This window comes from Bubalus bubalis, chromosome 3, assembly GCF_019923935.1.
Source record: "Bubalus bubalis isolate 160015118507 breed Murrah chromosome 3, NDDB_SH_1, whole genome shotgun sequence".
Classification (NCBI taxonomy): Eukaryota; Metazoa; Chordata; class Mammalia; order Artiodactyla; family Bovidae; genus Bubalus; species Bubalus bubalis.
In genome coordinates, this window is record NC_059159.1 from 41,573,642 (window position 1) to 41,984,965 (window position 411,324).

Here is a 411,324-nt window from a genome sequence, read left to right on the forward strand (position 1 = left end):
CAGACACGACTGAAGCGACTTAGCACAGCACAAGCCGTGCTATATACAACTTATGGAACCACATAATGGAAGTTTTTATTTTTAGTATTCATGTCTAGGGATTTCTTCTAAATTAAAAAGGCCACCTGTAAACCCATCTTTTGTTCATATATGTGATTAAAATAACTTTCTTTCAAAGTGATCAGAAAACAGCAAAGGATACTGGTTACCAAGGTCATTCAATTTCTGAGTCACATACAATGTTGGGCCCTTTGCTAATATCATTTTGCTTCATTCCCACTATAGTTCTATTGGGTATTATTCCTTAACCAGTAGAGAAACTGAGAGAATGTTAAGCTTGTGCAAAACAAAGTCACAGAGGAAGCAAGTGGCAGACCCAAGAGTCAATGGGAGACTGATTCAGCTCTGAAGTCCATGCTCAACTCTGTGTTGTACTGCTTCCATAGCAGACTTTTTTTTTAGAGGAACCAGTCACAACAGAAGTACAGCTTATTTCCATTTCTATTCTCTGGCCTGGAGTATGAATTCCTGCAGAGCTCTTTTTTTTTTTTTAATATAACTTTGTTTTCTCAATTCCTGTTAGAGCAACAGTATCAACAAATCATTGCTAAGTGAAAAGGGGCTTTTAAGTTCATTACACTGTGTCTAAAAGTGCCAGAACATATTACTCTAACTCTGCTTATCTATGAAAAGAACCAAATTTAGAACAAGCAAGCTTGAGATGGATACATAAACCTTTCCATGGCCAGTTTTATTATGTTCCTTGTGGAATGACTAGACTCACACATCAATCTAGCTGACCTGTGGCTATTATGTAATTATTCCAGAAACATAGTTTTATGTTAAGCCAATTCGTGAAGACAGAAACACTCTGCAGCTAACAACCTGTATTCTTTGGTACTATTTTTCCCCTGGAATAGGTAGAAACACTAAATCCATAACTTTTGAATTGAGACAATAACCTTTTCTGGTCTACTGCTTTTGAAAAAAGATTATGAGACAAAACACAAAGAAAGACAGACATCATAAAATAACCTTTATACAGGATTAGTAGATCTGTTTACATATAAAAAACAGGAAGGACCTCATTACAGTTAGATTTCACATAAATTACACAGATTGACTTTTTTTTAACTACTATTCAGCTTCAAAGTCCCTTTTAAAAATTTCGTTTTGAAGGCACAGTGCATGATAATAAACCAAAGACTGAAGCACTTGAGATGAAGGAGTCCTGGGCACCTCATGTATATAGCTATAGATTGTTCTGGAGCTGGGGAATGTCACTCTGAAAAAGTGGAGATGTGAAAAGTTGATTTTTAATCTGAGAGTAGAAAAATACCACTATGTCATACCTCCAGAAAATCTGCAGCATGGCCAGCACAGAATGTAGCTTGTACACTCGTGGTATGCCATTCATAAAAGCCAGAGTAATACACATTTATAGAATTTATATCCAACTGCCTCAAAATGGTAGCCTGTTTTCAAATTTCACAATAGATTCTGCCAAATCAAAATCAACTAGGATAATATCCTGAAAGTCAAGTGAAATATTCATGAATTATTGCTAAAAACAGGATTATTGGGTATTGGGAAATATTTCTTACTGAACTGGAAATCCAAGTTTAGCTGACATTTATCAAGGGCTCTAATCACACCCCCCAAAATCTGCTTTAATTACAGCAAATCAGAAATCCAAATACTTATCAAAAATTTGCTAGCTAGAAAATCACTGAACGTTGACCGTAGTGGAATTTTGGTAGTAACATTAAAGTTGCTACTGTTAAAAATGATTCTGCTGGAGAACCATAACTTAGGGCACTATGATGGCATTTGCAGCCAAAAACTTTTAATACAGCAAGGACAAAACCTGGCACAAGTGCATTTCTGGCCACAGGAAAATAAAATGATTTACTGTTGAGAATAAATGGAAATAGAAGAACAGGTCATGGTTATACTGAGTAACCTGGTGTTAACTCAGAAACACAATAAGCTCAGTCATCAGCACTACCTTTTATTTATTTGCCAACTCATAGTTAGTTTTACGTTCAATACTCATTAATTCAGCAAATCTCATTCAGGTGAAAGTTACCAAAGGTTAACCAGTCAATCACACTGGGCCAAATATACATTCTGTTTCCTTTCTGGAGGATGACAAAGTCCCAAAGCACATTCCCTCAAAGAGAACTGTAAGCATTCCTCAACTGGATGGGGTCCCAACCACTACTCAAATGTTCAGCAAAATACATCAAAACCAAAGGGCCTTTCCTTCTGAAATCAACTTGAGTTCTTCTTATTGAACTGTATAATCAGTACAAGTGCATTTACACAGGCAGACACTTTGAACATGACCTACTCAATCACTTTGCTTTTATTAAGGAGTTTCGAGGGAAGAAGGCTTACACACTGATCACCAGGACAAAAAATAAAAAACCGCCTTGTGAGTAAAAAAAGGCACAACTCAGGTTTTGGGCAAATTTCTTAATACTGTGATACTTACTTGCCTCCATGACTCCAGGGAAATGGAAAGTCTCTAGGAGAAATACTGAAGAAATGCATTCCCCATGCCGTATGGCTTCAATGCCTTAAGCAGTTAATGTGGTCTAATATTAATTACATTAGATCCACAAATAAAAGACCAAGCAGGGCAGAGAACACAGTCTTAGTAGTCATGATCCTGTACATTCATGTTAACAGGTAACACAGGCTGAGACGGCCTTGTTTTCCAGAGCAATGCATCATTTAGAAATTCATTAGAAGTTCAAGATTAATAGCAGAATTTGGCTTTCCTTTCAGGAAACATTATTAAAAGAACTATTTGTATGTTCATCTCTAAAAATATTTCACACATGCTGAAAAGGCATGGACTCCAGTCACTGTGGTGTACAGTGAAAGATCTGTTTCATTCAAGAGAGAAATGAATTTAAAAGGCATCCTCTAGTGAAGACCAATGTTAATAAAGTTGAAGGTTGTCTCGTCAACTTTGTTTCCCTTCTACCTGCAGTTGTCCCAAGTGGAGCCAGCCACTCGCAGGCCCTTTGTGGGTTTTCTGACTTTGCACTCTTAAAAATAAAGCTGAAAAGAGCAATGCCACCACATCATCCCCTTAAGGAAAATGTAAAGTATTATCAGAAGAAACTAAATCATGTATATTTCATTAAGTTCCAGAACCTCGTGACCTCTGTTCTGTGCATGTGGTGAATGAACTGAGAGTAGGGTGGCAAGGGCTCAAAACTGAGAGTTGTGTTGATAACAGAGTTAATACTGGAAGGGCTTAACCCTGACCCACCCAAATTAGACTACAGATACTCAGCAATAAATGTCATGACCATTATTCCTGCTAAACCAGATCTCTTTGCGTAAAGCTATACTTTAGGTACATTTCTCAGGAAACTGGGTTGAATGACCTAGGTGGGTGGTCAACCACTCCATATGAAAGATTTGGGATGACTGATACATGAATGATATAGAATTCAACTTGAAAAGATGAGAGCAAGTTTTTTGATCCCCTGATTTAGTACAAGTTCAGCAGCAACTTGGCCGTTAAAACATTCCAACATATTAAACTGTTAGATCATTGGTAAGACTCATACTCACAAAAAAGCATCATTTCCATTGAATAGCATAATATCACAGACACAGTAAAATGCAAATCTTTTAGGCGTTTGCAATAACTTCAGTGGCACTGAAGATGATACTTTCTCACTATGGTGTTAATGTTTGTTTGTTTTTTAATAGAGGGAGCCATATTTAAGTGCTTTCAACTGAACTTTCAACAAAATTGGTTGATCAGGAAGAGACTGCCAAATGAAACATTAGGACAAAGAACCCAATCACTTGCAGAGGCCTTTATGAATAAGGCTGGCCAAGCTATTTCAGTAACAGGATGCTATGAGAGGGTGCCGGCCTGGGCTGCACATGAAGTGTAGATATTTTGTGTTCAAATGTAGGTTAAGAATGTGCAAGGAGGTTTCTTCCATACTTCCGGGTATTTTCAGTAGAAGTCAGATCTTGTCGATTGCCAGGTCATCTGAAAACCCTAAGTGTACAACATAGAAAAAAGGTTCGAATTTAGGAAGTATTAGAGAATTAGGCATTCCTAGAATAAACTAGTGCTTCACAGATAAAAGCAACAGCACCTGTGGGTTTTTACCGCGTTAAAAGATAGGCAACATGAGTTTTAGCTTTTGCTAGATCTCCTTCTTGGCTCTACTCAAGTGGACACTGAGATCTTTTTACAACAGAGTCAATGAGTTATCCCTTAAAATGGGGATGTTTAGAACTTTGCTAAACCTTAAAGAGAGGTAGAGAAATCCTCTGTGCTTAGAGCACAGCCCACCAGTTCTGATCTAGCCTTGGAACAGGTAGAAAGCCCAATACAGAAGCCCATTTATTCATTTCCTAATGCTCTATATAAGTTTCAAAATCAATTCAGCCTCCATTAAACCTGAATAATAAGAGAAACTCCAGCTATTCAATAACTAGAGAGAAGTACTTCTCAATAGGTTAAAAAAAAAAAAAAAGTGAGTTTTTAAAGCTTTATGTCAGATTCTGACTGCTGTCCCTGCCTTAATGTTTCTGGATTCTTTTGGCCATTTAAAATAAAGAGAAAAAGCTAAAGCCACTAGTAAACCACCTGATGTGCAAAAGACAACATCCACTAGTTGGCTTTGTGCAGTTGCAACATAAGCTCCAAACAGCTCATCTTAAATTATAAAAGAAAAACCAAGTGGCTGTCCCATCTCTGCTGCATAAATAGAAAGCAGGTTTTTTTTTTTAAAGGTAAGAGTACTTTAAGGAGGGGAAGTTCAAAACCGCAGCCAAATTCACAGAAAATACAAATTTAGCAAGTTAACTTCCCCAAGCTCTTTGAAGAAACAAGACAGTCTCTCTCCTTGATGCAGTGTCTCCCAAAAAGAACTGTAACTTTGCTTGGTACTTATGCTGGGAGAGATGCAAGGCGTGTGTTTCAATGTTTGCTGGAATATAATGTTTCCTCCTCAGTGTCTGTTTCGTCCTGGAACTCATGGCTTAAGAGAGACTTCTTGGAGCCAGTTGACATCATGCGAATTTCATCTTCATACTCATCGTGATGCTGCCTGAGCCGATGAAAGCCATCCTTGTGTCTGTTAGACTTGATTGAGCAGATGCACCAGATAATGCAAGCTGTGAGGATCAATGCTGACATGGTGGCACCTGTCAAACAGAACCATCACGTGACTGGAGCGACAGCTGAAGGATGCAAATAAGCAGCTGCTTACAATGGCACTGTTTAGCATATTCCCTTCATTTATTTATTTCATGCACTTAAAAACAACCTTTTATTATTATAGAAGTAGTAACATGTATTATGCACAAAATTAGAAAACTATAGATAAGCCAAATACTAAAAACCCAAACCCCAAACTCTACTTCCTCACATTTCCATTATCCTGATAACAATCCTAGTGCATATTTTTTCTGGATTTTCCTTCATGCATGTGTATATGTATACAAATATATTTTTTTCTTTTACCACAATGCAGAACTATGGCTAATGCTGTGCAACCTGCTTTTTTAAATCAATCAATGACTTCTACTTTTCCTTTCCGGTAAATTTTCATCTCATTCCAAATCCCTCATTTATGTAAAATATTTTTACATAAGACTCTGATGCTGGGAGGGATTGGGGGCAGGAGGAGAAGGGGACGACAGAGAATGAGATGGCTGGATGGCATCGCTGACTCGATGGACGTGAGTCTCAGTGAACTCCGGGAGTTGGTGATGGACAGGGAGGCCTGGCGTGCTGCGATTCATGGGGTCGCAAAGAGTTGGACACGACTGAGCGACTGATCTGATCTGATCTGATCAGAATAAGAGTCTAAGGACCATAAAATACAACTAATAAAATCATAATAAAAATTAAGGGCACAATAGCAAATAGGTGGCAGAGTCAGATTTAAACTGGATCCCAGCTTCTGTCTTTCTAAGCACTTTGTGATTCATGCTTTATCTGGTTCATGTTTCCAAAATATCACTCTCTCTCAACCAAGGATCTCTCCCCAACACACCCTGTAATAAAACTTGGTCATTTTCTAACAGGTTCAAGCTCTCCTTAGAAATAAACCAAGGTTCTTTGTGCCCAAAGATACAATACAGCAGAGTATTTGTTTTACCACATTTTTTCCTTCTTAAACTTTCAGTAATTCAAGCAATGGCACATTAATCCTGGAGGAAACAAATATTCCCTCCTTCCAGGATCATGGAAAAACAGAACTAATATAAGTCAAAGTCCAAAGGACTTCTTTGCAAGTCATTCATTCAACCAACAGTGAAGTGGCTCTTCCTTAAGACCCACTACATGCCACCCATGGTTCTAGGCACTGGGGAGGCAGAGAAAAGCCCTTTCCTGTCAAAGCTCATGTTTTAGTGGGGGAGATCAAATACAGACAAATAAATGACTAAACATATAATGTAATGGCAGCTAGTGAGAAGTATTTTAACCCAAACATGTGAGGCAGAGACAGGGCATTATTTTAGCTAGGGTAATCAGGGAGGAAGACCTCTCTGTGGAGATGACATTTGAATATAGACCAGAAAATGGGGAAGGGGCAAGCTGTGAGAACATATGGGAAAATATTCCAGGAAAGTATTCTAGGAAAATCATGTTTAAGTAGGAGACAGTAGAGAAGGTTCAAATGATTATGGAGTTGATCCACTCTCAACCTGAAATGTCAGGATGAGTTTTTAAGTTCAACTACCGAAAATTTACCTGATACAGTTACCACAAGCTCCCTTGGCAAACCAAAGATCCGGTTATCTGTGTCAAAGACTATTACCACAGAACTTGCAGCATCATGACGCACAAAGACCTAGGAAGATAAAGTGCAAGAATGAGGAAAAAGTTTACTTAAGGTATATTATATCCACTCTATGTTCCTAGGGCCTTTACAGCAAACCAAGGAGATGGTTGGTTGTCATCTAAAGAATACAAAATGCTACAAAAATTTCCTTTTGTTGCTAAAGGATAGAAAGATAACTATCATAATCAGGAGATGGTCCACAAGCTTCCTAACAAGAGTTTAATGTTAAACAGAAGTTTAATCCCTGGTAGCTAGCTGGTAAAGAATCTGCCTGCAATGCAGAAGACCCCGGTTCAACTTCTGGGTCAGAATGATCCCCTGGAGAAGGGATAGGCTTCCCATTCCAGTATTCTTAGGCTTCCCTGGTGGCTCAGCTAGTAAACAATCTTCCTGCAATGTGGGAGACCTGGGTTTGATCCCTGGGTTGGGAGGATCCCCTGGAGAAGGAAATGGCAACTCACTTCAGTATTTTTGCCTGGAGAATTCCATGGACAGAGGAGCATGGTGGGCTATAGTCCACAGGGTTGCAAAGAGTTGGACACGACTAGGCAACTAACATATGTATCTAACATATATATATTCCTGTTTCTAGAAGTATTATGAATAACAAGAATTTACGTTATACCACTCAAGTTGAGTTTCTTACCTGTGAATGTTGTTGCTGATACCCGTCAGCGATGGCGTTGATGTTATGGACACCTGGGGCTAACAGTACATGGAAATAACCTCCGTCTTTTGTGTGTACCTTTATTCCTTCATTGAGCACAATGACTGCTTTAGAGATTGGTTTTCCAGTCTTATCTTTAACAAATCCATGAACTCCCTTATGAACCTGAAAAAAAATGTTTAAAATATAAATTTGTGTTTTTGATAAATGGAAATATTGCCTGCATATCAGCAAACAAAGAATGTCACAGTCAGCAGCGATTGTAGCCACAGCAGATGGGGAGCTCGTAAGCCCTGAGGGAACTTAGGAAGCAGAAGACTACTTGCCTTCTAGCAGCCAACAGACTGCAGCCCCTCCCCATGGTGAGCCCTGAGAAAACTCAGAATGTGAAAACTCAGTATACTGGCCCCAGACAGCTGAGGTGCATATCAAAGGAATGATCTCAAGGGGGCTCACACTCTTGCATCTTCCCATGTATAGAAAATGGCTAACTTCCTTAACTTGAGATATCTGGTTTTCTTTAATTAACAACAATCTTTTGATGTTAAGACTACCTGCCCTTTGTTGCAAAACTCCTATATATCCTGGCTGCTCCCCAACTTCCTTGGAGCAGTTCTTTCAGGGTTACTGGAGATGCTGCCTCCTGGGCTTTAAGTCCTAAAAGCTCTCACCAAATAAAACATAACTTGCAACGTTTAGGCTGTGAATAATTTTTTAGTCAACATTTTCATGATGCCAGATATCCGAGGGGCAATAGCTTGAGACATGACATAAACCCAAAAAAAAAAACCCCTCCAGAAGGCTGGCTTATTCCTCCCTCCCCACCAACTCTGACCTTGTTTGCTACTCTTTCACTGCTGCAGAGGCACAGCGATGGAAATAAGTGAAAAGAGGACTCTGATATAGTCAAGCCTAAAATGTTAGAACCCAAATCTCCTATGCCTTGAATGCTTTACTTCCCACCTCAGGAGTAACACTGTGTGATATTCCAATGGAAGAACCTGCGACATCTCACAGGGTTAAATTACCTCATCATACAGCAGATATGTGAACTCATGGCACCTATTTAGACAATAGAAAAGGAATAAAACTCTCCTTTCTACATCATTTAAAATAAATAATATTGAGGCTTCCCTGGTGGCTCAGTGGTAAAGAATCCACCTGTCAATGTCAGAGACATGGGTTTGATCCCTGCTCTGGGAAGATCCCACATGCTGCAGAGCAACTATGCCCCCATGCCACAACTACTGAGAGCCTGTGCTCTAGAGCCTGGGAGCTGCAACCACTGAGCCCACATGCCCTAGAGCCCTGCTCCGCAACAAGAGAAGCCCCCGCAGAGAGAAGCCCGAACACTGCAATGAAAACGAGCCTCTGTTTGCCCCAACTAGAGAAAAGCCTGCACATCAATGAAGACTCAGCACAGCCAGAAATAGATAAATAAAAATAAATAAAATTATTAAAAAATAAAATCAATAACACAAAAATTTTGGTAAGAGATGAAGAAAATGTTTTGATAAAAGTTTCCATTGAACATACTCCTGGCAGTTTGCTTCTAAAAGAGGATTACTCACCTCCACCAACATGCTGAGAAGAGATTTCTTATTTTCTGCCCACAACGAAGGGAGTTGTGCTGCACTAGGAAAGTAGCAGCAACTTGTATACACTGTGATCTCCGGACAGTGGCCATAGGTGACACTATAATCCTGGAATATAAAATTCACAAACAAATGTAGGAAGATGAGTAAGCACAAGTAAGAATGGGGCTTTGTAATGCTCAAATGCAATGAAAGGAATAAAAAGACAACTTGGCTGATGTAAACAAAGAATTTGTAAAGCATTTCACAGCAAATATAAATAAACCCCTTGGTATTATAATCAGTCACAAACACGTCTACTCCTAAGAGAATTCTTAAGACCAGGGGTTATGTCTAATTCATTTTTACATCTCCAGTGCTTCCTACAGTGCCTGGTTGGTAGAGGGGTTGTTGTTATGGTTTGTTGAATAAATGAAAAGTACATGCAGAGTGTCAGCTTCCCTTTAAATCCTAGAACTTCATTGCTGTTACTGCTGTTTTCAAAGTTCTTAGAGGCAGAATCACAAGTACTTGCTCTCTGATACCCGCAAACTGGAGGCTCAAGCCTACCATACAGCAATATAGCAAATATTTAGGTAGGAACTACTTGTGTGGACAAGTTCCAAAACCTAACTTTCCACCTTCACCCAACTACCAAAATTCTTCTTCCTAATTCAATTCAGTTAATGACAATAACTCATTTTATCACACGGATATGAAATCTTTTGTCTTTCATTTCTTGCTATCACCTAGAATTTGCCAACTCTGGTGAATTCCACCTCTACAGTATCTCTGAAACTTCATCCCTTGATTCCACTCCCATTGCCACTTTTCTAATCTCAGCCTTCAGTTGTTCTTGTCTAGGCTATTCTAAACCAGTCTCCCTGCACCACAGTCTCTCTTTACTCCAAACCATCTTAACCCACTGTTAAGAGATTGATTTTTCCATAGCACAGCTCAGATCATGTCACCATATCCCTGTTTAAAAGCTCAATGGCTTCCCATTGCTTACTAAAACAAAGTATTCAAAGCCTCAAACTCTGTTTCCATTCTTATCCTCTGTTGCTCTCCATTACACCTCATATTCTAACTAACTTAGGCTGCTTCTCTTTTAAAAAAATCTTTATTTTATATTGGAGTAGAGCTGATTAACAATGCTGTGTTAGTTCATGTATACAGCAGAGTGGTTCAGTTCTACATATACATGTATCTTTTCTTTGACAAATTCTTTTCCCATTTAGGTTATTAGACAGTACTGAGCAGAGTTCATTCACTTCACTGTATCAGAAAAGCCACCTATTCTTTCACTCCATGTCCAGTACATATTTACAATCCCATTCTCACTGTATTCTATAAAACATACCTTCATGCTGCCCAGGTGACTGTGCCATTCTGCTCCACGCATTACTCCTCCTGGAATATTCTCATCTATAAAAGCATTGAGAATTGTAGGGTCAATAAGATCATATAAGGCAAGTCCTCCTCCTCTCTCCAAACAGCAACAACAGTAACAAAGCGTAGGGAAAGTACCTACCTGATTTATTGGGACAACTGGGCTGACCCATATGCATCGATGGATGGTTATTTGCATAAAGAGATGCCAGATGCTTTAGAGTCTCTTTGTTTTCCACTACAAAAAGAAAAATTCAGAAGTTAGCAGAGAAATCGAAAGAATTTTTCTCCAAGTTCAACTTCATGGACACAGAAATCACATTCCTTTCCTTCGAGTAAATCTTGTGCCTCGAGGAAGTTGATTAAGGAGTTATTATAATTAAGTACATGGTTCTGTTCACCCCAAATAGGGAAAGGAGTACATCAAGTCTATATATTGTCTTATTTAACTTATATGCAGAGTACATCATGAGACATGCTGGGCTGGATGAAGCACAAGCTGGAATCAAGATTGCCGGGAGAAATATCAATAACCTCAGATACGCAAATGACACCACCCTTATGGCAGAAAGTGAAGAGGAACTGAAGAGCCTCTTGATGAAAGTAAAAGAGGAGAGTGAAAAAGCTGGCCTAAAACTCAACATTCAAAAAACTAAGATCATGTCATCTGGTCCCATCAGTTCTTGGCAAATAGGTAGGGAAACAATGGAAACAGTGACAGACTTTATTTTCTTGGGCTCCAAAATCACTGCAGATGGTTACTGCAGCCATGAAATTAAAAGGTGCTTGCTCCTTGGAAGAAAAGTTACGGACAATCTAGATAGCATATGAAAAAGCAGAGATATTACTTTGCCAACAAAGGTACATCTAGTTAAAGATATGATTTTTCCAGTAGTCATGTACAGATGTGAGAGTTGGACTATAAAGAAAACTAAGTGCTGAAGAATTGATGCTTTTGAACTGTGGTGTTGAAGAAGACTCTTGGGAGTCCCTTGGACTGCAAGGAGATCAAACCAGTCAATCCTAAAGGAAATCAGTCCTGAATATTCATTGGAAGGACTGATGTTGAAGATGAAACTCCAATTCTTTGGCCACATGATGTGAAGAACTGACTCATTGGAAAAGACCCTGATGCTGGGAAAGACTGAAGGTGGGAGGAGAAGGGGATGACAGAGGATGAGATGGTTGGATGGCATCACCGACTCAATGGTCATGAGTTTGAGCAAAATCTGGGAGTTGGTGACAGACAGGGAAGCCTGGTGTGCTGCAGTCCATGGGGTTGCAAAAAGTTGGACACAACTGAGCGACTGAACTACTCTAGTCTGTTCACCCCAGAATAATCTGACCAAGGAGAGAAGCAACTTTCTTATATTAAAAGGCACTGTGAATTTAACAAGTCACTGCATAAAAACACAAACCTATTTTGGTATGTTTTACTACATTTGGAGGCAACTGTGGCCTAATTACAACATTCCTTGTAAGCCTGAAAATGTATTGAAAACGACACAAATTATCTCTACATACAATGGCCTCAGGCAGATTCAACAGGCAACTGTTTAACTCCCCACAAGGTGCAATCAGTCAGGCACAGTTTAAAGCAGGAGAGGGGAATTCAGTACCATTGCTTCCCTGGTAGCTCAGTTAGTAAAGAATCCGCTTGCAATGCAGGAGGACCCTGGTTCGATTACTGGGTCAGGAAGATCCACTGGATAAGGGAAAGACTACCCACTCCAGTATTCATGTGGTGGGAATACTTATATTAAATAAGTATTTAATACTTATTTTAAAGTATTAACACTTATATTAAATAAGTATTTAAATACTTTCCTAGTGCAGCACAACTCCCTTGTGGCTCTGCTGGTAAAGAATCTGTCTGTGTTGCGGGACAACCGCTCCAGTATTCTTGCCTGGAGAATTCCATGGACTATATATAGTCCATGGGGTTGCAAAGAGTTGGACACAACTGAGCAACTTTCACTTTCACTTTCAATGTTTGGTTCAGTTCAGTTCAGTTCAGTCACTCAGTCGTGTCCAACTCTTTGCAACCCAATGAGTTGCAGCACCAACTCCCGGAGTTCACCCAAACTCATGTCCATCGAGTCGGTGATGGCATCCAACCATCTCATCCTCTGTCGTCCCCTTCTCCTCCTGCCCCCAATCCCTCCCAGCATCAGAGTCTTTTCCAATGAGTCAACTCTTCGCATGATGTGGCCAAAGTACTGGAGTTTCAGCTTTAGCATCAGTCCTTCCAAAAAACACCCAGGACTGATCTCCCTTAGAATAGACTGGTTGGCTCTCCTTGCAGTCCAAGGGACTCTCAAGAGTCTTCTCCAACACCACAGTTCAAAAGCATCAATTCTTCAGTGCTCAGCTTTCTTCACAGTCCAACTCTCACATCCATACATGACCACTAGAAAAACCATAGCCTTGACTAGATGGACCTTTGTTAACAAAGTAATGTCTCTGCTTTTGAATATGCTATCTAGGTTGGTCATAACTTTCCTTCCAAGGAGTAAGCATCTTTTAATTTTATGGCTGCAATCACCATCTTCAGTGATTTTGGAGCCCCCAAAAATAAAGTCTGACACTGTTTCCACTGTCTCCCCATCTATTTCCCATGAAGTGATGGGACCAGATGCCATGATCTTCGTTTTCTGAATGTTGAGCTTTAAGCCAACTTTTTCACTCTCCACTTTGACTTTCATCAAGAGGCTTTTGAGTTCCTCTTCACTTTCTGCCATAAGGGTGGTGTCATCTGCATATCTGAGGTTATTGATATTTCTCCCGGCAATCTTGATTCCAGCTTGTGCTTCTTCCAACTCAGCGTTTCTCATGATGTACTCTGCATATAAGTTAAATAAGCAGGGTGACAATATACAGCCTTGACGTACTCCTTTTCCTATTTGGAACCAGTCAGATGATATGAATTTCTTGGGGCGAGCACTGTGTCTTATTCACTTTTGTATTTCCAGTATCTACAGATATAATAACTGTTCCATAAATGCTTATGGAGTGAACTGAACAGGTGTGACAAGATGGCTACACTAACTGAAGCTAGGCTCCCTCCCACAAGGAACTGTTTGAACTGTTGACAGGTGTACAGTCTTCTTAGGCTGGTTATTCATGCAGTGTGCTCAAAGGCTCACCATTTTAAAAAGTTTCAGAAGGGACATTACCTAATTGAAATTTGAAATTTCCTATCTAAGCTTAAATGCTATATATGTAAAGTAAAATTCTACATACCTGTTTGCACTGGCTTGTCATACGGGTATGTGACCAGCACCGAACCACCATCTAGAGCAACAGAAAGACTGAAGTCCTGTTTCTGAATCAGGTTTTCAATGATGGCTTTAGTCTCAGGTTGGGAGGCATTACCTAAAAAATAGAAAAGTCAAACATAAAATACGGAGTTTTAAAACTTTTAGTATGAGCAGCTAAGAAAATATTCCCTACTTGAACATAGTCAAAAGGTTAACTTACAAAATCTGTAAATACTTTATTACACCATAAGCCACTATCTCAAGAAAGAAAGATATATCTTAGGAGGCAGGTTATTTTGAGTTTTACATATTTTAGATAATGTTGAAAGGTCAATGACTCTTAGCAAGTTTAAGAAAATTCTTACTGGAAACAAAAAGAGATAGATATATCCTCTCTTAGAAAATGATAAACTGTTTTTGAAAGAAAATAAGATTTTTCAGAAATTTTCTGCAGTATTGTTTGCAAGAACAAAAAATTGGAACAAAATTAAATGTCCATCAGCAGGGAAACTGTTGAATAAATTAGAGTACTACCATACATTAATAGCATACTAAAATGCCATTAATAAGAATGTTAGAGATTTGTAAGTATTAAAATAGACAGATATCAGTGATGTATCCAGTAGAAAAAGTTGCAGAATATCTATAGCTGATGATCCTTATATTTAAGTAAATAAGAAACAGGCCCCTTCAAATCAACATACACATACATCGTGTGTGTGTGTGTGTGTGTGTGTGTGTGTGTACACACATATATAAGAGAATAGAGAGAGAGACTATCCATCTCTGTATGACTAGTGATGGAAACTTCTCCCCAATATTGCATTTCGAAGAAAAAACTTGAATTACCTTTGCAAATGAAAAACAAGGAAAACCTGCAAAGTTTTCAAGATGTCTCTATTCATTTATACTGTACATCCTAGACAAGAAAGCACCCCTTACTCATTTAAATAACAGGATCAACCAATCTCCTAGCAAAGAGAAATAAAATTATCTGCAAAGTACTTTAATGGCATAAAAATAAGTCTTACTTGTGAAGTCTGTATCCAGGTCTTTGCCACGAGCATTTGTCTGTCCTGTCTTGGAAGTGCAGTCTTTCTCTTGTGCTTTCTCTCGCCCATCTGGATTTAGAGAAGGGACAATCACAATTCTAGTCCTGTCAACCAACTAAAACAGAAACAGAAATAAATGGGTTTATTAGCTCCACGTGAAATCAAAAGATAACCTTGCCATGCCTCAAACAGAAAGTCTTCATTATTTGTTTTAAACACAGATTTAAAAGGCAGAATTGAAAAATAAATAAAATTCTTTCTTGCTCCAAGTAAATTTTAAAAATAATAAAAAACTATATAACTAATGTTCCTAGAGACCTCCCAATAACTTACATCAAGGTTTAAAAACCACTGCCTATAGACTAAAATCCCCTGGAGGAGGAAACGGCAACCCACTCCAGTATTCTTGCCTGGAAAATCCCATGGATAGAGAGGCCTGGCAGTCTACAGTCCATAAGGCTGCAAAAGAGTCAGACATGACTGCACCCACACACATAGGCTAAACCCAGCCTGATGCTTGTTATTGTAAATAAAGTTTTACTGGCACACAGTCTTGCCCATTCATGTGACTGTTTTTGTTCTGCAATGGCAGAGTTGAGTAGCTGAAACACAGAACATCTGACCCACAGAGCCCCAAATGTATATTATATGACCCTTTATAGAAAAGGTTTGCTGACCACTTGCTGGCTTAGGTCAATAATAATGGTAATATGGTATTTCCAGATTAAAAACTAGAACATATAATTTTCTAGTTGACAAATATCAATGTATATCTGGAAACAATGAGACAGAAGAGTTGAAATCAGCATATCAAAAAATATGGGGTAGGATATTTGTCTAATCCAAATAATTTCTCCTTCAGATGATCCATATCCATAGGTGTTAATACCTATATTTATGGCATGAACTTCTCATTTAATTTATCCTAAATATTTCTAATAGTGAATCAGAATAAGTGATCCCTGGTTTATTTGTACTGGTAAAACAGTCAATAGCTTGAAATATATTTGCAATCCTTTAATTAATTTATTCTAGAATCTTTCCCCTGAGAGAGATTTTCTTCCTAAAGTATATATGTTTGGGGTTAACCACAGGTCTCTGGTTACATATTTGTTTCTTTGAAGTCTCCAGACAATTCTGACACTTAGCTCAAAACAAATGGCAATCTAAAGCGTTGTTGTTGTTTAGTTGCTTAGTTGTGTCCGACTCTTTCGCGACCCCATGGACTGTAGCCCATGAGTCTCCTGTCTGTGGGATTCTCCAGGCAACCCACTGGAGTGGGTTGCCATTTCCTTCTCCAGGGGATCTCCCCACCCAGAGATCAAACCTGTTTCTTGCACTGCAGGTGGATTATTTACCAGTTAGCTACCTGGGAAACGCAATCTAAAGCCTAATTAGACCAGTGAGGCAAAATCTTATAAACTAGGAGTTTTGAAATTCATGGTAGATGTTGTACCTTTCATAACCATAAGATCAGTAGGTAGCAATTGTGGCCAAATAATAGAATAATCTGAGGAGCTTTTAAAGGAATATTGATGCTTCTGGGAATGGAGCCCAGCCACTGAGATTTTTAGAAACTTCCCAGATTTTTCAATGTGTAGCCAGGGTTGAGAACCACTCTCCTAGGTAATCTCCTATTTTGAAACAACAACATCAACAAAATCTCTGAAAACAGGAAGAAGTCAATGGGATCTCTTTTTTTGAAAGTTTTTTGATCAAGTCTGATTTACGTTCACTTCACCTAATCCCACATCATGGGATCCTAATCATGACATCAATTCTTTCCAAATTTCTCTCAGTGGAGACAGTAGAGTAAAACAGAATAGCATAGGCTTTCCAGTGACACACACCTGGGCTTAAATCCCAGTTTTACCACTTAGCAGCTGTGTGACCTCCTATAAGTTATCTAATATCTCTGCCTCGGTTTTCACGTCTATTAAATGGAGGTAATATAATTGCAGGGTTGAGGATTAAATTATGATATATGTAAAGTACCTACAACATAGTAGGTATCAAACAAATACTACTTGCTTTTCCCTTTCCTAAGTTCTATATAGACAGTGCCAATTAGTGAGTGTTCTAAACAGAGGCGCACTCTTTCCTTCCTTTCTCTAACACAACATAGAAACTAGGCTGTTTAATCACATATAAGCAGCTTCTGGACCAGCAGTATAGTCTCTAGTCATGGATGGCTGAAGTTGGCACTGCTGTATCACTTCTTCTAAAATCCCTGAGCATCCAATACTTTCATCTTTATTACATGAAAAGAAAAACGATTTCTCTTCCACCTCATTTTTCAATATAGTACCCTAACTGTAAATAACTGGCAATGGAAGTCCCTCCAATTAGAGTGTATATCACTGTGAGTAAAGAATGGAAGGGTAACACAAAGGAATAGAGGACTGAATGCAAATCTTTATTCTTTCTTTTCCTCTATGGCTCTTAATATATACAAAGAAATATAATAGACACAATTAACAACTATATACCAAGGTCAATTTTTAAAGAGTAAAGTTTATAATGATATTAAAAGTACCACTGTATAAAAATCTAACAGGAAATTAAAATTTTTAAAAAATGATGCCTTGATATCAGTATACAATCAGTAAGTCACTGAGCTTTATCCTTTTAAAGCATGTCAAAACAGGTTATTCTCTTACTTGTGTAACAGCTGGGTTCTTTTTGTAGTTCAGACAGAGAAATTCTGCCAGAGCCAAAAGAAGTTCAGTTCCAACTGGAGCATTGCCATGGATACCAGCAACAAAACGAATCTTTGGTTCTTCAGGCTCAGATACATTGGGCTTATTGGAGATTTCAAGGGACCAAATGTGACGATATTCAGCACTCTGTCCCAAACTGTCGAAAACCAGAATCAAAAAGTCAGTAAGTAATCAAGTTACTTACTTGATTGCTACCTTACTTGATTACTGTTAATGCTGCCTTACAGATTTTAAAAACAGAAAAGAGAACAAAATTCGAAAAGTCTTAAAAAATCTTTAAAGAATAAATCTCTGTGTCAGAATACTTTAAGAAAATTAGGTTCCCTTGATCAAAGACAAACAGATGTGAGATACTATCAGATTTAGGAATGACTATGATTGAGAACTGCATTCCTTCAAGTCCAGTCATTCCTCGATCATCTTCGTGATGTTTACCCAATCTTCTATAATCTATATTATTTCTTTAGTTAGCATATGTCTCTTAAGTTAACTCACTTAAATATTTATTACTGAAATCTCTAAATATACACAAATGCATAAAATCTTACGTTTAAGATCTAAATGAATTTATGTGAATAAGACATTTTATATTTTAAATGCAGTACCAGAATCACAGCAAAACTAATTTTAAAGGCCTGCTTTCTCTAATATAAAGAAAGACTTATTAAGAGTTAGATAGAAAAAAAAATTGGCACTAAACTGAGGATTAATAGAATAGACAAAGCACTGCTTTTGCACGAAGGTATTTAATGATACTTAGTAACCGTTGGAGGGCCACCTAAAACTGTCTTGCATCCCACCATGGGCAGATGTTGTACATTAGGGGGGGGACTATTTAACAAAAAATGCATGCTCAATTGCATTTAAAGGTTAAAAAACTTCACTAAGTAAACGGAAAGCAAAACAATGTCCAATTTTATTTTAAAATAAGAAAGTTTTTAACCTCTATATGGCACTAAGATGGACCATATTAAAACATGACCTGGGCAGAAAAGTTCAACATCAGTTGTGGGAGAGAGGTAATTGGTATGTTCCAATGGAAGAGAGGTAATTTCAGTTCAGTTCAGTTCAGTCGCTCAGTCGTGTCCGACTCTTTGTGACCCCATGAACTGCAGCATGCCAGGCCTCCCTGTCCATCACCAACTATGGGAATCCACCCAAACCCATGTCCATTGTGTCGGTGATGCCATCCAACCATCTCATCCTCCGTGGTCCCCTTCTCCTCCTGCCCTCAATCTTTGCCAGCATCAGGGTCTTTTCACATGAGTCAGCTCTTTGCATCAGGTGGCCAAAGTATTGGAGTTTCAGCTTCAACATCAGTCCTTCCAATGAACACCCAGGACTGATCTCCTTTAGGATGGACCGGTTGGATCTCCTTGCAGTCCAAGGGGCTCTCAAGAGTCTTCTCCAACACCACAGGTAATTGGTAATTGCCAAAGTAAATATGTGCAATTTATGTGCAAAAGTAAAATCCTTTGTAATCACAAACATTATAAACCAGAATTTGAGAAACTAAATTTACTGGTAAAATTAAAAGAAACAGTGAAGGAAAAAAAGTGAAAAGTAAAAGGCTAGATAATGTTCATTTGGTTTGGAGTAGAGACTTGTTAAGCTCAGGGCAAAATGGAAAGACCCTACAATAGGCAAATAGGAATCAACAGGTCAAGAAAATAATTGTGAAACAGTGAAAGTGAAGCAGAGAAGCACAGTGAAATGAAGGTAAAAGTTATCTTAGTCATCAGTTTCACATAAGCCAGTACTGCATGTTTTCTCAAAACCCGTAATCACATGAGCCCCTAAGGCTTCAGGGAACAGTAATTGTGAGTAGAGACTAAAGTACAGAAAATGACAGCCAACCAAACTTCATTTTCTAATTTGAAGAAAAGGTTAAACATTATTCCTGACAAGTGAGCTCATAGTTCTAAACCTATCCCTTGCCCCTAGCAAAATAAAACTAAATAATATTTACTCAGAACATAAAATCTGCAGCTGAGAAGTGGAAAGCGTTTTGAAATCAAAGTAATTACTAGAAAGAGTGGCTTTACGTTTTCTGGAGGTACAGGCCACACATTACTGAACTAACAAGTGGCTCTGTTCCAGTGTTTCTTGTAAAAGTTTTCAAGATTCATTGCTAGAAAGATCTCCAAGCAAATATCTCTTTCAAAATAAGTTAACGCCAACTCTATACATTCAACCCAAATATTTCTAAATGAATTACAAGAACCATTTAATGTGGTTTATGCTGAATGTAACCTCTGTAAAAAGAATAAAGGAAGGAGAAAGAAAGGGAAAAAAAAGGTCAGTAACACTTACTTGGTAAGATTTGTGATAAGTGGATAGTTCATCACAAGCCCTCTCAGAAACTCTGACAAGTCCTTGTATGAATGGTAACGATAAAGAGCCAGATTTGAGGAGGAGCGTAACATGAGGCGTTCCAAACCATTCTCAGCTGAGAGGTCTTTAATTAAAGCTTCAAACTCTTTAGTGGTCGGATCGCTGACATCATCAGTATTGGTACTGTCCCCCTTGCCCTTCTTTGATTCATTGTTTGAATCTGTTGAAGATCGGACAAGTGTGAAGTTGACCTGAACAGCACCTTCACTCTTTACGGTCACATTCTTGGTGACCGGGTTATACCTGCAATAAAGTAGACAGATCAGGGTCACACATTTGCAGCTGGAGTACCCAAGCCCTGGCAAGACAGGGCAACTCAAGGTTGCTTAGCCTCTCTAGGGCTTTCTGGCGATAATCTTCCAGAATAGAGCTGTTTCTTTCATCCTCAAGCACTCAATTTCAGAGCATTCAGTAACTCACCCTCGAGCAGATGCGGTGATTTTATAAGTTCCTGGAACCAAGAGACGCCAGTAATCTCCATTTTTGTAAGTAGTTACTGGGTGATTAATTTCAGCAACACTAATGGTGGCATTTAGTATACCTCTGCCATCTGTGGCGTCCAGGACGAATCCTTTGACACCCTGATGGACCTGGACAAAGCACAAGGATATCCAGATTTTACTGATAAAGATTATCATCTAGATATTTTAATATACCTCTGCCATCTGTGGCGTCCAGGACGAATCCTTTGACACCCTGATGGACCTGGACAAAGCACAAGGATATCCAGATTTTACTGATAAAGATTATCATCTAGATATTTTGGGAGTTCACATCCAATATAACAGATTCTTAAATAATGTAAATGTGTGGAACAAACAGAAACTCAGGACTTCAGAGTAAAGCTAAATGTAACCATCCATTAAATAAAACATTTTATTTTCTGAAAGGCTAATTTTTCAGAAGTTATATTTGTCTTTACCATGAGGACTATAAACAACTGTTTAAACTTCAGCACCAATTTCAGAATATAGGACATTCAACAAGAAAACTGACCTGACTGCTTTAAAAAGGAAACGTCATTTAAAAAAATAGAGGATTACTCTAGATCAAAGAGAGTAAAGAGATGTAATAATCAAACCAAATACAATGCATGAATCTTGACAAGATTGTGGTTCTAAAATACAGCTATAGAAAGACATTTTGAGGACAATAAGGAGGAAATTTGAATGCGGACTAAGTATCAGGCAGTGTAGGGAGCAAGTGTTAATTTCCTCAGGTGCTCTCTCTCTGCTCTGCTCAGTCATTTCAGTCGTGTCTGACTCTCTGAGACCCTATGGAGTGTAACTCACCAGGCTCCTCTGTTCATGGGATTTTCCTGGCAAGAATACTAGAGTGGGTAGCCATGCTCTCTCCTCCAGGGGATCTTCCCAAACCCAGGGATCGAACCTGTATCTCTTGGATCTCCTGCACTGGAGGTGGATTCTTTACCATTAGTGCCACCTGGGAAGCCCTTTTCTTAGGTGAGATAATAGCAATTGGAGATGTCAGGTAGGAGAATTAACTCTATTTTTAGACTACTTTTAAATATTCTGAAATACTTAGGGATAAATATCATAACACCTGCAATTTATACTGAAATAGTTCAGCAAAAATATGTGTATATACATGTGTGTGTGTTTATGTGTATGTATATAAAAAATACAAATGCAGCAAATGTAGAAACTGTTAAACCTAGGTAAAAGAAGAGTAGTATTTATTGTGTTAGTCTTACAATTTTTCCTAATGTTTAAAAAATTTCAGAATAAAGTGTTCTAAGATATTAGTATGTAAAGTGAAAGTCACTCAGTCGTGTCCAACTCTTTGGGATCCTCCAGGCCAGAATACTGGAGTGGGTAGACTTTCCCTTCTCCAGGGACTCTTCCACACCCAGGGATTGAACCCAGGTCTCCCACATTGCAAGCAGATTCTTTACCAGCTGAGCCACAGGGAAGCCCAAGAATACTGGCATGGAAGCCTATCCTTTCTCCAGTGGATCTTCCTGACCCAGGAATCAAAGCAGGGTCTCCTGCATTGCAGGCAGATTCCTTACCAACTGAGCTATCAGAGAAGCCCATTAGTATATAAACCCACACCCTTTATGCCACTTTACTCAGAAAAGTACTGGCACAAAGGAGTACTCAGATTATCCTAATAATTTTCATCATTATTAGCATATTTTTACAGTCTTTACCTATTGGCTACCATGCACAACCATCCAAACAAAAAGAAAACTAATCATTTCACAGTAAATCTATGGCAAAAGGAAAAAAAACCACATTTACCCCATAGCCCATCTTTTGCTTCCTTAGTCACTCAGTTGAAACTGGCCCTTTGTGACCCCATGGACTGTAGCCCACCAGGATCCTCTGTTCACAGGATTTTCCAGGCAAAAATACTGGAGTGGGTTTCCATTTCCTTCTCCAGGGGATCTTCCCCACCCAGGGATCGAACCTGGGTCTCCTGCATTGCAGGCAATGATTGTTTACCAACTAAGCCACCAGGGGAGCCTAAAATGCTGAGCTTGCTTATCACTTGACACATTTTTAGGTGTGTATCCAATTTATATTAGCCTTTTATAAAGACAAGGGTAAAAAGTGACACTATTCATTAAGTGTAAAACATCATCACTACATCATTTAATCTTTTCAAACTTTTCTCCACACATAAAAATAAACTTATTTACATCCATAAATCTTCTAAATAAATTTACTAAAACATGAATAGGTCAAGCTGGAATTCCAATGAGGTGTATTCCAAAATCAATGCATGAAAACCACATGTACACACAAAAATCTTGCTCTTGGGAGAAATTTCCGATGTCACTCCTGAATAGTCACCTGTTTCATAAACTGGATAAGGGATCTTCGATTCTGTGCCCAAAATTTTGGCAGGTCTTTCTCAAATGGGTATTTCACACAACCTAGTTCAATAGTCACTTCAAAGCAATTTGTTTGCAAATAGTTCCAGTCCTGCATGCCACCTGAAGGATAAAAACTTTAAATTAGTTACTCTGAAGAAGTTCTAACTAGCTCAGATCCCAAATGGTAAGCAACATTCCTAGTAAAAAGTCAAATTTGTTCTTTTATCAGCATAGTTGAACACCAATAATGTGTTCATGTAAGAGCGCGTCTATGCTTGTGGTACAGGTAAAAAACATCTGTACTTTCATGTTCAGAAAGAATTCAAGTGTAGCTTACACTCTTCTAATTATTAGCACATCTAATGTTCTTTATAATAGCCAGAGGGAAAATATAACATTTTAATCAAGTACGATAATTTTACTCAAAATTCAAAGTGCACCAAATATAAAAAATTGTTGAAAAAGTAATTTGAATGTTTTAAACTAATTATAAAATATTTTTAAAAGAATGATTATTTCTCAAAACTAAAAACTCAGTAACAAGCAGTACCATTGGGAGGACAGAAAATCCATCAAGTCGCATGGCCTTGATATAAAAGAATTTTACCTGGGACATTGTACCAACTGGCTCCATTTGTTATTCCATGAGGAAAATACTCATTAGGGTACATATTCTTACAAGGTCTACCTTGAAACATCTGCGAATTTTCCTTAAAAAAAAAAAAAAGAATCTTTATTTGTATTTGTTTGTATCTGCATCAAAAAAACATGAGGAGGATAAGGAAAGATAATAAGAGTGGTTACCAATAAGGTATATGTTGGGGTGGATGGAGTCATGGAAGCAGAGACTTTTCAATGCATAGCTTTCTGTGCCACTTTGATTTTTTACTATATGGACTTACTACCTACTTTTTAAAACCAAAATTAAACAGTTTATGCTCTGTTAAAAAAAAAAAACTGAAGGCTTCATTTATTACTTGTATTTACAAGTAATATAAAAATCCAACCCAATCCCTCTCAAAAGCAAAACCAAACTGTTCATATTCATACTTTGATTTCATGATCTCAAGAGGCTTAAAGTCCCTAAAAGGTAGTTCACAAACAAGGACAGGTAAGCATCTTTCTCTGACTTGTTAGGGACCGAGGCAGCCCTTCTGTTCTTTGTAGTTATTTTATTCTGCTACAACTGGTTCACCTTTTTCTTCCCTAAAGACAATACCCTGCTCCTTGAAACAGTTCGTGTCTTTGTGTCCTCAGTCTCCAGCAGTGTCTAGCACAGCATGTGTGCAATTGTTTGCTCAATACGGAGTAAAAAAAAAAAAAAAATTCTATAGAGGCACAAATAAACACTATTGAAAGCTAGAGGAGAGAAAGATTATTTCTGACTAGAGTGACAGGGGAATTTTCCTGAAGAAATTTAGCTCTGGAAGATGGTCAAAACTTCACCTCTCTCTTTTGTAAATAGAAAATAAAAAGTACAGAAAAGTATAAAGAGAGAAATAATTTCTTACTTTCCCCCCACTGAGAATTAACCATTTAACTTTAAAATATACAAAACAATCCCCTTTCATACACTTAACATACCATTTACAGGCTTACCATTTATACCACTCTACTATCAAATGAAAGTTATTACTTTAGATTACTGGAATATTTATGTACATGTTGTATATGTGTACAAAGGGAGAAGACAAGAGTGTTAAAGTTTAAAATAGGCTTCTGGGGACCTTTGAGGTGGCACTTCCAGGTGAAACAGTGTAGGTGGAAGATTGATGACAAGAAACTGAGGCATGAGAGAACAACAAGGAAGTAGAGACAAGTGGAAACTATTCAGGTTTCTTATTCTTCTTTTGAACTAATTTTAGACTTGTAGAAATGTTGCAAAAATAGTACTGAGTTTTATACATCGTTGATCCACTATTTCCTATGTTAGCATTTTATATAATCATAGCACATTGATCAAAACAAAAAAACTAATTCAGTTGTGTCCAACTCTTTGCAACCCCATGGACTGTAGCCCATCAGGCTCCTCTGTCCTTGGGGATTCTCTAGGCAAGAATACTGGAGTGAGTTGCCATGCCCTCCTCCAGGGAATCTTCCCAACCCATGGATTGAACCTAGGTCTCCCACATTACATGCAGATTCTTTACTGTCTGAGCCACCAGGGAAGCCCTAATATCGGTATGATACTATTAACTAAAGTAACCTACATTTTATTCAAATACCACTAGTGTTCCACAAATGCCTGCTTGAAATTTTCTCTTCCCTTGAGATCTGTCACATTCTATAGCTGTTTTTTCACTTTCACTTAATTGAATTAAAATTAAATTTTATTATACTTAAAATATAATAAAAGTTATTGTAGAAAATTAGAAAATTGAGGCAAGCAAAAAGAAGAAAAATATAAAGCCAGAAATCACCAATCATTTCCTATTTTGACATATAACATTTGACCATTTTTTGACCCTTTTCTCTTTTCTCTTCACTAATTGTCAAAGGGCAGGCACTTCTTCATTTCTTTTTGCTTTTCTTCTCTTCCAGAAGCTATGTGTTTGGAAGATTTTCCTTTAAATCTACCATCTGCCCTTTTAAATTGTGCTTATCCCTTTAAATACACCAGATCCTTTAATTTGTATGTACTTTGAAACCTCCTCCATGTATTCCACTGCCTTCACCTGCCCAGTTATTATGTTAGTATTTTCAGATTTAGGTTTCAGATTAAGGGCACATTCACTGCTTGGTGGTCATTCTGAATCATCTTAACACCTGCCTTTCCTTAAACTTCCCTCTTTTGTCTTCATTGATTTTGGGAAGGTTTTATGCTAATTTGAAATAAATCATACAAAGAAAGACAAATACTGTATGATATCACTTATATGTAGAATTTAAAAAATACAACAAATTAGTGAACATAACAAAACAGACTCAGAGACACAGAGAACAAACCAGTGATTATCAGTGGGGAGAGGAAAAGGGAGGGGCAAAACAGGAGTAGGGGATTAAGAGGTACAAATTACCATGTATAAAGTAAGCTACAAGGATATACTGAATAACACAGGGAAATAGCTGATATTTTATAATGACTATAAATGGAGTACAATCCTTAAATATTGTGAATCACTATATTATACACCTGTAACATATAATATTACACATCATATGTACTTCAATTTTTTAAAAATTAGGAGAAAAAAATGAAGAATATGAGTAAAAAGAACAATAATTGAGAAGACAGAATCGAAATGAATGCATGTCAGATTATTCACAGCTCTGCTTTAGTTCAAGGCAAAGTGATCCACAGAGAGAAAGACAAACAAAGCTGGGATTAGAAGGCTCAAATAGAGGATAAAGGCTCAGAATCACCATAGCGGGAAATGAGCCAGGGAGTCAAGTTGCTTGCTGGGGAGAATGGAGGGCTAGGCTGAAGTTAAAGTGCACTATATATACATATTGTAGTCAACTGCCATAACTGTGTGACTTTTCTGGGATGTATCAGAGAGGTGACTATAATTAATAAGGGTTGGCCATTGGCAAGGCAGATATGTCAAAAGGGCATAAAAGATCCTAAGACCCCTCACTGAAAGGTATGTCCATGGGTCTAGGCTGGGTAGAAAAGAAACCAAATCAAAAGGTCTAAAGGTCAAAGAAAATAAAAAGAGGCTAAGGAATGCAAAGTTACAAAGAGGGTGAAAAGTGGAACGATAATAATGGGCAGAATGTGATGGGGACACGTATAAAATTTTATCTCTTAGTTTCTACTTGGATGATTTGGAAGTTTTCTCATTTTAAAAAAAATTATTTCAGGTATATCCCTCTAAAATGGCATGTCCAAACCGAAGACAACTATACTTTAAAGTGAAATAAGACACATACTCCCTGTTAGAAACTCTGAACAATCTCACAAGCTCACCTTGTATAGAAGGAGGGAGTGGGAAAAGCAAAATGACAGAAGGGTCTGACTGGAGAGTGCAGACTGCAGTAAGAAGCTTCACTTATCAATGACCAATAACATCACAGACTGAGCCAGTAGTGAGACCAAAACCAGAAACTAACAAGCCTAGTTCCCAAGCCTCAACTTTTAACATGCTTTCCGATAACAATTTTTAAAATAAAATTTCATACAACATTTCTGATTATGAAAGTAACGTATATTCATTATAGGAAGTTGACAAAATACAGAAATTTCTACCTGCTCCCTGTAGTATGTTACTATTGGGTGCTTAAATACCTTAGACTATAGGTTGGCAATTTTTTTCCTGTAAAGAGCCAGATAGCAAAAATTTTAGGCTTTACAGACTCAGAAGGTTCTGCTGCAATGACTTGATTCTGCCCTCTGCATCTATTGAGATGACTGTAGTGTTTGTCTTCTTTAGTCTGTGAATGTGGTAAATTACACTGACTTGTGTTCGAATGTTGACTGAGAAAGCCGCAACAGACAATATTTTAAAGAATGGATGTGGCTGTGTGTCAATAAAACTTTATTTGCAAGAACAGGTGGTAGGTTGGATTTTGTCCTAGAGCTGTAACTTGTCAATCCCACCACAGACTACTTTATGAGATTTATAGTTAAGTATTTGTCAAATGAAATAAACTAGCAGTTTATTAGTTTATTACGTTCCAGGTACTGTGCTAAAAGCTATAGATGAAAAGACATTACGTGAGCTTAAAGGCTAATGGGGGAACACGCTAAGTACATTTAGACGAGACTGGGAGCATTCAGGATGGTATGGCTGTAGACCACATGCAGCACATTTAAAAGTGAGGTGGGAAACAAAGAAGAAAAAGAAGTAAAGTGGTCTGCAAGGAAAAAAGGAAGGCTTAACAGAGAAGAAAGCACTTGACCTGAGACTTGTAGGGCTTTGTCTTAAAGCATCTTTTAATGAAAAATTAATTTTTATAACATTATATGTTTGAGCACAAGCCTACCTTGGAGTAAGAAAGTGCTATTTGTTGAAACACAGCATCATCTGGTGATTTACTATATGTGGCAATGCCTTGTTCATCATCATCAAAAGGGTAGTTAACCACCAAAGTACCTATAAGGGAAATGAGGAAAATGTATTGTGTTATTTCTTGCAAGATGGAGCATTAACAGAAAGTAAGCTTTTCACAATCCTGCCAGGGACAGGACACCAATGCAATTTTCCAAGACTAATTTCCTCAAGAGAAATGAAAAAGTTGTTAACTTCCTTGGGAGAAAATCAAAGTAGATAAATAAAATATTAATATTAAACAGCTGTGCATGACACTTAAAGGCTGCATTAACTGGAAAAATCTTGGGAGTTTACCTGAACTTACAGGCATAATTCACACATTAGAACTGAAATCAGAAGTATACAGGCTTAATTAAACAATTTCACTTTTGTAATACTAAGGATCAGAAAATGTGAGCCAAACTTGATTTTTTTTTTTTTTGGTAAATTCAGACATTTATAAGCTCAAATTTTAAAATAAGAAAGAACTCTTGAAGTCCAATTAACCCACCCTCTTCATTTTGTAGATGTGGAGTCTAAAATGGAGATGCTAAACAACTTATGTTATGGATAGGTGAACTAGTCCCGACATTCACTCTGAAACAAATGCTAAAAATTTCTTTTATGTTCATGTTATAAATTTGTCAACTGGAGTTATATCATATGGTTTTTTCATGACCTAAAGTACAGACAGTGCGTTTTAAAACATACAGAAACGATGTCAACTTCCTTCATGGTACGCATAGGAAATGAAGCAATTAGGATGCTTCTCTGGCAGGAGCCCTGAGCCTACTCCCCCACCATAGAATCAAATCCCTTATCTTCCTATTATTCACATCAGTTTCATTTGTCCATGTGTCCATTTATTCTGCCTTCATTAGGCCATTCATTTTGCCTTTTTGTCATGCGACTTCCTGCATGCGGAAGTGAAGGAACATACTCAACTTGAATCCAGATGAAGTAATCCTGTGGTAACAAACACCAGCAAACATCTGGTGTTTAAAACATCTGTTTTAAAAAATTTTCTTTAAGAAACAAGTATGAACACTCATTTTATTTCTCAAAACAGTTCTAATAAGGTAAGTGTACTTCAACACCTGTTTTTAGACAAATTACTCCAAAAATTCTTTAAATTTCACCCTGAATTGATGACTTGGGTTTAAAAATGACAACTGAAAAAAGTCAACTTCTACTTAATATTGCCTTTCAAATGGTTAATTTTCTAAGGCCAAAAAAAAATTTCATAAAAGACTTAAGATATTCCTATAAAAGTTTATTTTTAAAAAATTAGTATCAACACAAAAAGCATGAGCTTTTTACAAAATTTACAAAAAGATAAATTTGACTTCATCGATATTAAAAAAAGTGTGCATCAGAGGTCATTAAGAAAGTTAAAATATAGCCTATAGAATGGGAGAAAACATGTGCAAATAAGCAATTTGATAAGGGTCTAGAGCCCAGACTACGTCAAGAAATCCTGCAACTCAACAAAAAGATGAAAAACCCAATTAAAAATGGGTGAAAGACTTGAATTGGAATTTCTCCAAATAAGATATACAAATGACCAAGAAGCACACAAGAACATGCTCAGTATCATTAGTCATCAGGGAAACACAAATCTAAATTTCAGTAAGATATCACCTTTCAGCCACTAAAATGGCTGCAATCAAAAAACCACAAATTAACAAGGTAAGTAAGGATGTGGAAAAACCAGAACCCTCATATATTGCTGATGGGAACATAAAATGGTTCTGCTACTGTGGAGTAGTTTGGCAGTTCATCAATAAGCTAAACATGTTGGCATTTCCATCAAAAAGCCAAACATAGGGTAACCTCAAAGAATTGAAAACAGAGACTCAGATATTGTATGCCAATGTACACAGTAGTATTATTTGTAACAGTGAGAAATAAAAACAACCCAAATATCCATCCACAGATACACAGATAAACCAATTATGGTATATACCTACAATGGAATATTATTCAGTCATAAAAAGAAATAAAGTACAAATACATGCTACAACGGGAATGATCTTTGAAAACATTATGCCAGGTGGAAGGAGACAGACACAGAGGGTCATATATTGTATGATTTCATTCCTATGAAATATCCAAAACAGGCAAGTCCCTAGAGACAGAATGTGGATTGGTGGTTACCAAGGGCTTGCGGGGCATGGGGATAGGAACAACTGCTTCACGGGTAAGGGGTTTCCTTTTGGGGAGATGAAAATGTTTTCTAACAAAATAGAGATGGTTATGGCACAACATTGTGAATGCACTAAATGTCACTGAATTATTTACTTTAATATGGCTTATGTGATATGAATTTCACCTAAATAAAAATTAACATAAAATTTACAAAAGGAAATCTTACTTTTCTCTAAATTCTTTCAAAATCCTTGTAAATTAAGTTGGCAGCAAAGAATTCCTCTGTTAAATTTCTTTGCCAAGATTTCAAAACTCATTTAAAGATTTTAAAGATGAGAAAATGAAATATGTCATGGAAAGAAACATATCTACATGATTAAAGCTGTATCCCCACCATGCCAAGGTCTTGATACCACATGTGTACATATGTAAATTATTCTCACTGGAATGTAACTAGAATTATGTTTTCAGATTTAGTCAACATGACATTTGATGTATTCTGAGAATATTTTTAAAAGCTCAAAACAAAAAATATTTTCTGTCACACATGGTATGCAATCAATAAAGTAAGAAAAAAAGCAAACAAACAAAAAAAAATTGCTAACCAGGCTGTAACTTCATAATTCCTATTTGGGTCTTTGAGAATTGTCCATGATTACCAGTTATAAAAGACTTTTATCCTACTGTTGGCAAACTTTCAAAGCCATTTTGGGGGAATCTTGATTTACTTCTTAAATACAAATATCCTTAAACATATACTGTCATTTCTAAAAGGGCAGGTTAATCTATACGCCATCAAATCTCAACTGATACTTTCTTGTATGGTCTAACAAATATTGACAGTAAATTTCTTATGCATTGCCCCTGGTGTTAATACTTTCATTCTTTTTTTTTTAATTTACTGAGATATAATTCACATATTGTACAATCCATCCATTTAAAGTATAAAATTCAATGTTGTTCCATATATTCACAGGGTTGTACAACCATCCTTACTATCTAGTTATAGACCATTTCATTACTTAACAAAAACAAAAACAAAATCCATACCCATTAACAGTGACCCCTTCTCTCCCACCTCGAATCTATTTTCTGTCTCTATGGGTTTGCCTATTTCTGAGTATTTCATTAAAATGTAATCATATAATATATGGTTTCTTATGATTGAATTCTATCACTTAGAATGTTTTCAAGGCTCATTTATGTTGTAGCATGCATCAGTACTTTTTTCCTTTTCATTGCCAAATAACATTCAATTGTATAGCATATTTCATTTAATCATCAGTAAGTCAACATTTGGGTTATTTATATTTTGGTGATTATGAGTGCTGCTATTATGAACATCCACATATAAGTTTACATGTAGACATAAGTTTTCGGGTCTCTTGAGTTTTGACACTTCTTTACACAACCATAGTTGGACATTGTAATGATTTTTAATCTTGACCTCTCATCCTATTCAACTGATAAATTCCGGCTGAATTATATGGAAGTGTATAAACTCAGGTATTACATAAGAATGAGGTCCCTGTGTTGCAGTTAAATACACAGCAGATGAAAGACAAGAGAATGTCAAAATCTAAACCTACATAAAAGGGCATATTAAACTTTAGGGAGAAGTAGAACTAAACATTTGGATCTGTTAGTGTTTAATTTTTATGAATGACAAAGAACATGTTACCAAATTCCCAGGAAAAGGGATAAATATAAAACATGTGTGAGGGATAAATATAAAACAGTTGTGAGGGATAAACATAAACCACATGAAGAACTAGGTGAGAGAAATGGAGGGAGAAGGAGGAAAAGGGAAGCAGGGAGAGAGTGAGAGACCGAAAGAGGAAAGGGGGGGTGATGGAAAGAGGGAGTACAGAGGAATATGGGGACAGGGCAGGGGGCGGGAGGGGAAAACAGCCAGGAAACTGGCTTAAAAAGTAATGAGAAAAGACCTTTGTTGTTGTCTGCCATAAAAGCAATAACAGGATACCTACTTTAATAGAGCCTAAGACAATAAACACATAAAATTCCACCAGGATTTTCAAATGCTCTCAACAAGAATTAATTAGTGGAATATCAAACTGCTGTTACCTCCATGCAGGTTTGCTGATAGCACAAATGGATAGGTCTTCATCCAGCTCATTACAGCAATAGTTTCTGGTTGGGTGGGCTCTGTGATCTGAACGAACTGGTCCGGGAAATTCCGGTTCAGGTCAAAGTTGTTGCTGTTGTTTCTGCCGATTACACTTACTAGATCTCCTGCATGATAAAAGATTCAAATGTACGCTATATTTCACTTACATTTTAATCCAGCACAAATGACTTCAGCTATCTTAACTCAAAGCTAAGTGTGAACACATCAGGCTTCACTATGATCTATCACAGTACAACTGAAACTGAGCAGGACCCTGTGAGGCCTTCCCAGGTACAAAAGCTCCTCTGCATGCCCTGATTCTTGTTTGCAGAAAAAAGACTTTCATTTCTGAGGTCTTCTCTGAGATCCACAAGCAATGACTAATTAGGGAAGTGAGGAAATTCAGAAACAAAGGAAAAGAAGTTAAGCCAAAAAAGTAATGACAACAGTTCAGGATAAAACTGTCCTAGTTCCTCCTCCAGAATACATATAATCTGACACATCTCCTTGAGTTGTTCAGCAGGAACTAAGGCCCCTACTTAGTAGGGGAAGACGACTCTGCTGAGCACAAGCATGTAGACCCCAGACTGGTTGAAACCAACTGCTCAACCTTCAACTGAGACAGCTGATAATTAAGATTCCTGAAACATCATCCTGTTACATCACCACCAACCTGAAGAAAGTCATGCACCGTGCACCATCACCCCAAATGTTGCCTTTAAAAACCCTTCCCTGAAAGCCATAGAGGAGTTTGGGTCTGTTGAGCATAAGCTACCCATAATCCTTGTTTGATGTCTGCAAATAAAATAAGTCCTGTACTTTACTTCACAGCAACCTGGTGTTAGTAAACTGGCTTTGCTGTGCGGCAGGTGAGTGGACCCAAGTTCAGTTAGGTAACATGATTAAAACACACTGTTTTTATGTTTTAAAAAAAATGTATCTCTTCCAGATCTTTTGAATAGGAAGGTAAAACCATTATCCTTTCATTTCTGCCTTTCATCATACTTTGAGGGGGGAAAAAGCCCAATCATACAAATTATATGAAAATATTGCTCAATTGTCAATAATCCACATACAACAATGTGATCACAGTATTAAGTGGGCAGGACTGATATGAGGGGGATTTTATTGTACTGATATATAGGTCACTGCTGCTGCTAAGTCGCTTCAGTCATGTCCGACTCTGTGCGACCCCATAGACGGCAGCCCACCAGGCTCCCCCATCCCTGGGATTCTCCAGGCAAGAACACTGGAGTGGCTTGCCATTTCCTTCTCCAATGCATGAAAGTGAAAAGTGAAAGTGAAGTCGCTCAGGTTGTCTACTTGAAAGTTATACAGTCGTGTCCGACTCCTAGCGACCCCAAGGACTGCAGTCTACCAGGCTCCTCTGTCCATGGGATTTTCCAGGCAAGAGTACTGGAGTGGGGTGCCATTGCCTTCTCCGTTATAGGTCACTAAACAAAGTTAAAAAAAAAAAAAAAAAAAACAGACCAAATGAAAAGAAAAAAGTTGCCGTACGCTTACATTAAAGGGATCACTATTAAAAGGTAAAGTTAGTCAGGAACATGGTTGGAAGTTTCACCTGATGGAAGAGAAAGAGTTCAACTTGTGCTTACTCCATTTTACTAAGGGATAAGAAAATGAATGCGAGTGAGTGAAGAAAGCCTACTAGAGGGATCACTAGTAGTAAGTATGAGTTCCATCTTTCAGAAAGATCTCAAGGGAGGAATGTGGAAGGGATTTGGGAGGCTGACAAAGAATGAGGTCCTAAAGAAAAGAATCTAAATAATATACATATATAAGGATTAACCTGCTGCTGCTGCTGCTAAGTCGCTTCAGTCATGTCTGACTCTGTGCAACCCCATAGACGGCAGCCCACGAGGCTCCCCCGTCCCTGGGATTCTCCAGGCAAGAACACTGGAGTGGTTTGCCATTTCCTTCTCCAATGCATGAAAGTGAAAAGTGAAAGTGAAGTCGCTCAGTCGTGTCTGACTCCTAGCGACCCCATGGACTGCAGCCCACCGGACCCAGTCATTCACTAATCCAGTCTCTCAGTGTTCAATCAGTGATAGTAACAAACCATGTGGCTGCATATTCATATTGTGGGATCTATTCTATTCACCGGTATCACTGTCTGGAAGGAACCACAGATTAGGAAAAGACGGATTCTCACTCTGCAGTGTTCTGCATAAGGTGGCCCGTGTAATAAAATTGCTCTCCTTGCCCTTACTGTGATGCCCCAGCAGAGACGGGCTAGCCCAGGGAAGGTAGAGGAATGGGAAATCAGTAACTCAGCAGGTTTAGACTACATATACATGCAGAGTAGAACTGGGAGTCAAAAAGTTTGCTTTGAGTTTTCACTTATTAGATAAGGTTCCCAACAAAATAATTTAACAAAAATTAATGTCAAAATGAAGCAATTTATTAAAATCTTACATTATTTTAGTAAACAAGAACCATTACCAAAGTGGAGACTTCATTAAATATAAACTTGATGGCATAATTGGTGAATAAACTAGCCTATCTTAAAAGAATACAAAAGCTAAAACCAATGATTAAATTATAAGACTAAAACAGGAAGAAATTTTAGGGAAACAACTAGTTCAAATTATTTTCTATGCTCAAATAATTATGCCATATGATAAACAATGGACATGAGTGAGCAAACTCTAGGAGATGGTGAAGGACAGGAAAGCCTGGCATGTTTCAGTCCACAGGGTCGCAGAGTCAGGCATGACTTAGCAACTGAACTGAATGATAATCAAAATGATTAAGCGTTAATAGACAACTATTCTTTACCTTCCTGGGCCTTTTCATACCCATCAGGATTCATGGATGGCATAAGGTGAATTCTAGTGTTAAGAACCAAATCTGTTACTTCAGGATCTGTACCAAAGTTCTTACAAAGGTATTCGATGAGGTTCAGTAGCAGTTCTCTTCCAACCACTTCATTTCCATGCATATTTCCAATGTACTTAAATTCTGGTTCACCTGAAAACAGAATTACATGGAAGACCTTTTTTCCTCTTCATTCATCCTAGACTTGCTCACTTTTCACCCAATACACAAAGACCTTGAACCAAAAATGTAAGCTATATTTTGACAAAAGAAACAGGAAAAAGCATCTTATAAAGCAGCTTTGTTACTACTACATGTCAGGTAGCAAGCTCAAAGTAAACATATATTATATATATATATGAATATGTATATATACATAGAAGGGCTTCTCTGGTGGCTCAGTGATAAGGAATCTGCCTGCCAATGCAGGAGACACAGGTTTGATTCCTGGGTCAGGAAGATCTCCTGGAGAAGGAAATGGCAACCCACTCTAGTATTCTTGTTTGGGAAATCCCATGGACAGAGGAGCCTGGTAGGTTGCAGTCCATGGGGTCGCAAGAGTCAGACACAACTTAGCGACTAAACAGCATATATATATATATATATATATATATACACACACACACACACACACATACATATATCATATGCAACAAAAATAAAAATACTTCTAGCAGGAATAATCTAATCTGTGTGTGTAGTATGCTAAATATGCTGCATAATACATAAGTCGCTCAGTTGTGTCCAACTCTCTGTGACCCCATGGACTATAGCCTGCCAGGCTCCTCTGTCCATGGAATTCTCCAAGCAAGAATACTGGACTGGGTAGCCATTCCCTTCTCTAAGTGATCTTCCCAATCTAGGGATCGAACCCAGGTCTCGGTTTCCCACATTGCAGGCAGATTCTTTACCATCTGAGCCACCAGGGAAGCCCATGGTGCATAATATGGATTATCAAATGCTTTTTTTTTTCCTAGCAGAAGATTGGTTCCATTTTCTTGAATCCAGTTATAAATACTACAGGTGACCTTTCTAGATGAAGCAAAGAAATATAGCCCACAGCTCTGAGAAGCAGTACTGAAATTATGTGCGACACTACACCAATTACCTGGTTCATGGACACCTGGGTTATCAGAGATCTCCATTACATAAAGTTCTCTTGACTCTACCGATTTTCCCAGTGAATAAAGTCGGGTGATGTTAGGATATTCATTGGCAAACCTTCTCAAGAAGATTTCCATGTCAGGGAAGTGGTGGTGGTGAAAGTCCTGTGGCTGAACTGGCTGGTGGGTAGACTGTGTTGCAGGAGGACTATTAAGAGTAGCGGCTGTGCTAGCTGTTGCTCCAGCCTCAGTTGTGTCAGGGGTGACTGAAGCCACAGTCGGTCGTAGGCGAAAATTCACCTTTGTGGCTGGTCCTTCTTCCACTATGATATTATTAACAGTCAGTGGCATATATCTGAAAAGGAAAATTCGAAAAAGTAGATGGGCTTGGAGTTAAACAGAAACAGACAATGCTTTAACATTAAAAAAGCACAACGGCCTTTTCATACTCTTGCACTGTCTCTCAAAAATCAAATCAAATAAAGAGAAATGTGCAAATTCAAGACTTTTAGGATATTATTTCACAAAGCAACTCAGATTAAGTCTTTAAAGAACTATTTCTCTTACCATCCTTTCAGGTTCTACACATTAGAATGCTTATAAAAAATTATATTCAAAGAAGAGAATACAATGAAAAATGGAGGTTGTTGATCCGTTTGTAACCATTCCTACAATACTCAAAGTAGGGATAAATGATCCAATTCTTCATAGCACCTTATCAAACTGACATTCCAACTACTTTACCAAATAGGAAAGTTCAAAATTGAAGGTAATTTATTTGCTACAGGTAAATCCTTAGCAAAATGAGCTTACAGAAAGGCTTCCAGAGGGCGTGGGTAACCACTCATTTTGTGTATTAGAAACCTGATGGTAAGACAGCTCTTCAAAGTGTCTTTTGTCGAGTCCTGAGTTTTTTCTACCCTGGTTTTCAATTAGCCTTGAGCTTTTAAAACTCCTTCCTCCCAATTTTACAACTATGCTTCATATCCAGTTGTATAGTTAATGTGACAAAAGACTCTATTGTAGTATTTTCTTATTACAAAAGGGGGAAAAAAAATCAGAAAACAAGGAAAAACAAAAGCCAGATATAGTAAGATCTCCCCAAACGTATTTCTGTCTAGATAGAAACAGAAGCTTGACATTTTAAGAGTCTAGTTTAAATTCTTATCTAGTTATGTTTAGAGAAGAGCTAACATCCATCCTGCTCAAACTCTTCCAAAAAATTGCACAGGGAGAACCACTCCCACACTCATCTTACAACCATCACCCTGATACCAAAAGCAGAAAAAGATATCACACGAAAAAGAAAATTATAGGCCAATAGCACTGATGAACATCGATGCAAAAATCTTCAACAAAATTGTAGCAAAGAGAATCCACCAACACATTAAAACGATCATACACCATGATCAAGTGGGGTTTATCCCAGGGATGCAAGGATTCTTCAATATACACAAACCAATCAATGTGATACACCATATTAACAAATTGAAAGATAAAATTTGTACCCAGTTAAAACTGCTGTAATGTTATAAGTTCCAGGAACAAGTAATCTGTGGAAATCACCAAATCTTCCTGTTGTGATATTATGATTAATACCAGCCACTGAGATAGTTGCATTCTCTAAGCCAGCTCCTGTTACTGAATCTGTAACAAATCCTTTAACACCAATGTGGACCTAGAAAACAAGAATCAACATACACTGCTCAGAGAGAGTCAATTTGGAAGGCAAGAGAGAATAGCCTCTCTGCATTGATGCTAGAATTTCTCAAAAATAAAGTTATTCCTCTAGCCCTCTGAAACATTTTTCAATCCCTCCAAGTTAAAATAAAATACAGACCAAAAAGATTAAATCCTGAAACCTAGGCTGGTAAAGTACTTTTGAAATTCCCTCTTCTCAAAGCTAGACTTCTGCTTTTCTCAACGAGATACAATTGATAATATCTGGGATGCGTGCATGTGTGCTAAGTCGCTTAAGTCGTGTCTGACTCTTTGAAAACCTATGGACTGTAACACCTCAGGCTCCTCTGTCCATGGGATTCTCCAGGCAAGATTACTAGAGCGGGTTTCCATGCTTTCCTCCAGGATCTTCCCAACCCAGGGATGGAACCCGTGTCTCTTAGGTCTCCTGCATTGGCAGGCGGGTTCTTTAGCACCACCTGGGAGGCCTCAATTTCTGATATATGCAATAGTATATTAGCCTGCCTGATACGTAAGTTAAACTTATGCTGTGGTTCACATGGTGGTAAAGGTTCTCTAGCAAATATGATCACATGGCATTGTAAGAATCTGGTGATACAACTTTTGCTAGTTATTTATTTATTTGCTAATTATTTCAAGTTGTAGAGGTGTTGTAAGATAGACAAAGGAAGCTCTCCAGAGGAAAAGAGCTCAGGGGAAGGGTAATGGAGGCTTAGAGTATGTTCTGATAGATTCTAATACTTTCTAAAGATTATCATCTTAAATAATAAAAAAAGACAAAGGGTATCTAGCATAGACTTATTCATATACACAAATTTCCCCCCTATTTAATCAATTATTTCCATAGTCACCCTTCCATATGGCTGCTTTTACCTTTTCAATCAATGTGATCAAAGACTCACGATTGTTCTCCCATTCTTGTCGAAGCTGTGAAGCAGGTGGGTACTTGCAACAGGATAGTTCTAATGTGATCTCAAAACAATTGGCCCATACATAATTATAATCTTGCATACCACCTGAAACATGGAAGAAAAAGTAAGTTTATTCTCAGGATTCTACTCTCAAAAAGACCAAAGCCATCTCTGCTTATATAAACTCTCTTTCATTAAGTAGTTTGAAATCAGAGAAGGCTCTTGAATTACAGAGGAGACTAACAAGGAAGGAAAAAGGAATACACACTGGAAAGGAATATATATAAAGGAAATGTGTCTGACTGACAGGTAAACAGTTATAAAGAGCATGAATATAACAGTTAATAATTACAGTAATAATGATAACAGCTCTGTATTTGAATGTTTACTATATGCCAGTGTTACTGAGTCCAAGCTCCCTCTGCTCCCTCTGCCACATGACAGGCCAAAGTTGAGGCAAGGAAGACAACTTTATTTGAAAAGCTGGCAGACCGAGAAGATGGCAGACTGTCTCAAAATAACCATCTTGCTGGGGTCTGGATTCCAGGTTCTCTTACAGAACCAGAGAAGCGGTGAGGAACTAAAGTCAAAAGGCACAATAAAGAGGGACAGGCAGTGAGGAAGTAAAGTTTTTAAAAAGGGCCATCAGTCTTGCAAAGTATCTCTAGGAATGGGCCAGCCAGTGAAAGGGATATGTTAATTTCTGTGGACAGGGTCAGATTATCTGACAGGATCAGAGCGGAACAAAGGCACTTTAGGTTTTTTGTGTTTTTTTTAAGTTTGAGATTTTATTCATGTATTTATTTTTATTTTTTGGCTGTGCTGCGCATGTGCCTTTGCTAGTTGCAGTGGGCAGGGCTACTCTGTTGCAGTGCCCAGGCTTTTCATTGCAGTGGCTTCTCTTGTTGTGGAGCACGGGCTATATGCACTTGGACTTCAGTAGTTATGGAATGTGGGCTCAGTAGTTGTGGTTCATGGGCTCTAGAGTGAGTGCTGGCTCAGTAGTGGTGCACAGGCTTAGTTGCTCCAGGGCATGTGGGATCTTCCTGGATCAGGGATCAAACCAGTGTCCTTTGCTTTGGGATTCTTAACCACTGGGAAGCCTGGCACTTTAGTTTAACAGTCAGAAAGAGGGACAGGGTCCTTTGAGGCAGGTCAGTATGTATGATTATAATAACAAAAGCAACAAAAAGCAAGTCAAAGAAACAGTTTCAACAAGGAGTCAGAATTGGTTCTTCCCTGCAACCCAGCTCTGTTCTATGACCTTTACGCATATTAACGTTTAGTCTTTACAACAACTTTATGGTGCAGGTATTGCTATTTCACCCATTTTACAGATGTGACAAGTAAGGAGAGGTGAAGATTTCTGACAGAATGAATATGAAAGATACTCAAGTGATCTTCAAGTTATGAAGGTCATTCATGTCAAAACATTATTCAGTTCAGTTCAGTCAGTCAGTCGTGTCTGACTCTTTGTGACCCCATGAATTGCAGCACGCCAGGCCTCCCTGTCTATCACCATCTCCTGGAGTTCACTCAAACTCACATCCATCAAGTCGGTGATTACATCCAGCCATCTCATCCTCTGTCGTCCCCTTCTCCTCCTGCCCCCTACCCCTCCCAGCATCAGAGTCTTTTCCAATGAGTCAACTCTTCACATGAGGTGGCCAAAGTACTAGAGTTTCAGCTTTAGCATCATTCCTTCCAAAGAAATCCCAGGGCTAATCTCTTTCAGAATGGACTGGTTGGATCTCCTTGCAGTCCAAGGGACTCTCAAGAGTCTTCTCCAACACCACAGTTCAAAAGCATCAACTCTTTGGCGCTCAGCTTTCTTCACAATCCAACTCTCACATCCATACATGACCACTGGAAAAACCATAGCCTTGACTAGATGGATTGTTGGCAAAGTAATGTCTCTGCTTTTCAATATGCTATCTAGGTTGGTCATAACTTCTCTTCCAAGGAGTAAGTGTCTTTTAATTTCATGGCTGCAGTCACCATCTGCAGTGATTTTGGAGCCCCAAAAAATAAAGTCTGACATTGTTTCCACTGTTTCCCCATCTATTTCCCATGAAGTAATGGGACCAGATGCCATGATCTTAGTTTTCTGAATGTTGAGCTTTAAGCCAACTTTTTCACTCTCTACTTTGACTTTCATCAAGAGGCTTTTGAGTTCCTCTTCACTTTCTGCCATAAGGGTGGTGTCATCTGCATATCTGAGGTTATTGATGTTCAGATCAGATCAGATCAGTCGCTCAGTTGTGTCCGACTCTTTGCGACCCCATGAATCGCAGCACGCCAGGCCTCCCTGTCCAACACCAACTCCCGGATGTTAAGGGCCTACTATTCTAACTGTACTCTTCTGTAGCATGAAGGTGACAATTAAGAGTCTGAATCAAAATGGTAGAGTAGAAGGACTTCCCTGGTGATCCAGTGGTTAAGAATTCACCTTGCAATGCAGGGGACAAGAGTTCAATCCCTGGTTGGGGAACTAAGATCCCACAGGCCGCAGAGCAATTAAACCTGAGTGCCATAACTACTGAAGCCCACACATCGTAACTAGAGACTGTGCACAATGAAATATCTCACATGACATAACAAAGATCCCGCCAACTAAGACCTGATGCAGTCAAATAAATTAAAAAAAAATTTTTTTTTAAGGTAGAGTAGAAAGATCCTGAGCTCTCAACCTCACACAGACAAAACAACTTACAGAATAACTATCTTGGAAAACAACCTGAATAAGAGCAGAAAAGATTTTCCACAACTAAAGATATAAAGAAGGAACCACAATTAAATGGGTAGGGAAGAGGCAGAGATGCTCTAGTGAGGACCTACACCCCTAGAGTAATGACTCACTAACAGGAAGACTATCAGCATTGTGGCAGTCATCCCTGGGGAGCAAGGAGTCCAAGACCAACACCAGGATCCCCAGCCCAGGGTCCCGCATTAGGAAGACAAACCTCCAAAAAGTGTGGCTTGAAAACCAGTGGGGCTTATGTACAGGAGCATCAGAGTTGTAGGAAGTCAAGACTCTGCTCCTAAGGGTGCATGCAAAAATACACTCGCTTCAAGTCCCAGCACAGAGGCAACAGTTTGAAAGGCATCTGAATCAGACACACCTGCTGATCTTAGCCTCCTGGAGAGGCAGGAGGCAGCAGGGACTCCTCTGGGGGACTGAGATGCTAGCAGTAGCTATTTTTGTGATTTCACTTTATCATGCTGAGATGGGCTCCATTTTGGAATCTTCCCTTGAGTCTGTTAGAGCTGGAGGCCTGCCTCACCCACCAGTGGTCAAACGATGCTGAGCATCAGCACCAGTGTGCCCAAGCAGTTGGCCCTGCCACAGCTGAAAGGAACAAGCAGCCCACATAGGGAACACCCATCAAGTGTCTGGTTTAGGTAGCCAGAGGGGAGCATGCTGCTGAGCCCGTAGGACTTCTCCAAGATTGGGAGACATACAGACTTACTTTATACAAAGAAATCAACACAGAAAATCAGGCAAAACGAGGAGACAGAGGAATGTGCTCCACACGAAAGACTAAGACAAAATCTCAGAAAAAGACCTAAATGAAATGGAGATAAGTAATCTACCTGATAAAGAGTTAAAGGTAAGGATCATAAAGATGTTCACTGAAGAATGGATGAACACGGTGAAAACTTCAACAAAGAGTTAGAAAATATAAAAAAGGACCAATTAGGGCTGAAGAACACAATAAATAAAATGAAAAATACACTAGAGGGAATCAACAGTATTATACACAATGGAATATTATTTTTAAACTTTTAAAATTGTATATATACAATGGAATATTACTCAGCCATAAAAAAGGAACACATTTGAGTCAGTTCTAATGATGTAGATGAATCTAGAGCCTATTATACAGAGTGAAGAAAGTTATAAAGAGAAAAATAAATATCATAAACTAATACATATATATGGAGTCCAGAAAAATGGTGCTAATGAACCTATTGACAGGGCAGCAATGGAGATGCAGACGTAGAGAACAGACAGGTAGACATGGTGGGGGGCGAGGAAGAAGAGGGTGGAAAATGGGCAGAGCAGCATGGAAACACATATACTACCATATGTAAAATAGAAAGGCGGTGGGAATTTGCTATATGACCCAGGCAGTTCAATTGGAGCTCTGTGACAACCTAGAGGGGTGGGATCGGGTGGGAAGTGGAGAGAGGTTCAAGGGGGAGGCGACATGTGTATACCTATGGCTGATTCATACCGATGCATGGCAGAAACCAACACAATATTGTAAAGCAATTATCCTTCCATTAAAAATAAATAAAATGTTTTTTTAAAAAAGATGATGGCAAAAAAAAAAAAATACACTAGAGGGAATCAACAGTAGATTAGATGATACAGAATACTAGATCAGTAATCTGGAAGACAGAGTAGAGAAAATCACCCAAGCTGAACAGGAAAAAGACAAGTGAGGACAGTTTAAATGACCTCTGGGACAACATCAAGCATACTAACATTTACAGTATGGTGTCCCAGAAGGAGAAGAAAGATAAAAAAGAGAACTGATTTGAAGAAATAGTAACTGAGAACTTCCCTAACCAGTGGAAAGAAATAGATATCCAGTCCAGGAAGCACAGACAGTCTCAAACAAGGTGAACTCAAAGAGGTGCACACCGAAAAACATTATATTTAAAATGCCAAAAATTAAATATAAAGAGATTCATAAAAGCATCAAGAGGAGAACCAACTAATTATATACAAGGAAACTCCCATAAGACTATCAGCTGACTTTGCAGCAGAAACTTTGCAGGCCAGTAGGGAATGACATGATATATTCAAAGTGCTGAAAAAAATACAACCAAGAATACCCAGCAAGATTATCATCTGAAGGAGTGATAAAGACTTTGACAGACAAACAAAAGCTAAAGGAGTTTATCACCAATAAACCAGCCCTTCAAGAAAACGTTAAAGGGATTTCTCCAAGCAGAAAAGGTCACAACTAGAAATAAGAAAATGATAAAAGAAACTAATCTCAATGGCAGAGACAAACATATAGAAAAGATAGTGGATCAACCACTTACAACATTAGTAGAGTGGCAAAAGTAAAGAAAGCAGAAGACAAAGTAGTAAAATCTATTACTATCTTCCAAAATAGTTGTACCATTTTGCACTCCCATCAATAATGAACGAGAGTTCCTGTTGCTCCACCTCTTCACAAGCATTTGCTGTTGTCAGTGCTCTGGACTATGTATGGCCTTTCTGATAAGTGTGTAGCAGTAACTTGTTTTAATTTACATTTCCCTGTTGACATATGATGTGGAATCTTTTCATGTTTATTTGCCATCTGTATATCTGTTAGTGAGATGTCTGGAGGTTTCTGGCCCATTTTTAAATGAGGTTGTTGTTTTATTAGTGGTAAGTCTTAAGTGAAAGTGAAAGTCGCTCAATCCTGTCCGACTCTTTATGACTCCATGGACTATACAGTCTGTGGAATTCTCCAGGCCAGAAAACTGGAGCGGGTAGCCTTTCCCTTCACCAGGGGATCTTTCCAACCCAGGGATCAAACCGAGGTCTCCCGCATTGCAGGAGGATTCTTTACGAGCTGAGCCACACGGGAAGCCCAAGAATACTGGAGTGGGTAGCCTATCCCTTCTCCAGCAGAACCGGGGTTTCCTGCAATGCAGGCGGGTTCTTTACCAACTGAGCTATCAGGGTTTTTAAATATATTTTAAATAATAGTCCTTTATCAGATATAATTGCCTTCCTTTTTTAGGCTGAATAACATTTCACTGGATGTAAATACCACATTTTCTTCATTCATCTGTCAATAAACATTTAGGTAACCTCTTGGCAACTGTGAATAACACTGCAGTGAACATGGGTGTACAAATTTTCAAGGTCCTTTTTCCAGTTCTTTTGTATTTATACCCTTAAGTGAGATTGTTGAGTCATACGGTAATTCTATTTTTAACTTTTTGAGGAAGCCCCATACTGTTTTCCATAGCAACTGCACTATTTTATATTCCTACCAACTGTGCAAAGGAATTGAAATTCTCCACAACTCCATCAAACTTGCTATTTTAATTCGGCTTTTTTTTTTTTTTTTCTTAATAGTGATCATCCTGAGAGGTAGAAGGTGTTACCTCTTTGTGGTTTTGATTTGTTTTTCCCTGATAATGATATTAAGCATCTTTTCATATGTGTGCTGGTCATTGATGTTTTTTAAAAAAAATGTATATTCAAGTTCTTTGTCCATTTACTAATCAGATTACTTATTTTCTGTTGAGTTGTAGTCTGAATATTAACCCCTTATTTGATAAACAGTTTGCAAATATTTTTCAGTAGGCTGCCTTTTCACTATTGATTGTTTCCCTTGCTGTACAGAACATCGCAGGATTTTGAGCAGAGGTGTGATATAATCTGAACTGCCTTTTTAAAAGATCATTCTGACTCCTGGGTGGAAAATGGTGGTAGAGAAACAAAATGAAAAGCAGGGAGATGAATTAGAAGAGAATGATGGCTTCAACTAGGTTGCTGGTAAAGGAGATGAAGCAGAGAGATCTGGGTGTGAGAAAAGATTTGTTTAAAAGGAATCAAGGATGACTTCTTGATTTGCGGCTTGAGAAGCTAGGGAGACGGTGTCATTAGTGTCATTAACGGAGAGGATGAAGGAGAACAAAGGAAACAGATATGGCAAGCCTAAGGTTTTGTCTTTGGTCCTCTTCTCCTACTTCACTTATTCCCTTGGTGTCTCATGCAGCCCCACGGGGCTTAATATTATCTACAGGCTGACAATTCTCAAATTTCTATGTCCAACCTACACCTCTTTCCAGAATCCAGACTTGTCCATCCAATGGCCTATTCAATATCTCTACTTGGGTATCACAAACCTAACAACAGACTCATCTGCCCTAAGCCTGCTCCACCTGCAGTCTCTCCCACGATGGTCAACGGCACTGGAAGAATCTAGTCACTCAGGGTCAAAAGGCTTGGAGTCACATCTCACATCTAAAGCATCTGGAAACCATGCTAGTTGTAACTTGAAGATACATCCAGAATCCAAAGATTTCTCAACTCTACTGCTGCCGCCCTGATATAAGCCACGATCCTTTCTCCACCAGGACTTCTGCAATCACTCTTAAAAGGTCTCCCTGTTCCTGCCCTAGCATTTCTGTGTTCTTCTCTCCAGAGATGCCAGAGTAATTCTGCTAAAATGTAAGCCAGAGGCTATTCCCCTATATAATGACTTTCTGTTGCGTTCAGACTAAAAGCCCAAAGCCTAAGGCGCTGCATCATTTGTCCACTACCAGTCCCCTCCCCTCTCTAACTTACACTCTCCCCATCATCATCTTGCTGCACCAGCCACACTGGCCACCCCGCTGTTCACCAGATACACTAGGTACCCCCTGACTTTGGGTCTTTGCTCTAGCTATTCCCTTTGTCTGGAGTGCTCTTCCCCCAGATATCCCTACTTGACTCATTCCCTCACCTTCAGCTCTTTGCTCCAATTTCAACTTAACAATGAGGTTCACCCTGATCTCCCCACTTAGTTTCTAGTCACTTCTCCCCATCACTGTCCCCAGGCCCATCTCACAAGCACTCACAATTCCTCTCACCCTTTTTTTTTCTATAGGACTTTAAATTTTACCTATTATGTTTATTATTTATTGTCTGTTTCTCTTTGCTAGATTATAAGCAACACAAGGGCAGAGATATTTGTTATACTCATTGACAGATAGTCCAAGCCCTAGAACAGTATCAGGCACATGGTATTCCTTCAATAAATATTTGTTGAAGTAATGAAAGTAAGTAGGCTAGGACAGTGAGAAATTAAGATTTCTAGTTTGTATGCATTAAATTTGAGATTCTCATTGACCATCCATGTGGATATGTCAAATAGACTGTCTTCCTAAAAGACATGAGCAGATTTACCATCATTACAAGCCTGGTAACTTTGTCTTAACCTTTTTTACTTAGAAGGCAAGCTATCTATATCTGGTTTTCTCTTATCTCCCAGCATCTTGGCACTTACTTTGGGTCTGGCAGAAAAGGTGAAAGGATGATTTTTCATCTCCCTACCAGTCATATTTTAGGGCTTCCCTGGTGGTTCAGACAGTAAAGAATCTGCCTGCAATGCACGAGACCTGGGTTTGATCCCTGGGTCAGGAAGATCCCCTGGAGAAGGGAATGGCTACCCACTCCAGTGTTCTTGCCTGGAGAATCTCATGCACAGAGGAGCCTGGTGGGCAACAGTCCATGGGGTCGTAAAGAGTCGGACTCGAATGAGCAACTAACACTTTCACTCACCAGTCACATCTAGTCATTTAGTGACATTAGTCACTTAGGTCAACTCTGACGTGCATGTACATATGTGGACATATGTATGCTATTCATCATAAATCGTATTTATTAATCTCCAATATTTACTACTATATTGGTCACAGTACAATGGTCACTGTGTGTAAGTCATCAAACTAAGATTATAGGGATTTATAAATAGAAGACATATTTCCATTCCAGAGATTAGAGTCTTGAGGAAAACAAACACAGAACACTAAAAATAATTTCAGAGCAATACAAGTGTGAACTAATCTGTTTTTCTGTATATGTAAAACTTAATAGGGAAAAATTATTCTCATCTAAGGAAAAAAGAACTTAATAGCTGTATTAAATTGCAAGCACAGTCAACTCACACTTTAATTATGCCAGAAGGCAGTGAAGGAGACTCGTATAACACTATCATCACCAGGCTTCATCCTGGCATTCTTTTGTTAACCCCTTAACTGTCTTTCTTCAGCAGCAATTTAAGAAATACTAGCTAAAAGCAGTTTTTCACTTTCATGCATTGGAGAAGGAAATGGCAAACCACTCCAGTGTTCTTGCCTGGAGAATCCCAGGGACGGGGGAGCCTGGTGGGCTGCCGTCTATGGGGTCGCACAGAGTCGGACACGACTGAAGCGACTTAGCAGCAGCAGCAGCTAAGAGCAACAAGAAGACAAAGTTACATGAATTTCTGTGTTAAGGTCATGCCTATTTTAAAGATTTTATACACATATGCTAAATTGTTACCCAGATACATTCTCTATGCCTTTATTTTTATCCTTTTTTTAATCTTTTTTTTTTTTTTACTTTTTTTAAGGCAGTTTTTTAATCAAGAGATATTTTACAATTTTTAGGTAGCTAAATTCATCATTCTTTTCCTTTTATGGCTTCATAATACTTTGCTGTCTAGAAAGGCTTTTCTCATTCTGAGTATAAAAATACTTCTTGGCTTCTGGTTTTGTTTATGGCTACATTTTTACATCATGTTCTATATGGACTTAAGACTTTATTTGGTATGATCTGAGGTAAATGTCACCTATATTTTTGTCTCAAAGTTAACCAGTTATCCCTATAATTCTTTCCCCATTGTTTTAAATGTCATTAATTATATCCCAAATGCTTTTGTTTCTGTTACTATGCTTTCTATTTTGTTCTGCTGGTCAATTTATTTTGATATCTTAATTACACCGATTTAGTAAGCACGGTTTTATAACACATTGTTCAGTTCAGTCGCTCAGTCATGTCCGACTCCTTGTGATCCCATGGACTGCAGCATGCCAGGCCTCCCTGTCCATGACCAATTCCTGGAGTTTGCTCAAACTCACGTCCATTGAGTTGGTGATGCCATCCAACCATCTCATCCTCTGTCATCCCTTTCTCCTCTCACCTTCAATCTTTCCCAGCATCAGGGTCTTTTCCAGTGAGTTAGTTTTTTGCATCAAGTGGGCAAAGTATTGGAGTTTCAGCTTCAGCATTACTCCTTCCAATGAATATTCAGGACTGATTTCCTTTAGGATGGACTGGTTGGATCTCCTTGCTATCCAAGGGACTCTCAAGAGTCTTCTCTAACACCTAAGTTCAAAAACATCAATTCTTCAGCACTCAGCTTTCTTTATAGTTCAACTCTCACATCCATACATGACCACAGGAAAAACCATAGCTCTGACTACATGGACCTTTGTTGGCAAAGTAATGTCTCTGCTTTTTAATAAGCTGTCTAGGTTGGTCATAACTTTTCTTCCAAGGAGCAAGCATCTTTTAATTTAATGGCTGCAGTCACCATCTGCAGTGATTTTGGAGCCCCCCAAAATAAATTCTGTCACTGTTTCCACTGTTTCCCCATCTATTTCCCATGAAGTGATGGGGCTGGATGCCATGATCTTACTTTTCTGAATGTTGAGTTTTAAGCCAACTTTTTCACTCTCCTCTTTCACTTTCATCAAGAGGCTCTTTAGTTCTTCTTCACTTTCTGCCATAAGGGTGGTGTCATCTGCATATCTGAGGTTATTGATATTTCTCCCGGCAATCTTGATTCCAGCTTGTGCTTCTTCCAGCCCAGCGTTTCTCATGATGTACTCTGCATATAAGTTAAATAAGCAGGGTGACAATATACAGCCTTGACGTACTCCTTTCCCAATTTGGAACCAGTCTGTTGTTCCATGTCCAGTTCTAACTGTTGCTTCTTGACCTGCATACAGATTTCTCAGGAGGCAGGTCACATGGTCTCATATTCCCATCTCTTTCAGAATTTTCCAGTTTGTTGCAATCCACACAGTCAAAGGCTTTGGCATAGTCAATAAAAGCAGAAATAGATGTTTTTCTGGAACTCTCTTGATTTTTCAATGATCCAATGGGTGTTGGCAATTTGATCTCTGGTTCCTCTGCCTTTTCTAAAACCAGCTTGAACATCTGGAAGTTCACGGTTCACGTACTGTTGAAGCCTGGCTTAGAGAATTTTGAGCATTACTTTGCTAGTGTGTGAGATGAGTGCAATTGTGCGGTGGTTTGAGCTTTCTTTGGCATTGCCTTTCTTTGGGATTGGAATGAAAACTGACCTTTTCCAGTCCTGTGGCCACTGCTGAGTTTTCCAAATTTGCTGGCATACTGAGTACAGCACTTTCATAGCATCGTCTTTTAGGATTTGAAATAGCTCAACTGGAATTCCATCACCTCCACTAGCTTTGTTCAAAGTGATGCTTCCTAAGGCCCACCTGACTTTGCATTCCAGGATGTCTGGCTCTAGGTGAGTGATCACACCATCATGATTATCTGGGTTGTGAAAATCTTTTTTGTATAGTTCTGTGTATTCTTGCCACCTCTTCTTAATATCTTCGGCTTCTGTTAGGTCCATACCATTTCTGTCCTTTATTGCGCCCATCTTTGCATGAAAAATTCCCTTGGTATCTCTAATTTTCTTGACGAGATCTCTAGTCTTTCCCATTCAATTATTTTCCTCTATTTATTTGCATTGATCACTGAGGAAGGCTTTCTTATCTCTCCTTGCTATTCTTTGGAACTCTGCATTCAAATGGGTATATCTTTCCTTTTCTCCTTTTCTCCAGACTATACAGTGGAAGTGACAAATAGTTTCAAGGGGTTAGATCTGATAGACAGAGTGCCTGAAGAACTATGAACAGAGGTTTGTGACACTGTGTATAGGAGGCAGTGATCAAGACCATCCCCAGAAATGCAAAAAGACAAAACGGTTATCTGAGGAGCCCTTACAAATGGCTATGAAAAGAAGAGAAGCAAAAGGCAAAGGAGAAAAGGAAAGATATACCCATTTGAATGCAGAGTTACAAAATAATACATTGTAATATTTGGCAATTAAAGTCTCTATTATCATTATCATAGAAATTCTCCTTTTCATTACTGAAGACCCCATTGTATGGATGTAGTTATCATTTAGTGGCTAAGCCGTGTCCTCTCTTTTGTGACCCCATGGATTGTAGCCCCACCAGGTTCCTCTGTTCATAGACTTTCTCAGGCAAGAGTACTGGAGTGGGCTCCCATTTCCTTCTCCAGGGTATCTCCTGGACCCAGGGATCAAACCTGCATCTCCTGCATTGCAGGCGGATTTTTTATGGCTGAGCAATCCGGGAAGCCCTCTATTTGTTTATTCAATCACTATGTGGTGGGTATTTGACTTGGTTTCAGCTTTAGGTGATTATGAATAAAACTGTGCCTAAGTCTTAACATGGACAAATTATTTCATGTCTTTAGGGTAAATACCTAGGAGAGGTGTGGCTGGATCATGTGGTAAGTGAAAATTTAACTTCACAAGAAGCTGTTTTCCAAAGTGGCTGTACTGTACCACATTCCCACATCAAGATATGAATGTTCCAGTTGCTCTCCACCCTTAGCTAACAAGTTGCTCAAGCAACTGGTCAGCCTTTTGTAGTTTTAAGCATCCTGGCAGGTGGATAGTGCTATTTCATGGTGGTTCCAACCTGCATTTCCCTGACAACTAATGACAGTTAACACCCTAAGGTATCTTTATTCGTGATCTATTTTGGGAGACCTTAGAAGTGACTGTAGACAGGACAGAGATCAAAAAAGCGATCCTATAAAGTTTTCTATGAACTCCTGAGCTCAACTCTGAATTGCACATGTGAGGGTCTGACCCTGAACAGCAGACTAAAGTTACTGAGAACTGATCTACACAGCAGACCACTGCTCCCTGGGTGGTACTCGCACAGGACAGGTCTGAACAGGCAGGACAAAGGTGTTGAAAACTGAATTGACATTGGAATCACAGCCTACTGAAGGCAAGTAAAAACTTGCAACTGAACCTAAGTGGGTCATTCACTACCAGAATGAATAAACAAAAAGTTACCATTTTTATAGGGTTTAAACAAGGCTCCAATCTTATAATATATGATTCAAAATGTCCAGAATATAATCTAAATTATTTGACATTTAAAGAACTAGTCAAATATCAACAGCTTGCAAGGAAAAAATAATGCACACCAACTCCAAGATGAACCAGGTATGGGAATTATCAGACTAACCTTAAAGTAATTATTATAGCCAGGTAAATATTAAAGAGGTAAGATTAAACAGTCTTGAAATGAAATAAAAGAAACAAACAGAAGAGGCTAAAAAAATAGATTTCAGAAGTAAAAAATATAACCAAATTTTAAAATTTACTGGATGAGTTCAACCAAAGAATAGAAATGACAAAGGGGAGTCAATTTGAAGACAAATAAACAGAAATTACCTAATCTGAACAACAGAAAAAAAATAAAGTAAAAGAACAGAGTTTTAGGAACAGTATCAAAATGTCTAATATTCTTCTTACTAGAGTCTCAAAAGGGGAGGAAAAAAGAGTGCCATGCTGAAAAAAAAAAAAAGTAGGAGAAACAATGGCTGAAAACTTCCCAAATCTGGCAAAAGACAAAAACTTATACTTCAAGAAGCTTGCAGCGTCACTTCAGTCGTGTCCGACTCTGTGCGACCCCATAGACGGCAGCCCACGAGGCTCCCCCATCCCTGGGATTCTCCAGGCAAGAACACTGGAGTGGGTTGCCATTTCCTTCTCCAATGCATGAAACTGAAAAGTCAAAGTGAAGTCGCTCAGTCGTGTCCAACTCCTAGCGACCCCATGGACTGCAGCCTGCCAGGCTCCTCCATTCATGGGATTCTCCAGGCAAGAATATCAAGAAGTTATCAAGAGTTTCAAGAAGCTTAGAAAATCTCAAACAGGAGAAATTCACATCTAGATATGTCACAAAGTACTGAAATCCAAAGACAATGGGAACAATCTTGAAAGTTGTCAGTGAAAAATGATATATTTATATAGGAAGACAATTTAAATGACTGTGAATTTCTCATCAGAAGCCATGAAGGCAAGAAGGCAATGACATACACACACACAAAATTTTTTTAAAGAATAGTGAATCCAGAACCCAGAGTTTTATATCCAAGGAAAATATCCTTTAGGAATGAAGGCGGAAATAGATATTGTCTGTAATGGAAAGCTAAAAGAATCCCCCACAGCCAGATCTGTTTTAAAAGAAATGCTCAAGAAGGTTTTCTGGGTAGAAGAGAAATGATAGCAGAGAAAACCTTGGAACTTCAGGAATGAAAGAAGAGAAATGGCAAATATTTGGATAAATATAATAAACTATTTTTTCCTCTTAAGTTTTCAAAACTATGTATATCAGTTGAAAGTAAAATGTATAACACTGTCTGGTGGGAGTTTATAGATATAATACATAAACCACAACTGCATCATAAAGTGGGGGAAGATAAAGGGCATGATGGCAAGATTTGTATGTTCTTCTTGAGGCGGTAAAATACTACTTCTAGGTAGAACTGTGAAAAATTACATAAACTGTAATTCCCAGAGCAACCACCAAAACAAACTTTACAAAGAAATACAGTAAAAAATACTATAGTTAAAATTATATAATAAACATCCATACAATACAATGGAAGGCAGGAAAGAGGAAACAAGGGAATAAGAAACAGATGAACAAAAAGAAAAATAATTAAAAAGCAGAGCTTAATCCAAACATATCAACAATTACATTCAATGTAAATGATGCAAATACACCAACTAAAAAGAACTGTCAAACTGAATAAAAAAACAAGTCCCAACTATGTGCTCACTTTAAATAGAATGGTATGGGTACGTTAAAACAATGGAAAAAATATACAATGCAAACATAAATCAAAAGAAAGATGGAATGGCTATATTAAGATTAAAGTAGACTTCTGAGCAAGGAAAAGTACCAGGTAGAAGGAAGGATAGTTACTGTTCAGTCACTAAGTCATGTCTGACTCTTTGTGACCCCACGGACTATAGCACGCCAGGCTCCTCTATGCATAGGGATTTCTAGGCAAGAAGACCAGAATGGGTTGCCATTTCCTTCTCCAAGGGATCTTCCCAAATCAGGGATTGAACCCGTATCTCCTGCACTGGCAGGAGGATTCCTTACCATTGAGCCACCAGGGAAACCCAAGGAGGGATAGCACATAATGTTAAAAGAGTCAAGTCACCAAGACAATATAACAATCCTAAATGTGACATCTAACAGAACTTCAAAACACATGAAACAAAAACTGATAGTACTGAAAGAAGAGACGAGTCAATCTACAGTTATAGTTGCAGACTTCAATATTCCTCTCTCAGTAGTCAACAGAACAAGTAGATAGAAAATCAGCAACGGATACATAAGAACCAGATCTAAATGACATTTACAGTAGATCCTACCCAACCACAGCAGAAAACATTCAAGTACACGTGGAACATTTAAACAGACCATATCCTGAGTCATAAAACAAACTTAATAAATTTAAAAGAACTGAAATTATACAAAATACGTTCTTTGACATGATGGAATTCCATAGAAATGAATAACAGAAAGCTATCTACAAAATACCCTTCTCTCAATGAAACCTCATAAAAATTAAGCACATTTCCTCTGAGTCTATAATAATGAGCCATCCCCAGGAGGCAATTTGTGAGCCGTGATATATCTCTTTAGAATAATCTATCTCTTTAGAACTCCATAGGAGTCAATGTCAGAAAAGAAGCAAACTTTTAGTTTGCAAAACAAAAATGACAAAGCTCTCCTACCTTTAGAACGTCAAAAAGTCTTTATTCATCAACTTCAAGCTTTAGTTTAAAAAAAAAAACTCATCTAAAAAGCTGGAAACAAGTGGAGATATTAACTGAGTAATGAATAATTTAAGATTTTTTGCGAGATGCCACAAATAGGTATTATTTGCCATCTGTGTTAAACTTCACATAATTTTTCCAATACTAAATATCAAAAACTGCATAGTAAGAAATCTTAGCTAAGTAGCTGGTTCAGATTCATTGTCTTTTTTTTTTCCTTAACCGAAAACCTACATATACAAAATTCACTGTCACGGAGAACATTGATCTGCAGATATGCCTGACATTACTGACTGCTGCAGCTACTGTCAGATTCAGTTAATACATTTGTTTATTTTTTAAGCTGATATGTTGTATGACTCAACACAGACTAAAGGACAAAATGTCTGATATCAGAACATTATCTTTATCCAGTCAAAGAAAAATGTTATTTTGGGAATGAAACATACACCACAGGCATACCTCGAAGCAATAAAGGACTTTACTAATAGTAAAGGATCTGTTATTTATCCTACTTATTAACAATCATAAATAAGCAAGTCTCTAACACCCACTAGTCTTTTAAGGGGCTAGCTAAACTAATGACCTTCAAACTTTTTATTCATAGGAAAATAACTGAGAAATCATTCAACACCACATATTTTAAAGTTGGTATCTAAAAGATTTGATTTTAAATTTAAATAGTTTCTAACAATGTGATTTCTTGCATAAGGTCAATTTTAATTTATTTATTTATTTTTTTTTATCTTTTGGCTGTGCTGCACAGCATATGAGATCTTAGTTCCCTGACCAAGGATGGAACCTGTGCCCCCTGAATTGGCAGTTCGGTGTTTTAACCATTAGATCATCAGGGAAGTCCCAATTTTTATTTTTTAAATAAAATTTTTACACTATTTTTTTTAGGTGGAGCCAAATAGAATACTATAGAGATTTGATTTCCAGAATCAACTTTTAAAACTTGTATGAACACTCTTCTTCAACAGAAGGAATTTTACAGCTTCCCTTTTTCTTCTTGAACTTTTATTCCATTTCATTTGTTCTACAGATTGCTACTCAAATGGGATATACTTTTATGCTTGAAAGTCCTTCATTGATCACCCTATAATACTTCAATCTATAATAATACATATGTATGCATGTTTAAATTTCTATTAATTTCCTTTACTTAATTTTCATTACCTTAATGCCCTATTACATTTTTGAATTCTAGATTGAATTAGCACAATAACTACTGGTATACAATTTACCAATAAAGGCACAGTTTTATTACAGATTTTGATACATAAACCTAAGTAATAATTACTGAAAATATATCTTTTAATGAGATGTTTGAGTGATGCTTTTATGATACCATTAATCACCGAATAGTCCCTTCTGTTTTTGGTGCACTGGAAGTTTGTAAAACTTCAATCTATAGTGTGATTCAGATGGACAGAAAAGTATGCCTTTCTTCAGTCAAGTGGGAGAAGTCAAGTGAGACTGAATCTCCACTGCCAGCATCTTTCTCAGGCAGACCAGTATAAAGAATAGGTATGGAAGACCTGGATATTTATTTCCTTAAAGTTATCCAAACTAACTGTTCTCTTTCTTCTCCCCAAATATACCCAGTTTGAAAACCACTGATTTAGACTATTTCCTCTACTCCCAAGGGGAAATGGCAAAGAAAGACAAAAAGTTACGTTTTGCTTTTAAGCCTACCTACAACCCAGTTTTCTATGCTTAGAAAAAATTGAATGCAATGTATGGTTACCCTATGTTTTCATTCCTTTACCAATACTAAAGAATAAAAGTGTAACCATTAGGAGTCTGTCCAGCACTACAACAAATTGTGATCAATACTAACTGTATGGGTGGCTAAATCAAAGGATCTCTTCATACTCATTTAATTCCTTCAATCCATTTGTCTCACACTAATATTCATATGCTTTAAAATGCTCAGTTCATCATTATCATATCATGGAACCAATCCCTATTACTGTTTTCACTAGAGAAGTCTAGCTTTAAAGAGATGGAGGGTATTAACAGCATTCTTCACAGAGCTAGAACAAATAATTTCACAATTTGTATGGAAATACAAAAAACCTCGAATAGCCGAAGCGATCTTGAGAAAGAAGAATGGAACTGGAGGAATCAACCTACCTGACTTCAGGCTCTACTACAAAGCCACAGTTATCAAGACAGTATGGTACTGGCACAAAGACAGAAATATAGATCAATGGAACAAAATAGAAAGCCCAGAGATAAATCCACGCACATATGGACACCTTATCTTTGACAAAGGAGGCAAGAATATACAATGGATTAAAGACAATCTCTTTAACAAGTGGTGCTGGGAACTCTGGTCAACCACTTGTAAAAGAATGAAACTAGAACACTTTCTAACACCATACACAAAAATAAACTCAAAATGGATTAAAGATCTAAACGTAAGACCAGAAACTATAAAACTCCTAGAGGAGAACATAGGCAAAACACTCTCTGGCATACATCACAGCAGGATCCTCTATGACCCACCTCCCAGAATATTGGAAATAAAAGCAAAAATAAACAAATGGGACCTAATTAACCTTAAAAGCTTCTGCACATCAAAGGAAACTATTAGCAAGGTGAAAAGACAGCCTTCAGAATTGGAGAAAATAATAGCAAATGAAGCAACTGACAAACAACTAATCTCGAGAATATACAAGCAACTCCTACAGCTCAACTCCAGAAAAATAAATGACCCAATCAAAAAATGGGCCAAAGAACTAAATAGACATTTCTCCAAAGAAGACATACAGATGGCTAACAAACACATGAAAAGATGCTCAACATCACTCATTATCAGAGAAATGCAAATCAAAACCACTATGAGGTACCATTTCACACCAGTCAGAATGGCTGCGATCCAAAAGTCTACAAGTAATAAATGCTGGAGAGGGTGTGGAGAAAAGGGAACCCTCTTCCACTGTTGGTGGGAATGCAAACTAGTACAGCCACTATGGAGAACAGTGTGGAGATTCCTTAAAAAACTGGAAATAGACCTGCCTTATGATCCAGCAATCCCACTGCTGGGCATACACACTGAGGAAACCAGAAGGGAAAGAGACACGAGTACCCCAATGTTCATCGCAGCACTGTTTATAATAGCCAGGACATGGAAGCAACCTAGATGTCCATCAGCAGATGAATGGATAAGAAAGCTGTGGTACATATACACAATGGAGTATTATTCAGCCATTAAAAAGAATACATTTGAATCAGTTCTAATGAGGTGGATGAAACTGGAGCCTATTATACAGAGTGAAGTAAGCCAGAAAGAAAAACACCTATACTGTATACTAACGCATATATATGGAATTTAGAAAGATGGTAACAATAACCCTGTGTATGAGACAGCAAAAGAGACACTGATGTATAGAACAGTCTTATGGAATCTGTGGGAGAGGGAGAGGGTGGGAAGATTTGGGAGAATGGCATTGAAACATGTAAAATATCATGTATGAAATGAGTTGCCAGTCCAGGTTCGGTGCACGATGCTGGATGCTTGGGGCTGGTGCACTGGGACGACCCAGGGGGATGGAATGGGGAGGGAGGAGGGAGGAGGGTTCAGGATGGGGAACACATGTATACCTGTGGCAGATTCATTTTGATATTTGGCAAAACTAATACAGTTATGTAAAGTTTAAAAATAAAATAAAATTAAAAAAAAAAAAAAAAAAGAGATGGAGGGTATTTAAATAAATTCAATCATTCATCTAAATGACTCCCTCTAACCCCTCATTAAGAAAGTCAGTGTAAAAAAATACAACCAATGCTACAATGTTGAAACTTAAACAGAGCAAGTTGTTTTTTTTAAACTTGCCTTTAGTAGGCCAGCTATAAAGTATCAAACTGTATGATACAAAAACCCCATAAATTTTTTACAGAAAAAAAATGCAATGTATTCTTTTTTCATTAGGAAAAGTATTTTAGAGTGTGTAAATATAAGCAATTTCTGTTCTATATTTAAATTTGGAGCTTACTGTTATTTCTTTAATAAAACTACTTCACAGGATCATGAGCAGTTCTCATAATTTTTACTTTTGTTAACAACTTATTTACAGATAATGAGTTATTAAATGATAATTTTGCACTCCTTGAGATATTTTTAAAAGCTAATGAGCATGATGGTCATACAAAATTTTAAGTGAAAGATCTAGGTCAAATGAATGGAAAAAAACAGAGAGCCCTTGAAAAAATTTTCCCATATTCCTGGTCTTAAAATTCAAGTTTGCTTTGACCAAATCGTACCTGAACTTGGTCTTTGTATTCTGAACAACTTATCTTATGAAAATCTATTTCCTTCACCACTCCCATTGAATATATATTTGCTAATGATATGATTCTACAAAGTTAAAGTACACAGTCCTGAATCTGTTTTCAGTTTTGTCTAACTTGGCCAACACTTTCTCTCACATCATTCTTTGAATGCATTTTCCTTTTTTAAGATTTTTTTAATATAAATTTATTTATTTTAATTGGAGGCTAATTACTTTACAACATTGTAGTGGTTTTGCCATACATTGACATGAATCTGCCACGGGTGTACATGTGTCCCCCATCCTGAACCCCCCTCCCACCTCCCTTCCCATACCATACCTCTGGGTCATCCCAGTGCACCAGCCCTGAGCATCCTGTATCATGCATCGAACCTGGACTGGTGATTTGTCTCACATATGATAATATACATGTTTCAATGCCATTCTCCCAAGTCATCCCACCCTCGCCCTCTCCCACAGAGTCCAAAAGACTGTTCTATACATCTGTGTCTCTTTTGCTGTCTCGCATACAGGGTTATCGTTACCATCTTTCTAAATTCCATATATATGCGTTAGTATACAGTATTGGTGCTTTTCTTTCTGGCTTACTTCACTTTGTATAATAGACTCCAGTTTCATCCACCTCATTAGAACTGATTCAAATGTATTCTTTTTAATGGCTGAGTAAGATTTTTTTAAATTTTAAAAACATTTTATTGGCCAATGGTACTTATTTTTAGTTACAGAATTTACTAAGTAAAGTGAGGGCAGGAACAAATTGTTGTGTTCCTATGTCATTCTGAAAGTAATTCATTTTCTGATCTTTTAATCCACTTCTTCCTGTTTGGTCTTGTCTGTTTCTGGCCAAGCTTCCAGAGGCAGGCCAGGAAACATGGAGGACAGAGGCTGCATGGGAACACTGGGGCAAGGTGGCTCTGGCAGCAAGGGCTGGGTGGGGTAGCTGGGGTGGCAGGGGGCTAGTGAGCCTGTGGCTGGATGGACTGGGGCCAGAAGGGCTGCTGCATGAGCTCTGGAAAGTTTGGCTGGTGCTGTTGGGTTGGATTCATGGAGTGTTGGCCAGGGACTGGCACCATTGGTTGCTGGGGGACCATGGGCTGCTGAGTTGACACCATGGTGATGTGATGAGGCTGCAGGGTGAGATTCTGGGGAGTCTTCTGGGACATCACAGGAATGATTTGGTGGTGCAGCCAACCACCAAAGGAAGGGTATGGGTGTCTTATCACGTTCTGGTACCACTTCAGAGGGGTAAGCACTTCAGAGCTGAAGTTAATACAACCAGGGTGCCCAGGATGAGGTGGTAGCTTTTATAGGGAGAGGGAAAGGAAAAGAAAAAGAATGAGGGAGGGGAAGGCAAGAGGGATAGGAAGAAGGGAGAGCAAAAAGGGGAGAGAAAGAGAGAGAGAATGTTTGTTTTTTAAGTACTTTCTCATTTTCCACCATCTGTGTTTTAAAAAAATTAAAACACTTCTAAGTTTTAGACACTGTATCTGAAGATTTAGGGGCCACATCCTAAAGTGGTATTTAGCATTTGGTTCTCAACATTCATGAAAGTCTATTACTACATTATAAAATATACAAGCACGCTGTTCCTAAAGGTGAGATTTTTTTCACATGAGGCTATACTTCAGTTTGCTAAAGCAAACTGGTGACTCAAACAGAAGCAAATATCCTGTTTGAGTATCATTTTACAACTTTGCTTTCCTTTTAAACGAGGTGCCATTCAGGTTAAAAGAGAGAGAAAAAAGGAAGAGGTCCAATGTACAAAAGCTCCTTAATGTACAAAATCAGATAAGACCAAAAGTCCTTTATGCACATTTGATTATCGATAGTATTCTTAACATATGAACAGGGTGAGAATATCTAAACTGTTGGCATTCCTTAAAGAAAACATCCCAGTACAAAATGCCAGAAGTATATTCACTTTGGAGATGAAAAAGCATCCATCTGTTCATATATATATATATATTTTTTTTTCCCCCCCAGTTGAATTTCTGGCTCCAAGCAATTAAATGATGCTAGGAAACAATATCAATTCAATTTTCAAAATCAAGTTCACTGACATATGCTTTCCACATGTCTCATAACTCCTAAATGTCTTTATCATCTTGACCTCTTTCCTAAGCCCCAGAGCCTATCTTCCAACTGTACATTAGGTACTTATAACTGGTACATCCAGTACCACCTCCAATTTCACTCCTCTTCCATCTAAAGAGAAAACACACACACACACACTTCTTCCAAGTAGTTTTTTTTCCCATTTCCATGATCATTCTTACTAATCCAGGCTCAAGGTCTCAAAATTACGCCTTGCTCTGCCTAGATACTCTGTCCTACTGTCTCACTGTTAATTCTGCAACTCTTCTCACACAATTTCTCATATATCTCATCCTCCCTTTTCATTCCCATGGCATCCCTCTAGATAAAGCGTTTATCTCCAAAAAAAAAAAAAAAATCTTATTCCAAATAACTGTAAAAACCTCCCCAGTCTCACTTCCTGTAGGACTCTTTCCCTGGTGATACATTTTGTATGAACAGCACCACACTGTCCTTATCAAGGGCTTCCCGGGTAATTCAGGTGGTAAAGAATCTGCCTGCAATGCAGGAGACCCCAGTTTGATTCCTGGGTCGGGAAGTTCCCCTGGAGAAGGGATAGGCTACCTAGTCCAGTATTCCTGGGCTTCCCTGGTGGCTCAGACAGTAAAGAATCCACCTGCAATGTGGAAGACCTGGGTTTGATCCCTGGGTTGGGAAGATTCCCTGGAGGGCATGGCAACTAACTCCAGTATTCTTGCCCAGAGAATCTCCATGGACAGAGGAGCCTGGCAGACTGTATACAGTCCATGGAGTTGCAAAGAGTTGGATGCGACTGAGTGACTAAGCACAGCAAGTCCTTATCAAAGAATTCACACTCTAGCAGAAGATACAAAAAACTAACAACAGAAGTAGATAAACATTTTACTGATGTTAAACAAAAAGCTCTAGGAAGGCAACAGAGTGACAGTTACTATAGCAAAGGTTTCAGAGGAGGTTACAGCTGAACTGGAGAAATGCATACCAGACAGACAGCAGCCCAGTACCGGAAGCTTCACATTTTTGGAGAAAGACAAATAGCTCAGGGCTTCCCAGGTGGCTCAGTAGTAAAAAATCCACCTATCAATGCAGGAGATGCAAGAGAGGGAGGTTCGATCCCTAGGTTGGAAAGCTCTCCTGGTGTAGGAAATGGCAACCTGCTCCAGTATTCTTGCCTGGGAAAATCCATGGACAGAGGAACCTGGTGGGCTACCAGTCCATGGGGCTGCAAAGAGCCAGACATGACTGAGCACAGCACAGCACAAGTCATTCAGTGGTGGGTGAGAGGTAGGAGAGAAGGCTAGAAACGTGTACAAGGCTAGAAGGCTAAGTGTCAGACTTGATCCTATTAAAATGTGAAATAAGCAAAGACATAAGAATGCTTTAAGTTTAGTATGTTTTAGTATGCTTGTTTTTAATATATATACTTTAGAACAAAGTAACACAAAGTACAAACAGAACTAGACACACCTACCTTAAGTGGGACCAGTGATAAACTCCTTATCATGTATTCTTTGGATTATAAAAAGACTGCAGGAAAATTAAATATGAGGACAGTATTTTGTACATGTTCATTAGATCAGATTGGTTTATGTTATTTAAATCGTCTGTATCCTTACTGATATTTTAGTCTTCATGATTTAAAAATTACTAAGAAAGGCATGTTTAAAATCTCCTACTGTAATTATGGATTTGTCTATTTCTTAAGATCAGATATTATATTTCTAGACTGTCCATTTGATTCTTTTTTATTTTATATAGATTCCAATTTTCTGATGATAGAAGAATTATAACATAATGCCCTGCTTAATGACACAGAAAATGTTACTCAAGAATAAGCTTTTCAAAAAAAAAGAATAAGCTTTTCAGTCCATTTTTGGACCAAATCTAACCTTGTATGCTGTTCAAAACAGCTTGGTTTTATTTCCCCCATGCTCCTTCCTTTGTCAGCAATCTACTTCAAGCCAAACATACCTCAATATTTAGAGCACATTAGTGCTGCTCAGTCAGACCTCCACTTTATGCAGAGAATGGTTGCCCACATGATCAAAGGAGTTTAAATTCACACACACATACACACACAAAAAAAACCTGAATTAGTTACAGACACATTATCTGGTCACATTTCATACCTCTCTTCTTTTTATAGGTGGTTACTTGCCCTTTTAAAAATTCCTGTCAGTTGATAGAGGGCAATTCTTAAAGTTGACTGAAACTATAATTCAGTTTCATTAAGTTTCGTTTAGAATAAACACACTAAACCATCAGAGGATTTTTTTTTTATAATGTCTTCAAAACCATGAAGAAAGAAAATAATAAAGAATGGTAAACAAAAGGCATACAAATCAGCACATTGTGGTTTAAAAAAAAGAAATAGAAAGAGGACTGCTGCATGAATAGGTTGAGCTTAGGCTGTCACAATAACAGGCTTTAGCAGAAGACAACGACTATTCACAGGCCTTATTAGGATAGTCATTCCCTGGATGGAGCCTGAGGTTTGAGAGACGTGGAGAGAAGCAAGGCCACCCACGTAGGTAGCTAGATATACTGAAGCAATCCTGGCAAGGAAGGTGAAGGTTCTGAGGGCCAAACTGCCTCACACCCCCACTACTAACGTACTTCCTCACCCCCAGGAGAAGGAACTGTTTGTTTTGTTCACACCGTGTCTTTAATACAGTATATAGGATGTGGCAAAGGCTCAGTAAATATCTGCTCGGTAAATAAATGATGCCCATAAGTTATTTCACCACTAAAGCCTTGATTTCCTGTAAAGCAATAGAGTTGGACTAGATCAATACATTCATTTTCAGCTCTAAAAGTCTCTACTACTTTGAGCTAGAATTTCTCAATACATCACATAAAGTGTCAGTAAAGTTACTCCAGGACATCTGGGTTTGAATATATGCTTAGTCACAAGGTTTCACAACACCTTACTCACTACAGTCCAGTGTAAGATAAACAACGAATTTGCCCTGTTGAAACTACTGAAACAATATGTATGTTTCATGGGTACACATATATGTTGAAACTCACCAAACTATACACTTTAAATTTGTCCAATTTATTGTATGTCCATTACACCTTGATAAAGCTGTTAAAACACACACACTCACACTCTCAAGAAACTACTGAAACTGCTCAATATTGCTAAGGCAGTAAGAGATACAAGCTAGTTATTGTAGAAATAACATAAAATATGTCTGACCACCCAGCTAAAACAGGAGAGTAGTAGATGCTCACAAAAACAAGAATAGGGACTTCCCTGGTGGTCCAGTGGCTAAGACCCCAAGTTCCCAATACAAGGGGCTGGAGTTCCATTCCTGGCCAGGAAACTAGATCCCATGTGCTGCAATTAAGACTCAGTGCAGCCAAATAAATTAATGTAAAAAAATAATGGCAGCAGCAAAACCGAGCTCCTTTAGATTCTTGAAGACTCAGAAAAACCTGTTGCCTGGCTTAACCAAATAATTTTACTTACTGTGAAGGAAACACACTTACTTTTTAAATAGTATCACATGTATTTATCTTCCTTAGTCAACTGTCAATTAGAAATTATTTTCTAACCTTTAACAACATTCCCCAAAAAGGAAAAATTAGTTTTAGTCCATTATTTTAGATAGGATCTCAAATAATGAAGTAACTTGACAACATCACAAAACCACTAGTTCAAGAAATCTGGTTTTATTAAATATATTTGCTAAAGGGAATTCCCTAGCAGTTCAGTGGCTAAGACTCCAAGTTTTCACTGTGGAGGGTGTAGGTTCAATCCCTGGTCAAAGAACTAAGACTCCGCAAGCCCTGCTTCATTAAAAATGAATATATTAATATTTGCTAAAGACTGAAATGAAATTAAACATTAAAATATATTCCTTATCTTTAAAATTTATTAATGGTTTTCAAACCACCTCTAACTGCTACAGGCAGAAAGTCTGGCTTGTATATATTTCATACCCCTTTTAAATAGTTCGACTCGCTAGTTATATATAAGAAACATGGGTAGAAACTGTAGGAGAATCAGAAAAGTATAGAAAGTATCAAGTCCTGAAACTTAGTACCCAATTTGGGTATTCTTGGCTTGACATAAAAATTCACAGAGTTATTCAAATATTTTAAAGAAGGCACATTAAGAGAAATGTCATAAGATACTTTATAATGTGACTGACTGCCAATAAAAATAATAGGGTAAGCGAAAACCCAAGGCAGCAGTCCCCAACCTTTTTGACACCAGGTACCACTCTTGTAGAAGACAATTTTTCCATGGAGGGTAGGGGGGATGGTTGTGGGATGATTCAAGCACATTATGCTTACTGTACACTTAATTTCTATTATTATTATTATTATTATATCAACTCCATTTCAAATCATCAGGCATTAGATTCTGGAGGTTGAGGACTCTTGACCTAAGGCATTCACCATGGGTAGATTCTAAGAAGAGAAAAAAGTTTTACACTGATAACATTTTCATGGATTGACTGTTTCTTCTGATTACTCTTAATTAAATTGTCTAAGCCTGTGCATAAAAACAAAAAGTTGTTATTCAAAGGATACCAAAGTTTAAAAAGAACAATAGCTGTTTTCATAAAACTTAAGAGAAACGGTAAACAAGTCAAGCTGACTGATTTTATGTGCCTCTTCATGTGATCAGTGTAATGGTCTTGCTGGAAATTTGGACCTGATAATCTTATCATGAAGAAGTAGACAAATCTAGAATATGGGCTGTTCTGTGGGACAACTGGACTGGACACTTCAAAAGATTCACCATCATTAAGAAAAGAGACTGTTAACATGACTGTTTTAGATGGGGGAAACTAAAAAACACAAGAGGCAGCACATGCAAAATGCTGGAGCCTTGACTGCATCGGATCAGGAAGAAAAGGAGCTGTATGGGATATGTGGGGGGGTAATACAGGAAATTTGAGTTACATGCAAACAGCATGTGGGATGACAGCACTGAGTTACTGTTGATTTCTCAACTACAGTAATGGTACAAGGGTTATATAAGAGAATGTCCCTGTATTTAGGAAATACATATTTGAGAGGTATTTACAGGTGAAGTGTCATGAAATCTGCAACCTACTTTTGGATCATCTGACAAAAGAGAGAGAGAGAAAGAAAGAGAGCGTGTGTGTGTGTGTAGGAGAGAGGAGCAATATTTGTGGTAAGATAACTGTTGGTGAATTTAAATAAAGGATATACAGGTGTTCGGGCTTTCCTGGTGGCTCAGTGGTAAAGAATCTTCCTGCCAATGTAAGAGATGTGGGTTCGATCCCTAGTCCAGGAAGAGCCCCTGGAGAAGGAAATGGTAACCCACTCCAGTATTCTTGCCTGGGAAATCCCATGGACAGAGGAGCCTGGTGGGCTACAGTCCACGGGGTCACAAAGAGTCTGACATGACTTAGCGACTAAACAAAACATACAAGTGTGTTCATGGAGTTTTCTTTCAATTTAACTGTGGGTTTGAAATTTTCAAGATTTAAAAACATCATAATTCCTTGAAGTTTATTTGCTCTTTTCCACCCAGAGTATGCTCAGAAAAGTTAAATAAACAAGGAGGAAAATATAGCAAATCCAGGGCTTTACATACCTTCCACATCATACCAGTGCGCACCATTCGTGATCCCATCTTTAAAAGTCTCATCTTCATCTCCAGGACAATGAGGGGCACCAGTTTTCATTATGGGATGGTGTGATGCATAGGCTTTTGCCAGATATCTAAATACTTCATCATCTGAAGTTTTGCTATAGACTCCAGTGGCCTTATGTTCTGGAGAATCATCAAAGGGATAGCTTGCTACCACCGAGCCACCGTGCAGGTTTCCGGAAAGCACGAACCTTGGAAAATCAAAATCACACATCACTTTTTAAAAGGCACAGAAAACATATATTCTAAAATTCTACATCTTTTATCAATGAACTTAGATATTCCTCTTGAGACCTAGAAAATTATACCAATGGTTATAATTTGACCAAACACAGAAGGAAAATGGAAAGAAAGCATTATCCATTCAACAAATTTCAAGCAGTTTTTACAATTCCTTAACTTCAAATAACTTTAAAGAATTTTCCAATCATTGAAAAAAAAATAGCTTAATAACACAGTAGAAATTAATGTTTTAGGAGATGTCTTATTCAGGGACCTCTATTAGGTCGAACAATATGAACTTGCCAATATTCAACCATGTTTTGACCTACAAAAATGACAATTTCATAGAGTTCAATCTAATTCTTATACTTCAAAATGTATCAATCTCATAGAAAGTGTGGCTTACAGAAATAAATATTTGTTGAATACACGAGGTGGGTTAATAAGTTTCATGCTTTTTATATTACTGTCCAGAGAGAATTTTTGAGATTTGGAGACAAATAAATTAAAACAGGATGTGTTTTGCCTCATTCCAGTTTCACAATACACTAAACTCACACTTTTGAGAGAGACGCCATAGTTGGGAAGCTTGGTGGTGGGGTTGGGGGAGAGACCCGGCATAGTGAGTTGCTTCCAGAGAAACACAGTACAGAACATTGTATCCCTGCAAAAGCAGCTCTCTTTAGGACCAAGGTTCCTGGTTGGGCCATTAAAAAATAAACTGACATGAAGATAAGGCTGATTCTATAAAAAGAAACATTTTAATTTTTGTTATGTTTTTACTTTTAAGTGAACTCACTTATAATCCAGTCACATTTATAGATACAGAAATACCGAAGAACTCCTTTTATGGTAAAAGCTAAAGGCAAAAACATGCTGCAGCCCTATTTATACATTTTCCACTCATGTAACAGCTCAACCTATTTCTATGGCTGGAGATTAAACACTTTTTGCAGTTGAAATTGGATTTTTTGCTTCTGCCTTTTTGTGACTGAAAGAAACTGACCTACAGAAATTCTAAAGGGGGTTGATCTATAACATTTTATATGCTTGAAAAAGAATTACGTCTATGATGTGTTTAATTTGAAAAGTTAAATATGATTAGTACCTCCCAGAGGACGTCAAACAATAAAAATTACTTATAACACAGAATCTGTCCTCAGAAGACAGAAATGAGCTGATAAAGACAGTGAATAAATATCAGAATAGACTATGAAAAAAGTTGAGTTTAATAACTAATATAATTACAGTTAGCACAATTCCAGCCACCAGAGGAGAAGACCGTTTGGTGTCGTGGCAATAGCACAGGCTCTGAAACCAGGCCAATATGGGTAAGAACATTTGGTTTCCCAGACAGGTCACTCACTACTAACATGATCACGTAGAGTTGCTGCCTCTAAATCCATTGAACCCTAGTTTTTCTCTCACCTGTAAAATGGGGATTGATGCTACCTGCTTCCCAGGGTGGTTACGAGAATTAAATAAGGTAATACATGTACAATGTCTTCCAGCACAATGACTGCTTTCAAGCATCTGCTCAACAAATGTTCCTTTCTTTGGAGATATTTGCATCCTGCTCAGGGAATCACTGTCTTACAGACTATCAATCCACCCTCAACTTCCAATGCCGGAAAGAATGATACAGAAGCAAAATCTAAGTGTATATTCTAACACTCTAACTCCACGTTACCCAACCCTCCTCCATAGCAAGGTATTAACTATTTACTTTTTGGCTTCTATGCTTTAAATAATTGAAGTACTTTTCCCCCCAGCAATGACTTGGGGAAGTTATAAGAAGGCCAGCCCAGTTCAGGCAATCCATTCAGCAACAAATTTTCTTGAGTGTCAACTGTAAGCCAAATGTTCTAGACACTAAGGAATACATCAGAGAAGAAACAAATACAAAGATGCCCTCATGGCATTCGTATTCTAGTGGATAACTGAATATTCTAAGTAAGTGAAGCATGCTATTTTAACTATATATTTTCAATTAAGACTTTAAATTCCAAGATTCTCTGCTAAAAGCTGTTTCTCACTTTGTCATTTCGTCTAACACTTCTCAGAAATACTATTAAAGTAGCCTAACCGAATACCTTTAGAACAATGAAATATTTGCAGTCTACTCCAGTGATAAATTATTAGATTTTCCTTACTCTACTTACATAGTTTTAGAAGTACCAGTGCCACTCTAGTAAGGACAATTTCAAGAGAAAGTGATATCTATTATAGTGGCTATAAGATTATTGCTTTTAGTCTTTGTCAAACCAACTTTGATATCAATCCAATTTTATCTGAAGGGTATTTTAGTTTCCATTCAAATCAGTTCTCTTAAGTGTTTCTCACACTTGACTTCAATATCATATATCATTTCTCGCATAAGATTTAAAGTAGCTGCTTAATATATCATAAAAATTATAAACAAGTCTATAGATATTAAAAAATCCATCTCTAAGCTAATTCTGTTATGGTCCCCAGATAAATCTGTAAATAACTGTAAAAAATTAAGAAAACGATGTCTGATAAACTAAATTCTAAAGGTTTCAGGGAAGTGTACTCACCCCAATAATACAATGCTTTTCACAAACATACCCAAAAAAATCACTTTTGCATAATCTACTAAAGTCTAAGAGGCTATATTTAAGTAAAGAAGTGTGCCAAAAATATGAAGGTCAAGTAAACTATAAAACATTTTAATGATGGAGTTAAAATCTTATATATTTTCCTAAGCATATGAGTCAACTGTCAACAGTACAAAATCACTGAATGGGTGAAGTATAAAGTGAAACAAAGAAAATAAACTTTACTTTCCTAAGCAGGAGAAAATGAGTTTTAAAATCTTACATATCCAAAGCAACAATGACAAAAAAATCTATTTCTAATACAGCTGGGTGACTAGGATATCGAGAAATTATGCAAATAGTTTACTTCACAGAATACACTGAAAAGGGTACTTTCCCTATACTGTCTGTGGTTTTAGAATTTCCTCTCCATAAAGCTGACTCTATATTTAGGAATCAATCTCAGATCATGCATGTGCTTATTTTTTACTTTATTCACATATCCCTTGTTACTGAATAATCATTAAATAATATGCATTTTGAGTTATTTATGACTGAGGATGGATGGGTATACTTTTACCCTAAATACTCACCTACTTTTCCTTCTGATTTAGAGTTACATTTGAAAAGAGGGAGGATATGACTAGGGTAGTCCATAGCCACAAAAGAGAGCAACTTTCTGTGTAACACCAACCAACACAGATGAGCTTTTCAAATCTTCACAAGCTCCTACCATTGAACTACCCAGCCTGGACCATACCTTGTAATCATTAAATACTGGTGATGTGAAAGGGTTGTCCAGAGAGCACATTTTTGCTTCTAAATTTAAAGTTTAAAGCCTTCAGTATAGTCTCAAGGTGACTTGCACCAATACAGAGTTTATTTTTATTTTTGGTCACAGTAGAACTAATACTGAACAGAAATATCTACTCACAGAATTTACATCCTTGTAAAGGTCATGATGGAGCATTTTAGACTGTTTGCATTGCTTGAAGTCACACTTCTTATGCAACTGTTCAGAGAGCCTGACATCATTATCTTTAAAAGAAAAATCTTCCCAGAAAGTGTATGTGAAGTTAATGCCTCCCAGGGATTAATGCCTACTCCTCTCAGAAGGAGTAAAGTGAAAGGGGTGGGGAGAGAAAACGAATCTAGAATTGTTATAAAGTTCATGAATTTTTCAAGGTCTGCTACATACATACTGAATCTTGTAGAAGAGATACTTCTAAGTCCTACAGGAAAACACCTGAGTTCATTATTGCTTTTATTTTATCTGTCACTTAGAAATCTTCAGATCAGGATAGAAAGCTTAATTGCTTCACAAGCCTATGTCATTGTTGTTTGGTCACTAAATTGTGTCCCACTCTTCTGTGACCCCATGGGCTGTAGCCCACCAGGCTCCTGTTCATGGGATTTCCCAGGCAGGAATACTGGAATGGGTAGCTATTCCCTTCTCCGGGGGTCATCCCCACCCAGGGATCGAACCCATGTCTCCTGCATTGGCAGGCAGATTTTTAGCGCTGAGCCACCAAGGAAATCCTCTACAAGTCTTAGGAAGAAACAAAAAAGAGGATATGTTGGCAAGGCCAATAGCTGAGAAAGCGAAGAGGTGCCTGGTCACTTTGGACATGATTCCATAAGTTCCCTTTCTCTATTCCTCTCTTCCTTTTTGCCGAAAATCCTACCCATCTCTCAAGACTCAAGTTCTCCCTCTTTCACAGAGATGACCCCTATTATAGCAGCCCACACATGTTTTGTCAGTAGGAGCAATTCCTGTAAAGCTTAACTGGGTACATAAACACACCTCCTCTATATTTAGCATAGTCTCATGTCATACACCTTTTTCTTGAGGTCCTCATGCTTCTTTTAATATTTTAAATCCCACGTGGCACTTACTAACACCTAAGGTGTGTGTGTGTGTTGTGTATAAGTGTGACAATTAGCCATTCGACTCTGGTCCACTAATAAATAATGTGCATAAATGGAATCAGAAACCTTCAGAGTCTAAAATGAGGCTGCTCCCAGGTGAAGGTTCCAGATCCAGAGGAGTTCTCTGGCCAGCCATATCTATAGGCTCCATAGCTGAGTAAGAGGCAAAGACTGGAAGAGAATCAGTTTTTATCAAATAACCAAGAGAAAGACCCCACGGGTGTCATCTGTGGGCTACACGCTGCCTTCAGGGCTCAGAACACTGACTAAATGCCTGAGTCCAGTTCCAGCTACTTCTGTAATATATAAATGATTTTCATACTATGTAAATTATTTACAATCTGACTCTTGATCTCCCCCACATGCAAAACAAGGATGAGAATGCTGCCTGTCTCATCAGGTTGTGTCCAACATAAACTGAGATCATGCAGTCCACGGGGTTTAGCACAGTGCCTGTAGTCATGACATAACCGCAATTTTGTCAGTTTATCTATAAAATAAGCGAGCTGACCGAGGTCATCCTGAAGGTCTCTTCCATCGCTTATTCTACTGTCCTGCGAGAACAGGGACCCGAGAGCTAGAAAGGAGTCTCCCCTCCAGCCAAACGGCGGCTTTCTGCATTCTTTAAATAAATGACATCCTCCAGGCAGCGCTTCTCCGACAATTATCATGAGGACAGAGGCTAAGCGGCCTGGGCCCTAGTTCCCCTTATGGGGTGTCGCCCTCCGCCCTCACTACCCCAGTCCCTTAGGCCTGCGAGCACTGTTTGAGCGCCTGCGGAGTGAGGGACCCAGCCTGTGTCCCGGAGGGATGCGTGGATGGGGAGGTGAGTGGAAGGCGGGCGGTACTCACTTGTTCCTGCGGATCCACTCGATCAGGGCGCGCACCTCGGGCACGTCGTCCAGGGACGGGGGCTCGCCGGTGCTGAACTGGTCGGGGAAGCTGCGGTTGAGGTCGCGGCCGCGGCTGTTGTCGCGGCCGCTGGACCCGGGAGGGTCGCTGTCGCCGAGGCCGCAGTCACCCTCGCGGGCGCGCTCAAAGCCGTCGGGGTTGAGGCTGGGCAGCACGTACACGTCAGTGGTGTTGAGCAGGCGGACCAGACGCGGGTCCCCGCGGCGGTAGCCGGCCGCCAGCTCGCGGGCCAGGTAGACGAGCACCTGGCGCGACACGGTCTCGTCCCCGTGCATGTTGCCCACCAGCTTCACCTGCGGCCGGCCAGGCAGGAGCGGCCCCGCCGCGTCGGGCCCCGGGTCGCCGTCAGGAGGCGGTGGCCCCAGGCCGGCCGTGAGGCGCAGCACCCACAGCGGCCGGCCCTCCACCGAGCTGCCGATGCTGAAGAGGCGGGCCAGCCCCGGGGGCCCCGCGGCCGCCGCCTCCCTCAGCGCCGAGCCCAGCTCCTCTTCGTGGTAGTAGCGGTCAAACTGGCCCTCGTCCTCCTCGGCGCCCGCGCTCGTCGTCGTCGTCGTGGTCGCCTCCGCCTTCTTGATGTGCGCGGCCCTGGCCGGGCTCCGCAGCAGCTGCAGCAGCAGCAGTAGACACAGCAGCAGCGGGAGGCGCCCGGGCCGCCAGGGCGGCCGCGCGTCCCAGCCACTCGCCATCTTCCAGCAGCTCCGCTAACCCCGGCTCCGTTCCCCCGGCTCCGCGCTCCGGGAGGCCGGGGCCCGCCGGATCCCCTCCGCTCCTAGCAACCCCATCCCGCCCTCCGGCCGCAGCCAATGGTGGGCGGGCCTGCCGTCGCGTCACTCCGTGGGCGGGGCCGTCCTTAAAGCAGCAGATCACCCTCTGGGCGTGCCTTCCTCCTGTCTGGGTGGAGTTTGGTCACTCTCCTCTTCGGTCAGGGTTCCTGTCTCTCTCTCTCTCTCCCTCCTCCCCGTTTCCTTTTCTGCGTTTGCTCCGCTTCTCCTCAACTCGCTCATTCTCTTCTTTATGTGTTATCCCTTCATTCTCACCCCTTTTCCTCAGTACTGTCACCGGCTTGGTTCCGATCTTTGTTGCAGCTTTCCCCAGCTGCACTTTTACGCTTAGAACCGAGAATAGAAAGAATCAGAAGGTTCGAAAAGAATCAAAGGACTTGAAAAAAAACTTCAAAGGTTCGAAAGAATCTACCTTAGAAGAGACAGAAGACGTCGCAGCCCTTCCAACCGTGCACCCTTTCCATCGGAGTGGGTTTGCCTTAACTTGAGCCCAGCGCCCCGCCAGCCATAGGTTGAAGGGACTGTGTCACTTGGAGTGGCAGAGGGTTCACTACCTCTTTTCCAGTTTTTAGTCATTATGTTGAAAGAAGATGTCTCCTTTATGTCTAGTGAAAATCTATGTAGTAGGCTCTCTTTGTGTTGATGGATTTATTTCCTTGGTGTTACCCCAGTTTATTTCACTGCCACAGGTTCCAGTGTGGGCTGGTCTCAGCCCTGTAGGCGGAATTCATTTCATGGTTCACTTGCCCACCTTTCACACTTCTCCTGAGCGAGTTACTTGTTTAACTGTGGCCTTCGAGTGACATTTCAAAAGCAGCAGGTATGACATTTCTGGAAACGCTTGGTGAGTATAATTCCAAAATGGCTTAAAGCTGGCAAATATAATGTTATCATCTAGAGAAGAGGCCTTTAAACTGGTCTTTAAAGTAGGCTTAAATCACTTTAGCTTGAAGAAGCACAAAACCTCCTAATTCTTTTATCAAGTGTGAAATTTTACCCATCAAAGAACATAATTGCAATAACTATTGTAGTTCCTTCTTTCAAAGCCAGGCGTTTCCAGGCTCCTTCCTTGAACTATGATTGAACCCTAATGTGAATGAAAAGTGAAAGGGAAGTCGCTCATTGCTGAAGCCTGGCTTGGAGAATTTTGATCATTACTTTACTAGCATGTGAGATGAGTGCAATTGTGTGGTAGTTTGAGCATTCTTTGGCATTGCCTTTCTTTGGGATTGGAATGAAAACTGACCTTTTCCAGTCCTGTGGCCACTGCTGAGTTTTCCAAATTTGCTGGCATATTGAATGCAGCACTTTCACAGCATCATCTTTCAGGATTTGAAATAGCTCAACTGGAATTCCATCACCTCCACTAGCTTTGTTCGTAGTGATGCTTTCTAAGGCTTGTAGGAAACTTCATTCAACCCAAGGAGGGAGGAGCACAGGAGGAGAGAAATTAGGAGAGGAAGTGGGTAGGTATTCTGGGCAGAAGAAGGAGCAAACACTGAAAGCTTAAGAGCAAATACTGCACATCCTAGGAACTGCATACAGGTCAGGATTGTGAAGGAGCTCACAGGTATGGAGGACACAAACCAGAAAAGCAGAATCAACTCAAAGAGCTTCACAAGCTGGGCTCTGGGGAGCACTTGATCCATAAGACCATGTAGAGCCACTGACAGACATTAAGCTAGTTTAGAAAAATCCCAGGACTTCCCTGGCAATCCAGTGGTTAAGAATCCGCCTTCCAACACAAAGGACGCAAGCATGATCCCTGATCAGGGAACTAAGATCCCGCACCCTACAGGGTAGCTAAGCCCATGTGCCAGGACAAGGACCCAGCGCAGCCAAAAATAAATTAATAAAAAATAAAGTGAAGATGTTAGTTGCTCAGTCATGTCCGACTCTTTGCGACCCCGTGGACTGTAGCCCACCAGGATCCTCTGTCCATGGAATTCTCCAGGCAAGAATAAAGAGCCCCTTAAAAAAAAAAAAAAGTAACAGTAACAGTAGAGAATGAAGTGGAAGAAGGCCTAAGACTTGAGGCCGAGAAACCTGTAAAGAAGATATAATCCAAAAAGACACAATGAGGCTCTGAACCCTTGACAGTGCCAGTGGAGATGGAAAGGAGGAAATGGATTTGAAAGACCTTTAGGAGAGAACGTAGACAGGAAAGAGAAGGTGACAGAGAGAAAGAGAAGCTGTAGGATGACTTCAAGTTACGGCCAAAGCAACTTGCGAGCTTTCACTGAAGAAGAGGACAGGAGAAGGCCCGGGCTTAGGTGAGGGTGATGAATTTAGCACAGTCACTGTGGTCCTGTGAGCATCTCCTCTCGTCCATTTGGTTTCATGTGCCTCTTACACACCAGCTGCAACTCATCAGAAGCAAAGCCCCAACTCTGTACAGAGACCACCTACCCCCCCCTACCCCAGGGAGTACTTAATCATTACTCTGTGCACTTTTACAATAATCCAAATCAAAGCGGCCCCAGGGGGCATGTTAACCTCTAATCAAATATTTCCTTTTCTACCATTTTCACTCTCCTTGGAAGCCTCTTCCTGCCAACTCACTCCTGCAGCCTCACCTAGGGAGGCAGTAAATAAACGTGTGAGGCCTGTGAAATAACGTGATGTAACTTGAGCCAGCGCCCTCCCGAGAATCCCCGGGCCTCCCGCCTTGCAATTGCAACCTCTTTCTGGTCTGGAGCCTCCATCCTTAGCAGGTATTCTGTGCTGGTGGTTCGAAGTGAAACCCAAAGCTCCTGACCCGGTCACTGCTCACTGGAGGGGAAGCCTTCAACTAAATAACTCCAGCTGCCCCTGACAGGTGTCCCTTTTCTCCTTCCCACAAGGAAAGTCCTGGCTTCACAAGTGAAGGAACTTGGGAAAAAATTTCCAGCTCACAGAAGCTGAGTGGTAACGACCTGGCTTTTGAAAAACAAAGCAGAGCTTTTTAGATGGCCTGATGGTCTTCAGTAGCGACTTTTTCTTAAAGACTCATAGGTAATCGAAACACAGCATAGATTATGAACTTGTAAATGTCACATGGTCTGGCAGAAACACCCACAAACTGACAAGTTCAATTTGACAAATGATTATGGAGCATCCATCTAGCTAAAGGTCTGCTCTATGGGTGACAGAGGATTGGGGGATAAATAAAGGATTGTCCTCTGCTAGAAGGCCAGAGTCTAGTGAGAGAGACAGAACATAGGCAGACCTGATGCATCCATGGGGCCAGCGCTATGTAACAGCCACTGCACTAAACCTTTTCATCAGTTGATGCATTTAATCCTCACAACAATCCAGAGGTAGGTACTATTAACTCTCCTGTTTCAAAGATAGATACACTGAGGCACAAGATCTCACAGCTAGCAAACCACAGATCCAGGACTCAAACGCAGGGAGTCTGGCTCTGGAGTCTGTGTGTTTACTCAATAATAAGACTGCTTCTGTGGAGTGAACTAAAACAAAACAAAATAAAACAAAAATGAAAACCCCCCACTATTGGAACCCAGAGGAGAAAGCAACTAATTGTGATGAGGCATCAGAGAAAACTTCATCAATACTGAGTTCATGAACTGAGTTCAAATTCTAGATCAACCATTTTCTAGCTGTTTTAACTTGGGGAAGTTATTTCATTTTTCTGAGAACTAAGTGAGGTAATACAGGTATAATATTTAATGTAATTCTTGGTACTTGGCATATAACAAGCTTTCAGAAATCATCATTTTGTATGTGTGTGTGTTTAATAAGAATTCTCAAACAGGAAAGAAAATGGAGAATAGAGCAGTCAAGGCAGAGGGACCAGTGAGAACAGAGGGTAACAGTGACCGGAATATAAGGTGTGTTGGGAGGAGCAGCAGGAGCCATAGCTATGAAAAAGGAATGGTGCCAGATGATGAAAGGCTTCAAATATGCTAAAGGAGTTTTGCTTTATTCCACAGTAAGTGAAAAACTTACAGAATTGTTTATGAAGAGGGTGGTATGGATCATATCCATGTTTCAGCAAGAGAATTCCAGGGGCTGTGTGGGGCAGACTTAAAAGCAGTTGCCCTCTAGAGAAGAGCTGATTCTGGCAATATTAGAGAGGATAGAAAGGAGAAGATATGTTAGAATGATGTTTGGGTTATTGGATTGACAAGATTTAGCAACTACTTGGCTAAAAGGGAAGAAGTAAAAGACAACTTCACAGGCTAGTGAAGGTGACCAGGTAAATGGCCTTGTCAGTATCCAAGACAGGGAAGGGCATAGGATCAAATACACCAGCAGAGGCTTGGTCTTAGGTAAGAACACAGACACTTCCCTGGTGGCTTAATGGTAAACAATCTGCCCTCCAATGCAGGAGATTTGGGTTCAACCCCTGGTCCAGAAAGATCCCCTGGAGAAGAAAAAGGCAACCCACTCCAGTATTCTTGCCTGGGAAATCCCATGAATAGAGGAGCCTGGCAGGCTACATTCCATGGGGTTGCAAAAGAGCTGGACATGACTTAGTGACTAAACAACAACAGACACTTCACCTGTATTCACAAATGGAAAGGCAGAATGTGTGAGTGTAAGTACAATTAAGGGAGTAGATGACATGTTGGGAGCTGGTAGATATTCTCTGCTGATTGCCTTTATTTTCTAAATGAAATGGGATGTTGCAGCCATCAGTTGAGGGTAAGGATGTTGTAATAGCTGTTGGAGGTTTGAGGAAAGAGAGAAAGATGTGAAATACTCATCACAAGGGGTGGGAGAGAGAAATGGAGAGTAATAGTTTTCAGCCATTGACCATGGGGACCAGCAGTGTTTTAACATGTCATCAAGACCTGCTAATGGGATATGGGACAGAGGGGTTTGTTGGCTTGTTTTGTTGGTTTGTTTTCATTTCTATAACATTTGCTCTTACTTCCTCAGAGTCCTTATCTTTCCAGGCCAAAGAGAAATGAAAGATGTTTATTTGAATCACTTTCAAAAATTGCCCTTGGTTAGGTCAGCCCCTTGGAGAAGGCAATGGTACCCCACTCCAGTACTCTTGCCTGGAAAATCCCATGGACGGAGGAGCCTGGTAGGCTGCAGTCCATGGGGTCGCTAAGAGTTGGGCACGACTGAGTAACTTCACTTTCACTCTTCACTTTCATGCATTGGAGAAGGAAATGGCAACCCACTCCAGTGTTCTTGCCTGGAGAATCCCAGGGACGGGGGAGCCTGGTGGGCTGCCTTCTATGGGGTCGCACAGAGTCGGACACGACTGAAGCGACTTAGCAGCAGCAGCAGCAGCAGGTCAGCCCCTTCTATCTTAGTCAGGCCTGATTCTAGGGCATAGATAGGCTGCTGCCCAAACATGAGGCCATAATAATGATTTTCATCTGTATTTCAAAAAAAACCCCTATTTGCCAGCACCAAATGGACAGCAGTTCTATTCTCATGAGGTAGAGAGGGAGGGAAGCAGGTATCAGTTACTTTCGGTTGTACATATCAGAAAACCTGACTCATTCTAGTTTGAATAATAAATGGAATGTATTGGCTCATGTAACTGAGAAGTCCAAAGGAGAAGTCTGGATTCAGGCATAGCTTTATCCTGTGGCTAAATGGTCACCAACCACCTGCTTTCTTTTTGTCCTTGACCCTTGCATTCTATAATACAATGTTCACTTTATTCTGATTCTCTTTGTGGTCCCAAGAGGGCTGCCAGAAGCTCCGAAAGCCACATGCTTTCTTATTCACGTGCTGTGCTTAGTCACTTCAGTCGTGTCCGACTCTTCGAGTCCATGAACCTCAGCTCACCAGGCTCCTCTGGGTGGAAGTCCATGGGACTCCAGTCTCCTGGAGTCCATGGGATTCTCCAGATGAGAATATTGGAGTGGGTTGCATTTCCTTTTCCAGGGGATCTTCCCAACCCAAGGACTGAACCCACGCCTCCTGCATTACAGGTGGATTCTTTATTGCTGAGCCACCCAGGAAGCCCCTTCTTATTCATACTCAGCAACAGAGGATGCCCTTGTGCAATCAGTTTTGCTGATCACTTGAGGTCACATGTCTAGGTCTGAACCAATACTATGGCCAGTCAATACCTGTTTCACCAACCAAACCTAAGCAGCAGCAGGTTTTATTTATTCAACATTATGAAGTACGTCTGCAGGCACTGTCCTGGGATGGGGGTGGAGGCATGTGAAGGAAGAAAAAAGGGATAAGGAAGAGGAAGTGCTGTAAAACAGCGAAATAAGTAACTGTGTACAAAGTGCTGGTAACTAATCCCTGTACAGGGCTTTAGTGTTTACAACAGGCAGTTTGTCTCACTAATCCTCTCAATTTAGAAAAGGAATATCTGTCCTTATTTTTGACTGTCCAGCATCTGAAACCCTTCCCCCTCATTTGGAGAACCCTCCACCTTTGGGGTCTCGGTGGAAGGCAGGGTCTGAAAAATGCCTTCTGGAACATGGGCCTCAGTTTGGCCAAGCAGATGAACCTGTGACAGGCTTTGAATTGGGAGCCAGGCTTCCCTGGCAGTTTAGTCGTAAAGAATCCACCTGCACTGCAGGAGATGTGGGTTTGATCCTTGGGTCAGGAAGATCCCCTGGAGAAGAAAATGGCAATTTCCCACTCCAATATTCTTGCCTGGGAAATCCCATAAACAGAGGAGCCTGGCAGGCTACAGTCCACAAGGTTGCAAAAGAGTCAGACAGGACTTAGCCACTAAACAACAACAACGATGCAAAGAAGCAGAGACTGTGGATGATTCTTTTTAGCTGTGATGGGTAAGGGTGGCGGCAACATTCAATCTCTGGGGTGACACAGGAAACAGAGCGTCCATCCAGCTCTCAGCACCAGTGGTGGGCGCGGGCAGTGGGGGAGACAAGCTGCAATGGTTGGTATTGGTGAAGTGGCAGCACTTTCCCAAGTTCTGCCACTCACTTTGGGGCATTGTCCCCGGGCTTCCCTGGCGGCTCAGATGGTAAAGAATCTGCCTGCAATGCAGGAGACCTGGGTTCAATCCTGGGTCGAGAAGATCCCCTGGAGAAGGGAATGGCAACCCACTCCAGTATTCTTGCCTGGAGAATTCCATGGGCAGAAGAGTCTGGTGGGCTATACAGTCCAAGGGGTTGCAAAGAATCAGACATGATTGAGCAACTAACACTTTCACTTTCTGATTTTCAAACTCTTCTAGCAATTCTGTGAGTCAGCCAATATCTTTCCAATAAACCAGTTTTCAATCAGAATCAGTTTCTGAGGCTGCAATTTATTGAAATATTAGTACAATCCTTTGAGGTCAGTATCATTATCCTCATTTTTCAGATAAGAATAGAGGCTCTGAGAGATTAAGTATCTTGTACCTAGCAGTCCATGGGGTTGCAGAGTTGGACGCGACTGAGTGAGCGCACACACACACGCACCTAGGATCATTTGTTTGGTCTGTAAGTCGTGTCTGATTCTTTGCGACCCCATGGACTGTAGCCTACCAGGCTCCTCTGTCTATGGGATTTCCCAGGCAAGAGTACTGGAGTGGGTTGCCATTTCCTTCTTCAGGGGATCTTCTCGACCCAGGGCTTGAACCCGCAGTTCCTGCATTGGCAGGCGGATCTTTTATCACCGTGCCACTTAAGAAGCCCTTAACAAATGTTTAAGCATTTATAAAATGAGCCAGCAGGGAAGACCAACCGCACTATCTTCCAATTTTAAACCCCATAGTTGTTTTAGTAGCTGCCTCTTTTATAGGTAACAGAGAAACTGAGAAAGACTCATTCATTCCTGAAACAGTCCTTTTCTCTCCCATCAGTATAGTACCTAAAGGGTACCTCTAGACAGAGGTTCCTCTGTGTCTAAAAGGCTAAATCCTCAATTTAAAGGCAAACACGCCAGGGATCTTCAGAGTTTTGTCAGCTGACACCAGGATGGATTTTGTGTAATAGCTGCTTGAGGGTATGGACCCATGAGAATGGCATACAGGTGGAAGGGACAGGAGAGAGAGAGAAAAATGCTGAAAGGGGAGGAATAGGGTTGCCATGGGACTGGGGCTAAAAACAGAACTTGCCTCCACATTTCTTTGGCTTGACTGCTTAGCCTACAGGGTAGAGTGGGGATGTCAGTAGGGGAAGTTCCCGGAGAGACTAGATTGTATCAAACTGATGAATCTCAACACCACTTACCCTTTAAAATCACCTAGGGAGGCTGTGTGTGTGTTTGTGTGTGTGTTGCCATACATATAGTTGCTGTACAATGTTGTGTTGGTTTCTGCTGTACAAGGAAGTGAATCAGCTGTATGTATAGATCTATCCCCTCCCACCCCCACATCCCACCCCCTAGATCATCACAGAGCGCCGAGCTGAGCTCCCTGTGCTCTACAGCAGTTTCCCATTAACTATCTATTTTGCACGTGGCAGTGGATATGTGTCAACCCCAATTTTGAAAATACAAGTGCAAGGGGGAATGGGAAGTACTTGATGGGCACAGGGATTCCTTTTGGGCAGTGAAAATATTGTGAAACTAGATAAAGCTGATGGTTGCACAATATTATGAATGTACTAAATGCCACTGAACTGTACACTTTAAAATAGTTAATTTTATCTTATGTGAGTTTTATCTCAATTAAAAAAAAACAACTAGCACTTTGCCTTCCATAAGAGTGAGGAGAGTAATAAGGAGCATGCATGAGGAAGGAGGAATTTCATAAAGATAAGAAGTTGGAGGAAGGTCTTGAGAAATGTGAGACTTTAATAGAGACACACCTTAAAGATAACTTCTGTAAAGACTTACCATGCTTTACTTCTCAGGTGTTTTACGGGAGTTCCACTTGAATTTCTTTGGATGTGACAGTGCTGAGATAGGGCTGAGTATAGCTTAGTTTTGTTTGGGTTACACCTTATTTTCTCTTTTTTAAAAAAATCATTTGTTTACTGGCTGCACTGGATCTTCATTGCTGAGCATGAGGTTTCTCTAGTTGCAGTGAGCAGGGGCTATTCTCTAGCTGAAGTGCGTCGGCTTCTCATTGGCGTCTCTGGTTTAAGAGCATAGTCTCTAGAGTACAGGGGGTTTCAGTATTTGCAGCGCACAGGCTTAGCTGTGGACCAGGGATCCAGCCCATGTTCCCTGCATTGGTTGGCAGATTCTTCACCACTGGATCACCAGGGAAATCCTTATACTTGTTTTCTAGTTCTGCCCAAAGCTAGTCCTAGAGTCTAAAAACAAATTCAAATGGGACTAAGCACTCTCTTGCCCAGATGTAGTCAGGTCTGCCCAGATCCAAAGACATCCTCCAATATAAACAGCAATAAACTGAGACTGTGAGCTCTTGCATAAAGGCCCCAGAGCACAACTCACACCTCCCAGCCAGAAAAATATTCAGTTACCAGGGATGCTCTGGCAGTCAGCAATTTTGATGAAAATACTTGCCGAGACTGAATTGGCACAAACAAAGCACATTCACACCCAGCCAGCTGGACTGTATCTCAAAAGTATAAGACGAAGCTCCAGAAGGTGAAGAGACTGATACTATTTATGGGGAAAATTTGCAGTCCTCTCTCTGTTATAGGTCTGCGTGGAAACGGGGCAAGAGAAGGATATCAGTGACAAGGAGAAGGCCGCTGCTGAAATGCTGCAAGCCCACACAAAAGCCAAGGCTCCCCAGGAGACCCCGAGTGCCAGGGACACAGGATAAAGCAGTGGGTTTGCAAAATGATCCTCATAAGAAGCAATCACTAGCTCATTTGCTCAATAGAGAAGGGAAACACTTTACACAGAAAGGAAAGAACAATGAAGTCAGATAAAAACAAGTTGAAATGGGGACTACGCTGGCGGTCCAGTGGTTAACACTGCATGCTTCCAATCCCTGGTTGGGGAACTAAAGTCCTGCATGTTGCACAGCAGGACCAAAACAAACAAACACACAAAATAATTCAAAAACCGGTCGAACCAATGCAACCAAAGACAAGACAGAACAGATGGAAATTATAGCAAATCTCTGGGGGCACCAGAGCAGATGTTCCAGCAGGTTCTCTAATGCTGCTTCCCAATGCAGCTGTACACCCACTCCCAAAACTTTTATAGCATTTCATTCTACTCTGTGGGTCTTCCATCCATTTATTAATCCATCCAATAGAACTTGACTAAGCACTGTCTCTATGCCAGATCCAAATCCAAGCTCCAGACACAGAAGTAAGGAAAACACAATTCAGGCCAGATTAAGAAGAGCCTCAAGAACTAAAGAAATTATGGTTTCCCATTCCCAAAATAAAATTCAAATTCAAATTTTATTTTTCAAAATGATACAAACCTTGCATATGTTCTAGAATCAAAATAGCTTCCTTCTGGATTTAAGGATTACAAAATTCAGATGACAGGAAAGATGAATGTTTCATTCTGATGTTCCTGCTTTGCTGGTGCCTTAAGGGGTGCCCTAGCTGTGGGCACCTTCCCAACCCTTAAAAAGCTCTTTAGAGGAAGGATGATATTTGCCTTTCTCACTCCCATGGCAGCTTTTCTCTCTCCCAATTTCTGGTAACTTCAATGGTTGTTAATGAGTAGAAGGAGGATAATTTGGCAACAGGGAAAGGAATTTTTTTTTAATGTTTATTTATTTATTTGGCTGTGCCAGGTCTTACTTGCAGAATGCAGGATCTTCAATCTTCATTGCAGCATGCAAATTCTTAGTTGAGGCCTGTGGGATCTAGTTCCCTGACCAGGGACTGAACCCGGGCCCCCTCCAGTGGGAACGTGGAGTTCTAGCCATTGGACCACCTGGGAAATTCCCCAGATGGGATTTTGGCTACCGAGCACAACAGAATGTTGCTTAAGTAGCACTTCTCTCCCAGTTCCTAAGTTTGCCTAAAGGGACATATAAGCCATGAAATTAAAAGATGCTTGCTCCTTGGAAGAAAAGTTATGACCAACCTAGACAGCATATTAAAAAGCAGATGACCTTTGCCAACAAAGGTCCATCTAGTCAAAGCTATGGTTTTTCCAGTAGTCATGTATGGATGTGAGAGTTGGACTATAAGGAAAGCTGAGCACCGAAGAACTGATGCTTTTGAACTGTGGTATTAGAGAAGACTTTTAAGAGTCCCTTGGACAGCAAGGAGATCCAACCAGTCCATCCTAAAGGAAATCAGTCCTGAATATTCATTGGAAGGACTGATGCTGAAAGTAAAACTCCGCTACTTTGTCCACCTGATGTGAAGAACTAACTCATTGGAAAAGACCCTGATGCTGGGAAAGATTGAAGGTAGGAGGAGAAGGGACGACAGAGGATGAGATGGTTTGATGGCATCACCAACTCAATGGACATGAGTTTGAGTAAACTCCAGGAGTTGGTGTTGGACAGGGAAGCCTGACATGCTGCAGTCCACGGGGTCACAAAGAGTCAGACACGACTGAGTGACTGAACTGAACTGTACTGAAGCCAAAACCTAAATAGAATTGGTTCATGGATGGTTAGATATGCCCATGGCTGAGAGGTACAATAAATTGAGTGAGATTAGATGTGCCTGGGCTCCAGTCCTGAGCATATATCCAGAGAAAAGTCTAATTCAAAAAAATACATGCACTCCAATGTTCATAGCAGCATTACTTAGTAATGTTACTAATTACATAGTAGCCAAGACATGGAAGCAACATAAATGTCCATCAACAGACAAGTGGATAAAGAAAATGTGGGGTGTGTGTGTGTGTGTGTGTGTGTGTATACACTGTACTACTACTCAGCCATAAAAAAGAATGAAATAATGCATTTGCAGCAACATAGGTGGACCTAGAGATTATACTAAGAGACATAAGTCAGAAAGAGGAACAACAAATACCATATGATATCACTTGTATCTGGAATCTAAAATATGATACAAATGAACTTATTTACAAAACAAACAGATTCACAGACATAGAAAACAAAGTAATGGTTACCATAGTGGAAAAGGTGTGGGGTGGGATAAACCAGGAATTTGGAATTACCAGATACAAACTACTACGCATAAAATACACAAACAGCAAGGTCCTGCTGTATAGCACAGGAAACTAGATTCAATATCCTGTAATAAGCCATCATGGAAAAGAATATGAAAAAGAATATACCTATGTATGTGTATATACCTGAACCACTAGCTATACCTCTGAAACTAATACAACATTGTAAATCAACTATGCTGCTGCTGCTGCTGCTAAGTCGCTTCAGTTGTGTTGGACTCTGTGCAATCTGGTAGACGGCAGCCCACCAGGCTCCCCCGTCCCTGGGATTCTCCAGGCAAGAACACTGGAGTGGGTTGCCATTTCCTTCTCCAATGCATGAAAGTGAAAAGTCAAAGTGAAGTCACTCAGTCATGTCTGACTCTTAGCGACCCCACGGACTGCAGCCGACCAGGCTCCTCCATCCATTGGATTTTCCAGGCAGGAGTACTGGAGTGGGGTGCCATTGCCTTCTCCAACTATACTTCAATTTAAAAAAAATTTTTAAGTGTCTGGGCTATATCACTGATTTGTAGTTTCAGTGAATTGAAGAATGAGTGTTCCAAGACATTTGTATTTCATGGAAATATAGATTTTCCTTAAAAGTCAGGCTTCTATATATAGCCATTTATTGTTTTATCTGTCTCAAAAGGTACTCTGCTCCTCTGAAAACTGTCCTTCTGCATTCCAAACATACCTATGGCAGGGTTGCCCAATCACAGTTTCTCCAATCTCCAGCCCTAGAGCAGGCACACAGCCCAGATAGATCTCCACCATAAATATGGTGATCGGTTCAGGGATGGCATGAATCCCAAACCAGGATCATCGGAGTTCTCTAACTGCAACTAAGGGGAAAGTCCTTTCTTCTCTGCTCAGTTGGAAGGCTATGTGGATGGAAGCCTAGACTTGCTTGAAGACAAAGTTCTGATTTCACAGGGACAATGGAATTTCAAAAATGAAGCCAACACGCAAAGAGAGGCAGAGAGGAGAAGATGTGCCAGAGAGTGATCTGAAGAGAACCAGTCACTCCTGAGGGCAGCTCCACCTCTCCATCCATCGTTTGCTTGCAGGAGGCAATACTTTCTGCTACCCACTTACACTGGTTTAAGTTGTGTTTCTTTAACTTTTATCTAAAGAATCCTGTCCTAGTAAAGCCATCTGGTAGAATATTCCTGAAGAAAGTTAGGTTGCACAGGTACTACTGAAACGGATTGGTGTCATTTCAGGGGGGCTTTGAAGAGCTCTGGTCTGTTCCATTCAGTCACTCAGTCATGTCCGGCTCTTTGCAACCCCATGGACTGCAGCACACCAGGCCTCCCTGTCCATCACCAACTCCCACAGCTTGCTCAAACTCATGTCCATCAAGTCAGTGATGCCATCCAGCCATCTTGTCCTCTGTTGTCCGCTTCTCCTCCTGCCTTCAATCTTTCCCAGAATCAGGGTCCTTTCCAATGAGTCAATTCTTCACATCAGATGGTCGAAGTGTTGGAGCTTCAGCATCAGTCCTTCCAATGAATATTCAGGACTGATTTCCCTTAGGATTAACTGGTTTGATCTTCTTGTCTTAAGGGACTCTCAAGAGTCTTCAATACCACAGTTCAAAAGCATCAATTCTTCAGTGCTCAGCTTTCTTTATGGTCCAACTCTCACATCTATACATGACTACTGGAAAAACCATAGCTTTGACTAGATGGATCTTCTTAGCCAAGTAATGTCTCTGCTTTTTAATATGCTGTCTAGGTTGGTCATAGCTTTTTTTCCAAGGAGCAAGCATCTTTTAATTTCATGGCTGCAGTCACCATCTAGAGATTTTGGAGCCCAAGAAAATAAAGAGCTCTGGTATCATAGTCCTTTATGTTTCAGTGCAGAGAATTCACCGAGGACAAAGTGGTAGGTAAGAAGTAAATGCTTTATTAGAATAGAATGCTTGTGAGGCTTACAAGAAGGTGAGTGAGAAAAGCTGCGCACTGAGAACCTCATGGGCTACAGTTTTATAATCAAAGGAAAAATGGGGAGGGGGAGAAGAACTTTGTCTTTCTTGAGTAGACATCACGCTTCCATCATCAGCTCCTCCCCCAGGTAGGGCAGGGAACTTTACTTGTCCCTCCCCATATGGTCTGGCCAGGACTGTCGTAACACTTTGGAAAAATATTTTTAGGTCTCAGTAAAATGAGGGTCTTTGATTTTGAAAAGTCACCTTCCCATAAATGATTGATTTTTTGTGGGCACAGAGCCCACAAAATGGGGGTCATTAACTTGATAACACCATTGGGCAGGTTGTAGGCCTTATTTTCTACTATTGTTTTATTGTTCACGGGGTATTGTGCAAAGAACATGTCTTAGGGGCCAAAGAACATGTTTTGGGGGTACTAACTCCCAGGGCTCACTGGGCAGGATGTAAGTCTTATGTAAGCATCATTTTATTATTTGGGGGCATGTCTCACGCTTCCGTTGCATGGTTTTGTTGCTAAGCAAGCCTGCTTGGTTTTGTGGTTAAGCAAACCTGCTTTCTTGAGTAATCATTAACTTTCAGGGTCTCTCCATATGTTTTTACTTACAATCCCCTAGTGGGATTAACTATTTAATCACCTATTTTGTCCCTTCATTCTGCCCCTATCACTACCATACATCAATTAGAATGGTTAAAAAAAATTTTTTTTTAATTTTCTCTTTTTTGCATCAGTTTTATTGTGTGACGGAGGAAAAGCTGGTATAACTGCCAAGTCAGGGTAGGTTTTTTAAAAATTTATTTTAAATTGGAGGATAATTGCTTTTCAGTGTTGCATTGGTTTCTGGTATACAACAATGTGAATCAGTTATAAATATACATATATCCCTTCCCTCATGAGCCTCCCTCCCACTCCCCACCCCCATCCCACCCAGCTCTGGTCTGGGCTCCCTGTGTTACATAGCAGCTTCCCACTAGCTGTCTATTTAACATATGGTAGTGTAATACGTCAGTGCTACTCTTTCAACTTATCCCACCCTCTCCTTCCCCTGCAGAATCCCAGGGACGGGGGAGCCTGGTGGGCTGCCACCTCTGGGGTTGCACAGAGTCGGACACAACTAAAGTGATTCAGCAGCAGCAGCAGCTCCTTCCCTTGCAGGTGTCCTTAAGTCTGTTCTCTGTTAAAATAATTTCATTTCGCAATACTAAATGGTGAAAATGTGGAAAAACTGGGACTCTCAGACATTGCTGAGGGCCAAGGGGTAAAATGGTAAACTTAAAACAAAATAAAACACTTAGGAAAACTTTGGCATTTTCTAACAGTTACACATACAGCTCTCCTATGAGAGAGATTCCATTTCTAGGCCTTTACCTAAGAGAAATGAAAATATATGTCCACAAAAAGATATACAAGAATGTTCTTAGCAGTTTTATTCATGATAGCTCCCAACTGGAAGCAACCCAAATGAGAATGGATAAACAAATTGTATATATTTATACAATGGCGTAACACTTAGCAATGAAAGGTAATGAGTTATGATAATGTGGCTCAATCTCAAAAAACTTTCTATTGAGCGAAAGATGTCACACAAAACAATACATACTGTATGATTCCATTTTTATTAAGTTCTGGAACAGGCAAAACTAATTGATTATGGTGATAAAAATCAGGAGAGTGGGAGGAGTTTGTTTGGGAGGAGACACTGGTGAACTTTCTGAGGTCATAGACATGTTCTATATGGTGGCAGCTATATTGATCAATCGGAGAAGGCAATGGCACCCCACTCCAGTACTCTTGCCTGGAAACTCCCATGGACGGAGGAGCCTGGTGGGCTGCAGTCCATGGGGTTGCTTAAGAGTCAGGCACGACTGAGCGACTTCACTTTCACTTTTCACTTTCATGCATTGGAGAAGGAAATGGCAACCCACTCCAGTGTTCTTGCCTGGAGAATCCCAGGGACACAGGAACCTAGTGGGCTGCTGTCTATGGGATTGCACAGAGTCGGACACGACTGAAGTGACTTAGCAGCAGCAGCAGCAGCATATTGATCAATATGTTTGTCAAAGCTCATCAAACATCATTAAAGTCTGTACATTTTATGTAAATCATACATCTATTTAAAAAAGAATATTGTACACCCGTATTTATAGCATTATTTACAATAGCCAAAAGGTGGAAATAATACAAATATCCACTAACAGAAGAACAGATAAACAAAAGTGATGTTTACAGACAATGGAACATTATTCAGCTCTCAAAAGTAAGGAAAGTCTGACACTCGCTACACCATGGATGAACTTTGAGGACATTATGCTAAGTGAAAGAAGCCAGTCACAAAAAGACAGATACTGTATGATTTCACCCACATGAGGTACCTAGAGTAGTCAAATTCATAGCTGCTAAGTTGCTTCAGTCATGTCTGACTCTGTGCGACCCCATAGATGGCAGCCCACCAGGCTCCCCCGTCCCTGGGATTCTCCAGGCAAGAATACTGGAGTGGGTTGCCATTTCCTTCTCCAATGCATGAAAGTGAAAAGTGAAAGTGAAGTCGCTCAGTCGTGTCCGACTCTTAGCGACCCCATGGACTGCAGCCCACCAGGCCCTCCGTCCATGGGATTTTCCAGGCAAGGGTACTGGAGTGGGGTGCTGTTGCCTTCTCCGCAAATTCATAGAGGCAGAAGTAAATGACAGCAGCCAGGGGCTGGGAAGGGGAGGAGAGAATGGGAGTTGGAGTTTAATGGGTAAAGCAAGACAAAGAGTTCTGGAGATGGATGTTGGTAACAGTCATACAACATTGTGAATGTACTTGATACCACTGCACTGTATACTTAAAAATTATTCAGGTGGTAAATTTCAAGTTATGTGTATCTCAGTACAATTTTTTTAAAAAGAGAGTATTGAAAAAAGTTGCACAGAGACTATGATTGTCTCCTTTTTATTTTTCCAAACAAGACACACACAAAAAACAACAAACCCACCATTTACTATCACCTGATTTCACAAAAGGAGGGATATTTCTGAAACTATAAAGAAAAATGTAAGGGGGCTCAGCTGGGGGTCCAGTGGTTGAGAATCCATCTTCCAATGCAAGGGGACACAGGTTGAATCCACGGTCAGGGAACTAAGACCCCACATGCCTCAGGGCAACTAGAGAAAGCCCTTGTGCCTCAGCTAAGATCCAGTGCAACCAAAAACACATGAAAACAAACCCCAAAACTTAAGGACATGGTCTCAGGATAAACAGTTCTTTCCCCCAAAACATCTGGACATGTTCTCCCACATTTTTCTTGTTTTATTTCATTACAGATTAATTTTTTAAAATCTTCTCATATCAGCACCAGTTTAGAGGCCAGAGATTGGAACTGCTGCTGATGGAGCTTGATAGCACTGAAAGCCATAATAAAAACCCCGAGCCCACTGAACCATTATTCTGATCCTGAATGGCACTTCTGGTGTCCTGAACACAAGTTTTCATTCACGTGAAGACACTATCACCCCCAAAATATCTCCAAGACAGTTTGTGAATGATGGGAGATCAGAGAGACCTCAACGGAGGCTGACAGTGAGAGCTGGGGGTGCAAGATTCTTCACATCCCAACATCATCAGAAAGTGCCCTTGCGGCTTTTCTGCATCCCCGCTCTAATGTGTGTGCCTTATATAGGTCACCCGCTTAGCCTGCGAAAGCTCTTACAGCTGTAGCTTCCCCGAAGCCAGGAAGTGAAGCAACCCAAAGTTGATACAGCCAAGAAGGCTGAGTCTGCGTGGGTAGTGGCAAGGTGAGAAGAAAATGCAGTAAGTGTGAAACCACAAGGAAATTCAAAACTGGTTCCAAAGCTCAAACTTTGCAGTGGGTGGTGTCCCAGAAAACCCTGAATGCTGACTGAGCTTCATGGGGCTATTTAGGAAAGAGGTGAACAGAGCATTGCAAAGTGAGGTGGAATTTTCAGGGTCTATATGCAGCCTACTCGGAGAAGGCAATGACACCCCACTCCAGTACTCTTGCCTGGAAAATCCCATGGACGGAGGAGCCTGGTAGGCTGCAGTCCATGAGGTCGCTAAGAGTCAGACATGACTAAGCGACTTCACTTTGACTTTTCACTTTCATGCATTGGAGGAGGAAATGGCAACCCACTCCAGTATTCTTGCCTGGAGAATCCCAGGGACGGGGGAGCCTGGTGGGCTGCCGTCTATGTGGTCACACAGAGTCGGACATGTCTATGGGGTCCCACAGAGTCAGACACGACTGAAGCGACTTAGCAGCAGCAGCATGCAGCCTACTAAGTTTACAGTCTTTAAGTAGCATTAAAATATTTTATTATCAAATTAGCACAACAAATTCCTTATTGATACACCAAGAATTATTTATGTATTGCTAAGGCAAGAAAACATAGTGAAGAGGAGCTAAAAAGCCTCTTGATGAAAGTGAAAGAGGAGAGTGAAAAAGTTGGCTTAAAGCTCAACATTCAGAAAACTAAGATCGTGGCATCTGGTCCCATCATTTCATGGGAAATAGATGGGGAAACAGTGGAAACAGTGGCAGACTTTATTTTGGGGGGCTCCAAAATCACTGCAGATGGTGACTGTAGCCATGAAATTAAAAGACGCTTACTCCTTGGAAGGAAAGTTATGACCAACCTAGATAGCATATTAAAAAGCAGAGAGATTACTTTGCCAACAAAGATTCGTCTAGTCAAGGCTATGGTTTTTCCTGTGGTCATGTATGGATGTGAGAGTTGGACTGTGAAGAAGGCTGAGTGCCGAAGAATTGATGCTTTTGAACTGTGGTGTTGGAGAAAACTCTTGCAAGTCCCTTGGACTGCAAAGAGATCCAACCAGTCCATTCTAAAGGAGACCAGTCCTGGGTGTTCATTGGAAGGACTGATGCTGAGGCTGAAATTCCAATACTTTGGCCACCTCATGTGAAGAGTTAACTTATTGGAAAAGACTCTGATGCTGGGAAGGATTGGGGGCAGGAGGAGAAGGGGACAACAGAGGATGAGATGGCTGGATGGCATCACCGACTCGATGGACGTGAGTCTGAGTGAACTCCGGGAGTTGGTGATGGACAGGGAGGCCTGGCATGCTGCGATTCATGGGGTCACAAAGAGTCGGACACGACTGAGTGACTGAACTGAATTGAACTGAAGTCAAGAAAGGAATCAGTGTCATGTGATCTAATATGTTAATCCCACCATTTGTAGACATTCAGTAATAAGACTTTAAATCTATTTTCTCTGTTGTTTGCTCCCAGGTAAGTAGCTGCAATATCAGGGGGGAAAAATCTGATGTGTTAAAGCACATTTAAAAAACGAAGAACCTACTTTCAGAAAAGTCATAATAAAAATTTTATGTCCCTCCACTGGGGATTCCTCTTCACCCTGCTCTCACAGGATGCCAGTCTCACAACCTATGCCAGTCTGTGCACCCCTAGGGAGGCCCTCCTCCACCCTATTTGGGCTCTGATACCCTCACTAGGTCACCCCATGCATGGACATTTTCTGCATCTGGCTCAGAGTCTAAACCCTGCACTGAGCCTTCACCACCACCACCATCACCACTCCATGTGGACACCCTTCGTCCCTCGCTCAGGCTCCAACTCCTTGCACTCCAACACAGGCACCCTGCTTAGATTCGGATGGACACTCACCCCTGTGCTGAGTTGTTCCCCTGAGGGAACGCTCTCCTTGCTCCACCCGGCTCTGACACTCCATACTGAGCCACCCCACTGCGTGGATGTCCTTCTCCCTTTGCCGGCCAGCTTTTCTTCCTTGTTCAAGCACGTAGGTTGTATTTTGCGATGCCTGCAGTTCTTTTGCCTTATTTTTAAATGTACATAAATCTGACTTCATGACTAGTCTTGTTATAGCCTATTTTCCCTGTTCCCTGGTTTTTCATTGTGAAATGTCTTAATTGGCTGGATTTCTTCATTAGGTAGCTTTTCTGGAAAGTAATGAATGGGAGTTCCCTGGTGGTCCAGTGGTTAAGAACCTGCCTGCCAGTGCAGGGTACATGGGTTCACTCCCTGGTCTGGGAACTATAAGATCCCACAGGCCATGGGGCAACTAAGCCTGTGCACCATGACAACTGAGTCCACACTCTAGAGCCCATGTGCCACAACCAGAGAGTGGCCCTCGCTTGCCACAACTCAGTGTAGGCAAAAATGAATAAAGAACAACCAAGAAAAAAATTGTTTTTAAGTATTTGCGTGTGCCTTACCTGAGCCAGGCCTTTGCGTATTTGAAACTGTTTGTTGGCTGCCTTCATACATGGAATTTTGATCAGGTATAAAATTCTTGGATCACCCTCATTTTTCCTTAGAACTTTATAAATATTGCTCTAACATCTTCTAACATGGGTCATTGCTGTGAATAAGTCTGAACCCAGATTTACCTCTTCCTGTTACAAGTGACTCCTGTTTTTTGCCTAGATATATGAAGGATTATTCACTTCATTCACGAATTTAGTCATTGTATGTGGCCATTCAGACTTAAATTGAAGAAAGTAGGGAAAACCACTAGACCATTCAGGTATGACCTAAATCAAATCCCTTATGATTATACAGTGGAAGTGAGAAATAGATTTAAGGGCCTAGATCTGATAGATAGAGTGCCTGATGAACTATGGAATGAGGTTCGTGACATTGTACAGGACACAGGGATCAAGACCATCCCCATGGAAAAGAAATGCAAAAAAGCAAAATGGCCATCTGGGGAGGCCTTACAAATAGCTGTGAAAAGAAGAGAAGCGAAAAGCAAAGGAGAAAAGGAAAGATATAAGCATCTGAATGCAGAGTGCCAAAGAATAGCAAGAAGAGATAAGAAAGCCTTCTTCAGGGATCAATGCAAAGAAATAGAGGAAAACAACAGAATGGGAAAGACTAGAGATCTCTTCAAGAAAATCAGAGATACCAAAGGAACATTTCATGCAAAGATGGGCTCGATAAAGGACAGAAATGGTATGGACCTAACAGAAGCAGAAGATGTTAAGAAGAGGTGGCAAGAATACACAGAAGAACTGTACAAAAAAGAGCTTCACGACCCAGATAATCACGATGGTGTGATCACTGACCTAGAGCCAGACATCCTGGAATGTGAAGTCAAGTGGGCCTTAGAAAGCATCACTATGAACAAAGCTAGTGGAGGTGATGGAATTCCAGTTGAGCTATTCCAAATCCTGAAAGATGATGCTGTGAAAGTGCTGCACTCAATATGCCAGCAAATTTGGAAAACTCAGCAGTGGCCACAGGACTGGAAAAGGTCAGTTTTCATTCCAATCCCAAAGAACAGCAATGCCAAAGGATGATCAAACTACCACACAATTGCACTCATCTCACACATTAGTAAAGTAATGCTCAAAATTCTCCAAGCCAGGCTTCAGCAATATGTGAACCGTGAACTTCCTGATATTCAAGCTGGTTTTAGAAAAGGCAGAGGAACCAGAGATCAAATTGTCAACATCCGCTGGGTCATGGAAAAAGCAAGAGAGTTCCAGAAAAACATCTATTTCTGCTTTATTGACTATGCCAAAGCCTTTGACTGTGTGGATCACAATAAACTGTGGAAAATTCTGAAAGAGATGGAAATACCAGACCACCTGATCTGCCTCTTGAGAAATTTGTATGCTGATCAGAAAGCAACAGTTAGAACTGGACATGGAACAACAGACTGGTTCCAAATAGGAAAAGGAGTTCGTCAAGGCTATATATTGTCACCCTGTCTATTGAACTTCTATGCAGAGTACATCATGAGAAACGCTGGACTGGAAGAAACACAAGCTGGAATCAAGATTGCCAGGAGAAATATCAATAACCTCAGATATGCAGATGACACCATCCTTATGGCAGAAAGTGAAGAGGAACTCAAAAGCCTCTTGATGAAAGTGAAAGTGGAGAGTGAAAAGGTTGGCTTAAAACTCAACATTCAGAAAACGAAGATCACGGCATGCAGTCCCATCACTTCATGGGAAATAGATGGGGAAACACTGTCAGACTTTATTTTTCTGGGCTCCAAAATCACTGCAGATGGTGACTGCAGCCATGAAATTAAAAGACGCTTACTCCTTGGAAGAAAAGTTATCACCAACCTAGATAGAATATTCAAAAGCAGAGACATTACTTTACCAACAAAGGTTCATCTAGTCAAGGCTATGGTTTTTTCTGTGGCCATGTATGGATGTGAGAGTTGGACTGTGAAGAAGGCTGAGCGCCGAAGAATTGATGCTTTTGAACGGTGGTGTTGGAGAAGACTCTTGAGAGCCCCTTGGACTGCAAGGAGATCCAACCAGTCCATTCTGAAGGAGATCAGCCCTGGGATTTCTTTGGAAGGAATGATGCTAAAGCTGAAACTCCAGTACTTGGGCCACCTCATGCGAAGAGTTGACTCATTGGAAAAGACTCTGATGCTGGGAGGGATTGGGGGCAAGAGGAGAAGGGGACAACAGAGGATGAGATGGCTGGATGGCATCACTGACTCGATGGACGTGAGTCTCAGTGAACTCTGGGAGTTGGTGATGGACAGGGAGGTCTGGCGTGCTGCGATTCATGGGGTCGCAAAGAGTCGGACACGACTGAGTGACTGATCTGATCTGATCTGATCTGATGTCATGTTTCTGTGCATCTGTGCTAATTTTTCCTACAACAGAGTGTATCCTTTAAATTTGTAGATTCTGCTCTTCATTTCAGCAAAGTATACTTTTTTTTTCCTTTGAACACTTTATTCTCCACTTTCTGGGCTCTCTACTTCAGGGACTTATGGGCTTCCCGGGTGGCTCAGTGGTCAAGAACACGCCAGCCAATGCAGGAGACTTGGGTTCATTCCCCGGGTCAGGAAGAACCCCTGGAGAATAAAATGGCAACCCACTCCAGTATTCTTGCCTGGAAATCCCACCAACAAAGAAGCCTGTCGGGGTCCAGTCCATGGGGTCACAAAGAATTGTACATGACTGAGTGACTGAGCATGCATGTACTACGTCAGGGACACTAAATGTATTTATATAGTAGATTTCTCTTGTCTCTTATTAATGTATACAATTTCTATAACTGCAAAACTCTATGTAGATGTAAGATGTCTTAGTTCAGGCTTCCACAACAAATTGTCATAGACTGGGTAGCTCATAAACATCAGAAATTTGTTTCTCATAGTTCTGGAGGCTAGGAAGTCCAAGGTCAAGGCACCAGCAGATTTAATGTTTGATGAGATCTCACGTTCTGGTTCATAGATGGTCATCTCTCTGTGTCCTCACATGGCCAAAGGGGCAAGAGAATTCTCTGAAATCTCTTTTATTTTTATTTTTAAAATGTATTTGGTTATGCTGGGTCTTAGTTGGGCTTCCCAGGTGGAGCTAGTGGTAAAGAACCTGTCTGTCAATGCAGGAGACTTAAGAGTTGTGGGTTCGATACCTGGGTCAGGAAGATCCCCTAGAGAAGGAAATGGCAACATACTCCAGTATTCTTGCTTGGAGAATCCCATGGACAGGGGAGCCTTGCAGGCTAGTTCATAGGGTCGCAAAGAGTGGAGCACTACTGAAGCTACTTAGCACTCAGGGGTCTTAGTTTCGTCATGCAGGACCTTGTTCTCCGACTAGGAATCTAACCCAAGACCCCTGCATTGGGAGCAGAGTCCTAGCCAATGAACCACCAGTCCCCTGGAGGCTCTTTTTTTTTTTCCTGGAGTCTCTTTTATATGAGCATTAATTCCATTCATGAGGGCTCCACTCTCCTGACCTAATCACCTCCCAAAGGCCCCACCTTCTAATATCATCATATGGGGTTTTAAAATGACAACATATGAATTTTGGGGAGGACACAAATATTGAGTTCAGAACATAAGCATACTAATTATTGTTATAAGTATAATCCAAATATGGGAATTGTAATGTTCTTTTTCAGTTCAAGTCTCAAATACCAAAACCTTTGTGAGTGACCTTTAGGTGTGTGTCTTCGAGTATGTGTACACACTTAAGCATATTAGTATATACATTTCTTATGAAACAGTAAAAAATATCCAACATATGCTACATGGGTGCCACTGTTTACAGCAAAGTTGAAGGGGAGAAAATAATATTTATTTAGGAACAGACATACCACAAGGTCCAGGTTTTACAAGCATGTGAATGTGTAGATAATGATATAGTAGACTGAGATAAAAGATATCACAGTAGTCCGTTTGTTTTCCAAGAACTTCAGGGACCAAGCAATATTTAGAACTAGTTTTTATTTAACCTTAATGCTTCAGAACTGTACAAAGCAATGACATAAGAACTTTATTACACATTAGCTCATTCAGTGCTCACAATAACTATGCTGCTGCTGCTGTTGCTAAGTCGCTTCAGTCATGTCCGACTCTGTGCAACCCCATAGACGGCAGCCCACCAGGCTCCCCTGTCCCTGGGATTCTCCAGGCAAGAACACTGGAGTGGGTTGCCATTTCCTCCTCCAATGCATGAAAGTGAAAAGTGAAAGTGAAGTCGCTCGGTCGTGTCCAACTCTTCGAGACCCCATGGACTGCAGCCTACCAGGCTCCTCCATCCATGGGATTTTCCAGGCAAGAGTACTGGAGTGGGGTGCCATTGCCTTCTCCCACAATAACTCTACAGACAAATATGATTTGACCATCACTCAATAAAGATGAGACCAAGCCTCAGAAGAGTTAAATGAATCCCCAGAGTTGCCTCACTGCTATATGGTAGAGTGGGTTTGGAACCAAAGTTTCCCAAAGCAGTGTTTCCACATTAATCCTCTCTCTCACCCATCTTTTGCTATAGTGGGAAGTTCTGAAGGAAAAAAAGAGCTGTGTGTGTCTTAAAGGGTATTCATATTTTAAGAAGTCAAATCTGTTGGTTCCCATGAATGCATATTATCTTTACAGCAATATATGTCAGAATTGTAAAACATATGGACTGTAAAACTTCTCTAAAAAGTCATTTTTAGTCACTGTCACTTGTCTTTTCTCAACTGCTCCTTAGATCCTTTAGTTCATGTTCCAAAAGGCACTCAAGCTCAATGTATTTAAAGTGAAACCCATTGTTTCACCCCCAAGAACTTTTTCTTCCTCCAAGTTTAGTCACTGACATCTCAGAGCTTCCTTTCTTTCTACTTTCTATTACTCATCAAAATTATTGCTTCTGTCTTTTCATTCCCTCATTTTCCTGGATCTGTTCCTCTTCATTCAAAATGTCACGTCTGGGGACTTCCCTGATGGTCCAGTGGCTAAGACTCCACACTCGCAATGCAGGGGCCCCAGGTTCAATCCCTGATCAGGGAACTAGAGCCCATCTACCTCAACTAAGAATTTGCATGCCACAACTAAGACTTGGTGCAGTCAAATAAAGTATTTTTTTTTTAAAGGGCAAGGTATTGTAAGTTTATGTCTGGATACTAATAGGTTAGAAGATTCTGTTTCCAATTTTTTAAGCATATGAATTAAATTTTTCATAGGCAATGATACAGTTGTATTAATTTCAGAAATAAAATAAAATTTTATTTTATTTTAAAATAAATAAACATTTATTTTAAATGCCTGAAACATTTCCAGGCATTTTAAATAAAATGCTCTCTCAATAAAAACTGTGTCTTTGAAAAAGCAGTAACATTCATTGTTAACACCATCTTATCTTTAAGTTCAGTTCAGTTCAGTTCAATCGCTCAGTTGTGTCCGACTCTTTGCAACCCCATGAATCGCAGCACGCCAGGCCTCCCTGTCCATCACCAACTCCCGGAGTTCACTCAGACTCACGTCCATCGAGTCAGTGATGCCATCCAGCCATCTCATCCTCTGTTGTCCCCTTCTCCTCCTGCCCCCAGTCCCTCCCAGCATCAGAGTCTTTTCCAATGAGTCAACTCTTCGCATGAGGTGGCCAAAGTACTGGAGTTTCAGCTTTAGGATCATTCCTTTCAAAGAAATCCCAGGGCTGATCTCCTTCAGAATGGACTGGTTGGATCTCCTTGCAGTCCAAGGGACTCTCAAGAGTCTTCTCCAACACCACAGTTCAAAAGCATCAATTCTTCGGCGCTCAGCCTTCTTCACAGTGCAACTCTCACAACTCTTATCTTTAAAGGTACTGGTTAAATAAATGTATTTATTATTTTAATAGCTGCTAGGTAGCACAGTCTTTTGTGGCTCAGACAATAAAGAATCTGCCCACAGTGCAGGAGACCCGAGTTTGATCCCTGAGCTGGGAAGATTCCCCTGGAGAAGGGAATGGCTACCCACTCCAGTATCCTTGCCTGGAGAATTTCATGGACAGAGGGGCCTCGAGGGCTACAGTCCGCAGGATAGCAGAGGGTCAGTCACGACTGAATAACTAACACTTTCACTTTCACCCTCAAATGACTGGTGAATCTATTTTTTGTTTGTCTTTGTTTGTTTTTTTGTTTCTTTTATTTGGCAGTGTCAGGTCTTAGCATGGGCTCAGTAGACCCATGGCATGTGGGATCTCATTGCCTGGATCAGGGATCAAGCCCATGTCCCCTGTATTGGAAGGCAGATTCCCAGCCACTGGACCACGAGTGAAGTCCCAAACCTATTTGATACAGTTGATTTTTACTGTTGCTCCCCATCTCTTTACACAATATTATAAGGACTCTATCACTTAAAAATTGGGGGGTTTGGGGTTTTTTAAAACATTTTTTAAATGTTCATTTATTTGGCTGAGTCAGGTCTTAGTTGTATTTCGAAGCATGTGGGATCTTAGTTCCCAAACCAAGGACCAAACCCACATCCCCTGCATTGAAAGCAGATTCTTAAGTACTGGACCACCGAGGAAGTCCCTGTTTCTGGTTTTATGAAAATGGTGTTAACAGTGATAAACTAGAGTACACATATTCCTCTCAGATTTCTCTTATCATTAAGATACAACTCGTGTACAGAGAAGTTAGCTAACAGCATCTGGCTACCAGCATTAGTCCATATGTTAGATATCAGTAAAGTTTAGTTAAAAAAAAATTGTAGTATTTTTTCCTGTACCCCAGGGCAGCATCTATTGCACCCCCAGGACAGAGCACACGTGCCCTTTTGAAGATCACTGTAGTAAAGCATTGCTCTGATCCTGATCCTCTCCTGCCAGGAGGCCGATGGCAGTAACTTAGTGTTTGGCCTGGGCCATTCTTTCTACAGGACATGGCCTGACCTTAGCAAGTAAGTTGCCAGTTATGGCTTTCCTACCTTATATTCTCATTCATCAATGCTTGGGTTTGAGTCTCAGATTTAAAATAAATGGATAAATAAAATAATAATAACAACAATAAAAGCAAATACTACAGAACTTACTTCTTCCTAGTATTGTTCTGAGTTTTTACATATATTAATTTAATCTTCATTGCTTTCTGAAATAATATTATTATCCCCTTTTCTTTACAGAAGATAAAACTGAGACATAGAGATTATATAACTCCTCCAAAGTCACTATGTAGTAAATGGTGGTAGTGGGTGGATTGGAGTCTGGGTGGTTTAACTCCAGAGCTTGTTCTTAGAGCACTTGATTATTCTGCCCTGTTTCATATAACACATCATGGATTATTATAACAGGGCTGGAGAAGCAGTGCTAAGCTAGACGGCTTTCAGCCAATCCCAAGTTCAAAATGAGGCAGTGCTGCTTCTGACTGCTTCTGCTTCCGACAGAAACACTGGCACTACTTGGGGGCTGAAATAGGAAAGAAGACTGGGAACCAGAAACGGCTTAAAAGCTGCAGCAAAAAACAGAGATTTTAGACTGATTCCAAGGAAAAGGAAATGAAAATAAGGAAACAGTTTCCATTTCCATGGCATCAAAAAGTTAAAACAATTAGTAACTGATTTAACAAAAGAAGTGCAAGAATTGTACACCAAAACTACAAAATATTGAAAGAAATTAAAGATGATCTAAATGATTGGCAAGACATCATACTCACGAATCAAAACGTTTAATATTGTCAAGATGGCATTACTCTGAATTGCCTTACGGATCCAATGAAATTCCTATCAAAATATCAGCATCCATTTTTGCAGAAACTGGTGAGACGATCTTAACATTCATATGGAAATACAAGGGACTTAGAATAGCCAAAACAATCTTGAAAAAGAAGAACAAAGCTGGAGGAATCATGCTTCCTCATTTCAAAACCTAGTCAAAAACTATAGTAATGAAAATAGTGTGGTAATGGCATACAGATAGACACAGCTCAATGGACTAGAATTGAGTGTCCAGAAATAAACCTTCTCATTTTTGGCTAACTGATTTTCAGCAAGGGTGCCAAGACTGTTTGATGGGGAAAAAATAGTCTTTTCAACAAATGGTGCTCAGACAACTGGATATCCATATATAAATGAATGAATTTGGACTCTGATCTCACACCCTAGTATGCAAAAAATTAACTCACAATGGATAACAGGCCTAAATATAAGACCTAAAACAGTGAGACTCTTAGAGGAAAGCATAGGAGTAATCTTTCTGTCTTAGATATGACACCAGAAGCACAAATGACACAAGAAAAAAATAAGTAAATCAGACTTCAGCAAAATTTTTAAATTTTGTGCTTTAAAGAACACTACCAAGAAAGTGAAAAGGCACCCTCCATGTATGTCTTGGCAGAGATGGCGCTTGCAGTCCTTGTTCCCGTAGTGTTTGGAGTAGAAGGAAAGGGGTAAGACTCTGGTCCCCTCAGCATCACATCTTTGGTACTGGTGGCTTCTGGTCTACTGGTTCTGTTCTCAGGTATCAGAAAAGAAGCAGAAAAAAGAAAAAAAAGTAAATAAATATAAGTGAAAAGACAACCCACAAAAGATTTGCAAATCATTTATCTGATAAGGGATTTGTGTTTAGGATATATAATCTAACAACTCAACAATGAAGAGAAAAATAACTCACTGAAAAATTGGCAACAGACTTGAATAGCTATTTTTCCAAAGAAGATGTACGAATGGCCAATAAGATGAAAAGATGTTCCACATTATTACTCATTAGGAAAATGCAAATGAAAACCACAGTGAAATTGCTAAAAGGTACAGAGTTTCTTTGAAGGATGACAAAAATGTTCCAAAGCTGATTGTGGTGATGGTTACGCAACTGTGAATGTACTAAAACCCACTGAATTGTGCACTTTAAATGGGTGAATTCTAGGCAGGTGAATTATAAGCCAATAAAGCTGTTACCAAACACCCACAATGAGGCGCCACTTTCTACCTACCAGGATGGCTAAAAGAGAAAAAATAGACAGTAATAAATGATGACTAACAAGTAGAAAAATGGCAAGCCTCATACTGGCTGGTGAGATTGTGAAATGATGCATCACTTTGAAAGTTCCTCAAAATGTTAAACAATGTTAAACATGACCAGCAATTCCCCTCTTCGGTATATGCTCAAGAGAAATGAAAACATACTTCCACACAAAAACTTGTACATCAATATTCACAGAAGCTCTAATCACAATAGCTAAAAAGTGGAAACAACCTAATTGTGCATGAACCGATGAATGAATAAACAATATGTGGTATATCCACACAGAGGAATAATATTTAACCATGAAAAGAAAGGAAGTAATGATACATGCTGCAACATGGATGAATCTTGAAACCATCATACAAAGTAAAAGAGGTCAGATGTAAAAGACCACGTACTGAGTGATTACATTTATAGGAAATGTCCTGAATAAGCAAATCCAAAGAGACAGAAAGTAGATGAGTGGTTTTCAGGGGCTGGAGGAAGGGGGAAATAGTGAGTGAGTGCTGAGGCACACAGGGTTTCTTTTGGAGTGACAAAAATACCCTAAAATTAGATAGTGATGGTTGTACAACTCTGTGAATATTCTGAAAACCACTGAATTGCACACTGTTTTAAAATATGTATTTATTTGGCTATGCCGAGTCTTAGTTGCAGCATGCAAACTCTTAGTGGCGGCATGTGGGATCTAGTTCCCTGACCAGGGATTGAACCTGAGCCCCCAGCACTGGGAGCGTGGAGTCTTAGCCACTGGACCACCAGGGAAGTCCCTGAATTGCATTCTTTAAAAGGGCAAATTTTATGTGAATTATATATCAATAAACCTATTATTGAAGGTTTTTTTTTAATCATTAATATAGTAATGTGATACCATGAATCAGAATAGAATTTAAAAGTCAAATAGTGAACAGGACTCTCATGAAAATATAGGCTATGACTCTGTGTATTATAGAATAAGCATCTGAAAATACGGTTAATTTGCACAAGTAAGCCAAAGATAACAGCGCATATAGTAGAAAAGGATGATGAGTGTATGAAATTGGTTATTTCTGGGCTAGCAAGTTACTTATCTCTATTCTCAGTGTATTGTTTATGAACTTGTTCATACCTGAGCATAAAGCCACCCTTTATTTTTTTATTGTCATTTTCAAACAAATGTGACCTCTCTAGTAAAGAAATAATACTTCTTTTCCAGAAGAACTTTTCAAATTGAAGAATTTTGCTTCTAAAGGCAGACAGAAAATATCAGAACTATGGCAACATCGTTTCTATAGCAATGAAATCTACCTTTCTTCAGCCAAACAAGGCTATAAATCATTCTATTGCCAACTAGATGCGAATCCAAACCTGAAGCTAATGACACATTTCATGCTTGAAGAGAAAGTAAACAAAAGTCCTTTATTGTGTCTTTGTTGTGTTCAACTGCTAAGTTGTGTCTGACTTTTTTCAGCCCCACAGACTGTAGCACGCCAGGCTGCTCTGTCCTTCATCATCTCCTGGAGTTTGCTTAAACTCATGTCCACTGAGTCTATGATGCCATTAATACCCAACCATCTCATCCTCTGCCTCCCCCTTCTCCTTTGCCTTCAATTTTCCCCAGCATCAGAGTCTTTTCCGATGAGTCAGCTCTTTGCATCAGGCGGCCAAAGAATTGGAGCTACAGCTTCAGCAACAGTGCTTCCAATGAATATTCAGGGTTGATTTCCTTCAGGATGGACTGGTTTGATCTCCTTGCTGTCCAAGGGATTCTCAAGAGTCTTCTCCAGCACAGTAGTTCAAAAGTATCAATTCTTTGGTGCTCAGCCTTCTTTATGGTCCAACTCTCACATCCTTACATGACTACTGGAAAGACCACAGCCTTGACTATACAGATCTTTGTTGGCAAAGTGATGTCTCTGCTTTTTTAATACTCTGTCTAGGTTTGTCATAGCTTTTCTTCCAAGGAGCAAGTGTCTTTTAATTTCATGGCTGCAGTCATTACCTGCAGTGGTTTGGGAGCCCAAGAAAATACAGTCTGCTGCTGCTGCTGCTGCTGCTGCTGCTAAGTCACTTCAGTCGTGTCCGACTCTGTGCGACCCCATAGACGGCAGCCCGCCAGGCTCCCCCATCCTTGGGATTCTCCAGGCAAGAACGCTGGAGTGGGTTGCCATTTCCTTCTCCAATGCATGAAACTGAAAAGTCAAAGTGAAGTCATTCAGTCGTGTCCGACTCTTAGCGACCTCATGGACTGCAGCCTACCAGGCTCCTCCGTTCATGGGATTTTCCAGGCAAGAGTACTGGAGTAGGGTGCCATTGCCTTCTCCAAAATACAGTCTAGGCTGTTGCAAAAACTCAACAGCATATGATGTGAAAGAACAATTACTGTCATCTGTGCATCCTGGAAGCTATTTCCCATCACAAAGGAAGGAAACGGCTGGTGTGCTATGTACAAATCAGCCTTAGACATGTATTTGCTACATACATGAGGGGAAAATGCTCCATGACATTTAATTCTATTTATCACTCCAGATGCATGCTATGGGAAAAGAAACTTTTCATCTATAATACTTATCTTGTGAGAAAATACACAGTGGAGTCGGTACTGATGGAAACCTGGCCGTATGTTTAGCAAAGAAAGATGTGACGGTAGGAACAAACGGTTGCACTTGAATGCCAATCTTCTGCTTCATTCCCAGAGAACAATTAGCAGACAACATGCACCCTGACCCTGAATCAGGGATAAAGGGAAGAGTGAAGATTGCAAATATGATCAGGTCACACCACAGAGTGAATGTCTTCTTAGTGAGGAGGAACAAGATTCTGCTTTTCTAAATGGAGGCATGTTGTCTGTTGAAGGAAGGCACTCCCACACATTTTTTTAAATAAAGGAAGGGATTTATAGTATTTCTTCCCGACAACGCTCATAATGCCTGCAGAGATATTTCTCTGTTTTCAAGTGGATTATCTCAGCTCTGTGTTCACATTCTTGCAAGGCCTGAACCTGCCACTTCAAGATGCATATAGCAACAAGTTTTAAAATTTAAGAATAAACCAGCAGAATTTCTTAAGAAGATCCAAACAAGCTGTATGAATTATTTATTGTCACATAACAAGTCACCCCAAAGCTTAGCAGTTTAAAACAATAAGCATTTATGATCTCATAGTTGCTGTGGGGCAAGAACTTGGGAGCAGGTTAGCTGGGCAACTCTGACTCAGGATTGCTCATGAGGTAGTGGTCAAGTTTTTCACTGGAGTAATAGTCTCAAGGCTTGACTGGGGAAGTATCCATTTCTAAGCTCACTTGGGTGGCTGTTGGCAGGACTCAGTCATCCCTGGCTGTGGAGTGGAGATGGCAGTTCATTCACTGCCACATGTTCCCTGCCACAATCTGCCCCCTCCCCTCCACAGGGCATCTCACAACAAGGTGGCTGGCTTCCCTCAGAGCAAGTAAGAGACTGAGAGAAGGCCAGCAAGACAGAAGCCAGAGTGTTTTTGTAACCTAATCTCAGAAGTGACGTCCATCCCTTCTGCCCTAATCGCTTTGTAAGAAATGTGTCAGGGGACTTCCCTGGTAGTCTGGTGGTCCATGGGACTTTGAGCTTCCACTTCTGGGGGGCACAGGTTCAGTCCCTGGTCGGGGAACTAAAGATCCCACGTGTCATGTGTGCATACGTGAGTGCTAAGTGGCTTCATTCAGGTCCAATTCTTTGTGACCTCATGGACTGTAGCCCATCAGGCTCCTCTGTCCATAGGATTCTTCAGGCAAGAATACTGGAGAATCCCATGGACAGAGGAGCCTGGTGGGCTACAGTCCATGGGGTCACAAAAGAGTTGGATGCTGAGGGATTAACACTTCACTTCATGGAGACCAAAAGAGGTTTGAATTAGGGCAGTGAGTCTTTTATTGATCTGCTCTACCAGGTATGAGAGACTGTTGTTTGCCCTCCAATATCTATTTCCCTCTTTGTCCTTAGTAACAAAATTCCTATTTATTAATTGGGCACATGGCTACCTGGAGTAAGGACAACAGTGATCTGTTTTCCTGCAGTTAGATGTGGTCATGTGACTGTTCTGGTCAATGAAGAATAAGCAGTAGTTTGTACAAGCAAAGTAAGGAGTCGGTGTGAGCAATTTTGAGGAAGCAGCCCTATGGGAAAGCAGTGCACCCTTCTATAGGCTTTTGTGTTGGCTAGAACATGCATGTAATGACTGAAACTCCAGCAGCCAAACTGAACCATGAGGTCACCTTGAGAGTAGAATTCATGAACCATGAAACATGAAAGAAGGACACTCTGAGAGTCCACACCAATCCTGGGCTGACTATCTTTGGATTTTGTATGTATGGAAGAGAAATAAATTTGCCTTTTTGTTGGAGTCATGCCTACTTTTTCCTGTTACTCCTAACTGATGATGTGACTTGTATGTTCATGTCCAGATCCTAAACATGTACAATTCACATTTAGTCCTGCTATGACCGGAGCTGCAGTTCAGGTCATAGCACTGAATTGCACAACGTCTCTTAAGTACAGGGCAAAAAGCTTTAGCAAACGTTGCCAGGTTCCCGGCGGTAACGGGTGGGGACCTAGAATGGCTGTGTCTTGACTGGCTGTGTCTAGATTATGGGGGTAATTTATAGCGAGCTGGATGCACCTGTTGAACTGCAGAAGCAGAGCCAAGTTAGGATAGGAACTAGACTTTTTTTTTCGAACTGTGTCTTCTCATTCATTTCTTTTCCTTTTGACATGTACACACTGCTTTATTTATTTTTGGCTGTGCTGAGTCTTCCTTGCTGCCCACAAGCTTTCTCAGGTTGTGGAGAGTGGGGACTACTCTTCAGCTGCAGAGCACCGGCTCCTCATTGCTGTGGTTCTCTTGCTGCGGAGCACAGGCTCTCGGCACACGGGCTTCAGTAGTTGTGGCACACAGGCTCAGTTGCTCTGTGTGGCATGTGGGATCTTTCCGGGCCAGGAATCAAACTCATGTCCTTTGCTTTGGCAGGCTGATTCTTATCCACTGGACCACCAGGGAAGCCCAGGGCAAGGACTCCTGTTTGGGGTTCTCTTCAGGTCACTGAACGAGTGGGAGACTGTTGGACCCTGAGCACTCCTGCCGTCTGCCATGGGTGCTGCCTGAGTCCAAAGGCCTGACAGGTTTACGATCTCTAGGTCAAGTGTCGGTCTGACTCAGATATGCAGAGCCAGCAAAGACCTTTAAGAACAGGGAGTGGGAGCTGCCGGGGACAAGGAAGTACAGATAAAAGCAAATTTGTCTTCTGAAAATAGGCAGGGAAAAGAAACAAACAAAAAACCCGTATCAAGCACCAACGTGGACAGTGTTTGTGTTGTGTGGGTCAATGCCAAACAGAGGCCCCTGGGAAACAAAGGCCATGTCTGTTTTCCTTTCACGGCCTCTGCTCCATGGTATCAATGACCTTCTCTAGTGAAACCCACACCCAGGCTTATGCCAGGGCTATGCTTAGCTCCCACTCTCCTTTTCATGGCATACCAAGAAATAACTTGCCTCAGGGCATGTGTATAGGGTGTTTCTGGGGCATTTTGTGCCAAGGAGAGCAGTGGAGAATCCAAGATGCCCACCAGTTTCTTAGGCTCAAAGTATCCCTATTGTAAAAATGCAAGTCCTGCCTTGTGGGAGAAGCAGGAATTCAACTTAAGGAACAGGAAAGTTTCAGCCGTTTTATAACCTGCCATCAAAATTCTGGATTGTGCACATTTTTTGGAATGCTTCTGAACTAAGCAACTTTACTTTGATAAACTTACTCCACTATCTTCAGACTGTTCTATCCGGGTATACACTGGTTCAAGAATGCCTGTAGATAAAAATACATTCCCAGTGCCAATTATTTTAAAATATATTCCCCCAAACAGGCAGAGACACTTTCACTGGTCCAGAAGGAGTCAGTGTGGGAGGCTTAGTGTGGATTGCAAAGTGTTTGGGTCTTCAAGTCAGGCAGATCTTCTTTGAGATCAAGACTCTCGTGATGGAGTCCAAAGATATGATCCATAGTTATGGAACAAGAAATGAAGAAGGAGTACACACATTACTTAATTACAAAGATGATCAGCTGAGGAGTTATAAATATTGATAAAACCTTAAAAAAAAAAAAACCCTTAGCAAGTTGCTGTATAACACAGGGAACTCTGCCTGGTGCTCTGTGATGACCTAGAGGAGTGAGATGAGGGGTGAGGGAGGGCCAAGAGGGAAGCGATATACATGTACTTAGGGGTTGATACATGTTGCTATATGGCAGAAACCAGCACAACATTGTAAAGCAATTATCCTCCAGTTAAAAATAAATTTAAAAATAAACGAATAAAAACTTGCACTCCTAAAAAGAAACTTTAGCAGGAAGCAACTGGGGAGATGAAAAGGAAATGTTAGTGCGCTAAATCCTTCTCTCTCACAACAGGAGGTCAATTAATAAATCAAGAAATGATGGTATACATGCATTGTTGGTGGGAATGTAAATTGGTGCAGCTGCGATGGAAAGCAGTATGAAGGTTCCTTAAAAAACTGAAAATTGAGGGACTTCCTTGGTGGTCCAGTGGTTAAGAGCCTATGTTTCCAATGCAGGGGGTGCCTGTTAGATCCCTGGTCAGGGCTAAGATCCCACATGCCTAGTGGCCAAAAAACCAAAACATAAAACAGAAACAATATTGTGACAAATTCACGAAAGACCTTAAAAATGGTCCACATTAAAACAAAAATCTTTAAAAAACTAAAAATTGAGTTACATGAAAGTGAAAGTGAAGTCGCTCAGTTGTGTCCAACTCTTTGCGACCCCATGGACTGTAGCCCACCAGGCTCCTCCATCCATGGGATTCTCCAGGCAAGTACACTGGAGTGGGTTGCCATTTCCTTCTCCAGGGTATCTTCCCGACCCAGGGATCGAACCCAGGCCTCCTGCATTGCAGGCAGACGCTTTAACCTCTGAGCCACCAGGGAAGTCCAAAACTAAAAATTAAAAATTGAGTTACATACGATCCTACAATTTCACTCCTGGACATATATCCAGAGAAAACTCGAATTCAAAGAGTTGCATGCACTTTTTGCAACAGCATTTTTTTATAGCAGCACTATTTACAACAGCCAAGACATGGAAGTAACCTAAACATCCATTAACATGAATGGATGGATAAAGAAGATGTGGTATATATATGGTTGGGTGGAATATTACTCAGCCATAAAAAAGAATGAAATCATGTCATTTGCAACAATGTGGATGGATCTAGAGATGATCATACTAAATGAAGTAAGTCAGAGAAAGACAAATATATGACATCACTTATATGTGAAATCTAACATATGATACAAATGAACTTATTTACAAATCAGAAACAGACTCATGGCATAGAAAACAAATTTATGGTTACCAAAGGGAAAGTGGAGAGATAAATCAGGAGTCTGGGATTGGCAGATGCAAGCTACTGTGTATAAAATAAACAATAAGATCCTACTGTTTTAGCACATGAAACTATATTCAGTGTCTTGTAATAAACTATAATAGAAAATAATTTTTTAAAAAGAAATGGTGGTATTTTTTGACAAAAATGTAAGATATGCTATGATGCACTGTTCTAGGTATTTTTATATTCAAATAATATAAAAAATATTTTATACAAATATAAAATACTAAATAAAAAAATCACTGTCTTCATTATTCTATACTAATAAGTCTATTGGTTAAAGACAGCAACACTACCAGAAGAGACAGCAAAAATCTGATAGCGATCACTACCAGAAGAAACTGCAAAAGTCTGAAAGAGTTGCTTTGAGGAGTGGATTTAGGATATGCATGTACACACACATTCTTAGATATAAAATTTTTTAAATTAGCAACAAAATATTCTACTACCTAATAGCTATGTATCCTTGAATAGATTAAACCCCCCAGGTCTCTGTTCTTTTTGTCCAGAAATTGGGAATAATGATGATTTAATTACAAGAATACCTAATATAAAGCAGCCAGGAAAATGTTAGTCCCCTTCCCTCTGTCTCCCATGTAATATTTTGTAGCTCAAGGTCTTCAGGCTGAGAAGTGACATCCATCCTTGGGTCTGGCTGGCCTGAGAAAGCCACGTGACTTTTCTCTGCCTGTGTCTGTCCATCTGACACAAAGCTTCTCATCTTCAGTTCCTCCAAGCACTACAAGAGCAGGCTGTCCGTTGGTGAAAACTGAGCATCTCAAAAGAACACTGGCCACATATTAACATGCTTTTCGCTTGAATGATGCTGCGCAGTCATTGGTGTCAGGTTTACCGCTCGCTTAGGGACTGCTTGGGAAAATCTGTTGTCCTGACTGTGTTATTGCCTCAGAACTTTCACAGTTGGGCCTCATGATGTAAGGGAGAGAATAATCGTGAATTCAGGAGAGGGAGAGAGAGAGATCACTGTCTGGGATCAGGAAGTAATTAGTAGAAAAGTGCTAAAGACGTCAGCATGACAGAGCAAGGGGGATCGCTGACGTCTAACCGGCCTGAAAAGGGGAAGGTGTACACATGTGATCCTCTGTGTGTCTACACATGTACACAGACGGATGTGCCTGCACGTAGCTTCTGTGATGTGTGAATGGGTGGGGCAGGGCGGGGGAGGGGGAGAGGAGATTAAGGGTAGGGTGCATGCTCAGTCACTCAGCTGTGTCCAACTGTTTGCAACCCCTAGACTCTAGCCTGACAGGCTCCTCTGGCCATGGAATTTTCCAGGCAAGAATACTGGAGTAGGTTGCCATTTCCTACTCGACGGGATCTTCCTAATTCAGGGATCAAACCCATGTCTCTTGCATCTTTGGCATTGGCAGGCAGATTCTTTACCACTGTGCCACCTAGGAAGCCCTCAGGGATAGGGTACAGGTAGTGATGTTCTGGTAAAGAACACCAGTCCTGGAGAGAAGAGCCCTGATCTGTAATGGTTGTTAATTTCACTGGTGTAACTGCTCCCAGTGGGGCCAGTTTCAGGCTACCAAGTTGAAGTCACTGAATGCAGAGTTGAGAAGACAAGTGCAGTGTCAGCTCTGCTAGTCGGTACTAGCAGTTCCAGCACATTGCTGGCTGCAGGTTTCCAGAACAATCTCTTTCAGAAACAAAAAAAGCTCCTTACACTCATCTGCTTCTAAAGTTGTGGATATTGCTTTGCCTTTTATTACCAAATCCAATCCGTACATCCCAAACAGAATTGTTCATTCAACCCTCGTTGATTATTTAATCCTTTGTAAAGTTCATGGCTCATCACAACTCACAGAAATTCTGGAACCGGAGTTTTGCTTGGTTGGGTTTTTTTCTCCAAAATCTAACACAATGGTTGGCAAGAGCATTTGTTTATTCAGAAATCAGCCAACAGGATGCTACAGGTCTGTGAGTTCACCTAAAGATTTGGCGAACTTCCACAGGTCAAGGAAAGCTCTGAGCAGGCAAGAGGGGGCTCCCTGACTTCAGGTGCTCCCACAGTTACAATTCTTTGGAAATTAGGAGGCTATCTGGTTTTTGGCACGTGTATGAACCTCTTCCTCATCCCACAGGAAACGCTCTCTCATTAGTCTCTAGGGAAAAATCCCTTTGAAACTCTGCCCCACCTCCTTCCTCCCTGAAATCTGTATCCGGGAGCTAGACAGCACTAGATCCAAGTCCTATGGAGCCTAAATGTTTATATACTTGGGGCCCTTCTTTAAGGAAAAGAATACAAAATTACAACTATAAAGCTACTGAGGTCAAGACCTTTATAGAATGAGCCCATACAAATGAGGGTCTCTTGCAGAAGCATCCCTAACTTCCAGTAAATATGTCCCTGGAGCCAGACTACACTCAGAAGGAAATTGGATGTTTGCCTGGTGTGGGTGAGGGGTGGAATGCCCTGCATTTTTCCCTTTTGGTTGAAGAGGAAGCTCCAGGCCCCTGTTTCTGCTTAAAACTCTGCCTTCGAGCCTGACACTGGAAGACACTATCCAGCTTCTTAGGAAACCATTTTATTCTGCATCACTCTTGCTGGATCGCATGGCTTCTTCCCACTGCTTCGTACAGAATACCCCGATAATGCTTGTAACTGGCAGAGATCGGCCGCACTAGTCCAAGGAAATTTTTTCTCTCCCTGGTGGCTCAGTAGTCTGCCTGAAATGCAGGAGACCCAAGTTCAATCCCTGGGTCGGGAAGATCCCCTGGAGAAGAAAATGGCAACCCACTCCAGTATTCTTGCCTGGAAAATCCCACGGAGGGAGGAGCCTGGTGGGCTCCAGTCCATAGGGTCGCAAAGAGTCAGACACAACTGAGCGACTTCACTTCCACTTTTCTTTCTGTCAACCTCTGGCAAAGTCTAACTTCAGGATCACTGTGGATGAGAAGGGACCTCTAGTGGTCAGTCTCAAAGGTCACATCCCTGCTCCCTTCTACCTGTTCTCTGAAAGGTGTTCTGACCTGTCAGCTCTGGGTTGCCAGTCTAAGAAGTAGAGGGAGGAAAATACAAGATACAGTTCAGTTTAGTTCAGTTGCTCAGTCATGTCTGACTCTTTGTGACCCCATGAACCGCAGCACGCCAGGCCTCCCTGTCCATCGCCAATTCATGGAGTTTACCCAAACCCATGTCCATTGAGTAGGTGATGCCATCCAACCATCTCATTCTCTGTCGTCCCCTTCTCCTGCCCTCAATCTTTCCCAGCATCAGGGTCTTTTCTAATGAGTCAGTTTTTCGCATCAAGGTGGCCAAAGTATTGGAGTTTCAGCTTCAGCATCAGTCCTTCCAATGAATATTCAGGACTGATTTTCTTTAGGATGGACTGGTTTGACCTCCTTGCTGTCCAAGGGACTCTCAAGAGTCTTTTCCAACACCACAGTTCAAAAGCATCAATTCTTCGGCACTCAGCTTTCTTTAGGGATACATGATAGACAAGAGGAATTGGGCTCCCTTGGTAGCTCAGAAGTAAAGAATCTGCCTGCCAATGCAGGAGACGTGAGTTTGATCCCTGGGTGGGGAAGATCCCCTGGAGGAAGGAAATGGCAACCCACTTCCAGTATTCTTGCCTGGGAAATCCCATGGACAGAGGAGCTACAGTCTAAGGGGTCTCAAAGAGCCGGACACAACTTAGCGACTAAATAACAACAAGAGGAATTTGGGGTTTTGATACAGGTAGGTTGAGGAGGGTGGGATGGCTGTGCCACTGCATGGCACATAGAAGATGTAGTGAAAGGACTTCCCTGGCAGTCCAGTGGTTAAGACTCTGCTTCCACTGCAGAGGGTGTGGGTTTGATCTCTGGTTGAGAAACTAAGATCTTGCATGCTGCATGGTACAGCCAAAAAAAGAAGATGTAGTGGATATTTTTTCTGTATACTTGTACACAAAATCTACCCATCTCCTAGAATGTTTGGACCCAGTGCTGTGCCAGGGAATGAAGGGAGGGCAGGGGATGAAGGGACGTAGGGCAAGCAGAAATGCAATTTCAACCCAAAGTCATAGATGTTCTGCATTTTGAAAGCAGGAAGTCCTGTGAAAGAGCACAGTTTAATATTTTATTAAAATCATGACTCTTGAGAAGCTAATTGAAAGAGCAGTGACTGCTTGTCTGCAGAGATCATGCACTCTTAACTGCTCTTAGTCTCTAAATAGGCATAACAGGAGAAGCCCTGCCAGTGTTGGCAGGAGGTATCTGGTGAAGTACCATCTTTAGAGGCGCCGCAGTACCTCTCATGAGATGGAGATCTCTTCTGACTCTGAGGTTCCTTACTGGAAACCCATTTGCCTATAAATACAAGCCACATTTCCCAATACATTGTTTTTCAGTAATAAAGTTGATATTTTGGTAAATAAATAAATAAAAGCAGAGACTATCTCCCCAGAAAAATACCCACATGCACTTGCGCACGTGCACACACACACACACACACACACATGTTTTTGCCTAAAATTCAGGCAAATTTTAGGGTTTGAGTCTGGGGTTCCATCCCTGGTCAGGAAATTAAGATCTCACAAGCCACGCAACATAGCCAAAAAACACCCCAGACAAAACAAAAAAGCAAAGAAGCAGTGTAAAGAAACTCTGAAGCAAGACACTGGGAAAAGGAACCTTGTGGCAGCGAGGAATCCCGAGTGGATTCTAACCCTGTGTCACTTTGGACAAGTCGCTTTATGTCTCTGAACTTCACTTCCTCACCTATTAAAAAACAGGAGGATTAGCCAGAAATCGAGTTGCCCAATTAAAGACAGAATACCTAATTAAATCTGAATTTCAGATACACATGATTTTTTTTTAGTGTAAGCATATTCCAAACATTGGCTTTGTCATAAATTAACAGATGGCAGTTGCACAGGACATACTTATACTAAAAAATTATTTGTTACTTACCTGAAATTCAAATGCAGTAGCTGTCTTGGATCTTTATTTGCTAAATGTGGCAACCCTAGACAGGCAGCCTTTCAGGTCTTAATTTAAGGTCTAAGATTCTCGGTGGTGAAGGAATGTAATAGAGGATGAGAAGTTAGAGGATCACTAATCGCTGTTTAGAAGCTGGAAATTCTGAAGTTCCATGACCCGTTTTAAGCAGTTTGGTAAATACTGTGTCGAATTCTGGATGAAAAAGCACCACGCTGGGTCCCTGAGTGGCTCAAAGAACCACTTTATCATTGCAAGGCTGTGACGACTAGATTTCTTGTTTTTCTGTTACATTAAAGCCCTCAGTGGTATCCCAGTGACCTGGCCTGACCCTGCTGACCTGTGACCCTCCTGCCATTTGCTGAGTTGCTGCCTCTGTTGCATCAAGCTTGGTGACAGCAGATGCGGATGCAGCTCGAAGGCCTTTGGGGATGGGATGGTCAGCACCCAGCTGCGCTGCACCTTGTCTTCCCTCCTGGTTGTTTTCCTCCCTGTTCTCCATCCCCACATGGCAGGAAGTACTGTGAGGTCTGTGCCCCGGCACAGACTCTGTGGGTCAATTTCCCCCAGGGCAACCCTGTGTACACATTCTCTTCCAGGCCAGAGCACTCAATTCATCTCCAAGTGAGCACCCTGCCCGTTTTCCCCCTTCTCCTCCCCTCCTTCCTTGCTCCTTCCTCCCATCTTTTCTTCCTTCCCTCTTTCCTTCTTTAACTACTGTTTCTTTTTTTCCTTTAAAAAAATTTTTTTTAAATTTTTAATTGGAGGATAATGACTTACAATATTGCGATAGTTTCTGCCATGCATCAACACGAATTAGCCATAGGTACGCATATGTCCCTCCCACTACTTTTTTTTTTTTTCACTTTTTGGCCACGCTGTATGGCATGTAGAATCTTAGTTCCCCAACCAGGGATTGAACCCACATCCCTTGCACTGGGAGCATGGAGTCTTAGCCACAGGACCACCAGGGAATTCGCACTACTGTTTCTTGAGTACCCACCAAGCACTAAGCACTGTTGCTGCTGCTGCTGCTGCTAAGTCGCTTCAGTCGTGTCCGACTCTGTGCGACCCCACAGACGGCAGCCCACCAGGCTCCCCCGTCCCTGGGATTCTCCAGGCAAGAACACTGGAGTGGGTTGCAATTTCTTTCTCCAATGCATGAAAGTGAAAAGTGAAAGTGAAGTCGCTCTGTCGTGCCTGACTCTTATCAACCCCATGGACTGCAGCCTTTCAGGCTCCTCTGTCCATGGGATTTTCCAGGCAAAAGTACTGGAATGGGGTGCCATTGCCTTCTCCACTAAGCACTGTACTAGGCACTTATCCTGAGCTAAGGCGCTCCCACCTTCATCACCCTCATCGAAGCTTAGTCTCAAAGGCCATGGTTCTCAAAATGAGACCCCCGAACCGCGGTGTCAGTCACCCTGGAGCTTGTTAAAGATGAGATTCCTGACGAAGGAAAGGTGGCCGGAGATTCCCCAGGTGCTTTTCAGCGCTCACTTAGCTTAGACCCCCATGGCTGCCCGATCTTGGACACCCTCCTCTGCCCAGAGTACGGAAGTCTGATGTGGAGTGAATTGTTTCTACTCCTGGAAATTTCCACATTCGAGGTTGCCTGTCTTTTCTCCCTCTGGGCCTGAGCTACTTGCAGAGGACATGGAATATTGGACTCTGTTAATAGTCCAACCAGCTGAACTGCTTAGGCTTAATGGTTAACTATTAAGCTTAACTTCTAAGGGCTGAATGATTTCTTCTTGCTTGTCAGTCCTAGAAACGAAAGAGGAATGTTCCAGGGACAATGTACATGGTCCTAGGCAAATTATATCACTTCTTTGACTCTCCAGAAGGGGCGCCATGATACCATTTTTTAATCTGAAAAAGCACCCTAACTGGTTCCTGACCATAGTTACCTTTCCCCTCTAGAATGGAAGAGCCTAGAAGATCAGGAGCTTCTTTGTATCATCCAGGGTACCCATCTAATGCTGTGCAGTTAAGGGGGTACCATTCATTTTATAGACATCATTGATTTGTAGTTATTAAAACAGTTCTCCACAGTGGCAGTTGAGTGACTTGAAAAGCCAAGTCTTACTACATCATAACAAAGAAACCCATCTTGGTTTGGATGGGACAGGCATCCCCAAGGCTTAGAGTACTCAGCATATAGTGGGCACTCAGTAAAGTCTGCAAAATACTTTCCCTCAACATTTCAGTTATGAAACTGTGAGGGACTTCCCGGGTGGTCCAGTGGTTAAGAATCTGCCTTCCACTGCAGGGGATGTGGGTTCAATCCCTGGTTGGGGAACTAAGATCCCACATGCCACAGGGCAACTAAGCCCACGAGCCACAACTAAGACCTGACACACACACAAATAAATATTGAGAAAAAATAAAATGTTAAACATACAGAAGAGTTGAAAGAAAGAATAGTACAATGAAGATCTATATACCCCAACCTGGACTCTAGATTCAATAAATGTTAATATTTTGCTGTATTTGTTGTGTGTGTGTGTCTTTATTTATTTTTGCTGAATCATTTGAAAATTAGCTGCAATCATCATGACACTTGACTCATAAATATTTCAGCAGACATCTCTTAAGAATGAGGACAGTCTCCTATATAACCACCATAGCATTATCACATCCAAGAGTAAATTAACCATTATTTCCCAACGTCATCTAATACCCAGTTCTAGAAGTTAATGTTATTACTTTTCTCACATCCCTTTGGCCTGCCTAGAGGTCACCTGCAAACAGTTCCCATATGGCCAGTGACTTTCTGTCTGCCTGGACATTCACAACCAGGCCAGGAGAGTGCACTGTACCTTTACAGAGTGGGTTGGAAGTGCTGGAGAGCCAACACCAAGAATGCCCCTTAACCAATGATGGAGTGAAGTTGGTGGATAAATACTCAAGCTTCCTCTCCTTCAGTTCAGCTCAGTTCAGTCACTCAGTCGTGTCTGACTCTTTGCAACCCATGAATTGCAGCACGCCAGGTCTCCCTGTCCATCACCAACTCCCAGAGTTCACCAAAACTCACGTCCATCGAGTCAGTGATGCCATCCAGCCATCTCATCCTCTGTCGTCCCCTTCTCCTCCTGCCCCCAATCCCTCCCAGCATCAGGGTCTTTTCCAATGACTCAACTCTTCGCATGAGGTGGCCAAGGTATTGGAGTTTCAGCTTCAACGTCAGTCCTTCCAATGAACACCCAGGACTGATCTCCTTTAAGATGGACTGGTTGGATCTCCTTGCAGTCCAAGGGACTCACATGAGTCTTCTCCAGCACCACAGTTCAAAAGCATCAATTCTTCGGTGCTCAGCTTTCTTCATAGTCCAACTCTTACATCCATACATGACCACTGGAAAAACCGTAGCCTTGACTAGACAGACCTTTGTTGGCAAAGTAATGTCTCTACTTTTTAATATGCTATCTAGGTTGGTCATAACTTTCCTTCCAGGGAGTAAGCGTCTTTAATTTCATGGCTGCAATCACCATCTGCAGTGATTTTGGAGTCCTAAAAAACAAAGTCTGACACTGTTTGTACTGTTTCCCCATCTATTTCCCATGAAGTGATGGGACTGGATGCCATGATCTTAGTTTTCTGAATGTTGAGCTTTAAGCCAACTTTTTCACTCTCCTCTTTCACTTTCATCAAGAGGCTTTCTAGTTCCTCTTCACTTTCTGCCATAAAGGTGGTGTCATCTGCATATCTGAGGTTATTGATATTTCTCCCGGCAGTCTTGATTCCAGCTTGTGCTTCTTCCAGCCCAGCGTTCCTCATGATGTACTCTGAGAGGATTCTGAGGTGTGTTCCCTAGAGCTTGTCATAGAGTCCATAGCAACAGTTGACCACAGTTACCTGTTCATTAACACATCCTTTATTTGTTTTCTTTCCTTTCTCATCTCACTTCCATTCTGTGCTTCCTAAGATCACCGTTAAGCAAACTAATTGCATACAAAGTTTTATCTTCAGGTCTGCTTTGGAGGGACCCAGAACCAAGACATCAATTCTCTGTTAAGTTCTAAATGATAATAGTAAAACCCAGTGCCCTTAGATCCGTACAGAAACAAACTTAACACCTGCTTCAAGACTTCTCTGGTGGTCCAGTGACTAAAGACTCAACGCTCCCAATGCAGGAGGCCCAGGTTCTCTCCCTGGTCAGGGAACTAGATCCAACACGCCACAACTAAAGATCTCGCATGCTGCAGCTAAGACCTGGCACGGCCAAATAAATAAATATATAAAACCTGCTTAGACAGTGCTTGCAACCCAGCCAACAGGAAATGCTCTTAGTTGTGATTCTTACTGAAACAATGCTACAGTGTGGCTGTGTTTACTACACCTTGCCCAGACTATGTTAATAATAATAGTAGCTACTGCTTAATAAGAGCTTATTGTGGAGCTGCTTCGAATGCTTTGTCTCATGTAATCCTCAAATGACCCTGTAGGGAGGACACTATTATTAATCACATCATATTGACAAAGAACCTAAGGCCTATAGAAGTAAAATAACTTTATAAAGTCACACAGCTAGCAAGCAGCAGTTCTCGGATGTTCTTAGCCAATGTTTTAAAAATGTACAGGTAACCATAAATAGTTTTTTATTCTATTCTTGCATGAATGGGAACAATAGTACTTGCCAGATAAAATTCATGTTGGAACAACACCATAAACGAGTTTTGTTTTTTGTTTTTTTTTTAATTTTTTGGCCATGCTGGGTCTTCATTGCTGCACTGGATTTTCTCTAGTTGTGGCAAGTGGAGGCTACTCTTTAGTTGCAGTGTTCAGGCTTCTCTTTGCAGTGGCTTCTTTTGTTGCGGAGCAAAGGTTCTAGGGCATGGGGCTTCAGTAGTTGTGGCGAATGGGCTTAGCTGCTCTGGAGCATGTGGGATCCTCCCAGAGCAGGGATTGAACCCATGCCTCCTGCATTGGCAGGTGGATTCTTTACCATTGAGCCATCAAGGAAGCCCCCTAAATATGTGTATTTTTTAAAACTTTGTTTTATCGAAGTGTAGTTGATTTACAATGTTGTATTAATTTCTGCTATACAGAAAAGTGATTCAGTTACAGATTAAAAAGTACATTCTTTTTCATACTCTTTTCCATTATGGTTTATCACAGGATTTTGAATATAGCTCCCTGTACTATACAGTGGGACCTTGTTCCTTATACATAATAGTTTGCATCTGCTAATCCCAAACCCCCAATCCAGCCTCCCCCCCACCCTTGGCAACCACAAGCTTGTTCTCTGTGAGTTTCTTTCTGTTTTGTAGATAAGTTCATCTGCATCATATTTTAGATTCTGCATTTAAGTGAGATCAGAAACATACATATTTTTTTCATAAATATGTGAATTTTATTATAAACACATAAACATGAATTTCATTAATTATATAATAAATTATAAAAATGCATAATTGCTTGCAATTTTATATGCAAATTTTATATGCAAATTTATATGCAAATTTTATAATACATGACAATAAAATTAGATGTTTAATTTTAATTATGATTTATGTAGGTCCTAACAGAAGAAAAAGTACAACTATATTAAATTTTAAAATCATTTTTGTTTTAAACTTTCTGAAATGAATTCTTGACTTTATTATCACCCTGATTAGTTTCCATATGTGAATCAAACAGAAATGAAATGAGAAAGCCTTAAGGTTGCTAGATAACTTACAGAAAGTGTTATTTAAGTGTCACAGTGCAATGTAGCTATTTAGTTTTCTAAATTCAGATACTATTACACAATATATTTGGGCCAAATAACTGAAACCATTCCTTTGTATTCTTTTAGTTCGGATTTCTTAATCTCAGAGATTGTTATAAATCAGAGATAACATGTTTAGAATAAAATATTGGTTAATATGAAAAAGGAAAGCAATTATATAATGTGTGATAGTTAATAAAGATAAAAACTATTTGCAGATTCTAAAAGCAGTATTTGGTGCTGATTACCTCTTTGTTAGAGGTAAATCTGAAGTTTGGGGGGTTAGGTCTGACATAAAGGGGAATTAACGAAAATGACCAAAAAAAAAACCAATCTATATATTTCCCATTTTATTCTTCTGTCCTTTACGAGCTTTCCCTCACACATATTTTATTAAATATACAAAGTGCCTCTCTTTTTTTTAACTTTCTCAGTTGAACATCATACCTTATCTAACACAACATTTTTAAATTACAGTTTTATAATTTTTAACATACTAAATACCATACACTGATTTTCTCCTTTATGATATCTGTGGGTTTTATTGTTTCAATGGACCAGGCATGAGTGAATTCCATCTACATTTTTTACTGGGGTAAAATACCAATGTAATTTATTTTAATCAATGTAGCCCTCAGCCATTTCAGGTTCTTAAGGGAAGGGAATGGAAATCTCTAGAGAAGAAGAAAACTGAAAAGTGTGAATCACCTGCATTTCTCATTTACCCATGCTAATTAAGACCAAGCATTTGAAAGTTACCATCTGAAGGAAAATTAAGCCAATAAACCACTGATGAAGATAATAGTCAATATTCTAACAGGAGGCAAAAGTCTTCACCAGCCCTTCTTATTCCTACTGTGGAGGCAATTTCCATACTCTCTCTGAGCACTAAGAACTCAAAGGAGTGTCATGCCAGTTCTGGTGGTTCTAACTGTAACTTATTTAAATCCTGATTTGCTGCCCCACAGCTTGATTTCTGATTGGCTGGACCTGATGGCTTTCAGACCTGATCAGATTTTATCTTTTAGCCCTTGGAAACTTGCATGGATGAACATTCTCTGAGTTTAGAGGGAAATCCTCCTAAGATCTAGCTTTCCATGCCAACTGGAACATAAGAACCACTAGAGGTTCTTTAGGAAACGGATTAATTTGGGAGTATTAATTACCAAATAATTATAGCCTATGTATAAGTTAGTCATGAAGATGTATTTCTAGATTTAAAGCTGTTTCTCAGATGAATACATTTCTTTTTAATTTTAGCATATGCAGCATTTCGTCTTTTATTGTTTTTCTCTATGCCTGCAGCCAGCTAGTATGACTAGCATAAAAGATATATTACATAAAAATGCCTTTGCTAATCGAAATTGAGCAAGCTGCTTTACCTGTTTCTCTGCAAAATCTTTCCTTGTTTTGGGGAGGGGAGATTTCAATAGTTAAATGAGATAAACAGATTATCTCATAAAAAACCTGGAGTCTTTTAGACATAAATGTTGTAATTACTATTTATCTAAATACTTAAACACCTTTTGTCTTCCAGTCAACAATGAACTAGCTTGCACAGAATAAAATTAAATTTAAATTGTTATTTTATGTGTGGCCCTGTTCATGCTTTTAAATGACCTGCAGACTGAGTTCGTGATCCTTGCTCTGGGTTCTCCATCACCAGCATATATGTCCATTCAGCCTTGCTGGTTTCCAGCTCAAACGCTTTTGGAAAAATATTATTAACTCTACTCAATAAGGACAATAAAGCAACAATATCTAAGATTCCACTAAAACTAAACCATCTTAAACTGCCCTCAATGTAAGCAAAAAGAGATAATACTGCTATGAGTCTCTCCAGAGACAGAGGTGGATATTTTAGGATGATTTTTTTTATACAGCAAAAATTTGATTTTTATTCACTTAATATTTTTATACTAGGCTTCCCTGGTAGCTCAGATGGTAAAGTGTCTGCCTGCAATGCGGGAGACCCGGGTTCAATCCCTGGGTCGGGAAGATCCCCTGGAGAAGGAAAAGGCAACCCACTCCAGTACTCTTGCCTGGAAAATTCCATGGACAGAGGAGCCTTGTAAGCTACAGTCCATGGGGTCGCAAAGAGTCAGACACAACTGAACGACTTCACTTCACTTCATTTAATATTTTTATAATAAACTTTTAAAAATAAAACTTCAAGAAATTTGACTATAATACTACCACATCAGAGATGTTCAAATAGCCTTCAGGAAAGCTGTTTTTCCTAATCAATCATTATGATCATCTGTCAATGGAAATAACTGAATATTTATCCAGTTATTATAGAAACATACATATTCTTAACCAATTAAGAAATGTTATCTTCAAACAGCTAATTCTTGAAAGTGCAAAGCAAGGATTCCCAGTCAGTTTAGAGCCTCAGAGGGATAAGAAAGTCTTTCCTGGCCATAGCTGCCTCAGTATGGCTTGTAATTGCGTTGCCAATGGTAAGTAATGTTTTTCCAGCATTATTTAAGTTGTGTGGAATCTTCAAATGTTTTAGCTACCATGAAAATGAAACCTCCCTTTGGACTTGCTCCATTACAATTCTGAAGTTGTCGATTATCAAGTGCAGCCACCTAACTCTGAGCATGACAGCATCAATGAGATGTGCTACACATTTTTGCACAAGGTCAGGCTTTCTTGGAACAATTACATCCCTGTTAGTAATATCTGGCCCCACCCAGTAATGTAAGTACACAGAAGAACTTAGATCTCAAAAAGATGCCTTTCCCAATTACTGTCTTCTCTGAGAACCCACAAAGAGAAACAGACTTTGAACCCAATGTATCTGACTTACTGGACCCTACTGTCATAAAGTGTTCGAATTCAAGTATTATAAACATGGCAACAGGAAAAGAGGTCAGGGTTCCCAGATGGAGGAACGACTGGCCACGGAAGTCAGTTTTTCAGAGCTCAGCAGGTAAGTGGTAAGACTTTGCCTTGTATAGAAAGTAGAGTGTCATGAAAATTAAAATTAAAAACAAGTCAAGTGGGGGAAATTCATTTTGAAAAGTTGCTGTCTTAATGGGGCAGGAGGGAGAGGGAGACAGCCGTCTTCTTCCTTAAAAGGGTAGGGTGAGGTCTTCCCAGAAGCCCACACTCTCAGTTTTTATTAAGTACCTATAGTGGGTAGTGCTTGAGAAAACTCTATTAATTACCAGATTCTGAGATCATCACTGTTAAGAGTGCCGTGATAGAAATCTTACTGGAAAATTTTTTAAATGACAAAAGAATCAATATTCGTTCCAATATCATCTTACTGAAAGATTGATGCAAGCTTGCCAGCTTGAACCTGGCAGGAATGAAACTTGCTCCTGTCAGGACAGGCCTGGGATGGGGAGGAGCAGACCCAGTCCCCAAGTGTCATAGGTGCGTTCCAGCTCTTGAAGGTTAATATTTGTGTAAGGAGAACAAAACTCCAAGCTGCTAAGGCCCATGGAGGGGCTAGGGACCAGAAAGGATTAACAGTGGCCTCTTTCTATTTTTGTTTTTTGGCCACACAGCATGTGGGATCATAGGTCCCCAACCAGGAATTTAACCTGTAGGGCCCCCCCCGACCCCCACCACATTGGAAGCACAGGGTCTTAACCACTGGACAGCCAGGGAAGACCCAACAGCAATTCCTTTGATTAAAAAAAAAATTTTTTTTTTAATTTGAGGCTAATTGCTTTAAAATGTTGTGTTGGTTTCTGCCATACAACAACATGAATCAGCCATCAGTATACACATGTCCCCTCACCTTTGAACCTCCCTCCCACTCCTCATCCATCCCACCCCTGTGGCTTGTCACAGAGCATTGGGTTGAGCTCCCTGTGTTATACAACAACTTCCCACGAGCTATCTATTTTACATATGGCGATGTGTATGTTTCAGTGCTACTCTCTCAATTTGTCCCACCCTCTCCTCTGCCTTAAAGGAAGAAAATATTCACATTGGCAGCAGATTGGTTAAGAACATTGCCTTAGGAGTCCTGGGTTAGAATCCTGACCCTAATATTTACAGACGATATAATTTTACCAAATGTCAAGTTATATGATCTCTCCAGACCTTTAGAAATGACCTCAAAAAGGTTGTCAGGGGCTTAACTGAGATTGAAATACTGAAATAAATGTATGTAAAGTGTTTAGTACAATGTCTGTTGCTTAGAAAACATTCCATGTGTGTTGCTACTGTATTTTTAGTGGTCCTCTTGAAAGGAAGTGATAAATACGTGTTTCTCCCAGATGGAAGCAGGGAGTATCTTTAGGCGAGGGATGACAGCAGCAAAAACACAGAAGGGAGAAAAGAGAACTTCGTTACTTATTATTTTTAGCTTATATTGGGTCAAGAGGGAGGGGTGGGAAGATGGAGTGGAAGGAAGCAGGAAAACCGATGAATGTGGTTTAAGACTAGAAGCTGTGTCAGAATTTAGTCTTTCCTAAGGCACAAACCGTTTGAATCTACGGGATCTGAAAAGTCTCAAAAGCCCTCTATTAGCACAGAGCAACTTTACCAAGAACAAGTCAAGAAAGCCTTTCAAGATCAGAATGACTTTGTGCAGTAGGGCCTATCTGAGAAGAAAGTAAATTTCATTTCTCTTTGTGTTAAAATGACATTCTAACAGGAGAGGGTGAGATGTACGGAAAGAGTAACATGGAAACTTACGTTACCATATGTAAAATAGATAGTCAATGGGAATTTGCTGTATGGCTCAGGAAACTCAAACAGGGCTCTGTATCAATCTAAAGGGGTGGGGTGAGGAGGCAGATGGGAGGGGAACTCAAAAGGGAGGGGATATATGTATACCTATGGCTGATTCATGTTGAGGTTTGACAGAAACCAACAAAATTCTGTAAAGCAATTATCCTTCAATAAAAAATAAATAATTTTTTTTTTAAAAAGACAGTCTATCTAGGGAAGACTAGTTTTTCCTTCCCCAGGGCTTGCTCTGTAGCTGCCCTCTATCCCATAGCCTATTTCCTTGTGGTTTCCTTTTTTTGCTGTCTTAAAAAAAAAAAAAAAAACCCTGAATACTAGAAGTACTTTGAACTTAGTAGTCAGAACAGGATTGTTTAATTAAAAACTAGAAATAGTACCGTTATAACTGGAATGACTCATCTGGGACTTTTTATTTTAAATATATAATAGACAAGAGGAAGGTTCATAAGCTCAGTGTAGACCAAAGTGCAGAACCAACTGCTCCCTTTTTCCCCTGGCAGATCAGACGAAAATTCATTAAAGATGGCACAGACCAGCGGCCTAATACAAAGAAGCAGATTTCTTCTCTTAATGATTCTATTTCTGCCACATGTGATGACAAGTAAGTTAATATTCTTTGGGGCCTCTACTTAAATAAAGAAAATTTCAGATTATAAAATGATCAAGGGAATTGGGAAAAGAGAAAATCCAAATTGGAAGGATTACACAGATGGTATGGTTCAGAGTAGAGAAGTCAGATAAAATAGTGAAAAATTAAATGGAAAACTGTTTTCATGGTTCTAACAGTAGAAGACTGGGTGAAATATTTTCTTCTCTTCAGAGCCACAAGCCAGAATTTTCCCACATTTTAGTGTATTTCATTACTAATTATATTTGGGCTTCCCGGGTGGCTCAGCTGGTAAGAATCCGCCTGCAAGGCGGGAGACCTGGATTCGATCCCTGGGTTGGGAAGATCCCCTGGAGAAGGGAACAGCTACCCACTCCAGCATTCTGGTCTGGAGAAACCCATGGACTGTATACTCCATGGGGTCGCAAAGAGTAGGACACGATTGAGTGACTTTCACCTTCTTTCACTAATCTTATTTAAAATAAATCTCTGCTGTTTATTTGAGCATACCACTTACATGAAAATCTTTTCTGCATTTGTTCCCCACCCCATCCTGAAAGAAATCTTTTCCTTCCTGATTTAAAAAGTAATAAGCAGTTATTGTAACATAAGTTAGGAAATATAGAAAAGAATAAAGAAAAATAAAATCCCATCATTAAGAGATAACTACTCAATGTTTTGATGTGTATTCTTCCAGGTTTTATATATATGAAAGAAAGAGAGAGAGAGTGTGTGTGTATGTATAAATGGGACAATTCCATACATATTGTTTTCTAACCCAGTGGTTCTCAAACTACACTGCATATTAGAATCACCTGGAGACTTTTTAAACCGCCCCCCTCCCAATGCCCAGGTTACACTAATATTAATTAATCAGAATGTCTAGGGCTGGGAGCTAGGTAGATGATTCCCATGTGCAGCAACATTTGGTAACCATCATTTCAACCTTTTATTTTTTTAAATTATAGTTCATTATCAATTTTTTTCCTTGTAAAATCACATAGATCAATATGGCTGTTTTTAATTGTTGCAGAGCATTTCATTGTACCGATGTAACAGAATTTATTTAGCCAGTTCTCTAATGATAGCCATTTAGATTGTTCACTCTATCTTAATAGTCTCTTCCTGCACTCCCAGGTTCTGTTTTAAGTGTGAATGGTAAAACTGAAAACTATATTCTGGACACTGAGCCTGGCCTCCAAGAATCTCTGAAATGTGCTGTTCAAAACCACATCCGAGATGAAGAACTTCTCTGGTACCGTGAAGATGGGAGAGTGGATTTGAAGTCTGGAAACAAAATCAACTCCAGCTCTGTGTGTGTCTCGGGCATCAGTGAAGATGACCACGGCATCACCTTTACCTGCAAGCTGCAGAGGAATCAGTCGGTGTCCATCTCAGTGGTGCTGAACGTCACTTGTGAGTGAGGGGAAAGAGACGGCTAATCAGTCTGTGTGGTCTGTACTACGCTAAGTAGTAGATGAAACTTCTGCCTAAAGAGGATGTGTGTGTGTATAAATATATTGGCTGCACTGGGTCTTCGTTGCAGTGCATGGGCTCTCTCTAGCTGCAGTGCATGCATTTTAGAGTTTGGGCTCAGTAGCTGCAGGCGCATGCGCTTAGTTTCCCCATGGCATGTGAGATCTTAGTTCCCTAATCAGGAATCAAACCCGAGTCCCCTACATCGGGAGGTGGATTCTCAACTGCTCGACCACCAGGGAAGACTCTAAGAGCATGCGTATTTTAACATTTGCTTGATATTGCCGAACTGCCCTATGTATGACCCCAAAACAACGCGGAAGAATACCTATTCCCCATACTGTCACGAGCCTGAGCATCCTCAAAATCTAAGAATCTGCAGCCTGATTTGAAATTTTACTTTCATATTCTAAATTAAAAATGAGGGTGTTCACCTTTTCACGAAAGCATTAGCTTTTCATGTCTCTTTCCTATGAAATGCCTGTTAATGTACTCTACCCATGTTTCTATTTGGTTATTTGCCTTTTTCTTATTGATTTGTTTAGGGCTTTGTACCGGATTGGCCAAAAGTATCGTTTGGATTTTTTGGTAAGATGTTGGCAAAACATTTTGGCCAATCCAATACATTAAGGAAATGAGCCATTTTTGTTTTGAATTACAAGTATTTCTTCTGTTTATTTTGGGCATTTTAAAATACTTTTTTTGCTATATTGAAATTTTAAATGTTTACATATTTAAAATTACCAATCTTTTCCTTTGTGGTTTCTAGTGTTTGTGTTCTACTTAGAAAAATACCCGTTGGGGATCTTTTAGCATCACTTTAAACTCTCAAAGGTGAAACTCGCTGATGGTTGGGTTACAGGTATTGGTAACCCATTGGTGGAACTATCTAAGGTTGGGTCCTTTGAATACGTTCATGGAGATGAGCATTTAGGTGGTTTGGGTGGAAAACTGGATCTATGTGAGGCAGGCATGGCTGGTGTGGTGAGGGGTGATGTGAGTAAGGGTAATAATATGGCATGGTCTGGTAGGAAAAGCTCTGGACTTGGAACCTGGTAATAAAAAGTCAAAGCTACTTGATCCCATGAGCTCAGCAAACTTTTCTGTGAAAAATTGATGCCATTGCTCCTGAGGTAAAAGGGTGGAGAAAATGACAAGGAATTCAGGTCTGGAATCGGCTGGTATCCTGAAACTTTCAGAATGAATCACTTACATGTTCCTGGGCAAAGGAGCTTTTATTTTCTATGAATATAGGAAATAAACTCTGATTTTTTTTTCACCATGTAGGATCTTAGTTTCCTGGCCAGGGATCAAACCTGTTCCCCCTGTATTGGGAGCGCAGTCTTAACAATCGGACTACCAGGGAAGTCCCAATAAAACGTGATTTTTAATAAGCTATCCCTTGGCAACTTTGTTAGAATCCAAGACTATCAGGGTTACCTTGGAGGTTTTGAAATCCTTATAAAATGACAGATGAGGAAACTGAGGCCTAGAATGAGAGTCCTAATGATCACGTCTGGGGCTGAGAACAGAACACAAAACCCCCAGTCTCCTAATCCAGTGCTCTTCCCATTGTACCTTCTTAATAGAGACACAGTAGAAATGCTGATAATATGATCCAGTGGCTTAAAGAAATGATTTTCAGTTTTCCAACCTGATTCTGTATTTAATATTATCTTTATAATAACCTCTTAAATATCATTGTTGCACATATATAAAAAAATTGGTCAGTGATTCATAGTGACAATAGCTGACATAAATTCATCAATCAATAAATCAAAATGAGGTCATAAAGTGGCAAGAATATCATGTACAATCTTGAGGAAGTATTATGGATTATTGTTCTAAACGGCAGCTGAGAACTAAATGGAAGCTTCATAATACACTATTTGGTGGAGGATGTTCAGAAGCTTCTTTTATATGTTATTGCTGAAAGTATAAATTGAAACCACCTCTTTTGCAATATCCATCAAAATTTAAAGTGCACCTGCCCTAACACCCAGCAGATCTGCTTTGAGATGTTAGTTAACCCTGGAGAAATACATGCACATATGCACAAAAAGACATAGACAAGGATGATTACTGAGGCATTGTTTAGCATTTTAAAAATGAGAATAACCTGATGCCCATCAAAATAAAAAGAGTACAGAGTCAGATATTATACTATAACACTCTAAAAGCAATGGGCTAGAACTCTGTGGTTCAACATGAATATCTCTCAATGTATGCAAGTTATTGAGAGAATGAAGTTTTTTGTGTAAATCCCTCTCACCCTTCTAAACCAATACATTTCCTATGGGTATATCATATGTATTTTTAAAACAATATTTTTTTAAAAAAGATCTGCAAGCATTTACATTGAAACTCAGCACTGGGTATCTCTGGGGAGTCAGGAAGTGACCAGGATGGAGTCAAGGAGGACCTTAACTTTATCTGAAATGTACTAATAATTTTAAAAGGGAACATGATGTAGCGCTGATGTGCTTTAAAATTCATTTAAAATAGTTAAATAAAAAGGAACAACTAATAGGACCTGTCCATAAGTGGAACTGGTATAGCTGGCCATCATGTTCTCTATTCACAGCTTCCTACATATCTGAATACCATATAACATCCTTGTTGGACATGGATACAGAATTCAAGCACATTCCAAAGAGCAACAAAATGTCATTCTTCTGAGAGAGTTATTAATAACACAGCCTACTTAGGGTCTAATTATTCAGCGTGCAGATTATACAAGCTCCTTTTTCCCCACATTCTCTGCCTCTCTCTCTTTCCTACTGCCCACTTTTCGTGCATTTTTTATTGGAGTATAATTGCTTTACAGTGTTATGTTAGTTTCTGCTGTACAGTGAAGTGAATTCTCTATATGTATACTTATATCCCCTCCCTCTTGGGTCTCCCTCCCACCCCATTCTCTATCCCACCCCCCAGGTCATCACAGACCACAGAGTTGAGCTCCCAGTGCTACACGGCAGGTTCCCACTAGTTACCTATTTTACACATGGTAGTGTATATACGTCAATCCTAATCTCCCAGCTCATCCCACCCTCCTCCTCCCATCCTTTGTCCACATACCCCTTCTCCACATCTTCGTCTCTATTCCTGCCCTGAAAAGCTTTTGAACAGCAAAGGAACCCAGAAATGAGAAAAAAAAGATAACACTCAGAATGGGAGTAAATAGTTACAAATGAAGCAACTGACAAAGGATTAGTCTCCAAAATATACAAACAGCTCATGGAGCTCAATATCAACAAAACAAACAAACCAATCAAAAAACAGGGGAAAGACCTAAATAGACATCTCTCTGAAGAAGATATACAAGTGGCCAAGAGGCACATGAAAAAAAAGATGCCCAACATCACTGATTATTAGAGAAAAGCAAGTCAAAACTACAATGGGGTACCACCTTACATAGGTCAGAACGGCCATCATCAAAATATCTTCAATGAACGCTAGAGAGGATGTGGAGAAAAGGGAACCCTCTTGCACAGTTGATGGGAATGTAAATTGATACAGTCACTGTGGAGAACATATGGAGTTTCCTTAAAAAACTGAAAATAGAGCTACCATATGACCCAGCAATCCAACTACTTTTTATGCATTTTATTACTCTTCTGTACCTTGGCCAAAAAATTGCAAGGGGCATGCAAGAGGGGAGGCTCAGCTTGGCCATTTCTCCCTCTAGATGTTGAAAAACACTGGTGGGAGTAAGGGTTGGAATTATTTGGTGAATAAAAATGTGTTTGACATATGGGTCTACAGATGTCCTTATCATGAAGGGAATAAGACGTTGCTTACAGGGAACTCCCTGGTTGGGGAGCTAAGATCCTACATGCCTTGTGGCCAAAAAACCAAAGCATAAAACAGAAGCAATATTGTAACTGATTCAATAAAGACTTACAAAAAAAAAGAAGTCGTTCACACAGAGGGATGAGAGGGGCTCAAGGTCACGCTCACCTTTCATGGATGCCAGAGTTGCCACAACTGGAGTGCCTTCTGAGAGAAGAACATTATTTCTGGAAGATCATCGTGGAAATGCAAATATGCATTGGTAAATCTGTGGTTAGGGCAAGTGTGATCACATACAAGGAAAAAATAGAGGGTGTGAGGAGCCCTCAAACCGCCCCACCTCTTCCAGCACCAGAATAATAATAGTAACTAGCATTGCGGTAAGTTCTTCACAGGCTTCTGTCCTTTCATCTTCACAGCATCTAGTAAGGTGTTATCCCACTTTTTAGATGAGAAAACTAAGCAGTTACTTTACAGTTAAGTAGCTTTCCCTAGGTCACAGTAAGTAATGCAGGTAGAATTGGGGCTCACTGCAGCACCTGCTTTCTTAATATTACACTATTTTATCCCCAAATAGCACAGATTGGTTTTTAATATTAGTTCTCAGCAAAGTCTCAAGGCTTATATGCTTCCATGTGTTACAGATCATCTCCTTGACAGAGATTCATGTTTATATGCATTTGTTTCATTGTTTATCTTCCCCACCACATTAAAAGCTCTTTTAAATTTGAAAATGGATGTATGCAACTTCCCTGGCTGTCCAGTAGTAAAGACTCCATGCTACCAATACAGCAGATGCAGGTTTGATCCCTGGTCAGGGAACTAAGATCCCACATCCTATGTGGTACGGCCAAAACAGAAAAAGAGGATGGATGTATGTTATTTACCATTGTATTCCTGGTTCCTAGCCCAGTGCTTGGCATACGGTAGGTGCTCAATAAATGTTTGTAAAATGAATGAGATAGACAGAAGGAAGATCTTGACTGCTGACAATAATGCTTATCTGCTAATTAAACCTAACTGTTTCAATCTTGCAGTTCCTCCTCTCCTAAGTGGAAATGACTTCCAAACAGCTGAGGAAGGCAGTGATGTGAAGTTGGTTTGCAATGTTAAATCCAACCCCCAGCCTCAAATGATGTGGTATAAAAACAATGGCATCTTGAACTTAGAGAACCATCACCGAATCCAACAGACAAGCGAGTATTTTCAATTGTCGATCACCAAAGTCAAGAAATCCGACAATGGGACTTACAGCTGTATTGCCAATTCATTGATAGAAACAAAGACCAAGGACTTTCACCTTATTGTCAAAGGTAACTCTCTTGTTTATTTCTTTACTGAAATATAGTTGATTTACAATACTATGTTAGTTTCAGGTGTAATGCATGGTGATTTAGTATTTTTATAAATGATACTCCCTTTCACATTATTACACAGAATATTATTATTCTTTATTTATTATATATTCTTTATATATGATATTATACATATAATTAAATATATATTATTTCACGAATATTGCCACAGAACAATGGCTATATTTTCCTGTGTTGTACAATATGTGTGTGTGTGCTTAGTCCTGTTTGACTCTTACGCGACCCCATGGACTGTGGTACACCAGGCTCCTCTGTCCACAGGATTTCCCTGGCAAGAATACTGAAGTGGGTTGCCATTTCCTCCTGCAGGGGATCTTCCCCACCCAGGGAGTCTCTGGCATCTCCTGCACTGGCAGGAGGATTCTTTACCACTGTGCCACCTGGGGAGCCCCTGTTGAACAATATACCTTCCTGTTTACACAGAGTTTGTATCTCACAATCCTCTACCTCTATCCTGCTTCTCCATTCTTCCCTCTCCTCACTGGTATCCACTAGTCTGTTTTCTCTATCTGTGAGTCTGTTTCTGTTTTGTTTTATACATTCATTTATTTTTATTCCACATATAAGAGGTAGCATACAGTATTTATCTGTCAAATGGACAGAGAGCATAATACTCTCTAGGTCCATCCACAAAGGTAACACTCTTTTAAGTAATATCTATCAGAGTACAAAGGGCTTCCCTCGTGGCTCGGATAGTAAAGAACCTGCCTGCAGTGCAGGAGATCCAGGTTCAATCCCTGGGCCGGAAAGATCCCCTGGAGAAGGGAATGGCTACCCACTCCAGTATTCTTGCCTGGAGAACTCCATGGACAGAGGAGCCTGGTACAGTCCATGAGGTCGCAGAGAGTTGGACACAACTGAGAGACTAACACTTTCACAGCACAGTACAAAACTCAGATACTCGGTAAATATTTTTTTGTGTGACAACAAATAATGATGGCCATTATGATTAGTAGCTAGAATTTTCTTTGGAGAATGATCTCCACCCCAGGAATTCTCGTCCTTTCTTTTAGCGGAATTATTCCCATTCCAGATAGAATACTGCTTTTTGAGCAAAGGCTCTTTTCTAGAATCAAGTAGTAGAAGATAGATCTGCTTGGCTTTCTGGAGGAGTATTTCCGTGAATTTTCCTGGGCAACAAGCTTTGTAGGAATTGAATTTTTGAGTTAACAACTTAATGAAAAACAGGAGAGAAGTCATAAACACATAGAGAAAAAAAGATACTAACTAGGTAAGAAAATGGATCTGTAAAATCACTCCTAACTCTGAAATGTTCCCTATAGACCAATCAGAAGAGGGAGAGGGGAAGAATGGTGGGAAACAGGTTCTTTCTCTTGGCTTCATGCTTTCTCTACCCAGGTTTATGACCTCTGCGATAACAAGGAACAAATAAAGTGCCAAGTGTCTTGCAGTCCTCATAGTTCTCCTTCATACAGAAGGAGAAAGGCAAGACACCTGGTGGGGCAGGTGGATAAAATGCTCATGCACACATTTCCTGGTTTGGGGCCAGGATGCTAGAAGCAGTCAAACAAGCTGAGGCTCCTGTATCTTGATAGAACGTGATTCTCTTTGTCACCTGCCTCCCTGTGCCCCCTCACTGTCTTTCTTGCCAGGCCTCAGGAAGTCAAATGAACCCCTGTTGGTCATGTAACCATAGGGATTCTTACTGGGTTACCAATAGAATGGATGGTGAGGAGGAAGGGCTGCCAATTGAATGCCCATCACTGTGATTACTGGTACATTCAGTAATTTGTTCTGTGGAACAGTGACAGTATTCCCAGGGGCTATTTCCTTTAAAAACCAAACCCACAAACTCTTGATTAAAAAGGAATCATAATTGTTCCATGTCACATTAAAAAGGCAGCTTGTGCAGCAAGCAGGAGGCCAGCTTGGCAAATTAGCTTTCAGGTGGGCAGTATCCTGTTTTGGGTGGAGCACTTCCAAACCAACTGGCTTTTCTGATTTCTTGCTGCTTTATGACTTCCCCGGCTGTCGGGTGCCCAAGGAGCAGAAGCGCTCTGCTGATGGTGCCCAGGCAAAACGCCAGGTTTGCCATGAGCTCTTCTAGCTTCATGGCTCAGTGGGGGTAGTTTCTAAATGAGGCCGTGCAAAGTGGGAAATGACATCACGGATCTTTTCTTGAGCACAGGACTTTAGCCACATGTTGAGATTATTTTACCATAATGAATATGCGCGGGGTCGGGGAGGGGGAGAATACCAGATCTGGTTATAAATAAGAGAGTGAAGGGAAGAGATGCAGTTACATTTGCCAGACTCACTTTCAACAGAAACTTGGAATCCAGAGTGAGCCAGTGGGTCAGGCAGTTTGTTTCAGGTTTGCGTATGGAGTAAAAGCTGTTATGTGTGGCTTCATGTTATTCAGCTTGGTAAAAACATTCCGATCAGTGGCTGATTTCTGAGTTTTTTCCCCAATTGTCCCGCTTTGCCTCCCCTTCATTTTGACATCTTTCATTGGCACTCACTACAAGTACAAGGTATCCCCCATAAGAGGTCTTTTGGTGTATCCCAGGGATGGCTGTTACAGAGTCAGGGCTTTCAAGGAGTCCAGCTGAACAGAGCTTCTCCAGAGGGTTAATGCTACCCATACCTTCATAAGGATAATTATTAGCAACAACCAAAAGGGAGCAAGGGTAAAAGATGCTTAATCTACTCTCTAAAATTATCCGGAACCAGAACTAGACACATAATAGAGAAGAAAACGATTAAAAGGTAAATAGTAGGACTTCCCTGGTTGTCCAATGGTTAAGACTCCATGCTTCCTCTGAAGGGGGCATGGGTTGGATACCTGGTTGGGGAATTGCGATCCCATGGCCATGTGGATCCATGTGGCCAAAAAATAAAATTAAATCAATCAGTAAATAAACTGGGCAAAGACATTTTAAAAATACTATTAAAAAATTAATAGTGTGTCATACAATTATGAAGGGATAAACCCCATTTCATAACCTTGAGGCATATAGGGCTTGGACTTTGAAATGAATCTAAAATCTCTTCTTCCCCTTGTCTCTTTCTTTTATCCCTCATGTATTGTACTATCTCTTGACTCTTTGTCCTTTACAAATACTATCTCAATCTGTAGTTTTTGTTTCTTTAATGTCTGTCTCTCCTACTAGAATATGAGATCCTCAGAGACCAGATCCTTCCATGCTTGTTCTATTTTTTGCAGGGCTAAGAACAGCACCTCACACACAGTCGTCATTTACCAAAAATCTGTTGATGGCACCCACTGCACAAACTCAATTATACAGTAGATAGCACACTCTTTATTTCCTATAAATTCCAAAAATTTTATCATAGCCATGATTGGAGCCCTTCTCCCTCCTACAGTGGGCATCAGAATCCAGGAGCTTAGACAGAGTCATTTAAATAGCTTTGCTGACTTGAAGCATTCTTGTGTTTGTAAGTTTCATCTCATGTCATACCAACTACATTAAAATGAAGTAATACCTATACTTTTTTGCTCTAAAAATTTGAAAGGGCATTTGAAACTTACATACATTTTGAATTTTATTATAAATAAGTTATTAATTTGGCTCTTGTGGTTTAAACATTATTATTATTTAACAGTTGGGTTATAGTTGAAGCAAAGTTACATTTTATAAGTGCTTAAACATTTATTAAAGGCTTCCCAGGTGGTGCAGTGGTAAAGAATCGACCTGCTAGTGCAGGAGGTGCAAGAGATGTGGGTTCAATCCCTGGATGTATTCTTGCCTGGAAAATCCCATGGACAGAGGAGACTGGTGGGTTAGAGTCCGTGGAATCACAAAGAGTAGAACATGACTGAGCGACTGAGCAACTGAGCACATACACCACACACATAGCACACAAATGTTTATTAGTTCTGATTAATTTTGCCACTTTATTTTCATACTTAGGAGCCAATACTTTTCTTTTTCAGGTCTCAAATATTTCATCAGCTCTTGGAAAGTGTACAAGCACAGGCACTGTACTATAATACAGAAGAGCTCTGAGTTTACCAGATGTTCAGAAAACAAAATAGGGAGTGGGCTTTCACTTGTAGGCAGCTGGTGCCCTAGTTCTAGTTAAAAGTAGACTCTCTGTTCTTCCATATCATGTAATGTGTGTGAGTGCATGCCTACTCAGTCGTGTCTGACTCTTTGCGACCCCATGGACTGTTAGCCCGTCAGGCTCCTCTGTCCATGGGATTCTCCAGGCAAAAATACTGGAGTGAGTGGCCATTTCCTACTCCAGGGGACCTTCCTGACCCAGGGATTGAACCTACATCTCTTGCATCTCCTGCATTGGCAGATGGATTCTTTACTACTGCGCCACCCAGGAAGCCCTAGAGAGAGAGATGAAATTCTTTGCCAAGGTTGGGAAGGCTGATGCTCAAGAGTTCTTCTTCCCTAGGGGCACCGTGCAGCTACCCTGTACATCTTGTGTCCTGCTTGGGGCACCATCACAGCACAGCTACCAGGGTCTTGCTGCTCCAGGAACCCACAGACTTCTCTCTCCATAGTCCAACAGTTTCCTTAGCTTTCCTCTTCTTGCTCTTAAAACCTCCTCTCTCTCTTTCTCCCTTAAAGAATCCTCACAATATCATTCGGGTTTTGCAAAAGACAGGAAAAAGGGTTGATTTCAGCCTACTTCTGCTTTCTGCATGGCTAAAGTTATGGATCATGCACAAAAAGATCTGACTTTGGGGGAGGTACTCATATTAATAATATGAATAATATAGATAATAAATTATATCCTTCCAAAAAGAAATGGATTCAAAACCTGTCTCTGCTGGTTACTAATTCTGTGACCTTGGACAAGCGTTCTAACCTCTCAAAGCCCCTGGTTCCTCACCTGTAAAAAAAAGATGATAATACATTTGGGAATTGTTTGGAAATTTAATTAAGAAGATGCAAAATGTTAAGTGCAAAGCACCATGGCTGGGACATACTTGGAGTACATAAATTAGAAGCATATAAATGTTACTTTCTTATTTCCTGTCTTTGCATTTCCAACAGATAAAGGCTCAACTGTACCAATAGAACCCATTATTGCTGCATGTGTTGTGGTCTTTCTGACCTTGGTCTTTGGAGTGATTGCCAGAAGAAAAAGAATAATGAAGGTATCTGACTATTTAAGCTACGTGCATGCGTGCTAAGTTGCTTCACTCATGTCCAGCTCTTTGCAACCCCATGAACTGTAGCCCATCAGGCTCTTATGTCTATGGGATTCTCCAGGCAAGAATATTGGAGTGGGTTGCCATGCTCTTCTCCAGGGTAATCTTCCCATAAAGTCATCTAAATAAAGGCAGAGAACTGGTGATATAAATGACTACAGAGTCAGGAACCATACTGGAACAATCTGGTCTCTCCTCCATGAGATCTCAATTGGAAGTGGCTCAAGGGAATAAAAGCTGTACCTATATTATGAGTACAACTTTACAAAGGATAGAAGTGCATGTGGACCAGACCTGAATGAAAATAGTTGCAATGTTAGAAGTAGGGACTTATTTTTCGCCATTTTAAATTTCTCTTGATTGTTGTTATGGTGCCTTTGGTACAAGAAATAGATATAGAGGCATATCAGCTCTGGATTCAGAGATCTGTGTGAAAAAGATGGCACTTGCTGCTCACCTCTTGGGCACAGCCCAGGCCCTGGCTGCAGTGCACTGGAGTTTGAATTGCTGAATGGTTAACCTTGTTGGTTAGAGTGATGCAGAGTACGTGATGCAGAGTGCGTAGGTTAAAGCTATGCCTTTGACTCTACCAGTCAATCCAGTCCCAAAGGAAGGCAAAGGTGGCAGAAGTCTCTAAAAGGCCAGTGTGGGATTACATTTTCTTAGGTTAAATAAAAATCATAAATGTGGCCAAAGAAATAAGACCTAGACCTGTGCAGAGGTGGCTGGGAAAACAGCCACCTCTGCATTGGTGTGTATTTTTCTAGATAGAAGATTAACAGACATTTGGGTTTCCTGTCCCTTGAGCCACCTCGAGGCATTCAAAATGTTTATCCATCAGCCTTAGCACAGCAGCAAATTCATTGTCCCTCATTGTGTTTGCTTTCAGCTCTGCAGAAAGGATCAAGGCCCTCAGTGCAGAACAGCTCTGTAAGTACTCCGGGCGGGGGTCAATGATTTTCCATAAGCAGATGGATAGCAGTCAGTAATGTGCACCATAAAACCCATCGCGGGCAAACTCCTCCAGAGACAGGAGGTGCTAGAAGGTGAAGCGGTCCGGGGGAGAATGGAGGGTGGAGGAGAATCTGCCTTCACTCGAGAGGAAGACGGGTGAGGCGAGGTTGGAAGGTTGCTTAGAATGGAGAACACCTTTGATCTTTCTGTTTGTTTGTTTTTCGTTTTGCTTTTTTAATTTTATTATTGGACTATAATTGCTTTACAATGTTGTATTAGTTTCTGCTGTACAATAAAGTGAATCAGCTATCTGTATACGTATATCCCCTTCCTCCTGAGCCTCCCCACTTTTGGTCTCAAGCCTACTCTCTCTTTAAGCAGTTTCAGGCTATGCATGTCCAACTGCCTTTTATTGCCATGCAGTGTAAGCGTCCTAGAGAGTTTAGCCTGGGGGAAGCCACTTCTGCCTTCTCCTTCACAAGCAGGTCAGAAGCCACATTCCTCATCCAAAATACTGCCTTCTTTTTGGAGCTTCCTTTAGTCTGTTAGCTCCAGCATACCTGAGTTAAGCGGTGGGTAGAAAGAATGGAGGCATTCTTTCCAAGAGTATGAATTTTCAAATTTTTAAAAAATCACTAAGATAATAAAGTTTCTAGAATTTTAGCAGTAATACTAGATGCCAAAATACAAGGAACTATATCAAAGTTTTGAGCAAATATAAATTAGAAATCTAGCATTCTATTCATCAGAAGTATGATTTTGTTTTTATTTTTTTTCTTTAATGCTATGATCATCCTTATGATTAATTTCTTGATTCATTTCAGATGAGGAAACTGAGATGCCATCTATTACAGCAAGAGTTTTGCATCAGGACCTCCTTGATTTATGCAGTCCCATCTGTATTTATTGATATTATTAAATTCACTCCTGTCTAATTGTCAGAGGTTTTGAAGAAGTGTTTCAGTAATCACTTAGCAGTAGTTGTTATGACTAATTTGATATACGTGCGGAACACTTTCAGGAAGAAAGCTGTTAAGATTGAAAAGTAAGATTTTTTTAAAGTCTTCTCTTTGAAGGATATGTTAATTAATTGAAATTTGTCCTGAAAAGGTTGGCAGCCATTTACATTTATTGTGTATTTTTCTAGGTAGGAAATTAATAGACATTTGGGTTTCATGAATCAGTACGCTACCAAAAAAATACAGGAGTTGGACACAACATAGAGGGATCAATTTCTAAAGTTGCCAAGGAAACACATAAGTGATATTAATTATATCTACCTTCACTGTCATTTCAAAAGAGAAAGGTTCTAGGACTAAAAAAGGAATGATATAATCTCAGAATATAAGATATTCCTTTAAACGAAAGAATTCAGTATTATAAAAAACTCAACATATGTCCTTATTTTTCTCATCTTATCGTGGTTGACAGTCACAAACTTTGTGAGATTTATGTAGTGATGAAGATGAAAACAGCAAGGGACAGGGGCTGGCCAGAATGTTTGCTTCCCTAGTATCCTTTGCCCCTTTTGCATAGATCCAGCAGTATTTTGAATCAGCCTGTACTCTTCTCATATGCCGTTGTTGTTTAGTTGCCAAGTTATGTCTGACTCTTGCAACCCCATAGACTGTAGCCCACCAGGCTCTTCTGTCCATAGGATTTCCCAGGCAAAAATACTGGAATGGGTTGCCGTTTCCTTCTCCAGGGGATCTTCCCACCCAAGGATCAAACCTGCATCTCCTGCTTGGCAGGAGGATTCTTTACCACTGAGCCACCTGAAAAGCCCCACTCTTCTCATATACTTCAATTTAATTTATTTTTAAATTTTTGGCTGCATAGCACATGGGATCTTACCACAGATTGAACCCACATCCCCTGCACTGCAAGTGCAGAGTCTTTACCACTGACCACCAGGGAAGTCCCTATCTCTGTCTAAAATTTCAGCTATCATCCTTTATCGCTGACTCTTCCCACTTCCATTCTCTCTTCATTTTTTCCCCTCTAAGCATCTCTGCTTCACTTTCCCACACAACTGGGGTGGGTCATGGGGAGAGGTAGGGCTTCCCAGGTAGTGCTGGTGGTAAAGATCCTGCCAGGCAATGCAGGAGACATTAGTGACATTCAGTGTCTCAGTGCAGGAGACATTCAATCCCTGAGTCTGGAAGATCCCCTGGAGAGGGATTGGCTACCCACTCCAGTATTCTGGCCTGGGAGAATCCCATGGACAAAGCAGCCTGGTGGGCTATAGTCCATAGGGTTGCAAAGAGTCAGACACGACCGAAGTGACGTAGTGCACACGCACACATGGGGAAAGCCAGCCCTTACCAGAAGCACCTTTGAGGTCTCTGCTGTGTTCTCACTCTAACTTAGAAAAAACTATTTTGTCTAAAGTTGCAGTAGCTAAATGTGTCACAGTGAAAAAGAGAGAGCTTCTGTCAGATGGTGATTAAAAGCCCCTTTATTGATGTAGAAGTAAAGAGAAGAAATGAGCAGAATGTATGAAATCTTCACAGTCTTGTTTCTAAGAAAAATAGACACATCCTCCTGTTAGGCTCCTCTTAGCTTCCTTGGAAATGTCAGCATGAGATGGGGACAGAGACAGACACTGCTAAAGACCGTGGTGCACAGATTTCTCTGTCTTCTTGGAGGCCCCAATAGGTTTTGTGGAGAAGCCTTCATTCAGGATTTCTGAAACTAGAATTTGGAAGCCCTGTGAAAATGCTGTAAGGATAAGGTAGGAACATTGTGAAAAGTTGCAAGATTAGAGACTGGGCCTTTGGAAAATGAGGAAGTTGGATTAAGAGGAGAATTGAAATTAATTTTCATTTGAGCTTGAAAATCCTACGATCCTCAAAAGATGCATAGTTTAGTTAAATGTTTAAGGGAGTTAGCAAGTAAGACTGAGAAAGTAATAGCTTTGCCCCGCCTAGTAGATTTATGAATCAGCTTTGTACTAGGACATATAACAATCCTTGAGAATTACAGGTCATCAAGAAAGAGTTTCTTCACCCTTATTAAATACAGTGACCTTGTACATTAGCACAGACAGGGAACCTTAACTAGTTTTAACAGAGCACAGCAATATTACAAATGGCCATTGCTTCTCATTTTGCCTTACAGTTTGGAGAAACACAGAGGCTGTATTAAAACTATGTGTATTATTTACAATTAAAATTTAGCCTAGAGCCTGTCTTAGAAAGACATGAATTTCTAGGACTCAGCAGAAACCCCATATGTAAATAAACTATACTTCAATTTAAAAAAATAATAAAAAAAATTAAAAGAAGGAAAGAAGTCCCATAAGCTTTCCCCAATGTTTTCTCTACCTACTATGAGATTCCTGAAATTCCAATTCTTCATCTGACTTTAATCCTTTGGACTGCAAACACCAGTGGAAACGTGACAGAAAAATCCAGTTGTTCTCTTCTTAACTTTTTTATTAATAAGGACATCTTTCATAACTATTTGGCCCCATATTTTGAAAGAATTGGCCTATCAAACAAATTTTATTTATTAAATAATAGTCATCTGTTTTCCCAATCTAAAAACCATTTATCAATGATATCTTCCTGTCAGTCCGAGCTTCTTTTACAGCAACACAATTACCCAGTTGATGTAATTCCATTTAAAAGAAAATAAATCACATACTATCATTAACCTGTGCAGCCTTTTAGAGGTTAGCAATATGATCATTGCAATTAGGCTTTCTGAATCATTGAAAATAGCTTACAACTATTACCAAATAGCAAGCCAACCTTACCCTTGTCATCACCATGTTTGTGACTACTTTACTGAACCTTTAAGCCAGGGGTCATAAACTCAAATTCTTACAGGGGTCAAGCTGATTAATGGGTGAAGCAGGCTAGATGTAAAACAATAGGGAGTGGTAGAGACTGTGGCAAATAGCACGTCTATGTGTAAAAGAAGGCTAATCGTCACCACTGGGGACAGATCTTGTTCTTTAAGAGAAGTCAGAAATCTGGATTTTTATGTGTAATTCTCCTAATTTAAAAAGCTTTTAAAAATCATGCATGTCAAGGAGTAGAAGAATCCTCTCACCCCAATGTATGTCCCTCTCTTCTAGGGAAGCTATTACAACCTGGTATTGATTGGTTTTTCGTTGTCTCACGGAGAGTCTTGTGAAACATCTCTCATAAATTTGACTCATAGCCTGCTAGCCCCCAAAGCTCAAGCATGATCCCAAAGAACCAAGTCAGAGGATGGTTAGTTATTTGTGGAGTAAATTAGCCAAGATGGTGGGTTCAGTCTCTCAACCCACCTTTTATAAATAATGACTGTGTAACAGTTGAGCTCATTTGTAGCACTGTGCATGGGCCTCATGAAGTACTCACTTGGCTGTGGGCTACTTTTGTTCTGTAAACATATATAAGCACCATGTGAGAAGGCTTTGAGGCATTGAGGTTATGCTGTGTTATGGTTGTGTCATGGCCATGTTATGCAGTGTTATTACTCCTGCATCAGGGCTGTGTCCATTGGGTCAGCCACGAGAGGAGAGAGGTTGTGGTATGGCTGCTGTGCCAGCCAGGAGAGAATAAACATGTCTGCAGTTCCTACAGACTTCCCTGATAGTTTAGCTGGTAAAGAATCCACCTGCAATGCAGCAGAGCCCAGTTTGATTCCTGGATGGGGAAGATCTGCTGGAGAAGGGATAAGCTACCCACTCCAGGATTCTTAGGCTTCCTTTGTGGCTCAGCTGGTAAAGAATCTGCCTGCAATGCAAGAGACCTGGGTTTGATCCCTGGGTTGGGAAGATACCCTGGAGAAGGGAATGGCAAGCGACTTCAATATTTTTGCCTGGAGAATCCCTTGGACAGAGGAGCCTGATGGGCTACAGTCCATAGGGTCACCAAGAGTTGGACAAGACTGAAGTGACTTAGCACACTTTAGCATGCAGTTCCTACGGCCCTTCGTGTCTTCCTCCAGCCTCTAAGCTCGTGCTTTGCCTACCCTGGGTTCAATGAACAATGTGCAGGGTGTGAATAGCAAGACAATTGATGACATGAACAAGATCAGCAATATAGTTAGTAGCACAGGAATACCTCATCAGAGATGTTGTGGATACATTGCAACAAAGCAAATATTGCAATCAAGTGAGTCACAGTTTTTTTGGCTTCTTGGTGCATATACAAGTTATGTTTACACTTTACTGTGTAGTCTATTGAGTACACATTATGTCTAAAAACAACGTGCATTCCTTAGTTTTAAAATACTTTATTGCTAAATAATGTTAACTGTCATCTGAGCTTTTGGTGAGTTATATTCCTTTGGCTAGTGAAAGGTCTTGCCTAGATGTTAATGGTTGCTGATGAGGGTGCTGGTTACCGAAAAGTTGGGGTGGCTGTTAGCCATCTCTCAAAATAAGGCAGTAACGAACAATGAAGTTTGCCACATCAATTTATACTTCCTTTCACAAATGACTTCTCTATAGCATACAATACTGTTCGATAACATTTTACCTACAGTAGAACTTCTTTCAAAATTGGAGTCAATATTCTCAAATTCTGCCACTGCTTTATCAACTAAGTTTACATAAAGTTCTAAACCCTTTCTTGTCATTACAACAATCTTCAGAGCATCTTCACCAGGAGTAATTTTCATCCCAAGAAATCACTTTCTTTGCTCATCCTTAAGAAGCAACTCCTCACCTATGAAAGTTTTATCATGAGATTGCAGCAATTCATCACATCTTCAGGCTCTACTTCTAATTCTAGTTCTCTTGCTGTTTCCACCATATTTGCAGTTTCTTCATCCACTGAAGTCTTGACCCCACCAAAGTCATTCATAAGGGTTGGAATCAACTTCTTCCAAATTCCATTTATGTTGATGTTTTGACCTCTTCCCATGAATCATGAATGTTCTTATTGGTATCTGGAATGGTGAATCCTTTCCAGAAGGTTCTCAATTGACTTTGCTCAGATCCACCATAGGAAAAATTATCATTGGCAGCTACAGCCTTATTAAATGTATTTCTTAAATAATAAGATTTGAAAGTTGAAATGACTCCTTGATCCATGGGCTGCAAAACTGATGTTGTTTTAGCAGTCTTGAAAACGACATTAATCTCATTGTATATCTCTATTAGAGCTCTTGGTGACCAGGTGCATTGACAATGAGCAATTGTATTTTGAAAAGAATCTTTTTTTCTGAGCAGTAGGTATCAATTGTTGCTGTTCAGTTGCTAAGTCATGTCCGACTCTCTGCGACCCCATGGACTGCAGCACACCAGGCTTCCCTGTCCTTCACCTTCTCCCGGAGTTTGCCCAGACTCATGTCCATTGTGTCGGTGATGCCATCCAACCATCTCATCCTCTACCGCCCCCTTCTCCTTCTGTCGTCAATCTTTCCCAGCATCAGGGTCTTTTCCAATGAGTCGTCTCTTTGCATCAGGTGGCCAAAATGTTGGAGCTTCAGCTTTAGCAGTCTTTCCAAAGAATATTCAGTGTTGATTTCCTTTAGGATTGACTGGTTTTGATCTTCCTTCTGTCCAATGGACTTACCTAGTGGCTCAGACGGTAAAGCGTTTGTCTACAATGTGGGAGATCTGGGTTCGATCCCTGGGTTGGGAAGTTTCCTGAAGAAGGAAATGGCAACCCACTCCAGTACTCTTGCCTAGAAAATCCTATGGACGGAGGAGCCTGGTGTCCATGGGGTTGCAAAGAGTCGGACACTACTGAGCGACTTCACTTTCACTTTCTGTCCAATGGACTCTCAAGGGTCTTCTCCAGCACCTCAAGAGTCTTCTCAGGATGCAGGTAAGGTGGCCTGGTATTCCCATCTCTTCAAGAATTTCCAGTTTGTTGTGGTAGGTATTGATGATGGGCTTCAATTATTCAGTAAATTGTGTTGTAAACAGATGTGTTATCATCCAGGCTTTCTTGTTCCATTTATAGGGCACAGGCTTTCAATCAATACCAAATAACTGGAAAAGACTTCAGATAAGATATTAATGGCGCAAAGACAGACACGTGCCTTAGTGAGACAGACTTTTATACTAACGAAACAGAGAGAGCGATGCTCTGTAGGCCTGTGCTTTTCTGAAGTAAAGATTATCTGTTTCTTAGTGCTTATTCATCTACTACTTTCCTGGATTTGATAGGTGAACTTTGAAATGTTGGCCCCAATAATGATTGTGCTAGTTCATAATCTTTATTAGATTGACAGTATAATCCCCCAAAGTGTTAGAAATATTTCCAAGCAGTTTCTGATCTTTATTCTTTATTTCTGGGCATGTAATGTGGTATTCTACATGATGTATTCTACATGTAAATATGATTTACATGTTTTTGATTAAAGTTTATGTTTAGATCATGATTTAGCATAATTCTTAAGGGCCCTAGGATTTGGAGAATGGTAGGTGAGCATATGGCTTCAACTGAAAGTCCTCAGCTGCATTAGCCCCTAACAAAGAGACTCAGCCTGTCCTTCGAAGCCAGGCGTTGACTTTGATTCTCTGGCTGTGGCATCTCCTTTCAATGGAAGGCCGTTCTGTCTACACTGAAAATCTGTTGTTTAGTGTCTCCACCTTCATTCATTGCCTTAGCTGGATCGCCTGGATATCTTGCTGCAGCTTCTATGTCAGCACTTGCTGCTTCACCTTGCACTGTGATGTTATGGAGAGAGCTTCTTTCCTTAAACCTCATGAACCAACCTTAACTTGCTTTGAACTTTTCTTCTGCAGCTTCCTCACCTCTCTCAGCCTTCACCGAATTGAATAGGGCCTTGCTTTGGATCAGGCTTTGGCTTAATTTTGTCTGAGATTTTCTGCTCATCTGATTTTTTATCCAGACCTCTCAAACTTCCCCCACTTCATTGATGAGTCTGTTTGGTTTTCTTATCATTCATGTGGTCACTGGAATAGCACTTTTAATTTCCTTCAGGAACTTTTCCTTTGCATTCACAACTTGGCTGTTTGGCACAAGAGAGCTAGCTTCAGCCTATCTTGGTTTTGATATGCCTTCCTCAGTAAGCTTAAAGTGAGAGACATGCAGCTCTTCCTTTCCCCTGAACACTCGAGGCCCTAGTAGGGTTAATAATTGGCCTCATTTCAACAATGTTTTGTCATAGGGAATAGGGAAGGCTGAGGAGAGGGAGAAGAGCTGGTCAGTGGGGCAGTGAGAACATACACAATGCTTGTCAACTGTTTCTCATCTCACATGGGCACAGTTTGTGGCACCCCAAAACAATTACAAGAGTAATATCAAAGATCACTGATTGCAGGGAAGGGTCTATTTGCTAAGATGCTCTGCTCCCAATGCAAGGGGTCAGAGTTCAATCCCTGGTCGGGGAACTAGATCCTGCATGCAGCACCTGAGACCTGTTACAACCAAATAAATAAATGTTTTTTTTTAATCATAGATCACCATAACAAATATAGTAATAATGAAAAAGTTTGAAATATTGCGAGAATTACCAAAATGTGACACAGAAACCTAAGTGAGTGAATGCTTTTGGAAAAATGGCCCCATGGACTTGCTTGATGCAGGGTGTCCACAAATCTTCAATTTGTAGGAGACACGATACCAGTGACAAGCAATGAGGCAAAGCACAATGAAATGAAGTATGCCTGAGCTGTGCTGAGGACTTCACCTGCATCATTTGATCCTATAAACAGCTCTACAAAGTAGTCATGATTGTCCCAACTTTGATGATGAGGACACTTGGGCTCAGATGGCTTAACTAACTTATAGAGAGTGACTAAGTTGGAATTCATACCAAGCTGATCCAAGCTTGGGGACTGGAGTAAAAGAGAAGCTATCGTTGAAGGGACAAAGGTTGGAATAATAAAGACAAATCACCTCTCATAATTTGCCAAGAGTTATGTCAGCATCAATCCAACTTCTAATGATTTTGTTGAGTAAAGGGAATTTAAAACAATCTTAGTTGCAGAGCCTTTTGAAATGTTACAACAATCCTTGAGATAATTTGAGATATCCTGTAGTGTTGCAGAACTGGAGCTAAGAATTGCTGTCCTAAATATTTGCTCATCTTTTTGATGATGATAATAATCACCAAGTATTACTTTTTGCCAAAATGTTGTATAGATAATTTCCTATTGTAGCAACAACCCTAACAGGTAGGTGTTGGAATTCCCATTTTACAGATGAGGAAACTGAGGATTGGAGAAATAAAATAATACGTTCAAACTCACACAATTAGCATGGATTATAGTTGGGATTCAAACCCAAGGCAGTCTGACCCCACAGTTCATGCTATTTCCTCTGCAACATACTATCCTGGAGCCAAAGGATGAGGATAAATGTATGAGAATGTGATTGAGAATATCTTACTGCTTTAGGAGTTTGGGGGTTGTGGCAGAGACATTCAAAATTCACTGAATATCCTTGTGCTTCTCACATTTCCCTACTTCCTTTCCAATAACTAGCCCACGTGACTAGTTCTAGTCAAGGGGCGATAGAATTAATGGTGTCACTTTTGGACCAAGCAAAGCAGAATGAATGCATATTCTGGCATTTTTTCTTCCTCTGACATGGCAACTGTGGGGAACACCTGTCAGTCTGGGATGCTGAATAATGACATGGAACAGAGTTACCTGCTCAGATGTAAGTGAGAAATAGACTCTTGTGTTAAACCACTAGTCTTTGGGGTTAATTTGTTACTGCTTCATAATTTAGCCTATTCTGACTAAAGCAGGTATTTTCATTGGCATAATTCAAATATAAAACTTTCATTATATTAATAATTTAGGGAAAGTTTAATCTAGTTTAGTGAAAAAATGCTAATTTTACGGGCAAGTTCATAATAATCCCATTCCTCCTACCAGGGACCCTGAGTCACATAAAATGCTGAATAACCTGCAATAAAATCATTATTTTCCCTTTGAATATACTTACATCTATTGAAAATGCATCTTTAAGGAAATAGGGCAGCAATAGTGCAAGTCAGAAAAAAATAATTCATTTTATTTAAAAAAACAAATTATACTTAATCTCATGCCAGTGACTACAGAAAAAAAAAAATCTGTAAATTAATGACAAATTCCTTAACCCAGATAATCTTTTATCAAGAGCTTATTTCTGCAACATCAAAGTTGTTGGATAGCAAACATCATGGGTAGTTTTCCATATGTAATACTGGAAAATATGAAGGCCACTACTGTGAATTCCCAAAAACCTGAGTTCTCAGAGAACTGTGTACATCTTAAGAAGAAATCAGAGATCTGGTGTTCCTGCCAACACATTCCTAGAGTATTACTGTGGCAATGTATGAATTATTTGCCTTTATCTCTTCAGTCAATCTTGGTAGTTTTATGGAATTTACTCGGCGTTTAAATGTTCTTTTGATGAATTTGTGGGGGAGAAAGTGTTCTCCCCGTCCTATTCCTCTGCCATCTTAGCTCCTCCTCAATCTTGGTAGTTTTAAGAGTATCAGCCTATGTTTAAATTAAAGGTGTTAACAGCAATCTCATTTTCATGTTACCTTATAGTTTATAAAACAATTTCTGTGTATCTTGTTAGATCCTCACAACTGCTCTGTGAAACAGGCAGTGATGTCATTGTTTATGATGTGCAGCTGGAGATACTAAGGTTCAGAAAGGTTAAATGATCTGTCCAAGGTCACAGAGCTCGAACAAAGAGTCACTCCTCTCATCACCCTGACTTTTGGCTCTAGGTGAGTTCTACAATGAGCTTCCCTGGTGGCTCAGTGGCAAAGAATTTGCTGGCCAATGCAGGAGAAGCAGGTTTGATCCCCAGGTCAGGAAGATCCCCGGAAGAAGGAAATGGCAACCCCCTCCAGTATTCTTGCCTGTAGAATTCCATCGACAGAGGAGGCTGGCGGGCTACAGTCCACAGGGTCACAATAGAGTCAGACACAACTTAGCGACTAAACCACCACAATAAAGTACTACAATTGCTCTCAGTTTTGTACAGGACAATCGTTCAGCCCTTTTGTCTTGTGGGTAATCACGATAAGCCATTTTCTTTTCCAGGGTCCTTCCCGACCCAGGGACCAAACTCAGGTCTCCTGCATTGCAGGCAGATTCTTTACCAACTGAGCTACCAGGGAAGTACCCATTACTGTGTGCCAGTGATTAGCATACCCACTCTAGGATTCTTGCCCGGAGAATTCCACAGACAGAGGAGCCTGGTGGGCTACAGTCCACGGGGTTTCAAAGAGTCAGACATGACTGAGTGACTAACGCGCACACTGTATGTCAGTAAGAATTGAGATAGGGGATGAGAAATGAAACTCACACACACAATTTTTAGAATTTCTCAAAATTGAGTTCTCTGAATTACCTGAAGTACAGTGACATCACATAACAATAGTTACACTTCCTGTGAACACTAATGTTATACTATCCTAAGCACTTTACATATAACTCAATCTTTATAACAATCACATAACAAGGGTCTGATTTTTACTGCACCCATTTTACAGGGGATGAAAATTGAGGCACAGAGAATTTAAGTCACATGTCCTGGGTCACACAGCTTGTTAGTGGCTGAACAAGAAGTTAGACCAAGGTTGTATGGCTCCTGGGTCTTTAACCATTAGACAAAATTGCTTCTTATGTTAAGAACTAACTTATAGGGACTTCCCTGGTAGTCCACTGGCTAAGACTTTGAGCTCCCAGTAAAGGAGGCGTGGGTTTGATCCCTGGTCAGGGAACTAAATCTTGCATGCTGCAACTAAGACTTGATGCAGCCAAATATGTATTTTAAAAAAATCAAAACTAACCTATCCAACCAGTCCATCCTAAAGGAAATCAGTCCTGGGTGTTCATTGGAAGGACTGATGTTGAAGCTGAAACTCCAATATTTTGGCCACCTGATACGAAGAGCTGCCTCATTTGAAAAGACCCTGATGTTGGGAAAGATTGAAGGCAGGAGGAGAAGGGGACAACAGAGGATGAGATGGTTGGATGGCATCACAGACTCAATGGACATGAGTTTGGATAAACTCCGGGAGTTGGTGATGGACAGGGAGGCCTGGCGTGCTGCAGTTCATGTGGTTGCAAAGAGTTGGACACGACTGAGCGACTGAACTGTACTTCCTATATGGCAGGAACAAACATATAGACACCCATCTAATCCTTATTAGTGACACATTTAACATTTGAATCCAAACTGAAATTAGAGAGAGAGAAACAGACAAATAGGAAGAACAACTAAAAGTGCCTGCCGTGAGAGCTCCCGTTGAACTCAAAGAACATGTGTCCTGAAGCGAGCAGAAGACGGAGAGGAGAATCAGCTCCCCTGGCCAGTCCCAGTTCCCACCTGCGGAGAATCAATCTAATGTTCAGGGATTTGCCAATTACTTCATTTGGTTCTCAACCAAATAAACAGCAAGCTCTTCCCATACTGGAATAAAAACCTGCTCTGTTGTGCTTAATTTTTTTTTTTTTTTTTAGGTTTTTTGTTTGTTTGTTTCTCTTTATTTTTATTTTTTACTTTACAATATTTTGATTGTTTCTACCATACATCAACATGAATCAGCCACAAGCATACCCATGTCCCCTCCCTCTTAAACCTCCCTCCCCATCCCACCCCTCTAGGTTGTCACAGAGCACCAGTTTTGGGTTCCCTGCATCATACAGCAAATTTTCATAGGCTAACTAGTTTACATATGGTAATATATATGTTTCAATACTACTCTCTCAAGTCATCCCACGCTCTCCCTCCCCCCATGTTTCTAGGGTTTTTAAAAAATATATATATATTTATTTTAACTTGTTTATTTGACTGCCTCAGGTCTTAGTTGCAGCATGTGGGATCTAGTTCCCCAACCAGGGATTGAACCAAGGCCCCCTGCATTGGGAGTGTGGAGTCTTAGCCACTAGACCACCAGAGAAGTCCCTCTGCTATGTTTATTAAGAGGAGGTGTTTGAGTCTCTGAAGTGACACTTTCCCAAGGAATTTCCAAGGACAGTGTTGACTAGCATCTATTTTTGCCTGCCTTTGGAACTTAATCCTTGAGTAAGCCACAAGCCACTTGTATCACTGAACACGACCGGGGCTAAAAGGAGTAGCTGGATTCCGGGAGTTTGTAACACAACTCTGCTGTGTGTATTCAACATTGCTCATGAAAAAGTTTCAACTACCAGATAAACATGAAACTACGGCTTTTATGAACAACTGCTTTGAAAAACAGGCCTCTCCTCCCGGCTCTGCCACTAATGAGCTCTTCAGCTCAAGGATGTTACACAATCTTTCAGAGACTCCAAACTAAGGAACTAGACCAAAGGACAATCTCTAAGATCCTGTGAGCCCTCATTTATTGAGATTTTGAAAAAATTTAATGGTAACAAAACTTAGGAAGACTTACTACCTCCTTGCATGTAATTCTGCATACTCTGTGTTCCTTTTGCAACAGATTCTCATCCCCAGACAGGTCATTTTTCACTCCAGCTGTCATTGGTAGGTTTTATAGGCAGCTAAAGGGCATAATTTAAAACATTGTACTAAAGAGGATATAAACTTTGCTGTCACAAAAGAATCATAGCCTTGAATTCCTGAATTTTATAGTTATGGTACTCATAAAAGTGTTTAATAACAAACTTGGCTTACTTGGAACTTACCAGTCTAAAGGACTTTGCCCCATCTGGACATGTGGATTGTATTTGTTTTTTTAAGAAAATATTTAATCATCTATTGACAATTTCATATTGATACTAATGATTCCTACACAATCCCTTTCAACCACTCTAAATGTAGAAATAATGTTTCATGATTCCACAGTGCTATTAAGCATCTAATGAAGGCTTCTATCACTGATCTTTGTCACGATGTGTGGTCATCAAGATTTTCTACCTATATCAGACAAATTAAAATGGGCCAGGACCTCCCTGGTGGTCCAGTGGTTAAGAATCCACCTGCCAATGCAGGGAACACTGGTTTGATCCCCAGTCCAGGAAGATTCCATGTGTCGAGGAGCAATTAAACACGTGTGCCACAGCTACAGAAGCCTGTGCACCCCAGAGCCTGGGCTCATCAATAAGAGAAAGCCCTCGCCCAGCAACAAAGACCCAGATAGTAAAAAATAAAAAAATATACAGTGTTTTCAAAAAATTAAAATGGGCCAATGTGAAAACTTAACAGTTGCATATGTATGCACCCAGGCTTCCCAGGTGGTCCTGGTGGTAAAGAACCTGCCTGCCAACGCAGGAGACACAAGAGACGTGGGTTCGATCCTGGGGTGGGGGAGATCCCCTGGAGGAAGGCATGGCAACCCACTCCAGTATTTTTGCCTAGAGAATTCCATGGACAGAGGAGCCTGATGGGCTACAGTCCATGGGGTTGCAAAGATTCAGACTCAACTGAAGCACCTTAGCACAGCACAGCACGTGTATGCACCCAAGAAAAACTTCCTGATCATGTTCCATTTGTCCAAACCTAGAGTAAAAGCACCCATAAAACTAAATCATCCACAAATAGAATATCTACAATGGTTGCTTTCCTGCGAATTGAGAAATGACACACAACACTCAACCATTAGTAAATCTGCAAGTTTATTATTCAAACTGACATGTCTTAAGTATTCGTTTCAAAATGCTTTCACTTATATTCTCTTTTGATCCTTAGGCATGGAGAGCCTACATTCTTAGTCTCTGGAATCAGATTACCTGGGTATATATCCTATCTCTACCACTTTACTAGCTGTGTGATGACAGGGAATTTACCTAATCTCTCTGCTCCTGCATTTCCTCTTCTGTAAAATGGGGATAGTAATAGAATCTGTCTCCTGATTTATGGTTACTATGAGGATTAAGAAGCTGAGACATGTACACTGTGAGACACCACCAAGCACTCACTAAATTTTAGCTATTACAGAAAATTTTATTCATGGACCAGGGAAAGTAAATATACTGCTTGGGAGCAATAAATAAATAAACTTTAGCTATTATAGCTACTACCTCACTTTTCCGAAGAAGAAAAGTTCTTCATTATCTTTTTTTAGTTTTTTATTTGCCCTGTGAATGTGTTCAGTTTTACTTCTATCTGATAAAGTATTCTTCTTGGAACAAGGAAGAAAGAAAACAAACAAAAGAAAAATAAGATGCACAAATGGAAATCTGATGAGAAAGTATTATAAAGGATGTGTATTAGAAAAGGTGGATTTGAGTCATCAGCTCCTGCATGTTAACTTTATTTCTGAGATTTATATGCTTTGTCTCAAGAAACACCTCGGAAAAGAGTCCAAGAATGCCATGATTATTACATTTAAATATTTGCTTAAGATAGTAAAGCATGTAGTTCAAGAACAAAAGAAGAGTTAAAGCTCTGGATTTTGTCAATTGCAGCATTAAGGAAAGCCAGTCTAACAGCGTTCCTAAAGGGAAACCGGGATCTATGGCCTCCAGTGATGTTTAATTATTATTTTCTTTCAGGTCTGACTTCTCCTTTTTCATCTCTATCATTTTCTCTTCTGTGTGCCTTTCTTTTCCTTTCACACTCATTTCAGTCTTTCTGTATTTCTACAATTTAGGTTTTGGTGCGGATGATGATTTATAAAAATGTTTAGTACAAACAGAGGCATTTTCGGGACTTCCCTGGCCGTCCACTGGTGAGGACTCCATGCTTTCAGTGCGGGGGGCAGGGGTAGGATTTGATCCATGGCTGGGGAACTAAGATCCTCCATGCTTCACAGTGCAGGGGGAAAAAAAAACAGAGAGAGAAGAATTTTCAGAGTAGCCCAGCTTGGTTTTCCTTGTGGCTAGAACTTCGCAGCCTTATATCAATGGCTTATTTTGTTGTTCCCAAGGATCTGACAAAAGGAAAGGAAAATGGGGGGCAGTTTCCTTGCATCTTCCAGAATAAAGTCTTAACCCCCAATGGGTACAATTGGCCCTTCATGGTTGGCCCCTGCCTTCTTGTTCTTTAACTCCATCTATGCTCAGAGTCTCCAGTTCCCAAACAGAGGCTTGCTACCTTCAATTTTTACTATAAGACATCACCTCCAAGTAGAATGACCTTCCTCAGCTATTATCATTTAACAAACCCTTAATTGTTCCAAACACAAACCATCTGTCTCTCTTCTAAGAAATTCTCCCTAAAGCTCCCAGTCTGACTTACATATTCCTCTTCCATGCTTCACATTACACCATAAGAGCCTCTGCCAGATAATAATGGTTAGGGTTAGGGTTAGGGTGATTCACCTCCAAAATATAGCCCATATTCATCCACTTCCTTTCATCTCCACTGCTGCCTCTTGATCCAGGTCACCAGTCACCTTTCTCCTAGACAAATCATAGTTTCCTGACAGGTCTCTGTGGGCCTCCCTGGTGGCTCAGTTGTAAAGAATCCGGCTGCAATGCAGGAGACGTGGGTTCGATCCCTGAATTAGGAAGATTCCTTGGAGAAGGAAATGGCAACCCCACTCCAGTACTCTTGCCTGGGAAATCCCATGGACAGGGAAGCCCAGCGGGCTACAATCCATGGAGTCACAAACAGTCAGACACAACATAGTGACTTAGGACACAGCAGGGCTGTGGCTTACATTCCCATCTGCAGCTAGAAAGATCTTTTTAAGAAGAAATAGTTCATATAAACAAAAATACAGAGAATGAACAAAATCAGTTATAACTAATGGGATGAAAACCAAGGTACCCACCACCAATTTAATTAAACACAAGCTGCTGCTGCTGCTGCTGCTAAGTCACTTCAGTCATGTCCGACTCTGTGCAACCCCAGAGATGGCAGCCCACTAGGCTCCCCCGTCCCTGGGATTCTCCAGGCAAGAACACTGGAGTGGGTTGCCATTTCCTTCTCCAATGCGTGAAAGTGAAAAGTGAAAGTGAAGTCGCTCAGTCGTGTCCGACTCTTAGTGACCCCATGGACTGCAGCCCACCAGGCTCCTCCATCCATGGGATTTTCCAGGCAACATTACTGGAGTGAGGTGCCATTGCCTTCCCCGAAACACAAGCTGGCTGTGTTTAATTTGAAGCTGGCTGTGTCTCTTTCCCAAAAGGCAAACACAACCTTGAATTTGGAGTTTAATATTACCTTGTTTTAAAAACTAATTCTTTTACCATATATGTCTATATGTCTAAAAAATTATTTAATTTTGTTTGTTGTTGAGCTTTTAAAAAGTAGTCTATGCCATCTGCCTTGCAGTTTGCTCTCTGTACTCAACAGTGACATTTTTGAAACTCATCTATGTTGATTTTCATCTTCTCTGTAGTATTTCACTGTATGAATATGTCATAATGCAGGCATACTCCTGTAGATGAACTATTGAGTTTTTCCCACGTTCTGTGCAATCACCAGCAATGCTCACATAAACAGTCAAGACTGTGATGCCTAGTGCATGTATCTGAGAATTTCTCTAGGGCAAGGCTGTGCAATGGAACTTACTATGGTAATGGAAGAGTTCTATATCTACATTCTCCAATATGGCAGCCACATGTCATTACTAAGCACTTGGAATATGACTACTACTGAGAAAGTAAATTTATACTTCAACTTTAATAAACAAATTTAAATAGTCACAAGTGGCTAGTGGCTACCATATTGGATGATATGGTTTTCGAATACACAACCAGAAATAAAGTGTCTGGGCTATAAGAGTACATGCATCTTCAACTTTACAAATATTGACAAGTGTTTCCCAACTTGTGTGTAATATAATTATCTCCACAAGCAGTATGTAATAATTGCCAATAGTACCTTTTTACTGCCTGCCTTTAAATTTTTTACCTGTCAAGAAATAACATGGCATCTTATTAGAGTTTTATTTCACATTTAACAGGCATTTGTGTGAAATGCCTGTTTAGATCTTTTTTCCTTTTTCATTGGGTTGTCTTTTTTTCCTATTGATGTTCGGGAGTTCTCTACATATTTTCAGTATTATTCTTTAATTTGTCTTGACACTGGATCTGTTTAACTACGGAAGCCCCATGGAAGCAATTTTCTTTCTAAAATTGTGGATTTCATATTTTCTAAAACTGTAGAGTTCTGCTGCCAGTAGCTTTGCTCCATGAGGTGTCACAGGGCTCAACAATATCTCTTCCGGATGGAGATGGAGGGGGAGGTCTGATGAATCCTATTCTTAGGGAAATGTTTGCCTGGCTAGGTCATCTGGAGCAGACCCAGCGGAAAACCAGTTTCCCTCTGCTCTTCTCCGTGTCTACCCGGGGGCTGAGTGTATGGGTGTGACTTGCTGGGTGGAAAGCTGGTACTGAGGGTGACACCCTGGCAACGAGGGCAGAGCAGGAGATCTGGCAAAGTGATGATGATAGTAATTTGGGGGCATGGGATGGGGAGATGCAGTCATTGGCATGGAAAGTGTGGCAGGAGCTTGTAAAACTGGCCCCTCCACCTTCCCCAGTGATTCCATCTCTTCTTTTCCAGAGGCTTCTATTTTAGCAATTGAACGAACCTTCCCTGCCACGTATTTAATCTCTCATCTGCACTGGTTCCTGCCTTTCATCCTCCAGGTAGACATTACTTTAGTTTTCCTTTTCTCCCCAAAGACCTTCCTTCCCACTCAGCTTACTGCAATGTGGTGGCGTCTGCCCATCCCAGCATTCACTGAAGCTGTTTTATGGTCACTGTTCTGAGACTTAGACTTTCCAATGATCTATTGTACCTATTTTATCAACTGTAGGTCCCATCCAATATCTCACAAAGGGTTAAAATTTCGGAACACAGAAAACGTTAGTAGAAAAGGTCCTCCATGTTTGGACCCTGTTGTCTCTGGGCTTCTCTGGTGGTCCAGCTGGTAAAGAATCCACCTGCAATGCGGGAGACCTGCATTCGATCCCTGGGTTGGGAAGATCCCCTGGTGAAGGGAATGGCTACCCACTCCAGTATTCTGGCCTGGAAAATTCATGGACTGTATAGTCCATGGGGTGGCAAAGAGTCAGACTCGACTGAGCGACTTACATCTCACTTCACACTTCACTTCTTCAGTTCCTCCTGCTGCTGCTGCGTCACTTTAGTCGTGTCCGACTCTTTGCCACTCCATGGACTGTAGCCCACCAGGTTCCTCTGTCCATGGGATTCTCCAGGCAAGAATACTGGAGTGGGTTGCCATTTCTTTCTCCAGAGGATCTTCCCAACCCAGGGATTGAACCTGTGTCTCTTACATCTTCTGCACTGGCAGGCGAGTTCTTTACCACTGGTGCCACCTGGGAAGCCCTAACAAACCCTTAACTGTCCCAATTCAGATGCTGTGTCCTCTCTTCCAAGGAGCTCTCCCCAACACTCCCAGTCTGACTTACCTATTCCTCTTCCATGCTCCATGTTATGCTATGCAAACCTCTACCAGATCATAATGGTCAGGGTTAGGGTGATTCACCTGGACAACATATCCCCTAATTCATCCACTTCCTTTCATCTCCATTCTTGCCCTCTTGAGCCAGGTCAGCATTCACCTTTTGTCTGGACAAATTACAGTCTTCTAACCGGTCTCTGACTTACTTACATTCCCATCTCCTTCAGTCTATCATTTACACAGCAGGTAGAGTGCTCTTCTTAAGAGGAAATATTTCATACGGACAAAAAAGAAAATGTATGAAATCAGATATAACAAATAAGATGAAAACCCATGTACCCACCACCAGTTTAATAAACTTGATATTGCCAACACCTTTGAAGCTGTCTGTGTCTCTTCCCCAAAGGCAAACACAATCTTGAATTTGGTGTTTAATATTCCCTTGTTTTAAAAGACAATTCTTTTACCATGTTTATTCGTATGTCTAAAAAATACATTATTTAATTTTGTTCATTGTTGAACTTTTAAAATGTGGTTGTGTTCCATTTGCTTCCCAATTTGCTTTTTGCCTTCAATGTAACATTTCTGAAACTCACCCATGTTGATCTTCATCTTCTCTGTAGTATTCCATTGTATGAATATGTCATAATGCATGCATACTCCTGTTGATGAACTTTTGAGTTTTTTCCAGGTTCTGCGCAATCACCAGCAATGCTCACATAAACAGTCATGACTCTGATGCCTAGTGCACATATGTGAGAATTTCTCTAGGGCAGGGCTGTCCAATGGAATCACTGTGATGATGAAAGAGTTCTATATCTACACTCACCAATTTGGCAGCCACTTGTCATTACTAAGCACTTGGAATGTGACTACTACTCTTGAGAAAGTAAAATTTTAACTTTAATCTTAATAAACAAATTTAAATAACCACAAGTGACTAGTGGCTACCACTTTGGATGGTGTAGTTTTCAAATACACAACCAGGAATAAAGTTTCTGAGCTATAGAGTACATGCATCTTCAGCTTTACAAATGTTGACAAATGTTCTCCAACTGGGTATATTATTTATATCTCCATAAACAGTATGTAAGAATTGCCGATCGTCCTTTTTGATAACTGCCTTTAAAAGTTTTGCCTATCAAGAGATAATGTGGGGCTTCCTTGGCTCAGTGACTAAGAATCCACCTGCCAATGTAGGGGACATGGGTTTGATCCTTGGTGCAGGAAGATTCCACGTGCCTCAGAGCAACTAAGCCCGTGCACCACAACTACTGAGCACATGCTCTCGAACCCACGAGCCATAACTACTGAGCCCACATGCTGCAAACACTGCAGCCCAGGTGCCTAAACTCTGTGCTCTGCAACAAGAGAAGCCACCACAATGAGAAGCCTGTTCACCACTAGGAAGAGTGGCCCCACTCACAACTGGAGAAAGCCCTTATGCAGCAACAAAAACCCAGCACAGCCAAAAGTAAATTAAAAAAAAAAAGAGAGAGAGAGAGATACTTGAAGTAGGAACTAGCAACCCACTCCAGTATTCTTGCCAGGAAAATCCCCTGGACAGAGGAGCCTGGCGAGCTCCTACAGGGCTACAGTCCATGGGGTCACAAAGAATTGGGACACGACTTAGTGACTAGACAACAACAAATGTAAAACTCAACCCACCCACCTCCCCCAGCATCCTAGTTTCCTCTCCCCACCCCTTCTTTTCTTTAGTTAATGTCCCCAGGGTTCAGTCTGGCTAGAGCTGGAGGCCAGAGTAACTTTGGGAAGCAGGGTGGTCTCTGGAGCCTCTGCAGAGAAAGGCTGGAGGTGGCTGTGTGCGCCACCCAGACCCTGCCCCTTCCCCCAGTTAGAAAGTAAGTCCCTGGTGTCTACTGGGAGAGCAGCGCCGTGCTTTGGACTAGCGCAAGCTGGGGCCTGCCTGGACTGGCCATTCCAGCGACCTAGCCCCTGCATCGCCCGGGGCAGGGAGGTCCCAGGAGTGCTGCCTCCCGCCCCCACTCCTATATCCAGAGGCAGCGGTTTACATAGTTTCTGAGAGCCTCCCTTCCCCTGCGGGAGTGCGTGGGCTGCAGTACACTCCATGCCAGTCCCTCAAAATAGGTTGGGAGAAGGGGTAGCTGGCTGGACCAGACTAGTTTCCCAGATGACTGGGAGGTAGTGCCACAAAAAAAAAAAGAGAGAGAGAGAGAGATACTGTGGGATCTTACTACAATTTTATTATGCATTTCCAACATTACTGTTTATTTGCCATTCATTCTTCCTTCTGTTTGAAATGCCTGTTTAGGTCTTTTTTCCATTTTTTTTATTGGGTTATTTGTCTTTTTCCTATTGATGCTTTGGAATTCTCTACATATTTTTAGTATTCTTTTTTAACTTGCCTTGACACTAGATCTGTTTGTTTAACTAGGGAAGCCCCATGGAAGCAACAGGCAAAAGGCATAGCTGAAATGGCAGGTGATGTCACTCACTGAATTCACATGGATTCTCCTTTCAAAAATTGTGAATTTCATGCTAGAGTTCTGCTGCCAGTAGCTTTGTTCCATGAGGTGTCACGGGGCTCAATAATATGTCTTCCGGATGGAGATGGAGGGGGAGGTCTGAAGAATCCTATTCTTAGGGAAATGTCTGCCTGGCTAGGTCATCTGGAGCAGACCCAGCGGAAAACCAGTTTCCCTCTGCTCTTCTCCGTGTCTACCCGGGGGCTGAGTGTATGGGTGTGACTTGCTGGGTGGAAAGCTGGTACTGAGGGTGACACCCTGGCAACGAGGGCAGAGCAGGAGATCTGGCAAAGTGATGATGATAGTAATTTGGGGGCATGGGATGGGGAGATGCAGTCATTGGCATGGAAAGGGTGGCAGGAGCTTGTAAAACTGGCCCCTCCACCTTCCCCAGTGATTCCATCTCTTTTCTTTTCCAGGGCTTCTATCCTATCAATCAAACCTTCTCTGCCATGTATTTAACCTCTCTTCTGTACTGGTTCCTGCCTTTCATCCTCCACAGTGGACTTAAGTTTTCCTTTTCTCCCCAAAGACCTTCCCTGCTACTTCCTTCCCTCTCAACTTACTGCAATGTGGTGGCTTCTGCCCACCCCACCATTCACTGAAGCTGTTCTCTCCTAGGTCACCTGTGATTCAGTTGCCAACCTTTTCTGAAGCTTTCAGTCCTGTTCACCTTCTTCTCCTTGTCTTCCTGGGATTCCAGGGAGAACTCTATGGGTCGTCTCCTCCTTCTCTCACTGCTCTTTCTGTGTTTTAGTGCTGGCTTCTCTGTCTTTACCCACTCTTTAAAGCCACTATTTACAGAGTTAATGGCACCCCCTTATGGCATCCTTGTAACAAATACTAAAAGGTGCACCATAATCTGGCTGGGCACAGCCTTGGGCCAGGATGCATGGTTTCAAGCCTTATTTGTCCCACTCAACCTGGCATTCTTGTGCCATTAACACCCTATACAACTGCATGCAGCTGCACAGGGTACAATTCTTGGTGCTCATCTTGTTTTTTGCTTTATTCTCTTTCTCTTTACAATCTTGTTGACTTTCATTGGATAGAAGACGTATGTAGTTCCAGACATCTTTTCATCTGTCTGCTGAACTTCTCTTCCTGGGTATCCTGTGGGTACTTCAAATTTGCCAAGGCCAAAACTAAATTCATTATCTGCTCACTCACATTTTCCCACATACCGATTTTCTGAATTCTTCTCTAAGTTCATGATGAGTGATGTGATGTACTCAGTCATGTCCAAGTCTTTGTGGCCCCATGGACTGTAGCCCATCAGGCTCTTCTGTCCATGGATTTTTCCAGGCAAGAATACTGGAATGGGTTGCCATTTCCTCCTCCAAGGGATCTTCCCAACCCAGGGATCAATGCAGGGACTTCTCCTATGTCTCCTGCACTGGCAGGCAGATTCTTTACCACTAGTGTGACCTGGGATGCCCAAGTTAATGATATCACCATCCATCCACTCATTCAAGTGAAAACTTCCAGATTATCTGTGCCTTTTCCTTTTCCACAGTTTCAAGCTTCTGTCACTCCCTCAAGTGCACTGCTGGATTAGCTGTCTAAATAGTTTCCCTATGTTTAGAAGCTCTCCCTCCAAATCAGTCTCCCCACTACTCTTGTTGTTAAGAATCCAACATTTTTACTTAATGTTTATTTACTTGGCTGCACCAGGTCTCAGTTGTAGCATGTGGGATCTTCCATCATCGTTGCATCATTTTTTATCTTCATTGCAGCATGAAGGATCTTTTAGTCACAGCCTGCGGGCTCTAGTTCCCTGACCAGGGATCAAACCCAGGCCCCCTGCATTGGGAATGGGGAGTCTTAGCCATTGGATCACCAGGAAATCCCTGTGTTTCCTTCTTTACATAGAAATGAGCATGCATGCTCAGATGCTTCAGCTGTGAGTGACACTGTGGCCCTGGGGACTGTATGTAGCCTGACAGGCTCCTTTGTCCATGGGATTCTCCAGGCAAGAATTCTGGAGTGGGTTGGTGTGGCCTTCTCCAGAGGATCTTCCTGACCCAGGGATTGAACCTACATCTCTTACATCTCCTGCACTGCAAGCAGATTCTTTCACTGCTGAGCCACCTGGGAAGCCCAGAAATGAGCATATTGCTCCCTTATTAAAAAACCGATGTTGGCTTCTAGTTCACCATAAGACAAAGTCTAGATATGCGGAATGGCAAATAAAATCTTTCATATTCTGGCCCAAACCAACTTTTCCAGTGCTACACTTTGTCTCTGATCCTAACACCTTCCCTGATCTTAACCACAACAGACTATGAAATCAGTTTCTTGAATGTGATTTTCCCACATGCTTTAGTGCCCCAGTGCATTTGGTGGTGTCTTGCATGCCCTTCCTCTGTGTTTTCCCCTATGAGATTCCATCATCCACTCTTTAAGACTATGCTCACAAGTGACCCTTTTTTCAGGCACCTCTGGTTCTAATAAACAGCCCCTTTCTCACAGCTTCTAGCATTATTGGTGTATTAGTATGAACTGTCTAGAAGTTATTTTGCATCTTTTTTTTTTTTTTTTAACTATATTTTGTGTTTCTGAAGGGCAAGTTCAAGCTTGTTCATCTCCATATCATCAGCAGCTTGCCTAGTACCTGTACATGGTAGATACTGAATAAAATTTCATGAGTTGAATTGGGCAGGATGCTTGAACATCACTTTGTGAAAGGACCAATGACTGCTCTCAGTATAATTTTCAACCTGTTCCTTTTCTTCAGACATCAGAAGAATCTCAGAATGAGATAATCCATGGGCCCTATTGGAGACAGTTGCTATGTCATATTCCCAAACTTTAGCCAGGTCTCTCCAGGGATATAGAGGCTGTGATTTCTCAAATGACTGATTGGTGTCCGAGTATGGCTTTCCCCAGATATTAGAGTTCCTTGGAATCAGAGATTTTCAATCTAGGACCTAGATTCTAGGTTCCACTAAAGACTCTCACCATTCTAAGAAGCTAAGCAGTTTCTTCAGTGGTAGAAAGATCAATATATATTGTTGTATCACCTGGGGGTCCCATCTCAACATCTCACTAAGGTTTGAGATTTTAGAGCATGAAAAACAAAAAGAATGACTTCACTATCTCAAAATCTTGTTAAACCTCTCAGTTATCCTGCAAGCTTGGGGATGAAAACCCGCTCATTTGCAGGTTTTGTAGAGAGCCGAGCAAAACAGTATAGGTGAATAAGACTGACTTCTGTCATTCAGATCAGATCAGATCAGATCAGTCGCTCAGTCGTGTCCGACTCGTTGCGACCCCATGAATCGCAGCACGCCAGGCCTCCCTGTCCATCACCAACTCCCGGAGTTCACTCAGACTCACGTCCATCGAGTCAGTGATGCCATCCAGCCATCTCATCCTCTGTCGTCCCCTTCTCCTCTTGCCCCCAATCCCTCCCAGCATCAGAGTCTTTTCCAATGAGTCAACTCTTCGCATGACGTGGCCAAAGTACTGGAGTTTCAGCTTTAGCGTCATTCCTTCCAAAGAAATCCCAGGTCTGATCTCCTTCAGAATGGACTGGTTGGATCTCCTTGCAGTCCAAGGGACTCTCAACTTCTGTCATTATCCTTAGTTAAATCCCACAGTACTTTCTGATCTAGGTAGGACACCCTCACCGACTCTATGAAGCCTAGAATGAGTATTTCCTCGAAATGAGCAATTGGATGCTTGTAGAACCAACCGTGGTAGCTACTGAGGGTAGGAACGAGCTTGATTCCAATTTCCCCTCAAACATAAAAACGTGGTTCTACTAGAATCAAAGCAACAAGTTGCCACTGAAATTGCAGTGACCGGTCAGCAAAGGAGACCTATTGAAAGCGCCTTTGGGTTCATTTTTGTAACGAGTCAACTCAACCTAAGCCCAGTGTTTGATTATGCGACCCCTCAGCCCGCTCCACAGCCTGGAGCCCTCTTTTGGCCTCTGAAAAGGTTTAATGGGGGATCAATCCACAATGCTAGTGTATTCGGCCTCCGAGGCCCAGCATGGAATCTCTAAGTTTTCGCCTCGGGGCTGGCCGGATCCTAGGAGGGCGCCCCGGGGGTTGGGAAGCGTAATCACAGCGGCCCACGTGGGCCGGAACCGCCGGGGGCCCGCGGGTGGTTGGGGCAGCTCGGAGCGCGTCAGCAGCCCGCCCCCTCGGCCCTCCCCTGGGCGGGGCCAGCCCCGACGGCGCTGACTCAGCAACGCGTGGGGGGAGTTTTGTCCCTCCACGGACCCCGTTTCTCTCGCCCTCCGCCGCCACCAAGCCGGTTTCCTCTTTCCGGCGCTCCGGGTGCGAGAAGCTGGTCGGACCGCCCAGCCTGCGAAGCGCTGTGCCGTCCCGGCGCCGGCCTGAGGACCCCGAAACTACCGTTCCCTCGCCGGGCAGCTTGGGCGCCATGAACGGAGCGGGTGAGGTGCCCCTCTTCCCTGCCGAGGCTCTGGCGGGGGGCCTCTAGGGGCTCCGCTGCGTCCCGGAGGCCCGGTGGCGGGGAAGGGCCGGGGCTGGGACCCCGGGGGATGGCGGGGATGGAGCTTTCTTGGTGGGTTGGAGAGGCCCGGAGGGAGGCAGCTTCGTGGGCGAGGAAGCCGGTGAAGGGCTTCTCCGCTGCTCTATGGTCACCGCGGGATGCTCTTACCAACTTAGAGTCCAAGTGTAGGAGATGAGCTCTCTTCAGCCTCTTTTTGATGTTACAATCCCATCAGGTATTCCAGCAGGACTGAATTCGGAGAAGGTAGCGGCTCTGCTTCAGAAACTGAATTCCGACCCTCAATTCGTACTGGCCCAGAATGTCGGCACCACTCACGACCTGCTGGACATCTGTCTGAAGAGGGCCACGGTCCAGGGTACTCAGCATGTGTTCCAGCACGCCGTGCATCAGGAAGGCAAGCCCGTCACCAACCAGAAGAGTTCAGGTGAGGTCTTCAAACTTCTTGCACGTCCTTGGACTTTCTTGAGAGCATACCATTGTGGCGTCTTACCTAAAAACGGTCTTAAAGGGAGCAGAGGTTTGGATGGAGAGAACTTGGGATAAATTCTTAAGAGAATAGACGCAGATACAGGCAGGTCCAAGGAAGCTACATTGTGACTTGTTTTGCTGCTTGGTGTATTTGATTTGAGCACTCAAGTGACTGACTAGTCCAAGGTCATCTGTTTGAATGTATTTCACGGATACTCTGTCCTGAAGTTATGTGATTGCAGCCCAATGTCTTGGAGATACTCTTTCTTGGTACGAAACATGCAAAAATGGGACTTCCCTGGTGGAGCAGTGGATAAGAATCTGTCTCTCAATGCAGGGCTCGCGGGTTCCATCCCTGGTCTGGGAAGATCCCACATGCCTTGGAGCAGCTAAGCCTTTGTGCCACAACTGCTGAACCATGCTCCTCAACTAAGACCCAGTGTAGCCAAAAATTAAAAAAAGAAACATGTAAAAATATTCACACCCTAGAGAACTCCTCCATGTTGCCCTGAAGGCCATGTGTGGGATGGAAAAGACACAATGTAATTGCGCCAGAACATCATCAAATGTTTTTAAGCATGCCTTTTAGTTGCAACTTGAACAAATGAAAACTGACCTTTTCCAGTCCTGTGGCCACTGCTGAGTTTTCCAAATTTGCTGGCATATTGAGTGCAGCCCTTTCACAGCATCATCTAGAGTTGGACTGTGAAGACAGCTGAGTGCCGAAAAATTGATGCTTTTGAACTGTGGTATTGGAGAAGACTCTTTCGAGTCCCTTGGACTGCAAGGAGATCCAACCAGTCCATCCTAAAGGAGATCAGTCCTGGGTGTTCATTGGAAGGACTGATGCTGAAACTGAAACTCCGATACTTTGGCCACTTCATGCGAAGAGTTGACTCATTGGAAAAGACTCTGATGCTGGGAGGGATTGGGGGCAGGAGAAGAAGGGGACGACAGAGGATGAGATGGCTGGATGACATCACCGACTCAATGCACATGAATTTGGGTGAACTCTGGGAGTTGGTGATGGACAGGGAGGCCTGGTGTGCTGCGATTCATGGGGTCGCAAAGAGTCGGACACAAGTGAGCGACTGAACTGAACTGAACAAATGTGCTAAAGGCTCAGTTCCCACTCAGAGACCAGTTTGTATGCCTTGCTGGTCAAGAGCTCTTTTTCTACAGTCTGGGACCACAGGAAGGACAGCTACAGTGAAAGATGGGTTATCTAGGAACCTAAATAAGGAGGACATTCTCACAGCAGAATTAATACTAAAATAACTTTTTTAAAGCCTGTGTATGTTAGTTGCTCAGTTGTGTCTGACTCTTTGCAACCCCAGGGACTGTAGCCTGCCTATCCATTTAAAAACTTCTCCCAGTCTATTTATTTTGGCAGAAAGCAGATCAGTGCTTGTTTGAAGCCAGCCAAAACTCAAAAGTATACATTTATGACACAGATGTATTTTACTGTATGTAAATTATACCTCAGTAAAGTTGATTTTTAAATTTAAGGAAAAAATTATGATCTTGCAATAATTAATGTTTTGTCATCATAGAAAATGCTTGGGGTGGTGTGGCCTGTCAGGCCACAAATTATTCAGTTAGTAATGTCACAGTGGTCTTACATGGTGTTGAATTGCAGTGACCTCTTAGGGAAGAGCCTGGAAAAGTGCTGCTGCTGCTGCTGCTAAGTCGCTTCAGTTGTGTCCGACTCTGTGCGACCCCATAGACAGCAGCCCACTAGACTCCTCTGTCCCTGGGATTCTCCAGACAAGAATATTGGAGTGGGTTGCCATTTCCTTCTCCAATGCATGAAAGTGAAAAGTAAGGGAAGTCGCCCAGTCGTGCCCGACTCTTAGCAACCCCATGGACTGCAGCCCACCAGGCTCCTCCATCCATGGGATTTTCCAGGCAAGAGTACTGGAGTGGGGTACCGTTGCCTTCTCCATGGAAAAGTGCATCTGCAACAAATCAGGTCTTATATATTCTGTAGTGTCACTTTTACTTAGAAAAGATACAGATGGCACATGAGCCAGGTAGTTTATTTTCATGCAGTTTTCACATTAACAGTTCACCTAGATTTCCTCACTAGGAAAAATACTGTATGTGGGAGAGAGGTAACTGAGTCATTAGTAATTTAGGTATGCTAAGTCGTTAGTGATTTTGAAAAACACGGTATGTGTGCTAGTGGTAAAGAACCTGCTTGCTAATGCAGGAGACATAAGAGACATGGGTTCGATCCCTGGGTAGGGAAGATCCTCTGGAGGAGTCCAATATTCTTGCCTGGAGAATCCCATAGACATAGGAGCCTGGCAGGCTACAGTCCATGGAGTCACAGAGTCGGACATGACTGAAGCACAAAGATCACGTAAGTCGTTACAGAAGATGGTGACATTGTGGAGTTTGTGGTTATCCACTTATAGGACAAATGAAGAATATGATTATATGCTTGAGGGGTAGCATAACATTTTTAGAGCCAGCTGTATGCATGGATTCAAAACATTGCTATCACAAAAATAGTAGATGGAAGGAAGATAATGTGTTCTGATTAAAAGAAAAAGCTATGACAAACCCAGACAGTGTATTAAACAGCAGAGACATTACTTGGCTGACAAAGGTCCATATAGTCAAAGCTATGGTTTTTCCAGCAGTCATGTATGGATATGAAAGTTAGACCATAAAGAAGGCTGAGCACCAAAGAATTGATGCTTTTGAACTGTGGTGTTGGAGAAGACTCTTGAGAGTCTCTTGGACTGCAAGGGAGATCAAACCAGTCAATCCTAAAGGAAATCAACCCTAAATATTCATTGGAAGGACTGATGCTAAAGCTGAAGCTCCAATACTCTAGCCACCTAATACGAAGAGCTGACTTATTGAAAGAGACCATGATGCTGGGGAAGATTGAAGGTAGGAGGAGAGTAGGTGACAGAGGATGAGATGGTGGATGGCATCACTGACTCAATGGACATGAGTTTGAGCAAGCTTCGGGAGATGGTGAAGGACAGGGAAGCCTGGCGTGCTGCAGTCCATGGGGTCACAAAGAGTTGGACACAACTGAGCAACTGAACAGCAACAACATGATGGCAAAGGCATTGATGCCAAGATGCATGTGAAGAGTGTGGAGTAGTGTGACAGTGACCTGTGAACGTGGAAAACGCAGTGCTTCTATGTCGATTTATTGTAGTGACAGGATTTTAAACATGTATTTAAGCTACTAAGTTAAATATTATTGGGCTTCCCTGGTGGCTCAGTCATCTATATTTTTAAGCGTTCATATAATCCAGTTAACTAACTTAAAAACAATTTCTCCTTGGAGGCATGGGGATTGACTTAAGTTAGGGTCACCTTATATTGAGGCGTATACTATGTATTCCAGAGTAAAGGGTAGGGACTTTTTGAAACTTTTGCCATATACTGCCAAATTGCCTTCAGATATTTTTTACCTGTTTAGATTCCTATCCAAGGTGTGTAAGAATGGTGTGTCCCTGGGTCCTTGCCAATACTGGGCATTATTAATTATAAAATAATGCTTCCCCACTTAACAAGTATCTTATGATGAACTTTAAAAAAATGTTTCATGGCTATTTGTGTCTTTTTTGACTATTAAATTAGTTATTCATGATCTCTACTCATATTTCTCTATCAATATTTCTTTTTCTAATTTTCTTAGGCAATTTGTAATTGATTCTTTATGTGATATGTAAAGAGATTTTTTTCTAATATATTAAGGATATAAAACTTTGTGTATATATTGCAAATAGTCAAAAAGAAACTACCTTTCTTGTTTTTATATCTTTCTGCTTTTTGATTGGTCTTAAATTGTCCAAGATGTTATCATATATTCAGTGTTGGGAAATACAATTAGAACAGTGTGATCTATGTGAACACTCACCCTAATTTCTTGATTTGCTTTCTCCTTTTAGGGCGATGCTGGATCTTTTCTTGTCTGAATGTTATGAGACTTCCATTCATGAGAAGATTCAATATTGAAGAATTTGAATTTAGTCAGTCTTACCTCTTTTTCTGGGACAAGGTATGGAACTGATGTCTTTTTGTTTCAGCGTCAGCTTTGGTAGGGACTGTTTCTTCATTTCTTGCTTTCCAGTTGTCCTCTGCCTTCCATTATAGATGGCAACACCATTTGTTCTGATTTCCAAAGTATCAAAAATTGATTCTTTTCAAAGGCAGAACCACTGGGTTGGTAGGTGGCTTTTTGGCAATGAAATAATAAGTCTGATGACTCACCTTACTACTTCCTTGTGTCTTTCTTATTTAAAACTTTTTGTTTTCAATAATTTCTCCTTTTGGCATCTTTATGTAGGTCATTTGTCTTTCTAGGACCTAATTCCCTTTCTCTGGGTAGTACTTGTCTGAAAAACAGTAAATAATTTTATTCCTTTTTTAAAAAAAAATCTTTAAAGTGTATATTGTATTTGTCTGTTAGATATTTATTGATTGAAGGCTGTAAGTATCAGATTTTTGTTTCAGAATAAAGCACTGCCTTGTTCAGGATAAACTATTACAATGTGCACACACATTAAAAGAAAATCCTTCACATATTCTTATGAAGCCAGATCTTCCTCTTTTTTGTTGTTGTTTTTTGGCCACACTGTGCAGCATGTTGGATCTTAGCTACTTGCAGCTCCTGGGTCTCCTTCATTCCAAGCAGATTCTTCACCACTGAGCCATCAGGGAAGCCCTTAGCTCCCCAACCATGGATCAGACCCATGCCTCCAGTAGTGAAAGCATAGAGTCTTAACCACTGAACCACCAGGGAAGTCCCAGAGATACTGCCATTTAGATATCAACTTTAGTTTAAAAATACCTACTCTCTTGGGTCTGTAGTAGTTCCAGGACTCCTGTTCTGTCGCTAATGCCATTAAAGATATTAGCTCTTTTCTCCTTTAATTTTATTTAACTTCTCTTACTTTAGGTTGAACGCTGTTATTTCTTCTTAAATGCTTTTGTGGACACAGCTCAGAAAAAGGAGCCTGAGGATGGTAGGCTGGTGCAGTATTTGCTTATGAATCCTGCCAATGATGGAGGACAATGGGATATGCTTGTCAATATTGTTGGTAAGAGCCTTTCTGTAAGAGAACTGAAACCCAGCTTCATGAAACAAGGCTCTGTAGTTCAGCATAGGCCATTTCTTTGGTGTTTAAGTATAGGGTAGAACTGGTCCCCAGAATGGTATACAGTTAGCTCTAAGAACCTTTATCTCACATTCTTACCTAGTAAGTACCTTTCTTAAATTGGAAGTAAAGAGATAGGTACTTTAAAGTTTAGATTAGAGAAGAAAATGTATTAAGTATAACTAACTTTCTATGAAAAAGTTTCTCTCTTATCTATTGATGTAATTAAGAAACACATTGAAAACCACAACTGTTTGAAAATAACCTCTTTCAAAAAATTGTCTTTGAGGGAAATTCCCTCATATTGAGTACTTTGCAAAGTGTGTTAGACTAAAAACAGAATTAATTCCAAGATGGATGGATAAATATGCAGATTAAATGACCTGTTTAATAATATCGTGAGATTGTTCAGTTTTCTGGGTTTCGTTTTTGTTGTCATGTCTGACTCTTTGTTACCCTATGGACTGCAGCACACTAGGCTCCCATCTTCTTTACTATCTCCTGGAGTTTGCTCACATTCATGTCCACTGAGTTGGTGATGCCATCCAACCATCTCGTCCTCTGTCACCCCTTTCTCTTGCCCTCAATCTTTCCCAGCATCAGAGTCTTTTCCAGTGAGTTGGCTCTTCTCATAAGGTATTAGTATTAATACTCATAAAGTATTAGAGCATCAGCATCAGTCCTTCCAATTAATATTTAGGATTGATTTTCTGGTTTGATCTCCTTGCTATCCAAGGGACTCTCAAGACTCTTCTCCAGCACCACAATTTGAAAGCATCAATTCTTTGGCACTCAGCCCCTTTTATGATTCAACTCTCGCATCCATAGATGACTACTCAAAAAATTTTAGCTTTGACGATACAGACCTTTGTTGGTGAAGTGATGTCTCTGCTTTTTAATAACTGTCTAGGTTTATCATAGCTGTCCTTCAAAGGAGCAAGTGTCTTTTAACTTCATGGCTGCAGTCACCGTTAGACTAGCAAAATATGGCCTATTTTTAAAAGCAATAGCTGTTTTTGTCCGAATTTCTGACACTTGGAATTTACATTTACTTTATGGAACATTAAAATTTGTTTTCTTTTAGAAAAATATGGTGTTATCCCTAAGAAGTGCTTCCCTGAAACTTACACAACAGAGGCAACCAGAAGGATGAATGATATTCTGAATCACAAGGTACAACATACGGAGCAGGACAAGATTGCATGTAATGTGCTTACCTTAGAACTCCTAACTGACTTTCCAGGGGCATTCCTGGGCATTGCAGTGTACACAGGCTATATATAAGATAGCAGTGTCCATCCAAGGCAGAGTAGCTGCATATTAACTTTAAAAATAACTGATGGGACTTCCCTGGTGGTCCAGTGGTTAAAAATCCACCTTCCAATGCAGGGGACAAGGGTTTGATCCCTGGTCATAGAACTGAGGTCCCACATGCTGTGGGGCAACTAAGCCCACCCACTGCATCAAAAGACCTAGTACAGCCAAAATAAAAAAAATAATTATTAAAAAATAATGGCGATTAGTAGGGTGGTTTTTTTCTTCTTTTTAAAAATATCCCACTTTTATTTCTTTTGATTTTAATTCTTTCTTATGAGTACTGAGGAATGAAAGCCCCATTCTCAGTGTGGGACAAGCACACGGGGTGCTGTGCCTCTCACTTGGTTCTAGTGGAGGCAGACTGGGACAGCTTTATGGTCTAGTAAAACCAAACACAACTATTCGGGAGACCTCCTAAAAGACAAGGCAGAGTTCTTAGGCTTCCCCAAACTGCCTCAAGTGTAGTTTATCCACTCGCTAAAACATTTGATGTAGTCCCTGAACTGCTTTTTATTGCCTCAGTTATCTTAATGAATCATTCTGTCTTCTTTACGTAACCCATTTTCCCAGGGAGGACTGTGAATCCTACAGGGATGCTGCTCTGCCTGCCAGATTTCTTTTTTAGGAACTGGGAGTTGCCAAAATCTGCTGTCTTGATCTATGAGGCTAAAAATTGGATTTGTCATCCCTGGAAGAAAGACTACATTTTAAAATAAACTGTAAAGTGTGTTTCCCCAATATGAGAAGTAGGTTATTTTCCACTCAGGAAACTCTGGGGAGTATTAATCCACAGGCTAAAAGATCGTTATTAGTAAGGCTTTGGATTCCATTTCAGGTGGGAACAAGATGCTCTTTAGCCCTGTGGCTAGGTTTATGAGTCACCTTTATCTTAGGCATCTCCCAAAATTGAAAACAACAAAAATGAAAAGTATATTGGGGTTTGGCATAGCCATGATCATAACAATTTTACAGAGAAGAAATAGACAACCAGGAAGATTCTAAATTAAAACCTATTAGAATGAATTAGTGGCATAATCAGCTTGTCTCCCATTTTTTTGTGATAGGCATTTTGAAATCACATGTTTTCCCCATTCCCAGACATATCATAAAGGGTACCTTCAGTTGCAGAGCAGAAGCAGTTCCATCTAGTATTTTAGGGAAATCATCCATGTCTTTTCCTTTATGGAGAAGGTTTTTCTGTCCATGTTTAAGTGGAGTTATTGGGGAAAACATTTGCTTTTATGAACTTTGCCCTGGGTCTTGACTGAGTTATACTTCAAAACGGAGCTAGCATTGGTCTGTTAGTCTCCTTTACAGTTGAATTTGGGTAACTGTTGGAATGCTAAATAAATTTCTGTCATAGATGAGAGAATTCTGCATACGACTGCGGAACCTGGTACACAGTGGTGCAACCAAAGAAGAAATCTCAGCCACACAAGACTCCATGATGGAGGAGGTAATAACAATTACTGGATTTTTTGTAACCCTTTTAAAGAACTCTGAGAAAGTTCCTATCTGTTAAATTGATTAGGAAGCATGGTCACTGTCATTAGCATTGAATTGAAAATTACTTTATTTTACAGCTAAAAAGGCTGAGGTATAAACTTTGCAGTTTAGTATGGGACTTGTGGGATTCCCAGGTGGCTCGCAGTAAGGAATCAACATGCTGACGCAGGAGACACTGTTTTGATCTTTGGGTCAGAAAATCACTGAGAGAAGGAAAGGGCAAGCCACTCCATTATTCTTGTCAGGAAACTCCCCTGGACAGAGGAGCCTGGCGGTCTACAGTCTGTGGGGTCACAAAGTGTTGGACACAACTGAACAACTGAGTATACATACACACGGGACTTGTACTTGCATCTTCTGTTTCCCAGTGTAGGATTCTGTATAATTTCATTCTTTATTCATTTCATAAATATTGAATATCTGCTAGGAGTTTGGCACTGGGAGACAGAGATGAGAAAGACAGTCTCTACTCTCAAGGAGCTCAATCCCTTGGTAAAAAAAGCACGTGAATAATTATAATAAATCCTTTGCTGGAGATGTATAAAAAAGGACTTGGTGGTCATAGAGGTGGTCATAGAGGAGGGAGTGAATAAGTCAGTGAACTGAAGGCTTCATGGGACAGATACTTGAACCAGTTCTTGAAAGAGCAGTAGAGATTTACCAGGTGGAAAACTGGGAAAACCATTCCAGACACAGGACTTGCATGTACAGTGGCATGAACAAAGGTGAAATCTTCAGACAACAGAGTACCTGAAACACAACATTTTGTGAGTGTGTTTGGTAGCAAATTAAGCTAGAAAGGCAGAGCTGTGAGGGGTCTTACGTAGATGCCAGATCTTTTGGCTTTATTCTGTAGCAATACAAATGGGAAGCTATTGGTGGTTATAGGTTAAAACAATGTATATGAAGACATTTTGGAAAACTTAAAGAGCATTAAACAAATACCAGGCTGCAATATTTACTATCAAGGCAGATAAGAATCTTTATTACATAATTACATCAATGATTACATTTAATACTATCCATAATCCAAATGAATATGTATAAAACTGTGAAATTGCTTTAAGAAAAGTACAAATATTTATGTTTTTCATCTAGTGGACCCATTACTCGAAATCACTCAACTAACAGTTCTTTCAGGACTATTTTTGCGGAGTAGGGCTAAATGGGCTAAATTTTTTTTTTCTTTACTATAGTGGACAACGTTAATGCGTCACTCGTGTTTTCCTTTAAATTTTAGAGAGGCTGCATAGTGTAGTCCCGAGCATGGTCTCTGAGGTCAGACCGTCTTGCCTTCTCTTTATTTAACAGCCATGTGACCTGGGATAGGTTCCTCAAACTCTCAAGTCTCAATTTGTTCATGTGGACTGCCTCTACCCTCTGCCTTGGTACAATCTAGTTTCTTAAATACTGTTCAGTGGCTGAATACAGAGGTGTCATTTTGCCTGATACATTGAAATTGTCTCATATTTACTTCTCTCTCTACTCCTTAAGTGTTCTTTGTTAAGAAAGGTATCTGTAGTAAAAGAAATAGGCTTTGGAGTAGGACATGGGTCTCACCTCTATCACTTAACAGCTCTGTGATCTTGGATAAAATTACTTAACCTCTCTCAGATTCAGTTTGAGTTTAAAATGCATTCCTCATTGGATTTTTGTGGGGATCACATAAATAATTAACTATCTGAGTGTAAGCCCTAGTGCCTGGTGTATGTCAGTTGTCCAGTAAATGGTAGTTTTCTTGTTTCTTCCTTAGAATGATCTCTCTTCTTGAGGCCATGTCTCTTGCATAATTTGCCTTTATAATTATACTAAGATGGTGGGGTGTAGGGGGTAGGGAGGAAGGGTCTGTAAAGAGTTACGGAAATAGGCTCAGTTGGTACTTAAGTAGATCACAAGCATCCTGTTGACTTAAGATATTTGCTTTAATGATCTTTTAAATGCTGTATCTAAAGTCCATGATCTGACCCTGCGATTAGCTGCTAAGAGAGCAGATATATTCTACATATCTTTTCTCTCCTTTCCTAACCTTGGAAAAAGTAAAACACCACCTTGCCAAGTCCTGAGTATAAATGTTTTTTTATAGGATTATTTACTTAATGATTCTCTGTAAACTGTTGACTACAGAATTCTGTGTGGTAGGTCTTTAGATTTTTACAATTCCCTAGGTAACTTCTCATTAGTGAACCTGACTCTTTGGTAATGAAGAGTCTAGTTGTGGTTTTAAAGCCACAAATTAGTACCTGTGATTTGCGTAGCCTTGTAGGCACATCAAAATGATGACTTGAATCAACAGCCATGAAGCTCACATAGCTTTGAATGAGGTGTGCTTATGCTAAAGGCATTCTTTCTAAGGAGGCTTCCCTGGTGGCTCAGTGGGTAAAAAATCTGCCTCTGTGATACAGGTGACTCAGGTTTGATCCTTGGGTTGGCAAGGTCCCCTGGAAATGGGAATGGCTACCCACTCCAGTATTCTTGCCTGGAGAATCCCATGGACAAAGGAGCCTGGTGGGCCACAGTCCGTGGGGTCAGAAAGAGTCAGACATGAGTGAATTGACTCAGCACAGCACAGCACACACCTAGGTATCTCTTTCTTTTTATCTTTCTTCCTTTCTTCTGGAGGGATACCTGTTTCTTTTATTTTTTCAACTTAAAAACTTCTTAGTTTGAAGCATATATTTGAATTACATTTGCTAATCATTCTACCTTGTTGCACATTAGAGGCTTTTGAGTTATACCAGAAGCATGAATAAGGCTTGTACTTTTAAATTTTTATAAATATAAGAAATTACGTACTAACTAATCCAGGGCAGGATGACATAGAAAGTCCTTGTGATCCGGAGGTTATCACTGCTAACTCTGATTTTTTTCCTTATGTACTTTTTTTCATTTAAGATCATAAAAAATTTAGCTTAAAGAAGGGATCCTATGCACTGTTAGTAAGTTCCTTTTTTCATTTTCTTTGTGTTTCTCTAGTGCCTATAAATTTTTTTATATGCAAGCTTTTTTTAAAATTATTTTTTAATTGAAGGATAACTACTTTACAGAATTTTGTTGTTTTCTGTCAAACCTCAACATGAATCAGCCATAGGTATACATATATCCCCCTCCCTCCCATCTCCCTCCCCATCCCATCCCTCTAGGTTGATACAGAGCCCTGTTTGAGTTTCCTGAGCCATACAGCAAATTCCCGTTGGCTGTCTATTTTACATATGGTAATATAAGTTTCCATGTTACTCTTTCCATACATCTCACCCTCTCCTCCCCTCTCCCCATGTCCATAAGTCTATTCTCTATGTCTGTTTCTCCATTGCTCCCCTGTAAATAAATTCTTCAGTACCATTTTTCTAGATTCCATATATATGCATTAGAATACAATATTTATATTTCTCTCTCTGACTTACTTCACTCTGTATAATAGGTTCTAGGTTCATCCATCTCATTAGAATTGACTCACATGCATTCCTTTTTATGGCTGAGTAATATTCCGTTGTGTATATGTGCCACAACTTCTTTATCCCTTCATCTGTCGATGGACATCTAGGTTACTTTCATGTTCTAGCTACTGTAAATAGTACTGCATTGAACAATGGGATACATGTGTCTTCTTCAGTTTTGGTTTCCTCAGGGTGTATGCCTAGGATTGGGATTGCTGGGTCATGAAAGAAAGTGAAAGTGAAGTCGATTAGTTGTGTCTGGCTCTTCGCGACCCCATGGACTGCAGCCTACCAGGCTCCTCCATCCATGGGATTTTCCAGGCAAGAGTACTGGAGTGGGCTGCCATTTCCTTCTCCAAAGGATCTTCCCAACCCAGGGATCAAACCCAGGTCTCCCACATTATAGGCAGACGCTTTACTGTCTGAGCCACCAGGGAAGCCACCAGGGAAGCTGGGTCATATGGTGGTTTTATTCCTAGTTTTTTAAGGAATCTACATACTGTCTTCCATAGTGGCTGTATCAATTTACGTTCCCACCAACAGTGCATATCTTCTTCAGCGTTTATTGTTTGTAGACTTTTTGATGATGGCCATTCTGACTGGTGTGAGGTTATATCTCATTGTAGTTTTGATTTGCATTTCTCTAATAGTGAGCGATATTGAGCATCTTTTCACATGTTTGTTAGCCATCTGTATGTCTGCTTTGGAGAAATGTCTGTTTAGGTCTTTTTCCCACTTTTTGATTGGGTTGTTTTTCTGGTATTGAATTGTATGAGCTGCTTGTATATTTTGGAAATTAATCATTTGCTATTATTTTCTCCCATTATGAGGGTTGTCTTTTCACCTTGTTTATAGTTTCCTTTGCTGTGCAAAAGCTTTTAAGTTTAATCAGGTCCCACTTGTTTACTTTTGTGTTTATTTCCATTACTCTAGGAGGTGGGTCATAGAGGATCTTGCTTTATGTCATCGAGTATACACAAGCTTTAAAGGCTACTTTTCATTTACAGTTACTATAAGATACTGGCTATAACCGCCTTTTGTACAGTACATCCTTGAGCTTGTCTTAACAACCATTATTAGTTTGTAGCCCCCACTCTCCGATCCTTACATTACCCCTCCCCCCACACATAGTTAACCACTAGTTTTTCTCTGTATCTGTGAGCCTGCTGCTTTTTTGTTCTATTCATTCGTTTGCTGTGTTTTTTAGATTTCACATGTAAGTGCTGTCATTCAGTATTTCTCTGTCTGACTTATTTCACTTAGCATAAACATCAAAAATAGAAGAAGATCTACAGTGAGCTAGCCACTGGGGGATTTAAGCTGAGGAGTGATGTGGCTTAATTTTTGTTTTAAAAAAGATGTCACCCTGGCTGTTTTGAGAATGCATGGTAAAACAGCGGGAGAGGAAGAAGGGAGACCAGTGTGGAGGCTATTGTTGTGTAGATGAGATATGGTAGTGGTTCCCACCAGATGGATGAAAATAAGGATGAAGAGAAGTGGATATATTTGAGGGTGGTGTATCTTCAAAGTGAAGATAACAGGACTTGCCAATGTGGAGGACAAGGAAGAGGGAAGATTTGGGGTGATATAAATGGAAGGTTTCCAGGTAGGGGAGAGAAGGCTTTTGAGTGATTATAAGGGAACCTGTATGTGGTCAGGGATAGCAGTGTGAATGAGATAAGTAATAACTGAAGAAGCAGAATTTGGGAGGAGGGAAAGAGAAAATGTGCTTAACGTAGTGCTTTCAAACTTTAAGTCAAATCCCTTGGGGATCTTGTTAAAGTGCAGATTGACTGAGTAGATCTGGGTAGAGCTGGAGAGTCTGAATTTCTCACTATTTCTTTGATCTAAACAGACTCTAAAAGTAATCTGAAGGTAATCATTTGACTCTTAGTTAGCATCTTTGTGAGCTCATTTCCTTTAACATCACAAAAGGGCACACACCTTTTAGGTGTAGGTTTTTATGTCTTTCCCTGCCCTAAAATATATCTACTGCCTCCAGGAAGTTTCTCCTCCTCTACCTGCTTTTGCTGGCACAAGTAGCAGTTGTGTTTTTAAAGTAGATCCCTGCCTTTCTTTCATTCCCCACCAGAAAGCAGCAGAGAGCTGTCTCCTCTCTCCTTCTCTGCATTGTCAGCAGTCACCAAGGTCTCCACTCTTCTCATGTGACTGGTTCATTTACCCTCGGCACCGAACCTTCTCCAAAGTTCAGCTATTTTCTGTGACCATTTCTGTGTCCTGGCAGTCATCTCCTCCGTGATCAATAGGTCACTTTACCTTTGAACCTAATTTCTCCATCAGTGAAACGAAAAGGTCAGAGTGGATGATTTCTTAATGGCCCTGTAGCTTTGTGTCTTTACAATAGAAGGAAATCATATTTCTACAGTGCTTTAGACTTTACTGGACAATCCAGTATTGTAAATACAAATGAAGATTCCAGGAATCTGTCACTTCTGCAGTGGTTCCAGGCACTGAACTCTTAGCATTACCAGTTTTGCTCCATTACAAGTAGCTTGGTTGTTAACCATTGCACTACCTTCCCATTCTTTTGGGTTGAACAGAAAGTTCATTCAGGTTTTTCATAACATCCTATGGAAGAACCCAAACGAACTTTTTGGCCATGCCAGTAACATTTCTGATTACTGTGGTTTCCTCCATTCTGTGTCTGCCTATAGCTGGCTTTAGACTCTCACCCTTCTAAGCATTCATGACTGACTCTCAACTATCGCATCCTGCCTTCCTCCTCTCACTTGGTGTCTGTCTTCCAGTTTAGCCACGAGGATAGGAATTGACTCTATCCAATATCATTTGTCTTAAATTGGGGTCCATATAGTCTTTCCCTGTGTCCTGTATTTCATGCTTTCTGTGTCTTTTGTCTTTTTCCCATTGCCTTTCGGGTTCTATTATTCACTAGTATTCAGTTCTGTATAATGACTTGTGTTCAATGTCCAGTATCTTTTATTGTCCTGAATGTCAACTTCATCTTGTGAGAAACAGGTAACAACTCCCGAGTTGTCCACCAGAGAGCAGACTCAGATACCCAAAGCTCGCTGCCAGCTTTGTATTTTGGGAACAGGGAATAGTTTTTCAGAACGTCAGAGTCTCTTATCAAGAATTGAAGTATCATGGGCCCTGGAGATTATAATTCAGAGAATTTTTTAAAATTAGAGCTTGTTTCACTATTGTTAGTTGACTTGGAGCCAAACATTCCTTCCAAAGTGTTTTAAACTGACTTGAATGTGAATGGCTTTGGATAATTTATTGTCATGGTAAACAAATAATATAAAACAAAGCAACATTGTCTCAGATTACAGTTTTACTACAAGAGAAAGAGATATCACCCTTATCCTCATTCATCCCTTGTATATATCTTTGATAAAAGTTCAGCTTTATAAAACATGCAGTAGGGCATAAATATTTGTATTCCAAAAAAAGATGAATTATAGAATTCATTTAGATAGCTAAAATGCAGATTTCCTTTAGTGCATTTTTGATGAGAAGGAAGGAATGATTTCACACTTTTTACTATAGAGAGGGAGTCAGATGCTCAATAAGGTATATGTAAATCATAGTGTAAAACACTCATATTTATATTTAGAATGTGTTTAAAAGTAATCAGAGGTTCACTTACTTGTCTTAATCTTCATTAGGCCTAGCCCTAGTCTCCCCCATTTTTTCACCAGGGCCTAACTAAACTGGGTAAACCAAGTAGATGACTGAGAACTAATTAAAATGACCCCATATAAAATGTTCATGCACATGTGACAATGATTATTAGTTGAAAATACACATCATTTAAGTCTATAAAACCTTCCTTATTTAAACATATTCTTATTATACACTTTAATTGTCTTGACCATAGTTAACCACTGGCAGGGTCCTCATAATGAAAATTACCATTGTGGCCTTGGTGCTGAGGAAATACAAAATGACTGGTCCTTATGAATCTCGAAAAGAGATCATTAATCCATGGCTAGATTAGCTTAATTACAATTGCTCATGTGATGCCTGCTGCTGCTTTTCTGTATTAGAAACTAGCCTGAGAATGGTACGTTAAAAGAGAGGCAGTTGGGCCTCCCTGGTGGCTCTGTGGTGAAGATTCTGCCTGCCAGTGCAGGAGACATGGGTTTGATCCCTGGTCCAGGAAGATCCCACATGCCACAAAGCAGCTAAGCCTGTATGCCACCATTTCTGAGTTGCTCTAGAGCCTGGAGGCTGCAACTGCTGAAGCCCATGTGCCCATGCTGCACAACAGGAGAATCCACTGCAGTGAGAAGCCCAAACGCCACAGCTGGACAGTAGCCCCTGCTTTCCACAGCTGGAGAAAAGCCCACAGAGCAACGAAGACCCAGCGTGGCCAAAAATAAATAACTTTAAAAAGAGAGGGTGGTGGTTTAAGGACCAGCTATTCAGGCTCATAAAACATAAAGTAAATCCTAGTAAAGGAAGACTCTGTCTTGGAAAACAAACATAAAATGAAAGGCACACATAACTTCGTCTGTAGGTTAATGTGTTTCTGTTAAGGTGGTAGAATCAGGCTCTGTCTTCCATATGACATAAGAGTCTTTTTATCCTTAATTATAGGCCTGAAGTCATAGGCAGGCCTATTTCTAATTTTCTAGCTTTGGTTCAAAGAAGAAGTTTGAACCTTGCTTATCAGGGTATCTGTCCCAAGGCTTTTTTGAGGCCTGATTTTGCGATTTACTGGCTATAGGACATCAGTCAAGCTATTTATTTTCCTGAACCTTGGTTTCTTTATCTGTCAAATCTGAATCAGATCAGATCAGTCGCTCAGTCGTGTCCGACTCTTTGCGACCCCATGAATCGCAGCACGCCAGGCCTCCTTATTTGTCACCAACTCCCAGAGTTCACTCAGACTCACGTCCATCGAGTCAGTGATGCCATCCAGCCATCTCATCCTCTGTCGTCCCCTTCTCCTCTTGCCCCCAATCCCTCCCAGCATCAGAGTCTTTTCCAATGAGTCAACTCTTCGCATGAGGTGGCCAAAGTACTGGAGTTTCAGCTTTAGCATCATTCCTTCCAAAGAAATCCCAGGTCTGATCTCCTTCAGAATGGACTGGTTGGATCTCCTTGCAGACCAAGGGACTCTCAAGAGTCTTCTCCAACACCACAGTTCAAAAGCATCAATTCTTCGGCACTCAGCCTTCTTCACAATCCAACTCTCACATCCATACATGACCACAGGAAAAACCATAGCCTTGACTAGACGAACCTTTGTTGGCAAAGTAATGTCTCTGCTTTTGAATGTGCTGTCTAGGTTAGTCATAACTTTCCTTCCAAGGAGTAAGCATCTTTTAATTTCATGGCTACAGTCACCATCTGCAGTGATTTTGGAGCCCAGAAAAATAAAGTCTGACACTGTTTCCACTGTTTCCCCATCTATTTCCCATGAAGTGATGGGACCGGATGCCATGATCTTCGTTTTCTGAATGTTGAGCTTTAAGCCAACTTTTTCACTCTCCGCTTTCACTTTCATCAAGAGGCTTTTGAGTTCCTCTTCACTTTCTGCCATAAGGGTGGTGTCATCTGCATATCTGAGGTTATTGATATTTCTCCCGGCAATCTTGATTCCAGCTTGTGTTTCTTCCAGTCCAGCGTTACTCATGATGTACTCTGCATATAAGTTAAATAAGCAGGGTGACAATATACAGCCTTGACATACTCCTTTTCCTATTTGGAACCAGTCTGTTGTTCCATGTCCAGTTCTAACTGTTGCTTCCTGACCTGCATACAGGTTTCTCAAGAGGCAGGTCAGGTGGTCTGGTATTCCCATCTCTTTCAGAATTTTCCACAGTCAAATCTGAATAGTGTCTACCATTTTTGTTGAGAAGACTGAGAGACATGGTATTCCCAGGTTGTGGTATAGCACAGGAGACAGTATTTCCTTTTTTGTTTTAAACCCTGTACCGGTAGAGCAATACTTTTGTTTTTTTTGGACAGTGTGTGACTTCAGATCATGATTCTGCCAGTTACTAGCTATGTGATCTTAAGTAGATTGCTTAATTTCTTTGAGTCTTTTGGAGGAGGGAGGAAGAGGGGAAATTACACCTTGAGAGAGTTCTATGAGAATTAAGTTAACCTAGCAGATGTATAATGGCTAGCACAAAACAGTCACACTCAGGATCCATTTCTGTTAACTGTAATGGAGTATACAAATGTAAGGAGCAAGTAATGCAGGTAGTAAGTGATGAGACTGGATCAGGGTGGTGACTGGGTGGAGAAAGAAGAGGCAGATCATCGTGTATATTTTTTCAAAGGTAAAGGAAATTTGATACAGAAGAGAAAGGACTTTCTGTGGGCTGACCTTATACAGGGTATGTCTCTCTACTTCTATTTCTGTCGTTCTGTAAGATAAAAATAATATAAAATGTATCCTTGGATTGTAATGATGCTAACTTGAAGGTTTTGTGACATCATTAGAGAGTTTGTTACAGTCTCAACCCCAGAAATGGTACCTTTCTACTCAGTGTATTCTCGTTCTAATATTACTTTTGATAGACATTGTCATCTAAACTCCACCAAAAAGTTAGTGACTTTTCTGGGAGTAGAGACCCCCGTCACAATCAAATAAAACCTGGAAGCATAAAGGGAAGGAAATCTATTTATAAAATGTATGTAATTATTTGTCACTTGATATACAATCAGCGGAGCAGCAACCCAGATCTTGTTGTGGATCAGTGGTGAGTGATTTCTTGGCTAAGGAAGTTTGACTTGCAGGGCAAATACAAAGCACTAAATATTAACATTTCAGAGTTGTATTGTTCTGAGTGTTTATTTAAGAACTCAGAAGTTTGCTGATTCCAAATCCTGGATATCAACCTTCCAATTTTTGGAGCAATATTAAGTTTCCGGTGAAGTCTCTGACTTCAATATAGCCTCTGATTTCTTGTGTTCCCCAAGCTTGAAACTTGAAGAAAAGAGGTAAAAATACTGCTTCCCTCTAGCCATTGCTCATCTGTCCTCCTTTTTTCCAGATATTCAGAGTGGTGTGCATCTGTTTGGGTAATCCACCAGAGACATTCACCTGGGAATATCGAGACAAAGATAAAAACTATCAAAAGATTGGCCCTGTAACACCCTTGAAGTTTTACAGGCAACATGTCAAGCCACTCTTCAATATGGAAGATAAGGTTAGAGACTGGCAATGGCAGCCACTGGCTTTTTATTTTCAAATGCCTGTTGACTACAAGAAAGAGTATCCAGTTCCGGGGTTAATATGCATGGTCATCCAACAAGACACTAAACCAAATTTTTCCTCTTCTGAAGTATTTTATATACCAGTTCAGTTGGCTACTCAGGATTCCCAACACTCCTCCTCAAAGACTTTTCTAACTGTGGGTCCACAGTCAGTTTAATTCCCATCAGCTCCCCTTATCTGGGCCCTGAGTCATTCTCCAGTGCTAAGACAGTAAAAGTCTATTGGGCATTTCTTACCATGGGTTCAGAGCATCACTGTGCTGTGGGCCCTCTGGGGACTCTTTCGTGGAAGGGAGCAGTATCTCAGCCCAGTTTTTCGCACTAACTTTAGGACTTCTCCACCTGCCTAGCAGGTGCCAGTCTTCCCTTCCTTATTGGCATCTTGACTCTCTTAAAGGGCTTTCCTGGTGGCTCAGATGGTAAAGAATCTGCCTGTAATGCAGGGTTTGATCCATGGGTCCTGGGAAATCCCTGGGAAGATCCCTTGGAGAAGGAAATAGCTACCCACTCCAGTATTCTTAGCCTGGAGAATTCCATGGATAGAGGAGTTTGGTGAGCTATATACAGTTCCTGGGGTTGCAAAGAGTTGGACACAACTGAGTGACTAACACCTTCACTTTTCACTTCACCCTCTTAAAAGCAAATGGCTTTGTTTTATCACTGGAGTCCCAATTCAACTGTACTACCAGGCCTTGAGCCTGTCTTGTGACTTGAGAGCAGGGGTCTTGTAATGATGGGCTCCTGAGTCGTCATCTTGCCTTACTTGGTGCACATAATTCTTCAGGATTAGTTTTGGGGTGACTTTTGCCAATAGGAAAAATGGTGATACAGCTCCCAAATGTCTCCCTTCAACTAAATAGAATATACAGGGACCTCTCAAAAGGACCCTGCCACCTTTTGTTTCTTGGTTATTTAACAGTGTGTTCGTAATGCTTATTCTTGTAGGCAGAGGTGATGAGCTTGATACAAATATATGAACTTGGAGGGGAGGTCTGTGTCTCGATATTCCTGGTGTTATGTTCTGATCAACATATTCTTGATCTCCTAGATTTGTTTAGTGAATGACCCTCGGCCTCAGCACAAGTACAACAAACTTTACACAGTGGACTATTTAAGCAATATGGTCGGAGGGAGAAAAACTCTGTATAACAACCAGCCCGTTGACTTCTTGAAAAAGATGGTTGCTGCCTCCATCAAAGATGGAGAGGTTGGTATTGTTTCTGTGTCTTCTACATACAGAGTTAAAACCTCTTCTTCCAAATCTTTGGTGTAATAGGAAGATAGGACATATGTTGACATACTGTCTTCCTCCTTCCTCTGTTTCTAGGCTGTATGGTTTGGCTGTGATGTTGGGAAACACTTCAATGGCAAACTGGGCCTCAGTGACATGAATGTGTGAGTACAAGAAATTTAAAATAGAAAATCATTTGTGGGTTGTGGCTGTTGGCATGCACTGTTTGTATGAAGTGACTCATACCTGAGGTTTATGAGATTTAGCCACTCTCAGGCTTAATCTCTGAATGAACCTCAAAGCCTGAGAGTGGGCCTGTTTCTTTCCATTTTGTAGAGTTTGAGGATTCATAGCTGAAACGTTGGAACACCACATGTTCTGAGCTGGGAAGTCAAGATTGTATCTGAGTTGAAATTGTTGGGTGCTCCTAAAAAGTCATACTACATGAGGAAGAAACTTTTTTAAAACTTTTATTTTGTATTGGGGTATAGCTGATGAACAATGTTGTGGTAGTTTCAGGTGGACAGTGAAGGGACTCAACCATACATATGCATGTATCGTTCTCTCCCAAACTCCCCTCCCATCCAGGCTGCCACATAACATTGGGCAGAGTTCCTTGTGCTGTACAGTAGGTCCTTGTTGGTTATTCATTTTAAATGCAGCAGTATATTCAAGTCCATCCCAAACTCCCTAACTAGTCCTTCTCCCCTGGTTAACCACAAGTTCTTCCTCTGAGTCTGTGAGTCTCTTTCAGTTTTGTAAGTAAGTTAATTTGTATCATTTCTTTTTAGATTCCACATATAAGGGATATAATAACAATATTTCTCCTTGAGGAAGACAGTTTTTAAAAAATTGATTAATGTGTAACTCTGTTAAGTGTATTTGGGATGTAACAAAAGGTTTTCTAGGTCTCTTGTTTGATGTTTGATTCTTCTTACTACTTCCGTTATTTTGATACCTTATGTATTTTGTCTTTATGACAACTAGGACTAATTTGCATACACACTTTAAAGCATTCCTTCTGGTTGTTGATGACAACGAAGGTTCGTTGTAAACCAAATCATAATAAATCCTTGACTGTTAAAATTTATCACATTAGTGTTATTTTTAAGTAATTATTACTTGTAGGAAATTGAATAAATATCTTGACAGTTAACAGTAGGAGAAAGGAAATCTGCTAAAAGATTTCATGAGGTTTTCTAAACTTTGAAAATATTCTCTAATATTTTGACATTTATTTAAATTTCACAGTTAGCCATGGTCTACGTGAATTCGGAAACTGAATTCTACCAGCTCAAAGTGAAAGTCACTCAGTCGTGTCCAACTCTTTGCGACCCCATGCACTATACAGTCCATGGAATTCTCCAGGCCAGGATATTGGAGTGGGTAGCCATTCCCCTCTACAGGGAATCTTCCCAACCCATGAATCAAATCCAGGTCTCCCACAATGCAGGAGGATTCTTTACCAGCTGAGCCACCAGGGAAGCCCAACCAGCTCAAGAGAGACCATTTTTGAAAGAAATACTTCAAAAACTTTTTTTTGCTGCTGTTTTCTTTCCAAATTGACAGTGCAGCCTTTCGTCAGTTTTTTGATTAGGGGAGTTTATGTTAATAACTTCTTATTTTTCTGAGAGCTCTTGTGACACAGAGAGAATGAAATCCCATTGAGAGACTAGATTCTGCATGCACCACGTTCTCAGAAGAGCTGCAGCCCAGATTTGTCTGGAGCTGCTGAGCCCCCCTCAGTTTCTTCTGTGATCTTCTTATAGCCAGAAGCCAATTATCCCCCGTGATTGTACTTTCTGTATTCTGTGCTATTCTTGTTTTAACAGCTATGACCATGAGTTGGTGTTCGGTGTCTCCATGAAGAACATGAATAAAGCTGAGAGGCTGACTTTTGGCGAGTCACTTATGACCCACGCCATGACCTTCACTGCTGTCTCAGAAAAGGTATGACCCCCAGCATGCAGACACCAGTATCTGCACAGGGGGACCTCCATTCCCCTGCGGGCCATTTAATCCAGCAGAGCTTCTTCACAGCGTATGTGCTTCCTGTTAGAAGTTAGCTTCCAAGCAAGACATTGTACCCACCTCTCTGGGGGGTTGGCTGCATGCTTTTAGAAGTCATAAAAATAGGAACTTTCCATAAGGAACAAAATTTGGGTCAGCAGGGAGTAAGGAAGTAACTGCTTCTCTGTAACTTTGGAAATTCTCTGTGTGAAAAGAGGTCAGCAAGGAAACTTGGAAGACGACCACTTCAGTTTAATAAGGAATTAAAGCGTGCCCTGAAAGTGTTCATATCTTGATGATTTATGTTCAGTCTCACCTTTGTCGTTCAGATTCTTCTGCAGTAAAATGTCAGTAATAGTAATTGGTGGACTCCATGCCCAGTACTGAGTTTATTCAGAGTTTCAGGAAATTGGAGGTAGAGTATTTTGGATTTCCCTATGGAATATTCTGACTAGTAATACCACTGTTTCTAGGATACAGTGTTGGAAACAACAACTGCAGTATTATCTTTCACAAATAAGCCTCCTCATTCCCAGTCTGTAGAAGAGTTTTACTCCTGTGCTCAGGGATCATAAAGAAGAGAAGACATCAAACTATACTTTAATTCTTTACCACTGCAAGCAAAAATGTTCTTTCCAAGCCTAATTATTGGAAAGAGTGTCACAGAATAACTATCTTGACATGAGAAGCAAAATATTAGAAGGAGCTTTTCATAAAATACTATAAATGTTGAGATAAAATGCTATTTAAATAAACTAGAATAAAGTACTATTAATCTACTTAAATATGAACAACTTGGTATTTTATTCTATGTTTAGAACTGCTATATTATAAAATTCAGTGGATTTACAACCAAGCTCCTTAAAGTTAAACTTTTAAACTATTTAGAGAATTATTAAAAAGGAAAACAAAAACTTTATAATTTCTAAGAGAGTTTGGCTTTTTATCATTTTCCATCTCTGTTATAGAGTATTACTACTTTTCAGAAATAAAAATCATACATACTCCATGTCTTTTTCTCTGAAAGCTCCATTCTTTAATAGGCATGGTTTAGTAATATGCTGTTTTTCCTTCTGGGAAATGGAGCTACATTACATGTTAATATTATAAAGCAGAATTAATGTTATCATAACTGGAATTTTATATTGAGATTTTTCTCTTCTCTCCACTTTTGACTGCTATAAAACTAGTTTGCATTGCCTTTGAATGATAAAGCGGAGATAAATGCTTGTAAGTATTCTGGGATATCCTTTCTTGTTGCTGATTTCTTGGAATCTCTGAGAGGGAGTTCCAGATACTCTTCTATATTTGTAGATGACATGGCTTGATCTAGGTCATGTAGGAATTCATTGGCAAAGGCAAGAAGAGGAAGCACTTTCAAACTTACTGTAATAAATGACCTTAGGTAATGTAGATTCTAACACCGATATTTTAAAAGGAAAGTAAAGATGGGCTACAATGCAGGGAGTAGAAAACCAAAACAGTCAGTAAGCTTGACCCAGAATGTATAGTTTATTGATGTGGTTTTGAAAATCTCTGGGGCTAAGATTAAGGGGTAGTCCAGATAAGGGTATTTGAAACTTTTGGGTTTGTTGGCTATTTCTGAGATGGAAAATTCCTGAGATTCAAGAAAACTGTCAGGAGTAAAATTGAATCCTGTTTAGATGTGATTTTTGCAGTTTTATGCAAGTGGGAGTTGACAGATGAAATCATTAGGAGATAATTCAGGAGCCAGTTCTCTTCTCAGGCTACAAAGATTTAAGTTGTTTTGACATCAGCTAATGCTCTGGGTAAACATGAAAGAGAACAGTCTTTTCCCAAATGGAACCTTCTTATCCCTCTCTGTGTCACTGTGATAAAGACTGTAAATGAAAATTATCGTGATGAGTATCATTTTATTGATGAAGATAGATGAACAGAACTGCCCAGGTTTTGTTTTATGGAAATAGCGTTTTGCTTTGCCATTCCATCTCTACTGTATTAAATTCAATATTTGTGTAACCAAATCAGTAAAAAAGCACATTTGGGAGAGTAATTTCTTGGTTCCCCTAAGTAAGAAAAGTAGGCTATATGATGGGACTGTGTTTGTTTTCTTTTTTAAACTCTTGACTAGGTCTGAGATTCATTGCTAAAATAAATACGGTTAGATGCCTCTGCAAAGAATGGTAATCGGAAGCAAGAATCCCTGGCTTCACACGGCGTTTACTGCTTTTTGTAATTTTAACATTTTGTTTTTCTTAGCCAAGAGGCATTTTAATGTGCTTATTTTCTGTATACCATAAAATGTAAAGGAGAAAATAGTAGTATTTATTGCTTGCCTGGGTTTATTGTATTTTCACCTGAAGGGATTCAAAATCCACCTCTAACAGGACATTCTCTTAGTTATAGTAGAAGATATACAGCCCTGGTCATGTATAGCGTTGCTTTATAGAGAAGGCTGTTTCTTCTGAGTGGCTGAATAAGAGCTAAAATTACATGACACCTCATTTCAGATCTCATTTCAGACTCTCTGCTGTCATCCACTCTTTTGCAGGATGATCAGGAGGGTGGTTTCATAAAATGGAGAGTGGAAAATTCTTGGGGTGAAGACCATGGCCACAAAGGTAAGCTTACGCTGGTAATACTGCCAGACTCAAAGTGACTGGGTTCTGTGCTACTCTTCTGCCTCCTAAGAGATATGGGAAGAAAGAGCTGCCCTGGTGTGGCTCATTTTTATTTTTCAGTAATTGGTCCAGTTAGCTAACTTATTAGCTGGACTATTCTAGAGAAAAATCCGAGGATCTCGTTTGCCCCCAGCATTCCTGCCAGCGGTATGGGAGGCCTGAACGCCATGGTTGGCTCTGAGACCAGTATGTGCTGGCATCTGTTCCGGACCACAGTGACCCTCCTACACCTCTCTGTCCCAGAATCCCTTGGCCAGTAAGAAGCTTGAGTGCCCTTTGCCAGGACTGTTGGCTGTACAGCATTTGGTGCCTTTTTGTTAGCTGCAGTAACTCTAGAAGATCAGAAGCCTTCCAAGGAGGAGAATGGGCCTGGCAAGAAACTTGAGGCATTTATTGGAGACTCATTAGAAGTTGTGAGGTCTAAAGAGGAAGAGAATGCTGTGGTTACCATTTAGAACTGTTTTATTCTGACAATCAAAAGCCAGGCAGAAGTCTTAAATAAATTCTAGTAATTGGGCTTTAAGAAACAAACACACACAGATAATATGTGAGTTGTAGCAAAATAAAAACTACAGATAAGCCCAAAGTCCGGAGGTAAAAAAAACCTCTAATAATCCTGCCACCCAGAAATCACCTTTTTTTTTTTTTTTTTTTTTTTTAATTTTATTTTATTTTTAAACTTTACATAATTGTGTTAGTTTTGCCAAATAAGAGATCACCATTGATTAACTGTTTAGGGTGTATTCTTGCAAATCTTTGAGACCATATTTTTTAAGTTTTTCATGGTAGATAATAGTAGATTATTATCTACTTTTAGGGTAGATAATAAGGTGGTGTTGTGCTTTAATTTTTAGGGTTTCAAACCAAAAAGTGGCAACTGCCCTAGAACATGACGCATGTCAGCATGTTTGCCTGGGTGCTGTGTGCATCTTATAGCACCTTCTTCCCAGAGTCCACATTCCTTTCCTTAGCCAGTGGATTCTGGCTAGGAAGGACATGTTAACCCCAGCTTACTTATGAGACTAGCTAGAAAGCTGGGAGGAAGTAGATAGGGAATCTAGTGAGATAACCCAGACACTTGGAATCAAACTTTAGCCATCTCACCCAAGCAGGAATCAGCTAGAAATTAAATAAATAAATAAATAAATAAAGGGAAAGAAAAGAAAAAGAAATTAGAGATCTCAGCAACTCTCTGTTACTTCCCTCTCTGTTTAAATGATTTTCCAGCTAAGTCCTTTAGAGCTCTAGGATTTCCAGGGGTAAAAAGGTGGAAGAAGGAGGGATGTAGAGGCTTGGAATTGAGCACATGGAGCTGCAGTCATTTGTATTTGAAAACTGCTGTCTTAGAAGAGCCTTGACAAGGCTTGTGTATGCCCCGACTGAGCAGCACAGGCAGTGTGATGGCCAACACTGAGAGGCCATTTCATTGGTCATTCCAAGTCTTTTCATCTCCCTGTGAAATGATCATGGGTGTGGATTTTGGCTTAACTGTCCCTGGGGTCTGCTGTGGAACTCTGCAGCTCAGTGTTTATATGTAAACAAATATCAGCACTGTTACTCTGTTCATCATCATGTAGTTGCACGTCCCCCTTCAGTGATTTCTGTCATTGTTCTGTGATTATGGGACACTTGCTAAACCATTATGAATTAAAGTGCATTTTGTGCATGTATTTTAATTGGTGATTTCTTATAAGATGAGCTCATTTTAGGACACACAAACATTGGAATTGGGTAGAGATGGGTTATGAACTTTAGGAAAACTAGCAGAAAGATTTAAAATAAGCAATCAGAATTCAGTTATATATGTAAATTGATGATAGTTAAGAAATGAATGCAGAGGAACAGCCTGAATCGAGATTTTGGTGAACCCTGTATGGAATAACGGATTGGTTCAAGACTGAGAAAGGAGTACGACAGGGCTGTCCGCTGTCACCTTACTTGTTTTATATGTATGCTGGACACATGAGAAATGCCGGGCTGGATGAGTTACAGGCTGGAATCGAGTAGGTGGGAGAAATACCAACAGCCTCAGAGATACAGATGATACCACTCTAATGGCAGAAAGTGGAAAGGAACTAAAGAGCCTCTTGATGAGTGTGAAGGAGGAGAGTGAAAGAGTAGGCTTAAAACTAAATATTAAAAAGACTAAGATCATGGCATCCGGCCTCATTACTTCCTAGCAAATAGAAGGGGAAAAGGTGGACGTAGTGACAGATTTCCTCTTTTGGGGCTCTAAAATCACTGTAGATTGTGACTGCAGCCATGAAATCAGAAGATGATTCCTTCTTGGCAGGAAAGCTGTGACAAACCTAGACAGTGTGTTGAAAAGCAGAGGCATTCCTCTGCTGACAAAGGTCCAAACAGAGACGGCTGTGGTCTTCCCAGTGGTCACATACAGTTACGAGAGCTGGCCTGTAAAGAAGGCAGAATGCCAAATAATTGATGCCTTTGAACTGTAGTAAAAGAGAAAACTCCTGAAAGTCCCTTGGACAACAAGGAGATCAGACCAGTCAATCTTAAGGGAAATCAACCATGAATACTTATTGGAAGGACTGATGATGAAGCTGAAGCTCCAATATTTTGGTCATCTGATAACATCTGACTCATTGGAAAAGTCCCTGATGCTGGGAAGGATTGAGGGCAGAAGGAGAAGAGAGGGTCGGAGGATGCGATTGATGGATGGCATCACTCTCGCAAGGGACATGAACTTGGGCAAATTTCAGGAGGTGGTGAGTTACCGGGAGGCCTGGCGTGCTGCCGTCCGTGGGGTCACAAAGAGTTGGAAATGACTGGGCGACTGAACGACGTTTTAAAACATAAGATTGTTTCAGATGAAACTGTGTAGCTTCTGTTTCATTTTTGGTCTTATTTGGTCCCTGTAAATGGTTTGTTATCATAAAGATTAGAGTCTAGGAAAAGGACTAAAATTATGGTTTATTTAGACCAGCCTGGACCATTGGCTTGTTTCTGATATATTTTTCTATCTATTAAAAGTCACTGAGTTTGTAGATAGTAGTGATATCCATTTAAGAGAGGACAGACGCTTGTAAAGTCAGGCAAATATTCTGTTTTGTGTAGGGCGAGTTACTGTCTTTATTACTTTGAACCTAAATACCTACTCTTAAAGGGGATTCTAGGTTACTTTGCTAATTTTTTTTTCCCATTCAACTGTACCTCTATGCTCCACTCAATAGAAGTTTTGCTTCTGTTCACTTACTCATTCCGTTATTATGTTGAGAGACCTGGGGTCTTTATCCCCCTGCTGCCTGTAATGCTTCCTAGTGAAACCTGCAGCTGTCGAGTTAGGACTAAACTAACTTTTTTTGTTGTTCTTGAAAAAGTGAAATGCCTGAGATTGTACAGACTAAAGCATTTCAGTAGAGAGCCAAAGGATAAGAAATTGAACTGAGTGAGTGTAGCGTATAGTTCGTTCAAAGCCAAAAATAAATTATTCTCCTGTGTTTCTTGGTAATGTTCTTTTTGACTTAACAGGAAGGAAGGAAAGAAAACATGATCTAATTTAATTGGCACACTTGGCCTGACCTTAGGGAGAGTACGTAGTCTGTTATTATGCTTGCTATGTGTGTTTGCCTCGGTGGGGCCCTCCCATCCGTCACCCTGGTGGGCACTGGCCGCCGTGTCCGATACAGAACCCCTTTGTGCTCTTTTAGGAGATGTGACAACCTTAAACACCATTGCTAGGATTTTGTTTCTGTAGATAGCATTGTTAGCAGTTTGTTACTGTGCTCTAGGGGATTTCTGCTTGTTAAAATTGATTGTTTCTCAAAAAACAGTGTTGGTAATACTACAAGCTGGCGGTAAACAGAGCAGAGATACTTGGGCAGGCTGCCTTTTTCCTCCACCCAGCTCTATCTTTGGGCTTCCCTGTTAGCTCAGCTGATAAAGAATCTGCCTGCAATGGAGGAGACCCCACTTCGATTCCTGGTTGGGAAGTTCCCCTTGGAGAGGAATAGGCTACCCACTTCAGCATCCTTGGGTTTCCCTGGTGGCTCAGACGTTAAAGAATTAGCCCGCAGTGCAGGAGACCTGGGGTTCGATCTCTGGGTTGGGGAGATCCCCTGGAGGAGGGCATGGCAACCCACTCTAGTGTTCTTGGCCTAGAGAATCCCCATGGACAGAGGAGCCCGGCAGGCTACAGTCCATGGGATCGCAAGGAGTCGGACACGACTGAGTGACTGAGCACCGCACACCTCTGGCTTTGGTCTTCCCCATTGGTCGTGTTCATGTCCCTTCCTGCCCAGAGTCTAGTATCAGTGATGAAATCCAGTAAACTATTTCCCAAAGAGGATAAATATTACCTCTGCCCACAAGAGACATAAAGGGAGAAATCAATTCTTATCTTACTGAATCCATTGAGTTACTTCATATTGGTGAACACTAGTATTCTTAGTCAGCTGGACTGAAAACTGGGTACATATCTGAGATGGCATACAGCCTACCTGACTTTTCTCCCCTCCTTCTTGAAATACTTGACTATGCATTTTGTACCTTCTTTATGGATCGTATTAGAAATGGATTCCATAGCTGAATGAGGGAACAGACCTTGGGACCTGTTACATCGTCTTTCATTTTGAAAAGCTGACGGGCTTGTTAGAGTTAAGTAGTTTGTAAAATGTTTAAGAATTCAAAATAGGGGAAATAACCTTTGGTGCTTTTTGCTCTTAGTCAGAAATTCATCCGAGAAGAGCATAATCTTTATGCCAGAGTGACCTACAGGTCATCTCACTAATGGTAGATCCAGAATTATAATTTGGACAGTCTGACATTAGAACCTACTCTTTATCACTAAACTGTGTTTCCTCTTAGCTTCTCTGTTCCAGTAGTATCTGGTCTGCTCATAGAAATAACATGGTTATAGCATGTTTCTTTGATTTTTTTCGTTAACTTTTTTTATAACTTAGTTCTTTGATTTTTTTCCCTTAACTTTTTATCATGGGCAATTTCAAGCCTATACAAGCAGAGTAGTATTCAGAAATTCCCCACATTTTCATCACCCAGCTTCAGTAGTTATAAACATTCTGCTGTGCATGTAACAAAGTATTGATAGTCAATAAATTGAATTCTTGGATGGTCGCCCTAATGAACCAGTCTTGTTATGAACTTCTTTTTATGATTGGTTCACTTAGTCATGAGATGGTATTCCAGTTCTAAAGTCTGATACTTCAGAGCCCTGAAGGTACAATTGTCATAACATACTTCTTATGTTTGTTTAGTCTAGTTTCTTAATATGCTAAATAGCACAGTGAGGTTAGGGGGAATATAGTTTTCTGACTCTTCAGTTGTCACTGAAGGAAAATCTTTATCTTTTAAAAATTTTGTTTCTCTAAGTTTTCATTTTGAACCAAGATTAGTTTTTCATTTTTCAAATTGCTTTTTTGCCTTTCAGCTTCAACTTCGAAGTTGTTTTTAACTTACATTCTTCATTTTTTCTTACATGTAAGCCTGTTCTTGATTTCATTTTAGTAAAATTTCCAGACTTCTTCATGAGGCTTTGGCATGTTAGAGATTAATCTGGAAAGAAACTTAACGAGACTGATTCAGATTACATCTGGACTTCTGCTGCTTCTTAAAAACCAAAAGCATGGCCTTTAATTGCCTCACCATATGATTTTGGGAACAGAATGTTCAAAGCTAGGCACAAATTTCATCGTATCCTTCACATAATGTTACATGGTAGAACCAAGAGAGACAGTTACTACTTTCTTGATTATAGATCCTGGACAGCAATTTGTCTCCTTGTGGTTTCACATTTCTCTATCGATAACAAACATGGATAACAGCCGTTTTCCTTACGATGTCCTATAGTTTATATATAGCCATCTAACTGTACACCGTTACATGACTCTAAAGAGTTCGATGAATGGTCTATGTTTCTATCAGAGCTACTCAGGACATATAGTTCATAGCATCTTGCTTGCTTCATAAGAATTCAGCATTTGCTAATGCATTTGTCCTGACCCCCCCACCCCCACCCTGCTGCTCATGGCATCAGTTAGAGTAACTCAGGGTATGAACATGGATAATTGCACCCATGTTTTATGGGAATAAGTGAAAACATGCTGAGAGGTTGTGACTTACCCAGTGTTGGAGATAGAATTGGGACTGAGATTTCTTAATTTGACACAGGCAGCTTCCCTAAGAATGTATATTACCTACGAAAGATAACCAGTCATTTGCAGGTCAGTTTGAGATTTGGTTTGGAATTCTAGCACAAATGTAAATTGTAGACATTATTGAACTGAACTTGCCAAAATAAGAAAATTATATGAACCAAAAGCAGAGGCTTCTGATTTCCTGTAAAAGAGCAACGTACAAATTTGTTCTGTCACCTCGGGGTTTTCATGTCTCTCCAGGCTTTCCTGTCTTTCTCCGACACCATCAGATTCGGGTATCTGAGTTCTCTCAGAGGGACTCCTCATCATCCATCTTCATTAACCACTGAGCCTGGTTGACACAAGCTAAAAAAGCAGTGACTGTGAGTGGAAGCTCGTGCTCTCCGGTGGACAGTTGCTTCCTTATCCCAGCATGTGACTAGGGCAGGGCTGTGCCTGCGTGCTAAGCTGCTTTAGTCATCTCTGACTCTTTGCGACGCTATGGACCGTACGCCTGGCAGGCTCCTCTGTCATGGGATTCTCCAGGCAAGAATACTGGAGTAGATTGCCATGCCCTCCTCCAGGGCATCTTCCCAGCCCAGGGATCAAACCCACACCCCTTATGTCTCCTGCATTGGCAGGCAGGGTCTTTACCACTAGCACCACCTGCCTACCATTTGTGAGAGAAGGCTCTTCCTAGCCTACAGGCTGAAATCGATTTCAGGGAGAAATCCTTTCACGTTTAATGTAGATTGATGTGTATTTCCTTTGTCCTGAAGAGAGGATTTGTCGTTTTCCCAGGTGGTCTCCAAGGTATGCTTGGATTGCTTTGAGAAGGATAGAGGTCAGACACAGCACCCAGCCCCAGATACCTGGGACACATCCTGGCTGTCCCACCTATTGGCTGTGTAGCCTTGGTCATGGTGTTTAACCTTTATAAGCCTTAGTCTTCTGATCTGTAAAATGGGGATAGTAATTGTACCTACCTCATAGGGTGTTTGTGGGAACTATGCCAGGCATATAAGAAATGCCTGGAAACATTAGCCATCGTTGGTGCCATTGTTAATGTTCTCTGTAGACAAGAGAACAGCAGAGCAGGGATGTAAGCTCTCCTCCCTCTGGGAGAGGGCTGTCTCACTGGCCCACCGTTCTAACGTCGGGTCTCTTAAGAATTCAGGACCCTTGGTGACCGTTGGACTGCATCTCCAGTTTACTGGGTGGATGACTCGTCATGTGGGCTTAGTCTTTCACGAGAGAAGCGGCGGAGGTGAAGACACCTCGTGCCAAGGAAACCCATTAGTAGCAACAGTGTCAGCTCACATTTATCGACGGGATGCAGGGAGCTGTGCGCAGAGCGCAGTGTGAACATCTCTGACCCTCAGAGGAATTCATGCTTCTCCACCTGGGACCTGGAAGGGGATTTGAAGAGGGCTGTGATGTGACAGATCTGGCAGTCGTGGTGTGCTCCTCAGACTGTAAGATACGGGATAAGTAGAAAAGTAGAAAAAGATAAGCCAGAGAAGGGGTGATTTCTCCCAGAAGGCAGATGACAGCAGAAGAAGAGGAGCTGGGGAGAGCCCCCTCAGTGGGGAGACAATAGAAAGACATTGAAGCTGAGGTTACTGAAGTCACAGGACTAGGTGAGAAGTCACGGGACTAGGTGACGTCAGGGAAAACTTGGTGGGAAATAGCGCTGCAGTGGGGCAGCCAGAAAGAAGTCAAGCGGGGAGGCTTTGGGATTGGGCTTTAGAGCAGGTTTGGGACCCTTTAGGAGGAGGGAGGGTAGACGCCACTGTGCTGTTAGTGCCCGGCCAGGAACACAGTGTACTTGCTTCCTCCACATGCTGGGTATGGGGAGTGGGCAGGCTGCGTATTGAGCTGGGACCATTAGGCTGTAAATCTTGCTCCGTATGTTGTTTGTAAGAACAAATATGTAAAACACAAATGTGAGAATGAATGCACAATAACACAGGGGATAAAGTACAAGAGAGACAATGAGTGATTGGAACTGGGGAGGCTCCTTACCGATCCTTCAGAGGTGAGCAGAGTTTTAGGAAAGATGCTTGGGTTGTGGGTGTTTTGGGAAAGGACATGGGAGGCCAGCCAAGGAGAAGGGGGCTGAGAAGCATCGCTCTTGACCTGTAGAGTGTGCTTCAGGCAGGTCCGAGGCGTGGGGCCAAGAAATAATGTGGCCTGTCATCCATGGAGCTTTTGAGGAAAGAGCAAAAAGCTGGCTTTGCCTGAAACAAATAGGAGTAGTACTGTTTGGGGTCAGAGAGAAGTCATTAAGTTTTGGCAAGAAAACAGACCCTTGGATGACACCTGAATTTGTGTTTTCTCCTCCTGTCCAACATCGGAGATGCTGGCAGGATTTTGTGTGGATCTCAGACTAGCCTGGATAGTGCTCACAGTCCAGGGAAACAAAACAGTCAGACTGGCTGGTGCATTGCCCTCTCTCCTCAGCCAGAGGTGGACAGGCTTCTTCTGGGGGCACTTCCTCAGGAAGTGTGCACTTCTGCAGACTGAACTTTGTTGTGGTTTGATGGTTTTTAAAAAAATGCAACCCACAAACCAAAACAACTCTCTTTGCCAACCACATTTTCCACTCTGCCTTCTTACCAGGGAGATGGAATCTTCTGTAGCCTTTGTTTCTGAACAAGGCCACAGGTAATACCCAGCTGTAAGAGTAGCCCTTCCCTTCTCAGCAAAAGGTTCAGGATCCTGAATGTATGTGCACCACAGAGCCCGACTTTGGTGTTTGGCCTGGAGGAAAAAGAGGCCTCTCCTCAGATCCCTGTCCAGGTATCTGTCTCAAGCGGTAGGTTTGTTTTCTTTCCAAAACGTCCAGCCCATCCTGTTATCTAGCCTTCTAAGCAAATGCACTTAAAGCACATGACATCTCTTTGATTTAAAGAGACATGATACCTCATAAACAAACCCTGCAAAACCTGGGCGCCTGACCATCAGTGTGGGGTGTGTGGGCAGATGGAATTGGTTCCAGACAGTGCCTGGATTAGAAACTAGATTATGTGGTATCTGTTGGCCAGAGGATACCTACCTGCCACTCTCTCTGCCACTGAATACTCTTTTGGAGGAAGCTGAGCCCCATGGAAAAGACTGAATTTGAAGTTAAGACCTGGATTTAAGTATGGGCTTTACTTACTGGCTGTGACTTTAAACAACTCATACCAACCCCGCCTACCTCATAGTGTCGCTGTGAGGATTAAAATTGAAATAAGAGTAGATAGTGGATATAAGATTGCACTTTGAAGTGTAAGTTCCCTACAGAGCTACATGTGTGTTTTTGTTTTATTTTGCTTACTAAGGTATAATTCTTTTACTAAATAATAAAATTATACTGTTCCAAAATCAAAATACAAAGATATACATAAAGAGGAATTTTGTTTACATCTCTGTCCCTCTGTATGCCTTTCACCTCCTGCGTTTTTCAGGTTCTCATTCTCTTCATTTCTGATGGGACTTTGCAGTGTGTTTTAGTGCACCGAAGGTAGCATATCTTACCTCCCCGCTCTGCTTCTCCCTCTCACTTCACTTAGTGTGTCTCGGAGGCCTGTCAGTACGTTTCCACATCAGTACAGCCTTATTATCTTGCATTGTCTGGATGTACCGTAGTTCACTTAACCCGCTCCCTTACTGATGGAGCTTGGCGTGCTGCCAGGCTCTTGCTAATCCAAACAGTATTGCACTGGGTTTATTGTACGGTGCTTAGAACAGTGCCTGACAACAGAAAGCGCTGAATGTTGTTGGTATTTAGTTGCTGTCATATCAGACTTTTGGACCCCATGGACTGTAGCTCACCAGGCTTCTCTATCCATGAGATTTCCCAGGCAAGAACACTGGAGTGGGTTGCCATTTTCTTCTCCAAGGGATCTCCCTGACGCAGGGATTGAACGTGCGACTCCTGCGTTGGCAGAGACGTTCTGCACCACTGAGCCACCAGGGAAGCCCAAGTTGAATAAATGTGAGCTGTTGTTGTATGTAATTACATGCCTGCATGTGTGCATGCAGGTGCTGTGTGTCTGCAGGATGAAATTCCAGAAATGGCATTGCTTAGTGAAGAGGGCAGAGGCACTCGAATTTTTCCCATTCCAGAGGAGTTGTGTCATTTTGTATATTCATAGCGTACTCCGTACAAATGTAAGGCATGCTTTACACAGTGGGTGACTAACAGAAGTGGTTGACAGATTGTTACTACTTAATTACCTGTGAAATTGTGTGTGTTCATAGCTGTGTCAAGGCCTTAATGAGTGGTTTTCATTGAGATTGTGTTTCTTATGTTTTCTTACCACTTACCCTACTTTGCTTTCAATTTTTTTTTAATATAATTGCAGGGAAACGTTTATCAGTTCAGTCCAGTTTCTCAGTTGTGTCCGACTGTGACCTCAAAGACTGCAGCATGCCAGGCTTCTCTATCACCAACTCCCGGAGATTGCTCAAACTCATGTCCATCGAGTCAGTGATGCCATCCAACCGTCTCATCCTCTGTTGTCCCCTTCTCCTCCTGCCTTCAATCTTTCCCAGCCTTGGGGTCTTTTCTAAGGAGTCAGTTCTTCGCATTAGGTGGCCAAAGTATTGGTGACCAAACTGGTTAAACTATGGTACATCCAGACGATGCCAGATAATGAAACTACTGATGTGGAAACATCAAACAAAAATGTTTATAAACATAACAGAAAAACCTTAGAAGCCATAAAGGAAAAGATTGATAAACTTGACTTCATAAAACACAAAAAAAATTTAGGACACTAGAAAACATCATCAACTAAATTAGAAGGCAAATTACATAATAGGAAAAATGTTTGCAATCATTATATTAATATATAGAACCCTATTACTGATCACTGTGAAAATGGCAAACATACCAGTTAAAATTCAGCAGAGGTCCCAAACAGACTCTTTACAAAAGAAAACTGAATAGCAAGCACCCACAGACAAAAGTTCAGATTGGACCCAAAAAGAAAGTTGAAATTACATATTCCCACTATTGATAAGGACATAAAGAAATTAAGTAGATGATTAAGGATGTACACAGAGGTTTAATTACAAAATTGTTTATAGCAGTGTTGTTTCTAAGCATGAAAAAATAATTCAGATTCCAACAGTAGGGAATTAAACACATTTTGGTTTTACTCATAAATTCAGCACTTAAAATTATAGTGTAGATAGTTTTTTATTAATATGAAAAGAGCAATATTGGAAAACAGAATATGTGATACTCTGTGGTATAATAACATTATGCTATCTCATTTTTATTAAACATATAGCGTCTACATATATAAATTTTTATCAGAGGATATACATGGGATTTTCCAGGCAAGAGTACTGAAGTGGATTGCCATTTCCTTCTCCAGGACATAAAAATCTAACTAGGGCCTAACCTGAGTTTCCCAGGTGGCGCTAGTGGTAAAGAACCTGCCTGCCAATGCAGGAGATATAAGAGACGGAGGTTCGATCCCTGGGTTGGGAAGATCCCCTGGACAAGGGCATGGCAACCCACTCCAGTATTCTTGCCTGGAGAATCCCATGGATAGAGGAGCCTGGTGGGCGAGCTATAGTCCGTGGGGTCACACAGAGTTGGACACAACTGAAGCAACTTAGCACGCACGCACAGGGTCTAACCCAGGATGGTGGGATCGTAGGCAGTTTTAAAATGTATATTTGTCATCTTTTCATCCACCTCTTCCTTCATTTTATCATCTTCCTCCCTCTGTCCTTAAAAGATTTTTTATAAGCAGCATTAATTATTTGGATAATCTTTAAGGAGTGAAAAAGCAATATGATATTTCAGAATTTTGAAGGGAAAATCGCCTACCCCATGATATAAAATTATCATTGTTTTTCATGTTTTCTCCCCCTGTGTATTTGGAATTTTAACATAGTTATAAAGGATACACTATTTTTATATACTTTTATCCCTTAAACATTTTTCCATGTTACTGCATAGTCTTTGCAACTTCATTTTAAATGACTGATATTTTGTGGAGTGATTTCTCACTATTTATTAGGAAGTTTGAAATATGAGACAAGTGTCAGTGAGGCTTGCCTTCCCTTTCTGGGAGCCTTTCTTCAGCCTTGAGTTATCAGCATCAAGTGAAAGATTGGCAGTGACTTAATGAGGCCTCAGTCGTCTGGCTTCCTTGGGTTCAGGCTGCCAGACAGATTCATCACAGCAGAACAGTAACTTGATTTTGTCATACCTTTTTTAAAAATAGCAACAACAACAAAAATTGAACCACAAGTAGTTTTGTTAGTGAGGTGAAATATTTCATAGAACAAAGCAAAACATTTCTCATTTATAAATAATAATATATTTATCACCTTAATTTATGTCTGAAAGGTTTAAAACTTAGATCTTTGGTAGGATTTCAGAAAACTGATTTTTTAGGGTAAAGTTTTTCTTTCCCTTAAATGAATCCATTGGAATCCCTTCTGTTTCTGAGTGTGTTAGGCCTAACCTGTCTAGAGCTGTATCTACAGATGCTGTTTCTCCCTTTACAGACCCATACTGCTGTTTCTCTTAATAGATATAGAAACGTTGCCAGTGTCTTTGAGGGACTGTTCACTTATTTTATTTATTCCTCTTCCTTTCTTTATTTCTTGCGTGTAAGCAAGACATTTAATGTTTAAACAAAATTTAATTTCACCTTAGTCCCTAAAGCTGACTTTCTTTATCTATTTATCCATTTGTTTCCCTGAATGCAACATCAGGGAAACATCTTGGGGCAGATTTTTGTTTTCCTTTTTTGTTTGTTTCTTTGGTCTTCGGGGAACGCTGGTTTCTAATGGCCAAGGTACATAAGGGCTAGCAGCTGCAACTTTCCTCAGATCAAGATGGCCGCTCTAACCCTGCCCGAGTGGGCACCTTGCTGCCCCTCTCCACAGCACTCACTCGCATTTCAGACACACTGATCCTAATCTTCTCAGTCAAACTCCAGGACACGCAGTATCAACAGTTACAGCAGCCACAAGGTCATTATCTACCCAGGGTGCAATTACTCGGCAGCCACCTAGACTGTGAGGTTTTGTGGGCCCCCAGAGAACTCATATCCTGAAGAGAGAGACTAATCAAGGCAGGTCCTCTTGGCGGGGACCCTGAAAGGGTGGATTACAATCGATAGGAGTTTTAATTTGTGAGGACTTAATCTTATCTCCTGCTTTTGGAACAAGATAGCATAGATGTACTTATTGTCCATTTTCTCCGGGCATTTTTTGAAGACTCATTTGATTGTGTGATGATAGTATTGTTGAAAGGACACAGAACTTTATTACATGAATCTGCCTCTATCCTTCACCTGCCTCTCTGCCTGCCCCAAGCCCCTCTCAGGATTTATTCAGCAAGCATTAGGGTGAGGGGAAGGATGCCTAATGTCTCAGATGGTGTGGCAGTTAGTAGCTTGGTCTCCTGCCCACTGAAAACTCCTCATGGGCAAGGCAGATGCTGAAACTTTTTCTCAGAAAGCATTTACTTAGGCTGCAGCAAGAAATGGTACCAGCTGGCCCTTCAACTGACCAAGCTTTGGCTGTTGGAACTCAGTGGCAGTGACGTGGGTGATGTGAGAGGCCAGGGACTTGGGAATGTGTGTGTGTGTTCTTCCCGGTGTCTCCTGTTGAGAATGGCGCCCTGGATCGTGAGGGGATCGTCGTGATCTGACTTGGCATGAGTGCTTGAGCACTTTTCCTGGCATTTTTTGGAGAGGGCAAACACGCGGTGCCAGGTCAGGATGAGCTGCCTTGACTCCTGTCAGGGAGGGGCAGAGTGCAGCAGAGACGAGCTCCCCGAAGCAGTCCTGTTTTCAAGTTAAGTGATGTCCTCTGTCGTACCATTTAGTTTATAAAAGTAGACTTACCATCACGTTGCCTTTTAATTATTTAAATCAGCCTTGCTTTTAGGGCAGCAGTTCTCAGAGTGGGCCCTGAGGACCCCTGCCAGGTCCCTGGGACCCTTCTAGGACATCTACAAGGTCTTCCTTCCTCTGACAGCATATCTGCATGAGGCCAGATTTGCTGCTTCTGCTTCATCCAAAAGAACAGTTGCAGCAGACTGCACACAGAAGCAGATATGAGAATTCAGCTGTCTTCTGCATCACAGAGTAATGCCACTTTCCTTACTAAAATTTATTTTGTATTAGAGGATATAATTATTTTTTCCTAAGTGAATCAATATTTTTAGCTTTCTATTTTAATTTTTAATGTGGTTAACATCATTAAGTATAACCCATATCAACAACTTTTTAGAGTCCTCAATCATTTTAAGTGCACAGTCGTGAGCCTGGGGCCAAGAAGTTTGAGAACCAATATACTAGAGGATCACCTTAGGAATACCTACCTCTTCTCCCTCTCTCTCGGTCCTCTGTAGTGGAAAGCGATACAGCACAGACCTAGATTTGCATACTTGCAGAGAAAAAATGGCTCAAGTGTCTAGTATACAGCAGGTGTCAGCTATGGAAGATGATGATGAAGATCGCTAGTTACTGTGAGTGCTCGGCGTGTAGGTAGTAACCTGTGTAGGTACACACTTTTGTCCTCTGCTTTCTCCATGGCCCATCCTTACTGTAAGTACACACGCTTTCATCTCTTGCCTTAATTTCAGTCTTTGTATTAGCAATGCCTCAGGTGAAATGTTTCCCCATTTCAGTTTGGTAGTGGTATGATCCTGAAGAGGAATTTATGTTGTCCTCGTGGAGCCTGCAATGGAGAAGGCAATGGCACCCCACTCCAGTACTCTTGCCTGGAAAATCCCATGGATGGAGGAGCCTGGTAGGCTCCAGTCCATGGGGTCGCTAAGAGTCGGACACGACTAAGCGACTTCACTTTCACTTCTCACTTTCATGCATTGGAGGAGGAAATGGCAACCCACTCCAGTATTTTTGCCCAGAGAATCCCATGAATAGAGAAGCCTGGTGGGCTATAGTCCACAGGGTCACAAAGAATCAGACATGATTAAAGCAACTGAGCCTACCACTAGTGGAGCCTGGGATAGTCTCCCTGATGGGAAAAGGCAGGTGTCTGTCACCAGATACCTGATGACACCACACTTTTTCTCAGATAAGCCTCAGTCTGGGGTGTTAGTACTGCTGTGCCCCTGTTCATTCCTACCACTGGAGAGATCCATAAATCCCAGGGCCTCAGCAAGGAATATAGGTCAAGCGATTGTCTCTTCTTCACCACAGATTTCCTCCTAAGAAAGCACAGACTTACACAGTATCATCTGCAAATAAGTAACTCCCTGGGAATGAAGACCAGACCCCGTCAGGATTCCCCTGATGGCTTAGCTGATTGTTGGGTAGAAATTTATGGTAGAGAGGAATGAGAGAAAACAGCCAGTGATGCTGAGAAGGTGGGATGGGTATGCTTGCTGTTCTGATCCTAGAGATTAACTCCTGACATATGGCTGTGTGAACAAGAAACATTTCCACCTACCTTGAGGGTCATTGACTCACCCTCAGTGAGGCAGCCTGAGAAGTGGAATAGCACAGGATCTTCGGTCCAAGGCCCAGCTCTGAACTTCACCCATGTAACCTGGGCTCATCACTTAGTTACTTTGAGCCCGTTTTTCTAACTGGTAAAAACATTACCCTGCTGTCCTGTCTGCTTTGTAGATTGCTAATAAGACTTCATCGGGGGCTTCCCTGGTGGTCCGTTGGTTAGGAATCTGCCTGCCAGTGCAGGAGACAGGAGATCCCACATGCTACAGAGCAGCTGGGCCTGTGAGCCACAACTACTGAGCCTGAGCTCTAGAGCCCAAGGACCACAATTGCTGAAGTCCACGCACCTAAAGCCCATGCTCCAGAACAAGAGAGGCCATCTCAACAAGAAGCCTGCACACCACAACAAACAGTAGCCGTGCTCGCCACAACTAGGAAAGACTGCGTGCAACAGCAAAGACCCAGTGCAGCCAAAAATAGATAAATAAAAGTTTTAAAAATAATCAGCTTAAATGAAATTACAGATGGGAAAGCTGAAAAACATGCACAAATGCTAGCTTTGTGAGAGATTTTCTCACAGTGCCAGTGAGGTTTTTGCTCTTTGCCCCTTGCCCTCTGGATTCATGAGGCTCCTGTTCTCTTCTCCAGGTTACCTGTGCATGACGGATGAGTGGTTCTCTGAGTACGTCTACGAAGTGGTGGTGGACAAGAAGCATGTCCCTGAAGAGGTGCTAGCTGTACTAGAGCAGGAACCCACTGTCCTGCCAGCCTGGGACCCCATGGGTGCTTTGGCCAAGTGATGTTGCCTCCAGCTTTTCCTCTTCCCATGGGACCTGAAGTAGCTGCAAAGGACAGATCCAGGGACTGAAGCCAAAGTGACATAGGTGACTGTGTGTTCCCACGGGACACAGTCAGACTCTTGGATTTCTACTCCAGGAACCTCTTTGGGAAAGTGTGCTTTATGCTGAAACAAAATATTCTTAAAGAAAAAAAGGGAAAGATCAGGTCACACTATCTACTCTCCTCATCTCCAACAGCTCAGGATCTCTTAGCATTTTAATCAGATGTAATTGTTTGTCTTAACTCTGTCACACCGGTTTCGTTCTGTGTCTGTGTTAATAAGGCAGGAGAGGATGAGCAATTGAGGTGTGTGGAGAGAAAGCGGACCTAGTGCTCCTTGTTCCTAGAGTAGAGTGGGGGGAGGGTGCCCTAACATTTGAGCTCTCAAAACTGCATGCTGCCTGACAGTATCACTGTTCCTCCGAGGTGGCAGTCACTGAATTCAGTTTTTGTCAAGGTAATTCTATGTGCCCCGAACAGCCCAGGAATGGGAGGTTGATCAAAACTGACATGATTCCTTCCAGTTGTTCTGAACTGTGGAGAACACGGCTCTACTTGAGTCGTGGTTAAGTAGAGGGTCAGGGAAAGTGGGTGAGAGAACAACCAAAACCTTATCATGATCTGAATTATAATCATTAGAGGGAGCTCTTGCCAAATGGTTCAACTTCTGCCTCTGGAATTGGGAGTTGGGTGGGCACAAAAAGGGGATATCATCCATTCTTTCTGACAACTAGATGGTGCTGAGAAGCTTTTAAATAAAACACTTTGCTAAATGAGAGTATGTTGGCTTATTTGACCTAAGAAGTGTGTGTTTATTTGGCTATAAAGGAAAGTAGCCAGGTGGCTCGTGTTCTTGAAAGTAAAGAAACAGCAAGATAGTTTAGAGCGTCTCCACCTTGGCTTCTCTCTGGGATGTATGATTCTTCCCAGCCTGTGCAGACCCTCGCTGGCTTCTGCAGAGGGCCTCTAGGCACCATGTTTAGGAGAGCTGGTGCCTCTGCTGCTTAACCGTCATTTCTCCAAGCAACAGGGTCACTGCAAGAGTGGGAAGTAAGGCCCAGCTGGGTCCAGCCTTAGAGTGGGCTGAAGAGTATGTATTTTACTAAGACTGGCCTCTCTTTCACTGAAAGCAAAGAAATACAGTATCCTAATCAACATTTCTGTCGGTGCCTGAGTCCCCTACCTTTCAGGCTTTGAAAGAATCTTCTCAGTTCTAGCATGGAATATTGTTTGTCATAACATTAGTTATGATAACATTAGTTACGGATTCAAGTGTTAATCAGTGTTTACAATATTCTAGTAATCCTGTTCCAAGCAGGGTAAATCCATTTCCAGACACATCATGGTGAAACCTCAGAACAAATCTTAAAGGTATCCAGGAAGAAACGACACAGATTGCCTCCTAAGAAAAGACAATGAGATTAACTGCTGACTTCTCATCAGCAACTATGTATGTCAAAAGACGGTGAAAAGTGCCTTCAAAGGACAGTTAGAAATTAACCATGAACCTAGAATTCTATACTGAGCAAAACTGTCTTTGAAGAACAGAGGTGAAATAAAAGACTATTTCAGTTAAAAATTGTTGCCCAAGCAGAACAACAATGATCTCTTAATGTAGAAGTTCTGAAATTCAACAAAGGAATGTAGAATTGAAGAAAGTGATAAACATGTGCACCATCTAAACAGGAAGTGACTATGGGTAGTCTTATAAGTTCCAAAACAGATAAAACCAAAATACATAAAAATAGGTAATGCAAGAGATGATTAGAATAAGCATACATACTCTTAAGTCCTTAATGTCATTCAGGAAGAAGATAAGTACATTGATTAACTTTAGGCTTTGCTGTGTTTATTGTATGTGCTAGAAGTTTCCAGATTAACTACTAAAGTAAAACAGGATGTACTTCCCCATCAAGAATATTATATATATATTACATATATATTATAAATATATAAAATATATAAGATTTTATTAAAATATATAAATTTTATAAAAATATATAAAATATTATATATATATATATATATAAAAACAAAATAGTGGAGAGAAAGAAAACACAGGGCAAGTACTGCGTCCAAAATATAAACTTAAACGTGTCAATAATTTCAACATCCATAAAAGGCTTAAATGTTTCATAAAAAAGCAAATTGTCAAATGGAATTTTTTTTTTTAACTGATGGATTTTATATTTTCCTTTGTTGTTGTTGTTTATCCATTCTAAACGTAATAGTTTGCATCAGCTAACCAAAAACTCTCAGGCCGTCCCTTTCCTTTCTCCTCTTCCCCTTGGCAACCCGAGTCTTATGTGTGTGAGCCTGTTTCTGTTTTGTACGTGGGTTCATTTGTGCTGTATTCCACATATAAATGAGACCATGCGGTATTTTTCTCTGACTTCGTATGATGATCTCTCGTGGCATCCATGTTGCTGCAAATGGCACTGTTTCATTTTTATGGCTGAGTAGTATTTTACTGTTGAATTCTATTGGAGTTGGCTATGGACAGGGAAGCCTGGCGTGCTGCAGTCCATGGGGTTGCAGAAAGTCGGACACGACTAAACAACTGAACTGAGTATTGTATATATGTACCACATCTTTATCCATTCATCTGTCAGTGGACACTTAGGTTGTATCCATGTCTTGGCTAGTATGAATAGCTGTGAACATAGGGACATGTGTATCTTTTTGAATTATTGTTTTGTCTGGTTATGTGCCCAGGAGTGGGATTGCTGGATCATCTGGCAACTCTTTTTAGTGTTTTTGAGGAACCTCCATACTGTGTTCCCACCAACAGTGTGAGAGGGAGGGCTTTCCTTTTCTCCACACCCTCTGCAGCATTTGTTACTTGTAGACTTGAGTGATGGCCGTTTTGACTGGTGTGAAGATGGCTTATTGTAGTTTTAATTTGCGTTTCTCTAATAATTAGTGATGTTGAGAATCTTTTCATGTGCTTATCGACTATCTTTATATCTTCTTTGGAGAAATGTCTATATAGGTCATCTGCCATTTTTCCGTTGGGTTGATTGTTTCTTGTTGTTGAGTTGTATGAGCTGTTTGTATATTTTGGAGATTAAGTTCTTGCCACTTGCATCATTTTGCAAATATTTTCTCCCATTCTTCAGGTTGTCTTTTTGTTTTGTTTTTTTTTTTCATTTACGGTTTCCTTTGCTATGCAAAAGCTTGTAAGTTTGATTAGGTTCCATTTGCTTATTTTTGGTTTTATTGCTATTGCCTTGGGAGACTGACTTAAAACATTGATATGCTTTATGTCAGAGAATGTGCTGCTTACGCTGCCTTCTAGTTTTATGGTGTCGTGTCTTATGTTTAAGTCTTTAAGCCATTTTGAGTTTATTTTTGTGCATGGTGTGAGGGAATTCATTGATTTACATGCACTGTCCAACTTTCCCAGCACCATTCGCTAAACAGACTCTTTCGCATTTATAGTACAAGTGGTTCTTTAAAAAAAAGAAAAGCAAATTAACATATTGGGTAAGACTGATCCCCCCCAAAAGTACAGACACACACAAAAGAAGTTGAGAGGAGGCTACCATTATACTGCAGATAGAAAAATATAAGATACCCTTAATGTTATCAGAAGTGACAGTGCAGGGACCTGTTTGGAAGACATATATCCCCAAACCCCGGGAAGAGGGGAGAGAAGAAACAAACTGAAAAGCAGAGTGAGACATTGAAAGATTTAGCAGAACTGAAAAAGCTGAATCCTGATTCAGCAGTGGAGACACAGCTAGTGACAAGCAAACCAGTTTACACTGTGTAACCCTCTCCCCCCACCCCCACCCCCAAAGCTCAGACATGCTAGCATCAGAGGGTTACTCTGGGTTACTGAAAGCTAGATTCCCTCGCTACCTTGGATAGCTATGTGCTTGCCCCTCCCCCTCTCAGCAGGCACCAATTCAAGATTTATTCTCCATAGAGAAAACTAGTTTATGGCCTGGAGGTTAGAAACTTAGTTGAAGATGAAAGTACCCTATGTGGGCATTTGCATTTTGAATATCCTCGGTCATACTGGGCTCCTAGAACCCTAGTGTGCAGAGATTGCAAGTGTTCTCTGGGGAATTTCGATTAGGTTAAGAAGAAAGACATAAAGAGCTATTCTGTGGCATAAAGGATTATTTTATGAGGCTGCCATAACCCTAACAAAAAAAAGAAAAAAGTACATGCAAATCTCCTCCATAAAGAGATGCAAAATTCCTAACCAAATATTACTAACTGAATCCAAATATATAAAAGATAATCTCCATAAACAAATACTGAATAGAAGCTATTATCCAAATAAAATTAGGATTCTGTGGAGAGAAACAAAGGATGGCGGGTATGTCTTCTCTACCGAAGATGAAATGGGCCAGAGTTTTAGCCAGATATCTGAACTGGAAGAACCTGCTAACATTTGGGTGACTGGTGAACTGGGAATTGAGAAGGTGTGAACTGTCTTCATGTCGCTCTTTCAATGATACTCTCACCTCTGGAAGGTCCTTGCCAGCTCCAGGAACCCTCTTGAGACACGCTCACCCTACACATCCAAGAAGCCAGGACCTGATAATGAGACGTCATTCCTCCAGGATGTGGTTGTGGATCCATCAGCGTGCTCCGGCTTGTTGTCAAAGAGCCACTGAATTCTCATTTGCTGTTGGCAGCGCCAGAGCACTTGAACTTTCATTCCCACTTCTCTGATCGTGTGGCCTGGGTGAAACTTGTTGCTGATTGGCCAAGGTTATTGATTAGGCTAGATTTTTTTTTTCCTTGTAAGTAATATCAGATGGGCATCCCCGTAGTTGAGACCGCTTCTTCGGAACCATTGCTGCTTTTCATGAAGATGACCCTACTTCCTTGGGGTCTGTAACACAATTTGATTGAAAACTAGGAATCAATTGGCCAGAGTTGTTCTTGTTTCCTTTTCAAAATTCAAACCCTTTACACATGACCACAAAGAGAAAGGGAGAGGGACGGGAAGGGGGAGTGTCCTATTCATAGCAGCCACAGGCATTTGCAAACAGGACTGTATGAAGATAGAAGCCCTTCTGCCCTTTTGTCTTCCTTGGTACCGTTTGGATACCACCTGCTTTCTCTCTCTCTCTCGCTCACTTAGTCCTTGAGAAAAACTATCTAGTATCTCCTCTTAAAGTGGATGGAGTGGGCTCTGGAACCATCTCAGCCTATCCTAAGTCAATGTTTTGTTTTATTTTTTAAAATTACCTGCTTTGCAGAAGAATGGAGTGGCTGAGACAGGGCGGGTACACGGTGGAAAGTATCAGAGTGTGCTTGACTTAAACTGCAGCCCACTTGCCTCTCACCTGAGAGGGCCCTTAGAGGTCATCTTGTCTAGACTTCTCAAAGATGGATAAGGAATCCTTGAAGTTCTACATGGACACATTCAGTGACAGGAGCACACAGCCTCCTCCCTTGAGGCCCCTGCCCACCTCTCCAGACCCAACTTCCTCCCTTCCCTTCTTGTTCACCCTGCATCAGACAGTCACACCCCACTCCCACTTTGTCCTTCAAATGCACCAAGTGCATTCCCGCCTCCTAAATGTTCTCTCAGCCTAAAGGCTGGCTTCTTATGATTCAGGTCATGGCTCAGACATCAAGGCCGTCACCTCACCTGAGTAGCCAGCTGCCCCCTCCTCACCACCTCCACCACCTCTACCCTTGCCTCTATACGATAACTGGGGTCGATTTCCTTCACTTCTATCACTTTCTGAAATTCTTGTTTGTTTCTATGTTTATGTGTCGATTCTTCCTGTCAGTTCCCCAAGGGCAGCGGCTTTGTATTACTCGCCTCTGTATTCGCAAGCCTGGCTCATGGTAAATATGGTTGACTGACTGATGGGAAATGCCGTATATTCTGACAGCTGTATTCAATTAAAAGTTTATGTATACATCTGAAGTGGGCTTCGCACTCACTTGCTCAGGAGGGACGAGTAGAATGAGAACAAAGCCCCTGTGGATCTTCGTACATCAGTGCTTAACAGGAAGGTCTAGATTTCAGGGTGACTGGCCTTAGGGGAGTAGAAGAGGGAGGTAGAAACCCTCAAAGGTTTTCTTCACTTTTCTCACTGCCTGCACCTTTCTGGCTTCAAATCAACCCAGCAGAGATTCCCAGTGGCTCAATGATTAAGAATCCACCTGCCATTGCAAGAGACACGGGTTCAATCCCTGGTCGAGGAAGATCCCACGTGCCTCGAAACAACTAAGCCCATGCGCCACACCTACTGAGCCTGTGCTCTAGAGCCAGGGAGCCTCGACTGCTGAAGCCCATGCACCCTAGAGCCTGTGCTCTGCAAGAAAAGAAGCCATTGAAATGAGAAGCCTGTGCATCTCAACTAGAGAGTTACCCCTACTCGCCACAACTCGAGAAAAGCCTGCGCACAGCAGCCAAGACCCCACACAACAAAAATAAATAAAAATATTTTTAAAATAAAAAGTCAACCCAGGAGAGGGAGAATCCCAGCACCTTTGGACTCAGGCAGGAGGGTTGGCTAAGCCACTTGGAGCCATGTAAGGCAGGGACCAGTCACCGACCCTCTCTGAGTCTCAGTCTCCATACCATCTTTAGTGAAAAGCTTTTTGAAATGTATTAATAGGAAAGGTCACAGCTCAAAAAGGAGAAAAACTAAAATCTATTTTTAATAACACAAAATACAGCCAAAGGGTTGAAAAATGCATATTACCCTTGTGGTAGGAAAAGAACAAAAAAGGAGGCAGATAATGTACGTGGGAGACAGATGCTCAATAGATGGGAGTTATTGGTAATAACCAGTTCTCACAGAGCTTCTCCATTGTGTCCGTCATCAAGCAAGGCCCTCTGGGGGTTAAAGTAATTCCCTGCCCTTCAGAAGTGTATCGTGTAGTTCGCAAAATAAGATGTATATACATGAGCCCATGGCAAAAGCAGATGACTTGCTATGAGTGAAGTTTTCCAGTAAATATCATCATAGTTAGGAAAGGGCTCGAAGTTGGAGAAGGAAAAGAAAAACTGACCCATTTTAATCTAACTTCTAACCACAGTGACCACAGACATCAAGAATGAGGGTGATCAGTTTTCCAAGAAGAGACTGAGGGGGGAAACCTCCCTCTATGCAGAGGCCCCAGTTATCTTGAAGTTCCTGGAGGGGAAGAAGAGCTAAAGACAGGGTGAGTATTCTGTCGTCTTGAGCAGACCAAGAAAGCTGGGAGTGGGAGGGAGGAGAGAGGCATGACTTCAGGGGCTAGAAGCAGAGAACCTGGGTTCTAAAAATAATTCTGTCCCTCTTGCTCAGACCCTGAGCAAAGCCCTGGATGTCACCTCCTGGCTCACAGCACCCTTATTAGTAAGTTAGAGAGAAAATATTTGCTTCCTTCTTAAGGGAATAAAAAAACCCTACAGTGGTACTGAGTAATTCATCCCCATTTGGTAAGGAAACAGTTTGTACTGCAAGAGATGGAGCTGCCCTGAAAATCCTCCAGGCTTCTCCCCTGCTTTGCCATAGCTTGGGGCCCCTTTCTGTATTCTTTCTTTCTCCTCTCTTTTTCTTTCTTTTTAAAAATTATTTTATTGTTCTTATTGTTATTTTGTTCATTTTTATTTTTTGGCATTGCGGTGCGGCATGTGGGATCTTAGTTCCCCAACCAGGAATTGAATCTGTGCCCCTTGCATTGGAAGCGCAGTCTTAACCTCTGGACCACCAGGAAAGTCCTTTTCTCTCTCTCTTTTTTTTTAACTTTTACAAATTTTTTAAAATGAAGCTTTTCTGGAAAAGTTGTAGAAAAGTATTACCAACATGACAAATATTTAAGTAGTATGAAAGGTAATACCGTGAAAAAGCAGGGTTCCCTCCTACCCTTAATATCCTTTCCCTCCAAAGCACTTAGGATTCCCAGTTTCTTCCACATGCTTACAGCGATTGCAATACACAGAGAAAACCGCCTCACTCCTTTCACTGCTGGGCACTTCTCCAGTGTCAGATATTCCATGATTTACTCACCAGTCCCAAAAGTGCTGCTTCTTACACACTTTAAGTCGGCTAAGAGTAGAAGGCATCTCCCTAGCCGTCCATTGCCAACACTTGTGTGTGGGGCGTGCTGTGTGCTGACGCAGGGATGGGTGTTAAGATCTGGAGAGAGGCAGAGCCCCTTCCCTTGGGAACTCAGAGCCCAGTGGAGGAGGTGGGCATTTAGGAAAGGTCTGAGGGCTCTCACGGGTCTGTGCGGCTGGGGTGGGGGTGGGGTGGCCTGGTACTTGCTCTTCTGGCTTCAACTTCTCTGCCAAGATGGAAGGTAAACACAGCTGCCTTCCAGACCGTGGCACCGGCGAAAGTGTTTATAGTCAGGGGAGGGGATCCCGCAGGAAGGAAGTAAAACCAGAAACCTCGACCCAAAGATATCATAGAGCATATGGTCGTCATGACACCTGTCAAATCTGGGGAAACAGGGTCTTGTCCAGCAGAGGTAGTAGGCTCATAAGGAATGGGAGACCTGGGGCCAGGAAAAAGTGACCAAGGACACACATCACCTACTTGCAAACGTTGTCTGCCTTCCTCGGGGCATTCCTCTCCCACACCGCCTGCACATCCCACCCCTGGCATTCCTGAAGGGCTTTCCCTCCCCTCCCCTTGGCCTTGCTTCACCTGATCAGAGACAGCCTCCCCCGGGGGGCTTCTAGGTAGAACCCTATGGGGACGAGCCCAGGGCTCACAGTGACAGCAAATCCTGCTCTGGAGGTGCTGTCCCTGTGCATGGTTGACCATTGACCCTGTCACCTAAATTACGCCATGTCCCAGGAAAAATAAGCGGGGGTGCTGGGAGGGAGTCCGGACACTGGAGAGAGCCAGGGCAGGTGTGGCACGAGCATGGGGAGCAAGACAGGGAAGGCTGTGCATTAGGAAAGCGCGAGTCTGGATTTGTTGAGGCGAAAGTGGGGCAGCGGAGGCCACCTGGTCTCTGTGGGACGACACCCACGGGGAGGAGAAGAGAAAGCACCTGTGTAGAGAGTAGATGGCCCGTCTGCAACAACTTTTCATGGACTCTTCCAGGGAGGCCGTGAGGAACAAGGGAGAGGTCGCGTCTGTGTAATCCCAGCGGCTCCTTGGCCAGAGACTACAAGGGGAGAAGACTGGCCCAGGCGGTCCAGCAGAGGAGAGAGGGTGGGTGGGCAGTGCCCCTCAGGCGGAGAGGGCACTGGTGTTACTGCACACGTTAGCCCCTTCCCGCCCAGCACGCAGGGGTACCCACCACCCTCGTGATCCCTATTTTACACACGAGGGAGCCAAAGGCCATACAGCCCAGAAGAAGGAACTTCCCCGTATGGGAATAAACCCGTGCAGACAGTACAGGGTCAGAGCTGGGGTTTCACCCAGGTCCCGTGGTCTAGGTCAGCACCACACCCAAGAAAACAGTTCTGAGAGGGGCTGGGAGGGAGGGAGACTGGGCAAGAATGGGTATTAGGGTCTCGGAAGAAGGTCATGAGTGGTCAACAGGCTCGGGAGACTCTGGCATGGTGTTGAAAGGCCACACTAAGCCAACGTGGAGGACAGACTGGGTGGAGACGAGAGTCTTAGCCAAGGGCTGGGGTCCCAGTCCCCTCCCAGGCCCTCCTCAGAACCACACCTTACACTTGTTACACTCGTTCACACAGTGGTCACACAGTGTCCATCTGAAGGGAGGGGCTGCCTGACGTGGGCCTCTCATCCCAGGATATGACCCAGGGATGAACTGCCCAAAATTTCCCGGGAGTCGCCAGCCCCGCTCTGCTTGCAATCCCCACCCTGACGTCTAGGTGGCGCCAGAATCTCACAGTGATTCCTCCCAGGTTGGGGCGCCGCCCACGCCCAGTGAAGGTTGTTTCAACTCGGTCCCTGCAGACTCCAGGTCCACTCAGCCGGATTCTCCCTCAGTTTTCTGGGTTCTGTTCAGTCCAAGCAGCGGGTGGGGGGAGCGGGGAGGAAGGGGTTGCACACTTGTAACTGCTGTTTCTTTTCTTCCTTCTACTTGGCTGGGACCTTGGCCTCTAGGAAGAAGTAGGCGCGTCAGCCCTTGCCCTCCCATCTCAGCCTCAGGGACATCCAGAGCAAGCACTGCATCTGTTCTTTTCAAATGTAAAAAATAATTTTACTGAAAAGATAATTTAACATTACGTTTATTTTTAAACTTAAAGTTTTTAAAGTTATTAAAGTAATATATTGACATGATTCAACACAATAGGCTCCTGTTGGTTTTCTTCAGATAATTAAAATATTGTTACCAATTCACCGCCTCGCCCACCACCACAGGCACACACGTTTACCAGATCGCCACCCACACCCTCTGTTCTCATACTGCTTTCCACTGTAGCTGGTTAACAAGGTGGGAAAGTGCTTCATTCATTCATTCATTTCTTCTGCTAGTATTTACCTTGAGCCAGTAGGCTGGGCTGTATTGGAGGAACCGGGATAGCGAGAAATTAATTCCTTCTGGTCCTTCTGGACCAGAGTTCAGCTGAGCTCTTCCTTGGCTGGGTTCACGTCCCAGCGGTGAAGCCGGACGGAGAGCCAGGGGCTAAGTCCCGGGAAGAAAAATAGGGCCGGGTTCGGGATGAGGATGAGGGGAGGTGTCCGTGGTCCAGAGAGATGGTTCTGAGTAAGTGATATCAAGCTGAAACCTACACATAAAATTTCAGGAGCTATTGGCTGGGGGAGGAACTACACCTGTGGGTTGTGGAGCAGCTCCTTCCCCGCGAGCTTAAAGAGCACGAGGGGTTAGGACTTCTGGCTCCGCTCAGCCTGCTGCTCGCCCCTCCCCGCCCCACGCTCCCTCTCTACTCAGAGCGCTGGTCCTCTAGGGGGGCGAGCGTGTGAATGTGTGTGTGTGTGTGCGCGTGTGTAGTGGGAGTGGGGGGTCCTTCACTTTCCCCCTCTCCGGTTCCCCGTCCACGCCTCCCCGCTCCCCGCCCGCCACTCTCTGGAGCGCCCGCCCACCCAGCCCCCCAGCCCTCCCCATCCCCAGGAGGAAGGCAGAGCGGCGGCAGCGGGGAAACGTAAAGTTTCTGCTGCTCAAAGTGACGCAAAAATTCTTAAAGAGCTCTTTGGCGGCGGATATCTAGAGATCAGACCATGTGAGGGGCCGAGAGTACAAATAACGGCCGCGCCAGCGCCGGAACAGGCAGCGGCGCCCGGGTGCCTCGACGGCGCGAGGGTCGCCTGCTCCGAAGCCCCGGACCAGCCTCCGCGGACTCCCGGCAGGTGGGTCCGCTTTCCTCCCGGCTTTTCAAGCCCACTTCTCTCCAGAACTTCATCCCGCGAGGCCCCCCCACTCCCGGGGGCGGGCGCGGGGGGTTTGGGCAGGGCGGGTGCACACGGAGTCGGACCAGGGGACTCGGGCGTTCGATAAGCTCGGAGAGCTCCTTTCTCCCCGGAGGCCTGGGGGACGGCCCCAGTTGCCGAGGAAGGTCCTGAGCTTGGAGGCAAAAGTTGCTTTACTTTCACCCAGGGCTTCTGTTTGCTCTTCGCTGACCGCCATCGCGTGCAGGGGTGTGTGTGTGCAGGCATCTCCGCGGGTAGAGCCCTGCTGGACACAATGCCCAAATATCTAGAGAAATCTCCGAATGACACTTAAGTGGGAAGAGTCTCCATACGCTTGGGTGGTTTTCACTCGCAGAGCCGATGCACGCTCAGTCATTCAGAATTCATGTGAAACCCACAACTCCAGAGAGCTGTTCTACATGGTTGAAGTGTGTGCCCATCAGTTGCTTGAAAAATGTGTACGTTCAAATTTGTTTTCTCAAAGGCTCTCTGGAGCTGAAGAACACTAAGAAGCACATTTCGAAGCACATTTCTTTTTGCCCTGGGTCTTCTGGGTAATGATTTTTTTTTCAGTTGGGGTTCTAAAAATTTCAGAGGGATGGGATTTCTAAAAGTCAGACCTTAAAAAGGCTTCTGTGTTAGTATTTTTATGATCAATTTTGTTCAGAAAAATGAACCAGGTTAATGGATTATTTATGAGCCTGCTAGCTCTCATCATAGTAAGAGGAGATCAAATATTTAATGTGTGTTGCCTTAACACACATTAGACATGGGGAAAATGTCTAATAAAGCAACATTGGTATTTGTTGCTTATTGAAGTGGAGGGGGCACGGTGGGCACGTGGATGTTTGGGTTTGGGGACTGGAGAGAAACACACAGCCTTTACTCTGTTACTCGCTTTCCTGTGAAGCCACCGGTACTCAAAGGTTGAAGTTTTCCTGCCTGCTGACTGAGGTGGGGGTGGCTGCTTCTAGCATGGATGAGAAGGCAGGTTCTTAAGAGGTTTGTGCAAGCTGTTTGGGGGCCCAGGTTTTCATTTTTTTCCCCTGAACCTGAATAAGAGCAGGTTGAAACTGCTTCACAATTAATCAAAAATCCCCTCAAGTGATCCATCTAGGACATTTCGGATGTGACCCCAGCACAGATATTCAAACCCATTGCTTTCAGTCTCCTTGATTAAAAATATTTATACTAGGGGTGAGTGGCGGGGTTGGGGTTTTAAGTTTCAAACTTAAAACATTGAAGTTTTAATGCAATCAACAAAACTTCAGAACACTTCTCTGCTTTAAGCAAACTTGAATTTTTCAAATTTTCTGAGCATTTTGATGATACTCGGAGAGGCATGTCAAAGGGTCACAAATGGTTGGGGTGACCGTGGAAGGAGGTGCTGGGCTGTGAGCGTTGTCTCTCACAGCGGGCTTGCAGAAACATTCTAGATATCCCCCTCCAAAGAGAATCGCAAGTGATGCCGGACATTCAGCCGGCATCAGTGAGTGACCATTCTCCTTCATACACTGCAAATGCTATCATTTGGGAGAACAAAGGCAAGGCTGCCTGAAGAAGTTTAATTTGGCCTAATGAATCAACAGGATATGATCGTGAGTTGACTTTTTAAGTAAAGATGACTGGGCGGCCAAAGGCAAACTATACAGTCCTGTTTTGTCCGTTTAAGAAGGTACCTCAGACCTTAATTATTCCCTGTCACAGATCAACTCCTCTGGGTCTCGAGGTTTTAGCTCTAAGCGAGGGGTGGGGGGCCCTGCATAACCGATGTCCGTGTCTCCTCCAGTCCCCTCCGCTCACTCTGTGACTGTGACCCTCGCTTCTCTGCTTTAAGCAAACTTGAGTTTAAATGATGGTGCAAAATGCCTGAGGGCCGGGACAGTCTGCCCGGATGTTTCCGTCAGATTAGGGTCCTCTGGGGACCCACGGCTTTCACTCTAAGGCCAAGGCTTTGCACACAGACATGCACAAGTCCTGCAGTTGAGCCTTGTCCAGCCAACAAGGGCCTGAGTTCCCTGACTCCTCGAATCCCCTTTGCAACTCCTCCACCTAGTGTGTGGGGCGGGAGAAACAACACGCACCCACCTCCCCCCACACAAACTCCGGAGCTTGGTGGTGTAACACAGGACAGGCTTGGGAGCCGGATCCAAGGTCTCATAAAGCGCCCTGTTCCTCTTTTCTTGGGTAAGTGATGCGGGGTCCTCTGTTGCTGTGGGGAATCCCACTTCTGGGCTTAAGCAGGCAAAGTAGAACCCTAAAGAAAGAAAACTGCCATCTTTCTAGGAAGGAAAGGTGGAAAATAGATGAAACTAGCATTTTAAAGAACTCTGGTATAAATGACTTCCCCCAGTCAGAGGGTGACCTGCTTTTCTGGGGTGGGCACAAGACCCACGGTCGGCCAGCACAGGTCCCCACCTCCCCACTCCACCATTTCCGGGCAGAGCTCATCAAACTGACCTGGGCCCACATGCAGAAATAATCCGAGTCAAGTCTCAGTGGAGGAGGCGTTCCCTCATGCCTGCTCTTTGTCAGCTGCCAGCGCCTGGGAAGATGAAGGCTTATTTACGGAACACCAGCAGCATCTCTGTAAGCCAGGTGCTTCCTACCCTGTGTCTAATGGGGTAACAAACCCAGTGGAGATAAGACCTGTGTGAAGTGGTCTGGCTGCCTTATTTTCTTCTCTGGCTCTGCTGGAACATGGTAGCATCTCCCTCGCTGCCATGCAACCCTGGACCAGGGGCACTCAGCGGTGGGTATTTAAGCCATTGTGCTCAGTTGTGTGCGACTCTCTGCCACCCCACACACTGTAGCCCATCAGGCTCCTCTGTCCATGGGGTTTCCCGAGAAAGAATACTAGAGTGGGTTGCCATTTCCTACGGCAGGGGATCTTCCCGACTCGGAGGTCAAACCCAGGTCTCCTGCATTGCAGGCAGATTCTTTACCGATGGAGCCACCTGGGAAGCTTATCTTTCTCTTGAAAGTGAAAGTGTTACTTGCCAGTTGTGCCACACTCTTTGCTACCCTGTGGACTGTAGCCCGCCAGGCTTCTCTGTTCATGGAATACCTCCAGGCAAGTATACTAGAGTGGGTAACCATTCCCTTCTCCAGGGGAGCTTCCCAACTCAGGGACCGAACCCACATTGTAGATATCCCACATTGTAGGTGGATTTTTTTTTTTTTTTAACCATCTGAGCCACCAGGGAAGCCCCAGCGGTGCCTGGGATAGCTGACTGTAATATTTAAGCCATAGAATTTTCTAAAAGCCAGGACAGGATAGCTCTCCATTAATCCCCCAAACAGAGTGAGAGAGAAACCCCAGAGACATGGAGACAGGAAGGCGGTGTCCCAGGGCCAGCTTGATGGCCAGGGTCCCCAGGCACTGACATGTGGCAAGTGGCATGGGGAAGGTCTCCAGGGATCCTGAGGTCCAGGTCTTTGTGTCATTATTTGAGGTCGGAAGGGAAGAGGTGGTGGGTGTGACAAGGCCAGTGGCAGATCTGGGAGAGCTGCTTGTGTGCTTTGGGCGAACCCTGAGCTGGAGGCTGGTAGATGGGCTCGGGGAGAGAGAGCCAGTCACTGGGCCTTGCCTCCTTGTGTTGTGTGGTCTTTCTGGGCATATTCAAGGAAAAAGAAAATTGTACTTTTCTAGGGAAGGAGAAGGCAATGGCAACCCACTCCAGTACTCTTGCCTGGAAAATCCCATGGACAGAGGAGCCTGGTAGGCTGCAGTCCATGGGGTCGCTAAGAGTCGGACACAACTGAGCGACTTCACTTTCACTTTTCACTTTCATGCATTGGAGAAGGAAATGACAACCCACTCCAGTGTTCTTGCCTGGAGAATCCCAGGGACGGGGGAGCCTGGTGGGCTGCCATCTATGGGGTTGCACAGAGTCGGACACGACTGAAGCGACTTAGCAGCAGAGAAGCTGCTGCAAGAAAATAAACATTCCTCCCCCCACCCCCGCCCCCAAGGGCAGAGTTGGAAGGGGACTTGTTGACAATCTGCTCCAAGTCCTCCATGGCTTGTTCAAATTCGCCACAGCCCTGAGGACCTGGCCAGGCCTTAAACTTGAGTCTCCTGAACTTTTCCCTCCACTGGGTGTGTTGTGTTAAGGGCTAATTGAGTTAGCTGGCTCTTTTCCTTGTTTCAGAGGAGAGGAGCTGGGTCAGGAAGGAAAGAGAGAGGCGGGAGAGAGGAGATTCGCTAATCCAGGCTGTGGCGAACTTTGACTGACTGGAGGTTTCTCAGCCCGTCCCAGGGGCAGAATTCTTTTTCTCCCCTCAGTGTTTTATACTGAAAATTTTCAACTGAAAAGTTGGAGAAATGGTCCTCTGAAGCTTCACCCAGATTCACCACATTTTGCCACTTTTGTGCCTGTACTTTCTTTCTAATTAGACACATGTCCAATTTTTACATATTTAACACATAATTTGATACTTTCTATGTAAAATATAATTAATGAAATTATATTACATATATAATTTTGTTGTTGAACCTGTGAAAATTTGCAGACATCCAAATACTTCACCCCGAATGCCTTTTTTAAAAGATATTCAGCACTTTATTATAAAATAAGCCTTGTGTAAGATCATTTTGCCCAACTGTAGACTAAGTATTCTGAGTGCATTTTAGGTTGGCTAGGCTAAGCTGTAATGGTTGGTCGCTTAGGTGTATTAAATGCATTTTTTTCCACCCCTGAATTCTTCAGCTTGTGTTTCCTAAGCACAAGGACATTCTTCTACATAACCAGAGCCCCGTTGTTATCACATCTAAAAAAGTTAACATTGATAAAATATTCTTATAGAATGTACACTCCATATTCGAATTTCCTCCACCATCTCGGTGATGTCTGTTTTAGCTCAAAGCATTACTTTTTGAGACCATCAAGTCCTAGGGATGAGGAACAACCTCTTGCCCTGATTTCACTGCATCTGAGAATCAGATCAATTCTGCGTCACCATGAACTGATTCTTCGTGAGTGTCCCCGAACCATGTGTGTGACACGTTGTAAAACACATTTCAGAACTTGTAGGAGCACAGGCACCTTCAAGCAACATTACCCAAATCACAGACAACTTGTGGCTCTAGGGCACCCCCGTGCCCCCCTCCACTCTGCTGCCAGACCCCATCTGTCCCTTCACTCAGCTCCCCACCGCCCCCACCCAGAGAAATGGCCCCAGTTCCCCCTTCCCGTCATCATCACTCACATTGTATTTAATTCCACTTCCAATCCCTTTCTCCTCCCCTCCTCTCTTCCACCAGCTGCCACAGGTAAATCCGCCCTTGTTTCATAACACCCTGTCCTGGGGCTGGTTTTCTTTCTCTCTCCCCCTTGACTTCCTTTGTGGGTCTAATCCTGTCTGTCTCACACAAAAATAGTTTAGTAATACACCTGTCTTAAGGAAAAGGAAACTCCTGTGTTTGGAAATGCTCCCAGGTGTTTTTGAAAGCTTGATTTCTACTTATGGCATAAATCGCCTTGTAACAATAAAAGAGGATTTAGAAGGTGTAAGCGATACTCCTCATTCTGCCTAATCGAACACATCACCTGTTCGAGTTTCCCAAGTCTCTTTCCTGGCCTTGTCCACACCAACACAGATGGCAGCCCCGGAATGAAAGCTTTCTGCAAAAAGTTGCAAGTTGTGTAGTTAAATGTAATAAAGGATCTGTGACCTCAACCTGTAAAGGCACTTCCACAGATTCTATAGACGAGTCTCTCTACCTCCTTATTCTCCTCTCCTTAAATTTAGTTTTCCTCAGGAACCAGAAGGAATGGTAAACAACTTCTAATGAGTTTGTCACCTCCCATCTCCTTTTGTAGTACTGAACAATGCTGTATTTTATAGCTTGCATTTTAGATGTTTTAGTATCTTTTGGTTAAACAAGGGTTTTGTAAACTAGCTTAGGAGGTTAACCACCATTTGCAACATTTCTTTCTGTGGGTTGAAAATACACTGCAAGTTCCAAACCAGCAACTCACAAAGGAGTGTTTGGAACACAAACCTTTGATGGGCATGCCTGCTGGTACTTGTTCAAGGTCTAACAGCACAACCTGGGCTCCTCTTTAATCCCGGACAGGCCAGTCTTTTCCATTCCAGAGTTGATTACCGTCGTTGTTGTGATGGTCCTTTCTCCACCCTGGAGATGCTCAGCAGATCTTCCTGGGGAGTGAGGAGGGAGGAGGGGCAGACCCCCTGAGGATAGGACCCGGGAAGAAAGAGTAGAGGCTCAGCTGAGCCTCACATCTGCCAGCATGGCCCGAGCCCAAGAAACCCAAAATCAACCCAGAGACCCTCTGGGCTGGGAGCATGCACACACCTGGTCAGCAGGAATTTGAGGCCAAAATGTGTAAGTCATGGCCCGGAGATGCAAAGAAACTGGACACAAAAGGATAATAAATGATGCTTGATAATCAGTGAGGAATGACAGATGAGATCATCTTGGGCTGGGGTGATGAGAGGAGGCGGATAGGAACTTAAGCCAGGCCTGGAGAACGTAGGATGATTAGAGGCAGCGAAGGGGTGGGGTTAGGGATGCACTGGGCATGCTCAGTGGCCCACCTGCCCCTAATAACCTGGGTACTTGCTAACAATGCAGCACCCACATGGATCTCTTTATTAGAATCTCTGAGCAAGTAGCCCAGGAATCTCCCGTTTACAAGTTTCCTAGTGATTCCAAGCCACCGATTGAGAAGAACAAGCAAGAACAGGTGAGGGCCCATGGAAGGGGATGGAGTCCATAGCTTCTGGCTCAGAGGGCCCACCTGTGCTACGGGCAATGAATCACTAAACCTTGTGGGCTCCAGCTTCCTTCCCTGGGGTGAGAAGTAGAACAGCAGAATGGGTTGTGTATGCGTGATGGCAGAGTGGTCATCAACTCGCTGTCATGCATTTCTGCTTTCCATGCGCTAGACACTGAGCTAAGCATTTGTCATACTTTTATTGAAGTCCCACAATAGCCTTCAGGGAGCAGGAACTTTAATGGTCTGTTTTCACACATGAGCAAATGGAAGGTCAGAGAGGTTAAGTAACCTGCCCAATGTCACACAGCCGGTCAGTGATAGGTCTGGGATTCCGCTGCAGATCTATGCGACAGGAGAGCCCTGGGTTGTGGACACACAGACTGTTAAATGACGCCCCAGGAAAGTGGTTCGTCTAGCTTTCCTGTTCATGTTTACTACAGGAAGGCTATTTCTCCCTGTCCATGCCAGATCCATTTCTTTTTTATTAAACAATTAATTATACTTTTGCCCAGCCTCTGGAGTGATCTTAACCCCAGCACAAATGGCTAATCCTCTCAGTTTTATCCTCTGTGTGGAGAGAAGCTTGAAGCTATCCTTCCCCAAGGAAAGTTCTGGATGGAGACCCTTTTTCCTTTCTCATGGTATCTGGCTGAGATGGCCCTGAGGATTGTAGCCTGTTTATTTAGTTCCTCTCCAAAAAATTAAACTGTCTCTTACAAGGCAGTCTTTGGGTAAGGAGATGACTGTGATAGTCGTTTCTATCCGTAACATCCAAAAAACAAGAAGATTTTCTCCACTCGGTCCGTTCAGATCATGAAGTCTTTCTACGTTGTTTCGAAAGGCGAGCAGGAGTCCCGGTGGCTTATGACCTACAACACCACACCCCTCAGAGAACTCAGCAGTCTCTTCAACAGATACAACAACAAACCTTCATTTTGCACTGTGGAGACATGAACTGGAAGCAGCAAAAATCCAGGATCCTGTGACAGAAGCAGTGTGTGCAATAGCAACAAAAGGAGGACCATTAAAACCCAAGGACAATTCGAAGCTAAAGACGCAGGGTATCTGAACACGCTGTATCCAGTCAGCAGAAACCTCGGTTTACAGCAGGTCGGCGGCAGCACTTGTGAGCAGCAGCGGCCTCTCCCTCCATCCACATGCTGATCAGATTCTGGCCTGCTACCATGGACTCCTTGAAGGCAGGACCAGGCCTGCCTTGTCTGCAAGAGCCTTAGGTATAGTAGGCGGGCAGTATGTGTCTACTGAATTAGGCCCAATCCGTGGCAGCGGGCCAGGCTCAGTGTTGACTGAACATATACAGGCATATATGTTTGCTGTGTTTAGTAAACATATATGTTTAGTGTTTGTTATAGGCACAGTATAACCCTATACCGTGTTACAGGGCTCTGCAACTTTTATCATCCTTGGTGTTGTGGGAACTTTATTTTTTTATTTTTTTGGGGGGGAACTTTAGACTCCCTCTGAATAGAGTACAAATTGCCACTTGGCTCTATAACCTATAATTAATCTTATCTCAGTGGTAAATCCATAATTAATGTTGGTTTTGGTGGGGGGTAGGGAGGTGTTTTCATGTATTTGTTTTTTTTTGGAAAATGAAAGAGAGTGTCCCAAGAGATGAACTCACTTTGATCTGGACACGTGACGTCAAAGTACAGAATTTCTGTAGTGTTTCTGCTTAGAATGCACAGAGGGGGTTCAAATAGACAAGTAGAGTCATGGGCATCTCCAGAGGGCTGGGTGGTTTCATGACTCATCCATAATTATCTGCTTGTTCAGTTACTGGTTCCCCTGGCTACAGAGACTGAGCTTGTGGAAAAAGGAATGGAGATGTGATCGGGAGAAGTTGAAACAGTTCTTTTTACTAAGGGCGGGGAGGTGGGGTGATTAAGCCCACCCCCTGGGCTGGGAGGAAGCAGGGCTGTAAACAGAAAGTCTTGGCATCCTGTCACCTGCACCCCTGTGTGGCCCCTCGTGTGCAGAGTCGCGGGGTGGCGGGGGTAGGTCCTGGGCGTCAGGCCGTGGTCCCACCGTGGAGCTGGGTGACCCACCCACAGCCCATCACCTGCTCAGCCTGGGAAAACGGCACGTATCCCAGATGCACACGCAGGCTTCTGGGGCTGTTTCTGGCCACAGGGAATCTCATGTCTCCAGGAGGAGGTCACGGCTGTAAAGTGACCTCCTTCGCAGTCTCTCTACCCAGCAGGATAAAAATACCTTTAAAAAAAAAAAAAGCTTTCAAGAGAGCGTTCTTAGAAACCAACCTTCTTAACATCTCTTCCTTCTATATTCCTGGGCTGGCTCACTCTCAACTACTGCTATCTGCTGGTCTCAGGGGGAAAAGCTGGTCAGTGCTCTGCAGAACCAGGGAAGTGGGAAAGGAGTCTGGTTCCACAGGCAGCATCCTGTATGTAGAAAGGGGCCCGGGTCCCACCATCTATCTGCTCCTGGCTGACAGATTAGTCCCTGGGAGGGGGTTCCTTCTGAAAGGTAGAGGAGTGAGTTGAAGAAAAGGAGACGAGCGTCTCCTTCCTTTTTGGTGGCTTCGTGTGGCTGAGCTTATCTTCTGGCACCTCAGGGTCTTTGATTGGGGTGGGAGAACCCCGGAAAGCAGAGCTGGATAGAGAGACACCACCCTCAGGGGAGAGGCAACCTCAAGTCACGACTGGGCTAAAGGACCCTCTGAATAGGTTTTCTTATGTGGGCCATTTCAGCTGTTGATAAAACTTTTTTTTTTTTTTAATGCTGAGGGATATTTCAGGAAAATAAGACATTGTAATGCACAGCAACAATAGTCTGGTGTATTTCTCTTTTAGGAGTTGCTCATAACAGTTGCCAAGAAATCGGGATCCTTGGGGGCTGAACCCTAGAGGACCCTGAAGAACATACATTGCCACCCTCTCTCCCCAGAGTTCACCAGCCCACGCACATTCTCCAGCTTCTGGCAGAGTGCCCCAACGGAGGAAGCAAATAAAGTCTAGAACAACACAGGACTCCTGCAGCAGGGGGGTGACAGAACCACTGGCTGGCTAAACGGTTATTCCCCCGCTAACGTGTCCTTCCCAGACGGGTGGTTTTCCTCCTAAGGAGCATGGTAGACGTGCTGCAGGAAGGTTGGGTGATGATCTTTGAGCTTCAATTTTAAATGAGAGGAAAGTTGCAGCATTAAAGGTTGGGAAGACATCCCTACATAAAATTTGGGGCAAAATTTTGAAGATGGAGAAAGGAAGACCTGGGTCACTGGCAAGATCTGTCAGCTGGCTGCCATCTGACCATCCGCACCTGGTAAAGCTCTCTATCTCTGCCATCTGGTCTGTAGGTTCTTCAGTTTAATGTAGAAAACATGTCATTTAGAGGCCAGAGGCCAGTACAAAGGCCTTCTCCAAACAACAGAACCAGAGACTGCCAAGTTCAGGTTTAACTGTGTATTTAAATATATTGATATCTCATCATCTCTCTCCAAAAAAAAAAAAAAAAATTTAAAAATCCCTTAGCCTGGTGAATGCTTCCTCATGGTGGATGAGAGGATGTGTTCTTATTTTAGAAGTCCATCAAGTCTAGTTGAGGTCCTGGGGAAGGTGGGGTGGGTGGGGTGATGGGAAAGGCTGGACAGAGGCATCAAGGTAAGCAGAATGGATTTTTATCTAGATCACTCTTTGTCAGAAATTCATCACCTTCTATAGGTCACGTTTGCCTCCTTGAGCTGAGGATAGAGTTGGGGGTGGGAGCCAGTTAGATCGAGTAGAGCCCAGGTCACCTACCCCACACTTCCTATACACACACACCCTCGCTATATAGAGCTGGTTTCTCTCTTGTTGCGCTAATGTTTTTTGCATCAATCAATCAATGCCTTTAAATTTTTTGTTTTCTACTTTACAGAAAGAAACTACACAGTCAGCAAGGAACTCTAATTACTTGCACCCCTGTTTTCGTTTCTAATCCCTGCCAATATTTATGTGCACAGTCATCGGTGTGAAGCAACTACTCTGTGTTCTAATTTTTCACTTACTACGTGTTTGTCTCTACATGTCCACATGTAGGTAGTTATAGTCAGTGAAAGCCCCACCAAGGTAAGAGACATTCACTGCCATTTTCACAAAGTCCCAGTTCCTAGTCAACCTCTGACTGTTGAATTTAGAAGACCTTTGCAGTTACAAACAGCAGTAGCAGTCATCCCTAGACACCTTTTCCTAGAAAGGTATAATGTGATTTGAATTAAGCCGAAACGTGTGTCAACTGCAAACTGTTTCAGAGTTTGAGAAGTTCAAGTCCAGAAGGTCAAAGTTAGCTGGAAGGTCCTGGCTCCTTACTACTTTATAACTGGCATAGGTTTGAAGTCCAAAAGGGCTCGGATTTCTACCCCATGTAGAAATCTCAGGGAGCTGAGCTGACTTCCCTGCACCCTGGCCCACGGCAGTGACATAAAGGCATGGCAGCCCCGAGGCACGTAGGGACGGACTCCAGCCACTTTGGCATCCGTAACCTTCGCGCTCCTCTCTCTGGCTCTTCTGGCGTGAATGAGAGGTGACCCTGCCTGCCCACTGTCACAAAATAACAAGTGGATTAGCCCCAAGAGTTGCTGGGCGTGGCAAGAAGAATAAATGGTGAGCATCAGTGCCATTTAAGGCTCAGTCAGACTTGCAGAGGCATGATGGGAATGCAGAAAGGTGAGGTACAGGTGGACTGGACACAGCTAGAGGCAGCTAAGACCTGCCCAGAGGTGTCCGAGAGCTGGGCTCCTGGAAGAGTGAAAAAGTCTGCACTGAAGGAGCTAGGGGTGCCTAACAAAAGGTGGCCTTTTCACCTCTCTCCTACGCTCCAAATCACACCTGTAGTTGGTATGAAATATACTTTCGAGTGTTCAATTTAAATGATGGAGAGGACTCTCCTATTTGCTGCCAGAAACTGCTTCTTTGTTACTTTTTTCCCAGCATAGCATCCAAGACAAAGTAAGTGTTCTGTGAAGCTTTGTGGGACCTTTGTTCTTCTGAGTCCCTGGTAAACTCCAGGGTGGGGTTCCAGTCCCTCAGCTGAAGTCAATACTTTGTTCTTAATGGAGCCTATGAAAAACCTGGGTTATTTGCTATCTATTTTCGACTGCCTTTTTTTTTTTTTCCTTTTAAAATTACTCGGTTGTGATTTGACACCTAGCGTGGGTTGAAAAATGTTGTTGATTTTATTGACTTATGTAGCAAATAAGATATCTCTCATTTAACAGATGGCTTTGTGATCCCATTACCTGATGTAGTTCAAGATGTATGATGAGTTACCAAAGACAAGTAAAACACCCAATTCTGTTCTTTTGCCTTTCCAACAGCACTCTCAGTCCCACTGATACAAAGTTCTGAGGAGATCCTCAGATCTGAGCACCAAGAATTCAGGTCGGTCCTTGGCCCATGGGTGTCAGCATCACCTCCTAGCCAGCAGGATGGAGACCACCCCCTTAAATTCCCAGAAGGAGCTATCAGCGTATAAGGATGGAGAAGATTGTCAGGAAAATGGGGTTCTACAGAAGGGTGTCCCCGCCCCTGGGGATAAGACAGAGTCCGGCCAGATCTCCAACGGGTACTCAGCGGTTCCGAACCCTGGCGCAGGAGACGACACTCAGCACTCCATCCCAGCTGCCACCACTGCCCTAGTGGCTGAGGTTCATCCAGCAGAGCGGGAGACCTGGGGCAAGAAGGTGGATTTCCTCCTCTCTGTCATCGGCTATGCTGTGGACCTGGGCAACGTCTGGCGCTTTCCCTACATTTGTTACCAGAATGGAGGGGGTCAGTATCGTGGGCTGTGGGCAGAGGCTCTGACCCAGGGGTGGTCTGTAGGTCCTCTTGGGAGGCCAGAAGATAGATCACGTCTTTCCTATCTTGTTTAACTGATATGAGTCTGGGAACGTGGTTGCTTACACTTTCAAGCTAGTCTGTGTGGGCCTGTGTGTGTGCTAAGTTGCTTCAGTTGTGTCCACCTCTTTGCGACCCCATGGACTGGAGCCAACCAGGCTCCTCTGTGTGTGGGATTCTCCAGGCAAGAATGCTGGAGTGGGTTGCCATGCCCTCCTCCAGGGAATCTTCCCAACTCAGGGATCGAACCCACAGCTCTTGGTGTCTCCTGCATTGGTATTGGTGGATTCTTTATAACTAGTGCCACCTGGGAAGCCCCCACGCTAGTCTAAGAGAAAACAAATCTCCACTAAAACAAAACTGTAAATTTAGGCATGTCTGTGGTCCCTGGGTCATGAAGTTGAATGAAAGCTCCCCTGAAGCTGACCTCACCAGACTTTCAGCGTCGTTAGCGCTCCATCTGTGGAGGAGCTCCTCCTCTCGTCCCTGCCTTACATAAGCCCTGCTCTCCACCAAGGAGACGCGAGGGAAAGAGCACCAGTACTGTGCTGAGTTCTTTCGTTCCTGCTGACTGGTTTTGCTCACAAGAGTCAAGAGCTGTTGGATCTGTGAAAGAAGTTGGGAAGTGGCTCCGGGGTCCCAGACTCTCCTGGACCTTTGGACCTGTGTGAGCTCAGGGCAACAGCTCAGGTCCAGAGTCTAAAGTCACAGTCTGGGTGAGATCTGTAGCTGAACCCAGCCACGTTAATGCCAACCCCAACCCATATATGGACATGCCTTATATCTCCTACAAGAGTGTTAGATTTTTCAGGAAAGATGACTTCTTGTTCCTCCTTCTATCCCTAATGCCTCCAGAGCAGTTTATTTATAGATTATCAAAACTAGTAGCTGACTGTAGGCATGGACATGGGAGCCCCAGAGCAGAGCAGGGTAGAGGAATGAGTAGGGGTGGGGCCTCTGTTTTGACAGTGGGCTTGCTGTAGGAACAGGAAAAGGACCAGAAATGGGAATCAGATCAGTCAGTATTTGGGCTGCTAACAGATTTAGGCTAACTAACAGAAGTAGTGGGCTCTGCTAACAGATTTAGGAGGGCAGTTAAAATGAGGTTTGAGGGGTAGTTCTTTTGGGTCCCCTCATTTCCTCCATGACCAGACAGAGTTGCCTGGATTTGCTGCATCTTTTAAGGACCTGGGTCCATTACCTGCAATGGCCATTCCAGCGAGAGGGCCAGGGGGTGCTTTGGGAAGCCCAGTCCTCCCAGCCTGGGAAGAGTGGAAGTTGGAATCATCTTATCTCCAGCTTGGGAGGACTCACCTTTAGCCTGAGGATTATATAAGGGGCTGGGTCACCTTTGATGTTTCCCCTACACTCATTCCCTATGTGAAACCAGTCAAGCAAACCCTTTAGACAGATGCCACCATGAGAACACAACACAGTTCTTGTTCTCAGGCCAGGTTTACCCAGCGTGACTGTAAGTTAGGTGAGACCTTTCTGAGTTGCACAGATTTCAGGTTTCTAGGTTCAGAGTACTTCATGGGAGGGAAAGTTCTCAGGGAAAATCACAGGCAGCCCACCCTTTGGGCTGAAACTCAGGCTGCAGGTGAGCAGTGTGGTGTTTCCAGGTCTTGTGTCAGCCATGAGCACCGCAGACACCAGCATCTCCAGTGAGGCGCAGTTCTGCTCCTTTCCATTCTGTCGTGAACTACCTGCCTGTTCCAGCCACACCCACAAATCTGGCTCAGGAGGGAGCATTCTGGCTCCATGGAATGATGGAAATATAACCAAATATTAATAATCAAGTGTCTGGAGCCAGGATACAGATGAACAAAGAGAGTAATTCAGTGACCGTAGACTAGGACAGCTATTGTAGTTTGTCACAGGAAATCTGTTCCAGGGTCCCAAGCACTGGTCCATGTACTGGCTGCATCAGAATCACTTGGGGAGCTTAAAGATCTGTTACACCCATATCTGAAGCTTTTGCTGCAGGAAGTCAGGGTGGGTGTGTGCTTTTAAGCTTACCTGTGAGTCTGATGTGTGGGCTGGGGTTGGGAACCTCAGTTCTCAACCCTCCTCTTCTAGTAGAGGAAACAGGGGCCCAGAGAAGGGTCCTTCCGACAGTTAGCCGTGGAGCTGGTCCCAGTGCCTGTTCTGTTGACTCCTAGACCCAGCTTCCTTCCCACGTACTCTCTGCCGCCACCCAAACATCACTTCTCTGTGGAGCTCTGTCCATGACTTCCGGCAATGCCCTGAGACAGGGGAGCAGTGTGTGGGCCTCTCAGGACAGGGTGGCTTCACGGCTCTGGAGCATCAGATGTCTCTGTATATCCAGGTCATCTGGGCTGTCCTGGACAACTGTGGGCAGGGAGTGAAACTGTCTTTCCTCTGCCTCAGGGGCGTTCCTCCTTCCCTACACTATCATGGCCATTTTTGGGGGGATCCCGCTCTTCTACATGGAGCTTGCACTGGGGCAGTACCATCGAAATGGATGCATTTCGATATGGACGAAAATCTGCCCAATTTTCAAAGGTAAGAGAAAGGCTTGGGTGGTTGGGTGGGTGAGTGGGTCCATCAAGGAAGTGACAATTTCCATCACTGGGTGGGAGCTGGGGACCTCCTGGAATCAGTTAGACCTCAGGTATCCCTAGGAGATAACCTGAGTAAGGTTTTGACTGCTTAATTTGTATGAGACTGCTAAAGCAAAATAGAATAATTGGCAATTAAAAGTAAACTAAATAGGGCAGCCTGGATGGTTAGGTGAGTTTGGGGGAGAAGGGACGCATGTGTATGTGTGGTTAAGTCCCTTTGCTCGCTAAGTCCCTTTGCTGTCCACCTTAAGCTGTCACATTGTTTATTGGCTGTATTATAAAAAGTTTAAAAAATAATTTCAATTTAAAAAGTAAATAGAAAAAGAAACATTAATAGCACACATACACATTTTCTATAACGTGTGATCTTGTAAATACAAGTTAGGAATTTACCACAAGGCCACTTTGCCACCGTGTCCCAGTGTTTGGGGCACGAAATGAACGGCAGCGCTGCGTTTGCCGCGCCCAGGCTGCTGTCCCTTGCTCCAGCTGCCCTTGAACCTGGTCCCCCTCGCCCTCTCCCGCAGGGATAGGTTGCGCCATCTGCCTCATCGCCTTCTACATCGCCTCCTACTACAACACCATCATGGCCTGGGCCCTCTACTACCTCATCTCCTCCTTCACGGAGCAACTGCCCTGGACCAGCTGTGAGAACTCCTGGAACACTGGTAACTGCACCAACTACTTCTCCGAGGATAACATCACCTGGATGCTCCACTCAACGTCCCCTGCAGAAGAATTTTACACGTAAGTGCATGTAAGTGAGGGGGTGGCCTGTTAGGAGCAGGCCACACCCCTGGGCCTTGGCTTCTTGGGAGGCCAGTTGGGGGCCAGGGGCCCTTCACCTCTTGGCTGATGGTTTTTTAATTGGCGGAAAACTGCTCCGCAGTTTGTCGGTTTCTGCTGTACAAGAACGCAAACCAGCCATAATTATACATACACCACCTCCCTCTTGAACCTCCCTCCCCTCCCCACTGATGGATTTCGGAGAGAAGCTGGCAGGGAAGGGGAGTAAATGTGGCTGAGGGGGTTGGGAGAGACTACCTTGAGTATTCCACAGTCTCGGCCTCTGTGCTGTACCCCACTTTTCTGTTGTGCCCAGGCTGGTCCCTACCTTCACCTTCCAAAATTATTCCCCTGCATCAAAACTGCCCTTCCTTGGCCTTCTTCTCAGCCAGCTGTCATGGAAGCAAAACCTCCCATGACCTCAGTAGTTTGAAGCTACTCAAGAGTTTCTGGTTTCATATGTTCACATGGATCTACCCTTCGGAAGAAGATGCCTGGAGTAGGGAGTTTGCTTTAGTGCTGGAATTTCAGGCAACGGCAGCCCAAAGGGTGGGGGAGGGACCCCCTGCCACACGTACAAATCCTCATGCACTGAAAAGCCAGCCGTGTTAGTCACTGGCTGGGTCCCTGCCCAGGAGGGAGAGACCTGACGTCTGCCTTTGGACCGAGTGCTCTTCCCAGGGTCGGTTGGCTTGAGTGCCCTGTTCGCTTCTTCAGGATGGCCAGAGCCCCTCCCAGCTCTCCCCAAAGCTCGGTGGCCACTTGGTCCTTGCAATGCGGTTTCCGTCTTTTCTCTCGGCCGCCACCTAGAGGTGTCACACACAGTGTGTGTACTCAGGTCACGGCTCAGACCCCATCACAGGCCCTCCTTTCTCTCATTCAGGCGGCAGGTCCTGCAGATCCACCGGTCGAAGGGGCTCCAGGACCTGGGGGGCCTCAGTTGGCAGCTTGTCCTGTGCATCATGTTCATCTTCACTGTTATCTACTTTAGCATCTGGAAAGGCGTCAAAACATCTGGCAAGGTGAGGAGGACTCTGGCTGCAGATTCAGAGTCTGCCCAGGGCCCTGGAGGATCTCAAACTCAGAACTCAGTAGCCTGGACAGCCACAGACAGGGGGATGTGGTTCCCTTTATACCGAACCCATTCGGTGATTCTCAATTTCTCTTCAAATCTTTTAGAAACTTCTAGAAATGGGTCAATCCTAAGAACTATTATATGATTTTTTTTATTCCTTTACTCCACTGGTAGTGTCATGACTCATCACTGGTCGCATTACTGTCTCCTGCTGGGTGTTGTCCCCGCTTTACAGATGGGAAATGGGTTTAGAGGTGGTACCCGCAAACGGGATCAGATCCCTGTCTGAGTCTAAAGGCCGCACCACCCTGCCTTCTACAATTACAGAAGAAACAAGGTAGATCTCCTTTCTTGGAGGTTTTTAAGAATAAGACACCAGCATTCATGTGGTGATAACCTGTGTTTTCTTCCTTACAGGTGGTTTGGGTGACAGCCACCTTCCCTTACATCATTCTTTTGATCCTGCTGGTGAGGGGGGCCACCCTCCCTGGAGCCTGGAGGGGAGTTCTCTTCTATTTGAAACCCAACTGGCAGAAACTCCTAGAGACGGGGGTAAGATAATGAGGAAAGCAGTGTGCATTTGTCTGTCTATACTAACTGAAGCTAGTCCTAGGACTATAGGAACAACTAAAATTTGGGTTCAGTGGTTAAGTCTGCAGGGATGCTTTAAACTGGAAAAAAGCATGAAAAGTACACTTGAGGCCACTGCATTGGTTTATGCCTCAATGATAGGCAATCATATTTGTCTGCACTTGGTATGTGGCCATCCTTACAGGGAACTCTGAGAGTCTGTTTTCTGCCTCAGCACATAGCCACGTCGAGGCACAAGGGCGCTGGCCCAGCGACGGCCTGGGTCTCGGCCCCGACCTTCGCCTCTGCTCTATTACAGGTGTGGGTGGATGCGGCCGCCCAGATCTTCTTCTCTCTCGGCCCTGGCTTTGGGGTCCTACTGGCTTTTGCGAGCTACAACAAATTCCACAACAACTGTTACCAGTGAGTATCTGGGGCTGCCCCAAGCAAAGCGTGGAAGCAGAATGAACATAAGTAGCCTGGAGGAAGGCGATCAAATTGATGGCCTCACACCTGGCCAGGCTCAGGCCATGTTGATACTCTGACCCTCAGGAGTAGCACAGGTGCTTGACCAACTCACTTATGGCCAGAACACCTACCAGAACACAACCTCACCCAGGCCACTCAGGAGATGAGACAGGCCCCAGACTTTTGTTTTGTGAGATTCTCTCTTTTTCAAGAAAATTAAATTCTGAAGCAGGTTTACAAAAATTGCAACATACATTAAATGTTTAGGTTTGACCTGTTAATATTTAGCAACAAAAATTGTGATGTGATATGTTATACACACACACACAAAGAGTAACAATTGTGCTGTTTTGACCAACACAGAATGCTATGATTTATATGAAAATCTCATTTCAGAAATTTAACAAAACAGGTAATATTGTTCCAATTATGATTTAAATATCACTCATCATCTTTAGAGTTAATTTTGTCTTAACAGTCTGTCACAGATGATGTTCAGTAATCTGACTGTGCTATTCATAGGAAAATTACAGAATTTTTTTTAAAGGAGTTTACATGCATCCTAAGCAATGTGCCTTTGCATTGGAACATCAGCCTAAAGTTGTATTATGATAAGGTCCTCTCTTAAAAGTGTCAGGATGTCTTTGTGGCACTCTTACAATCTCATTTACAAATAATGTCAAAAGTCGAAATCTGAGATCTTCTCAAGCACGAGGCCAAGGCCCCCACTCTGGCTCAGGCCCTGCTTCAGAACAAGGCTTGTTTGAAACCCAGCAGTCGGTGCTCTGCTGCTTCATAGGATCTCTCTTGAAGCCACTCCTGACCTGCTGCTCTCCCCATGCCGTGCATGGGGAGAACAGCAGCTTGTGCTTCGAGGCGATGCAACCTGTCTAAGAGGCTGCACCCTGGGAGGAGACAGGCTTGAAGTCCCTGTGAGCTCAACCCGTTCATCCTTGTCAGTCTGGAGACATTCTCCTCAGACTCTTGACTTAGAAATGTCTCAGTCCCTTGGGTTTTCTGCTCCAGAGACGCCCTGGTGACCAGTGCGGTGAATTGCATGACGAGCTTCGTTTCAGGATTTGTCATCTTCACGGTGCTGGGGTATATGGCTGAGATGAGGAAAGAAGATGTGTCTGAGGTGGCCAGAGATGCAGGTAGGGACCTTGGGTTCTCTTTGGGTTACTTGCTCCCACTGAACTGCTTTGCTGCTCTTTGGATCTTTACAAATACCTTAACTTTTGCATTATTTCTAATAGTTCCTCTTAAATTTTTCAAAGGTTTTAGAGATCTAAACCCTTTCCATGTGTTCAGGCCATAGTGGGGGGTGGGAGAGCTCCCTTGGGGCCCAGCACTAAGGCCTTGATACACTGTGGGCTTGAGAATATGACTTGGATGATGGCTCTTAAAACTAGTGGGTCTGGGTCCTGTGATGGGTCCAAGTCTAGTAAGCAAATGATTACCAGTCCTTAGAATTTCCTTTTGCAGAAAAAGAAATGTAGATGATGCAGTCTCTGTACTCTACTGTGAGTTATCATGGAAAAATACTGACAGACGCTGAGAGAGGTGATGGAATCTTGGGATGGAGTCCCAGGGCTTCTTGCCAACGTACGTCTGTCTTTGGCCTGATGTGGTGCTCTGATTCTGTCAGCCTCATGCCCCAAACTAATGTGCCTGATTCGGACCATGGGAGGTTGAGGACATGTTCCTCATACCATCAAGAAAGTCAAAATAGTTGGAAGGCTTTGTTCTAAGACCTCTTTTATTCTAAAATCAATTTAACATTTTCTACTGTTCTGGAGCTAAAGAGAGAGCCTAGTGCTGTGAAAATTTTGGAGATCTTGGTGGGGGGGCGTGGGGAAAGCACAGATTTATTATATAGTAGAAACTCTTCTTCATGTACACAGATTTGCTAGTCTTGGGGTTTCAGGTTTGTTTCCTTTCTCCACATTGGTTGAGGACACACACTCTCCAAGGCGGATGCTATTCCCTTCTTGCATCCCAGGATGTCAGGATAGCCAGGTAGGGTGGTGTGGGGTGCGAGGAGGCATTTGGTACATGTCCAAGCCTGCTTCACATGTAAGGTCTTATGACAGGCGGCGTAATTGTTGGTGTGGTCATTTCCCCCGAGACATGCCTGTAGGGCAGGTCTTGGTGACCACCTGCTCCTCTCTCCTCTGAGGCCCCAGCATCTCTGTAGGGCAGGTCTTGGTGACCACCTCCTCCTCTCTCCCCGTCTCAGGCCCCAGCCTCCTGTTCATCACATACGCAGAAGCCATAGCCAACATGCCAGCATCCACATTCTTTGCCATCGTCTTCTTCCTGATGTTAATCACCCTGGGCTTGGACAGCACGGCAAGTGAATGGGGAGGGAAATCCAGCCCTGGGGAGGCGGGAGGAGGAAAAGAAGAAGGGGGAGGAAGAGGAAGAGGCAGCTGTACCCACTCCCTCCCATCCTGGCCACCCCAGGCCATGTTGTCTGCTGCCCTCTGGTGCTTCGCCAGCCCCTGTTCACTTGGGCGCTTACTACCCTGTAGTACATTTGTCATTAATGGCAGCAGACCCCAACCTTTTTGGCACTAAGGGACCAGTTTAATGGAAGACAATGACTCACCTCCTGCTGTGGGGCCCAGGCTACATGCTGGTACCAGTGCATGGCCTGGGGTTGGGGACCCCTGATTCATGGAATAATGAGGGTAAAGTGCCAGGCAAGGTCAAGAGCTCAGCACATGTGAACTGCTGTGATTGTGCTCTGTCCCTTGACCAGACTGGCAGCACGTCAAGGCCAGGGCAAGGTCCCTCTTACGTCTCAGTGCTCCGTGGCCCAGCACTCATATCATTAATGTGGGATGAGTCTCAGCTTGGAGTTGGTGTTTCTGGAAAAACCAGAGTCTCCCCGAGAGACCTCATGGGAAGAAGTCCTGTCCGTGTGCTATACTTTCTTTCCTTGGTGTCCTTAGGGATCTAAATGATGGGGTAATATGGAGATAGGGCCAGCGAGGAGGGGAACTGGTCACGATCAGCTTGACAGGCCACGTGGCAATCTTAACCCCGCCCTCTTTTCACTGTCCTGGAAGTAGATTTGTCCCCAAGTGTCCACAATGACTGTTTGCATGCCCCACTCAGTTTGCAGGCTTGGAGGGGGTGATCACAGCTGTGCTGGATGAGTTTCCACATGTCTGGGCCAAGCGCCGGGAGTGGTTTGTGCTTGGAGTGGTCATTACCTGCTTCTTTGGATCCCTGGTCACCTTGACTTTCGTGAGTACAACCCCCAACTGAGAGTCAGCTTTTCATTGGGCATTGGGACACTGCACGAAGCTCTTTCTTTCCAGCCCACAGGGAGCCCTGGCTTTAGGACCAAAGAGGGAGAGGCTGTTACAGCTGTTAAGAAGTTAGTCATCACGGAGAAGGAGAAAAGTTGTTTTTGGCGGTATCTGTCTCTAGAATTTGGGCATGGAGCTGGAGGTTCAGCATTTTACAGCAAGTCCAACTAGATTTCTATCTGGAGAAAGTACTAAGACTTGCCTTTTCAGTCTATTTCCAGTCCTTACGGCTGCTTTCTTGGGAATACTGCCCAAAATATCTGGAGGCTGGCACCTTGGGTTTGTCACGTTGTCTCCTCCAGAGAAGTTGCAATGGTGATGAAGTCAGACCTTCTCCAGTGATTTCTTTTTGAGGGGGAGGGGAGCTGAGGTAAACACTATAAAACTGTACATCAGACAGTACCCACAGGCATGGCAGGCTTGTATCCTCCTGACTCAAGGCGGATTTTGTAAATCAACTTACCTTTAGGCCATGACCCAAATGGCTCTGGAGCTTCAGCAGGGCTTTGGGGACCTGTGTAGGATCCATGGGGTTTGTGATTCAGGACAGAGGCAAAACCATGACCACTGGGCCCAGTGTCCGGTGTTGTAAGTTTCCCAGATTCAGTCTTTAGGGACCAGGATTCTCCAGGGTAGAGTACACAGTAGGTGTTTGGTAAACTGAAGAAAGTAGATCAAGAGGCGTTTTTCAGTTTGTCTTTAAAGCTTTGGGCGGGGGGGGGGGAGGGGTGCGGACAAGAGAGTGACCGGTAGGGCTGGAAGAGGAGTCTGATAGGATGAGATCTTGCCTACCCTGCCAAAGCCAGTCTAAGAGGCAGGCTCTGGGGTATTTGTATTCGATCCAAGGTGAGAACTTTGCAGGGTTATCCTAAGAAGTTCTTTTTGTCTCTGTTGAAAAGAGGAGGCAGTGCCTCAGCGGGCCTTGAACCAAGTTGGTGGTCTCGTTTCCAGGGTGGGGCCTACGTGGTGAAGCTGTTGGAGGAGTTCGCCACGGGACCTGCAGTGCTCACTGTGGCCCTGATTGAAGCTGTTGCTGTGTTTTGGTTCTACGGTAAGATGCTTCCTTCCACCATATCCTTCCTACACCAGCCTGTGTAGGCACCAGAATACACAAGGGCTGGATTTGTCAGAGAAAGGCAGGCCAGTGTACAAGACGTCACCTCCTGCATGCCTTCTTCAGAAACAGGTCATCATTTCCTCCAGACTGTACAACAGATTGCCTAAGCTCCTGGGAAGACTTTTCCGAGTAAATGTTTACTCAGTGGACAGGCTGAAGTGGTTCCCTATAGCTTATCCATAGTGGTTGCTTAAGATCTGACAGACACAGTTTAGGAGCTTATCTTCCAGGCAAGAGGCCAGAATGTTTCTGTTTGGATTATCTGTCTTGGTAAAACCTCCAGTTTATTCCCCTTGCCCCAGCTGTGGGATGGAATCTGATAAGGGTGAAACCCCCAGGAGTGCAGAGTAAGCTGACATGGGTCCCTGGGCAGGGATCCCAAGAGCCCATGGGCAAGGATCAGGAGGGCACAGAAGTGGAAATGAAGAAAACCAAGTTCAGAGATCTTTAAAATCAGAAAGTGATTATTTCATTCTGAATATATTTATTTTCCCAGTTTCTATGATAGCACAACAGCTTTAGCATGTACATCATTACACGTAACATGAAGAAGGCGGGGTCCCATGTTTTGAGTTATACGTGGGCCTGGTTTGGGGACTTTTTTGTGTGTTTGAAAGAAGTTCCCCCCACCCCCTCAGCACTTCAGAGAACCAAGTTCAAAGTCTGTGATGCTACAGACCTGTGGGCACTTTCAGGGAAGCACCCACAGAGCGCTCTTCCTTCCCCTTCTCCATCTCTCCCCAGTCAGAGTTCCCACTTCTCACTTTCCTGCCGGTTATTTTGTAAAGAAGAACCTTGATCTTGATCTGACAATATGAATGAGCAATAGTGTGGTTAGAATTTTCTCTTGAAAGTTTCTAGCATATGGTCAGAGTCAGTCTCTATCAAGTGGGTTCAACATTTTTAGACAAAGTTCAACTTCCTTTTCTACAGTAAGGATAAAATCAGATATATGGTGAAATCCTAGAAGGGTGGTGTGGGCACCAAGACGAGGCTTTAGGTCCCTCCCCAAATGTCCACCAGTCCTCTCACTCTCTGTAGAAAGAGCTTTGCTTGCTATAACAAGCATTTTTGTGACATGTTCGCCATCCTACCTTCAGGCCAGACTGGTGTCCCTGAACCCTTCCTATGGAGAAATTCCAGAGTTGCTGCTCTCTCTGAGTTAGGGGCTAGGAGGACAGTCTGTTTCCTCTCTTAGTCAATCGCCTCCTCTTTTGGATGACTGTAGGCATCAATCAGTTCTGCAGTGATGTGAAGGAAATGCTTGGTTTCAGCCCTGGATGGTTCTGGAAGATCTGCTGGGTAGCCATCAGTCCTCTGTTTCTCCTGGTGAGTTGTCATCTCCCTTCTCCTCTGGCCCTAGAGAAAAGATTCACCCTCAAACACTCACCACCACCCCTAGAAAGTTAACTACTCTTCTGGCTTCTGTCACATTATTTCATCACTTCCCTGCTGCATGATAATAACACATAACATTCATTGAGCAAGAATTGCCAGGCCAGACTTTATGCTAAACTTATATCCACTGCTGTTTTTTTTAATGAAAAAGGGTGAATTTATTATGAATATGAAATCATTATAAATTATACACACAAAACAGCAGAGTCCCCAAGATATATGAAGCAAACACAGAGCTGAAGGGAGAAACAGACATTTCTATGATTATACTTGAAAGCTTCAATCCCTGGTTTTCAATATTGGATCAAACGTCTACACAGGCAGTCAATGAGGAAATGGAAGATAAACTCAGGTCTCAGTTCAGTTTTTGGTCTAAAGTTTTACACCCAGGGTGAGGGTCTTGTTTGCCTTTCCTGAGTCTCAGCCCCGAGCACCATTCCTTCCCTGCGTGGAGAATATGAAAGTAATTGACAGACAGACATGGCTTCTTTCCTCAGGGAACTAATCCAGTGTCTCTCCTTCCTTTGAAAAACAAATGAAAGGATTTAAGTAGATTATCTAGAAGCACTGGTAATAATATAAATTAATAACCCATTTATGTCAAGACTTCTGCTTCTAGTAATGGCAGACTAGTGATCCAGACCAACCCTCTCACTGAAAACAGCTAAAATCTCTGGATTTAAAAATACATTGTGTTTTAAGTTTACCAAAAAGCAACAGCAAGATGACAGGGTAATAAGGAACTACGAGGCCAAAACCTAGAGGAACACTGGAGCCCACAGCATATACCAGAGCCCTTGGTCCTGAGAGTATCTGCTGCTCGGGGCAAAGTTGGCTTTAGTTTTGGAAATCTCCAGTGTCCAGGGAATGGAAGTCAAGGAGGGCTTCTGTGGTAGAGAGAGAGACGAAGCAGAACAGAAGCAAGAATGAGCACGCTGGCCATCTTACAGATGAATATCGAGACATGCAGGTACACAAAGCACAAAAAATAAAGGGCTGCCCTGGGAAAGTCAAAAAGAATGCAAAAGAGTTGTTTTGAAAGAAGGCACAGCTGTATCCATGTCCTCTGAGGAAATGGATGGCCCAGATATCCTAATAAGCTGGACTGAAGGAACAGTCTCTCGCTCTAGAAGATCAAAAAGCTCCTTCCACCCTAAATTGAGTTACAGATAAATGAAAGAAGTGAGAGTAATCCCTGCTGATGTGCACGGAGTCACTTTACCCCAGGCTACCTCAGAGCACACTTGGATGTTAGCAGGGCGCTTATCCATCTTTGGGCAAACAGGCAACCCTTGGAGCTGAGCACTCTCATTTGACAATAAATGAATTCTACGTCGGACTCAAGATCTATGCCTAAAGAACTTTGGCGGGGGTCATCTTTAAGAAAATGAATACAGAATTACTAGGACACCTGTCAGGTCCTTCATGAGCAGCACAGTAAGTCCTAGTAGTCACGATAAATATTATCATTATCATTTTTTTGACCACACCAAGCAGCATGTGGGATTGTAGTTCCCTGAAAAGAAAAAGATTGAACCCAGGTGCCCTGCAGTGGAAGCACAGTCTTAACCACTGGACAGCTAGGGAAGTCCCAATAAATACTGTTTTTATGCAATATTTAAAAAAAATTAAAACTAATGCAAAAAAAATTACTGATGAACAAATTCCAGCATTTTAAATAAACACAAGATCTGACCATATACTTGGCATGTCTCACCTCACTCTAATCTGGTCCTATCAAGAGTTTGTTTCTTTAAAGTATTGCACTAAAATATTATTTCTTGATTACTGAATTTTGGCACCCCCTTAAATGCTGTATCCAAGGTGAATACCTCATATGCCTTACTCTAGTCCTGGCCCCATGCTTTTGGTATTTTCATTTCTGTGGTGGTCTGGCAAACTGGGTGAACACTTGGGCTACAATCAGTGAGTTTCTGTGCCAGTAAAATCCAGGTACAGATCTGGGTTCAGGCACGTGACATAATTTCTGTGACGTTCACTATACTCACTTCTTCTAAAGGTGCTTCAGGGCACAATTAAGAGGAGGCAAATCTGTCCTCCACTTCTGGGTTTACTTAACAGATCCCTTGCTCTGGGCTTTTTAAGGCTGCTTTAGGTAAACAATGAGTAGCTTACTTAAAATATTCTTTTTCATTGAAGCCAAGTTATGAAAAAGAAAATACTGTAAATGAGCAAGAGGAGGTGGGGTGTCTGGAGCAATACTTGGTGGCCACAGTGAGAGCTTGCAGCCTCCCTGGACCGCGTGAGGTTCCACACACCTGACACCAAGATGAGACGTGTTACAGCTCCTGACCAGACACTACGTTTCCCTGTTCCAAAATCACCTTTCTTAGTAGCCGGGGCTGGGGCTGAGGAGAGTCTGTCTGGAGAAAGGTTCGCGAATGGCCAGGCTCGTTTTGAAAGCTTCTTCCTGGACTTAGGAATAGTACTGTGCTGAAGATGGATGTGTGTTTAACAGTTTCCCATTTTTATTACCTGAGGACAAAGAAAAAAAAGATAAAAATAGACATTTAACCACACAAATAATTTACATTACTGTCTTTTTTATGACTATGAAATAATAAGATAAAATTAAATCAAGAGCAATAACGATTTCGGCACAGTGGTTACTAGGCAAAAACTGGCATTTACGCTCTCTCTGGAAAACAAACTGAAATAAGAAGACTCATAAACTGAGTGTTGGGAGCACAGTGTGAAATTTTTCTTGGTTGAAATCTTCACTGAATTTTCAAGTAAAAAGTGTATTAAGCTGCTGTTTCCTTCCATTATTCCTTTCATTACACAGGCCGGTGGCAGGCAGGCATTTGTTGTCAAGATGCCTCGTGGCAGAGCCAGCCTTGTTGAAACCCTAGTCCTTAGCTTGGGGTTAATATAAAGAGAGGGGAGAGAAGAAACAGGTGCTCAGGAGTCTGCATCCGCTCCAGGTCTTGAGAACCTTATTGTGTCTCCTGGACGTAGGTGCCTTCCATCTCACCAAAAACGATCAGCAGAGAAATGCAGGGGGAAATAAATAAAAACAAAGCAGAGAGAGAGATGAAGCCCTAGGACTGGCAGGAGCCGTGGAGAGGTTGCCCAGTTTATTCCTCCACCATCTGAAAAACTGGGGCCTGAACTATGCCTGATGGGTGCCAGTCTCTTCTCCTTTGTATTTCCCCTCAATAACTCCCTGAGGCCTTGGCATCCCTACTGTAGGGGTTGAGGTGGGGGTTGGGGAGGAAAAATCAAGATAAGCCCTTCCTTGTTTGCAGTTGAGGCACAGAAATTAGTGACTTCTTTGTGTCAAGAGATCAATCTAGCATATCTCACCCTTAGGCAATTTCCTGAAATTTTCTTCCCTTTAGCATTGGTGGCTTCTCCAGTGGCTCAGCAGGTCAAGAATCCGCCTGCAATGCGGGAGACCTGGGTTCAATCCCTGGGTTGGGAAGATCCCTTGGATAAGGGAAAGACTACCCACTCCAGTATCCTGGCCTGGAGAATTCCATGGACTGTATAGTCAGTCCATGGGGTTGCAGAGTCGGACACAACTGAGCCACTTTCACTTCACTTCACTTTCTGTGGTATCAGGACTGTCTCTGTGCGGGTGTTGTGAAAATTTTTTAATGTTTCTTGAACTTTCTGTTTTAGTTCATCATCTGCAGTTTTTTGATGAGCCCACCACAGCTACGACTTTTCCAGTATGATTATCCTCGGTGGAGCATCATCCTGGGTTACTGCATAGGAACCTCATCTTTCATCTGCATCCCCACATATATAACCTATCGGCTGATTGTCACTCCAGGGACACTTAAGGAGGTATGTGCTAGTCAGTGTGTGTGTAGACTGGTAGTTGTTTGGGAAGAAAAGGGTTCTTATGCTCTACTCAAAGGAGAGAAGTCCACCGCAAGGATTCACCAAGAGGCTCTCAGCCTTATATAATCATATACCTACATCATTATGTAGCCTCTGATAGCTGCCACTGTCATCTCAGGGCATTTCCCATAAGCCTCAAGTATGAAGGTGAATGACTGAGCTGTTGTCTGGATGCACCACAGTGCACAGCCTGGTATATAGCATTCTAAACATATTAGGAAACTGCTTTGCCTCCTGCATTCCATTGAGCACAGACATCAGATCAGTGGTGTCTGGAGCAATAACACAAATTTGATTTAAGTGGATTTACTTTAAATCCACTTAAGTAGAGATTACGGTGGAAAATGTCTGTGGTCACTTTTCTAACAGCAATGTGATAAGGGCTATTTCAAAAATCATCACTAAATAAGGATGTGACAACAATATTATGTGCGTGTGTGTTAGTCACTCAGTCGTGTCCGGCTTTTTGAGACCCCGTGGACTGTAGCCCACCAGGCTCCTCTGTCCATGGGATTCTCTAGGCAAGAGTACTGGAGTGGATTGCCATTCCCTTCTCCAGGGGATCTTCCTGACGCAGGGATCAAACCCAGGTCTCCTGCATTGCAAGTGGATGCTTTACCATCTGAGCTACTAGGGAAGCCCAATAATATCATAGTTTTAGCTTAAAAAAAAAAAAGCTGCCACTATAATAGCAGGATTTGTGTCAGTAAATGAATAGTGTGCTGTAAAAATTTCAATAACAGAACCTTACAATTTGTATAAGATTGTGTATATTTTACAGTATCTTCATGTAGATTATCTTACTTTGTTATCAAAATACTTCGTGAGGCAGATGGGCAGGTATCCTTAGCAAAGATACTGAATCTGGGAATAATGCTGCTCACGGTTTCCCTATTTCAGTGACTTGCATAGGGACGCACAGTACAGCGAGGCTCAGAATCCAGGGCTTCTGGGTTTTGGTCCAATGCCCTTTCATTTTTAGGTGCAGCTTCTCTTTTGTGTCCTCAGGGTACTAATGGTTTGCGGATGTAGACATTGGCTCTAGAGGTTAGGGAGACGAGTTGTCACTTTTCATCCTGTGCTGTCAGAGTTAGTAGTTCGGGCCACCAGGATTCCCAGCAATGTTAGCAAAATTGAAAATGCTGGGTCGTTACTTGCTTGGTTGTGTTTCATGCCACAGCGAGGGTACTGTGGCAGGAGGGCCTGAAGAAGAGGCTGCTTACAGAAGTCCGTGGGTGGGTGCTTTTGTCAGAGGTGAGCTCAAAGGTGAAAAGTGGTATTTGGGGGAAAGCTAGAGGGATGTGCTCTCTAACAACCTGAGATCAGAGCTGGGCTAGTCTGTGGGTTCTTAGAGGCAAAACTCAAATATGAGTTTATCACACTCATCTTCCCAAAACATTTCATAAGAAACATGAAGTGAGAGCCTGAGGCAATTACATAGCACCTCTTTTCTGAGAACTGAGATTGCTTCTTTTTGCAAATAGAAAAACTGAATTCTAGGTGAATAGAACTCTGCAAGGAGTTACTAATTTCCTACTCCCATAACAGCCCTATTACAACCTCATTTCTCCCAGAGGGCCGTGGATTCTGGTGTTGTCTGAAATATATGCTCAGGCCATAGCCACTGTGTCTGCTCCTTCAGGCTGTTCTTTATGGCAGTCATGACAGCCCACTGACCCCGCTGACCAAACCCAGAGGCCAAGGTCAGGGTTGAGCATTCAGGTCAATACATTTCAGTATTCTTTGGTCACAGACTGTACCTCAAGTCTTGGTCATCTTTCTTGCAAATTCCCGTTGGCCACAAGGAAATGCTACCCAAAGGTGTACAATTAGAGAGCTCAATTAGTAGTAGAGGAGAAGGCTGAATGCAGGGCCACCAGATGGGAAACAGTGGGTTAGGAAGCATCACGATACAGCCAGTCAAGGGGGCCTGGGAGGGAAAAGACTATGGCAAGTCACTTACCTTCTCTGGGTCTTAGTTTCTTCATCTTTAACATGTGCTCACTGAACTGGATTAACATTTCCAAAGTGTGTTATAAGGAGCTGTAGTTCCATGGGATATCAATTAAGTGTTACTGCTGGGGAAATGTTACATGGTCAAATAATTCTGCAGAATGCTGGATTAAGGCAAAGTTAAATAGGTCTCTTTACAACAGGACTTCTGAAAAGCCTTAACATGCCTATATGCATGCTTAGTTTCTGAGAGGAATAAAGCATGTTTTTGCCAAGCACCCCAAGGGACTATTAATTTTTTTGTGAATACCAGACTTTATGGTCTGTAACATTCTATGTATGAGGGAGGGAGAACTCATATGACATTTTGGTTTTTTTTTTTTTTAAAAAAAGACTAAGAGTAAAGTAAATTTCGTAACTCTTCTGGGCCCTAGCCACATACAAGGCTGGAGTTTGTGGAGTAAGTCACCACCTGCTCACCTGTAATTTAGAGCCTGTCACAGGCATCTGCAACCTGGAGGTCTCAAGGTTGGAGTCATCGCCTGGATTAGGTGACTGTCAGAGAAGCCCTTAGTGACCTGCAGAAAGACACTGGGAATATGGTCGCTAATAAAATCATGAAGATGGTAACAGTGATCCAGTGCTTGCATGATCACCTTGCAGAAGGCCAGGGACTGGCAAATTTTGAGAGCAGTAGTAGTCTGGCAACTGGACTGCTGCCCAAATATGGGAAATAAGTGGACCTGGCCTTTTGGGAAATGAGCAGTCAGAAGGGCAGCAGAATGGGCAAGTAGAGGTTAGAGCACAAAACCTTTTGTGTTTTTCACTGTGGGTCTTGCCTCTGCCATACGCCTGACTGCTCTTCTTTCTCTGCACAGTATAGCTTCACTGAAGACTAGAGTGATGTGTCCAGTTCTCAAAAGGCCTAATTCTCCTTTATCAGTTATGGGTTACAGATTCATCTTTGGGAAAGAATGGTTTGTGAAAATTTGCTTTCTATGACTAGACATGTCCAGGTAACTGATGAACACTGTAGTACCTCCTTTTTAAATGGATTCCCAGGGTGAGGTTTCATTATGGTCATCAGGAACACAACATGTACAATTTTGTGAATTTCATTACCTATGAGAATGGGAACTTTTAAAATTCCATAGGCCCTGCTCCTTAAAGAAGGATAACTCCCAGAACCAAGAAATAAAAAAGATTAAGGGGACCACATACTTTTCAATCCAAAATAAAAGGACAGGTAGCAGAGCTTCACCTAAAATCAATAAATCAAAATATACTTTCAGATCCAATTTTGCTTTGCTAACCATAGGTTCAGACTTTTGGCCATCAATTTTACTGAGCACCTGAGTATTTTCTTTCCTAAACCTCTGCAGTGCTCCCCACATCTCTGAGCTGCTTCACATCACCCTGATGCTAAGTTTTACAAGGCAGGCTGTATATTTGATACCCAAACCCAAGCATATTTCAGATCTGTCTCAAAGCTTCTGTGCACCCCAGCTGTTTCTATGGTAAAAATTCTCAGTCTTTTCCCTGTAATGAGTACTATGTCAAAATGAGATTGCTTTAGGAATGATGATTTGAATGGGCACATCTTTTAAAATTATGTAATAATTTGCACCCTTGTATGAACTAACTACAGGTGAATTCATTAAGGCAGTTACATCTTGGCTGTTCCAGTGACTGATAGCACTATCCACTGTGCCTGTAATGTGTATGCAGGGCACAAGGAGCCTGGCTGAGGTGGGGGGAACCAGAATCCAGTGCTCACTCTGCTCCCCAAGCCCTGTGGGCCACATGAAGCCTCCTCTGCCCAGAGAAAAGGATGTCCTTTCCCAGACCATCAAAGGCATGTTATGGGCCAGCATTGGTTCTATTCAAGGGTCATCATTTTCTCCTATTAGTGTTAAAGTGACTTTTTAGTTTACAGATGCTTTTATATAGTTCCTTTATATGGCATTTCTACCCATATTTGAGAACAAACAAATTAGGGATTCCTTTCGTTTTTAAATTTCTTTCTTTGGCTGTACCTCATGGCATGTAGAACTTCCCCGACCAGGGATCAAACCTGCACCCCCTGCAGTGAAAGCGTAGTCTTCACCACTGGACTGCCAGGGAAGCCCCGGGATTCCTTTCTTAACAAAAGTCAATAAAACTATTCCAATTTACTATTAACCACCATTTAAATGCTATTTAACCTTTAATATTAATGTTGAAAAAAACTTTAAGCTTTAAATTACAAGAATATTTATAACATCATATCTTCTTCCTAACAGCGTATTATTAAAGGTATCACCCCAGAAACACCGACAGAAATTCCCTGTGGGGACATCCGCCTGAATGCTGTGTAAAACATCAACAAAAGGAAGATGGCTTCCCAATAACCTCTTCCTCCAGTCCTGACAAATCACACATCGCCTTCTCCCTCTAAGTCAATGAGTTTCCGGCTAAGCCTATCAATGGAAGGGCCTTCTTCATAGAGACACAGTCCCAAAAGACTACGGTGCCCAGATTCTTTCGGCCTCCAGTCACTTCGTGTGACATCTCCGGGACATGTTACCACGTTAGGCTCTGTGATGCAGCTAAAGTGAACTGCTTTGAATGTGTGAAGCTGTGTATGAAAACCACCATGTTGTCATTAGGACTAGTTTAGGATCAAGTCTGTTAAAGTCTCCTGTGTCATTCCTTCTTATGATCATCAGTATCTAATATCGTTTGCTTCCAAAGATTTCAACTGCTCATGACTGCATAAACCATGTAGGAAAAAACAGGGATACTGTCTTGCTAGCCATGTTTTCTGAGTAGCAGAGAATCCTATAGCTGGAGTCTATTAGAACCCCATAACCTGTGTGCTGCTGTGGAATCAGGAGAGGAAGATTTAAGAAGCTAAATTGAAAAAATAATGTGTATGTGTGAGCATGTGTGTCTGTGTGTACAACTGTTCCAGTGTATCCTTACCCATTACAAACTATATGAATTCCCTCTAGTTTTTTTTTACATTAACAAATTCCACCTACTGAAATTTGTATGTATGTTATTATTTGAAGGGTATAATGACTATGACAGGCTCTGCCACCTATTCCAAGGACACTGCTTTAGCCCATATGCTTTCCTCTATGGGCTGGCCTTTAGTATTTGCTGCACTTTACTGCCATCTTCCTGTCTCTCTCTACTAAACATACAGGGTAACAAGTCCACAGGCTAATCTGGCCTATTTCATTAGTCACTGTGGCTTGGCTGTGAACTACTCTGAAGATGAATATTGATAAATGCATCTTCAGTGTTCAGTTGGCTATCTGGTTTAAGCTCTGTCTACTTCAAATGCCTGAGTTTGACCACTAAGGTTATTTTGCTTTGTGAAGAGTAGATAAATCTAATTCTCACAGGGTGTAGAGGTCTGACACCCTGACCTAAACCAAGGTCATCCTCAATCCAAAAGTAATTTAGAGAGTCTGGTAAGTAAACCTTCTCCCAACTCCTTGACTTTTCCTGGGTGGCCATCAGGATAGTGGGCCCTCCAGATAATTTTCAAGATTGTGTCTAAATAAGGCTGATTGGAAAAGGGACACTTAAGTTAATAAAACCACATAAAACCCTTAATACAGATCTAGTAAATGTGAATTCAGTGGCTTGGGACACTCAGATGCATAGGTAGAGAAGCAAATTTTACCTTGTAGTGACAATTCCTTAACCAAAACCTTAAAGGCAGTAAAGCCTAGTCAATGATAAAAGGACTCAATCTTCTGGCCCCGTTTCACATCAGTCCTCTACATGAATCTAATTCAATCCTAACAACCGTACAGAAAGAAGATCCCTATAGTAGAGGCCTAATTTCATCCAATTATAGATCTTTCTCCCTTGACTTCCTTTCCCCAACAATAATCCCCAGCCACCTTCCTGTATTCCACTACATCCTTCTATTTCTGATTCCCTGCTTTCCCCAGTGGGGTATTTTCCCCATAGATGTCAGCTGCTGAGAAATTTCCCAAATTATCAGAGGAAAAGAGGAGGGGGATTTAAAATGACTCTTGGTGACCTGCCTTATCTTTGCCTTTTCATTCCTTCTTGCTACCTTATGTCCATTCTCTTTGCTTTCTAGGGTGCTGAAAGGAGAGAGGTGATACAAGTGGCAGTGTATTTGGTGGTAAATAGCTTTGCAAATTTTAAGAACTTGCTTTATATGGATTCTCCCCCTCTCACACACACTTATACATTTTCCAAAGACACCATTTTTTAAACAGCACTTTTTCAAACAAAGAGTTTTGTCAAGCCAGGTGTTATACAGGTGTTTTGAAAATTTTCAAATGTCACTAGACTTTAAAAAAATCCAAGATCTCTCTTCAGTATAGTCTGCATTTACTTGATTCCTATTAATCAATACTACTCTGAATATTTTTTAAGGAAAACTTAGTTGGTAGACCAACTTTAAAATAATCTTTTAAAGACCTTTTACATCTAATGTAGCATTTACATAAAAGGAAAAAATAAAAATGGAATGAACTGTAAAGTGCTGAAGTTAATTTCTTTTCTGTAATTTACTAGTAAGAAATAGGGAACAGACAAGACACAACAAAATAATGGAGGCCAATTCAGTTGATTGAGATTGTTCCTACATGTTGATATGTAATGGAGTCCAAACAATTTATCTCCATTCCAAAAAACTTGAGACCCATTTAAAACTTATTCCATTTGTTGTGTGGAATGCATGACTTGTAACCTAAATTCACTGCCCTGGCTGCCCCATCCGGAGATGGAAGCAAAGACCCCTACAAATCCACCCAATCAATGTATTAGCTCCAAAATCATATAATGACAAATCAAATAATGAATCTCAAAGTAAGGCAAAGTGATTCTGTGAGATTAGTCACTCTCTCACCATCCTTTTTATGCAGCTTGTTAATTTGGTGCCACCAATACCAAACTTTGAAGTACAAATTTCCACTTAACTTCTCCACCCCAAATCTCCTTAAAAAGGGAGATTATTCCCCTAGAATTAGAACTATGTTCTCTCTGAAAAGTAGGAAAGACTGACCTGGTATGTTCTATCTGTTGTACAGTTGATTTGGAGGTGACCATCAAAGCAAAGCTTAAAACCACGGAATGCAGCGGCTTAACTGTGCTGTTCTTATGCATCTTAAGACAATCATTAGCTATCCAATGGTACAATCCATGCCTGGTTCCTTTCATAGCATGTCTTTCGGCTCATAAATCAACACCTGGTGCTTAAGATATCATTAAAATAAGGCAGTATTCAGAAGGCATTTTCTCCATTTTTTTGGTCAGAGACAGTTGGGAAGAGCAGTAGATCCCTCAAAGAGACTATTACAACCTGTCATCACCATAAACCAATGAAAACAAAACAGTTCTACGCCAAGTAGGAAGTTGTATACTTCAGTCATCATGGAGCTCACCTGGTACTTACAAGGAGAGTTACACAGAAGGCTCTAAATTAGGAAGGTAAATTTAGAAAGTGCTTGCAAAGCATGCTGGAGACTGAAATTTATAAATCCAAATATTAAAAAAAACAAAACAAAACATTAAGACAAGGTATATCCCTATACTGTAGAAAGCTTTCCTGGTGAAACATTCTAAATTTTTTTCTCCAATATCACAGATAAGTCAGTGATCTATATTAAAATGTGTCTTGTTTAGTTCCATGGAAGAACTATTTCAAAAGCTCTAAATCTTTTTTTTGTTACTTTTATAGTATCATCTTTCCCCCTCATTCGTTAACTGTCTCTAAATTTCAATGATGGAACAATGTTTTAAAGTTCAGATAACTACATTAGAGGGCAGAAACAAACCTACTTACTTTCTCTACTCTTCCTGGGATCTAGAAATTTCTGAAGAAATATTTCCTTTCCTAGAATGACATAATACTCCTCTCAATTTTTTAACAGGCATTTACTACAATGGAAAAGATGGAATCTTAAGTATGCCTTTGCTTGTGTAACATATAGTTGGAATCCATTCAGTACTGTTTCTACATTAGGTGTATCAAAACAAATTTTGTAATGATTCACAATATATTTCAATTGAAATTTAAGCTTGTATTTCTCTTAACACCACCTCATAATATCCATACCAAACTGTTCTACCACCAATCAAGTTTTTACTTCCTTATCAAAGAGATTATCTTCCCTGGCCAAATCTACTTTGGAACCAGTGTGCACTGGTGGAGCACGTCATCAGAAAAGTTTTATGTCTGCTAAACTAAGAACCTTATCATTTAGGAGAGAGAACAGGTGATTTCAGTCCTTCAGTTCTACAACTGAAGACTATAATTATAGTAGATAATCTAACAAATTGTAAACACTGACAGTTCAAACAAATATTTAGGAAAGAGGAGCTAGCCCATCTCTAGGCTTAAAATGCCTGAAGTGAAAGTGACATATATCAAACAAACCTCTCAGAGAAATGTTGACAATAAAGGAATGAATGAAAGGGAAAGTGTTAGTACGTCAGTTGTGTCCAACTCTTTGCATTCCCATGGACTGAAGCCTGCCAGGCTCCTCTGCCCATGAGATTCTCCAGGCCAGAATACTGGAGTGGGTAGATGTTCCCCTCTCCCACTGATCCCACATCTCCAGGGGATCTTCCCAACCCAGGGATTGAACCCAGGTTTCCTGCACAGCAGGTGGATTCTTTACCATCTGAGCCACCAGGGAAGCCCCAAATACCTAAATTTCCATAAACAAGAATATTTGCTAATTTTTAAAAAAAGCTACTTGATTCTTACTCGAATTCTAATATTAGAAGTATACCTTATCTTAAAACTTGATACATGAAAAATGCAAAGTTTAAAGGATAAAATTAGGGACTTATGTAAAATAAGAATTTGCAGTTATTTCTCCAGTAGCATTTAAATATCATCTGATTTACAAAAAGAAAAAAAACATTTTCAGGATACTTTGTGTTGAACATATCAATGGTAGTGATTTAATCGCTAAGTTGTGTCCGACTCTTGCAACACCATGGACTGTAGCCTGCCGGGCTCCTCTGTCCTTGGGAATTCTCCAGGAAAGAATACTGGGAGTGGGTTGCCATGTCTTCCTCCAGGGGATCTTCCCAAGGCAGGGATCAAACCGTGGTCTCCTGCATTGCAGGCAGATTCTTTACCAACTGAGCTACGAGGGAAGCCCCGAAAGTATCAATGGGGTGCTTCAAATTCTGGACTATATACAGTTAACTGAATTATATAAATGGTACTTCATTTTCCTCATCTTTAGTTTCTTCTTCCACATTATTTATAGCTAAGAATAAATAAATATTTTCTACTATTCACCTCTGTCAACTGTGGTTATATGAAATTGTCCAATGTTATTTTTTTCATGAAACATTGAAACTTCAGTGACAGAATTAAACCTGATTTATACAAAATAAAGAGTCCCTTCTTTAAGATGCATAAAATGCCCATGTACTCATTTATACAATTTAGTCACAGATGTTCCAAGTTATATTTTAAGACATCAGTAAATGCCTTTTGTTGTTAACTGCTACTGTAGTAACTCTTAACATCATGATGAATAGACTGTCTCATTAAAAAGAAGAAAAAAACAGAATGAAACAAAAATCCCTTCCAAACTCTTAAGGTTAAAAGAAAAATCTTAACTGTGTATTGTCAAAACATCCCCCAAAATATCACTGCATGTGATCTGCAAATACTTAGCATCAAAAGTACCTAGAATTAGAAATATTAAATTTCAGTAAAGCAAAATGAATTATTATAATCTGTGTAGAGCTTCAGTTTATAATGTACTTTCACAGATACCAGGTTTCCCTGGTGGCTCAGATGGTAAAGAATCTACCCACAATGCAGGAGACCCGGGTTCAATCCCTGGGTTGGGAAGATTCCCTGGAAAAGGAAATGGCAACCCACTACAGTATTTTTGCCTGGAGAATTCTGTGGACAGAGGAATCTGGTGTGCTAAAGTCATGGAGTCGCAAAGAATCGGACACGACTGAGGCAACTAGTACTTTCACAAGTATCATGTCACTTGATCATCAGATCTATGTGATAGATGACATTTCCCCAGTTTTGTAGATAGGGAGTGTGAGATGCAGAGTGATTAAGTGATTTGCCCAGGTTCACACAGCTGGAAAGTTCCAGAACAGGCCTTATACCTAGGTTTTCTGATTGCAGGCCAAAGATTATTTGCATGAAAGTGAAAGTCACTCAGTCGTATCTGACTCTCAGACCCCATGGACTATACAGTCCATGGAATTCTCCAGGCCAGAATACTGGAGTGGGTAGCCATTCTGTTCTCCAGGGAATCTCTCCAACCCAGGGATCGAATCCAGGTCTTCCACATTGCAGATGGATTCTTTACCAGCTGAACCACAAGGGAAGCCCATTATTTGCATGTCTATCTTTAAAAACATCATCCATATAAAACTCCTAGAAGAGAGCATAGGCTAAACGTTCTCTGACATAAATCATACCAAGGTTTTCTTAGGTCAGTCTCCCAAGGCAATAGAAAGAAAAACAAATGGGAATTAATCAGACTTAGAAACTTTTGCATAGCAAAGAAAACCATAAAGTGAAAAGACAACCTATGGAATGGGAGAAAATATTTGAAAACAATGCAACTGACAAGGGCTTAATGTCTAAAATACATAAACATAAACAGCTCATACAACCCAATCGAAAAATGGGCAGAAAACCTAAAGAGTTTTCCAAACAAAACATACAGATGGTCACAGGCACAAGAAAAGGTTCTCAACATCACTAATTATGAGAGAAATGCAAATCAAAGCTACAATGAGGTATCATTTTGTACCAATCAGAATGGTGACCATTAAAAAGTCTACAAATAACAAATGCTGGAGTGTGTGTGGAAAAAATGGAATCCTCCTACAATGCTGGTGGGAATGCAAGTAGCTGCAGCCACTATGAAAAACAGCATAGAGGTTCCTCAGAAAACTAAAAACAGAATTACCATATGGTCCAGCAATCTCACTCCTGAGCATATATCTGGACAAAACTACAACCCAAAAAGATACATGCACTCCTATGTTCATAGCAACACTATTCACAATAGCCAAAGACAGAGACAATATCCAAGACATGGATACAACCTAAATATCCATCGACAGATGAATGGATAAAGAAGATGTGGTACGTATACACACTGGAATACTACTCAGCCATGAAAAAGAACAATGCCATTTGCGACAACATGGGAAAGACAAATACCATATGATACACCTACATGTGGAATCTAAAATACGGCACAAATGAACATATCTACAAAACAGAAACAGGCTCACAGACATAGAGAACAGATTCTGGTTTCCAAGGGGTTGGGGGAAGGGAAAGGAATAGACTGAGAGTTTGGGATAGTAGATGCAAATTTTTACATTTAGAACGGATAAACAGCAAGGTCCTATTGTACAGCACAGGGAACTACAACCAATCTTCTGGGATAAATCATAATGGAAAAGAATACAAAAAAGAATGTATATACAACTGAGTCACTTTGCTGTATAGCAAAAATTAACACCTTAAAAATCAATTAAAGAAATATTAAAAAAAATCATCATCCACAGAAGGCAAAATAAATAGTACTGGAACAAGAGTAAACAAGTGGAGGGAGAAGGAAAATTAAGATAGTGAATCACAGAACAGTTGTTTACCAACTCATACAATTTAAGTCCATTATTTTAGACCTCAACTATTTAAAAGAACACGTATCTAGCCACACATATAATGAATCCCTTATTTATACTGATCCAAATAACTCATTATCATTATTTAACCAAGAACTGCTACCCTGTGCTCTAGTATGACAACTCTAACAAAGGAATTCAATTCTTCACCAAAGCTGAAGACTTTTAGCCTGTCATTCATGGGCTTCCATGATCTCACCTGAAATTTTCCATTTACACTGTACTACACCCCTCTGTGTACACTCAGTCTATGCTTTTGCAGTATTTGTCACTGTCACTGATAAGACTTAGTACAGAACCTCTATATATGGAACTGTAATAAACGGTACTGTATTTTTAAGAGTATATTAAACAAGACATGTTCATAAATAGGCTACCCAGTTCTTTAGCTAATTTTTTTTATTTAGGGTATCTCCATCTTTTCACCCTGAGCTAAAACTCATTTATACACATAACTAATTTAATATCTTGCTAAGGTTTCACAAAAGAGGAATGACGGCATGACACGAGTGACATTTTAAATGTGACACTTTTAAATAAGCATCAATTAAATGGTACAAATGTATCACAATTTTTATAAAAGAGAGGTATGTTGTGAGCTAAAAAGCTCAGACAAGATCTATGATCTATATTTTATACTTTAATACAAATTTTAGGACATAAAATGATATTCTCCATTCAAATCCACATTATTATCTGAAACACAATATTTATAAAATAAACAGCTCCTGCAACAAAATCAACAATAGAAGAGTTGTCTAAATTATTTTTTAATGGTCATAGTTGAGCCAATTTTCCTCATATTACCTATGAGGATTTAGCAGTCTCTTTAGGTTACTTGAATATAACCAAGAATGTCATACTGATAAGTAAATATTACAAATTAACTTAGTTAAACATTCAAGATAAAAGGACTGACTTCTGACTTAACCTAAACTCAAAATGAATTTTGAAAATATATTTTAAAATACCCTCCCAACCACTCTTAACACACTCCTTTATGTGTTCACACAGCATGTTTCAGGAGCTGTAATTTTCTGTGCTTCCATAGGTCTTTCTAGTGGGGCAGTCATCAATCATCTTCTTTCTCAATATATGTCTTTGCATTAATCCTTGCCATTTGCCGGGCCAAGTATCTGTCTCTTGCTGACGTTACAGTTTCTTCATTGCTCCGCTTTGCAAACTTGTTCACTGTCTCGTGCGGCCTCTCCTGCTCTTTGCCTGTCTCTTGGCATTCCTCTGTGAGTCTGTGTTTTGCTCCCAATGATGCTTCAGAACTAGAGGGTTTCTCTGGGTTTCTTTCTTTGTCCTTTTCCATGTCTCTCATTTTACTGGCTCTTTCCTGGTTAACATACCTATCCTTTGCCCTAGAATTTGGGCTGCTTTCCTTTCTGTCTCGATTTCTTTCTGAAGATTCAACACTGACTTCTCGTTTTTCTCTATCTCTGTATTTATCACTGTTTTCATACCTTTCTTTTCTTGCTTTCACATGCTCTTCCTTTTCTTTGCTTTTCTCTTCCTTCTCGCATCCTTTCTCATTGTGTCGGTCATAATTATTTCGTTGTCTGTGTCTTTCCTGTTCTCTGGAGGGATATTTCTCCCTGTCTTTCTCCCTTTTCCATTCTCTGTCATTTCTTTCTCTCTCGTCTCTTCCCCTCAGTCTCTCTTCTTCATGCCTCTTGCAGTGGGAATCTCTGTGACTGGACTCTCTGTGCCTATGGGAATCCCTTTTTTCTTTTCGAGAATCACGGTTAGTGTGGTAGCTGTCCTGCTCCCTGGCTGGTCTCTCTTGGTGTTCATCTTCCCTTTTCTCATGGCCTCTTGACCTGGAACTTTTTGTGTGGCACTGGGTGCCATGTTCTCTTTCCTCACTAGATGACGGTGAGCGGGCAGGATTCCTGTGACGCTTGGAGTCATTGCTTAGGGTCTCCGTGCCCTTTTCCCTTCTGCAGTTCCCTTTATCTTCCTCCATTTCATCATTCTCACTGCTCTTAGCATCAAAGTCACTGTCTGCATCTGGGTTTTCCTCTACTTTCACACCAGTTTGGCGAATGCAGTTCTCAGGAGGTATTCTGCTCTCTGAATTTACTTCATCAGAATATCCTTTTGATTTCTCTTCTTTTATCCCAGACCTTAAGAAAAATAATGTAACACAAAATGCCACATTATTAATAATAGTAAATAAGTTCTATAAATAAATTCATAGAATTTTTATCAGTACTTAAGTCAATACACTTAAAACTGTATATACTTTCTGATTATCCCAAATTAAAAAAGGTGCTGATGTCTATTTACCTGGTAAACATCTATCATTAGTATATTCTAATCATTCAGATTATTTTCAATACTGGTAGAAATGAAAAAGTAAAAATCAGCCCTTCTGTATAGACCACTAGAACCTTCAGGTAGGGGTCTGTGGAAGGTCTTCCTTTTTGCCAAACATAGACAACAAATAATTAGGAAAAGGCATATTCTGGAATAAGTACTAGTTTTCAACAAGAAGTTCAAGTTTGGCTCTTTGATGGATTTTTATTTTTCTTTCTTTCTAAAAAATACTTAAAATAGTCCTGGAAAAAGATGAAGATAAATTTTTTTCACCACAAAATGGTGACAAAATCTAATTCTAAATATCACTAAATAATCCTTCTCACCATTGAAAAGGCATCAGCCTCCTGCTATACCCCTCAGCATCTATTATAACAAAATGGAAACATGTGAATCCATCCAGCTATTATGATCAGTTACATTAACACTGTTTACAACACCTACATTTTCCCAGCTGATCAGCATGGTTAATTTATTTATATTACTCACACATTCATTCTCAGTTATCACTTATTCATCACACAAACAAAGCAACAACTATGGTTCTCAAGGAACTGCTTTCCTTAGATACAAATTTAGAACAAATTTTACCTTCAAATATATTTATGTATATATATATTTATAGCATGATAATTTCACTATTCCTATATCTTATGGGCTTCCCAGGTGGCATTAGTGGTAAACAACCCACCTGCCAATGCAGGAGATATAAGAATGCAGGTTCAATCCCTGGGTCAGGAAGATCCCCTGGAGAAGGGAATGGCAACCCATTCCAGTATTCTTGCCTGCAGAATCCCACTGCCAGGCTCCCAGGACAGAGGAGCCTAATGGGCTACAGTCCAAGGGGTCGCAAAGAGTCAGACTTGACTGAAGCAACTTAGTATGCCTAATATCTTATAATTTTATTCAAAATTCCTCCAATCCTTACTTTCTAGACCAGTACTAATAGAAATGCCAACAGAAATGAGGAATTCCCTGGTAGTCCAGTGGTTATGACTCAGTGCTTTCATTGCTGAGATCCAGGTTCCAACCCTGGTGGGAATTAAGATTCCACCAGCTGCACAGCATAGCCAGAAAAAAAAAAGTCTATAGAAATGGTAATGTCCATATCTGTGCTGTCTAATATTGTAGCCAGTAGCCAAATGTGAGAATGGAGTACTTGAAATGTGACTGATGTGACCAAAATTTTAGATTTAATTTAAAGAGCCACATGAAACTAGTGGCTACATATTGGATAATGCATTTCTAAGCCCCTGATTATGTGAATCTTTATGTTTTACAGAGGCTAGGTCCTACTTATGAAAAGATACGTTTTTCTTTTTATATACTATCTGAACATGCATGCAGAATTACTAAAATAAAAATATCTTGAACTAAAGGTTTTTTAATTAAAAAGCTGTAAATCTCTAGTTATTCATTCAATTAGGTCAGGTTTGGCTGACAACAAAATATGCAATACTACAGTCCTCTACTTCCAGGGAGTTTAAATGATCATAGGATCACATCAGAACTCAAAGGCAGTATCTTTCTTCTAAATATTCCATATGCCACATCTCACCTGGCTTCACGAAAGCTGCATGTAGGTACTTCCTCTTCACCAACTGCTTGATTTAATAGGTGCCTATAAAATCCACTGAGATCTCTCTGCTTGGTTACATCCAAACGTGCTAAGAGAATGAAAGCAAAAGTGAGAATAATATATTCAACAAGGCAAAACGTAGTTCAGTTTTACAGGCACAGAGTATATAACATAGTGTATAAACTGGTTTCTAGATCTATATAGTCTAAGGCCAAATTTGGCCTGCTGCCTTTTTTATCAATAGATTTTTACTGGAATGTAGCCCTGTTTATTTACTATCTCATCCTGAGTGGTGCTCTAAATGAACACATAGTACATGCTGAGATCAAGTCTTACACATGTGGTTTTCATCCATTTAAAGTTGGTAAGCACTTGACAAATAAGCTGTTTATAATTACTTATTTTACTTTGATCATGAGAAATGACCATGAGTAGAAAGTACTGCAGTAAAGCATTAAGATATTTTTTGGCCTCTGCACATCTTTGTTCTTTCTTGAATTAATGTTATTCTTTTTGTAAATGCCTAGTTAATGCTCCTTGGGTGATGTTAGTTTTCTCATCTCAGGAAAATATGATGACTAGGATTTAAATCTCAGTTTATATTCCCTTTGACAAATGCTGTGCTGTTACACCTTGTAATCGATGTTTTTACATTTGAAATCATTTTCTAAGGCAATGACTTGTGGTGATTATAGTTTTAAGCAACAAAATAAGATATAATTAGAAAGTTGAATAGATATAACAGTTACTAAGAGTGCAACTGTGTTTTTACCTAAAATCTTCTATTTTATACTATATAACATCATATACTTTGTACCCTGTATTCACATACATAAATTATGACAACATTATAATCTAAAAGTTCAGTGACCAAGCAAATGGCTACCACAGGGCAGGATTCTCCTATTTCTATTTCCTTCTACCCTTCTCCCTCTTTCATTTCACCTTCAAGTGCAGCAGCTCTTCTTTCCCTTTCTTCCTCTTCAGCTCTCTCTTGCAGTTTTTTCTTATAAGCAGATGTTACGAATGCCTCTTTATCATCAAATTCTCCCTTTTCCATTTCTCGTTCTCTCTGTATTTTCTTTTCCATTCTTTTTTCTTGTTCCTTTTTTCTAATTTCAACTGCTTTCAGTAAGTTGTGAATGTACTTGGGCTAGGGGATAAAATAAGATTATTTAGGAGACAGTCAAAGACAATGAATTGTTAATATTGTTATCACGAATTCATTAATATAGAAAGTCAAACAAATAGGATCAACTTCTCAAAATTTAATATAAATTTACTAGCAAGATTGAAAATAAAATTCGTTTCAACAGAAATTTAAGTATAGACAGAATTATTGAAAACACCATTTTCTTTTTAAATCTCAAACTAAATAGGTAATTTTCCCACTGTTTTTCTCACCCTTTTTATAAAATGGTATTTTTTTATTTCTTCAGACATGTGAACAGGAAAGCTTTCCAACTAGTTTTTTCACATTAGTTGAAATACAATTATTTAAAATAGTAGCTTTAATATAATTTTACACCACTACTTTATTTTAGATACTGTAAGATGTAAAGATCCTTAAAAACAAGTCTATGCTTTGTGAAAGAGTGATAGAAAATTTGAAATTATCTCATTCAATCTCCACACCTTTACATTTTCGTCAAACTAAAAATTTGATTGTGATACACGTGGATGATTCAGTTAACAGCTAGGAAGCAATAAAAAATTATAAAACACAAATAAACATAAACAGGAGGAGAAGTACAAAGACTTGTCTAAGAAAAACTTTCAAAAAATAATTTGAAAAATTTTTAAAGCAAAAAACAAAATTTATAAAATTGTTAGATAATTCTCTTGCTCCTGGTTGCTGCTGCTGCTGCTAAGTCACTTCAGTTGTGTCCGACTCTGTGCGACCCCATAGACGGCAGCCCACCAGGCTCCCCCGTCCCTGGTTAGGATACTTTATATATAGCTTCCTAGATTCTAACAAATCCATGCTATCTGGAACGAGGGGCTCTTTACATTTTATATACCTAAAATTTTTTGTCAGATCATTCTCGTGGTGAAATAAGAGTAAGATACAAAATGCAGGTCAAAGTCAAAGAAAGTTTGTATTTTCAGCTACAAACCTTTCGGTCTTTTCCCAAAAGCAATTTGGGGTTGCTTTCTTCCTTCTTTTTCTGCATTTCATCATAAATACTGTCATATTCATATACAGTAGAATCTTCTGCGAGAGCCTTCTGAATTTCAAGTTTGGTCTTTAAAAAAAAAAAATTGAACATATTTCAAAATTTGAACATATTTCAAAAATATGAGCCAACTAATAGATACCAAAAAAAGTCTTAAGTAGTTTTTTGGGGATAGGATCATAAATAAGAAATATATCATAAAAATTGTTATCAACCACATTTTAAACTTAAAACACTTAGAACAGAGCCTTATATAGAGTAAGTATTAATTAAACATTGTGCTGTGCTTAGTTGCTCAGTCGTATCTGACTCTCTGCAACCCCGTGGACTACAGACCCCCAGGCTCCTCTGTCCATGGGATTCTCCAGGCAAGAATACCAGAGTGGGTTGCCATGCCCTCCTCCAGGATATTAAACATTATTTATTATTATCTATTCACTTAAAGATAAATAGTAGTGTGTTTAGTCCCTCAGTTGTGTCCGACTCTTTGCGAGCCCATGGACTGTAGCCAGGCTCCTCTGTCCATGAGGTTTTCCAAGCAAGAATACTGGAGTGGATTGCCATTTCCTCCTCTAAGGGATCTTCCTGACCCAGGGACTGAACCCGAGTCTCCTGTGTCTCCTGCATTGCAGACGGATTCTTTACCCAATGAGCCATCAGGGAAGCCCCAAAATAGTTATCCACATCGAAAAGTCAAACGGACTAGGGTATAACTTAGGAACATCAAACCTTAATTTTGAGATGCCTATATTACATATTAAACTTTCAATATCATTTTTAGTTGTGTTACCAAATAAAATGTTCAGGTTTCAAATGGTAGGAAATACTTTTCTTTTGTAATTGAAAAATGCTTTATTTTTAGAGATGTCACCTCTAGAATTTAAGCAATATATTCACTAAAGAAATGACTTTGCAATACAAGTAGTTTAAAGAATTTTTTGTCTGATATAGTTTTCATTAAAAATATTTTAATAATTATAAGGAACTTTTTATTTATTTTCACTGAAGTGTAACTGACATAAACTATGATTTGACATTTGTGAAATGATCAGTAAGTCTAGTTACCATCCGTCACCATACAAAGCTCCAGAAAAAAAAAAACAACTTCCTCAAGTGACAAAAACTTTTAAGATTTACTTTCTTAACAATTTCCAAATTTGCATACAATGTCTATAGTCACTACAGACTATATTCACTATGCTGTATATTACATCACCATGATTTTTTAAAAAAATAACTTGAATTTTGTACCTCTTGATGCCCTTCATCCATTTCACCAAGCTCCCCAATACACTTCCCCTCTGGCAACTATCAATCTCTTCTCTATGAGTTTTGTTTTGTTCAAATGTTTTGTTTTTTAAATTCCATGTATAAGTGAAATCATGAGATATTTGTCTTTCTCAGATTTATTTCATTTAGCATGACAGTCCATCCATGTTATTGCAAACGGCAATATTTCATTTTTTATGGCTGAGTAGTATTCGTGCGTGTGTGTGTAAACACTCCACATCTTCATTATCCGTTCACCCATCAGTGGACATTTAGGTAATTTCCGTATTCTGGCCATTACAAATAATACTGTAATGAACACAGGGGTGCATGTATCTTTTCAAATTAGTATTTTCACTTTCTTTGGATACATACACAGAAGTGGAATTGCTGCATCCTGGCAGCTCACACTAGCAGGAATTATTAAACCATGCAACCCACTGTCAGAATGTCAACTGAAAGCAGAAATGGGTTTAATCTAGAATACAGCAATAAGGAACTAATTCTTCAGTGTGTTTTTATTCCTTAAAATTTACACAAGAAACCTGAAATCTATGCATATCAAGAAACATCTTACACATTTTCAAAAAAACAAGTGTCAAGATAAAATTATTTAATACACACCTACTGTGTAGTCTCAGTTGCACAGATCCCAAAACTGATACTTTAAATGTGAGCTGAAATAATTACTTCACCAAAAACATTTAATTCACCCTTTCCACCTTACCTGTTTCATTGCTTGCTTCTTGGCAGCTTCCCTCTGAAGGCTTTCACTCACAGAGGTCTATAAAACAGGAAAATGATGTCACTGTTGAAACCAATATAAAAGTTCTTTTCCAGTATCCTGGCAACTAGTTCCTTACTTATGGTTAAAAATACAGTATTATGAATTAACATTTTCAAGGTCATTTCCCTTAGGAGATGAATTTTTAATTTAAGTCATCAGGATATAAGAGAAAATAAATTGGTATGGGACAAGATGAGGTAACATGGATTTTCAGTCCCAGCTTCAACACTGTAATTCAACTTCTATGGATTTCAATTTGCTTTGTGTGCATATATTAATGTGTATGTGCTGAGTTGGGGAGGATTGGTGCCTTCCAATACTAAAATGGTATAATTCCCCAAAACAAAATGCACATTATTTTAATATTCAACACTGAATATAGTATATCACACTCCTAGTACACGCTGACAGATTAGGGACTGCCAAAACTACTTGCTGTTATAATCATTCAATAAATATGTACCAAAAAGCCTACCATGACACTGTTCGAATTTCTGAAGATAGCAGAAAAACAAGTCTCTATGCTTGAGAGATAAATGGTCTGAAAGGAAAAAAACTAAAGAGCTAATTATAAATATGATAAGCAATATAATAAAGGGATTAAAAAAGGGGGCTGTGAGACTAAATGTCTGAGGAATCAAGACTTCCCAAGAGAGATATGATATTAGACCTCAATCAAAAGGAATTTCAGAGAAGGCAAGCAGAGTACAGAGAGCAGTAACCACAGGGCAAAAGTAAAGACTTGCAGCTAAGAAAAAGAAACAGAATACTTGGGAAAAACTGTTTGCCTTAAAGTTTAAGGCTTTGTAAATATCCTAACCAACATGGAAATATAACACAGTAAAGGGGTGCATTTTATGTTGTGCAAATTATATCTTGAAAAAACACTACTCATGAATTTATTTTTAACTGAAAACATAATTCTTAGCTCTAGAACTACAGTTCTCCAGCCTATTGACATTTGCTGTTTTCAGCTGTAGAGTATCAATTGGTGCATGCGTGTTTTCCATGGCAACAAACAAACAAAATAAATGAACTTATTTCTAGTTTCTATGACCATGCAGATGAGGAAAACTAATACACAAAAGCCAGACAGTAATAACAGAACACTAAATATGTGTATAGGCAGAGACCAAGTTTATTTTAGGTGACAGTAAACTGACTCCAACTAGAGGAAAAGATATTGTTAACAAAAATATTAATAGTAACTAAAATCTATAGTGAAAGTGAAAGCCACTCTTTGTAAGCCCATAGACTGCAGCCCACCAGGCTCCTCTGTCCATGGAATTCTCCAGGCAAGAATACCAGAGTGGACTGTCATTCCCTTCTGCTGGGGATCTTCCCGACCCAGGGGCTGAACCTGGGTCTCCTGCACTGCAGGCAGATTCTTCACCATCTGAGCCACCAGGGAAGCCCTAACATCTATAGAGTCAAGTGCTAGTATGCTAAGTATATTACTTGTGTATGACAAGTATTACTCATTTAAATCAAATGTCCCTGTTTTGTGATATGACACATTTTTCACTCATTAGAATTATAAACATGAAAATATTCAATATTCTAGTAAGCATATCTCATGAAATTCTTTCCAATGCATTTTGTTTGTTGTTTTTCACAGCTTGCAGGACCTTCATTCCCAAACCAGGGACGGAGCCTAGGCCTGGCTGTGAAAGTGCCAAGTCTTAACCATTGGACCAATGTCTCAGTCTGATTAGTGTATACTAAATTTATTTTTCTTAATCATAGAGTCAAGTTTCCTCAGGATTGACTAGAAGAGTAAATCCCCAGATGCTGGACTTTGCAATTATTTTTATTATGTTTTCCTCTCTCTCTTCCAGTCACCGTTCACCTGCTATTACTTTCAAACTGGTTGCTTCAACCTGAACTACTAAACTTGAAAAAAAAAAAAACACAAGGCTATTACTTTTTAGATGTTTATATAATGTAGAATAAGCAGAAGGGAAAGGCCTCTCCAATCTAAAAAGGTACATACATTTTGAGACATCTCAAGAGACTTTGTTTCCATGTTTATAGCTGTTTGGAATGATGAAATCTGACCTTTAAAAAAATCAGTTGTTATTACTTACAGGAGTGATAACATATGGAGAGAGTGATTTTACATATCCTATCCATCACCTTGTACCCCAGATTCCAAGAGCATCAGTGGATAAAGAAGTAACTGAAACTAAGCTGAAAAACTCAGGGAAGACTATCTTCTTTGGAAGTTCATCTGTTTTCTAGCTAAAAGAACTTAAAATGATTATTAATGGTGATGGCCAAAATGCCAACAACTTGTTTAAACACAGATAACTTAAAAAACTGAAAATAGCAGCAATAAAACTTTTGTGTCAGTAATAGTGATTCTATATAAAAATCAGTGCATGTATTAAATAACATTTTAAAATCTTCTACATAACAAACATAAGAGACTCTGGTTCAGATTCATGTTAGAGATGGTAAAATTAAATGCAGGATCAATAAGACTTTATATTTTAAAGGTCAAGTCTTTCTAGGTTTTAAGAGATATTCTTAAATTACAATACTAATACAAATGTTAAGACAAATTTAGTCTGGTTTCCATGAAAAAGAAGGATATGCAAGAGAAGATAAAAACGAAAAAGGTTCTCTTGCGTAAGTCAGGGAAGGTTTCATCTTACTGAATTCAGCAAAAAAATATGCCCTATGAATAAAATAAAACTAAGATATATAATAACTGCCAACATGTCAGTCTCTAAATTTAAGAGTTCCTAAAGGAAGAGGGCAGAATAATGGTCAGAAGTGTAAGCTCAGGAATCTGACTTTCAAACTGTTCTCTCTTACTAGCTGTGTTATTTCAGGTATGTTACTCATCTATACAATGGTATCCACCTCACAAGGTGATTTTGAGGATTAAATGAGATAATATGTAAAAACTACTTTGCAAGTATCTGGCTTAAAGAAGAGCTCAATAAACATTAGCTATCATTACTACCATTATTATTATTAATACTACGCTAATATTTAAGAATAGTGGGCAAAAGAAATGCTTATATTGAAACAAATGAAAATTAAGTTATGTGAAAATAGTAGCTACAGGTTTTTTTCCCTTGGAGTATTACAATTAAACCAAAGTGTTAACCAAAAAAGCATGCACACTATGTTCCACTTTATCAGTGTGCTTAATAAATATGAAATTGGAATTTACATGAAGTCGTAGTATAGCATGATTCAATTTGCAATAACTGAAATAGAAAAATATAGTCTGTTGAATATTTAAAAGGCGTACCTATTTTCTCTTGTGTGTTAAGATTCCTTAAGGTTTCATATTCAGGACACCAAAACACAGGAAAATGGAGGATGTGTACATGTGAATCCTTCACAAGCCATGGCAGCTGTGGCATAGCTAGAAATGGGCATTCTAGAACTGACAGTGATTTTACTAGCAACTATAAATGAAAATACTGCCCCAAGACATGAGATTAGAAAGAACTCTTCTCTTTTTGAGGGAGTCCTCTGCTGTGATGCTATAGTCAAACTGGATGATGGAAGATGACAGCAAGGAACGACTGAATGAATGGACTTCTTTGCACCTTCAACAAAAGAAGATTGGTTAAGTAACTGTATACTCAACAGAAAGTTCTCTAGCCCATTAAAAATCTGCTTTCAACAATATTTAATGGTATGGGGAAACTTTAAGGCTACACCCATGTTAGTCTTTGTTCACTACTCAAGAAGCCACCCAATAACCACCTCCTCTCATTCAATGGCCACACTGCTTCTTGTGTATTTTACCTTGACTCAAACCTTCCCACTGAGTCCTTTAGAAACCCCACATCCTCATCCTCTATGATGAATTTTTCTTTTACTTCATTGACTAAAAACTGGCTTTTTTCTAAAGACATCTTTCTTTTGAAGCTGCTCATGGCTCACACACCCTGTATTTCACAACACACCCTGTATTTCAGATTAGGAAGCTGTGTGTCCTCCTGATTCTAGTTTCATATACTGTAGGTAAAAAATCCCTGTTCCTATGAAGCTCATACTATACAACTGTGCTACACTTATTCCCCTCTTTTCTCAGTTTATGAACCCTTTATTACTTGAGCTCAGTCTTCCTCTCTACTGAGGAACATTATGCCATCTCTCTGGCATGCCCTCATCATCCCAGATAACCCATGCCACAAATACTGATATTGTTTTCCTCATCTCCAGTTATGTTTTAAAAGGTTTTTAAGTTTCCCTTTTAGTTGTATTATATCTGAGTGCAATTTATTGATGGTTTCCTCTCTACTTCAGCCATCCTCTCTCATGGTCCCTCTTGTCATTATCTTCAACTGACTCAGCTCTGAAACTATAAACTTGGGCAACCCACCTGATAACCACCACTACCCTTCTACCAAATTTCACTGAACATAAGATGTGCGTTACTTCACGTTTTAACACTGCTGACATTGGATACAGCTTATGATCAGTGGCGTCATCTAATTACTGTTGAACCAGAGGTATTCTTAATACCTTAGTTGATAATACTGCCTGCATGTGTAAATATTAAAAGTACCAGCGTCAAAACTTGTAGAATGTGCATCACTGAGCGTTCATGCTGTGATTCTTAAAATTATGTAATTTTGTAGAGATAATTTACTTTTGATTGCCACTTGGGGTTATTAATTCACCACCTCCAAATACCCCCCTTAAAACTATTGGGTTTGATGCCAGAGAATGATATAGTGTGGAAATACATAATCTGAGTGAAAAAGTGAGTCCAAGAAACTCTAGATTTGAAAAAGCTTTAGAAATTCCTTAACCAACTAACTTCACTTATATTTTGCTTTTTATGTATGTTTAAGAATAACCTAAATTTAAAAATTTGTATGTAATTAAGGCTGAAAGAACTCTTCAATACTGTATCATGTACTAAATACACAATTAGAATTCTAAGTGACAAGAAAGACTCATATTTGATACTGTTCTTTTAGTGGTACCTGGTGGCTCAGAAGGTAAACAATCTGTCTGCAATGCAGGAGGCTTGGGTTTGATTCCTGGGTCAAGAAGATCCCCTGGAGAAGGTAATGGCTGCCCACTCCAGTATTCTTGCCTGGGAAATCCCAGGACAGAGGAGTCTCTCTGGCTACAGTCCATGGAGTCGCAAAGAGTTGGGCACGACTGAGAGACTAACACTTTCACATAAAATAACAGTGCAACCTACAATGTTTTAGATTTGAAGAAATACAGTAGTTCTCTTGATCACTTATTTCCACTGTATCTTTTCTTTGATTTTATGGATAAAATAATTTCATTTTCTATTAGAATCTTTATAGTAAATTGTCAACTATTCTTGCCAATAATCTTAACTCCTTTGCTATACTGCCTATCTTCTGCACTCATCTGACAAACCCAGTCCTGAATCAATCCAACCATGTATTGTCTATATTAGGCCTGCTGAGCACGTCTGGAAAATATAATTTCTTATTTTCTAATTGTTTGGGCCCTAATGCTACCTACCAATTCTTCTTTTTCACTAGTCAAGTCTATCTTCTTTCTCTACCAACTATATCCAGGCTCATCTCTTTTTAAACCTCTTAGTCTTTTGTCAAGGCCCTGTACACACATTATATATTACTGCCACCTTTCAAAACTACTATTAAAAATTGTTATGCACAAAAAATAACATCTGTGAATTCATTATCCAGCCTAAGCAATCCCTATACATCCTTTCCTAATCTCATCTCCTACTCTTTCTACTCTGAATTTTGTTTATAGTCTCCTTACTTTAGTTTTGCTATATACTGAAGGTGCTCAGACATGCTACCTGAAAATATGCTGCTTTGACATTGTGATATTCTGAGTTAAAGACACTTGAGAAACAGCAGCTACAAGGACACTCTGATTTTCCTTTTTTTCCCTAAAGCACGAAATAAAATTCACATGGGAAAGGTGCCTTCCCTGTACTAGGAGTTAGAAACATTCTTATCACCAGAGATGGGGGAGTCAAGGCCAGGAGAAAGCTATACAACAGATTTGTTTGCGTAACTCTTTCTTTAGTCTGCTCCAAATTTTACTTCTCCACAATTGCTCCCTTTGTTAACCTACTATATAAGCACTTAGTCTGTTCACTTCTTTGGGTTTTGTTTTTTCTTGTGAAGGCTCCCATATACATGTAAAAGAATTTCCTATTCTTTCCTCCTGCTAATCTATCTTATGTCAGTCCCAGCTGGAGTCTCTAGTAGGGTAGAGGATTAGTTTACCGTCTCCACAGTTTACATCTCTAAATAATGTTGCTTTATTTTACAGAATATGAACTAGCCTCCACTCCTCTGCTGATGAACATCTGGGTTTCCCCTTTCTGCAAACAAAAAAGCCATGAACCTCATTGTGTGTGTGTTCTGATATACATGTGCAACCATTTAGGAGCAAAACTGCTACACTGTAGGATTATCTTCAATTTCAATAAATATTGATAAATTATTCTCTCAAGTAGTCTAAAAAATTCACACGCCCATTTACAGTATATAAATTCCTACTACTCTATCCTTGGGAACATTTTATATTATGGAACACCTTTAGGCAATTTTATGGACATAAAATGATTTTATTTTGCATTTACCTTATCACTAACAAGGCTGAACATCTTTCATGTATTTATTAGTCAGCTAAAGTTTTCTTTGCTGTGAAAAACCTATTTATGTATTTTGTACATTTTTCTATTTGGGTTCTTTTGTTTTTCCTTAATGATTTGCTGGAGTTCTCGCTATAGTCTGGACAACAATCTTTTGTTTATATGGTTGCAAACATCTTTCCTCTATGGCTTTATCTTTTCCCTTTTTGAGTGATATCTATGATGTTGGCATCTTCAAAGAGAAACATCAAAAAAAGAACTCCTACAACTCTCTCACAAAACCTAAAAACCTTAAGTGGGCCAGAACCTAGGCTCAAATCTCTCCTGTAAGAAAACAAAGATCCCTCCCGCTCTGACCCAAACAGCCACCTTAAGAATCCTGGCATCCCTTTAGAGCCGAAGTGGAATACTGTTGTTGTCTCTATCCACATTCATTCCTCAACCCCAGCATAACCTGGCCTCTATCCCTACCACTTCAGTGAAATTGTTCTCTATAAAACCTTTGCTGTTAAGCCTAAACAATACTTCGGGCATTTATTTTATCTGACCTCTCAGAAATATCTGACATAGTTGATCCTGGCCTTGCTTTAAACTCTGTCCAGGGAGTTCCCTGGTGGCCTGGTGGTTAGGATGCTGGGCTTTCATTGCCATGATCACTTCAACCCTTGGTCAGGGAGAACTGAGATTCTACAAGCCACGGAGCATGGCCAACAACAGCAATGACCAGCCCCCCGCCCCCACCCAAGAATACAAAAGGTACATACATATTCAAGCATATATATCAAATATCAGAGTATATTTAAAAGGAAATGGGAGAGGGAATGAAGAAGAAAACTGATAAAGTAAAAGAGTCTTTGCAGGCTGATAATGTGAATGTGCCTTGAAATGAGAAGTATGGCTAACAATTCTGTTTCAAAAATGAATCTTACTACATGCATAATAGTTCTTTCCTTGTCAGAGATGTCACAGTTCCCAAAAGACAAACACACATGTGCACAAGCATAGAGAGATAGAGAAGAAAATGTCATAAAGTATGCTGTTCTGAAGTAAAAATATTATTTCATATGACATTTCTCTGTGATGAAAAGCAAAAAGTAGGAGAAGCATAAAAGGAATGTAAATAAAAGCATAATTTTGGACTCCTCATAAGGAAAAGAATGGTTCTTTAATATTCATATATAAAGTAGCAAGGATTAAAGGGAAAAAACAAACTCAAACATGATTCTCAATATCCTATGCTGCATCAGTCAAAAAGAGTGATAGAAAAACATTTTGTAAGATTTAGTACTAATAAAAACATTATAACATCTCTTCCAGTTATTGTTTAATTTACCAATAAAAGGAAAACTACAATTTATTCCACTTATTTCCCAAAGGAACATCATTAACCCTGTTGGTAATAACCAGCCCATTTATAATCAACAGTTGAAGGTCTTGTAATCCTCCTCCCCACACAGGCCAAATTTTAATGAAATACACTTGGTAATGTATTTTTTTCAAAAGACAAGCAACAGTTTGGCACCTAATATATAATCATAATGACCGAGTCAGGTGTGCAGTATCCCCAATACAGACTTTATTAGAGTTCAGTTATACATACACAATCTCTTGACATTGAAGATGTAGTTCTTACAGATAAAACCCAAAGGCAGGAAATGAATCTCCTCCCAAATGCTGCTTCTTATCTTTAAAGTAGCCTCAAATTATTACTAAACTAATAAAGTAATTTTGTTTCAGAAAGTGATCTGATCTATTTTATTTTCAGTTTTTGATAAATCCAAGAATGAGATGGGGGATTATTGCTTTCTGTCTGACTACACACACTGAAACACAACAGGAAAATAAAGAAAAAACTTTTTTTTTTAATGGTTTTTATGGTGAAGTTAGAATAAGCAATATCAAAGTCTGTTGGTGAATGAGAAAGATGCATATGGTTTTAGAAAAACAGAAAGCTAATTCTGTTATTTAATAGCAAATGTAGAAGTAAAGCTTTTACCATTTTCAAATCAGAAACTGTCAGTTAAAAATGATGACTAAAAAGGGTGCAATGAGATTGTATAGAAATAAAACAATGCAAAAATATAATTATGGTTATTACTGCCTTTTTTATAAAAAATTTTTCTAATATAATGATTCTGAGTTAAAGGCCACAACCCAAAATGAAGATCAAGATTCCATTAAAAAGTCTCAAAAAAGTCAAGCTACCAAAGTCAACAGTCTACCACAAAGTGGGATGGAGACAGCACAGGAAACTTTCAGATGACTAGTGAGTAATGATGACAGCTATTGCACACAAAGAAGGTATGATTTTTATTGTAGCAACACAGCTACCATTTGGGCTTCCCAGGTGGTGCTAATGGAAAAGAACCCACCTGCCAACACAAGAGGCTCAAAAGACATAGGTTCAATCCCAGAATGTCGGGAAGATCCCCTGGAGCAGGGCATGGCAATCCACTCCAGTATTTTTGCCTGGAGAATTCCATGGACAGAGAAGCCTAGAGGGCTACAGTTGAGTGTCGCAGAGTCAGTTAACAACAGGGGACTTAGCACACACTCACAGCTACTGTTTATGATACTTCTATTCTATGCATGCAATGTACTAGGCACTTAAGGTACTCTTGGTCCTTAAAATAAATATTTAGATATTATAGAGATTTTTTCTTTTTTAATGTGGAACTAAAACTAAGAGATTAAACAATTTGCTCAAGATCTGAGAGCTAGGAAAGCAACGCAAAGTTTCTGGTTTAAAGTGGCAGATTAATACATGCTGCAGCCTCCTCCTCCTCCAAACCCATAGAATGACAGTAAAGAAATCCATAATCATGCTAGAAAATAAGAAAGGATACTGTCAACGGACTGGAAACTTGAGGAAGACAGAAGACTAGAAACCAAAACTCTCCAGAGGGTGAACGCCAGAAAAGATGGGTATGGTTCCCAGTGTACTACATGCTCTGATGTAAAGGATACAAAGAGCACATGACAAAGACGAATTAATTGGCGTTTCTGAATTAGAAGCAGCAATCCAGGTGACCCATGTTACATCCTACCTTTTCTGGAAAAGGCATATTAAAAGATTTCATTTCTGCCTTTAAGAAAAGTGAACACGCGACTGCTCAAAGTTAACACCACCAAAGATAAAGAGAAAAATCCTAACAACACCTGGGAAAGAAGCTGAGCATGATAATTACTTACAAAGAATTAGACCAATACCAGGGCCCTCCACTTGGAAATAATGGAGATAAAAGGAAAACAAAGTATTATTTTAAAGTTTGGAAGGAAAATAATTTTGAACTTGAAATTCTGTATGTAGCCAAAACTATCTTTCAAGAGTAAAGGTAAAATAAAGACATCTGTAGATCTGCAAGGATTTAAAGATTATCACCCACAGATACTCTCTAAAAGAATTACTCGAGAAAATACCACTGGAAGTACAAAGAAGTAGGATGCAGAAATCAATGCATGAATGGTTAAAAAAAACCCTAATAAAATCTGAGATGCAATCAACCTAGCAGAAAAAGAGAAAATAGGAGGGAAAAACTTGCTAAGGTTTTTGATTCAGAGAGAATGTGAATATTCTAATCACCATTAGAGTAATATAAGTTTATTATTGTGCTGAAATTTTAAGGGTAAACATTACAATAACAGAATGTGAAACTCTTGGAGGTATAATGCAACAGCCACCATCGCCATAGCAACAAAACCTTAATTCAACAACCAGAAGAAAAAATAAGAAATAAGTAAGACTAATAAGAAAGCATGGTAAACAAGAAATACAAAATGACAAGAATAAGTCCAAACATCACAATCACCTATTTAAAAGACAAGGACAAAACACTGCTATATCCAAGAGATACAAAAAAAAGTAACAAGTAAATGAATGGATGAATTCAGAAAAGCTGAAAATAAAGACATGATGAGAGACACAGCACAAATAGGCTAAAAAAAGGAAGAACAGAGCAATATTAATTTAAACAAATCTTAAGGCAAAAATGGAACAACCCAAGAAGATACTAATGAATCTTCACAAAATTAACATAGTTTCAAATGTATAAGATTTATTTAAAAAGAGAAACCAGCAAACTGTAACCATTGTGGTAAACTACCATACCATCCTCAGAAAAATATTGAATAGATAACAAGTGAGAAAGGGTACAGACTTGAACAATACAGTTAAGTTTGGATAGGGAATGGAAACTCATTCTGGAGCCTGAGAGACGCAGCCTACAGTAATCAGTAGGGACTGGCAGAAACTATAGCTAACCCAAGAGTAGAAGCCCCACCTAAAGGTAGTCACACTTCAAAAAAATTTAAAAGGATTGTCATGACAGATGTGTCTTGCTTGTGTCTTGCTTGTGTCTATTAAATAACTGAATGTATGACTATACACATGAACATGAATATATATTCATATATATGTTTATAAGTGTTTATTACAGTACAAGTGTGTCCAGTACTTTAAAGAAAACAAAAATATTTTCATTTGAAATATACCTGGATCAGTCACAAAACCTGTATTAAGCCATGAAGGAAATGTCAAGACATTACAAAAAGCAGTAAGTCTCACATGGACCGTGTTCACAGGCAAAATGCATTAGCATAAAAAACAGCAAACAAAAAGGAAAAAACCAGATACCTGGAAATTACAATTCTAAATGATTCTTGCGTTAAAAAAAAAGAGAGAGAATCAAAATAAAAATTATAAGCTCCTTGTTAAAAAATATACAACGAGGGTCAGCAAATAACAAAACCTATGGCAAGCAAAGCTGCTGCTGCTGCTGCTAAGTCGCTTCAGTCGTGTCCGACTTTGTGCGACCCCACATATGGCAGCCCACTAGGCTCCTCCGTCCCTGGGATTCTCCAGGCAAGAGTACTGGAGTGGGGTGCCACTGCCTTCTCCGGCAAGCAAAGCAGGACTATGGAAAAGTTTATAGCCATTAATAAATGTTTTAGGAAACAAAAAAGATGTTCAACTGAAGAGTGTAAGAAAGAACAGACAAGAACAAAGGCTGTATGGAAATAACAGAGAACAAAATAAACAAAACAGAAAACTAAAAGATAATTGAATGACCAATAATCAGAAAGTTAATTTTTGTAAAAGGTAATATAATAGCCAAACTTTTGCCAGGTCTGATCAAGGAAAAAGAGAGAAAAATAGCAAACAACATGGGGGGAGGGAGACACAATTACAAGTTCAGAAGAGATTTTTAGTAAGTATTTTATTATTAAAATCTTCTACAAATATAATCTGAATTCCTAGAAAAATGAATGATTTAGGAAAACACAAATAACCAAAATTGGCTGAAAATGTAGAAACTGAAATAGATCAAAAAAGGAAGAAACTGAAATAAATAGTTAAGAACCAAATGCAAAATATTATTGTGTATTTTAAAATATTTTAAAGGAACATAAGTTCTAAAGCAGAGGCTATCAGATGTTTTGGTCTCAGGACAATTTTACACTCAAAATTATTAAGGACCCAAAGAACTTCTGTTTATGTGTGTTATACCTATTAATATTTACCATATTAGAAAGTAAAACAGAGAATTGTAAATATTTATTAATTCATTGAAAAATAACAATAAACCCATTTCATACTCAAAACAGTCTTATGAAAAATAACTACAAAAAAATTTAGTAAGAAGAGTGGCAGTGCTTTATTATCTTTGCAAGTCTATTTAACTGAAGACTGTTGGGTTTTCTCATACTGCTCTATCTTCAATTTGTTGCAATCCACATATACTGCAATATCTGGGAAACTCCACTGTACATTAAGAAGAAAATGAGAGTAAAAAAAGGCAAATTAATGTTTTAGTATTGCTATGAAAATAGTTCTGACTTTGCAGACCTCATGAAAGGATCCTGAGAACACCCAGGGGTCTCCATATTACAACTGGAGAGCACTGTTACAGAAAAGAAAAAAAAAAAAAAGATGGAGAGCTACACCAATATCAGATAAGAACAGAATAAGAAAACTACAAGCCAGTGTGACTTAACAGCAAATACTTACATCATACACAAAAATTAGCTCCAAACTGATCAAAGACCTAAACCTAAGAGTTAAGACTCTTAGGGAAAAAACAGCGGAAAAGCTTCATACATTGGATTTGGCAATGATTTACTGGATGTGACACCAAAAGCACAGACAATGAAAGAAAATGTGATAAACTGGGCTTCATCAAACTTCAAAATTCTGTGCATCAGACAAAAATCAACGGAGTGAGAAGGTAACCCAATGAACAGAAGAAAATATTCACAAGTCATATATCTAATAACCAGAATACATTCCTACAACTTAACAACTTAATAATGGGCAGAAGGACCTCAACAGAGACTTCTCCAAAACAGATCTACACATGAGCAATAAGCACATGAAAGATGCTCCACAACATCAATTATTAGGGAAATGCAAATCAAAAGCACAATTAGATATTACCTCACTACCATGAGAATGTAATGAAGTGTTGGTCACTCAGTCTGACTCTTTCCAACCCCATGGAATGTAGCCCAGTAGGCTCCTCTGTCCATGGATTCTCCAGGCAAGAATACTGGAATGGGTTGCCATTCCCTTCTTCAGGGGACCTTCCTGACCCAGGGATCACACCTGGGTCTCCTGCACTGCAAGTAGATTCTTTACCATCTGAGCCACCAGGGAAGCCCAATCCATGGGAATAGCTATTATCAAAAAAAAAAAAAAGTCAATAATAACTATTGAAAGTTTTGGAAAGGATGTGGAGAAACTGGAACCACTGTTCATTGCTGGCAGAAATGTAAAATGGTGCAGCCACTGTGGAAAACAATGTAGTGGTTCCTCAAAAATAGAATTACCATATGATCCAACAATTCCACTTGGGTATATACACAAAAGAACCGAAAGCAGGGACTCAAAAGACACTTGTACACAAATGTCATAAAGGCCTTACTCACAACACTCAAAAGCTGGAAAAAAACCCCAGTGTCCACGACAGATGAATGGATAAACAAAATGTGTTACATACACAAAATGGAATGTTATGCAGCCTTAAAAAGAAAGGAAATTCTGACACGTGCTACAACATGGATGAAACTTGAGGACATTATGCTAAGTGAAAAGTGAAGTGAAAGTTGCTCAGTCATGTCCAACTCTTTGCAATCCCATGGGTCATACAGTCCATGGAATTCTCCAGGCCAGAATACTGGAGTGGGTAGCCATTCCCTTCTCCAGGGGATCTTCCTAACTTAGGGAACGGACCCAGGTCTCTCACATTGCAAGCAGATTCTTTACCAGTTCAGCTACAAAGGAAGCCCAAGAATACTGGAGTGGGTACCCTATCCCTTCTCCAGGGGATCTTCCTGACCCAGGAATCAAACTGGGGTCTCCTGCATTGCAGGCAGATTCTTTTACCAACTGAGCTATCAGGGAAGCCCATGCTAAGTGAAGTCGGTCACAAAAAGACAAATACTGTATGATTCCACTTAGATAAGAATAGTAGTAAAGTTCATAAATGGTGGAATGGTGGTTCCCAGGAGCTAGGGAGAGGAGGAAAAGGGGAGTTACTACTTAATGGGTACAGAGTTTCAGTTTGGAAAGATGAAAAAGTTCTGAAGATGAAGAGTGGTGATAGTTGCACAGGAATGTGAATGCATTTAACCCCACTTAAAAAATAGCTAAAGGGTAAATTTTGTGTTATGTATACTTGGCGGCATGCTCAGTCATGTCTGACTCTTTGTGACCTCAAGGACTATAGCCCTTTCAGGCTCCTCTGTTCATGGGATCGTCCTGGCAAGAATACTGGAGTGGGTTGCTATTTTTCCTCCACGCATCTTCCCAATTTAGGGATCAAACCCACGTCTTCTGTGGCTCCTTTATTGCAGGCAGATTCTTTACCACTGAGCCACCAGGGAAGCCCTATGTATCAGTTCAGTTCAGTCACTCCATCGTGTCTCACTCTTTGTGACCCCATGAACTGCAGCACGCCAGGCCTCCCTGTCCATCACCAACTCCCGAAGTTCACTCAAACTCACGTCCATTGAGTCGGTGATGCCATCCAGCCATCTCATCCTCTGTCGTCCCCTTTTCCTCCTGCCCCCAATCCCTCCCAGCATCAGAGTCTTTTCCAATGAGTCAACTCTTCGCATGAGGTGGCCAAAGTACTGGAGTTTCAGCTTTAGCATCATTCCTTCCAAGGAACACCCAGGGCTGATCTCCTTCAGAATGGACTGTTTGGGTCTCCTTGCAGTCCAAGGGACTCTCAAGAGTCTTCTCCAACACCACAGTTCAAAAGCATCAATTCTTCGGTGCTCAGCCTTCTTCACAGTCCAACTCTCACATCCATACATGACCACTGGAAAAACCATAGCCTTGACTAGACGAACCTTTGTTGGCAAAGTAATGTCTCTGCTTTTGAATATGCTATCTATGCTGGTCATAACTTTTCTTCCAAGGAATAAGCGTCTTTTAATTTCATGGCTGCAGTCACCATCTGCAGTGATTTTGGAGCCCAAAAAAATAAAGTCTGCCACTGTTTCCCCTATGTATGCTGCTGCTAAGTTGCTTCAGTCGTGTCTGACTCTGTGCGACCCCATGGGCTGCAGCCTACCAGGCTTCTCTGTCCATGGGACTCTCCAGGCAAGAACACTGGAGTGGGTTGCCACTTCCTTCTCCATCCCTATGTATACTTTACCACAATTTTAAAAAAAGGGGGAGGGGATGAAGTCCAGCTGCACATATAAAGTAATAGCCCCAAAAAAATAAAGTCTGATACTATTTCCATATCTATTTCCCATGAAGTAATGGGACCAGATGCCATGATCGTTTTCTGAATGTTGAGCTTTAAGCCAACTTTTTCACTCTCCTCTTTCACTTTCATCAAGAGGCTTTTCAGTTCCTCTTCAGAGACTTTCTGCCATAAGGGTGGTGTCATCTGCATATCTGAGGTTATTGATATTTCTCCCAGCAATCTTGATTCCAGCTTGTGCTTCTTCCAGCCCAGTGTTTCTCATGATGTACTCTGCATATAAGTTAAATAAGCAGGGTGACAATATACAGCCTTGACGTACTCCTTTTCCTATTTGGAACCTGTCTGTTGTTCCATGTCCAGTTCTAACTGTTGCTTCCTGACCTGCATATAGGTTTCTCAAGAAGTAGGTCAGATGGTCTGGTATTTCCATCTCTTTCAGAATTTTCCACAGTTCATTGTGATCCACACAGTCAAAGGCTTTGGCATAGTCAATAAAGCAGAAATAGATGTTTTTCTGGAACTCTCTCCCTTTTTCAATGATCCAGCAGATGTTGGCAATGTGATCTCTGGTTCCTCTGCCTTTTCTAAAACCAGCTTGAAGATCTGGACATTCACGGTTCACAGAGTTACTGACCAACTTTCACTAATTTATTCTGCATCCATCAACAAACAACATGAAGATCTCATGGCTTCCAACACAAAGATTTATTTCTTGCTCATACTACATTGTCCACTATGAATGGCTATAGGTCCATACTGTCTTCATTCCAGGACTGAGACTGAAAGTGCAGTCCCTATATGCAACATGCTGTTCATATGGCAGACAGGAAAAAAAGCAATGACTGAATCAGATGACTCTCAAAAAAGCTTCTGCTCAGATATAGCTTTTCACTTCCATTCACATTCCACACTAGTCAAAACAAGTCTCATGAATAAGCCAAGGGTCAGGAAGGATACTCTCCTGCAGGGAGGGTCATCTGGATGGGAGGGCTCTATAGAGATGGACCCAGTTAGAGAGGGCTACCCAATAATTGTAAACATAACTTGGGGATGACCAATCTACAGCAAAGGGCAACTCCCTGAAAAAAAGGTATTTACCATGAACCTAGAGCAAAAATAACTACTGCTATATATCAACAATAAGTGCTTAGAAAATTAATAAATGTAACATAAATTTAAAAGATCTCAATCAAACATATGAGCTGTGAAGCCAATTAACTATGTTATCTTCTATCTTAGACAAACTGCTTGTTTCTTCCACTGTGAAGATAATGAAAACCTATTTCACTGATTTTAGAATCAAATTTTTTCACACTTTAACCTCTCAGAAATTGATGACTTCTTGAAAGAACAGCTGTTTCCCAGGAAGCAATAATGTAGTATATGAAAATTTTTCATTGACACTTTCTGATAACATCAAGAAAGCATCAAAGTATCTTACACTTGATAAAATATGGTAATATTTAGTGTTACTGTGATGATCACATGAGCTAATTCATATAAAAGAGCACTACTTAATATACAGCAAGCTCTCAATAAATATTAATTTTCTTATTCTTTGTTCTACTGTATTTAATCAAATATATATATATCAACCCACTCCAGTATATGTTTTGATTATAATATAATCAAAACAGATTATAATGCTAGAGTAACTGAAATAAAAAGGCAATGAACCAGGATTAGAGAAAGAAATAAAATGGAAAAGAACAAACAGGGATACAGACCCACAGATGTATAGGAATTTAATACATAATAAACAAATCATTATGTATTAGAGAGGATAGCACATAATGGTAGTTCTCATCGTATCATACTTAATACCTTCCTTTTATAGGAAGTATTTGTAAATGTCCCTTGTGTGTTTTAGTGGCTCAGTCCTGTCCAACTCTTTGCAACCCCATGGACTGTAGTCTGCCAGGCTCCTCTGTCCATGGAATTCTCCAGGCAAGAATACTGGAGTGGGTAGCCATGCCCTTCTCCAGGGGAGCTTCCTGACCCAGGGATTGAACCCACGTCTCCTGAATTGCAGGTAGATTCTTTACAGTCTGAGCTGTCAGGGAAGCAAATGCCCTTAACCATACTGAAAATGGATAATCTAATCTGTACACACAATTTTTAAAAGCTACACACACACACACTTCTTTCTGACTCAGTTTTGGATACACACACATGTACATCCTTACAGAACTATAAAGAATAAAGAGAAATTAATTTATAAAATAATAATATGTAAATATGTAACATTAGAAAATAGTAATTTGTCAAATGCTTCTACCAGGTGGAATCAGTGTAATCACCATTAATGCTATGGATAGAAATGCTAACTTGAATTGGTGACTCAAACACCACAAGTGACACTGCGGACGGGGACATGAGTTTCTTACATGGTAGACTCTCGGTGAAGTTCTAAACAGACAAGGGTACAATCTTCACTCTACAAGACAGTTAAAAGCAAAGGAAGGACTTCCCTGGTGGCGCAGCAGATGGGAATCCATGTGCCAATACAGACGACATGGGATCGATCCCTGGTCCAGGAAGACCTCACATGCTGTGGCAAACTAAGCCCGTGTGCCACGACTACTGAGCCCACACCCTAGAGAGCCTGTGTGCTGCAACTAATGAAGGCCATGTGCCTAGACTCTGTGCTATGCAACAAGAGAAGCAAGTCAGTGCAAAGAGAAGCCCTTGCACAGCAACACACAATAGACCCTACTCCCAGAGTAGACCCTGCTTCCCTGCAACTAGAAGAAATCCCACACAAAGCAAAGAAGACCCAACACAGCCAAAAATAAATAAATAAAACTACAAAAAAAAGAGTAGGAGAATTTTAGCCTACATTTTGCCACATATAAATAATACTTTTTAAAAACTATTGAAATTTTCATTCTATTAAAAACTTTTATTAATAAAAACAAAATGCACAAAACACATTTTGTGTTTATGTGTAAAAAGAACAAGTCCAAGGCTAACAAAATTATAGTTTTTCATCTGTATACATCTTCAGAGGGATTTCATCTATATGGATGGGACAACAAAATACAGAATATTTACAGTCCCTGGGCCACATCAAAACCTGGTATCAATAATACACTCAGTAACTGTGATGTTATAAAAGTCACTTTATAAGTTTTTTAATGCCCCTCTTGAAGTGTTGAAAACCCTTGGAATAAGACTGTTGAAAAAAATTGGACAAATGGACATCCATTTCACTGAAAATTAATAGAAAACCCTTGGAATAAGACTTGAAAAAAATTGGACAAATGGACATTTATCTCGTTGAAAATTAATAGACTCATCTCCCCAAAATATTCCTAATCCACATGAAAGCAAAGCTGTATAATTTCACATGATAAGAACTGCAATTCAACTGTAAACTACTTGTGTTCCTGTTCCAACCAGCAAACAAATCAACTCTTGAAGTCCCTGAGCTCTGCCAATTTTCCAACTAACCCCTTTTCCATTGCTTCTCTCAAACTTTTAAAATTCCATTACAAACAAACTGCCTCTCAGAAGGAGCAATTATTATGTTTAAAAGCACAGACTTTGGATAAGGCAGATCACTTCAATTCAGTTACTCAGTTGTGTCTGACTCTTTGTAACCCCACAGACTGCAGCATGCCATGCTTCCCTGTCCATTACCAACTCCCGGAGTTTGCTCAAACTCATGTCCATCAAGTCAGTGATGCCATCCAACCATCTTATCCTCTGTTGTCTCCTTCTCCTCCTGCCTTCAATCTTTCCCAGCATCAGGGTCTTTTCCAATGAGTCAGTTCTTCCCATCAGGTGGCCAAAGTATTAGAGATTCAGCATCAGCCCTTCCAACTAGTATTCAGGACTGATTTCCTTTAGGATTGATTGGCTTGATCTCCTTGCTGTCCAAAGGACTCTCAAGAGTCTTCTCCAATACCACAGTTCAAAAGCATTGATTCTTTGGTGCTCAGCTTTATAGTTCCAACTCTCACATCCACACATGACTACTAGAAAAACCATAGCTTTGACTAGACAGACCTTTGTCAGCCAAGTAACGTCTCTGCTTTTTAATATGCTGTCTAGGTTGGTCATAGCTTTTCTTCCAAGAAGCAAGTGTCTTTTAATTTCATGGCTGCACTAACCATCTGCAGTGATTCTGAAACCCCAAAAAACAAAGTCTCTCACTGTTTCCCCATCTATTTGCCATGAAGTGTTGGAACTGGATGCCATGATCTTAGTTTTGTGAATGTTGAGTTTTAAGCCAACTTTTTCACTTTCCTCTTTCACTTCCATCAGTTATTCTTTGTTTTCTGCCATAAGGGTAATGTCATCTGCATATCTGAGGTTACTGATGTTTCTCCTGGCAATTTTGATTCCAGTTTCTGCTTCATCCAGCCCAGCATTTCACATAAGGCAGATCTTCTGGGGTCAAAATCTAGCTCTATTACCTAACTACTCTGTGTGACACAGGTCAATTTACTTAAGTACTTGACACCTTAGATTCTTTAGCATAAAAGCTCCGTTTTCCTTTAGCTTCTTTCCTTTTAAACATGCACAAATCATCTCCATCTAAGGTAACAACAAAAAGGAAATTTCCACCAACTCTACCATTATTCCTTCTATCATCTCCATTTCCTTCTTGCTTTTCCCTATCAAACTCTTTCAAAATAAGATCACTAATTCAAGAAGTTAATGATCACATAACAGGGAAAAAAGGATGGAAACGGAGACTGAAGAACTAAGAAAAAATATGAAAACTAAAACACACCATTCAGTTCAGTTGCTCCGTCGTGTCCGACACTTTGCAACCCCATGAATCGCAGCACGCCAGGCCTCTCTGTCCATCACCAACTCCCGGAGTTCACTCAAACTCACGTCCATCGAGTCGGTGATGTCATCCAGCCATCTCATCCCCTGTCGTCCCCTTTTCCTCCTGCCCCCAATCCCTCCCAGCATCAGAATCTTTTCCAACGAGTCAACTCTTCACATGAGGTAGCCAAAGTACTGGAGTTTCAGCTTTAGCATCATTCCTTCCAAGGAACACCCAGGGCTGATCTCCTTCAGAATGGACTGTTTGGGTCTCCTTGCAGTCCAAGGGACTCTCAAGAGTCTTCTCCAACACCACAGTTCAAAAGCATCAATTCTTCAGTGCTCAGCTTTCTTCACAGTCCAACTCTCACATCCATACATGACTACTGGAAAAACCATAGCCTTGACTAGATGGACCTTTGTTGGCAAAGTAATGTCTCTGCTTTTGAATACGCCATCTAGGTTGGTCATAACTTTTCTTCCAAGGAGTAAGCATCTTTTAATTTCATGACTGACCATCTGCAGTGATTTTGGAGCCCCCAAAAATTAAGTCTGACACTGTTTGCACTGTTTCCCCATCTACTTCCCATGAAGTGATGGGACCAGATGCCATGATCTTAGTGTTCTGAATGTTGAGCTTTAAGCCAACTTTTTCACTCTCCTCTTTCACTTTCATCAAGAGGCTTTTTAGTTCTTCTTCACTTTCTGCCATAAGGGTGGTGTCGTCTGCATATCTGAGGTTATTGATATTTCTCCCAGATATCTTGATTCCAGCCTGTGCTTCTTCCAGCCCAGTGTTTCTCATGATGTACTCTGCATATAAGTTAAATAAGCAGGGTGACAATATATAGCCTTGACATACTCCTTTTCCTATTTGGAACCAGTCTGTTGTTCCATGTCGTTCTAACTGTTGCTTCCTGACCTGCATATAGGTTTCTCAAGAGGCAGGTCAGGTGGTCTGGTATTCCCATCTCCTTTAGAATTTTCCACGGTTTATTGTGATCCACACAGTCAAAGGCTTTGGCATAGTCAATAAAACAGAAATAGATGTTTTTCTGGAACTCTCTCGCCTTTTTGATGATCCAGCAGATGTTGGCAATTTGATCTCTGGTTCCTCTGCCTTTTCTAAAACCAGCTTGAACATCTGGAAGTTCACGGTACACATACTGCTAAAGCCTGGCTTGGAGAATTTTGAGCATTACTTTACTAGAGTGAGATGAGTGCAATTGTGCAGTAGTTTGAGCATTCTTTGGCATTGCCTTTCTTTGGGACTGGAATGAAAACTGATCTTTTCCAGTCTTGTGGCCACTGCTGAGTTTTCCAAATTTGCTGGCATACTGAATGCAGCACTTTCACAGCATCATCTTTCAGGATTTGAAATAGCTCAAATGGAATTCCATCCCCTCCACTAGCTTTGTTCATAGTGATGCTTTCTAAGGCCCACTTGACTTCACATTCCAGGATGTCTGGCTCTAGGTCAGTGATCACACCATCGTGATTATCTTGGTCATGAAGATCTTTTTTGTGCAGTTCTTCTGTGTATTCTTGCCACCTCTTCTTAATATCTTCTGCTTCTAACGGAAGCAGTTAGAAACAGAAGATACTGTCCATACCATTTCTGTCCTTTATCGAGCACATCTTTGCATGAAATGTTCCCTTGGTATCTCTAATTTTCTTGAAGAGATCTCTAGTCTTCCCCAATCTGTTGTTTTCCTCTATTTCTTTGCACTGATCGCTGAGGAAGGCTTTCTTATCTCTTCTTACTATTCTTTGGAACTCTGCATTCAGATGGGTATATCTTTCCTTTTCTCCTTTGCTTTTCGCTTCTCTTCTTTTCACAGCTATTTGTAAGGCCTCCCCAGACAGCCATTTTGCTTTTTTGCATTTCTTTTCCATGGGGATGGTCTTGATCCCTATCTCCTGTACAATGTCATGAACCTCAGTCCATAGTTCATCAGGCACTCTAGCAGATCTAGTCCCTTGAATCTATTTCTCACTTCCACTGTATAATCATAAGGGATTTGATTTAGGTCATACCTGAATGGTCTAGTGGTTTTCCCTACTTTCCTCAATTTCAGTCTGAATTTGGCAATAAGGAGCTCATGATCTGAGCCTCTGTCAGCTCCCGGTCTTGTTTTTGCTGACTGTATAGAGCTTCTCCATCTTTGGCTGCAAAGAATATAATCAATCTGATTTCAGTGTTGACCATTTAGTGATGTCCATGTGTAGAGTCTTCTCTTGTGTTGTTGGAAGAGGGTATTTGCTATGGCCAGTGCGTTCTCTTGGCAAAACTCTGTTAGTCTTTGCCCTGCTTCATTCCGTATTCCAAGGCCAAATTTGCCTGTTACTCCAGGTGTTTCTTGACTTCCTACTTTTGCATTCCAGTCCCCTATAATGAAAAGGACATCTTTTTTGGGTGTTAGTTCTAAAAGGTCTTGTAGGTCTTCATAGAACCGTTCAACTTCAGCTTCTTCAGCGTTACTGGTTGGGGCATAGACTTGGATTACTGTGATACTGAATGGTTTGCCTTGGAAACGAACAGAGACCATTCTGTGGTTTTTGAGATTGCATCCAAGTACTGCATTTCGGACTCACAAGTGCGGGCGGCTGCGACGGGGCACAAGCCTGGCCGAGAGGAGCTACCCCATGTCCGAGGTCAGGGGCAGAAGCCGGGAGGACCCCATGCCCGAGGGGCGGTGGTCAAGAGGAGCTACCCCATGTCCAAGGTCAGAGGCAGCAGCCCAGAGTGCCAGGCTGCGACGGCGCAGGAATGGCTGAGAGGAGCTACCCCACGTCCGAGGTCAGGGGCGGCGGCCGGGAGGAGCTACCCCACATCCAAGGTCAGGGGCGGCATCCGAGAGGAGCAACCCCACCTCCAAGGAGCGGTGGCCGCGAGGGCACAGGAGGGTCTAGAGGAGCTACTCCATGTTCAAGGTCAGGAGGGGCAGCGGTGAGGAGATACCCCTCGTCCAAAGTAAGGAGCAGTGGCTGCGCTTTGCTGCAGCAGCCATGAAGAGATACCCCACGTCCAAAGTAAGAGAAACCCAAGTAAGATGGTAGGTGTTGCAAAATGGCATCAGAGGGCAGACACACTGAAACCATACTCACAGAAAACTAGTCAATCTAATCACACTAGGACCACAGCCTGTCTAACTCTATGGAACTAAGCTATGCCCTGTGGGCCCACCCAAGATGGGCGGGTCATGGTGGAGAGATCTGACAGAATATGGTCCACTGGAGAAGGGAATGGCAAACCACTTCAGGATTCTTGCCTTGAGAACCCCATGAACAGTATGAAAAGGCAAAATGATAGGATACTGAAAGAGGAACTCCCCAGGTCAGTAGATGCCCAATATGCTACTGGAGATCAGTGGAGAAATAACTCCAGAAAGAATGAAGGGATGGAGCCAAAGCAAAAACAATACCCAGTTGTGGATGTGACTGGTGATAGAAGCAAGGTCCGATGCTGTAAAGAGCAATATTGCATAGGAACCTGGAATGTCAGGTCCATGAATCAAGGCAAATTGGAAGTGGTCAAACAGGAGATGGCAAGAGTGAACATAGACATTCTAGGAATCAGCGAACTAAAATGGACTGGAATGGGTGAATTTAACTCAGATGACCATTATATCTACTACTGCGGGCAGGAATCCCTCAGAAGAAATGGAGTAGCCATCATGGTCAACAGAAGAGTCCGAAAAACACACCATTAACAACCAGTAAAACTATCAATTAAATTAGAAACAAGACAGAAAAGAGGTAACTAAAATACTTGATGCAAGGAAAAAAAAAAGACAAAGACTGATATTTGTTTAACTCTCTTTAATATCTGTTTAGCTCTCTCATCTTACCCAACTCCACTTTCTCTTGGTCCTCATTATCTTCTAAAACTAACACATAATTTACTAATCTGTTAACCATTTATCACCTCTTCTCTTCCCAGAAGAATGTAAACTCCAAAAGGGCAGTGGCTTTGCTGCGTTTCACTGGGACAGAGCAGGAATCACTAAATATTTGAATGAACTAATGAATGCATGATGATATGGAAAACAGAGATGATCCTTCAAAGAGATAAAAAGCAAATGGATCAGAAAAAGTATTGACGTGATGAAAATAAAATTCTGTGAAAAGAAATAGTTAAATATTTCAGGTAAAAAGTAACAATGTATTCCAGGGAAAGTAATTCAAAGTTATTTGTACCAAAACACACAGAACTTAAAGGATATAAAGAAAATAGTCACCAGCTGTCCAAGCCAGTAAGAAAGTAATTCATCGGAAGTGAGACAAAATAACTACAGTACTGTACTTTCTAATAAAAACATTCAAGTTTTGAAATAAATTGTTATTTGAGAGACAGTACACCATTCAGATTATTTAGGTGATAAAAACAACAATCAATCATTCCTTAACAATTAAGAATTTAGGAAATAATGCCCCATGAGAACATATTGAAAAACTACTCCATAAGGAAATTAAGCAAAAGATCTCAGAAATGGAAATCACTGGTAAAAGAACTACTAGAGTGCACTGAATCAAATTAAATTAAAAAACCAAGGAATTTCAAAATATAGGAATATAAGAAATGATTTAACTTTAAAACATTAATATAAATTCATATTGATGCTAAAAAACTAAAGTTTAATACTCTTAGGATAAGAGGGCAAAAAAAAAAAGAAAAAAAAAACAAAAAACAAACAAACAAACAAAAAAAACAAAAAAAGAGGGCAAAAAAAAAAAGAAAAAAAACAAAAAAAGAGGGCAAAAAAAAAAAAAAACAAAAACAAACAAACAAAAAAATACTCTTAGGATAAAAATTATTAGTAAACTAAAAATAGTATCCAAAACTTAAACAAAAATCACATTTGAGAAATTTCATAAGCAATTTCCATAAAAGTCAGGAATGTAACAAAGTTTCTATCATTGTTTCTATTTATCTCTATATTGTAGTTTTCAGGCAATATAATAAAACACTCATAATCACATAGCAAAACAAGAAATACGAGGCAAAAGAATTAAAAAGAGACAAAATTATCCTTGTTTACAGACAATATGATTGTCTACAAACGAAATACGAAAGAATCATCAGGCAAACTATTAGAACTATATTTACTAAAATTAAATCAACAATAACAAAAAACAGAAGCTTTTATAATTAATAAATTAGAAAAAGTTTCCTTATACAATAACAGGGCTATAAGGTACCTACAAATAAATCTAACAAAAGATGGATGTCACCTTTAAGGAAAAAAAGGATAAAATTGTACTAAAGGCTATATAGAACACCTGGATAAAGAAATATGCCATTTTCATATATGAAAAGAGTAAAATACTAAAATATCAATTCTCTTCCAAACTAAACTATATATTCAATGCAATTCCAATCAAAATCCCTATGGTTTTTTTTTTTTATTATGAAACTGTGGTGTTAGTCACTCAGTGGTGTTTGACTCTTTGCAATCCCATGGACTGTGTAGCCCACCAGGTTCCTCTGCCCATGGGATTCTCCACACAAGACTACTGGAGTTGCCATTCCCTTCTCCAGGGGATCTTCCCAACCCAGGGATAGAATACAAGTCTCCAACATTGCAGGCAGATACTTAACCATCTGAGCCATCTGGGAAGCCTGCTATAAAACAGAAGGTGACACAAAAATCCATTTAAATGACTGAAGCCAATTTTAAATAAGGGAAGAGCAATAGAGTGAAGAACAATTGAAGAAAAGAGAATGTAAGACAATGCATGACTTTGTAGGACAAAAATGAAGATTTTGGTCTCTAAGAGCAATGGGAAGTAAATAGTGATTTTAAAACAAGTAAGATGACTTTGTCTAAAGTGGGCAAAAAATGTATCGGAGAGGCTTAAAAGACAACCTGGAATGTCACTGAAAATGGCAGAGTATAGACCTAACAAACATTCTCTTCTCCAAAAGAGCATAAAAACACTGGCCAAAAAAAGTTAGAATCAGCTTTTTTAGAACTCTGGAAATTAACCAACAGCTTAACAGCAGTCCAGGGAGCATTTATCCAAGAACAGCTGAATCTTGGTAGGAACTCTATGGTGTTTTAACTTACCCTATTTCCATCACCCCCTCCCTAGTACCATGGTAGCCTAAAAACAAGAGACCACAATCATAGTAGAAAAATCAGCAGTCTGGCAGCCACTACAGAGGGCAAGTGAGGTTCTTTCAAAACCCTATCCAAGAGAATTATTGAAACTGTGTGATGGTCCCTGGAAGATGCCACTCAGAAGGCTGTTTTTATTTGACTTGACAAGAGTTGCTGTTGTAAAACAGTCTTTTCCCAGGAGGTATCTGTCAAAAACAACCAAAGACAACTGTTGAATATCAGGGTAGCCTGAGGCAGTGGGTAATAGTTTTAATAGCTGGGGAAAACAATAGGTTATGGTTAAGCAGAAAGCTTAAAGCAGAACAGAAAGTCCACTGGGACTTTGAAATCTCCAAAATGTTTCTGGGGAGACCACATGCATACACAGACCTTTGTGCAAGATCAGGAAAGACCTGAGCAGGTCCTAAATTCTCAAGACTATCTTGAGGACTGACTTGAGGCTCTGTACAAGCAGAAGTGAAGGCTAAGGCAAAGTTGTAAAATGCCTGGTTATGTACTGAAGGCATGTGCCAACAGGTACACAAAGCCTTTTGGCAGACTGGAGACCTATTGTTACAGGTGTTTAAGGCAGTCTGTCAGGTCATTAGTTGACCACTAAGGTAACCAAGCAGACTTTGGTGGCCACACACGACAAACATAGACTCAAAGAATTAGTTCAGACAATCACTCAACAAAAAAACAAAAACAGCAAAACAATCAACAAACAACAAACCTTGGGAACAGGGGCAGCTCTGATTGCAGAGCTGCCATTTTTTATTATTCTAAATTTTCAATTTTCAACCCAAAATTATGAGACATACACATAAACAAGAGAGTACGATTCACGCACAGAATAAAAGCCTACAATGAACTGAAGGAAACTATGTCTAAAGAACTGAAGTATGAAGAAGTGAAAGTGAAAGTCGCTCAGTTTTGACTTTCATGGACTATACAGTTCATGGAATTCTCCAGGCCAGAATGTCTCACACCAAATAGAGAATACCAATTTAAAAAAAAAAAAAAATTACTTTAAAGCAAAGAAACAAACCAAACCAACCTCAGGAGTTGAAAAATACAACAGTGCTTCTGAATTATATTTCAGACCAAAGAAGATAGGGAAAAAAAAAAAAAAAAAACAACCCTCAGCCATGTGTCAACATAATCTGGCAAAAAACTCAGATTTAACCAGAGATTCACAAAATAATTTTACGTCTAAGAGGATTCATGATTAATACTACCATTTCTTTCCTAGAAAAGAACAAAAATTCCTACTTCACTCATCTTCTTAACCTGGATTAGTTTAGCCACTTCTGTAACGCTCTTATCCTACTGGAGGATAAAATAAGGAGAACAGAGTTCTCTTGCTGTGGCTCCCACTCCTAACAAAATTATATCATTTAAAGCTGCCCTTTGCTCTCTTCTTGCATTTCCTTGTTTCTATTTCACTCATGGATAACAGGTTAAAAAATGAATTCTTGGCAAAATTACACATTTACTGAAAATCTTTGCTTATACTGTTATTACATATTAATATATGCAGTATCATGAATTTCTCAGAATTCAGTTTAGTAGCAAATGATAAAAGTGAAAAAAATTCTTAGCCATCATTAAAATAACCCCAATTTCCTGACATTTTTACAAATAATATGCTTTGTCATGTCTTTACAACTCATTTTATTTGAACTATAAGTCGGACACGACTGAAGCAACTTAGCAGCAGCAGCAGCAGACTACCTCCAGAGAAATAGGAAATTTCAAGATTGATAAACAGTGAAAAATGCAATTATAATGTTCAGAGATTAAATTTTTAACTGTTTCTTATCATCAGCAAGCCAAACAGGCTTCCAACTAAAATAAATTCATTTTTCATTAAGAAAAACAGACCTATGAAGACTACTTATTGAAGAAAGTGTTTTAAAAATATTGGAATTAAAGTGGTGAAAGACAAATAGGCATAACTCCCAGACTTGTGTATATATATATTCCACATATATTTAGACACTTCTCCAAAGAAGACATTCAGATGGCTGGTAGGCACACAGAAAGATGCTCAACAGTGCTAATTATTAGAGAAATGCAAATCAGAACTACAATGAGGTACCACCTCACACCATCAGAATGCCCATCAATAAAAAGTCTTTAAGTAACAAATGCTGTAGAGGGAAAAGGAAACCCTTCTCACACTGTTGGTGGGAAAACAGTATGGAGATTCCTCAAAAAACTAAAAGCAGAGTTGCCATATGATCCAGCAATCCCACCCCTCTGCACATACTCAGACAAAATAATAACCTAAAAAGATACAAGTACCTCTATGTTCATAGCAGCACTATTTACAATAGGCAAGACATGGAAACAACCACAATGTTCACCAACAGATGAATGGATAAAGAAGATGTGGAATACACACACATGCACACACACACACACAGAGGAATACTACTCACCCACGGAAGAAAATGATGAATGGATAAAGAAGATGTGGAACACACACACACTGCTCACCCATGTAAGATGTGGAATACACACACACACACACCATACCACACACACAGAGGAATACTATCACCCATGGAAGAAAATGATGAATGGATAAAGAAGATGTGGAACACACACACACTGCTCACCCATGGAAGATGTGGAATACACACACACACACACCACACCACACCCACAGAGGAATACTACTCACCCATGGAAGAAAATGATGAATGGATAAAGAAGATGTGAAATACACACACATGCACACACACACAGGAATACTATTCACCCACGGAAGAAAATGATGAATGGATAAAGACGACGTGGAACACACACAGTGGGATACTACTCACCCATGGAAGATGTGGAATACACATACACACACACACACACACACACACACACACACACACGACTACTACTCACCCATGGAAGAAAATGAAATAATGCCATTTGCAGCAGCATGAATGGACCTAGAGCTTATCATACTAGGTAAAGTCAGAAAGACAAATACCATATAACATCACTTATATGTGGAATCTAAAATACAATACAAATCAACATATCTACAAGACAAAAACAGGCTCACAGATATAAAAAGTGGTTGCCTAGATGAAGGAGTAGAGGAGGAAAAGAATGGGAGTTTGAAATTAGTAGAGACAAACATATATAGAATGGATAAACAACAATGTGTAGCACAGTATCCTGTGACAAAGCATAATGGAAAAGAATGTGAAAAAGAATATACGTGTGTGTGTCTGTGTATAAAAACAAAGCCACTTTGTTGGACAGAAGAAATTAACACAACATTGTAAATCAACTATACTTCAATACAATTTTTAAAAAAGGAAGTAGTGAAAGCAATGAAAACATGTCATGTAATCCAGTAAATTGCAAATGTTTCCAACTTTGGGAATATACAACTATGAAAGTGAAAGCGTCAGTCATTTACTCATGTCTGACTCTTTGCAACCCCATGGTCTTCTCCAGGCAAGAATACTGGAATGGGCTGCCATTCCCTTCTCTGGGGATCTTTCTGACCCAGGGATTGAACCTGGGTCTCCTGTATTGTAGACGATTCTCTACCATCTGAGCTACCAAGGAAGCCCATACAACCATAGTCACATTTTATTTTATTTTATTTTTTTTTTACATTTTTTTTTTTTAAAGCACTGATTTACTTCTGTTCTCAAAAATTATAACAATGGAATAAACACAATTTTGAAAAAAAGAAAAAAGCTCATACTATCACTAAAAAATCCCCTCAGATCAATTTTTCACTTATTTTCTACTTATCTATGCATATAGTTTTCTACAACCACATACACATATTCAATTTTATATTCTACTTATTTCATCTTATTTCATGTTTTTAAATGGTTCCAGTACTTTCTCTTATTATGCCTTCTCAAATTAAATGTGTTATTGCCTTTCATATTTTAATATGATTTGGAAGCTAAATATCTTACAGGAAATTCCTCAAGTCCAGCATAAATTTTTCTTAAAAAATATTTTTCAACAGGAAAATATAGAGGAGCATAAAAAAAAAATCACTCATAAATTCACCAAAGACAACTACTATTAATATTCTGAAATGATTTCTTTACGCTTTTTTCCTTTCATTTTATTTATAACAATTTTGTACAGACATTGTCCCTCACTTTACTTAGCCATGCTTTCACTGTTGAAAGTTGGACTGGTTCTAAGTTTCTACTATCATAAACAACTCTGAAATAAAGACTTTTGTATATCTACAAATTTCTGACCATGTCCTCAGGAGAGAATTTTAGAAAGGAAAATACTGGCACAGCTTCCACCTTCTGACTGATATCGTGGGTTAAACATACCTGACCCTTAAAGGATTGATACAAATTGCAAAACTGTTTTCTGAAAGGGGCACTGCTTTACATCAACAAAGTTTTGAATTTTCAAATTTCCCATTTCATCAAAACTTTGCCATTTCATTTTCAAAAGTATTATCTATATTAGTTTTTTTAAAGGCAGCTTACTGCTGCGCTTATTTACACTTCTTAGATATAGTAAGATTAAGTATTTTTATTGCTTATTAGATATTTCTATTTCTTCTATACCTTATGTGTTTTCCAGTTTTCTCCAGGGGTTTTGGTGTTTTTCTTACAGTTTTTATAACTGCTTTATATCTTATGAAAATGAAAGCTTAACCTATAAAAAGACTACCTGGCTTCTGAGTACTCAAAGTGCAATTATTATCATCCACCATTTATCTGACATGTTTGGTAAATATTAAAAAAATAACTAAATAAACTTTAGTTATCTGTTTTAAATTAATACTTTCTTTTAAAGAGACCCAGCAGTTTTGTATCTTTATCCAACAGCAACAATTCTCAGGTGGTATGAATCATACATCTTCATGGCATATGAGTTATATTGCAAAACTGGATCTCATGAGAATATCATTATCTAGAAGTAAGTATTTCCACTGCCAAGACTAAAAGGAAAATTCATTATATTCTGTGAAATGAGCAAGCATTTATCACAGAAATATCTAAAAGGAAGTTTCATGTTTTAACTTGTCATGCAACATCTATTTTAGTCACTAACCACTTTAAAACACTTGTGAAATACTTGTTAGAAGTACTTTGGATAATTGTATACATCAATGAACAGCAAGTACAGCTAAATTTCAGCTATCCCCCCCCCCCACTTTGTAAATAAAGTTTTATTAGAACACATTAGTCATGCTCATTCATTTACATGTTATCTAATGGCTACTTTCACACTGTGAAAGCAAAGTTGAGCACTTAGCTTGCAAAACCTAAAGTGTCTACTATCTGGCTCTTTACAACACAGCTAAAACATCTGAGTAAATAATTTTACTCATTCTTGGAAGTCAGCACAGATAGATCTTAACTCCTGGAGCTCATTCTCTTGCACAGTGTAAAACCTGTATGCAAATAACTTACAATATAAGGTATAAAAAGCAAAGTGCTCTAAGAATGATAAACAGTGTCATAAAAATGGAAGAGTGTTTCCAGTGGGGAAAATCTTGAAGAAGGCAGCGTTTGCACTGGGTTAAAAGATGGCTATAATTTGACATATATGACAGAGACACTTCCAGTGTGAACAAAAGTAGAGTTGTAAAAAAAAAAATACAAACATGACAGTGTACTCTGCATGGAGAAACAGGAGAAAATGCTAACGAGCATTCTGAAGCCAAAGCACAGGGAAGGCTGTCAAGATAAGAAGTTTAGATTTTAAATACATTTAGGTTTAAAAGCAAGGAAGTAACAGTGATTATAACTGTTTTAGGCAGATCAATCTATCAACAGTATTTGAAACGAATTTGAGGGGAGAGAGGTGATAAGGAAACTAATTATAAAGCTATTAATTCATGACAGAAGTGATAAAGGTGGTAGCAATGGGACTGGAATAAAGAAGAATTGGAAAAACAGAAAATAAACACATTAGCACCATAGCAAAACTACTCAAACACTTATGACCAGATAACAGCATCTGGATACACTATAAACCTTACTTACAGGGGCTTCCCAGGTGGCTCAGTGGTACAATCTGCCTGCTAATGCCAGAGACACAAGAGACTCGGGTTCGATCCCTGAGTCGGGAAGATCCCCTGGAGAAGGAAAAGCCAACCAACTCCAGTATTCTTGCCTGGGAAATCCCATGAGAGGAGCCTGGCGGGCTACAGTTCATGGGGTCACAAAGAGTCGGATGTGACTGAGCACCTGAGCACACATACATAAACCTTACTTATATGGGGTAAAAACTCTTCATCTCCTCTACATTTGAACAAAATGATAACTGTCTATTTAGCTCTGCTAATTTAAAAAAGAGGGACTATTTAGTAATAATTTAAATTGCTAGACTACCACTTTCTCCCATTTTTAAACTAATTCTGGATACCAGCACATATTAAAAGAGATTTCATTTGGTAGGGCCCCCTCTGCTGGACCACTGAAAGAAAAGTCTGATCTTAAATTTGGGTTCTTAATTGCTTCTGTGGAATTGCTGAGAATAAGAATAATTGATTTACTTTGGAAGCTCATCAGGTGTATCAAATGCCCTCTTCAGGAGAGGAACCATAAAATATCTTTCTCTGTCTTTTCCGAAATAGGAATAACCTTATTGTTGCTTAAATGGATTAATTTTTAAAGACGAGTTTGACTCACAGACATACAGAACAGACTTGTGGTTGCCAAGAGGGAGGGGGAGTGGGGAAGAAATGGACAGGGAGTTTGGGATTAGCAGATGTAAACTATTATATAGACAATAAACAACAAGGACAGCATAGAGAACTAGATTCAATATCCTGATAAACCATAATGGAATATGAAAAAGAATGTGTATATAGACATATAGGTAAAACTGAATCACTCTGCTGGACAGCAGAAATTCACACAACATTCTCAATCAACTACACTTCAATAAAGTAAATTTTAAAAAAGATTTTTTATATTCAAAGCTTACTAACATTAAATAATATGCGAGGATAAACTGGAATTCATCACATTTATTTGGATGCATGGCATGGCTTGTGGGATCTCAGTTCCCTGAGCAGGGGGTCGAACTTGGGCCCTCAGCAGTGAAACAGAAAAGACCTAACCAGTGGACTACCAAAGAATTCCCCTAGACTGATTTTCTATAGGTAAAGAAATTATGCTAAGGAACAATTTTATATTCTCTGCTCATTAAGAACTAAACTGCAGCTCCTTCATCAGTAGGCTTCTGACTGGGCTCTATCAAAGAGATACCAAGATAGTGTATCAGAGGGTAGAAGAATGGGATACGACTGGTACTTCTCCCTGCCTTTCTCTCTGAGACTGAATCTTCCCTGTGGCTTCAACTCCTTTTAGAAAAGTTCAGTTCCCACCAAGTAATCCTAGTCCCCGGCCTCCAGAACCCAACTCCTACTTGAATCTCTCCATTTATCACTTCTTGCTTTTCACTACTGCTAATCTTTGGGTTGGGCTTCCCACGTGGCTCAGTGGTCAAGAATCCACCTGCCAATGCAGGAGACACAGATTCGATCCCTGGGTGGGGAAAGACCCCTTGTAGAAGGAAATGGCAACTCACTCCAAGATTCTTGCCTGGGAAATCTCATGGCCAGAGGAGCCTGGCGGGCTATAGTCCAGGGGGTTGCAAAAGAGTCAACCACAACTTAGCAGCTAAACAACAACAAACTCTGTGTTGCTTCACCATCTCTTATAGCTTTTCAAGTCTTCAATCACCCATGTAACCAATTCTCTGCATTAAAGTCCCTCTATGTAAAAGGAAGGGGGACAAAAAGGAAGAGAAAAATGGCTCTAGGCCTTTCTTTTCTGACTCTACAGTACTCACTGTCCAGCTACCACTAGGCGCATCTCACAATGGAAAAGAAGCAGTAATCATACGAGTAAACTTTCTAGATCACTTGTACAAACCCATCCTTCTCAAATTGGAGCAATGCTGCTTTATATTACATTGGTATGCCAGGATAATTTATGTGAAACCTCAAGATAAGCGTGTCATATTTTTCTGTTGTGTCCATAGTGATTTTAAAAATTACCTGTACATTAAAATTTTTTTTACATTATTGACTATGCTGAATGAAGCCTTTGACTGTGTGGATCACAACAAACTGAGGGAAATTCTTAAAGAGATGTGATTATCAGACCACCTTACCTGCCTCCTGAGAAATCTGTATGCAGGTCAAGAAGCAACAGTTAGAACCAAACATGGAACAATGGACTGCTTCCAAATTGGGAAAGGAGTATGTCAAGGCTGTATATTGTCACACTGCTTATTTAACTTACATGCATAGTACATCATGTGAAATGCTGGGCTGGATGAAGCACAAGCTGGAATCAAGACTGCCGGGAGAAATATCAATAATAACCTCAGATATGCAGATAATACCACCCTTATGGAAGAAAGCGAAGAACTGAAGCAGCTCTTGATGAAAGTGAAAGAAGAGAATTTTAAAATATTTTTTTAAAAAATGCCTAGACAACACATTAAAAAGGAGAGACATTACTTTGCCGACAAAGGTCCATCTAGTCAAAGCTATGGTTTTTCCAGTAGTCACATAGGGATGCAAGAGTTGAACCATAAAGAAAGCTGAGCACCGAAGAATTGATGTTTTTGAACTGTGGTGTTGGAAAAGACTCCTTAGAGTCCCTTGGACTGCAAGGAGATGAAACCAGTCAATGCTAAAGGAAATCAGTCCTGAATATTCATTGGAAGCAATGATGCTGAAGCTAGTACTTTGGCCACCTGATGTTAAGAAATGACTCACTGGAAAAGACCCTGATGCTGGGAAAGACTGGAAGCAGGAGGAAAAGGGGACGACAGAGTGTGAGATGGCTGGATGGCATCACCGACTTGATGGACATGAGTTTGAGCGAGCTCTGGGAGTTGGTGATGGACAGGGAAGCATGGCATGCTGCAGTCCATGGGGTCACAAAGAGTCAGACACCACTAAGCGACTGAACTGTCTGAATATACATTAAAACAAACCACTAGGGTACTGTCAATTCAATGGGGAAGAGCCTTCAACAAATGGTATTGAGACAACTGGATATCCTTCCATATGCAAAGAATGAAATGAAACCCCCTATCTCATATCAAATACAAAATTTAACTCAAAATGAACCACAGATGTAATCTGAAGAACTACACAATTCTTAGACAAAAGCATAGGCAAAAACCTTGACCTTGGATTAAGCAATGGTTTCTTAGGTAATGACACCAAAGCAGTAACAACTGAAGGAAAAAAATATACCCGACTTCCTCAAAATTGAACTTTTGTACTTCAAAGGACATTGTCAAGAAAGTGAAAGGACAATCCACAGAATGGGAGAAAATATTTACAAATTACATCTAATAACTTATTCTTGCCTGGAGAATCCTATGGACAGAGGGGCCTGGCAGGCTACAGTCCGTGGGGTCACAAGAGTTGGACATGACTTAGCAACTAAACCACCACCACCACCACCAAGTGATCTGTACCTAGAACATACAAAGGAATCTTACAACTCATAGCAAAATGACAAATAACCCAATTAAAAACTAGGCCAAAAAAAAAAATCTAGGCAAATTATACCAACAGACATTTCTCTAAAGATGATACATAAATGGCCAAAATCATAGGTCATCATCAAAATGCAAATCAAAACAATGAAATAGTTGTCTGGGGCAAAATATGGGAAAGTAAATTAACTGCAAAGAGGTATGAAAGAACTTTCAGGGAAGAGTGAAATGTTTTATATCTTGACTGGTGGCTCAGATGGTAAAGAATCCGCCTGCAACGAAGGAAATCTGGGTTCAGTCCCTGAGTCAGGAAGATTCCCTGGAGAAAGGAATGGTAACTCACTCCAGTAATCTTGTCTGGAGAATTCCATGGACAGAGGAGGCTGGTAGGCTACAGTCCATGAGGTTGCAAAGAATTGGACATGACTGAGCAACTAACACTTTGACTTTGAGGCATATGTATTTGTCAAAAGTCATCAACCAATACACTTAAAATCCATGAATTTCATATTTTACACACTTAAAATCTATTAATTTCAAATTTCACACATTTGGAAGGATGTGCTTATTTTGATATGCTTGTTAAGAACTGTGGGCTTCATAGAAAAACACTGGTTTGGCTGCTAAAACATAGAATGTTCATATTAGATGTTATTATTGTAGTATTATCAATGCTAACTTTATACACTACCATAACTACACTGAGTAATTACATTTAGCAGATACTGAATAACTACAAAAATCGTCTCACAAGAAATTATTTTGCTGATAAAAATTTCTAGGAAATTGGTGACATCTCAATAGCTTATTTACTAGGATCTTTACACTAACAATTTTGTTGTATCAGTATTAGTTGTGTGAAATTACTTTGTCTAACTGCTTAAAAATAGCTGAAGTTCATAGCTGTTGAAAGAAAATCTCTTGGATTATCCATTTATCACTTACCAAAAAAAAAAAAAAAAAAACAAAACACCAAACCACCAATGGAGCTTTCTTCTTTAAATATTCCTTTGATACTTCTGTAAATTATGCTATAGATACACTGTACTAACAAAACATGTGAAGCAAGCAAAGATATCAAATTCACAAGTTCAATTTAAAAACAAAAACATTTCCAACAATGCCATAGAAAAAGTTTCCCTTACCTCATCATCATCATCATCAGAATCATTCCCAAACACTGAAGGTTTTTGCAAAACAGGGTGCAACTGCTGTGCCTTCTTTGGCAAAATAAGCCCATACCTGCATATTTTTTGTTTTGAAATAGAAATTACACCATTATACTTAAATGTTAAAACAGTAATACATCCACTACCTCTTCGGGATGAAGCTACCAAGTCAAAACATGTCACAGCGCTTATGATCACACAACCCTGGTTCTGATTTTCAACGATCTAAAAGCTTCAAAATGCACTAAAGATTTTTAAACTATTATTCTAGGTTAAAGAAGAGAAGTGAATGAAGAGTTCAGAAGTTTTAGATAGTGAAACGATAGGAAAGTTAAAAAAAAAATGTTAGTGGAAAGCTCAGTTGAGGTCCACTAAAAAGAAAAAGACTCTAAATTATCCTTGTGGCCTAACAAGAGTCAAGAAAACATTCCCCCCACCTCTTACTGGGTATATATCATTTTAAAGAAGTTAATTAAAGATTAATGTCATCCATTAAAAATTTTTAAAGATTACATTAACTGAGAAACCCAAGTAGCTATGGGGCGAATTACCATTACACTTTATAAAGCTCACGTGCTTTGTCTCGGAGCAACTGAAAGAACCATCCCATCAGACCCAACTCAATTGGTTTCTCACGTTTGGGCCTTTAAGATGCAGATATAACAGGAAGCCGCATCACAACTGAGGATTATACATGTAAGGTAAAGCTTCCAAAACACGTAACATTTCTCTTTTACGGCAAGGTATACCCCAATTCCCTATGTGCCTACCCTTTTTTGTGGCTTCTCAGCACAACATTCCTAAACCGAGAAGGGAGGGCGGGAATCAGAACTTGAGCTGCCAAGGAGAACAAGGCCCTCTAAGAAAGCCAGGAATTGTCTCTCTTCTCATTTCCCCTGAAAGCATCCAACCGGGGAGAAACTCAAGCGCGGGGTAGGAAGCAAGACTGAGGGGCCTCAGACCGAGCTTTTGGAAAATAGAAAAGTCTCGCTCTCTGCCCCTCAGCCTAACTTCCTTTATTTCCTCACAAGTTTCTCCCTCAAACTTCGGGCTTCCATCCTGCAAAATGTGGGGGGGAGGGGGGGGATGGGAATATATGTTCCTCGGGATTTCTCGCTTTCCCCGCCTCTATCCCTGACGACACAGCCCCTTCACTTCCAGCGCACTTGTACTCCTCGGCCAAAGACACAGTCGCCGTGGTATCTCACTCCCCAGTCTGACCCTAACTCCCGGATCACTCACTGCCTGCCCGGAATCGCCATCTTGCTCCCGTCTCCGCTGAACGTGGCCGACGCCGACGTAACGCTGATGCAGACGCTGGCGTCATCACGCGAATTCTCGCGAGGCTTTGGCCGGCCTAGAACTCGCGTAGCCCCTGGATTTGACTTTGGGTTACTTTCGCATTGCTGGGAATGGAGTATTTATCCTTGGGAATTGTTTGAAAACCGACGGATTGCCTCGAAATCAGTGGTAAGAAAGGAATAACAAAATTTTAGGCCAGTGATTCCAAGGGTGTGGTCCCGGGAATTGGCATCCCCCGGCAATTTGTTAGAAATGGAAAATTTTGGCCCTGTTCCGTACCTACGGAATCAGAAACGCTGGGATGGGCCTGGAAATCTGAATTTTAACAAGTCCACCAGATAATCCTGATACTCTAGTTTGAAAACAACTGCTCTAGGCTGTCGAGTGTGTTTTGTTTTTTTTTTTTAACAATGTGTTGTTTTTTTTTTTAACAAACAAGGTGTTTTTTGAACACCGTGGGGTGTTCAGTTTAAGTATCCCTGGGTGGGAAAGATTCCCTGGAGGAGGAAATGACAACCCACTCCACTATTCTTGGCCTGGAAAATTCCATGGACAGAGCAGCCTGGTGGGCTACAGTCTGTGCTGTGCTGTGCTAAGTCGCTTCAGTCGTGTCCGACTCTGTGCGACCCCATAGACGGCAGCCTACCAGGCTCCCCCGTCCCTGGGATTCTCCAGGCAAGAACACTGGAGTGGGTTGCCATTTCCTTCTCCAATGCATGAAAGTGAAAAGTGAAAGGGAAGTCTCTCAGTCGTGTCCGACTCTTAGAGACCCCATGGATCGCAAAGGGTCGGACATGACTGAGCACGCACCCATTCCTGGCTTAGGGTAACTTGACAGAAGATGAAAATCCATACGCTAAGTATATTACTATTGGACAGTAGTGATGAATAACAATACTATAGTGCCACTGGGTATAGAAAATAAAATCATACATGATATTAAAAAAAAATTTAGTCACATTTCACGTGTGAACCCACTGTTTCTCGGCCCATGCCAAACTAGTTGTACAGCAGTCGAAGAGATCTTGTGAACTGCGGACAGAAGGACGTTTAAACCTCCAAGTGTAGTTGTGGATTTGTCTATTTCTCCTTTTACTCCTGTCAGGTTTTGTTTCACATACTGCATTTTGAAATTTTGTTATTAGATACTTGGGCTTCCCTGGTGGCTCAAATGGTAAAGAATCTGCCTGCAATGCTGGAGACCCAGTTTCAATCCCTGGGTGGGGAATATCCCTTGGAGAAGGGAATGGCTACCCACTCCGGTGTTCTTGCTTGGAGAAGTCCATGGACAGAGAAGCCTGGCAGGCTACATCCTCGAGGTAGCAAAAAGTCGAATGTGACTGAGCGACTAACTTTCCCTTCTACATATTTAAACATTTAGAGTTGTCGTGTCCTTTTATATTGACCCCTATACCATTAAGAGGAGAAGGCAATGGCACCCCACACCAGTACTCTTGCCTGGAAAATCCCATGGATGGAGGAGCCTGGTAGGCTGCAGTCCATGGGGTCGCTAAGAGTCAGACACGACTGAGCGACTTCACTTTCACTTTTCACTTTCATGCACTGGAGAAGGAAATGGCAACCCACTCCAGTGTTCTTGCCTGGAGAATCCCAGGGACGGCAGAGCCTGGTAGGCTGCCGTCTATGGGGTCGCACAGAGTAGGACATGACTAAAGCGACTTAGCAGCAGCAGCATACCATTAAAAAATGATCCTCTCTATTTGTTTTTTATCTACTTAATCTAATATTAGTATTTATAACCAGCATTGGTTTTTAGCATAGTATATGCTTTCCCATCCTTTTACTTTTAACCTATTTTAATCAATTTGTGTCTTTTCATATAATATATAACTTTTAATATAAAGTGGATCTCTTGTTGCTAGCATATTGTTGGGTGTTGCTTTTTATCCAGTATGGCAGTTTCTTCCTTTTAAGTTGGTATGTAGAATGTTTTCATTAACGCAAGTATTAGTGTAGTTGCAGTTTGTTCTTTCTTTTTCCTGTCTGTTCTTTGTACCCTCCTCTGCCACTTTCCCCTTGACTTTGGATTAATCAATAAATTTTTATGACTTAGCTTAAGATTTTTATGATTCAACTTCTTTGTTGGTTTATTGGCCATACTTGGCTTTTTTTTAATGTTTTTTGGCGAGGTTTTGCTTTAAGTTTTCTGCTGCTGCTGCTGCTAAGGTCGCTTCAGTCGTGTCCGACTCTGTGCGACCCCAGAGACGGCAGCCCACCAGGCTCTGCCGTCCCTGGTATTCTCCAGGCAAGAACACTGGAGTGGGTTGCCATTTCCTTCTCCAATGCATGAAAGTAAAAAGTGAAAGTGAAGTCTCTCAGTAGTGTCCGACTCTTAGCGGCCCCATGGACTGCAGCCCACCAGGCTCCTCTGTTCATGGAATTTTCCAGGCAAGAGTAAGTTTTCTAGTATACATCTTTGTCACAATCTATCTTCAAGTAACAATGTACCACTCAAAAACTTTAAAAAGTATACTTCCAATTTCCCTCTCTGAAACTTTGTGCTGTATTTTGTCACACGTTTTACTTCTAACAATGTTATAAATGCACAATAAATTATTATTTTTCTTTAAACAATTACCCTTTAAGAATATTTTTAAATAAGAAAAATGTTATTCCACATGTTTACCATTTCTTGTGTCTTTGTATCTTTGTGTAGATCTTATATCTTTGTGTAGTATAATTTTTTTTTAAGCAGGAAGGGGTGGGGTAGTGGAAGGAGGAATTGGATGAAGATGGTCAAAGGGTACAAAGTTCCAGATAAATAAGTATTTGGATGTAATGTATAACATGATTAATATACTTGACTTGCTGTATGTTATGTATGACAGTTGTTAACAGAGTAAATCCTAAGAATTCTTGTCATAAGGAAAAATAGTTATTTTGTATTTATGAGATGATGGATGTTCACTAAATTTACTGTAATCTTTTCATAATATATATGTCAAATTATTATGCTATACACTATAAACTTATACAGTGCTGTATATTAATTGTATCTCAATAAAACTAGAAGAAAAAAGTTAAAAGAATCCACACATGTTCTATTAACTGTCAGAACAATTACATCATCACACATCAAGAAGCCTCTGGAAAGTTCTCTTGCACACTGTTGTGAGGATAAGAGTGAAAAAAGGCAAATAATGTCCTAGCATTGTTAGAAATATAGTTTTGACCTGGAAAATCCCCAAAGTGTTTCAGGGCCCTGCAGGAGTCCACAAACCACACTTTAAGATCCACTCTTAAATGAACTAATGTTGAAACATACTATTATAGGAATTATATAACTTTGCATATAGGAATGTGCTGAATGTCTTTTTTTTTCCCCCCAAAGTGATTAGGGTAAGGCCAGACAGAAGCCAGATATGAAATCTTGGGGCACAGTGTAATAAAAGGATCTATCTATCTATCTATATATATGTATACATACATACATAGATGGACTTCTCTGGTGGTGCAGTGGTTGAGAATCCACCTGTCAGTGTAGGGTACACAGGTTCAATCCCTGGTCTGGGAAAATCCCACATGCCACGGGGCAGCTAAGCAAATGCCGCAACTACTGAGCATACACACTGCAACTGCTGAAGCCCCAGGGCCCTAGAGCCTTCCTCCACAGCAAGAGAAGCCACTGTGATGAGAAACCCATGCACTGTAACTAAAGGGTAGCCCCCACTCACCATGCAACTAGAGAAAGCCCATGTACAGCAATGAAGACCCAGTGCAGCCAAAAATAAAAATGAGGGAAAAAAATATAGAAACATACATTGCTTTCTGTCCCTGATTCCAAAACCCTTGTGATTTCCTGAGTAATAGAAGCACGAAGAGCAACTTCTGTTTCGCTATTTGATCTTTGACCCTGGTCCCTGGTTCTCTGGGTGATAGGGTTTTTGTTTCAATGAGGTAACCCTGGATAGCATTGGATGGGAGCTTATCACCAGAGAGACCACATCATAATTAGAAGCTTGGAATTTTCTTTCCCACCCCTATCCTCAGGGAAGGGGAGAGGGTTTTAAACCAAATTAATGATTGGTCTTGCCTACATAATGAAGTTTCCATTAAGAAAACCCAATATATGAAATTCTGAGAGCTTCTGGATTGGTGAAAATATCCACCTGCCATGAGGATGGTGCACCCCAACTTGATGAGGACAGAAATACCCTTCCTGACCTCACCTTTATATCTCTTTCTGGTTGTTTACATGTATACTTTATATCATATCCTTTATATAATAAATGTGTCAACATGAAAAGAAAAATAATTATAACTTACCACATGGCTAAGTCCTAAATAAGCATACATGATCATGATAATGCAAACACTGAATAAGCAGCTATTCTGATCTAAATTACAGGGTAGTTGGGAAGAATGAAGGAGTAGGAAGTGTGTGTGTGGGAAGGGATGCACACGCTGAGGAAGGAGCTAAATCTCTATTGCATTCTGGGAGATTAATAAATACTGCCTAATTCAGAAAAAAAAAAAATGCCACATGGCATGTTATTTTGCAACATGGAGGTGCATGTCAAAACTACAGCCAAAACAGGTTGGCAAACTTTCTGTGCAAAAGGTCAAATAGTAAATCTTTAGATTTTATGGGTCAGAAGTCTCTGGCAGCTACTCAACTCTGCCCAGGGGTGTGAGAGAAGTCACAGACCATTTGGGCATGACTTTTCTAATAAAACTATCATGACAGGCAACTGGCTAGATTTAGCTTGTACTGTTTATTAACTTTTGAGCTAAAAGAATTGAAAATAGTTGACTCAGAAGCAAGGAAAATAGGGGTAAGTTGGAGCTGGGAAATGCTCTGGTTTTGACAGACCTTGTATGACAGAGGATTCTTTAAACTATGAGCATGTGTTACTTTGCTTAAAAAGAATCAGTAAAGGGTAAATAATAAAGCTGCCCCCCCCGCCCCGGCCTGGGCTATCTGCTTCTTAAAGAGAATGAGTGGAGAAATAGTTACGCAAAATCATAGGCTCAATATCCTATATAATTCGAACTTCTAAATTGGAATATTGGATTCTATATTCTCCTGTTGCCTACAGGCTGTTGTAATGAAGCAGTTTGTGAGGGTTTCCCAAAGCTAGAGGGCTGATTTCTCAGTGTTGCAGAGAGTTTGAGTTCTTCAATTACTTGGCCTGGTTTGCAGCAAGGCGGGTAGTTGCTACAGTGGACCAGAGACTTGAAGTCTTCTAATATTTTGAACCTGTATTTGAGATCTTTAATGGGAGAAGTTGTAATGACAGAAGCAGAGTAAGCCAGTAAAAGGCAGCATCATCACTCCCATACTTCTGTTACACAACAGAGAATTCTGTCTTAGGCTTGCAGAGATAAGATTTCAAGCACAGAACAGTCAACTAGACTTGGATGCGAGACAACTGTAGGATCCTCAGCACCCAAACTTAAGGATCTTGATTTAACTTTTTGACACTAGTATTACTTATCCCTACTCTTTCATTCTCTGCTTCCTTTTGTGCCCACTCTTCCCTAACCAACTACAGTTGTTTCTAGAACAGGTTTGAACTTCTTGGCTCTACTCACACATGGATTTTTTTTTTTTTCCCAGTAAATACATACTAAATAACTACAGATCCATGGTTAGTTGAATCCCCAGAGGCAGAAGGCTGACCAAAGTTGTACGTGCATTTTTGACTGCACATTGGGTGGTCACCCCTAACTCCAGTGTTGTTCAAGAGTCAACTGTACTCGCTTTTCTCAGCCTATAGGTTCGGCTAACTTGTGGTGTCTGGATGGCAGCATGCTTCAATTTATTTAAGGCCTATGGTGACATTTTTGGCCTCTCTAAAAAATACCCTCCAAACACTGCTCTATTGCTATTTCCCAGTTTGGTTTGTCAGTGGTTTGGGTGCTTTTTATATTAGACTATTTCACAAATTGGTCTCCCTTTGGCAAGTGGTCAACCCCAATTCGAACAGCTGTGGCTACAGAATCAGGGTCACATGGAACAAAACTTGGCCACCTCGAGTGTATCACCAGTTATGATCTGTGGGCAGGACAGTTTAAGCTCAGGCAGTAGACTGAGCAAAGGTAAAATAGGGTAATGACTAGGAGATGAAACACCCACCAAGGGGAATTACAATACCTACAGGAGAAAGAAATAGGCAATATTTAATTAATTGAGCTTATCTATTGAGGTCTTTATAAGATCATGTGGGGGAGAGCAGGAACATAGAGTTAAGGATGATGTAGGGTGGGGTTAGGGCTTCCCAGGTGGCGCTAGTGGTAAAGAACCTGCCTGCCTAATGCAGGAGATGTAAGAGACATGGGTTTGATCCCTGGGTCAGGAAGATCTAGAGGCGGGCAACCCACTCCAGTATTCTTGCCTGGAGAATTCCATGGACAGAGGATCCCGGAAGGCTATGGTTCATAGGGTAACACAGTCAGACACGATTAAAGTGACTTAGTACTCACACAGGGTGGGGTTAGGTGGAGTGGCATTGCATAAAAACCTTACAGAAGAGGAATGAAAAGTCCCTAAATTACCTGCAAAGGGTCTTCTGAGTCAGTAATTGAGAATGTCTGTAGAAGTTAAGGGCTACTGGTTGCTTGATCACATTTAGATTAGGAAGGAATGGGAAGTCAGTCTCAAGAGACCACATATAATTCTTTTTATATAAAATATCCAGAATAGACAAACCCATAGAAAAAGCAAGATTTGTAGTTGCCTAAGACTAGAGCGAGAAAAATGGGGAGTATTGCTAAAGGTATGGAGTTTTTTATGGGGGTGATGAAAATCTTCTGAAATTGTTGTGAATAGTTCCACAATTATGTGAATATCCTTAAAAACCATTTAGTTGTATGCTTTAAGTATGTGAATTGTATAGTATATGTGTTATATTTCAATAAAGCTGTTAAAAGGGCCAATAGGGGCTTCCAATTGAATTCCAATATCATTGTCTTGGAACATTTATTTTGTTCCTGGACCATGGAAAGCTGTAATTATTAATATAAAAGAAAGTGATATGGAAGGTCTTCAGTATGCAGTGTCATTGTTACCTATGCTGCTGCTGCTGCTAAGTCGCTTCAGTCATGTCCGACTCTGTGCAACCCCATAGACGGCAGCCCACCAGCCTCCCCCGTCCCTGGGATTCTCAAGGCAAGAACACCAGAGTGGGTTGCCATTTCCTTCTCCAATGCATGAAAGTGAAAAGTGAAAGTGAAGTCGCTCAGTCGTGTCCGACTCTTAGCGACCCCATGGACTGCAGCCCACCAGGCTCCTCCGTCCATGGGATTTTCCAGGCAAGAGTGCTGGAGTGGGGTGCCACTGCCTTCTCCATTGTTACCTATAAGCTGTAGAGAAATCTAAAAAAATAACCAGTTAATCAAGTCTAAGCTTCTGAGGTATATGTAAATACAAGTAAATCAATAAATCTACTGAGTCAAATAAATAGACTTAACCATAAATCAACATCTAAATTTTAGTCAAGTACAAATAACATCCTCTTCACTAAAAAAACAAGTATCTGGTGTCAAGGGATAGGATTTTACTTGAATGATAGTTAAATAAATTCAAGCAATCTGCCTTGTTGGTTGCTTAATTTTAAAGTAGTTTCCAGGGACTTGCCTGGTGGTCCAGTAGCTAAGACTCCACACTCCCAATACAGGGGGCCCAGGTTCAATCCTTGGTCAGGGAACTAGATCTCATGTGCTACAAGTAAGAGTTCACATGTCGCAACTCAAGATCCCGCATGCCAAAACTAAGACCTGGGGCAAGCAAACAAATAAATAGATTAAAAATAAATAAAGTCATTCCCAAAAGAATGATAGAACAATTGTTAGCCTAGTGAAGTTTGGAAAGTGTTGAAATATCTAGCGTACTGACAAGAGCAATAAAACAGGAGTCGACACGTGAAGTTGCTCAGTCCTATGCGACTCTGCAACTCCATGGAGACTGTAGCCTACCAGACTCCTCTGTCCACGGCGTTTTCCAGGCAAGAGTACTGGAGTGGGTTGCCATTTCCTTCTCCAGGGAATCTTCCCGACCCAGGGATCGAACCCAGCTCTCCTGCATTGCAGGCAAATGCTTCACCCTCTGAGCCACTAGGGAAGCCCAACAGGACACGTGGGTGCCCCTTACTTATTGTAACCTAGCTAACTCACTCTTTGAGCTTATTTCCTTGTTTATGAAATGGGGATAATCATATTGAGTCTGCCAACCCTGCATGTTTGGGAGGATCAGATAAGCTAGGATGTGAAAATACTTCAAGTTAAAATGTCATGCAGATGTGTGATATTTATTATCATTAAGCTGCATGCCATTTAGTTATTAATAACTTAATTCCCATCACGATGGATCGACAGGTCACAGTCTGCAAAAATTTTCCCTCCTTGCTGCCTAAAATGCTATTTGTATTCACAGCAGACCCCTTAAAAGCTTGTTCTGAAGCCATCAGAGTGTGTGGCTATCAGTTTAATATCTTTAAGAACATTGTTCCTAGAAATGTTGCAGCAAATGCCCTGAAAAGCTCACTTCCAAATATGAAACAGGCTTATAGGTTAAAACTGGGCATGGGACCAGCCAATAAATGAGGGCTGGTAAATAACATTGCCATCTTATCACCGGAGGTTAGAAAGGGACCTCCAGTCTCAAATTATAAGATGTTTGGAACGCATTACATTTTGTCAACCAAATAAAGAAAATGAAGTTTAATTTCCCAAAATTTTATTAAAAATGGACTCTGTCATCAGATATCTTACTGCAAAGATGAAATCTCACAACAGGGCAGTAAAGTTTGCTGTAATAACAAGATTTAAATAAATATAAATTCTGCAGTTCTTGAACTCATGAAGATTTTGTTATAAAAAAAAGGTTTTTTTCCCATGAGTCATGGGCAAACATTTCCCCAGATTTTCTATTTATTGAAATAACTTTTAAAGTTGTTAGGGTAAGTGGGGGTGAGGGAGTGGAGATGGGAGCAGAGAGGATGTGGTGCTCATAAAAGCCTTTGAAAAATTAGAAAAACAATTCCCAGTCCGTTTCTTAAAATCTTTATTATATTTTTTTGATGTGAAAACTGTGCTCTTTTGATGTAAAAACTGCCATTTTCCCCCTAAATACTCGTCTGTTCTTTACTTTGTACCTGAAAAGAATTACAATAACTCACTCAACCAACCATAATAGGCCCACAGTAGATAAAATGCTAAAACTAAAAAGAAACTTTAAAATATGTTCTATAACATACATTTGGTTATGGCTACCTTAACTGGAAATTTTCTTAGATCAAATTTCTCCCTCGGAGGCACTTTTGGTTTTAGAAAGTGCTGAGGTAAAGGTCTAGGAGAAAAATATGTCTATGTGGCACTCCTTTCCAATTGAAAATATTTTTATAGTTAACAAGCAAAACTGAACATGACAAAAATACCCTAAATATAGTAGCAATTCCATTATCATTTCCCTGGCAAGCTTCCCCCTGGCATTTTAGCATACACATAGGAGTCAGTCTTGGATGGCAGTGGGGGGGGAATAGCACTACTTATTTTTTTGTTTAGCTTTATGAGAGCTAAACAGATGTGTGCCCAGTGGTATAAGTATTCGATGGCAGAATTAGCAAATTTCCATACTTCAATTCGAGAATGATCTGTACCAAAAAAAAAAAAAGTGTTAGTTTTGTACTTTTATTACTGAAATATATTTTAATACTGATATAAGAAAAATTATGACAGAAGTTCATTAGATATATTTTGAGTCAAAACCATAGCAGAATCTTGTTTATGTAATTATAGGAAAGTGGATAAATTAATTTTGGTATATTCATATAATGGATCTCAACCCAGGGCTCAAACCTGGGTCTCCTGCATTCCAAGTGAGTTTTTTACCATCTGAGCCACCAGGGAAACCCTATAATGGAACCCTATGCAGCATTTAACATATTCAATATGACCAAATTTAAGACCTGTTTAATGACTTATCCTGGAGAATGTTTTATGTGCTCTTTAGTAGAATGTGAATTCTGCTGCATTTGGTTAGAATATTCAGTATATGTCTACTAAGTAAATTTAGTCTAATGTTTTATTTAAGGCTCATGTTTCCCTATTGATTATCTGGATGATCTATCCATTGATGAAAATAGGGTATTAAATTTTTCTACTATTATTATGTTGCTATATATTTTTTAGGTCTGTTAATATTTGCTTTATGTATTTAGATGCTCCTAAATGGGTCCATGGGGTCCCTAAGAGTCGGACACGACTGAGCGACTTCACTTTCACTTTTCACTCTCATGCACTGGGGAAGGAAATGACAACCCACTCCAGTGTTCTTGCCTGGAGAATCCCAGGGACGGGGGAGGCTGGTGGGCTGCCGTCTATGGGGTCACACAGAGTCAGACACAACTGAAGTGACTTAGCAGCAGCAGCAGCATGTAGCATTTAACAAAGAACTAGAGCTGAGCTACATATGTCATTGTGGATATTTCAAAAACATATTGTTAAGGGAACTTCCCAGGTGGTCCAGCGGCTAAGACTCCTAGCTCCCAATGCAAGGGGCTTGAGTTCCATCCCTGGTCAAGGAACTAGATCCCACATGCCACAACTAAGACTCAGCAGCAACTATGTTTTTAAAAACATACTGTTGAGAACAAAAATAAGCTGTATAATAATATGTTCTTTTGGATACAGTTAAAAACAATTTTAAAACCTGTAAAATAATATTATATTGTTTATGGATTCATGGGCATGTAGTAAAAGTAGAAATCATGCATAAAACTGATAAACACCAAATTCATAATAGTATTAGCTCTAGGGAGGAGAAGAAGAGAATGAAATATGGGAGGAGCATAGAAATTCTCAACTGTTCCTGTAATGTTTTCTTTCTTTAAAAAAAGTCTGGCTCAAAAACATATTAAGAATATGGCTCTGTAATGACTACACAGGTATTAGTCTCTAACCTCTATGTTTGAAATATTTCCTAATTAAAAATTATTTTTAAAGCTATAATCACTGCACACCAAAATATTTCATTTGTTAAACTGCAAACTATTTTTTAAAAATTACTTTTGGGACTTCCCTGGTGGTACAGTGGATAGAAGTCCACCTACCATGCAAGGGACATGGTTTGCATCCCTGGTCCAGGAAGATTCCACGTGCCACGGAGCAACTAAAGTCCAGGAGCCACAACTACTGAAGCCCATGTGCCTAGAGCCGGTGCTCCGCAACAAGAGAAATCACTGCAGTGAGAAGTCTGTGCACCTCAACAAAGTATTCCCCACTCACCACAAGTAGAGAACGCCCACGCACAGCAAGGAAGACCAGGACAACAAAGAATAAATAAAATTTTTTTTTAAATTACTTTTTTCAGGAGTCAGTCAGTCAATGACTATTCAAATAGAATGGTCCAATGGAAAGAGAATGTACTTAAACAGATCTGGGTTCTAATCTTGGCTCAACTCCAACTAGTTTTGTGACCTTGAAAAGTCACTTAATTGCCTTGAGCCTGTTTCTTCTTCCACAAAACAGATACCTCAGAATTGTTATGGGGATCAAAGAGGAAAGACATGCAAAAACCTGTCAAAGAGTAGTTGCTCAAAAAAATATGTTCATTCTTTCAGGTCCCTTCTACCCTCAGGTCTATGTTTAACTTTTTTGTTACTTCTAGTGGCTAATACAGTTCCTAACCCAATAAATGTTTATTGATTTGACTTGAATCAAACCATTACATGATATTTATAATCAAATAAGAGGGCTTCCCAGGTGGTGTAGTGGTAAAGAATCCACCTGCCAATTTCGGAGATGCAAGAGACATGGGTTTGATCCCTGGGTAGGGAAGATCCTCTGGAGTAGGAAATGGTAACCCCTCCAGTATTCTTGCATGGAAAATTCCATGGACAGAGGAGCCTGGTGTGCTACAGACCATGGGGTCGCAAAGGGTCAGACATGACTGAGCACACATGTATACACATTATTGATTAAGATATTTTAAATATTGTTTTCTATCCAATAGCTCATTAATAACAATGACAATTATGTCACTCATGGTTGTCGATTAGGATGACAAAACAGAACATATTTCCTCGTCTTCTATCAACGTGAAGGGACAAGTTTCCCTGAACTAGGTTAAGATTTTCTGTGGTTCTCAAGGTATCACTACCACAAAAGGTACAATGTGGAACAGGAAAGGCACATAAAATATGGAAAACATACTCAAATCTCAATTTTTATTTGACACTCACTGTATAAAACATGTGAGTGCAATTTTCTAAAGTTTCCTCTTTTAACACACACACAGAAGCACTGTCTTTTTTCTCAATTGTAAGTGTTTAATAAATGTTGATTGAAACAACATTGTTGTTAGGCTTTTCAAATATTGAAGTCTTTTCAGATTATAGCTCAGTAACATTAGTGACAATTATGAATAAAAATGAAAGCAGATGTCAGACATGAGAGCACCTAAAAAATACCTGATTCATATCATATGAGTAACACTAGACCAATTAACATACATACTTAAAATATTGAGATGCATTTGTTGATCCCTTTTTGTATTAACTTCCTGGAAGCTTTAAAAGTTAATGCTATAGGCTGAAAAAATTACTTTATCATTATGTCCCAATGTTAAAAGTCTAAATTAAAGTACACCCTGCTGCTGCTGCTGCTGCTAAGTCGCTTCAGTCGTGTCCAACTCTGTGCGACCCCATAGATGGCAGCCCATCAGGCTCCACCGTCCCTGGGATTTTCCAGGCAAGAACACTGGAGCGGGTTGCCATTTCCTTCTCCAATGCATGAAAGTGAAAAGTGAAAGTGACGTCGCTCAGTCGTGTCCGACTCTTAGCGACCCCATGGACTGCAGCCTACCAGGCTCCTCCGTCCATGGGATTTTCCAGGCAAGAGTACTGGAGTGGGGTGCCATTAGAACACTTTTAAAACCAGTCCTGACTAATTTTCTGAGATATAACAGCTCTGCTGCTCTCCACAGCCTTTATTCTGCCTTTTCCAAATCCCCATTAAGAGCTCTGTTGCACTGACGCCTGCCAGTGCTCTTATCTGACATCCAGATGTACAGACCCCTATCTGCAGCCATTATTAAGCTAGTAGGCCATCTCCATGGTGATTTAAGGACGTGAGGATGGGGGGCGAAGTCGCACCATTTCACAAGCCCCTGTTGCTTATTTCCTGTCTTATTGTTACCGGGGACAGAAGCTCCGAACCTGTCTGGGCGAAGATTCCTGTTTCCCTGCCCTGTTCCAATGAGAGATTTATGGCTTAACAACTGGCTCTAATGATTCCTCTATTGAAGGAAGCCTCCATCGGTCCGCGGGTTTCCCATTAACAACGGTTGAGTGTTACTGCCCTCTTGTGGTGGATAGATGCCAGCTCTTTGCATTTCAGCAGAGAGCCAGTGTGCACAGATTAATTCTTCCTAGGTAAAGGTTATAGTAAATTATTTGAATATATCTGAGTTTAAAAAAATTGCTGGCTCAACCTTTGAATCTGTTTATGAACCAATTAATTCAGAAACATTTTATGGGTTTTTTTGTAGATTCTAGCTTAATCAAACTTTTAATTATATAGGAAATTCATTCTGCTGAAAACATTGGGTCATTTTAAGATATTTCTAATTAAAATTCCATTTTATGAATCTCTGTTTTAACATCAGATTAAGTTAAAAGCTTTGGGAATGAAAGACAGTTAGATGTGCGAGGCAAAAAAGAATGACGCTCTTAAGCTTCAAGTTCAAAGTTAATGTGTAGCTGCTCCTGTCAACTAACAACTAACCCAAGATCAGTGAGCAGTATTTCTTTTTTTAAATTTTTCATTTATTTACTTGTTTTTTGGCTGTGCTGGGTCTTTGCTGCTGCTTGGGCTTTTCTCTAGTTGCAGTGAGCTGAGGCTGCTCTCTAGTTGGGCACCCAGGCTTCTCATTGCAGTGGCTTCTCTTGTTGCAGAGCACAATCTCAATAGTTGTGGTGCGTGGGCTTAGCTACTCCCTGGCATGTGTAATTTTCCCAGATCAGGGATTGAACCCATGTCTTCTACATTGGCAGGCGGACTCTACACCACTGAGACACCAGGGAAGCTCTAAGCAGTATTTATTGAATGCTCTTCTCTTCATCATTAGTTCTCTTCATTTTAGTTCTTTTATTTCTACTGTTTCACATACCCTCTCTACCACCTCTTAACATTACTGCCACATACGATGAGCTGAAGGTCCATGCAACATCATACTTAAAAGGGTATATGTGTGTCAATTTCAATCAGTTTTTGTGTAGGTAGGAGAATTCTTATTTTCCATGACAGTCAGGGACTTAATATGTCACTAATTTACTGTGGTGCTGAAGGTAGTGCAGAGTGCTGCTTCCAGTTCGTTGGGCAAGAGTTCGTGTTAAACGAGGAGGTAAAACCAAATTTTTTCCTGAGTTATCAAACCTTGGGTGGAAGTTTGTTCCAGGCCAAACTGAGTTCTTGCAAATATATTAGTCTTACTCCAGTTGAAGCATAATTTCTATACAGTATCACATTGTCTTGACTTTTTTTCATGATGTAGTTATAAATCAAATTATGTATGAACTGAAATAAATGCAATTTATCTTTACAAAAATTCATACTTCTGTGCAGTGGCTTCCAAACTCTTTGACTATGTACCTCTGTAAGTTAACAAATGTAAAAGGTTGAGGGAACGTCTCAGAAAGTGAAACAAAGAAGATGGAAAATAGGAGAGAAACTATAGGGATTTTGGAGGCTGAATCTAGGATTTCCCATGTCTGAATAATAGGAGTTCCAAAGAAGGAACACAGAAAAGGGAGGGCAGGGCCTCCTCTAACCTCTAGGTCATTTTTGTGTGAATGGATGAATGCACACAGCTTGGTGAAAAGAAGAAAATGTGTGAAGGAGATGCCCCTCTTCCAAGCAGACGTAACTAAGCTGAAGCCCACAGTTTCATGAATGGAACCCTAGTTAGGTCTCAGCTCCCCACCCCCTCAGCAGGGTACATTTGTGCAGTACACAAACTGCACAGCCATGTGCAGCAACCTTGATGTCAGGGAGGAAATCATTAGGATGTAAGGACCTGCGTTTCACAGTTGAAAAGGCCCAGGGAGTGTTCAGATCAATGGACAAAAATAGACCTGCATGGATAAGAAAGTGTGGTATATATACACAACGGAATATTACTGAGCTGTAATAACTCATTTGAGTCAGTTCTAATGAGGTGGATGAAACTGGAGCCTATTACACAGAGTGAATAAGTCAGAAAGAGAAACACCAATACAGTGTATTAACGTATATATATGGAATTTGGAAAGACGGTAACGACGATCCTATATGCCAGGCAGTAAAAGAAACACAGATGTAAAGAACAGGCTTTTGGACTATGTGGGAGAAAGCGAGGGTGGGATGACTTGAGAGATGACCAGTACAAGTTTGATGCATGAAGCAGGGCATTCAAAGCCAGTGCTCTGAAACAACCCAGAGGGATGGGATGGGGAGGAAGGTGGGAGCGGGGCTCAGGATGGGGAGACAGACACATGTGCACCCATGGATGATTCATGTCGATGCATGGCAAAAGCCACCACAATATTGTAAAGAAATTATCCTCCAATTAAAATAAATATAATAATTTTTTAAAAGATATATCATTTGAAGTTTCACAGTCGTGGGGATAAAGCAGTGATTCTATAGCTTCTGGAGAGAAACAAAACAAGTCACATGCACAGAATCAAAAAGGCTTCAGACTTCCACAGCAAGCCTGGAAATTTCCAAATTTCTACTGACAATGGGGCCATTTCCTCAAGAAGTTAGCCAGAGTTCCCATCTGTGAAAGTGTTAGCTGCTCAGTCGTGTCCAGCTCTTTGCAACCCCAGGGACTACACATGGCTCCTCTGTCCATGGAATTCCTAAGGCAAGAATACTGGAGTGGGTTGCCACTCCCTTCTCCTGGGGAACCTCCTGATCCAGGGATCAAACCCAGGTGCCCTGAATTTCAGGCAGATGCTTTACCGTCTGAGCCACCAGGGAAGCCCCCTGTTTTCCTTAAACGACCCCTTAAAAGCAGCGAGAACTGTAACACCTAGGAATGCAGAGGTGCCTGTGAATCAGCCACCAGCCATGAGGCTACATAGAAGCCATTCCAGACAGGAATTCTAGTCTTCACTCACACCACTCTTGGTCCACATTAATTCATGTTAACTGCTATGTGAACCTCGCATCTAGCATTCCCAAACTTGCGGGAGTATCTCTCCTTCCTAAGCCAGAACATCTCTCTCTCTCATCCACCCACTGCTTCCTGCTTCCACAGACAACCTGAGGAGTGTGTGCTGTCTTCCTCTGGGTGGCCTTTTCCTATCTCTCGTCCTAGGAATCTGGTTCCAAGCCTCTCTGTCTACTATATGTGTCCCAGAAGTCCAGAAACCCTTTGTCTGGAGGGTCCAAAGAGAATGGGGGAGAGGGAGACAAGGCTTAGTGAGGGATTTTTACAGAGCCATTTCCCCAATCAATGATTAGTTTAACATCTTTTTTTTTTTTTTTTTAAGAAAGAATAAGTTCATTGTTTACTGTTCCATTCACGTAAACAGCCTCAGGTCTCTGGTGGGATAACACACCCACATGGAGGAATGTGTGCTTGTGCATGTATATTTACGACATGTGAGATCTTAGTTCCCTGACCAGCAATGGAACCCATGCCCCCTGCATTGGGAGAGTAGAGTCTTAACCACCTGCTGATATTCCTCCTTCCAAAAAGTCTACATTACTAGTCTGTAAAGACTCATGCTCTATTGTTTTATTTGGTTCTTCATGGAAACTAAAGATCGTAGCTGCCTTTTCCCTTAACAAACTTGGCTTCTAGCCTTACTGCAGCCTCCATTTGCTTTTTTTTTTTTTTCCCAAGAATTTTGAATATGGAGTCAGTAAGTGGGAGATAGAGGTGCTTCTGAATTCTCATGTGCGTGGCACAGATAGTCACTATGGGGATTGCAATAGATTATAGACAATGCCCTTACTTTTAGAAGACTATAATCAGAACTATTTTCCCCTAAAAATTGAATTTTGGGTGCTTTGGGGCTTCCAGGTGGCTCAGTGGTAAATGCCAATGCAGGAGATGTGGGTTCGATCCCTGAGTTAGAAAGATCCCCTGGAGTAGGAAATGGTAATCCACTCCAGTATTCTTGCCTGGAAAATTCCATGGACAGAGGAACCTGGCGGGCTACAGCCCATGGGGTTGCAAACAGTCTGACATGACTGAGCATACATGCACGCTGAGCCACTGTATTCTAATAAAAATCTCTGGATTGCAACTATATTTTGTTGCTGTTGGTATAGATTTAGACTATAATTAAGTGGAAATTTACCTTCAAAGTATTCAGCAATGAGCTTTAAATTAACTTTCAGTTCCATAGCAGTTGGATCAAAGTCACAAATATTTTCGACTAATTGTTGGTTTACGTACTGTAAGCAAAGAACAAAAATCGTGGAATCATCAAGTGGAAGGAGAGTGCCTGATTCCTAAGTTTACACAATTCCATTTATACACACTTTGAAACAGGCAAAATCAATCTATGGTGTTAGACTTCAGGATTCTGGTTACCCTTGGGGTGTGAGAGAGAGTGTGTGTGTGTGTGTGTGTGTGAGGCTGGTGATGGGGAGGGTAAAAAGGAAGGTTTTGGGGATGCCACTCATGTTCTTGTTCTAGGTGCCTCTTACATTCATCGTGTAAAAATTCTTGCCTTTGTGTATCAAGGATTTGTGCAATTTAAGATTTGTATATCTAAACTCATGGAGGTTATTCTTCAATAAAGAGTTTTTTGTTTGTTTGTTTGTTTGTTTTAATGAAACTTACCAGTTTACAGTGATCCCAACTTTCTAAGTCACTTGATGATTTCAACTCTGGATGAAAGAACACGATAATCCCTTTCAGGATGTCTTGTACTAATTTTATGTTGGCTTTCAGATCCTGGGACTGGCTGTCTGGTGGGGCTTTGCCCTCCGCCAGAGGGTCATAATCGTACAGCAACAGTGACACAAAGTCCAAGGATGTAAGTAGACTGAGGCACTCCTGTAGCTCCTGTAGCATGACTCTGAAGAAGAGAATGCCTGCCCGCTGGACTTCTCCCACACTTTCAATCTCTAGAATAACAGAAAGACATCCCACACGGCTGTTCAGAACACATACTACTTTTTCATGGGATTCTGGACGTAATATAGCAAACCTTTGTTTTCTTTTTAGGAAAAAAAGACTATATCCTATAGCGTTAAACAATCTTAGTTTCTCCAGTCATGAAATCAAAAGGCAAAAATGGAATCCCACCTGTGGGGTTCACAGGCAGAGGCTTTGAGAAAAGGTGAAACCTTTATTTGGAGCTGAACCTTGCTTTGAAACCTACTCTCACCCTTATTAGTTCAGTTGTCTCTCTGAGCCCCCTTTTCATTTTCTGTGAGAAGAGTTGATCCCTACTTTCCCGTTAAGCTGTGGAAATTAACAGGAGATGGTACATGGAAAAGTGCTTAGTCCCAGGTCTTACACATAGTGGATGCTCAAAAGATATGAATTTTCCTTTCTTTCTCCTTTTTATCCCACACTGTGTAATGGCTAGAAGTGTTTCAGCTTTATCCAACAGTGTTACTCTACTAATTCTATTTATTCCAATCTTGGTAGTGAAAGGTTTCCATGCTTTCGTCTTCCCTCCCTTCTGCCTACACTGATTTTGTGGTAAGAGTAGCCTGGTGGAGGTGGAATCACAAGGACTGGGGCTGTTCTTGGCTCTGCAATAGCTTGCTCTTGGACCTTTACTTTGACAGACCTTAGCTCCTTTCTCTGTAAAATGAGATGTTCCTGTGAGTTAATGCTGTGAGGGCTTCTCAAGTGGCCCAGTGCTAAAGAATCCACTTGCCATTCAGGAGCCACAGGTTTGATCCCTGGGTCAGGAAGATCCCCTGGAGGAGGAAATGGCAACCTACTTCAGTGTCCTTGCCTGCATAATTCCATGGACAGAGCAGGCTGGGATCACAAAAGAGTCGGACACAACTGAGCACGCAAGCACACTGTGGTGGAAAGAGCACCCAAACTGGGGTGGAGATCCAGCGTTTACCACTGGTCAACTGTGTGATTTGGTGCACTTCCCTTGTCTGTAAAATGAAATAATCACCATTCACCTCCTAGAGTTATGGTAAGGACTAATTGAAATACCATATTTAAAGTGCTTGACACATGATGTGGCATTTAATAAATGCTACTTCTATATTGCCATTATGAGTCCTTCAACTCTAAAACCATGACTCTAGGCAAGAAAACGGAGAAGGCGATGGCACCCCACTCCAGTACTCCTGCCTGGAAAATCCCATGGACGGAGGAGCCTGGTGGGCTGCTGTCTATGGGGTGGCACAGAGTCGGACACGACTGAAGCGACTTAGCAGCAGCAGCAGCAGGCAAGAAAATGTGATTCCTTACCCTTTGCTCTAACGTATAGGCCAGACTAATCAGTCCAAGACTGTATGAAGGAAATCCTTCCATGTGGAAAGATCTGTACTTTGCAACAATTCATTTTAGAAAATGCATCCTTCATTGTATTGTCTGATTTCCCCTAAACTTATTAAATCTATGAATTCAGACAGTTGCCGCATTCACAATACCTAGGATATAGTTTTTCTTTATTTCTCCAGATAATTCGCCCAGTATTTCACTGCAGGCAAGCTGGATCACCTTCAGCATTTTCTGTAGATCTTTAAACTCTCGATACAACAACATCTTACTTTTGCCAATGTTAACATCGAGAACTCCCAAAGCTTCTCCTGTTCTCTCACGAAGTGGAACTACGATGTGGTTTTCTCCACAGACAGAGGCCAAAACAACTTCTGAACTGTCTGTGCACTTAAAGAGGAAATCTCTGAAATCAAAACCAAATAAGCATAAGGAGGGTATAAAATAAAAGCCTGTTCACAACATTCCACCCAAACACACTGAATCACCTCCTCTTGTGCCTACTATACTCGAGCCACACCAGCCCTTGTTGCTATTTCATCTGCCTGACACATTCCACCCCTTAAATTCTCAGGGCTCAGCTCCCTCAGCTCCCCACAGAGAAACGCTCCCTGACCCCTGTGATCTAAAGTAGCTGCACCAGAGTCAGACTCCATCCAGCTCAGTTTAGTTCAGTCGCTCAGTCGTGTCCGACTCTTTGCAACCCCATGACACAAAGACTTCCCTGTCCATCACCAATTCCCAGAGTTGACTCAAACTCATGTCCATTGAGTCGGGGATGCCATCCAACCATCTCATCCTCTGTCATCCCCTTCTCTTCCTGACTTCAATCTTTCCCAGCATCAGAGTCTTTTCAAATGAGTCAGCTCTTCTCAGGTGGCCAAAGTATTGGAGTTTCAGCTTCAACATCAGTCTTTCCAATGAACACTAAGGACTGATTTCCTTTAGGATGGACTGGTTGGATCTCCTTACAGTCCAAGGGACTCTCCAGAGTCTTTTCCAACACCACCATTCAAAAGCATCAATTCTTCAGTGTTCAGCTTTCTTTATAGTCCAGCACTCACATCTGTACATGACTATTGGAAAAACCATAGCCTTGACTAGACAGACCTTTGTTGGCAAAGTAAAGTCTCTGCTTTTTAATATGTTGTCTAGGTTGGTCATAGCTTTTCTTCCAAGGAGAAAGCATCTTTTAATTTCATGGCTGCAGTCACCATCTGCAGTGATTTTGGAGCCCCCCAAAATAGTCTGCCACTGTTTCCACTGTTTCCCCATCTATTTGCCATGAAGTGATGGGACCAGATGCCATGATCTTAGTGTTCTGAATGTTGAGCTTTAAGCCAACTTTTTCACTTTCCTCTTTCACGTTCATCAACAGGCTCTTTAGTTCTTCTTCACTTTCTGCCATAAGGGTGGTATCATCTGCATATCTGAGGTTATTGATATTTCTCCTGGCAATCTTAATTCCAGCTTGTGCTTCATCCAGCCCAGTGTTTCTCATGCATGATGTACTCTACATATAAGTTAAATAAGCAGGGTAACAATATACAGCCTTGACATACCCCTTTTCCTATTTGGAACCAGTCTGTTGTTCCATGTCCATCTGCTTTGCCTTATTTTTAAAATTTTATTTATTTGGCTGTGCCGGGTTTTAGTTGCAGCATGCAGGATCTAGTTCCCTGACTAGAGAAAGAACCTGCGCCCCCTGCATTGAGAGTGCTGAGTCTTAGCCACTGGACCTCCAGAAAAGTCCAATTCTGCCTTACTGTCTTTATTATAGACTTGTCCTTAACTGAGGGTATTCGTTTTTTGTTTATGTAGTGTCCAATAAGTCTTGGTTGAATGCCCAAAGAAGGATGAATGTGTTAGGTCAGGTTCTCTAGAAGCAGAGCCTGAGAAAGGGATGCTCTGTGCCAATTATTCACTGAGGGAGTGCTTTCAGGAGAAACCTTTGAAGGTCTGAGGCAAACAGGGTGGGGAAGCGGAAGATGCTAAGGGACTTCCTTGGTGGTCCAGTGGCTAAGACTGCACTCCCAATGCAGGGGTCCTGGTTCAATCCCTGGTCACAGAACTAGATCCTGCATGACAGTGACTAAGAGTTTGCATGCTGCAACTAAGACCAGGTGCAGCCAAATAAATAAATATTTTTAAAACTGTGATTTCAGGTGAAGTTTATCCTCAGCCCAATCCTAAAAGGAGCTTTGGAAGCCAAATTGCACCCACACTCTGTCCCACCTTGAAGCAGGGGAGAGGTCTTTTGTCATTCATTAGCGCTCTAAACGTAAACAGATACATCTTAACAGTTGAGTGAAACGTGAACGTGAAGTCGCTCAGTCGTGTCCGACTCTTTGTGACCCCATGGACTGTAGCCTACCAGGCTCCTCTGTCCATGGGATTTTCCAGGCAATAGTACTGAAGTGGATTGCCATTTCCTTCTCCAAGGGATCTTCCCAACCCAGGGATTGAACCCAGGTCTCCCGCATCATAGACAGATGCTTTACCGTCTGAGCCACCAGGGAAGTCCAGCTTTCATATAAGGGCTGGGCAATTAGACCATAGCTGGATATCCAGATCCTACAATATCCAGTTAGCCCCAGGAAAGCTCGAAATTGTTTTCGAGTCGTGGGGGAGGGCAACTGGAGGATTCCTTGTACCCGATCAGAGGACAGCCTCTTGGACCCATGTGTAATCTGACCTCCCAGGTAAGTGACCTTTGTCTTGACCATCTGTGCCTTAGCATGGGAGACTTTATATCCCCTTTCTGCCAAGAAGTTTAGAACCTGAATTGCATGTTGTTGGGCACTTTTCTCATCTGGAGAACAGATTAGTAGGTCATCTATGTATTGTAATATTTTCCCATTATGTGCAGGTCCAGATCTAGGAGATCCTGGCTAAGGGCCTGTCCAAACAGGCGGGGGCTATCTCTGAACCTCTGAGATAATACTGTCCAAGTCATCTGTTGGTGTTTTTCTCCTGGGGCCTCCCACTTAAAGGCAAAAAGATATTGGGATTCTTTAGCCAGTGGTGTGCAAAAAAAAAAAATGTATCTTTGAGATCCAAGACTGTAAACCACTTGGCATTGGGTGGGATTTTCCCCAAGATTAAATAGGGATTGGGTACTGTGGGATGGAGGGGGACTACAGCTTCATTTATGATCCGGAGATCTTGGACCATTCTCCAGGTTCTGTCTTTTTTCTTTACTGAGAGGATTGGGGTGTTACATGGTGAACTGGTGGGGACCAATAGCCCACAAGCAAGGAATTTATTTATTAAAGGCTGTAGTCCCTCCCGAGCCTCTCTTTTGAGAGGATATTGTTTCCGGTTAGGAAACCAAGTGGGATCTCGGAGGACAATGATGACCGGTTCAGCTTGGTGGGCTCGTCCAGGAATCCCCTGGTCCCACACCTGGGGGTTAATTTTGTCTTCCCATAGTTTTTGGTTCCTGTCTATTGAAGGTGTAATGGGTTCTTCAGTAGTAACCAGGAGCTGTAGAGCTCTAGGGGCTGAAAAACTGCCCATCACAAGGGTGGTCCCCAGTTTACCACTGACTATCTGTGAGTCATTACAGAATGCTAAGAATAGCCAGCTGTCTCCCACCATTAATAGCTAAAAATACTGACTCATGGATGTAGAAATGAGTCAAGCAGAGTTCCCCATGGACCATAACATAGTTCATGTCTTCTATAAATATTACTCATTTAGAGGCTGCCCAGGAGGCTCAATGGTAAAGAATCTGACTGCCAATACAGGAGATGCAGACAAGCTTTCAAACCCTGGGTTGGAAAGATCCCCTGGATGAAGGGAATGGCGACCCACTCCAATATTCTTGCCTGGAGAATCCCATGGACAGAGTAGCTGGGTAGGCTGGAGTCCACAGGATCACAAAACAGTCAGACACAATTAAGCAATTAAACAACAACAAAGCTCTAAGCTGCTCTGGATGTATGTTGGGGAGGTGTTTACAGAGCTCATCGGCCCCTCCTGGAGAGGGGCTCCCCTTGACAATTACAGGGTGAGTTATTAGCAATAGGATCTGCAGCCCCTGGCAGAAGATACTTGGGCAGGGCACTGACAGCACCTGTGTCAGCGAGGGACCTGAGGTTTTCATAGAAATGTAGTAGCTCCTTCTTTCCCTCGGGAAGTATAAACACATCCTTGTATCTCTTTCCCCCTTTTCCCATCTACATGATATTGAGATGTCATTCCTTTTAGGTATCTGTAAAAACGCTGGTGCTTAGCACAGCCTCAGAAAAAAACACATTTAGGGAATTCCCTAGTGGTCCAGTGGCTAGGACTCTGTGCTTCCACTGCAAGGGGCATGGGTTCAACCTCTGGTTGGGAAACTAACATCCTTCATGCTGTGGGTATGGCCAAAAAAGCACATTTACAGTTCATAACACCAGTCCTGTCATGATAGAAAGGTTATGCCCTTATTTGGCTGTACCTACCCATCGCTGCAGCTGAGCCATGTCTTCACGATAGCCATAGTAGTGAGGCATCCTGCTAAGCTTCCTTGGTCAACAGAGTTCCTCAAAAGGCACCTGCTCTAAGTTATATGCAGGAATCCAAGGTTGTAAGTCTGGGTGTTAGAAGGACTCTTGTAAAACTCTTAACCAGGACAAGCAATAACTATATGGAAAGGAGCTTAAAACTGAATGAACATTCTGGTATGAGGCCAAACTGAAATTGAATTAACATAGGTACTTAAATGTCAAATTGCCTACTAGCCTGAGATAGGTTACCGCCTATTCAACTATGCTGACTCTCTAAGAAGCAGTGTATTCTAGTTAAGATCTGTTTTTGCAGTAGTTTAGTAGCGTACTTTGCATTTCACACATGAGAGGCATTCAAGGTAATCTAGAACTGGGTACTTATTAAAGGCAACATTCTCTGCCTCCTCCCCATCTTTGCACCAGCCTGTCTTCTTTAAGTTAAAAAAAAAAAAAAATGTCCGCAGGCTAGCTAACATTAAGAGGATGAGCTCTGATTAGGGATGTGGGTGTATTTTTCATAACCATGGTGGGTTTTTGTTAATTCCATGTTAATAAGAAAATTATAAAAAATAAAACACTAAATTGAAATCTGTTTTAAAAAGAACTTAAGGGGGAAAGGACCCAGGCAGACAAAGGTCTACAGTAATTTTCCTTTAAAGCCCCATCAGAATGAGAGCCATTATATTCATAAGAAGCAGAAGCTGGCAGTCAAACAAAACAGGGGGTGAGGTATATCCCATACCTGAAGATGCATGTCTTCCTAAAGATGACAGAGGGATTCTTGTGGATTTCTGTTAGACCCTGCTGCCCTGTGACCATCATATTTCGTAAAACATAGCCTGAATCCTTGAAAAGAGATAGAAATTTCATTACAGAGAGGAGTGATTAAACTTCATGCTCTCATTGAGACTTTTGGGGACAAATAGGAAAAAATTAGAAAACCTTAGGCAATATAAAATGTTTTTCAAGTTATAGGTCAAGGTCAATATAATTTTGAGCCACAATGATGCCAAACACTTGGAAGGCTTCTAGGTTTGGGCCTCAGAAATTTTTTTCCCTAGACTGATTCATCCTATTGGTCATCCCAACCAGTCTCATGGTTTATGTTTTGTTTTGAGTTGTTTTGGTAAAATATACACAGCATAATATTATTATTTTTGCCATTCATAAGTGTGCAATTCAGTGGGATTAGAGACATTCACAATGTTGTGTAACCAGTCTAATGGTTTTAAATATAATTTACTTACCAGCCTGGATTTCCCCCAAACACTAAGCTCACATATCCAACTGCGTATTCAAAATCTCCACTTAGATATCTAACAGACATTTCAAATTACAGTTTAAAAATGTTTTTCAATTTAGTAGGTGAGAAATTATCTTTTACTTAAATTTGTATTTCATTATAAGAACAACTGAACATTTTTTCCTATGTTTATTGACCATTTGCATGAGGTTTTTTTAAAAATAAAATTGTCTTTTGCTTATTTTTCTTTTGAATTTTCAAAATTCCACTAATTTTTATATAACACTGTTATTCTCTGCCAGATATATGGCAATTAATTGTGTTTATAACCTTGGTGCAAGAAAGTTTTACATTTTTATGTCATCAATGTATCAACCTCACTTTAATCACTTCAACCTTTGAGACTCAGCCATCCTTCCCCAGACTACGGTTGCAAATTCCCCCCATCCTTCATTTTCTTAGCTATTCTCATGCATTTATTCTTCTTCCATATGAAGATTAAATCATTTAGCCAATTAAAAAAATTATGCTAGAATTTTTCTTGCAATTTTGTTAAACTTAAAAATAACTTTGGTAAAAAATTAGATTTTAAAGTTATATTTATGGGGAGCCGCTATCACTCAGCCTGAAGGCGGTGATGGTAGTCAGTCGCTCAGTCATGTCCGACTCTGCGGCCCTGTGGACTGTAGCCCACCAGGCTCCTCTGTCCATGGGATTATCCGGGCAGGAATACTAGAGTGGGTTGCTATTTCCTTCTCCAGGGAATCTTCCTGACCCAGGGATCAAACCAGCTTCTCCTGCTTGACAGGCAGATTCTTTGCCACTGAGCCACCTGGGAAGCCCAAAGAGGTAAGGAGAGGAAGCAATTACCAGAACCTGGAGAAGACAGCCAAGTAGAGAGGACCATGTGACTAAAGGTACAGTGGTCTTTTTTTTTTTTAATTCCCAACTTTTATTTTTGGCCTCCCCATCCTCTAAGTATCAAAGTACTTTCTTCTTGAATCAGACTGTATACTGAATACGTTTAAAACACAGCTGAGTGCTGTCTTTCTCTAACAGGTAAGTATTTTTAACAGTGAATTTGAAATGTGTGTGGTCCAAAGAAGAAGGATAAAGAAAAACAGATTATGATCTCTTATTTCCCATTAACATAAGATTAACATAAGATTTCATATATTGAGGGCATGGAGCCCTCTTCAAGCGGACATTCTGAGCAGGACTATTGTTCAAAAATGTTAAAAAAGAGAATGTATTAGCAGTTTTCATAATCCACAGAGATCACTTGACTTCTTGTCTCTTCAACAGAGACCTGGGAGCCAGGAACGCTTCTTGCCATACCAAGCTCCCGGGATGGCCCTTCATTCTATTTGTATAGCGGCCTTTTGTTGAAGAACACAGCTAACCCAAAGAAACCTAGAGAGGAAGAGCCAAAAGCATAAATACCCCAACCTCACTCTCCTTCTGCCTGCCAGTCTCCTACTGGTGCCTTTCATTGGACAAACTGAAGCAGGAGCTACCTTCTCTGAGTTGGGCTCAACAAAGTATGTAGAGATGGCAGTGATGCTGGGTGTGATGTTGTAGAGCCAGCCGATGCCAGTGATCACAATATGAAGGATGTGCTCCCGGCTGTGGACGTAGTGATAGGCAGTACTAAAGACATTGGCAACACCCTGTAGAGACAGAAATTTAAATTGCCTTCTCTTTTAAAAATAGCCAAATAATTAGTAATGCATCAATTGGATTATCTTTTTTTTTAATTTTATTTTTGCTTATTTGGTGGCATCGGATCTTAATAGTTGCACACATGGGCTCTTCATTGTGGTGTGTGGGCTTATTTGCCCCCTGGCATGTGGGATCTTAGTTCCCTGACCAGGGATCAAACCTGCATCCCCTGCCTTGGAAGGCAGATTCTTAACCACTGGACCATACGGGAGAGTCCCCTGAATTATCTTTTAAATTAATGATCATCTGTTGTTACTGCTGTTCTTGTTGTTTAGTCACTCAGTTGTGTTCGACTCTGTAACCCCATGGGCGGTAGCCCACGAGACTCCTCTGTCCATGGGATTTTCCAGGCAAGATTACTGGAGTGGGATGCCATTTCCTCCTCCAGGAAATCTTCCAGACCCATTGATCAAACCTACAACTCCTGTATTGGTAAGCAGATTCTTTATCACTGAAGCACCAGGGATGCCAAATAATCATCTACTTCCTAAAAATTATTCATTGGTTCTCAAAAGGCATTTCAAAAGTGTTCTCAAAAGTGTTTCAGGTTCCACTATGAAAAAATGAAACCAAAAGAGTAAACAGAGATCTACTGGAAAACCCATCTATCTTATTATGTTTGCTGATAATCATCCAGTGAAATCAGTGGTATATACTATCAGAAAGCAGTGTCATAAGAACAAGGTAAACTTTGAAATGAGAAAAAAAAATGTTTAAAAGCCAACAACTAATGCCAGCCTTGGACAGATGGGTAAGAGCTGCCCCAATCTGATGCAAGATTAATGTCTGTGTGTTTACATGGCTACTGTCATCAGATCAGCTGTGCAGGTATGCTGGGTTTCCAGGCCTGCAGTTACACGGTTTTCTTCGACACATAAACACAGCCTGTTCCACAGAGAAAGGATCAGAAACCCTTAGAACCCATCTGTGGTCTTGTTGTCAAGAAACCCTAGGATGGGACCTCCCTGGTGGTCCAGTGGTTGAGACTTCACCTTCCAACGCAGAGGGTATGGGTTCAATCCTGGTTGAGGAGCAAAGATTTCACATGCCTCTTGGCCAAGGAACCAAAGCATAGAAGCAATGTTATAGCACCTTCAATAAAGACTTTAAAAAATGGTCACATCAAAGAAAACTCTAGGAGGAACCACAAATTCTTCAAAAATATCTGCATTTTATATTATGACCCAAGACATCTAAGGATATCTCAAGAGCCTTTACCTCCAAGGGCTAGGAGGTCAATTTATAATTCACTTTGACATGTTCTCTAATAAGACCATGGTGATTGCAGCCATGAAAGTAAAAGACACTCCTTGGAAAGAAAGTTATGACCAACCTAGCTAGACGGCAATGGCACCCCACTCCAGTACTCTTGCCTGGAAAATCCCATGGACGGGGGAGCCTGGTAGGCTGCAGTCCATGGGGTCTAAGAGTCGGACACGGCTGAGTGACTTCACTTTCACTTTTTACTTTCATGCATTGGGGAAGGAAATGGCAACCCACTCCAGTGTTCTTGCCTGGAGAATCCCAGGGACGGGGGAGCCTTGTGGGCTGCCGTCTCTGGGGTCGCACAGATTCGGACACGACTGAAGCGACTTAGCAGCAGCAGCAGCAGCAGATGGCATATTAAAAAGCAAAGACTTTACTTTGCCAACAAAGGTCCATCTAGTCAAGGCTATGTTTTTTCCAGTAGTCATGTATGGATGTGAGAGTTGGACTGTGAAGAAAGCTGAGTGCCAAAGAATTGATGCTTTTGAACTGTGGTGTTGGAGAAGACTCTTGAGAGTCCCTTGGACTGCAAAGAGATCCAACCAGTCCATCCTAAAGGAGATCAGTCCTGGGTGTCCATTGGAAGGACTGATGTTGAAATTGAAACTCCAATACTTTGGCCACCTCATGTGAAGAGTTGACTCATTGGAAAAGACCCTGATGCTGGGAAGGATTGGGGGCAGGAGAAGAAGGGGATGACAGAGGATGAGATGGCTGGATGGCATCACTGACTCGATGGACATGAGTTTGGGTAAACTCCGGGAGTTGGTGATGGACAGGGAGGCCTGGAGTGCTGAGGTTCGTGGGGTCGCAAAGAGTCGAACACGACTGAGGGACTGAACTGAACTGAACTGAATGATAATTTGGAGTATAGTTCACCATACTCTTCCACTTTGCATCTTAATATCTTCACATCATTTTATGTCAGAAGAGAATGAAATTTATTATTAAAAAGATGTCCAGGGGAAAAGATTCTACCACTTCCTCAGTTGTACATCCAGTAAATGAGAGGGGAAAAATTTAAATAATGGTAAATAAACATCAAGAGCATCCAGGGGAACAGATGATAGCAACTTCCTGATTGCTGCTACATCCCAATCCAATGCCTCCACAGGGTTTTCAATCTCCTTCACTGAAATTTTTATTCATAAAATTAAATTTAAAAAATTGTTTTCTTTTTGGCTGCACTGTGCAGCATGTGGGATTTTAGTTCCCCAACCAGGGATTAAACCCATGCTCCCTGCTATGAAGTGTGGAGTCTTAACCACTGGACCACCAGGAAAGTCCTAAAATTAAATGCTTGTAGAAATGGTCTAGTTATTTTATAATCTTAAAAGTGCTTTCCAGGGACTTCCCTAATGGTCCAGGGGCTAAGACTTTGCATTCCCCATGCATGGGGCCCAGGTTTGATCTTTGGTCAGGGAACTAGATCCCATGCTGCTGCTGCTTCTGCTGCTGCTGCTAAGTCGCTTCAGTAGTGTCCAACTCTGTGTGACCCCATAGACGGCAGCCCACCAGGCTCCCTGGTCCCTGGGATCCTCCAGGCAAGAACACTGGAGTGGGTTGCCATTTCCTTCTCCAATGCAGGAAAGTGAAAAGTAAAAGTGAAGTCGCTCAGTTGTGTCCAACTCTTAGCGACGCCATGGACTGCAGCCTACCAGGCTCCTCCATCCATGGGATTCTCCAGGTGCCACAACTAAAGATCCTATATGCTGCAACTAAGACCCGGAACAGCCAAATAAATAATAAAATAAATATATATATATTTTAAAAAGTGCCTTTCCTTTTTTTAGTTTCTTTTGTTAAATTTTATTTTCATTTAGCAGATAGTATAAGATACTTAAACACCATCTTCAAACAAGGGACCTAATTTCAAAAACCTGTTTTATTTAGTTAGTTAGTTATCTTAATACTTATTCATTTATTTGACTGCCCTGGGTCTTAGTTACTGCTCGAGGGATCTTCATTGATGTCATGCAGGATCTTTGGTTGTGGCCTGTGGCCCCCAGGCTTAGTTGTTCCTCAGCAAATGGGATCTTAGTTCCCCAGCTAGATAGCAAACCCAAGACCCCTGCATTGGCAGGCAGATTCTTAACCACTGGACTACCAGGGAAGTCCCCTCAAACCTATTTTAATATTTGGGGATTCCTGGGTTGCTCAGTGGTAAAAAATCCTCCTGCCAATGCAGGAGACACAAGTTCAATCCCTGGGTCAGGAAGATCCTCTGGAGGAAGAAATGGCAACCCACTCCAGTATTATTCTTGCCTGGAAATCCTATGTACAGAGAAGCCTGCTGGGCTACATTCCATGGGGTTGCAAAGAGTTGAACATGACTGAGCGACTGGGCACAGTCTTTAAATAAAACTCCACTAATAACCCAGAATAAAACCCACATATTAACCTTGATATAAAGATTTTTATTTTTATTTCTTTTTGCTCTTGATCAACAGTAAGCATCATGGACTTTATTTTCTATTAAGTTTAAGCTAATATAATATTTTAAAAAAGAAATACTGGATAATCAACAATTTTACCAAAGAAGCAACAGCATTACAGGTCATGAAAAAGTGCCACTCCCTTTTGAGATCTGATTTGAAAACATGAATACTTGAGAAACATTTAGGCTTTTTCTTCATTCTTTATCCTCAAAAATTATAACACTAACATCAAGAACTATGGTAAGGCATATCATATTTAGCACCATTTGTGTAAAGAGCAAAGGATTTCTAGGTACCACTATAAATAAAACACAAATATGTCTCTTCTAAAAGTTCATTCCTATTTTGGGGTTTTAGCTAGTAGTCTAATAGTTGGATTTCAGTTCTATAGCAGAAACTGTTCCTACAATTAATACCATGGAACACATTAACAAGCTTCCCAGACAATCTGAGGCATAGATATGCAACTGAGTCTGAGTCCCTCCAAGTGTAATAGGGAACCTCTCCAAAGACTGACACATGTTTGATGACACCATTTATATACATAGCTTTACTCTCATCTGGTTTCAGGTTTTACTTTTTCAAAAAGTATAGGACAGGCTATCCTACCATTGATCTTGAAGAACTTTTCTATGTCGTACCTGATAGAATCTGATCTCGTGGGGTAGGAAGATGTTAATTTTCTGGGGATCTCTTAGAGTGTCAACAGCCAAGACCCCAAATATCCTCATATATGCGTCCTGAAGGGGCAGAGCCAGGAATGACCCATTGTGATCGCTCTTCTTGCGGGAATGGTTCCAGAAGTAGATGTTCCCATGGTGCTGAACTTGGGGGACGTGTATTGGCTTCCCTTCATCCACTACTGTAAAGCTGAGGAACAGGAATATGAGAAAAGAAGAAAGGCACAGAAGAGGGCTTTAGACTAAGCCATGCAGGACACTAGATCAGTCCATCCATAATCATTAGTATTATATGTCAGAGAAGTGGACTCATATAAAATTACCTGTTTGGAGAGTCTGACTTGAGAGAAAGATTTTTTAAAATAAGCTTAATAGTGTGTATATCGAACAACAAGAAAGACTGTACAGAAAAAAATGAGGATACATGTGTACCTGTGGCGGATTCGTTTTGATGTTTGGCAAAACTAATACAGTGTTTCAGGTTTAAAAATAAAATAAAATTAAAAAAAAATGAGGATAGATGAGCCAGATACAGTCAGATTAGGGGGACACAATGGAAAGGGCTAGAAATTAAGAGTGAGTATGTTGTTATAATGGCTGTAATACGAATCCAGCTGCATTTGATTTGGGACTATAAGTGTTATTGGGGAAAGATTGCTACAAAGAGATATAATGTCAATAAAAGTTGACATAGAGTTCTTACACTATGACAGGCAAAAAAAAAATAAATAAGCTTAGATCATAACAGAGAAAACATATATAAAACATACACAAACAAGATGTTGTTGTTTAGTCGCTAAGTCATGTCCTACTCTTTTGCAACCCCATGGCCGGTAGCCTACTAGGCTCCTCCGTCCATGGGATTTCCCAGGCAAGAATGCTGGATCGGGTTGCCATTTCCTTCTCCAGGGGATTCTCCTGACCCAAGAATGGAACCCGAGTCTCCTGCATTGGCAGGCAGATTCTTTACCACTGGGCTACCAGGGAAGCCCATTTAAACAGGATGTGGAGACATAATTTGACTTTATTTTTGGGGGCTCCAAAATCACTTCAGATAGTGACTGCAGCCATGAAATTAAAAGACACTTACTCCTTGGAAGAAAAGTTATGACCAACCTAGACAGCATATTAAAAGCAGAGACATTACTTTGCCAACAAAGGTCCATCTAGTCAGGGCTGTGGTTTTTCCAGTAGTCATGTATGGATGTGAGAGTTGGACTATAAAGAAAGCTGAGTGCTGAAGAATTGATGCTTTTGAACTGTGGTATTGGAGAACACTCTTGAGAATCCCTTGGACTGCCAGGAGATCCAACCAGTCCATCGTAAAGGAAATCAGTCCTGAATGTTCATTGGAAGGACTGATGTTGAGGCTGAAACTCCAATACTTTGGCCACCTGATGAGAAGAACTGACTCATTTGAAAAGACACTGATGCTGAGAAACATTGAAGGTGGGAGAAGGGGATGACAGAGGATGAGATGGTTGGATGGCATCACCAACTCAATGAACATGAGTTTGGGTCAACTCTGGGAGTTGGTGATGGACAGGGAGGCCTGGTGTACTGCAGTCCATGGGGTCGCAAAGAGTTGGACATGACTGAGCAACTGAACTGAACTAAACTGGAGACATAATTTATGGAGCAGGTACATAATTGAACTGATACTGTGAAGCAAAGTCCCTACATGAAAACCAATGCCCAAGAGCAAGCTCTAGAAAAAATCAGGTGAAATCACCCAAGACTGGAAACCTATCACCTCCTGCTTGAGAAACTTTGGTGACCTGAGGCATTTCTCTCTTGGACAGCTAACTAGGAAGGATTTCAGTGCTACTTTACTTCACAAAAGGAATTTTTTTCAAAAGAAAGGTGAAGCCAACGTCTTTGGAAATTCTTACCTGATCCCCTTCATGTCCCTGTAGAGCACTCTTTTCAGAACAAACGGAGCATCGTCTAAAGTACAAGCTACATTCCTCAATAGAACGTTCCCTCTATCAGGCAGAAGTAGGTTTTCTTCTAAGAGGGAAATGTGCGCACTGATCTTCTTATTTCCATGGGCTTCAGCATCCTGTGGCAAAACGTTTTTGACCATTTATTTGCCAATTGCCAAAGAGCTATTCTCTTAATCATGTCTCCCTTCATTAGCCAATCTGTGCGTCTGACCCCAATAATTTCATTTCCCTGAGTAAATGATGCAGATATTACCATAAATAGACTGTGGGGGAAAGGCTGACACCACAGCTGTTCCTGAAACCTGAGTTTCAGTGAGTAGAATAGATTTACTTTATGCCAACCAGACCAGTTCTACTAAAAAAAAAAAAAAAAAAAATCTGTCAAGTCTACTTATATTTAGAGGTTTAAAACTTGGATCCCTTTGAACCATACTCATGTTGTATGGGCTTCAGTTAAAAGTGCTTATTTTAGAGAGCTCAGACAAGAAAGATGACTCATATTTCTTGACCATCCACTATGATGTGAATATGGGAAAATGCACTCAAATTCTTAACATAGTTTGGCTGTGACATTTGACTTATATCATTTCAGGAAAGGATTACTTGGGGCTCCAGATTGCAGACTATATGCAACTACTATTTCTTTTTCTTTTTGGCTGTACTCCATAGCATGTGGGATTCTAGTTCCCTGATCAGGGATCAAACCCATGCCCCTTGGAGCAGAAGCACAGAGTACTAACCAATTGACCTCCAGGGAAGTCACACAACTACTATGTCTAATTAAAATAACTGAAAATTCTATGTACCTAAAATATTATAACAATATTATGTGTTAACACATACGCCAAGTATGGGTATAAATTGGGAATACGAGAGACACTTTCTCTAATATTTGTCTCCTCTTCCTATAAACTTGGGTTTGTTCTTTGTGCTTTTCTTTTCCCTTCTTGATTCCTCCTTTTCTACATAGAAAATTAATAGACTACCAAAAATGTAGTAGTAAGATGTCTCTAAGGGTATGGCAGATTTCTGAAGCAAGTTGGAACAATAACTCTTTTGCTTTTTGGCTGAACCCCCTGCAGTGGAAATGCAGTGTCCTTAATCACTGCACTGTCAGGGAAATTCCAATCTCTTTTTCTTGATTGGTCTACTGTTCCGGTCCCATCATTTCCAATTATTGATATATTGGAAAATTAAGCCATTCAGGAGATGATTCCCATAATCATGTGTTGCTATTTAGGTGAGATGAATGACATAGTTTCCCCAGATCAATGGAAGCTGTGATACTTGCAGAAGACAGCCATGCTGTTCCTGCCTAGGAAAAGCAGTAAGCTAGAAGCGTCCGAGGAAGGCAGCAGAGCTGTGGATGGTGGTTCATCCAGGTCATGTCTTTTAAGGGACAGGATTCTGCAATAGTCTCAGCTTATTTCTAGGCAGTGCTATGAACTATTGTGTCACATTGGATTCTACTTTATAATGACTTTATGATTTAAATAGTTCCTTTTATTTTTACTTTATTTTTAATTGGAGGGTAATTGCTTTACAATGTTGCATTGGTTTCTAAATCAGCCATAAGTATACACATATATCCCCTCTGTCTGAAGCCTCCCTCCCACCACCCCCCAAATAGTTCCTTTTAAAACTGACTCCCCAAACAGCATGCAAGGGAAATATAGCTTAAACTGCTTGTACATCTCCTTACTGTTTTTTTTTTTTAATGTCAGTTTATTGTCTGTTATAGTTTCTTTGACTCTTGGCACAAATGAAATTAGGAATTCCAAGACATAATTCTGTTTCTTATACCTTTCCTCTCTGCTTCTACCTTGCCAATCTGCAATCATTCCAGTTACATCTTTACTAGGTTTGGGGTCATTGTAAAACACTGAAATGAGTAAAATATCCTATAATAGAGATTTCTCAAGAGAATTTTGTGTGTTCCTCCTTTGCAACCATTGAACATCATCACCTGGGAGGAAATGTTTTTCTCTTATGTGTCATTTTAGAAAGCACACCTGTGTGAGGGCCTTAAAGGTCTCCGTGTACACGGGCTCCAAGGACACGCCACTTGTCTCTGCAGCACGCTGGATTTGGTGCAGCCACTTTTGTCTGGCACAATTCCTCAGACTCTCAACATGGCTCCTTTCTAAAGAGTTCATCAGAAACTCCACAACACTTTCCAGAACTTCTTCTTCATTGCCCCTGAGTTCAGAGACAACCAATTCTATGTATTTCTGAAACTGTTTGGAAGACAATCTCACTTCGTGCCCAGGGTGTAGCTTTGGAAATTGGACATGTAGTTTAGCTAAAAGACAGAAACATAAAACCAAAAACTAATCAAAAGTTCATTCACCTGTGGGGGAAATTTGCATTCTTACAGCAAATCAAAGCCTCTAACAACTGCTTCTCATGGAAAACCAGGTATATCAAAGGCATCTCCAATGGATGTCCAATGGAACATCTTACAGTGACTTCCTATGCGGAACTCAAGATGATTCCTATATCATCTATTTTTTTAAAGTCAATTTATTTATTTTTAATTGGAGGGTAGTTGCTTTACAGTACTGTGTTGGTTTCTGCCATACAGCAACATGAATTAGCCATAGGTATACATATGTCCCCTCCCCCTGAACCTCTCTCCCACCACCCCATCACATCCCTCTGGGTTGTTAGAGAGCACTGGATCTGAGCTCCCTGAGTCATACAGCAAATTCCCACTGGCTGTCGATTTTACATATGGTAATGTATATTGTTTCATTTTAATTCTACCTCTCAGCCAGGTGAAACCTAATAACATCATCCTCAGGTCCCTTAAATTCTAGAATTCATCGTGTCCAACTCCTTTGTTTTATCCATGAGGACACCTGGCTCTACAGAAGTTCAGTAAGTTGCTCACAGTCATGTGATCACTTCAGTTCAGTTCAGTTCAGTCGCTCAGTCGTGTCCGACTCTTTGCAACCCTATGAACCGCAGCACGCCAGGCCTCCCTGTCCATCACCAACTCCCGGAGTTCACTCAAACACATCTGTCGAGTCGGTGATGCCATTCAACCATCTCATCCTCCGTCGTCCCCTTCTCCTGCCCTCAATCTTTCCCAGCATCAGGGTCTTTTCAAATGAGTCAGCTCTTCGCATCAGGTGGCCAAAGTATTGGAGTTTCAGCTTCAACTTCAACCTTCCAATGAACACCCAGGACTGATCTCCTTTAGAATGGACTGGTTGGATCTCTTTGCAGTCCAAGGGACTCTCAAGAGTCTTCTCCAACACCACAGTTCAAAAGCATCATTTCTTTGGTGCTCAGCCTTCTTCACAGTCCAACTCTCACATCCATACATGACCACTGGAAAAACCATAGCCTTGACTAGACGAACCTTTGTTGGTAAAGTAATGTCTCTGCTTTTTAATATGCTGTCTAGGTTGGTCATAACTTTTCTTCCAAGGAGTAAGCATCTTTTAATTTCATTGCTGCAATCACCATCTGAAGTGATTTCAGAGCCCAGAAAAATAAACTCAGCCACTGTTTTCAGTTTCCCCACCTATCTGCCATGAAGTGATGGGACCGGATGCCATGATCTTAGTTTCTGAATGTTGAGCTTTAAGCCAACTATTTCACTCTCTTCTTTCACTTTCATCAAGATTCTCTTTAGTTCTTCTTCACTTTCTGCCATGAGGGTGGTGTCAACTGCATATCTGAGGTTATTGATATTTCTCCCAGCAATCTTACTTAGTAAAAGATAAAATATCAGAACCCAGCTCTCCTGACCATCATGCAATATCTTTTCTTCCATGGACCATGGTTCTGTGTTATGAAGTTTTCCCATCTTGTAAGTGGAAACCACCTCATTAGACAGAATTAACGAAGAACACCTGATGTTGATCAACTTAGGTAACTTTAAAGATCAACCAATACAATGATTTTTGAAAGGGCTGAAGAACTTTACTAACCCTTATAATTTTTTCTCTCATGCACCATATACTTTAAGAATTTGAAGTCTGTTATGTCAAAGTCTCAGATAAATCCTTAAACCCAGTGTGGAGCAAAATCATTTATCCTGGGATCTAAGCAAATGAAGGAGAGAACTTCTTATATGAGAATTTTAGTAGCTTTTGATTGAGAAAAATTGATCAGAAGAAGAAAAATATAGGAGAAGAGAAAGTCATTAAGGAGAACACAAAGTTAAGTAAATTTAGGGGAAACTTTGGAGAAGGCAATGGCACCCTACTCCAGTACTCTTGCCTGGAAAATCCCATGGACGGAGGAGCCCGGTAGGCTGCAGTCCATGGGGTCTCGAAGAGTCGGACACAACTGAGCGACTTCACTTTCACTTTCCACTTTCATGCATAGGAGAAGGAAATGGCAACCCACTCCAGTGTTCTTGCCTGGAAAATCCCAGGGACAGGGGAGCCTGGTGGGCTGCCGTCTATGGGGTTGCCCAGAGTTGGACACGACTGAACCGACTTAGCAGTAGCAGGGGAAACTTGCAAGTCATTCAGACTTGAGAGGTGAATCAGACCTTGTAGAGGCAGAAGGATAAAATAAGAAGGGAAAATAGGCAGGACTGTGAAGTGGGTTTGGATTGTTTTATGGGTATGTGTAGCTAGGTATACAGAAGGAATCTAACTATGTAGAATTACGATCTTGGACAAAGCACTGTACAACAGTTTCACTCCTGATTGCTCTGGCATTTTCTACATGCCCATCAGCAATGCACAAGGGTTCAAATTTCTTCATATCCTTGCCAACACTGTTATTTTCCATTTTAAAAATTACAGTCAAAACTATATAAGCAAAAAAAGCAAAAATAAATTAATGGGGCTATATCAAACTAAAAACCTTCTGCACAGCAAAAGTAACAAAATGAAAAGGCCACCTACAGTATGGGAGAAAATATTTGAAAATCATATATCTGATAAGGAGTTAATATCCAAAATATACAGCAAACTCATAGAACTCAATGCTGCTGCTGCTGCTGCTAAGTCGCTTTAGTCGTGTCTGACTCTATGCTACCCCATAGACGGCAGCCCACCAGGCTCCCCCGTCCCTGGGATTCTCCAGGCAAGAACACTGGAGTGGGTTGCCATTTCCTTCTCTAATGCATGAAAGTGAAAAGTGAAAGTGAAGTCGCTCAGTCGTGTCCGACTCTTAGCGGCCCCATGGACCGCAGCCCACCAGGCTCCTCTGTCCATGGGATTTTCCAGGCAAGAGTACCGGAGTGGGGTGCCATTAGCAAGAAAAAAATTGGAATGAAAAATGGGCAGAGGAACTGAATAGACACTTTTCCAAAGAAGACATGCAAATGACCAGAGGCGCATGAAAAGATGCTCAAACATTAATGAGTGTACCAACTTTCATTACAAGAAAAGTTCTAGGATTCTAATATACAGGGTGATGATTATAGTTAACAATACCATAATATATACTTGAAAGTTTCTAAGAGAGTAGACCTTAAATGTTCTTACCACAAAAAAGAAATGGTAATTATGTGAGATGATGGAGGTATTAACTAAGCCGTGGTAATCATTTCACAACATAAGCGTATCAAATCAACACATTGTACAGCTTAAATTTACACAATGTTACATGTCAATGGTATCTCAATAAAACTGAAAAAAATGACAGCCACACTAGTACACGTGAAGTGTGAAATGCTATCTCATGGCTTTAGAACAACCAATATTTTAACTGTATATATATCAGAATAATGAGGAGGAAATGGCAACCCACTTCAGTATTCTTGCCTGGAAAATTCCGTGGACAGAGAAGACTGGTGGGCTTAAGTCCACGGGGTCACAAAAAGTCGGACACGATTGAGCACACATGCATATCATAATACTGGGAAACTTGAAGCCAAGCTGTTACCACAACTTAAGAAAATTCTTTCATTTTTACCTTTCTTCATAGATTCTTTTTCCATTCCTTCCTTGTATGTATACAAGAGTTCATCAATTTCCTTCAGATCCAGAAAGCCTGAGCCGTCACAGTCCCATTTCTGAAAGAGGGCTTTTAGGAGAAGTTCCCGTCGGATTCGGGAAGCATTTTGTCTAGCCTAGGGCACACACAGGATAACAAAGCACAGAAGATGTATCTGTTCATTATGCTAGCTGTCGAGCTTCCCTGATGGCTCAGATGGTAAAGAATCTGCCTGCAATGCAAGAGACCGGGGTTCAATCCCTAGGCTGGGAAGCTCCCCTGGAGAAAGGAATGGCTACCCACTCCGGTATTCTTGCCTGGAGAATTCCATGGACAGAGGAGCCTGGTGGACTACAAAGAGTCGGAGATGACTGAGCAACTAACACACACACACAGGTCCACACACACACAGACACGTATGCTAGCTGGCATCTTATGCTTATTCCCCACAGAGAGCAGCACTTTTTATAGAAACAGCTTTACTTTGGGACTAAGCAGGATACGAATAGTAAAATGAAACATTTAATTTTAATTCTCTTAATGTCAGTTTTTATCTCTCAATAAACATTTTCTATGTTTCACCTTTAAGCTAGAAAGCAGGCATTCTCTGCATTGAACTAAAACACATTCATTTAGGAAGGGGACTCACTCCTCGAGAATCTTTGATTGGTCCCTCTCCATTCACTTACTAGTTGTTCAGCAGTGTGATAAACACATTGGGTGATCTTCCTGGCTTCTTTTTTTCTCTACCATGTGGGATCTAAGTTCCCCGACTCCCCAACCAGGGATCAAACCCATGCCTCCTGCATTGGGAACATGGAATCTTAACCACTGAACTGCCAGGGAAGTCCCTGCCTGGCTTTTTTTTTTTTTTAATCTATTTTAATGTTATTTATTTATTTGGCTATGCTGGGTCTTAGTTGCAGCATGTGGGATCTAGTTTTCCTGACCAGGGAGTGAACTTGGGCTCCCTGTATTGGGAGCTCAGAGTCTTAGCCACTGAAGCACCAGGGAAGTCCCTGCCTGGCTTTTTGATGAAATATGTTTTGTAGTGAAGGGCGATGGATGATAGTGTTCAAACAACAAAAAATGACTGTGTTCAAAAATTCTTCCTTATATTTAACATTGGCCTGACATTAATTTTATTTACCATTTAGATTTTTTACTAGATTATGTTAACTAGATAGTAACTTATCTAATCAAGGTAGATTTTATTGATAAAAAAAGTGAACATATACCATTTGGTTAAATGATAGGAACTTCAATTGAGGAGGAAAAAGGAATATCAACTCTAAATTAGATTGAGAAGACTCATAAGACTGATAAAGTTACTGAATATGCTTAAGAACCTAATTTATGTATTTCATATAAGAGTACATAAATTGTTCCTGATTTATCAGCGAATGTGTTTGCATATTTCATTCAAGTAAGTAATAATTTCTTAAGAAAGATGAAGCCCACTACCTTGGTGTACCCAAAAATATGCATTCAGGCCACAATCATACCCTTATGTATGTGCATTTGTAAATGTACTCACACATCAGACAGTGCACACATATACACACATCTTTGCACATGCAAATATCTGCTCCTTGGAATCTGCTCTTCAAGGTTTGGAGGAGCAAAAACACAGCTATATAAGAAACCATCTCCTGCCATCAGCAATCATGTTCTTATTAGAGGAATGAATTCTCTGGAGTGTGATCTTAGAACATTTGACAATAAAATGAAGTATTTAATTGCCATGCTAATTAAGTACCTAATTAGCATAAGCATTCACAACCAAAATTAGTACTTAAGAAGAGCTAGTCTAGGAGGAACTGAGGTTGATAGATTCTTTTTAATTTTAATTTTTAATTAGAAGATAATTAATTTACAATACTGCGATGGTTTCTGCCATCCAGATGCAGGTCCTTAGTCGTTCAGTCGTGTCCGACTCTGTGACCTCATGGTAGCCCACCAGACTCCTCTGTCCATGGGGATTCTCCAGACAAGAATACTGGAGTGGATTGCCATGCGCACCTCCAGGGGATCTTCCCAACCCAGGGAGCAAACCCAGGTCTCCCACATGGCAGGCAGATTCTTTACTGTCTGAGCCACCAGGGAAGCCCATACATCAACATGAATCAGTCATAAGTATACATACATCAACATGAATCAGCCATCCTACTTATATCATACATACATCAACATGAATCAGTCATGGGTATACATATCTCTTTATAATAGTGACCTCACTTGTTTTATTGGTAAATAGTATTACTCACCTTTTTTAAGCCACTCATTTTCTCTTCTTTTGTTTCAACAAAGCCTTTCTTAAAAAAGGAGGTGAGGGCTTCACTGACACTCAAGGGGGAATCTTCACCAACAAATGTCTCCAGGAGTTGCACAAACTGGAGTAGATTGACGGAAACTCCGTTGAAGGCACTCCTACCCTTTATTTCCTTGTAAGACTGAATGTTTCTGATAATTGAGTGCAGGTCTATCAAACAAGAAACATACATGAAATGGTGACATGAACAATTTTATCAAAGTTCAGGGAAAATATATGAGTACATATTGTAATGAATATCTACTACCTTTTTTCCTACCAGGAGTCTATGCTGCCTTCATGAGGACAGCACCCCCTTTTTATTTTTAATATATCCTTTATAAAGTTTGGGTTTTGGCTTTTGTTCTCATTTTCTCTCTCTCTTTTTTTTGTTTTGCATGTGGGATCTTAGTTCTCTGACCAGAGATTGAACCCATGCCCCCTGTATCGGCAGCACAGAGTCTTAACCACTGGACCACCAGGGAAGTCCCTAAACGTATCTTTTATTTATTTATTTATTGGTCTTCATCCTTTTGTCCTCGCCTGGTGGCATGTGGGATCTTAGTTCTCCAAAGAGGGATCGAACCCATGCTCCTTGCATTGGCAGTGTGGAATCTTAACCACTGGACTGCCAGGGAAATCCCCCTCCTTTTTTTTTTTAATTTGAGAAAACATCTCTCCCCGATTGTCAGTTTTGATGTATCAGGTAGTACTGGGCCTCATCCACCCTTGCTTCAGGATGGCCATGTGATACAGGTCCAGCTAGTGACTCACATGTGACAGCAATGGGATCCACTATAGGCCGATGAGAATTGGCCCCAGGACTTTGGGGGCAACTACTGGGGGAGAATCACTGGTCTTGTACTCTGACTCCTGAACTAGTAGGATGTAGGCTTAGAGATGCTCTCATGGAAATCTTTGCCACAATACAGAGAAAACTACCTAAAACTGAAAGTTACACAGAGAAGAACAGGGCGGAGAGGCAAAGAGATAGTGTCTTGCTGCTATTATTGAGCCCTTGGATTCAGTTGTGCCTGAAGCCAGCTGCAGTCTGGACTCGCTAGTTAAATAAGTCTGTAAATACCACCACTATGACCTCTCCCTCAGGAAGCTTGACTCATATATTTATCTTGAAGCTTGATGCTATAACATGAAGTGTATTTCATAGAAGAGCCCGGTGATTTACGATTGATTTATTAACTAATTCAATCATTCATGCGCTGATGCCTTCCATATGAGATCTGATGTAACTTAAAAAGAATCAGCCATGCAATTGTCAAAATGGTAGAGTAAAACTGAAATAAAGAAGTAAGATCAGGGCTAACAAACACATGAAAAGATGCTCAACATCACTCATTATCAGAGAAATGCAAATCAAAACCACTATGAGGTACCATTTCACACCAGTCAGAATGGCTGTGATCCAAAAGTCTACAAGCAATAAATGCTGGAGAGGGTGTGGAGAAAAGGGAACCTTCTTACACTGTTGGTGGGAATGCAAACTAGTACAGCCACTATGGAGAACAGTGTGGAGATTCCTTAAAAAACTGGAAATAGAACTGCCTTATGACCCAGAAATCCCACTGCTGGGTATACACACTGAGGAAACCAGAAGGGAAAGAGACACGTGTACCCCAATGTTCATCGCAGCACTGTTTATAATAGCCAGGACATGGAAGCAACCTAGATGTCCATCAGCAGATGAATGGATAAGAAAGCTGTGGTACATATACACAATGGAGTATTACTCAGCCATTAAAAAGAATACATTTGAATCAGTTCTAATGAGGTGGATGAAACTGGAGCCTATTATACAGAGAGAAGTAAGCCAGAAAGAAAAACACCAATACAGTATACTAATGCATATATATGGAATTTAGAAAGATGGTAACAATAACCCTGTATATGAGACAGCAAAAGAGACACTGATGTATAGAACAGTCTTATGGACTCTGTAGGAGAGGGAGAGGGTGGGAAGATTTGGGAAAATGGCATTGAAACATGTATAATATCATGTATGAAATGAGTCGCCAGTCCAGGTTCGATGCATGATACTGGATGCTTGGGGCTGGTGCACTGGGATGACCCAGAGGGATGGTATGGGGAGGGAGGAGGGAGGAGGGTTCAGGATGGGGAACATATGTATGCCTGTGGAGGATTCATTTCGATATTTGGCAAAACCAATACAATATTATGTAAAGTTTAAAAATAAAAGAAAAAAAAAGAAAAAAAAAAGAAGTAAGATCAGGAGAAGAGGAACATGAAGTAGCAGGCAGCAAGAGCTTAACCAATGCCATACAATTTCACCAAATATTTGGAGGATATAAAGTTTGCTATTTGATCCATTCTTAAATGAGAAAAGAAACTGCAGACAGGAGGAAAACTTTTTGATCTTATAAGCTCCACTACTTGTTGGTGAAAGGTAAAATGATAAAATAGCATTGCAGTAAAATACGAATACTTGTTGGGATCATTGTTGTTAAATACATGGTTTACTGAGAGCTAAAAGCTATTCTTTGCTCTCTCGGTTGAGTAGATCTTTCTTTGTAAGTCTTCAAAAACAAGACAGAGCCTCACCTGCCTCACATAGTTAGATGTGGAACTACAAGGGAGAGGAATTGCTGGAATGATTTCTATTGTTCTAATATCTAATTCCCCTTGTATACCTGGATCATAGCTTCAAAGTGGTTTCAGGGCCACATAATCATTAAAAAAAAAATTGTATACAGTTGGCCCTTTGTAGCTGCAGGTTCTGCATCTGTGGGTTCAAATGTGGATCAAAAATATTCAGGAAAAAAAAATCCAGAAAGTTCCCGAAAGCAAAACTTGAATTTGCCACACATGGGCAACTATTTACATAGCATTCACGTTGCATTTTCAACTATTTACAAAGCATTTACATTGTTCGAGGTATTATAAGTGATCTAGATTTAAAGTATATGGGAGGATCCATCAGTTATATGCAAATACTCGTCCATTTTATACAAGGGGTTTGAGCATCTTGAATGTTGGTATTCGTGGTGGGGGGAAATTTTGGGTGGATGATATTCATGGAACAATCCCCTGCAGACACTGATGGACAACTGAACCAACACGTATGCTGTAAAGAGCATTACAATAGCACTACATGTACACCACCACCGGAAGCAGTCATCCTGAATACGTTTAGGTCCATTGGCTCAAGGACTAAATAGTGCAAGTGTTGCCCTGCCATGGTGCCTTGGCTGAGTCCAGTCCTTACCACTGGGAACCACAGTAAATTAAAGGTTATCAAATTAGAGTGCCATCTGTTCTTCCTGGCTTTGTTAACATGTACCTGTGAACCTCGAGTTATCATAGAGTAAATGTGCCTGTTCCTCGTCTTCACGTTTGGCATACTTCATGTTCCAGTTACAAGTCAGAAGTTCACCTGTAAGATACATATGCCATAATATAGTCCACTTCACTTTCACAATGTTTGTGCTCTGGAGTATGAATGAAAGGAGAATTAAATGAGGAGTCACCTGTCCATGACTTTCCTTCTATTTTTTGGGACTTGGGTTCGCAGGATTTGTCTTTCTGAACTTCCTTTTTAGCGGGTTCTAAAAGGTATAAAAGAAAATGCCTATGAGTTGAAGATTATGTATTCTAAAGTTAATAAATGAAAGAAATATCTTGCATACAGAACACAAAAACTTTCTTTCGGGTCCTTTTCTTTATATGTTGTATCATAATGGTATCATTTAATAACTTAATCACAAAGATATCGCTTAATAGCTTTAGTTTTTGAGAGCAATTCTGTGACAAAGTCTATGTATTGTACCCACATTTGGCCACACAAAATGAGGGCTGTATTTCCCAGCCTCCCAGACAGCAGGTGTCACTATGTGCCTGAATTCTGATGAATGAACAAGATAGAAAGGAAAGGAAATGATGTAATGTCTATCCTTTTCCCTTTCTCCTCACCTACTGGTCAGGATGCGGACATGGTGGTTAGCTATCTTGGATTGTGTGGCTGGAGGAGACACAAGGCAGAAAGAGCTTGAGCCACTGTTGATTTCTTGGGGCTGATCCATCAAATAAGTTTTGACTTTTATATGAGAAACAAAAAAACTCCTACTTTGTTTAGATATTGTTATTTTGTTTTGGTTTTGTTTGTTTTTTTTAGACACTGCTATTTCGGATCACTGTTACAGAGAGTCAAAATTAATAGTAACTTCACTAATTTTTTAGGCTGTATCCCCACTATGTAAGGAGAACCAGAAATTAGTAGCCCTGTTCTGGGAAGAAATAAATATAATGCTGAAAAAATGAAAGATTTCAAATTAGTTAATGGTAGTGTAAAATCCTTAACACAGGCTACCCATCTCTTGTGAGTTTTAAATAAGAACTTTCTTTGGGACTGTAGAACTTTAGAACTTTTTTTTTTAATGCCTAGAAAGCATATTAAAAAGAAGAGACATTATTTTGCCAACAAAGGTCCATAAAGTTAAAGCTATGGTTTTTCCAGTAGTCATGCGTGGTTATGAGAGTTGGACCATAAAGAAGGCTAAGCATTGAAGAATTGATGTTGTTGAACTGTCTTGTTAAAAAAGACTCTTGGAGAGTCCCTTGGACTGCAAGGAGATCAAACTAGTCAATCCCAAACAAAATCAACCCTGAATATTCATTGGAAGCAATGATGCTGAAGCTCCAATACTTTGGCCACCTGATGCGAGGAGCTGACTCATTAGAAAAGACCCTGATGCTGAGAAGGATTGAAAGCAGGAGGAGAAGGGGACGACAGAGGACGGGATGGTTGGATGGCATCACCAATTCAATGGACATGAGTTTGAGCAAGCTCTGGGAGATGGTGAAGGACAGGGAAGCCTGGCGTGCTGCAGTTCATAGGGTCGTAAAGAGTCGGACATGACTGAGCGACTGAACAGCAACAACAGCTGAGGACTTAAGTGACATTGAGATTGGCTCTCGAAAAGATTATAATTCTTCAACTAAAAGGGCATAAATTTGCATAGGCAATTCCCAAGAAAAGTCTTCTGCAGAATAAATATTTGAAATCCAGGGTGCTTTCTGTCTTAAATATTACCTTCAGAAACTCTTCTAGAACGTCTTATATGCAACTGAAAAAAGTGAGATACTTTTAAATTTGAAATAAAAGAAAATTTAAAAAGTGGTTTCTAATATTAGATACACCATTTAAAATAAAACAGCTTCTGTGCCTTTTCAGAAGTCCAGTGAAAATTTCTACAAGTAATACTACCAGATTTCTTCCTTACAAATGGGCTTCTAGTGTAGAAGGATTTCTAGGTAAATTGACAGTAGAGACTTTCTAGTTTGCATGTAATTGATTGCTCAAAGTATAGACTCATGTTGAATAGCAAAATATGTCTGAAGTTTGCATGACCTTATATGTCACAAAAAGATCCTAACCGAAACGAAGATTTTTCTGCAGACTTTAAAAACCGCTCTAGAAAACAAGGAGCTGATGTAGGAAAGTGATATTACTACCTGAAAGATGATCTTCTGGGCTTGATACTCCAGTTTTCTCTTGCAGTTCAGGACTTATGAAGAGTAGCTCTTCATATGCTTGTGCTTGAGTCCTTCCTTCCTGTGGAGGGATTTCAGTGTGCTCAAAGGAAATAGATTCCCTAGGTGTTTTGCTTTCTCCTGTGAGACTACCTTTTCTCGATTGTGAAGTTAAGTCTGTGTCCTGTTGTTCTTCCAGAATTGTTTCTCTGGGTAACTGTGGTTCTGCAGTTGACCCTCTGTGTGGTTCTTGTTCTACTACCGACTCCCCGCCTTCTTCTTGCTCTGCAGTTGACCCACCGTATGGTCCTTGATCTGACTGTGATTCTCTGTGTGCTTCCTGTTCTGCCATTGTCTCTCTGGGTTGTCCTTGGTCTGATTGTGACTCTCTGCGTGATCCCTGTTCCTCAGTTGACTTTCCGTGTGATCCTTGTCCTGTTGTTGACCCTTCATGTTGTCCTTCTGTTGTAATTGATTCTTCAGAAAGTCCTTGTTCTGCTGTTGATTCGATATGGGTTCCTTGTGGTACTCCTTGTTCTGTTATTGGCTCATGATGTGGTCTTTGTTCTGTTATTAACTCTCTACTTGATCTTTGTTCTGGAGTTGACCCCGTGTAGGTTCCTTCTTTTGATACTGATTCTTTGTTCAGTTCTTGTTCTCCAGTTGACTCTTCAGGGTGTTCTTGTTCTCTGGTTGAAATTCCATTTGGTCCTTGTTCCACAGTTGCCCCTCTCTGCTGTTCTGGTGGGCTTTGTGGTAGTGTTGATTCTCTATAGTGTTCATGTTGATCTTCTGGGCTTGCTAATGATTTACTTTGGGTTTTGCTAAAATGTTTTTCAGAAGGTAACGTATTCATCTCTAAGAGAACATTGTCAAAGTCTTCATAAATGTGTTTCTGATTATCCATGTCTCCCCAGAACTCAGGTAAGTCTATCTCTCCAAATTCAACAAATGGCCCTAACACAGAAAACAAAACATTTACCTAAACAATTGATCTTATAATGTAGAATCAGAGCTAGTAAATTAATGCAAAAAAGCAGTAGGCATAGTAATGGTGCCCACAGAACTACTGCTTTAAATGAATATCAATTACATTTCCCAGAAACCCAATAAGAAACAAAAAGGTATCTAAAGGAACATAAAAGATTCTCACTACTGGAAATTAGAAATAATCCCTTCCTAAAATGTATGGAAATGAACATGATTCCTTCTTTTGATGCTTGAAGAGTAGCTTAGACTTTCCAGGCAAACAGAATTTATCCTCTCCTCTTAGTCCTCCACAATAAGCATAGCATAGGGCTGAGGAAAGAGCAAATGTCTTCCACCTCAAACCCTGCCATTTTTGACAACACAGGATGGTATTATGCTAAGTCAAATAAGGGAGACAGAGAAAGACAAATACCACATGATCTAACTTACATCTTTAAAACAAACAAATAAAACAAAACAAAAATAGACTCATGGATACAGAGAACAAATGGGTGGTTACCAGAAGGGAGGGGGTGTGAGGTATGAGTGAAACAGTTCAAGGGAATTAAGACACGCAAACCTCCAGTTATATAATAAATAAGTCATATTATTAAATAATAAATAATATACAGCATAAGGAATATGGTCAATCATAATAACTTTGTAGGGGGACAGAATGTTACTAGATTCATCATGGTGATCATTTCCTATCATATAAAAATGTCAAATCATTGTGTACATTTGAAACTAACATAATATTGTACATCAATTATATTTCAATCAAAAAATGCTTGGTAGAAAAAAATTTTTTTCTTAGAAATCTTAGAATTCTAAGTTGGACATTAAAACTGGAATTACCATTACCAACTTAATTTCCAAAACATTCAGGTTGTCACTAAAGCACCCCTTCATTGGAATTCTAGCTCAATTCTGACTTAACAACTTTTAGTATTGCACTGTTGTGAAAAACACATCTAGTTCAACTAGATGGTAATGGTAATTACCATTGTATGGCATGAACAACTAGATATAGCCATCATGATCTAAGGGAGGTGTTATATGGAGGGATTCCATGGTGATAGGATGATGTTGTTTATCACATCCGTGTACTGCTTCACTCGAGCTTGAGCATATTCCCTCTGGGTGGCACTTACATTGTCTTGGGTTTCGGAGTGTACCTCTGAGCACTTTTGAACTTTGGTCATAGAATGTTTCCAGCAAGGCCAATGTCCTCTGACGATCCAAAAACCCTACCTAAGCAGAAAGTTGGCAATCAGTTGTTACATGAGATTTGAAACTTTTATGTAGATGGAATATTGAAACTCCTAACTATGCTTTTTATCCCCAAATTTCTGCACCTTCTTAGCTCCAGTTCATACTTATCTTAAAACACTGTCAATAGTGTGTTTCACACACTATTGTGTCATATAATCAATAATATGTCATATTTCACATTCTCTACTAGGAGGTTACATTCAGATCTGCAGACAATCCAGAACAAATATTTAGGTCATTATGGTATGCATTTACAGCTTGTTCCCAACTTCATATAGTATCCTCTTTTTCTTCTTTCATCCTTCTTAAAATCTATGTTCTTTTGTTGCTTTTTATCTATTCTTATAAGCTTCCTTATAAGGACTGATGCTGAAGCTGAAGCTTCAGTACTCTGACCACCTGATGCGAAGAGCCAACTCATTAGAAAAGACCCTGATGCTGGGAAAGATGGAAGGCAGGAGGAAAAGTGGATGACAGAGGACGAGATGGTTGGATGGCATCACTGTCTCAACGGATATGAGTTTAAGCAAGTGCCGGGAGATGGTGAAGGACCCCAGGCTGCAGTCCATGGGGTCACAAAGAGTCAGACATGACTAAGTGACTGAATAACATAAGCTTCCTTAAATCTTTTCAGGAATATGGGGATACAAAGAAATAAGCATAACGTTCATAAACAAATATATTTAAGTAAAGTTGGAATCTATTTTTGCAAATTCATTTGGTGTCCTGGCACAATAGTGCGTTCCTAAATTCCCTGATGGCTCAGTTGGTAAAGAATCCGCCTGCAATGCAGGAAACCCCAGTTCAATTCCTAGGTCAGGAAAGTCCCCTGGAGAAGGGATAGGCTACCCATGCCAATATGCTTGGGCTTCCCTTGTGGCTCAGCTGGTAAAGAATGCACCTGCAATTTAGGAGACCTGGGTTCAATCCCTGAGTTGGGAAGATCCCCTGGAGAAGGGAATGGCTACTCACTCCAGTATTCTGGCCTGGATAATTCTATGGACTGTATAGTCCATGGGGTTATAAAGAGTCAGACACGACTGAGTGACTTTCACTTTCACTTTCAAATCCTATTCCTAGAAATACTTTTTGATATAAACCTTTCTTGTTTTTTAAGAAGCAGAATAAAATGTGGTAGGCTTTCTAGTCCCCAAAGAGAAAAGCAGCTCTTTTCTCTAGGAAGACACCAGCATAGACAAAAAAAAAAAAAAAAATCCTAAGCAACCCACTCTTAAAAATGGGAACGAAACTTAGAGACAAGTTATAAATCACATGCAGTGCCACTCAAGATGTAGTCTGCAGGCTGGTACCAGTCTGTGTGTGATGAGAAAGGTAGGAATTGAGAATAGCATCTAGAAAATGTTATAGCAACTTAAGAAAGTAACTGATAATAAATCAGATTTGAATCTGGTAGTAACACAATGTGGACTGTATTTTTTTTTAATCAGTAGCTATTTATTAAAGTTGAAGAGAAGGGACTTCCCGGATTGCCCAGTAGTTAGGACTTTGCCTTCCAGTGCAGGAGGTGCAGGTTTGATCCCTGGTTGGGGAACTAAGATCTCACATGTCTTGCAGCCAAAAAGCAAAACATAAAACAGAAGCAATGTTGCAATAAATTCAATAAAGACTTTAAAAAAAATGGTTCACATCAAAAAAATCTTTTTAAAAAAAGTCAAAGGGAAAACCAAGAGAAATTGTAGGAACTGGTAAAACAAACAAAATTAAACATAAATGAGTAATTTACTTCCCTGTGTTTGTTAATAGCTCTTAGATTAGAATATGTTTGGATTGTATTTTTATTTCCTTTTTCCCTCTTAGTAATCCATTTTCCGGAGAAGGCAATGGCACCCCACTCCAGTACTCTTGCCTGGAAAATCCCATGGATGGAGGAGCCTGGTAGGCTGCAGTCCATGGGGTCGCTAAGAGTTGGACACAACTGAGCGACTTCACTTTTACTTTTCACTTTCCTGCATTGGAGAAGGAAATGGCAACCCACTCCAGTGTTCTTGCCTGGAGAATCCCAGGGATGGCGGAGCCTGGTGGGCTGCTGTCTATGGGGTCGCACAGAGTCGGACACGACTGAAGTGACTTAGCAACTTAGCTGCAGCAGCAATCCATTTTCATTATCAGTCCACATATTAAAAATATCACCATCAACAACCTAAAGACTGGTCCTTCACAACAGATGGTGTGAGAGGCACTACTTTAAGAGGCTTCGCCTACCTTCCCACGGTCACAGTGCAGGAAGAGGTCAGCAAACATCTGTCTCCGCATGTCAGTTTTTATGACCTCCCTGAATTCGGCCGCACAATGGCAAAGGTGTTTAAGGAGCTTCTCAAACGTTTCACTCTTAAAGCCTGCAATGTGCAAAGAGATGAGCTGTGAAGAAAAAGAGGATAGGTGATTGATTAAAAACCGTGTTCTTCACTTGGATTTTTTTCCCCCAAGGATTCCATTGATGTGCATGCAATTATTGGCTGCAATTTTTTCCATATCATCTGCTGTCACTTAGATAAAGCATTTTCAAATGAATGCTGCTCTATGGCTATGCTGCAGAGAGAGGGGATCAATACAGTCCCCAACACCATAGACCAGTTACATACACCATAGACCAGTACACACTGTTGGAACAATTTCCCTCTAGGTCACATCAGTCTTATATGGGAGCAGTTGTTAACCTCACGGTATGAAACAGCAGCAGTCATAAAATGTGGCCAGTAAATGAATAGTTCTTCAAATGGAATGCAGTTTTTCTTTTGATGTGGGGGATATAAGAGCATGTGTTTTCATTTTCCAAGACTGGTTACATTTAATTACTGGCGCGTAAGGGACGGGGGACAGCTTCCCAGGTGGCTTGGAGGTTAAGAATCCAACTGCCAATGCAGAAGATGAAGGAGACATGGGTTCAGTCCCTGGGTTGGGAAGATCCCCCGGAGGAGGGCATGGCAACCCACTCTGGTATTCTTGCCTGGAAAATCTCATGGGCACAGGACTGGTGGGGTACAGTTCATGGGGTAGCAAGGAATCAAGCACAACTTAGAAACTAAATGATGACAACAAATACTTAGTCTATGATTTGCTTTTTCTTTTGAAAGGGTAGAATCTGAGAATATCTATGCTCTTAGGTTATACCTCTTGAGGCCTGGTGAATAGAATCCCAGACGAGAAATTGTTCGCTTAGAAGGTAAATGCATCTGGGGTCTTCCCTGGTGGTCCAGTGGCTAAGACTCCAAGTTCCCAATGCAGGGAGCTTGGGTTCAGTCCCTGATCAAGGAAAGAGATCCCACAGGCAGCAAATAAGAGCTCACATGCTGCAACTAAAGATACTGTGTGCTACAGCCAAGACCCAGCACAGCTAAACAAATAAATATTTATTAATAAAAAGAAGGTAAAAGCTTCTGTATTTTTTGGTGGGTTTTGACATCAGGCTTGTATACCCTTTTTCACTCTTACCTTTTGCACTCCCACAACTAATTTATGAGTGGTCGTTTCTCCTCAGCCTCAACATCAATGTGTATTACTTTCCAGATTTCTGCTAATTTGATAGATCAGGAACATTACAATCTTGTTCTTTCCTTGACTATAAGTATCTCAGTGAGTTTCTCAGTGGGATCTTTTTAAAGTGTTAACCCACTTCTTTCTCTGCCCCAAGCAAAGAGGTAGCCAAATTTGTACAGAATGACCCTGCTTCCATAGCTAGATTTCCATATTTCACTTCGTCTTTAATATCATCTAGGGAAATTTAGGATGTATTATGTAAATATGACTTGAATCTATATTAGTGAACCATAAACCATCCTTCAACTGGCTTAGAGATCAAAAGAGGGAAACTTAAAGCAGAGCAAAGGAGCTTTTCTAAATATTTCATTTCCTTAACAGCTTCTTGATGGGTTGATGAGCACAATTAAGTTCTCATTTGTTGCCTTGGGAAGCAGAGTAGTGTATAGGTTAAGACCTCACATTTTTTCCGGGTTCAAACCTCAGTTCCTATATTTACTGGCTGAGTAACCTAGGATGAGGGAAGATACCCCGGAGAAGGAAATGGCAACCCATTCTAGTATTCTTGCCTGGAAAATCCCATGGACAGAGGAGACTGGTGGGCTACAGTCCATGGGGTCGCAAAAGAGTCTGACACGACTTAGCGACTAAACGACAACCATCGCCTTGAATGAGTCACTGGACTTTACAGTTCCTTAATCTGTTCCTTAATAGCTGCCAGAGTAGCTATTTCACTGGGTCATGGAGAGGCTCCTTTATATAAACGGAGCATAGGTATTTCATGCATTAAGTTCTGTGAAGTCTCATTTCCTTTTGAACTAGGTAAAGAAATTGATGGAGAAGGTTTTCTTTATAAAATAAAAGTCCTCTCAGCTGACATTCACATTTTAAAAGGAAAAATCCAACGAGATCAGTGGTTCTCAAAGTGTGGTCCCTTGAGAACTTATTAGAATTGAAAATTTGGGGGCCCTACTCCAAACCTACTGAATCAGAAACTCTGGGGTGAGACCTAGAATCTATGTTTTTAGAAGTTTTCCGAGTGATTCTTTCACTCAAACTCACTGAAGTTTGAACTAGATGGTCTGGGGAAACTGGTCCTAATTATACCAGTATTCTAAGATCCTATTGTTCAGTCCTCAGTCAATTTTTCTTGAATAGTAGATACTTTTCTCAATTACTGGTAAGGTAGAATTACTGAATAATTGATATTTTCTGGCAATATTGTGGCTCTGTCTTCTAAAGCTGAAATAAAAATTACTTATTCATGAAAAGATTCCTCTTGTTGGGACTTCACTGGTGGTCCATGGTGGGATACAGGTTCGATCCCTGGTCAGGGACTAAGATCCATCATGCTATGCATGGCCAAAAATAGAGAGGGAGAAAAAAAAAGATTCATCTTGTTTTGGATTAAGCTTTTGGGAACTGACCTCAAAGCCATATGAGTTTTCTGGCTGTGGGAATGCTATCAAGTCAAGAATTAGTTTAACTGTTTGGCCAAGACACATTTGAACATTCTAGATTTATAGTCTATGGATTTTCTGAATGAGCATGTTCTGTAAGCCTGGGCTATATGACATGAAAGACTACCAGATGCCAACTGAACTCCATATCAAATTCCAAATAGAACAATTACAGCAGTCTGCCAGGGTCTCTTGTAAAAACAAAAAAGTGAAAACATATCATAGCCTTTGTGTTTTCACATCCTCCCAAGGAACGAATCAATTACTATCCATAAATCCTGACATAATTGCTTAGATGAATTTAAGAATATGATTAACTACTAATATCCTTCTGTTTAATCACTTTGTGAGCTGTCAAACATTTGAACTGTGCTCAGTCACGTTATCTGTATGTACTGGATCCCAACGTAATGAATTCTAGGCTTTTCATTTCTGACAGGAAAATCACAACGTTGAGGATGAGGTAAATGTCATGTTTAGGAGGAGCCTGGTGGGCTGCAGTCCATGGGGTCGCTAGAAGTCGGACACGACTGAGCGACTTCACTTTCACTTTTCACTTTCATGCATTGGAGAAGGAAATGGCAACCCACTCCAGTGTTCTTGCCTGGAGAATCCCAGGGACGGGGGAGCCTGGTGGGCTGCCGTCTCTGGGGTCGCACAGAGTCGGACACCACTGAAGCGACTTAGCAGCAGCAGCAGCAGCAGTTATCATTACCTTCTACAGCCTTGGGATTCACACATTTAATTATAGACATACAGGGGAGTTCATGAAGTGGGTGACCTGAGAGCAACAGTAAGAAACTGTGTTTGGAAACTATGTTAGGTATTAACTTCCGAACTGTATTTGTAAGCTTTGGCAGTAAATAACATTTCAGAAATGTCTGCAAACAAGAACTAGAGAATATTGAAATACACAGTATATATGCTGTCTATCACTGAAGAAGTGGTGTGTTCATACAGCATGTGGAATCTAGAAAAATGGTACTGATGAACCTATTTGCATAGCAGAAATAGAGACTCAGACATAGAGAATAAGGGTAGGGATACCAAGCGGGGGAGGAGGAGGGTGGGATGAATTGGGAAACTGGGATTGACATGTGTACACTGCTATGAATGCAATAAATAACTAGTGAGAGCCTGCTGTATAGCACGGGCAGCTCTATTTGATGCTCTCTGGTGACCTAGATGAGAGGGACATCCAGAAGGGAGGGGACATGTGTATATATATGGCTGGTTCACTTTGCTATATGGCAGAAACTAGCACAGCGCTGTGAAATAACTTTATACTCCAATAAATTAAAAAAAAAAGACGACTGTTCCTTTTAAAATTTGTATAGGGAACACAATATCTACTTGAACAACTCACCGTAAATATGATGCAAATGTTAAGTTTTGCCTCCTAGAAAGAGTTGTCTCACGGGAGCCAGAGCGCTCTGAGAATTTAAAATGAACTTGACACTCTCCCAAAATATATTTCTTATGAGTCTAAATATTCTATTTATAATCAAAACAATCTCAAATAAACTAGCACATTTTACATTTAAAATTGTTCCTGTCAACGTACACACTGCTATATTTAAAATGGGTAACCCAACAAGGACCTACTGTATGCCACACGGAACTCTGTTCAATATTATGTAGCAACGTAAATGGGAAAAGAACTTGGAAAAGAATAGACACACATATATGTATAACCAAATCACTTTACTGCACACCTGAAACTAACACAGCATTTTCAATCAACTATACTCCAAAAGAAAATAAAAATTTAAAAGAAATCGTTCTTGTCAATAAATAAACGTTTAAAGCATTGTTCTTAGTGATCTTTCTAAAGTAAGGAGCTACAAGGTGGAGACACGTAAGTAGAAGAATTTTAAAACTCATGAACACTAGAAAACTTTCCTACACTAATCCTGGTCCACTGAGGTCTCATTTTTATTCTACTGTGCATCCCTCAGCACCATAATAAAAACATAATAGTATAACTCATTATGTTTTGCACCTGTTCATTGCTTTGTAATTGTCTTTTTGTGACATGTGTTCTTAACTTGGGGACTTCCCCAAGGGCTCAGCAGGTAAAGAATCCACCCGCAATACAGGAGACTCAGGTTCAATCCCTGGGTCAGAAAGATCCTGTGGAGGAGGAAATGGCCACCCATTCCTGTCTGGGAAATGCCATGGACAGAGGAGCCTGGTGGGCTACAGTCCATGGGTCTCAGAGTCAGACACGACTGAGCATGCATGCACATCCTTAATTTGCTTATATTTTGATTCTTTCATTCCCTGTACCCTACTCTGGCTTCATCCAGTGTATGTATGCACATGTGCACACACATACACACATGGACATAAATGCCTGCCTATACCCACAGGCACACTCCCATACAACAATGCATTATTTGATCCTTAAGTGTAAGAAATACAACTCGAACTTTGAGCTCTGTTCTAGCACAGAGAGTAAATAGTATATACTTAAGAAGTAAGAAACTAGAAGTAAATATCCTAAAATAGCTATTTTTGGTCTTCACTTACTGGAATAAAATGAAAATGATGAAATGATGAATAAAATGAAACAGATGAAAAGAGAGGTTACGGTCAACAAAAAGATTATCATCTGTTCATTTACCCACCAGAAAACAGAAATGCTAGAAAAATGATGTGAATATGGAAGTATATGTGGCCATTCGTTCTCTCCATTTGTCTTTTTCTCTATATTATCAGTAATTATTAATCAGTGACTCTTATTTTTTCCAAACATGCTCCAACCTGAAGGCTAATTACACTGCTCATTAAAACAATTAGAGGGGCAATTGCATGGCATAGTATCGCCACTGGGTGGCGCCTGTGTGTGTAATAGCCGACATGTATAATTTCATTTTTTTTTTCAGTTTCATTGAGTGCTGGCAGAATAACTTTAAAACACACCTCTTTAAAAGCAAATATTCCATCCATGTTATACATGAACCTTATAAACTAAAGTTACCTCAATAAAAAATAAATTTTAAAAATTTATCTAAATTTAGATAAATTTAAAATTTTTTAAATTTAGATAAATTTTTAAAAATTTAGGTGTCCTAAACACTACTTCTTTGTCTGATGTCATGTCTTAGTGATTTATTGATCAGATAATTAAATATATCCAATAATATTTTATATAAGAAATACTTCCTTGGTTTCTGTTGATGTAATAGCTCTTCACTCTAAATAAAGTACCTTAAGATGTGCTATTTGCATTTTAGGAGAAGGTGGGAAATATCAGAAAAACTATTATTATTAGCCCAAACCACTCATTAAAAATTTTTTATTTATATAAATACACATATACGTATGCACACACATATATATAGATATATACATCTACAAAGGTATTACATAGAATGCTAAAAGTTCCTATTAAGTGTGTGCATATATATATATGACTTCCCTGGTGGCTCAGAGGGTAAAGAATCCTCCTGCAATGCGGGAGACCTGGGTTCAATCCCTGGTTGGGAAGATCCCCTGAAGAACGACATAGCAACCCACTCCAGTATTCTTGACTGGAGAATCCCTATGGACAGAGGAGCCTGGTGGGCTACAATCCATGGGATTGCAGAGTCGGACACGACTGAGCGACTAAGCACAGCACATATATATATATTTCACCCTTACCCATTTTCTTCTTTAATTGTGTGGACTTACATACATATATACATATACACACAAACAGACAAATATCATATATGCTTATATACATATACGTATTCATATATGATATGTATTTATGTGTATATGTACATATTGTTGAATTAATTTAAATGAATGAAAGGAGGAAATAAAACTGACATCAGACTTCACAACATCCAATACCAGAAAATAATTAAGCAATGTATATATTGTTTTGAGGTGGAAAGAAAAGGTGATGCAAATACAGTATATTCATTCAAAATACAGTTTCAGAGGCAATATGCAGGCATTTTCAACATAAAAGAAGTCAGAAAATATAGCACTCTTGTGACCTTCCTGAAAAAACTTTACAAGAAATTTAGCTAATTAAGAGATGAATAAAAATAAATAACTCAGGAATAGAAAAACCATTGTAAAAAGACAGGAGGTGAACCTCAAATCCATTTAAATATTAGACTAAGATTAATCAACTATAGGAATTGTAATTACAGGAAAAAAAGTAAATAATGTAAATCTGGATAAAATAACTTGGGGGAATTCCCTGAGAGTCCAGCGGCTAGGACTTGGTGCTTTCACTGCTGGGGCCTGGGTTCAACACCAGATCGGGGAACTAAGATCCCACGAGCTGAGGGGCACAGCCAAGAGGAAAAACTAATCTAAACTTGGGGAACATAAAAAGAAAAAAAGATAGGAAGACATGAGGAAATAGTAAACCCTTCACCTTTTATAGTAGTGTGTCAAGTGTTATTTTATGTAATTGAAATATGTGATTTAAAAAATGACTGTAACCTTTTCTGATCTTCATCATATTGCCTTTTCTTAGAATGATTTTAGAATAATTTTTGTGAAGGTATGTCCAATTTCAATAATTCCCTTATTTATACTTTAGTTTCTCTTTCCTCTGTTGGAATCAAGTACAATTAAATACTTTTTATTTAAAGTAATTAAAATTTTATAACAAAATTTATGACATCCACATTATATATCCCTCTATTTACTGAGACATTATATACACCTCTACCTACTGAGACAAAAAATATAAAGCTGTTTTAAATGATGTTCATAAGACTAACAATGGTTATTTCTGGGTAAGAAATTAATTATAGGGACTTCCCTGGTGGTCCAGTGGCTAAGACTCTGTGTTCCCAATGCAGGGGGCCCAGGTTTGATCCCTGGTTGAGGAACTAGATCCTGCATGCTACAACTAAGAGTTCACATGCTGCAATCAAGACCCAGTGCAGTCAAATAAATAAATAAATACTTTAAAAAAGAAATTTATGAAAAATTTTAAATCCTCATCTTTGCAGTTTTACAAGTTGTTTGAATACTTTTTGTTTAGTCATGATAATTTTTACAAAATGAACTAATTTTTCCTTACAAAAATATTCCATGATGTTATTAAGAATTAACCCTATTAATAGGTTATGGGAGTATATACATTGTTATTCTATTTTTATATTTATCTGTGCTTTTAAAATTCTTCACCCTACTATATTTTTAAAAAGTTTTAAGACTATAATTTCTCAACTGAGTAAATATTTAGTAGCATTCCATACAATTAGATGTAAGATCTTGACCCAATAATTACTAAAGTATTTTTAAATTTCAAAATGGTTGGGCTTACATAATTTTAAAATGGTTTATTTTCCAGTTTTATTACATAACAAATGGGCTTCCCTGGTAGCTCAGCTGGTAAAGAATCTGCCTGCAATGCAAAAGACCCCAGGTTGATTCCTGGGTCAGTAAGATCTGTTGGAGAAGGGATAGGCTACCCACTCCAGTATTCTTGGTCTTCCCTGGTGGCTCGACTGGTAAACAATCTGCCTGCAATGTGGGAGAACTGGGTTAGACCCCTCAGTTGGGAAGATCCCCTGGAGAAGGGAATGGCTACCCACTCCAGTGTTCTGCCCTGGAGAATTCCATAGACTGTATAGTCCATGGGGTCCCAAAGAATCGAATGTGACTGAAAGACTTTCACTTTCAAGAAAATATAACATCAGACTTCTAGTTTTTGAAACTTACAAAGTTTTCTTGGTGGCCTATTTATGATAAAGTCTGATCAATATTTTTGAAAACTAGATCAGGGTAACTATAGGGACTGAAGTTCTGTATATGCTTGTAAAATGTCTTATTACATAACAGACATTATATTAAATAATGTCTTATATATAGAACAGTATAACAGCTTCTTCATATCCTTATTTATTTTTTGCCTTTTTAAGTTATCAAATACTTAAAAAGTTTTGTTACTTCACACCATACACAAAAATGAACTCAAAGGATCAGATATTTAAATAGATGTATATATTAATTAAAACTCTAAAATATATGAGCATATCTTTATGATCTTTAATTAGGCAATAGTTTCTTGGATATAACATCAAAAGCAAAAGCAACAAAAGACAAAAATAGACAATTGGACTTCATCAAAACTAAAATTTTCGTGTTTTGAAGGACATCATCAAGGAAATGAAAGGAGGGACTTCCCTGGCAAGCCAGAGGTTAGAACTCTCCGTGCTTCTACTGCAGGGGGCATGGGTTTGATCCCTGGTCTGGGAACTAAATTCCTACATGCAACAGTGAGGACAGGAAACTAACTTTTTAAAAAAGAAAAGAAAATGAAAAGATAACCAGTAGAATAGGAGAAAATATTTCTAATATATATTTGACAAGGGATTGTCAAATATATCTGGATTATATAAAATATATAGACAATATTAAAGTTTTAATAACCCGATAATAAAGACAAATAACCCAATTTAAAAATGGACAAAGGATATAAGTAGACATTTCTTCAAAGAAGATATGCAAGTCGCCAATACCTGAAAAGATGCTCAGTGCCATTTTAGCCATCAGAGCCATTTAGCGTTTCAAAAGCACCGTGAGCTACCACTTTACACCCACAGGGTGGCTATAGTTAAAAAACAAAATGATGAAACAAAGCAAACAAACAAACAAAACAGAGAGTAACAAGTGTTGCCAAGGATGTGGAGTGACTACAATGCTCATTCACTACGGGAATGTAAAACAGGGCAGGCAGCCACTGTGGAAAGCAGTCCGGCGGTTCCTTAAAAGGTTAAACATAGAGTTGGTATATGAATCAGCAATTCCGCTCCTAGGTGTATACCTAAGGGAACTGAGACATACACTCACAGGAAAACATATTCACAAATGTTTATAGCAGCATTATTTACAATAATAAAAAAGTGAAAACAGCCCAACTGATGAATGGATAAAGTGCACTATGTCCATACGAAGGAATATTTTGTTTTGTTTTTAGTCGCTAAATCATGTCCAACTCTTTTGAGACTCTATGGATTGTAGTCCACCAGGCTCCTCTGTCTGTGGGATTTCCCAGGCAAGAAGACTGCATTGGTTTGCAATTTCCCTCTCCAGGGGATTTTCCCAACCTAAGGATTGAATCCACGTCTCCTGCATAGACAGGCAGATTTTTTTACCCCTGAGCCACCAGAGAAGTCCATAGATTCTCATTAGTTATCTATTTATACATAATATCAATAGTGTATATATGTCAATCCCAACCTATTAATTCCACCATCCCCCTTGGTCCAGAACAGAGTCTTTATTGGAGTTTGCTCAGGAAAGATAAGGCACGGCAGGGTTAACAGTTTAGGACTGGCAATCTGAATAATCCCAGTAGACTTTGGGGCACAGGACCTGTCCCCAGTTATCTGGCATCTGGTCCTGGGTTGATTTGAGGCAGGGGAAATACTGGTCTGGTGAGTGAGGTTTAAACAAGTAGGTGGTACGGAGTATGTGCTTTGGATCACAGAGACTATATAAACAATTTTGGTCATTAGTTTGGCCCAGTGACTAATGGACACCAAATACTCAAATACAGAATCTAAGAAATCAGAACATAATAGAGACAAGATTGCCAAGTTCTTATCTACATGATAATCATTTCATTTCAAGGTTTCCAGAAATCCTTCATACAGAATCTTGAAATCGTATTTAGTCCACAGTCATCACTGTCCATGAAGCAAGGGTGAAGGAGTGGAGGAGAAAGTTACCTTGACTCTGGTACTCAAAAAACCAAGGGGAATTAGAGGGAAGTCATGAAAAAATATAAATGCAGGCTGAAGAAATAGGACCCTGGTACTGTTAAACCACTTCTTTTGCTTATTCCACTACAATAAAATCATAATTTATCAAGTGTAATTTTGTGTTGACTTTGAAGCAAACAGCCTGAATACTAATTTCTCCAGCTTCACTAACTGTGAGACCTTGTACAAGTTACTTAACCTTTCTGAGCCTCAGTATCTTCATCTATAAAAGTAGGAATAAGAATTGCTCAAGTTTCTGGGAGTTCCTGATTTAATTTAATTTAATCACTTAATGGCAAATAGATGGGGAAACAATGGAAACAGTGACAGACTTTTATTCTCTTGGGCTCCAAAATCTCTGCAGGTGGTGACTGCAGCCATGAAATTAAAAGACACTTGCTCCTTGGAGGGAAAGCTATGATAAACCTAAACAGCAACCTAAAAAGCAGAGACATTACTTTGCCAACAAAGGTCTGTCTAGTCAAAGCTATGGTTTTTCTAGTAGTCATGTATGGATTTGAGAGTTGGACCATAAAGAAAGCTGAGGGCCAAAGAATTGACGCGTTTGAACTGTGGTGTTGGAGAAGACTCATGAGAGTCCTTTGGACTGCAAGGAGATCAAATCACTGAATCCAAAAGGAAATCAGTCCTGAATATTCATTGGAAGGACTGATGTTGAGGCTGAAACTCCAATATTTTGGCCACCTGATGCAAAGAACTGACTCATTGGAAAAGATACTGATGCTGGGAAAGATTGAGGGCAGGAGGAGAAGGGGAAAACAGAGGATGAGGTGGTTGCATGGCATCACCAACTCAATGAACATGAGTTTAAGCAAGTTCTGGGAGTTGGTGATGGACAGAGAAGCCTGGCGGGCTGCAGTCCATGGGGTTGCAAAGAGTCGGACATGACTGAGCAACTGAACTGAAGCGAAATATTTTAAAGTGTACATCTGAGAATTGATAAAATAAGCTATTGCTTGCCTGCCTGCGAAGTTGCTTCAGTTGTGTCTGACTCTATGGACTGCAGCCTGCCAGGCTCCTCTCTCCATGGGACTCTCCAGACAAGAATACTGGAGTGGATTGCCATGCTCTCCTCCAGGGGACCTTCCTGACTCAGGGATTGAACCCGCATCTCCTATATCTCCTGCATTGGCAGGTGGTTCTTTACTACTAGTACCACCTGGGAAGCCCAAAATTAGTTATTATGCTTTCATTTATTTAATTCTAAGTTACTGTATGTGTGACATCCACCAAAAGATGATTGAGACCTGCAAAATAATTTGATTCAAATAATGAATAATGTAACTTCTTACTTGTATAAATTCTGTTTTGTTCAATCTTGGTTTCATTGAGTCAGCAATATCTACTGGTAGACAGCATGTTTCTAATTATTGAACAAAAGTTATTTGTGAGTTAGTTTTGTTGTAACACATTCACATTTTATATTCATATTATAGTACTCCAAAAGAACATAAAATTCTTAATGCCAATCAATATTTATAATAGAATAAATGATATATAGTTGGGTGACACTCCAATTACTACAAGATTATAATTTTTCCTGGCTTCTATTTAGCCAAGGAACTCAAGCATTTAAGAGCATGCCTACATTTTTAATGATCGTGTCAAGATAAAGCAGAAATAAACAGGCATATCAAAAAAGACTACAAAAATATCTGTGTTGGTTTATGCTAGAAGGTCCTAAAACATAAATGCTTTTTAAAGACTTTATTTTGTCTTTAATGTTTTTTTAAATAAATAAATAATATATGAATATGTTCTTTTGGTAAGAGATTCAAATAATACATTTTAGGATAACAGGATTAGAATTTAACAATAGAAAGATCCTACCAAACCCACTCCCATAATATACATCCTAAGATATCAGGATTAGTCAGAAGGTTTTCAGGAAGGAGAAAATGTCCTCAAGTACAATACATTGTTGTTATATGATCCCTAGTACAGAGTTTAAACTGAGTTTGTTGTATAATCATCAGTTCCTGGTTTAAAGGAAAAAAAAAAAGTTTTATGTGACTAAGACTAAGGAATGTAGAGAGAAAAAAAGATGTTTGTCCTTTCCTTCTCCTTGAGAATTCCAGACCCCTTTCACCTCCTCAGGGACCCCGGACTTCTCATCAACCTGCCTAGGAACTGACTCTCTCAATAGTAAGTAAGTAAGTAAAGTCGCTCAGTCATGTCTGACTCTTTGCGACCCCATGGACTGTAGCCTACCAGGCTCCTCTGTCCATGGGATTTTCCAGGCAAGAATACTGGAGTGGGTTGCCATTTCCTTCTCCAGGGGATCTTCCCGACCCAGGGATCGAACCCCGGTCTCCAGCATTGCAGATAGACACTTTACCGTCTAAGCCACCAGGGAAGCCCCTCAATAGTAAGGGTTATTACAAAATAATTTTAATAAAATGGGCCGCTCGACTAAAAGAATTAAAATTCACGGACTGCATCTCTGCTGTTCTACATTCTCCATCTGAGAAGAGCAAAGGAGCTTGAGAACATCTGTAAGAGCTTTGATAACGTCTACCTCAATACTGGCTCTTCATCTTAATGCAGCATTCTCCCCCTCCAAAAAGTGCGCGCGAGAGAGAAATATAAACGCTGTAGTAAGAGGCAGGCTTACCAAGCTGCAAATCTGGATTTTGAAAAAATTCATAAAGAACGTTCTGAATCTGCAAATCAAAGAGACCTTATATTACTTTTCAATTACCATATATTTAGTATTTCAGAATAAAAGCCATCTGTAGTCTTTCAGCTTAAGTCCTGAGTAATTCTTCTGACCCAGGTACAGAAATAGTAAGAGTTAATATTTAGTTTATAGCATATTTCAAAGTATATAAAATACTTTTGCATGCATTTCTTCAGTGATTTTCAACCCTTTTGTGTGAGAACTAGGATGCTGATAGGATTCCATTTGCCAGCTCCAAGGAAATTTCTAACAATCCTTGGACACTGGGCATGATGAAGCTAAGGCACCTTTGGCAACAAGCTTGGCAATCCAAAGAATTCTCTGTAATTCCTCATTTGTCAATGACAAAATAAAATTTCAGAGCTCCTCTTGATCTATTTTATTTTAAAATAATACTGCTGTTCAGATCAGTTTTAGGTTCACAGCAAAATTAACCAGAAGATACAGAGTTTCCGTATACTCCCTGCCCCCACCCCACCACATACATGGCTTAACTCCACTATCAACATCCCCCATCACAACGGTACATTTGTTACAACCAATGAACCTACACTGGAACCTCAAAACCTAAAGTCCATAGTTTATGTATAACTATGAGTTTTGAAAATTATATGATGACATGTATCCATCATTATGTAATACAGAATTGTTTCACCACCTTAAAACTCTTCTATGCTCTGTCTATTCATCTCTGTCCACACCCCACCATTCCTGTCTTCATAATTTTACTTTTTCTGGAATGTTATAGAATTAGACTCATACGGTATATAGCTTTTTCCGATTGGTTTCTTTCACTTAGTAATATGCATGTAAGGTTCTCCCACATCATTTCATGGCTTGATAGCTCATTTCTTTTTAGCACAGAATAATATTCCACTATCTGGATGTACCACATTTATTTATTATTCACCCACTGAGGGATGGCTTCCCAGGTGGCGTTAGTGGTAAGGAATCCACCTGCAATGCAGGAAACATAAGAGATGCAGATTCAATCCCTGGGTCAGGAAGATCTCCTGGAGGAGGGCATGGCAACTTGCTCCAGTATCCTTGCCTGGAGAATCCCATGGACAGAGGAGTCTGGCAGGCTACAGTCCATGCGGTCAGAAAGAGTTGTACACGACTGAAGTGACTTACACACTGCAGGACACCTTGGTTGCTTCCAAGTTTTGCTAATTGTTAATTATGCAGTAAATATCCATGTGTCAGCTTTTGTGTAGACATGAATTTCCAACTCCTTTGGGTAAATACAAAGGATCCTCTACCAGGGCTCAATCATATGGTAAGAGTATGTTTAGTTTCATAAGAGACTGCCAAGCCGTGTTCCAAAGTGGCCATAACCATTTTGTATTTCTGCCAATAATGAATGAGAGTTTCTGTTGCTGCACATCTTTGCCAGCATTTGGTGTTGTCAGTGTTCTGGATTCTGATAGGTGTGTAGTGGTATCTCATGGCTGTTTTCAATTGCATTTCCTCAATGACATGTGTGGAACATCTTTTCATATGCTTTTTTGCCATCTGTATATCTTTGGTGAAGTGTCTGTTCAGGTCTTTTGCCCCTTTTAAAATCTGTTATTTGTTTTCTTATTGTTTCAAGAGCTCTTTGTATATTTTGGATAATTGTCCTTTATCAGCCATGTCTTTTGTAAATATTTTCTTCCAGTCTGAGGCTTGTCCTCCTTGGTGTATTTTTAGCAATTCACTTTGAACTGGAAATATACTTGGTATTATATATGCTGCTGCTACTGCTGCTAAGTTGCTTCAGTCATGTCAGACTCTGTGCGATCCCAGAGATGGCAGCCCACCAGGCTCCCCCGTCCCTGGGATTCTCCAGGCAAGAACACTGGAGTGGGTTGCCATTTCCTTCCTCAGTGCATGAAAGTGAAAAGTGAAAGTGAAGTCGCTCAGTTGTGTCCGACTCTTCATGACCCCATGGACTGCAGCCTACCAGGCTCCTCCGTCCATGGGATTTTCCAGGTAAGAGTACCGGAGTGGGGTGGGTATTGTATATAACCAACAATTATTCTCACATCTACATATACCTGTGTATATATGTGTGCTCAGTCATGTCTGACTCTGTGAACCCATGGACTGTAGCCACCAGGCTCCTCTGTCCATAGAATTTCCCAGGCAGAATACTGGAGTGGGTAGCCATCCTCCAGGGGATCTTCCCAACCCAAGGATCACATCCAAGTCTCCTACGTCTCCTGCATTGGCAGGCAGATTCTTTACCACTGGTGCCACCTGGGAAGCACCTACATATACCTAAGAGAACATATTTATCTCTTAGAGCACAGTTATTTCCTGAAGCTAATGACATGGTCTTTTAGGGAAGTCCCTGGTGGTCCAGCAGTTAGGACTCCGCACTTTCACTGCTGAGGGCCCAGGTTCAATCCCTCATCAGGGAATTAAAATCCCACAAGCTGCATGGTGCCACCCATACCCCCACTCCACACCACATGGTCGTTTAGTCCACAAAAGTAATTAGTCACACACATACAAAAAACAAACAGAAGCTATGTCTGTCTATAATGAAGAGTTTGTGAAATTCAGCCAGAGTTAATATTTTGGAAATCTACCTAGAATTTTCTTTTTAATGTTCAAGAGAAAATTGAAGAAATTTACTTTCGTGGGCTACATTTACCTCAGCAAGACCGAAAATTTAGAGGGAAGCTTCTAGCACTCTAGAAACACTCTAGATTGCTCAGTATTTAGCAATCACTCTTACCACCCATTCCACCTTACCCTTCACAGGTATCCTCCTCCTTACCACTACCATCGGAATCATTCCTTTGGGGTCTAGAATCCACTCATTGAACTGCTCCTGCAGAGCCTGTTTCCGTGCATTGGCCACCTTGGCTTTGATGTCCTTTATGTATTCTTTTTGTTCTCGTTTCTGTTTAATATTCTCCTTTATCTTGGATACTCTGAAGGATGTAGAAATAGAAGACATGTTGTGTTAAGATTATTGGATTTGATTCAGATTGTTCAAATGGCAGAATTGAGAGTTCAGAGCCTCATTTAAATTTTCGACCTCTCTTTTTCCATGAGATCTTCATTTAAGCCTGCAGTGATTCCCTCCTTCCCCTAGCACATATTCAATTTGGCATTTCTCATAAGCTGCCTGCTACTATTCCTTGACTTTTTATAGAGGTCGACCTTATTTTACTCAACAAAATACTATACTTAAGAAGTACTAAGAATAGCTCTAGAAGCTGCCATGTATAAAAGCAAGATTGAACACACTAAGGCCTTAGGGTGGTGGGCCTCTTTTTTCCCTGGACATAGAAATCATCTTGGAAAGACCTTGATTCCAAGTCTAGGTAGGGAGACTGGAAACTGCATTTATAACAAGCATCTCAGGTAGTTCTGATTCCTTGGATCCAACTTTTGATTTCTGTCCAGGAATATGTATCGCCAATTTCTTTTATCTGGCCAGAGTCAAATACTTTTGACAGCCCTTAAGCAGAATACTGCTGCTACTGCTGCTACTAAGTTGCTTCAATCGTGTCCGACTCTGTGCGACCCCAGGGACGGCAGCCCACCAGGCTCCCCCGTCCCTGGGATTCTCCAGGCAAGAACACTGGAGTGGGTTGCCATTTCCTTCTCCAATGTATGAAAGTGAAAAGTGAAAGTGAAGTTGCTCAGTCGTGTCCGACTCTTAGCAACCCCATGAACTGCAGCCCACCAGGCTCCCCCGTCCATGGGATTTTCCAGGCAAGAGTACTGGAGTGGGGTGCCATTGCCTTCTCCACTTAAGCAGAATTGTTACGTTCTACTCAGACAGAGTTGTATCACTCACGTTGAAAATGGGGGAAGGACTGTGGTTTTAGTCATCCCTATATTTATCATCCATATTAGGACTTCAAAACCACTGTTTTGACTGAAACACCAAAATAGTTCAGAATAATAAAAGTAGCTTCTGATTTCAAACATAATTGTCAAATAATGTTTGAGTCAGGTCTTCTCATGGCTCAACTGGTAAAGAATCTGCCTGCAATGAGGGAGACCTGAGTTCGATCCCTGGGTTGGGAAGATCCCCTGGAGAAGGGAAAGGCTATCCACTTCAGTATTCTGGTCTGGAGAATTCCAAGGACTGTACAGTCCATGGGGTTGCAAAGAGTCAGACACAACTTTCACTTTCTTTCATTTTTCAAAGAAAAGACTAAGGCAATCTAACAGATTTTGAAATGCAAAAGACTTCTCAGTAGGAACTGGTAAATTGGGGAACTCTAATAATCCAAGAGGGATTAATACAGAGACTTTGCTGTAGCTCAGATGGTAAAGAGTCTGCCTGCAATTCAGGAGATCCAGTTTCAATCCCTGGGTCGGGAAGATCATCTGGAGAAGGGAATGGCAACCCACTCCAGGATTCTTGCCTGGAGAATCCCATGGACAGAGGGGCCTGGCAGGCTACAGTCCATGGGGTCCCAAAGAGTCAGACATGACTGAGCAATCAACACTACTAATAATCCAAGAGGGGCTTCCCAGGTGGCTCAGTGGTAAAGAGTCTGCCTGCCAATGCAGGAGATGCAGGTTCAATCCTTGGGTTGGGGAGATCCCCTGGAGAAGGAAATGGCAACCTACTCCAGTATTCTTGCCTGAGAAATTCAATGGACAGAGGAGCGTGATAGAGCTACTGTCTGTGGGGTCACAAGAATTTGACACAATTTAGTGACTAAACAACAACAAACAATAATCCAAGAGAAACAATATAAATCTAAATCATTACTTTATGCCCATATAAGGACTTCAAACTTCTGTAAGAAAATATTTCAAAAATAAAATTTCAAGTTTGAAAATAAAAACAGGCAGGGTTGTTTTTTTTTTAACATCTATTGAATTTGTTACAATATTGCTTCTGTTTTGTTTTGGTTTTTTGGCCTCTAGCATGCAGGATATTGGACTTTATTTAGCTCCCCAACCAGAGAACTGGATAGCCAGGGAATACCCCCAGGCAAGTTGTTTAATAGTGTAGAACGGCTGGTTTCTGAACTGCTGGAAGAATAATTAGCATTTTAAAGGAAGTGCTAAATTCCTCTGATGCGACTACTAACCAGCCAAGCCTCACCACTTGTCTCGGAACCCTCAGTCTCTTCTCAGCTGGCTCTCCTTCCCTTCCTCTATCTTTCTTCCTCTGCTGCTTTATCTGTCTACCTCTCCCTTTCCCACTCTCTCCCTCTTTATACAGCATGCGTGCGTGTTCAGTAGCTCAGTGCTGTCCGACTCTTTGAGACCCCGTGGAGCCTGCCAGGCTCCTCTGTCCATGGGATTTTCCAGGCAAGAATACTGTAGTGGGTTGCCATTTTCTGCTCCAGGGTGTCTTCCCAACCCAAGGATTGAACCTGGGATTGTTGTTGTTCAGTTGCTCAGCTGTATCAGACTCTCTTGCTGCCGCACGGACTGCAGCATACCAGGATTCCCTGTCCGTCACCATCTTCTGGAGTTTGCTCAAACTCATCATCAAGTCAGTGATGCCATCCAACCACCCCATCCTCTGTCGTCCCCTTCTCCTCCTGCCTTCAATCTTTCCCAGCATCAGGGTCTTCTGCAAAGAGTTGGCTCTTCTCATCAGGTGGCCAAAGTACTGGAACTTCAGCTTCAGCATCAGTCCTTCCAGTGAATATACAGGATTGATTTCCTTTAAGATTATTGACGGGTTTGATCTCCTTGCAGTCCAAGGGACGCTTAAGAGTCTTCTCTAACACCGCAGTTCAAAAGTATCAATTCTTTGGCGCTCAGCTTTCTTTATGGTCCAGCCCTCACATCCATACATGACTCCTGGAAAACCCTTTGACTGTATGGAACTTTGTTGGCAAAGTAATGTCTCTGCTTTTTAATATGCCGTCAAGGTTTGTCATAGCTTTTCTTCCAAGGGGCAAGTGTCTTTTAATTTCATGGCTGCAGTCACCATCTGCGGAGATTTTGGAGCCCAAGAAAATCAAGTCTGTCACTGTTTCCATTGTTTCCCCATCTATTTGCCAGGAAGTGATGGGACCAGATGCCGTGTTCTTAGTTTTTTGAATATTGAGTTTTAAGACAGTTTTATCACTCTCACTTTCATCAAGAGGCTTTTGAGTTCCTCTTCACTTTCTGCCATAAGGGTGGTGTCATCTGCATATCTGAGGTTGTTGATATTTCTCCCAGCAGTCTTGATTCCGGTTTGAATCAAGGGTCTCCTGAGTCTCTGGCATTGGCAGGTGGATTCTTTACCACTGTGCCACCTGGGGAGCCTCTATACAGCTCTCTCCTCAATTCCTGTCTTTCCTTCCTGATTCTCTATTCTGTGTATTTCTTAGAGCTTTTTCTCATTATTCATTCATTCACACTCACTGAGTTTCTTATTCACTCATTACACAAACATATACTGAGCACCTACTATGGATTCTGCCATTGTAAAGCTTAGGGTCCAATGCAGAACAAGAAAGTAAGTGATGTTGTGTAATAAGTATTGGGTGTCTCCAGATTCTCATGTGTATCAATCAAAATGGATTAACAAAATTGGGTTTCTGTCACAGTTCCATCTGCCTGAAAAGCCTTCCTCCCTCTCTTCGTTTGGCTAGATCCTCCACATCCTTTAGGTCTCAGTTCAGACATCATTTCCTCCCTCTTATAAATGTCCACATTTAGAAACAGAACCTGGTTTTGTGCTTCAGGGCCATTGCACAGGAGGCTCTAAATACAATCCAGATGGATTTTTAATTTATGATGTAACTCATTCAGGGACTGAGTAAAATTTCTCTTTTGTGGTCTGCATTATCTCAAGAGGATATCTAATCAACAGAATTTCATAGCCTCCAAAACTCTTAACTTAGGGTATTGTAATGTAGGGTAGACATAACCTACAAGCAGATTCTAAGTGCAAATTCACAATCCACTTTTAAGGAGATTGGAAAAGAAAAAAAAACAAAAACAAAACTACAATGTGGTAAAATGCAAAAATTGTCACAAATTCTTTCCATTCCTGTAAGCAGGTCTGTTTGTATGCAATGTAGTCTTGCAGTCCTCCCATTAAGAATTAAAGTCTATTTCTGCATCTCGTGTGTCTGGCTGTGGCCATGTAACTTCCTTGGGCCAATGGGCCATTAGCAAACACAGGAAGCAGAAAGCTGAAAAGTGGTATAAATTATATAACAATAAAACTTATATAACAAAAATTATATCACAATAAAACAGTGGAAAAAAAGGAATCAACGTGCTTAAGCATTGGAGTTTGCTCTGTTTCATTAAACTTAAGAGTCTTTGCACCACCACCTTGGAATAAGCCTAGACTAACCTGCCCCACCGGAGAAGGCAATGGCACCCCACTCCAGTACTCCTGCCTGGAAAATCCCATGGACGGAGGAGCCTGGTAGGCTGCAGTCCATGGGGTCGCTAAGAGTCGGACACGACTGAGCGACTTCACTTTCACTTTTCACTTTCATGCCTTGGAGAAGGAAATGGCAACCCACTCTAGTACTCTTGCCTGGAAAATCCCATGGACGGAGGGGCCCTGTGGGCTGCAGTCCATGGGGTCACTAGGAGTCGGACATGACTGAGCGACTTCACTTTCACTTTTCACTTTCACGCATTGGGGAAGGAAATGGCAACCCACTCCAGTGTTCTTACCTGGAGAATCCCAGGGACGGGGGAGCCTGATGGGCTGCCGTCTGTGGGGTTGCACAGAGTCGGACAGGACTGCAGCGACTTAGCAGCAGCAGCCGCCGCAACCTGCTCCACTGCTTTACCAACAGTCAGCCAACTAATAGCCAGATGACTATCAACTGCCATTTTACTGTAATGTATGAGTGATACCATGTGGAGGAGAGATGAGCCATGAGCCCAGTCCAAAGTTACCAACCCATAAAATCATGAGCAAATTAATGATTGTTTATTTAAGCCACTCAGTTTTGAGGTATTTTGTTATGCAACCAAAGCTAGTTAATAAAACAGTCTCCACAGTACTTCCCTGGTGGTCCAGTGGTTAAGAATCTGCTTTCCAATGCAGGTGATGTGGGTTTGATCCCTGGTCAGGGAATTAAAATCCCGCATGCCATGGGCCAATGAGGCCCGTATGCCACAACTAGAGAAGCTCTGACACACTGCAACAAAGCCAAGACAGTTGAAAAAACTGTCTCCCCATCTTAAATGTTTTGAGATTTTTAAGAGTACAATATAAATCTAACTACTTAAAGAATAGACGTAAAAATGCTTTCTTGCCCTAATTGTCACAATCCAAATTCTATCCATCCATTCAAGCTGTGTTAGGAAAATCTTCCACTTAGAGAATTTGCCTAGATTATATAAAAACTGAATGTTGTATTTCATAAAAACTGGTTCTAGCCAGCTTAAGTGGATAATAGACCGTGAACTTTGAGCAATCCCAGTACACAAGACCATTGCTAGACCTAACTGAAGCCTCTTTTTCAGCTGCTAAACAATAGTACTTGTTTTCATCAATCGTGTACAAACCTATGGACTCGTTCTATCCTATATACAGTGTGATTGTCTTTAACTGTTACAAGTATAACCATTATAAAGCTCCATTCCTAACACTTAAAACTCTAGAATCTTCCCTCTCTGCAACTAGTGAGTGATTTCTTCACTGGTATAGATTCCTTTGCCTGGCAAGTTAATAAGCTCAGTTTGTGTTTGTTTTTAAGCTCTGATGGTCTTAGTTTCACAAAGCTAAGCTGGACTTCTTGAAGCATGTTCATATTATTCCTGTGATGAGTATTCCTATACAAATACATATATATCTACTTAATTATTATACTTAATTCTTATTTTCTTCTGTTTATTCAACATATGTCTTATTATGAAATGAGGTTCCTGACACAAGGTGCAATGATAGGTTCTCCTAAGGATATTAGTTGCTGAGTAGTTTAAAATGAATCAGTAGAATATCTGGCAAATACTAGGAATTTCTGGACATCTTGAATCAGTTTAGTCGCTCAGTCGTGTCCAACTCTTTGCATGGACTGCAGCACACCACGCCTCCCTGTCCATCACCAACTCCCAAAGTTTACTCAAACTCATGTCCATTGAGTTGGTGATGCCATCCAACCGTCTCATCCTCTGTTGTCCCCTTCTCCTCCTGCCTTTAATCTTTCCCAGCATCAGGGTCTTTTCCAGTGAGTCAGTTCTTCGCATCAGGTAGCCAAAGTATTGGAGTTTCAGCTTCAGCATCAGTCCTCCCAATGAACATTCAGGACTGATTTCCTTTAGGATGGACTGGTTGGATCTCCTTGCAGTCCAAGGGACTCTAAGAGTCTTCTTCAACACTGAAGAGACTTAGCACACATGCATGAGTACACCAAGAAACTTGGAAGGATGTACTGAAAATTAAGAACAATAGTTATTTATAGCTGAGGGGGAGCACTGGGTGGATGGAGGATAAGAATGGGAGAGAGGGACTTCCCTGGTGGTCCAGTGGTTAAGAATCTGCCTTCCAATGCAGGGGATGCGAGTTTGATCCCTGGTCTGGGAAACTGAGATCCCAAATGTTGGGGAGCTACTGAGCCAGTGGGCATCTAGAGAGAGTCCATGCATCACAATGAAAGAGCTCATATGATGCAACCAAGACCCAATGCAGCAAATAAATGAGTAATTTTTAAAAAGAATGGGAAAGAAAGTTTCTGGTGTTTAACACTTTATGTGCGCTCAGTTGCTCAGTCATGTCTGACTCTTTAGAACCCCATGGACTGTAGCCCACCAGGCTCCTCTGTTCATGGAATTTTTCAGGTAAGAATACTGGAGTGGGTTGCCATTTCCTTCTTCAGGGGAATCTTCCTGACCTAGGGATGGAACCCTGGTCTCCTGCGTGTCCTGCATTGGTAGGCAGATTCTTTACCACTGCGCCACCTGGGAAGTTTCTTAGTGTACTCATGCATGTGTGCTAAGTCGCTTCAGTTGTGTTCGACTCTTTGCGACCCTATGAACTGTAGCCCTCCAGGCTCCTCTGTCCGTGGGATTTTCCAGGCAAGAATACTGGAGTGGGTTCCCATTTCCTCCTCCAGGGGGTCTTCCCAACCCAGGGATTGAACCCGCATCTCTCATGTCTCTGCATTGGCAGGCAGGTTCTTTACCCCTTGTGCCACCTGGGAAGCCCTAGTGTAACACATAAGCGAATGCAAATATGCATTCTTAATTTCCTTCCTTTTATCCAAAGCATGTGGATGAGTTAAAAATATTTTCCACTTTATACATTTCAGCTTTTGAACCAGATAAACGTATTACCTATCTGGAAAGTTAAATTCCAGAAAGTGCTTCCTCTCATATAGCTTACTTTCCAGTACAAGGAGACAGATAAAAAACAGATAAATATACACTTGGGATCCTAGTGAGATAACTAAATTCATGAATACATGGAGCTTAACAAACCTCACTAGTCTTCATTGTGTCTCATAAATAGTGAAACACACAGCAGTAGCTCGTAAGTCCTTTCTGAAGGACTATAACATTACTTAAAATCCTGTTTGTATTATTATACATTTTTTTCTACTTACTTTTTAACATAAGGAGAGCTAGATCATCAACTGAAAACACCAACAAATTGTACCTGTTGTAAGTAGTGTTTGGAACATGTATCTTCAGGTCTTCTGAGATCTCTCTCATCACCCTCTGATAACCAGACAGTCCTGAATCTTTGATATAATTAGGGTTGTTTCTCATTAAGTATTCTCCCAAATGGTTAATTGGATCAAACTTGGTGGGAATATCAACATCTGCCAAAAGCTTCTTCTTTTCCACTTGCATTAACATTCTTTCCATTCCAGGAACTAAGGTGGGTAGAAGTTTGTCGAGCAAATACGCACGAGTGTTCAGTGTCGTGTTTTCAGGATTAAACCACTCTTTGGCCAAATTATCCCTGGGGAGTTTCTCTTCTGCCTTTTTTTCTAGTTCCTTCTTCAGATTTTCCTTATCTATGATTTTCTGATGCATTGCCTGGGCTCTTGCCTGCACCCTTTCTAAAAGATTTTTCTTCCACGGTTGTTCCCGGTTTGAATCCTGTGCAGTTTGATCTAAATTGAAAATCACTTTTGCAGGTTTTCTAAAGACAATATTCTTTGAGCCTCTAGTTTTAGACTCCTTTATTGAACAAGTTGAGATTTTTGGCTGGTTCTCCAGGTTTAAATCTGAGGGAACAAACGTGAAATGTAAGAAATATTAGAAGTAAATTTTAATCTATGTTACTCTAGAATATTGTTAGAAAAAATTTACATGGCATATTCAAACACAAGTAACAGTAACAGAAAATCAGACAGCAGTGACTTTAACCATCAGGACATTTATTGTTTTCTTAATCAACCGTCATTCAACAGCTCAGTGCTTTCATTAAATACCTATCCTGTTTTTATTGCTCTTTATTTTTTGTGCTTGTACCTCAAGATCACAAGATAGCTATTGCACCTCCAGGCATCTCTTCTTTTTTTGTCTTTATTGAATTTGTTACAGTATTGCTTCTGTTTCATGTTTTGGCTTTTTGGCCACAAGGGATGTGGGATTTTAGCTCCCTGACTAGGGGTTGAGCCTGCACTCCCTGCATTGGGAGGCAAAATCTTAACCACTGGACCGCCAGGGAGGGCCCCAGTGCATCACTTTGTTATAGTAAAAAAGGACTGAGACCAAAGGGGCTTTCTCCTCTGGAGGTTCTGTTTTGTTACCCAAGAAGGGAAGATCTCAAACTCTTCACTCCAAGACTTTCCTTTACATTTCATTGGCCCTAATTAGGTTACACGCCCACCCTAAGCCAACAGCTGGTAAAGGGAAAAGGGGTTAATTGGGAATAGTTTTGATCAACTGTAATTTATTCCTTTGTTTCAGGATTCAGATATAATTCTCTGATATCAAGTGATTTCTATCTGCTACAAAATTAAGGTTCAGTTGGCAGACAGAAAGGCGGGAAAATGTCTGCTGAGTAAGTGATGAAGAGAGTCTGCCACACTTGTATATGTAAATATATTTCTTCCCACTCTCATGCTTACAACTTCTTTCAAGTTGGACATTTTACACCAAGATAGTTCACTAAGAAGAGGCACCTACATTCCCTTCCTACCAAAATCTCTAGAAATGATAGAAATGATAGGGTGTGTGTGTGGTGGGGAGGTTTAAATATTCATTTGTTTGGCTTCGTGGGGTCTTAGTTGCAGCATGGGGGATCTTTCCTTGCAGCACATGGACTCTCTAGTTGTGGCCCGTCAGCTTAGTTGCCCCTCGGGGGCGTGTGGGATCTTAGTTTCCCAACCAGGGGTCAAACCCCCATCCCCTGAACTGCAAGGTGAATTCTTAACCACTGGACCACCAGAAAAGTCCCTGTGTGTGTGTGTTTTAATATGAACATAAGAATGCTAAGAATAATAAAGAGGGCCTTCAGTAGTCAGAAATTTTGAAGGTCTCTGAAAAATGTAAGGTAAATGGGATTCAGTTCAGTCCAGTTGCTCAGTCATGTTCAACTCTTTGTGACCCCATGGACTGCAGCACAGCAGGCTCCCCTGCCCATCACCAGCTACCGGAGTTTGCTCAAACTTATGTCCGTTGAGTCGGTGATGCCATCCAACCATCTCACCCTCTGTCGTCCCCTTCTCCTCCTGCCTTCAATCTTTCCCAGCATCAGGTTTTTTTCCAAGGAGTCAGTTGTTCACATCAGGTGGCCAAAGTATTAGAGTTTCAGCATCAGTCCTTTCAATTAATATTCAGGGTTGATTTCCTTTAGGATTGATTGGTTTGATCTCCTTGCAGTCCAAGGGACTCTCAAGAGTCTTCTCCAACACCACAGTTCAAAAGCATCAATCCTTTAGCACTCAGCTTTCTTTATGGTCCAACTCTCACATACATACATGACTACTGGAAAAGCCATTGCTTTGACTAGATGGACCTTTGTTGGCAAAGTAATATCTCTGCTTTTTAATATGCTATCTAGGTTGGTCACAAATTTCCTTCCATGCGAAGAGTTGACTCATTGGAAAAGACCCTGATGCTGGGAGGGATTGGGGGTAGGAGGAGAAGGGGACGACAGAGGATGAGATGGCTGGATGGCATCACCAACTCGATGCACATGAGTTTGGGTGAACTCCGGGAGTTGGTGATGGACAGGGAGGCCTGGTGTGCTGCAATTCATAGGATCGCAAAGAGTCGGACACGACTGAGCGACTGAAGTGAACTGAAATGATGAGGCACTCTAAGCTTAAAGAATGTATATATGGGTAACAGGGGAGTGATTGATCTTTTTGTGTATCTTCATCTCCATTGAAGCTAATCATCAGGCACCAGAGGCATTCACCCTTGAGCTGAGACAAGCGGGTCTGGGCAAGAGAGGCAGGACAATGCCTCCATACCCATAGAAAATGAATTTACAGCAGACTTCACTGTCTGCATATCTCACCCCTCCTCCAAAATCTCAGGCAGGAGGCTACAGAAAACAGAAACGTCATCCACAGAAAAGCAAACAGGGATTCCCAAATGCAAATGTAAGCACACACATAAGAATCACTAAATATTTAAAGAAAACTATCTCCATGACTGAACAAATGCAATGGTTAATACTATCCAAGGAAGCACCATTAATAAAACAAATATGAAAGTGAAAGTGAAGTCGCTCAGTTGTGTCCAACTCTTTGTGACCCTGTGGACTGTAGCCTACCAGGCTCGTCTCTCCACGGGATTCTCCAGGCAAGAATACTGGAGTGGGTTGCCATTTCTTTCTCCAGGGGATCTTCCCAACCCAGGGATCGTACCCAAGTCTCTCGCATTGCAGGCAGACGCTTTAACCTCTGAACCACCAGGGAAGCTCTAAGGAGTTCTAAAAGAATTGTAATTAAATGGATAATCTCAGAACAGAGATATAGAGGAAATAAAAATAGTTTTTATCATTTTTGAAAATTAAGAGAACTTCGAAACCTAGCGGTCAGACTTTTGTTTCTATTATCCTTCTCCAACTGAAAAATGGGACTTCCCTGACAGTCCAGTGGTTAAAACTCCGAGGTTCCACTGCAGGGGGCACAGGTTTCATCCCTGATGGGGAACTAAGATCCCACATGTCACGTGGTGCACAGTGAAAAAAGGAAAAGAAAAGAAAGAAATCATGACTTCTTGGAGAAATGGCTGATTCTAGAACTGGGGCAAGAAATATTCAAGAAGAGCCTGGAGTATCTTCTAGTGCCAGAAAGTAAAGAGCTCAAAACAACCTCTGCATTGATTGGGACATGCTGTAGGGAATCAGTAGCCAACTGAAAGCTCTCTCAAAGGCCAAAAATGGAACAATTTGAGCAACAAAGTAATATTGGATTATAACCCCAGTATAAAATAAATATTCATGTCTATTCAAAAAACCAAGATCATGGCATCTGGTCCCATCACTTCATGGGAAGTAGATGGGGAAACAGTGGAAACAGTGGCAGACTTTATTTTTTCGGGCTCCAAAATCACCGTAGATGGTGATTGCAGCCATGAAATTAAAAGATGCTTACTCCTTGGAAGGAAAGCTATGACCAACCCAGATAGCATATTCAAAAGCAGAGACATTACTACTTTGCCAACAAAGGTCCGTCTAGTCGAGGCTATGGTTTTTCCAGTTGGTCATGTATGGATGTGAGAATTGGATTGTGAAGAAAGCTGAGCGCCGAAGAATTGATGCTTTTGAACTGTGGTGTTGGAGAAGACTCTTAAGAGTCCCTTGGACTGCAAGGAGATCCAACCAGTCCATTCTAAAGGAGATCAGTCCTGGGTGTTTTTTGGAAGGACTGATGTTGAAGCTGAAACTCCAATACATTGGCCACCTGATGCGAAGAGTTGACTCATTGGAAAAGACTCTGATGCTGGGAGGGATTGGGGGCAGGAGAAGGGGATGACAGAGGATGAGATGGCTGGATGGCATCACTGACTCGATGGACATGAGTTTGAGTGAACTCTGGGAGTTGGTGATGGACAGGGAGGACTGGCGTGCTGCGATTCATGGGGTCGCAGAGCCGGACACGACTGAACGACTGAACTGAACTGAACTGATACTGATATAAACAAATACTTCAATAAATAAATAAATGGGGGAAATAGAAAAATCTCCTGTGCAGAAGTATTCCAAATAACTTATGTACTCTGCCTTCAAGGCACTAGAGCGTAATTCTCTTCTCCTTAAGTGTGGACTGTGCATAGTGACTTCTCAAAGAGTACAGTTAGAAATAGGGGAAATAAAGAAACAGAGGAAAAAGAATAACTTTACAGTGGAGAAACATGACAACTACTATCTCAGTCAGATGATCAAGGCTAATATCAACAATGAAAAGTCAACATTGGCTCATTAATTGTGACAAATGAGCTGTGCTGATAGCATATATGATACACTTGATAGCATGAAATGGCAATAGCAATTTTTCTCTGCAACCTTTCTCCAAAAACCAATAATCTCAGTCACATTATGAATTTTTAAAAAAATCAGACAAATCCCAATTAGGGCCACTCTGCAAAAATACCTGATAGTATTTTTCTCTAACACTGTCAAGGTCATAAAAAACAAGGAAATCTGATAAACTGTTAGAGCAAAGAAAAGTCTAAAAGGACATGACAACTAAATTTGGTATCCTAGAGAGGTTTCCTGGAGCAGTAAAAGAACACTAGGTAAAACTAAGGAAATCTGAATAACGTATGGATTTAGTTAGTTATAATGTATCAATACTGGCTTCCTTGATAGAAATATGCCATGCTAACATAAGATATTAATAATAGGTAATGCTGGATATGGGGTAGAGAGGAATTCTCTGTATTACCTTCACTATTTTTGTTTTGGTAAACTTAACAAGCAGTCTAAAAATAAAAGCTTATTTAAAAAAAAATAAACTAAACAAACCAATAAAGCAAGAGAGATCGCTTGAAAATGAAAAAGGATTGTTGTTGCCAATAAATCTTCAATACATTGGCTTGAACATCAGAAAACAATCAATCAGCAAGCTGTAAAATAAAGTCAAGGTGGATAAAAAGAGCAAAGTAAATAAAAGAATGGAGGATTTATGGTTATTTAAAAAACAGAAATTCATCCATAGAAAAATGAAATTTTGATATATGTAACTGAAACTCCAATACTTTGGCCACCTAATGCGAAGAGCTGACTCATTAGAAAAGACCCTGATGCTGGGAATGATTGAGGGCAGGAGGAGAAGGGGACAACAGAGGATGAGATGGTTGGATGGCATCACCAACTCAATAGACATGGGTTTGGGTGGACTCCGGGAGTTGGTGATGAACAGGCAGGCCTCGCGTGCTGCAATTCATGGGGTCGCAAAGAGTCAGACATGACCGAGTGACTGAACTGAACTGAACAACATGGATGGACTTTGAAAACATTATGTTCAGAGCAATATGCCAGACACAGGACAAATATTATATGGTTCCACTTACATGAGGTAGCTAAATTCATAGACAGAAGGTAGAATAGAAATCACAATGGGGTGAGGGAAGAGGAGAAGGGGGAAATACTGTTTAATGGGTACAGAGTTTTTGTTAGGGATGATGCAAGAGTCTTGAGTAGGGATGGGGATGATTTGTGAATCAACTTTGTGAATACATTTAATGTCACTGAATTGCACACTTACAGATAGTTAAAGTGATAAACATTATATATATTTTACCATATTTAAAAAAAAGATAAAAGAGCCTCACCAAGAAGACTTCAGAATCCCTCTCATGCTACCTTTTCAATCACAAAGTTCCTTCAAAGGTAACACTAACTTTCCTTCCTCCTTCCCTCCCTCCTTCCATTCCCTTCCCTTCCTTTCCTTGCTTTCTCCCTTCCTTCCTTCCTCTATTCCTATCTCTCTCTCTTTCCCCCTCTCCTTCTAGGCCTTTTCCCATTCCTCCCTCTCTCTGGTCACATTCCCTTGACTCTCAACATTATGGATTAATACTATCTGTTTTTGAACTTCACATTGATGGAATCATACAACATGTGCTCTATTGTACATTTTTTTGCTCAATAACTTAACTACTTTTTCCACGTTGCCTGGCAGTAGCTTCATAGTATTACATTATGTGAACTTGCTACAATTTTTTCTATTCATTCTACTGCTGATAGGATATTTGAATACTTTCCAGATTTGATTATTACAAAAAAGCTGCCATGATCAATCCTCTACATGTCTTTTGGTAGACATATACATTCATTTATCTTGGTATGTACCTAGAAGTATAAATGCTGATCATAGGGTATATATATATTCACCTTAGAAATAGTGCCAAACAGTTTTCTGAAGTTGTACCAATTTACGTTCCTACCATCAATGTATGAAAATTTTTGTATTCCATATCCTTGCCAACTTGGCATTGTCTTTGATTTCAGTTATTCTGCAGAACACATAGTCTATCTTATGATTTTAATTTGCATTTCCCTGGTGACAAATGAACTAGAACACATTTCCCTCTCTTTACAGGCATTTGAATATCTTCTCTGATAAAGTATTTGTTCAAAGCTATTGTCCATTTTTCCATTGGATTGTCTGTCTTACTGATTTGTAGGGGTTCTCTATATAGTTAAAAACCTTTGATGAACACAGGTATTGTAAGTATCTTTTCTCATATTTTGCTTGGCTTTTCACTCTCTTAATGGTGTTTTCTAATGAACAAAAATAAAATTCTTAATTTTAATGTGTCCATTCTTCATTTATTTATTTATAGTCAGCATCTTTTGTGTTTTAAGAAATCTTTGTCTACCCCCAAATTGTGATAATATTCTCCTGTGTTCTTCTAAAATTATTTACTGTTTTATCATTCACATTTACATCTATAATACATGCAGAATTTGTTTTCATGTGTGGGGTGAGGTAGAACTCAAAAATACATATTTTCCATTTTGGCATCATTCTTGTTTTCAATACAGGATTTTCAACTGGACTCTGTTCCATTGGCTTGTCTATTTTTATGCCAATGTCATACTGTCCTAATTTTTGTTACTTAACTATAAATCTTGATATTTAGAAATATAAATCCTCTAGCTGTGTTGTTCAAGATTTCCTTGGCTTTTCTGGGTCTTTTGCACCTCTACATAAATTTTAGAATCAAATTGTCATTTTATAAACACACAGACACACATACAGAAGTTTTTATTAGAATTACAGTGAAGCTAAAGGTCAGTTGAAAAAGCACTACTATCTTAACAACATTAACCCTTCTAATTCATGAATAAGGTATATATTTTCATTTATTTAGGTCATCTTTAATTTCTTTTAATTATGCTTTATAGTTTCAGTGTAGAAGTTTTGTTCATTTTTGGTTAGACTTACTTTGAGATATTTAGGGGGTTGTAAGACATTAAAATTGGATCTTAAAATTTTCATTGTCTGTTTGTGGCTAATATATAATAGAAATATAATTGTTTTTGTATATTGACTTTGTATCCAGAAACCTTGATAAACTTACATTGATTGCTTTGTTCATCTGCTAAAAAGAAATTTCTATTTTTTCCTTGATAACTTTTATAATTTTTATATTCCTTATTTGCCTTATGACACTGGCTAAACCCATAGATCTTTTAGGAAGAATAATCTTTTTTTAACCCACCTTTCGAAATTAAGACTTATTAACGAAGATATGTTGTCCGTGTTGGTTACTACTGAATTCTTAGTTAGCAGTGGTTAGAACAGTGTCAGAAACATAGTAAGTACTCAAGTATTTGATGAATGAATAAACACTGTGTTAAAAAATACTACAGGCATTGGAGTAAGAGGTAACAGGGTTCAAATTTCAGCTCTAACATATAGTAGTTCCTTATAGAATAAGCTTATAAACTTAGACTGTATTTCTACAAGATGGGAATATAATTATACTTTGTAGGATAATCATGATGAGAAAACTATACATATACATATATGAAATTATATATATAACACATATATCCTGAAGCATTTATAGTCATTATTACTATTATTATTATTGGATGAGCTCACTCAGAGTATCTAGAGTGAGAAGAGCACCATAAAAGGAATTTTGTGCAACATTTTAGAAGAATAGGCAGATAAAGTACATTTACACAGGAGTCTGAGAGTGACTAGGGAGTTGGGAGGAAACCAGGATACATTAGAATCACAGAAACTACAAGAAGAAGAGTTTAAAGAAGGATGTATTATTAAAATTTCAATTTGAGCAGTAGAAATCTATCTTACATAACTTAAATTTTAAAAATACAGTCTCTCTTTCCTTTTAACCTCTCCAGCATAACCCAAGGCAGATATCCCTCCTCCAGATGTATAGCAACTTAATATCTAGCCATCTGCATGGCTCATTAGTAAACTTACAAATGAACTAGGGCATTCTCTTATCTTTGCTGCAGACTGCTAGTGCTCCTCTAGGGTGCTTGGTATTACAGGTTGCTAAGCAATAATCCTCCGGAGAAGGCAATGGCAACCCACTCCAGTACTCTTGCCTGGAAAATCCCATGGACGGAGGAGCCTGGTAGGCTGCGGTCCAAGGGGTCCCTAAGAGTCGGGCTCGACTGAGCGACTTTACTTTCACTTTTCTCTTTCATGCATTGGAGAAGGAAATGGCAACCCACTCCAATATTCTTGCCTGGAGAATCCCAGGGACAGAGTAGCCTAGTGGGCTGCTGTCTATGGTGTCGCAGAGTCGGACACGACTGAAATGACTTAGCAGCAAGCAATAATCCTAGTGCTTGCTCTCTCCCCACCAACACGCAGAATGGAAATAGATGTGTGTTTGGTTATAACTCTGGTCAAACACTTCTCTCTTAGAGCAATAATACCAAGAAAACAAAAGGAGACACACCAATAGCAGGGTCAGTAAATCAGGATTCTGAATAAGCCTATCAGTAGCAATCCTTTGATTGGGTGATCTCTGAATTCATAAATTACGGCACTGCCCCAATGGAAAATTAATTAAGGAGTTTAACTGAATATAATTTCAAGCAAATACTGGGTTTTTTAGCCTATGCTTGCTGCTAAGTCACTTCAGTCGTGTCCGACTCTGTGCAACCCCATAGACGGCAGCCCACCAGGCTCCCCCGTCCCTGGGATTCTCCAGGCAAGAACACTGGAGTGGGTTGCCATTTCCTTCTCCAATGCATGAAAGTGAAAAGTGAAAGTGAAGTCGCTCAGTCATGTCCGACCCTTAGCGACCCCATGGACTGCAGCCTACCAGGCTCCTCCATCCATGGGATTTTCCAGGCAAGAGTACTGGAGTGGGGTGCCATTGCCTTCTTCGAGCCTATGCTTATATAGTCCTAAATCTTTTACAGATAGATTGATTCATTTACATATTCACTCAATAAGTAATTATTGATGTCATAGTGCCAGGCACTATGCTAAGCACTGAAATTCTTTTTCAGGACTTTCTAAACTTCTATGGAATTAAGAGCTTTTCAAATACTTACCCAACATGCACATCTTCACTCTGTATTAACCCACCTTCTAACATACAAAGTCCTATTCACGCACTACAGGCACAAATGCTTTCAATTAAAGAAGTAGAAACACAAAAAAATTCCTTATTCATATTCTGAAAGGTCCAATGATTTTTATAAATGACTTTCATCATTTTCTGCACTCAGTACCTGGCCCACTGCTGGGCATGGCCTCAGCACAACTCTATTTAAGGACGCAAATAGGGATGAATTATAATTCACATTATAATAAGCTCTAGCAGACTTTTTTCACAGAAGGCATACGACCTTAGAGGGACTGGCCGCTGATTGAATTGGTGAAAATTGACCCAGCAGGGCTACTCAACATATGTGCCATGTTCTCTTAAAACATAGGTCCTGTCTGAAGCTCAGCTGGCTTGATCTGTCAGGATTTCTTAACATTTGTACATAATATAGAAAAACTACTGTGAGAGGAGGAAAAGAAGCACTATTAAAACTATTGGCATTAAAATTCAATAGCTATAGGAAAAGGTATTTTCCTGCAGAATTTTTTAAAACTTAGGGCTGTGTAATAAGAATAAAGCTGAACAAATCAATAAAAAAAGAAATAAAATTTCTCAAAACACAAGTTCAGCTCATAGCCTGAAAAATGTAATAACCAGGGAAAGAAACAAGGAATTCACATGATACATTTAGACACAATATTTTCTATGCAAAGATAAGTATTTGAGTGTATTCTAGGAGCTTCCTGGAAAAACAACATCATTTTAATTTTGACAAGTATATAACAAGGATGGGCTTCCCTGGTGGCTCAGTGGTAAAGAATATGCCTGCAATGCAGAGCCGCAGGAGACACAGGTGTGATCCCTGGGTTGGGACGATCCCCTGGAGGAGGGCATGGCAACTCACTCTAGTATTCTTGCCTGGAGAATCCCATGGACAGAGGAGCCTGGAGGGCTACAGTCCACAGGGTCACAAAGAGTCAGACAAATAAGCACAGCACAGCATATAACAAAGATAAAGACACTTATTTTGATGTGTTGAAATTGGAATAACAGTTCCTCTTCCCACTTATTACACACACACATACACATACACAAACACATACATATTTACAAAGGGAGATTTAGAATATTAAAATTAATAGTGACTGATCACTGAAAAAATAAATATATTGCATTGCATTTGATACTGCAACAAGCAACTGCAATATTTTCAATGTATATCATATACTGGGATGAACAGACTTACTCAAACAATACATTTCCCTCTATCATACATTATAAAGCAGTAACAAATTCAAAGTATGAGAATAGGAAAGACCATAAACTCTTGACATGTTTTCTAGAGAGGCAATAAATTAAAGAATGGAATACACATGTGATTTGCAGGTACAGATTTGGCCATAAACTGATTAAAGTGAACACCTAATTAAATTTATAGGAAACTACCAAGATCACAATTCTGTTTAGCAAGTTTAAAATGAAAGAGTTTATTTATAAACCTGGTCCATGTGAGTATGGTAAAAGCAAAGGGATTTATGGGGTAGTGGTGGTGGAGGGAGGGAGTGAGGAGGAAGCAAAATCAGGAAACTGGTGGTGGGGGGCAGGGAGGGAAGGACTTGCCAAGAAACTTTTTTAAAGTTAGTGAACTGTGAACGTTTACAATAAAGGCAAAATAAATGCTGAATAGTTTGATTCTTCATGTGTATGTATTATAATATGAACTAATAAGAAATAGTAAATAATTCTTTTAATTGGTTTAAAACAGAAAAATACTTTGAGAAGAGTAAGCATCTATAAGTTATAGATAGCATCTATATAGCAAATTATAGTTTAGAAAATGCTTTAATAATTATTATTATAGTTCAGCCTAGCACATATTAAACACTTGATAGTTGGAAACTAAATTTGAAAGAATTTCAATTAACTAAAATATAAATTGTTAAATTTTAAATATTGTGAAAAATTTATGTAATATAGGATTTCACTAAGTATCTAAAATTAGAAGAACAGTAGTAAAAGGGATGACTATCTTGCCTATTTAGTTGTTGCCTTTTGATCATATAAATTTTCAACCTGCATAATCATGTAGAATTTGGATTAAGGATTGGGCTAAAAGTCAAACAGAACAAATGTGTTGTCAAGTACAGAGGTAAAAAGAAGAAACAGAAAAACAACAGGCAGGTCGAATCACTAGATTTTTGTATTTATGGGTTGTCTGCTATGTGTCAGTCCACTCTCAGGTAAATTTTCTCTTTAAGTACAAGATTAATAAAGTTGCTTCAAAAGTATCAATAGAAAGTAAAGGGAATATATTTTTTTCTTTAAACTTTTTATTTTGTATTGGGGTATAGCCAATTAACAACCTTGTGATAGTTTCAGGTGGGCAGTAATGAGACTCAGCCAAACATATACATGTATCCATTCTCCCCCAAACTGCCTTCCCATCCAGGCTGCCACATAACATTGAGTTGGGTTCCATGCGCTGTAAGTTCCATGTGCTGTATAGTAGGTCTGAAGGGAATATATTTCAAAGTGAAAGTCACTCAGTCGTGTCTGACTCTTTGTGACCCCATGGACATACAGTCTCCAGGACAGAATACTGGAGTGGGTAGCTGTTCCCTTTGCCAAGGTATCTTCCCAACCCAGGGATCAAACCCAGGTCTCCCACATTGACTATTTCCCAAATTGCATTTAAAATATCCCTGGGTGAACTTCCCTGGTGGTCCAGTGGTTAAGACTCGGTGTTTCCACTGCAGGGGGCTTGGGTTTTATCCTTGGTCAGGGAACTAAGATTCCACACATCGCACGCCATAGTAAAAAAAAAAAAAAATATATATATATATATATATATACACACACACACACACACACACACACACACATATATATGTATGTATGTAAAAGACACTTGCTCCTTGGAAGAAAAGCTATGACAAATCTAGACAGCGTATTAAAAAGCAAAGACATTACTTTGCCGACAAAGGTCCATATAGTCAAAGCTACGATTTTTCCAGTAGTCATGTATGGATATGAGAGTTGGACCATAAAGAAGGCAAAATGTTGAATTGATGCTTTTGAATCGTGGATTGGAGAAGACTCTTAAGGGTCCCTCGGACTGCAAGGAGATCAAACCAGTCAATCCTAAAGGAAATCAACCCTGAATATCCATTAGAAGGACTGACTCTGAAACTGAAGCTCCAGTACTTCTGGCCACCTGATGCGAAGAGCTGACTCATTAGAAAAGACCCTGATGCTGGGAAAGATTGAAGGCAGGAGGAGAAGGGGACAACAGAGGATGAGATGGTTGGACAGCATCACTGACTCAATGGATATGAGTTTGAGCCAGCTTTGGTAGATGGTAAAGGACAGAGAACCCTGGCGTGCTGCAGTCCATGGGGTTGCCGAGTCGGACACAGCTGAGCAACTGAACAACAACAAAAGTATGTGTGTGTATATTCATTCCTGGTATTATATTTTTGAAAGGCAAAATCTTGAAGAATCCATCCCCAATGAAGACTTCACAATAGTTTTACATCTGGTGTGTAGGAGAAAAGCTAGTTCTCTACCTTGGGGTTTTTTGTTTGCTGCTGCTCCTATCACATTGCTGCGGGTCCCTAACGCCGAACTGTCTGATATACTCTGTGAAGACTGAAAGGAGGAAAGAAACACCAGTTAAAAAACAAATTGCTTTTCATCAAAGTTGCATCAGCTCTCTCAATGAAAGAATGCAGATAAATTTCTTGTAAAAATTACCAAACATTCCTCCTTGATTTTCCTAGGATTTAATGCTGTGTCTAAGAAGCAAAGCAGTAATCACAGTCTATTTGCTTCATTCGTTGGTTCACCACGTCATCATATCTTTCTACGGCTAACAAAGAAACAGGCTAAGACTCTTATTCCAGATGTACATTAATCCTTGAATTATACAAGGATGAATTAGAAATTATGTTTCTAAAAACATAATTTGAGACCACAACAGAGTGAAATCGAACCTCTGAACCTTTGAAAATGCGGCTGTTTTCTCTATTAGAATCACTTTCTAAGTTTGTGGTGGAGAGAAAAACATTTTCATCTTCATTAAGGAAAGTAAACTTTAGCTTTATGAATAAATGGTGGTAAAATAGCTTTTTGTACTCATGCTGATACACTTTTTTAAAAGTTAATTTAGAATATTTATTTATGCTGGTCTTAGTCAAAGCGTGTGGAATCTTTATTGTGTCATATGCAATCTTTCTTTATGGGCACATGGACTCTGCAGTTGTGGCACATGGGCTCGGTAGTTGCAGCACGTGGGTGCTCTAGTTATGGCGCTTGGGCTTGGTTGCTCCAAGGCACATAGGATCTTAGATTTCCAAACAGGGATCAAACCCGAGTCCCCTGCATTGCAATGCAGATTCTTAACCACTGGACCACCAGGGAACTCCCTGATATACTTTTAAAAGGGTGGTAATAGAATATTTTAAGACTCACATTAGTCAACTTCATGGTGAATCCATATAACTATTTTCACTTGCCTCCCCTTTTCTCTAAAATATTTTTCCTCATAGAAGCCTTCTATTTATTTAAACACAAAGTTACTTAAATGATTAACTTGGAAATTACATTTTCAGAATGATAGTGAAGTTCCCCTAATAACTGGTGATTGTCATATGCAGGATAACAGTGCTGATTTTAGAACGTGAACTTTATCTATAAAGTCATAATCAGCTCAGTTCAGTCACTCAGTCATGTCCAGCTCTTTGCTACCCCACGGACTGCAGCACGCCAGGCCTTCCTGTCCATCACCAACTCCCGGAGTTTACCCAAACTCATCTTCATTGAGTCGGTGATGGCATCCAACCATCTCATCCTCTGTCATCCCCTTTTCCTCCTGCCTTCAATCTTTCCCTGCATCAGGGTCTTTTCAAATGAGTCAGCTCTTTGCATCAGGTGGCCAAAGTATTGGAGTTTCAGCTTCAACATCAATCCTTCCAATGAACACACACGACTGATCTCTTTTAGGATGGACTGGTTGGATCTCCTTGCAGTCTAAGAGACTCTCAAGAGTCTTCTCCAACATCACAGTTCAAAAGCATCAATTCTTCAGTGCTCAGCTTTCTTTATAGTCCAACTCTCACATCCATACATGACTACTGGAAAAACCATAGCCTTGACTAGACAGACATTTGTTGGCAAAGTAATGTCTCTGCTTTTTAGTATACTGTGTAGGTTGGTCATAGCTTTTCTTCCAAGGAGCAAGCATCTTTTAATTTCATGGCTGCAGTCACCATCTGCAGTGATTTTGGAGCCCAAAAAGATAAAGTCTCTCTCTGTTTCCACTGTTTCCCCATCTATTTGCCATGAAGTCAAGGGACCGGATGCCATGATCTTAGTGTTCTGAATGTTGATCTTTAAGCCAACTTTTTCACTCTCCTCTTTCACTTTCATCAAGAGGCTCTTTAGTTCTTCACTTTCTGACATAAGGGTGGTGTCATCTGCATATCTGAGGTTATTGATATTTCTCCCGGCAATCTTGATTCCAGCTTGTGCTTCTTCCAACCCTGGGTTTCTCATGATGTACTCTGTCTATAAGTTAAATAAGCAGGGTGACAATATACAGCCTTGATGTACACCTTTTCCTATTTGGAACCAGTCTGTTGTTCTATGTCCAGTTCTAACTGTTGCTTCCTGACCTGCATACAGATTTCTCAAGAGGCAGGTCAGGTGGTCTAGTATTCCCATCTCTTGAAGAATGTTCCACAGTTTGTTGTGATCCACAGAGTCAAAGGCTTTGGCATAGTCAATAAAGCAGAAATAGATGTTTTTCTGGAACTCTCTTGCTTTTTCGATGATCCAGCGGATGTTGGCAATTTGATCTCTGGTTCCTCTGCCTTTTCTAAAACCAGTTTGAACATCAGGAAGTTCACAGTTCACGTATTGTTGAAGCCTGGCTTGGAGAATTTTGAGCATTACTTTACTAGCGTGTGAGATGAGCGCAATTGTGTGGTAGTTTGAGCATTCTTTGGCATTGCCTTTCTTTGGGATTGGAATGAAAACTGACCTTTTCCAGTCCTGTGGCCACTGCTGAGTTTTCCATATTTGCTGGCAAATATTGAGTGCAGCACTTTCAGAGCATCATCCTTCAGGATTTGAAATAGCTCAACTGGAATTCCATCACCTCCACTAGCTTTGTTCGTAGTGATGCTTCCTAAGGCCCACTTGACTTCACATTCCAGGATGTCTGGCTGTAGGTGAGTGATCACACCATCATGATTATCTGGGTCATGAAGATCTTTTTTGTACAGTTCTTCTGTGTATTCTTGCCACCTCTTCTTAATATCTTCTGCTTCTGTTAGGTCCATACCATTTCTGTCCTTTATGGAGCTCATCTTTGCATGAAATGTTCCCTTGGTATCTCTAATTTTCTATAAGAGATCTCTAGTCTTTCCCATTCTGTTGTTTTCCTCTATTTCTTTGCATTGGTCGCTGAGGAAGGCTTTCTTATCTCTTCTTGCTATTCTTTGGAACACTGCATTCAGATGCTTATATCTTTCCTTTTCTCCTTTGCTTTTTGTTTCTCTTCTTTTCACAGCTATTTGTAAGGCCTCCCCAGACAGCCATTTTGCTTTTTTGCATTTCTTTTCCATGGGGATGGTCTTGATTCCTGTCTCCTGTACAATGTCACGAACCTCCATCCATAGTTCATCAGGCACTCTGTCTATCAGATCTAGTCCCTTAAATCTATTTCTCACTTCCACTGTATCTACATCTTTTTTTTTTTCACCTAGGAAAATTAATTTCTCCAGTTACTCTCCAGCATTAACATCTGATTATTCATGAAAACTCTACCTGAATAAGCTCTTCTGCTTCACTTCCTTCCTGGTTTCTTTCTTTGTCTTCTTTTCCATTTTCCTGAAATGGACATAGTTTTAGTAAATGGTATTAGATAGGGGCTGGAAATAAAACTAATGTTTTATACTCTAGCATAGCAAGCTTTCGGAGAAGGCAATGGCAACCCACTCCAGTACTCTTGCCTGGAAAATCCCATGGACGGATGAGCCTGGTAGGCTGCAGTCCATGGGGTTGCAAAGAGTCGGACACGACTTAGCATCTTCACTTTCACTTTCCTGCATTGGAGAAGGAAATGGCAACCCACTCCAGTGTTCTTGCTTGGAGAATCCCAGGGACAGGGAAGCCTCGTGGGCTGCTGTCTATGGGGTCACTCAGAGTCGGCCACGACTGAAGCGACTTAGCTTAGCATAGCAAGCTTTTTTATGTAAAAAATTCACATGAGTAAACATCATACCAAATAAAATCATATAGAGTAGCTGTATTAAAAAATTCAAATGGTAACAGATCTGTTATATACCAAGAATACCACGCAACTGGAAGCAGGCCACTGTGACTCAACTATTAGTTGACCCTATTTTTGTCAAAACTTAGTGGAGAACACTTCAATTAAAAAGAGAAATAATTCAATGACAGTATACGACATTGCATCTCAATTTCCCAAATTGAATCTCAATCCTCTCGTGGTTAAATGGTTAGAAACTATGCAGGCCAGATACCTGAGCAGGTTTAGGTTCCTCTTGAGGTGCTGACTCACTCATCTGGACCACAAAAAAGTATCACCAAATGGTAAGAAAAAGTATTACCAGACTAGTATTGGTTTCAAAAAGAGGGAAAGAAAACATTAACAAACAACCAAAAATGCTCTGAAAGACCAAAATCTGCCCCCACCCCCACCTCATCCCACCATTCTATTGAACGGTTGTAAGTTCTCAACCGGTAAACTTCTCACACTGTGTTACTGTTATTACTGTTGTTACTGACCAAAGCTCGCTTAGCACTAGGCCAGCGTCAAGGGAAACAGGAGACTACCACAGTAGTCATCACCACTAGCGTTAAAAACAAACAAACAAACAGCAACAATAATGCAATTGAATTTTTAAAACATTATCATCATCCTCATTAATTTTTGAAATTACAAAGTGAAATGAAGTGAAACTCTTTTGGCTATCTAATTTGTGTGAAAAAGACAGACATTAGAATAATAACCTTGCTAAAAAGTATTTTTGGAGGGGGGAGTTCTGAGAGGAATATGATTTATCTGGTTTATTTATTCATACGAAGCAATAAAAATGGATAATTGCCACCTCCCCTTCTTCATTGCAAATGACAACAGATTCAGTCACAGATGATCAAAATCACTGTTGTGCCAAAAATCATTTAAGAGTTTGTGTAGCTAGGTGCTACATAAAAAGTAAATTTTATACACATGGCTTCTGCCTCTAGGAAAGTTACAATCCACGGACTTTTTAATGTGAAATGGTTTATTTATAATGTGCTAGGGGCTACTCAGATAGTAAAGCGTCTGTCTACAATGAGGGAGACCCGGGTTCGACCCCTGGGTCAGGTAGATCCCCTGGAGAAGGAAATGGCAACCCACTCCAGTACTATTGCCTAGAAAATCCCATGGACAGAGGAGCCTGCTAGATTATATACTCCATGGGGTCGAAAATAGTCGGACACAACTGAGCGACTTCACTTTGACTTTCAGGGGCTACTCAGGTGGTGCTGCTGCTGCTAAGTCGCTTCAGTCATCTTAGACTCTGTACGACCCCACAGACGGCAGCCCACCAGGCTCCCCCGTCCCTGGGATTCTCCAGGCAAGAACATTGGAGTGGGTTGCTAGTGGTAAAGAAGTCATCTGCCAATGCAAGAGACATAAGAGATGCAGGTTTGATCCCTGGGTTGGGAAGATCCTCTAGAGGAGGGCATGGCAACCCACTCCAGTATTCTTGCCTGGAGAATCCCATGGAAAGAGGAGCCGGAGGGCTACAGTCCACAGGGTCGCCAAGAGTCAGACATGACTGAAGTGACTTAGCGCACGTGTATAATGTGCTAGAGTATTCACTTTCTTTTTAGCAACATATGTTCTGCTCAAATAAACCCATTGTACTGCCTTTGGAGACAACAGTGTCAAACACTTAAAAATAGCTGCCATAAAGTCTTTTTGAAGCAATTCATAAATAATAAATAAGATAAAATCGATTTCTTTGCTAGGTCCCAATAGTGCATTCTCACAGGCTGCTTTGTTTACAGTGTCCATCTCCTGCTAGAAAACTTCTTCCCATTTCTTTTCAAATTGGTTTTGTTTAGATGCACCCAGATAAATTCAACTCAGTAAACTTTTACTGGGAACCTTCTATATGCAGACAGACATTGGGCTTTAAAAGATGGATAAAGGACTTCCCTGGTAGTCCAGTGGCCTCCCAATGCAGGGGACCTGGATCGACCCCTGATCAGGGAACTAGATTCCAGACGCCACAACTAAAGATTCCACATGTCACAACTAAGACCAGGCCTAGTCAAATAAATACATAAATATTTTTTTAAAAAGATGGGTAAGACCTACTTTTGAAGGATTCCTAGTTTAGTGAGAGAAAATGGGATAAACCAATGCAATACCATCTGTAAGGACAAAAGCAGAGGCATATACAAAATGTTAAGGAACACAGAGGCAATTAATTTACCCAGAGAAGCTTTCACAGAAAAATAGATTTCCAAGCTGGATTTTAAGTGACTAATAAAACATTTTGTTGTGTAAAGGAGCGGGGAAAGAGTATCTGAGGCAGAAGGAACATTACATGCTAGGGAATGAAAGTTCGATAAGTATTTGAAGCTTTCACAGCAGAGCATAGTTATACTCTAGAAAGTGGCAGAAGATGAGGCCAAAAACGTAATTTTTCAACTGTAAAGAGTTATTCACGATAAATCAAGGAATTTGGATTTTATTTTGTGCTTTTTAAGCATAGGACAAAATGTGATGAAATTGATGTTTTAAAAAAGTTGACCCTGCCAGCAAAGATTGCCAGTGAAACACTGGGGGAAGAGAGAATATATATATATATATATATTTATTATATAAATATTATATATATTTAAGCTGCCCTAGGTCTTAGTTGTGGCACCTGGGACCTTCCATCTTTGTTGCTACATGCGAACTCTTAGTTTCGGCATGTGGGATCTAGTTCCCTGACTAGGGATCAAACTGGGGCCGCCTGCTTTAGGAGTGCAGAGTCTCAGCCACTCACCAGGGAGTCCCAAGATGACATTTAACTAGATGTCAATTAATAAGATGAGTAAGTCCTCATCTATCAATAAAATGGATTAAATTCTTCATCAAAATGCATAGAGTGGCTGGATAGATGAAAAAAATCCAAGACCCACACATATGCTGCCTACAAGAGACTCCTATCACCTTTAAGGATGTGTGTGCGTGCTCGGTCATGTCTGACTCTTTGCAACCTCATGGACTGCAGCCCACCAGTCTCCTCTGTTCATGGGATTTTCCTAGGCAAGAATACTTCAGGGGATGGCCATTTCCTACTCCAGGGGATATTCCCAACCCAGGGATCGAACTCGCCTTTCCTGCATCTCCTGCATCACCAGGCAGATTCCTTACCACTGAAGCACCTGGGAAACCCAGCTTTAAGGACAGACATGGGCTCAAAGTGAAGGGATGGGAAAAGATATTTTACCCAACTGAAAACCAAAACAGAGCAGAGATGGCTATACTTTGCATTGTTATCATTAACCAGTCTTTTACTATTAAATGGCCAACTGAGATAAAGAGTTCTGAGACTATTCTTCCACCATTGATTAAGATGAGGGTGGCAGGTATTGGGGGTAATATTCTGAACTTTCTGGGCAGACTTGGTAACCTTGCCAGCTCCAGCTGCCTTCTTGTCTGCTACTCTGGTGACAGCCACAGCAACTGTCTCATGTCACGAACAGCAACATGACCCAGAAGAGGATAGTCAGAGAAGCTCTCAATACACATGGGTTTTGCAAGGAACTATATCAGTGACAGCAGCATCACCAGATTTCCAGAATTTGGGGCCACTTGCCAGATTTTTCTCCGAATGATGATCAATTACCTCTTTCAGCTCAGTAAACCTGCAAGAATGTGACTGACAGTCCAGCACAGGGGCATATCCAGCATTGATTTGGCCTGGCTGGTCTGAGATAATCACTTGAGCTGTGAAGCCAGCTGCTTCCATCCATGGGTCCTTTTTGCTGTCACCAGTCACATGACCACAACAAACATCTTTGACAGGCAAGTTCTTTTTTTTTTTTGAGGAGGAGGAAGAAATATTTATTCATCAACCCCTTACTAACCAGGGCCCACACTGATGGCAACAGAAACAGGACATGCCCTGCTCTTACACAGAGCCATGGAGGCCCCAGGCCACTCTGTGAACGGAGCCCGCAATGTGCTTCTGCTCAAATGCCTGTCATGTGACCTTTAGCCTAGTCTCTTGACCCTTCTCACCTCATTTGATAATTCCCACCTTGGAGACTTGGTATACAGAATCAAGGCAGTGATAAAGTGCCTAGCGCTGTGCATAGTAAATATTCCGTAAATGTTAGTTGCTACATAATTGTGATCATTCCTTAGTGTGTCTAGAATTTAACAGAGACAGCCATGGCCTTGGATGGAAAAGACAGCACAATTGCACTCAGGGCTGAAGGGGTCTTCCTTGCTCCAGGCGGACTGTAGGCTGTCCAGGCTTCCGGATTCCTGGCTGTGCGCCCCAGGCAGGCAGCTCTGGGCCCGCACTGTAAACCACTCTGAGAGCCTTCTGTGATAATAGACTGCCTCCTAGTGCAGCTGATGGGAGATTCTGCAAAATGCCCCTGACAGCACACTCCTCTGCTGAGCTCACTTTGTAAAGGACTGCAGAAGTCATTTGACTCAAGCGCCTAGAAAATGTTAAGCCTTCCCTTTGCACGCACATGTAAGTGTGCACATGCACACATGTGCACACACAAGCACTTCCTGGTGTTAACAGAGCTTTGTGGTACAAGGACTAGAGACGTCTTTCATGTTCGCCAAGCAGAGGAGGAGACTGGGATCTCAGGGGGACCCAGCAAAGCAGGGAGGCGAGGATTCAGGGTGCCTCCAGGGACCATGCTCTCTGGACAGCTTCTCTGTGTGCCACCATGAACACTCCTTCACTCCCCTCTGGGCCCTGGACCTGGTGTTGTCTTCATACTCCTCTCTTCCAGTTATTTCTTCTCCCGCCTCAGAGGCCAGAGAGAGTCTGATCAACCTGCCTAATCAATACTAAGCGGCAGGGACTCTCCTGGTGGTCCAGTGGTTAAGAATCTGCCCATCAATGCAGTGGACCAGGGTTTGATCCCTGGTTAGGAACATCCCACATGCCACAGGGCAACTGAGCCCCCATGTGCCCCAACTACTGATGCCTGTGTGCCCTAGAGCCCCAGCTTCACAGCAGGAATAGCCACAGCAATCAGAAGCTCATGCACCTCAATTAGGGTTTAGCCAAGCTTTCTTTGTGGATAATTATTTCTGCCATATTGATTTGTAAATATTTTTCATATACTTATAACAATCTTTTTTTGTTATGTTGCATGTTTTGCCTTAGTTTTCATTTGCATTTTGTTTTTTATTCATTTTGACGTACAGACATTAAAACATCTTAATACTGTCATTTCAAAGTCTTTGTGTGTTTCCATTGTTTTTCTACTTTGTTCAATTTTCCATCAATAGAACAGAGAAATACTCACTAGTCTTTTCTTAAGTTGTTTTATAGATTACATTTATACTCAGTTTTACTGCATAATGTGAATACTAAATTAATTTTGTTCCAAATAGTTAACTTGTCCCAGTTCACTTTATGTAACCACCACTCCTTTTTCCTGATTCCACCTCTGAGAAACACTGCGTTAAGAGTACAAGCTAGAGTGTGTTCCAGTGAAGTTCCATTGCTCTTCCCACAGGAGCTTTCTTATTATTTAGTATTCATTAAATTGCATGGACAGAAAATAAACTAGCTAAGATTTTAAAATTTGACTGGTTTGAAGGAAGAGCAGGCCTTTGGTACTCAAAAGGTGTCTTCAGGTCTCTCATCCTTTCTCTGGGCCTTAAGTGAGAGGGAGCAGATTCTAGATTATGCCAGTTCTGAAAAAGGCACCGTGCAGAGCCCACACTGCCATCCCATGTAGCACCATTGCATGATATGTTCCTGGTTCCAGCGGCTTAGCACTTTGCAGTTTTTCCATTAAATGCCTGCTGTCATGTTGGCTACACAGCGCCTAGCCCATAGTACCCGATCGCCACAACTAGAGAAAACCATAGCATAGCAATGAAGACCCAGAACAGGCAAAAATGAAATAAATAAGTGAAATTTAAAAAAAAAAAAACCACTAAATACATTGAGGGGAACGATGCTCTTGACTTTAGCCCCCCAGTTGCCCTCCCAAGAGACAACAATTGTAATCAATTTCTGTCCTTCCAGAAATATTCTATCTATCCTCTCTGCCCTTACCTCCACCCCCTGCCTTTTAACACAATGATAGCATGCAATACATTGTTCTGGATTTTTCTTTTTACTTAACAATGTGTCTTAGAGAATATCCTGTAGCAGCACATGTATACAAATCTCATTCATTCTTTTTTATGGCTGCCTAGTACTTCACTTGGAGAAGGCAATGGCACCCCACTCCAGTACACCTGCCTGGAAAATCCCGTGGATGGAGGAGCCTGGTAGGCTGCAGTCCATGGGGTCGCTGAGGGTCGGGCACGACTTGAGCGACTTCACTTTCACTTTTCACTTTCATGCATTGGAGAAGGAAATGGCAACCCACTCCAGTGTTCTTGCCTGGAGAATCCCAGGGACGGGGGAGCCTGGTGGGCTGCCGTCTATGGGGTCACACAGAGTTGGACACGACTGCAGTGACTTAGCAGCAGCAGCAGTACTTCACTGCAAATGAACAAAAACCCAATCCTTTATCTGACATCTTTGGAGCCAAACGTGTTTCTAGTTTTTTAGAATTTAGAAAGTGATATTATCTAAGTATAGCCCTGGGTCAGCATTCTGTAGTCAAATATATTAATATATCTGCAGGAAAATATGAATGTTCATACTACTAATAAGTGGGATAAAGACTTTAAATTTCATGTCAGTTCAGATCTGGTTTTGCTACTAAAAAATGACATACAGAGAATTGTGAAAGTGAAGTCGCTCAGTCGTGCCCGACTCTTTGCGACCCCATGGATAGTAGCCTGCACCAAGCTCCTCTGTCCATGGGATTTTCAAGGCAAGAGTACTGGAGTGGGTTGCCATCTCCTTCTCCAGGGAGGCAAGTTCTTGATAGGGAAACTCATATTGACCCCAAGGAGGGCTTTACTCAAAACCTCATGGTGCATTTCAACAGATTTAACTTCAGTTGTAATGCTGGAGCAAAGGTGACCACCATACCAGGCTTGAGAACACCAGTCTCCACTTGACCCACAGAGGCAGTACCAACATCACCGATTTTGTAGACATCCTTCCTGGAGGCTCAAATTTCTCCAAGCCAGGCTTCAACAGTACATGAACCATGAACTTCCAGATGTTCAAGCTGGATTTAGAAAAGGCAGAGGAACCAGAGATCAAATTGCCAACATCCGCTGGATCATCGAAAAAGCACGAGAGTTCCAGAAAAACATCTATTTCTGCTTTATTGACTATGCCAAAGCCTTTGACTGTGTGGATCACAATAAACTGTGGAAAATTCTTCAAGAGATGGGAATACCAGATCACCTGACCTGCCTCTTGAGAAATCTGTATGCAGGTCAGGAAGCAACAGTTAGAACTGGACATGGAACAATAGACTGGTTCCAAAGAGGAAAAAGGAGTACGTGAAGGCTGAATATTGTCACCCTGCTTATTTAACTTATATGCAGAATACATCATGAGAAACCCAGAGCTGGAATCAAGATTTCTGGGAGAAATATCAATAACCTCAGATATGCAGATGATACCACCCTATGCCAGAAAGTGAAAAAGAACCAAAGAGCCTCTTGATGAAAGTGAAAGGGGAGAGTGAAAAAGTTGGCTTAAAAGTCAACATTCAGAATACTAAGATCATGGCATCTGGTCCCATGGCAAATAGATGGGGAAACAGTGGAAACAGAGAGAGACTTTATCTTTTTGGGCTCCAAAATCACTGCAGATGGTGACTGCAGCCATGAAATTAAAAGATGCTTGCTCCTTGGAAGAAAAGCTATGACCAACCTAGACAGCATACTAAAAAGCAGAGACATTAATTTGCCAACAACAGTGCCTATAGTCAAAGCTATAGTTTTTCCAGTAGTCATGTATGGATGTGAGAGTTGGACCGTAAAGAAAGCTGAATGCCAAAGAATTGATGCTTTTGAACTGTGGTGTTGGTGAAGACTCTTGAGAGTCCCTTGGACTGCAAGGAGATCCAACCAGTCCATCCTAAAGGAGATCAGTCCTGGGTATTCATTGGAAGGACTGATGCTGAAGCTGAAACTCCACTACTTTGGCCACCTGATGCGAAAAGCTAACTCATTTGAAAAGACCCTGATTCTGGGAAAGATTGAAGGCGGGAGGAGAAGGGGACAATAGAGGATGAGATGGTTGGATAGCATCACTGACTCAGTGGACATGAATTGAGTAAACTCTGGGAGTTGGTGATAGACGGGGAAGCTTGGTGTGCTGTAGTCCATGGGGTCGCAAAGAATCGGACACAACTGAGCAACTGAACTGAAATGAACTTCCTGGAGGGATGGATGCAAGGGCTTGTCAGTTGGATAACTGGTGGCCAGGATGTAATTCAGAGCTTCAAGCAGCATGGGTTCCACTGGCATTGCCATCTTTATGGGTGATTTTCCATCCCTTGAAACAAGGCAGGTTAGAGCTTGGCTGCAGCATGTTGCCACCATTCCATCTAGAAATTGGCACCAATGCTACTATGTCAGGGTTGGATTCAACTTTCTTAATGTAGGTGTTGACTTCCTTAAGCCCTTCATAGGTTTTCTGGCTGTAGAGTGGCTCAGTGGAATCCATTCTGTTAATGCTAACTGTTAGTTGCTAGTTAGCTTACTCTTTGATCACCCCTTCTTGGAGACACCTGTTTCAAATTCACCAACACCAGTGACAACAATCAGAACAGCATAGCCAGCCTGATATGTGCCTGTAATCGTGTTTTTGGTAAAGTCTCTGTGTCCTGGGACATCAATTATGGTCATACAGTACTTGCTGGTCTTGGATTTCTTTACAGGGAGATACCAATGGTGACACCACACTCATGCTCATCTTTCAGTTTGTCCAAAAGCCAGGCATACTTGAAGGAGCCCTTTCCCATTTTAGCTGCCTCCTTCTCAAAGGAGGTTCTTTGTGGTTTTCAGTGGTTCTTTGTTCAATCCCACTGCATTTGTAGATCAGATGGCCAGTAGTGGTAGACTTGCCACATCCACATGTCCAAACAACACAATGATATTGATATGAGTCTTCTCCTTTCCCATTGTGGCTTAGATTTAGCAGTGGTTTTCATGACACCCATGTTCTGGTGGCAACCCTGTTGAGAAAAAAGCTAAAATATGATTTTAAAATTGCTCCAGCAGGGCAAATACAAAGTCTGACCAGGTGGAAACAGCTTTTTTTAGCCTCCCTAGCAGAAATTAATTTTTTTGCTTTTGAGAAGACACTAAATATGATTTAATTTTCTACAATATTTTTTCACATTTTATCTCATTTAATTCTTACACAACCCTATGGAGTTTATTTTTTAATCTTTTTTTTTCAAACTTTAAGCTTTTAATTTTGTATTGGGTATAGCCAATTAACAATGTTGTGATAGTTTCAGGTGAACAGGGAAGTTCAGTTTAGTTCAGTTCAGTTGCTCAGTCGTGTCCAACTCTTTGTGATCCCATGAACCGCAGCACGCCAGGCCTCCCTGTTCATCACCAACTCCCGGAGTCTACCCAAACCCATGTCCATTGTGTCGGTGATGCCATCCAACCATCTCACCCTCTGTCGTCCCCTTCTCCTCCTGCCCTCAATCTTTCCCAGCATCATGGTCTTTTCAAATGAGTCAGCTCTCCGCATCACGTGGCCAAAGTACTGGAGTTTCAGCTTCAACATCAGTCCCTCCAATGTACACCCAGGACTGATCTCCTTTAGGGGATCAGGGAAGAGACTCAGCCATAGATAAACATGTATCCATCTTCCCCCAAATTCCCCTCCCATCCTGGCTGGCACATAACATTAAGTAGAATTCCATATACTATTCAATTGGTTATCTGTTTTAAAGACAGTAGTGTGTACACGACCATCCCAAACTCCCTAACTATCCCTTCCCCCTGGCAACCGTAATTTCGAGAAACAGCTTTAATGGTAAAACAGTTTCATTATTATTTATGCTAGAAGCCCAGGGAGTTTATGCGAGTATATTATAAGGGAGTTAAAGGAAGGAGCACGAAATATAATACAGGTTGACTGGAATTTATTGATATGGGTACCTGTATCAGAAATTAAGAATTTAATGTATTAGCACCTACAGTGACATTCAGTGTTTTTATTAATTCAGTATTTATTTATTTATTCAGTATTTATTTGTTAAGTTCACTGAAACTTGGACTCCATAGTGGCCTATGTTTAATTAAGCTAAGGCACAGGAACTTCCCTGGATAAGGAATCCACAGTAAGAGGAATCAAAAGGCTTAGGGATATGGGGTAGATATGTCACATGCTGCTGCTGCTAAGTCGCTTCAGTCGTGTCTGACTCTGCGACCCCATAGACGGCAGCCCACCAGGCTCCCCCATCCCTGAGATTCTCCAGGCAAGAACACTGGAGTGGGTTGCCACTGCCTTCTCCAGATATGTCACATGCTGCTGCTGCTGCTGCTGCTAAGTTGCTTTAGTCGTGTCTGACTCTGTGCGACCCCAAAGACAGCAGGCCACCAGGCTCCCCTGTCCCTGGGATTCTCCAGGCAAGAACACTGGAGTGGGTTGCCATTTCCTTCTCCAATGCATGAAAGTGAAAAGTGAAAGTGAAGTCACTCAGTCGTGTCTGACTCCCAGCGACCCCATGGACTGCAGTCCACCAGGTTCCTCCATCCATGGGATTTTCCAGGCAAGAGTACTGGAGTGGGGTGCCATTGCCTTCTCCGGATATGTCACATATTGACTTGGATATCTACTCCCCACAAGTATATCCTCTGAGAGGACTTGGGGAGGGTTCCTTTACTAAAGCATTGCAAAATACATTAGTGCCTGGGAATATTTGTATTATTGAAAAGTTCTATGTTGGCTTTCTTCTGTAGGCAAAGCATGATGGGATGACCCGTTTGAGTAGCGGAGGCCAAACGTCAGTGTTTATCCACCAAAGACAAAGTGGGCACATAATGAGAAGTAGAGATACAGTGGTTATCAGATTTCTTTTGGCATTCAGCTAAATGATTATGGGTGGTCCTAGGATTAGAATAGATGACCAGTCAGCTCAAATGGTAAAGATTCTGCCTGCAACACAGGGGACCCGGGTTTGATCCCTGGGTCAGGAAGATCCCCTGGAGAAGGGAATGGCTGCCCACTCCAGTATGCTGGCCTGGGAAATTCCGTGGACAGAAGAGCCCGGTGAGGTGCAGTTCCATGGGGTCACAGAGTCAGACACGACTGAGCAACTAACAGTTTCTTTCACTTTCTAACAAAGTACTGATAATTCACACATAATATTTATTTAATATTTAGGTATTTATTTGTCTGTGCCAGGTCTTAGTTGCCGCACATGAGATCATCAATCTTCATTGAAGCATGTGGGATTCTTTATTATTATTTTTTAAAGTTGCAGCATGTGAGATATTTTGATAAATAATCTGCCTGCAGTACAGGAGACCCAGAAATGGACAGTAGGTCGGGATGATCCTGGGTCAGGATGATCCCCTGGAGAAGGGAATGGCAATCCACTTCAGTTTTCTTGCCTGGAAAATCCCATGGACAGAGGAGCCTGGCAGGCTACAGTCCATGGGATCGAAGTCAGACATGACTGAGCGACTAACACTACTACTACTATGCGGGATCTTTATTTGCATCATGCCAACTCTTCAATGCAGCATATGGGGTTCTTTCTAGTTTCCTGTCCAGGGATTGAACCCTGGCCCCCTGCACTGGGAGAGAGGAGTCTTACCACTGGACTACAATGTAAGTCTCTACATATATCTTAAAATCTATATATTCTGAAAGAGATGGGAATACCAGACCACCTGATCTGCCTCTTGAGAAATTTGTATGCAGGTCAGGAAGCAACAGTTAGAACTGGACATGGAACAACAGACTGGTTCCAAATAGGAAAAGGAGTTCGTCAAGGCTGTATATTGTCACCCTGTTTATTTAACTTATATGCAGAGTACATCATGAGAAACGCTGGACTGGAAGAAACACAAGCTGGAATCAAGATTGCCGGGAGAAATATCAATAACCTCCGATACGCAGATGGCACCACCCTTATGGCAGAAAGTGAAAAGGAACTCAAAAGCCTCTTGATGAAAGTGAAAGTGGACAGTGAAAAAGTTGGCTTAAAGCTCAACATTCAGAAAACGAAGATCATGGCATCCGGTCCTATCACTTCATGGGAAATAGATAGGGAAACAGTGGAAACAGTGTCAGACTTTATTTTTCTGGGCTCCAAAATCACTGCAGATGGTGACTGCAGCCATGAAATTAAAAGACGCTTACTCCTTGGAAGGAAAGTTATGACCAACCTAGATAGCATATTCAAAAGCAGAGATATTACTTTGCCAACAAAGGTTCGTCTAGTCAAGGCTATGACTTTTCCAGTGGTCATGTATGGATGTGAGAGTTGGACTGTGAAGAAGGCTGAGCACCGAAGAATGGATGCTTTTGAACTGTGGTGTTGGAGAAGACTCTTGCGAGTCCCTTGGACTGCAAGGAGATCCAACCAGTCCATTCTGAAGGAGATCAGCCCTGGGATTTCTTTGGAAAGAATGATGCTAAAGCTGAAACTCCAGTACTTTGGCCACCTCATGCGAAGAGTTGACTCATTGGAAAAGACTCTGATGCTGGGAGGGATTGGGGACAGGAGGAGAAGGGGACGACAGAGGATGAGATGGCTGGATGGCATCACTGACTCGATGGACGTGAGTCTCAGTGAACTCTGGGAGATGGTGATAGACAGGGAGGCCTGGCGTGCTGCAATTCATGGGGTCGAAAAGAGTCGGACATGACTGAGCGACTGATCTGATCTGATCTGAAAATACGACTTTAGTCACCAGAGTAGAGAGTTCTGACCTCTCTCTCCCAGTTTCCAGACTTGAGCCCCTTAATTAAAAGGGAAGGCTGGATCCCCTTAAGGAAGGATCTGCAGCACTGCCATAGTGTATACTGAAAATCTTCCCCCGTGTCTTTTCCACAGATAACTGTGGCCACTTCCTAAAATGACTCTGTAATGGGGGAAAAAACAATATTCAGGTTTTGCAAGGATTTCTAAACACTGGCATTAACTGGTGCTAATTTCTGGGGACCCAAATGCATTCCACCAGTTTAAGTGGGACTTATACCAGGCATGGAGTCTTAACTCAAGTTTGAATCACAGTGGGCACAGTGGGTCTATAGATCATTCTGTGATATTTCATTAGCTCTTGAATATACAATTAGGATATCTGGCAACTAGCAGAATTTCTGTTTTGGCCCTTTGATCTTGGAATAAGGACCATTACAGTATGAAGAGCCAAGTTGAAGCCCTTGGGAACCCCCTTCCCCCTCATACACACACACCAGAGAGTAAACAAAAATCATTGTTTTTTTGGGATGGCAGAAGGGGAACTACAGAGATTAGTGACACCAATAAAGACTTAAAGAAGCAGGAATGATGAAATCTATCTCATGCCAATTTAAAAAAAAGTTATTTAAGTACTTGGCTGTACTGGGTCTTAGTTATGCTATCTTCCCTACAGGTTCTTCAGCTGCTGCACGAGAATTCTTAGTTGCAGCACGTGGGCTTTAGTTCCCTGACCAGGGATCAGAACCCAGACTCCATGCATTGGAAGTGTGGAGTCTTAGCCACTGAACCACCAGGGAAGTCCTTATCTTACATCAATGTAACTTACCTGTTTGGCCTGTGACGAAGGCAGCTGGATCTTAGAGGATGACTATGGGTGATTATAAATTTAGTCTGGTGATGCCTCCAATTGCAGCTGCTCTTCCACATATAAGTAACTTTACTGGACAAATCAACACACAACTCCTGTCACTTGGTATGCTGCTAGTGATCCAGCAAATGCTTTTTTCTCCATACAAATTGGCAAGAAACGCCAGAAGCAATTTGCTTTTACTTGGCAAGGCCAACAATATAACTTCACAGTCTTGCCCCAGGGCTATGTCAATTTTCCTGCTCTCTGCCATAATACAGTCCACAGAGATGTTGAGCATCTTGCCCTTCCAATCAGCATTAAGTTGATCCAGTGCATTGATAACATTATGCTGATCGGATCTGCGGAGCAAAAGGAGCAAGGTCTTTAACTGTCTTCATGAGATATATGCAAAACCAGAAGATGGAAGATGGATTCCACTTCTGGTATCAATTTCCACATCAACCAATTGCCTGTTATTTTTTCCTCAGCTCCTTTTGTAATTTTCTTTCATGCTGGAGCTGGAGTGTGAAAACCACATTTCTTTGCCTTGCCAGCTGGCTCTGTTAAGCTCTGCTAATTGGGGGCATTGGAGGGAGACCCCAAGGCTGAGGAAGGACAAGAGGCTTGTTCCTTGCTGTCTATCTCATGACTGCTTCCTGTAGTGTGTTGGTTCCAGTATGCTTCACTCCAGCAATGCTTTATTCTGGTAGTAGGAGATTCATTCTGTAGCAACAGTTGAAACCAGTTTGCCATTTTTCTACAGTTTTGTAATTTTCATTGACACCAGCCAGGGTTCTGCTGTAGAGGTCTGGGGCCCAGACTTTTGGTCCCCTCAAGCACCCCCATCTAAGCTCAGAGACACCAACACCAGTCAGGCAGTGCCTCCTCAGAGATCTGAGGGGTCACTCCTCCAAGTTTGTGATTTTTTTTCCCATTTAATGCCTTTGTTTAGGTTGTTTTTCAGCCCTAAAGGTAGTAACAGTCACTACCTCTGTCATACCTTACATTTCTCTTTTTAGTTTTTCAGTCACCCCCTTAACTTCATACCTAGTTAACAATTCTTGTTAAATCACCTGTTCAATTAACTGGTGTGGTTTCTATCTCCTATCTGCTGCTGCTGCTGCTAAGTCGCTTCAGTCATGTCCGACTCTGTGCGACCCCATAGACGGTAGCCCATCAGGCTCCCCCATCCCTGGGATTCTCCAGGCAAGAACACGGGAGTGGGTTTCCAATTCCTTCTCCAATGCATGAAAGTGAAAAAAGAAAGTGAAGTCGCTTAGTCTTATCCGACTCTTAGTGACCCCATGAACTGCAGCCTACCAGGCTCCTCTGTCCATGGGACTTTCCAGGCAAGAGTACTGGAGTGGGTTGCCATTGCCTTCTCCGATCTCCTATCTGGACACTATCAAATAAAATTAGTATAAGATTATTAAAATTTAAGAAAAATTACAACCAGGTAGAGGCAATATGGGCTTCCTTGATGGCTCAGATGGTAAAGAATCTGCCTGCAATATGGGAGACCAGGGTTCGATCCCAGGGTCAGGAAGATTCCCTGGAGGAGGGCATGGTAATCCACTCCAGTATTCTTGCCTGGAGAATCCCCATGGATGGAGAAGCCTGGTGGGCTACAGTCCATGGGGTCTCAAAGAGTTGGACATAATTGAGCAACTAAATGCAGCACAGAGGCAATATATGACTCAATCATACTCTATTCACTCTTAGCTACTATAAACTCTACGTGTATATGTTTCTATCTGGCTTTTTTGTTTTGGATATTTATTTATTTGGCTTAATTGAAGGTCTTAATTGCAGCACATGGTATTTTTCATTGTGGCCTGCAGACTTAGTTGCAGTATGCAGAATCTCTGTTGCTCTGCAGCCTGGCAATATTAGTTCCCTGACCGGAGACTGAACCCAAGTTCCCTGTTCGGCAAGGTGGATTCTTAATCCGCTGAACCACCAGGAAAGTCCCGATTTCTACTTGTTTTATTACTTTCTAACTTGTCATTTCAAATGTAAGAGGTTGGATTATTAAGGACGATTTTCCCCTCACATTTTAACAAGCTTAGCTGTATAAACTATAGTCTGTTATATGACATACTTTTATATGTCTGTATATGACTTTATTTGGTGTGTGATCAATGAGTTACAGATGTACTGCAAGATGGTTATCCATGCAGCCCCAGGAGCGGCCTGAAAGGACTAGGGTGGTTGGTGCCTCTACATAATTCACCCCTGGGCAGAAGCAGTTTGACATAAGGATTCTCAAAGAGTAACCCAAAGAATCAGAGTCTGATGATCCATCCTAGTGTGCCCCATGGTCCCATAGAAGGCAAGCACATGGGGGACTTGCTTTATTAAAGCAAGTATCCTCGAATAAAGGAACAAAGCCAAGGAATGTTTTATCTCCAGGACATCACTTTCATAGGCCAGTTGGTATATACTGCTGCTCATCACAAACATTGAGCCCTGAAGCTGCTGGAGGAGTGCTTGTTCCAGGCACTCAAGGAGCAGGACTCAGAGCCTAATGTGTGGCCAAGAAAGGCAGGGAGGTCTGTCAAATACTCCTCATGGATTCAGCTTTCCATCTCTCTCTTCATATATATTGAATTCTTCTCTTTGTTTATGGCTGATGTGTCCTTTCGTTACATCCAAGTTAGCTGCAGAATTATTGCTCTCATAATACAGTCATACTCTGTGAATTGAAGTTTCATCATTATTTTGTAAATTATACTTAATATGAAAAAGTTTGAGTGGATTCTAAATCCAGTCATGTTATCATAAAATATTACCACATTATGTTTTCTGGTGATAAAAAAGTAAGAGCTATTAGTCATATATAATTTATGCTTGTAAATTTTGAATTGTTGTGAAATTATTTTAAATTTATCACCTACTTGTTCTCATCAATATATATAAGATGAATATAAATTCTCATCAAAATGACTACTAAGTGATCACTGTCAAACTGTCTTGTTCAGGAATTAGATGCAATCATTTCAATCATAAAACCCTACATAGAGAATGTTATGTTTATAGACGCAATCTTGGATTTTTCATTAAATTTTTGAAAAGCTTTATTTGGAAGCTTATGCAAACTCAATATTTAATATCATCCTTAATATGTTTGTTATTTTTCACATTATAACTATATACAGAAAATAACTTTTTCACCAAGCCCCTATTGCTTCCAAATCCCCTCTATTTTTTCCCAGTGTGCTGAACAAATATCATGATTTCTATAGATGTCATGATAAAAGGTTGAGAGCCACTCCTTTAAATTTCATTTTTTTAAGATTTATTCATTTGGCTGCATTGGGTCTTACTTGCAGCATGCAGGATCT

At 40.8% G+C, this 411,324-nt stretch overlaps 6 protein-coding genes, 2 long non-coding RNA genes, 1 other non-coding gene and 1 pseudogene across 26 annotated transcripts; 4 read left to right on the forward strand and 6 right to left on the reverse strand.

Annotated features, from left to right (window-relative positions):
- Positions 1-1,023: 1,023 nt before the first annotated feature.
- CPD (carboxypeptidase D) lies at positions 1,024-72,374 on the reverse strand. The gene is made up of 21 exons (XM_045164948.1): positions 71,541-72,374; positions 65,923-66,170; positions 38,505-38,647; positions 37,439-37,608; positions 35,936-36,285; positions 34,789-34,980; positions 31,947-32,114; positions 27,667-27,776; positions 23,348-23,450; positions 22,718-22,860; positions 20,319-20,488; positions 19,818-20,141; positions 17,445-17,640; positions 14,764-14,899; positions 13,716-13,847; positions 10,615-10,710; positions 10,444-10,508; positions 9,078-9,209; positions 7,486-7,671; positions 6,749-6,848; positions 1,024-5,193 (listed from the first exon to the last, which is right to left on the reverse strand). Exons 1-21 carry the CDS (start codon positions 72,284-72,286, stop codon positions 4,967-4,969), a joined length of 4,137 nt encoding a protein of 1,378 aa, XP_045020883.1. The 5' UTR covers positions 72,287-72,374; the 3' UTR covers positions 1,024-4,966.
- LOC102407874 lies at positions 58,842-59,572 on the reverse strand (annotated as a pseudogene).
- On the forward strand, positions 71,384-138,505 carry TMIGD1 (transmembrane and immunoglobulin domain containing 1). 3 transcript variants are annotated; one of them, XM_044939471.1, is made up of 7 exons: positions 71,384-71,514; positions 124,705-124,805; positions 125,949-126,227; positions 131,117-131,392; positions 136,453-136,556; positions 137,500-137,540; positions 138,389-138,505. In XM_044939471.1, the coding sequence occupies exons 1-7, from the start codon at positions 71,507-71,509 to the stop codon at positions 138,390-138,392; spliced, it is 813 nt and encodes a 270-aa protein (XP_044795406.1). In that variant the 5' UTR covers positions 71,384-71,506; the 3' UTR covers positions 138,393-138,505. The 3 variants fall into 3 exon arrangements, with proteins under 3 accessions (XP_044795406.1, XP_006059580.2, XP_044795405.1); XM_006059518.4 differs by lacking the exon at positions 71,384-71,514 and adding an exon at positions 122,226-122,426; XM_044939470.2 differs by lacking the exon at positions 71,384-71,514 and adding an exon at positions 123,786-124,067.
- On the forward strand, positions 100,778-100,935 carry LOC112584110. Its single transcript, XR_003108456.1, has one exon. It is a non-coding gene; the product is annotated as a small nucleolar RNA SNORA57 (small nucleolar RNA).
- A 25,005-nt stretch (positions 138,506-163,510) lies between the features above and the next one.
- Positions 163,511-215,319, forward strand: BLMH (bleomycin hydrolase). 6 transcript variants are annotated; one of them, XR_006549629.1, is made up of 14 exons: positions 163,511-163,676; positions 163,971-164,180; positions 168,145-168,254; positions 169,155-169,296; positions 170,438-170,526; positions 172,034-172,126; positions 182,606-182,761; positions 183,877-184,035; positions 184,156-184,223; positions 185,892-186,009; positions 188,603-188,672; positions 212,155-212,280; positions 212,747-214,268; positions 215,136-215,319. XR_006549629.1 is itself a non-coding variant. In XM_044939477.1 (13 exons), exons 1-12 carry the CDS (start codon positions 163,664-163,666, stop codon positions 212,271-212,273), a joined length of 1,347 nt encoding a protein of 448 aa, XP_044795412.1. In that variant the 5' UTR covers positions 163,511-163,663; the 3' UTR covers positions 212,274-212,280; positions 214,158-215,319. The 6 variants fall into 6 exon arrangements, 4 of the variants coding, with proteins under 4 accessions (XP_044795412.1, XP_044795413.1, XP_044795414.1 ...); XR_006549628.1 differs by having other exon boundaries at positions 214,158-214,268; XM_044939477.1 differs by having other exon boundaries at positions 214,158-215,319.
- Positions 215,320-216,097: 778 nt separating this feature from the next.
- On the forward strand, positions 216,098-249,182 carry SLC6A4 (solute carrier family 6 member 4). Of its 10 annotated transcripts, XM_025280935.3 has the most exons (17): positions 216,098-216,341; positions 223,958-224,382; positions 225,982-226,450; positions 227,045-227,235; positions 228,483-228,936; positions 231,394-231,528; positions 232,115-232,334; positions 233,257-233,395; positions 233,866-234,000; positions 234,338-234,441; positions 235,513-235,640; positions 236,726-236,838; positions 237,610-237,741; positions 238,758-238,857; positions 240,152-240,252; positions 243,967-244,134; positions 248,427-249,182. In XM_025280935.3, exons 5-17 carry the CDS (start codon positions 228,594-228,596, stop codon positions 248,499-248,501), a joined length of 1,893 nt encoding a protein of 630 aa, XP_025136720.2. In that variant the 5' UTR covers positions 216,098-216,341; positions 223,958-224,382; positions 225,982-226,450; positions 227,045-227,235; positions 228,483-228,593; the 3' UTR covers positions 248,502-249,182. The 10 variants fall into 10 exon arrangements, with proteins under 10 accessions (XP_025136720.2, XP_025136721.2, XP_025136726.2 ...); XM_025280936.3 differs by lacking the exon at positions 223,958-224,382; XM_044939475.2 differs by lacking the exons at positions 216,098-216,341; positions 223,958-224,382 and adding an exon at positions 220,311-223,114.
- Positions 218,395-218,978, reverse strand: LOC123332677. The gene is made up of 2 exons (XR_006549630.1): positions 218,862-218,978; positions 218,395-218,683 (listed from the first exon to the last, which is right to left on the reverse strand). It is a non-coding gene; the product is annotated as an uncharacterized LOC123332677 (long non-coding RNA).
- LOC112583768 lies at positions 237,736-248,431 on the reverse strand. The gene is made up of 3 exons (XR_003107974.3): positions 246,155-248,431; positions 242,601-242,817; positions 237,736-240,282 (listed from the first exon to the last, which is right to left on the reverse strand). It is a non-coding gene; the product is annotated as an uncharacterized LOC112583768 (long non-coding RNA).
- Positions 249,183-256,329: 7,147 nt separating the features above from the next.
- Positions 256,330-302,200, reverse strand: NSRP1 (nuclear speckle splicing regulatory protein 1). 2 transcript variants are annotated; one of them, XM_006059510.4, is made up of 8 exons: positions 302,049-302,097; positions 301,577-301,643; positions 300,783-300,879; positions 263,897-263,953; positions 261,841-261,969; positions 260,669-260,876; positions 259,703-259,811; positions 256,330-257,951 (listed from the first exon to the last, which is right to left on the reverse strand). In XM_006059510.4, exons 4-8 carry the CDS (start codon positions 263,903-263,905, stop codon positions 256,892-256,894), a joined length of 1,515 nt encoding a protein of 504 aa, XP_006059572.2. In that variant the 5' UTR covers positions 263,906-263,953; positions 300,783-300,879; positions 301,577-301,643; positions 302,049-302,097; the 3' UTR covers positions 256,330-256,891. The 2 variants fall into 2 exon arrangements, with proteins under 2 accessions (XP_006059572.2, XP_006059574.1); XM_006059512.4 differs by lacking the exon at positions 301,577-301,643 and having other exon boundaries at positions 302,049-302,200.
- A 9,331-nt stretch (positions 302,201-311,531) lies between these two features.
- On the reverse strand, positions 311,532-402,899 carry EFCAB5 (EF-hand calcium binding domain 5). Its single transcript, XM_025280948.3, has 24 exons — positions 402,795-402,899; positions 394,581-394,622; positions 393,862-393,924; positions 390,600-390,681; positions 377,231-377,807; positions 369,461-369,617; positions 366,628-366,676; positions 365,306-365,376; positions 353,528-353,683; positions 351,184-351,283; positions 349,043-350,017; positions 347,059-347,136; positions 346,872-346,964; positions 343,512-343,726; positions 341,224-341,380; positions 337,350-337,639; positions 335,284-335,453; positions 333,353-333,581; positions 328,803-328,955; positions 326,785-326,888; positions 321,702-321,955; positions 319,912-320,198; positions 319,424-319,520; positions 311,532-311,722 (listed from the first exon to the last, which is right to left on the reverse strand). Exons 1-24 carry the CDS (start codon positions 402,897-402,899, stop codon positions 311,532-311,534), a joined length of 4,695 nt encoding a protein of 1,564 aa, XP_025136733.3.
- Positions 402,900-411,324: the final 8,425 nt, after the last annotated feature.

Excerpts from the sequence above, each read along its gene's own strand:
- CPD (XM_045164948.1), bottom strand. The coding sequence starts at position 72,286 with ATGGCGAGTGGCTGGGACGCGCGGCCGCCCTGGCGGCCCGGGCGCCTC. Across the intron at positions 34,981-35,935 it reads CCCAGGTGTCCATGAACCAG|GTGAACCAGAATTTAAGTAC; the intron begins GTAATTGGTGTA and ends TTCTGTTTTCAG. Across the intron at positions 9,210-10,443 it reads GTCACCTGGGCAGCATGAAG|GATTATAGTGTCACCTATGG; the intron begins GTATGTTTTATA and ends TTTATATTCCAG.
- TMIGD1 (XM_006059518.4), top strand. The coding sequence starts at position 122,380 with ATGGAGGAACGACTGGCCACGGAAGTCAGTTTTTCAGAGCTCAGCAG. Across the intron at positions 126,228-131,116 it reads AGTGGTGCTGAACGTCACTT|TTCCTCCTCTCCTAAGTGGA; the intron begins GTGAGTGAGGGG and ends TCAATCTTGCAG. Across the intron at positions 131,393-136,452 it reads CTTTCACCTTATTGTCAAAG|ATAAAGGCTCAACTGTACCA; the intron begins GTAACTCTCTTG and ends CATTTCCAACAG.
- BLMH (XM_006059517.3), top strand. Across the intron at positions 164,181-168,144 it reads CACCAACCAGAAGAGTTCAG|GGCGATGCTGGATCTTTTCT; the intron begins GTGAGGTCTTCA and ends TTCTCCTTTTAG. Across the intron at positions 172,127-182,605 it reads AAGACTCCATGATGGAGGAG|ATATTCAGAGTGGTGTGCAT; the intron begins GTAATAACAATT and ends CCTTTTTTCCAG.
- SLC6A4 (XM_025280935.3), top strand. The coding sequence starts at position 228,594 with ATGGAGACCACCCCCTTAAATTCCCAGAAGGAGCTATCAGCGTATAAG. Across the intron at positions 238,858-240,151 it reads TGCTGTGTTTTGGTTCTACG|GCATCAATCAGTTCTGCAGT; the intron begins GTAAGATGCTTC and ends GGATGACTGTAG. Across the intron at positions 240,253-243,966 it reads TCAGTCCTCTGTTTCTCCTG|TTCATCATCTGCAGTTTTTT; the intron begins GTGAGTTGTCAT and ends TTTCTGTTTTAG.
- NSRP1 (XM_006059512.4), bottom strand. The coding sequence starts at position 302,068 with ATGGCGATTCCGGGCAGGCA. Across the intron at positions 263,954-300,782 it reads CTGATGATGATGATGATGAG|ACCTCTGTGAGTGAAAGCCT; the intron begins GTAAGGGAAACT and ends CCTGTTTTATAG. Across the intron at positions 260,877-261,840 it reads TTTTGGGAAAAGACCGAAAG|CCCAAGTACATTCACAACTT; the intron begins GTTTGTAGCTGA and ends TTTATCCCCTAG.
- EFCAB5 (XM_025280948.3), bottom strand. The coding sequence starts at position 402,899 with ATGGATTCCACTGAGCCACTCTACAGCCAGAAAACCTATGAAGGGCTT. Across the intron at positions 343,727-346,871 it reads TGATAACTCGAGGTTCACAG|ACCTGCACTCAATTATCAGA; the intron begins GTACATGTTAAC and ends CTTGTTTGATAG. Across the intron at positions 326,889-328,802 it reads TTGAGCCCAACTCAGAGAAG|GATTCAGGCTATGTTTTACG; the intron begins GTAGCTCCTGCT and ends TCTCTTTTCAAG.